The sequence below is a fragment of the Phyllostomus hastatus genome, unplaced genomic scaffold, assembly GCF_019186645.2.
Source record: "Phyllostomus hastatus isolate PE091 unplaced genomic scaffold, TTU_PhHast_1.1 phas_scaffold_78, whole genome shotgun sequence".
NCBI classification, from domain to species: Eukaryota; Metazoa; Chordata; class Mammalia; order Chiroptera; family Phyllostomidae; genus Phyllostomus; species Phyllostomus hastatus.
In genome coordinates, this window is record NW_025334041.1 from 85,085,952 (window position 1) to 85,636,739 (window position 550,788).

The following is a 550,788-nucleotide window of genomic DNA, read 5'->3' on the forward strand; positions in this document are numbered from 1 at the left end:
GCGATAAGGTATTACACAGAAGGACAGCCATAAAAGGATGGGCTGTGTATGGGAGGTATGTGATGGGTAAGAGAAAAGGAAGTGGCTAGCCAGTAGGTATACAAAGAGTTCCCTGGAGTACAGACATGCTGTGTGTACATGAGTCTTAAGTGTATTTCAGCACTGGATTTCTCATGCCTTTTTGTCCCCCATCACTATTCCACTGGAACTGCCATATCCTAATGGCACTTTGGGTTCCCTATAACCCAGGGGGCATAGACATCATATGGAGTGGTCATCCCTTAGGACTGTGGAAATAAATGAAGACAAGTTGAATGAAAAAGCAAAGGCTATTTATTCTGCACTTGATATAGTAAGGCGGTCAGGCACCATCACTTGCGTATGGGCAGAGACTCAAAGGCAGCGGGAGGAGTGGGGAAGATTTATAGTGGCAGAAAGGGAAGGCTTCAGGTCTGTCCTCTTCAGAGGCTGTTGACATGGGGAAACTGTAGGCGAGCTAACTAAAAGCTGGCCATCCTATGTGATTAGGGGTGCATACTTACAAATTTGGGGTCCTAATTTGGATCTAAACTGGTTGGTCCTAAGTTTGAAATAGGAACAAGAATTAGGGAAGCTGTAAGTTGTTAATCAAATCTTGGCCATTTTGGGCTGATTGTTACAGAAGTTATTGTTTAGCTTCTTGGATTGTTGTTAGAGACAGCAGTTTGGCTTCCTGTAAGTCTGACTTGAAGCAGGCTGGCTTCCTGAGTCTATCGTAGATAAGTGGGTTGGTTTCCTGGACAGTTGTGGGTCAAAGTTCTGTTTTTACATATGGTCTGGCCATTGCCCATTTGTATATGCAGTCTCTCAGAACTAATATGATAGAAGGGAGGTAAGGCTGGCCTCCTTCCTCTAGTTGGTCTTTCCTTTTGGAGAACGGAGTGGTTCAATTTTCTGGGACTGTGGCAACATTCTCCTTTTCTCAGCTTGTGTGATGTAAAGAAGGAGCCTGGGAGGGTTACTTGGAAGAGGAGAGCATGGTAAAATAGAGCCCAGTTGGCCCTATTCAAACTTTTTAGAGGAGAAGGAGTTTTATCTATGCTTTCATGATCAACATTGGTAAGAAGTTTCTTGTTCTGCTAAACATTTGGTGACCTCAAATGCGATTCCTGGACTGTTGCTACTGGAAGTGAGAGTCTTAGGCAAATGGATAGCTGTGCCAAGGGTTCAGTGGCATGAGTCAACATGGAGCACCTTTCTTCCTGCTCAAGCCCACCTGTCCTCTAAGGTCCAGACCCAGACCCAACTCTCCATAGAGAGGCATTCCTGGAATACTCCCACTCATGATGATCTATCCCACTTCTTTGAATTTTTGTAACGTGTGAAAGTGAGTTTTTCTTGCTCTTCATCCACTCAGCTTTACATGGCCATCCAACTGTGAACCCGGGGAACAGAAATTACATCTTACTTTTGCTCTAAATTCCTTTACAGCCAAGGCATGTCCTGTACATAGTAGGTGTATCTAAAAGCATGAGAGAAGTAGTAGTCTTATTGTAAGACAAAGATGGTTTAGTTAGTGTATGAAGGATTCAGAGCATAATAAATGTATTGCATTGGCAGTTTCCAGACTCTGTTGCCTGAACTGAGATGATCAGATTCATTAGGCAAAGACTGAGGAGGAACCATAAACGTATCTTTCATTGTCTAATGAAGGAATCTGTATTGGTGTAATTTCTTATCACTTTGGTACAGGCACACAGACATGTGTAATGCCACTGTTGACCACTGAGTGTCTGTAAAACCCTCCTTGCTGGGGCCATCTGTCCTTTAAGATTTAAATAAAATTATCTTGAACCCTCATCCACATCTGCTGGGACACTGAACATCCTCCCAGTTTCTCTGAGAATTGTAAGGGGCTTCCATTGTTTTCATTTAATCCTGGTTGGAATTCCCTGCTCTGTGGCATTCTCTCCTTGTGTCACATCTCATCTCCTGTGTATGCTACACCATTTCTGAACCCTGTCATCTTGCACTAGAATCTGCCCCGATTCCTATACTCCCTCTCAGTACCATGGACACAGTGGAGCATGTATGAATGTCACTTGTTGACCAAAAGTCTGAAATCATAGGAGAAGTTGTACTACATTATAGTGCAGTAAACAACTTGAACTTGAACATAGAATAATGTAGCTCATACGTTTTCAGCCATTCCTGTCTTCTCTGGAGAAGTAGGACATCCCACCTGCTGTGAGATTTGACTCCTGTTTCTTCCAGCCCTTTCCTGTGTGCTTGTAATAGTTCAAGTGAAAAAAACTAAAAGGAAAATAAATGGAGAAGATTATGGGCTCCATGATCAACCTGGGACATAGAGGAAATAAGCCTGGTGGTGGGAAAAGTTTAATTTATTCATTCACAAACACCTACTACATGCCAGATATCATTTAGGTACTTTGAAAATATCTGTTTATTTAACCCTTATTCTAATCCTATGGGGTAAGCATTATTTTTATTTCTATTTTACAGATGAGGAAGCAGGGAAGTTAAATATCTTGTGCAAGGTCATGTGTTTGCAAATAGCAATGCCAGGATTTACATACAGGTTAACTGGCTCTGAAGGCCACAACATTTAACCTTCATACTTCTTGAGAAGGGTACCTATAGTCCCTGTGGATCAGTGTGGTTCAAGGCAGTGGTTGCAGTGGGACATGGAAAACTCAGGAGACTGTAACAAGGCAGCAAGCCTTTGGTGGTTTTTGAGGAGTGAGCTATGCAGAATGTCAGCAAAGTTCTTTAATACTTGTGTTCTTTTTTTTTAAAGAATTTATTTATTTATTTTTAGAGAGGGAAGGGAGGGAGAAAGAGAGAGAGAGAGAGAAACATCAATGTGTGGTTGCTGGGGGCTGTGTCCTGCAACCCAGGCATATGCCCTGACTGGGAATCGAACCTGCGATGCTTCAGTTTGCAGCCCGAGCTCAATCCACTGAGCTACACCAGCCAGGGCTAGCAAAGTTCTTCATGGGTACAAGAAGTATTGACCTGGAAAAACTGGGCTGGATGTGAGAGGAGAAGGGGAAGGAAAGACCTGATGGGCTGTCAGGGAGCTGTCTGTCTATAGTCTGGCTGTAGCAGCAGCCACTGTGGTATTTGCAAGATTTGTTTTAGATGGTGAGTAGGGCTGAGAGCTACCAGGTGTCATATAATACAGTAACCTCACTAAAACTGTAGAAAACAGTTGCAAAGAAAGAGATTCTCTCTCATGATTCCCCATCACCTTGGTTCCCTTGGACATCTGGATCAATGAACCGGCACTGTATCCTTCAATCTGAGGTGCAAGAGATTATGCTTAACAGTGGAGAGTGGGGGAGGTACAAAGAACCCATGCACCCAGTTTTTAGGAAAAATATCAAACTTGGATAAAACCCTTACAGTTTAGTAATGAGTAAACTGATGAACTGACCCCCACCCCCCAGGAGACCTATAAAAAATTCAGTGCCCTGCAAGAAAGAGACTAGAACACAGAATAAGTAGAGGAAAAAATACCTTCGAAAGAGATTTATGGCAGGAAACAAAAGAAGATTTCAAATAAGATCTTCATTGTTCTTTAGATAAACTCAAGTAAATGTGGTTTATAGGAAATGGAAAAATAAGATGAGACAAAAATGAAGCTGACTGATGAGTACATAAATAAAAATGAAAGCAGAAGAAATAAGTGAAAATGCTCTGAAATGAAATGGGGGTCATAGAATTTTAAAGTATTTTGGAAGAGAAGACCCAAAAGGAGAAATCTAGATTTCAGTTAAGACAAGAAAATGAAGGAAACATTTAGTAGAGAGGTTGACAGTATGGGGGGATTTACTATACACAGAACAAGTTCTGGTGGGCACAGAGGAAAAGTTTGGGAAAGAGGAACAGAAAGAAGCAGAGTCAGGGTGAGAAAATCCTGAGTGGTGTGGTAATGAAAACACCAGAGAAGATAGATGGCCAGAGGAGCTAATACATTCCCTAGAACATTCAGAGGGAGTGTGCATGGTTCATGGCCCTACTGAAACATTGACTTTGGACTTCTGGCCTCCAGAATTGTGAGACAATACATTTCTGTTGTTCTAAGCTGCCCAGTTTGTTGTTCTTTTTCATAACAGCTCTAGGAAACGAATACATATGTGAAATAATATTTAGCTTCACTAAAAATTTAATATATAAAAAATAAAATCATTGCTACTTGTATCACTGTTCAAGTTCTTAGATAGTGAGATAAAAGGCAATTGCAGATGGAAGTGAGAGAAGAAAGGAACGTTTATACAGTGGTGGTGGAGCTCTAAGGGTATGACTTATCAGTAGGGCAAGGCCATTTGGCAATATATATCAAAAGCCATAAATATATGAAAACTCCTCAGCCCAACAATTTCTTTTTTCCCCCCAACAATTTCTTTTAAAGGAGGATCCTAGGGGGATAATCAGACATGTTTGGTGAAGTACATGAACAGAATGTTTAGTAGAGCATTTATAATAGTCCATATTTGGACACAACTAAATGTGTAACAATAGGAAACTAATGAAATTACTACAACACCATACATATTAACGGTATACCCTGCAGACATAAAGAGTGATGCTATAGCAGTATTTTTTAATTTAAATTTTAAATTATTTTTAATCTCACCTAAGGATATTTTTTCATTGCTTTCAGAGAGAGAGAGAGAGAGGAAGTGAGGGGGTGGCAAAGAGAAAGAAAGACAGAGAGGGGGCCCCAGAGAGAGAGACACTATTGGTTGCCTTCCATGCATGGCTGGACTGGGGATCAAACCTGCAACAACATAGGTATGTGTCCTGACCAAGAATTGAACCCACAACCTTTTGGTTATGGGATGACACTCCAACCCACTGAGCCACACCAGCTACGGCAGGAGTATTTTTTTATTGACATGGAAAAATGTATGTTATATTTGAATGAGTGAAGAAGTCAAGTAACAAGTGTTCTATACCTCATGATTTTTTCTTTTTTCTTTAGGAAACAAAAACATATATGCATAGAAAAAAGTTTGGAGAGTTACACAATGAAATGTTAAGGTTTGTTACATATGTGTGATGGGATTATACATGATCGTGATTTTCTTCTGAATGTTTACATGGAATTTCTAAGTTTTCTCCAATAAATGTGTCTTCCTTGGGTATATAAATGTTCTCTCACATCAGAACAATCTATCGTAATTGATGAGCAAGAGAGTGAGGATACTGACCAGCTCATGTAAGACTGCAGCTCATGCAACAACAGCACTTTTAAATTATTATTATTTTTACTGTCCGGTGCTTTCCCCACAAAGCCTTAAGGCCATGTCACTGCCCAGATATACTAGTTGGAGTAGCACAGGCAGCATGGGAAATGCTTGGCCACATATCAGGGAGCCGGCTGTGTGGATTTTGGATTTCATCCTGACAGGTTGGTCCATCTGTAATCATGGCTGTGCCCAGATTGTCTTAATGACAGCCTTACCCCACCTGTGTTCCTGAGTGGATGCATTCCTCCCACTTGGGTCACAGAATGCCATTCTGATTCTGTAGAGGGTGGGCCTCTCCTAGCTCAATGCCTGTTTGCCAAAGCTCTGCCCTGAGTCACTCTATCTTTGGGACCGACAATCTGATTGTTACAATGGGATTTTTTTCTTACCTTCTTCAGCTTGAAGAAATCACCCTTCAAAAAAAAAAAAAAAAAAGAAATCACCCTTCTACTCACTTCTTCTGCTGGACTTCCCATGTAAATAAATCACTAAGATTTAACAGAATTATTTTTCCTCTGTAACTTTGGGAAAGCAGGTGAGCTGGCTGGAGTACACAGGGCAGATGGGGACACACTAGATCTTTGACTTCAGGGTTGCTGGAGTATGCAAAGTACTTGTGTTAGAAGAGACACCTAGTGACTAGTTTACAGTTGTTAATCACAAGGATTTGCTGTTAACCTCTCTGGTGGTCAGGTATATGTGCATACACACACACCAGTATGCTAAGAACTATAAAATGCTCTACAATAGTTAGTTATTTTATTATTAGTGATGCTTTTGGCAGACTTTTCAATTAGATTCTTCTGAGCACATCATTGAAGTGGAAACTGAAAAGATCAAGGATAGACACTGAAATAGCTTTTCCTCTGAAAGAGAAATTTGTGACCAGAGCTTAAGCCTCTCAGTTGGGGGCCAGGTTCTGTATTCTTTATTCCTTAGAGACTATTGACACATGGAGGAGAGAGGTGACATTTACTGAACACCTGGTATGTGCCTGGCATCCTAATAGGCAAAGTAGTTCCAAATGAGCACGTCCAAAGGCTTAATAACCATGTTAGTTCCCAGTGAACAAATTCAAAAACTTTGGGCCACTTGTTTTATTTCTCCAAAAATGGTACCTTTCTGGGTTGTTCTGAAGAATAAATGAAACAACTGTGTTATTGGGACTGGCAGAACATATTAAGTGTCAGTAAATAGTTCATTTATTCACCAAAGTTTGTGTTGATCATTTGACAAAAATGTTGTGACCAGAGGCTCACAGGAACCTAATTCCATGTTTTCCCCTAGGAACAACAGTTCAGTATTGCTAATTCAGTGTGGTGGCAAATTTATAGAACATAATTGTGTGAATAACAGATTGATTATACTTTGCCTTAACTAAGATAGTTGACCTCTGCCTATGAATCTTCATAAGATCCTAAGAAGGTTTGAGTGGTGAGCTAGACAACTAGAGAACATCTCAAGTAAGGCCTTAGTTTTCCAAGATACTGTAGAGTGGGTCTTGGGGGCAGGCCCTGCCTTGGCCTCAAGCACTTGGTTTGTGAGGCTCAGAGTGCAGTCCTCCTCTGAGTTCTGATGTTCAGGCACCAGCATAAAGGTGCTGCTTGCTTCTCCAAGCAGCCCAGCGGTGCCTCTGGAACCTTATGGCTTAAGCTTGATGTCATTGGACATGCCTGAGTCTAGGGGCAGGATGAATTCTTTAGGTTCTTCCAGGGCTATGTAGAGATAGCTATTTTGGGGTCAGGCTGGGTGGGAGTAGGGAGGACTATTCACAGCTGAAACAGAATGGCAGGACGGAGACAGCACTAAGTAGAGGAGAGAAATGGAAGCTGTGGCTGGAGACACTATGTGGGAAAGCAAAGACAGGCTGTAAATTGGATTTGAACCATGAGGTTAGGAGCTGAATGGCTGGGGAGCAAGTTATGATGGAGCAGATTAAACAGAAAGACATTCAATAAAAGAACACTAAGTAGATTAACAGAGGTGAGCAAAACAGACTGCATGCAAGGCTATAACCAGGTGGCACCTTTTCACCAGATTCTGGGTGTGAATGCAAGGGAAATCAGGGCAACTTGGAGCCAGTTGTTTATCCCGTGAGGTATGTATAATGCCAATGTGCATAGCAGAGCTGAATGGATCTGACTTCGTCGTGGCTTCTGCCAGTATTGTCACAGTGAGTAGGAATGTGTCCTCTCCTGGAGTTTTGCTGGGACTAAGAACAGATAAATTGGACCCACCCAATTAGATTGTAATTTATTTATAAGTTTTCTAGATGGTTATGTATGTTAAGAAAATAAGAGAGTGTCATTTAATTTTTTGTCCTCCTGACAAATATGCTAGAAGCTAATGTTGGATCATAGGTAGAACGAGACTGTATGATGTTGTTTTGGGGGTTAAAGGGGAGAAACTGAAAGTGTTTTACCCTTTTTCTAAAGTGTCAACGTCTTTCTAATGTAGCTATTTTTCTTGTTGCTTCTTTTGTATTTCAGTACACTCAGTGTACTGGGTCAATGTCTAGTACTGTACTGGCTCTGTGAAAACATGTTATGTAAAAACAATATGTAGTGGCTTCTTTCAAATTGTTAGATCCTGAATATCTGTTTACCTTTAAACCCCAGTTTACCTGTCCCTATCTTACCAGATACTACTGTACTTGAATGGTTAATAACACTGCCAGTGCTGTTGGTGACAAGAAAAGAAAAAGAAAAAGAAAGTAAGTCTCAAGGATCAGATTTATGTCTTGAATACTTAACATCTTGAAAATTCTAGCAATAGTTCTAGTTCTCATTCTCCCCATGACTCCCAGAAGCCCACCAGTGTCTTGCGAGCACCCTCAGGATTGAGATCAGGAGGTCCTTAGCATGCTTGTGAATCTTCTCCAAGTATTTTTTACTTCTGAGAATCTGAAAGAAAAAGAACCTACCATCTTGGGAAGGTTGTTCCTCTTCTTGGACTCAGTTTTCCTAGGTGAAAGTGAGGTTAAATGAATGTTTCTAAATTTCTGTTTTGTTAGGCGATCTTAAAAATCCTAAAACCAACTGAAACCAAACTCTGAAAATAATTCAGATAATATTTTTTCTTAAATGCATCTAAAAATGTATACTAAAACAGAAACACACATATATTGTAACCATTATGTTATAAACTATCTTTAAGGGGTGGTGACTCATGCCTGGGCACAAGACACAGTGTGCTGCACGGATAGGCAGCAGTTCCTAGCCATGGTGGGGTTGAGGCCCATCCTCCACTTGATGATCATTACATTATGTTAGGCCTCTTGTATTTATTACACACTGTTATCATAGTTTGATCTTTTTTGTTCTTCATGTACTACAACTGATTCAGACTTCTGGTTAAGATGGAGGCATAGGTAAACACGGCTCACCTCCATAGCTATAGCAAAAAGTACAACTAAATTACAAAACAACTATCACCCACAATCATCAGGAAATTGAGCTGTATGGAAGTTCAACAATCAAGGAATTAAAGAAGTCACATTCGTCCAGATGGGTAGGAAGGGCAGAGACATGGAGACATGAAACAGGCAGTCCCACACCCACATGTGGTAGATAAAAATTGGGAGGGATACCTGAGGAGCGAGGGATCCCAGCCCCACCCAGACCACCCAGCCCAAGGTTCCAATGCCACAAAGATAAGTCCCCATAACTTCTGGCTGTAAAAACCAGTGGAGGTTGGGGTGATGGAAGAAGCTATGGGATTTTCAGGCACGTCCTCTTAAATGGCCCACAACAAACTTAGGACTTATGCAGATTCATTCCCTCTGGGCTCCAGCATTGAGGCAGCAGCTGGATGAGCACCAGTGGCATGTGGAGAGAAATTGAAGTGTCTGACATCAGGGCAAGTGCCAGGGGACAGTTTTCTCCTGGACAAAACTCCAGAGGCCAGGCAGTGGCCATTGTCCCTTTTCTGAGCCCTCCCCCACAGAGAGCCACAAAGAAGTGATGCTATATCTTAGGCCTCATAAACTTGGTTCACACAGGTTGTCCCACCCTGGTGATTGCCTAAGGCTCTGCCCCATCCAACTTTTGGGTGCACTTTTCTACAATAGGCCATGCTACTAAGACAGGGAGTCAAAGGAGTTCTACCCAATACACAGAAACAAACACAGGGAGGCTGCCAAAATGAAGAAAAGAAAATGTGGCCCAAATGAAAGAACAGAACCAAACTCCAGAAAAAGAACTAAACAAAATGGATATAAATAATCTATCAGATACAGAGTTCAAAATACTGGTTATTAGGATGTTTGGAGAACTAACTGGGTACTTCAACAGCATTAAAAAACCCAGTTAGAAATGAAGGTTACACTAGTGAAATAAAGAAAAATTTACAGGCAATCAACAGTGGAGTGGGTGAAGCTGAGAATCACATCAATGATTTGGGACATAAGAAAGAAAAAATTCAATCAGAACAACAAGAAGAAAAAAAAAGAATAAAAAACAACAACAACAACCCGAGGATAGAGTAAGGAACCTCTGGGACAACTTCAAACATACCAATGTTCAAAACCTAGGGGTTCCAGAAGGAGAAGAGGAAGAGCAAGAAATTGAAAACTTATTTGAAAAATAAATGAAAGAAAAAATCCATAATTGGATGAAGGAAATAGATATACAAGCATAGGAAGCACAGAGAATCCCAAACAAAATGGACACAAAGAGGACCACATCAATACACATTATAATTACAATGCCAAAGTTTAAAGATAAAGAAAGAATCTTAAAAGCAGCAGGAGAAAAGCAGATAGTTAACTACAAAGTAGTTCCCATAAGACTGTAGCTGATTTCTCAAAAGAAACTTTGTAGGCTAGAAGGAGCTGGCAAAAAGTATTCAAAGTGATGAAAAGCAAGGACCTACAACCTAGATTACTCTATCCAGCAAAGCTATTATTTAGAATCGAAGGGCAGATAAAGTGCTTCCCAGACAAGGTAAAGCTAAAGAAGTTCATCATGCTCAAGGGACTTATTTAAGAAAAATAAGAATACTATGAATATTAAAGTGACAATAAATTCACAACTATAAACAATTGAATCTAAAAAGCAAAGTAAGCAAACAAGCAGAACAGAAACAGAATTATAAATATGGAGATCATTTGGAGGGTTATCAGTTGGGAGTGGAAATGGGGAAAATGGGGCAAAAGATGCAGGGAATAAGAAGTACAAAGTGGTAGGTACAAAATAGACAAGTGGATGTTAAGAGCAGCATAGGAAATGGAGAAGCCAAAGAACTTAACATGGGCATGATCCATGGACAAGAACTAAGTGGGGTGGATTGCTGGAGATTATGTGGGGTACTCGGTGGAGGGGGCAAAGATGGAAAAATTGGGATAACTATAATAGTATAATCAATAAAATACATGAAAAACTACAATAGATTTAATTGATCTAATATTTTTCACTCCAGTATGAGATTAAATAACATATGAATAAAATGTGGGTCTCTTTGTGAGACCATTTTGGCTGCTTAGTTGAATCCAAGTGACCCTATTCACATTCCATTAATAGATGATGATTAAAAAATTTTTAATTGTCAAATTTCTTCAGACAGCACTGGATTGTAGGATCTCCAAATTTCCTTTTACGCCAGTGAATCTATATTAATATAGATGGCAGTTTGGGACATGACACAATGCTTTAAACAACTGAGTCACCTGGCCAGGGCAATCCTTTTCTTTTCTTTTCAGCTTTACCTGAGGACATTCTTTCATTAATTTTTAGAGAGCGAGAGGAATACTGATGAGAGGGAAAAACATTGATTGGTTGCCTTCTGTATGTACGCAGATGGGGATCATATGCCCAGACTTGGGATCAAACTCACAACCTTTTGATAATGGGATGATGCACCAACCAACTGAGCCTCACTGGCCAAGGCCAACTCTGCTCTTAATCAGGTTGGGAAGGGAGTTGAGGAGGGCAGTTTTTTTTGTTTGTTTGTTTGTTTGTTTTTTTTTGTACTTGGCCCTGATGATTAAGGCACGGGAATAGTGCTTTGGGGCCAGATAGAGGAGGTATGGCCTATCTCTGGATTGCTTCCTTTGCACATCAAGGGGATGCTACTGGCTGGGCCCTTTGCTATCTCTAAGACTTGGATAGCCCAGGGAGGGGTGGTTTCTCTTCAGCCAGAAAGGTTTTTTAAGATGTCAAACATCATATTATGAGGTCTGTCCAGAAGGTATCCAGCCATGTGATATGCAAAATAGAGACATTTATTGAAGAAGACGCAAGAAACATTGTACATAGGACAATGACACCTCAATCCCCATCAAAGTAGCACCTTGGGACCTCACACAGTTCTCCCACTCACCATCAGCTGCCCTGTCATATTTTCCTGAATGTCATCAACGGTCTGAAATCTCTTACCTTTCAAAGGTGATTGTCGTTTTGGGAAAAGCCAGAAGTCACAGGGTGCCAAATCTGGGCTATAGGGGAGCTAAGTCACCTCAGTGATTCAATGTTTCCAAAAAAACTCTGCATGAGACATGATGCATGGGTGGGTGCATTGCAATATAGCTGCCAATCACCAGTTGCCCATAGCTGTGGCCTTCTGAATCATCTGAATAGTTTCCAAGGAGGAATGTTGAAGCTTAATGCAAAATTTGATGCAGAGATATTTCTTTACTTGCTCAGTCATTTTGAATGTGACGGCCACACAGTACATATGCTCACTCAACTCTGTCTACTGCCCCCACTGACTAGTACAGTGAGGTTGTCATTGTTCACACATGTGCATTCCAGTCCACTCTCCTTGGCTGCCAGGTTACATTGATGTCATGCAAACTGTTCTCATTATATACAGAAAATAATGTAATAGTCATTATAATAATATATATCTGAGTGTGTCTGACTGTGTTCTGTAATATATATTTTATATATTGTAATACATTCTATATTATAGAACACACTCAGACACACTCAGACAATGCAGACAGATTCATGCAGACACAGACATATACTCCTCAGAAATACAATCTCTTTTATGACAAGTGGAAGAGTTCCAGCCTTGGCTCTCTCCCTCTAAAGGAGTTAGGGAGAGGTTTCTTGACAATCAGGGCTATTTTCAGTTACACTCATGGTGCAGTGAGAACTCTCAGAATTCTGGCCTTTATATGATAGGGTTAACCTTCATTTTCTAGGGGAAATGCGACTCAGTAGATCTCAAATTTGAATATGCCAGTGGCCAGGGAGCTGGGTCTTGGGCTCCGACTCTGATACTACAGGTTTGAAGAGAGGCCCAGGTGACGCGACCACTGGCCTGCAGTGACCACAGAACGCTGCAGATGGCTCGTCGAAACACGAGAAAAACATACACAGAGACAATTGAGTCCTGTGGGGAAATAGGGATGAAACCGCCACTCTCTCTAGTGGAGAGCGCCCCGAACCCCCACCTGTGAAGGCTTTTTATTAAGAATACAGACACAGTTTGTGGATTTACAGTCTGGCAGCAAAGATCAAAAGGAATGGGTAACTTTCAAAGGTGCTGGTAGATATCCTGCTGGGATTCTGGGCAGAGTTTGGAATTTTATCACTTAAAAGGACTACAGGACCTAAAAGCTAGTTTTGTTTCCTGCCTATGCTTTCATATTCTAATTTAATAGCATCCTCCAGCAAGCAGATCTCACAGGATCTTGCATATTCTATGTCCTAGGCCTGATTACCCCAGGGGTCCACCGACTGTGGTCTGGACTGCACCACTCCTGCTATTTCCGCAGGCCTGAGTTGGGCAGAGGAGACAGAGGCAGCCAGGAGACTTGGATTTTTCACAGCTAAGAACAAGGACTCAGGCTTTGACAAAGCCAAGGGGGCAGGGGTTGATGTCCATCACCCTTTCATTTCCACAGCCCTAAGTCTCTTCCCTGAGGCCTCCTTGTGATCATGCCTGTCTCAGATGATTCCCCCCATGGGAAATCTTACCTGTCATTGATCAAGCATAGGAGGCCAGGCCCAGAACAGGCAGTGTTCATGCCAGGGAGATAAGTTTTGTCTCCTTAGTGGCTCCTGGTTCCGAGGTCTCTCACTCAACCTAAGTCACGGGGCGTTACAGCTTCCTGAGACCAGGCAGGAAGGACTCCAACACCCAGGAATCTGCATCTTATAAGTCCCCAAGTGATTCTGATTCAGGAGTTCCATCGAACTGTCTCCCAACATCCCTTTCCTAGGAATCACCTTCTTTCTGGCTTTCACAAGCAGAAGGCATTTCTGCTCTTTTCTCTAGTCTACATGATAAAGCTAAATGGACCCACTTGTAATATGCTTGCAAAGTACAAGAATTCCCAGCCTCCTTGACTCACTGCAATGATATTGGCCTCAGTGGGCTTTGGTTTTTATAACTTCTAGGGTTGCAATAATAGTCTAGCCTCTTATAACTTTAAAATTTATATATGATTCATAGGAACAAATATATTTTACTTCTTGATCCAGCATAAGTTATACAAACACACACTTATAAAAATTTTTCTTAACCATATGTATATCTTTATTTTTACATTTTCCATTTTATTCTGTTCTGTTCTATGTAGTTTTAAGAAACATACTAGTCATGATACACTAGACTGAATTCATGACCCACTATTCTAATCATCTATTGCTGTATAACAAATCAACCCAGAATTCAGTGTCTTAAAACAGCACCAATCATTTTATTATCTCCCTTGTTTTCTGTGTGTGATGCAGGAAATTTGGGAAGGGTTCAACTGTCTCTCAAGTAATTTCTCCATGGGTTCTCTCTGCATGGGCTGGTTTGTTCTCCTTACAGCATGATGTCCTTGGGGCAGTTGAATCCATTACAGGTGTCTCTGGGCTCCAAAGCTGAGAACTAGGCAGAAGGCAGCCTAGCCTTGGAAGTCACATAGCATCACTTCCTTCATAATCACAAGCTTGCTCCAACTGAGAGAGAACATAAACTCTACCTCCTGATGTACTGAGTGACAAAGGAATATTGTAAGAAGGGTCGGTGGGATGGGAGATAAGCATCCTTGGAAAATGCAACACCTGCCACACCTTCTTAGAGGGCACCATTGCAATTTGAAAATGGTCCTCTAGAGGGCATCAGTGTCATGTAAGATAGGATCCATTTCAATATGGGTTCCGGGATGAAGTGAGTGATGGGTAGGGTGTTGGAAAGAGACAAAGGAATTTGGTGTTGGCAAAAGTGGAGCAGCTCATCCTTTGGAATTATCCTTCTTTCCGTTGTGTAGGACATGTGATGGCAGGGACCAGTGTGTGTGGTCATATGGATATCCTAGGTGTACAGATGTGAACAAGACTAACTCCATCTGTGTCGCAGATTTTATTTCATTGTTTAGGTTTCATACTGTAATCTCTGACCAACCTCACTGTCCTTAGCAAGCATATCAAATCTTTCTGGTTGGTGATTATTTGTGGTCCTTAAAATGTAGCCATAAACATTTTTGTTAGAAATAGACAGAATGCCCTGGTCAGGTGACTCGGTTGGAGCATTGTCCTGTACACCAAAAAGTTGTGGGGTCAATTCTCAGTCAGAGCACACACCTATGCTCGAGGTTCGATCCATGGTCAGAGTGTGTAGGGAGGCAAATGATCAATGTCTCTCACATTGATGTCTCTCTCTCTCTAAAATCAAGAAATAAATCCTCAGGTAAGGATTGAAAAAGAAGTCAGAATGGCATGACAACCAAGATAAGTATCAAACTGGTAATAGTATCGATTATAAGCAATCATCTATCACAATACCAGCAGGAGGTACGGCCCCTGGTGCTGCTGCATTCTTTGTCCCTTGATCTTGTCAAGGGACAAGAGTTATAGAGTTATATTATTAACTCTAGAAATAGACAGAATAACTAGAGTTATATTATTTAAAAAACTGTAACAGAGGTCTGTTAGTGGATAATAATTTGTGCAAAACTGCTGGGCCATCTTTTGGCCTAATCTTCCTGTAAGTAAATTACCATATAATAAATTCTGTTATATTCTGTGGAGTTGCCTACTTTGCCTTTTGGGTTGAAGATACTTTCTTGTATATTGACCAGAGCACCTTTGCCCCACTGCCAGACACTAGGAGGAGGGGGGCTGGTGGCCAGTTTGCAGGGCTTTAAGTCTCTGTGCTCCCACTGCCCCCATGCCAGACTCCCCATCCCCCAAGCAGAAGGCCTTGCACATGGATCCACTTTGACAGTTAAGCATAAAGTGCCTGTGAGCCAGCAGGCAGCAGGCTAAGCTTTGGCTAGGATAGTGCCACCCCTGGTGCCTCACGGAACCCACACTTCCCAATATGCAAGGCTGACTCCATGCCTGCGGTGCTCAGGGGCTGGAAGTCATGACTGGGAAGAATACTGAAGATCTGTTAGTGGATGAGCTTTTCCAGGAACAGTGTAAAAAGTGAGAAGGAACAGGGGCTAAGGAGAGAAAATTGGGGGACTCCGGTGTTTAAGAAGAAGGAGGGTGGCAAAGGAGACTAAGAAGATGAGAGATGGTCAGAGGTGCTGGAGGAGAACCTGGTGAGAATGGTGGCACAGGCTGGGGCAGATGAAGACTAAAAATTGACCACTAGATTTGGCACCACAAAATGTATGGGACAGAAGAATATGGGTGGAAACTTGAGAGGGGGACAAGGTCAAAAGGTTTGTTTTAAAATCTCGGGCAAGACTAAGCATGTGCATAGGTGAAGGAAGGAGATGGGGGAGGAGAAACCAGACTAAAGAGGAAAAACTGATGCAGCCTGGCACAGAGGGAATGGGGTCCAATGCCCAGTGGGGAGGTGAAACTTGGGAGGTGGCTGTTCCTTCTGAGAGAGAGGGGACCCATGAAATAAGGGAGAGGTCAAGGTTTAGGGAGAAGGGCAGTTGGTTGAGCTAGTTAAATAGGCCTGTGTTCCAGAGTGAGCAGCCAGGAGAGGGTAGGAGGCTTGAGAAGAACTTACCAGCCATTTAGAGATGAGTGAAAAGCCCATTTAGTTTACACACATGTAAGACCTACTGTGTTGACTGTTTTCACAGAAATGACTTGATCCTTCCAAAATATGTGAGGTAGAAAGCATTCCTATCTGCAGGCTCTGACCTCTTCCTTGGTGAGTTACTTGCTTTACCTGAGTGTGAAAAGAATATGACTGTGAGGAGTAGAGGGGTGTGCTCATTCCTGGTTAGTTACGAAGCCCAGAGAACAGGTATCATCGAACCCAGAAACACTTGGTGAGGCAAATCGCCTACTTGAGACAAAAAAGAGCAACCGTGATTGTTCTGAGTCTGGTAAGAGGGGCCAGTGTGGAGGAAAAGTCTTTTTTATGAGCTTTGCGCATAGTCTAGGCAGAGAGAGGAGGTTGAGGTGGTGGAGTCTGCCCTCAGGAGCAATGCAAAGGGCAAAGGTCACTGGGGCAGGATGGTGTAGTGCAAATGGCCTTTGCTTGGTTCTTACTTGGCTTGCTCGCTTAGATGAGATACTTACTATTGAGCTTTTTTCTTCATTTGCCAAAAGGGGGTCATTCTACTAAGCCTGTGAATTTGTCGAATACAAATTTCTTAAAAATCCTAGACACCCTATACATGCTGTTATTATTATTACCATTGTAATGATCTTATTTATAATCTCAGAGAAAAATCAGGAACAGGACTTGATCTCAGGGCTGTAAGAATGTGGTAAGATTTTGGAATATTTGTAATACATGTATATTACAAACTTTATCATATTTTCTATTCCCTATTATCCTATAGTTACTAGAAGTACAATTCTCAAAACCAAGATTCCTGGGCACTTTATTCCTGGGGAGTAATACAGAGAGGGAGCTGGGGAGACTGTGACTCACTGCACTGTTTGCACTAGGGCAGGGTGAAACAGCGGGGAGACCCAGAGGCCAGAGTGGCTGCAGCTAGGAGGAGAGGGACTTGGAGCTCAGCTGACATAAAGGCCTTTGAGGGGACCCAGGCGCTGCCAGTCACAGTCATGTTATGTCCAAAGGGAGGCCTTCCATGCTACTACCCTCTGGTATGCCACCTCCACTGCCTGGAGGCTGGTGACCATCCAGATGGTGGCTCCTGTGTTGTCCCTCCTGTGCTTACCCTGATCATAGTACGAGGTCCTCCGTGCCCACCTTACCTCGTTACTCATCAGCCAGGAGCTCACTGGTGGTTGGGACAGGTAACTTGTTCACTGCTCACTGCTGAATCCTGGGCACTTATTGCTCATTGCCTTTCATGTGCCTATCTCCATAAATGTGATTTATTGAATGCCTACATGCCTAAATGAATGAGTGAATGAATAATAATGGAATAACATGATAAAATGAATGCAAGAGCTTTGCCTCTGCCTGTTTGGAGTCTATTGAAGTGTTACTCAAGTGTCAGCCAGGGTCACCTACTTTTTTTAAGAACTGTAAGATTCCTTTGAGTCACCTTTTTCATATCTGCAAAACCAGAGGTCTCTCTAAAATTTCTGTGGATCCTTGGGGCTCTGGGCTGGAGTGGGGGTGGAGAACAGAGGAAGAGAGGCTTATGGCCTCCACTTACTCTAAACCTCTGCTTTGGTTTAAGGATGTCTCCTCTATTCTGCCTCATTCCACGTGTGCAATGCAAGCGCCTCCTTAATTTCCACACAATCCATGCTCCCACCAAACAAGGGAATCTGTGTGTGCAGCAGATTTTACTGAGCATTTGGGAAAGTGGGCAGAGGAGGAGTTCAAAGTGATCACTATTCTTAAAATCCTTTGACACTCCATCACAGGAGATTTCTTGTTGGTCTCTTGTATTCACAATGGACCCTAGTCTTAAGCAGTTTTAAAATTTCCTCTTTCTTTGATTTCCCTCCTCTTTTTTTCTCCTCACATTTTATACTCCAGATTGCTTTTAGGAACTTCAAAGTTATCTCTCTGTATTTTGAAGACCAATTTAGCCACCAAGATCCTCCTTCATAATAAAATAACTAATAGTTGTAGAGTACTTTACAGCACTAATATGTATGTGTGTGTGTCTGTGTGTGGGGTGGGGGAAGATTTTGGTGGCCTCTCTCATCTGAACCAGGAACACCAAGGTCAGGCCAACCTAGTTCTTTCTGGTCTTTTTCAGGACAAGCAGCTGAAACAGCGCTGTGGGCCCACAGACATAAGCCTGCAGATTCCCCTGGCTGTAAGGGGTACTTGAGCAACCCTAGGTCCAAGGGAATAAGTCAAGGATTAGAGGGCCACTCAGCAATTTCTGCTTTGCTTACCACAATCGATGGGTCTCTGCTTTAAGGCTCAGGATGCTGAATGCTTCATGGGACTGGCTGAGCCGTGGGTTGGCAATGGCTGCCACTCTCTACGGAAGGCCCTGCTCCCCGTTGAACAGTTCTCTCCCATAGCTGTGGGCCTCTCAGGTTCCAGTGGTTACTCCCTTCTGTTTCCTACCATATCTAGAAATAGGAATAGCCCCCATGGGTGCCAGTCTCAGGGTACAGCACTAGACTGTGACTTTTTCTTACTCCCATCCACAATGTTGTAACTGATCTCTTCATTCCATTCTCCTCAAATGCTGCTGGGCGTGCCCTCTTTGTTTTCAGTCCAGACCCTTTCTTTAAATCTTTTTTGCCCCAGCCCTAGCTTTATAAGTCTTGTCCAGTTTTATGAGTCCTGGAGGGCCCCCTCAGGTGTTTCAGGGTTTTTTTAAGGCCCTTCCCTGGGGCCCTGGGGACAGGAGGGTGGAAAAATAAGATTTTGTGAACAGTTATGCAGTCCCCTCCCCCTCCCACCCCACTTCCCCCCAAAGGTCCTAAAACCCTGCCCAGGGAGGGTCTTCCTCAAGAAGCCTGGGGATATGCTCTGGAATAAAAAAGGAGATGACAGGTTTTTCAGTCTGTTCTGAGGGCCCAAACCCATGCAGAACAAACATCAGAAAAGGACATATTGTTAGGAAAGATGTCAGTTACAAAAAAGCACTCTTGAGATGATTTATATAAAGTTCCAAACCAGGTAAAACTAATTGTACTGTTAGAAGCCAGGACAGTGGTTACTCTGCAGGAGGCATTGGATAGTTCTGGAAGAAGGCCCAAGAAGCATCTAGGAGGCTTCTGTGTTTTCTGTTTGCCAGTTTTATGTACGGATTAACTTTGTGAAAATTCATCAAGTTGTGCATTTATGATTTGTGCATTTTATCATATGAATGCTATATGCAACACAAAATTCAAAAATATTTATGCTATTTCTAACAGTAATAAAAACCAAGTCCATGAATAAGTCTCACAAGCAGATGTGCAAAACCTTTATAGAGAGCATTAAAGGAGACCTGAAAACATAGAAAGTGTGATGGTAAATTTCATTTGTGAACTTGGCTATACTATGGTGCCCAGATATTTGGTTAAACGGCAGTCTAGAGACTGCTGTGAACACACACACCACACACACACAGAGGGTCTGGCCCAAATAACACCCATTTTTATTACAAGATCTTTTATTTCAAAACCATAAGCATGTAATTCTGTAATATAACAATATCACACTCAAGCACATTGTATGACATTTTAGGTGAATGTTCAAATTAAAACTGTAAATTATTACACCCATGTTGTTACCCTACCAACCACACTGAAGCAGGCCTTCCTACTGTCGGACCCTGTGTTTTAGATGAGATTGACATTTAGATCAGTAGACTTTGAGTAATGCCTATTACTCTTCATAATATGGGTGACCCTCACCCAATTAGTTGAAGGCCTTAAGAGAAGCAACTGGGGTCTCCAGAAGAGGAAGGAGTTTTGTTACCATGCTGTCCTCTGACTCATGACAGCAGCAGCAACATCTGCTGGAGTTTTTAGACTGTTGGCCTGCTCCGAAGATTCTGGACTCGCCAACCCCCACAACTGTGTGAACAAATTCCTTGAAATAAATCTCTCTTTTTCTACACACACACACACACACACACTCACTCACTCACTCCCTATTGGTTCTGTTTCTCTGGAGAACCTAGACTAATACAGAGAGATATACTATATTCATGAATGAGAACAATTCTCTCCCAAATAACAAGCTTTGAGTAGACTTTTATGGAACTTGATAAAATTAATTTTAAAGAGTTAATAAATCAAGAAGTGCTAAGAATTTTAAAGAAGAATATAGTGAGGATATTTGCCCTTAAATTATTAACACATCATAACACTGTAGAAGTTAAAACTGTACATTTTGCAGAGGGATGAATTTCTGAGGTTTCCATTTGTATATGGGATCTAGAATTTAATGGCAAGGCACTGTGAATTATAGGGAACAATGAACTATTCAATAAGTATTCTGGGACCAATGCTCCCTATGGAGAAAAAATAAAATTAAGCCCTGGCTGGCATAGCTCAGTGGATTGAGCACGGGCCTGCAAACCAAAAGGCTGCCAGTTCAATTCCCAGTCTAGAGCACATCCCTGGGCTGCGGGCCAGGTCCCCAGTAGTGGGCATGTGGGAGGCAACCACACATCGTTGTTTCTCTCCCTCTCTTTCTCCTTACCTTCCCCTCTCTCTAAAAATAAATAAATAAAATCTTTAAAAAAATTAAAGCCCTACCTCATAGCACATGTAAAATAAATCTTATGTGCATTAAAGATCAAATGTGGAAGAAAGTGTAAAATTTAAAAAGAAATGCAGAAGAGTTTTTATAGAGCTAGGTTTCTCACACAAAACAAAAACATCCCATGAAGCATAAAGGAAAATTTGGCGGTATTAAAATTAAAACCTGGCAAATACTAAAATACATTATAACCAAAGTGAGAAGACAAGCTGTAGATGAGTGAAGATCTCTGCAATGCATGCAACTGACAAATGAGTAGTATCTGGTTATATGCTAATGTACAAATTGCTAAGTAAAAGACAAACAACCCAGTAGAAAATTGGCAATAGATATGAATAGGTGATTCATAGCTCAATAATCTGAATATCCATAAACTTACGGACAGATGCTCAACTCCACTGGTAATCAGAGCACTGCCCATTAAAATAATAATAGAACATTTTATAATCATCATACTGAAAAAAAATGGTCTGATATACTAAGGGCTGGTAAGATATGGGTAAATTGGAACTCTTACATATTGCTAGTAGGAATGTAAGTTATTTCAACTGTTTCCAAGAGTAATTTATCAATGTCTAAGGGAGTTGAATATATGCCTTATGGCCCAGCAATTCACTCTAGTCTGTTCCCTGGAGAAATTCTCACTCTGGCGCACAAGTAATTATGAGTGAAAATGGCCATTGCAATTCCTTTGCAGAGGGAAAAAGAGGAATCAACCTGAATGTTCTTCAGTAGGTACATACTCTATTATTTTATATACTTTCTCTTTGAACAGTGTCTGTCTATACCTCTCCTCTCCACCTCCCTCCCCCTCCCCCTCTCCCTCCCTGGTTCTGGTTGGGTGGTACTGTGGTGGGCAGGCCCCAAGACTGGGGTCCATGTAGGCAAGAAGCCCAAGAAGCTCAATTAAGGCTAACAGCTCTGTGAGGAATGTTTACAAAAACCTCTGAAGCTCATCATGAAAGTGGGAGAAATGAAGCCACTGGCAGGTCAGGACACAATTTTTTAAAAATAACAGCTTCGGTGAGACCTGGCCTGGTTGGTTGGATCAGTTGGTTGAAGCATCATCCAGTAACCAAAAGGTGGCTGGTTTGATTCGCAGTCAGGGCACATGCGCCAGTTGTGGGCTCAGCCCTGATCCCCTGTTGGGGCACATGCAGAAGGCAGCCGACTGGTGTTTCTCTCTCACGTCTCTCACAGTGGTGTTTCTCTCTCTCTCTCTCTCTCTCTCTCTCCCTTCCTCTTTCTCCAATGAGAATCAAATAAACCTTTGAAAAAAATAACAGCTTTATTGAGATGTGATTCACATACTGTATACTTTATTCATTTGAAGTAAATAATTTAATGATTTTTTAATATATTCACAGAGTTGCGCAACCATCATCATAACCAATCGTTGTTGGTTTTATTTTATTTTTAGGCTTAATCCACAGAAATTTATTCTCTCACAAAGGTTAGAATTCAGAAATCAAGGTGATGACAGGGTTGGTGCCTTCTGGAAGCCCTGAGGAAGAATCTGTTTGATACATGTCTCCTAATTTTTGGCATTCCTAGGCATGGTGGCTCCATGGCCCCAAATCCTACCTCCATCTTCACATGGCCTTTTCCTCTGAGTGCCTGTGTGTCCTCTTCTCTTCTTGTAAGGACACTAGTCATTAGATTTAGGGTCCACCACAACCTACTGTGCCAGTCAGGACACAATTTAAGGCTCTTTGAGGACATAAAATGATCACAACAAACAAGGACAGAAAAGGGAAAAAGAGAAAGAAAGGAGAATAGTAGGCCCCAGATGAAGAAAAGGGGTGGTAGAGGGAAACAGAAAGAGTATAAGGGGGTGAAAAGAACCAAAATGACTGTACAGGGAATGAAGCAGAACGCTTCTAGGGTCGGGCTCCTAGAAGTTGGAATTTCTACCTCTGAGCAGCTTCCTCCTGAAAGCTCTTTAGCTGAGCAAGAAGGAAAAGAGACATCCTTCCCTTTTTTTTTAAGTTTTTTTTTAGAGGAGTTTTAGGTATACAATAAAATTGGTAAGAACTCAGTGATTTCCCACGTACTTCATGCATAGCCTCCCTCATTTTCAGTGTCACTCACCAGAATGCTGCATTTTTTCTTTAAGGACAAGCCTACATCAACACATCATAATCACCCAAAGTCCATAGCCTACTTTAGGGTTTACCCTTGGTGTTGTACATTGTGCGGGTTGGGACAAATGTGGAATACCATATATCAGTCATCATATTACCATACAGAGTATTTTCACTGTCCTAAAAATCCCCGTTCTGCCTATTTATCTCTCCCTATCCTCCATCCCTGGTAACCACTGATCTTTTTATGGTCTCTGCAGTTTTGCTTTTCTTTCCTGAAGTATTGAGTCAATGGATGAAGCAATTGCAGAGAAAAGACCTAAAAGCTTTCTTTCCATTTTCTATTACTCCTGACCACTCTAAAATCATTAAACATTAGTGAATTGAGTACCATAAAAGAGAGATCTAGAATGATGATCACCAACCCATAAGAGAACTAGAGGATACCATATTTTTCAGACTATAAGATGCCCCTGCCCCCCCAAATTTGGGAAGAATAATGGTTGTTAATGCTGCTGTTGAATTCTGTTTACATTTACATTGGTGAAATATTATGTTATTTATGTTATTAAATATTTTACCACATTTTTTGCTTCAAAAATTTTTTCCTATTTCCCTCTAAAACCTAGATGCATCTTATGGTCCGAAAAATATGGTAATTTAAAACTAACGTGAATTAGTGCTGTGCTTTCCAACAACAGGCACTGTTTATTACAAGGCTGCAAAGAGCCTATGGGGCTCAGGGGAGAAGTAATGCTTAGAGGCATTTTGCCCTAGGATCACAAAGTGAACCCTTTCAACAATGCTAAAAGATAGGGTTTAGGGATCCTAGTTTGCAGACTGAGAAACTGAAACTCAGAGCAGTGGTTATACTGCCCCAAGTGTTGAAGTTGGGGAGGGCTCCCAGAAATGTGTGATTTCAGCTGCAACAGGCCTGGAAAAATAAATGCGCCATTGCAAGGTGTACAGAAATAAAAGGATTCAGGGGGATGACGTGAAAGGTTTGTTTCACTAAAAACTGTCTTTCTTTATTTAATCAGTTATTTCATTCTAGGGAGGAGGCCTCAGTCTAGTTACCCTTTTTATAGAAAGGTCAGCTTCGTGGGTCAGGAAGCTGAGGAATGTGTGCTTTTTCATGAGTTCAGGCTTCCTGATGCATGACTGAAACTGCGTTTTCTTATTGCCTCTCTGAGAAGGATGAACTCATTGGTAGTGACAAGAGCAGCCCTCTGTCCTTCCTTCTCTTCTCCAAATGCTGGAAGAAGTGGGATGTAAGCTGTAAAATGTCACAGAAGCCTGCAAAATGCTGACTTCCAGATGCCAGGCATAACTGGGTTGGCTCAGAACGTGAAGACAGGGCAACACCATCATCTGCTAAGAATTCATTGTTCAGCAGCTTGCCTGGGACACAACTGGAAAGACTGAAATGGGACGGGTGGATGTGGGGCGGGGTGTCTTCGCAGATGCGGCCTCCTTGGGGGTGGGGAGAGAAGCGGTGCAGGGTTAGTCAACAGGCAGACTGTGTGTGGGTTTAGGGCACTAAGAAGCAGGAACACAAAAACCCCTGACAGAATAAAGCAAAACAAAACAAATATCTAAAGAAAGAAATGGAGGAGGAGCATTGGTTTGGAAAGATTTTGATATTCACTGCTTAAAAGAAAGCATTGAAGTAATCATGGGAAAATTCAGAATTTTGTTTAGAGTTATGTAATTTGAATCACAAATGGTGGGAGGGCACCATGACCTTTGCAAAGTCTAGGGTGCTATTTGGATTAGGAGGGCTGCTGGATTGAATGGAGCCAGACTCCCCTGTGGGCAGAAGGGCAGCTGATGGCAGGAGGGGTGTGCTTTGAGGGGCCCTGAGCTGACCCTGGGCCCTTTCCAAAAGGGCTCCAAAGCATTAGCAGTTAAGGTGGGATTGGAGATTATTTTATTTACTTCTTTGTTCTTTGTGTATTTTCCAGATTTTCTTTTGTGTGTATGTATATGCATGTATATTTTAAGATTTTAACTTTAATGTAAAATCACACATTTAATGTTATTGCATTCTTCTCGAGCAAAATGACTATTTTATGGTAAGAGTAAACTAAGTCCTCTATAGCAATTGCTCCTTTTGCAGCTTTTTCTGTGCATTCGTACACACAAACAGAAACACACAGATGAAAAACAGATTGTTTTGTGGGAAGGACTTCTTTAACAACTTAAATAACATTGGACTGTACCTTTCTTTCTGCAAATTGCATTTTTCACTCAGCAATGTTTTGTTGGGTCTTATGACACATTGATCTGCACCAGTCTTGTAACTATAGCATGCTAGTCCACAGAATGACTTTAGTATAATTTGGCTACTCCCTTTTTATGGACATTTAGGTTGTTTCTAATGTTTCATCCTTGCAAACAATGCTTCAGTCAATGTCCTTGAACACAATTTCTCAGGCATAGGTACACGAATTTCCTTAAGGCAGATGTGGAACACTGGGTCTAAGGTTGTAAATTTAAGTAGATACTGGCAATTTGCCCTCCATAGGGGTTGTAGTAATTAATAATTAATATCTCCATTGCAGTATTCAAGTATCCATTTTACACAACTTTGTCAACACTTCATATGGGAAAAAAATCTCCATCCTGCTGGGTGAAAAGAAATGTCTCATTGGGTTTCTTTGGCATTTCCCTGATTACCAGGGAGACTATTTTTATCTATTTCTTCATCCCTTCCTGTATTTAATTTTTTCCTCAAGAAACACAGGTTACTTTCATAATATTGAAAGAAGTTTTCTCCTCTTCCTCATTGTGTTGTTAAAACAGACATAAATGTGTTGATGATGATTATGTGCTCTGATCGGGCCATCTTAAGTCAAGGGTCAGGTCATTCAAACCTGCCATCATTAGGAGACAGAAGAACCTCGCACTGTGGAGAGGTGACTGGGATCTCCCTGACTGACTTGCAGACCATCCCAGACAGGGGACAGGGCCAGTCCCACAGTCCTCATGGCTGCTGCTGAGTGGCAATTGGGTGTGCTTGTTACGATGCAAGGACCCTTCTCAGTTCTGATGTTCTTGTGTATAAGAAGTGCTGACATCCTGTTTGTTTAATAAGTGGTCTTTTGGTTGAAAAGAAACTACTCAAGCTAGATCAAGTGATAAATGGGATTTATTTGGAGGTGGAGGGATGCAGAGGGCATCACCCAAGAAACAGGGCAGAACATAGATCAGGGCTGGAGTAGGAACTGGAATGCTGGCAGAAACAAAGGGCAGTCTCTTTCTCTCTCCCCGTCTCTTCTTTTCTAGGCACATCTTCCTCTTTTATCCCTTTTCCTCCTGACCAGCTCTTTCTGCTCACATGTCATTTTCTTCTTTACCTATCTTGTGTGTGGCCTAGACTGGCCATCTCTACTTTGATTTAAGGTCTTCTCTCCATAAGTACCCACCATCTATTTCCCTTAGTTCAATTTTTTAAAAAAGATTTCACTTATTTATTTTTAGAGACAGGGTAAGGGATGGAGAAAAAGAGAGAAAGAAACACTTGTTGCCTCTGATATGCATCCCATTTGGGGACCAAACCTGCAACCCAGGCATTTGCCCTGACTGGGAATCAAATTGACATCATCCGTTTGCAGGATGACGCTCAACTGACTGAGCCACATGGCTTTATCCTTCAAGAGAATAAAAATATGATTGGTTCCTAGCCAGCCTATGGACTGGCTGGTTTTGGGTCATGTGTTCAAACCTGATCTAATCAACTTATTAGTTTGAGGTGGAGGACAGGCCCCTTCCTGTGTTTGTGGGTGTTTCAGTTTCCCCCAAAACTCCAGGGGCAGGTCAGGCACAATGTAGAAGGAACAATGAAATGTGCCTTCTACAAAGGTGTGATCTCCTGAAATCTGAGGAATTGTGTGTGTTCTAAATGTATGTCGGCATGAGTCAGAATGTCATGAGCTCCCTGAAAATGTTTCCTTTTCCCTTCTTCCTCCTTTGACTCCCCAAATCCAAATTCTGGAACTCAAAGCTAAGTTTTATTCACAGAAATGTTCTATAGTCATATAGATAATGTTGATAAATTGAAATGAACAAAATGTTCTGTACTCACAAGGTGGCTAACTCAAATTTGTCCATTCCTGTGGCATATGGTGTTGTTAAAGTGATATTCACAAAAATATAAAATAAAGGAAATGCATATTATAAGATAAAATAACAATAAGTGGAAAAATAGATTATATCTGTACCTATAATGTGATTATAGCTATATAAATAAAAGCAAACCAAAATTATATGTATAAATGAAATTATATATAAAATTATATCATATATTTAAATGAAATAAACACACATTGCTTTTGTAAAGGGAAAATCCTAAGAAACTTTATTTGAAAGAAGACAGCTCTAGCCTCTTGAGCCCTGGCCATGTGATTGGTGGCTCTTTTCAGTAATGTCTAAAACCCATCTCCACTTGACTCAGTTCAGAGATGATGGGAATACTCCTAATCTCACTGCTTTGTCACCAGACTTTAGCAGAGTTCCTGAGCACGTAGTAGATACTGAGCAAATATTTGCTGCATGAGTGCATGAATAATGAGTGAATCTTTAAGCTGGGGGTGATTGGGAAGGAGAAGACTAGATTAATGGCCACTGTATTGTGGGATTGCAGCCTTTTGACTAGAAATTTGAGCAGAATGAACGGATCAGTGGACATAGTTTGGGGAAGCCCTGCTTGATATGGTAGATTGTACTTCCAATCCCACAGCATCTCCAAATGCATAATCCTCATCTGAGAAGGAAAATTCATTTGCAGCCCCATTACTATCTTCTCAGGACCACCACTAATAGCCTATTCTTTCCAGAGACTTAGGAGGCCCCTTTGGCCCACCCACTGCACCCACCACTTTGCTGACATCCAAGAACCTGGGTACTCCAGGTTGCAAACTCAGTCCTCCATCCAGGCCTGAGATCAGCAGCAGGCTCCATCCTAGTTCTCCACTGTGCCCAGGTGTCTTCCCTGTCTCAGGGCAGTGTGTTGCTGAAATGAGAGCTATCTATTAAGAGAGAGATAAGGACTTTGGACTATCAGTGCAGAAGGATGTGTGTATATGTGTATGAATATATATATCTATAAATATCTATTTACACGGAGAGAGAGAGAGGGAGAGAAATTGACCTCAAGATCAATGAATCTGAGAAGAGTGTCCAATGTGTCCAAACTCTCCTGGTACCTGTCTGTGCTTCATCCTCTTTTGCTCCCTGAGCATCCCTGAGCCTCCATCTTTCTAGATTTTATTTCTTTTCTCCTTTACTCAATTCTATCTTACTAGTGGTGGCTTCCCAGATGGCACATTATATCCCTTACAGCTCTTTTGTTCTTCAGACTCTGGAACCAACCTGTTTATTATTGAGATCCTCATCTCCAGAGGCTGCCAAGTGGCTTCTCACCCACTCCCAGAACATTTTATTCACAGTAAGTAGGCTTTCATCCCTGTTACCTTATCACCTCCTCCTCCAGTGGCATAGATGCCTCTGGGGTGGGCAGTACTTGGGAGAGCTCTAGGCCACCCAGAAGTTACTTCAAAATTTAACAACTATTTACTAAAGTCTTACCATATGTCAGAAACTTTCTTTGTGCTGGGGGCACAATAATGGGCAAGGCAGAATTGATTCCTGCCTTAATGGAATTCACCTTCTATCAGGGGGTTCAGACATCAATAGAATCAATACATAGTGACTGAATGAACCTCAGTCATGATAAAAGTCATGAAGAAAAGTACAACATGCCATGAGAGTATCTTGGGATTCAATTGAGTCTGGGTGGGTGGTTAGGCATGTTGAGAACACAAGAGAGAGGATGAATGTGAGGTAGGTAGGTGAAGTGAGGTGGATGCAGTGGGAAGTGCTCTGTGTCAGCACTTTAATGTGCGTGCCACTCACTTGGATGTCTTGTTTTGGCATGGGGTCCAAGATTCTGCATTTCTAACAAGCTGCTGGTCAGGGAATCTCATTTGGAGCATCAAGGCTCTATGCCATGGTCTTGAACTTGGCTGCATATTGAAATCATCTGGGAGGTTTGAAAAATACTGATGCCTTTGGTGTTACCTACAGAGATTCCAATTTGCTTAGTTTTGGATGTGTCCTGGGCTTTGGGATTAAAAACAACAACAACAACAACAAGCAAACAAAACTTCCCAGGGGATTTTAATGTGCCTCTAGGGTTGGGAATCTAGGCAGGGGTAATAGCGTGAGTAAAACCCAGAAGTGGGAAGGGAGGACAATGATACATTAGGAAATGGCTTCTCTGGATGGAGGGCCAAGGGCCCTGCACTAGGACAGTGGCAGGACGAGAAGTGGGTGAGGTAGGCAGGGGCTGGATCATGAAACAACTTCTAGTTTATATGAAAAGTTCAGGGTTTTGTACTAAGAGCAGCTCAAAACTACTGAAGGTTTTAAGCATGGATTGAATTTGGTTTTGAAAAGTTCCCTGCCTGCAGTGAGCAGATGGATTAGAAAGGGAAAGAGGATACTGGGGAGATCAGCTAATGGAATAAGTTGGGGAGAGATAATAGTTGCTTGTTGTTGTAGTTTGGGTTCCTAGGAGCAGATGCTGGGATGGAGTTTGGTGGGCAGGACATTATTCCTCCCCATGTAAGGGAGGAGAGGAAGCAGAATTGGGCAAAGGGAAAAGCCAAATTGCAATGCAGTTGTGACAAAGCCATGGCCAACCCCACTGGAAGTTCTGGAGTGCATTTGGTCTGACAGATGTCTCTCATTAGCACAAAATGACCAGGCACTTAGTGAAAATTAATAAAGGAAACCTCAATTAACATTGGAGTTGAGAAGGCTTGAAGGAAGTCTCATACCTTACCACTGGTTGACAGTTACCTCAAACAGAAAGAGATATACCTTGTACTTCCACAGAATAGTGTTTTTACTGTATGATCTCTGCAGGAGGAAGGAAATTTCCTTCCTGCCAAGCAACAAGCAGCTCAGCTAATGAAAGTTTTTGTCACCCTGAATTTTTACTTTCTTCCAATGAACTTTCATTTTCCTTTTGCTAATGACTTTCTTCCCTCAACTCATTTCTATAAAAGCCTTTCATTTTGTATAGCTCCCTGGATATAATGCCAAATAGATCTCCAGTTTTACTCAGTTGAATTTTGTTTTAAAAATATATATACTCCTGTCTTGGTAGGTCTTTGGATGTGAGTTGCCTTGGATGTGTGGCTCTCTGCAGCTGAGATGAGAGCTGACTGCAGGGCAAGTCCTTTCTTGAAGAGAGCTATTATGTGCCAGGCACTGTTCAAGTTCAATAGTGGGGATTCAACAATGAACAAAACAGACAAAAATCCCTGTCCTCTTGGAGTTTATCTTATATAAGGAAGACAGAATAACTACTATATATAATTGAAATGTATAGAATGTTAGAAAGTGACAAATGCTAAGAAGAAAAATAAATCATGTAAGGAAGATGGAAAGTATTCAGGTGTGAATGAGTGTGGGGTGTTGCAATCTTAAATAGGGTGGGCAGGGAAGCAGTATTAAAAAGGTGACTTGAGTAGAGATGTCAAGGCAGTGAGCAAACTGGTTACATGGATACTCCAGAAAAGAATATTATGAGTGAAGAAACAAGTACAATGACTGAGGTTGAAGCATACTTCGGTTGTTTGAGGATGAGAGAGAAGGCCAGTGTAGCTGGAGAAGAGTGAGGAAGAGTGAGAGTTGTTGAAGATGAAGTCAGAGGGGGGACAGGGGACCAGAGTGTTTAGGGCCCTATAGATTACATGTGACACTTGATAAAGTAAGGAGTCAGGACTGAGCCCCTGATCTGGCTGCCTCATGGAGAGGATGATGGTGCCCCTTGCTAAGACAGGAAACTCCAGAGAGGAATCAGGAAGTTAGAAATTCATTTAGAGATATGTTGAGATCAAGGGGTGAAAAGACATCTAAGTGAAGGGCTGCTAGGCAGCTGTGAATATGTCTGGAGCTTAGAGGAAGAACAGTGGAAGAGATGCTGGGAGAACTGTGTGAGGTCCTACTTTGAAGGGGACTGAAGCATTATTGTCCTATGTACAATGTTCCTTGTATCTTCTTCAATAAATGTCTTTATTTTTCATAGCACATGGCTGGATGGATGCTTTCTAGACAGACCTTGTGTGCGTGGGGGTGGGGGGAGAAAAAGAAAAAGACAACCAGTAGAAAAATGGGCAAAATACTTGAATAGACATATTACAAAAACACATATTTAAATAGCCAACACTCATATGAAAAGGAAATATTGGCCAAAATACTGGTTTCTACACAATTCTAAGGAAAATCCCACTTTTTAAATAGAAAAAGTTATATGCCTGAGATCTTAAATTTTAAGAAAAAAATTGAGTATCAAAACCCTAACTTATTTTGTATAATGAACATAATGAAAGACTATTGCTTAGGTTTTTTAAAAATAGGTAAACCTTTGCTTAAAGGCAGCACACTTTTATTGGATTAAACCTGAATGATCCTCCTCCTCTGGCAGAACTAGTTCTTACCAATTTAAAATTGTATTTGGTTTTCGGCTTGAATTGAAAAAATAAACCTAAATAAAATAGGTGAGAGTTCCCTGACAGTTCATGTGGTGAGGTTATATAGCATTGGCATGTTGCCAAACAGGTCCGGCAGAAGGAGAGAGGAACAAGCTGGTTTAGGATGTTGGCAAGAGTGTAATAGAAATGATAGAATGTGAAACCAAAGCAATAAAGAGAGGAAAGTAAACACCGAGGGGGTTGATGGTTAAAAAATCCAATGGAACAGAAGTTTTTTTTGAATTTCCAAATATTTTATTTCACTTTGAATAAAATTTTCATATACTTTTCAAAAGACACAAAGTTATTTTTCTAATTGAAGAAAAATGTTCTAATTATCACTATTTATGATTTCCATTAAAATGCTCTTTAAAATATTTTAAATGTAAAAAAATTAATTCCATTGTAACAGAAGAAATAAAGCTATGGAGAAGTAGATTTCTACAAATAATGAAATGTTAAAATGTACTTTAAAAGTCCATGAACAGTGTATATTTTTCTTTCACAGATAAAAGTTGTCTATAAGATCTAATTACAACTGATCATTTTCACAAATAACCCATCTTTGTAAGATATTTGAGTTTCAATTAAATTCTGAACATTTTATTTATTATAACTGACCAGTTTCATTGTCTCTTAAATAGTAAGTGTTTATTTAATATGTAATGATGGTTTTGAAGAGGTTAAGGACTGTCAAAATTAAGTGTGAATAATCGGGCAAACAAGCTGGAAAGTTAGTGTTGTGGTTGGAGGGTGGGATGTCTGAGCTGGCAAGGTGGACCAAGGTGACAAGTTCCAGGGGGTGTTTGTGGGGATGGGTGGCTGAGGTGGAGATGAGGCTGTTCAGGAACTATGAAGCCAAGGTTTTGGATGGTTTAGTTTTGTGGGTAGACATCTAACTCACCCAAGAAGCAGAGAAAGGTTGATCCAGGTGGCAAATTCTTTAATAAATAAGGAATTCAGGAAAGGGAAGTGATGTGGAAGGGAAAAGGATTGTATATGGCAGGGGAGTCTGAAAAGAGAGGGTCAATGAAAAGGAGTTGTCTGGAAAGGGGTAGGAATGGGCAAGTGTTCCCCTTTGAGTTTTGACCAACGGGAACAGGATTGAGGTGTGTATGGAATTTGGTCCTAATTCTGTCTTGGAGGAGGGAGAGCACCAGCCTAACGGATGAAGGTCTCTGTAACGGAAGGGCAGGGGGACACTGGCCTGTCTTCGCTAGCCCTGAGTGGCATAGTGTGAGGACTCAGTAACCACTCCCCCAAAACATCCCTCAGTCCAGTGAAGACTCATACTAACTGGCAATGTGCCCTGAGTGGGTCCTTTGGGTGGCAGATGTTTCTGAACCTCTTCCAGGCACAAACATGCATAATGCCCTCTCCAAACCACCTCCCCCATTTGCTGAGAGCTGAGGGTCCTTTCTTACTGTGTTTCGAGTCCTGGCTCTGCCATTCATTACCGTGTAACGCTAGGCAAAGTACTTAACTTCCCTGTGTTTCAATTTCCTGATTTGTAAAGTGGAGGTTAATGATAGTAGCTACCTCATATGGATGGTCTGAGAATTAAAGGAGTTAACATACAAACAGTGCTTAGAAAATTGCCTGACATCTAGGAAGCACTGACAAGTGGTATATTATTGCTTGTATTTATAAGAGGCTACACATTTGCCAACCTCATGGAATTTTTCATTTCATTTTGTTTTGTTTGGTTTCTCACTGCCTCTGGAAGGGGTCAGAGGAGTGGCTGTGGGATGGACACTCATCTCCAAAGCGTTGCCAGACCTTGTCAGGCCCCCTTACCAGATGCAGTGGGGAGAAACACTGTGTGGCTCAGGTGAGGGCGGCGGTGGGGTCTTGGTGGGGAAGGGAGGCCTGGAACAGCAGTGTGTTAAGGCTGGCTCATAGTGACTTGCCACGGCCAACTGATAAATTCTCAGGAATTTTGTGACCTGGTTGTTATTGCCATTATTAAAAATTAATTTATATAAATTTGCAGTTAAATAAATTATATCACACACAGGTGATACATACTAAAACATCACATCTTAATTATTTTACAACATTTTTACAATTATCTATGTTTTTGAGGTTAGGTCTACTTTCTTTGGTGAAAATGCTACATAATGATATAGTATTGAAAAATTTTCTGACTCATCATGTAGTAACTTTATATTGATAACTTGAAAATTGGCATCATGTTAGTATTTATATCACAGAAATTAGCAAAGGCTACAGATCAGAGCTTGGTTTATTTATTTATTTTTGACTACTTAGACTTAAAGTGATGGAGAAAATATTAATACTAATTATTAAATATATTAGTGTATTGTATCATAGCTGTTACATTGTAAATAACACAAAAGTGAGAAAAATTCTCCTAGTATCATAATGAACAAGTCATTTGTTACTGTAAACAAAATATCAACCAATATTCATGTCTGAACTATATTCACATGGCAATTGCAACTTAGGTTGGCTATCTGTAAAAGAATTTGGCAAAAATCAATAAAAACCTTCTTTGGTTTATTGATTAATTGACTATATGGAATTTACAATAATGAGCATTGTATATTTTATTATTATTTGTAAATTGTGTATCATACATTTTTTATATCAGTAAACTATATATGCAAATAGGCCACTCCACGCAAGCTGGTTGTTAAACACTTCCCACTGGGTTGGAGAGAGATGGGGAAGAGAGCCAAGCCTTGGGGGTGCCTTTACGGACTCCTGGCTGCAGGTAACATGAGGCCTCTAGCTTGCAATAAAACAAAGCTGCAGCCTTCCTTTTGGGTTCTCAAATTTCCTTAATCTTCTGCTTTCTACTTGGAACCTTTTAAATTCATCTGGTTCCCATGGTGACCCTTCAGCTGCCTCAGACTCAGAATCTCCCTCTTTGGGTTGCTGAATTGCTCAGCGAGTACACCCTGGCAGTGGATTTCTTGAGGGGAACCAAAGCTACAACTTTGTTCGGCACCCCTATCCCCAGCTTGTCTGGGAGGAAGGAGTAGATACACTGTTCTTCTCAAGACAGTTTAATTTCCTTGTATGTAATAAACTGTGGTTAGTAATCACTAATACAGGGAGAGACAAAAGTAGGTTTAGAGTTATTTTTATGGAAAATAATACAATAATTAATAATCATACTAGAATACACTCATTGTTTTGTGTACTCACAAACCTATTTTTGTCCCACCCTGTACTTATTGATGTTATCATTATTAATGATAACCAACGTTTTTGAGCAGTTACTCTGGGCCAGGTGTCCTGCTAGGAACTTTACATGCATTGTTTCTAATGGTCACTACTACCTGTGAGGTCATTTTACAAATGAAGGCATTAAAACTCATAGAAACTTAGCAGCTTAGGGTCGCATGACTAGTAAAGGAGAAACCAGGACTTGAACCCAAGGTCTGTGGAAATTCAAAGATAGTTATTTAAAACTACTGTTATATACTGAGCATGGACTCTACTCTTGCCTATGATATAACAGAAAAATTAATTAGCTAACATTTTTATAGAATATTACAATCTGACAAAACTATTTTCATATATATATATTTTCCCCAAGAGTGATGACAAATTGAGCTGCTTGAATATGTTTCAGAAGGTTAATTAAAAATGTAATTAGCCCTGGCTGGTGTGGCTGAGTGGACTGAGTGCCGGTCTGTGAACCAAAGGGTCGCTGGTTCAATTCCCAGTCAGGGCACATGCCTGGGTTGTGGGTCAGGCCCCCAGTGGTGGTGGGGCACACAAGAGGCAACCACACATTGATGTTTCTCTCTCTTTCTCCCTCCCTTCCCCTCTCTAAAAATAAATAAATAAAATATTAAAAAATGTAATTAGACTATTTCCTGTGAAAAGGTCTCTTTGGACTGAATAGCCTGTTTGACGAAACAAAGCCTATTTCACTGATCTCATCCTGTCGGATTGATGCCCAGGAGCAAAGTGACTGCAGGGGGAACTGACAGCTCTGTGGTCTCTCTGAATTTTCCTGTCTGAGTTCTGTACCCCACCCAACCTCATTAGGGCATCCCTGGGGAAATAATATGAATATTCAGTGATTCAGTTAAGTTAGTTTACAATCAACTTTGCATGCACGTCCCAAGGCATTCTGAAACCAGGACTGGATAGAAGGATGCCAATCCCCTTCGTCTACTGTAATGTCAATTATTGAGAGAAGTGGGTGGGTCTGAAGATACAACAGTCCTCCCCTATCCATGGTTGCACTTCCTGTGGTTTCAGTTACCCATGTTCTACTGTGGCCTGAAAGTATTAAATGAAAAATTCCAGATATAAACAAATCATAAGTTTTAAATTGTGTGCTGTTCTGGGTGGTGTGACAAAATTTCCTGCCATCCTGCTCTGCCTGCCCAGAATGTGAATCACCCCTTTGCCCAGCGTCTCCACGCTGTAGACACTCTCAGCCCTGTTAGTCACTTAGTGGCCATCTTGGTTATCAGATTGACAATCTCAGCATCAACGTGCCTGTATTTAAGTAACACTTATTTTACTTAATAATGACTCCAAAGCTCAAGAGTAGTGATGCTGGCAGTTGGGATATGCCAAAGGGAAGCCATAATTGTTTCCTCTAAGCGAAAACATATGTGTATATAGGAAATATCATAGTATATGTAGGGTTCAGTACTATCCATGGCTTCAGGCATTTACTGAGGGTCTTGGAATGTACCCATGTAGATAAAGGGGGATTACAGTAATAGAAAGTCATTGTACTCCTGTATCTTTCCTTCTGTCCTTCCTTCCTTCTTCTCTCCCTTCCTCCCTTCCCTCCATTCATCCTTCCTACCTTCTTGCCTTCATACATCCATTCTTTCATGTTGGAAACTGTCCTGCCTGGTTTCAGGAGCTGTAACCTCATCAAAGGCGAGAAGGTCCTATGGCTAGGGCTAAGTAAAGAGACCTTGGGACCATAAGCCACTAAAGAGATAAAGTTTATCCTCCCGGCAGGGGTACACCCTCTGCCCCCTTTATTTCACCCTTCTTGGCACCCTGGAGGATAGCTGGGTAGCCAATGACAGGTCAGATTCCTCAAGGAAGGAACAACCTAAGACAGGTGCAGTCTTAAAGGGGCCATCAAGGAAGGACTTAGGGGACTATAGCGAAGGGGCAAAAAGAGCTCCACCCCTCAGCTTTGTTATAACCTAAGATTAGTCTCTGACTATACAGACTATCTGCATCTTAGTCTCCTAATCTCTTGGCTGCCTTAGTTCCCCCTGTCTGACTCAGGCCTGAAACATTGCCGGAGATGGGTGCAGCCCTGTATTGGAACTGGTGGGTGTGTGTGTGTGGGGCGGGGCAATTAGACCTGAGAAAGAATGCATTAAATATTGTGAAACCTGCTTTGTTAAGAATACTCTCAAGTTAATGTATACTAAATGTTTAGGGTCGAAGCACAAAGTAAGTTTGTTTCCCCAGGTTTTATGGCTGATTGGCATCACTCTGTCTACCAGACCCTGACTCAAAAGGACCCTCTTGATCCCAGAAATGTTATCTGTAAACCATATCTCTTTTCTTTGATATGCGTCCCTATGCAAACTAAACTCAATAAAAGCCTAAGGAAAAAGGTGCTTGGGCCTCTTCTCCTCTGAGAGATTAGCCAGTCTTTTCTCCCCAATCAGATCCTGTCTTGGCAGTCTTATTTCATCTGAGACACTGGGGGACCCTGCGGAACAGGATCCCCCTCACTTTCAGGCACTACCAAGGCCCTGGAGATTCAAACATAAGTAAGACCTGGTTCCTGGCTTTGAAAACTTCAGTTTGGGAGACAGAGAATCTGTAATTGCTTTGCAATAATTGTATCTTCAGGCTCCAGTCAATAACCATCTAGATAGGCAGGAATGACACTGAGGGAAGTTGTGGCTGTGGCCTGAGAAGGGCCTACTAAGATGACACTAGAGGCCAATCCATAGGTTGACATGTTAAATATAGCCAGTGGGTGAGGCTCTTCGACTGAAGTGGGTGGTGGACTCCAAGGTGGTACAGGCAGAAGCTGGCCACCAGGTTGATTGCCCCAGGGTAGAAGGAAGGCAGAGCACATAGCAGGGATAGAGTCTGGGATAGGTGATCTTGCCATACTTGGTGATTAGTAAATGGTGATGGGCTTGACAAGGAATGGATTAGTTGGTCTGGCCTCAGGCCTTGGGCAGGGGTGTGCCAGACAAAAGCAGGGTCACCAGGATGGGAAAATCATGCTAGGCCTGGTGGGTGTGGCACAATGGGCAAGGTAGGAGCCTAGGGGTGAGCATTTGGGCCTAGCATTTCTGCTTTAAGTAATAGCAAAGGTGATCATTTTGATTATTTCTTGTGGCATAATAAACAACCCCAAGACTGAGGATCTTAAAATAACATTGTTTATTATTTCTGATGATTTTGTGAGTTGCCAGGCAGTTCTTCTGGGATCTTGCCAGGGCTTTATAATACCTTGAACAGTCAAAGGGCAGCTAAAACAGCTGGCAGGGCCAAGCTGGTCTCATTCATACATCTGGCAGAGGGCTCGGGCTGTTGGCTGCGGCGTCTTGGTTCTCTATGTAGTCTCTCACCCAGGAGTAAATAGACTGACTGGACAGCATCATTCCATGAGAACAAAAGTGGGAACTGTAATGTCACTTAAGGCCCAGGCTCTGGAACTCCCAGTGTCATTTCCTTCACATTCTATTGATTACAAGGACTACCAAGGTTCAAGGGTATGGGGACATAGACTCCACCTCTTGATGAGAGGAGAGGTAACATCACATTGCAGAGAGAGCTTAGATCATTGGTGTAAAGATTTGCCATGGAGATCTAAGCAGGTATGTATGAGCTCTGGGGTCAGAAAACAAAGTCGCTGGGCTGAGAATGGTGACTGTTTAATCCTATGAACTTGAACCAGATAGTGCTCTCAGACTGTCTATTTGAAATTCAAATTCCCTGACTCAGTTTTGCCCCTGGTAGAAGGTGAGAAGATGAGAAGACAAGAATGAGAGGACTGATGTTTTCCCTAAGCCCTGTGGTGTTTCCTGCCTGCCTGTCCCCAGAGAGGCAGGCTTAACTTTGCTGCAATCGGGGCTCCAGGGGTCCCCTTCCTGAGCTGAGGTGCTCTCCAGCCGAGTTTAGAACCCAGAGTGTTTGAGGCTCCACTGATAAGGCATGTCTCCATAGCAGTAGGCAGTTCTGGGCCTGGGTCATCATGATGGGCCTGGAAGGAAGAGGGGAGGTCCTCCTCCCCTTCAATGCTGTCTCTTCTTTCCATCAGAAAGTCTACCATTGTTTGGAGGTGTCTGAGCTATTTGTCCTTCAGAGCAGGGAATTCAGGTCTGATGGAGTTAGAGGAAGGGTCAGTGGGACTGGGAACATGAGAGTCAAAGACAAGTCTGGAATTCCCCAGGGTGCACTTGGCCTGCCCTCATACCACCTGGAAGAGAAACTGGGCAGAACTCTCTTTAATCAGGGCTATAATTTTGGCAACTGGACAGTGTCTGGGGGTGAATGAAGAGTCCCAACCAGCTGCTGTTGCTATGGACCCATAATACCAATGTCACCAAGGCAAAGGAGAGCTGTCCCTCCTTCCCCTCTCCTTCCAACCTTACTCTTCATATACCAACAGTAGTCACAATGAGCCCATGGCCACTTATTCAGTATGCCTTGCAGAGGACACAATCTCTTTCAGACTAAAAGTGATGGAGACCAGGACACTGGTCTTTCCCCAGCAATCATGATCCAGTTTTGCCAGTTTCAGCCACAGATAAGCTTTAAGTGAAGATTACCCAATCCCTGCTTTCTCTGGGGATTGCAAGATCTTACCCTATGGCCCTCTGAGCCCAGAGGGGGCAGAGGAGGTGCCAGAGCCAATCTTGGGTGGCACTTCTCCAGGGGGCTAGAAGGACCTCTCCTTTAAAGCTGGGCCAAATGGCACTTCCTGTTTCAGAGAAAAGAGGCTTGTTGTGTAGAGGGCTCCAGCAGCTTGGCGCCAGTCAGTGGAAGAGGTAAATATAAGTAAATTGCGGAATGCAACTCAACTTTCTCTTGAGATGCAAACTCAGTTTAAAAATCACAGGGAATGTGCTAGTTTCTTGAGGCAGGCTGAACGGAAGATGCTGGGTGAGTGGGAAGGGTGTGAGTTAGGTGTGAGTGAGCCCGTGAATGTGCAGGGCACAGGGCAAATGGATGTGTAAGGAGCACAATGTTTTTCTAAATCTTTGAGGGCCACTGACTGCTATCTATTCTGCTCCTGGGTTTCACATCTCCCAAACCTGCCAATGGAGGCTCACGGGGCTACCCTGACCTTTCTAGGAGCGGAATCATTAGGAATTGGGTTCCTAAACTTTTCTAGGAAAAGTTTAATTAATTCCCACAAACTTTTCTAAGTCAATGCTCAGTTTGCTGAGTCCTTGCTCCTCTAGACTTTGGCTGGGTCAACCCAGGATTTCAGGTGTTTTCACACCTATTTGAGAAGACTGGTCCTCCCAGCCCTAGTTTAAGGCCTGTCCTGGCCCTCAGTGGGGCACCTACTCACACAGACTCCCTCTTTCAGCAACACTAATTTAAATCAGCCCCTTCAGCAGGGACAACTATAATACCAACAGCTCCCCGCCCTCCCCACCTTGTTGTCAAATGAAAGGCAAATGGGGTGAAAGAGAAAGGCTGAAAATACCGGAGATGACTGATGCATCCAGGTCTGCTCAGGGGCAGAAGGACTTGGCATCTGGAAGGGTCCTTGAGGGAGGAAACGGAGGTGGGCACTGGTAAGGCCTGTGGGCCTTGTACCTCCCTAACTTGAGAATGAGGATGTCCATGCAGAGAAAGGCAATGTAAGGTGGGGCTCCAGGGAAATGGGGATGGTTGAGAAAAATCTCTGTTGAGATGCAAGATGGTGCCAAGGGCATAGCTGAGATGGAGTCCCTGAGTTTTTATTGGCACAAGTCCAAATGTCACTCTCCTCAGCAGTGCTTGGGAACCCAGGTCAGGGATATCAGCCCCCAGAGCAGAAGAATGGGGGTAGCTGACTGGACACTCATCCTGTGAAAACTTTAGTCCAGAATTCTCAGGGTCTAAAAAATGGTTTATGGCATATGCAGGCCAGTTTGTAGTGCTAACTGGATATATTGTCAGAGTTCTCCAGAGAAGCAACAATAAAAATATATATTTATATTCCTCACATATGTTATGAAGAATTGGCTTGTGCAGTGTGCAGTTATGGAGACAGAAGTCAGCTGGAGACCCAGGAAAGCCAGTGGTGTAGTTCAGACCCTGTCTAGAGGCCTGAGAATGAGGGGAGATCAGGTGTGTATCCCAGTCTGAAGGCCAGAGAAGATGAGATGTGATCCCAGTCATGAGTGCCAGCTCAAGTGGTGAGGCAGGAAAAAGGGGGCAAATTCCTCCTTCCTCTGCCTTTTGTTCTATTCAGGGTTGGATGATGCACGTGTACTTTGGGGAGGGCCATCTGCTTTACTGAGTCCACCAATTCAATTGCTAATCTCATCTGGAAGTACCCTCAGACACACCTAGAAATAATGTTTAACCTAGACACCCTGTGGCCAATAATTAGACACATAAAATTAACCATCACACTGGAAATGCTGATAAATTATAAAAGTTTATACATTTAATAAATCAAAATTATACTTGCCTTAGTGGCTGATCTGTGTCCTCAGATGACTCTTCTTGACAAGGTACAGTTAGTGATGTGATGATGGGCATTAGTGAGCCTGCTGGGCCAAGTCTCTCCTAGCCTTCACGCTGACCATGACCAGGTGATCTGGCTCCTGCCTACCTTCCCAGCCACCTCTAGTTATTTGGCCATTCACCTCTTATACTTCAGCGCTATAGAACTGCAGGGTCCACAACATCGGTCCTTTTCTTCTATGCCAATGCTCAAGCTATATCCTTCTCCTATAAAGTCCTTTTCCTTTTCTCCCTGTGGAAGAACCATTTGTCTTCATTTGACTTAATTGTCTGCAACTCCAGAAAGGCCTTTGCCAGGCAAAGTCATGGGTTCCTTCCTCTGCACTCCCTGGCCCCTCTAATACATCCCAGTTATGGCATTCATCATTTTGTATCATAATTCTCTGCTTGTGCAGATTTCTCACTAGACTGTAAGCCCCAGAGTCAGAAGTTGTATGTTATTTATCTTTATATCTCCAGATCTTAGTATATAATGTATCTGTCACATAAGTGCTTAATAAAGTATCTTAGTTTATTGATTTTATGAAATCAAATAATTAAAAAATTTTTATAAGGTACCCATATGAATTTTTTAAAGTAAAATAAGGATAGGTGTACCTTTTGGGGGGAAAAAGGTATAGGTTCTTGTAAAACACAAGGGGTGGTGTCTTAGTTTGCTTTGGCTGCCATAACAAAATACTCCAGACTATGTGACTTAACAGAAATTTATTTTCTCACAGTTCTGGAGGCTGGGAGTCTAAGGTCAAGGTCCAGCAGGGTTGGCTTCTGGTGACAGCTCTCTTTGGCTTATAGATGGTTGCTTTGTCTTCATAAGCCCTCTCCTTTGAGTATGCACAAGGAGAGAGAAAGCGAGTTCTCTGGTGTCCCCTCTCATAAGGACTCCAATCCTATAGGACCAGGGCTCCACTCTGATGACCTCACTCAACTTTAATTACTCCTAAAGGCCCTATCTCCAGACACAGTCACATTAGGCATTAGGGTTTCAATGTTTGACTTTTGGGAGGATGCAAGGTAGTCCATTGCAGGTGGCGCAAATAATACACATGAATATTGCAAATGTAGCCTGAAATGAGAAATGGTAAGTATGAGCCCTTTCTCTCAGCAGCCTACATTATGCAGGGTACATAATACACTGCATAACCTTCTAGCAGGGGTATATAGGCATAATTGATTTTTTTGTCAATCAGGAATAAATATTTCCATAATTAGTATTCTTCAAACTCTTTGACACATTTTAACAATTAATTCCAGAGATGTGCCTATCTCTTCTCAGCAAAATCCACTAATAGAACAATAGGAAACCCTTTTTTCCTTGTCCCTGTTAGTGAATCTGTGGGTGTGCACAGTGACCACTCTGGGGATTAGTAAGCACATGCCCACAACAGAAATCTGGGGAGAATCTGGAACCACATCCTCGAGTGGTTACCTAGCTTTCATTCTCTCTTGATCTGTTAACATCAAAGACCAGCCTCACATCAGTCCTAGGGGAAAGGCGGAAGCAGGAGGGAGCTGAGTGTTTTCTTGGGCTATGGCTCAAGAAAAACATCCTACAAACACAAGTGTATATTTTTATTATAAGGAAGATATAATAATGGGTACAAACAAGCTCGTTTTATGACCTTGAGCATTACATTTCATCTTTATGTGGCGTGTGTCTTTTTGTACCAGTGACTGACCTCTGTTAAGCACAAGGTTTTGGAATGCTCTGGTTTGTGTAATTCTGGAAGGTTCCATAATGTACTTCTGGTAGGTTTCCCCGATTTAAAAAAGGCCCTGGTACTATCTCTGACTGGGGCAGGTAATAAACATTCACTAAACTGACTAATGAGCATCTTGGTGGGGATTAAAGGCTGGGTAGGTGTTTTTCCAGGCCATACATATAATTTAAATTTAAATCTGTATTTATTTTATGCTAATTAGTCTAGAAATTGTTTTTATAGGAGCAAACACCGAGCCTTGCATATTTCCTTTGTAAAGAGGAAAACAAAAATATTCACAAAATGCAAGAGGGCCTGCGGGATCCTGGCAAACTGCCAGTTCCATCTTCCCTGCTGAGGCATTTGGTCAGTTATTGTCTTGCAGGTGCTGCTTGTTTCTTAATCTCTGCTTTACCTGTTTCTCGGTGTCTTAGGTCTCGCTTTGAGTATAGAATATATTGTATTCTTTCCTCTTCAAAGGTTTTTTTTGTGACTGTAAAAGCAATTTATGTTTACTGGGAAAATGTGCCAAGTGCAGAATGATATAAAGAAGGAGAAACAAAAAAACCTTCCACTCATACCCTTCGTACCTAAGGACTGGGTGTTGGCAATCCCTATTCATACTTTGTCTTATTTCTTTCCATTTGATTTTCTTTATATTTTTGACATAGCTGAATCACACTGTATTTTTCAATACTGTGTCTTATTTTCTTCACCTGATATTATTTTTTAAAGCAGTTCTATTGTCATTCGAGCAAAGAATTCTGTATACATCATTTTTTACTGGCTGACATTCTATTTTGCAGATAGTGTATGGATAATTTTTCAAAGGTAAAATTATCACTCTCATATGAGTATAAAATGAGTACATGTCAAAGATTTTATTTAAATTATCAATGAGTGCTGGCTGGTGTAGCTCAGTGGATTGAGGGCCCACCTGCAGATTGAAAGTTTGCTAGTTCATTATATATGCAACCCATGGACATGACTAAAGGTGGGGAATGTGGGTGGGAGAAGGTGTGCAGGGCAGAGGGGAATAAAGGGGGGAAATGAAATAACTGTAATAACATAATCAATAAAATATATATATAAAAAAGAAAGATTGCTGGTTCAATCCCCAGTTAGGGCACATGCCTGGGCTGCAGGCCAGTTCCTTGGTTGGGGGCACATGAGAGGCAACCAGTTGAAGTTTGTATTGGATATCGATGTTTCTCTCCTTCTCTTCCTCCCCTCTTTCTACTCTCTCTAAAAATAAATAAATAAAATATTAAAAAAGAAGAAATTGTTAATGAATGATGGGACCATAAGATGCTGCAATTGGTTCAATGGAGGAATTTAAAGAACTGCACATATATAGAAAATGGGGAGTGCTGAAATGAATTTACAAATAGCTTCTAAACTGTCCAGGAAGCAATATTGCAAAATCAATTGTGTTCTACTAGATGCAATTTATTTGCATTTCTATGGATACCATAAATCTTTTCTTTTCTTTTATCAGTTTCTACAACTTACTCAAAGACAATGTAAGGCACTTATAACCCAGTAATCTTTTTTGACTGTTTGAAAGTCTTTTACAATTTTTCCTGGGAAGATGTCGTATAATTTTACTTAGCTGTTAGGACTGTGTGTGTATTGCACTTACATAAATGTGCATGTTGTAGGATTGGCTTTCTTGTTTGAGAAGGAAGCAGCAAGTCACTGAACCTCCCAGGGCCCACAGGTCCTCATCTATGGAGTGAGGACAGTTTGGATGGTTTCTACAAGTCTTTCCCAAAGCTCTGATGTCCACAACTCTCCAAATTACCACATGGCAAAGATCCTCATGGGACACATAGCTGTTTCTTTGTGTATCTCTACTATTACCATTTATTTTGGCAAGATCATACAGATAGGCTATTTGATTCTAAGTCCTCATGAATTTTAGATCACTTTTCATTGATTCTAAGATTTAAAAAATATTGTATTAACTCTGGGAGGGGCCATCCTACCAAAGATGGGGCCTACAATGGCTGCCGAGCCACAGTAGTCATCGTCATGGCGTGTGCTCGCACACACACATACACTTGGTCGTCATTCCTGGATAGCTTCTACTCTCCTGTTTGCAGTTACCAAATCACTTAAGAAAGAAATACAAACCTTCAGTTATTGTCTTAAAACCTTCCATTAACTTCTGGAAAGGCCAGTTTTAAACTTTGCAGAATAGGTGACAGTGACTTGGAAAATAATGAAGCTCTCTTTTAAGGAGTGTCCTGTTACCAACACTCTTGGGGCCACAGAGGAGAATATGTGACAATATGGACATCGATGACTTTGAGTTGAGAAGTGATTCAGAAAGGTTGGACTCTGAATGTTGAGAGACTTTAGGAAAATCTTTACTGGTTTATTTTAGTTAATTTTTTTGAATGTAAGCCCAAGAGTAAGATAAGATAAAAATCCGTGTTTAAATTAGTCTTTAAAAAAGGTCTTGCAATTAGTTTAAATAAGAATTATGAGTAGAAGAGCATTGTATCATAGTTTAGTTGCTATTGTTTTTCCTTTCTTAGTGGTATATAAAATTATAGTATATCTTATCATTGATGGTGTTTTCAGGTTGATGAAATATAGCAGCGATTTTCAACTGGTGCACTACAAGAATTTTTAAAACATGAAATACCTGACTATTTAGTCAGGGGCACTAACCTCTTTTTCCTTAGATTGTCAAATAAAGAAATGACAACAGCCAACACAATGATAGCTGTCCAGTATGAATGACAAAACTTATACCTATTTTTGTCAGATTGGTAAAAAAATGTAGTATATTTTTTAGTGTGCTGCAGACTTTTAGTAATTAGTTTGGGTGCTGTGAGATTAAAAATGTTGAAAATTGCTGAAATATAGTAATAGCTTTACAGAAAGGAAAAAGAAACACCACTATAAAAGTAAACAGATTACAAGATGCATTCACATTTCAGAAACATTGAAAAAATTTTAAACCAAGAAACAAAAACTGTGAGCCTTAGAATTAAGAAAATATAATATTTACCTTTTGTTGGTGGATAAAGAAAGAACTAGAACATGAACCTCCTCCTGCTTTATAGAGGGGACTTGGTAACCCAAATAGAACAAAACAAACAATAATGTAAAACTTTATATTTTTCTTGATTGCAAAAGTAATATTTGTTGGAAGCAACCTAAATGTTCATGAAGTGATGAATGATGACTAGACAAACAAAATGAAGTATATCCATAAAATAGAATATTACTTAGCCATAAAAGGGATGAAAAACTGACACATGCCAGATCGTGAATGAACCTAGAAAACATGCTAAGTGAGAGAAACTAGACACAAAAGGCTGATTCCATCTATACAATATTTAAATCCAGAATAGGCAAATTCATGGAGACAGAAAACAGATGAATGATGCAGAGGGCTGGGAGGAGGAGTCAATGAGAAGTGGCTGCTTCCCAAAAGGAAATGATGCCTCTTGGGATGATAAAAATGTTTTGGAACTCGATAGTGGTGATGGTTGCACAACACTGTGGCTGTACTAAATGCCATCGAGTTGTACAATGTAAAATGGTTAAAGCGGTAGATTTTATGTTACTGCTATGTGTATTTGACTACAATAAAAATAGTCTTCCTCAAAGTAACATTTGTTGAAAAGTTTTAAACATTCTTAGTTGTAAAAAAAGAGAAAAGTGAAAGCAATATTAGTCAGGGAGTAAGAATTGAGTTCCTTAGTGATTAGAGCCTGCCACTTACTGCCTGTTGCCTTTTGTCTCACTGTGCATTCAATGGCTTAACAGTGAGACCCACGGTCCACCAGGCAGGCACCCAGAGATTCTTCTCCCGATCTCTATGGGGCCACTTCCATCTTTGAAACTACTTCTGAAGATCCACCAGAACCAATGGGATGATTAAGTGATTTCTCAGGTCTTTACAAATGTTTTTAATGCAGCCCCAGGAAGTCTCTCAGGTGGCTCACTACATCCACCCCAGTCAGAGCAGCCACTCTGAGCCTTTTCCCCGTTTCTTCACATCTCTTTACATATGCATCCCTCAGGGCTATTGTGGGGTCAGTTCCAGACCACCACAGTAATGTGAATATAGCAATAAAGTGAGTCACATGAAATTTTGGGTTTCCCAGTGCATATAAAAGTTATATTTATACTATACCAGTCTATTAAGTGTGCAATAGCATTGTGTCTAAAAAAACACCAAGTACATATCTTAATTAAAAATACTTTATTGCTAAAAATGCTAACCAAATCTATTGGAAAAATGGCACCAACAGACTTTCTGTACACAGGGTTGTCACACACTTTCAATTTGTAAAAAAAATAGTATCCATAAAGTGAAATAAAGCAAAATGAGGTTTATCTATACATTTGAGTACAGGTATTCATTATTCAGGGAGAAAGAGCCCATACAAATTCTGCTGTGGAACTTCAGATGCGGTAGGATGAGCTCTTTGCATGATGAGAGGTTGCTAGGAGATATGTCAGGGGAGGTGCTCTGAGGGGTGAGAGAAGACAGAGAAAGATTCTAAGTGGCTGAGACCCAAAAGGTGTGTAGAAGAGCCATGCAAAGTTTTATTTTCTAAGAGCATTACTTTGACTTTCTCTATATTCTACCATAGAAGTAGCAGTTCCTCTTTCCTTCTGGGCCATTTTGAATAAGTAGTAGGTGCAGGTGGAGCTCTGGTTCTGGGGCAGAGGACAGCTGGGTGAAGACCAGAGCACTGGTGTGTGAGAAGAGCTGACAGGATTTCAGCGTGGTTGGTGAGGGCCTCAGGGGTAAGAGTGGGGCTGAAGGGTCAGATCATGGAGGGGCTTTGAGGCTTTTAATACTTTATCCTAAGATCAAGGTGAACCACTTTGATGCCTCATTTTCCTTTCTTCCATAAAGGCCACTTGTATCTGCACTGACAGCTGTCCCATCAGATAAACCTACTCCTCCATAAGTTCATTCAGATGGAGTTGAAGTGGCTTAAAGCCTCCACTCCATGGAGGCTCCGTTGTCTAATTTCATGCTGCAAGGAAAGGAGCTCCCACTGCACCTGAAACTCTAGGAGGGAAGTTGTACAGACTCATGTCTTTCTTTTGAATTACATTTCTATCAAAGAGCAGGTGTTCTCCATACCTTCAGTATCCCAAGTTAGATAATTTGTCAAGTGGCCAGCCCCCTGCCTGGGGTTCTAAGCCAGGCTGTTGGCACTCTGGTAGTTGGGCAAAGGAAAGGGGCCAAGGTTCTCCCAATGATTCAAAGTGCAGACTTCCATTTAGCCCTCTGATGTGGGGGTCTGCATTTCATTCACTCCTTCCTGGGGGTGCCTTGAGTTTGGTGTCTTTCTGGTTCATTTTTTCTAGAGACTAATATTCCTGGAGATGGGGAAGAGCCACCCATTATCTGTTTGCCTGTCTAAGGAAGGGGCCAGTGCAAGTTTAAAGGATTTTCACTTATGGACTTTCAACCAATCTCTCTGTTTCAGCCCCACACCTTGTTTCTTCATCTGAGATTCCAGGTGCCTCCAATTTCTGAGCATTTTGGAGTTCTGCACAGAAAGTGCCTTACTTCTCATTGGTCCTCTTTCTTCAGATACTTACTTTTCTCCTCTGCCTAATCAGTTAACTTCTTCCACCTGCTCTAGTATGGATTACAGATGGCTCTTAATTTAATCAAAAGTGGAGTTTGTATTTCTGTTTTTCATTCTGTTTTAAGGTGATTTCTGAGGGGAGAAGGAGGAAGCAATGTCTTTGGTTCCCTATCTTAAACGTGGAAGTTTCCTATCATGAAATATGTGAGTCTCCTTAAGGCAGTGGTTGCCAACCTGGCTGCATATTGGAATTACTGAGAAGGTTTCAAAAAGTACCAGTGCCTTAGCATTGTCCCAGACTAATTCAGTCAGACCCCTAGTAGTGGGCCAGGGCCCCAGATAATTTTGAGGCACAGATTGTGTGAGGTTTGAGAATTCCTGTCATAAGTTTCCTCCTACCACCACTTTTAAGGCTAGAAAGTCCTTTCTAAACCCAAGGTTTATAAATCTTTTCTACCTTTCTTTTCCTTTCAGGTGTATCAGTCAGGGTTCTCTGAGAAATAGAAGCAACACGATACATTTTTTTAAAATAAGGAATTCACTCACATGATTATGGAGGCCAGTGAGTTCAAAATATTCAGACACAGGATTTCAGATTGAACCCAAAGACCAGCAGGCTGCTGCAGAACTGCGAGGAACCAGTGTCCCAGTCCAAGGATTCATCAGGCAGGAGAATTTCCTCTTGCTTTTGGGAAAGGTCAACCTTTTATTCTATTTAGACCTTCAATGCATTGGATGAGGCCCATTACATTAAGGAGGACAATCTGCTTCACTTAGTCCTCTATAAATGTTAATCTTATAAAAAAAAAGTCACAGAAACACCCATAAAAATGTTTGGCCAAATAATGGCTGAGCACCCTGGCCCAGTCAAGTGGACACATAAAATGAACCATCACACAAGGTATAATTTGATTTTTTCTAGCTAGCTCTTTGTCACTCTGGAATCAGTTTTGATATATGGTATAAGGTAAGGATCTAAATTAATTTATTTTACAAATAATTAGTCAATCATCCCAACACTCTGTATTGATTATTCTTTTCCATTTTCATTAATTTGAGTTTCAGTTCAGTTTGGTTTTAGTGCAACAGATGCTCTCTTTTATCATATCTTAAAAATCTGGACTTCCAGCCAAGATGGAGGTGTAGGTAGATACACTTTGCTTCCTTGTGAAACCAAAAAAAGGACAACAACAAACTTAAAATAAAAAAAATAACCAGAACTGCCAGAAAATTGAACTGTATGGAAGTCTGACAAACAAAGAGTTAAAGAAGAAACATTCATCCAGACCAATAGGAGGGGCGGAGATAGGCAGCTGGAGCAGAGAGGACTCGTGGCAAGGTGGTGGGTGACAGAGTAGGCAGTCACACATCTGTGTGGGAGGAACTGGGAGGAATAAACTGGGAGGAACAACTGGGGAGCAAGACAGATTGCACAACCCTGGGTTCCAGCATGGGGAAATAAAGCCTCAAAACCTCTGACTGAGAAAACCTGTGGGGATTGAGGCAGCAGAAGAAACTCTCAGCCTCACAGGAGAGTTTGTTGGAGAGACTCACAGGGTCCTAGAATGTACATAAAACCACCCACTCAGGAATCAGCACCAGAAGGGCCCAATTTGCTTCTGGGTATCTGGGGAAGTGACTGAAGGCAAGCCAAGAGCTGAGCAAGAGACCTTGTTCCCTCTCAAACCCCTCCCCCACATACAGTACCATAACACAATGATGTAAGTTTGCCTGCCCAGGTGAATACCTAAGGCTCTGCCCCTTACTACAGGTGCACCCAGAGGGAAAAATAAAGGCCCAAATGAAAGAACAGATCAAAGCTCTGGAAAAATACAACTAAGCGATGAGGAGATAGCCAGTTTATCAGATGCACAGTTCAAAACACTGGTAATCAGGATGCTCACAGAATTGGTTGAGTATGGTCACAACATACAGGAAAAAGTGAAGGTTATGCAAAATGAAATAAAGGAAAATGTACAGGGTACCAATAGGAAGGGAAGGAAACTGGGACTCAAAGCAATAGTTTGGAGAAGAAGAAAGAAAGAAACATTCAGTCAGAACAGGATGAAGAAACAAGAATTCAAAAACATGAGGAGAGGCTTAGGAACCTGCAGGACATCTTTAAATGTTACAACATCTGAATCATAGGGGTGCCAGAAGGAGAAGAGGAAGAGCAAGAAATTGAAACTTATTTCAACAAATAATGAAGGAGAACTTACCCAATCTGGTGTAGGAAATAGACTTCCATGAAGTCCAGGAAGCTCAGAGAGTTCCAAATATTTGGACCCAAGGAAGCACACACCAAGGCACATCATAATTACATTACCCAAGATTAAAGATAAGGAGAGAACCTTAAAAGCAGCAAGACAAAAGGAGACAGTTATCTACAAAGGAGTTCCCATAAGACTCTCAGCCGATTTCTCAAAAGAAACTTTGCAGTCAAGAAGTAGCTGGAAAGAAATATTTAAAGTCATGAAAGACAAGGACCTACATCCAAGATTACGCTATCCAGCAAAGCTATCATTTAGAATGGAAGGGCACAAAAAGTGCTTCCCAGATAAGGTCAAGTTAAGGGAGTTCTTCACCAAGCCCTAATTATATGAAATGTTAAAGGGATTTATCTAAGAAAAAGATGACGATCAAAAATAAGAACAGTAAAATGAGAACAAACTCACAACTATCAACAACCACACCTAAAACAAAAACAAAAACAAACTAAGCAAACAACTAAACAGGAACAGATCCACAGAAATAGAGATCACATGGAGGGTTATCAGTGGGGGAGTGGGACAGGAAGAGAGGGGGAAAGGTACAGAGAATAAGAAGCATATATGGTAGGTACAAAATAGACAGGATGAGGTTAAGAACAGTGTAGGAAATGGAGGAGCCAAAAAACTTATATGTATGACCCATGGACATGAACTAAAGTGGGGGAATGCTGGTGGTGGGGTGGGTACAGTGCATAGGGGAATAAAGGGGAGAAAAAATGGGACAAGTGTAATAGCATAATCAATAAAATATTTTTAAAAAATCCTATGTATTTCTTTCATATAAACATTTTCTAGACTATTTTACCTCATGTCATGGCCAAAGCCTCAAAGAAGCAGGTAGTTCTTCCTCCATAGAAAACAAACAAATAAACAAACAAAATCCCCACAAATTTCATCTCTGGAAGAACATGGAAACAACCACAAAATATGATATACTATATTTTTCCATGTGTAAAGTACACTGTTTTGTCCAAATTTTTGAGGGAAAAATAAGGATGCACATTATACATGGGTAGTACCTAAAATACCTTAAAACTGTTCCTGTGTTTTATAATTATTTGTACATAAAATTTCTTGTACCATAATATGTTCAAAAATAAATTCTAAAATTTCTTTATCATACAAAAATCAAGTATCTAATAAATAAATATAAAATTGAATTAAAAAATTAAAATGAAAGATTTTTTTCTAAAAGTGTGGGCCACAAATGTGGGTGTACATTATACATAGCAAAATATGGTAATATAAACAGTGACTTGATTTTGTGTGGTGCAGGAAAGTGAAGATCAGCATGGATTAGGTTTTGGTAGTCATATCCTGCAAGAAGAGAGTTTGAGTGGGGAGGTGGGATCTGGCCTGGGAAAGCAAGTAGTGAGAGTCTAGGAGAACATTCAAAGAAACATGGGAATAAAATTGGATGGTGAAAGTTGTAACTTAAGAAGTTGTTTGGGGATCAGAAAAGTTATCAGGTTGCTTGCTGCCTTCATTTCTGGATCTGTGAAATGGGTTTCACTGCTCCAACTCCCTTCTTGAGGAGTGGGTGGCATATGCAGCACTGAGAGAACATTTGCAGTGTGTTCAGAGTTCTTTCAGGGAAAGCCAAAGAGGACTACAAGGCATTTATTCATTAAATATGAAAACCTTTCATCCCCCACCCAGAGACCTTGGTTATAAAGAAATAATGCAATAACTGTGTTGCAATATGTTTTTCTTCTGGTCTGCTTCTTATTCCTCTGTAGTAAGGGGCATGGACATTTAGATCTCAGCTGAAAGCATTGATTGGAAGGGTGTCTCCCAGAGTTGGCCCATTTGGAAACTGGGTAATCTGAGCTGGAGGAGAAAGGCAAAAAAATCTTAGCTTGTTAACACACACAATATGAAGCTTTTAACTTAGATCAGAGGGTTCAATTGGCCTTTAGTATGAGCTGTGGCTGGAGGCAGTTGAGCTTGGTTGGATTGGGATGGTGGGAATGTTCTTGCGTTTCCTCCGAGTCAAGGGTTCATTGGGTGGGGGGTGAGAGGAGGGAGGAAAACTTTCCAGAATGCAAAGGGAGCAACTAGAGAAGGGTAGAGTGTTTTGGAATGTACTTGAGAGTTATCAGAAGCTGAGGCCTCCTCTCATGGAAATCTGGTTGTTGGGTTGGTTGGTGTGTTTTTCTGAACTCCACACTCCTGTGATTCAGGACTGTGGCTTCAGTAATTATCCAAATATTACTTTGCCCTTGTCTGTAAGTGGCCAGTTACTTCAAACTATCAAAAGGGCCCAGAATTCTCAAAAATCAGTTCCCCGTCAGGGAATGAACTGACCCAATTTTTAAAAGTTCCAGGTGTAGATCTGGAGACAGCTGTCCTGGTGTACATGTATAGAAGTATGGGGGAGGATTGGAGGCTTTTATTTTAAAAATATCTTTATTAAGATGTAATTCACATACCATAAAATGATCCATTGAAAGTGTACAAATGCACTAGACTTTAGTATACATGCAGAGTTGTGTAACTATTACCACAATTTTAGGGCTTTTTACAGTTCCAAAAGAAACACCCATGCCCCTTAGCAATCACTCCCTTTTCCCACCCCACCCTAGCCCTAAACCACCACTGATGTACTTTCTGCCTCTATGTATTTTCCTGTTCTGGACTTTCATATAAATGGAATAATGTAATGTGTGGTCTTTTATGATTGGCTTCTTTCATTAACATAATGTTTTCAAGGTTCATCCTTGAACCGTGTTGTAGCATGTATGAATAGTATTTCATTCCTATGGTTGAATAATATTCTATTTTATGTATATGCTGCCTTTTGTTTATTCATTCATCAATTTATGGACATTTGAGTTATTTCTACATTTTGGCTATTATAAATAATGCTGCTATAAACATTTATGTACAAGTTTCTAAGTGGACATGTATTTCAGTTTGTTGAGTACATATTCAGGAATAGAATTTCTGGGTCATATGATAATTCTATGTTTATCTTTTTGAGGACTCACTGAATTGTTTTCCACAGCAGCTGTATCATTGTACATGTCCACCAGCAATGCATGAGAATTCTATTTTATCTACATCCTCACCAACACTTGTTATTCTTCATTAAAAAATATTTTTATAGCCATCCTTATGGATATTAAGTGATATTTCATAGTGATTTTGATTTGCATTTTCTTAGTAACCAATTGAATCATTTTTTGCATCTGGTATGGGGAAAGTGTTCTACTTCATCTGTTTGCATGTGGCTACCCAGCACCATTTGCTGAAAAGACTGTTCTTTCTCCCATCAAGTGGTCTTGGTGCCCTTGTGGAAATCAGTTCATCATATATGTTTGAGTTTATTTCTGGATTCTTAATTTTATTCCATTGATCTATATGTCTGTCCTTGAGCCAGTATCACCCTGTTTTGATTACTACTGTTTTGTAGTAAATTTTGAAATTGGAAAGTTTTCCTACTTTGCTCTTTTTCAGGATTGTTTTGGCTATTCTGGCCCCTGGAAACTCAATATGAATTTTACAATCATGTCAACTTTTATAAAGATCCTACCTGGGATTCTGTTTTTCTGTTGAATCTGTAGATCAGTTTGGGGAGTTTTGCTCTCTTACCAATATTAAACTTTCTGATAAATGAACATGTGATGTTTTTCCACTTATTTAGATTTTGTTTAATTTCTTTCAACAGTGTTTTGTAGTTTTCAAGGTAAAGTTGTGTACTTCTTTTGTTAAATTTATTTCTAAGTACTTAATTGTTTTTGATGTTATGATGTTGGGGACCACTTTGTGTGGTATCGGAGACTGTAGACCCGAGAGAGCAAGGCCTTGAAAGAGGCCTGTAAGCCTCGGCCAGAACCCCAGGAATGCAGGAGGCAGGCATGACCGTATACTACGACTGAGGGTTCCTGTGGGAGATCCAGGCCTAAAGAATGCTTTATACCCTCTGAGGTTTGCTTTGATTTGTATAGCCCTGTTGCAATGAATCAGATATCTAAGTCCAAAAGCAGGAGTCAACTCCTTATCTCATGAAATGTGCCTTAACAACCATCTGGCATCAGCACATCTAACAGACCCTGACCTGAGGCAAATCTCTGTGTTCCTTCACTGTTACCTATAAGCAATATCTATTTTCTGTAAGTATGGCTTTTGGGCATTGATTGATGAGATTTGCATGCATACTGTACACCCCTGAGATTTGCATGCATACTGTATACCCCTGCGCATATCAATCCCAATAAAAGTGATTTCAGAGAAGGGCTCCAGGCCTTCTCTACTGGAGGGAATTGCCACCCCTTTTCCTGCTGGAACAACAGATTGTGTCCTGGACAACTCATTTTATCCGCAACCCAGAGGACTCCTTGGGATGGAATTTCTCACATTATTGTGGATGGGATTAGTATTACTATTATTTTTAAAGATTTTATTTATTTATTTTTAGAGAAGGAAGGGAGGGAGAAAGAGAGAGAGAAACATCAATGTGCAGTTGCTGAGGGCTGTGGCCTGCAACCCAGGCATGTGCCCTGACTGGGAATCAAACCTGTGATGCTTTGTTTCACAGCCCGCGTTCGATCCACTGAGCTATGCCAGCCAGGGCTGAATGGGATTATTTTTTAAATTAAGTTTTAGATTATTGCAAGTGTATAGAAATACAATTAATTTTTATATGTTGATCTTGTAAGCTGCAACTGTGCTGAACTAGTTTATTAGTTCTAATAGTTTTTTAGTGGATATCTTCAAAATTTCTATATACAAGATCAAGTCATCTGCAAATAGAAGTACTTTTACCCTTTCTTTCTAATCTGGATGACTTTTATTTCTTTTTCTTACTCAGTTGTCCTGAGGAATGATGTTTTAAAAGTCTGGAATGACCAGAATGTACTGGACCAATCTCTGGAGAGAAGCTCAAAAGCATATCCACTATGTGCTTAGCATTGTACTTGGTGATAATGCATACATTCATTTATCAAAACAAAACAAAACAAAATAAAACAAAATGAAACATAAGGAGCATTCGCTGTGTCTTAAAAGTCTAATGGGAATGCCCTTCTCTTCTTGAACATCTTTCTGAATGAATACAATTGAACCCTTTTTTTTGGACATAGTCTTTTCTAAACACTCAGTGGAGTGGCCACCACTGAGCTCTAGACCTAATCAGGGAGATTAACAAGACAAACTGATAATTATATGCTCATGAGAACAACATAGTCTATGGGAGGGATGTACAGATTGATATGGGAGCTTAGGAGAGGAGGAATTGGGGAAGGTGAGGGGGAAAAAATTCCCAGAGAAAGTAGACTGGATTGAAACATCTTGAAAAGTGGGTAGGGGGCCCAATGTGTTTCAGGCACTTGCCAAAGCCCCTTCACCATGACCAGTTTCCCAGTGAGTTCTCCTTCCCTATTTGGCTACTGTGCTAACAACAGTGTGTAGATGCCCCAGCAGGAGTCCTCAGAGGACCCTGGAGGATGGAGTGAGATTAAGAGAGGAGAAGCAGAGAGAAAAGGGGTCTGGGGCCTACCAGGAAATATAAAATCAACTTCCTCTTGAGAGAAATCAATTACCCATCCTTGTCATCCTTCTCTTCCCAGCAGCTCTCCTCTCCAGGCCCGTCTGTCATGTGACTTTGTTCTGTGGAGCTCTGCTCTACTCAGGGCAAGGGGCCTCTGTCCAGATCCTGTCTTAGGTAACCAGAGGTGTCTACTTTATTTTGTTCTGTTGAACAGCCCCCAAATATACTATCAAAATGTCTCTTTGTAGGGAGACTATACATCCTGGTTTGGTTGAGACCATCTCAGTTTTAGCATGGTAAGTCTTGCATCCTCAGAAGGCCCTTAGTCCCAGGAAAATTAAAATGGTTGCTTACCTTCTCAATATGCCCGAAACAGGGCAGTCTTCAAAGGAGTTTCATTAAGCACCCAGAACCAAAGGTTTTAATGCATCTGGGGAGTACTATGATCTATTGTTGATTAGTGAAGATTCTGGAGTTGAAATTTTAAGACCTAGGACAGACTCTCAGCACTGCCAGTTACAGGTTCCAGACTTTGGGCCAGTCATCTAACATTATGGGCATCAGCATTCACATCTGTGGAACTGTGGGAATAATATTAATGTTTTAGGATTGTTGAAAATTAAATGAGAGGATACCTACAAAGTACCTGGAACCCTTTACAGGCTCTGGAACATTGTTAGGGGCCAATAAATGATCAATACTTAGAGGTTAGCAAACTATGGATGGTGAGCCAAATCCTACCAACTTCCTGTTATTATAAATAAAGTTTTATTGGAATAGAGCCACAGCCATTCATTCACAAATTATGACTTCTTTGATGTTCTAAAGGCAGAGTTGAGCAGTTGCAACAGCTGAAAAGCCTAAAATATTTATTTTCTGGTCCTTTAAAGAAAATTTTGCTGACTCTTGCTCTTACTACCAGACACAGCTGAGGGAGTCATTACTCAGACCCAGGAAGCCTGGGTTCCAGTCTGATGGGCATTAGCTATGTGACCTTTAGCAAATCACTGAACTCATGGTTTATGTCCTTGTCTGTGAAACAAGCAAGTGATGTATCAGGCCCATGACCAACCTTCTGGGACCTACATTTTAAACCTATGAGACATTTAGGGAAAGTTCTATGGAAGGTGGGTGAAGGGTGCAGTGAATTCTGGCTTTGATGCCTCATTCTCAAATTCCCCAAGTTTGACTAGGCACCCTCTTTCTGAGCTGCACCCTTTACAGTAAATCTCAGCGATCTTCAGGAGAGGGCAGGCTGAGCAAGCTCACTGAACCTGCCAGAATGTCTTGGCCAATAGTTCTCGGGAAGTCAGGGGCTATGTCCTACCCTGTCAGGAAGCCTGGTTTCTAATGTGAGGAAGAATGAATCACGATCCTCTCTACCTGATTTACCTGTCCATGAAAGGTTGTGGAAAGTCACCCTTATTTGGTACTTTTGGTAATGGTACTTTTTAAATTACTGTGAACCACATCAGAGGCCTGCCTTTACTCTCCTGAAAGTGCTGATTATCCTCCGGTTCCTAACTAGACAAAATGCACATCGACATAGGAGAGAGAGAGAGAGCGAGAGCGAGTGCACACGCCAGGCTTTCATGCAGTTTTTAATACTTAATAACCTATCCCATAGAAAAAGTGCCACCAACTCTTTAGATGTGACTCCATTTAAAAAAAACCAACAACTCTTCTTTCCCTTTTCCCCCTTCCCCTCTTTCCAGATGCTCTTCCTCATCTGTCCCCAAGTGCCTAGCTTATGGTGTACCCCTTCAGGAACCTCCTCTGACCAATCCAGGTCAACTCATCTCTACCTTTTCTGTATTTCTGGCCTGTGTGGTAGGAGCCTCTACCCAGCACTTTCTCACACGTGGCCCAGATTGTTTTCTGATAATTCCACAAGAATTATTCTCTTCTTCCCAGAAGGAGTGCCGTTTCCACAAGGGCAGGGCAGAGGTTGTGCTATCTACCTTGCCTGCATGCCCTGGGGGCTTGGGCTGGGTGCACAGGAAGTGCTGCTCTGGTAGAATGTTTGCCTCACCTGCTGCTGGCCAGTTCCTGTATAGGGTTGGGACTTCCTGTCCTCATCCAGCTTGTGGAGGTTACATTTAAATCTCCCTGACACCCTGTTGTCTTCTTCAATTTGATAGCCTAACATGTTGGTTTGATTCATCCTGCTCTGCTCATTCCCTACAGTTATTATGTGTCAGGGCTGGACCTTTTGTCTGATTAAGATAGCATTAGAGTTTGGCTGGTGGGCAGCCTTTCCTTAATGAATGAAAAAAAAGAACTGTAACATTACCAAAACCTAGTGCTTATAGACCTTGTTCTATTTTTGTGGAGCAATTAGCATTCTGTTGCTGTGAAAGCCACCAGTGTCATGAAGATGTCTAATTGCAATGACATACTAGAGCACTTTGATTTTCTTTATTTTGGTATCAAGTTGCATTTTGATTCTATTGGGGGGAGCTTATTTTTTAAAAAATTAAACCAATGTGGATATTAGTTATCATCCACATTCTAGCAGAAAAAAACTCATTCAAGAAATAGAGTATTCACCTTCTGCACTTACCTGGGCAGCCTGTGGAGTGGTGTTTGGGAACCCGGCTGCAAGGAGATGCAGGCCCCATGCATGTTCTTCCTTCCCACCAAGGACAGGGACCAGGATGGGACAAACAAGCAAAGTCATTCACTCATTTGTTTTTATCGTAAATCTACTAAGCATTCACAGATAAGAATACAACATTTCTGTCTTATATTCCATTAATGCTTTATATTTATATTCCATTTGTTTTCCACATATTGATGTTGGATTTCCTAATTTTAAAATTATTATATAGCACACACATGGTTAACCAGCCCTTTTTGGAGTTCATGTGTAGTTAAACATCAAGAGGAAAATTTCACCTTCTACACCTGAGGTGCCAGCCATGGGGAGCCATTTGCTATTTCCTGAGTGTAAGATTTCCATGGAGTTAGTGCTTGGTGCCAAACCTGTAAAAAGCTCTGGGGTATGGCTGAGGCTGAATCATCAACAGGAAACTAAGGAGCTATTAGGCTTTGAGCTGGGAAGGTACCTTAACTTGTGAGGGTATCTTGTGTGACTGGTCTGCTGCATTAAATTTGTTAAGGAAGTTGCTGTAAATGCAAGGTGAGTTTTGGCATTTTGCTTTGAGTCTAGTGTTATCTTCTGACAAAAGTGAGCCAAGAGTCTATTTGATCTTAGGTGTAGCAAGTAACCAAAGTTTCATTTTACCCATAGAGACTTGCATATTTTTAGGTAGACAAGCCTGATTTGCAAATGCTCAGTGAGTCCAGGCAAGGTTAGAGCAACATTTTTTATGTTACCTTGAACTTTGTTGTCTCACTAGGTGCTAGGCAAACCTGCCTCTGTCCCAGGTTCCTGTTAAAAGGGTACACATTGGTTTTTATTTATTTTGTCTTGTTTTTGCTCAGTTTGTGTTTTGTATTCTTATCAGTTCTTCTCCCATAAGGGGCATAATTCATAACATAGCTCCTACTGTCTGTATTTAAAAAAAATCAACACACTTTGCCTTGGGTGATACAATTTCTGTGCTATCTTATGGACAGTTTCTTATAGAATTGGAAGACTTCCTATTTTCAAGACTTAAAACAGCATTTCCTACCAATTTGGATATGTTTTGCTCTTTGCTTTGGTGGTTTTCCAAACATAGGCAGGCATTAACAGGTTTGTCTTCAGGAAGCTGCTGCAGATGTAGAAAGAATATGAAGAAAGTGTGAAGCCAGAGAAGGGAGGTACTGCCCCACCCCTGGCTCCCCTGCTCAATGTAGGCTTGCTGGGTTGGCAGCAGCCTGATCAACCTAGGGCTGGAGGGCTTTGATTATTTGGGCCCAGGCCAGGGCTACAGCAGAACCAGCATCTTGTCGTATTTGTCTCTCACTTTTAACTCAGGAGTTCTGTTCCATATGAATGGACTAAAGAAAGAACATTCCCTTATAGAAATTCTTCTGTTTATCCTACACTTGCATGTGGAGATCTGTGGAGACTGGTAAAGACAATCTGACAAGAGTACATGAAATGATTCAGAGCAGTAGCTCCTGAAAGGTTGGCATGTGACTCTTCAGGGTATCCTGCAGTCCTGCTCTTGTTGTTGGACTAAGGCACCTCAGTCCCACCATAGCTTCTAGGCCAATGTCTCACCAGACTGGCGCAAATCCCCTTTTTGGGAGGAAGAAAATTTGGACAACTTCTCACTAGTGTATTCAGAAGAAAACATCACAGGGTGTTATGGGCTGAATTGTGTCCCCTCAAATTCCTATGTTTAAGCCCTAACCACAATACCTTAGAAGATGACCCTAAAGGTCATTAGTGTGGGTCCTAATCCAATATGATTTGGGTCCTTATGAGAAAAGGACACAGACACACACAGAGGGAAGACCATGTGAAGATCCAGAGAGAACATGGCCATCTATAAGCCACAGAGAAAGGTCTCAGAAGAAACCAACCCTGCTGACAGCTCAGTTTCAGACTTCTAGGCTCCAGAACTGTGAGGAAAGAAATTTCTGTTGTTTAAGCCACTTAGTCTGTGGTACTTTGTTATAACACACCTAGCAAACTAATATACTGGCAACTATGAGCTTCTTGAACAACTCTACGTATTCTGTGGAACTTCTTTTTTTGGTGTCCTTAGTGATCTCTCAAAGGACATTGTCCTTCTTGCCCATCAAGTTTTTTAAAGAAAGTTTACCCATTAAGTTTAACCACAGGATTTATAACTTTTTTTTTATTCTTTGCATTCTTCTCTTCTTGGTGTACTAGGAAAATTTGGGGCTGGGAGTTAGGAGACTGAAGCCCCAGCTCCAGGACCACAGTTATCAAGCTGTGTGACCTTCGGGAGGTCATGAAATCTCCTGGGGCCTTGGGCTGCTGGCTTGTAAAACCAGCATTTGAGTAGATGCTCTCTGAAGTTGCTCCCAAATCTGACAGACACTACAGAGTCCACCATTTACCCCATACTGACCAGTCTGGTGAGCTCTATCTTCTCCCAGGTTGCTGATTTCTCCCATTCATGAAGGGGCTAGGAAATGAATTCTTGCTAATATCTGCAAGGGAGGTCATCATGAAAAATGTCCTTTTAGAGTTCACATGTGCTAGGGAGAGAACAAGGGGAGTTCTAATTCCAGGGAGTAGACCTGAAATTCTAGAGCTGGAAGTTAAATTCCCAGTGCTACCTCTCACTCACTTCGTTTGATTGGGCAAGTTGATGAACTACTTTCTGTTTCAACTTAGGCAGTGGTTGAGGTAAAATCACATGTTTCTTGGGAATTATATGACCATTGAGATGTAAAATAAGGCAAAAATGGACTGAAGATCAACAAGTCCTGCAAATGTAGCACATGTCCTATGGAAGTTTACCATTTTGGTAGCCTGGAATGGCCTATGGTTTGGTGTTGAGTCTTAGTCCAAACAAAGTATGGATTTCCCTCCTTTTCCCCTCTCCATGTGCAGTCTGCTCAATCCAGTCTTGGAGCACTTTTTAAGGTTACCTTTTATAACAGGTACTGGCCCATGTATGTTTCATTCTGGCACACATCCTAGGCATTACTCACCTAAAATTGGAGGCCGCTAATCATTGTCCTGATAAGTTCCAATGGCTTCATGTTTTGCTGTGTGCCTTCCTTTAGTTCTGTTTAGCTAGAGCAGCTCCATAAATTTAAATACTTCCCATGTACTCAGAACCATGAGGGTACACAGTATCACATACAAAAAGATTATATGACCCAGTCCTAGACTCCAGGAAGCTTACAGTTTTCCTGGGACGATAACATATTTACATGACACAATCTGAGAATAGTCAAGATGGAAGAGCTACAGTCTCTGTTGGGCTAATTAGAGGCTAGGGTGGTCAAATGAATGATCTAGTGAGAAATTTCCAAGGCCAGTGAGGAAGGAGAGAAATTGGAGATGGTCATGGTTTTTAGGAAAGACTTAACTAGAAGATGTGGGCCTTATCTGTTCTTGGCATTTTAAAATGGGACAGGTGATACTAAGTTTCAGGATCAGGATCAGGGAAAATTAGAAGAAAGTAGAGGATCAGGAAGAATTCCTTAGCCTCTGAGAGAAATGAGGCCTTGGGTTGAGGGGGAGAACTCTTAGGAGAGGTAAGAATAGAAAGAGGGGACAGAGATGGAAAGTGGACTTGAAAAACCAGCCTGTTTAATTTGGACCATGTGAGATGGTTTCCAAATTAACACCCCTACCCTTTCTCCATCCCATGCCTTTTTCAGTTTCCAGCCCTGACGTCATGACTCCATGCAGCTGCAGTTATGGATCTTTTCCTTTCCACTTGACCCGCCTCAGCTAAAGCACAACTTTCTTGGCACTCAAAACAGAGTGCACTGCCAATGGAGCAGATGAGAGACTGAGTATGGGCTGTCAGTACTGTTGGAAGACTGAGGGCTATTGCATGGCCTTCCTTGAGGTGGCCACTAGAACATGGAGATGGTGTGGGGTGGTTCTTCTGGGAGGGTGGCATTTGGGATGCTACCAAGACCTTCTCTAGAAAATGGACACTGGTCGACCTCCATCCTTCCTGAATCAGTCAGGATCATGACCCCCTTCAGACAGAGTCCCAGGGTTCATTTCCCTCCAGTGGGACAGGGATGGCATTGTCTTGGGAGTTCCTGTGATGGTTGACCTGGTGAGCTCTGAGGGCTCACAGGTGAACAGAGATGCTGGTTGGAAAAATGGCCTCTGTCAAGCTAGTACAAGAAACCATGAATCTAGCAGAAGAAAACAGATTTTCTTTTTTACTCTGATAGGAAAAACACTTCCTTAGAGGATGCCAGGAGACCGTGGTAGCTTTGTTAGCGAAAATATTAGGAAGAATTCTGGGTAGGCTCAGGTCTTTCTTAGGAGGAGGAGAGGACACACAACCTAATGAGGGTTTCATTAAGATGACTAGGACGATTACCTCAGGGGCCCTGGAAAAGGGCACCTTGTGCCCAGAGCTCTGGAACACTCCTGTAAGTTAATTCACCCATGCCTATTTTTCCAAAGACAGGTTAGAGAGGGGAGGGCAGACCCATAGAGGGAAGATCCCAAGTTCTTGGAAAACACAATTTCCTTTCATTATGTTGCTTTCATCTGCATTTTTCTGGTCAGTTAAGGGTTGCCATGGCTGGTCACCACTTCAGTTGTTCTGGTCTGACTGTGATGGTATACCACGAATAGATGACTTCAGTGACCAAGTCAACTCGAACAGGCATTTTGGCTGCTTGGCAGCAAATAATTGAACCATCAAGGTCTGACAGGAAAATTTGACTTGGATGACTTTGTGGAATTTTGGCATAAGAGGGAAAAAAAGGCAATTCACTATTTGGTGATATTGTGAGAGGGAGTATAGCATGGTGGTGAAAAGCAAGGGCTTTAGATTCACTAGGCTCATATATATGTTCCTTCTTTATCAGCTATATGCTCTGATCCAAGTTTTCAGCTTCTCCAAGATTCAGTTTATTCAGTAAAATAGAGATATTAATACAAATCTAAGGGTTGCTTTAAGCACTTGAGAGCAGGAGGGTGGAGGGATTGAGAAAAAAAAGAGAGGAAGAACTCATGGGCACAGACAACAGTAGTGATTGTTGGGGTGAGGGTTTGGTGGAGACGGAAGAAGGTATGGGGATAAATGGTGATGGAAAGGATAAATAATTAAAATAAGAACTTGAGATCATATACGCATGGCACATGGTGTCAATCAGTAAATATTGGCCAATAGTAATAATTATTTATATTTAAGATTTGCATAGGAAAGATATTTGGTGGATTTAATGAGATGGGTTATTTGGTAAAAATTGCATTATAACACATGTTAAAAATAAATATCAAAAACATTGGCTAGAGATTGAGTAGGGTGGATGCCCTTGACCTCCCTTATATTGGCCACACCTGACAATTACCTCTGACCACTGGGTAGTTGACAGAGGCAGGCTAACTAGCTTTTCCCACCCTACGACCAATGAGAGCACAGTACTCTGTCTTGCTGGTGGCTAACACTGAAGTTTTGAGTTGGAAACTGTAATATATGCATTCGAAGAATGCAGGTCACCTGTCATATCTTGGCACATCTTTGTTGTAGGAGCTGGGGATCCAGCAGTGAGCAGTCAAAGTCCCCATGGAACATACAGGGAAATACCTACATGTAAACAACTTAACAAGGTCATTTCCGATGGTGATGAGGGCTATGGGGATATCTTCTTTTCCTCCAGACTCATATGTTGGAGGCTTTGCCATAGCAAAGGCTCCTGATGATGTTGAATGTGGCTTTCACTGCCACCAGCGCTGATTCCATTGTGCCTACCTAAGTACACAAGGAATTCCAGGTCAAAGTTTCTGGTTTGTGAGACTCCACCCTCCCTCCACCCCCAATACACAGAGTGCCACTAGGTGTGGAAGAACCTTAGAAAATCCTTTTTCCCTTCTCCTGGGATCATGTTAACAGCACTTATATCCTAAAGGGCCCCTTTGCAATAAAATTCATGTTTCCACTCAACTCAGTATTTTCCTGTCTCTCCCACTTGTGCAAGTCTCTGTTCTGTTTGAAGGCTTAAAAATGTGTAGAGTCCTTGATGCTTACTAGTCAAACAGAAATATGTTCCCCATTTTTTCCCTCCATTCAGAAAAGTATCTCTGGAAACCTACACCAACCAATGCTAAATGCCTAGGAGTCAGGAAGAGCGATACCTACCAAGCCTTTAAAGTTGAGTTTTCACCCAAGATAAAAATTAGGGAACTGGCTCCCTTGAGCTTTAGATCTATGTTGCAGGAAGCTGAGTGGGCCCTCAACTAGGTCACAGGAGCCCAAGTTCTCTGGAAGTTAATCATGTGACATTGGGTAAATCACTGAACATCTCTGGGGCTCAGCTTCCTTATCTGTGAAATGGGACAATTCAAGGGTTGTTGTGGGAATAAAACAAAGTAATGATTATCTTCAGTGCCTCAGTGTGAAGCAAGTAGGCTATCAGCAGAGCAGGGGTCAGCTAGAAGGTGTGGGCTAGGGCTAGAGAGATGAGTGGCATTTAGGATGCCAGAATCTTAGAGGGCACAGTGACCTTCAGTGTGATCCAGGCTGTGGCAGTGTCCATGGGGTCATTCCAGTATCCATGGAGGTGGCTGAGGTGAGGCAGTGGGGCTAATGAGCAGGGCCCAACTTCTAGGGCCTACTTTTAGTAAGTGGGAGGTGAAGTAGGAATTTAGTCAGCAGATTGGGGTAAAAGTAGGATGCGCCAGGCTCCCAAGTGCAGGCTGGGCAGGGAGTTAGGGCCCAAGGAAGGTGGGTTAGAGTTCAGTTTTAGCCTCATTAAAGGTATCCTCAGAAACCCAAGGCAGAAGATGTATTATTAGTCTGAGGGCTCCTGTTCAGGGTTAGAGGGAAGATTGCAAACTTCAGTTTGGGGCTATAATAATTTCAGGCAGTGAGAAGAATATGGGAGTCCTCCTGTGCAATGGGAGAAGGGTGTAGGAGAGTGGGGATTGGACCCCTAATATACAGCCAGGTCTGGTTCAGTTCAGTTCGGGAGCTGGGGCTGAACTTGCAGGCCCTCAGGAGTGGTGGCTGACACACATTGATAAGTATGACAGGGAATACACAATGATATTATAATAATAGTTCACATTATTGAGTTCATTCAATGTGCTGAACACTGTGCTAAGTGCCTTACATGCATTATCTAATTTAATTTTATTCAATCATAACCTTGCTAATAATCCCATGAGACATCCCCATTTTACAGATGAGGAAATTGAGGCACAGAGAGGTTAAATAACTTGCTCCAGGGTTGTAGTGGTGGACCTTGGATTTGAAACTAACTTTCTCTGATGCCAGAGCCTGCACTATTATTATGACTTTACTAAATAACAACAAAACCATAAAATAATAATAGAAATGGTTGCCATGTTTTGTGTAAGCACATGATTCATCTGCTCCTCACACAATTTTGACATAGACATGGTCTATACTTAACAGATGAGAAAAATGAGACCTAGCGGGGTAACTTGCCCAAGGTCACACACTGGTAAGAGGTAGAGCCAGCACTAAAACCCAGGTCTGTCCTATGCCAAAGGTGGCTTTTCTTAACCACTGAGACTGGGCTGTGATCTCCCCCTCCCTTGAGAAATGTGTTCTTGACTTGACAAGCTTGTTCACAGCAAACTAATGGCACTCAAAGGAAATGAAAGACTTGTGTATTCAGCACTTACTTACACAAGGGCCCTTTTCCTTTTAGCCTTCCCAGGAGCACCACTACCTTTGCAAACCTTTTTGACCTCAACTCAATTTAAGCATCTCTCTCTCTGTCTCTCAGGCTGAAAATTGAATTTAAAGCAGAAGAGACCTGCTGGATACAAGACAAATCTTGCCTGTAAGGAGCATGAAATTCTTTGAGTGAGAACTAAATAAAGGTGTGGAGTGGCTTTCCCTTGAGTTATTTGTGAAGAAAATTGACCATAGCTGCTGTCTTGCTCAGTCTAGGGTAACCAAAATCCCTCAGTGATGTCAACCAAGACCTGAGGTAACTTTTTCTTCTTAAACATTAAGTTTCTTGATAACCAATGTTATTGAAAATAAATGACAACTATTTGACAGTTATTATCTATACATTTATTCATTTGTATGCAAAACCTATTTTGTAATTGAATGTAACATTGTCTTTTGCATTATTGCTTTAAGGCAAGTTTACTACTCTATATGTGCTATCAAGTTGCGTGTTCTGCCCTGGTCCACAATTGCCACCTCACTGGGTCCGCCAGCTGCCACTTGTGAACTCAGGGTCCACCTGCTGCGATCTTGTGCACCCCAGATGCCTTACGCGCTCCCGGTTGCCTTATGCGCCCACTGCTTTCTGCTCTCCGTACTGGGACCCGTGCTGCAACCCATGCCTGGCTGCTCCTCTCTACCCCTCCTACGGGTCTGGATGAATGGGTCTACTTCAACTTCTTGGCTGTCCAACTTCCATTCAGATAAATTCTCTGTCAGTTCTGGGTGTTATTCTGCCTCTAAATTGTTGTTGTTCTAATTTTGGTTGTGTGTGGAGGTACGGTGCGTCCACCTATGCCTCCATCTTGCTGGAAGTCCAAGATCCTTAATTTAATCACAATTGCAGAATCACTTTTGCCAAACAAGTTAACAAGTTCGGGGTTTAGGATGTGAACATATCTGGGGGCCATTATTCAGTCTACCACACTCCTCGTTTCTTCAGCGTGAACTGTGTGTGGGGACTTGTATCCAAAGAGCACAGTATGAAAATGAGGGATGGGCAGAGAGTAATTTTACAGGGGAAACCTGACAAAGACTACCTCAACCAGGAGATGAAGGTTAACACCACCAGTGATGGCTTGTTGTCATTATGTGCTCTTCATATGATGTGATGAGAAAAGCACTTGACTTCTGTGATCTTCCTCCCCAAACCACATAACTTCAGTCTCAACATGAGAAAAGCATCAGACAAGCTGTTACTGGGGCACATTCTATGAAATACATGACCAGTGCTCCTCAAAACTGTCAGGGCTAATGAATATAATGTGGCACCCTGGAGCAGGAAAAGGACATTTGGTAAATACTAAGGACATTTAAGTCCAGTGTGGACTGTAGTCATAATATATCACATTGGCTCTTTAATTGTAACAGACAATGTTAATTATAGGAGAAACTGGGTGCAGGGCATGTGGGAACTCTGTACTATCTTTGCAATTTTCTGTGTACCTAAAACTGAAAAAAGAAAGTTTATTTGGAAAAATAGAACACAGAAGCACCACATCTGAAGACATGAACAGCTACTTCACAGAGGAGGAAATTTATATGACTAGTAAGTACATGAAGAGATGCCCAAGCTGACTTCTGGCCAAGATGGAGGTGTGGGTAGACACACTGTGCCTCCTCGCACAGCCAAAATAAGGTCAGCAACAATTTAGAAATAAGATAACAACCAGATCTGACAGAAAGTTGAACTGTATGGAAGTGGGACAACCAAGTAGTTAAAAGATACACATACATCCAGACCGGTAGGAGGGGTGGAGTCAGGCAGCTGGGTGGAGACAGGTCGTGGCACAAAAAGCAGTGGTACCAGATGTGTAACACATCCTGGGCACGCAAGGCATCCTGAGTGCAAGACTGCAGCTGGTGGACCCTGGGAGCACAGGCAGCTGGCATACCCAGTGAGGCGGTGACTGTGAAGCAAGCCACTGCGTGCAAGGTGCCTCGCTGTCTGGGCCACATTTGAGTGCAGATAAACTAGGCAAAATTGGGCAGTGAGACAGACAACTCAACCCAGGGTCCCAGGGTCCCAGTGTTGGGAAATAGAACCTCAGGACACTGATTGAAAACACCTATGGGGGTTGAGACACAGGGAGAGATGCCCAGCCTCAAAGGAGAATGCATTGGAGAGACCCACAGGGTCCTAGAACGTACACAAGCCCACTTACATGGGAATTAGCACCAGAAAGCCCCAGTTTGCTTGTGGGAAGCGGCAGAGGGGACTGAAATCTGACAGAGGGAGGAGCAAGAGTCATTGTTTCCTCTCAGACCCCGCCCCCACATACAATGTCACAATCCAGCACTGAGTTGCCCCATCCTGGTGAACACCTAAGGCTCCACCTCTCATATGTAACAGGTGCGGCCAGATTAAAAAAAAAAAGGCTCAAATGGAAGTACAAATCAAAGCCTCAGAGCCAATACTTTTAAGCAACCAGGAGATAGCCAACCTATCAGATGCACAGTTCAAAGCACTGGTGATCAGGATGCTCACAGAATTGGTTGAATTTGGTCACAAATTAGATGAACAAATGAAGGCTACACTAAGAGAAATGAAGGCAAATGCACAGGAACCAATAGTGATGGAAAGGAAGCTGGTACTCAAATCAATGGAGTGGACCAGAAGGAGGAAAGAAACAACCAAACAGAAAAGAATGAAGAAACAAGGATTGAACAAAATGAGGAGAGGCTTAGGAATCTCCAGGACATCTTTAAACATTCCAACATCTGAATTATAGGGGTACCAGAAGGGGAAGAGGAAGAGCAACAAGTGGAAAAGTTATTTGGACAAATAATAAAGGAGAACTTCCCCAATCTGGCAAAGGAAATAGACTTCCAGGAAGTCCAGGAAGCTCAGAGAGTCCCAAAGAAGTTGGACCCAAGGAGGAACACACCAAGGCACATCATAATTACATTACCCAAGGTAAAAATGAAGGAGAGAATTCTAGAAGCAGCAAGAGGTAAGGGGGCAGTAACCTACAAAGGAGTTCCCATCAAACTGTCAGCTGATTTCTCGAAAGATACCTTACAGGCAAGAAGGGGCTGGAAAAAAGTATTCCAAGTCATGAAAGGCAAGGACCTACATTCAAGATTGCTCTATCCAGCTAAGCTTTCATTTAGGATGGAAGGGCAGATAAAGTGCTTCTCAGATAAGGTCAAGTTAAAGGAGTTCATCAGCACCAAGCCCTCATTATATGAAATGTTAAAGGGACTTATCTAAGAAAAAGAAGCTAAAAAACATGTATAGTAAAAGGACAGCAAACTCAAAATCATTAACAACCACACCTAAAACAAAAACAAAAACAAACTAAGCAATCAGCGAGAACAGGAAGAGAACCACAGAAATGGAGATCACCTGGTGGGTTATCAACAGGGGAGTGGGAGGAGGAGAGAGGGGGAAAAGGTACACAGAATAAGTAGCATAGATGGTAGGTAGAAAATAGACAGGGGGAGGGCAAGAATAGTATGGGAAATGTAGAAGCTAAAGAACTTATGACACATGGACATGAACTAAAGGGGGGGAATGTGGGTGGGAGAGGGTGTACAGGGTGGAGGGTAGTGAAGGTGGGAAATGGGACAACTGTAGTAGCATAATCAATAAAATATATCAAAAAAGAGAAATGCCCAAGCTCACCAGCATTCTGGGAATTGCACATCCACTGTTGTGTGTATTTGTCTATGCACTAAATGAACAAATCTGGGAAGCCTGACAGTACCCAGAACCAGAAATAATTATTTGGCATTCTGTTTTATTATTATTATTTTTAACCCTCACTTGAGGATATGTTTACTGATTTTAGAGAGAAAGGTGGGGGGTGGGGGAGAGAGAAAGAAACTGAGAGAGAGAGAAACATTGGTTGTCTCCTGTATGCTTCCCTAACTAGTTATTGAACCTACAACTTACAAATGTGCCCTGACCTGAAATTGAAGCTTCAACCTTTTGGTGTACAGGACAGTGCTTCAACCAACTGACCCACCCAGCCAAGGCTGAACATTCTCTTTTAAAGCTGAATATTTGCATGCTCCACCAATTTTTCTCCAGGCATACATCCAAGAGAAACTCTTCTACATGGTCACCAGGAGGTGTAAGAATGTTCACAGCAGCACTTGGTGCAATAGTAAAAAACTGAAGACAACCTGGGAAATCATGAAGGTGAAAATGGACAGATAAATTGTGGTGTGTTTACATGACAGAATGTCACAAAGCAGTGAAAATGATGGACTACATGTATAATATCACCATGAATGACTATTAGTAAAATAATGTCAAGTGGAAAAAGAAAGTCCCAGAAGACTTTATATGATACCTTTACTAATATGATACCTTTTTCTAAAGGTTAAAAGTAAGCAAAGCTTAATGTGTTGTTTTGGCCTAACTAGCTATCTAATAAATTATATATGTAAACAAAGGGATGATAAAAAAAACCAAATTGAGGCTGGTGCTCTCCTTTGGGAACAGGGTTGGGAGGCAGAAAGCTGGGATGGAAAAGAGCATGTATATGCAGGTTACTATATGTAAGTGTACATAAGTTATTGGTGATGTTTTAGACTTGGGGTTAGATGGTATAATCAGAGTGTTTGTTATAAAAGTTAATAAATAAAAGAGGGCCACCCATGGACCATTATAAAAGTGAGTTATCAACCAGTGCTCTATACTGCAGACAGCCCACCTCCAGGAAAAAGGAATAGAAGAGAAATTCTTAAAATTTTTGTTTATTAAAGTGGCACTCACAAATTAAGTGACAAAAATGAGGCATGGTATGAGTGGTGGAAAACCCAGCAAATTAGTGAATGAAGTGGATAGCCCTAAAACCTTCAAATGTACCTGTATTTTGCCATGTATAATGCACACTTTTTTGCCCAAATTTTTGAGGGAAAAATAAGGATGCGCATTATACATGGGCATAATGATAACATACCACAGGGATAATAATCCCGTGCATAATGCACACAAAAACGTGGGTGCGCCTTATACACAGCAAATATGGGCGCATGACTTTTCCTTTATGACACACATGCTAAGTCAAGTCAGTGGGGGCTGTTCTGGTAAACACTGGTGTGGCTGCATTCTCTGCATTGTGAGAGGAAAAGGTGCCCTGGGTCTCAGGGCTATTCTCAGCTGTGACTGCTCAGTGCCTGAGTGGGCCAGGGCTTCAGATATTTCTGCTCTTTCGTGGCACAGCACCCCCAGACCATGAACACCGACCCCTACATAACTCTGGCTTCCCAGTGCATGCTCTCAGTGCCAGGCTGGCTGGTGAAGGGTGCCAACATCAGCCTGTGTTATTCACAACTAGCTCTCCTCTATGGTGACTAGCTCTTGTGGTGAACCCAGGTGCTGGGGCACATACCCCTCTTCCTTATAGAATGGGAAACATAAGCCAGGCCCCTACAGTCAATTAAACTGTTGTAATAATTGATTTTTATATTTTTGACAAAATTGGTGATTTATAACTAATGCACAGAGGCACACATTTAACAAATCTCATAAAAATCTTAGCTTTCCTACCAAAAATGAAAACAATTTGAATAAAAGTAATAGGCAATGCTCCCTGTCTTTCAATAGGCAGCGTTGGGATAGGCCAAAGGTTGTTTCAAAGGTAAGTGGTTTACAAAGACTCAAGAGTGTTTAATTAACACTGAAAATTTCCTTATAGCTCCCCATCCAACCCTTACCAATTGTGGGAGACTGGCCCAGGAGCCCCTGTGCCATGGAGTTTTTGGTCCTACCTTGGGGGTGTTAACCGTACTTCCTCTGCTAGGATGACCAGTATCCTGGTTTGCTCAGGACTGAGGGGACTCCTGGGATGCAGAGCTTTCAGTGCAGTGCAAAAACTAGGATAGTCCCAGGCAGGCAGGGATGAGTTGGTCACCCTACCTGAATCCCAGGCTTTCTCCAAGAAGGATGCCTCCCATGTGGCCATGCCCAAGGCCAGTAAGGACCTTGTGTGAGTGGTTTTCTTGTGCAAGGTGAGCTGCTGCACCTCAGAGGACTGTTTCCCATGTCCACAGTCTCAGCCTCTGAAGGCCCCAGTTGCTCCTCCTCAGCCCAGAAAACCCAATAGGAGACTGAGAGGGGATGGGGAGGTAAGGGGCTACAGGTCCAAGTGGTTGTAGTTCCATTTAACTGGGAGGGTGGGGAGAAAGCAGGAGTATAAAGAGGCAGGCCTTCTCCTTGGCTAGGCTTGGCTGGTGTGAGCTGCCTGGGGGCTCTGGCCTTGGGTGACTTGTGCATGAGGCCCCCAGGGTGGCTGGGCTCTGGTAGTTCTGGACTGGCTGCCAGGTGATCTGTGATGGATTGGGCAGTGGGGTTGCTGTGGGGTTGTTTTCAAGCTTACTAGTTTGGCTCTTTCTCTGGGTTCCTTCTTCCTGAAGATGCTTGGGTGTCCTCTCTCTCTTTTTTTCTACTAAAGCCTGAGGAGACTGCAGCCAATGAAAGGCTGTTTTGGTGTGTCTCTGCTGGCACCATTTAAGGCCTCCTCTTGGCACAAAGAACCCTTCTCTACTTGGAGTCCTTTCTTCCTCAGAAAAGGATAATAGGGAAACCACATCCTTGACTTAGGGAGCAAAGGTAAAGCTTTGGATATTTTATCCAAAGGAAGATTATTAACCAATGTCACCCCAATAAATTTAATAATAATAAAAAGAACAGGGCAGGAAGGAGCTGGCTGGGCCCTTAAGACCCAACTTCAGAAGGAAAAATAGAACAGAGTCTCAAAAACTGCCTGCTCCCCCATCACCATGAAACTCAGTGTTGGAGGAGAGCCACAGGCAGGACCCCTATAAAGGATGGGAATCAGAAGCTGGGAAGCTGGGGGCACTGGAGTCTGTGGTAAAGCTGTTTCTTAGCTACCACTGTCTGGCTTCTATGGGACTCAGATGGCTTAATTATTAGAACCTTTGAAACAAAGAGAAAGCAACACAGGACACTGAAGAGGTGAACCTGAGACCTAAACAGTGAGCTACAGGCATTCTTTAAGTTCAGATTGTTCCCCTCCTGAACAACAGGGCTAGCAGCTGCCATTCCAGGGCCTCTGAGCATCAGGCAGTATATTCTAGATGTCATTGCATTAACTCCTCTTGGGATTATGTGGTCTGAGTTCCTCAGGCACTGAATTGATGAAGGTCAAGGATTCCCACCCCAGCCCTCCTCTGAGCCAGCTGTTAAAGCTCTGGGCAGTTTCAGATTAAGAAGGTGCTCAGCAGAACTGAGATGGGCATGGATCTTGCCATAAACTTTGCCTGAAGTTCATGGTGCTGGTTCCTTTTCTGAGCAGTAGGAGACTAAAATGAAGGCTCTTATCCTTAAATTTCTAATAATTAGAGCAAATATTCCTAGAATGAAAGAGCTGAGGAGCAAGAGGCCATTACTGGCTGCAGCTGGGTGCTAGAGAACCTTTAGCACCACATCTCCTAATTTATGAAGCCTGGGAAATGCTGCCTCTTGTCAGTGAGGCGCTACCCAGGTACCAGACTGTTAGCAAATATGAGAAAAACACTTTGGGTATTCTTGTAATCTTTTTTTAAAAAAGATTTTATTTATTTATTTTTAGAGAGGGAAGGGAGGGAGAAAAAGAGAGAGAAACATCAATGTGATGTTGCTGGGGGCTGTGGCCTGCAACCCAGGCATGTGCCCTGACTGGGAATCGAACCTGCAATGCCTAGTTTGCAGCCTGTGCTCAATCCACTGAGCTACACCAGTCAGGGCATGTTCTTGCAGTCTTAAAGATCATTCTTTCCATCTAGCCCTGGTTGGGTTTCTCAGTGGGTTGGAGTGTTGTCCTGTATGCCAAAAGGTTGCAGGTTTGATCCCCAGGTCAGGCACACACCTAAATTACAGGTTCGATCCCTGGTCAGGGTGAATATGAAAGGCAACCAATTGATGTTTTAATGTTTTTCTCTCCCTCTCTCTCTCCCTTCCCCCTTTCTCTCTCTCTACCCCCCTTCCATCCCTGTCTCCTTTCCTCTCTCTGAAATAAAAAAAAACATATCCTTGGGGGAGGATTAAAAAAAGCCATTCTTCTACTAGGGCTCGGAATGTCATGAATTAAATTTAATTGAACCAAAACAATTATTATTTTTCCCCTTAACCTGGCAGGGGTTTGACATTCTTTGTCAATTCCAATGATTCTCTGATCAACATTCATGTCACCAAAAGGAAATGACCCTGACCCCAGTGCCAGCATTTCATGGCGACATGTTTCCACACTTTAGTCTTATTCTCCCTTATAGACCACATTATCTCTACCTTAGAAAAGAGGAAATGTCAGCTGGGACTTTTTCAAAGCAACGTAACTTATTTACCAGTAGAGCAGAGATTTGGGTCTTCTGCTCAGTCAGCTGCCTTTTATTCCCTGATGCTGGGAACCACGTGAACTCCGTTGTAGCCTGATTCCTTCTGACTCCCGAAAACCTGAACTTTCTTGACTGCTTGGATGCTACTGTCTGAACTTGTAAAATGAGGAAGGGAGGTAATAGCTTCTGAGGGTTTCACAGACCCCACTTAGCATGGAGAATGCCTGAAGTTAAGGGACACCAGCTAATCCACTCCTGGGCTGCAGGAGCTGACTTCCAGCTGGAAGTGAGATACTACCTGGATTGCTTGAGGCAGCCCCCCAACACTGCCACAGAGAGCCAGCAGGTGCAGGTGATCGTAAATGCAGGTGATGTTAATGTTCCTTGTGAAGAACTTAGAAAACACCTCTAAGCATGCATCCTGCAGAGTGAGTTAACAACTCTTGGAGTGTTGCCTAGCTTTTGCAATCCTGCTATAAATATTGATACATCTTTAAGTCCTCTTATGGTGCAGAAAAGACCACAGTGCAACTCTTGTGTGCTTAGAGGAAGCCACCAGAAATCACCCTGTATTGGTCACCAGCCTGGCTTTCTGCTCTAGCCTCTTGTAAACTACCATTCCTTCTTGTCATTGCTGCCAGTCAAAATAGTTGTTCCCCCAAAACCCTATCATGGCCTTTGTTAGTGGATGACAGTTTCTAATTCTCAGTGAAATAACAATATAAAGATTGTCAAAGCTGAGCCTTTGAATTACCTTTTATTTTACTTTGGCATTAATATTTTCTTATGAAATGTTGAACAGATAGTGGTTGATTATCTTCACATATCTAAGTCTATAACCTTATGTTCTTCAGCCATGCCACACCCAGCTCAGCCTTCTACTTTCTTGGTTACACCCTAGATCACATTGTCACCAACAACTGCTCTTACCTCTAACATTTGGTTTTAAGAATCCCCTCCTCCGAGAGTGATTTGCTCTGCTGGCTTCCTGGCTTTGGCACCCACACTGCAAAATTCCCTGGTCTCTGGGTTGCCTATCTGTTGACCCTAAGACTGTCATTATTCCCATCTCTCCCTTTGGCCTCCCTTCCTTCCTTATTTGGTCTAGAATCAGTGGTTTATCATCACTCTTTCCCCTGTTACACTTCTTGGCAATCTGAGCTGTTGGATCCAGCAATTCACCTTATTGCTGCCGAATGCGGTTGGGGAAAAAGCGCACAACAGGGCTTTTCTTCCCCATTAAAATATGATGACCCTTTACCTTAAGTGGGTATTCACCACAGCCCAGGCAACCCACTATGTGTCCCTAGTGAGCTTGCTTTTTAATTCAACAAGGTGGCTATTTTATACTCTTAAACTGAACCTACCTGTGTCTTTATCTGCCCTCTTCAGCTGACAAACCTTGCCTCATAATTCAAAGAGAATGGAAGGATTCGGAGAGAAATGCCCATTTCTTAAAAAAAAAACAAAACACCACATTCTCCATCTTCCCTCTTAATATAGAGGGAGATCTTCCCATCTTGGCCTGGATCCCTCCCTTTCTCAACAACTTTACTCCTGTGGTTAACTCATCTCCTTTCATGCAATAATCTTCTCTCTCCCAGATCCATTTCCCCATAAAAAACATGCTGTGATATCTCTCACCTTAAAACAAACAAAATAAATTCACATGTGATCCTGCATCCTTCTACCATGTGGGTTCTCTGTCCCCTCTCAGTGAACACCTTCTGGAGAGTTGTCTTTGCTCTCTGCCTTCACTTGGTCACTTCACATTTGCCCTTTGGCTCACTCTTATCTGGATTCTGCCTCTCCCATTCCACTGAAGCACATCTGCCTGTGTCACTGATAACCTCCATGCTGCCAAACAATGGGAGCTTCTCTGCTTTGCTCTTACTGGACTGCTCATCAGCATCCAACAGGTGTATCCTCACTCTTCCTGTGGGAAAGAGTCATCCTTTTCGCTTTCCTGATCTACCCTCTCCTGGTTTGTTTTGAAACTCTCTGGCAACCTCTTCCCACTCCTCTTTCTTGGTCTCAACTGCATACTACCAGTGTCACCAATGTGCTGATGACTTTCTAACTTACATCTTTACCCTTGACCTCATCATGGAACTCCAGATTACAATATATAATCATATTCAAGATGCCTTTACTAGGGTGTCTATAAACCACCTCAAATGTTACCTTTCTAAAACAAAACTAAGGGCTCTTCCCCCAACTGGTTCTTTAGCATTGCATGTTTTGGTAAATGGTAAATCACCATCCCACATACTTGTTCAAGCCACACATCAGGTCATCCTTCTTTTAAGCATACATAAAAAGTAATTATTTGGGATTTCTCAAATTCCTCATCAATGTCTACAAGCCATTACTGATTCCTCCCTTTCCCCTGAGGCCCTTATCCCTAAACTATCAGTAAGCTGTGAGTATTACCTCTATGGCATATTTTAGGGATTGCACTGAGCTCCATCTTCACTGCGTCATCCTTGTCTAGCCAGAGTCCCTCACATGGACATCTGCTACAGATTTGTAACAGGATTTTTCAGTATCACTCTTATTTTCTTCAATCTTTTTATAGTTGTCAGAATGTTTTTTTAAAAAGGTAAATCATCATATCATTCCACTACCTGAAATCTTGTAAGTCGGTGGCTTTCCACTTACTTAGAATAAATTCCAAAGTCCAGCAGGCTCTGTAAGGCTTGATAGGGTCTGGCCCTTACCTATCGAGCTGCCCCCACCCTGCATGCTGCTGCTTCATTGACCTCTTCTTATTTTCTTGAACATTTTTAGTTCATCCATTATCACGTCAGTGTCTCTGTCTTTGGCTCCTCACATTGCTGACGTCCTCCTGTTTACCTTTCACCATCCTCAATCTGTACTTATCTTATTTATTGCCTTTTATTTGTGTTTAGCTTATTTCTTTCCTCAAAATATAGATGCTCCAGGTGTGTGGGATCTTTACTTTCTTGCTCACTTATGTATTTCCAATGTTAAAAACTATGAAATATAGAAGGCCCTCAATAAGTATTCATTAAAATTTATTTGGAGACTTCCGGCCAAGATGGAGGCATAGGTAGACACACTGTGCCTCCTTACACAACCAAAACTAAGAACAACAAAAATTTAGAAACAGAAAACAACCAGAACAGAGAGAAATGAACTGTACGGAAATCTGATAACCATTCATCCAGACTGGTAAGAGGGGCAGAGTCAGAGGCCTATGGAGAGGGGTTGAGGGGTCCCAGCAGGAAAAAGTGGTGGCTGGCAGATGCAGGCATGCAGGGTGCAGATGGCAGTTGGTGGACCCCGGATGTGCAGGGGCGGCTGACGGATGGGTGGCAGACCCTGGGTGTTGGAGGAAACAAACAGACCCAGTGAGGCGTGCAAGGCAGCTGGCTGTCTGCAGTCACACATTCACATACAGATAAGCCAGGTGAAAACGGGCAGCAACACAGACCACACAATCCAGGGACCCAGCACCAGGAAATAAAACCTAAAAGCACTGATTGAAAACACCTGTGGGGGTTGAGGTGCCAGGAGAATCTCCCAGCCTCACAGGAGAGTTCCTTGGGGAGACCCACAGAGCCCTAGAATGTACACAAGCCCACCCACCTGGGAGCCAGCACGAGAAGAGCCTAATCTGCTTGTGGGAAGTGGCAGAGGGGACTGAAGTCCTAGAGAGAGTGGAGTAAGCGCCATTGTTCCCTCTCAGACCCTGCCCCCACATACAATGTCATAACCCAGGAACTGGGTTGCCCTGCCCTGGTGAACACCTAAGTCTCTACCCCTCAATATGTTAACAGGCACGACCAGACCAAAAAAAAAATAGCTCAAACAGAACAAAAAAATCCTCGCAGCCAATACTTTTAAGCAACCAAGAGATAGCCAACCTATCAGATGCACAGTTCAAAGCACTGGTGATCAGGATGTTCACAGAATTGGTTGAATTTGGTCACAAATTAGATGAACAAATGAAGGCTACACTAAGAGAAATGAAGACAAAGGCACATGGAACCAATTGTGATGGGAATAAAACTGGTATTCAGATCAATGGAGTGGACCAGAAGGAAGAAAGAAACAATCAAACAGAAAAGAATGAAAAAATAAGAATTCAAAAAACTGAGGAGAAGCTTAGGAACCTCCAGGACATCTTTAAACGTTCCAACATCCGAATTATAGGGGTACCAGAAGGGGAAGAGGAAGAGCAACAAGTGGAAAAGTTATTTGGACAAATAATAAAGGAGAACTTCCCCAATCTGGCAAAGGAAATAGACTTCCAGGAAGTCCAGGAAGCTCAGAGAGTCCCAAAGAAGTTGGACCCAAGGAGGAACACACCAAGGCACATCATAATTACATTACCCAAGGTAAAAATGAAGGAGAGAATTCTAGAAGCAGCAAGAGGTAAGGGGGGCAGTAACCTACAAAGGAGTTCCCATCAAACTGTCAGCTGATTTCTCGAAAGATACCTTACAGGCAAGAAGGGGCTGGAAAAAAAGTATTCCAAGTCATGAAAGGCAAGGACCTACATTCAAGATTGCTCTATCCAGCTAAGCTTTCATTTAGGATGGAAGGGCAGATAAAGTGCTTCTCAGATAAGGTCAAGTTAAAGGAGTTCATCAGCACCAAGCCCTCATTATATGAAATGTTAAAGGGACTTATCTAAGAAAAAGAAGCTAAAAAACATGTATAGTAAAAGGACAGCAAACTCAAAATCATTAACAACCACACCTAAAACAAAAAACAAAAAACAAACTAAGCAATCAGCGAGAACAGGAAGAGAACCACAGAAATGGAGATCACCTGGAGGGTTATCAACAGGGGAGTGGGAGGAGGAGAAAGGGGGAAAAGGTACACAGAATAAGTAGCATAGATGGTAGGTAGAAAATAGACAGGGGGAGGGCAAGAATAGTATGGGAAATGTAGAAGCTAAAGAACTTATGACACATGGACATGAACTAAAGGGGGGGAATGTGGGTGGGAGAGGGTGTACAGGGTGGTGGGGAGTGAAGGGGGAAAATGGGACAATCTGCAGATAATGATAACATCAACTCAAATCTATCAATCTGGCCCTGGCTGGTGTAGCTCAGTGGATTGGGCATGCGCTGCAGACCGAAGGGTTGTGGGTTCAATTTCCAGTCAGGGCACATGCCTGGGTTGCAGGCCAGGTCCCCAGTGGGGGCCACATGAGAAGCAACCACACATTGATACTTCTCTCCCTCTCTTTCTCCCTCCCTTCCCCTCTCTCTAAAAATAAATAAAAATAAAAAATCCTAAAAAAAATTCTACGGGTCTTTTATGTGCTAGGCTCTGTGCTGACTGCTTATCTTACTAATTTATTTCATCATCACTGTACCCTCTTGAGGTGGGTACTATTATCATATGCATTTGATAGATTACATTTGAGGAGATTGACAGAAGTTTTATGATTTGACCAGGTTTTGTAGCTGGCAAGTGGTAGGAACAGGGTTCAAATTCGGACCTGTCTGATGTCAGAGCTTATGGGCAGTACCATTGGGCAAGACAGCCTCTTAACAGCATCACTGAGATTCAGCAATGTGATCACGGTCTATGGGGAAGCACATGGAGCCATATTCAGCGCATTGAAGAGTAGCTAGTGGAACCTATTTTTTGGGGGGGTGGTGCTTAACAGCAACAGGCATTTCAAAAACACAAATGCACACACGCACACAAGCCTTTGACATCATCCATGATTTCTCTTCCTGGTGTTCTCTGGTACTGGCCATGGGAGCAGAGCAGTAGAGGACAGGAGAGGTGGAAACCTTGGGAAGCTGGGGAGGGAGTTGGGTGGATATAGCAGAGACTCTCTGGCCCCACCCATTATATTAATCTCTAAGCCCCATTGGCTGTGTTTCTGAAGTATTTTGAATTCAGCTCTTCGTCCCTGTACCCTGTATCCTGTACCACAGCAGTAGTTTTAGTTTATTTCATCTCATGTTGAGCAATAGGCATGCTCATTGTTCTCCTCCCTCACAGAATCCAGCATCACACTGCCAGGACTTCCCTCTGAAGCTCACACCTCTCCTGAAAAACTCCAACAGTTTTGAAAGTGGCCCCTGCTTTCTTTTTAAGCCTCCACTCCTGTCCACACTTGGCTGCCCACTACCCCTGCTTCAGCTACCATATTTTTGAAAATCTCTATCCTCAGCATGAAATGCCTTCCTTCAGCTGAGAAAGAATTCTTCAAGTCCAGTCCAAGCATATCCTCCCCTTTGAAAGATGGTCATTTTCCTGCTCAGAGTCCTGAAGGTTCCCTGCGGATCTCCCTTAGGGCAGCCCTATAGCATTGTAGAGCAATGGGTTCTTTTGGCTGTCTCTTCCCCTACTTTGAGCTCCTTTGGGACACCTAGTCATCATTGTAGTCTTAAAGTCCAAAGTGTGTGATAAATTGTTAGTGCTGTTGAGTTAAGTGAATGAAGAAAAGAAGGTATGTGACTCATCTTGTTATTAAACCAAAGTCTGTTTGCCTGATGCTTCAAAAAGCCAAAACTCAATGTCAGAGTTTGGAGAAAGGAAAAGTTTGTTGATGGAGAAGCCACCAACAGAGAAGATGGGAGATCTAATGGTGCCTCAAATCCATCTTGCTTGCTGCACTAGATTAAGGGTTCTTAAGGGGCTGGGGGAACAGGTATACAAAAGGTGCTGGTGGGGCAAGTTTTAACTGGAGGACCTTAGGAGTTGGCCATTCATGATGAATGTGTGTCACATTGTATGTGGTGTCCTCAAGTTCCAATTATGTCCTGGTCCTGTGGTTGGCTCCATGGGTGTAGGGGTGAAACTTTGGTTTTGGGTGTAGCTGGAGGTAAAATTTCTCTCCTCTGTGCATGCCCTGGCTGTGTGTTTTGTGGTCTTGGTTTATTGTCTTTGAAAAGCAACTTAGTATCTAATCAAATAGGACAGGACCATTTTGAGCTAGTTCTTCACTTACTATCTTCTCCAACCACACTTCAAGGAGAAGGGAGGTGTCTGGTGCCAGGGAGAAAGGTGTGCATCTACTGTCCCCAGGTGAGGCAGAGACCAGGCTCCTGTTTGCACCCTTCTAAGATGAAGGAAAATAAACCAGTGAGTGGCAATTAGGGTGAGACATTGTGGTTTCTATGCCAAGAGATGGAATGAGAATATGGGGAGGGCTCTAGTGTCAGGGACTTCCCAGCCTGGGAAATCTCAGGAACTCACCTGTACACAGGTGAGATCATTTAGTTGTGCACCTGTACAAATGACAAGTTAACCATGGCATGCTTCTCCATGTTGTCTTGCCTTGCTCCATCCTAGCATGATGTTCATGTGCTGTTCCCAAAACACCTGCCCCAGGGTGGGTGATGGTGTTTGCTTAGAAAATGCTCCAGAACCAGGCCTGACTCTGCCAAACAAGCCTCTAGCACTAGTACTCACACTTGACCGCATTTTGCAATCATGTGGGAGCTTTTGAAAGACTCGGATGCCTGGGTGCATCCCCAGAGATTTTGCTTTAATTGGTCTGGGTAGGGACCAAGATTGGTTTTGGGTTTTTTTTAAAGCTCCCAGGTGATTCTAATGTGCAGCCAGCCAGAGAGTTCTGTTCTAAAGTGATTAGACAGAACATCCTTTTCTTGCTCAGATGGGAAGGAAGGGCCTATCTGCAAAGGGACTGAAGGCTGGCTGCTCTACAGGCTCCAGGCACAGACCCACCCAGTGCCTGGGGGCTCCATCAGGGCTTTAATTCCAAGACAGGATGGGCACACTTTTATTTCAGAGAGCAAGATAGCAAATATGTTAGGTTTCACTGGCCATGTGGTTTGTGCCATACCTACTTTTTGCTATTGTAGTTAGAAAACAGCTACAGACAATGTGTAAATAAATAACTCTAGCTGTGTTCCAGAAAACTTCATTTATGGACATTGAAATTTGAATTTCATATAATTGTCATATGTCATGGAATAGTTTTGTTTCTTTTCCCTGGCCATTCAAAATGTAAAAGCTATTCTTTGCTTGTGTACCATACACAAAAAGATGGTGGGCTGGATTTGGCCTGCCAGCTCTCTGCTCCAAAAGATGAGTGTCAGCCACTGTTTACATTTTGGTGGGTGGTATATACTACCCTCTCTTCCCTCCCTGGGCTTTCTCATTTCTCCATTGGCAATGGCCTGCAAACCATCTCTCACCACAAGGAGCATCAATCAGGACAGAATTCTACTTGATTTATCTGTGCACTTCACCCTGAACAAAAGGTGCTCAGGTGTACACAGGCACTTGGTACCTGTGAATGTTAGAAAAGATAAGTCTTAGGGATTTAACTCTTGGAGTCACATATTTCCTCCAAGGAGGTGAGGACAGTGTATCAATAGCAAGAACTTTGAACAGATACTGTTGCTTTTGGCATCCACAGAATGAGGAAGGTGGAAGCAGCAAGAGAAACTTTAAGTGAGAGTATTTAGAGGCTAGTTGTTTCATTCAGTTTGTCCTATCGTTCCCAACCAGATTGGGAGTCTGGAGCAGACACTCATGCTTGATGCCTGTGTTCTAGTTTCTGTTGTCCACCTTCCATGTCTTCCATGCCTGGCTCAACAGAGTAAACCATGAATGGTCTAAGTCAAGAAACAGATACAGAAGAATAGTCCCTGTTCTCCTTCTGGCTGTCCTGTATACCTGTTGATGCCTGCATCTGTGGTGTGGCAGCTCTATTGGAACCATGAGGGGACTTAGTCTGAGAGGGCACACTGAGGATGGGAGAGCAGAAAGGTAGAAACGATCTGAATCCTTGATGACATTGTTTAGCCACTGAATGAACCACTGGAGCTGCCCTACTCTAGACTTGCTATATAAGCTACATTTCCCATTGTTTAAATTCACTTTTAATTGGGCTCTTTGTTCCTTGCTGCTGAATACGTTAAAATGCATAAAGAGGTCTGGAAACATACATCCTCCACAGCATCCAATTCTGGGAACATAATGGGTTCCTAGTTGATCAATGAAGGGAAAAAAGTAAAATGTATGCATTCAATTACTTATCAAAAACTTTTTAAAGAAATATCTTTGATTGCCTTCTTCTGGTTATCTTTGGCAGGGTTGCCATCTCTAATTTATTTTACTTGAAGTCTCAGTGACATATGACAATAATTGGGAGCCAAAGTCCCTCTTGGCTGAAGAGCATATAGGCCATGAACTGAACCTGTTACACCAGGCTGGTAACCAAGACTTTACCAGCGAACTCATCATCTTCAGAGAATCCCATAACTCAGAAGGGCTAATAAAACCAACACATAATGAATCAGATATTTTCAAAGTTGTCTTTGTAACTGTGGGTTCTGTTTTATAGTTTCAGATGCAAATATTCTCATTCTCTTCCCTTCCAGTTACTTTGACTGCTTGACAAACGAGTCCAAAACTCAGTGATATAAAACAACCATTTATATGCTCACAGACCTGTGAGCTAGAAATTCAGACAGGGCAGAGAGAGGAAGACTTATCTCTGTGGGGCAACTTGAAGCCTGGGGCTAGAATCACTTGAATATCACTCACTCACAGATCTGGTGGTTGATGATGGGGAGATGTAAAGATCTGAGGACTCCTCTGACTTCTTTCTCTATATGGCCTCACTGTGTGGTCTCTCCAGTATGGCTGCTTCAGGGTAGCTTGACTCTTACAGGTCCACATAGGACTTCCAGGGCACTTGGGTCTGGAGAGAGAGAGCTAGATGGTAACTTACTGACTTTTATGACCCAGCCTCATAAGTTATGCAGTACCCACCTAATTCCACCCAATTCTATTGCTCAGGGAGTTACCAGGTTCTTCCCAAGTGTAAGGGGAGGGAAATACAGACTTCATGATGGAGTGTCAACATTGCATTACGGTATAAGAATATGTGGGATAGGATACAAACTGGTTCATGCTCCAGCCTGAATTTACACCATCTTTCTAGGGCCTGTAGGGATTTCAGGATGTAAGGCAAAGGGACATCAACTAGGAATGCCCTGCAGCTAAAACCTCTGCCAGGCTGGGCCAGTGTGGTATGAAAAATAATACCTGCTCTTAGGTTTGTTTGTTCCAAAAGGAACCTGGATGGGTTCTTCATAACTTACTTAAGAATGTTGCTTGGGGATTCCTGCCTCAGAGAAAGGGATACAGATCTGTGTGGCTCAGGAGCTCAGCTTGGAGTCCCATCCAGAGGAAGCCCTGGTGCTTGGTAAATGGGATCTTCTATCTTTGACCTGTTGCCACATATTTGAGTGGTTAAGAGGCCAAAATAATGAATCAACAAGCAGATGCTGCCCATGCATGAATGTTTAGAGTTTATGAAGCACTTGAACCAGCAGTTGAAATTCACTTCAGTTCAATAAGCAAGCGATCGGGTACTAGAAACTCACGAATGAGAGAACTGCCAAGTGGAGGAAGCTGTGTGGTGGTGGTATTAGCGGAGTGCTGGGGGTGAGAGAAGGCTGTTGGTGAGGGTGGAGGGGAAGGCATGGGGCTGTCCTAGCCTGCTTTTAAGAGATAGGCATGGAACCTGACCCTGCTTCCCATGGGGATCAGAAATGCAAACAGATTACACCCAAGTCAAGACTATAATGCTAGAGCAAAAAAAAGCTGTCTTTTTTAAAAATTAAATTTTAGTTTTCAAATAAAGCTTACATTCAATATTTTGCATTAGTCTTAGGTGTACAGCACAATGGTTAGACAACCATATGCTTTACAAAGTGTTCCCCAATATTTCCGGTACCCATCTGGCACCATACCTAGTCATTACAATATTATTGACCCCATTCCCTATGCTGTACTTTACATCCCTGTAACTAGTTTGTAACTAAAAATTTGTATTTCTTAATCCTTTTACCTTTCTCACTCAGTCCCCCAACCCACCTCCTCTCTGGCAACCATCAGTCTGTTCTCTATATCTATAAGTTTATTTCAGTTTTGTTTGTTCATTTATTTTGTTCTTTATATTCCATATATAAGTGAAATCATATGGTATTTGTCATTATGACTTATTTCACCTAGCATAATACTCTCTAGATCCATCCTTGCTGCCACAGATGGTAAGATTGCATTTTTTATGGCCAAGTAATATTCCATTGTGTGCATATATATGTACTACAGCTTTTATCCACTTGTCTGATGGGCACTTGAGTTGTTTCCATATCTTGGCTATTGTAAATAACACTGCAATAATAGGTGTGCATATATTCTTTTGAATTAGTGTTTGGAGTTTCTTTAGATATATACCCAGAAGTGGAAATGCTGGGTCAAAGGGCAGTTCTATTTTTAATTTTTTGATGAACCTCTATACCATTTTCTATAGTGGCTAAATTCCTACCAACAGTACATGAAGGTTTCCTTTTCTCCACATCCTTACCAACACTTGTTTGTTGACTTATTGATTGTAGCCCTTGTGACACATTTGAGGTGATTAAAAAAAAGCTGTCTTGAAGAAGAGGAAGAGAAATGCTCCTTTTATCAGCATTCTTTTAAATACAATTAACCCAAATCCTTCTGTCCAACTTGATGCATTGATGCTGTGGAAACATAACCAAAAATAAGGTACTGGTGATAAGAGGTTTCCACATCACTTGGATTATGATACTAAAAAAAAAGAAGAAAAGGAAAAAGCAAGCATTGTATATGAGGAATGAATTCTTGAAGATAAAAATGGTAAACAAATCAACTTGATCTGGAAGACTGAGTTAGTCTCAGGAGGGATTGATTCTTGGGCTTAGGTAAATTGGAGAGTAAGCCGTGTCCAGGAGGATCTGGGTACCAGTTTTTGGCCCCAATGAAAGGGGCGTTCTGTCAGGATGTGTTGATCAAGAATGATCTCTAAATTAGGTCCTAAAATGAATATGGTCAGAGAATTTGAAGTTATTTATAATTTCAAGACTGGCAGAGCAGGTCTACTGCAAAGGCCTGAAGAATCTTGCCTAATGAGGGAGTCTACTCTAGACCCCTGGGAATAAGTCTCTGAAATGGAAAGAGCAAGTGAGTCTAAGGCAGCTGTAGACTGGAGCCCAAGATCACCCAGGAACTGACCCAGAGGACTGAGGATGTTTCTCCGGATTTTGGCACTATGATTGTTCCAACAGTGTGGATGCAGGTCCTCACATACTTGGGTATGATCCAAATGTGACAACAATCCCCTTCAACCAGGATGGCTGATACCATGGAGCTCAAAACAACAAGAGTGATGCCTCCTCAGGGACAGTGAAGGGTCACTGGGAGGTAATTGGCCACTGAGAACTAGAAGGAGAAGGGTTGTCTTAAACCAGAAAGGAAGCTAAGGAGAGTTAAGTGATTGTCTAGGTTGGGGTGGTTCATCTCCTTTATTGTGGCCTTAGGCTGGGATGGCTTGAAAAACATAGATTAGGTTCTATGCATATAATTTTGGTTGATTTGTATAAATGTACATATAGCTACTGACAAAGCTGTAGGGAGTGGGAAGAAGGCATGTCTTGTGCCCTGGCTTATCACCCTGAACATCCTATTAGAAAGTTTTCAGGTTTTGATATTTAAGGTCTTTTATGAAAAAGAAAAAACTCAGCATCAATGTCAGAAATTAAAAATTTCAAAGTGTCTCTTCTCGATCTTCAATTTTTAAGTCTTCCACTCTAGAAATAAAACACTAATTAGTATGGAACAAGTCTTGTCTCTTAAATATTCTAATTTGGTTTATTTCACTTGAGTGTTTCTAATTGCCTTTCTTTTTAAACCAGCCATATTTCCATTTTGAATGTGAAAGAGACTTTTGATTTCTGAGAAGCTAAGATCCTATTCCCAGGGAATGCTCCAGAAAATGCATCAGTGAGTGTAAAGAAACACCAGTCAGTTTTCATTTAGCTTGGATCCCGTGGGAAAAGTTCACAGTTCCTAGAAATCATCCCTGCACTTTGGGCCAGGTGCCAGGGCCAGGAGATACCCTGTCTGCTGGAGTTAGCCAGTGCCTGGCTCTGGGCCTTCAGAGATGATTCTTATGAAGTTCTGTCCTGAAGGCTGTGAAAAATGAAGGCCACTGTGGCACTGGAGAGAGATTAGAGAGAAGATATAGGGCTTATGAATAAACAAAAGAATTATAAGTAGGCTCCTCCATGGTCAAGTATAGAGACTTTTTAAAGAAACATTTTCACAAATTCCCACAAAAAGATAATAGCCAGTTACACCTATAACTTCCTTTACAGGATCCCAACAATATTTACCAAGTAATGGAGAGCTTAGTATGTTGCAGTCATTTTTCTCAGTGCATCACATGTTAACTCTCTGCTACATACAGGCTGTGTGAACTTGAGCAAGTTACATCTTCTCCTGTGTCTCAGTTTCCACATCTGTAAATGGGGGTAGTAATGTTATCTTCCTTTCAGGGTGGATATGAAAATTAAAAAGCAATGGCTACCATTTATTGAATTCTTAGCACATGACAATTCTAAGTGCATTACATGGATGATCTCATTTAAAAAATCTGTATGCGTGTTGATAAATGTTTATTTTAATGAAAGTAGAATTGTACAGTACATATTATCTACTTTTTCAGAATTGTACAGTACATATAATCCACTTTTTCATTTAATAAAACTAGGACATTTTGCCATTAAATATTATCTTTCATCATTTTTAATGACTTCATAGGATACCATAATACTGATGTATTATAATTCAACCAATTCCCTTTTGATGGACACATACATGTGTAGTTTCCAGCTTTTATAGACATTATGATGAATAACCTTAAAGTAAAAATTTCTCCCATATTCATGATGACTGCCTCAGGTTAACTTTCTAGGAGTGGAATAGCTGAATATGTATTTAAAACAATGTCCCGTGTCCTGGCTGGATGGCTCAGCTGGTTGGAGCACTGTCTTATACCCCAAAAGGTTGTGGGTTCCATTGCAGGTCCAGGCACCTACCTCGGTTGTATGTTTGATTCATGACCGATACCTCTTTCAAATCAAGAAACATGTCCTCAAGTGAGGATTAAAAAAATAACAACAATATCTTATGTACTTCAGGCAAGTTGTGTCCATTCACATTTCTACTGGAAGTTAGTGAGAAGGCCTAGTGCTCCCTGTTCTTTCACAAGGGGTGGACTTCTGCCTAAACTCTCAATTCAGTGAAAATTAGTGTCTCCCTGTTACATTAATATACATTTCTTAGTTTTTGGAGAGCTTGACCTTCACTTGGACTATCTTATATTTTCACATACATCTTATTTCTTCAGGATACATTCCTAGAAGTGAAATTACTGAAAGGAAATACTTATTTTTTATGGCGTTAATAGTGCCAAACTGCCCTCCAAGAAGGTTGGGCCAAATTACTTTTTCTGGTAGAGTGGGAGAATATTTTCCCTAACCAACACAAGGTATTATTGTTTTTATTACTTTTACAGATTCAGTTATGCACTCTGTCATAACCAGAGGTGGAAATATCATGGAACAGAGGTCAGCCACAATAGGGTTCAGAGTCATGGAGGTCCTCTGCTGGTCATACATCAGCCCTTATTTGCTGGATTATGGGGTGTCAGGGCAGCTGATAGAGTCGGGGAGCAGGAGACTCTGGGAAGCAGCTCTTTATTGGCCGGTCTGAATGTATTATGCTCCTTGAATTGAGAGTATGGCTTTACCAGCAACACCTGCTGTGTATCATCCTAGCCACTGCTCTAGAGTGGATTTTTCTCATTATTTATGAGGTTGAACATCATTAACCATTTGGATGTTTTTCTTTTGTCAGTTATGTGTTCATTTTCTTTGCCCACTTTCTATTCTTTTCCCTAAAGATTGGCATAGGCTTTCAATATATATATATTTAAAATTAAAAAGTTTATTGATTTGTGGGGGAGAGAGAGGGAGGGAGAGAGAGAGAGAAGGAAAGAGAGAGAGAGAGAGAGAGAGAGAGAGAGGGAGGGAGGGAGAGAGAGACATTGATCAGTTTCCTCCTCTATGTGCCCTTACTAGGCACATAGTTGCACATAGTGCACATAGTTGCACTAGGCACATTGTTTGGTGCCCTTACACCAAACCTGCAACCTAGGTATGTGCTCTAACTGGGAATTGAACCACCAACCTTTTGGTGTATAGGATGACCCTCAACCAACTGAGCCAAACCAGCCAGGGCTAGATTTTTTATATATTGATTGCCATATATATTGAAAATATTTTCCCCAGTTTGTTACATAACTTTTAACTTTAAGGTTTTTTTCTCCTTCCCTATGAAGAGATTTTAAATATTTTAAATGTTAATGTGGTCAAACTTATCAATCTTTTTTCCTTTATGGGTTCTGCCTTTGGTGTCATGTTAATAAAACTTTCCACCAAGATTACATAAATGTGTATCTACTTTCTATTTCTTAAGTTTATTTTATATATTTAAAGCTTATCTGTGACTTATGTTGATATATGGTAAAATGTTGGGGCATAGTTCTTAATCTCCCCCAACAGTTTATCCAGCTGCTTCATACCATTTACTTCAGATTATCATGGTCACATCTAATTTTTGTATGCAAATTGGGTCTGTTTCTGGACTTCTATATTCTGTTTTGCTGATTTATCTAGTTCTTTACCATACTACACTATTTTTGATCTTTTGGTTTTGTAGTTTATTTGAATATCTGATAGGGTAAGTACTAAATCTCACTTGCAAATATTTCTTTGCTATTTTATGTTATTTTCCAGCTGCTCCAAATTATGACATCAATATCAAGAAAATTCCATTTGTATTTTAATTGGTATCAAAAGAAACTTACAAATTACTTCGAAGGAATTGATATCCTTCCAAAATGCATCTTCTCATTCTGAGCAGCATATTTCCTTGATGCTAAGACACCATTAATTATGAGCCACATTATTAACTTGATAGTAGGCTTTTGAAAAACAAAACAAAATGTTATGCTACATTCAGAACTTACTGATTCTTCTAAATCACTTTTCTTACAGTGACAGACTCTCTCCCTCTACTCACAGACCAGCTTAAGCAGTGAATAAATTTATTATCTTATGTGTTTGGAAGTTCTGAGGTCAAACAACCCTCAAGGCTGGTTGATTTAGCTGCTCAATAATGTCACCAAGGTTCTAACTTGTGTCTCTTTGTTTCCCCCCCTGCCATTCTGACTGTGCTGGCTTCTCCTGCAGGTGGCTGGCAGGTGGGTGGACCAGTTCTGGCACAGAAATGTCCAGATAGAAAGGGGACTCCTTTTCTTAGGAAGGAGTCTTCTAGAAGTCCTGGCTTTTTTCTTTCTCACTTCAAGAATGAGGTCACTAGCCCACTCTGAGACCAAGCTCTGTCAGAGATGGAGACCACCATAATTACTTAAGGCCAAATAGAATGTACCCTTGATGGATGGTGGTGGTTATCCATAATTGGAAATCTTGGACTTTGGGGACTAAGATTTGGGGGCTGAAGGGAAATCCACAGCCATATTGAATGCTCTTGCTTTACATGTTTGATCACAAATCTTGAGAGATTTTTGTACTTGCTACCCAGACATCCTGCCACAGTTTTCTTTTCATTTACCTGATCTCTAAGAGGACTTTTGCACACCTTGCTGGTCTCTATAAACAACAACATCCCTTCCTTCTCATCTGGCAACCTCATCTCTAAGAAGAAAAATGGGAAGGACAACAAAGATAACTTAGTTGAATTACTCTTAGTTTAAACTCTGATTTATTGAGTTCATATTCATAAAAATGTCTTCTGTAAGTCAGCTGGGAGCTTTTGACACATAGATGTTCAGAACCTCATGGATAATCCTTTGTAGCAGGCAGGACTTGATCACATCAGTCTGCTCTAGCTTTGACAATTCTACAGTCTATTCTGAGAGACAATTTCATTGAATTACTTTGTACGTAGCAGGAACAGTTTTATGTAACATGTTTCTGCTTCAGTGCTGCATATAATACCTCTTTCCAAAGGTATTTTAATTGGTAATTAGGGATACAAATTTAAGTTAAAAAGAGTGAATAACACTAAAATGTAAATATTTAACTGCAATAAGGGTCAGATGAACAAATACTTCTACGTATGGATAATTTCCCACTTTCATGGCTAATAACAAGAGCATTTTAATTTGTTTCTCTGCTTGGTGGTTAGTGGAGTTTCTTTTGATGTTTATAGTAAGATATATCTTGATTTCCACAACATTAAAATTTGAAAAATCCAGTATCTTAGAATAGAGGCAGTAAAATAGAATGGTGGTTTATGTACTATGTTGGGTCACAGAATCAAGCATCAAGTCCATCCAGACAGTAATTAACTGAAACTAATAGGATGCAATTTAAGAAGGAAAAATGTTAAGTCATGTACTTTATGAACAATAAAATCAGTAATATGTGGGGGATAACTTTGAAAAACAGTAGATTTGAAAAAGATCTGAGGGATTTTGATGACATCCAGTTCAATGTGAGCTATATAATGTACTAGCTAGTAGCTGAATAACATTTTCACCCTTTGTTTTCCCCTTTCCCTTCCCTACATTTAGCCAAGTAGTTTTCAGGGAGCCTAATCTTTTAGGGAAACCCATCTCTAAGGAGCTCAAAGGGAGAAGGGGAATTCAGGACAGAGTCAGGGGTGACTGGTATCCTCCTTCAGGCTAAGATTTCTCCAGACTGACAGAAGGTGGAGTAGGGAGGGAGACAGCAGTTGGAGTTGGGGCCTTGTCTTCATGGCAGTTAGCCAGGAAATGTCCAGACCCCTGAGAATGACTGTGTGGTGACTCTATGCATATGGGCCTTTAGGTGGCTTCAAATAAAGAACACCTTGCCCTGTGTGTGTGGCACAATCTCAGCAGGGAGCCTCTGGGTCCAAAGGCCATTGGGAGCTGGGATCAGCAAGCTTTTCAGGGGAAACCTATGGATATAGATGGCTGACTCCTACTCCAGTGATAGCCTGGCACTGACTGCATCAAATCTTGAAACTCAGACATAACCCAGGGAAGAACGTGCCAAGAATAATCAAGTTAAATGTTCTGCCATTCTGTTGGGAAGGGGCATGGGGTCAGAAACTGAGTTACAAAAAATAAAGGATATTTCTTGCACACTCAAGTTGAGCAACTGAGAAACATACAGCTCATAATCTTAGGCTGAACTGATAGCCACAGTGTAGCTATGATGTAATCCACTGTCCTCTGTGCTGGGACACTATACTGCATTCCAGGGGCCTGGGTTGTCAGTATGCAAGCAAATGGGAATGTTCTTGTCCTCTAGTGTACCCTCAAGGTTCTCCTCTAACCTCAGGCCACTGCCTGGGATGTGGGTCACATGCAAGGACACTTCCTGATGGGGCCTTGGCCTCTCTTGAGAGATGAAGCTTGTTATTTTCCTGTGTGCTATGTGTGAGAAAGTGGGGAAGCCCGAGGTGGATCAGTTCTACTTTGACTTTAAGAGAGAGCTCTCTACTGGGGTGCTGGGTGAAAAAGATGAAGTGAATAAGAAGTACAAACTGATAGTCACACAATAGTCATGAGGATGTAAAATACAGCAGAGGGAATATAGACAGTAGCATTGTAATAACTATGTATGGTGCCTGGTGGGTACTTGAAGTATTGGGGGGATCACTTTGTAAAGTATAATTGTCCACTGCTATGCTGTAAGTCTGAAACGAATACAAAGTTTTTTTTAAGAATTTTATTTATTTATTTATTTATTTTTAGAGAGGGAAGGGAGGGAGAAAAAGAGAGAGAGAGAAACATCAATGTGTGGTTGCTGGGGGCTGTGGCCTGCAACCCAGGCATATACCCTGACTGGGAATCGAACCTGTGACACTTTGGTTTACAGCCCGCACTCAATCCACTGAGCTACGCCAGCCAGGGCTAGTACAAAGTTTTAAAAAAATCACTGAAGTCATTCTAAGATCAATAATAAGGATGCAATAAATAAATGATCACACTGCTGGAAAAAAGAGAGCTCTCTCTTTCCCTCTCTTTCTCTGTGGAAAGAACTGAGTTTAAGATGTGGGCCTTGGGAAAAATGGCCTAGGAGGCAGCTCAATTTGGTTTTGAAAGTGGCTTGAAGCTCATAGTTACACAAAGTTCAGTCTAATTCGCAAGAAGACCAATTAGAGCTTGGGGCAAAAGTGTTATCGAGCAGATGATTTTAGGGAAGCTGGCACAGTGGGACATTCCTGGAAAGTAGAAAGACTGCCATTCCCCACTGCCTGACAACTACTACCAAGTCTGTAAGAGAACCGTCCCACGATGAAGGTTCACTCTCCCTCACAGATATCAGGATCAATCCCACCAGCCTGCATCTCTGTTTATGGCAGGCCTCATCAGAAGTCTGACTCCCAGGGAATCACTGCCCAGAAGACCTACCTCCACAAGTAGCTCTGTGTATTCCTAATCTGACCGATCTCCCACCCCTCTCTAGCCTCAGTCCCCCTCCTGTGCCTTCTGGAACTCTTGATCTATCACCAGAAAAATTGCCTGGGTCTTCAACCTCTGGTTTGTGTGGAACTTGACCTTGCTTAATGGAAAACTGGCTGTCCTCTGAGGACAGTGCTCTTTTCATGTTTCTGGATCCACAGAGCCCAGAAGCTGGGAAGGTATCTTCCTTTCTCCTCATTGCCACTTGCAGGTGGTTACTCCCTCTTCGTTCCTCAAAAACTCTGTTTCTGTGAAGCATGTGCCAGATTCTGCTCACAGGTCATCCCTCCTTAAAGTCATTCCTCCTTCAGTCATTCCCCCTCCTTTGCTAGGATTTTAGCAGCTGACTTACTGTCTTTCTCTCTAGTACTGCTCCCATCAGCATTCTTGGTGACCAGCATCTGTATAGGTGATTCTTCTCATCCCTGGGCTCTCTATCTTTAGACCTCATAAAGATTCTTGCTGCTCCATGTCAACCATCTTTTTCCATGGCCCTACCTGAAACCTCATCACCAATAACTGGATCATCTCCCAAAATCTAGCTTTCAGCATCTTTTTCTGTGGTGTCCACCACCACCTATCTTCTCAGATTTCTTACCCGATAACCCTGAGTCCATTGATTCTTCAACTCCACAGAAACCACCAACTCATGGACCTGACTTTTTACACTGCCCACCTCTTTCTTCAGTCTTATCCAACACATATTCCAAGTTCCATCATTATAGGTATTCTCTTACAAATACAAACCCTTTATCCTTCACTCATTCCCTAATACTGTCCAGGCAAAAACACAACCCTGGAGAAAGTTCTCTCTCCACCTACTCCACTTCCAAGCAGCAGATGTGACTGAAGGGAAATCCACAGCTATACTGAATATTCTTGCTTTACATGTCTGATCACAAATCTCGAGAGATTTTTGTACTTGCTACCCAGACATCCTGCCACAGTTTTCTTTTCATTTACCTGATCTCTAAGAGGACTTTTGCATACCTTGCTGGTCTCTATAAACAACAACCTTCCTTCCTTCTCATCTGGCAACCTCATCTCTTATTTCACTGAGGAAGAATATTATCTCATTATCCTGACATCAAATCAACAAATCTACTTGCATTTGTCTCCATATATTCTGCCTTTGCCTCTAGTAATATTAGGGGAATTATCCTCTCCTCCTGCCTAAGGCCAACTTCAATACACCCTGGATCCTATCCCCTCTGGTCAACCATAATTGCTCTTTCTCTCTTTTCCATCATTAAAATGTTACCCTCTCTATAGGATTATTATCACCAGCAAATACACATAACAGAATATCTGTCAAACTAAACAAAACCTTCCATAGTCTTCAATTCCCCTCCTGCTATTGTACTCTCTCCATTCACCTTTTTGATACAGCATCTCAAAGAGTTGCTTTACACTGTCTCTATTTTCTCACTTCCCATTTCCACCCCAGCCCACTTTAATCAGACTTTTACTACCAAAACTCCACCTAGAGGACTCTTCTCAAGGGTACCAGTGACTTCCATCTTGCCAAATCCTAAGTTTAAAGATTTGAGTCAACATTTGATTAGCTTCTTGGTATCTTTGGACATAGTTAACCATTCTCTCCTTCTTGAAACAGTTTCTGCACTTGGCACTGCCCTCTCCTGGCCTTCCTTTTTCCTTGTTGGAAGCTGCTTCTAGCCTTTGCTGGTTCCTCTCTTTCAGATCTCTAAATGTTGGAAATTTTGGGATTCAGTTCTTGGCCTGTTTATCTATTTACTCCTAGGGTGACCTCACTATTCCCATGCTGTTAAATATAATATTTTGTTAATGACTCCCAAATTTATATTTCCATCCTAATCCCCCCTGAACAATACTCATATACACAATTATCTACTCAATGACTAAAGACATCTCAAACTTAACATGTCTAAAACTGCAGCCCCAACCCATTCCTTCATCTGTCATCTGCATCTCAGGAAATGGCTCTACTACTCATTAGCCTACTATTCACTGGCTGGGGCTGGTTGACCACCCTTGATTCCTCTCTTCTCTTCATAATGCACATCCAAACTATTGGCAAGTTCTGCTGGCTCTCACTTTAAAATATTCATCTCCAACCTGACCACTTCCCACTACTCCTACCAATACTGTCTCGGTCCAAGACACCACAATTCTTGGTTAGATAATTGTAATAGCCTTGCCTCTTTTCTTCGATTTTTCTTGCTCTGTGTTCAGTTGTCCACATATTAACTAAGAATTATCATTTAAAATACAACTCTTACTTTAAACTATACAACATTCCTCTGTTCAAAAATCTTTAGTGGCTTCCCATCACATGTGAAATGAAACCTGAACTTATTACTGCATTTCACTGGCCTACCTGATCGAACCCCACCAGTCTCTCTGACCTCATTTCTTTCCTGTTCTAACCAATTGGCCTCATTCTCTTTAACTCCAAGCTAATTCCTTCCTCAGGGTCTTTGCATGGGCTGTTTTTTTTTCTATCAATAATACACTTGCCCCACATGCTCATGTCTCATTCTCTCACTTCATTCACATCTTAAGAATTATTAGCGATTCTTTTCCTGATCATCCTATCTAAGATAGCCACCCATTTCATGGCTCTTTATCCCCTGATCCTGCTTTATTTTTTCTCATAGCACTTACATCGTATACAAAATTATATTATATATTCATTGCCTATTACCTCTATTGGAATGTAATCTCAAGAAAGCAAGCACTTTTCCTGTCTTCATCATTATATCTCCAGTGCTAAAACAGTGATTGCACATGTAGGTACTCAACAGACATATCTTGAATGAATACAGGAATTAAAGAGAATGATTATTCTTGGTATGTTCCTCTGCATAGTTTCTTTACGTACTTGTGATGGAGGTGTGTGGCCCTGGGTCTTAGCTAAATACCACTTCATGGCAACTAACAAACATAGCCAGGGCCCATGAAGGGTCTTGTAGCCCAGTCTGGCTGAGATACATGAGGGTGCTTCTCCCTAAGGAAAGATGGTTTAGGAAGGATGGACTACTGTCTTCAAATGTTAAGAAGTTTTATGTGAGAGAGGGATTAATTTTATTTCTTATTGCTTGAAATCTCTACTCTCCAAACTTTAAAAGTTCATCTATATTAGTAAAATATTTTCAGTGCTCTTCCAGTAAATGAATACTTATTAGTAAATTATTCAATATATGCATATTAATCATGGATGAATGCAAAGTGGCTCTAATTTTCTCTTGAGAAGAGCAAATGCCAGCTTCTAAAAATAGACCACCCACTGGGTTCTTGGAAATTCTTATTGGATCCAAATGACCATTGGCCCTTGTTTCAGTTCCCCATGAGGGACCCTTCCAAACTGGGCTCAGAGTCCTGTCCTGGAATCCTGCCTTCTGCATGTGGCCTTTCACCACACCCTTATCACCTAGCATCACCTGAGCACATGTCTCCCCGGGACCTGAAAGCACCTCCCTGAAACACTGTTATATCAAGAAGAACTTTCTAATGGTAAGAGCAATCCAGAGGGGAAAAGTGCATTGTCTTACACTCTTGCTTCAACTGAGGTGGTATGGCTTCCTGGAAACATCGCATTTACTGGAAATTTGGACTAGGCTAATGTTTCTCAAAGAGTATCATCTGTATCAGAATCAGCTGTGTATGGTGGTGGGGAGAGGGGCTGTTAGAAATGCAGATCTCTGGGTCTTACCCACACCTCCTATATCAGCATATTTTGGAAGGATCCAGGAATCTGCAAACTTAAGTTCAAGTCCTGCTGGGTCAAGTCCTCTCCATCCTAAGAGTCCATAATTCAACTTCTAATTCTGTTTATTAACTGGGACTAGCAGGAAGCCCTTGATCACCTTAAATTTTAGGGGCTCTGTTTTGTTGCCTTTAAAACAGAAGCTACCATCTCTTCTAGCTTTTGAATCTCATGCCTCTATTTTCTACTTGTTTCTCTTTATGTGAAGCTTTTGCTTGTAGCCTGGGTACAAATGAGCATGTTAAAAATGTTTGTTGCAGTGAAACGAAATAGAGTAAGTGCTCAATAAATTTTTGTTGATTGATAGCTTGGTTAAGGATCAGTCAAAGGAGACCATTCAAAACAGGAGGAAAGCCACATCTTAAAAGCCAGAAGCTTCCCAAATCTTGGCTCATTTCAGAGCCTAACATGAAAGCCGTTATTTAAGTTGTGCTTCTGAAGTGGGTTCGGGGAAGGAGGCAGTGACTTACCATCATAGGGCTGCTACAAGCCAATAAATGCTCCACCAGTGATGCTTGTTGCCTGAATGAGGTGTTCCCCCTGTGGCTTTATCAAAGGCCACAGGCCTGCAGCCAGACGCACAGAGCTGTTCCTGTGTGGGCACAGAGACTCTTTGTCAGGCTGCTCCTCAGAGGATCCACAAGGTTTTCCATCTCCTCTGTAGGGAGGAGGGTGAAGGAAGAGGAGGGGGTCTTCGGGGTTTGTCCAAATCCCAGAAACAGCAGGCAAGACAAGCAATACTCACAATAACATCTAGGGGTGCAGAAGCCCCAGGCTGGTGGCTGTGGCTGCAGTGTTTTCATCTACTTTGTTTTTAAGAGACCACTTATAACAGAAGAGGTGCATTTTTGAGTAAGAGACATTGCATGTTACTGAGAATCTGATGGAGGCTTCTGTCCATGGGACCTTCATGGCTCCTGTCAGCTAAAGGCAGTTCAGGAGGTCAGACTGCCTGGGTGGGAACCTGAGCTTTCTCATCGGAGCCTTCACTCCTCTGGAGATTCTGCCTTCAAGCACTCAAGGACATCTGAGTGAACTCTTCCTGCTGATGGCCAGCCCCATGCTCAGGGCCTTGGTGAGGGTCCCAGTGCAGTGACTTAATGACTCTCATCCCTTTCCCCCAGGCTCTGGTCTCATGCAAGCTTTGTCCAGGTTCAAGAGTCCTTGAGTGTCCCCCTTGCTTGGGACCCTTCCTTGTCCTTCCCTCAGCCCCCCGCCTACACATACAGGTAAACCTCCACAATTCACCAGAGAGCTGAAGAGTGGATGGCGGCCCAAGGGTCTTTTTCCAACATGTTCCATGCAGGAAGAGTATTTGTATTAATTAAACTCCAACTATGTGTGAGGCACTCCCACATGTTTTACACTAATGCTCTCCAAAGTAGGGTGCAAGATCCCCAAGGATCTTGTGGAGCAGGAAGACATATTAGGACTTCTTTTGTATTTATTTTTTAATCAAAGAAAGAAAAGAAATTAAGTATTTAATGGAAATTAAATACCTTCATACCTGGAACCTGAGGTATCTTGAGAATGGAGGTTAGGACCACAAAGAACGCTGATAGTGGCATCTTCAGGCTTTTATTTGTCCATTTTTAGCATATTTAGATAGATTGTGATGGGCATGAAAGGATTTACAGATGTAGAAATAATCCTCACAAAGTGGACACATGGCTTAAAAGAGGTCATGGGTTGAAAATAATATTGTAATTTAAATAAGCAAACAACAGAAAGATAGTAGGGGAATACCTCCCCTCCCAGAATGAGCTGTATCAACTGGACATGTTATAAGGGAAAACAGCAACAATCTAATCAGATCTGATGAGAAGTTGGTAAAAAAGCAGACAGTTGGTAAAGAAGACTCTTTGAAATATAAATTTATACCCACAATCTGTAAGGTGACCTTCCTAAGTTTATAGCATGCTTTGAGATAATAGCTAATGGATATATAAAACCATCACATTTGGCAACAGATTTAAAAACAAAGCACCCAAAATATAAAGACACGTCTCTAAAGTTTTTCAGATGTTTAAAGTCATAAAAAGTCAGTCCTGTTTGTTAAGTTTTAATAAATTCAATACTGTTTAAAATCTTTTGAGGTTTCTTACACAACAGTAAAAGACAAAAAACCATACACTATTGGAAAAATACTTCCTGACTTCCTGGCTGAAATACACAGACAACAAGATGACAAAAAAACTAAGATGTGTTCACCTGTCAGAAAAAGGATATTTGAAATTGTTAAATGATGCTTAGAAAACATTGCCAAAGATTTGAAGCAATAAGTACCAGAACAAAGTATTAGATTGCTCAGTGTGAGAAGTATTCTGTCCATTTGGATGGAAGTAGAGCTGTGTCAAAACATTTCAGCTTATAGTAATTCCTGTAGTCTATGTAATGAAGAAATAGCATAAAATTTCACTTATTTATAGACTACAAAAATCCATAAGAGCTTACTGCACACACACTAGTAATGAGAAGCTGGACAAAGATTACAACTTTGGAACTGTATGGGGGAAAGGAGTTGCCAAAACAACAGCTAAGAAGAAAACAGCTGAATTTTTAATAAACTCTTAAGAGCTAAGTGTGATTCTAGAATGAAAATTTAGAATCCCTGAAACCCCACACCCAAGGGGAGCCTATATTTACTTGCCAGCTCTTTTGTATGAGTTTCTACCAAGTGCTCATGCAGAAGACTAGGGGTGAGGTAGGAGAACTGAGAGAGTTCTCTCTGTGTTTCACAGGCATAAAACCCCAGATTCTTTTATATGAAACAAAAGCTCCATGTTTCTGGAGCAAGGGGTGAGGGGAATGAGGAAATGCTCCCATCCCCTGATTCTAGGCAAAGAGCTACTACCATTGAGCTAGACGTAGAAGTGAAAGCCATCTGCTACTAGGGGAGAGGAAGAAAACCTGCTTTGGGGTTAAAACATATGTAAAAGTAAAATATTAGGCAAAAGTAGCACAAAGGATGGGCAGGAGGAATGGAAGTATACTGTTGCAAGTTTCTACTACTATACCTGAGATGGTATCATAATATTTAAGGGTAGATTATATATTGCTAACTGTAGTGCAATCACTAAAAAGCAAAACAAAGGTATAAATATTAAACTAGTAGTAGATATAAAAACAGAATGATAAAAAATACTCATTAATCCAAAACAAGGAATGGAAAGAGAAAAACAAAACAAAGAACACATGGGACAAATTATCATATGGTGGATTTAAATTCAAACATTTATAATTATATTAAATGCAAATGTTTAAATATTCCAAATAAAAGGCAGAAATTGTCAGACTGGAAGAAAAAGTAGGCTTGACTATGTGGTCCCCAGAAAAAAACCCTACTTTAAATATAAAGACATAGAAGGTTAAAAGTAAAGAGAGATATACCATACAAGCAGCAATTTAAAAATCAGGTAGAATGACTATATTAGTATCAGACACAGGGGACTTCAGAACAAGGACTATTACTGGGTATAAAAGGGGATATTACATAGTGATAAAGGGGTCAATATATTAAAAGGGCATGAATATATATACCTAATAAAAGAGCTTCAGAATACATAAGGCAAATGAAATGGAAAGAAGAAATAAACAAATTCACAATTATAGTTGGAAACTTCAAAAAAGTTCACTTCCAACTCTCCCTAACATTGAGGGTTCTGACTCTGAAATTTCTTTGAGCTATTTCCCTTTTAAAAAAATCACCTACAGGGAACATGCAGATACCTTGGCATGGTCTCCCTCTACTGTTCTGAGAAGGTAGGTAGGCATGGTGAAGTCACAGACTTTCAGACCAAAGGCTAGATCAAAGGCATCCATAGTGGAGGACAGATTGATCAGAGGTTGGAGGAAAGGACAAACAAGGTCTATTCTGATCTCTTCATTTTAAAAATGGGGAAAATGAGATCCAGGATCCTGAACAACTGCCCCGAGGTTACACCGCTGGTTGATTGTACAGCCAGAATTAGAACATATGTACATCTACTCTTATGGATCACTACTTGGGGACACTTATCCTAAGTAGGGTTCCATGTCTGTGCAGCACAGAGAGAACTCTCTTGGGTCTCCTACCTCTCCCCCAGTCTTTTCCATGAGCACTTGGTAGAAGCTCATACAAAAAAGCTGGCACGTAAGTATAGGCTCCCCTTGGGTCTGGGGTTTCCAGGGATTCTGGCAGAGAAGGCGAGAAGTACAATAATTTCAGAGGGTAGGAAAGAAGAACAAAAATCTTATAGCTTAGGGAGCTGATGCTCAAATGCTTAAGTCAGCTTCCCAGGGACATGGACTAGTAAGTGTCCATCTTGGTGTTGGAAGCAGTTGACCTGACCCCTACTCACCTTTGGGGGATGGGGGAAGATGTGTAAGGGGAGTAATCACATTGGCATGGGATGGCTCCCTTAAAGGGCTTGTGTGAAGAACAGAGAGAAGGCCAGTGTGGATGACACAGTTGTGCCTGAGAGAGTTAAAGTTTCACAGACAGAAACATTTTAGATGGCTCTAAGGCAGCTTCCTAAATTTGGTTGTCAGAATCATCCAGAGACCTTATAAAAAGGACAGTTTTTGCATTTCTCTCCAGATCTACCAAATCAGTATTTCAATGAGGAAAGCCAAGAATCCACCTGTATTTGTACCAACAGCTTTCCTGCAGCCAGATGGAGACCCTTGCAGGGCTGGTGGGACAGGGCTGGGAGCTGAGGCCAGCCTCAGGTGCTGCCAGTCCCATGCAGCATGCATGTTGTCACCTTCTGAATAGAAGGCCAGGGTCCTGACTGCTACTCTGGGCACCTAGCTGGGTCCAGGGACCAGGGTCCCATCAACAGGGCAGGAGCTCCTTGATCTATGCCACAGGGACTCATTTGCTGCCATCTGCCCAGTGACTGTGTGTACAGAAATGATTTCTTTGTCAAAACACATGACAGGGAGCCTGCTTTGACCCCAGGCTTCTGTTTCATAACTCTTTTTTATTGGAGCAGAAAGAAGCAGCACATTATTGTTCTTTTGCTCCCCGTTTTCTCATGGATCAAGAAAGCAACGAGCACTTTGTGCAAGTAGAAAAGGCTGCTTTGTTGTCTGAGGACAGGGAGGTGAGAGACAAGAAGATGGCCTTTCACAGACCATAAAAGAGACACAACACACAAAGCAGGCTTGAGGCTGACAGGCTGGCTGGCGGGAGGGCTTGGGAATGGGTGGAAAGAAATCACTTGCACTCATTCACTGGCTCATCAAGTTTCACACATTTTAGTAGTAAAAGTGATCTAGACAGGCATGTGTCAAGGTTCTTGGGCAGAGCTGTTTCTACTAGGAGAATCGTTCTGGGACAATTTTATACAATGATGATGTTTCTGTAAAACTGAGTGGGTTGATCAAGTTGTTAAAGGCATTTTGATTTTTTTTTAAAGATTTTATTTATTTATTTTTAGAGAGGGAAGGGAGAGAGAAAGAGAGAGAGAGAAACATCAATGTGTAGTTGCTGGGGGCTGTGGCCTGCAATCCAGGCATGTGCCCTGACTGGGGATTGAACCTGTGACACTTTGGTTCGCAGCCCACACTCAGTCCACTGAGCTACGCCAGCCAGGGGCATTTTGATGTTTTAAGAAATCCTTTTTTATGGCTTTAAAGTTCTTTTATTTAATTAGTTTCTTCATTAAATTTATTGAGGTGACATTGGTTAATAAGATTATATAGGTTTCAAGGGCAGATTTCTATGATACATGATCTGTGTATTGCATTGTGTGCTCACAGAAACCCTGGTACTAATAACATGGCAATTAGTTTAGTTTGCTGTCTGTGTGTCACTGCTTCTCCCTGTGACTTGTGAGGAGACTAGGTGGCTGCCGTCACCCTCACAGACAGATAAGGCAATCAAGGCTCAGAGTCTGAGTTCTCTTCTCAGCTTACACAGAACCAAGTTCAATTTCTGATGCATATGTTCATTTTATTTTATTCCAGTGATATTAGAAATTGTTTTGTAATGTAAGTATCTTCCTACATTACTGACCTCACAAATATGAATTTTTCCATGTTGGGTTTTCCTCAAGCAGAGCACAGAAGTAGATGCAACTGATAAGTTAGTATAACCTAATAAGATGTGCACATGACTTTGAGAAGCATTCTTCATTAATATAATTAATTTTTTCAATAGCACAGAGTGCATAATTGAGTAGAAAATTTCCCTTAAGCTATGTCTCTTCTTCCCCACTTCCAGATAAATGCTTTTTCTGGAGCAATGATTCTGAAATTTTACTGAGCATAAGAATCACCTGGAGGGATTGTAAATCAGATTTCTGGGCCTCACCCCTAGAGATTTTGATTCAGCTGGTTGGGGTGTGGCCTGAGGATTTGCATTTCTAATAAATTTCCTAGTGATGTTTATGCTGCTGGTAAGGGGACCTCACTTTAAGAACCACTGTTTTAAGACTCAGATACAGCCCTTGCTGGCATGGTTCAGTTGGTTGGAGGGTTGTCCTGTACACCAAAATGTTGGGGGTTCGATTCTCAGTCAGGGCACATACCTAAGTTGTGGGTTCAATCCCCAGTCAGAGCACCTATGGGAGACAATGGATCACTGTTTCTCTCTCACATCGATTTCTCTTTCTCTCCCTTCCCTTCTCTTTTTAAAAATCAATAAACATATTAAAAATAAAACTCATAGATACAGAGAACATATGGGTGGTTGCCATAGGGGTGAAAAAGGTAAAGGGATTAAGAAGTACAAACTGGTAGTTACAAAATAGTCACAGGAATATAAAGTACAGCATAGGGAATATAGTCAATGATATTGTAATAACTGTATGGTACTAGGTGGACACTGGAAATATCAGGGGAAATACTTTGTAAAGTGTAAGATTGTCTAGTCACTAAGCTGTACACCTGAAATGATTATAAAATAATATTAAATGGGAACTGTAATTGAAAAACAAAGTTAAGAACCCACTATTTTATAGTGTTTTTACTGTGTACACAAGATAGATATCTCTATAGCTCTGCATGTCTACACACAGATTATTACAAATGAAACCATGCCTATAATTTGTTTTCATTTAATGAAATATCCTATACATTTTCCAGTTCTGTAGATTAGGATCTATGTCATTCTTTTTAATGGCTGCATAGAATTCCATTGTGTCTGTACCATTATTTGTTCAACCTGTCTCTATTACTGGGTGTTCTGATTGTTTGTATTTTTTCCTTCTACAAACAAATACTAAAGCTCTTTTTATGTATCTTTACGCATTTGTGCTAACATTTCTGAGGAATAAATTCACAAGAGTGGAATAGATGGGTAACAGTAATTACTTGCCTTAAATGATATACAACTGTCAAGTTATTCCCTTTGCCATAGAGTTTCTCCCAAATTATATTCCTGCCAATAGAATTTTAAAAATTCTTATGCACTGAATATTAAGAATCACTTTTATCTTTGCTTATCTGATAGGTAAAAAATGCTATATTTTAATTTTTTTGTCTTTATTAGTAAAGTTGGCCATTGTATTTCTGTGAGATGCCTGCTTATCCCCTTTGCCTGTTTTTCAGGCAAAAGGAATCCACAATGGCAGAAAAGTGCACGGCAGCTTCCTCACTGTGTCCGGCATGGCTTGGGGCCCTGATATCTTGCCTAAACAATTTGGACGAGCACAGAAGAGAAACAGGAAATAAGCTACAGAAATGAGCAAAAATGACTAAAAGTGAATTTAGAAAAGCAAGATGAATTAAGATTGTTTAGGCTGGAGAAAAGAAGACTTGAAGGGGCGATGGAAAGGAGGAAAGCCTTGAATTTCTCAATGGTGAGATTTTTGAGAAGGGTGGCTGATATGTACTCATTCTGCCAGGGATGTGGACCAACTCTAATTCTCATATATGAGAATTATTGAGTGTAAGGTAGGTCTTTCTGATTATAAGTGACAGTTCTGGTCAACAGTTCTATTCTAGAGACATTTCAACTGAACTGGAGGTAATTCTGGTGCAGTTTCTCCTACACTTCCAATTGTAGAGCATGATCTTCCAAACACCTCTGTGTTCCTCTTTTTAAGTTAGAGAAATTTAAAATACAGTGGTCAGGTCAATCTGATTTCATTTACTTAAATGTTTGAGGCTCTTTCCAACTTACTTTCTGCTGTAGTGTTTGGAGCTGTCCTTCCTTCCCCCGCAGCTTTGCAGGGCTCACTTTTGGAGCTGTGTCCTCTGCCTGAATGTTGACTCTGGCACCGGAATTAATATGACAGCAGCCCAGCCCAGTAGCTGAGAGGTCCTGTCTTTCTAAGGGACCTGAGCAAGTGTTTTGCATTCAGGGAGTTTCCAGGGATTGGATCTAACCCAAATATCAGCCCACCGTGCATTGGCTTTCTGTCTCTGCCAAATTGCCACAATATTGACTCTAATCTCATTACTAGGCTTTTTATCCTGCTGCCCAGAAGGCATCCTCTTGTACTCAAGGCATTAGTGAGCAGTGGTAGTAAGAGGCAGGTACTGTCAGAAGATCTGGAAGCCCCTGACTTTCTTCTCCCCTGAATAGGATTACAAAGTCCAAGCTAGAAACCGAGGCATTGTCAACTCCTCCCCACTGCCACATGTCACCAGAGACTAGATCTTACCACATATGTCTAAAATATTTTCTTATCCTTATTATCTCTGGCTTAGTCTAAGTCCTTTTTTCCTTTCCTAAATGAATGTATTAGTCTGGTGGCTTCCTCCAGTCACATCTTCTAGTCCATTTAGTCATATAGCCATTCATTCATTCATTCATTCATTCATTTATCTGCCGTTGCATGAGAACTGACTTTTCTTTGCCAAATACATTCAAGACATGCCACAAGACTGTGAGTTATTTACTACAGAGAAGATGCCCAGGCAATCAGCTCTCTTGGTTCAAAGGAGTTGGGGGGCTTTCCAGGGTGGGGTACCAGAGGCAGTTGCACTTGAGTTGGGCCTTAAAATATATGTAGGTAATGAGGAAAATGCTGTCGATTGTCCATCCAGCAGTCATTCCTCATTCTTTCTTGCTGCAGTGGTGCTATTATTTGTTTACCTTCTCACATGCTCAGGAAGGCTGAATCTTATGTCATTTAGCCCACTTTTATTTGTATCTTCACTTACTTGCCATCCAAAGTATTATGTAGCTTAGTGCAGGTGGGATGGCTATTTCCTGGCTTGCAGTCCTGGGATCATCATAGTAGGCTTTGTTCATTTCTGCAGACTGCAGGGTGTATAATTAATACCAAGTCTGCAGCTTGGCCTGATGAAGTGGGGAGCAGGAGCTAGAACATGAGTCAGAGAGCTTCTCTTCCACTCTCATTTTATGCCAGGGGGTGCCCAGCACATCCAGTAACCTGGAAAGGCATTTTGGCCACCGTATAGGTCAGAGGTCAGACAACTGATGTAAATGAATGAAATAGGCCCTGTTGCCTTGTCAAATATGTAGGAATAGATTTTATTTCATGAAGAAAGGTGCTCTCTAATTTTCCTTGATGCAGATGGATCTCTTGGTTACTTTTATTTTTCTAATAGTAATGGAAAAAGAAAAAGAGTTCCCTATTGAAAGATAAACCACCAGCCCTGGCTGGCATAGTTCAGTGGATTGAGCGTGGACTGCGAACCAAAGGATCGCAGGATTGATTCCCAGTCAGGGTACATGCCTGGGTTGCAGGCCACAGACCCCAGTAACCACACATTGATGTTTCTCTCTCTCTCCCTTTCTCCCTCCCTTCCCTCTCTAAAAATAAATAGATAAAATGTTAAAAAAAAACCCCATTGAATACTTAGCTTTCAGGCTGGAGAGACAATAGACTGTCCTGGGATATGTGGGACTATAAAGAGTGCCCATCTAAAGCTGGCCATGGGCGGCACCAAGGGGTTTTTGCTGTATGGGAATTCTAAAGCAGTATGACAGGTCTTCTGATTTCTTAAGAGAAACTTGAAATATGATTAAAATCTTTTTTGATATATTCCTTTAATGAGAATGTGCATTATAGGGACACACATCTGGAAGCAGAACCTGGGATGGAGGCATTTGAGGTTAGGAGTGCAGAGCAAGTGGGTGAAGATACAGGGAGATGGAGATAGGAGCTTGGACTTTTGAAGGACATGCTGAATTGTGGTCTTGGTGGAAAACACGAAAGTGAGATTAAAAAGCACATTATGGAGAATGCAAAAAAGCATAATGAAGAAAATAAAAATCATATTCTGCTGTACTGGGAAAGCACTAACTTTTTAAAAAAAATTATTTTTAGACAGAGGAGAAGGGAGGGAGAAAGAAAGGGAGAGAAAAATCAATGTGTGGTTGCCTCTTGTGTGCCCCTTCCCAGGAACCTGGCCTGCAACCCAGGCATGTGCTCTGACTGGGAACCGAACTGGCGATCCTTTGGTTTGCAGGCCGGCACTCATTCCACTGAGTCACACCTGGCTTTCCAGCCAGGGTGGAAAGCACTAACTTTTAATGTTTTTCCTTGCAGTCTTCTTTCTTCCTCTTTAGTCTTCTTTCCTGACATTAGAATGTGAGCATTTCCCCCTCATCATTAAAAGCTCTCTGTAAAATTACTTTCAAAAGGCAACATAGTTTCAGAGCCAGAGCCTTGTCTCATGTCACTTTAAATATTCTAATTCTGTCAGAATAAATGTCTCTCCTGAATCTTGGCTGTTTGTTCCCTGTAATTAGGTTCATCTGTCACCTGTCCTGCTATAGTGGTAGAATGCTTGCACCCCACCCTTGGGAGCAGGTTGGGGGTTGATAGGAAAAGATAAAAACCAGCAGAGAGGGAGAGAGAAAGAGAGAGATCTAGGGAGAGGACCAAGGTTAAGCCAGCCACTGAAGATCTTTAGGTGGAACTAAAATCACACTTAAGTCATGCCTTGAGTGTGATTCCTTTGAGGAAAGTTTAATTAAGCATTGAGCCCTCTCTAGGTGTAAGCTCTGCAAGCTCCTGGACTCCCTAGGGCTTCTGGGACTGGGTAGAAGCTTCATACTCCTGCTAATGTTAATATCAGGTGGTTGGGCTAGTAATAAAAGAAAGGATCCAGGCAAATCCATGCCCAACTCTGGAAAAAGGCTTCAAATTGTTTATTGAGCGGTGATTTCTGATGGTTAGTGAGTTAGCGCTTCAAGGCCCTCTAACATTCTCTCCAGAGCAGGTGCCCCCCGGGGTACCTGCAAGGTGTGTGTGTGAGGAGGGCCTGCTGAGTCCCAGAGGAATAAGGTCGTCACTGGCCTCTGTCTCATCTTTGTGTCTGTCACCTCTTACTGCCCTTTGGTTTAGGGGTGGGGGACCCTGGCAAACACACTATACCTGCTTTGTGACTTTGTGTATCTCCCTGAGGGTGTGTTCCCTGTGCCTTGTGCAATGACTGCTGAGTCGCCAGGCACAGGTCTGAATGCATTTCCCAGGCAGCTGGCATGATGAAACCTGGCTGGCCCAGCTCCCCTGCGAACACTTGGCTCCCCTCGTCTTTACTGTGTTCTCTTAACAGGCATTTGACATGGTAGTGGGAACCTGCTTCAAAGATTGTTCACAACACACCTGGGCTGAGTGAGATTGTGCTTTGTGTGTTTGTATATAACATGATTCCCAGGGATCAATGAAGGCGAAACCAAAAGGACAAATAGAAGTATAATGCAGATTGTTTATACTGCTAATAATAAGGAATACAATAACTACTTATTGAGCATTTGCTATGTGCCAGTCTTTGGACTAGGAGCTTTTACGTATTAACTCATTTAAGCCTCACAAAATCTCTCTGAATTTAGGTAAAATTAATACTCTCATTTTAATAATGAGGAAATGGAGGCACAGAGAAGTTAAGCAACCTACCCAAAGTCCACAGTGTGGCAGAGCTAGGACTTAATCACAAGCCTATGTACTTGAGCATGAACACACATTCACAGAAATTAACTATAAAATAAAGAAAAATTTTAAGCAGTCATTCAAGTAGCACTTTTTAAATGTTTATTTTCCCATTATAATTATTAATAAACTATAGAAAATGATAGCAAATTATTTATAGCATCATCTCAGCTAGAATCTAGACAGTGACTATTGGTTTGTGTGTTTTTTAAATTATAGAATATTTGTTTTAGTATAATTGTCAGCCCATACATTCATTTCTGTACCTTAACTTTTCCTTTACATTAAGCCATAAATATTTTTCCATGTCATTAGTCTTCATAAATATTATTTAAAATGTTTGCATTATACTCCATTAAATGATATGGCACAATTTATTTAGTTATTGGACCTTGAGGCTATTTTTGATTTGTACTCAATTTAAAAATAACAATGTGATGAATAACATTCTGAAGATAAGGTCCTTAAAAATCTTTAGGAATTAGCTTTTGACAGTGTGGAACTATGAAGTCAAAAAATCATTTAATGCTCTTGATATAGAGAACCAATTGTTCTGAAAAAGAATTTTCCCCATTTATAATCCAAATGTGGGTATATGAGAGAGACTATTTTCATCATGCCCTCACCAGCAGTGGACTTTTGTTATTATTATTAATTATTATTATTATTGTTATTATTTTATCCTCACCCAATTTGTTTTCATTGCTTTTTAGAGAGAGGAACATAAAAGGAGAGAGGAAGGGAGAGAGAAATATCAGTGTTAGAGAGAAGCATCATCTGCTTGCCTCCTATAGGTGCAGGACTGGGGACCCAACCCACAACCCAAGTGCGTGCCCTGACCAGAGTTGAACATGCAACCTCTCAACCACCAGACCACACTCCAACTAACTGAGCCACACTGGCTGGGTGGATTTTATTATTTTTAATCTTTGCTAATTTTGTATGGAAAATATGGGATCCAGTTTAAAGTATTTTTATCAGTAAGGTTGAACTTTTCTCATGTGTTTGTTAACTAATAATTATTTCTTTTAGAGCATTCATAGTCTTTGCCTGTTTGTCCTTTCATCTTCATACATTTCAATTAACTTGTAGGAATTCCTTATATAAGAGAAAGAAGGGGAAGGGTCATCAAGGAACATTTATAAAGGACCCATGGACAAAGCCAAAGGAGGGTGGGAGGTCAGGGTGGGTGGAGTGGGGGAAAGTGGTGGTGAGAAAATGGAGACAACTGTACTTGAACAACAATAAAAAAAGGAAAAAATACATACATACAAAACAAAGAAAAGCAGTAAAAGTTTAAAAGTTTATCATATTACAAATGGTTGGGGCAAGGTGGTTATTGGTTATTGAGTCTATGGTTACATTTAAAATAAAATGATTTTTTTCTTAAAAAAGATAGTATCTTTTTGTTATATCTGCAGCAATTATGTCTTTATTCTTTGAATTTTTAGTTTTACATATAGAAGATTAAATTTTTGTGTATAGGAAAGCCATCTTTCCCTCTGATATTTTCAGCCACCTTATATACCAAGTTGGGAGAGTCTCCTTCCACAAGCTTGGTAAATGCTTACTTCTATTTTCTTATTTCTTTCCCATGTTTTGAATCTCTTTTTTATCTCATTTTAAAATGTATCTAATTTATTGTGGCTTAGGTATATAAGGTGAGGCTCTAAAATGATTTTTTTCTAAATAATAACAACCAGTTTTTAAGCTCCATTTGTTGAAAAATCCTTTGTGTCCCAATTGATTACTTTACCATTTTATATTTATCACTATTAAATTCTTAAATTAATATATGTATACATCACACACATATATACCACTGCATTCTTCTTTTATTCTTACAGTTATTGTTTTATTTATCAGTTTTCTAAGTTTTAAGGTCTGTTAGTTTTACTTTTATAATTATTCTAAATTTCCTTTGCCATTTTTATCACAAAAAATTTAGTAAAATTCTCTTATCACAAATTCCCACTGGGATTTTGATTAGAATCAGATTAAATCTATTATACTTTGGAAAGAAATGAAAACTTTACAAATATTATCCTTTTCAAATCAGGAACATGATCTGTTTCCACTTAAAATATTTTTGACTAAAGTTTGATAGTTTCTTCTTACACATTCTACATATTTCTTATTAAGGTAATTTCCAGATATTTTATTTATCTCTGGTGTTAATGAGATCACTTTAGAATCTCATTCAGCAAATCCTTATTGAATACCTATCATATACTAGGTTCTATTCTAGGCTCTGGTATTTTAATGGTGTGCAATGATGGGTACATCAGGCCCTCATGGATCTTACAATGTGGGAGAGCATATTATAAACAAACAAATAAACAAACAAACAAAATGCCTCTAGGTTGTCCAGGAGGGGTGAAGGAGAACTTCCTGAGGAAATAACAGAGAGCTAAAATGTTACTAATTATTGAAAAATTTGTTATATTTAGTCAATATATTAAACTCTTTAATTGTAAAACTTTCAGTTGCTTTGCTAGGGTTTTCTAAGTGTACCATTAGATTATAATATTCCCTCTTTATCCTATATTTCTAATTTGTTTCCTATCTATTGTACTAGCCAGATCTTTCCAAGTAATTCTGAGTAACTATGACAATAGTGGAAAGTTCATGATTTTTAAAATAAACAACTTAATGTTTCACTATTAAGAATGATGGTGTCTACTGGCTTGAAAAGACCAATCCTGTTAAGATGGTGGACTCTTTTCCGGCTAGTAGATTTTATATTTTTTTCATTGGAAATGGGGATTGGATTTTAACAAATGCTTTAGGAAAATATAGACTAAAAAATGAAGTTTTTCCATTTGACTAATATATTTTTAACTGCCCCTCAACCTTGTAGTCCTGGGATATGCCCTATTGGTTCTGATATTTTTTTTCTACTCCTAATAAAAAATCTATATTTCAAAATTAAAAATCTAAAGTTGTATTTAGAATTTTAAAATCTCCATTTAGCTATAAATGAGATTGAGCTATAGTTTTTTTTTCTCTGTTGTTTGGACACCAATCATATTGGTTCAGATTTGAAATGTATATCTTTCTGAGCTCCAGAATGATTCCTGTCTCATGGAGGGAGAAAAGGAAAACTTTCCTAAGCATGACAGGAAGCCCAGAACCAATTAAGGGAATAGGTACATTTGGTTACACATATTTTTTTTAGCAGGGCAAAACATACCATAAATAAAGTCAAAAGAATTGGGAAAGTATTTGTACCAGAAATGACAGAAAGATAATATCACATGAAAGATTTGACAATTAAAAATGAATAAAGAATATAAATAATTCAGAGAAGAGGAAGTTCAAATGGCCAATTATCATATGACAAGATGCTCAAATGCATTGTCAGAAAAAATGTAAATGAAATATTATAATTTTTTTACATATCAGGTCAGAAAAAATGAATAAAGTGTATTATATTTAGGGTTAACAAGGAGGTGGAAAATGGAAACTTTTATGATGAAAGTGTGAATTATTTCATTTACTTGGAAACCATCCTGGTAATATCTATGAAAATGATGTGTACCCCTATGCTCATTGCAGTGTTATTTATGATAGCCAGGACATGGAAGCAACCTAAGTGTTCTTTAACTGATGAGTGTATAAAGATGTTGTACATATATACAATGGAATAGTACTCAGCCATAAAAGGATGAAACATTGCCATTTTGACAACATGGATGGATCTTGAGAGTATAATGTTAAGTGAAATAAGTCAGATGGGAAAAGACAAGAACCATATGATTTTACTCATATGTGGGATATAAAATAAAGAACAAGTGAAAAAAACAAAACAAACTCATAGACAACAGGTGATTACCACAGGGGAAGGAGGGTGGGGGGAAGATGAAGAAGGTAAAGTGGGCCAATTATATGGTGATGGAAGGAGATTAGACTTTGGGTGGTGAGCATGCAGTGGAATATATATATGATGTATTATAAAATTGTACACCTGAAACTTATGTAATGTCATCAAACAGTTACCTCAATAAATTTAATTAAAAATATAAAATATACCATGTAGTAGACACTGTTAGTTACTTATCCAATATCCACAGTTTTTTTTTCCCTTGCCACTAGAATCCTCATTTTATTTCTGGAAGCAAGGTGAAAAATTGTAATTGATTTAAGTCATCATGACAGTCCTGTTGTTTTCTACTTCCTTCATGTCTCAGTCTCCCTTGCAACTAGCAGTGGTCATATGAACAGTTGTGGTCAATACAATATAAAGCATGCACTGCTGCAGGATCTCTGGGAAGGCCTTTGCTTTGCTGACATAAGATCTAACTGTGGGACTTCTGGTCAAGATGGAGGCATAGGCAGACACACTGTGCCTCCTCCCACAACCAAAACAAGGACAACAACAATTTAAAAACAAAAAACAACCAGAACTGACAGAAAATTGAACTATATGGAAATCTGACAATCAAGGAGTTGAAGAAGGCACATTCATCCAGACTGCTAGAAGGGGTAAACCCTGGTGCACAAGGCAGCAGCGGGCGGACTCAATGAGGCAGCGGATTGTGGAGGGACACAGTGTGCAAGGCGGCAGGTGGGACAGGTGGTCCCACATTCACACGCAGATAAACCAGGCAAAACTGGGTGGCAGGACAGACCTTGTAACCCAGGGTCCCAGAGCGGGGAAATAAAGCCGCAAACCATTGATTGAAAACACCTGTGGGGGTTGAGGTGTTGGGAGAAACTCCCAGCCTTACAGGAGAGTTCGTTGGAGAGACCCACAGGTCCTAGAATGTACACAAACCCACCCATATGGGAATCAGCACCAGAAGGGCCCAGTTTGCTTCCCCAGTGGGAAGCAGGAGAAGTGACTGAAATCTGGCAGAGAGTGGAGCAAGTGCCATTGTTCTTTTTCCAACCCCTCCCCCACATACAACATCACAATCCAGTGACTGGGTTGCCCTGCCCCGGTGAACACCCAAGTCTCTGCCGCTCATACGTAACAGGGTGTCAAGATAAAAAGAAAAGGCAACTAAGAAAAAATACAACTCAGAAAAAATACAACTAAGTGATGAAGAGATAGCCAACCTATCAGATGCACAGTTCAAAACACTGGTAATAAGGATGCTTATAGAATTGGTTGAATTTGGTCGCAAATTAGATGAAAAAATGAAGGCTGTGCTAAGTGAAATAAAGGAAAATGTACCAGGAATCAACAGTGATGGGAAGGAAACTGGGACTCAAATCAACAATGTGAACCAGAAAGAAGAAAGAAACACACAATCAGAAAAGAATGAAGAAACAAGAATTCAAAAAAATGAGAGGCTTAGGAACTTCCAGGGCATTTTTAAATGTTCCAACATCTGAATTATAGGGGTGCCAGAAGGAGAAGAGGAAGAGCAACAAGTGGAAAACTTATTTGAACAAATAATAAAGGAGAACGTTCTCAATCTGGCAAAGGAAATAGACTTCCAGGAAGTCCAGGAAGCTCAGAGAGTCCCAAAGAAGTTGGACCCAAGGAGGAACACACCAAGGCACATCATAATTACATTACCCAAAATTAAAATGAAGGAGAGAATTCTAGAAGCATCAGGAGCTAAGGAGACAGTCACCTACAAAGGAGTTCCCATCAGACTGTCAGCTGATTTCTCAAAAGAGACCTTATAGGCAAGAAGGGACTGGAAAGAAGTATTCCAAGTCATGAAAGGCAAGGACCTACATGCCAGATTGCTCTATCCAGCAAAGCTTTCATTTAGAATGGAAGGGCAGATAAAGTGCTTCTCAGATAAGGTCAAGTTAAAGGAGTTCATCATCACCAAACCCTTATTATATGAAATGTTAAAGGGACTTATCTAAGAAAAAGAAGATAAAAACATGTATAGTAAAATGACAGCAAACTCACAATTATTAACAACCACACCTAAAACAAAAATAAAAATAAACTAAGCAATCAACTAGAACAGGAACAGAACCACAGAAATGGAGATCACCTGGAGGGTTATCAACAGGGGAGTGGGAGGAGGAGAGAGGGGGAAAAGGTACGGAGAATAAGTAGCATAGATGGTAGGTAGAAAATAGATGGGGGGAGGTCAAGAATAGTATGGGAAATGTAGAAGCCAAAGAACTTATATGTATGAACATGGATGTGAACTAAAGGGGAGGAATGTGGGTGGGAGGGGATTGCAGGGTGGAGGGGAGTGAAGGGGGAAAATGGGACAACTGTAATAGCATAATCAATAAAATAGATTTAAAAAATAAATAAAATCAACTAAAGATGCTAAGAGAAAACACTTTACTAGGTTAAAATTGTGCAAAACTCAATAGACCAGGATGATATAACCAGTTTTAGTGTGTGTATATCTAATAACTTGTCCTCAAAATATATTTAGCAAAAGCCACAATCATGATGGGAGAATTTTAACATTCCTCTTGTTAGTAAGTGATAGAACAAGCAGATAAAAATGGTAGAAATGAATATCATGAATAATAAATATTAGTTAATGAATACATCTTAAAAATCTTCAATGTTAGATAATAAACACATTTATAAACTAAGTAATATTCTGAACTGAAAATATATACTGGCTATCAAACCTAGACAGCTGCAGCCCAAGCTGGGTAGGAAGAAATGTATGGGCTTAACTACATGTAGTAGAGAGGAAGAAAAGCCAAAAATCAATGAGCTAAGAATTCACTACGAGGAGTAAGAAAAGGAACAGCAAATACAACCCAAAGAAAATGGAAGATAAGCCCAGGGGTATAACACAGTGACATAGAAGCACGTGCTACACATTCTTAGCCTCATTATAAGCTGAGGAAATGCTAATGAGAATTTCAGTGAAATGCTATTACACACTCACAGCGCACTCTGATAAGCACTGAAAGAGCTTAGCAGGACTAAGTTGTACAGAGTAAGAAGACTTGAAGTGATGAGGCCCCTCAGATTGCTGGTGTCTAGACCTAAATTCGTACAACTAGTCTGGAAATTGATTTTATCTTTTCTATTTAAGTTGAAAATATGTATCCCAGAAGGCCCACAATTCCACGTTAGGAATGCATACTCTAGAGAAACCAGGGTCTGGGGGCCCCAGGAGATGTAACAAGAATGTTCACAGCACACTGTTGTTAACCAAGAGAGGCCACAACCCAATGTCCATCAACAGCAGACACTCACTCAGTTGGGCACATTTGCGCAATGGAATATACTACAGCAATGTAGATAATTAAACTAAAGCTATAAAACTAAAAAAAATAAATAAACTCAAACATATTGTTTAGCAAAGTGTATCTAGGCAGTAGAACTATAAAGACAGGCAAGAATTCGATGACCAAAAGAACTGTTATTTCTTCAGAGAAGGGTACACAAGAAGCTTCTAGTAGGCCATTGGCCCAGAATGGTTTCATGTGTTCACCTGATAATTAGTCATTAAATTGTCTGTAAGTTTCAAAAAAAAAAAGATCTAACTCTGGGTGTTCTTACCTCTTCCCCTTTACTTTGAATATAATCATGAGCGATCCTGGAGTTGTAGCAGTCATCTTGTAACCATGAGGAGACGAGCACAGAATAAAATGCCAACATGCTAAGATAGCAGAGCAGGAAAACCTAAGCACTTGGGATTCTCAACCAATACCTGTTACTGTTTACCTCCAGACCCTTGTTATGTGAGAAAAACAAATCATTATTTGTTTAAGCTTCTATTAGTACTGGTAATAATAGAGGAACAGTGTTGATACTGGTAACCAAATACCAGCAGGGGAGCAAAAATTGGTTTACAGTTGTTCATATGGAAAATAATATAATAATTAATAAATAATAATAGAAGAAAAAGCTGTGTTTTGTATACTCACAACTGTAAACCTGATTTTGCCTGACCCTGTATACCTCTAATCAGGTACATACATATCTTTTGACCCAGCTATTTCTATGTGTGACTCCATCCTTAAGAAATGAAAGTATCTGTGTGTAGAGATTTATGTATAGCATTGTTTTGGGAAGCAAAGAACTAAGAACAACTGGAGTGTCTATCAATAGCCATATAGCTAAATAAAATGGAGTGTATCCTTACAATAGAATGCTATGTAACTATGAGAAAGAATAATTTAGACTGACATCTATTGATGTTGAGGGATGTTCATGATATATTATGTGAAAAAGAGCAAATTGAATAGTTAACATTTACAGTAATGCACTTATTTGTGAAAAAATCTGATATATATGTATAAATGTTTGTATATGCCTACACAAATGGATAAAAATACCTGCAGGAATGAGGGAAGTTACACAATTGAGTGAAACAAGACTGGTAGAAAAAAATAAGCTGCCCTAAGTATTATCAAACTTTATTTTTATTGACCTATGAATAACAACATCTAATGTGATATAAATAGACATGATATTGGCAATGATATTTTTGTCTTCTTATAGTTTCTTATTCCTTCTTTGTAGAACATGAATTTTAATTTTATTTCCTACTGTATCAAGAATTCAAAGATAGATTTTATTTTCCTTTTAATGATGTGGAGGCAGAATTCATCTTGAATCTTTTACCTGGTAGTGAAATTTAGTTTTCAGAATGAAAATGATCTGTTTAAAAGTGTGATATTGCTCAATGGAGATAGTTTTTGCACATTAAAAAAATAGGGTATTCATCACAGGAACATGTAGATTTCTGGTATGCCAATGTTTTACTTAGTTTTCAGTGCCAGATTTTGAAAACTGTTTGTAGTTCTTCATTCAAACCATCAGTATCAATTGAGAAAGACAACTGAGTAATGTTAATTCATTTCCATAACTTTAATATCAGGGGCTCATCTAAAAATTCAATTTTTACCTCCTTAATTTAAGAATGAACTTCAGATCATCACTTTTATTAAGAGAAAACTGATTTTGTGTAGGAAAGTGCACCAGGTTATTTTTTGTCACTTAAGTTTTCCAAAGACATAATTTCTCCAGAATGAATAAGTCCAATCATACGTTTGAGGAACTGCTTGTGAATGCCCTTCAAAATCATTTTGAAGATATTATCCTCACAAGAAAATGCCAAGAATTGATCCCATTTTAATTGGTGACCTGAGGTAGAGACCTTTCCTCAGATGACATGAACAACGTAATTCCCCTCAACAATTAAAATTGCATTTACATCAAGACACTAGGTAGTCATGCATTTACATCAAGACACTAGGTAACACTAGGCCGCACCGCTGGCCACCATACTGTGCTGCCAATTCATTGTACAGTGAATTGTCTGTGTCAAGCCAGACTGGGTGTCTAGTATAGGGAGTTGATTACTACATTCTTCATGTGTTCTCTCCTTGCTGTTTTAGCAAAAAAGATGTTCCTGGGGGATGACACAATGAATTTAAATTCTGCTTCCTTGCTGAGTGATGCCATGGTGGAAGTAAGTTTCATAAGGTAGTTAGTCGCATGTTAACATCAACATCACAAGACCACTGTTAGCAGTTGTGCTGACTAATGACTTGTGTTAAACTTTTCAAGAATGTTCTCAATGCAGAATAATTTATTCCCCAATGTTGTCTAAAATGAGCACATGCCCAAAGATTCTTATGTTAAAAACTCCAAAAAACAAAACCAATGACACCTATTGGATTGCATGAATAAGCATAGCTAGCCCTAGGATATCATTTAGATCTATGTTCTCATTAGTTGCAAGAAAAATATCACAAATTATTTGTTTCTAACTAATTTGTCCTGAATGTTTTGAACCCTATTTTTATCATGCCGATCAATAGTATTTCAGCAAATGTATATTTGTGTTGCGACAAAAACAGTCAAAATCTCAGTCCATTTCTTTACTTCAGTGACTTTTTTCACTTGATTGCTTTTCCTTTTTTATGTAATATGGTCTTCAGTTGTCTTTTTTTGTTGTTTTAATAATAGCTTTATTGAGATGTATTTTATATACTATAGAATTCATCCTTTTTTAACTATACAAGTTAGCAATTTTTAGTATACTCACAAAGTTGTGCAACCATTACCACTACTGAATTTTAGAACATTTTCAGTGCTCCAGGAAGAAACACTGTACCCATTACCAGACACTCTCTTCTCCTCTCTCCCAACCTCAGATAATAACTAACCTGTGGATTTGCCTATTTGATATACTACATATTTCATGAAAATAAAATCATGCAATATGTGGTCTATTATGACTGACTTCTTTCACTTAGTATGTTTTCAAGATTCATTTATGTTATAGCACATTCTAGTACTTCATTCTTTTTTTTTGCCATATAATATTCCATACTATTCCATAGTATACCACATTAAGAAAATCCACTATCTATTAGAAGTTTTAGCCACAGTGATCAGACAAGAAAAGGAAATAAAAGGCATCCAAATCAGAAAGAAGGAAACAAAACTGTCATGTTTGCAGATGACATGATAGTGTACATAGAAAATCCAATAGACTCTGTCAAAAAACTGCTCAACCTAATAAATGATTTTAGCAAAACAGTGCGATACAAAGTCGATATCCAGAAATCAAAGGCTTTTTTATATACCAACAATAAAACATCAGAAGCAGAAATCAAGAAAAAAATCCCATTTGATATGGCAATGAGAAAAATAAAATACCTAGGAATAAACCTAACCAAGGAGGTAAAAGACCTGTACTCAGAAAACTACACAACACTGAAGAAAGAAATCAAAGAAGACACAAACAAATGGAAACATATACCATGTTCATAGATTGGAAGAATTAACATAATCAAAATGTTCATACTACCCAAAGCAATTTACAGATTCAATGCAATACCTATTAAGGTACCAATGGCATATTTCACAGACATAGAACAAACACTTCAAAAATTTATATGGAACTATAAATGACCCTGAATAGCTGCAGCAATTTTGAGAAAGAAGAGCAAAGTAGAAGGGATCACAATACCTGATACCAAACTGTATTACAAGGCCACTATAATCAGAACAGCCTGGTACTGGCATAAAAACAGGCACATAGACCAGTGGAACAGAATAGAAAGCCCAGAAATAAACCCAAGTCTCTATGGTCAATTAATATTTGACAAAGGAGGCAGCAACATAAAATGAAGTAAAAATAGCCTCTTCAACAAATGGTGTTGGGAGAGCTGGACAGCTACATGCAAAAAAATGAAACTTGAGCACCAACTTACACCATACACAAAAGTAAATTCAAGGTGGATAAAAGATTTAAATATAAATCGTGACACCATTAAAATCCTAGAGGAGAACATAGGCAGGAAAATCTCAGATATTTCATGCAGCAATATTTTCACTGATATATCCCCTAGAGCAAGGGACATAAAAGAAAGAATAGCAAATGGGATCTCATCAAAATAAGAAGCTTCTGCATGGCTAAAGAAAACAGTATTAAAATGAAAAGAGAACCAACCATGTGGGAAAACATATTTGCCAATGATACCTCAGACAAGGGGTTAATCTCCAAAATATATAAAGAACACACATGACTCCACTCTAAGAAGACAAGCAACCCAATTAAAAGATGGGCAAAGGACTTGAACAGACACTTCTCCAAGGAGGACATACAGAGGATCCAGAGACTCATGAAAAGATGGTCAGTATCGCTAGCTATCAGAGAGATGCAAATTAAAACCATAGTGAGATACCACTTCACAATCAGAATGGCCACCATAAACAAAGCAACAGACAACAAGTATTGGAGAGGTTGTGGAGAAATGTGCATGTTGGTGGGATTGCAGACTGGTACAACCACTACGGAAAACAGTATGGAATTTTCTCAGAAAACTAAAAATGGATCTTCCTTTTGACCCAGCAATTCCACTGCTGGGATTATATCCTAAGAACCCTGAAACACCAATCCAAAAGAACCTACGCACCCCAATGTTCATAGCAACATAATTTGCAATAGCCAAGTGTTGGAAGCAACCTAGATGCCCATCAGTAAATGAATGGATCAAAAAACTATGGTACATTTACACAATGGAATTCTATGCAGCAGAAATAAAGAAGGAGCTCCTACCCTTTGCAACAGCGTGGATGGAACCAGAAAGCATTATGCTAAGTGAAATAAGCCAGGCAGTGAAGACAAATACCATATGATCTCACCTTTAACAGGAATCTAATCAACAAAACAAACAAACAAGCGAAATATAACCAAAGACACTGAAATTGAGAACAGGCTGACAGTGACCACAGGGAGAGAGGAGGGAATTTCAGGGGAAAAGGGGAAGGGTTTTCAGGAACAAGTATAAAGGACACGTGGACAATAACAAGGGATGGGGGTGGAAATGGGAGGGAGGTGGGGAGGGTTGGGGGGGGTGGGATGGGATGAGGGTAAGAGGCAGAAAACTATACCCGAACAACAATTAAAATAAAAAAAATCCATTATCAGTTGATGGACAGTTCCCTCGCTACTTTTTAGCTGTCACGAATAATGCTGCTATAAACATTCATGCACAAATTTTTGTGTGATCATATATTATTTCTTGTATTTATGCCTAGGAGCAGAATTTCTGGATGACATGGAGCTCAATGATTAATAATTTAAGGAACTGTTAAACTAGTTCCAAAGTGGTTACATCATTTCACATCATACCAGCAGTATATGAGGATTTCAATTCCTCCACTTCCTCACCAACACTTATTATTATCTGACTTTTTGATTCTAACCATCCTAGTGGGTGCGAAGTGGTATCTTGTTGTGGTTTTTATTTGTATTTCTCTGATGACTAGTGATGTTGAGCATCTTTTCATGTACACAGGCCATTCCTATGTCCTTGGAGAGATGTTTATCTAAATCCTTTGCCTGTTTCTAATTGGGCTGTCTTTTTATTGTTGAGTTTTATGAGTTCTTTATGTGTTTCAGATACTTGACTATTACTGGATATGATTTAAAAATACTTTCTCCCATTCTGTGGATTATCTTTTCATTTTCTTGATTGTGTTCTATTATACACAAAAGATTTAAATTAGGATGGAATCCAACTTATTCATTTTTTCTGTTGTTGCTTGTGCTTTTGATGTTCTCTTGAAGAACCATTTCCTAACCTAAGGTCAAAAGATTTACTCCTATGTTTTCTTTAAGAATTTTATAGTTTTAGTTTGTATTTAGGTTTATGATCTGTTTTGATATGGTATGAGATAAGGGTCCAACTTCATTCATTTGCAGGTGGCTATCCAGTTGTCCCAGAACCATTTGTTGAAAAGACTACTCTTTCCCCCAGTGTATTGTCTTGGCACTCTTGTCAAAGATCAGTTAACCATAGGTGTATGGCTTTATTTCTGGACTTTCAATTCTATTCCACTGATTTATTCTTTAGGTCAATTTTAGCCATGCTTGTGCCAGTGCCATACTGCTTTAAGTGCCATTGCTTTGTAGTCAGTTTTGAAATCAGGAACTGTGAGTCCTCCTATTTTGTTCTACTTTGTTTTGTCTGTTCCTGTTACCCTGTAATTCCACAAGAATTTTAGAATCAGCTCATTAGTTTCTACAAAGAAGTCAACTGATATTCAGATAGGGATTGCTTTGAATCTGTGGATCAATCTGGGGAGTACTGCCATCTTAATAATGTTAAGTCTTCCAATCCATAGACATGGAATGTGCTTTGGGTGTGTTGGGAGGGCTCTGCACTGGGGCTGTAGGTAGGCTCCAGAGAGAGGAGGTGTAAGCCTGTTCTTAAAGGAACAGAAGTTTGCCCAGGCAAAAAAGCAGAAAAAGCCATTCCCAGCAAAGAGAACTTTGAAGGCAGAGAGGAGTGAGAGGGGCCTGGTAGAACTGAAGATGAACAAACAGCTTGAGAGTGGAGGCTGCAAATGGATGGTGACTTGCAGACAGACTTTGCCAGGGCCAGAGTGGTTTATAAATTTGAGTCACATTTACAAGTAGAGATATTTTGTTAGAAGCAGAGATGTTTTATGAAAAAGCCAAGATTGCCTGCTCCTCTTAATGAAAACAAAAAAGCTGGCCATCTGGCTGGAACTAAGCGATCACCCCCCTCATAAGATGTCTGTGCACTCCAGTTCATCACAGTGTTCACCTCCCAGTCCAGATTCAGACAGATGGGCATTCACACTTTCATCAAACAGTTGCAATAATTCAGACCACCAGTTTCTTGGCATTTTAATTTTTAGCTTCTGGTTAAGCATTTTTGGAAATTAAAGAGCTGGGGATAGGTGGGGGAGTTCAGCAGAGTTAAATTAGAGGAGTAGTGGTGTAAATGAAGTGTGCTGAGGGCTAAAGCTGGGGACAAAGGCCCTGGGAGCCTAGTGCTGGGGTGTAGGTTTTTAAAGACACAGCATTGGGGCAGAAAAGGAGGTGGGTGGCTGAATTAGAAGGCAGAGAGAGAACCCTAGGGAGTTCATCCACAGGGACCGGGCTCCAGGCACAGGGCAGAGGAGGGTGCAGAGTGGATGTGGGAGGGCAAATCACTAGCATACTGGGCATTTGGGTATGGAGAAAGCCAGGAAAGGCCCTCTCCTGAGTGATTTAGGTTGTGGTCTCTGTATAGGGCCCCTCCTAAGGCATCTCCAAAGCCGGCAGGTGGGAGGAAAGGAGTCTAGGTGGGGCCTGAGAAGCCCTTTTATAGCTGTGAAGTCCTGGGGGGCCACAGCACCCATAGCAGGACAAGGGGAGGACAGAGGCTCAAGTTTGGGTGCACAAAATCTATTCCAGAATGGAACTGTAGGAGGGGAAGGCCTGAAGCTCGGGGATAACTCATGGTTTCATAGGCAGGAGATGGTGGTCAGAATGTTGGAGATAGACCAGCTCCCAGAGGTTTTCTGGTTCATGCTCCACCAGGGGACCCTGGTGCCCCCATGGTCACTTAGCCTCTGCTTGATTGTTTCAGTGTTAGGGTGCATACTGGCCCAGGAGACTGCCAGTACCAGGAGGTGGCTCTGATGAAAAGACTCTCTATGGAGCTGAGGTCAACCTTTTTGCCTCCTGGCCCTGCTCCTAAGGCCAGACTGAACGCCTTCCTTTGTCTGAGGACAATTTTCCTCACTCTTCTGGGTTCTTAACCACTTCTAAAAGTGGTGTTCTGGGATGATGACTCTGGATGTGGTTCCATTTGCCAATGGCTCTCTGAAAATACAACTCACGAAAGTCACTGGAGGATGGGGATGGGGCCTCCCTTGGGGATACATGGATGGCATTTAGGGTTACACTTAGATTTTTTTTATTCTGAGCATGAGGCTGTGCAAGTGGGAATTTATAAGCGTTGTCTCAACAACTCCCTGAGCTAAACAGGAGGGAGCTAAATAGGCATGAGAGGCTCACAGAGAACCAGTAATGCCCCAGGTAACGCCATCAGCCAGAAGCCAGGCTGCAGCCAACGCCAGGTCTTCACCTCCAAGCCTCCTCCCACCACTGGGGCCCAGAGCCCTGTGCTCTGGCTGGGAGGATTCTTTACAAAAGCAGGTTGGAGAGTCATGCTGCAGGGGAGCATGCGGCTGCTTGCCCTGTTCTGGTGGGACCGGGTTTAACTGATGCTGGCTCCTGCAGCACAGTCCTTCTGGGATGTCCCATTGTGAGACCTGAGGAATCCCACTCTGGGATGTGCAGGGCAGACCAGCCCCAGGTTAGTGGAGCTGTTCCCTTGCCCAGCTCTCAACTCCATCCTTCTGACTCCTTGAGAGGGGCTCTTCCACAGAACTTGAACTTGCCATGGAGGACTCCAAGGGTGTAGGGGCTCCTCTCATCCCAGTTTAGCTGTGCAGCTGCACATCAGGGCCTGAAGCTTCCACTGGAGCAAACATCCCTGAAGAGGATTTCCCCCCTCTCCTATTTTCCTATCAGTATAAATGCTGCTATGTTTTTACTCCCAATTGCAAAATGTGGCTTTCTAATAAGTCACCACCCATTTGTATATGACCTTGGGCATCAGTTGTGTAGCATTCCTCGTGGTCCCTGTCCCCAAATGTGTTTTTTCACTTCTCTGCCTTAGACGATCCCACTTGAAAGGAGACGCAAGCCTCCAAGTGTCTCCAGGGGCTAACACATGCTGGATATTAAGGATACCTAGGCATGGGCCTGGGTGGACGCCCTGGGTGGGTATGCGGTACTCTCAGCCCCAGGCGTCAAACCTCTCTGTGCCATCTGCATCCTGGGGCCCAGTGTAATCCAGAGGGCAGTAGGAACTGGATTAAAATCACTAGGAGAGATTTAAAAAATGCTCAAGGTTATAAAAATAGTCATGGGGATGTAAAATGCAACACAGGGAATATAGTCAATAATATTGTAATACTCATGTATGGTGCCAGATGGGTCCGGGAATTACTATGGCAATCATTTTGTAAGGTATATAAATACTTAATCACTATGTTGTATACCTGAAACAAATAATCCATGTCAACCACAATTGAAAAGTAAATTAAAAAATATGCCTAAGGTCCATTCTCACAGATTCTAGAATTCAGTTGGCCTGGGGTGAGAGATACCAGCCTAGTGGAATAGGCATTTCCAGACTCAGTTTGTATGATCCATATGCATGTTCCTCCCTAGTTCTAGAGGTGAAAGGTCATGCCAGAAACCTCAGGACCTGCCTGAGTAGCAAGTCCTGCAGAGAGCAAATACAGGTGTGGGCCAAAGTAGGCTTACAGTGGCACATATGCAAAACAGAGCTTTTTCTTGAATTACTATTTTTTTTATTGTTGTTCAAGTACAGTTGTCTGCATTTTCACCTCACCATGCCCCGCCCCCCTGTCCCACCCATGCCTGCTTCCCACTCTTGAAACCTACCCCCTTTGGCTTTGTCCATGTGTCCTTCATACATGTTCCTTGATGGCCCTTCCCCTATTATCCTTCTCCAACTCCTCTCTGGTTACTGTCAGTTTGCTCTTTATTTCAATGTCTCTGGTTGTAGTTCATTAATAATTGTATTATTTTGCATATGAACACTGCAAATCTACTTTTGCCCACCCCTGTGGGAGAGGAAGTTTCAAAAGACAGGCAGAATGCTGATGCTAGAATCCAGGCATCTGCAAAGCAGGGAGCTCTGAGCCAGGGAGGAGGCAAGGCTGGGTCACACCCAAAATCCCCCAAACTGAGTCAGGTAGGAGTCAGGGCATACAAAAACCAGGCAAAACATGGATGCTTTTGGGTCAACATCTTCCAAAAAGACTAGGCCCAAACAGTCCAGAACTTGGATTCAAGCTGGCAACTGCAGGTCACCTAGATAAATGAGGGGAGGTCTGGCTTGACTCTGAGTTCATCCGTACTTTTTCCTGGAATGGGTCTTCAACACTCCAGATAGTACAGTGCACCTCCCTGACCAGAACCAGGGACAGCCACTGGACACTGGTCTGGCAGGCAGGCAGTCTTGGCAGGAACAGGGCTTGCAAATCGGGGAGGAGGAGAAGAAATAGGATAAGTGGAAAATTCTACATATTGGTTGAGGAAAAGGCCTGAAGCTGTCCCTGAAGACTAAATAGGGTCATGAAGGGGAATACCAGTGTGGGTAGCAGGTCTCACCCTCTCTCTCCTAAGAGGTAAGGAAGGTTCTGTTGAGGGACAGACACCAGACCAGGGAACTAGAATGAAAAGATGCCTGGGTGTCCATCTTCCTGCAAGCTAGGCAGATACCAAAGCTCTCTGGGGCCTGGACAATGGTGCCTACATACTTCTTCCTGGCTACAAAGTGCCATGCCTTCCTTTCGACCAAGATCTCATGCTATTCAGCAACTATTTCACTCTCCACTGCTTCTGGATGAGCTTCTCATAGGTTGCACATGTGAGGTCCCCACATAGGATAGAAGTACAGAGGCTTAACCATGGAAATTCAAATGCAGTGAGGCTTACAAGAACTAGGCTGACAGTTTTAGAACAATTCCTTACAGTTAGAAACTGGGCAGTGCTGAGCTGCAGGGGGGTGAGTGGGGGTGTGGTAGGAGGTGGATAGGCTTGTTTTTTCTTCAACTAAATTGAGCAGAGAAGATCCAAATAAATGCAGGTCTTTAATCAGAAAATATTTTCTGATAGCTATTAGCTTTGAACATTAATGGGTAAATTGTGTTAGGCTTCACTTCTGCATAGCCTTTTCCTAAAAACTGTAGCCTCACAATAATTTGCTCTCACTGAGTCCTAAAGCACAGTGGTTCTCAAACTTGAGCATATGTCAGAATAACCTGAGAGGCAGAGGGGGCATGGGGCACCTCTAGAGTTTAATAGGTTTGGGGTGGGGCCTGAGAATTGGCATTCCTAAGAAGTTCTGATACTACTAATACTGCTCATCTGGGGGCAACACTTTTGAGAACTACAGCTATTAATGCATAATCTCTACCTTACAGTTAACTATTTGTATCTTGTCTAGAACTGATCCAGAATTATTTTCCGCATGTCAGTCTGTCTTCCCAGCCAGATTTCAATTCCCTGGGGCATGGATTGTGTGCTTTATATTTTCCTTTACATCAGTTGGCATATGTTGGACACATAATAGATGAAATATTATATATTGAGAAAAACTTGAAAGAATTTGGTTTCTTCAAGCAGACAAGGATCAACTCTCTTTCATTTTAGGATCCCTGCATTTTGAAAAAGAGCATCTAATTTTTTTCATTATTCACATTTGCAGAGGAAAATCTTAATATCCCAATCTCACAAAAGAAAAGTTTCAGTCTTGATTTAGGAAAAAAAGCGTTCATTCCTTCATTTTTCCAAACAATGTACAGTACAACTGAACAACAATGCACATGACTGAAAAATGCAACTGCATTTTATATTTCTCACTACTTTTTAAATAATTCAGATATTAAGGAAAAGAACTGCTAATCACATTAATGCATTACAGAAATCAAAATTAACTTACCACACAAAATAAATTAAAACATTATTAAATATTAACCTTTTCAGTGCAACATATACAGAAGTCAGAATAACAAGTTCTTTAAAAAAAGCATCAGGTTTGTTATAATAAAGATAATGAATAGTTGAACACTTCAGTCAGTTATTACATTAGAAAGTGGGGTTGCTTTTCAGTACTGTGTTTGTGCTTATCACTGGATCTTTCAGAAAGCCTGGTGAAATCAGTGGCTACAGAGAACAGATCTTATGTTAGTGTTAAGAATAAGCATAGGTGTCTATCTGTTTCTGTGATGTCCCCCATGGTCCTAGGCTTTTGAATCATCTCCTGACCCCCCTTTACTGAGCAGGTTGTAAGAAATCTGAGCCCAGACCCTACTAAGGGGTCAGTGTGCCCTGAGCAGTGTCAGAGCCTGGTTGACCCATTTCTGCCAAAGTGCCTGGAAAAGCAACCAGTGGCCCATGTGTGCCGAGACCTAGTTGGACGGCCTAGTTGAAGATGCCAGACCCTTTTTTCTACCTGCAGAGAACTGTCCCCCAAGAAGCTCTAGAACCACACCTTCCCCTCCTTCATCAAAGGGGGTGGGGGAGTGTCAATCCCACCTCCTCCTTCTTTCTCAGGAAAATAGACTCAGGGGACATTCTGCCTACCTCTTCTGTTGGAACACAATGGCAAGCTCATACCTTGCTTTTTCCCACTTGTAGCCAGGCATGTTTTCCAGATCAAGATAGGCTGGTGTATATCTTCTATCTAGAAGATAGTGTTTCCTGCCAGTGTGCTTGAGGGTCACGGCCTGTAGAACAGGCTCCGTAAAAGATATGGAAGCACCTTCTCTATTTTTTTAGGAGTTTTTTCACTTCTCCTGAGACAGACATTGAAAACAGCTGTGTTCCCTACTCCCAGGTGTATGGTTACCTATCAAGTCAGGTCTTTGGAATGAGTCCCTAATCATCATGAACACTTGGCTTTCTAAAGAGCAAGGAAACACAAGAACATGCAGACATGGATTAGAAGTTGCATTTTTAACCTGAGATGGGGGCATTTTACAACTAACCAAAGAAGCTCCAGTGCATGAGATGGCACAGGAATCCAAGCTTGTTGGCCATCTGATTTCTACAAGAGAAATTACTAAAGAGGCAAGGCCGTGTCATATCCTGGTGGTTGGACAAAGGTCCAACAGGTCTGCCTTGACCCCAGACTCTGCTTTCAGCTCTTTTCAGACCTAGTTTACAGAGGGCTGGCCCGAGAGGCACGTCTAGGGTTGCACACATTTGAGCCTGTTCATTGTGTGGTCGTGCAGGCACAAGGAAGGGGGAGCTAATGGCTATGACTTGTTGGACCTGAGGACAAGAGTGTTCACAGATGCTAAATCCAAAGTCCCCACAGGGAACCAAGAAGGTTCCTTCTGCTTCCATCCATGTCTCCTCACACCTCTGCAAAGGCTCTTGGAAGCCTACAGATTGGACACTGATTTTTCCATTCATTAGGTGAAGAAAGCCCGCAAACATTTTCATATCAGTCCATATTCTTTAATGGCACTCAGACCTCAAAGAGTCTCCAAAAGACTGAGAAAGATTGTCCTAAAGTAAAAACGTGACCTTAAGTTAACAGATGACACTACTCTACTTCTATTAGTCTCTCTAAACAGGAATCTCAGGCCTTCAGAGTCTGATGGGAAAAGTGACACTGGAGTCTGCCAGCCAGCAACAATTGGATTGGTCTCCATGTGAGCAGCTATGCATACCAGCCTCAGCCCACATATCTGTTGCTGTAGGACTGGTCCAAGGAATGTAAACTTAGGCCTATTTTCTTTTGTAATTAAAACCTGGGAGCTGCGTCAATTACATGGTGGGGGGGGCTACTGGTGAACAGATCCCATTTCTGCTCTCAGAGCTTTGGGTGCACCATGGTTCAATGGAAGTGCCAAGTTAAGACATGGGTCAAAAATTGTCTCAGCTGTAAGAAAGGGAGAGAAAATTCATTGAGATAGACAGATTGAGGAAGAAGAATTAGGGGAGGACAAGATGAGCTGGTAGAAATTTCAAGCAGAATTGACATATTTTAATGGTCACTTCTGTGATGTGAGAAGCTCAATGCATTGAATGGTTAATAGGTAGAAATCTTTCATTTTCCCCAAATATTAGTAAAGAAGACTTCCTTTGCATGAGTTTGTATATCATTTCATTGTTATTCCATTCCCAAATTTTAATGACAGTTCCTAGGGATGTGCACCCTGCTGTTTAGTGGGAGGGGGGCAGTGCTTTCCACAGGCCGGGCAGTGGGCGGTGGGCTGAGATGTGCCCCATGCCCAGGAGGGCAATCCCTCCCTTCTCTGAGGGAAAAGTGAGACCCTCCTGGTGGAGACAGCTTGTGAGAGCTTTTAAAAACAAACAAACAAACAAACAAACAAACAAACAAAATCACTGGACTATTTCTCCTCATGCTTGAAAATAAATAAAAAGTTAAATTTCTCCTTTTAAAAATGAAGTAACAAATCAACCAAGTGACAAAATAGAAAATAAATGACCAGTCCCCCTTTCATGGATGTGGCCCTAATGCCCGTGGCTCGAAGCTAATGCTATTTTGTAGCACACTCTTGGAAGCCTCCTGAGGAAGTTAGTATGTTTAATCATGGAGCAGTGTAGTGAGTATTGTGTTTAACCTGTGTAGACACACACACATTCTTCCTCTCTTCCCCGACAGAGGTGACAAATCTGTGCTGCTGGATTGGCTAACTTTTCCACCAGAATGTACCCAAAAGCATTTACTGCCTTTCTATCTTAAATGGCACAACGTCTGAACCCCAGGCCTTGCTCCCATCAGCGACTCAACTTCTGTTTCCATCTCTGTACCTTGTGGGTGGCTTTTCCAAAGAGGACACACATTTGAAATCAGTATTGTATAACTTTGCAGCCAGCAACACATCCATCATTAATGTAGAAGTCTAAAAGAGTTTTATGCTTTTTACATTGGCTTAAGAGATTAAAAATAAAACCATCATCCAGCTAATAAATAAGAAATCATCTCCAAGGGTGGTGATGATTTGGGAAGGTCCTCAGCATCATTCGTATGTCTGTGGAAGATATTGAGCTGGTTGAGGGTCTTGTGGACAGAGGACAGGCACAGCTCTTCTTAAAGTTGGCATCCTCATATAACAATGAGCAGTTACCCTTTCTCCACCTTCTTCCTCAATAAGTGGATGAGAAAAAAATGTAACAACTATGCTGGAATCTTCAGTGCTGGGCAAGCTGCATGCTGCTGTGGACCCATGAAAAAGTAACACAGACTGGCATCCATGAATGGTAGAAGACAAGTACACCTGGACTCAGACGCTGGCTGATGCACACACCTTATGTGGGTAAATGGGAAGTCCACCCCTTGCAGTTCATTTTTCACCAGTCTTTAAATTGTGATCCACTGATTTCTTTTCTAGATCACACCAAATAACCCCAAGCAGACAGAGTTCTTGATAGAGTATTAAAGGAAGGCCCACAAAAGACAAAAGGCTGCACAGGTGATGCAGGCAGAGTAGGAAGGTCTGCCACACACCCAGGGCATCCATTGCTGGGCTATCCTGAAGAAGTTCTTTCTTTATCAGGACCGCTGTAGTCCATCTGGCCAAACTCCTCCTCTGGGCTCTTCAGACCACTGTGAGAAAGGAAGAACAGGTTAAGCTCTGTGGGCCAGACCCCAGCCATGCTGACAAAACAGCCTTGAGACAGAATCTTGGAGATGTATCAATCAGCCAAGGTCACCAAGTTCTTTTGGGCAGTCAGACCCAAGCCCAGGTTTTGCTGGTTCAACTTCAGGGGCAGAAGCTTCTGAAACTGTGCTGTCAGTGCCAAAGAAAAGGCTGACCAAAAGTGAAATGAGTCACGGCAGGAGAGAACAGTGGATGCACCCTGTTGTGTGGGCCTCTGTTCAACCGGAAGTTATTCAACCCAGCCTATGGCCAGTTCCCCCACAAAGAGTGGTTTACTGGGCAGCACAAGAGCTGCTCCAAGATTCTGGTGGTAGAATGGCTTCCCTTATGGCCATACAAGAACGGACCTATTTGTTTCTCAATGGGTAGGGCCCTGAGGGCATCCTCTGTGTCTGTCATGGTGAGACAGCATGGGCCCCATTCCCAGCAGCTCCAGTCAGCCTGGACAACTTCCTACTTGGTCCCTCCCATGATCCCTATAGAGGTGGGGAAGTGTGCATCATCTCAGGGACAGGGGCTTCAGGCTCAGTGCCATCTCTGGAAGGCCAGACCCATCCCCATGCTCAAGGGTAAAATCCTCTCAAATGTGGGAAGAGGAGAAGTAACATACAGAAGAAACTTACTGTACCCTGAAATGACTCTGCTGAGGTGCAGAAAACTGGTACAAAATCTACTATAAATTTTATTAAAAGATGTAAGTAATTTTTCTGTTGGAGCTGAAAGACCAGTGGATGACCCCAGAGGCAGTGGAAGAAGGACATGAGTGAGGTCCTTGAGAACCTTGGTTCTCATCTTAGCTCCCTCACAGACTTATGGTGGGACCCAAGCAGGCCTGTGACAGACTTAGTTTACTTGCATTACCCACAAATCCTCCTCCTCCTTAAGCCTTTTTTTTTTTTTTGAAGATTAATGGATTAGCATCCTGTCAAGTCAAAAGCACTGCCCATGCACCATTACTGTACTTCTTGAAATGAAGACCAAATAATTGGTGCTCCCTGGGCTTCAGTTCCCTCCAGGTCAGATACCATGAGGTTTAACAAACATATAAATGTTCCAACTTCCCATTCACTCTTTTTCCTACACTCTGCATGGAACCTTGAACTTCTGGAATGTTAACTGTTTACTAGTGAAGGCCACCTTGGGGTGGATCAGCCCCAAGGGTAATTGCCTTCTGACCCATTAGTTCCTGAAAAGGAAATTTTATGATGAGCTCTGTTGGTCTAAGTATATTCCAAAAAAACTGCTGATGTGAGATTTCCCAAAGCTTGCCTGGATAAAGGAGCAATTTGGTTCTGTGAGCCCCAAGCTACTGATGCTCAGACGTGCTCCTGAGATGTGCATTTGGCCTCATGTCTAGATGTCCAGTCTGCTTTGTGGATGTTGGAAATATATTTAAAAAAACAATGGAAAACTTAATGATGGTTACAGCATCTAAAAGTTTAAAGAGTCCTTAGAGACCTTCTATAGTCCAAACTCCTCACTTCACAGATGGGAAAAGGGAGGTGATTTTTCAAGGGAAAAGGAATGAACACCTATTGCATATCTACAGTTGGTGATCCACTATACTAGATACTTTGCCCACAGTATCTAGTATAGTGGATATACTAAGTGGATAATAAGTACAAAAAAAAAGCCCACAATGCTTTTTTTTTTTGATACTTATTCAATTTACACACCTTTTTATTATGAAAATTGAGGCTCAGAGAGGTCAAGTAGCTTGTTAAAAGTCATATAGTCACTGCTAAGAATAAAAGAGCTCCCTTTTGACTAAACACAGCTTAGAATAAACTAAACCTAACTAGGTAGATAAATATCACCTTCCTTTTGTCCCTCCTCCTGCTTTAATCTCCAAGAACTTCTGCCCTGACCTGGAGAAAAGGTGGCCATTTTCTCCACCCAATCAATAGTATCTCCCAAGGGGAAAAGGCCCCTCATGGATGCAGCCCCTTACCTGTTTCCGAGTGGCAGCAAGCAGTCCTTCCTTTCAGGAGTGCACTGGGCTTCTCGTGCCGGCAGACGAGGGCCCGGCACCACTCACAGTGTTTTCGGACCTGGCAGCAGCTACAAAGACAGAGAACACAGTTAAAGCAGGAGCCTGGCAGGAGCACCCAGCTGGTGCAGTGTCTGCCCGAGGGGTCTGCTGGGCAGCTCTAGGCTTAAAACCGCCTCCCGTGGGGCCCTCCAAGGGACAGACACTGCAGGGGACTGAGGGTCTGGCTAGATGGTGGCCTTAAGGTCAGGTGCTGGCCAATAGCAAAAGCACCCATAGGCCACCCGAAAGTACCAGCTCTGTCTGTGCAGTTCTGCCAGGGTAACCTGGCTCCAGCTTTCCCAGCTCTCACAGGGGTCTGTCACCACACGGCTGCCAGCTCCATAAAGCGGCAGCAGATGGGTCATTCTGTAAGTGTAGTAATAGCCTCAGAACTGCTCTCAGGACTGGGACAAAGCAGCCACTTCAGGCTGGCAGGGTATTGCCAACAGTCAAGAAGGGACAGTGGCTGGGCTGAACTGACCCATGGAAAGAAGGAGAGAATGAGTCATGAATCTTAGTGGCTTTGAATCCTTCTCTGAGGACTAATACCTTCTATTTGTGGCAAACCCAACTTCCCAGAGATCCTGTGTTACCCAGAGTCCTGAAGTGTTAGGGCTGTGACGGCTCCTGCCTCCTTCCATGGGCAGAGTTAGCATGAAAGAAGAACCAGAGGACTCAAAAAAGGTCAGAAAAGAGAGCACTAAGTCATTCATTACCCAGAGACACTGATAGCCGTTTCCCCAGGGGATAAGAAAGAAGACTTCATGTCCACTCCTTTTAACCTTAATGTATGTATAACCTATGCATCTGCTGACTGGAGCTGGGAGGGATCTCCTGGCTGATGTGAGCCTGAGAACAGATGAGGAAACAAGCCTGTTGCTGTGCTTCCTTCCCTCTTGGCGCTTGGTGGCAATTCATGATCCCCATCCCAGCTGTGGGAAGGTTAGGGGGCCCCGGAATCTTTGGGCAGCAGAGCTAAGAAGGGGCCCTGTAACATTTCTGCCCACCTTGCTTCTGGCACAGTGGCCAGGTCAGTCTGCCTGGCAAGGGTCCCTCCTGAGTTGCACAGTCCAGGTTCATCCCATGCCACAGGCCTGGATTCCAGATCCATCAGTGATTGCTGTCTTGCACTCAGCTAGCCAGGGAGACTTGACCCCATCATGACCCAGCCAGGAGCATCCCAAGGAAAGTGAAATCAAAACCTCTTGATTTCTCTGGCATGGGATGAGCTGGTCCCAACCAATTCTGCAACTCAGTAGGGCCCCCTGCCCAGGCAACTAGCAGCCTGGTGGGCATGAGGGCTTAGTCACTGGCTCAGAGATTCTAAACTTGGTATCTGCCACGGACAGGCTGGCAAAGGACAGAGGAGAGGTGGGACTGGTTGCCTTCCTGGGAATGAGAGAGGTTGTCTAGGTATCTTGGTTTGTCCTTGTCTCCAAGAAATCTGGTGAAAATGAGCTTTTATGTCCCTCTGGAGAGACCACACAGTCACTCAGTCTTATTCTAAGGCTCTAGGACCCTCCTGGCCATAGAAAGAGGAATATGGAAGTGATGGGTGAGCACAGGTAGCTAGCAGTGGTCCATTAGGCCAGCAGTTGCTACTGCTCCCCAGGGAGGGTCTTCATGAGTGGCAGAGCCTGAGCTCTGCCCCAGCTTGAACCAGAGCTGCTTGTCTTTTACCTGCAAACATGTTTGCCCAAGGCACATGCGAGTGGAACAGATCCTGCTAGCAGAGGAAGGGCAGGCTGGCCCAGTTCAGACCTCATCTCTCACCACTAAGCACCAGCTTGTTCCAGGAGAAGGGTGTGAACAGGCTGTGGCTGATGTCAACAGCTGGGGCTCTAAAGGCCACTCCTTTCATTGCCAAAACCTGGAGCCTGTGCTTTATTTTTATTTGTAATTTTTTAATTTAAATATTTTTACTGAGATATAATTAACATACAATAAACTGCACACACTAAAGTGTACAGTTTGATAAGTTTTGAGATATGTACACACAAATGCAACCATCACCGCAGTTAAGATAATGAACATATCTGTCACCCCCAGAGTCCTAGTGTTCCTCTGTCATCGCCCCCACTTCTCCCTCTCTCCCACCCCACCCCACCCCACCTCACCCCACTTTCCCCAAGCACCCTGGTCTACTTTCTGTCACTAGAGCCCAATTTGGTTTGTCTACAGTTTTATAACAATGGAATCATATAGTATGAACTTTTTTTAACAACATAGTGATTAGATATTTATATAACTTACAGAGTAACCTCCCTAATAAATCTAGTACCCTTCTTTCACAATACATAGATATTACAATATTATTGACCATATTGCCTGTGTCATACTTTACATGCTCATGGTTATTTTGTAACTACCAACTTGTACTCCTTAATCCCTTTCCCCTTTTCACCCATTCCCCAAACCCCCATCTGGCAATTGTCAAATGTTCTCTGTACCTATGAGTCTGTTTTGTTTATTTTGTGTTTTTTTTTTTTTAAGATTCCACATATAAATAAAATCATATGGCATTTATCTTTCTCTGACTTATTTCACTCAGCAGGAGTGTGTGTTTTAGATGCCCCAATACCAACAAACCAATAAGCAAACAGGGCAGAGACACTATTTATCTGTCCCAAATCCTAGGCAACCGCAGAGGGTGAAAGTCTGGCTTCCTGCATTAACACACGGCTGGCCGTTTACTCCAGCCCTTGCCACAGTGGCCCCACCCACTTACTGTCTTTCCACTGTGAGTTAATCTATACTAAGCTACTGGCAGTCCTTAGCTGTGAATTCCTTATGCATATCCAATTATGTATAAGATCTCTGAGGGCTTGCTTTGTGACTTAGACATCTCCCAACGTTTCCATGGAATACATCTGGGCAGATGCTGGGAATGCACCCCGAGTTTCTCCCTTTGCAGAGCAGTCTTATTGAGAGATGCAAGCCAGCAAACAAGGGTAAGAAACATCTGAAAGCAGTCTCTCTAACAGTGGGCTCAGGAAGGCTTCTTGGAAGATGCAAGGCAGAAACTCAGGTTTGGAGGATGAGTTGGGCAGAGAAGTGCAAAAAGAGGGAGGGCTGCCATTAACCTGTCACAACAGTTAACAGTGGCCTTTGTGTGGCTTTACAATTTGCAAAGAGCTCCTGTCCAAATGAGGCTGGGAGCTGTTTCCGGTTCACTTTGGAGCACTTGGACATCCCCATCAGGAAACAGTGAAGGCTCCAAACCCGATAACAGGGAAAGTGAGCTTGCCTTCAGTCTACGGGGCTTCCAGCAGTGCACAGACCCACTGCTGGGACCCTTCCAGGATGTGTGCCATTTTGGCTGTCACCAAAGTTCCACTTGGCTGAGCTGACACTAATCAGACATCACAGCAATAAACTGCTGAGGTAGCCCTATTATCTGGGCATGCTGCAGATGTCCCTGGGAAAGGAGAAGACTTGACTTTAGGGGCAGCAAATACTCACTGTATCAGCACACACGTGATGATGAGGCCAGCCAAGGCCACGATGGAAACCACCACTAAGGCGGTGATGGCCTGCTTCTTCTGGCTGGCGGCCACCACGGCCAGGAGGTCTGCGTGCTCACAGCGTGATCCAATGTACCCACTATGGCAGCTGGGGAAGAAACGGACATCAGCATAGTCTCCTGGCAGAAGGTCTTGTTCCCCCAACTCCCCAGGGAAGGCTGGACTGGAGCGACCCAAAGCTCTAGGAAAAGCCCAAAGAGACCTCTCCAGGTGTCAGTCAAGTCACTCCCACTTCCTGCATAGGCACCTCTTGCTTGGACGAGAGGCAAGGGATCAGCTTTATCACATGAGGAGGAAAGGTGCTGCTGAAGCACTTCATTATTATTGTCACCATGCCAGCATTTGGGGGAATGAAGAAGGCAGCAAATGTGTTTATGGCACTGAGTTCATTTTGGCAGTTTGTAAAAATTCAGGTTATTTTTAAACCAAATGTGTGTGTTCAGAATTTCTGATGATGAGCTCAAGAAAACACACTGAACCAGCTGGAGACACAGGCTGTGGTTTACTTATCTTCTTCAAGTTTAATTAGTTCTGTAAGCTGTACCCTGGTGGCCCAGCACATGGGGCACATACTGAGGGTGGGGCCAGCATCATTAACTAGTAGTTGTGGGACTTGAGAAGTCACTGATCTGTGAACCCTGGTCCTCATTTCCAACAACACCTGGCCTCTCTCCACTGAGGATTAGCAAGGGCACAGGAGAGGTCATGTTCATGAGCTGTGTATAGCCTTTAAAGGGCAATGCCAACATAAGCTGCGATTACTACTGGTCTTGCTGTTACTCAGAGGCTCTTTGGCATCAATCACTTTAGTAATAGCCTCCTCCTACGTGCTAAAGGCTATGCTGCTTCTTCCATCTCACTCTCGCCTGTGCTACCACCCCGATCCTGGGGCAGCCACAAGTGGTTCTCACACAATTCCTTAGGATATGTTCTAGCCATAGGAAGTGATGGCCATTTTCGGATGCAGGTATTTTCCACCACTCCAAACGTATGATTCTTTTCAATAGAAGATATCTAGCTTACACACTGGTCCCTTTGTCTGGGGTGACTTTCAAATTGTGATGGGAATGTTTGATCACCAACCGCTGCCTTCTCAGGCAGGGAGCCTTCCTTTCCACAGGGGACTTCCCTGAAAAGCAGCCTTGCACCAAACAGTATACACTGGTTTTAGGTTTTGTTTTGTTTCCCCCCTCAAACATGGCAATAATAGCTACACTTTTTTTAAAGAGTCTACCCTTTGATGAAATAGCTAGTCTATTACCTTCACTTTTATTTAAGACACTCGAGGAACAAGTAAAAATGAGAGGATGTAAAGGGTCTTCCTGGCCCCAGAGGCATTCCGTCTGGGAGGGTCCTGCACCTGTGCTCCTGGCTGCTAGACCCCGGCTGCCAGCAGGGTACCTCAACCAGGTCCCCGAATACTGGACACCCTTGTCTTGTTATAATGCTGTTTCATTGTAACCTTGTTTCATTATAACATTTCATTGTAATGTCAATGAACTGAATTCTTTTTAAAACTTTACATCTTTATTGTATTTTTCCCCATTATCATTTAGTCCCATTATACTCCCCACTCCCCAGCAATTACCACACTTAATGAACTTAACTCTTATTTATACCAATTAGCCTATGATAAGATTAGTTTCATATTTATCATTTCATGTAAAGTCTCAGAGCTTATCAATGACATTGAGGACTTGTGGTACAGTATATTCTCCTGGAGTATAAGTTTTGCTCAAAGTTAACAAAAATGTCATCATTTTAATGTTGAAGGAATAGGTATTCTATGGGTTAAGATTTACGGCAAACATTAGATGCTGCAAAAATTGCTGCTTAAGACTACCACCTGGGATACCCAAGCACACAAGCTTCTGTCTTAACACTGCATGACGGAAGTCTTTCACTGCGCTTGTGTCCCAGAATCCGGTTGTTATGCACCTTAGAGAAAGGTATTTTTTTAGTTTGAATCCAGGCACCTGTTTTTTTGTGAAGGGTTATCTTACAGTAAGCATACCTTTTCTCATGTAATCCTTGCACAGAAAAGTCAAGTCATTTGGCTATGTCCACCCTGCTAGGGAAAAGAGAAATTCATACCCAGGTCTGCTGACCCCAGGGTCTAGGTTCTTGCTCACTCACCAGGCTGCTCCCCCTGTGCACTAAACAGGGATTTAGATGAGAATGCCATAGATTCAGCTCTTGATCAAATCTAGCTTTTGGCTTAGCCTCCAATCATGATAGCATCAAAGATTTGAGCTTATAGGTTCAACAAGGGTGCAAAGGTATTCATTGTTTGGTAAGTAAGGAAGCTGAGGAGGGCCGACTAGAATGGACGGTGCCACATAGCGCTCTCTACAGACCTGTGGAGGAGAGAGCAGGTCCCGGATGGAGAAGAAACAAAGCAGAGGAGGGGGATCTTCTTGGAAAAGGATCTGGCCCACAGGAATCTGAATAAGAACCCTGGCTCTCATAGACTTGGGCTGGCAGGGAGAAGACTGAGGGGCTATGGGACAGGGGCTAATTTTTCTTTTTCTTTTGTTTTTACTTGGTATTAATAATAATGATGTGAAGGCGAAAGTCAAGAAGTAGCTCATCCTATAGGTTGTGAAGCAAACAAAGGCATGGGCCCATTAGCACCAGGGAAAGCTGACAGCAGACTGGACTAGAGGCTGAGAGGTGATGATCAGCAGGCGTAAGCGATGAATAAATCGAAGCTGTCTTTGTTGACAGATAACCCTGCAAAGGGTACCATCTCCAGCTCATCTGAGTTTTCACCCTATACCCAGATGGCTCCCACCTGAGTTTTGGACTTCCTTTATTTGATATCTGACACCGTTTCTTTGCAGGGCCCCAATCTACCCCCTCTAATTTATTACCCATCACCAAGGTTTCACTAACCCAAATTGTCTCTCCTTCCTCACTAGCCCAGTGTCAAACTTGTGTTCAGCACATAGACACTCAGGACATACCTGCCTAATGAGTGAAAGACTACTCTTCCCCTTCCCCAGCTCAGTTCCTGTTACCTCCTCTGCCTCAGACTCCATCTCAAAGAGTACATTCTCCAAAAAGATGTGATTTACAGACCCAGTCACCCATCCATTCCTTTTTCATATCTCTTTCCTAGATCTCCCTGACCTCTCCTCCCCTGAATGCCCTTAGGACTAAGTGTACCTCTTTGCCTGCCCTTCCACCAGCCTCACTGAAGGCCAGCCTCCCTCCATGCTCCCCAAGAGAGGGCTAGCTCTACAAAAACTGGCGAGCCAACAGAATGGGCTGGGGACCCTGGGATTTGAGTGAATTGTTTGATTTCTACCCAGGAGTTGCAGCCAGGTCAATGAGGCTTCTCTATGGACAACTTCTTTCTAGAAAAAGGTAGTGTGATGAGGATTAGCATAAATGTTTGTGCAAGGTCCAGGGTACAGGTGGGTGAGCACCCTTGAGGCAAATTTCATGCGGTTTGAAATGTTGCTACTCTAACCTGCAGGCTTGATTCTAAAACCTCCCCCACCATGAAGTTCTGAAAACCCTATAATTAACAAACGAATGCTGGTAACTCTAAGAAATCCTATTTAAATAAAAGAGTGGCAGCCAGGTGCTAATTACAGCACATACCATTTATCTAGGAAGTATGTTAAACTCCTACTTGAAATACCTCTTTTTAATCCCAACAATCACAGTGCATGTGAAGTCAGGGCCGTATTTACTTTGTTTTGCAGATTAGGAAATGGGAGCTTCTAGAGGTTTAAAAACTAATACCGTCAACCATGAAGGCTACCTTTCTGGGCTAATGCAAATTAGTCTGGATGACACTCTGGGATAGTGATTTAATGACAAACTCACAAACCTCAGAGCAAAAAGAAAGATGGGCTGCTGAGGGCCCCATCAAGTGTGGCAAGTTCCAAAGATGCCCCAGATGCCCTGGAGAAAGAAAAGGTCCTGGGCTGGATCACATTTTGCTGACTTTCCATGTTCTTTCTATCACGTTGTGGGTCCTCAACAACCAGCCCTGCTTGCTTCAAAACCTCCCAGCAATGGTCCTAGACCATTAAGAAGTCTTAATGCCAACAAGATTGCTAACACCTTAGTGTTGCAGCTGCAAATACAGCTCGCCCTTGAACATCAGGTGTTTCAACTATGCGGGCTCACTTACATGTGGATTTTCTTCAATAAATACCTGTATTGTTTGTGATCCTTGGTTGGGAGTCCGCTGATGTGTAGGGCTGACTATATGTATTGATCTACAGCATTTATATAGGGGACTTGAGCATTTGCAGATTTCTATATCGGTATAGGGGGTGTGTGTCTTGGAATTAATCCCCTGCAGATACCCAGGGGCAACTGCGATTTTGGGGAGTCAAAAGTTAATACATGGAATTTGGACTGTGTAGAGGGTGGGGGATGTTCAAGGCTCCACTGTACTCAAATCTCAGTTTCTTTGAATTAGGGAGCTCAACGTGCTTTTGAATGAAAACTTACCCAATGAGGCACAGGCGGCACCTGAGTGGCTGCCTCACAGGTGAGACTCTGGGCTGTGGCCTGTGAGAGCGCTGAGAATAGCAAATCTTAGCCCCAAGCATCCCAAATGCAGCTGGAAGGCAGAGTAGCCTGCAGCCTGCTTGCTTGGCCTCTCCCCAGGCCTCCCATATCAAAACCACTATGAAAATGGGGTCTGGGTGTTTTAAAGAAAAGGCCAAAGGTAATTCTGATGAAGGCAGAGTTCACAGCCACCATGAAGGTTTTACCAGAGGCATCAACTCTAACTGCCCATTGGAATTACCTGGAAAGGTTAAAACAAATCTGACCAACTAGATCAGAACCTCTGGGAACAGGGCCCGAGCATTTCTATTTTTAAAGCTCCCAGGCGATTCTGCTGGGCAGCCAACGTTAAGAACCACAATTTTGACTTTCTGGCCTTGGGTTGAGGGGAGGTCCTTTCTCCACCCCAATAATAGGGATGCTTCCTGGCTGCTCCTTATGACTGGGGAAAAAGAAAATGTTTTGTGACTATTTTTTTTTATATTTTTAAAAAACATCCCAACTTTCTAATATTAGACTTAATGAAGCTGATTACTTTAGGTAAAAATTACACAAAGAAGGGAAGAGTCACTTTACCTGATCACAAATGAGTGACACTTGACACAGCTGCTGTCCTCTCCTTTACCTCAGGCAGTGACTTGTTCCCACCTGCCTGCACATTAGAATCACCTGGGAGGCTCTGGAGACTGCCAGGGACACGGTCACACCCCAGGAAATGGTCATCCCAATGCTCTGTGCACCCAGGTGATTCCAGTGCGCAGTCAGGCCTGAGAACCGCTGAGGTGGAACTATCACTGAAGTAAATACACAGAATCAAGGGCCTGCAGTTCAGTCTGCCACTTCCCTTCCCCCCCTCCTTTTTCACCTTTCCCTCCTCTCTCTAGGCATTTCCCCAGGGTGGAGGCTATAAAATGGGCCCCCTCATATCAAGTTCAGAAGAAACAGAAGATGCTATACCCCTGTTTAAGACAGAATCTGAACCAAATAGAGGTTATTTTATCTGTCACAAAGGGAAATGGGAAATGTGTAAGACTGTTTTAAAAATATCATCTGACCATTCAATTTCATCTGTCTAGAGTGGGTTTTCCCAGACACAAGGTTCTGGAATGCTGTTTTGTCTTCACAATGCTGAAAAGGAGGCTCTGGAATCACTTTCAGGCTGTTTTCCCAAAATAAAAAACTAAAGGGAGGAAGCGCATGAAAAAGAAAGAGTGTAGCTCTGGGAGGGTGAGGAGGTGGCCTGAGCTGCAAAGGGAGCTTGCAGCTGGAGATCAAAGGCTCCAGCCAGGGGAGCCCTGAGGACTTTTCATTTTTGTTGCTGATTAAGTCTGGAGGTTGGTGCAGTTCTTAGGAGCAAGCTTTGTGGCTGTAGGTCTCTCTGTTTTAACAAGAATTAAATGATGTGTCTTTCATTCTCCTCTGCTGGGGGCTTGAGGATCTTTCAGTCCTATGGAGTCGCTGGGCTTCCTCCCTAAGTCCCTTATGCATGTGGTTCTCCGTGAGTGCCCTTTTCAAATTTTAAAGAAATATGATAATGCATATAGAGTTGTGCTCTTAATGTTCTTCTTAAGGAAGAATTTCCCCAACTAGAAAAGGAGTGTTTCTATGCAAATTGTGAAATACATTAGTTATTATAAAGCAGAAGGAAAAAGAAATGAGAAAGCCCACACTGGTGCACATTCTACCTCGGCAAATGGCAGCTCAATGAACATGCTTCCTTCCAGATGACTCCTATGTAGTTTTTAACATAGTTGAGATTTTTTATACTTTTGTATCAGATTCTCACTTAACATCTCTTCACCCTTTGACTGTCATTTGAAACTCTCCAAAAGTCCTTTAAAATGATTGTACAGTAATTTATGTGCATGGTTTGCTTCACTGAACCCTTATCATTTAGACTGATCCAATTTAGAGATCGTACCTAAAGCCAGGTGATTATCTCTGATTATCTCTCTTTGCATTTGATATTATTTCCTCAGGATAGGGTCCTACAAGTTGGTACAGCATGGTACAGACTTTGGAGCCAAACTATCCTGGGTTCAAATCCCATTTCCCACTTAATGCCTGTGTGACTTCGAACAAATTACTTAGTCACTCTGTGCCATATATTCTGGAACTTTAAAATGTGACAGAATACTTACTTCATAGTTGTTATGAGCACTAAATGAGTTAATATCTTGTGAAGTGGTTGGCACAAAGGAAGGGCTAAGTGCTGAGAATGTGAATAAAGGATGGGAGCATTTTGAAGGCTCTTGGGAGACCTTGTCTTCATAAACTATGATGTGCTGTCTGGCAGGAGGTTAATGCTCTGATTTTTAGCCAAGTCTTTTGGCATAGGTCCCAAGACAGACTCTTTAATATGGGGGCCAAGGAACAAGTTGACCAAGGGCCAAGGAGTTTGGTTTCAGAAACATGTTTATACCAACTTGCCTTTAGTGTGGAGAAAATCTACAGGGCTCGAGTGGGAGTGAGGCCCCTGAGCCCAGGGGCATCTGTGTTGGGCTTACCTACTCTCAGCCTTTTAAGAACCAGATTCACCAAGTCCTATAGCCTCTCTGCTCCTGGGGCTTGGGGAGGAGTGGGCCGGATGGAGGAAAGGCTTCCTTTGCAGCTCTGACCCACGGGCCTCATGGGACAGCCCCAGTTCCAAGGTCTACCTGACTTTCACTGCTCCTTTCAGCAGGATCTTTCAACGTCATTCAGCTATGGTGACAGTAACAATGACCTGATCACAATGGGGATGGTCCTGATGCGAAGTGCTCTTATGCTCTGCTGGGAACTGGGCTTGGGTGTCTAACAGAACTTTCTGTAATGATGGAAATAGTCTCTAGTTATGTTGTCCAATACAGTAGCTTCTAGGCACTTAGAGATATTGAGTACTTGAAATGTGGCCAGTGAGACTGAGAAACACAATCTTAATGCCTCACTGGTCTAGTCAGGGTCTGTTGTCTTGAACAGCGACAGCTCTGCAGGCATTATGGTCACTGGGTCCTCATCACAACCCTATGAAGTACTAGTGTCCTCATTTTATATAAAAGGAAACTGAGGCTTAATGGAAGAGCTAAGTCATTTGTAGAAGTGACTCAGGTCTGTCTGACCTTCAAAGCTGTGCCTTTAACGGCTGTGGTGGCTGCCTGGTTTGTGACCCTCAGATCTGCTTCTGGTGGGTTAGATAGAGAGAGGATGAGGACACACACTTTTTCCAGACATGGGGATGAGAGAGATGCCATAACTTCCTAACCTCTGGGCCCCACCTCCTGCTGGTTGTTGAAGTGAGAGTTTATCTACATAAAGTGGCTCAAGCACCCACAAGAAAACCTCTCAACCCTGATCTCATGGGAGGTGTGTTCCTGATCACACAGAGCGGTCACCTCTCTCTGGGTGTTTGAGTCTGTTCGGATGCCACCAGAACACCCTGTGGCCAGGGCCATGTGGAATGTTTTCCTTGGCAGACGGTACTTTGTTTTCACACTTTGCTGTGGGAAAACATTAAGCCAGGGAGTTCAGTTACGGAGGAGCATTTTGAACAGGTGAGAAGCTTCAAACTATCGAAACTTCAAACTAGTTGCCACTGGCTGCCAACACTGGAACCCTTAAAACTTGTCGCCAGGGTGGCTTCCTTCAACTGTTTTCCTTTGTTTGAAGGCTTCTGCAGGCAGCGTGGAATCTGCCTCAGGGAAAATACAGTGAGCCAGTCTTCAGCTTGGATTTCTATGGCTTTACTGTCTTGGGAAATTCTTTTCCCATTTGTTCCCTAATGTAGTTGGGTACCAGCAGGGTTTTATTAAAGGGAGACATAAAATACAATCTAGGGTTCATCTGAAGCACAAATGCTTAAGGACAATTTTTACTACCTTTGGCTATCTGACTAGTTATTTGTTTTAGCTTTTTTTCTTGACCTCATATTTTAGTGTGAGGTGTCATTTGAGGTTCTCTGGAAAGACTATTGTTCTTCAGGATGACAGTAGTTTAGAAAGAACTCCCTCTTTTGAGACTATCATCTTGGGCTACTGTGGGTTTTCTTTCTAGGGCCATGAAAGACAAGGCCTTACTGCAAGGTGTGTCAGTTTTACTGACCAGAATGTGTGTGTTGGCTCCCCAAAGCTGGGGTGGGTATAAAGATCAGGGAGGGAAAGCAATGACCTGCTTTTTCTGTAGAGACTGAGTTTCTGGTCTAGTGGCAATTAATTAATTAGAATGTTCTTCTAGGTACTGCACATATAATTGGTGTGAGATGTGGTCCTGTCCTGGGTGAGCCTATAAGCAAGCTCGTGGCGTGTAAAAGTGGAGACTGGAGAACAGGAGAACCTGTGTTTGTGAGAGCCTGGGCCTCTAAATGGAGATGTGAAACCTGACTTCCAAAACACTGACAACTAATTAAAACCACCAAAGAACAATGCAGATTGCCATTTACCGCCGCATAAAACACGTCAGTGGGCTGAATGCCCCATGATCTGGGGGGAAACTGAGGTAAAGAGGTGGTCATTGTTTGTGGGACTGTGCCTCCCCACAGGAAATCACCTTTTCCAAACTGTGAAACTGTCTTGGCTATTTCCACAGACCCCACACTGGGCCCACAGGGACTCCTTAAAAGTGTGTGGTCAGGGCAACCAGCCTGGAAACGACCCTGACCTTTTTTGGCAGACAGTTTACCTGCAGCAGGAAGGTGCCAACACCTTTCCTGGAAACCAAAGAGCCTAGTAATTTCAGGTGCTCTGGGATTCCGAGCAAGTTGCTTAACTTCCCTGAGCTGGCCCAGTTTTCTCATTTATACAATAAGGGCAAGAATCCCTACTTGAGAGGGGAGCTGTGAGGATTCCATGAGCCACTGTATGTGGAGTGCTGGGGGCCATGCCTGGCTCTAGCTACAGCTTATATTGAGAAATTACTGTGTAGTGATATTAATAATGTGAATGGAGGAGACAGCCAGTCAGTCATCCTGATGATCAAAATGTAATGGTGGGTAAATGTGATGGACAAGTATCTCCCTGAGCCAAGAGCAGGGCTTGGGATCCAGACTGAGGAGAACAACAGAAGGCTTCCACCAGTGAAGAGGGTCTTGGCCACAGATGAAGTTATTGCTTTGGCTCATCTGCTGACCCACGCTGGAGGCTGCCCACTCTCAGAAAGTTTACACCAGCCCCTGATCTGGTGGGGAAGGCACCTGAGGAGAAAAAAATTGAGCTTGGGACAGAGTTTATCAGAACTCAGCAAAGACTTGCCCTCTCTCTCCAAAGAGGATCCTCTCAATGCACAGCCAGGGGCAGCCTCCTGAGGTCCCAACATTGGGTGCTATTGGAGGGGAAAGTGCCTTTTGCCTGCTACACTGGGAGCGTTCCTGATATCTGGGCCAAGAGGCGGCACTTCCTCCAGGGCCAGTGTTTTTCCACAATGACCTTGGGCTGCTGACAAAAATAACACCATCAGTCCCCCAGGGCCCCTATGTGTGTTTCAATAAGAATGATAATAGGGAATAATGACAGTGACTATCATCATCATTGTGCCTTGTATTTATGGGGTGGGAGGGGCTCTTAGCTCTGCAGACATGACCTGGGAGCATCACACAGTCCTTCCTCCAGGGGGAAGGTGGCCAGTGTGTCTCTCCAGGTGAGGCTCAGAGGCACCCCAAAGGGCTGCTCAGGCCCACACAGCCACACCTCATGGAGAAGGAATCCCCACCCACTGCTGCGTGCTGCCACAAGCTCTCTTGGTTCCCAATTTCTCTTGGGCTAATGCATTTGATATTCTTAAGCATCATGGTTATGGATTCAGCTTCAGGAGCCAGTCTGGTTTTGAATGTAAACTTTGGTATATAGCCTGGGCACAGCCTCCCTGTGTCTGCCTCATGAGAACATTAGGAAGATGACATAAATTAACACATGGATTGTTCTTGGAATGGTGACTGGCATGAGCAAAAGCTCAATAAATGTTATCTTTTATTAACATTTAGTATTATTTGCTGGTACTATTAGGTTGGACCCCATGAAATTGGGGACTTTCAACCATTTTTGACCTATAAAATGCCAACTTCATATAGATGAGTGGTCCTTAATGAGGGCAGCGGGTGATTTTACATCCCTCCACCAGGACATTTGGCAATATCCAGAGGCATATTCAACTGTCAGGACTATGCGTGGTGGTGCTACCGGTACCTGGTAGGTAGAGGCCAGGGATGCCGCTAACATCCTTCAGTGCTCAGGTCAGGCCCTATGACAAGTGATTATCCAGCCCTAAATGTCAATAGTGCCAATGTTGAGTATAGGGCCACCTAATAGCTTTCTGGTGTGGACAGATTAATTTTCTTAAAACATCCCTTTGCAAAGCTGACATGGCTCCCACTGCCACCAGAATAAAGGCTCACTTGCAGCAGGCTCCGGCCTCTCCTTTATCTTCAACCTCATCTCCTGCCTGCTGTGGCTGCACTGACTGGGGACAGCAGGTCCCTGACACTCAGGCCTGGAGTAACCTCTCTGTTCACCCCACCAGCCAACCCCCAGCACCTGCTCTGGGAAGCTTTCCTCAAGGGCCCTTCTCCCACAGTCTGGCTGACCATGGCTGGTGGCTCTCAATTAATGCGACTCTGGGTCCCATTCTTGCAGATTCTGATTTGGAAGATTGGGGTGGGGCTCAGGTACACTTTAAGAAGTCTCTGCAGGGACCTGTGCTCAGCCTGCTGTGGAAACCACTGTGCCCTGCACACATCCTTTATATCTAGGCTGCTCCTGGTTCTGTTGCTGCTTGTGTACACTAACCCCTTTGCATACATTCCCACTTATGTTATTAGCTGCATGTAAAGATGCTACAGGGCAGAGACTTCATCATAGAGACTCTGGCTACTCTAAGGATTCAACTCAGTGCCTTGCCCTCCAGAAATTCTAAGTAGTAAATTAAACTTGAATCCAGGAATTTTCATACTTTGCCGAACCCAGTACTTATGTGAGATGCATGTTAAAATGCAGATCTCCAGGCTCCAGGCCCCCAGGGGTCCTGCCTCAGTGGCTCTGGGCTGGGGCCCTGGAACCTGAATTTTTCACCAGCTGGGTTTTGATCCTCCAACATTCTAGGCTTCAGGAGTCTCGGGGGCTTCTGGCATGCCTCATGGAGGTAAACGTCCTTTTAATTGTTACTGGGCCGCCCCTGCTCCAGAATTCCAGGACACCAGGACACCAGGGGATACTTACACACATGCTGGCTTGTCCTCCTGCACCAAAAACCTGCAGGTTCCATGGAAGCAGAGCTGACTGTGGGAATCCGGGCAGTCATTATAATAAGACACCACAGCTGCAGCCATGGGTGGATTTGCTGAGGAGAGAAAAGACATTTGGCTCAGACCCACAGTCCAGGAAGATATACCTGCCTGCCCCCACCGGTCTGGAGGAGCAGAGCCCTGAGGGCTGGGATTTCTGGTCCCCCCATAGCTCTCACTTCTACCGGCCAGCCCAGGACTAGCAACTCCGACACTGCGTGCTTTCCATCAGGGCTTTATTTATTTATTTATCTTTGTAGAAAACAAAACGACCTCTCCACAAGATTCTGTGTGAGTCAGAGATACCAGAGCTGTTTTACTATTCAGAGCCTGCCATCCCAAAGTGACCTATTTTTGATTTTTTGCAAAGTGACGGTGATCTTTTTTTTAAAGATAGTGTCATAAAAATCTGTTTGAAATGTGAGAAGCCAGAAGAGTACTATCTAACCATTAAACCGATGCTTTTGCACTAATGATGTAACGAGATGTTCACGATACACTACTGAAAATTAGATGCATTTCCAAGATGGTCTGTATGGTATGATTCTGCCGAAACAAACATGGAGAAGTCTGGAAGGCTCTACAAAAAGAGGGTAGCTGGGGTTCTCTGGTGTGGTGGGCATGGCATGGTTAGCCCATGAAGGTGACCTGAGGCACATAGTCCAACTGGGGGCAGCACAGGCAGTAACGGGAAAGCTTGGGGAAGAGGGAGAGAGAACAGAGTTGGGGGGCAGAGACCAGTCCTACTCACGGCCCTGACACCCATAACTCTCAAGAGCCAGGGACATTGCTAAATCTCTCAGAGGTTTCCTTCCTTGGCTTTCATACAGGAATGAAAATAGCCAGCCAGGAGTATTGTAAGGAAAAATACGAGAAGAGACCTGTGGACCAGCCCAAAGGGCATCACTTTGGATTTATTTTATTAAATTCCAATAGCCGTGTTTTGTCCAAATAACACCTGAGGCATATGGTAGCTATTTCAAGATGGCATGGTAGATGTAGTTTCCATTGCTTCTTTCAAAAGGTCCTCTTATGCTTGTGTTTTAGGTATTTGAGCAGTGGGTCTTTCTCACTAACTTTTTTGGAAAAGATGTTCTTGGAGATCTTGCTCTTTGAGAAAAGGCAGCCCATCTCAGATTGTGGGGTTCTAGACCACCACTGAACATTAAACTCACACTTCTGCCTTCCTATTCATGAATTGCTTCTAGAAGTGTCATAATTTTGGGAATCTCATAACCCAGTGGAAAAAGCAGAGGCTAAAACTACAACAGAATTCTTGATGCAGAAGGCGAGACAGCACTCAGTGGTTGTTATGCACATGGGCTTTGGGAGGCAGAGAGACACGGATTTGAATCCTGCCTCTGCCACCTGGAAGAAGTACTTGAACTTTTCTAGTCTGCTTGGGCTTCTACAGGATCAGTAGTCCACCTGCCTCATGGGTGGCTCTCAGGCTGAATGAGGCAAAGCTTGATCCGTACGGTACTCAACAAACTGCCTGCCATTTACCACTCAGATGTTAGTGTTGCTGTTATCAAGGTATGCTGTTATCATCACTGACAATCCACGATGCTGATGAAATCCCACATGTGATGAGACCACTATAGTACATAATCTCCCCTTCCCTCCATAAATTCAGTACAGTGTGACTAAAAGTTCAAGTGTCCCTATTAGCCTTTAATGACAGCTACTTTCACATGTGAGGACAAACAGGAAGCCCAGAGCCAGGTGGAAACGTCCACTCAGGGCTGCTGCCAGCCTTGCTCCTCCTGGCTGCAGCATGTCCCTGGCCAGCAGCAGTCTCTAGGACAGGGGGTCCAACTGCCTTGGCTGCCCAACTGCCTTGGCTGCGAGTCCCAGGCCTGGGTGGTTGATGAACAGGCTCGCCACTCACTGACAGTAGACACTGGAAGGGTCTGCTGTAATTCACAAAACTGGCTTCTCTGTGTTCACTAAACTTGTCAGGGAGTGAACATGGCAAGGTGAAGGGGCTAGAGACTAGCCCCTGTGGATCTGATTTGATTTAGACTTTGAAAAAGGCTTTTGATAAGCTCTACAAAAGGCTGTTTAGACAACCACCTCTAAATGGCTAGAGGGAGTACCTAGCCAGGAGTTAGAGCTAGGCTGTTCAATGTGTGGTCTGCGGACCAGTGGCTTCATGTTCCTGAAGTGTGTTAGAAAGCCAAGTTTATGGCCCCACACCAGACCTACCGAATTAGGATCTTTGGGGTGGGGCCCAGGAATCTGGATGACATGCTCTCTAGATGCTTTTATGAGATAGATTTCATGTACAGTACCGTTTGCCCTCTGGGAAATTTGTTAATGTTTGAGACATTGGCTTGTGTTACATAGGAAACACCAACAAAGAAAAGTGTAGAGACAAAAGCCTCTCAGAGATGGAATATGACAGGGGCCCCCAAAGGGATCCTTTTTGGAGCAGGTCATCTTTCAGAAATTCAAACTCCTGTGTGATACTAAAGCCAGAGATCTGCTGAAGTAAGTTCTTTTGTGGTAAAGTGTCATGTCAATAGAAATACTGAAAGAAAAACTCTGGATCTGTCTTTCGGGAACATTACTCTCCAATACTGGTGAGGGGTGGACTCAACGTAACTGTCTTATGTATTTATGTTTTATCTCTTTTCATAAATGACTTAGCAGGCTTTATAAATATGGGTACCATAAAAAGAGGACACAAATGGAAAAGATTTTGTGTATGCATGTGTGAAAGAGAGAAGAAGAGAGATGGGGAGGGAGGCAGGGAGAGGAGACACACACAGGAAGGGAAAAGGGAAGGAGGGAGAGAGACACAGAGACATACAAAGTGGAGAGAGAGATAGGGAGACAGGCAGGGAAGGTTGCGGGGAGAGAGAAAGAAATGGAGATGGAATCAGGTAGTGAGAAAGGAACAGAGATATCTGGGCAAAGGAAAATAAAGGTAGGGATTGAAAAGAACAAAGAAGTCAGTTATTGGTTTATATTCAAAGACAAGCATCAGAAAATCACATGCATGTACAGAAGCCAAGTGGTGGACCCAACTCTATGTCTTCTAGCAGTCTGAGCAAGGATGCACACCGTTCATTAGACAGAAATGCATCCATTTAGCACATGTAGGACAGGCTCAGCTTCGCCCAAGTCAGAGAGCAGCTTCTCTTCTGCAGCTGCTTCTGAAGAGGACTTCACGTGCTATGGTGGATGACACCCTTCACATTCCCTCAAAGACAGTGCAGAAGCATCCACCAAGGGAAACTGTCTCCACCCTTCACACAGCTCACTAAGAAGCCAAAAAGCCTAGTTGTTGAGGAAACTCAATGCCACAGTCACAGTGATGGCAGCTAAGGGTGCTGATTTTGCTCTCTGCAGTCCAGACCAGGTGAGGACGGGAGCTCCTGGTCCTCTATAAGCTCATCTTTCTGATACAACCAAAGGTGCCAAGGAGAGACCAAGGGAGCTTGATGCTACTTGATTATCAAGATAACTAAAAGACTTTATTTTTAATATCTTTTCTCCTGATGACAAAAGTGACACATCGTGTAGAAAACTTTTGTAAATGACAATGTAGAATAAAAGCATCTTAGAATAAAATTCATCTCTAATCTACTGCTTCGAACTATGTAAGTACACAATGTACATACTTATGTAAACTTAACTGTTTCTGTCCTGTTACATGTGTTTTCCTCCCCTGATATAACCACAAACATCTTAAAAGTGAGCATTTAGTTCAACACTCTGCAAAGGGTGCAGTCCTGGTCTTAACCCTGAGAAGTTCAATGTGTGAGATGTGAGGGGTGGGTTCTCTTTCCAACAGCACATTCTGCAGCTTTGGGGGATGTGATCTGCATGTGAGAAGCGGACAGGGGACAGGGCACCAACAACAGTTCCGAGGGTGAGCCACGTTTTGGCCCTCTGTTCTGACTGTGCCACTTCAGGGTGAGCCAGCCACAGACAAGGAGTGGCAGGGGGCTTGTCCACCCTCAGTGCACCTGGGTAGCCTTGTGGACAATGCCCCTAAAAGCTCTGTGCAAAGTGCAAAGCACATCTTAATGCTCTCATTGGGAATGACTGTTCTTGTTTTTATGAGTTTTAAAGGTGGTTGTCTCAGATACCACCTGAATCAGCAAAGGAAACACACACTGCACCATGGTCAGGCCAGGCTGACAAAACCATCCCTAGATGTTTCCAGAGCTTCACCAAGTCTGGGAGGAAAAGGACTCTGAGGAAGGCTGGGAAGGGGAGGGAGAAGAGGGGTTACCACGTTCTGAGTGCCAGGTGCTATTCTTATAGCATCTCACAAATCCAGGCAGGGTAGGTGGTCACAACAGGTAGAGGATTTGCTCAGTAACAGGTAAAATGACCTTTACGATGAAATCCCAAAATTCCCAGCATCTTTTCAGAGAATGAGTCTCTCAGCCTCTCTGTCTCTTTTCCCTCCCCCCATATTTCCTCTACCTTTCTCCATTCTTTCCCTCTATTCTTCTTAATTTTCCTTTCCCTTCTTTCTGAAAACTCAAGGAATTTCAAGTGAAGCAAGGAAAGGCCTAGACAGTTAAATGGGGATAAAACACTCATTTAGAAAAGGAAGGCAGTGAAGGTCAATGGGGAAACTCCAAGGAGGCCCCCATGGAGCCCAGACCGAGGGCAGAGGGCTGGCCCCATTCCCCAGGGCTCTTGACCCTGTACTCGTCTCCTCCAGGCATGGAGTCTGATTAGCACTCAGGGCTCACTGGAAAATCAAATGTTCCAGGTTTCAGAACAGACCTCATAGCGACCCCATCAACAACTGGAGTTTCAAAGCTGCTCAGTTCCTGTTGCTCTGAAATTTATGAGAGGCTTCTCCAACATGTTAACTTAGCATACATCTTATAGACACCACTGTTGTCCAGGGAAGCTGTGAAGCTTTACCTGGAGACCATGGATCCACTAACAAGGCCTGATGACTAGCTTCACTCATGGGAAGAGGGTCTGGAATAGCAATCTAGGGGCACAGAAACCACAGATTCAATTCACAGGAGGGGTCTCTCCAGTTCAGAAGGGCTGGAGAGGCAGTCGTCTAGACAGCTCCTTCCGATGGCCTTGCTCCCTGGAGAATGGCATCCACGCCACCAAGTACAATTGCCCCCTTTTTAAAGCAGCCTGAATTGGACTTTCTGCTGTGCTGGTGGATGGGAGCTGGCTGAAGCCATGGCTCCTCACGTTCTTCTCCAGATGTCAGAAGTGGCGAACTTGTAGGAAGCTTACATCATTTTTAGCCATTTCATTACTTCTTCAAATATCATGGCTGACTTTCTGACAATTTATTAATAATACTTGACTTTTTAGTAGGAACTTTAGTAGACAAGGTTTTTGACCTGGGACTAAATATTTTCTCTCGTAGACAATACAATGGCAAAGCCAACTAATGTTTTTGGAATGTCTAGGAGAAAAGGCAGTAGATTAATTAAACAAAGATGGAAGGCAGCAAGCAGCCCCTGGTGACGCCAGAGAAGTGTACACAGCTGACTTCTGCACTCTGATGCTCCCCAGTGCCAAGGCAGCCATTCTACTGCAGGGTCAGGCTAGAGTTACACATGGTTCTAGCCTCAGTTCTGGGACATGGACTGGGCTCACTTCAGGCCACCAGTGACCCATTTTACAGGGATGGAATTCCAAGCTCACATGAGACAATGCAAAACCTCCACAGTTAGCCAGCATGTGAAGAAGAAGCTGGTACAAAGGGGATAACACAGGGTGGCAGAAGTGCTAAGCTAGAACTTAGAGAAATCAGTAGTGTAGAGCATGGGAACCTCTCCAGATAGAAACTGATGAGCAGGCACCCTGGTCCCAGGCATTTGCGGGCGGGGGGATGGAATGACAATAAGAATGCTGAGAAGTTTTATAAGTGATCCCGAAGAGGAAGAGCCTTGTCAGTTCCGAGTGTAGCAACATTACCGACCTTTACCCCAGAGAGGAATTCCTGTCAAGGAAGCTAATCAATAAGGGCATTTCCCGAGGCTCCTTGAGAGGACAGAGGGCAAGAGAGCAGTTTTCAAACAAGCAGTGGGAGTCAGATGAGTACAGAAAAGTCATCCCAGGCACAGTTACAGCAGCGGGTAGGAAGCTCATCCTATTCTCAAGGATTACCGATCAACAAGGAGAATTCCATTTTGCTGTTTTGGGGATGTGTGTGCAGTGGTGGAATGAGATAAATATAATCACTCAACTCATTCACTGTGAAAACCAAGAATAGTGAGTACTTTCAAAAGAATAGATATAATACAATTTGAAAACAGTTTGGCTTCACAGTACCATCACGTAAGAGAGAAGTGACTTTCATTGTAGTGAAGCAATGAAAGACAAAAGTAATGAAGTAGTACTCCTCCTGCCATTGCTCTCAATGAGGATGGGGAGCATAGTGCCATTTTTGTTACTACAGCCCTCCACCTCAAGATTTTCAATTTCCTAAGAGTAACTCCTATACTTCAAAAACAGATATTTTTTTCCTATAACATGATCCCTAAACCCAGGGTTTCTAAGTCTTCAGCAATCTTTTCCAATACTGGCTAATTATGACCCTATTTGACCTTAACCCTTCCCTGATCTTAAACTGGCTTTAGACCCTGCCCATCCCACTACCCTCATTACGGGCATGGATGCTGTATTACCTCATCAAACCTCTAACCACCCTATGGGGCAAGCATTACCAGTCTCTGCTTTTCAGATGAGAAAACAAAACTAAAGCTTGGATAGCCTTGCCAACAGATATGTAACTAGAAAGTACTTGAACTGGAATTTTATCCCAGCTCTCTCTGATTTTAAGAGAATAAAGAGCTGTAGAGAACTAGGATGCTGTTCAGGTCCAGGAAGACAAGTGATGGGAAAGCATGTAATCAAATGTACATATCATGTGGCAGCGAGGAAGGGGAACACTTGCAGACAGCTTCTGGTAATCAGAAAGGGGCAAGTAAAGACGAAGTATTACTTTATCTGGGGGAAGAGTGGGGAACCGTACATATGGAACTTACTATTCCCACAAGGGAGCTGTGGCTGCAAAACAGAAATACATGACAAAGAGATTTTTAGATGTCAATGGATGATGGTTAATTGAGGAGTAGCTGGAAGGAAGTAGGGTGGGGGCTGCCCCATGAAGTCTACCTGAGCAGAGCCCCAACCTCTGGGCCAGTTGGCACTCATGCCCAGAGACTGGGAGCTTCTGGCTCACAGCAGTGCTTGAATGGACCCTTGAATTGCTTTTGTAGCACTAAACAGGATGCTGGGGGAGCCTAAGGGAACATCTGAGTTAATTTAATTTTCTCAGGTCATTTCTTTTCAGATAAAACCCAAGGGACATGAGGTGTTAGGGAACCAAATTGAAAGAAAGTTATCAGTAAAGAAGCAGACAACATATTTTCTACTTTCCTACAAGGGTATTGGTTATCAGTAACACAGCACGTGTGTCTGATGGAGAAACAGACACATTCAGAGAGAAAGTCACCAGTGGTATTTGACCCCAATAGGGTTCATCTTTGTGCTTCTTTTGAAGGCAAAGGCAGAATCTGCATCATTTTTGGTACCTTTTTCTAATCAGATAGCATGAACATAGAAATACTTTGTAGGTTCATGTTCTACCTAAAGTTCTTGGACTTAGAGTTTTTAACCCAATGTGGATTTTCTGAGGTTCTGGACTATGATGATGCTGAATGATGATGACTATTGTTATTAATAGTAGCTACTATTAATACATTGTCTACCAGCTGCAAGCACTGTGCCTAGCAGTTTATATAGAGAATTCCACCTAATCCTCACAAAAATCCTGTGAGGTAGTCATTACTATTGCAGTTTTACAGATGAGGAAAGTGAAGCCAAGGGAGGTTAAGGTTGTTCAATGTTGGCAGAACTGAAACCAGAACTCATGGTTGGCTGTCTCTAAAGATTTTTCTCTTTCTAATATATCACATTGTCACATCAGAGGGAGTGTGTGTGTGTAGGAGAGAGGACATGAATGAATGAGTTGATGATAAAGAAATCCTTACAGCACCTTCCACAGTTAAGACAACTCTTTCATTTAAAGAATAAACAAATCAGAAATTACTAGGAAATTCTCAGGGCTATTTTAGAATTAAGAGCTAAAGGTCCCAAGGCAAAATGGCTTTAATTATTAAACAGACTTTAGGAATCTAAAATAAATCATGTGAAGTATGGAATAAAACCAGAGTCTGGGCATATTCATCTAAAGACACAAAGCATACATATTTCAAGTTGGCTTCTTACCTGCACCAATCTCCCACCTGTAACACTGCTTCCTCCCCGAAGGGCATGAAAGCCCCAAGTAGCCCCCAGACTGCAGTTTAGATTCATTATGTGTTAAAATGAGATGAAAATAGAAGGGAAATGCACCAGACATAGATGATTACCTCCCCACTGAGTTCCTCTTCCTCCTCACAAACTGTCCTCCAGCCCCCAGGTTGTGCCTTCTATCCTTGCCGTGGCCTTAGTAATTTTAAGCAAAAAGCCAATTAAGAAAATTACATGTCATGATTTTGCTTTGAAGACTGAATGCCAAATCTCTTCTCTCTTTTACTATTCAATAATTTCATTTCAAAGAGACAGAGTATTTCTTTCTTTAGTATCTTCAAACCAGAAAGCCCCTTATTCTAATTACATCCTCTTGGGTGTCAACCAGTATTTTGCAAATTCACTTCAAATTTCTGTTTACAAGGTAAACAAGGATAATCTCTGTTTGGCTCTCATCAGCCAGCATTGAACCAGAACGTGAACGGTTCTGGAAACCAGAGCCAAGTCCTGCTGGATGGGGAATTCTGTTTTGGCTTTGTTGGAGGAAGAACCCCGTTGGAGCCCCTGGCTACCTGGCTTTGCAAGACTCTGTGTCTCTGTTCTTTTTTTTTTTTTTATTAGTATCAAAATTGTTAGGTAAAATGGTTGGCAGGAAACCCGCAATTTACCCTTAGGAAAAAATGCTTCCTCTTGTTGAGTCTTTGAGCCATAATCCCTTCAAACGTTCTACACTAAGTACTTGTAAGCACTACAATTGTTTTTCTAGAACATTCTATGCCCTCAGAACTTTTGACAGATGGCTTTTTCATTTACAGTCTGCAGATGCAGTCTGGATGAATGAAGGATACTCTTCTTTTTAAGCAAAGAAACTGAGGCATATAGAGGTAAATTATGGCAAAGCTCAAAAGCCTTAAAAGCATCCATGTGAATCTGTGGTTGGGACTTTGTTCCATGACAAAAGCTCGACTTCCTTTTTTGTTTGAGTTTTATATAGATGATTTTTGCTTGCCTGTAGATAAAAAGCCCATAAATTTGGATTATCTTCTGGAAGAAAAACACTGAGATATTAAAAGTGTGGTGGGGTATGGGCAATCATTTTTCTTTTATAATTTTCCAAATGTTATAAAACAAACATTTTAGAGTTGGAAAATAAACATGATTTAAAATTAAAACCCCACAAAATTATAAACATGACTAATGTTTAAACATTATTTTTTATTGTTTTACTCACAGATAGAATTATAATTTTACAGAACACTGGTCTTTTAGGAATCTAGATTTAAATCTGCACTGAGAAAAATCATGTTACTGTCTTTGTAATGATGGTTATGCAAGGAATTGTTGGTCACATGAAAAAAATTCATTATATAAGAACATTCTTGAGAAATTCCAATGACTTTCTCTACTCCTAAGAAATGGAGGAAGATGTTGGATAATTTCTAATTTGTGTCTTCAGGATTGAAGCTGACATTGCATCTACAAAATGACAGCAGGGAGCTCTAAGTAAGCAGCTGCATGGAGATGAAGAAATATGGCAACCAATTTTGAAAGGACCAGTGAGCAACAGATTGGATATTACAGTAAATCAAATCAGTCAAATGGAAAAAATGACTTGGGAAGTTTCTCCCAAAACTCAGAAGGACATAAAGACAAAAGTAATTAGAAAAAAAAACTGTGTGAGTGTGTTGGGGGGTGGGGTTGCTATATGGAGGGGGCAAAGGGAAAAAAATTGGGACAATTGTAGTAACATAAATAATAAAATGTAATTTTAAAAAATGAGAAAAAAGAAATCTGAAAAACAAAATTAAACAATCCAATATACAGATGATAATAATAATGCCAAATGAAGAAAAAGCAAACTAAGGTTGACATCATTATCAAATAAATAATTGAGGAGAACATTCTATAAGCTGAAAAAGACTTGTCCTTAAGACTGAAAGCACTGAATCTACAAATTGCTTTGAGTAGTATGCACATTTTAATGATGTTAGTTCTTCCAATCCATGACCAAAGTATATATTTCCATTTACTTGTATCTTCCACAGTTTCTTTCTTCAGTGTTCTATAGTTTTTTGAGTATGGGTCTTTTACATCCTTGGTTAAATTTATTCCTAGGTACTTTATTTTTCTTGTTGCTATAGTAAATGTGATTTTTTTTCTTAGTTTCTCGTCCTGATGCTTCATTGTTGGTAAGAACACCACTGATTTCTGAATGTTGATTTTGTATCCTGCTACTTTGCCAATTCCTTTATTAGGTCAAGTAGTTTTTAGGTGAAGATTATAAGATTTTAAATTTTAGGTGAAGATTATAAGGTGTTTCTATATACACTATCATGTCATCTGTGAATGACAGTTTTACTTCCTTTTTCCAATTTGGATGCCTTTTATTTCTTTTCCTAGACTAATTGCTGTGGCTAGGACTTCCAGCACTATGTTGAATAAGAGTGGTGAAAGTGGGCACACTTGTCTTGTTCCTGATCTTAAGGGAAATGCTTTTAGTTTTCACCCATTGAGTATGATGTTAGCTGTAGGTTTCTCATATATGGCCTTTATTATGTTGAGGTATGCTCCCTCTACTCGCACTTTGCTGAGTGTTGTCATAAATGGGTGCTGGATTTTGTCAAATGCTTTTTCAGCATCTATTGATATGATCATGTGGTTTTTGTCTTTCACTTTGTTTATGTGATGCATTACATCGATGGATTTGCATATGATACCATCCTTGAATCCCTGCAATAAATGCCACTTGGTTGTGGTGTATGACCTGTTTAATGTATTGCTGAATCCAGTTTGCCAATATTTTGAATTCCTATTAAAATAGCAATGGCATATTTCACAGATCTAGAACAAATGTTCCGAAAATGTATATGGAACCAAAAAAGACCCTGAAAGCCTCAGCAATCCTGAGAAAGAAGAACAAAGTTGGAGGGATCAGAATATCTGATATTAAACTATAGTACAAGGCCACTGTAATCAAGATAGTCTGGTACTGGCAAAACATACATAGATCAATGGAACAGAATAGAGAGCTCAGAAATAAACCCATGTCTCTATGATCAATTAATATTTGACAAAGGGGGCAGAAGCATACAATGGAATAAAAACAGCCTCTTCAGTAAATGGTGTTGGGAGAACTGGACTGGTACATCCAAAAAAATGAAACTTGACCATCAACTTAAACCATACACCAGAATAAACTCAAAATGGAGAATATACATCATGATACCATAAAAGTCCTAGTGGAAAACATAGGCAGTAAAATTTTGGGCATCCCATGTAGCAATATGTTTGCCAATATATCTCCTAGGGCAAGGGAAATAAAGGAGAAAATAAACAAATAGGACTACATTAAATTAAAAAGCTTCTGCATTGCTAAAGAAACCATCATCAGAATGAAAAGGGAACCAACTGTATGAGAGAACATATTTGCCAATGATACATCGGACAAGGGTTTAATCTCTGAAATACATAAAGAACTCATAAAACTCAATATCAGGAAGACAAACAACCCAATTAAAAAATGGGCGCCCTGGCTGGCGTAGCTCAGTGGATGGAGCGCGGACTGGGAACCAAAGTGTCCCAGCTTCGATTCCCAGCCAGGGTACATGCCTGGGTTGCAGGCCATAACCCTCAGCAACCGCACATTGATGTTTCTCTCTCTCTCTATCTCTCTCCCCTTCTTCTCTAAAAATAAATAAATAAAATCTTTAAAAAAAATGGGCAAAGGACCTGAATAGACACTTCTCCAAGGAGGACATACAGATGACTCACAGGCATATAAAAAAAGGCTCAACATCACTAACCATCAGAAAAATGCAAATTAAAACCACAATGAGATATCACCTCACACCTGTCAGAATGGCTATCATCAATAGATCAACAAATAACAAGTGCTGGCGAGAATGTGGAGAAAAGGGAACCCTAGTGCACTGTTGGTGGGAATGCAGACTGGTGCATCCACTGTGGAAAATGGCATGGAATTTCCTCAAAAAATTAAAAATGAAACTGCTTTATGACCCTGTGATTCCATTGCTGGGAGTATACCCTAAGAATCCTGAAACACTAATTCCAAAGAACTTATGCACCTCTATGTTCATAGCAGGTGTATTTATAATAGCTAAGTGTTGGAAACTGCCCAAGTGCCCATTAGTAGATGAGTGGATTAAAAAACTGTGGTATATTTACAATGGAATGCTATGCAGCAGAAAGAAAGAAGGAAGTCCTATCTTTTTTGACAGTATGGATAGAACTGGAGACTATTATGTTAAGTGAAATAATCCACTCAGTACAGACAAATACTACATGACCTCACTTATAGCTGGAATCTAATGAACAAAATAAATTAATGAGCAAAACAGGACCAGAAACATGTAAACATGGAACAGAATGACAGCTGTAGGAAGGGAGGTGGGAAGGGAAAATAGTGGAAGGAAGGGGAATGGACTAGTCAAGGAAAATGTATGAGTGACCCATGGACATGGACAATGGAGAGGGGACTGACTGTGGGTGACAGGGATAGGCTGGGTGGGGGGGGGGCAAAAACAGCAAAAAAGAAATCAGGACAGTTATAATAGAATACATTAAAAAAGAAAACATAAAATTGAAAAAACAAACAGGTGAATAAGTCTGAAAGCAAATTTTCAGTATAACTTGAGAAGTTTTCATTACAAAGAAAAAGTCTCATTAAGCATACAGGTTATGGATGCTTAATAAAAACATGTCACTTACACAGGAACATAGTAAAACTAGCTTTAGTTTTCCCACCAACTACCAGGCAGAAGTCTCTGATGGGAGGCCTAGGATAATCTTTGTCAAGCATGATGAAGAGTTATGTAGGTCCCATCAGAGACTGTGTGGCTCTGTCCAATATTTTAGGCCCAGATAGAAATAGAAAAGAAAAAGTTTAAGTATACTGTCTTTATGTAGCTGAGGAATCTGTAACTGTTGGACCAGAAGGTTATTTTTTCTTCTTCCTTGTTTGAAAGACACTCGTGCCAGTCAGGAATAAGAGCTGAGTGAGTTCATCACTCAGTGCAGCCCTGACAACTGGTGTTTTTCCCTGGGGCATTGATATGAGCCAGTTCTACCTCCCCCAGACCCACTGCCATATGGCCTGCCCTTGTCCCCACACCCTGGCCTTCCAAGAATGGGCTGTTGGCGTGTTTCTTCTCATGACAATCCTCCACCTCCTGGAGGAGTGGTTGCTGCATTGGGGCAGGATGAATCCCATCTGTACATTCAGTGGCAGAAATTCTTCAGAGCTTCTAGTACTAATATAAGATTAGAACTAGTTTCATACCCCATTGGTCACTCATTTCAATGAGCATCCAAAGGCAGATGGGGGAAAGAAGGAGCAAAACTGGTACGCTCAAGTCTCCCTTCATGTGCCTGGAATGTGTGTGTGGGAAAATTGGTGTACATTTTCTACATTGTATGTATACAGGGTGACCAATATAACAGCATCCCACCACATCCACCAACCATTTAAAAAAGTTCTCCTTGACTATTTTAAACACAAGTGCACTCTCAGTTCCCCATTTGGGAATCCCCAGCAAAGTGTCAGATGTCCTCTTGCATGCTGAAAGTATAGGCTGGCTTCCACCAGTGAATGTCTGGCCAGCATCCCCTAGAGCTGCATTCTCATCCCTCTCTCCCAGGTCTGCTGGGATTCCCAAAGAGAAAACTCAGTGCCCAGGTTCCTGCTCCTTCCATGACCTAGAGGCTTTCCCTCCTAAAAAGTTGGGAATTCCTAGTTTAAACCCCATAGTCTAAGAGTAAAGCAACCATGCCAGAACCTTGTTCTTAAAAGGAGAAACATTACAGGATTCCAAAAATATCAAGGTCATTTAACTATTAAAGTTTCTCTAAGCCATACTGGTTCAGAAACAAAGACCTTATATTTTGCTGAAATATTTCTTTTCCATTAAAAGTAAAATAATATAAATGAAACCCTAAAGAAATCTCTGCTGCTTGGCTTGAATTCTGTTCTTGGAAGCCACACAGAATAAGTCTTCCTCTTCTATACAATAGTCCTTTCATGTATCTGGAGTCAGTCACCAAATCTGAGTCTTTGTGGTGATAACCTCCCTGTAACAGCCGGCCTCCAAGATGGCTGCAGTGACCCCCACCTCCTGGTGTCCATGGCCTTGTGGAGTCCCCTCCCACACTGTCTCAGGGTTGGTCTGTGCGACTGAGAGAATATGGGTGGCATGTGACTTCAGGCTAGGTCACAAAAAGCACTATAACTTCTGCCTTGCTTGTTCTCTCTGGGATCGCTTGCTCTGGGGGAGGCCCATTGCCAGGTCATTAGGACACTGAGTGGAGAGGCCCATGCAGCAATAAACTGAGGTGTCTACCCAAAAGTTCTGTGACTGAAACTCATGATGACACTGCAGCCCCAGTTCACGTCTTAACAGCAACCTCTGTGGAAGACCCTGGACCAGACCTCCAGCTAAGCTGTTCCTGACTCTCAGAACATATGAGATAATTGCTTATTAACTAACTTACGGTGCTAAATTTCAGAATAATTTGTTGCACAGCAATGAGTAACAAATATGCACTCCAAGTTCCTATAAATGCCCTTTAAGCAAGAAAGTCTGTAAACTCTTTACCTCAGATGCTTTTTAAAGTGACCTTCTTAAAATAGTCCACTAGAGAGTTAAAATGAGACACCAGTAACAAAAACATTTACCAAATGCTTTATGTGTTGGCCTCTGTGCTGAGTTTTACATGTACCATCTAAATTAATCTTATAAAATTCCTATGACAGTTCTATTATCCTACCCACTTTACAGATGAGGGATACAAGTTTAGAGGGATTTAGGGCCTTGCCCAAAGGCACAGAACTAGACAGAGGCAGAGACAAATCCAAAAACAGGCAGTGTGTCCTCAGAGCCGACACTCGACAGCTCTGGGCTATGGTGACGGAGTGTGGCTGGAATACCATCTCCCATGACCTGATGTCTACACTACTGATTCTCCTCCAATTTTTCTAGCAGTTCTGCAATGCTGTTTGTTAGATTATATAAGCTTGTGGCCAACTTCAACTTCTAGCTTTTATCCATATAAACTGCCATCAAACTTGGCCTCATATCTTCCTAACTAAACTTCATTATTCTTAACCTAAACACCATTAAATGTGTCATTGTTCAATTTAATCTGGTTGGTTGTCTTTGTTCCGTCATTCTAGCTCAATACTTTACTTTCCCTCCTTTTGAGTATTCTATCATTCAACAACACTTCAGCTATCATTCTGGGCTTTTTTTTTTTAAGATTTTATTTATTTATTTTTAGAGAGGGAAGGGAGGGAGACAGAGAGAGAGAAACATCAATGTGCGGTTGCTGGGGGCCGTGGCCTGCAACCCAGGCATGTGCCCTGACTGGGAATCAAACCTGCGACACTTTGGTTCACAGCCCGTGCTCAATCCGTTGAGCTATGCCAGCCAGGGCCTCATTCTGGGCTTTGTATTACCTCTACATTTGACAAATCTGCCTTACATATCTTTCTTCAATTTGCTCATAAAATTTTCAGGAGGAAAGGAGGACAAATTCCACCTGCACACCCTACAAGGCCTCCTCCCAGGTTAACATGAATAGATTAGTGAACATTTTCTGGGGATGCCCTGGTTAAAAACTCCCTGTCCTTCCCAAAAGCTCACAGTTGAACCTGGATCGTTCATTTAAGGTCACTATTATTCTATCTCACTGGCCAGCCATTATTTTAACTCACATTTCTTCATTTTGTTTTACTGATTACTTTGATTTTGTCATGTGCCTTCCTGAAATCACATTGTATTAGCTTAACCCTGGCAGCATTTCCCTTATCAGTCTGATAATGCTTAAAAAGAAATAAAGTTATTCTGCTGTAACTCATTTTGGTGAATTTATTCAGGGGCCTAAGTATTCATTCTCTATCTGCTGTAATAATTTGCTCTAGAGTTTTCCTGGGAGTTGTCATCAAGTTCTATCTTCTATATTCTAAAGAATCATCAGGTGTTTTTACTCATTTAAAGTCAGAAACTTATTTGTCTTTTTCCACTCTCTGACCATTGTTTATATTTATTATTATATCTTAAGAATTACCAACAAGGATGGGAATGTTTTTGTTTCTGTTTTTGTTTTGCTACAAGTTTTCTTAGAATACTGAGTTGTAATTCATCTCCACCCTTGAAAATAAATTCATTTATGGCATTAGGTGATTTTTTACTAGTATCCTTGCTAGTCTTTCTATTTCTTATTTTACTATGTTTGTTTTATTTCCTGTAATTTGAAGATCCTTCTGGACAGAAAATATAAAAATGAAATTATGGTAGTAGTCTTTTCCTGGTTCTGCACGAATGTTATTCCATCTGTCCCAAGAAATGAACTTATTCCTTCCTTTTTTACTTGTCTGTTCTCAAATATAGCTTTAAAAAGCTCATGTGTGTGTGTGTGTTCAATACCCATGTGGGCAATCCTCAGTTTCTTCTGCGCTTCAGTTTTCCTGACATTCTCTAAACACCTGCCAGCCCGCAGAGCACACCTGCTCCCAGGGAGGCACTGGCACGCTTGTTCACTCAACAAAGTGCCATTCAGTACAGTTGTTCTACCTCTTGGGACACGTCTTTATTCTGATCTTCTCTGCATAGCTTATTAAATGGTACCCCAGGGAACTCCCTCTACAGATGCACTTGGGTCTTCTTTAAATGTTTATTTATTGCCTTTCTCATGCACCCTCTGACAATAAGTTAAAAACCAAACTCATAGCCTTCCAACCTTCCCAGGCTATATTCCTTTTTAGAATCTTACTCAATGAATCACATCTGATTTTCCTCTGAATTTTTGTACACTCTGCTTTGCTGAAGTGGAATTATGCCTAGTGTTTCCTTCTTTTACTACTACAAACTTTAAAGTGACACATACAGATACCAACCTGTTATCAAGACTGCATTAAAAAAAGATGACCCTGTTGCCTTCTCTGCCTCTGAGTAATACCACAGCCAATAGGTATGTAAAGAATTTTCTAGGTGTTCAATTTGTGGCATGCTAAGATTTCCAGAAAATGTATCAATTTGATATTGGCTGTCAAACGACATTCTATCCTCATGACTACTTTGTAATCAGGATCCAGACAGTATTCATTACTTGGATAAACCATCTATCTACAAAATTGGTCCATGATAATATTACTCTTGATATTTCCTATTTTTCATCTTGAATCAAATATCCACATCTCTGCTTAGCTTGTGCTCAATGATTTAGGGCTGCCTGGGAAACATTTCTGCCCTTCCTAACAGCACCCAGATATTTTTTGTGTATATATATATAGTCTTTTAATTGTTGTTCAAGTACAGTTTTCTGCCTTTTATCCTTATCCCAGCCCACTCCCCCCAGCTCTCCCCACTTCCCTCCCATTTCCACCCCCCCCTTGTTATTGTCCATGTGTCCTTTATACTTGTTCCTGCAAACCCTTCCCCTTTTCCCCTGAAATTCCCTCCCCTTTCCTCTCTGGTCACTGTCAGCCTGTTCTCAATTTCAGTGTCTTTGGTTATATTGTTTTTTGAATTACCTTCCCAGCATGAGTTTACACTGGTTTATAGCCACAGATGCCCCACCCTGCCTTCTGTCCTCTCTCCCTAAAATTTGAATCCTGAGACAAAGAGATAATGTGGGTGGAGTTCACGCATGACCAGTGTGGCATGTTCAGCACACTTCCTGTTCTGAAATGGATTCTGTAATTCCCATTTCCCAGTTTCCTGGAGCCACCTTCATTACTGTTCATTTCCAAGTACAATTTTCCAGCTCTCTTGCTGATTTAGTGGGCTTCCAACCACCTTCCAACAAGGTTGCTTTTATTCAAGTTAGTCAGTTACAATCAAAGAACCCTAGTTTGTGTACTCCAGAATGAGGCTATTCTCCCAGGGATGTTCCTTCCCACCAAGTCTCCAATGTCCACAGGGTCGTGGAATCCCCCATTCAGCTCACTGGGCTCATCCATTTATTTCAGTTTCTTTCAAAAACATTTCCCTAACAAGCTCACATACAGTGGATTAAAATTGTCAGATTTAATCTATTTATTGCCCCCAATGTGAGCTCAAAGTCTATAGTTATCCAAGGTCTTAAGTAATGCTGTATTTTGCATCATTACTATTCTTTCTTAAGTTAAGCTCTCCCTTCCTAAATTGATAAACATAACTTTATGGCCTTCTTTAATGGTTTGTGAAATTTAAAAATAAATTCAGTATTATAAAAGAACTGAGAATCAGTCCAAAGGGCTGAATGCTGCTTAGTTTTTTCTCCAAACTATACTTGTCACTCTCTCTACAGCATCTGGCTTGACAGTGTTTTTCAGTCATTATCTCTCCCCTAAATTACAGTTTAAGGACAAACTGATCAGCTGGGTGGCTCTTTTGCCAAACAAATACTTGCTTCTCTGTCTTTACATGCTAGAGTTCATTTCTTGCTGGAATCTTTAGAGGCCATGGTCATAGTTATATACATAACGTTTACATAGGCAACAATCCCATTTTGGTGGCTATCTTGGCCATTCTCCACCATGTCTCAGAAAGATGGTCAAGAAAAATCAGATACCTACTAACTACCTGCATCAGGGTTAACATCATACCCTTCAACAAGAAGTCAGGACTCTTTGAATCTTCTACTCTCCAAAGCATATGGAATTTGAAAGGCAAAAGCTCACATAGCGGAGTCTCCCAATTAATGTATTCTGAATAATTTTTCCTAGCCTGCAAAATCAGGAAGTCATTGCTTTTTACTGCCCACTGAAGTATACTTTTTTTGGATGGATCCATTTTTGAGATATTTCATACAAAATAGAGGTCTATATTTTGCCCTCAAACAACATAGCAAAAAATAAATGTTCTCTGTAGCCATAGATGGTGAAACAATGAACATTTAGATCTATTCCACTGAGGCCCTTGTGGGAAGGAGGACCCAGGGAATAAGGGCAGGACACTTCACTTCCTTTGATCCTTGTTTAGGCACCTCTGTGATGCACTTCTTTGGTGTGGCACCAGACCCCAACCAGAAGTGTCTAAACAATCTCTCAAAATCATCTGAGTAATCCCACCCAGATTCTAACAACGGCACTCCCTACCTTTCTTTTTTTCAATTTAAGAACTTTTGAAATTTCAAAAGCAGCTTATGTTTAAGGAGAAAGCTTGAGAGAACAGAAAAGCACAAAGAAAGAAAAAAAAACCTAAGTTGCCTGTCAGCCCATCACTCATGAATAACTACCATTAGCACTTTGGAGTATAGCCTTTATTCTGGGCTCTCATTTATGCCCAATGGGAATAAAATGATACTACCATGGACCTTTCCCCAACTCAGTAGGTGTTATAGTACAAGGTAATCTTCAACAGCTGCAGTTTTCTACTGACACATTTTCTTTCCCCGGTTTTCTCTTGTTGGACATTGTGATAGCTTCCCCACATCTCACTCTTGTAAGCAATATAGAACTGAATGTCTTCTACATGGATAGTTATTCATGTACAGTTATAATCATTTCCCTGGGATCAGAATCAGTTTAACAAAGGAATGCTCATTTCTAAGACTTCTGAGACATATTGTCAAGCTGCATGCTAGGACCTTCATAAAATTTATATTCTCATAAAGAGGAGATGAATATTTATTTCTTCATATCCTCCCCAATACTGAGTATTATCTTTCTTTTCCTTCTTTGTCAATATTGTGGAGGTATATTAATTTGCATTTTCTTGATTACTTATGATGCCAAATGTTTTTTCTTATGATTACTAGCACTTCTATTTCAACTTTGGTAACTAGCTGTTTATACCTTTTACTCATGTTCTTTCCTGTTTATTTCCTTGTAAGAGATCTTTAAAATAATAAGAGCTAAATAACAAATAATAACTATATATAAAAATAATCTGTGGTGTATGTCTTCATTTTGTTTATGCAGAAGTCACACCTTGGTGTTATGGTTAGAGGCCTTCCCTTCTGTAAGATTATATAACTATTTACCTATGTTCCTTTCTACTATTTTATTGTTTATATTTAATCCTAAACTGTCCATGATTTTAGTGTATAATATTTACTTTATTATTTTCTAAACAGCCAAGCAATTATTCCAACATCAATTTTTGAAAAGTTCATAATTTCCCTATTTATTTGAAATGATATCTTTATCGTACATTGAGTACTTAATTTGTGGTCTTTCTAGTTCCATTTTGTTCCATTTCAATATCAGTACCAAACCATTAAATTAATTATAATCTTGTCATATGGCTTAATAGCTAGTAATACAAATTCATACTCCCTTGACCCACCCTTCATTTTTGAAAAACAGAATACTCTCATCTGCTTAATTTTTCCAGATGAACTTTAGAATCATTTGTAAGTTCTCTCCTGATGTCCAAATCTTTTGGAGAGTGACATTATAAATTAGCCTACAGATAACTGGCCCATTTGCAGATGAAGTTTTCTTATCGGCAAACATTCTGTGCTTTCCCATTTATTCACATCTCCTTTGGGCATGGTGCAGGAAAGCTCCATGGAACTCCTGTGCACGATGATTACTGGACTTCTTATTTTTTGTAACGCCCTTGGCTTAGTGTCAACTGTCCATGATAGGATCTTCCAGGGCCTCCAGCCACACTGGCCTGCTGCAATAGCATGCACTGGAGGCTGCAAGGGCACGCCAGGGCTGGAAGGATGGCAACACAAGACACTCTGGCGTGGCAGCCTGGGTCCTAGTGGTGGCTGGGATACCCACTCTTGATGACTTTGGCCATGACACTCCTTTCCCTGGGTCTCAGTTACTTTTCTATAAAATGGGTTCCCTCTATATAGCCATAGTTCCTTTCTGATAAAATTCTCATTTTATCAAAAGTGAGATGGTACATGGGACAGCCCTTGAAGGAGGGTGGAACCCCACAGAAATTCACATGTAATGTCTATTATTAATGGTATGCTTAGATGCTGAAGGGGTAAAGAATAAAGGGGTGATTGTTTAAATGTGGCTAGCTTAATCTGAGAAAACTTGTTGCGGGTGAGCTTGAATGTGGGATCTTGAAAGGCACAGCAAATATGTGGAATCAGTGCCCCCAGTGTGGAACATATGTGCAAAAATACAGATGGTGGGGGTAGGGATGGGAGTGGGCAGATTAGATTTGACTTGACTGGAGAGCAGGAACCATGTTAGAGTCTCAACTAGAGAGCAACAATGTGGGACAACAGAGTTTGAGCCAGTTTGTATGTGTATTTCTTTTGCTCACTCAGTCTTGGGTGGCAGATCTATAGAATCCATTCACTCTATACAGACAGGGCCTATTGCAGAATGTGCAGCCCAGTCCTAAGGTTTCCTTGGTCTAATGATGGTCAAAAAATCCAGGTAGATTAATTTAGGGGTCTTGGTCTTGGATCAGACCTTTCCAGGAGCTGGGAGGGCACAGGGAGCACAGAGCAAGATGATCTTGACTTGCCCAGGAGACAGGATGGGGCCTGGGGACCTTTGGGAAGTGCCCAGAATGGGAGGCATGAGCAAGAGCTGCACTTCATTCCACACCTGGGCCCCAGAGTGAAGCTCAAGAGGCCATGTACCCCGAGCTATGCCAGAGTGGCCAGGGCCCTGTCACCCTCGTGGCCACAAGTGTCCTGATGCTCTGCACAGCCTGCCTCCCTTGGCAGGTGAGCTCCTTCTCTCACCAGCTGTTAGAGAGGTGGGTGTTGGAATGCTGCTCCCAGGCACCCTGGCCTTCCTCAACCTGGTGTTTCACACACCCATTCCTTAACCTCATTCTCTGCCCATTTCATTCCTCTTCCCACACAGTGTTTACTGAAATCTCTCTTCCCCATCAGATGAGGCACGAGACCAGAGTTCCCTGGACTGCCTGGGGAGTGTTCCCATAACCAGGCAAGCTGCCAGAGCAGAGAACACAGGGTGCCGCCCACTCAAGGAGGAAGGACCCCAATCTCCACCTCAGAGGTGACTGATATTCTCAAGGAAAACACCACCACCAGACAACGTTTGGGAAAAAGGGGCTTTTCCTTTGGGGTTTGCAAATCATCATCATCATCATCATCATCATCATCATCGTCATCATCTTATAGGAAAAGGAAGATAAAGAACTCCAGCAGCTTTGCTCTTTGTTTGCCAAGTGGGGGACAGCAGTCGAGGGACAAGTGAGAACCTGTGCAGCATTTTATAATCAGTGTCTACCATCTAGAGTCTAGCTAAAAGTATTCTTCTATAGTCTAAGATCTTGTTGCTCAAGGTATGGCCCACAGACCAGCAGTGCTGGCATTGCCCAGGAGCTTGTTAGAGAGGCAGAATGTCAGACCCGAACCCAGAGCTGCAGAATCAGAATCTACATGACCCCCCAGCCCCAGGGTTGTGTGCACATCATAGTTTGAGAAGGTGGCTCTGGTACAGTGCTTCTCGATCTTGGTTGCACATGAGAATCAGCCTGGACAAGCCCCTATACTTGGGTCCACCTCCACAGATTATGATTTAATTGTTCTGGGACAAAGAGTACAGTTGGGCCAATGGGATTTTTAAATATGGGTGGTATTTACCACCCTGATGATTCTAATATACAGCCAAGTTTGAGAACCCCTGGTCTAATATACATATACATAGATTAAAAGAGAAAAATTAAGAAATTTCCTCTTGGATTATAAATGAAATTGTAGAAAGTTTCGCAAACACCTAAGAAAAATTCATTGAGAAGAAACTCCACAGATAACCACCGATTTGATGTGCCTTTACCATATAGCATCAAAAAATGATGTACTTAAAAAGAGAAAAATTAAAACAAGGTCGAATCACAGTCTTCAATGAAGCAAAAAGATAACAACACCTCCTCTCTTCCATCTTCTTCCCATCTTGTGGCTAATAAATAAAAACATCCTCCTCCTAAAAAATTTTCAAATTATGACAAGTGGGAGTATTTTTGTGCTTCAGTCTTATTAGAACAATTTTTTTGGCATTGCAAATTTCTGGTTTGATAACACTTTGCACTACGGTTACATAAGAACAGTGGAAGTTCTTGTGTTCATTTGAGGATACAGAGTCTCCTTTTACTCACATAGTCTCCTTTTATTCACATAGTCCTTTAATGTAGTTGGACATCAATCTTTCTAGCCTAGAAAGGAGGTTTTATTTCACTGCCAGGGAACAGAACTTCCAAAAAACACAAATGTCTTTCAGCATCATGTTGAGTAAATAATCAAGGGAGTATGAATGGGTCTCTCTCTGACTTCCTGCCTTACTTTGCTTTAAACTCGTAGGTGAGCTATGAAACAATATCTGCCCTAACGTTCCTGCCACCTAGGCAGCACATCAGCCAAAGCCAAGTCTAGGCTTATGGGGCTTCCTTTGCTTTGAACCTTTATCTGGTCCTGGGGCATGCCAGCATGATTCGTAGACATGTCTGGGTAGCAGTTAGCACCCTTCCTTTCAATTCAAGCCATTCATAAAAGTGACTCCTGGCTCAGGTCTCCCCAATCTTATCAGGTTTTACACATGACATGATCATATTCAGTGGGAACTGAGAGTGGAAAAAAACGGTCAGTATTTAGTATTCCAAGCCCGGGGCAGCACAGAGTTTACACACTCACCTACTTACTTTTAATTTAACTCTTAAAGAAGGTACTGTTAGCTCCCATGTTTCCACCAGCAAGTTCTCTGAAAGCGGGGCTGAGGACAAGGACCTGAGTTGGTGGATGGTGCTTCTCTCAGGCTCTTTCAGTCCTCAGGTAGGCAGCATCAGCATTGGGGTTGGAATGGAGCCCCACGACCGCAGGACAAACCCAGGTTGAGTCAGGCAACAGCGAGGTATCAGGAGGTTGGCCTGGGCAAGTGGCTTTCAGTTCTTAGTGTACAGGGGACCAACAACCCTCCAGACTTAAACCAAACTTTCCAGTTTGGCATGATCCAGAAGTCACCCCACCACGTGTGTGCGAAAAGACCTGCTCTACTCAAGGTGGTGCAACCAAAGCCCACTCGTGCTTCTGGGAGTCTCCTTGGAATGTAATCTTGCTTATGTGAAACTTGGTTTTAAAAGATATTCATTCCCTTTATCATTCTGATTTTCAAAAGGAACACAAGTGTATACTGAAAAGTCTCCCTCTTGTCCTGTCCCCAGCCAGCCAGACCTCTTTCCTGGAGATGGTAGCACAACAGGGTCTCATGTACATGACTGTTGGCACAGCTTTCCTTCTTGGAAGGGCTCTGCTCTGGTGAGTGAAAGGGCCTCTTTGCTGTCCTCCAACCCCCTAAGAAAAGGCTCACATACAGCTTCCTCACCAGGTCAAAGGTATAACAGCTGGGTGGGTTTTCTACTCTCATCCCTTGGGAGCTCCCAGGCACCAATCCACATGGCGTGAAGTACAAGTGCATAAGCCCAGGAAATGAGTTGCACAAAAGTATATCTCAGGGTTTTATAGTTAAGACCTTCAATTCTACATAAATTTTTACCAAATATTAACTGAGCTCTTTATCTGTGCAGGGAAACTTACTATAGAAGAGAAAACTTGCTGTAGAAGAGAAAAATCACGAGCAAGTCATGCTGTAGTTCCTAGGATTGTATACCTGGGCAAAGTTAATACCCATACTCTAATTTACGGTGATACAAGGGGAGAAAAACAAAAAGAAGGACATGAGGAAAAGCAAGGCTATAGACAAATCGTTGGGCCTCAACACAATGAGGGACTGAGAAGGGGAAGAAAAGTGACAGAGCTTGTCTCGTACTGAGGGGAGCCTTCCAGAGCTTGCCATGGACAGGGACAGGTACTCCCATGTGCCACTTCCTTCTCCACACCTGGCCAAGATGGGTTGGAAGGGAGAAGATTCTAGAGCAGGAATTAAGGAGCTCTGTCTTGGATCGTGGTCAGTTGAGCATGGCCCTGGCATCTTCTTAGCTGGGTTTTGTATCCCTTGAGGTCAGGCATGGACAAGATGAGTGGCTGAATGTGTCAGCCATCACTCCTATTTCTCACCACCACCAGATAAGTATATATTATGTTCCCCATTTAACAGACAAGGAAATAGATCCATGAGGTTAGGTGACTTGTCCAAGGCCACTCTGCTGATTGGTAACAGAGCCATGGCAGGAACCCCAGAGAGTCTGGTAAATCAAGGCTGGGATTTTTTTCCCCCTTTCACTGTTTTGTTCACCTTGCTGTTCCTTGATATCCTTTTGATTATTCAACTTTATCTGGGTAAAATCAGGGCTTTCCATATTTCCACATTTAACTTCAAAACTCCATTTTCATTTTACAAACTTTCCACATGTTGAGATAACAAATTCTAACTATGAATGCCTGATGTGTGTCTCCATCATCACTTGTGCTTCAAATGTACTCTGGAAAACAAAGGTATCCCTCATATTAGTTATGAGCTTTATGTTGGGTGTGAAGACTAAATTCTATAGTAGTTTGTTCCTAAAGGTGATAATTTCTTTGTATATTTTAAAGTGTAGCTCTGATACCTTATAGGCATGACACCAATTTGAAAACATGTATACATGTATCCTTTATCTACTCAAACTCAAACAGTGAAGTATATTTATCATGGTTCTTGTGCTTATATGTAGACAAAAGATTGCATGTGATAAAACCCCAAAATGCTTACATACAAAGTTATTAAACATGCACACACTGTGGTATTAAGTGATAACTATCACTGTTACTGTTTCAAACTGTTTTCTTCAGCAACTTCACTGTGCCCCTTCTGTGGGCCAGAAAGCAGACACCATGTGGGGTGAAAAGACTGAGTAAGGCTTGATCTCTCTTCTGGGAAGGTCCTGTGGGTCTAGTGGGGAAGTGAATGTGGACACCTGGGTTGTTCCACTGCTGAGCCCTGATGTGAGAGTATAACCTCGAACTTCCCATTCTGTATGTGTACAACTTTGAGTTGATTTGGAGTGGGGGATCTTCTAGAACATCCTTCTAGAAAGATCTCGCTATGGAGACTTTGTGAGGCTTGCACGCCCAATCTCAGGTGCACCTTGCCATCCATTTGTCATAGTTCTAATGGCTTCTAACCTGAGCATATCGTCACTTGTCTCCATAGGATTCACTGCAATGCTCCAGGATCTTTCACATGAGAACACACGCATGCAGGCACATGCCCCAACAAGGAAAATGCTAACAATAGTGTAGCCAGCTTCCAAAACAAACTCAAATCTACTCACCAGCCTTAATCCATTGTTATCCATGTTATAACAATGACATAACCAATGATGGTAAACAAATGCTTAAATGTTTAAGGAGGAACAGAACTTTAGGGCAAGAAGAGAACCTTAAGGATGAAGAAACTATGATCTAGAGAGGTGGCCTCTCAAGGCTGTGATCATAATCCAGGTCTCTGAACTTCTCACATGGGACCAACTAATGTATAACTATGGCTCAAGTATAAGTTTGATTCCCCCCTTTTTTCAAACGCATTAATTTCCTGTTGCTGTTATAACAAACTACCATAAACTAATGACTTCAAACAACACAAATTTATTGTTTTATTGTTCTGGAAGTCAGAAGTCTGAAATCTGTCTTATAGAGCTATAGTCAAGGGGTCATCAGGGCAGCTTTCTTTGACACACTCTAGAGGAGACTCGGTTTTCTCGACTTTTAGAGCTTCTAGACCTGCTAGAATTCTTTGACTCACAGCAGTGTCACTCCAATCTCTGCTTCCCTTATCTCTTCCCTCTCTCTGACTCTGACCTTCCTGCATCCCTCTTAAAAGGCCCCTTTTGATTACATTGGATCTACCCAGACAATCCAGGAGAATCTCCCTATTGTAGGGTCCTTAATCAATTTACACAGTTCTTTTTTGCTGTGTAAGGTAACAAAGTAACAGGTTCTGGGGCTTAGGACATCTTTGGGAAATTATAATATTTAGCCCACCTCACCAACACAAATCAGAAATTCAAGCCAATGACTATGTCCACTAGTATTGTCCAAACCTAAGCAGGTGTTCAAGAGCAAAACTGTAAATGAGAAATTTGGCCCCAAATTCATAGTCACTTGCAAGATACAAAACTGAAGAACTTCCATCAAAAATGGAAAAAAAAATCCCCAAACAATAAACCATCAAGTGTATCATTGTTGTTTACATGCATGATCTACGTACTAAACATTCCATGTGGTTTCGTAATATGCACACAGGTCCTACCCATTTGTTTCAAAGCAATTCCAAACTTCCCCACACCTCTCACCATATGGATGCTTGCAGTTTTCCTGATCAATATCTTGCTGCAATGGATATTATTGTAGCTAAATCTTTACAGAAATCTGCCCATGCTTATTTCCTTAGGATAAATTCTTAGAATTTATTCTAAGTGGTTATTCTTAGTGGTATTTCTGGGTCAATGGGTAAGCAGCACATTCTAAAGCCTTATAAGTGTTACCAAATGGCTCTCATAGAAGTTGTAACAACTTACACACCCCAAAATACAAATCTCCAACCTTATCTACTGTGTACTCCAACATCTATTTTTATCTTCACTAATTTCATCAATGAAAATGATATCTTGAATTAATTTGCATTTCTTTGATGACTGGCAAGGCAGGATATCTTTTCTATGTTTATTGGCCACAGGTAGTTATTTTGTGACTTATCTATTCAAACAACTTGCTTGTTTTCTTACTGGTGTGTTAGGTTTTTTGTTATTGGTTTGTATGAGCACTTTATTGATTAAAGATATTAATCCATTTCAAGATTCAAATATTGGCAAATATTGCCTATGGATTTGCTTGTAGTGTGGGGCCTGGGTGGAGGGGGGTGGGGGGGGCGGACATCTGCAATATTATCAACAATAAAAATAAAATAAGAAAATTATGATTTTTAATGTATCTATTTTCCTTTATGGTTTCTGTCTTTAATGTTCTGATTAGCTGGACTTTTTTTGTAAGTTATTTAAATATTCATCTATATTTTCTTAGAGCAATTTTATGTTTCCATTTAAAAAATATATCCCAACCAGCTAGAACTTATTTTAGAATGTCATTAGGTTGTCATATCTAACTTTATCTCTATTTCAATGTTCAGCCTAGGACCCTGGGATCATTTGTGACATCATCCCCTATTCCTCAGGGACATAAAATGCCACTTTTTGTCATGTCAACCTGTTATGTGTAATTGGCTCTCTACTGGAGCTTCCTGAATGAATCTATTTTTCTGCCAGTGTCACAACATTATAATTAGTGCAGCTTCCTATCATTTATTAATATTTGATAGTACAAATCCTTCCACCTTTTAAGCCAACATTTTCTTGTGCCTTATTCTTAAAGGTAAACTTTAGAATCCTTTAGTCAAACTCCTCCTTACCCATTCTAATCCTAAAGACTAACTAGAACTGCCTTAAATTTCTTTCCTTTAAAAATTTATTAATTTATTTTAGACAGAGGGGAAGGGAGAGAGAGAGGGAAAGAAGTATCAATGTGTGGTTGCCTCTAGCACACCCCTTACTGGGGACCTGGCCCCCAACCCAGGCATGTGCCCTGACTAGGGATCAAACTAGTGACCTGTTGGTTCACAGGCCAGTACCCTGTCCACTGAGCCATACCAGCCAGGGCTTAAGTTCTAAAGTACTAATGGGAAGAACTAACAATTTTATAACATTGCGGTTTCTTATTGAGGCACAGGCCTCTTTACTAGGTCAAATAAATCACCTTAAAAGGAGAGTTTTATGGTATTTTCCAAATAGATCTCAAAAAAATCTTTAAAAATTTATTCATATATAGTTTATAGTCTGTTTGATAATTACTTGAAGGTGATAATCCCCAATATATTTTTAATTGGTTATTGGTGGTTTATAAGAAAACTACTTTTCTTACTTGCACCCTACTAGATACTCTTAATATTTCTAACAGGTGGTTTGCATGTGTTTTCCAGGTTTATGATTATATATTTTGTAAAAACACTGATTTAATCTCTGTTCCAATCAGCGTTACTGAGCGTCCTTCGACAGCATCTAGTCTCAGACATCTGGCTGCTGCACAGGTCCTAGCAACTCTGCACAGCTGCCCTGACCTGCCCGTGTGGATGTCTGGGCGCCTGCCTCTGGGGGAAGGGTGTTGCCACCAGAACATCATCAATGTTGTCTGGAGCTTGGCCCTACTTTCCATGTGACATCATCATTATTTTTATTGTTTTGTTTTCCAAAAACTAGACTTCAAGATGTGTGTTATTATTTCTCAGATAAGAATCATCTATAATCCATATGTTCCAGCAGATATCTACAAGTCCCTTCAAAATACGTTTGTTTCTACCAGGACCTCCTTATTAGTTCTTTTGCACAAAACTGTGGATACTGACCTATTTCAAGGACATGGACAAAAAGTTTTGAGTTGCAGGAATAAACAAAATGCTTCTACTAATAAACCTATGAGGGTCAGAATAAGGCAAAAACTTATTGAACCACAACCTCAGAACTGACTCTGGGACAGACTTTTGCAGACAGGTAGACTGAGATCAAGTCTCGACTCTTTGTTACTGATTCTAACCTTGGGCAAGTCACTGAAACCCTCCGGGTCTCCACTTCCACATGTATCAATAGTGAACATTGTAAAGATGCAATGGTGATGCTAAAGCACTTGGATGGTGCTTGGTATTCATTCGTCACTTCACTTACTCACCAAGGTATCAAGTGCCTTCTATATGTCAAGCACTGTGCTGGGCCCTGGGGATACATGAATGGACTAGACAGACAAGATCACCGCTCTAAGGTTTACTGGGGGAGGCAGGCACATGACAAGTAAATAACCCAATGAAATCATTACATACAGCACTATGAAGGAAATGAACAGGGGTGTGATGGAGAGTGGCTGTGGGAGGTCACCATTCAAGGAAGGCCACTCTGAGAAGCGGAAACGGGTCAGAGACCTGTAGGACACAAATGAATGGGTCATGGGGAAAACTAGGACAGAGAATCTCAGGCAGAAGGAACAGCAAGTGCAAAAGCCTGGAATCAGAGAAGGGTCTGACACACCTGAGATAAAGAAAAGAGGCCAGAGAGTTGGAGCAGAGAGAGTGAGAAGGAGAGAAGTGTGGACTACAGCTAGAGAGGGAGGTGGGGCTGCACACAGCAGGGCTGGGCAGGGCAGGAGTGAGCTGGGGTCTTACTCAGAGCACGTTGCCACTGGTGCTGTTGTCCTTGTAAATGATGGTGATGTGGCAGATATTGCATTGGGTGAACTTAAACCAGAAGTTCAAATACATGTTCAATTATTTCATTTGCAAGAGCATACATAGACCACAGAGATATTACCTAAGGAAGCTCATTTTGAGATTCCTAAGCATTTCTGCTTAAGTCAATAAACCTCCAATGTCTGGACTAGACCTAACACCATGCACATATCAATGATAAACACCAATGCACCTTCTATGCAGGAGGCACTGAAGGTATGGAAAGCTGTGCCAATGGTCCCTGCTGAGAAGGAGGAGAGCTCCTTGGGCATCTTTTCTTTTGGACACATGGCATTCCAGCCCTGCTGACTTCTGATGAAGACCTGTGGTGGAGGGGAGGCTCAGGTTGATGAGTAGAGAAGTAGCAGGCTCCAACTTTTGGGCCTATAATAGGATGTTTGACATAAAACCTCCCCTGTCATAGACCTCAGTTGTATTAGCTGATCATTTCAAAGGATCTGTGTCATAGCTGTCTAGGGTGGGGGAACCTTTTGATCCTTTCATAAAGTCAATAATTCATATCAAATGCACAAATCTGTATTTTCATAAGTGGTATTGCATTTACTTCTTATGAGATACTCTCACATTGTTCTGCCTTGAAAATTGTTAGACATGAGAGGAAAAATAATTAAAAACAGCTTATTCCTGCATTAATTCCTGTCTATGAAAGAAAGTCAATGTGGTATTTTTGTAACTAAAGAAAACTGACTTTTGAGGTGATTTCCAGGTTATGGAATGGTAGCATTCAAAGAGGTCATTTGTAGATTGGTTGGTTAGATCTCAGGATCTAATCTGAAACAAAATGTTTTACAGAGTGGATGAGAGTGGCAGACCAGCTCACAAAAGCTGGCCTTACTGATTGCACAATTTACCTCCCAGAGTGCTGCTGAACCTGCCAGTCCTAATCATACTACTATGGGATGATGCCTTAGGTATGAATTTTCTGAAAGTACGGATATCCTATGCTGCTGAGCCCATCAGAAAGCAGAAGGGGGCCTTGCCAGGGGCCAGGATGCTTGCTGTCTGGCCTGGCGTGGGACCAGGGTGTCAGGGTGTCCGTGGAGAATGGGCTATAGGAAGAGGTTGGAGAAAGGTTTATAGGGGATTAGAGGTGCAAGGCACAGGTCTCAGGTTGAAGAGAGAGTGAAGGGACAGGGGCCTGGGAAAGGCAATAGCAGACTAAAGGTTAAGGATTTTTGATAAGGAAAAGGAAAGAGAGGCAGGGAAGTTTTTCCCCTCTTTTTCCCTCCCCTTTATCACCAGGGTAAGTGGACAGGCAGGAGCAGGGATCACCCATTTACTGTCTATGAAAAGAGTCAGATGCAGAGGTGTGGAGGACACTTTCCTCCTTCTCCTGGCTTTGTGAGGAGGGAGATAAATGTCATGCATATATGAGTGTACACAAATCCAGTTTATATAGAAGTGCATACCTGCCAGTGTATAATAGCCAATGTTTGCTCAATATTGTACTCTCACATTTGTTTGATCTTCACGGCCATTGACAGATATACAAATTGGGTCTCAGGCAGTGTTAGGGTCAGGATTCCACACCTGAGGTTTTCTACCCTGGCCCATTCTAGAATCCTCTGGGAGGATTGGACAAATACTGATGCCTGGACTTCACCTGCAGAACCCGTGAATTAGGATCTCTGGGAGAAGGGCCAGAGCATCAGTTTTTAAAACTCCCCAGGTAATTCCAATGTGCAGCCAAAGTTGAGAACTGCTATCTTACCCAGTGGTCTGGGGACTTTAGTGTGACTTTTAAGACCAAGGGAGTTAAAAATGTAGATTCTGAGGCCCTGCTCAAAGATTGTGCCTGGCCTCTGTGTCAGTATGTGCACGCCTCTATAGAGTCTATGCACACAGAAGGCCTGTTCTCCCGCATCCCCTTGAGGTTAGGTATGGCCACATGAGTTGCTTCAGGCAATGCACTGTGAGCACTAAAAACTGACACATATCTGGGTAAGAGCAGTCAGCTGCTGGCACTAGACCTGATATCCCACTTGCTGATGTGGAGGTTTAACCTGCACCACCAATTTCCCTGGAGAATCGTCCAGGGCCCACAGTGGATTTCAAATAAGTAAGAATCAAACTTTTGCTCTTAAGGCAATGATATTTGGGGTTCTCTCTCCTCAGTCTCATCCCACACTTTGCTGCAGCCCAGCGGTCTAGTGCTTTCTCGTGTTACCTGTACCTGTGACAGTGTCCTGCTTAGGGAATGCTGACTTGTTCTAAGGTCCAGGTCACACACCTCCTACTTCAGAAAACTCCTATTGCTGTTCCTTTATTCACAGATGTGAGATCCTGGATTCTGAACCACTGGGGATCCTTCAAACACACATTTTTAAACCTCCTGTCATTGCTGATGCTGATTCCCAAGCTGGGAAGGCCTTCCATGGTGGTGGGACAAAGATAAAAAATGCACTCCCCAAGGTGCCTGCTTCAGTCTCCTCTGGTGGGGGACAGCCTGGCCTGGCCCTTGCTGGCACTGACTGATTTATAACTCTGGTGTGCCGTCATTTAACTCAAGGTTCGAATGATTTGCATTCTGTTCTAAAGGTCTGCAGTTCTATTCTCCACCCCTATCACTCAAAGGGCTGTGAGGGCGGGGACCGTCCATTGCCCATCTCTGAGGCCCAGTACAGCCCTCTGTAGTAAGCCCTCACTTTCAATCATAAAAATGAAAAAAATCAGAAAAGTAAGTCAACTCAAATTGGGCCAAAGATCCTTTCAGGATAATATCCTCTTTCTCAAGTGTCCTAGAGAACTTTTTTTCCACTTTTTTCTCTTTTAGAAAAAAAAATAGAATTTTCTTCCATGCTCTCATCCAGTGGTAATCCTAAAGCCACTTAATCTCAATAACTCTAGTTTCTCAATTAGGAATATTCTTCATTTAACTACCTAATTATTTCCCCATCTTTATATTCTAACCTATGCTCCCACTTAGATTCTCATCTCATTGGAATCAAAAGAGGAATTTGTAGTGAACTCTTCTCATATAAAGAGCTACAAACAGTCCCCACATGTGATGATCAACCTCCCCTTGAATTCTTCACATGAAGGAAGAGCAACCTATCTGTACTTTAAACAACAATGTCAAAGGGCTTCCATGTAGCAGGTGGTTACTTCCTCATGCAAGTGACCGTGCCATTTTCACTCTGTGCTCCTGAGATGTGCTGGGCCCTGGGCACAGGCAGCCGAGACCCCCTCTCCCTTTGCTGCTCTCCGGTGCCTCACCAGGCCTTCGGCTTTTCCACACGGTGGTTTTCTCCTATTGCTCTCTGTTCCTCCTGAGGCTCACTGCTTGGGAGAGAGCATGACATTCCACATGTCCCATAACTGTCACTGAAGGGGCTTTGGGTACCGTAATTCTAAAAGAAAAGCTTTACTTTTTGGCATCTACCAGAGTAGCACATTTTACAAAACTACTTCCTGACAGGCAGAATGGGGCTTCCTTTGACCCATTCTTTAAGATTCAAAGACATCGTGCCCTTGAACACTGAGTTATGTGGCTTACTCTGTCACAGCCATTTATATCTTTAAACTCCAATCATATTCTTGCCACCAGTTGGCTCAGGCCATCCTGGTATTTCAGATACCACTACTTACAGGTGTGTAACTGCTTTTTCTCTCTCTCTTTATAAATCTAAAGGAAAGTATTTACCTAACAAATAAAACTTACTATGTACCTGACACTGTTCAAGCACTGTACATAAGTCATCTCTTTTAGTGCTCACGACAACCCTATGAGGCAGGCCCTGTTGTTATTGCGACTTTACAGATGAGGTAACTGAGGTACATAGTGGTTAGGTAACTGGCTCAGGGTCACAGACCCCAGGGGACACAGCTAAGACTTGAACCCAGGCCACGTGGCTCTAGAATTTGGTGTAACCACTGTGCTGTCAGATTCTAATGATTTTTATTTTTAGGCACTTTCCCATCAAGCCAAATTTAAATAGATAAAAAAGGCACAATTCCCTCACCTGCTAATGAGAAGCTAAAATCAAGTAAAGTAGAAGCTCTGAGAATAATGTGAGAATTTCTAACCCAGAAACCACCCCCACCAGATATCCATCCAAGCAGCTGGAGAACAAGGAACACTGTGCATACAAAAGCGCAAGAGTGGGAGGACCTGGTAATTACCTACACGGATCTGTGACTCGGAGCCCTGTAGGTTAAATCCTCTGTGTTTCATAGGCCTAGTAACACCGCCTTCTTACAGAAATCTATAGGAAGATTTTTTTTAAGGAAGCATGTATGTGTGACTAGATTTCAGCAAAGCATTTAACAATATTTATTTAACAATAATAGTGCATACATTTCAGAACAAAGGCCATGCACAGCCTTCCTCAGCTGGCCACCACTTCCTCCCAGCCTTACCTCTGAGCTCCTTACATGCCCAGCCCCTCCCCCAAAGTCAACCTGATCAACCTTGTCTCAGCCTCCAAAACTCAGTTCAAGGTCACTTCATTTGAGGAGCCTTCCCTGATGCCTCCCATAGAACAAATTGGGGTTCCCTCTCCTCATCCCATGATACCTTGTGCCCCCACCTGACAGCAGGCATGCCACACGAGTGTGGTTATTTTTTAGCCAGACAGTTCTGCCGAGTGGTGAGAGTCCCAAGGGCAGGAATGGTGTCTCAGTCATTCTCCTGGTATGTAGCACACCGTAGGAACAGAGTCAGTCTTTGTTGGATGGAGGAATAAATGTATAAAGGAAGATTCCACAGTTTTGTGTTAAGAATATAATATTAAATAAAAGGTTACATATACACACAGGAATGCTCACATGTGCACATGCATGCACATGCACATATACACTCCCATACTTTGTTTCAAGAGGTATGTTTAATTTTTAGTGGCATGGAGGACTAAATACCCAAGAAAGTGTACTTCCCAATGTGTCTTGTAGAAGTGGAAAGAAGAGAATCACAGAGTTACTTAATGTAAGGTGTCTGTAAATCTCCTCTCAAGTCATACCTGTGGTCTGAATGAGGCAGATGTGTGTCTCTGTGTGTGTGTTTTAAGAGCATTGGATGAAGTGCTTAGATTCCTGCAGTTACCTGGGTTCAAACCCCAGTTCTGCCGAAGGTTACTTAACTTCTCTGTGCCTCAGTTTTAAAATGGGGCTAATAACAGTACCTTTTTTTTAGATTTGTAGGTATTAAATGAGAGTACATAGGACAGTACCCGGCATAAAGTGAGTTTTATAAATGTTATCTTATATATTACTACGCAGGTTCTACTGTGATCAATTAAATACAAATTTATTTTGAAGCATTACTGAGTTCTCATAGCAGCTTTTGTATATCAATTTAATTTAATTATTTAATTTAATTTAATGCTAAAGGTACAATGGCTATCTGTGAGACCCCAAACCCTGTTGATGTTTAAATTTGGTCTTTATTCTGAAAGAGGTTGGAAAGTGCTGGCCCAGGGTTAAATCCTCAGGAAATAGTTACCTCCAATGACAAGTACAATCTGGGCATCATTAGGTTAGATGTGCCTCTAACCAGCTTTGTAGAGCTTTTCACTGTGCTGGGCTGTATTTATTGAATAGGATATCAAGTGGAAAGCCTGCTAGATCCAGAATTTTATAGAGGTTCCATGGACTGCTTCGTGATTCATGACTGTGTTTTCATTTGTGGTGCCTCAGAGCACCAGGAAGATCCACTTGTGGCAGATTTCATAGAAGATCTAACGCCTTCCACTTTCAAGATTCCTAATTCTAGACCTACTGTGTAAGGCAGAGAGAGATGTTTACTATATCCCAAGCCCCCAGAAGTCAAGATAAAACAAGGCCTGGAAAGAGAAAGATTCCTAGCGAGGCTGCGAAGTGACAGCTGAGAGGAAGTGTGTTCTTCTGATCCCCAGGCTGCAGGCCCGGGTGTGTGAGGGGGACCGAGGCCCTCCAGTCTGGTTCCTCTTGGCCATTCCCTTGTTTAGCACCAGTGTGTTTTGATATTTAGGAAACATCCCAGCCAAGGCAAACTGGTAATAAAATGGCCAGTGGTGTGAAGTCACTTCCTTTACACATTCTGATATGGGAGGTGGGCCATAACTTTTAAGATAGGAAAGCTAAGAGAGACTCAGAATGAATCTGTAAATCGAACTTTGCAGAGCCTGCTAAGGAGGACATCTGAGCCTGGCTGGGTTCTAAAAGCTAAAGGTCCCTTCATTAGTAAATAACCAGATATTAAGGCTGTGCCTCAGGCTTGGCTCAGGCTCGCAGATAACAAAGCCAGTGCCTTACCCCTAAGCCATCAACTCACCACAGCAAGGCTAACAGGAAAGAGGATGCTTTAAGGTGATAGCGCATGCTCCGAGGTTTGTGATTCTCTTTACCAAGCTCCTGGGTGAATGCTAGGAAGTCAGTCCTTGAACTCAACCATTTCACAGGCTCCCAGCACCATCCAGCTGAGGAGGAGCCAGAGCCCCGGGGATGTGACAGGCTGCTGCTTTCAGGAGAAGGCACCTCAGCCTACAAGGACATGCACCTCTCCAGACACCACAGTGCCTTAGCAAAATGTGGTTGAGGACTAAAAGGGCAGACTTCTGGGCTATGCTGTTGTAAGTTTTCCCAGGAAACAGAACTGACACACATTAGTGGCAATATGCAGCCATGTCACCTCATATGCACTAGCACTCAGTATTGACATTCTCAAAAATGTGCCAATTTGATATATTGGAATATAATATTATATCTATCTTTCCTAGGGGAACAAAAGGTCCTTGAGAACAGGCCTTTTGTCTGTTGAGATCATGGCCTGGTATTAGTAAGTGCTCAATAAATGTGTGATTGAATGAATGATTCAAAAAATCAGTCTGGATTCGGGATGCTGGTCTTTGCCTCCTCCAGCTCTAGTAAGGGACTCTGCCCTGCCCAAGGCCTATGCTGCACTTTGGCACCTGCTACCCTGCAGCCTTCACCTCCCAGCCCTGCCATGGTTGCTGGGTGACCACTTAACCAAGGAAGGCCAACCAATGTGATTCTCTCTTGAGACTCTGAGCTAAGAGGCACAAAAAGGACATGAGTTGGTATGGTCTCTGTGGTAGGTACAGAGTAGATGAATACAAACTGCTGCAGCCGAGATCTGAGCAGTCGCCCCGGGTCCTGCACTCCCCATGGCCAGGCTGCTCAGCATTGCTGTGGATTCTCCAAGAGCTGACTCCTTAAAAGGCTGGCGTGTGCTAGGGTTCTGCTCTTGCAACAAAAGGTTCCTGGTGGAGATATCCTCTTTGCCAACCTCACAGATGGACAATTGCAGCCCAGAAGAGTGATGGTCAGATGGAAAACCAGCCCAGCACCATGGGCCAAACCGAACATGATGCAATGTAACAAAGAATTATAGGTATACAGTTTGTCACTTAGATTACAAATCGGAAGTCTGAGTATAGCAGAGTGGGTGTTTTCTTTAAGGAAGTTCATCTTGGTAGATCACGGCTTTGTCTATGCTTATGATTTACTTTGATATGTAAAAGTCACCAATGTTACCTGTTGGGCCCTAAGCCCTGTGATGACAGGCCTCATGTTCAATGCTCATGGGTATCTCCAGGGCCTAGTGCAACGTCTGCCATGAGGTAATACTTAATCAACGTGAGCTACATGAATGTCACAACTAAAAAGTGGGAGAACATTAAGGCTTCCAAAGGCCTAGATGTTTTTTGAAAACCCATGAGTTGTGTCACTTGCCTATTCTTTCAAAGGTGGTGGACACTCTCTTCACCGAGCCTGACTTAAACCAAGCCCCTGCTTCACCCACTCCATGCTCTCCTTTGCTTTACTAAAACATCTAGATCCTTAGCATGCAAATGCTTGGTTAGTTGGCTACTCTTGTTCACAAGTCCATTTCTGTTTTTTTTACCAGTTAAACTATATGTTTACCAAGAAGACATTTGTGTTTGTTTCAAGCCTGTTTATGCTAGTTGCACTCATTGTGTTTATGTAATTTAATTATGTGTTATGTAAGCTAATGACATGTCAATGCATAAGGAAAGAGCTGTTGTTTCTCCTATAAGCTGAGTGTTTGGGAAGACCTGCTTGATAAAGGGGACTAGATTAAAAGAACTTCTGTAGAATTAGGAATGAATAAGAACTGTAAGAGGCTAGGGCTGTGTGTATGTGTGTGTGTGGGGGTGAAATGTACAGGTCTAGAAGAATTTATGCCACTTACTCTGCAAGTGTTTAAGAAATCAAATCTGGAAGTTATAAAGGGTGCAATATGGTTACCACTCCTACAAATAAAATGATGCAGGATGTCAATATATGAATCCATCAATACTGACAGCAAGAGCATGTGAAACAACATTTATCCTTCCATCATGTAACACACTCTGAAATTCTCTTTTCCTTTTTTCTAATTTTATTTATTTTTTCCTTTTTAAATTTTTTCCTTTTTTTTCTTTTTTTCTCTCTCTCTTTTTTTTTGGTGGAACATCTTACAACTAATGCCATCTTGAGTTTAGTAAACAATAGTAGATATAATGATAGTATCATTATACTTTCAACACATACTTTTCATGGTGACCATTTCATTTACTTACTTTTGAAATTCTCTAAGTATTTCAATCCCATTAAAAAATGTTGTTCATGACCCACTAAAGTGATTTTGTGACTCACAGTTTGAAAAGACACTGCCTTACTGCCACTCCTTGATTGTACTGATGGGACAGCTGAGGTTCAGGGAGATTTAAGGTCACACAGCTAGTGAGTCAGAACTATGGTCCCTGATTCTGTATCCTCTGGCCTCTGCACTGCCCTGAGCAACCTTCCTTCTGACCCAGCACAGCTTCCTTTGCAAAGGCTGCACATTCCTCTAAGCACAGAAACAAGTCCCGGCACACACGGATATATGTGCTTTTATCCCCAAACTGTGACACACCAAGTCTCTTGTGCTAAAGACACATTTGGAACAGTGAACCACGTACCTGAGCAGAACACGTGAGCCTTCTAATTTTAGAATGACTGCAGCTCCACATGGGAAAACTCCAGACAATGGAATGGGGAAGCAGTTTGCATTCTGAGGAGCTTTTGTTTGGCAAGATGAGCAATAAACAGATCCCTGGCTTGCTGGCTGACCCCTGTTCTACCTGTTTTCCAAACAAGTAACGCCTTCCAAGACTTTTTCCTGTAATCATCTTTGCCCTCCCTGTGTGCACTTCTGGCCCAAACTCACCCTCTCAGCAAAGTGAAGCCCAAAGTCCCCACCAAAATCTGACCACTGTCTCTTCAAGTAAGCTGCTAATGGTGACCTTCCCCATGAGTAACACCACTATGAATTTTCCATGTTCTTTTATCACCACTTCTGACACTAAATTAACCAAGCCTTCAAACACTCCCTGACTCCATGTGGGTGTCATTAGACACAGGCTAGAGGAAGGAGCAGTGGTTCAGAGGTGTAAAGAGCCACCCTGGGTACTGTGATCATGCAAAACAGAGAACAGAGGGGAGCCCGGAGCCTGGCTCGCAGGTGCCTGAGCAAAGCCCTCACCACACCCCTCAGTCATTAGAGTGAGTCTCATGAAAACAGGAGAACCAGATGGGCAGCCTCAGAACTGTGCAACATTTAGGAGGGTTAAGCAAGGAGCCACCCAACAACTTAACTGGGTGCATTCTGTCCCTTTCAAGGAGCATTAAAAGGTGCCTTTTGAAGAGAGGTCATAAGTCCTTCCTCAGGAGGGTGTGTTCTGTGCTGTAGGTACCATTGCCCTCGCCCTGCCTCCAGCTAATGTTTCTCTGCACACTTTTCAAATTGACAACCAAACAGATACACCTTTTTAGTCCTGACTCCCAGACTGTTGATTTCACTCCTGTGTAGCTTAGGTCATTACGGGGCTCTCCTGGGTTCCCATGCTGTCTTTTCACCTGTATGGTGGGCTCCTTTAGGACACAGACAGAGAAGGACTGCTTCTTTGTATAGTCTCAGCCACTAGAATGTAAGAACCCATATGTAAAGTAGCATCTGGTTCCAAGAGAATTAAATGCATGACAGTTGCACTACCGCCTCCCTACCTTGGGTCTATGGCAGGCATTTCTGCTGCTCACCACTGTACTGCCTAACAACCCCAAGGTAGCCTAATAATCCTTAACCAAGCTTTCCAAGTAGCCCCGCCAATTCATAGAATGGTCATATGAAAAATCTTACAGACGATTCCTGATTCAAGTCCAACAGATGAGGAAACTTAAGATCCAAACAGGAACCAGATGAATAATTTGCCCAGGGACTTGGTAAAGCCAAGATCAGCTGAGCCCAACACCCAGGTTTCCTGACCTCTGGCCTAAGACGTACATCCCTCCAAGTCCCACTCAAAGCAAATGTCTGAGAAACATATACTGATGACAATAATGTTGGTTTCCTATGCCCCTGGCATCATCTACCCTCCACATTGCAGGATCTAGGAGAGGGGAGCCTGGAAGAAACCACTGAAGCTTCAAAAAGACAGGCCAAGGTTAACTGTCAGGTAATAAGACCAGGGAACTTTTTTTTGCTTTCAAAAAGCACAAGAAAGCCACATGGGATCAGTCCCTGTCCTTTATGGTCAGGCACCCCCCTTGATTGGCACATGGAGTTTGCAGTTTTCTCTCCACGCTCTCCATCAACATGCTCGAGCTTCATTCTGAGCACGCCTGCAGTCCTTCTGCTCCCGTACTGTCATTCAGGGACGCACCAAACCCTTCCCGCATCCACTACTGCTCTCACTCCTGTCAGCTCTTAGAATGAAGAGACCTGCATGTTTATACCATGGGTGAAGCCCTTGGAGCTTTTGTCCTAAAATGACACATCTTTCTTTACACCTAAATGGATTGTTCTGTAAGTGAGCCCACTGACATCCAGAGTGAAAGGGGTTAGGAGGGGCTCGGATGTGGAAGTCAGTCACACAGAATATAAATGAGCACATTTTACAAGATCAGTGTTCAATGTAAAAGTAACATAAGTAGAAAGCAAAATATGAAGACATTAAAGGAAATGCAAATTGAAAGAAGTGACATAAAACCGTGTGCAGCATCACCTACCCTTATATTTGAGGACCTCACAAAAAGAATCATTGTTGCTTTTGTGGTGTAATGGGTTATGGTTTTGTTCTTAAAAGTCCTTATCTGTTAGATAAAAGCAATATTCACAAATGGGCTTTGCTTTAAAATATCCCAGCAGAGGGAAAAATCAAAAAGAGGGGAGAATAATGAAAGAAAAATGACAGAGTGATGCTAATTGTTGAAGCCAGGTGATGGGTATGTGGGGGTTGATTTCACTACTATTCAATATTTCTCTTCTTCTGTGTATGAAGATTTCCTTAGTAAATGTTTTCAAGTAGTTTTGCTTATTGAATTAGCCAAGAGTGAAACACACACACACACACACACACACACACACACTCCAGTGCTGGGGCAGTGAGTGTGACACGTGGCCCCTGGTTGAGTGGCATCCACCACTGGATTTCAGCCTAGCTGGACAGAGTTGGGGGAGGTGGTTAGGGCCTAAGCAGTCCTCAAGGACAGGAAGGCTATCCTAAAGGAAGAGACAGTTAAGCAAACAAGCCCAATTCAGTGTCCAAGTGGCTGTGACAAAGTCATCACACCGTGAATTTGTCTCCTAGCCCAGCCCTCTCTGAATTCATGTCTGAGCCCAGCAAAGCAGGGCCGAGAGTAAGTAAAAATGGAAAGAGCCAGTCCATTAACCTTTCTGGGCACAATTCTCATAGCTCAGTAACCCATCAAACACAGGTCATTGCAGAGGCCAGACAAGCGGCCTCCCTCTCTCCCTTCTCCACAGACCAACAGCTCCAGGGCCTTGAAGTCCTATGAACACTAGAAGTTATGGCACTGCCCCCGTTCTCACGCTCCACACTGAGCCACAGGGTGGCACTCAGCCTGTCACAACATAGCAGGGGCAACTCCTGTTTCCTGATTGTGCATCCTAGTGAGGACAGTGAACCTCAGGGGCTTGTTCACATCAGAGACACTCTCACAGAAGCAAGTCCAGGAAGGAAAGGTAAAACAGGGGCTGTCACCACCGCAGCAGGGACAGTCATTTCTAGATAGCAGGTCCTCCCATGTCTGCCCAGGGAAGACTGGGAAACCACAAAGGACCTTGGCAGGAGCCACACCTGAGGGAGTAGGCTCAGGTTCAACACCCCAAGGCCTTTCTCATCTGTATGAATGGATGACGATGGGAGGAATGGCAAAGGAACCAGGATGACCCCCTCTTCATGGATGGTAGCATCAGCATTTATCGTTGTTGCAGCCTGTCACCCTCAAGTGACACCTTCACCTACCAGGTCCTACAGTGAGGACCAGGAGGGGCTGAGGATGCACCTGGCAGGGGGTAAATGGATCCTAGGAAGGGGGTGGGGACAAATCTGAGAACAGCACAGGGGAGTTACTAAGTTATCCCCCACCCCACATACTCACATCTGAACCTTTTGTGATGTGGGAGGTAATTAAAAAGTGAAAGAACTGCTTTATGGAAACTCCAATAGGTCCAGGAGCCCAGAAGCACTGGTACACCCTTCCATCCCTGTCCCCAACAAAGCACAACACAGAGGAAGAAAGGCATTGTCTTCTGTGTCATCATGGACCACCAAGTGGCTTGGGCACCTCGAGGGTTCAAGTGCACCAAGGATAATAGCTCCAAGGGGAGCTTTGGGGCTGCAGAAGCAGTGGTGCCTGGTGCGAGTGGCAGCATTACCTCCAGTAAGTTTGGAGGGAAAGGTCTGGCAGAGGAGAAAAGTACCAGGACAGTGTGTGGTTGGTTAGAGAACTTGTGAATACATAAGTGACATCCCCTTACACACACACACACCCTGACACTGCCCTGAAATAACTAGGGAGACAGACAGGTCAGGGGCCACTGCAGGAACATGGGAGTGTAGCCCACGTCCGTGAGGGGACAGTGAGACCGGCAGGCTCACGCGTGCTTTGCTGGTGTAAAAATCAGCTCACATGCACTTGGAAAGCTATATTTGGTGATTTGCACCAAGGGTCATAAATACATTCATTCTTGCTCCTGGAGAAATAACCTAAGGAAAGTATCCAAAATAAGGAAAAAGCTTCTAGGCATGAAGACATAGCATCATAACTTAAACTGAAGGCAACATAAATATCCAATGGGGAATGTTTATTTCAATCACACATGTCCATTTTAATGGAACATCATGACATTCTGAAAGGAAAAAAAACTAAGACTCTCTAGCAACATGGAAAAACACACAACTCTAAACCTTGAGTTTAAAAAGCAGGAATCAAAATAGCTTTCTCACCATGACTAATTGAATAGAAATAGTAGTGCACACGGACAGAGGCCAAGACCAACGTGCAGATGCGAACAGGGATACTTCTGTAGGGCTGTGACCCTGAGCGGTTTGCCTCCTATGTTTCTCAAACGTTTCAAATGTCAAAAGACAAACCAGAAAATACCTACACAAAGATCGCCACGCAGAGGCAGACAAAAGGGTTCAGGAATCTGGGCTCTTGTTTAGATGGATTATTAGATGAGCTAGTTTTGAGTTCTCAGGTTGTTATGCAGACTCTGTTTTCTAGCACCCTTGCCCACACCGACCATCTGAACAGAGAGCTGGGAGGGGGCTGGCCGTGAGTGAGGGGGGAGAGCATGGATGTCGGGGGGGATAGCTCCCTCTGGCCTGCAGTTAAGACCTCCCAGGCGCACGATCTTGGCCCCTGGGATGCAGGGCAGAGATCTCTCAGGGGACAGCTGGGCGCAAGCTTGGCAGGTAGGAGCCCCAGAGGGAAGTTTAGAGCCCAGGCTCCACACACCAGTCAAGGTCTGCTCCCTGCCCACCCCCACGTGCCACCCCACACCAAGAGGATGAGGAGATGGGACTCACCACTCAAGGAGGACGTGGTGTTCTCCAGGGCCTGACACACAGCCAACAAGACACCTGTGTTGGGGAGAAGGAAGGTAAGAGTCAGTTTGACAGCACCTGACTTTCAGGATTTGAGGGCAGGGCTGGGGAAACGCAAAGACTGGGAAGTTTTACAAGGTGGCCAATAGGCAGGCTTGGCTACATAATTTGGGGGGCTCAGTGCAAAATGAAAATGCGGGGCCCCTTGTTCATGGAGCAGGAAAACTGCCTTTAATGGTACTAAATGTAAAGCTTTTTTCTTTCTCCCAGGTCTCTGTCTCCACCGGCCATTATGTTTCTTGTTTTTGTTTTTAAATACAGTATAAATATTTTTGTTGTGGTCAACTATATATAAGATGTATTGTTTTGGCCATTGTCAGTGTCGAGGTCAGTGGCACTAACACATTCACACAGTTGCGCATGTCATGTGCTGTGCTTGCTGTTTATGCCACGTCTCTCTTTGCAGCACGAGGATGACTGCAAGGCGAGCAGAGCCCCTCACAGGCACAGGAGGCACCAGCGACAAAGTGTGCAGGTGCACATGGGCCGCCAACTGCAGTTCCCCTCCGGCCAGGAGCTGGTGGATATGCCGTGACCCAGCTGGAGGCAGGGAAGTCTAGTGGGGCATTTCTTCTTCCCAGGGCCCAGATGCCCCACCAGAGGCCAACTGGGGACCCCTAAGTATATTACAACTTCCGCACCAGGATGTACTAGGTACCTGAATCAGGGGTAGGGGAGAGGCTCATGCTTATCTATAGTAATGCACTGAACATGCTGTAGCGCTGTCATCCCAGCACAGGGACAGCTGCCACCAAGCCCTGTCCCGAGAGGCCATGGGGTGCCTGCCCCTAACCTCTGCCTTTTTGTGTGTCCAGGTCCTACCCAGAGGAGGCAGCAGGTGGTGACAATGGGTGGGACCACATGCCCCCATGCACACTGCGTTGTCCAATTGCATGTCACTTATAAAACACAAATTTAAAGACAAAACTATTAAGAATGTCCAGGCTGCAACCACAGCATTAACGCCATGCTTAGGGCCCATCAGAGTGAGACTCTGTGGCTACACAAGTCACACACCCATGAAGCCGCCCCTGCCAATGGATGACCTTGTGTGCCCTGATGTTACAGTAGCAGAGGTTTCTGGAAACACTGAAACAAATTTCCAATGAAAAAGGAACCTCTTGTGAGTTATGCAATGAGTTATGCAATCAGCATGAACTAAGTTACAATGACTTCCTAAAACTGAAATGCGAAAGATGCCGTGGTGGCCATGCAGAGTCTGGACAACCTAAGGGTTAGCCCAGAAGGCAGATGAATCAAGTCATACAGAAAACAAGCATGTTCTTTACTGGTACCCCCTCCACTGCACAGGACCAGGGCAAACCCCACCGACCAGGCAGGTTGAGAGGACCCCTTTCCTCTCCACTCGGAGTGTAGAAAAGGGAGCCCTTGACTCTAGGTGGAGAAACACATTTAGAACAGATAAAGCAATCATGCTCCAACTTTTGTTTAGGCTCTGAAATGACAAACATCACAAAAACTTTAGGCCACATTTGCAGGAGGCCTGGCATGGATTTCCTAAAGGCTCCTACAGACTCCTGGAGAGGATATTTGGGGTGGAACGGGGTGGCGGGCAAGAAGAGAAAATCAGTAAAATCACCACATCTTCCCTGTACGATTCTTCTTGCTGCTCAGTAGACACTAATTTTGGAAGCATGGCTCTTAGGGTTCCCCTGGACATATGTAAAAGGCTGAGTTTGTGATCTGTACACCCTGCGTTACAGTGAGGCTTTCCTGCCAAAGCCAGAAGTCTTAGTGGTTCCACATGGCCAGATAGGGACCTGTCACACTGACTTTGCTGGCACTGCCACAAACCACTCAGGGCCAAAGTCAGCCAGTAACATGCAGTAACATAACAACATGGGGATGCTTTGCATACCTCTCTGCCAGAAGAGCCACTGGCCAGTCCCAAACCGTCCCTGAATGAATAAATGATCCTGCCACTTCCCTCCCTGTCCCCGTGTCCCCTAAGTGGGGGATAATACAGTTTCTGAGCTCCACGACAACCTCTGCTTGAACCAAAATGAGACGAGAAAGCACATCTTGTGCACCTGCAGCCAGGCCGGAGCAGAAACAGCTGCTCCCTCTGCTCCTCCTGTGTGAGCTTCATAAAGGTGTTTTGGCAACTCATCAGGGTCTGCAAAACCACCGTGGTCCACAGATGAAAGACACTGGGTTTTTATTCAAAATCTGAGAAGTATGAGAGGAGTTCCTTTGCATACCTTGTCACGCCCATGGAAACAACTTCTTTAAGCTCTGGGCTTCTCGCTGCTCCCTAGATTCAGGTGTGACTGCAGCTGGGGCTCTGTGACACTCGGTGAGGCCTCTGCCTTCCCTTCACTCTGTGGTGTGCCCCCTAAGAGGGTCCCAGGCCAAAAAACTAGGGCTCACTTCTTTGACTTCTCAGGTGGCTGGGTACCACGTAGTGGGCTAGTACCAGTTCCTGGCCCACCATTTTTATGTGTGTTGTCTTATGAGGCCCTAAGAATAACCCATGATATAGGCACCCCCACCCCAGCCTGCAGCCTTCTGGTCCAGCCTGTGGAAACACATGGTTTTACAGATGAGAAAACTGAGGCTTAGAGAGGTCAAGAAATGTGCACAAGCTCCTGCAGCTAAATTCAAACTCAAGTCTGTCCAACTCCTACTACCACACTACACAACAGTCCTTCTGACCACAGCCTGTCACAAATGAGTCCAAACAACAAATGCAGGGGGTCTAGCAGTGAAGCTTGATCCTTCTCTTCTGGCATTGCCTTGAGGGAATTTCCACTGCCTCCGGTTCCCCCCACTATGAGCAAGGTCTCCTCAGAGGCAAGGGTGTGAGTGTCCAGACCCCTGACTGCCAATCTACATAAGCCCAGGTGTCCGGACTGCCGGCCCCCCTGGTAGTGCTTGGAAAGCAGGCTCTGTGAAGGCCTTCCAGAAATATGGGGCCTTGGCAGCCTCCGAGGCTCATCAGAAACACAGGAAATCCTTCCCTGGAGCACCTGTGTGGGGACAGCACAGCCCTGGGACAGCTGCCACACCCAGCGACTCCAGGGAGACAACACAGAGCTCAGATGGAGGCTTGTGGCCCGAAGCCACAGGATCCTCTTGCCCGAGTTTCAAAGCCAGACCTTGCCTGCCACAGGCCACCCAGACAGCCTCCTTCTGAGGCAGGAATCCCTTTCAAGTGGCTCCTGCTAACATCCCTTTTCTGTTTAAAAAGTTCCAAAGAGGGGAATCCCTGGATTATGGACTTCAAAAAAAGGGGAGGAGTGGGGTCTGGTGAGGGGAAAGCCACATACCAGGGAGGGAAAACATTACGAAAGGCTGATCACCCATCCCAAGTGGAGCGGGAACCCAGGTCTGCTCTCAAGGAAGGACAGAGGCAGCAGGGCTTATAATTCAGGTGTTAGAGAGGCAATAAGAATTCCCTGCAAAAAGAATGTTAAAGAGAGGCTAGGTTATTACTCTCCTGAGTACACATCACAGAGCCATGGTGAAATCCATTCACAGGTATGTCAGTAGGAAAGGCTGTTGAGAGGTGCTGGGCCCCCTGTCCCCTGGACCACAGAGCAGGGAGCCCACCCCAGCCCACGTCCCTCCATGCAGCCGCTCACTCATGCGTGGGATTGGGATCTGGGCTGTGCCTTCAGCATGAGACACCCTCCTCCCTCTCACTTGAGACACTTCTCAGGTGGCTGGGTACCACGTAGTGGGCTAGTACCAGTTCCTGGCCCACCATTTTTATGTGTGTTGTCTTATGAGGCCCTAAGAATAACCCATGATATAGGCACCCCCACCCCTCCTGAGTGAGAAGGCTCCTCCTTCTCACTCAGCAGCCTGGTGGCCATCTCCTCTGTGGATACTCATCCCTGGTGCCCAGTCACTCAGCAGAGTGGACCAGGCCTGGCCCTGGCCTTTGTCACAGGCAGCATTTGCTTCCTGGCTCTTACCTATGCCACTGTGTTGATCAGCTGTCCCCTGAGAAAGTCAAGGGCTCCACATCTCATCCCTTCTACCTAGGGGGTGTGGGTAAGGTTTTGGTGTCAGGGAGATGTGGGGAGAATGGAGAGAGGCTGCAGCAGGTCCTTTTGGATGTGGAGGAGGTGGTGAGGAAAGGCATATGGGCAAAGGACTAATGCAGGAGTCAGGCAAGAGAGAGGGTGTTCAGAGGTAGCTGGGATTCCCTCTTCCTTTCTACCATGCTTTAGGGTCATGAGGGACAGAGCCAGGAGGCTCGGGAAATGGTGGGTGGTCCCTAGAAGATGGGAACCCTGCAGCTCGGCAGGAGGTCCACACAGGACACCCATGGAGCAGCCACATGGGCACACATGTGTGTAAATGGGTCACATGGAACCCAGGACCTACTGGTACAGGTTCTAAGGCCTCTTCCCTTATGAATTACATTCCGACACTAAGTTTCATTTGCAAACATTGCAAGATTTTAACTGTGCAGCAGAAACTACAACGTTATGTGACTATCAGTATTTTTATTTTTTTTGTTTAATCTTTACTGTATTTTTTTCCATTACCATTTAGACTCCTTATACCCTCTTTCCCCCAGCCATCAGTATTTTTAAATGCAAGAGGTTTTGGTAGCCAGGTGAGATGCTGGTTGCACAGTAAGATCTAATTAGGAAGAAAGAAAAAGGTAATACACTTCAGGTATGGGAATGGGGAGGCTGGGAGGACCAGGAGACCATGAGCCTGCCCCGTGACAAAACCCACAAATGCTGTGGCCAAAAGCAGCCACGGCCTTCGCCATTGCACCAGTGTAGGGGAACCAGCCCTCAGAGAGGTCATGGTGTCCCTTGAAGGGGGAGGTGACAGTTTACATTTGCTCCTGCTCACAGACTCCAGTGACACTCATTTCAGAGGATGTGAGGTGAAGCAGCAGAGGAGCTGGCCTGAGGAACTGGCCAGACGGGATTAGGGAAACTCTGGGGATGGCAAGGGGAGTTTAGAAACATGTGACCCAGGAATGAGTCACCTTAGGCAGATGGGCTCATTGGACAGAGGGCTCTTTCTTTCACCATCCCGGCATCTGGAACACTGCTTTCAAAACACAGGTCGGACCCTGCTACCCAAGGAGTCTTATCGAGACATTATTAGAAAGGATTAGTGTCGTGTTTCAAGTGGCAGGTCCTGACACAGGGAGCAAGGAAAACAAATATGCAGGGAGGGAGCAGCTTTTAGTTCCAAACCCACACAAGAGAGGTTCTGAGCCCTGCACCCAAACGCAGCTGTGACATGGGACATGTTAACCAGGAAGACATTTCTATGCCAGGGGTGGGCAGTGGAGGGAAGACCACCAGGGCCTGATTGGTGATCTGAGGTCTCTCCTTACATTGTTCAGTTCTAGGGTTGTCATTGTGGTTGATGGCATTATTAGTAATATTAGCAGCAACATTTACTTGATGCTTACTACATACTCTGCACTGTCTCATTCAATACTCAAAGCAAGTCCTAGGACATAGGTACTATTATGCTCCCATTTTAGAGATAAGAAAGTGGAGGTACAAAAGATGAAGTAACTGGCCCAAGGTCACCCAGCTTGTGAGTGATGGACATCTGCCACTCATATTACAGAGCCCAGTTTGCTTCTCTTTGTTTCCACTTATCCTGTGGAACACAGTGGAAGAACACAGAAATGCTGGAAAAGACCACCTCCTCCTCTTCTCTCCTGGATATAATCCAATTATGTCCTGTGATATGGGGAAAACAGCCAGTGGGGAGCCCAGAGACCAGGGTCATCCATGAATGGTGTCACCTTTAGCAAGTGACTGCACCTCTTTCACTGTGTGGTTCTCTACCTTTAAATGACAGAGGTGGGTGGGAAGACCTGCCCAGTCCCTAAATTCCAAGCACCTGTGAAGATACAGGGCTGTCTGTCTCCCTAGCCATCTGGCCCCCAGAGCACCACCAGGGACCACTGGTCTCCTTCAAACGTTTGGTAGGTGGGCCCCTTGCCTCAAACAAGGATCAGACAATAGGGAGGCTGTGTGTTTATCTCAAAGAGTGTGCTCAGTTTGTGGTACTTTTGTCTTTCAGTTTAGCGTGGCATTTACATCAAATATCAGGGGATGGAAGAGATCCTAAACCTGACCCTAAATGTGCAGTAGGTCCCATCTCTGTGTTTCCCACAGCCATGTAGTTTTAGTGCACGTGCTGCCTAAGCGAGGACAGCGCGGTCTTGATTTTGGCCTGGTGGGACATCGCAGCTCACCATCCACGGGGGAATGCACTTGGGTCAGTGCTCTTCCTACTGGGGTGGCCATAGGCAGCAAAGTCCATCTTAATGAGGCTAAGGCAATACCTTGTGATGAGGACATCACGGAAAATAAGCCAGCACTACCTGAATGCTCACAGGTCTTTTCCATAGCCATCTGAATTCCTCTGTGGCTAGGAAAAGCCAGTGTTCAGACTGAACCTTTGGGATCAGGGCAGTAGAAGAAATAAGCAGATGGTGCCTACCCCACACCCTTTATCACTTTCTAATTCGGACTCAGAGTCTGTTAGGGTAGAGCAGAAAGGAGCCTTGAAATCAGACCTGGGTTCAAATCCTGACCCTGCCATTCCTTACTTGTGAGATCTTGGTTTATGTTAGCTAATCTCACTCAACTCCGTGTCCTCCATAAATAAGAATGACACCTCCTCACACAGCTACTGCAAGGATGAAAGGAAATGAAACGGAGAACACAAGTCAGGGAAAAACGGAGTCTTCAGGACGTCAGCAAAGGCAGACAGGTATGGGCTGCCAAGGGCGGCACCCAGAGCGCACACGCCCACAGATGCTGCCTCCGCCTCCGTCTCCAGGCCCCCTAAGCACCGTCTTCAACCCCTGCCACTCTCCAGAGGCCTGTGCCTCAAACCATGTCTTCAAAAATGACTTCATCTGGTCTCATCCCCTGACCTGTTCCACCTCCTCCTCTCTGCTCCTGGGCGGGGCTGAAGGCCCCACAGCCTTGGCCTGCCCCTCCCTCTCCTTTACCTGGTCTCCAAGCCAAGGCCTCCTACACATCCTGCTTCCACATTGTCAGTCTCCTCCGTCCCCCACGCATACCCGCTGCCGCTGCCCCAGTTCAGGCCCGGCATCTCTCCCGGGCTATCACAACAGTTGCCTGCCTAACTGGTTCTCCTGCCAAAGGCTTTTTAACTTCTGCTCGCGCTGCTAGAGGGACCTTCCTGAAGCATGTGCTGGACCATAGTAATCCTTTCCTCTAAAATCCCCCCGGGCTCCCTGCTCACAGGACCCAGTGCAAAGTTCAGAGCAGAGATTCAGGGTGTAGACCCTGGTTTTGAACCCCATTTCCACCTGCTCTTCCCACCCACTCCCATCAGGCACTGTCCCCCTTCCCCTGCATGTGACTTGCCCTCGCTTAGAGCTCGGTGCCTTGGGCTCACACCACCAGGGACCTGACTCAAGTCCTTGTAGCTGTGCGACATTTGCTTCACTGCCTGAGCCTTGGTTTCCTTCACTGTAAGACAAGATCAAGATCTCCATCTCCTGCACGGGGTTATTGTAAAGATGAAATGAGGGGGCACGTGAGAAAGGTGTTGTATGTTGAGTGGCATGTAAGTGGTAGCTGCTGTTATAGAAGGTTACCGTAAATACAGGGGGGCAAATGTAGGTTTACAGTTATTCTCATGTCATTACTATTTATTAGCTATTGTATCGTTACTTGTAGTTCTGTCTTTTTCCATCTGAACAACTATAAACCTACTTCGCACAGCCTGTATTATGCGACCTCTCAAGTTGGAAGGCCCTTTCCTTTACCCGTGGAAATCAAATTTGTCTCTCAAGCCTTCACTCAAATATCAGAAATAATCATTTCTTCAGAGTGGTCCTTATTTAATTCTGCTTTATAGTTTGAAAGTTTTCACATCTTATCTGCCTTCCCTGCTAGTGTGGTCAGGAACTGCGCCTACTAATACCTACCCTTCCCCCTGGCAGAATGCCTTGCATCTAGTTAGGTTTTTGATACATTGAACTGAATTTCTCTAAGAGGTCACAGAGCCGGGGGCGGGACACACTGAGTACTGAAAGTGTGCACGTGGGGAGTGGACAAACCAGCGGATCCTCAGGAATCCCTTCCTCACATCTCTCCTAGACCCTCTTAGCTATAAGCTCTGAGTCTGCGTTCTTATGCTGAGTTCAGAACAAGAACACCTGAAACCTTGCATTCATTCATTCAACAGGTGCTTACTGAACGTGACACAGCAGTTCTAGGTGCTGCTGAGACAGTAAGGAGTAAAAGTTCCTTCTCTCACAATGTCTGCAATGAACTTGTCCCATGGAAAATGATCTTTTTAATTCTTGGAAACTATTTCCACTGAACTCCATTATAAATGCCTGGCTGCACCATCATTCCAGTGGGTGGTGAGTCAAAATTTGCCTTCAATTTCAACAACAGTGCTAACTAACTAGTCTCACTAGGATGGAGAGAGGACCACAGAGTGTGGGAAAGTGTCATCCTTCTGAGTCTAGAGTGTGTCTGCTGACCCGGAGTGCCAGGGTGATGGATCCTGAGTTGTTTAGTCGCTGCGTAGAGGACCCCTGAAACGTTTTGTTTTCAGAACCTTAACTCATTTTGTAGACCTTCTGCAAACTATGAATAAACAGGAAGATCTACACCTGGGGACCCCAAGGAGCAGAAGACAGGCTGTGATAAGGGGTGTAGAGCGCATTGAATGGCTGGAGCTGCAGGTTGGCTAGCTGGCCAGTGTCTGCTGAGCGCTACACTTCTCCCAAACACCCTCACTCGTTCTTTCTTGCCTAGAAGGCCCTCCTGCTGCCCTGACCTCGTTTCTAGCCAGACTTCCAAGCCCAGCTCAGCCCTTCCGACCACTCCAGCAGGTGGAAGTTTCACATTTTATCTCCTGACACCTGTCAGCACCAGGGTAGCTGCATAGCCCACTCTAGTCACTCCCACGGGTCTCCCCTGTCCCTCTCATTTCCCATCATCTCTGATTCAGGAGCACTGATTACTATCTTTCTCTCCCTACTTCATAGGGAAAGTGAGAATATTTGTAAAATGCTCTGAGTTCTTTAGAGTTGAGGGCATAATTAATGCCCAGGGCTGACACCACATGCACAGCCATCAGAGAAGTAACACAGCGGCACAAGAGGATGACATGTGTTCTTATTGACTTTCAGGGAAGTATACAAAAATAAATGACTAAATAAAAAACCTCAGAGACCCTCACAGCGGGAGGTGGGTGCTGCCTTGTTAAGATACCTTTGTTTCTAAGGACCAGAAGGTGATCCAACGCACATCTCTCTGCTCTCCCCAACTCCCCACCCACTTCAAAGCCTTACAGAACAATGCTGTCTACTGATCTGGTGGTCTGAGAGGACCTCTGCCACTAATGAGAATAGTGTACAGGGGCAAAATATCTTTGCCAGCCAATCAGTTAACCCGGATACACTGAGTATCTCCTCTGGGTGAGGAAGGCCTGGAGACTGATCTCATTAACCCAGACCTATGCTATACCTTTTTTTGTTAGGAGGCAGCAGTCGTATCTTCAGCAGAGTTAAACAAGCCTTATCCAAAGACCTGGACCAAGGGCTGGGTACTGAGTCAGACTTCCTCTTCCACAGGGCCTGCTCCTGTGCCAGCTGGTTAGGGCCCCCCTCCAGGGACACAGAGCAGCAGGGCATGTATCCAGGCTGGCTGGAGTTCTCTGGCCATTGAGTCACCAACAGGCTCTACCAGGGCTGAGCTCTGAGGTTGCAAGAAGCTGTGCCAAGCTAACTGACACAGATTGAGGCATCAAGGTGACTGTGAAAGGGACTACGCTTGACATTCCCAGAGTCCCCAAGGAAAGAAGGGGTGAGAAGTGTATTAAGACAAGGCCAGGGTAAAGTGGTAGACACAATGGCTCCATCTACAAGGCCCAGTCCCCGTGGTGAAACCAGCTGAGCAGAGACCTGGCTACCAGGAAATTTAGGAATCAAATGCCAACTCTGAAAGAGTCCACTGGATGTTACAAGCCCTTTCCCCTCCACATGGAGACCCACTGACCCGATCTCAGCTTCCCCTGGCCTCGTGGGCCCCAGAATTACCATCCTCTGGGCCAAGGGTCAGCAGGGGCTTTGCCTGTGTGGAGCTCAGATTGGCAGACTTAGCTTCTCAGCAAAACCAACCAAGCCAGGCCAACCCCTCAGCTCTGTCAAGGCATATGTAAACATCACTTCCTGCAAGTGGCTTGGAAGTAGGCTATGAGCGGGGAGGAGGTGAAAAAATAAGCAATCCTTGACCTCTGCCCCACTTCCTCCACGTGAATAGCTTGGTGATGACAAACTCACCCGTTTCCACCATGCTACTTAGGTCAGCCCCAGAGCCACCCTCCAGAAGGCACTGTGAAGTTTGGGATTTGGGCCAAGATAAATACCCATGTGACTTGGCAGAATTTCGATCAATGTGGCATCAGCCTGGGGTGTGGTGCCGGCAGAGGGGACAGTGTTGTACCAATATTGATCACCACTGTCAGGCTTCCATTGTGCTGCGTTTTCAGGGATGGCCACATAATACCCCATGGGGAACTCATTTGACCCAATAAGGGACACTGATTGAGAAGCAGGGTTCAAAGAGAGGAGACAAATTTCCAGAAAGACAGATTTACAGAGTTGAGGGGAAAACACCATGAAGTTCTTACATCCCCAAAATTTCTCAACCCATATCACACTGCAGATTGGGACAATGTCCATGTTGTTTTCTCTGGGCCCTGAAAGTGAGGGGCAGCAGCAGGAGGAGAGAGTGGGTGAGAAAGGGCCTGAGTGACAAGTGCAGGTAGCAGCTCCTGAAGCTGGCCGGGATGAGTGGGCAGGAGGCACCCCGGCTGAGCTCTTTTCCCTGGGAGACCCTGACCAGCCTGCCTGTAGCCCAGAGGTTCTCACTGCTGGCACTGCCTCCTAGGGGCATCTGCAGACTGGGGGTGGGTAGTAGTTTTTGATGGTCACAGTGAGTTGGGGGTACTCCTGGTATTTAGTGGGTAAGAGCTGGGATGCCAAATTGCTGTAATACACAGGACTTTGTCCTGCAAGAAATGCTAACAGTGCACTCTGTCAAAAAATCCCGAACCCCAACAGGGAAAGTCCCTTCAACCATAGGTCATTCAACCTCCAAATGAATGGGCAGAAGCACCCAAAACTCAGGGGAAATGGAACAAGCTGGCAGTCACACGAACAGACAGGGCCGCTCATTAGAGCCTTGCAGATGGTCTCGGGGAAGCTTGCAGAGTAACTGTGGTGATCAGCCCACCCTCAGTGACTGGGGTGCTCCCTTTGTCATTCAGTAATTCCCTCTTTTCTCATGTTCATCTGTCTGTCTCTATATTAACCCAAAGTATTTGGGTTGCACAATTCAAAGCCTACCTACAAAGTAATGAGACTGACAAGCCACAAACAAACCCACTCGCAGTGTTTTGTAGCCATGGGGCTCCAGAGAGACTCCCAGGAGTCTCAGGAGGGAGAGTACTGGCAGGAGAGGTATTTCATTGAACTCTCCCTTGGTCCACTGCCCTATTTTAGGGCCCCTGACGGATTTCCCTTGGAGTAATATGAGTTCTAGCCACATGTAGCAAAGCTGTTTATAAATGCCCCCAAAGCACTTAGTTGTATGGGAAGAGTCTCGCTTGCTGAGATAAACCCGTAAGGAAGAAGGGATGCCTGTCCCCACAGTTTTGAGGCAGAGAGCATCACATACCTTGTAGTGGTATCTTAAAAACGCAAAGCATTTTAAAGACAGAAGAAAAACCTGGGGAAAACACCATGGCTCTTCAAGGGAAAATGGGAATAGGATCTCCCCCCAAAACCCGGCTGCTGCCCTCTGCCCCTACTTACCTCTTTGACTTTTGTGGGGGCACAGTGTAGAGATGAGAAGTAAAGGGCCAGAAAGAGCAGGAAAAAGAGGACATTTTCTACCAGTACTGTTCAGCTCTAGCAAGAACAGGAGGACGGCATAAAGAATGTGGGCAGAAGCCCCGCACATTTAAGGGCCAGGTAGGAGTGCAGTGAGAAAAAGAGTCTTTGGTTATTAATATTCAGTGTATTGTTGAAGAATTTTCTAGAAAAATGAGATTCATCTCAATGAAAGTGATGTAGGAACCAAAATCAGCTGATAAAATGGTACAGTACTTTGGAGGGCAATTTGGTGGTTTCTGGCAAAACTAAGCATAGTCTTACCATATGGTTCTGCAACTGAGCTCCTTGGTTTTATCCAAATGATTGAAAACTCATGTTTACACAAAAACGTGCACACTGCCCTGGATGATGTGGCTCAGTGGATCGAGCACTGGCCTGTGAACCAAAGGGTCACTAGTTCGATTCCCAGTCAGGGCACATGCCTGGGTTGTGGGCTAGGTTCCCAGTACCAGGTGCATGAGAAGCAACCACACATTGATGTTTCTCTCCCCTTCTTTCTGCCTCCCTTCCCCTGTGTCTAAAAATAATAAATAAAATCTTTTAAACTAAAAAAAACCTGCACACAAATGTTGATAGCAGCTTTAGTCATAAGTGCCCAAACTTGGAAGTAACCAAGACTTCCTTCAGTAGGTGATGAATAAACTGTGGTACATCCATGCAATGGAGTACTATGCATCAATGAAATGAGCTATCAAGACATTAAAAGACATGGAGAAGCCTTAAATGCATACTACTAAGTGAAAGAAGCCAATCAGAAAAATCTATGGACTAAGACTATATGATTTCAATTTTATGGCATTCTTCAAAAGACAAAACTATGGAGACAGTAAAAAGATTAGTGGTTGCCAGAGGGTTGGAAAAAGGGAAGGAAGAGGAATTAAATAAGGGTAACATGGGGTGGGGGGTGTTGGGGCAGTGAGACTCTTCTGTAGGACACTACAGTGGTGGATACAGGTCATTGCACATTTGTCAAAACTCATAAAGTGGAGTTCTGGCCAAGATGGAGGCATAGGTAGAAACCCTTTGCTTCCTCACACAGCCAAAAGGAGGACAACAACCAATCTAAAATCAACGAACAACCAAAAGTGCCAGAAAATCAAACTGCATGGAACCGCAACAACCAAGGAATTAAAGAAAAAGTCAAGCAGAACAACCAGACCCATAAGGCAGAGGGCTGACTCAGAAAAACCATGGTGATGCAGCAGCCCAGGAGGGCAGGGCTGGGTGCTGAGCTCAGTGGGCTACGTGGGAGGGACTGACTTAATAAGGGGAAACTGACACTTAGAGCTGACTGAGGGCTATGGCTGGGGTTGCCAGGGTGGGATTTACTCCCAGACTCACATGAGAGTTTGTTGAAAAGTGCACTAGAGATGAGCAGGCAAGCCTCACTGTTCCCTCTCTGGCCCTACCCCCACAGGCAGTGCAGCAAGGAGGGTTGCCCTGCCTGGGTGAATACCTAAGGCCCTGCCCCCTTACAACCTATCAGCTGCATCAAGACAAAGAAATATGGCCCAAATGAAAGAACAGTGTAAGGCCTCAGAAAGAGAGCTAAGTGGTGAAAAGACTGCCAACCTATCTGATGGAGAATTTAAAGCCCTGGTAATCAAAATGCTTACAGATCTAATTGAGCTTGGTCAAAAAATGAAAAAAAAACAAACAGATGAAGGATACTCAAAAGGAAATAAAGCAAAATATTCAGAGAATCAACAGTGACAGGAAGGAAACCAGGACTTAAACCAATAATTTGGAGCAAAAGAAAGAAATAAACATTCATCCAGAAGAAAAGGGAGAAACCAGAATTCAAAAAAATGAAGAGAGAATTAGAAACCTCTGGGACAACTTGAAACGTTCCAATATCTGAATTATAGGGGTTCCAGAAGGAGAAAGAACAACAGCAAGAAATTGAAAACTTATTTGAACAAAAAATGAAGGAAAACTTCCTCAATCTGGCAAAAGAAATAGACTTCCAGGAAGTCCAGGAAGCCCAGAGAGTCCCAAGGAAGTTGGACCCAAAGAGGAACACACCAAGGCTCATCATCATTAAGTTACTCAAGATCAAAGATAAAGAGAAAATCCTAAAAGAAGCAAGGGGGAAAGAGAGAGTTATCTACAAAAGGGTGCCCATTAGACTACCAGCTGATTTCTCAAAAGAAATCTTGCAGGCAAGAAGGGGCTGGAAAGAAGTATTTGAAGTCATGAAAGGCAAGGACCTACATCCAAGATTGCTCTATGCAGCAAAGCTTTCATTTAGAATGGAAGGGCAGATAAAGTGTTTCCCAGATAGGGTCAAGCTAAAGGAGTTCATCACCACCAAGCCCTTATTATATGAAATGTTAGAGGGACTTATCTAAGAAAAAGAAGATAAAAAATATGAACAGTAAATTAACAACAAGTTCACAACTATCAACAAATGAACCTAAAAGAAAAGAAAAACAACCAAAACAAAAACTAAGCAAACAACCAGAACAGGAACAGAATCAGAGAAATGACCATCACACGGGGGATTTTAGTGGGAAGGGGGAAAGGAGAATTGGGGGGAAACAGTACAGGGAAGAAAAAGCATAATTAGTAGGCATAAAATAGATGGGGAGAGATAAAAATGGTATAGGAAACAGAGGGCTCAAAGAACTTACATGTACAACCCATGGACATGAACTAAAGGGGGGCAGGGAATGCTGGAGGGTTGGGGGGTGCAGGGTGGAGGAGGGATAAAGGGGAGAAAATTAGAAAAACTATAATAGCATAATCAATAAAATATTTTTAAAAACTCATAAAATGCACAATACAAAGAATAAACCCTAATGTAAACTAGGGGCCTTAGTTATATTTAACGTTAGTTAAAAAAAAACACATGAACTTTAGTCAATAATAATGCACCAGTAATGGCCCAGCAACTGTTGCAAATGCACCACACTGAGGCAAGATGTAAATAATGAGGGAAACTGGGTGGGGTGGGGTAAGGAAGTATATGGGAACTCTGTACTTTCCACTAAATTTTACTATAAACCTGAAACTTCTAAAAAAAAGTCTTTTAAAAAAAAACCCAGCTGATAATAATTACAACACTGTGAAGCCATATAATTTTCTCCACATTCTGAATTGTCTAGTCTTACTGTTCCCCTAAGATAAAGTACCATGTCCTTCTCCTACGAAAGCCAAGCTGGCATGAACAGCTTGGGTTGGACTTTTCTGGAAGTACAGAGGAGACACTGGGCAGCTTTTCGGAGTCCCGTGGCTCTGGGCCCCGTCAGCTTGGCAGAATGTAAAGAAGGACATCAGAGCTCACTTTCCGGCCAGCCCTTGCCGTCACTGGGAATTCCAGCCAGGTGAAAACTTAGAGGGTGAGAAGCACACTTATTTCTCCCTTGCTGTGAAATGTGCTGTAGGGCTGTGCTCACTGAACATCGACAGGGGCTTCTGGGAGGAGCAATGACCAGCTTTAGTTGTATATCTTTCACCTCCCTCTCAAACAGGGAGCTCGTCAAATGAGAGAAAGCAGAGGAGAATCACAGGCCAGGGAGAAGGCAGGGGAGGGGACTAGAAGGGAGGAAGGAGAAAAATAATGGGTGAAGGGTCTTCAAGAGAAGTCTTCCAACAGAGAGGCTGACAGACATAGCCAGAAATCTAAACAGCCTTTGAAGCAACCAAGGAAATCCAGTATCCCATTTCAGGGCAACTGGCCTTGCTTCGGTGGTCTCCAATGTAAAAGAGGTGACGTTTCCTAGGCATGCTGTCTCTCAGCTAAGGACTAGTCAATATGGTTTTCAGTCTGGTGCCAGCTGATGTCAGCTGTGAGACTGAGGGAGCGGAACATAAGAGTTGCTAGAAAGATGGTTTCATCCAGTGTCTTGACCTCCCAGCTGCATCTAAGAATGGGCTCCCAAGTAGGTGTCCAGCATTTTGTTATTGAAACAAAATGAAGCTACAGTTACAGAGAAAATTTTCCACCCTCCTCTCCCTCTCTTTCCTTATGCTTCAGGCAGGAAATGAACAAGACAGCACTGGGGGCCTTTTAAACATCCTGCATCATCTTACTATGAAAACTATGAGCAAGGTACTGATGTGAGCGGCCCATGCCCCATTCCCAGCACTGTTGCAACCTGACATTTTATGGTATGTTTATTTGTTAGTTTATTTTCTGCCTTCTTGGGATCACGTGGAGGTGGGAGAGAGATGGTGTTTCTTGGTTTGCTGTATTCTCGGTGCCCAGACAGGGCCTGGCGCATAGACAGCTCTCAACTATACTTGCTAAAAGAATTCAGTTCCTTTTCAAGCCAAACCTGTCAGACAGTTCCACAGAGATGTCTGGAGAGTGTGGACCAAAGAAGCTAACATGTGAATGCCTATTTGAGCATGAAAACTTTATAAGGACTTTGTGGAATCTAAGGTCTTTCATTCTGGAATAAGACACCATGAAAACATGTCTGTGGTGACAGTTCTCCAAGAAATAATGCAGGCACTATCGTGTGTGTGTGTGTGTAGATCATCCAAGTCATTGTAGATGTTTTTTCTGAACTGGTGACATCAAACAGAGACATGAATAAAATTAGGAATCTAGTCCTGCAAATATCTGGAGGAAGGGCATCCGTAGCTAAAGAAACAGTAAGTACAAAGGTCCTGTGGTGGGAGTGAACTTAGTCTGTTCAAGGAAGAACAAGAAGGCTGGTGTGGCTGGAGAACAGTGGTGGGAAGTGAGGCTGGAGAGACACTAAGGCTGACATCTCTCATGGGGAGTGCTAGGAGTCTGAAGTTTATTCCAAGCTGAGCAGCTACCAGAAGGTTGTGAGCAGAGGAGGAACAGCATATGATACATGTGTCAGAAGGGATCGCTCAGGGGACTGAGAACAGAAGAGGCCTTACCAGAGGCAAAACTGGACACTGGAGAGTGAAGAGGAGACTACTGCAGAAGTCCAGGTGAAAGATGAGGGGTAGCGGGGAAGGACATGATAAGTGGTTGGATGTGGAATGCAGTCAGAACTGAAGACTTACTGAACTTGGGAGGACTGAACACGGGACATACACTTGGGTTTTGTTCCTTCAGGGACTCTTCTCTTTACTCTGTCTTTATCTCCACAATTCCCCTGCCTTCTTCGCCTAGGCCTTCTTCAACTCTCAAGTCCAGTTCAAACATCAATGTCTTCAATAACCTTTCCTGACCTCCCCACCTCTCTCAAAAAAGTAAAAAGCAAACAATTGAATAAATACACAAGAATACAGGCCTAGAGAAACCCATTAGCATGCTGAATGCCCACAAGAGTCAAATCCTCACAAGTCAGTCTTATCTTGGTCCTGAGGTTCTTAAGCTTCTCTAAAGATCCCACCCGGGGAATAATACAATCCCACCCAGGGTTTGCCCCCTACCCCTGAGATCCTCTGGATGCTACAAGCTAAAATGAAGGTCCTGCCCTGGGTGATCTCCAGTAGGCCCTAAGAATCTCAGTGGAAAGTAACCCCAGGCTTACCTGGGAGACACATTTGACATCCAGGGTAAGATGGCCTTTAGATGGTGATGGTTGTGCCCAGGGCTTTCTGGACCCCTCTGCTACTGCCTGTGGCTGGACTAACGTATTCAGGCTTAGAAGTGAAGGGTCAAGGGAAGAGCCAGCAAGGGGCAAAGCGAACAGACTCTGTGCTGACCTGTGACCAGAACCTGTGCAAGCTGCAAACACACAGACCTAGAGGCTATTCTCTGCTCTGGGTTCCTCTGCCCTAAATGTTCGGCCTTTGCAGCAACCTCTTATACCCCTGAGGGGAAAACAGCCCAGCTCTCTACTTTGCTTCATTTCCCCCACGGTGCCTGTGGGAGAGAACTGAACAGATGGTGGCCCCCACTGAGGAGGGTATAATGACACTGAGATGGCTACTCAGCTGTAGCACTCAACATGCTATCCATCCTCTTGGGAAATGGGCCCTTCCCTCTAAGACAGGCAGGAGGCAGTGTCCCTTCTGACCAGGAGGCAGCCAGGACACTCCTGCTAGTAATTAACAATGTCACCACAGAGCTTCATCACCCAGCATTAACTGTGGTTTTTTGCTTCCTACTTTGAGGCAGGCAAATACCCATGTCCAAGTGATGACAGGACATACCAGTCCACACCCTCAAAGGCTCCTTGTATTGCTGGGATGCTAATCTTGCCTAACAGGACTCCACAGTACTTCTGTGACTATGGTATCAGGTTTATGGGACACCTTTTAAAAATTAGAGCAGTGTGTTGAAAGGGCATGAAAAGTAAGTAACATAAGTGGGACCATCTTCAGCTAATTCCTTGAAAACACATCTTTTTCTCATTCTTAAGAAAAAGTGCCCTACCATTAAATATACTGCACATGTATCACCACCTCCACACCAAGCCCACAGCAGACATTGCTAATTGATCACAGCACCACCCCCAGTGACACAGATGCAGCCTTAAATTCTTCTAAACAGCCACTTCCAAGTGATCACAGTTGGCCTACAAAGTGAAATTATTTCTTCCACTTCTGCTCATAAAATATCTGTTGCTATGTCCATGATGATTTGGAAATGAGGTGGGGGAGGAGGAGGAGGAGAAGGAGGAAGAGAATAGAGAAGTAAAGAGAGACTTTGGGGGTAAATTATTTGTTGATAAATCAATAAAAATGTATTTGCCAAGCATTAAACATCAAGTTTGTGCAAGGCACTGCAGAATAGGAGCAAGAAAAAGAAAAAGCCCATGAAGCAGGGAAGGAACCTCTGGATGAAACACATGCTCACACTCTCACACACAATTACTGTCAATGGAGCGAGAGGTTGTCCAGGAGCACTGCTGGTATGACTGCAAAATCAAAGTGAGGTGATTCTTCCCCCCCACCCCCAGCAGAAGGGAGGTAGAACCTAGGATATCAATAGCTATTCCTACCGATTTCTCCGCCCCCTCATGGCAAAAGGTTTTTATATAAACAAAGACCTAGATTTTCAGAAAATTTCTGCCTGTGTTGTCTCTGAAAATAGATAGCTGTTTATCAGGTGATAAACAGCCCGGGTAAAAAGAGTGACTGAAGTACTTATGACAAAGGCTACAGTGGAGAAAACCAAGAACAGCACATTGGTAGGTAATTCAGAACAACCCAGATATTTTCAGTGCTTTCTATTGGGAGCCTAAATATGCCTTTTCACAAAAGTAAATGACTTTATCTTCAAGGCCAAATAGTGAGGCCATTCGCCCACTTTTGCTTTGCTCTGCAGTGGAGTCAGATGACAGCACAGCCCCCAGAGGGCATTTCTGGCTGAGTCAGAACCAGACTCTGGGGCTGTGGAATCCTCAGGGGTAAAGACCACTGCACACAGGAGGGGTTGCACTTTGCAACCTGACCCTCTCTCCCTATCACAAAGGCAGCTGCTACCTGTCTTGCTCACTGGTATATTCTCCATTTTCTGGCATAACAAACATACCCACACTCCTGGGGGTCACTTCTTAAGGCTGGGGGAAGGCCGGGAATGCAGATAAACTGTCTGGCTGCAGGGCAGGCTTGTGGGAGCTCTCTGCAGAGGGAGCTGCCTCTCAGACAGACTGACTCCATCCTTGGCCTGTGAACAGAACCCTCTCCCTGCCTTGGGTGGTTCCTCTCAGGGGAGAGGGGAAGACAGCCTGAAAGCGCTGTTCCCTGATTAGTAGGTGGAGCCCATCTATGAGTGATTAAGCACATTTATTTTCTTTACTGCTGGGAAACAGCAGGCTCTTTTTACCAGTCTTTTCCTTGTGATCACTCACCAGCTCCTTGCAATTTTGGTTCCTTGGGTTCTGAGGTGCAAGCTGAAAAGATGAAGAAATTTTGTCCCAGTGGGACTGTTCTGTTCCAAAAGGTTAAGCCCTTCTTCTTTTTCCTCCTGCTGAATGCTACAACTAAAGAGCATCAATCAGAGGAAGAAATGTCTGATACTGGGTCACTAGAGATTAGGTGACCCAAGTGAAAATTAAGGAAGCCAGTGGGCAGTGTGGAGAAGCCCTTGGAAAAGACAGGCAGGCCCTATGCTCTGAGAACAACGGAATTTTTATAAGGAGCTACTATCTGTGTGTTTGTTTAAATCTCAGGAGATAGTTTTGTTTCCTGGCTCCCTAAAAGATCAGCGTTTTCTCCCCCAGAGGCCAACAGGATGGGTTTTAACATAACTACCAAGTAGGCAACTTGGGGGCTTGGGGGGTGCGCTGCAGTGGAGGCCATCTGCTGTAAGCAAACCAGAGATGTGAATGATTAGGATTTACAAACAAATTAAGGAGAGGCTGTTCTAAAAAGGATTATCAAGTAGGGTCCTTTAATTAATACATTGATTTTTTAAAACCCACATTTTTACAATTGCTCATTCATTGCAAAAGAGGTCCATCCCACTGGCTGTTTTGTGTGTTAGTGACAGTTTGCCAATGCGTACGGCTCCTTTACCTTTACCTAGGGGTGGGACCCACACTCTCAGACCTGAGGATCCAGATATTAAACTATCTAGTCAGAGGTGCAAAGCCCATGAAAACTGCTGCCCGCTGAAGGAAGAAAGTTCCCAGTGCAGGTGAAACAATACATGCTATTTTTATTCTCATCAGCTATTCTGTAAAGTCGATGGAAGTGCCTATGATTTTTGTGGGCATGTCATTGCTGAAGGGGGTGAAGAGTCTGAAAGTAAGCCAGCTATTAGCAAATGTGCTAACACAGATTCTATCTTTAGTTGGACTTTGAAGAACTAAATGTGTTAAAATAAAATGTTAAAGACTCTACCATCCCCCACTATTATTTGGGAGAAACTTCAACTGAGGAGGTGTAGGAATGGGGTGAGGAGGACGTGAAGCCCGTGCCTTGGCAGAGGGCCTCAGAGACTAGAGGTCCCAAGTGCTGTGGCTTTCAGGCATAAACGGGAGAGATCATCTTTTAAAACAACACCTTTAAAAAAAAAACACCTTTAAAAATGTATGGTAGAAATGCAAATAGACCTCCATTAATGAATTTATTAGAGGCTCTCTGGTCACAACAAAAAATGTCAGGTAGCACAGCTCATGTGATTAAGCATTCTGAACATCTGAACTCTTGACTAAAAGAGAGAAAAATGACCTCTCCCATACTTGTTTCTTCACGATACTTCACAGCACTGGAAAGTAATAAAATTCTTTTTTAGCCAGCATGACACTTACCTGCATGGCAATTACTCTCAATATAGTAAATATTTAGGGGAGTGGCTGTCTGAAAATCTGATTGTATTTAGCCTAATGCCTGCTGCTAAGTGGCACTGTCACACTCGAGTGACTCCAGACACCTCAGCACCCAGGACCTTCCATGACTGATGCAGAGAAGAAGAGTAATGGGAATGCTAGCTCAGCAGGCAAGGATCCCAGGTTCAAATCCTTATTCTGATGGCTGTGGGAGCTTGGGTGAGTTACTTTACATTTTTGTGCCTCAGTTTCTTCATCTGCAAAATCATATCTCATAGGATTTGGGTTAAAGGAGTTTCACAACATACAAAGCACTTGAAGAAATTACCATGTCCAGGCACTGTTCTAAGTGGTGGCCATTATCTCCTCAAAGAGTGCCTTGCCCTGCCACACCAAAAACGCTCCTCTAAAGCCCAAGGTGCCCACTGTATATCTCATCATATTGTAAAAACAACTGTGTCTGCTTCTGCTACAATCCATAAATACTTCAGAGGCAAGGGATAAGAGCTAGGTTATGGCCCTCTGCATTAATATCACCAAAGCTAGCAGAGAATCCAAATAATCTTTATTTAAAATAACCTCAATGAACAAATAAATAGCACCTCTCACTTTGAGCTGATAAACCTTATTTTGTTATTCATCCCTTTGGCTCTATAAAATACAGCATTAAGTGAATAAAGCAGCTACCTTAGGTGAATTAAGAACCAAGTTACAATGGGCTGAGTTCACAAAAATCACAGCCGCTGTTCGATCACTTGGGCATAGTCTAGATGGGATGACAGTGGAGACACTGCAAATGTCTCTGTTATTACTGCTCAAGGAAAAAGGTCCTGCCTTTTATTTGAAATCAGAAAAATCCAATTTGGTTGAAAATCTTGTTTAGTTTAGTTTTCCTTTTCCATACTAGGGAAAGAGATACTTCACAAGAAAATAAGCTCACATCACACTTAGTTTTCCTAAGCATAAATCTCTAACTTTTAAGGTACTTACTGGGGCATAACCAATTCATGTACCAAAGCCTTTTACAACCTATGGAAAGTTCAAGATAAGGACTTATTTAAATGATGGCCTCAGTCAGAGGTCCCTCTCTCTGATCCTAACAGAGCAGTCTTCCAGGAACTTGGAGTAATGCTTTTTGTGTTTTTTTCCCTCTCCACAAGGGAAGTTAAAATAGAGCACAGTTTTTTTGTAACTAAGTCAGGAAGAAAACTACTCACTGGAACTTCTCATTCACAAGTAGTAATGGAAGTTCTGCAATGATTACAGGTACCCTGTGGGGATGAGAGTTTACTGGTGACAACTTTCAGGCACTGAGAGACCTTGAAATAGCTTCTGAATCACTAAAATGATAAAGTTACATAACAATCTTTAATATGTATGCACCTAACAACAAAACATCGCAATCCATAAGGCAAAAGTTACTCAAAATGCAAGGAGAAGAAGATAAATCCATGATCATAGTTGGAGACTTCAACACCCCTCTATCAGAAATGATCAGGTTCAACAGGCAGAAAATCAGTAAGGACATATCTGAACTCAACAACACCTTCCACCAACTGGGTATAATTGACATCTTTAGACTGCTTCATCCAAAAATGGCAGAATACACATTCTTCTCAAGCTCACATAAACACTCATCAAAAGAGACCACATTTGGGAGCTATAAAACATACCCTAACACATTTAAAAGACTAGGAATCCTTCAATGTCTGCTCTCAGGCCACAAAGGAACTAAATACTGAAGATTAGGCAACACACTTCTAAATAACACATGGGTTGAAGAAGAAATCTCAGAAATCAAAAAATATTTTGAACTAAATAAAAATGGACATACAACTCATCCAAATGTGTGGGATGCTGTGAGAGCAGTGCTTAGAGGCAAATTTATAACACTTAATAAACATATTAGAAAAGAAGAACTAACATTAATAATTTAAATTTTCACCTTAGAAAAAGTTTCAAAAAGAAAAGCAAATTAAATCCAAAGTACGAAGACTATGATAAAGTTATAATACTTGTTTTAGTTTCTGTCTTATTCTACTTTAAAAATCTAAAAATTAGTCATCCATGTGGGGCAGCATTCCTCAAACTTTTCCATTAAAACTCCTGCAATGGCAGAGAGAAGGAACTCATACCCATGCCTTTAGAGACCAAGGGCACAGTCTGAAACAAAGGAAAAAACATCTTAATTTATTTGAGGTTAATTTATTACAAAGTTTATTTTGATATTTCAAACTTCCATTCTATTCACTCACATATCCAAGTATGTTTTAATATAGAAAACAATGTTCTGACTCACCAGCTAGGTTCCTTCTATGTTTCTTAATTATTCCTCATGCAGGGAGATGTGTAGGTTAGATCTGTGGTTCCAGATATGCCACAGTGTACTTCCACAGTGCTCCCATTTGAGAAGGGGACATGAAAATATACAGTCTCCATTAACTAGAATGTTACATGGCAGACTGTAGGTCTGCCTCATGACCCCCAAATCCTGCAAAGCACAAAGTTCCAGAAAGAACAGGAGAGCGGAGCAGGTTCACCATGCCTTTCAGTATAGTAAGACCCAATGCCCATCAGTCTCAGACCAAGCTGAGGATGAGGTAACACATCCTTTTTCCCCAGGGATTAAAACATGGTAAATAATCCTTCCTTCTCTCCTCCACCACGTAAATGTTCATTTCCTCCATCACCACAAGTGTTTCTTCCTCCCACGTGTCCTAGGTGGGAGGGAAATGAAGTCCTGCCATGAGAGGGAGAAGCAAATTATATTCACTTTAATACACTGTCTGCTTTCCTAGTTCTCAATATTTTCTGCCCCAGCTTCCTGGGGCAGTGCCACATTCCCAGCCCAAAAGAATGGTTTGATACAGGGTGAGCCTTCTATTAATGGAACAGTACAAAAATTCCACAAACAGATCTGGTACTCCTAAGAATGTATCAAGTGGCAAAAGTGGGATTTGAAATCAGTGAGTAGAGAATAAATTATTCAGCAAATGGTGTTAGAGTAGCTGGATCATTATTTAACAATAGGCGAGTTAGATTCTCATCTCACACCTTACACCAAAATACCTTCCCAAGGAACTGAAATTTAAACCCCAAAGTAACAACATAAAGGTACAAGAGAAAATGAGAGATCAAGCAGTCATTGAAATGCCTTCCCACCCTAAGACTAAGTATTATGCAAAACTAGAAATCATAAAGGAATAAGGAACAGATTTTAAGTCCTTAAAAGTAAAAAAACCAAACAACCATAGTTTTGTAAATCCAAACATAACACATACAAGTTTAAAAGGCAAAGTGAAGAAAATATTTTCAATATTATCTTTTTAAACACTGCTTACAAATCAATAAGAAAACAACCTACCCAAAATATGGTCTAAGGACAGAAATAGCTATTTTAGAAGCAAATAAATTAAAATATTCAAACATGAAAAATTATTAAATCATACCAAACTTTTGTCTTACCCAAAGAAATACAGATTAAAATGATAAGATACCATTTGCCAACATAATTAGAAAGGTCTAGAAAATAGGCAAGTTTGCTGATAAATAGGCATTCATACATGGGTGGTAGAAGTATCCATGTGCACAGCTGCTCTGAGAGGGCACATTGTCAAAACATGCCAGTAGGTGAAAAAGTGTGTGCCTTTCACCTAGTTAATCCATTTCTGGGGATAGTCTATAGAAGATCATTGAAAGATGCTACCAATAATTTAGCTGGAAGAATTTTCATTTCAGGTTTGAATATTTCAAAGCTTGAAACAACGTACATCTCAGTCAATAAGGGATGAATAAATAAACAATAATGGTTAAATAATAGAATGTGTCATAGTCATTAAAAAGTAATAGGTTAATAAGGTATATTTATATTTTTGCCACAGAAATGTTTTCCCTATATACTGTAAGTGAAAGGCAGATTTGGAAACATAAGCTACCAAATGGCATTTTTGAAGGAAAAACATGAACATACAAATATCTGTGTCCGTACACAGAATGATCTGGCAGGATACCTCCTACCTGCTGGTTAAACCTACTAAGAGGATGTCTCTGGTGAGTCTGATTTGGGGGTGTTTTTTAGATTTTTTGGTTCGTAGATTCTGATTTCTATTTCTTTTGGAAAAAGAACAAGCAGGGTGTGACTGAGGCTGGTAGAGAAGGTGTGTATCCCACATGGCCTGCCTGGGTCGGTGGCGACCAGAGGGTGTGCATGCTCTGGGAGCACTAAGTGGCCTGCACAGGGGCCGGCATGATGAGTGTGCTTGTTTTGTGTTTTGGTCGGGGCAGGGGGACGGTTGACGGGGTTCAGAGACAGTCCCAATCCAGAAGGATTCCCTGTCAGGGTGATGTCTGAGTTTATGTCACCTTCCTAAAAAATGCTCAGGCCCCAGGCTTGCTTTCTTCATTCTAGTTCAGGGACCTATGATTCATCCCCTGCAACCCTAATTATAACACCCAAGGTCTGCTATGTGCAAAAAACATCTGTCATTGTTTCAATTGGCTGGCAGGGGGTGGGGATAGCAGGCACTGGCCCAATGACATGCTCCTCCAATGCGAAAATAATGACCCAGGAGCCATCCCAAGGTGGGAAGTGCTGAAGCCCGGAGTTTCGATCTGAGCTTGTGCCAAAGGAGGTGAACAGTTTATGTCTCTCCACAGTTCGTGCGCCAGTTCCTCAGAGCCACTGCCATGCTGAAAATTACAGGTCTTAAGCTGCTGCTGCTTCTTTTTAAATTTTATTTATTTATCTATTTTTAAATTTATTGAGGTGACATTGGTTAATACAATTATATAGGTTTCAGGTGCACAATTCTATAATACATCATCTGGATATTGTATTGTATGTCCACCACCCCAAGCCAAGTCTCCTTCCACCCCCAATTATTCCACCTTTACTCTCCTCTACCTCCTCCCATCCTCCGTAAGCTGTTTCTTTCAACCAAGAAAAGTATTCTAAGTTTGTGTTTTCCCAGTTGGTTGCCAAGGCCTGTGGAGGGAGGGAGCTGAGTGTGTATTGTAAACCTCTCATTTATCAGCTTTGGCTGCTTTTGTGTCACCACATTAGGTGTACCATTTAGCCAGTTAATCTCCTGTACCCCTTGGAAGTACATTAATTACACAGAGAATGCCTCAGACCTGGCAAGAAGTGACGAAAGAGGAGGCAAGGTACATCTACCCTCTAAGTGCCCAGGAGAATTGTTTACTGACTGACCTCATTCCAACTCAGATCATAGGCCCCAAGGAACTCAAGCTGAAGAGATGGCCTTTTTGTAACAATCCAATAATTTGACCTAGAAGTATTAATCTTAAAAACAAAACAAAAAATAAACAATGAGCTAACAATAAGAATCTCCCCGGCAGGCCTGGGTCCTCTTATTTCCAAATGCTATCATAGCATCTAATGGACACAACAGCATATTCAGAGGTTTTAATATACTTAAGGAACCAACAGGAAGATACTTAGCAGCTTCTGCTAGAAATTACAATGTCATGCATCATTCAAATCAGAAATAGCATTACTAGGACAACTTTGGCACATGCAATTATGCAAATAAACTAGTTATTTGCCCTGGCTTCTGGGAACACTATTAAATATAAAACTCTCACTTAAATTTGGTTTAATGATTAAAAAGTTTTTTCCCCAAATAATATCATTGCCAAGGGAAACAGACTTAAAAGAATATTTTATTTTGGGTGCCTAGGTGCTTACTTTGTTTCATATTTGGTAAAGTCTCATTAACTGGGGCTGAAGATACAAAAGAAAAACTTTAATAGGAGGTCATTTGTAAATCTGTGCTAAATACTTAGAAATCTGAATTGAATAGATTGTGAGGAAAATAATGACCAAGCATGACTCAAGAGCTAGAAAACTTGAACAGATCACCAAAAAGCGACCAGACTCAGAAGCAATTTCTTTCAAGCCTTCACAGAACCATTGACTTCTATGGTACTTAATTATTCTAGAGCATAGAACAGATGAAATGTTTTTAAAATTTATAGCTGACATAATGTTTATATCAAAACCTAAAAAAGAAAATGAGACTCCAAAGGCTTTAGAACAGATCAGATCTAGCAGTACATACAGAGAATAATACCACATAGCTACAAAGCATTCATTCCAAGAATTTAAGAATGGCTTTAACATAATTGAGTCAATATAAATCCTTAAACATTTGGAGAAAAAAAGAGACAACTTGTATTTCCTCCTCTGTGTTAAAAAACAAAACAAAGCAAAATGCCAATTTTTAGTAAGTTATGGAGAAAAATATGTTTCACTAACATAATAAGTTTATATGCATATATACACATTGTAAATACAAACTCACATACATACATAACTACAAAGTCATCCTAATAGTTAACTGTTAAATATCACAAACATGATAAGTCAAGAAAAATACAAGTATATCTGCTGCCTTTTAAACACTGCTGTTCTTAAAGTAAAAGAGATAAAAATAATAAGCAAACACTATAAGAAAAATTAATAAAAGTATTAAAAGGGAGGAGGCAAAGTTATTATTATTCAGGATTGCATGATCATATAACTGTGAAACTGAAGAGAACCAATGGAAGGACTATTAGAATTAACAAACCCATTACAAAATAAATATTATCTTGCTTCGTAAAACCTCTCAGAAAGGCTTTTGAATACCAGCAGTAACCAATGAGAACAGAGCGTGGGAGGAAGGTCTCGCCCACTGGAACGGGGGCTCCGTGATGGGCCCTTTTTCGTTCTCAGCGGATTCCCTCGCAGCCATGAGCAGTCACATCACAGAGCAGGTGCTCAGTCAATATTTGCAGAATATATGAATGAACAAATTCACAATAAGGGCAAAAACATAAGATAATAGAACCAAACTGAAATTCCATAAACAGATACAAGTAGCTATAAGAATTTAGCATATGATAAAAACAGAATTTCAAACCACAGTAGGTAGGGTAGATTATTCCACAAATAGCAATTGAGACTACTAACTGGTTGACTATTTTAAAAAAGTGAAATATGAGTTGTACCTCACATCATACACTGAATATGTTATAGATAGAATAGTTCCACATAATGTATGAGACCAGTAAAGATTCAGAAGAAAAAAATAAGTAAATATTTGCCTTATCTTAGCATAGGGAAGGTTTTCGTAAACATGCAGGCAAAGGTAGCCAGCTTAAGGGGAAACATTTGTAGTTTCTGCTACTTAAAAATTAAAAAAAAACACCTTAGGTCAAATACCATAAACAAAACAGCAAAATACAAAAAATAAATGGGATAAATACTTCCAAAATATTAATATTCTTTTTATATAAAGTGTTGTATAAAGTTCTAAGAGAAAAGATGATCGATCAATAAGAAAAAATTTGAAAATGTTAAAATGCAAATAACAGGATGGCAATGGCTAACAAATGTACTCCCCCTAACAGATACTGAATATACAAACTGGGCTGAGGCCTTTCTTCTCCTATCAACTCGGGAAATGTTAAAACCAATTTCTAGTGTCATGGAAGATTTGAGAAAATGGGCATTCATACACTGCTGGTGGGAGAAAAGGCCAATTTCTAAACCTTTATCCTCCATAATCAAAGATGGATCAAACATTTACATATAAGAATGTCTATTGTATCATTTATTGTCCTTGAATTTAGGCATTATGAATTTAAAATATTTTTATGAAAAATTAACTAATTCATATAAAGGTAATATAAAACATGGTTCTATGCCTTTTAAAATTTAATGTATCATAAAAACTCTTATTCTTTTAAATAATACATAGTAAATCATTGTGTTATCACACAAAAATAACGTATTTAGGGAATTACTTAAGTAACTACAACAGTGTGGCCCTGGCACCTTGCCACTATTATAAACAAGTCAGCAGTCAGCATCCTTTATGTTTTTTGTTGCATATTTAGTAGCCCAAATTATGCTCACTTAAAATTGATAGCTGTTGCCACATCAACTTCAGAAAAAGTCCTATCAGTTTATATTCCCAGCAAAAGTGTGTAGATTATTCATAATAGTGAGAAACAAGAAAAATCTGTATGGCCAAAAGGGCTTCTTCAAAATTGGTTAAATTACAGTAAATGCAGTTAAGGGATTATTGCCCAGCAACTCAGAATGTTATGGATGAATGTTTAATGACATAAAAATGTTTGCTCTGAAAGGTTAAGTGACAAAAACAAATTAATTCACTGGAATTCATATATATGCTATTAAAGACTATCTACCTATGTATTTATCCATAGGCTGTATAACAAAATGTTAATTGTGGTTGTTTTTAGGTGGTAGAATTACAGGTCATTAAAAAATTTTCTCTTGCCCTGGCTGGCGTAGCTCAGTGGATTGAGCGCGACTACGAACCAAAGCATCGCAGGTTCAATTCCCAGTCAGGGCACATGCCTGGGTTGCAGGCCACGGTCCCCAGCAACCACACATTGATGTTTCTCTCTCTCTTTCTTTCTCTCTCCCTTCTCTCTCTAAAAATAAATAAATAAAATCTTTAAAAAATTCTCTCTTATGCTTTTAGAATTTTCCAAATGGTCTAGAAGAAAAAACATTTTTGTAATCATTAAAAACATTTAAAAAATAACATTAAAATACTACTCTAAAGACTAATTGTGTTGGTGTTGTGAGAATATAAATGCAACCATCACCCTTATCATAATAAAGAAAATTTCAGGATTGACGGTAGCCACATGGCCAGTGTTTCCAATTGAGTGTACATGTAGAGTACCATCACTGGGCACCCAAAGGTGTCATCAAGTGCTTCGTGGTCACTGCTGAGGCTCCACCTGTGCTCAGAAGGGCCAAGGGCAGAGATGAGGACCAAGGGTCTCTGCCCTTCAGCAGCCCTCAAACAAGCAGAAGAGGGCAAGTACCAACAATGTTCATCCATGGCAGGACACAAAGGGGCTAGAACTCTGCTGCTGAGGTTCCCAGCCAGAAACGTTAACATATTTGAAGGTGAAAACAAACAAACAAACAAACAAACAAAAGCAAGGCAATAGCAGTCTGGAATTCCACAAAGTTTTATGTACAAGTATGTTACACAAAGGAGTTTTGCGTACATCCCCTCATGAGGAAGCCCTAACCATCTACAAGTACCTGAGAAGTACAAGAAAGGAGGAGAAGACTGAAAGCTTTTCAAGGTGAAGGGACAGTGAAAAATTAAAGGCAAAGGTACTGAGCATAGAATTTACTTGACAAGAGGAGAGACTATATGAAAGAAAATTATTTCTTATGACTTAAAAAAACCACTAGCAAATACATGAAATTCCATTTTAATAAACCTCCAAATTGTTCTAAACCCAGGTAACAACCTATTTAATCATATTTGATACAACAAATTTATAATGTTTCAAAATCATTTACCCAGATATTTAGAGTTGGTCAAAAGGGAATGTGCCCTGTACTTGAAGAGTTCTTAAGAGATGGTTCTGGTAGAGTAGATTTCAGGCTTTTCTATGAAAGATTTTTATACTTGACATTTCATGGGGGTGGGGGGTTTGGTAAAAGCAAAACAAAAGTCACTATAAAAGTACCCCAATTCTCTATCCAGATGTAATTTTAAACATATTAGCCTTTAGCATAAAATTAAGTTTATATTAGGTTGGCCAAAAAGTCTGTTAAGTTTTTTCCATGTAATGGCTCTAGTAGTGCTTAGTGTCTTTTAATTTCATTTGAAACAATTGAGTTAGATTGTGTTGTGGCAGGTGTCATATGAGTGTGCATTTAAAAAAACATCAAAATTGGTAGATTTTTGTGCAGCAGTTTTACTATTGAAGATGGAAGAAAATACACAACATTTTTGGCTTATTATGCTTTATTATTACAAGAAAGGTAAAAATGCAACTGAAATGCAGAAAACGATTTGTGCAGTGTGTAAAGGTGCTGTGAATGATCGAATGTGTCAAAGGTGGTCTGCGAAGTTTCTTGGTACTACTGATATTTTGTCTAAATAATTATTTGCTGTGGGGCTGTCTTATGCATTGGAAGATGTTTAGCAGCACCCCTGGCCTCTACCAAATAGAACCCAATAGTGGGAGATAGCAGACATAATTAAAATATTCAAATCAATAAAGATATTGGTGAAAATAAAAAAATGTGTCTTATATTTTATGGAAAAAACTGTAATGGACTTTTTGGCCAACCCAATACTTTAAAATGAGGTGATTAAAAGCATTTGAGCCCTGGCTGGTGTGCTCAATGGGCTGAGCGTGAGCCTGTGAACCAAGAGGTCACTGGTTTGATTCCTAGTCAGGGTGCATGCCTGGGTTGTGGGCCAGGTCCCCAGTAGGGGGCTCGCAAGAGGCAACCACACACTGATGTTTCTCTCCCTCTCTTTCTCATTCCCTTCCTCTCTCTCTAAAATAAATAATAAATAAATAAATAATCTTAAAAAATAAATAAAAGTATTTGAATAGCAGCAAAACAATGGTTAATTTCGACAATCCAAAACAAAAAAGTGACATGATTAGCGTTGGCCAGCTTAGGTCTAATAATACGGGATCATCACATTTCCCCTGGGGAAAGTATAGGAACACTCAGAACAATAAAGAGATCTCAGCAAGAGTTTTCACTCTGCCCTGGTCAATAAGACAGGCCATAAAAGTACCTTTAATAATGGCTTATTAATCCACAGTGGCATTTAAACATGACAGAATGTACTTTTAGATAAAATGCAATTAGTTAAGCCAGAAGCTTCCCTAATAGCAACTGAGTGAAGAGCAGTGGTTCTCCAAGTGTCCCTCCCCTGTCCTCCCCACCAGCAGCATAAGCCACACCTGGGAACTTGGACATGCAAACTCTCCCACTTCCTGCCTGGCAACCTGGTTCACCAGACCCTTCAGGTGGTTGTGATCTGAGGGCACTGCCGTGGAAGATACAACAGAGGTTTGCATGTGAAACCAAGCACAAAATGCCCAGTTCAGTGTTTTAGGCTATTCCTATGTTGGCTGACCCAACCTCGACTTCCCATTGCCCACCCCTTTCAATGGGCAGCCCAAAGAGTAGGTCTCTGTTCAAACACACTTTCAAAAGGTCCTTAGAGACAGGGCTAATGGGAAAAGTCATCTATTTTTTGTATGTTACCATAGTAACATGAAGCATCATTTATTTCTACCAGAAAGGTCCCTTTTGCAGGGGACACTGAATATAACAGAGAAACCTGCAGGAAATCAAATTTTGGAAAAGCAAATATGGGAAACTCAGATTCTAAGCCTTCTATACACACTTTCACAGCCATGTTCTATCAGTGGTCCCCAGCGTTTTTGGCACCAAGGACTGGTTTCATGGAAAACAATTTTTTCATGGACTGGGATGGGGAGGGGTAGAGGGGGTAGGGAGGCAGGAGGCAGAGCTTAGCGGTACTTCGGGCTGCGTCCAGGGACAGGGAGGATAGAGGTTGGAAAGCCCTGTTCTAAGTGAACTTTCCCTCATTATGCCTGCCCAATAAGGAAAACCTGTGTCCTGGGCCAGCCCCCACTGTCTACACTGAAAGACATAATCTCCATGTACTGGAGAAACTTGTTCCTTCATGCCCCCTACTGGTCTCAGTCCCAAAGCCACAGGGAAGCTGACCGGTTGCATCTGTACACATTCTTAATGACACTTTGTGTCCTAAGATGTCCTTCTTTTAGGTTGACATCCAGCCCTTCTTGTGAGAGCTGCCAGAAAAAGAATAATGTTTACTTCTGGATTACAAAACATATTCCTGTATTATGAAATCAGTTTCTTTGTGTGTGTAACCCTTTATGTTTATAGTTTATACATAGTTTCCATATTTCCATCTTATTTGATTCTCCTAACAAGCTATGAGATGGGTACAATTTTATTCCCACTTTACAGGTGAGAAAACTGGAATTTAGGACTGAATTCAGTAAACAACTGAGTATTAAATGTTATGGAGGGAATACAAATATTTTGCATCACAAATTAAAGAATTCAAATGATCAAAAGAACCCCCAAACTTGCTTGCATTTGTCATCTGCCAAATGATATTCACCAAAATCACTTGGTTTTTCTGGCTTGAGAAGGATGGGGAGCAGGGAGATGAGAGAAGACACTCTCCCACTTACAGAACTGACAACCTACAATGAAATTCTGCGGGGCTCATTTAACAACAGTGATAACCTGATGGCACTAAGATTAAGTTCTTACTGCATGCCAGGCACCATTCTATGCTCATTAAATACATCCAACAATGGTACTGATAACACCATTTTAGAGATAAGAAAAGCAAAGCACAGAGAAGCGAAGTAACTTGTCCAAGATTACACATCTTACTCTCTGGACATGAAAGAGGAGATGGGACTGGAGGTGACAAGCCCCTGTGAGGTCTGCTTTGCGGCCATGGAAACCTGACATGGAGGGCCACCACCACAGGAGCTTGGACTACCTTTCCAGGGCTGCCATTTAATCAATAGGCTCCACACTCTCTCTGCAGAAATATCAACCAAGGTTCCAAGTAATCAGGAACATTAACTGGTTCCTTCTCAGAGTGTCCCCGTGAAAAAGGGGACGGAGGGGAGAGGTCTTGGTTTTCTAGATTTTGGTTAGCAATGGAACCCTAGCAGATGTGCCTGAAGCTGCCTTCTGTTACTTTAAGAAAATTAAAGAGAGGAGAAAAAAAAAGAAAAGAAAATTAGAGAGGAAAGCAGCTCTGAAGGAAATGTGCAAATTAAAATGCATGTGGCATTAATGAGTATTTAGTAGTCTAGCAGAAAGTGAGATGGGAGGCAGAAGTTCTAGTAAATGCTTTTTTAGAAAAAGAAATAGAAATAAAAAGAAAACTCTCTGGTGTAAATCACTCCTGCCTTATTTTTCCTTGACTCCCCCCCCCACCCCAAACTGCTCATTTTGGAATTATAGGAGCCAGTTTTTTACACATTAATCAATCTTTTAAGTTTATACATCTTTTTCTTAAAGAAGAAAACAAAGGTCAAGTTGAACTTTTAGGCTAAAAGAAAAAGTGGATGATGAAAGAATGCAATCTCCATGGGCAATTATTACACTGTGATGGGGAGTGGGGGAGACAACTTTCAAAAGGTGTCCTCAAAACTGTTTACCTTCGTCATTTCCTGCCTCTAATTTTTCACTGAATAATTTAAAAACACCTTGAAATCCTAGGAATTCAACAGAATTTAACAGCAAGTTCCAGAATATCCAACATAACCTCTCCTCAAGGCAAAGTCCCAAATCTGGGTGATGGGACTACAAAGCCACAGTTAGGGGACTTTTCCTAGCCACATTCCTTCAGCACTTTAACAATCCCGGCCCAGCTTCTGACTCACTGTGGGCCCTGTGCACTTCACTTTCCCCTTGTATAAAAAGGGAGTGATAATTCCTCCTCCATCAGGTTGGTGTGAAAAGTAAATGAGTTAATATGTCAAGCACTTAGCACAATGCCTGACAGAGAAAAATGTTCAAGCTATTATTTTTACTTCTAGAATTTCCAAAGAAAATTACAACAGGGAAATTGCATACAGATGGCTTTTATTGTATTGGTAATGTTTTATTGCTTTAAAAACATCTAAAATCAGAACAACCATCCATAATCATGCCACCTGTTGGTGAGTTGCAGCAGGAGCATCCGCTCCACACTGCTCCCTACTTCCCTCAGACGATTCCTGCCCGTCTACTGCAGTTCTCAAACACCCCTTCATGGGCAAGATTACAGGTGGGTCCATGATCCCCCTGAAACTGTGCATGAAACTGAGCAAGGCTGTGGCTCTGGGCATTTAAGAGGACGTTCCACAGCTTTTCTCAGACTCAGATGTATTGAGCAACTTGTTTTACAGGGTTAAACTCGGGGAATATTCACGGAACAATTCATTTTACAGAAGCTGTGGCGATAACCAGGACACCTAGGCTGTTCATCGCTATCTTCACACTGGACAGACCTGGCTCCGGAGAGTTCAGAGCCTGCCAGGCAGTGCAGGGCACAGCGCCCCTCCTCACTTACAGACCGACCTGAGAACTTCACCGCCGAAAACTCACCTGCTCCGCAGACCCGACCCGGAGTGCGGGGGTTTAACTTCCCCCCTCCCTTCCCCCATACCTTGTTCCCGTCCAAGAACAAATTCAAAGGAAATTGGCACTTCTCCGTCTAGGGTTTCACTCCTGCCCTCGGCTGACTCTTAAACTACTTCTCCAAGGGAACTTAATTAAAAGAACAACTAATCCGCACAAAAATCCAGAATCTACCCCAAAGCTCAAGAGCTCTAGAAGTCAGAAGATTGAGGGCACCTCTCCTGACCATGAACATCTACTAGGGCTCAGGGATAAGCAGCGGATACCAAAGGGAAGCAGGCAAGGTCTGGCTGGAGGGTCGGACCGTGGTCACCCTTTGCGAGTCCACAAGCTACTGACGCGAGGAAAGACGGGCTTGGAGGCAGCCAGGTAAGCAGGTAGGTGTGGGCAAGTGAACACATACAGACGCGGCAGATTGAAGTTCAAGCCTGAACACCCACCGCTTGCCCCTCCCGGGTGGGCGTTCTCACACACGGCCCAGGTGGCCACTTCTCGGGCAAAGCATGGGTGGTTCGACGGTCGCCCTCTTTGGAATGGGCTCCCCAAATTTCTAGTAAGCCCTATCTACTCTCCCTGCCTTTCAGCCTCCAACCCTCGAAAAGCATTAACCTTGTTCCACTCTTCTAGGAGGGCAAAGAAAATCCCTGGGAAAGAGAAATACAGGGGACAGGGGAAAGCGGGGTGTCGCCGAAGGCAGGGGACGCGCAGCCGGCAGCGTACATACCCAGTGCGAACAGGGCGAGCTGTCCAGCCGAGGTGACCATTTTACGGGCAGCGGGCAGTAGGCGCTTCAGCCTCCTGCCCTACCTGCGGTGCCCGAATGGCGAAGCGGCGCTGCGGTGCAGGGGGGAAAAAGGCGCTGGAGAGGCAAGGCCAGCCCCCGCGCGGGCGGGCGGAGGGAGGACCAAGAGCTCAGCTGGCCCAAGCGCTTTGGCTACTGAGCTGTCTGCTAGGCGGAAATGGAAAGGCGGTTACCGTCACCTCTCCGCCACTCGGGGACAGGGCGCTGCGGACCACTCCCCAGCCCCAGTGGGGGTGCCCCTCTAAGGGCATAGGAGGTGGGGGTTTGGGGCTGGAGGCGGGGACGCTACACGCACCATGCAGGGCGCGGGCGGTGGGGCGGGGCGATCAGGGACTCTCCAAGCCCAGAGCAGGAGCCTGGCACCCAGGCCACGGAAAAGGCAGGAAGCTTCCGACTTCAAACACCACCCTCAGACTAGTAGGGCAGTGCGACCCAGGCCTTTTTGCCAGCGGTCGGTGCCTGCTGCGGAGCCAGAGCGTCCCCAGGCGCAGTGACAGCCTCTAGGCTCTAGGAGGCGGAGCAGAGCCACCCGCCTGGGATTACCTGTGCCCACTGCCTCTGCAGGGGGTCACCAGAGCAAGGGATTTGGGATGCAGCCCTGAACCGACTTGACCTGTGAACTTATCCGGCTGCCTGCCGAGGCTTGGCCTAGGGAAAGTGCTCCCTAGAATCAGCGAAGAATGTGTTAAACCACGTTGCTTACCTGAGACCCCATCCCAGCGAATAACTTGATTTTAGGGACACTTATGGCCTGAGCACAGCCACCCTACAATCCCAGGCAGGTACATTAAGATCAGCGGGTCTTCGTACATGTCAGCCTGGAATTGATAGTGACGGTGGCTCTCTGTTTAAGGGGCACCTGGTTGTCTAGCACTACCCGCAGCGCACCCTGGCCTAGACAGCTGAGGCCAGGAATGGGGTAGCATGCTGACAAGTGCTCCCTGAGAGAGGGGTGAGTATGCTGGAGCTACCTGGGTGGCCCTTTCGGGATCTGTGGCCTTGAGCTGGCCCTTGGTGCTAGAATTGAGGGGAATGGAGGGGACAGAGGAAAGACATCCTAGACAAGAATGGAAAAACCATGGGTTCCTTGGTTCCTTGGGGACTGTCCATTGGGAACAGTATGCCCCCAAGAGGCAGCAACCAGTGGTATTCTGCAGATGCTCTGAGCTCAGGGACTAATTCTCTTGACCTACCCTCTCCCCCACCCACCCAGCCTAGGTATGCTGGATGGACCTCTTCTCCTTGGTGGGGGGCAGGAGGAAATCTCCTGCTGTTTCCTTGGCCCAAGGATCAGACTCTCAGGGTTGCTTTTGCTTAGATTGTTTCATAGGAGCTCAGAGGCCTAGTTTTTATAAGGAAGCACCAGGCCATTAGCTACACTGTTTGACCACGAAGTAGTGTAGAAAGGGATTTTGAAAAGAATGTAAATTTACTTTGAGAAACCATTCCTTTCACTACATATGTCAGAGGATACTTCGCTGTTCTCTCAACCCTTAATGATCCATGGTGAGAGTTTTCACGGCAAACCCTGGGGGTACCTATGTCCACACCCATGCATGTACAGGGCATAGTTTCTTTAGTAAGGTGTCCCTGTCTCCCTCAAGCATCTATGTCCATCTCCTTCAGACTGATGTTGACCTGTTCTGATGGCCTATCTGTCTCATTGACAGACTAGTGGGCTGTGGCTACAAGAGGGAAGAAATCAATTATTCTTCAAGTTCTCCTGTTCTCCAGGACCTCCACTAAGATGGCAGAGTGAATCTGTCACCTTGCTTCCTGCTGGGACACACACTCAAGTTCACTGTGGCTGAGGTCTGGCTGTCCAAGCTGGTGAGAGTCAGGTTCAGCAGTTTCCCCTTCTCTGCCTACACACAAAGTCAAGAGTGGGGGAAAGTGGCAGCAGAATCAAGCCAGTGAGCACATCCCTGTAAGGATTGAAAAATCAAGATATAATCTGCCATCTTGTAAACTAAAGAGCATCCAAATTAAAGCACATTCTAATGTTTGGAAATTGTTGATTCCCCCAATGTTTTCAAGAGCCAGTCCATATCTATAGTTTTATAAACCTTTCAATGTATTCAAGTCAAACGGATAACCAAGGGTTGGGTTTTCAAAAATGTCTACAGCATTTGTTGTAAAGTGAACTGAAATTATTTGGAACATTTATCTATAAAACTAAGAGGACACTTAGTGTCCTAAAATGTTAACCCATGGCACCTTGTGTATGTCATTTAATCCACACAATAAACTCATGAGATAGACTTCATCTCCCTTTAATATAAAAACAATTGCGAACTAGAGAATTTAGTAACTTACCCAGAGTTACAAAGCCAGCAAATGGCAGAGCCCAATTTTGTGAACAAAATGAGCTGGTTCTGAGGCCCATGTGTTGGCCTCTATGCTATGCTGCCTCAGTTTCCACATTTTAATAAGGATGAAACTAAACTCACTGGGTTGCTGTGAGGACTAACTACAAAAACTTTTTGCATGCTTAGCACAGTGTTTGATATCAACAAATCTAGCTATGGTTTAAAGAAAACTCCCTCAGTGGCTACACTTTTTCCTTCTCTCAATTTCCTACCATCACCTTTATTTTATCCTCTCTGCATCAGAACTTTGCTGGTGCATGAATGTCTGTGCATGCACATGAGCACTCCTTCCTGCTGGAGACAGTTCCACAGGAGCTATGAAGTTGTTTCTCTGTCTGTGCTGTAACAGCAGCAGGAGGGAAAAGTTACAGAATGTGATTTAGAGGAAGAAATCATTTTTTTTCTTAAAGGGTGGTGTGATGCTTTCGCATATTAGCTGTGTGTAATACTTGCTTTCTGAGCTGAGTGAAATTCCAGTCATAGCCCTGGAAGCTATGTAGACATGTGGGTGCATTCCTTCAGCTAGAGGCACTGTAGCTGTCTTGCTTGGCCACTGAAGGTCCTATTTCTGTGTGGACATGGACCTAATGAATAGGTGGACTTCTCACTAGGAATCTGCCTGGGCTGCCTTTACACACGCTTGCTTCACCTGTCCCTGAGCTCCAGGAGAACCCCCGCTATAACAAGCCAATCGCAGCTTCTCCTCCCCATGCAAAAAACCAGAACCATGTTATGTTTTACTCAGGCCAGTAAAATCCCACTGTCAGTTTTCTTTTTCCTTTCTTCTTCTAAATACTTATTACAGAGGTGTGTTTAAAGAGTCCCCTCCTTCACTGTAATCAGCCTCCCCCTCCATCCTGATTCATCTGGAGGCATGACTGCAGGCAACCAGCTCAGGAGTCTTCCCTGAATGATTCAGGCCTGCCACTGTTCAGATGGGCAATTACCCAAGACACTGGTGAGTAAACAGCCTAGACAGTCTTAGGAAGGACAGCCATGGGCCACAGCACTACCGGAATTACAGACAAGCCTCAGCGAGCAGTGACCAGAGATGGCTTCAGTGCACTACGGGCCAGTTCTTGGTGGCAGCAGCAGACAGCGGGGCTCAGAGGGAAAACAGGACAGGGTTCTTGGCACAGCAGGGGGGCAAAAGTCAGATGTCATCTGTGTATGAGAGAGAGTGAGAGGGATTTTATAAAGGACTCTGGAGAACTTTGTTTAGGCAGAGTGAGATTTTAATGTGTTAAGGGATTTAGGAAAAGAAATCTAATCCAAAGTAAGGTATTGTTCAAGTATCACCTCCCTCTGAAGACTTAGTTATTAATGTATCCCTATCTCTAGCTGAAAGAAAAATAGGAAACCTTATGCTTAGTCTATTTTTATAGTTTTCATCACCAGCATAATGGGTGGGGCAAGGAGCCGTAAGAAGCACTTGCTTTGTCCTCAGCTATTGGGGTGATATTCCTGGTCATTGTTGTCCAAAGACTGGTATGACCTGCTTAACATCTCCCATCTCCCCAGCTCTCAGGTCTGCCTTGGGAATGCACACAGAAGTTGTATATGAAGTTTGAACCCTTCCTTCTCAAGGGATACCACAGGATGGCCCTAACACTCAATATTGAGGTCTGGAGGTTGATGGTTCCATGGGTGGTCCAAGCAGCTCCAGGATGTCAAGGCACTAGGCTGAATCCCTAAGACTTGAAGTTACCACAAGGCTGCTGTGGCTAAAGGCATTATCTTCTCATATAGCTTATGAACTGCCTAGATGACTGGGTACATTAGAGGGACCTGACAGGTTCAGCACAGCGCCCGCCAAACCACTCCATGAAGCGCATTTGAAGGAGGAAGAGCAGTGCACTCAATTCTGTCATTGTGTCGTTGCCACTGTCCTCCCAGCAGCCTCAGCCACAGTCACAACATTCTGAAGACTGGGAAGATTGCCCACCAGAATCCTCAGGGGTGCCTTGGGGACAGTCCTAAAGCAAGTGCCTAGAAATCCCTAGACAAGTAAAACTGATGATGCTCGAGTGAAGCAAAGGACAGACAGGAAAAGGGAAATATAAAGAATCGAGGATGGAGAAAGCAAAGAAATATTGAGAGCTATGAAGGGGGCTTAGTAATTTATTTTTCAGGGATGGGTTAGTCTGTCTGATAAACTCAAAAAATTTCCCCCAGGCTCAGAGAAAAAGGAAAAAAATTATGAGAGAAGTTATGAGACAGAGAAAGATAAAACCAGAACAACCAAAATATTTTTAATAGGGAGCCCAGAAAAAAAGCATAGAGCTGATAGAGGAGAAAATGTTCTTGTTCTCCAAACAGGAGGGATTAGTGGTGACAGGAAGGGCCTGCACATTTTATAGGTCTGTGAGGGGAAAGGGGCTTTGTCTAAAGAGACTATGAAAAGTGCAAGGAAAACTTCCATTCCGTGATGGACATTCAGACCATCATTTTGAACTTCCCATCCTGCCTCTCTTCCAAAGTCTCATTGAAACAGCTGAAAATAAAAAAATAAAAATAAAAATAAAAATATAAAAATAATAATGATAGGAAAAATCTGTCACTGTTCAAAACGGGGGGAAAAAAGTATTCCACCCACATACAAGACATTTAAAGGAATTTCTACACAACTCAGTGCAGATAATACCAGTTGGAGAGAAGGGTTAGACAGCCTTCAATTTATTTCACAGGACAAAAAAAATGCCTCTTAAGGAAAAGACTGCCCCCTACCAGATCCAGTAATGCTCCCAAGGTTGGTTGTGACAAGGGCCATAGACAAAAATTAATCACAGGAAAGTCAGGAATGGCAACCATCCATCTTCTTGAAGCACCCTGGAAGTGCCCAGGTACTGGGCGCACAGCAGGCAGGGATCCCATGGGCAGCTCACCTTGGATGTCTGGTATATAATATGCCAAGGGGGCAATGATGGTCAGGGACCCACTCCAGCTCCCAGACAGCTCTATGTGGTTATGGCACACCAGGGGAAAAACCATTTAATCTGAAGGAAAACTCTGCTCTTTCAGGAGTCTCCACAGACAATTGGCTCATGCAAACTTGTTACGTTCCCTGCCCTGGGTTAGGCTGAGGGATACGACAACGCACACAGTGCCCAAGTTGCAGTGCCCAAGTCTGCTTCATAGAGTCACTCAGGCAGAGGTATCAGGTTGCCTCTGAAAGAAAAAAGTCACATTGACATTTGTCACATAAATGTCAAAGAAACAAAGCAACATCCATGAGATTTTGAGGGAAAATAATTATGACTTAAAATTCTGTTTCATATTTAAGATATTTTTCATATTAAGGTATTTTAGGCAAGCATCTATTAAAAAGTAAATAATTAATGTACCACCATGACTGAAAAAAAAAGACTCCACAGAAAATATTCTAGTCAAGCAAATAAAGTCAATAATGTAAAGGAAATTATAATAAAAGAAACATCAGTGAACTGATGAAAGCAGTAAAACTTAATGTTGAGCCTGACTCTTGATTTTTTATATATTGTGGCACTTACTGTTGGATGCCAATAGACAAAATTTTTCTTTTCTTACCAACAGAATTCCAGTTTTGTGTGGTTGACAACATGCTCTGACACTCTGTTGATGATTGGCCTAGGGCTGGGCATGTGACTGAGTTCTGGCCAATGAACAGTCTAGAAACAGAAACAGAAAGTCTTCTGTTAGACCTCTTGGGGAGAAGTTTGCTTTTTGATCAAGATAGAAAGTGAGGTAGCCTGACTTTTCTTCCTGTTTGAAGGTGGTTGTTTGAGGATGAAATACCTGGAGTGTGACATCCATCTCATGATGGCGAGAAGACTGAAAGAATGTGAGAGATGCCCACTGAGGATGTGGAAGCATATTGAAGAGCTGCTAAACCAACAATGGACCTGCCTCCCTTCACCCACTTTTCTATACAGCATAATTAAATGTCCTTAATGTCTGAGCCACTGCTGGTTGGGTGGTCTGCTATGTGAGGCGGAAGGTATGGTTGGATATTTAATAAAATGATTGAAGATAGTTCTTGAAAGAGAACATGTAATCAGAAATTAGGAGCTGGGATAAAATCATAATAGTCTAAATCTAAAGTCCTCAATTACTATTGTAGTAACTGGGAGGACAGGGTGGTATCGGAGGGAAGAAAAAATGTACTTGTTTTATCATCTTTCATTAAGGAGAACGAACAGCTACTGTAAAAATTTTTAATAGATATATAAACTTATTTAAACATTTTAAAGATAACTAGTAATAGAATAAAAACAGAATATAAAACATCCAAATTTCTTGAGGAAGAAAAGGAGGAGATAGAGACAGAGATTAGATAGATAGATAAATAGATAATGAGAGAATGAGAAAAGGTGCAAGAAATGTAAAAGTCAGAAAACATATATGATCACATGGTAGAGGTAAGCACAAAGACAACTGTGTTCCCATTAAATGTGAACAGTTTTAACTCCTCTTTAAAAATATAAAATCCAACTAAAGACTTTTAAGAAACACACCTGACAGTGATATAAGAAGCAAACACAGAAAATTTACATTGCCCTGTAAATGCAAACCAAAAGAAATCTGGTGAGGTAGTCTAATTATGAGAAAACAAAAACATGCAGCAAAAGAGAAATAATACGTGAACAGGATCATTCTGATCAAAACTGTTAGAAATATGAGGGAATCTACAACAATGAATTATAATCCCTTTGTGTGGCAGATTGTCACATTAATGCTTCCCATGCTTTTGTGTAGTTCCCTCCCACATTGAGTCTGGGTTTGGCTATGTGTCTTGCTTAGGTCAGTAGGACTTCAGCAAACCAAATGATACAAACAGGGGCTTAAAAACTGTTGAGCATGAGGGCTTGTCCTCTTGGGCTGTTTCTGCCATCTCGGGTGGAAGCCCAAAGTAGTCTTCTAGAGGGAGAGAGGCCGTGTGAAGAAGAGACAAACCGCCATTCCTGAACCCAGCCCACATCCAACCCACCAGTTGCATTTGGTTGTGAGAATGAATCCATTTAATTCATAGAATCATGAATAATAAGAAAATGTTACTGTTTTAAACCACTAAATTTTGAGGGTGTTTTGTTATGCAGGAATAGATAATGGATATGCTTCATGTGACCTGAGCATTTCTCTGTGGCACCTCAAAAGAATAAATATTCAGTAAGGTTATGATGAATTTGAAAATTTATCTAATATAATTAATTTAATATACACAAATCAAGATTTTCTACTGTGCAAATATAAATACATTTCTTTCAAATCAAAATGTTTGGTATTCAGCCAAAGGTATTCCAAGAAAAATTGTAGCCATGAATTTTCTTTTATTATTTAGAAATAATAAGACTAAATGAAGTGACAATTTAACTTAAATAGAAAGAAAGGATAAATCTAAGGGAAGCAGAAGTGTGGAGTCACAATTAAAACAAAAAATAATGACTTAGAAAAGGCAATAATCAGAGAATAAATGTGAGAGTGTCTTTGAAAAAAATAATAATAATGGCAAGGCTAATCATGAAGAATGAAGAGAAGATTAAGAATGTACAGTGTGGGCAATGAGAAGTGGGACAGAACATGTGGATAGGATTTTGGATGAGAAAGTAGTATGTATAACTCAATGTTAAAGAATTTGAAAATCTCATTAAAATGAATAAATTTACTAGGAGAATGTACTTGCTGAATTGACTCAAGAAGTAGAATCTTGAAAACACTAATAATCAGAGAAGAAATAGAAAAGTTATTAAATAATTACTCTGTAAAAGATGCCTTTTCCATGAGTTATAAAGTATATTCCTTTTAGCCTTTAAGGAATTTAATGTTTTTGCTATTTAAAATGTTCTAGAACATAAAAAAGTATAAAAACTATCCCAATTCAGTTTTTCAAACTAAAGCAACCCTGGTATCACAAACTAACAAAAGCAGCAAAATGAACAAAAAGTACAAATGAAACTAAAGACCAAATTTAAGAGAATAGATGAAAAAAGTAAACAAAATGATAACAGATCAAATCCAAAATGTTATTAAAAATAATATATTATGACCAAGTTGAGTTTTTTCTGCCAGTGCAGATAGTATTTTATTAGCATAAATAATTACATTTACAAAATTAAAATATAGCCCTGGCTGGCGTAGCTCAATGGATTGAGCATGGGCTGCGAACCAAAGTGTCACAGGTTCAATTCCCAGTCAGGGTACATGCCTGGGTTGCAGGCCATGACCCCCAGCAACTGCATATTGATGTTTCTCTCTCTCTTTCTCCCTCCCTTCCCTCTCTAAAAATAAATAAATAAAATCTTTAAAAAATTAAAATATAAATGACCATATATAATAGTATATTACTTTCAGGTATGCAACATAATGATTAGTTATTATATACATTACAAAATTATTATTGCAACAAGTCTAGGTAACATCTATCTCATACATAATAACAATTTTTTAACATTTTAAAATCAAAGATAAAACTTAATTATCTCTATAGATGTGAGAAAAGTTCTTAGTTAATAAAAATAGACTACTTCATTAATATTGGTAGTACCTATGTCAAATCAGCATAGACAAAATTATTTTATTTGTTGTATTTTTTCCATTACCATTTATTTCCCATATACCCTCCTCCACCTGCACCCACCCCCTCCCTGCCACACTCACCACACTGTTGACTGATACAGTTCTTCATGTGAAAATATTAGAAGCATTCCTACTAAAGGCAGGAGCTAAACAAGAATGTTAATCTAACTACTTTTCTCTAACTTTCTCATAAAATTTGATTTGATGGTGAAGAATCTTAAGGTTTTTATGCTAAGTATTTTTAGCTATTTTCCCCCCACTGATTTGAAATAATAACTTTGTCATATCACAAATCTTTTATTTTCTTGGCCCAATTAATCCCCAGACTTTCTGCATTGTTTTAATTTCATAATATCTTATGGCTATTTAAATTCTCTCTCTCTGTTTCTCTCTCTCACTCACACACACACTGATACACTCACATGAGAGTGCCCAAACTGCCCTTCAGAATAGTTTATCATTCCTACTAGCTGTGTGGTAGGTGGTTTTCTGCATTGGTTATTCTCCCCCAGCCAAGTTCATATAAATCATTAGTTCTTGGGTCACATATGCCTTGGAGAATCTGATGAAAACTATGAATGGTCTACACTTTGCTCCCCTATAGCTATGTCTATACCTATATCTACATATATATATCAATATACCAAATTGTGCATATTATTATATGTATTTATTGACTCTCTAAAACTTATCCATGGACCCCAGGTTAAAAACATCTGACACTAACTAATACAGGGGTGGGTAAAATTAGGTTTACAGTTGTGAGTACACAACACACAGATTTTATTCTTGTATTATTATTTATTAATTTTGTGAACATATGAACAACTAATAAATCTACTTTTGCCTATTCCATTTTCACCTATATTTATTGATGAAAAAAATCCCCATCTCACTACATTTTGTTCTTACATTTAATCTTTTGCATTTTTTTCTTTTACATTTTACATTTTACCATCTTTTACATTTAATTCTTTAATCCAATTGAATTTTTGGTGATTATTTGTAATACATCCCTAAGAAATATACAGTATGATCCAAATGTTGTCCCTCCCCCATAAATATAACATACACACAGAGAAACAGATAAACTCTATAGATGTACCAAAATTCTTAACACAGACCTGGGTGGTTTGAGTGATTCTTTGTCTAGTCTTCTCTTTTCTTCTCCTATTTAAATCTTCTACAATAAAGTTATTTTATTTTTATAAGAAACAAACTAATTTCTTTCAGAAAGAAAGGCAGAGAGTACAATTTGGGGGGTTTCAGGATTGCTGAGAATGAGAGATAAGAGGGTTTTTCTTCTTTCGTGGAGGTAGAGATGGTTGTGGGGGTTGGGGAGAGATGGAGTCTGAACATCAACTGTTTGCGCTGCCGCACCAGCGTGGGCAGGAATCAGAGGCTGCCTGGGCCCGTCTCCTCCTCGCCTGGACAAGGGGCCTTAGTGTGCACTGGGGCCTGTGATGGGCCGACACCAGGCTCCTCCAACAAGGGCCCTGTGTCTGCCACTGTCCAACACAAAGGACAGAGGCCCCCTGTTTACTTTGGATTAGAAACGTTCAAATGAAGGACAGCAAAAACATTTGAGTTTTCCCTCTTTTCAGTTTCTTACAAAAAAACAAATTGTAGTGAGATGGGGATTTTTTGGCATCTTCCCTGAATAAAACTCGGACTAGATTGTTGATGGAGTCTTGAAGAACTTCTCTTGTTTATTATTACTTTTTTTTTAAAGATTTATGGCTTAAAGGTTAAGAAGTAGCAGTGACTGACTAGGCCTCTGAATTGTCCATTCATTTCCCAGGAAATGGGGCATTCCCTGTACCTTGGTCAGCTGGAACAAGTAACCTTTGACCTTTTGCAATAAGCTCATTATAGGCTGGAAGCACCCACATATTCATGACCATGCCATCTCCCCCCTTCCCTCTAACCAAACTCCCACAGAGTGGGATACTCTTTTGTTTTTCAGATACTCATTCAAAATTATGAAATTAGACCTACAAAGAATTTTATCAGACATAGGAGTCTTTAAATCATAAAGGTTAAGGTCAAGGTTCTACATTGGAAGACTGTGCTCGAGTCCATAGGGAATAGGCTCTTGAAGGCCACTGTGGTGTGGTGAAAATTGTATGGACTTTCATGCCTTCTGGGTTCAATTAGCTCTGGCACCAGTGACCCAAGGACAACTTTCTGAACCTTTCTGATTGTCAAGATCCTTAGCTATAAAATAGGGATAATCGTATCACTCAGCACATAGAGTAACTAATGAAAATTAAATGAGACAATGTGTTAAGGGTGTAATCAGAGCCTGATACATGGAAGCCACTCAGTGCCTGGTGGCTGTCACTGTTGTGATTTGCCACAGTTGTCACCTGATGTGGAATAAGGCAGTTGTAGCATTGGCCCACTTCAGGAGGATGGGGCTGAACTGGTGCATGTGCAGGACTGGAAAGCACAGATTGTAGGGTCAGCGACTTTCTGTCTGATGCTGGCTTGTTCTGTTTTTTTTTTTTTATTGTTTATATTTTTTACAGTTGTCCCAATTTTTCCCCTGTTGTTCTCCCCTACCCCATGCCCTGGCCCCTGCTCCCACAGTCAATCCCCACCCCATTGCTCATGTCCATGGGCCCTTTATACGTGTTCCTTGACTAGACCCCTCCCCTTCTTTCCCCCATTATCCCCCTCCTGCTTCCCCTCTGGTCACTGTCAGTCTGTTCCTTGTTTCCATGCCTCTGGTTCTATTTTGCTCATTTGTTTGTTTTTTTCAATAGGTTCTACTTATAGGTGAGATCATATAGTATTTGTCTTTCACCGCCTGGCTTATTTCACTTAGCATAACACTCTCCATGATGCTGGCTTGTTCTTGAGTGACTACCGTAGTATTGGTAAATCTCAAAAGGGGTGGACATAGCAACTTTGAGGAGGGGCTTTTGCACCCCACATCTGACCCTACCCTCAGAGTCTCATGTAGTCTTCTGGCAGGGTAAGTTTGAAAATGGCCACTTGGGATGAGAGATGTCCCCGATGGGGGTGTGGTATATATATGAATGGTATGGGAAGGGGAAAGGTGAGACCACTAGTTTATATCCATGTTATCATCCTCTGTCCTGTCAAATCTTATCTGTTACTAACAACATTGGAGGTAAATATCTGAAGTGACATTTGCTTGTCATATTTCAGACCCTAAGGATTCCTGAGTCCTTCCTTCCAGCAATGCGGTTTAGAGGTGAATCTCTGAGGATCCGACACAAACCAGTCTGGTCCAGTGAAGCTGGGCACTCCCACTTCTTTTTATGTACTGAGTTTTTATTAGTCACCAGCAGGACAGAGGGAGAAAAAAGGAAGCCAATAGATTTTAAGATATATCTAAGGTCACAGATAGAAAATTCTTAAAACTTAAGCCATTCCTTCCTACATCAAAAATTTTCAAAGTTCCAATGGAAAGAAGCATTTACTTCTAAACTAGGTAGATGAGATATTTCTAGAGCAGAAGTGATGACTCTGAGAAATAATCAGAAAACCAAAGACAGCAATAACTTATTTGGAGGTCAATGCTTCTGGTGAAGGGCAGTTTCTTTGGCTCTGCGCTAACTTTGGAAACTTCTGTCGATTCCTCTTTCCCCACGCTCAGTCTATTTCAGCTCGTTCTCCACGCTGCCTCGAAGGTGCCCCCGAACCTGCATCCCTCTTTTCCTTACTCTCTCCCCATCTCTCCCTTTCTTCCTCTGTTTACTCAGCAATATTATGAGAAACTAAGCATTCACATGAATTTTAAATTCAGTTTTAATGAATGAGGTTTTATATTTTGTCCTTAGTTTTAAGAGAGTATATTAACATTTTATCTTCCCCTTCTCCTGAGGACATGTTTATTGATTTTTAGACAGAGGAAGGGAGAGAGAGAGAGAAAGAGAGAAACATTGATCAGTTGCCTTCTGTACGTGTTCCGACTGGGGATGGAACCCGAAACTTTTTGGTGTGTGGGATGATGCTCCAACCAGCTGAGCCATTCAGCCAGGGCTTATCTTTTTTTAATTAAAAAAGCTAAATTTAGTTGGCCTGTGGTCAGATATGATTCATTTAATTTTTTTCCCTTTTAGAGTGTATGACATTCTCAATTAACAACAACAAAAATCTTTTGACTTCTGGTTTAAAAGATATTTGATACTGTCATTTTATTTTTTATTCTCATATGACTAAACTTCTGGTTTTTAATAGTTTTTCTTGTGAGCATTCATCTAAACTTATGGTGCATGTTTACAAATATAAGAGTAAACAGCTCAGTATGATCCAGTGTCTGCCCATGACCTAGCCCTTACCTGTGTTCTGAAACCACACCCTAGATCTAAAAGCAAATGTGCCTGCTATGGTGTCCTTGACTTAAGTATCACTAGTGATCTGGCCTGCCAGCTATCGCAGCCATCCTGGTGCCACATAGGAATCTGCCAAGTTATCTGCTTCTCCAGTTGGGTAAGGCCTTGGAATTCCCCGGGACGGAACCTCTTAGGTGAGACAGGTTCAGCAGTATTGCTGTTGGATCATGATGAATGAGATAACTAACATTTCCCTCTCCTGGTACCACTTGCAAAGAGCTTCTGAATCATTATATTGTTTGATCCTTACATTACATGTGGTGAAGCTACTAACGTATCACCATTTTACAAGTGAGTAAACTGAGAGTCAGAGAAACTAAATGATTTATCTAGGGTCACACAACTAGGAAGTGTCTCTGGCCTTCTGAACTCCAAATCTAGGACCACTGCATCTGCCACAAGTGAAAAAGAAGTCGTTGCTCCTCTCTTGAGGGGCCATCTTCCCAGGAGAGGACACCACTAGAACCCTCAGCAAAGAGACATTAAAGACGTGGTCCTGTTGTGTTCTTAATTATTCAGATCTCAGAGCTCCTTGGCCTCGTTAGAGTCTCCCTGCCAGCTCAGCTGATGAGACTGCTGTTTTATTTACTACTTGCATGAAAAAGAAAGGAATCCTCCCATTTCTCACAGGAAGTAAACATTAGGAGTCATTGTCACAGATGATAGAAATGTTAGCAACCAGATTCCTGTAAGGACAAAGTGGTTCTCATGAATTGCATCACATTGCTCCTATTCCACTCCACCCTCTGTGTAGTTTGCTAGCTATTGGTGGGAAGCTAAAGAGCGGTTTCTGACAATAACCATGAAAGTCTTTTCTTTTTAAATAACAGTAGAATTGGCATAATTGGGAATCAAGATAAAACGTGGAACCACATGAGAGGAGACGGAGTGTATGCAAAAGGACTGTTGACAATGTAACGGTTGGGCACAAACTTGGAAAGGTTAAGTACCATAATTTTCCCATTTGTTCTACATTTTTTTAAAAGATTTTATTCATTTATTTCTAGAGAGAGAAGGGAGGAAGATAGAGAGAGAGAGAAAAACATCAATGTGCGGTTGCTGGGGGTCATAGCCTGCAACCCAGACATGTGCCCTGACTGGGAATCGAACCTGCGACACTTTGATTCGCAGCCCGCACTCAATCCACTGAGCTACGCAGCCAGGGCCCATTTGTTCTACATTTTAATTCTGGAAATAAAGCTGGCTTTGCTCATTTATTATTTTTAAAAATTTGTAAGAAAAAGAGAGAGAGAGGAATGATTAAAAAAAACTGAAACCATTACAGCCAGAAGAAGCTACAAAGGAGCTAGAGAACCTAGTGACTAAGAGAATGAGGAATGACAAGTATGTCCTCCCTCTGGGAGGGGTTCTACCTGCGTAGATCTTCATACATCAAACATGTCCTCACAGGTATGCTGGTGGTAAATGATTTGAAAGACATCAAAGTCAGAATAAAGGAGAGTCTGGAACACATTTAATGATTTGCTTCTGGGGATCATTGTAAACAACCTAAAATTTGGGAGACATCTCTGAATTTTCTGGCTCTTGAAGAATTCAGCTGGAAAGTAAAAAAACAAGACCTGTTCCCTTAGGAATGTCTCCAAAAGTCCCAAGAAGGTAAGCAGTATTTAAATGTGAGTGAAATAGCTTTACTCACCAACCTATACTCACAGTCATCCTACTAATTCTATTAATGAACTTCCCACCTTTGTATCAAAACACACACATACACACATGCCCTTCCAAGTCACTGAGTCTAAAACTTTCCTGCTTAACTCCTACTCTCCTTCATAGCTCAGCCAAGGTATCTCTTCCCCAGGCTGAGTCCTCTGATTCTTCCCACACAGAGACATGGACTCTGATAGTACCCTACAGGCTTCTCAAGGGGCCTCACAGCATTTCCTTTGTCCCCATCACAGGGAGTTTTGCCTAACTCCAAGGAGAAGATAAGGATGCCCTTCTACCCCACCCCACCCCTCGTTAGGTTCTCTTGGGCTTACAAGTATCTGGGGGTGTTAAGTGGAAGGACCTCCAGAAGGATGTGGAGGCCTCGGGTCTCCTGGGCAGAAGTGGGAGTCAAGGTGGGCATTGGAACTGTAAAGGATCAGGCCTAGAGGAGAAGGTTTCTGATTCTGTGAGCCTGACCATGAGACATCATCTCCCATGTGGCAACACCTCCAGTAGACAACTGCTAAGATGCCTGTGGAGGTCAGGCACTGAGTCTGCAAACTTGGGCCCTTCAGCGGGGACTCTAATGGTCAAGCTTGGATAGAGAGAGTGGAACCTCCAGAATAAAGGGCTCCCACTGCAGGGCGATGTGGGCCAAGAGAAAGGTCAGCTAAAGGGGGAGGTATCTAGCCTGAGGAATGGGGCCCGACCCTCATTTCCTGGATATCAGCTCAAGGATAGCAGCGGGGAACTTCATTAACCTGGGTGAGTGGCTTCTTAAGCAGTATTTAATTTAACTTAGGAAAAGTAAAATTACTTTTCTTTCATCTAAATTCTTAACTATTGTACCATACCACATTTATAATGACATAAGAACTTTCAAAATTGTTGGTTTTATGTATACCTTCCCCTGTTAGAAGTTTACATATCTAGTACAGTCTAGAATGTAGTTGATTCCCAATAAATATTCATTCAATGGATGAGTGGATGTATCTATGAAAATTCCTTAATCTTAAACCCTCTTAAATTCCAATAATCTTAAACCCTCTTGTAAGAAACTTTTACCAAAACAAAATCATAAAAATTCTACTGCCCAATATGTTTTTGAAAAATCTACATCAGCCCTGCAAGTCCGAAACCTCAATTATTGAAAAACAGGGGTTTTTTTCAAGGTAAGAATAAAGGCACTTCTACCAGGTGTGGGCCTCAGCCCCTGTGGATCAGGTACCTTAATGAAGTGCTCACTTCTATACCTGGTGGGTCCTAGAAGACCACCCTTTCTCTTGATTTTTTCCAGATTTAACTAACCTATCAAATGTTTTTGAAAGAATAAACCCAGGAAGGAGACTTGAGAAACAAGCAGTCAAGACTGGAGTTTGCACTCTGTAGAGAACACAGCAAGTAGAGGTCTGCATCCTAGGAAGTTTCAAATAATTGGGAAAAACAGGGGCCCAATGGTTAAAAAAGGAGACTTGTCATGAGGGGACCAGGACAGGAGAGACAGGAAAGAGGGTCTCTTTGTGATGGAATCAATGCAGTGACATCTCTTGTATAGATAGCTCATTACAAGCGGCAAGATCATAGCATTCTCTGAGGCCTGGATTCGCTATCTTTATGTCATTCACACCCACCCAAAATCAAAGAGTCCTGTTTCAAAAACTTCTGGAATTTTGCCTTTCTCTCTGACAGATCTAGTCACATGTATAAAACAGGTAGCCACAAAGAAATGATGTCTGGCTTTAAATGCCTTTTGGCTCAAAGTGTATGAGGCAGGTGCTCCCAACTTAAGATATTTATGAAAACAGGAAAAGATGGGAACTCAAAAGGATGCTAGAAACTTCATCCCAATCAATGGCTTCACCAGATTCTAGGAGGCAGTTTTCTTAATTGTAAAGTGGGGCACATCAGATTGTACAAACCTATTCAGAGTATGTCTCATGTAATAGACGTCAACGGGAAGCCAGTTGCCCCCACCTTTTGTTACAGACAGAAAAATCCAAGGTCATGAGAACTAGAATACTAGCTGGGTAGTCATATGCCATAGGAGTGCAGCTTTTTTTTTTTTAAAGGATGTCATGATGTAAGATATTTTTTAGAAATATATTCTTTTTTTAAAAGATTTTATTTATTTATTTTTAGAGAGGGAAGGGAGGGAGAAAGAGAGAGAGAGAGAAACATCAATGTGCGGTTGCTGGGGGCCATGGCCTGCAACCCAGGCATGTGCCCTGACTGGGAATTGAACCTGCAATGCTTTGGTTCGCAGTCCACACTCAGTCCACTGAGCTACGCCAGCCAGGGCGGGAGTGCAGCTTTTTAAAAATTAAAAAATATATACTGATGTATAATTCACATATTTTAGTTTCAGGTATAAAACACAAGGATTTGATATTTGCATACCTTGCAAAATGATCACAGCAATAAAATAGATTTTAAGTTTGATTAACATTGTCAGCTTACAAGTTTTTTTCTCATGATGAGAACTTTTAAAATGTATTCTTTTAGTGAATTTCAAACATGCAATACAGTATTGTTAAGGCAGTGCTGCTTTTAGAGGATGCTAATACTGTATCTATTTGAAAGTAGCACCTCCCAGGAAATAACTGGTCAGGAAGTGTATATATATGGGGAGGGGTGGGAGGAAGGAGAACCCGCAATTTTGTACTATACCCTGGGGGGATGCAATCTTTACAGGTGAAACACCACAGGCAGGGTGGGGACAGGAAGATCTTTAATAAGCAGTGTGCACTATCAATTGCAGTTTTGCAGGTGACTTAATGGTTCAGAGGAAGAGACAACCAGGTGGAAGGATGTGCTACCTTGATTGCATGGAGCCATGTTAAGTGCACACCTAGAAACTGAAAATGCTCCTGGACACCAGGCATACATATTAACTTGTAGTCTGAATCTGAAAAGATGCTTGGCCACGGTGGACTGACAGTGTGGCCAAGGGTAACACACTTACACTGACTGATGGCTGACATCTAATCTGGAAAGATTTCATCTTAGCTCAAGATAAGAAAAAAATCCTATTGTTCATACCTGAAAACTGGGCATATGTAAAATACAGAACAAGGAGAAGGGGACATGATTTTGAAGATTCTTTCAAACAATCTACTATAGAACCAGGAGGAAATTTTAGGAAGATTAAAAATTCTGTGAAATGCAAGAAAACGTAGTATTTATTACAGTGATCATTGAATTTATTCCATTTAGAGTGAAAGGCGGTACTATTGATAATTGTATCAATATCTATCACAAAAATAGATTAAAGAGTTTTAAATAAAATCAGTAAATAGAACCTGGAAAATGTTTTAGAAGATTATACATCATGACAAAATGAGATTTATTCCAGGAATGTAAGTTTGGTTAATGTTGTAAAAATCAACATAATTCATGTATTAACAAAATAGAGAAGCAAATTTCAATAGATGAAGAAAGAAACTTGATAAAATTAGACATAAATTCATGATAAAACTCTGATTATTGGAAAGCATGCTGATATCACTCAAAGAGGGTGATTACACTCAATTTGATATACTACTATGGAGAAAATATTAAAGTTTAATCATTCTCTTATGTACATGACATTGTTCTAGCTGCTTAGTACACAGCAGGGAAAAAGACAAAAATTCTTACCCTCATGTGACTTACATTTTAGTGGTGAAGTAAATATATGATAGTGAAAAATACTATGGAGAAAGATAAAACAGGGAAGGGAGAGGGGAAACAAGGAAGGTGAATAGCTATTTTTAAAATGATGGTCAGCCTTGGCTCATGTGGCTCAGTGAATTGAGTGCAGGCTGCAAACCAAAGGGTTGCTGGTTTGATTCTCAGTCCAGGCACATGCCTAGGTTGCGGGCCAGGTCCCCAGTAGGGGGCCTGGGAGGGGCAATCACACATTGATGTTTCTCTCCCTCTGTTTCTCCCTCCTTTCTCCTCTCTCTAAAAATCAATAAGTAAAATCTTAAAAAAAATAAAGGGTGGTCAGCAAAGATTCCACTAAGAGACGACACTGAACAAAGATCTAAAGAAGGTGAAGAAGTAAGCCTTGCTGATATGTGGGAAAGAGTGGTCCGGGTTAAGGGAAAGTAAGTGCAAAGGCCCTGAGGCAAGATCATGCCTGCCTTCTATGGGGGAATAGCAGAAGAGGAAAGGGAAGCAGTGGGAGGAGTAGAGATGTATGGGGTGGGGGGAGGCTGTATAGGGCTCTGTAGGCCATTGTAAGGACCTTGCCATTATTTGAGTGAGATGATGGGAGCCACTTAAGATTTTAGGCAGAGGAGTGACATGCCTGATTTATATCTGAAAAGGTTCACTCTGGCTGCAGTGTTGTGAACAAAATGTAGGATGCGAAAGTATACACAGGGAGGTCAGGTAGAAAGCTCTTGCAATGGTGCTGGCAGGAGAAAATGATTACTTAGAATAGGGTGATCTTGTGGAGTTGGTGAGAAGGGCTTAAATTTTGGAGAAATTTTCATGAGAGGGATCAGCTGATGAGTGTCTGAGAAAGATTTTTGGCCTGAGCAAACTGGGAGTTTGGAAATGCCATTTACTAACATGGAGAAGACAGTGATGATTACGTACCAGGTATTGTTCTAGTTGTTTAGGAATTAGAACAAGCTATTTTTTGGGGGTGGGGGGGCCTGTTTTGAACAAAATAAGTTTAATATTAGATTTCTAAGCAAGGATGTCATGTAGATAGCTAAATATACTAGTCTAAACTGGAGGTATAAAATTGAACCTTCATGAAATAAAAAGATCTCCTTCATTAGCTAGGATTCTGTCCTAAGCATACAGAAAACAAGCAGGAAAATATAAATTATCACTGCTGTAATCAAAGATTTTAGATCTGGTGGTTTAGTTTCAATCACACAGCTGTAAACAACAGATTGCACCCATCTGGGGCTCCACCTGTGCTTCAGACCACAACTGTGTCAACCTCAGAATCCAGAGGAACTGCCTGCTTGCTCAGTACAACATTGAAATGTGATATAGGAACACATCGGAATCCAGTTTGTAACTAATGGTTATCAGTGAGTTAAGTCAGAGTGATGCAGCTGAAGCTAAAACATATCCTCCAGACCAGTGCATTCTGGGAAATCACCATAGATGTTATAGGTCTTTGCAATAACACTGGGACCATCAAATAAAAAAACTGAAAAATTTTTTATATTATTCATCTATTCTAGAATTGTTTCTGTGCCTTTCTGAGACTTTTTCCCTTTTAAGAAAAAGCATGAAGGTCAAGGTAAAGGTCGGAGGACCTCCAGCAGTCTGTGGTGGTTATGATGGTATGCCTGTGGGTATCTCCAGTCTGTCTTGCCATCTCTGGCTTCTAAAGCCTGTTTTGGGTACCAAGGGCAATGCTAGTGTTTTCTGAACACAACAGCAGCTTGTAATTAAGAATGACCCCAACAACAATTTGGTAGCCACAGAGGCTGTGCTGTCACCTGAAAATTATAAATAACCAGTTTCTATATTCTACCAGCACTCTGCAATCTTTTCACTCTTTTTCACTTCTGTCAACTTTTAATTTGCTTTTTTTTTTGTTTGATGGTGAAGTTGACCATTTCTTCAATATAGTCACTGGTTGTTCTTATTTCTTCTTTATATCCTGTCATTTTTGACCAGACCTCTTGAAATCCATAGTCTGTTGGTTTTATTTCTAGTAGAGTATGAATTGAATTTGTCTACTTTCTAAGAGCTTCAGTGTGTTCTGTCCTGTTCTGACTGGTCTATGAATACACCTTAGTACTCTCTTTTGTTTCATTTCTGGTGGCAGCGGACTTACGTGTGTCCTGATGTTTTAAACAAGCAAACTTGTCAACCCCTCCTCATGAATGGCCACCTGGAGTACATGAAGAAGCCTTTTTCAATCTCCTCTATTGTTAATGTGTTGGCTTCATTTGTTGGGTATATATAACCCAACCAAGATGTCTGTGGTCTTATCCTTCTTGGTGTGGCCTCACGACAAGATGTATCTGCACAATACTACTTACCCTTGTCAACTTTTTGGCATTTAGAATTCTGTGCAGTCTTTAAAAGTGAATGCCTGAAGTCAAACACCTAACTCATTGTCTGCAACTTTCTTACATCTTCTGTACATTTGGATGGGCACATGTGGGGCTAGATGATGAAGAAGTGACTAGTAGGGCCCTGGAGGTTATAATTGCTACCAGACGCAGGATTTCTGGGAGAAATAAAAAGGTATTTTAAACAGATGAACCATACCCTTGCTGTCACTCTAGCTTAACTATTTCCCAGACAGCTATTAGCAAGCTATCACAAACCCCACAAGCTCTTCTAGAATTGTGGCTGTCTTTGTTCAGTTGGAATAGTTGTAAAAATAATCTGGCTTCCACCATCACATGGAGTCCACACAGCGCTGCACTGTTTCCTATCAGTTCCACAGTCCTGCTTGGGGTTATAGATACTCGTGCCTTGGTGATTGCCAACATAAAAGTATTTCAACTGTGGGTACCTTGATGCCACAACTTAGGTAATGCTGTAGCAGTAGTGTGCTTGCTAGCACACAAAGGGCAACTGAATAAAAACAACAGAATCTTGCTTTGACCCCCACAACAGAAAGGGTGAAGTATTAGAATCTCTAACAGGGAATAGTTCCACATTAAAGTGTCAGTCTAACTGGTATTGAGAGGGAAAAAAAAGTAGTTGATAATTAAAATGCATAAAGTCACTTCACTTTGGGAGCTGATGCTTAGAGATGCCCTGAGACACATCAGTGGGGCCCAGGAAACTTGTTCAGTCCAGTAAGTCCAGTGATAAATTCCCTCCCACATCCTCCTGCCCCCGCATTCTGATGTTTCAAAACTAATGTCACTTAATTCAGCTGCAATAAAGGTGATCTATGTCTTAATGTGCAGCTTGAAAACACTTGTCCTACTGTTTGTATCTGCTTCTCTGCCAATGAAGAAAGTATATATATGTGGGTATATATATGTATATGTACATATTTCTAAGCATGTATACATGCTTACTGTAATATATGCATGTATATGAACAAATAATAAAGTTGTCTTCTGCCAAACTTTAAACAAATGTTTAAAATGTGTAAATACTTTTATCTCCATACATCACCCAAACACAGCAGTCCAATGGGAAACTTAATACTCATAATTCTCCTTCCTATGAGCAAGCTGATTCAGCAGCGCTGGATGTAGAGTTCTTGATGAAGAGGAGAATCTGTAAATTCCAAGCTAGAAGACAGAGAGCAAGAATTTAGGTGCATCTCTAGGTATGTCTTTGGAAAGGGTAGCCCCAAGCCTGACATTGGAAATCCTGGGATGTCCTAAGTGGTTTTATTTTTTTAAGTCGGCTATGGTGTCATATAGAGAATGAGGCACGTCTATGAACCAGGTTTCTCTGTCTGCATCTCTTGGGCAGGAAAGAGGGGAGGGTTAAAGGTTCATTCTGAGTCTTCTGATTCTTAATAAACAGCTTAAAGTCAATATCCCAGAAAGGCAGCTTTAGGATGGCAAAACGTTGGTTCCCTGCAGTTGTATTAATTTCTCAGTCTGATAATTCCAACACCCCTGCCATGTCTGGTTCTGATGTTTCCTCTGCCTTTTTGAACTGTGCTTTAGCCTTTTACTATGCCTTGTAATTTTTCTGATAGCCAGACATGACGTATTGAATAAAAGGAGCCACTGTAAACAGGCCTTTGATAACATGGTGGTGAAGCACAGAGGGAGAAGAGGCCTTCTATTGTCCTATCATTAGGTCTCAACTTTCTAGTGAGCCTGTCCCTCTGGACTGTGAACTTCACAAGTGTTTTAAATTTCCTTCTCTAACTGTAGGTGTGAGAGGACGTCTGGAGCTGACTGGAACTGAGTACTTCCCTCCCCCCAGGTTAGTTTGACTCTGATTACACCCCACCAATTAACTTGTTCTCCTTGATGACAGGTCTTGCTAAGAAGAACAGAGTGCTCTCACAATTTGAAAAATGGTCATGTTCCCCTGCCGGAAGCATGAGGGCGTTTTTCGCCAATATTTACTCTAGGAACATGGTTGTATGCCTGGAGGAGGTAAATCTCCAAAATTGTGCACCCCTTTCATGACTGGGCCCCCTGGGAGATTTTTAACTCTCAGAATTGTCTACCCTGAGCCTCCAGCAATCTGTCAACAACAGTTCAGGCTCTGCTGGCACTGGTTCTTGTGGTGTTTTGGCTGAGGAATCTACTCAGGAAGCGAGGGCTCCCTGTATTGCCTGTCTGTCTCTCCAATTTTGGGGGCAGCAGGCTGCCCTGTGTCCTCCCCTCTCATATGAGATCCGAGAAGAGTTGGTGATTTTTCCATCTGTTCAGCTTTTTACTTATTAGGATGCAGTGGCTACTTCCAAGCTACCTACGTGCACAGCTGAAAACCGAAAGTCCCCACGCTTCATTCTCACACACCTGCATGAAGAGTGTGTGTGTAGGTGCTGTCACATGTGCATGTGTGTGTGGTATGTGGGCACGTGCATGAGGGCACCCAGTAGTAATGGCCCTGCTGGCTAAGAACTGGAAGTAAGAGTCTAGTGGCTTAAAAATCCCTCAGGGGACTAGTAAAATTGTCTTTATTTTTACTTTTCTGAGCATTTAAAAAAATCAGAATCTGTAGTTTCACATTAGGAGTGTGCAGTGGTTTTCTCTTCTCTTTGGGAAAGAGAGATGCCTGTGAGGGATGCTCCACAGTGGTTGGGGTGGGGGGCAGGGTGGGGGCAGTGCAGGGGACAGAGGAGGGTGAGGCTGAACATTCACACACTTTGTTTGGAAATCAGGTTTGGTGTCACATGTTTTCCTGAGAATTTTAGATCTATCATTTCCTGTTTCTCCATCCTTTTAGAAACCTCTTTATTTTTGTAAAAAAAAATGTCATTGAGCAGCTAAGATGAGAGAGAGAAAAAGAGAGGGAGGAAAGGAAGGAAGGAAGAAAGGAAGGAAGGAAGGAAGGAAGGAAGGAGGGGAGGAAGGAGGGGAGGAAGGGAGGGAGGAAAAGAGGGAGGAAAAGAAAGGAAAGAAAGGAAAGAAAGGGAGGGGGAGAGAGAGACAGGAAGGGAAGGTGGTTTGAGGCTGGTGACACTTGGTTCAGATGTAAACCCCAGAGGAATCTTAAGCCTTTTCTTGGGCTTTATTTCTACATTTTGGAGTCTTTCCTCATCACTTACCTCCACTCCACTCCCAGAAATAGTAATTTCAGATTTGGAGAGGGGTGAAGCATTTTCTGAGAAATAGGTTGGGTAATGGTAATTTGGGGGTAAGAGTTTTCAACAAGTTAAGAGGGTAAGAGACTTTAAATGTCTTGGTTTAGTTTAAATGTAATGGCTTCAGGCTTATTTGTAGAATAAGAATTTAAAAACATAACCAAAAGTCATTTGTGGGGGTGGACTAAAGTGGGTAGCTGATTAAGGGATTAGTTTGATGACATTAACATGAAAGTTGGGGGTGGTGTGGCAGAATTAATTAGAAAGATATGACCAGTGTAGTATACTGCAGCTGTATTTCCACAGTTTAAGACTTCTGTGCCTGGTTAGAGAGCTAGGGTACAAGTAACTCCTCAGGACGGAGTCCTTCCTTCGGCGGCTCCTGTCTTACTTTATGCATTCAACAAACAGGACACCAGCCTCATTCCCTGGAAGACTTTGGGGAAAAGCAAGCACTGACTATGTCACACATCTCCATTTTAGGACCCACCCAAATTGCTGCATCCTCACAAAATTCTCCCTGCCTCCACCACATCCCCAAATGCCCTGGACATGGGCTTTGAAAGGCTTTTCTTGGCCTTCAATTTTCACACTTAGCACCCCTCACAGTTCAGTGTGATGTGAGGCTAACATTGTCCTCACATCTCATTCAGGTGAGTGAGAAGCAAAGGCTTCTTTAAAAAAAAAAAAGAACAACTATCTGCAATTTCAAAGGTAGATCAGGGTCACACTCTCTCCTAGGCTTTAATGATCCGTGGGAAACTCGACTAAATCACATCAAATGCTCAATCAGGAGCATGTTGCCCACCTTGTTTAAAAGACATTTGCACAGTGTGGGGGTGCAGATTGACCTTGCTCAGTAGCAGTCAGGCATAGCGTGGGCGTGTTATCTCCTTGACCTTCAACTCTCTTCACACTCTGGGTTAGCCTGGATTCCAAAGAAATGAGCTGGAAGGAGCTAGAAACAGTGTGATAAATGGTTTTAAAAAAGGAAAGTATAGAGGTAATGCTAGCCTCAAAGATGATCAAGAGACAGCCCAGCTGTAGACTCCTGTATAAAAGAGAAACCCAGGGGCAGGTAGGAAGGGGAGAGTGGAGGGATGGGGAGTGACTACATGTGCACACAGGATTTTAGGGGGAGGGGTGATGGGAAAGTTCTAAAATTAGATTGTGATAATGGTTGCACAACTTTGTAAGTTTACTAAAAATCATTGAATTACACACTTACAGTATGTGAATTTTACCACAATGAAGCTGTTAAATTAAAAAAAAAAACAAATATGAAAAGGCAGATCACAGAGAACTATTATGATGCAAAGAGTGATTGATAGCTCCTATTCGTCCACTTGGAAGTGACTCCAGCAGAACCAGAGCTGTATCAGAACAACTCAAAAAAAATCCCATTCCTCTCACCAAGGCCAGTGAGTGGCATTCGAGGGACACAGATTTTGCCTTGATATCAGGAGGGGCCTGCTGACTGTTAGAAAGGCCCAATAAGAAAGGGGTAGAGCATAGGCGCTCTACCAGGACAGGGTAGCAGGAACACATCAGTGTGCTTGGTGACAGATGCTTCCTGAGATGATGTCCAGCGAATCCACTGTTGGGATGGGAAATCTCCCTTTCTTTCCGAAACTGGGTCTGTCCATCTGAAAGCCAGATGGTCTCTGCCCCATTTCTAATCCACCCGGAAGGGGATGTTTGTCTGCTGCTTAGAGATTTGCTGATGAAAGAGGCCAGAGGGGCACAAAGACTCCCTGAAGACTTATACTCACATAATAACAGGAACTGGGCAACTGACAGACTGCAATTGTACCTCCATAATAATAGTAATTAATGCAAGAATAATAACTTCATTTCAATTTCCTATTGCCATTTTTGTCCTGGGCAGCACACAACCCCAACACAGAGAATTTTGGCCACCTCTGGGATGTGAACTAGTGTTTTTATGTTTGTTTGTTTTTAGCATTTATGGTTTTTTTAGATTATAAAAGTGCTATGTTGCCTGTAAGAAATTAGAAAAGGCAGAAAGCAATGAGAGATAATATAAATTAAATGGGAATTCCATAAGCTGGTGATAACTATTATTAACATATATCTTCTTATATTATTTTACAAAAATAAAAAGCTGGTACATGTTGTTTACTAAACCAGTTTCTATTTAACAATATAATGCAGTATTTCCAAGCCACTAAGTATGCTTCTAAAACATTATTTTCATGGTTGCATAGGATTGTATTATACAATATATATTGATATAGTTAATCCATTCCCTATTGTTGTACTTTTAGATTGCTTCTAATTGTTTTTGCATTGACAATATAATTTTTGAGGGCAAAGTCTTCTTTTTTTGAAGTCAAAGTATACATTCTTAATATAAATGCCCTAGACATGGGCTCTAGATATAGAATTTCTGGTTCAAAAATTTGTAAACATTATTCAGGTTTTTGATATTTATTTCCAAATTGTTCTTCAAAGAATTTGTGCCTGTTATACTCAAACCAACAGGCCATGAGCATAGTCACCTCCCCATGTGTTCTTTAATTCTATCTATTACAATCATTACTAAATTGTATTTATCAAATTGATAGGTACACGATAGCATCTCATTTTTTTTTAATTTGTATTTTGCTGGTTATTATGGACCTTGACCATTTTTTTAGCATCAGTAGTTGTTTGCATTTCTTCTTTTGTGAATTGTATGCTCATACTCCTTGTTCGTTTTTCTGATGTATTATTCATCTTGTTTCTATTGATTGTAAGAGTGTGTGTGTGTGTGTGTGTGTGTGTATACAATATCAAGTCTTTGCATCCTGTATAAGTCACAAATATTTCCCCCCACACGATTGTTTGCCTATTCATCTTATTTTATAGGATACATTTTTATATTGTCAAAATTTAATGATCTAGTTCTATAATTTCTATGTTTGGTATCATTCTTAGAAAGTACTTCCCTGCCCAAAAGAAATACTCATATATATAGACTATTTATTTATTTTCCTTCAGGGCTTTTATAATTTCACTTTTTACATTCACATCTTTAATTTATCTGGTGATGATGATGATTTATTATGCAAAGTAACATTTTTTCCCCAAATGGTTAGCCATTTGACCAATTATTGAAAATTGTATCCTTTATTTAACTGGTTTTGTCTAGTTGGGCCAATAGCTGCTTATTTTATATGAAGTTTATTCTTAAATAGAGTCACAATTTCTCTAATTCTATCATTGGGAACCTTTTTTCCATCAGATATTTTGAACTAATTATTGCTTATATATAGTAAAACCCTAGACTTTTAAATATATGTTTTAGAACATCACAACTAACCACTCTCTTATTAGTTCAAGTATCCTTGTCATAGACAGCAGAAAAACAATTTATTCCAAAAGGTGACAGATTCATTCTGAAGACAGAGTTTAGTGTTATTACATCACACAGGAATAGATCTTCCCTCTGGACATATTGTTTTTTCTATTGTCCTACCAGGACTAGAATAAACCCTTATCTGGACATGGTGTGGCATATTTAAAAAAATATATACTATTCAAAATATTTTCTAATATTTTACTTAGGGATTTTTCTCTTTGTGTTGATGAAATAAATTGGTCTGTAATTTTATTATCATTTTTGCCTTCAAGGACATATTAGCTTTATTTTATAAATTGAGTTTTATTTTATACTTCAAAAATCTTTTACAGTTTATATTCTCTGGAACAGTTAAAAATTTTTTCTTAATTATTTTTTTAAAGGGTTGAAATAAGTCTCTAGTAAATTGTTTGATTGTGTCCTTTCAGAATATTATATCCGAGATCATTGGTGAATACCTGTATCAATGTGTTTTCCCTATTCATCCTTATATTTTGCATCCCCAGGTCTAATATCTTCAAAGTCTACTTCCAGGTGTGCTCCCTGGTCCCTGCCAGTACCTATGAGTCAGGCTCTGCAATTCCTCTTGGGGTAAGAGCCACAGTCCCATCCTCTGGCTGTCTGACACATGATCATGGTTGTCAGCCGATATATAACTCTAAAGAGGGTCCATATTGCAAGGTATTGGCTTCAGGTAAGGTCTTTCCAGGTCTCCAGACCTTGGATGCTCTCTGTGGTAAGCAGAAGGTGGCTGCTTCTCCCAATGGAGACTATCCAGGGGAATTCTAGAGTTTCAAAATTCTTCGAGTTATACATCCAAATGCCCCCATTCTGTGTCTGACAGGTTCATTCTTTCTGTATCAGGGCCCTGATTCTAACATGTGATGCTTATTCTGGATGCATGCTGTCACCTTTCCTATGCTGTTATGTTTACAATTAGATTCTGGCCTGATTTTGTACACAGTGTGCTCTATAGCTGCTGGGAAGACGACGGGATCTCACTAAAGGCTTCTATAGAAGCAATCTGGCTTTCACACGTGTTTTCTGTATTGAGAGATGGCTTTCCTGATTCCATAATTTTCCTTTTTTCAAGATTTCAAATGCAGTTAACAAAAGCTAGACCACTTCAAAATACTTATAATTACAATTGCCTTCAATAGTTCAAGTGCCACCCTTATTCCTAATCCAATATATCACCTCCACTGTATTCATCCCAGTCAACCACAGGTAAAAATTTTAGTAATTGTGATGTCAATGCACGTTAGAAGTTTTTACCACCTACTTACAACCAGCTCTGGGGACCTGATGGCCATATGACCTGTGAATGGCCCATCTATAAGTCCCACCCTGAGAATCTACTTTCTATTACCACTCCTAGTGCCAATTGTCTTAGCTTGGGTTCTTCTAAAATCAGAACCCAGAATTGAAAAAAGAAATAGATGGATCCACTATCATAGTTGGAGACTTCAACACTCCTGTATCAAAAATGGACAGATCCAGCAGGCAGGCAATTAGTAAGGATATAATTGAATTCAACAACACTTTCCACCAACTGGGTATAATTGACATCTATAGACTACCTCATCCAACAAGAATATGCTTTCTTCTCAAGCTCACATTGGTCATTCACCAAGACAGACCACATTATGGACTATAAAACACACCTAAATAAATTTAAAAGTATAGAAATCATATCACTTCTGCTCTAAGGCCAAAATCAAATTAAACTAGAAATCAATAACAGAAAGATAACTAGAAAGTCCCAAAGTATGAGGAGGTTGAACAACATGCTTCTGAATAACACATGGGTCAGGGAAGAAATCTCAGGAGAAATTAAAAAATATTTTGAATGAAATGAAAATGAAAACACAGTTTATCAAAAATTGTGGGATGTAGCAAAAGTAGTATTTACATGGAAATTTTTATCATTGAAAGCAATGTTAGAAAAGAAAGATCTAAAATCAGTAAGTTAAGCTCCTAGCTGAGGAAACTGGAAAAGGAAGAGCAAATTAAATCCAAAGTTAGCAGAAGAAAAGAAATAAGGATTACAGCAGAAACTAGTGAAGTTGAAAACAGAAAATCACAGAGAAAATCAATAAAACCAAAAGCTGATTCTTTGAAAAAAGTCAATATAATCAATAAACCCCTAACCAGTTTAACTAAAAAAAATGCGAGGGCAAAAATTACTAATATCAGAAGTAAAAGAGGAGACATCACTACAGATTCCATGGATTTAGTTAGAAAGGCCATAAAGAAACACTATGAACAACTCCATGCCAACAAATTGATAATCTAGATGAAATGAACCAATTCCTTGAAAGACAGCAATCTTCCAAATCTCACACAAGAAGAAGTAGATGATATGAATAGTTATATAGCTAGTAAATAAATTGAATCAATAATTAATAACCTTCCAAAATAGAAAGCATGAAGCCCAGATGGATTACTGATGAATTATACCAAATATTTAAAGAAGAAATAATACCAATTCTCTACAATCTCTCTGAGGATAAAAGCATAGGGAATACTTCCTAACTCACTCTATAAGGCTAGCATTACCATAACACTAACACCTGACAAAAACATTACAAGGAAAGGAAGCATCTCTCATGGACATAGATGGAAAAGTCCTCAAGAAAATATTAGCAAATTGAATCCAACAAAGCATTAGAGCACTATAACCATGACCAAGTGGGATTTATCCCAGGTATGCAAGGAGTATATCGGAAATCTCTGTACCTTCCTTTCAATTTTGCAGTGACTATTCTTTAAAAACTGTTCTTTAAAAAATTAATTATTTTAAAAACCCAAAATAAAAAAAATGGTGGGACAATTATTAAATTGATAGAATCACAAATATATTAGTAATGGCTGTAAACTTAAATGAATTAAATACTCCAATGTAAAAACTAAGATTTTCAGATTAAAAATAAAGTCAAAGGCCAATTGGGAAAAAAAAAAAGAGAGAGAGAGAGAGAGCCTAAGACCAAGGTTCATTCGTGTATGGTTGTTCATTTGGGAGTGTAGATCTAGGAGTTGGGACAGGAATGAGGGAAGGACAGGAAAGTGAAGCGGAAAGGAGAGTCCAAACAAGGTTGTGTTTACCAGTTAACTGATCACTACAGGGTGCTCACACCCAATGGACAATCGGAGAAGCTTTACAACTTGCAGCTCAGGGCCTGGCTCCTAGTGGGGTGGGGGATGGGGAAGCATATATCCCCTGGCTCTCCACTCCCCTTGGTGGGGCTTGCCCGGAAGGACATGAACTACCTTGTACCCTGGCCAAGCAGGTAGGCCTTACTGACATCCTGCACTGAGGGAGGACCTGAGCCAGGGGGTTCCAGGTGATGCCTGAGAGGAGTTACCGATGCACCACCTGACACTGTGACTAGATGTTTTCTTCTACACTTCTAAAATTTCTTTAAGGGTTAGCAGTGTAATCAGACTTTTTTCTTCATATTGAGTTCTTTTTGGTAACTTGAAAGATCCCTTTTCAGGATCCTCAAATAGACTAGCATTTTTTTTCTTTCTTTTTCTTTTTCTTGACTTTTAGAATGTTCTTTAATTTATTGTTGTTGTTTATTTTACAGAAACCAGATTGGATTGAGGTATTAATAATACTTTTCTGTTTTTAAATAAATTAATTTCTGCTTTCATTATATTAATAACTTTTAACAGCTTTACTTTACATTTATTTTACATTAGAAAAAGCCCACATTTCTTCTGAGACTAAAATAGTCAGATTCATAGAAGAGTTACAGGGTGCAGCCAAGAGGGGGGACCCCAAATGGGCATTTGAAATGGGGTCCAGAACTTAAGGTGTCCAGGAGATTTAAGATGTCTCCAACCCCCCACCCAGGGTGTGGGTTGAGGGAAGGGACAAATGGAGCAGGGCCATTGAGATGTGTTTTGCATAGCAACAGCCTTGCAGCTACCCTCTGGCATGGTCATTTAACATATCTATAGCCTTTGGCTGGTTGCATGGATATGTTAAATAGCTGTGGCCATGCCCTGAGCCAGGGGAATGGAAGTAACTCCCCCACCAAGACATGACTGGGGGCAGATCCCCCAAGCTACAGCGCCTGCGTGGGAGCTCGGAGAAGACTGGCTCCAGGACATGGGGCCACGCCTGCCCAGACTCATGATGGCAGCCCAGTAAAGCTGGAAGGATATGAGTTCTGGCATGTGAAGCCGAGTGTGGGAGGAGTCGGAAATGAGGCTGCAAAGGAAGATTGGCCACGGGGATTTAAAACCCAGACTTGGCGGCCATTGAGAGAGAACCACGCGGCTTTGACGGAGTGGAGACTCCTGCATCCCAGAGAGACTTGGCAGCCATTGAGAGGTAGAGAACCATGCGCAGCCCTGAGAAGGAGAGCCATGCGCAGCCCTGAGAGAGAGAACCATGTGCAGCCCTGAGGAGGCAAACCATGCTGCCTTAGGAAGGAGAGCCATGCGCAGCCCTGAGAAGGAGAGCCATGTGCAGCCCTGAGGAGGAGAGAACCATGCGGCTTTAGCAGAATAGGGAGGACCTCAGCCATTGAGGGAGAGAACCGTGGTGCTTTAGGAAAGAGAACCATGCTGCCCTGAGAAGGAGAGCCATGCACAGCCCTGAGGAGGAGAACTGTGCTGCTTTAGGAGAGAGAACCATGTGGCCTTGACAGAGTGGAGACCCCCGCAGCTTTAGAATGGGGAACCACCACCTGGTTTTAGCAGAGATCCTGGCGACTCAGCCGAGGGTGCCGGGAACCCGGGGAGGTCTCCCAGTCGAGATGGAGGACTAACTAAGAACCAGAGGACTGTCTGAGCCATGGACTTCTATTTCCTTTCCTAAGATACGGTACTCTGGACTGGGCAAAGGGGGAAGGAAGGAAGGACTGTGACTGTGTTTGTGGGTGTTTTAAGGGACTTTGGGATTTTTTGATAAAGACATTAGGTCACTACTTTAAGTTTGTATAGCATTAAATAAACATTTCCTTTCCTTTTCACAAATCTCTGGCATTGAGAGACGTCTTTCCTCTGGCAGCGGACATAACGGCCCCGGGGCCTTCTTTCAATAATAGTATATTGTCCCAGGCCCCCCTTGTCTGTTCTGTAACAGAAGCAGAGAGTAGAATGGTGGTTACTAGGAGCTGGGGGGCAAGGGTCTGGGGGGCGATGGTCAAAGGGTATAAAGTTTGAGTTATGCAGGACGAATGAGCCCTGGAGATTTAGTGTACAACATGGTGACTATAATTAATAACAACATATTGTATACCTGAAATGTACTAAACGGGTATGTCTTGTGTTCTCACCACACACACACAGAGAATAGGAACTATGTAAGCTGATGGATATGTTAATTAGCTTGATTATGGTGATTATTTTACAATGTATACATATATCAAAACATCAAATTTATAACTTAAATATGTACAATTTTTATTTGTCAATTATACCTCAGTAAAGCTGGAAAAAATAACATACAAACCATGAAGGCTGTTGGATAGAAGCAGGCGAATAAAGAGGTGAAACCACCTTCTCTAATCACATAGTAAACAAACAAACAAACAAAATAATTTTTTAAACTTTCCTTCATAAGATGAATACTTAATTCATTTATTTTCATCATCCCTTTGTAAAAATAACAATAATCTCATTTTAGAATATGATCTTTTTTCTGAGTATAGCTTTGTCACATGCCAGAAGTTTCGAAACCTAGTATTGTTATTGTTGTTACATTCAACACCATTTAATTACATGTTTCATTTCCTTTCTGACAGGGGCGTTATTTAGAAGAATATTGCTTAATTTCCTGGTTTTGGGATCTTACTATTTAATATTTTTCTTAGTAATTCTTTGCTTTGCTGGAGTATGGTCAAAGAGAGTTTACATCTAGGAATGTATGGAAGTTTCTTTTATGATCTAATATATTAACTTAGTTTATAAATGCCCTGTGGCTATTTTCAAGGAATATTAATTAGGTACTTGCAGACTATAAATCTTGAAAAGCTTATTGATTATATTAATAATTCCTATGTATACTTAATTCATCAAAGTGTATAAAAGAAATGATAAAAGTTACCAATAAGATTACAATTCTCTTAATTACTTTTTGATTTCTAAGATTTTAATTTTTAACATTTAGGTGATATTTTATGCAGAATATAAACATTCAAGGCTTATATCTTCTTTGTGATTTGCATCTTGCATTGAAATAATATTCCGTATTTTTTCTTGAACTCTTTGTTTGATATTAATATTGTCATTCCTACTTTAGTTTTTGCTTTGCTTTCATTAATGTACTATGTCTTCGTCATCCTTTTGAAAAAGAGCTCTATGGGTCACTTTATTTTAGGCCTGCCTTTTGTGAACAGTGTACATTACTCAGATTTTTGTGGAGGAAATAGAAATCACTGTATGTTTTTCAGATGGAAAGAGATTTAGTGCAGGGATTTCGGTGCTTAGTGATGTGTTAGGGGTGGCTGGAGGAGCGGGGATGGGGGCCTTCACTGGATTATTGATTCCAAGTTACTGCATGGGGGTCAGGAAGCTAGTGTTCCTGCTGCCAGCAGAGCCACTGCTCACCTTTGCTAGTTGGCGACCAGACTCAGGAATACAGCTCTGGCTGCCGCAGATAGCACTGTCTGTTCAAACTTGTTTCCCACCAACCGGTGGCAGGACAGTGGCCTCTACCTCACCTCCACCTACCAAGGTAGTCATCTTCCTCGAGTGCACCTTCCTCAAGTGCATCTTACTGGCCCAACCTAATTTACACACAGCACCTTTATTTTGCAGGCCTTTGAAAAAGGTAATTTTTAGTTTTCAACCTGTCCAAATTGAAAGAGGATGGAATGGAAGTTAGGAGTGCCAATCCAAGAATTAACCACACACTAAGAGGGCTGAATTTATCCTTTTGAATCCTGGGAGCCCTTCTGTTTTAAATGGGGAGTATAGTCCAGTCACATTTATTATGATAACAGGTAGTATTGCTCTAACTTTTTAATTTTATGCTAACTTGTACTTCTGCTATCCTTTTCCGATCTTTTGGTATACTAATCAACTTTTATTTGCTCTTTTGTTTTGTAACTTGTAAGTTTTAGATCCTATTTTATTCTACTACTGACTAACTTTAAATTAAATATACATAAAGGAATATACATTTAGATTATACATAATTTTAAGTTAAATATACATTTATATTTATACATATATACATACATATGCCTGTATCTTTTTCAAAGTCAAGGATAAATTAGCATCTATTGACAAGGGTACTAGTCAGGGCTCTGTTGGTAGATAAGGGAAGCCCTCTGCTAATTTTTTTGGAAGGATATTTGGTAGATTATAGAATTGGTGGGAGGCCTGGCAAGTGAAGCAGGGGAAGGGGGTAGGAGACCAGGAACCTAGGCCCAGATCACACACAGGACAAGCCAGTTTAGTGTCCTGCTGTTGCCACCAGGCCCCAGGGAGCAGGCCTCCTCATGTTGACTTCCCTTACTCTAGCTTAAATCCTGGGTAGGTCTTCCTTGTAGCTGAACTTAAGCCACCCACCTGGGCCCTCCTCACCAAGGTCCAGCAAGATAGTATTTGGCTTTAACTTCAGTGGACAAGGGCTGGCCTCACCTCCCATGCCCTGAATGTAGAAAGGTGTCAGAGGCTGGCACCCCAAACTGAAGCGTCTATTGCACATACCCCTCATGTGAAAGATGCGTGGTCTAGTCCTTTTCCCTTCTTTCGTTAGTCTGATCAATAAGCACTATAGACTGTCTTCACGAATCAGAAGCCATTGTAGGCATAACATATGAAAAGCAAAAAGCAAGTTTCTATCTTCAGGGAATGTATAGTCTGGTGTGGGAGAGTTAGATACTTAAAGGTGTCGTTTTACTATCATGAGACACATGCTAGAAACATGTATGTTCCCAGGGTGGGATTGGAGCAGAGGAAATAGATACTTAGCCTATCAAAGAGGTAGAGGACTAAGGACTGACCTTCTTTTAAAAGAGGAGCATTTTCCAGATGTCCAGTGGAGAGGAAGCCACACAGACCCAGAAATGTGGAACCCCACGGTGTGCAGGAAATTGAAGCCCTCTGTTGTTAGCAGGCCATGAACTACAGGGCAGAGCCAGGGCAGCCGAGGCTGGTGAGCCTCCAGATCACCTCTTGAGAGAGGAGGGTACCTGAGAGCATGTGAATCATCCCCACCTCTACCAAGGTGGGGCCTTTTCCTTCTCTTTGAATTCTGTTGTGTCTTTGGACCTATAGGGCCTCTAATCCTGATGGAGCATGGAGAAAGAGAAAGGGGTGACAGAGAGATGGCAGAACTGCTAGACAGGTGCCTGCAGGACAGCAGCACCCCTACCATTTGTCTTAGAAAAATCTCCCACAGGTTAGTAGACACCAGAGAAGGTGGTTGGGCTAGAGCAGTCTTTTGGGGAAGGGGATCCCCTGCACATTTCTTAGGAGAGAATCATCTGGGAACTTGCATGAGTAAGGCCTTAGAGGCACAAGAGAGGACAGCATTTGGGCGCCCGACCCTCCCATCAGTATTACCTAAAAAAGCAGCAACACCCACACCCACAGAGGGAACACAAGAAGGACCTCTTCCCTGTTTCCCGTCAGGGCCTAGGCTCAGAATGCAAAAGGTCAGAATGTACTCTAGAGATGGGCTCCATTCTCCAGCCCTCCCAGCTCACTTCCCAACTCTGAGTTGCTGGGGCTACAACTTTAGCATGCTCTGGAATTGTCAGTACTGGAACAAGACTGTTTCAATGATTTAAAGTGATATTTTAAAATTTCTGGAGTCTTGACAAGCTGTGGAAAGGGGAGTGTGACATAGCTGGAGAGCAGTTACTGAAAAAAAAATAAAAACCCTTATGTCTATACCCCAGTGAGCTGGGCCTTCTCAATAAACTAATTTGATAAGCATTTGCTGGTGGCTAATTGAGAACAGAAAGGAGGATGTTCATTACACAGCATGAAAACACTGCAATACTTCCTAAAAATGTTCCCTAGAACCTCTTTCTCCTCCCAGCAAGTGCTCAAATGCCTGCTCTTGTCCACTACCCTCTAAATCTTTTTCTTCCCTGTATTTTCTTAAGAAAGCAATCTACCACTGTCATCCCCACCCAACAAACCTGTCTTGTCAGGGCTTGACCTCAGTAGGCTGAGTCACACGTGCATCACTGTGTATCATCTCTGGGCTCAGGTCCGAGTCCCACTTCCGCTTCCGGCTCCAACCCCGTGGTTAACTCCATCCAGATTCCCTGAGGGGAGCTGATTTTCTTACACCTTCTGAATTAGATTCCCCAACAGCAAGAAACCAGGCTCCCTGGGGAAATTTAAGTTAGTTCTTAAATTTGACCATTAATTGTTCCTCCGTTGTCTGAGCCAGCTGTTCTTGCCTTTCCGAACAGCGCTCAGCTGTGCCCTGGAATGAACTGCAGCAGAAGTCCTTAGGTGCTGACCACATGCCCTGTTCCCAACTTCCCTTCCCCTTGACAGGCAGCCGTGAACTCTGAATTCCAGCACGTCTCCACTCTGCTGTGGAGCATTTCTGGGGCTGGTGGGCATTCTGCCACAGTGCTGGTCTCTGTGGCTTTGTGCTCACAGCTAATTATTAGGGCTGGGCCTTGCACACCCTCTTAACCTCCTCTACTTCCAGCCTCCAGGTCTGCCATGCCTGCCATGTTTGGAGGAGTGTCTGACCACAGACTGAACACGTGGGGGATAGCAGGTGGTCTGCTTGATCACGGGTCCCTCTATGACCTTCTGCTCCCCAGCAGCCAGAAAGGCTTCCAAACATGTCCAGTCATGTCTGCTATTGACTTCCTCATCCATGAAATATCCCAATATCTGCAGAAATTGCATATTTATATACTTAATACTAATGCCCAGTATGAGCTAACACTAATTCCAAGCCTGTACCTTCTGATAGACTTCCTTAGTTTCTCTCAGCCTAGTTTACATAAAGCCACATAAGTGTGGTTATGTAAACATTTCACACATCTGGGCCCTAAAATTCCATACCCCTCCATGGTTCTGATCCTGGCTTCAGAATAGTCCCCACCATTTCTTTCTTTCTGAAGGAGACTTCCCAAGGCCAACTGTCCAACTTCCCTCTTGGGCCAACCTTCACTCCCTTGCACTATAAGTATAAAAACTGCATGGACATCGTGAAAGCTCATCCTCATCACAGCTCGAGGGAGGTAATTTACTTAAAGAGTGAAAACAAGACAAAACCACCAAATATGACTTGAACATTCCAGGCCACCTTGCATACCATTGTCATGGTGTCACACCCAAATAAATACAAACCTCACCATAAAAAAAAAGATTGATAAGTAGTACAGGTCTTTACTACATTTTCTTCTAAACCTGAGAGAGAAGATTATATAATACATCATATATAAATATCTCTAAAACCCTCTCCACACAATTCTTCTTGTGCCCAGACTTTGGTGTCTCATCAATTCCTTATGTCAAGTGCTCTAAATCTAAATATCTCCCGTTTTTCTTCCTTTTCCCTGCTCCTCCATCCCTTTCTAGCTTTTTTTTGGCCTCTTTTTCTTTCCTTCCCTCTCTCCCTCTGTTGTGTTATTACATTTCCTTAGCATTTCATCACATCCACTCCTCTGATCAACAAATCAAAACCATCTTCCTTGAAGTGACTTAGAGAAGAAGAGACATTTTTTCCCTGCAATTGTTTTTCAATTAACCCTTTTATTTTGAAATAATTGTAGATTCCCATGCAGTTATAAGAAAAAATGCAGAAAGATCCCCTTTACCCACTTCCCCCAATTGTACCATCTTGCCAAATGTCCACTCCATGATATTGTGCAAACGTCTTGCGCAATGTCCCCTCCATGATATTGTCATTGACATGGTCTAGATATAGAACATTCTCATCAGCACAAGGATCCTTCATGTTTCCCTTTCATAGCCCCCTCCTTAGCCTGTTTTTAGCATGTTCTCTATTTCCATAATTGTGCCACTTCAAGACTATTAAATAAATAGAATCCTATAGTATGTAACTTTTAAAAATTATTTTTCTACTTAGCGTAATACTTTGAAGATTCATTCAGGTTGGTGCATGTTTCTGTATTAATAATTCCTTTTGTATTGTTGAGTAATTGTCTCAGTTCATTTGTGTTGCTTCAACAAAATACCACAGACTGCATAGCTTATAAACAACAGAAATTTATTTCTCACTGTTCTGGAGTCCGGAAGTCCAAGGCCGGGATGCTGGCATGGTCGTGTTCCTGTGAAGCCCCACTTCCTTGTCCACATCAGTGCCTTCTCCCTGGGCCCTCACATGGCAGAAGGGACTAGGACTAGGGATCTCTCTGGGGCCTCTTTTTTTTTAAGATTTTATTTATTTATTTGTAGAAAGGGAAGGGAGGGAGAAAGAGAGAGAGAGAGAGAGAGAGAGAGAGAAACATCAATGTGCAGTTGCTGGGGGTCATGGCCTGCAACCCAGGCATGTACCCTGACTGGGAATCGAACCTGCGACGCTTTGATTCGCAGCCCTCGCTCAATCCACTGAGCTACACCAGCCAGGGCTGGGCCTCTTTTTTTAAAGGTACTAAGCTCATTTATGGGGTTTCACTCTCATTATTTCAGTACCCTTTAAAGGCCCCACCTACTAATCTCCATCACCTCTGAGGGTTAGGATTTTAACATAAATTTTCAGGGGACCCAGATGTTCAGACAGGAGCAGTAGTATTCCATGGTAAGTATGTACGGCAGTTTGTTTAACCATTCACCCTTTGAAAGACAACTGGGTTGTTTCCAGGTTTTGGCTATTACAAATAAAGCAGCTATAAATACTCATGTACAAGTTTTTGTGTGAACGAAATTCATCATTTCTCTGGAATAAATACCTGTGAGTATAACTGCTGGGTCAGATGACAGTTGAATGTTTAATTTTTAAAGAAACTTCCAAACACTGTCCCAAAGTAGCTATACCATTTTCTATTCCCATCAGCAATGTGTTAATTTTCTCTGCATCCTTGTCAGCGTTTTGTGGTGTTACTTTTTTTTTTTTATTCTAGCCATTCTGAGAAGCATATGGTGACATCTCATTGTGGTTTGAATTTGCATTTCCCAAATGGCTAGTGATATTGAACAACTTCTCATGCTCTTATCTACCATCTATACATCCTCTTCAATAAAATGGTTCTCCATGTCTTTTGACCTTTTTCTTTTTTTATGAAATTTATTGGGGTGACATTGGTTAATAGCATTATATAAGTTTTAAGTGTTCAATTCTATAATATCACCTGCATATTGCATTGTGTGCTTAACACCCTTCCGTCATCATATATTCAACACCTTTGCTTTCTTCAACCTCCCCAAGCCCCCTTTCCCTTCTGGTAATGACCATACTGTTGTTCTTGACCATTTTCTAATTGGATTATTTGCTATTCCACTGTTGAGTTTTGAGAGTTTTTTATATACTCTAGATAATAGTCCTTTGTCAGATATGTGGTTTGAAAATGTTTTCTCCTAGTCCATAGCTTGTCTTTTCACCCATTTAACAGGGTCTTTTACAGAGCAAATATTTTTAACTTCAGTGAAGGCAAATTTATCAATTTTTTCTTTAATGAATTGTGCTTTGGGCTCAAGTCTAAGAACTCTCTGCCTGGGCCTAGATCTCAAAGATTTCCTTGTCTGTGTGTGAAAAATTTTTATTTTATATTTAAAATATATCCATGATTCAATTTTGAGGTAATTTTTGTGTAAGATGTGAAACTTATATAGAGGTTCATTTAAAGATTTTGTTTATTATATCCAACTTTTTCAGAATTTTTGCCAAAAAAAGCTTTCTTCTTGTCATACATGGAAGCCAAACAGTAAGATTTTTTAAATCTGTCCTAATCAAACTGTCCTAGGAGTAATGTACAGGGATAGATGAACATGACCCAAATGGAATTGAATAAATTAAAAAGTGATTGGTGGAGATAAAAACAGATAGTAGTAGGATAGATAGTGAGAAAGAAAACACTCTAGAGATAGGAGATAAAATTGACAAGACTGTGATTATTTGAATGTGGTGAATAAAGGGAAAAAAATCTAAATTGTCAGGTTTATGGCTTTAGGATTCTAACATGGTGAGTATATTATGAGACTGGGGATATGGGAAGAACAAGTCTGGGAAAGGGGAGAAAGAAGATTGGTTTTATTTTTTAAAAGATTTTATTTATTTATTTTTAAGCAGAGGGGAAGGTAGAGAGGGAGAGAAACATCAATGTGTGGTTGCCTCTCATGCACCCCTCTCCTGAGGACCTGGCCTGCAACCCAGAAAATTGTTCTGACTGGGAATCGAACTGGCAACCCTTCGGTTCACAGGCTGGAGCTCAATCCACACCAGCCAGGGCAAAAGATTGTTTTTAGATACACTGTGTTTGAGGCCCCTATAATCATCCAAGTGGGGGTGCCTATTAAGGTGTTATACACACTAGGATAGAAAAGTACGGGGGGGGGAGGTCAGGGTTGGTTCTATTTGTCTGAATGGCCTAAGTACACACTGCAGTAAAATCATGAAAGAAGGAGATAACAAGGGTGAGAACAGAGGGGGAAGAGCAGTGTGCCAAAAAGGAACCCTGAAAAGGAGCAATTAATCAGAGGCAGGAGGAGAGGAAGGCTGTCTTGGTAACAAGAAGGAAACTTTTAAGACAGAAGTGATTGATATGTCAAATTCTGTGGAAAGGCCACAGAGAGATGAGGACTATATAGCTTCTTGATTTAACCTCCCAGAAGCCTGGTAACATTTACCAGAGCAGTTGCTGCATAGTTTCAAGGCAGGAGCTTGAACACAGAGAAGTAAGCGGGGAGGGAGAGAGTAGAAAGAAAAAGTGCAGACTTGCTTCTCAAAGCTTGGCTTCAGAGGGAAGGAGGAAGCTGGGAAAGCAGCTATATGGTGGGATTTTGTATTTCTTTCTTTTAAGGTAGGAGAGACTTCAGCATGCTTATGAGATGAAAGGAAAGAGCCAGTAGAGAGGGGGAGTTGGAATATACAGGAAAGAGAGGAGTAGATTAGTGGACTAAAGCTCCCAGATGCAAGAGGCAAACAATCAATGAGGAATATAGAGGAAGGGTTGGCTTTGAGCCCAAATCCGGACACCTGGTTCTCTGAGTCTGGAGGGATGGAGGTAAAGATGGAGGCATGTGTGAATAAATTCACAGGTAGGAAAAAGGGAAGTAGTTTACAGGTATCTACCTCAATTATCTTGATAAAATTGGTGGTAGGTCCGCTGGCATAACACCTAGGGGGCTGATTGAATAGGGAGCTTGCAGACAGTGCTGAAGACTTGGAAAGAGAGAAGGTGCTAATCATGGATGAGGTAAAAGTTCATCAGTTGTCCTAAAGACTCAGCTCAGGACAGATACATGGAACCTTCAGTGGCAGCCCCACTGTGAAGAATTAAAGTGATTTCCAACTGAACTCACAGGTCAGTCTCTGCCATATTTTAATTTGTGACTTGTGGGCCAGGACAGATATAAACTTTTGGTGAAAGAAAGCATTAGTCTTTCAATACAGAAAAAAAAAAATGTTAATGTAAAATTTGATCTGTAAGACACCCGTTTGAGAATACCACTGGTGGCAAGCATACTTACATAGCTGGTATTGTGTAATTATTGAGAAAGAAAGAAAGAAAGAAAGAAAGAAAGAAAGAAAGAAAGAAAGAAAGAAAGAAAGAAAGAAAGAAAGAGAAAAAGAAGAGAAAAAGAAAGAGAAAAAGAAAGAGAAAAAGAAAGAAGGAAAGAAGAAAGGGAAGGAAATAAATAGAAAGCGAGAGAGAAAGAAAGAGAGGAAGAAAGAAAGAATCCCGTGAATTGCCCATATTTTACTGTTTGGGCACAGAATCAACTGAGGTCAGGTAATAATAAGCACTGCCAATACCAGCCTTGTTCATCCAATCATCTCTTCTGCTCCCAAGACAATGCTCCTCTTTATGCCACTTGGGGTAGGACTCTATGATTATATGAACTTCTGCCAACTCAGTGCATGGCTTAGTGACCCAAGGGTTCTCAGACCACATAATCAGAGACAGCTGGTGCCATGGACACATCCGCTGTCTTTCTCCCCACGCGATAGCCATTGAAAACTCCAGAGTGGGGACTTATTGCAGAATCCCTATTCAGTCTGTGCAGAGCCCCAAAGAGAACAGGACTGACGTCAGCCTGGGAGGTGAAAGGCCCAGACCCAGAAAAGGCAGGCTGTGTTCCAGGACACAACAGTTTCTAAAGAGAGAAGATATATGACCCGCTTTCTGCTGGAGCATGGATCAGGCTGGAGGAGCAGTAAAGACAGCCTTCTGAGGAGTTCATGCATTATTCAGAAGGTTGCTGAGAAGGGCTGAGGTGGCAGAGGGAGAGGGAAGCAAATTGTATATTTTCCAGCTGAAAGCTCCATTGTGCAACTACATTCTACTTAGATGAAGCCCTGATACTTGTCATCCAAATAAATGCAGTAAGAGGAGCCCAGGGTGATCCGTCTCTCCCCAGGCAGTGTGAAGAGTCCTCTATTGGTGCTAAATTGGCTAGGGTCATCTCTTTCCACTAAAGAAAGAAAAATAGCACTTATTTAAGAATGCGCCATCTACACATTCTTGAATAGGCCCTCCTGAATCTTCACCACACCTGTGAAGCAGGTCTGACCATTCCCCTTTTGTAGATAGCAAAGTGGGAGTCAGGTGGGTTAAGGAACTTACCTGTAGCCCCACAAATCCCAGCAGTAGGGCTGGAATAAGAACCTAGGCTTTGTGACATGGAAGCCTATTAATACTCTTCCCATTATATCCAAAGAAATTCATAAAGTAATGTGCTTTGTGTTCTCTTCTGCTCAGAGTGCCTATTTAGGCATCATAAAATTTTGCTGCTTGAGACTGAATGACCTCAGAGGGCAAGTGGATCTTTTCCCAGTGGCCTAGGGGCTGGGAGGAATGTTTTTAACTTATATGGGGTTTTAGACTAGGTACAGCTCACTGACTTTGAACTTAGGTGCTCCCTGCCGATAGCACCCATTTTTGCCCTTGTTCTTGCCCTGACTCAGGTAAAACCCTGGAGACTGGGCCCAGTCCTTGCACATCATTTACACAGTAGGGTGTTAAAGTGTTGGCTTTTTCTGAGTCAAAAGTCAGGACACATGATCTGACCAAGGCCTTTTTCTAATTTGTAAATGTGTAAAAGTAAAAGGAATAACAAGCAAGCCCACTTATTTTCATATTTAATCAATGATTTTTAAGGAAGGATTCACAATTCTGAGTCATCTTTGCTGAATCTACAGCAATAGCATCGTGCTGAGAATAAGGAAGTGTTCAAGACATCTTTACTGAACAGCATAATTTTAATTAAGCTACACAACTACTAAGCACATGGGAATGCCTTTGCTGGCTTTTCATGTGGGCTTTTTGTTCCAGCCACAGTTGAAAGATTGGAGGTCTAAAACCAGTTTCTATTAATAACCATGAGTGGGTGATATGTTGGAAGTTTTTCTTTGGAAACGTTGCTTATTATCTCAGGAAGTGAAACTCTTTGAAGCTACTGAACCTCATTTCCCAATCACCAGGGCCTGGTACTCATCCCCTTGAAACATGGTCTCCAAGTATATCTCTTTGGGATACCAGATCTTACAGTCTACTTGCAACTCTGAGCAAGGACTTCATGTTGCTGATCAGGACCATGGCCCATGTGCCTTGACAGGCCTCTGCTACTCAGGCCTATCCACAGCCTTGATGCTCCTATATCAGCCTTGTCCCTGCCATGGTCCAGTTGCCTTTGCCAATGAAAACTTTCATACTTGTCCTTCTACACCACTCTGACTTCTTCCCTTATTCTACCCTCCATGGATGATGTCCTTCCCAACCCTCTCTAATAATGGGAATAATCCCTTAGATATATTGATAGATCGCCTTTCTATATCTCCATGTCTTCAGACTCTTCACAGAATTTTTATACATTCTGCCTTGAATAGCTATCTCTCTTTCTGGAAAATCTGGGGCCTGGCACTTCCACATATAGCCTGGGAGGATGGAAGACTTACCTCCAACATGATACCTGGGAAGTGCTGTGTTCATGGCTGAGTGAGGCATCTTGGTGCTGGACCTCAAGACAGTTTCACAGAGACACATGCCCCCAGTATGGTACAGGTGTGCAAAAGGGTCAGCAGACCTAAAGAGGACCTGCCCTTGGACAAAGAGGTAAGGTGAACGAACCTCAGTAGCAAATGCAGCTGGGGAGAAAGAGAATCTCAAAGCCTCATGGACAAGTTTCCTTCTGTTATTTAGTTCTCTTATGGTCAGAGAACATAGTTTGTATGATTTTAATCCTTTTAAATTTATTAAGCTTTTTATGGCCTGACACATGGTGCCTCCTAAAGAATGTTCCATGTGCATTTGAGAAGAATTTATATTCTGCAATTGTTGGGTGGTATGTTCTACAGGTGTCTATTAGGTCTAGTTGGTATATAGTATCGTTCAAGTCTCTGTCTTTGATTTTCTGTCTAGTTGTTCTACTAATTTCTGGAATATTTTCTAATACCAACAAGCAATTCTTCAATTCTCAGTGGACACTGACTGGGTGTCTCACAAATTTAACTCAATTTTGACACTTTCTCTCTGGAGATTGTGTCAGATTCCACAGATTAAGGGCTGAGTCCCACAAGACTGCTCCCACTTCAATGCCAATCACAAGTCCAGATTGTTACCTGTGCTTCTGACCAACCAGCTACAAATTAGAAGTTCCCATGCCCTCACCATTGGGTTTGATTAACTTGTTAGAGTGGCTCAGAGAACTCAGAGAAACATTTACTTACATTCAGCAGTTTATTATAAAGAATGTAGATGAATCGAATGATGAGGTACATAGGGAAAGGTCTAGAAGGTTCCCAAGTGCAGGAGTTTCATTCTCCATGCATCTGGGGTGTGCCACTCTGCTGGCATGTGGATGCATTCACCAACTCAGAAGCTCACCAAAGCTTATTGCTCAAGAGTTTTTATAAACTTAATCTCTAGGATTTCCCCCATTGCCTGAGGTTGGTGAGTGGGGTGAAAATTCCAACCCTATAATAATTTGGTCTTTCTGATGGCCAATGCCATCCTGAGGGAGGCTATGTAGGGATCCCACCTTAAGCTACTTCATCAGCATACATTCAGGTGTGCTTAAATGAGGCTTGTTATTAATAAGAAAAGACACTCCTATCACCTAAGAAATTCCAAGAATTTTATTAGCTTTGTGCCAAAATCAAGTATATTTCTTATTATACTTCATCATTATTAAAAGTGGGAGTTTGATGTCTCCATGTATTATTACTGAATCATCTATTTCTCCCTTCAGTGTCATAAATTTTTACTTCATGTATTTTGGGGCTCTCTGGTTAGGTTCATATGTGAATGTGTTATTTCTTCTTGATGGGTTGTGCTTTCATCACTATAAAATGTTCTTTGTCTTTAATAACAATTTTGGCCTTAAAGTCTATTTTGTCTGGTATTTGTATAGCCACTCAGGCTCTCTTTGGTTACTGTTCACATGATATACCTTTTTCCATCCTTGTACTTTGAACCCATTTGTTTCTTTGAATCTAAAATGAGTCTCTTTTAGTCAGCGTATGGTCAAATCTCTGTCTTTCAACTGGAGAATTAATCCTTTTACATTTAATGTAACTACTGACAAGGTAAAGTTTATGTCTGTCATTTTATTTCTTTTCTTTATATCTTGGGTCATTTTTGTTCTTTTTTTTCCTTTATTACTGCCTTCATGTCAGATATTTTCTAGTGTAACATTTTAATTCCCTTGGCATTTCTTCTACATTTTTTTTATTTTCTTAGTGGTTGCCTTGGGAATTATAATTAGCAACTTAATTTATAATAATCTAGTTCACTAATACCAGTTTAATTTCAACAGCATATAAAATCTTTGCTCCTATGAAACTCCATTCTTATATTTCCTTTATTGTCTTAAATTACATGTTTATACATTTTGTGTCTATCAATGTAGATTTAAATATATTGCTTTATGCAGTTGTCTTATTAACACAATAAGAAAAAAGTTACAAATAAAAATATTTTTTTACTGTCCTTTATATTTACTCACATAGTTACTTTTACTGGTAATCCTATTTTCTTTATGTTGATTTGAGTTAATACTTTTTTTTTTAAGCCTGAAGAACTCTCTTTAGTATCTCTTACAGGGCAAGTATGTTAATTTCTCCTTTAAAAAATTTAATTCCAAATAAATAATATTGAAAATTTTTATTGTAGTAGGAACACCTAACATGAGACCCAGACTCAACAATTAAAAAAAAACCTTTTAACAATTCAATTATGATGTGCCGTGTTGTAGCACTCTTTGAATTTATTATACTTGGAGTTCATCGAGCTTTCCAAATGTGTGGATTTGTATTTTTCATTAAATTTGGAAAATTTTTAGCTATTATGTCTTCAAATATTCTGTTATAGTCAGTTATTAGCCCATTCATCTATTTGCATAGGAAAACTTCTGATAGGGAATTTACTAAGTATTCATTGCAGTTGTCTTTAGGCTGAAGAGATATAGGTACTTTTTCTTCATCCTTTTTAAAAATTTTTGAGACTGTATATTAATCTTTATTTCATTCATTTTAGAATCATACATTATATTAATATCAAGTTACAATAATTGTTTTATGGTAAATGCTTGTAAAAAGTGTTTGACATCATTTCCTGATTGAAACTGAATATCTCTTCATATGAACACTTCATATCTCCTTCGCTGTGAAATGTCTAGACAAAAAGTATGTTAAAATTAAACAAATCTGACTAACATCAGTGAAACCAAGGGAATAAGGACCTCAGAAAATTCAGCCTTCCACAGAAATGACAATAAAAAGGACAAAAATTATTAGAATTAACATTTTTAAAACTCTGGAAATAAACCAAGGACTTTTGAGAACTCTGGGTGCATCTATGCAAGAAAATTTGGCTGAATTTCAATAAGAATGGTAAGTTCTATGGCATTTAAACTTACCCTAATTCTGTCTCTTTTTGTAATGTTAGTAGCCATTCATAATTATTGTCCCGATCCATTAATTCCTTGGAGATTTATGATGATATTCTAATTTGCATGCCTTCCTCAGTTATTAGCTGGAATAGTTCTAAAAAGAGAAATTTCTTGTTAACTATTTGGTTACTTTATAATGTAAAGGAAATGAGTTGATTCCCTAGCATCTTCCAAAAAATGATCAATGAGGATTTATCTTTCATTGAAGCATCATTAACAAACTTACCTGTTAAAGCCTTATCTAGTTTTTCTAGTCCTCAGTTAAAGGGTTGGATTTTCTCTTATCCAAAGTAGAAGTCCTGTTTGTTTTTAACTGAAAACTCCTCTGGATTCAATAAATCTTGTTTTTCAGAAATCCCTACCCTAATTCTTTGACATGAAAGAGGGCTTAGCGGTGATGTCAGGCAGAAAGAAAGACGTATCACATGGCTGGGGCAGGGGGAGGATGGGGGGAAATGGAGACAACTACACTTGAACAACAATTCTAAAAATATGACAAAATTTAAAAGATTAAAAAAAATAACACCCCCCTCAAAAAAAGAGAGAAAGAAAAGCCAGAGAGGTCTTATGATTTGAATAGCCCTTTAAATTCCAGCCCTGACAATTTTGCTCCCTACATAATCCTACCTGCAAATCAGGAGGGTTGCAGGCACAGCTAGTCACACATGGTGCTCCCAGCAGTGTCTCCAATACAGCCACATGCCAGAGAGCAGAGTCGGGGGAGCACTAGCCTCTGTAGGTAGAAAGACAGACCCAGACTGGAGACCCTGAATGAGGCATCTAAACCTGCCTATTCCCAGTGTCATTTGTAAAAACAATGGCACCCACCTTATGGTAATGATATAATTAGCACAGGGCATGACACATACTAATTTTTCATTATTTTTTACAATTATTATTATTACAGCAAGAATTCACATCATTATAACTGTCCATAGTTTTTTGGATTTTACTACAAAGCAGTCTGGTTGAGTCTTTGATATTTTGGCTACTTTTGCCTTATACCCACAGGTCTAACCTTTCCCAGCTTAGTGAGGGAAAGAGCATGGGCTTTGGAGCACAAATCCTGGTTCCTGATTATCCAAGTGAACTTGGGCAGGTTTAGAACTTTATACTTCTGTAAAAATCGATCAACCTTGCACACTTGTTTCTAAGGTAAAATAAGTGAGGTGAGTTGGTCGAAATTGTTTTCAATTGAATTTATTAGGGTGACATTGGCTATAAAATTTTATAGGTTTCAGGTATACAATTCTTCAATACATCATCTGTATATTGTGTGTTCACCACCCCAAGCCAAGTCTCCTTCCATCACCATTTAGCCCTCCTGTACCCTCTCTACCTTCCCCACCCCACTTCCCTCTGGCAATCACCATACTGTTGTTGGAGTCTATGAATGTTTTTTTTTTCTTTGCTTAGTTCCTTCACTTTTCTCACCCAGACCCCAATCCACTCTCCTCTGACAGCTGTCAATCTGCTCTCTGTATCCAAGATCAAAGTTTTTATATCTATGATAATAGGTAGTCTCTAAATGCTTGTTTATCTTTTTAAATAGGATCACTTGTTTCCAACTCTGCCATCACAGATTCTTTTCAAACCATCAAGACAAATTGCAATTATGAATGCCATTGACAAATGCAACTGTAAATAGAATTGTGCACACAGAAGGGGAAGAGAGAATGCTGTGGAGTCGTGGCTGCTCAAGGAAAGGGTTCAGTGTTGCATAGGGTTAGGGTATGTACATTTGTCCCCCCCTTTCTGTGGTTTTGCTTTCTGTGGTTTCAGTTACCCATGGTCAACTGTGATCTGAAAATACTAAATGGAAAATTACAGAAATAAGCAATTCATAAGTTTTAAATTGCACACTGTTCTGAGCAGCGTGATGAAATCTCATGCCATCCACTCCATGCCAGCTGAGACATGAATCATTCCTTTGTCCAGCATATCCATGGTATGTACTCTACCTGCCCATTAGTCACTTTACAGCCCTCTGGTGTATCAGACCAAGGTCCATGGTATCACAGTGCTTGTGTTCAAGTATTCCTTATTTTACCAAATAATGACCCCCAAGGAAAAAGGAGTAATGCTGGCAATTTGGATATGCCCAAGAGAAGCTGTAAAGTGCTTTCTTTAAGTGAAAAGTTATATACCATATGTATAGGGCAAAACATAGTATATATAGGGTTCAGTACTATCCCTGCTTTCAGGCATCCACTGGGGGTCTTAGGACATATCCCCTGTGATAACGGGGAGTGGGAGACAGGGAGTATTGTACTGACTGTCTGACCTTTGGACAAGATTGGTGGGAACTTCCTGGTCAGAGTCTTGAGAGGACTGGCATTCCTGGAATCCTAGCAAACCTTAGAGAATGGAACATAGAGGAAACCATAAGATTTGAGGTATACCAGGTTGGACTTTGGTATTCATACTAGGCCTCAAAGCATAATATATTGTGTATAGAAGCCCATGCATCTTTTAAAAAAGTCCAGGAGAACAAAAATTCCTAAAGAAATAAAACACATTGGTGGATTAAGTGGCCTCATGGCTTCATGGTGAGTGCCCAGTTATTTTGCTCATGCATAATGCTGCTCTAGCATATCCAGTCCTGGCTCAAAGACCTCAGAGATCCCAGGGGCTTCTGTTGGGCTTTCATGAAAGGAGAGAAGGTCCTCTTCACAGTGAGCATTCTGTGATGCTTAGTAACAGATGACAGGGAAAGGAAAGAGGTGTAGTCATTATTTTCAAGAACACAACACAGGCCGATGGCACACAAATGTATGCTGGGGATGGAGGATATAATCTGTCATTGAAAACAAAGGGATCTGGAAGTATTTTCTAGATAGAAAGCATTAAAGTAAACAAGGAAAAGGGGATAAACAAATACTGAAAAACTTCCTTCTCAAACTTCAGGGCAATTTTGATTTGCTTTTATTGCTATGAGCAGTGAGAATGGATATTTCAACTCCATATCATAATCTGCTGAAAGGAAAATTGCCATTAATTTTCATTTTCATTCACGGTGAATTTCAATGAGTTACTTGTCAGAATAATAATCTGCTAAGTAGACAGCTTCTAGATATGTACAGTATTATTGGATTTTCCTAGGTAACAGAAATTAATATGTTAAAAATTTGCCCTTGCAATATCAGAGCTAATTAAGATTTAAATATGAGTCAAAAAATGATTGTCTTTATTAGGATTGCTGGTTCCTGAAAAATGTACCAAAGAATACAGAAAGAGAACTGTCTTCTTTCCACTTATGTCACGTCATTTTTACAGCAAGCAAGTGGTGGGTCAAACACAAAATGCCCACACTCCTCCCAAGACTCACTTGCAAAGCTCTGATGATAGGGAAAGAAGGCCCTTATGCTAGAGTAATTTCTTTTAATAGATTTGGAGGAGCGAAACTTTAACTAGAAATACTGTTAAAAATAAAAATACTAATTAAACTGCTTTAAAAATCTAAATATAGAATTTATTTAATATGGCAAAAATAATAGAAAAACTTATGAGACATTCCTGCTAAAATCAGGACAAAATATGTGTTTAAGATTTTCAGAGACTTGAGCTGATTTCCAAAGGAGGACAAATTTGCCAAAAAAATTAATTTGCCTAGTGATATGGCCCACATTTTTGGAAGTTTTAAGTGTTGCTTTGGCTTCTTCTAAGCCGTTTGCAATTGGTGGGCCAGGAATGAGCGGGCCATGGTACCATCCTTCCCTGCATGCATGCATTATGATCCCCAAACCTTTTTCTTTCAAAGACAAATTTATAATGATTCATGCTGCTTGAAACTATCTAAATAGCCTCTGAAGATTCCCCCCTAAGTTTTAGTTTTTCTCCTAGTTTTGTACCCCTGTTTCCTTTGAGGTGGGGTTGGGTAAGGGAGACACTTGGAATGGACATCCACAACCACCTCTAAACCCTGGATGATGCTCTCGTAACACTGCCCAGGGCACCACTGTAGCCACAACCCTAGGAACAGCCCAGGGAATGGAAGGAGCAAGAACCCTACCCAGGTCCCTCTCCCCACCCCTTCCACTCAGCATGTGGGCAGAAGGGTAGTACCATGCCCGGCTGCTACAAACCATCTGATTTTCTGTGACTTAATCTGTGGCCATCTTTCCCTCTAATCTCCTACAAGCCCCCAACCAAGGGAGGAAAATCCAGGCCATTCCTGCCAAAATAGAGAGAGGAGGGAGGGAGGGCAGGAGCCAAAAAGATCAGGTTTGCCCCCAGTGCCCAGTGCCACCCTGGCATGGTGAAGCCTGAGCCATGATGATGGCTCCAGGACTGACTGTGGGAGAGGAGAGCCAGAAAGGATGTGCAGAGAAGGCTCGATGATGCAGGAGTTGAGCCACCTTGCTACATGGTGCCCACTTAGAAGAAAACTGAAGAGACGACTGCAGCCAGAAAGGGACTTTGACTCAGCTCTGATCCTACCACATGGGATGAAAGTGAAATCGTGCAGGCAGGACCAAAGTGAGCTGAATAAGTGGGGTTTATAGTGTGGGCCTGAATATCCAAGGGATGCCTGAGTCCCATCTCACCAAACACTTCTTCCCATGAAGCTCCTAAGAGCTGGTTAAATAAGGAGAAAGAGCAGGTGGGCATGTAAGCATCATTTGACAGCTGGACCAGAGCCTAATATCCTCCAGGACAGACCTTTTTAGACAAGGCTTGACTGGAGAAGGCAGCTTAAGTACTCCCTAAGCCTGAGTCTTGGTCTTGGGGTCTTGTCCTTTCTGGTGGGTTCCACACATAAGAAGTCCAAGCGATGAGCAGCATGCTCAGGCTAATCCTCTGTGAGGGTGGGGCAGGGTGCAGCTTAAGATCCTGGTGCATTAAGTGAAGGAGATAGAGCAAGGCTGCCTGCCCCTTTAATAGACAGTGACCATGCCCATTAACACATGAGGCCTGGACAGATTTCCTGCATTTTGACCAGTCAAATGAGCAACTTCTCCATTCTGGAGGAATTAAGTTCTAGATAGGTTGGCAGAAAAGTAGGCAGAATGCAGATAACAATGACATCCATGTAACTTAGAGCTGGAAGTTCTAAGACAATGCCACAAACATGAACTGGAAATGGGCATGACTATTTGAGAAAAAATTTATTCCCATTTGTGGCTAGAATATCCAAGAGAATTAATGGAAAAGTTGTTATATAAAGTAGTCATACTTTGTCCACACTTCAGGGTATGTTTTTTTACAGTAAATTCAGAGGTTTTTATCACAGAAACATAATTGCTGACACAAAGTTTGGGATACAAGGATTTCTAGAGGGCTTGGGCTCATGATTATATGAGGCTTCCTTTTCTACAGTAAGTGTTCTTTTTAAAATTTTGCCAAATATGGTAACTAAAAATAGCATTTCATTGTTTTTGCCTTTTTTTGTTTGTTTCTTTGTATGAACAAGTGAACACAGCAGGGATTAAGAGCAAGGGCTGTGGAGTTAGAGCTGGGCCATGGCCTGGCTGCCACCCTCTGCCTTTGCTGTTCTTTACTCTGGAATAAAGTAGTGCCCTCCTTCCAGGACTGTGGAAGGAAAGGGCTGAACACCTGGAAAGCACTCTATCAGCCATGCTGAGTACCAGGGCACTTATGACCAGCACTCTCTTCTCAGCTTCTGGAAAATGCAAGATCTCTTGGGTTGTCTCACCTTTTCAAGTCTGACCTCTGAAAACTGTCCTTAGGCATCTTGTCTCCATTCTACCACCCACCTGTGTATGTACCCCAACCATGAGAAGTCTCACTCTGCCCAGAGGGGAGTTTGGATTTTCTCTCTCTCTCTTTCTCTAAGAGTTGGTTCTGTGGCCCTTCATTTTGGGCCATGGCTGAGCAGTGACACAGGTGGGCTGCCGTGGCCCTGGGCACTCTGACCACCACAGCAATGGTGAACACTATGCACACCTGATGAGATCAGCCCATCAGCCTCAGTCCCCAGTGTCTTCCCCTCACAGATGGTCCAAGCACAGTTGGCATTGCTACAATCCATGTTTCTAGACTCCACCATAACAAGCTTCTCCCCAGGGTTTTAGCATCTTCCCTTCAGATATACTTCTGCCTAGAGCCAACCATTTTGAGGGCCAGGCACATGGAACAGTACAAACTGCGAGGGAACAGATTAGAACTGTCCAGTGAACCAGTCTTCAGTACATCCCATAACACCCATCATATTGATGCAGAATTATTTAAGACAGAATAACCCAGAATATGAGGTATATCTGGAAAAAATCCAGCCATTATTAATATAAAAAGAACAGTTTGTGTGACATCAATGTAAACTGGCAGCCAAGGAGAGTGGACTGGAATGCACATGTGTGAACAAAGACGACTTCACTATACTAGTCAGTGGGGGCAGTGGACGTTGTTCAGTGAGCATGTGTATGTGTGGCCATTACCTTCAAAATGACTGAGCAAGTAGAGCAGTGAATGTGCATAAAATTTTCTGTTAAGCTTGAATGTTCTTCCACAGAAACTATTTGGATGATTCAGAAGGCCGCAGCTATGGGCAACTGGTGATGAACAACATCATCATGACAATGTGCCCACTCATGCATCACATCTCGTGTAGTTTTTTGGCAAAACATCAAATCACCCAAGTGGCTCAGCCCCTTTACACCCTAGATTTGGTACCCTGTGATTTTTGGCTTTTCCCAAAATGGCAATCACCTTTGAAAGGGAAGAGATTTCAGTCCATTGACAAGATTAAAGAAAATACAACAGGGCAGCCGATGGCAATTGGGAGAACTGTGTGAGGTCCCAAGGTGCCTACTTTGAAGGGACTAAGGCATCACTGTCCTATGTACAATGTTTCTTGCATCTTGTATCTTCTTCAATACATGTCTCTATTTTTCAAATTACATGACTGGCTACCTTCTGGACAGGCCTCATATACCTACACTGTGTCATTATGTTCTGACATGACTGTCTGCTTAGGGCCCACTGCAGAAGACCACTCCCTCTGGTATGGGATAAGTTTTTCACTACATAGAGCAGAATTTTCCATTGCCAACAATCTTGGGATAGGAAATGAGTAAGAGGGAGGCAGATCTCATAGGGAAGAGATTCAAGAACCCATTCCTCTCTCTGGGTCTTGCTAGAGTTGGTTTGAACTAAAAAGTTGAAGAGTAAAACTATGGTGGAGAGAAGCTGCCTCTGTCACAGAGGCATGACTCTGAGCCTGGGTCATAGTTGGGGGCAGTTGTCCACAGCTCTCTACATTGTCTCCCTCATCCATCACCCACTACAATACCTAAAACTTTAGTTCCAGGCTTAGCCACTACTCCAAGGAATTAAAGGATGGCTGTACACTCACACTTGACAAAAGGTGGTTCAGACAAGAGCAGGAACCAATTTGGGGAAACTAGCAGCCTATGAGCAGTGTCCTGGTGAAGGATTGTTGAGCATCAGCTGACTGGAAAGAGACACGGCCCACAGCAATCAGCACCCAGGAGAGATCTGTGCAACATGAAATTATCTCTGCTTGAGCCTTGGAAGTGCTTGCAGGAAGGAACACAACCAGATAAACCCTGGACTTCCTGTAGTAAAGCATCATGGGAATAGAGGACCATTTTAATTTTGAGCATCAGTAGAAATATATCATGGGCTGAGGTCTGGGACATACCAGTTACAATTATAAAAGGGATGATTAGTTAGAAAATGGATTTTCAAATTGGTATACTCAAACAGACAAAATATATTTGCAGCCAAATCTATGAAAAAAAATTCAAAACTTCAAACATTAATTTTTGGTAATTTGGAAAACTAGATATTTTGAAAAATCCTTATAGTACATTTACAATAGTATTTAAAAATATTAAGTCTCTAAGAATAAATCCAACAAAAGAGATATGTAAGGTATCTATGGAGAAGGTTATTAAATTTTACAGAAAAACATTAAAGAAGACCTAAAGAAATGGGGATGTAAAGTATCACGAATAAGTCCTAACGCAACACAGCAGAGAACAAAGAGGTGGATTTGGAACTGAGAGAGTGACTTAATAACCAACTTGGCAACAGATAGAGCAGCAGTTAAGATGCTTGACATCTCAGAACCCTGGACTATAGGTAGCAGAATTTAATCCTGAAACACAACAGCAGAAAAAGAAAGCACGGATGTCAATAATGAATGAGTATTTTTCTGTAAAATACCAAAAATATCCCCATTTCTATTATCCCGCAGATCATATTTGATCTGCGGGATAATAAAATGCATGCATTCTTGAGATCCAAGATGGAGGAGGAGTAAATGGAAGCTATACTAACCTCCTCCCAGGACCAACCTGGAATTACAACTAAACTGTAGAGAAATCATCTTGAATAACCAACTGAACAGTAGCTGGAGAGAAGCCTTATAGCCATGGATAGACAGAAGAAAACACTACACCACAATGTGACTGGTACAGACTGCAGAGGAGATACAAGAGGGCTGGCTAGGCTCCCAGTGGTGGCAGCTAAAGTGCTGGAGAAATATTTCTACAACCAGGGGGTTCCCCCTGAGAAGTGTGTGGTCTAAACCCCAAGATGAGCTCCATAGCCTATAGCACCAGAGCCAGAAAGGAACCCAGATAACACCCAGCAGTGAAAAGCAGTAGGGGTTATGTTGGCCAGAGAGAGATGGCTAGAGAGGCAGAGAGCCTCTTAGAGGGACAAAGCACAAAATTTTGTTTGCAGCCACTTACCTTGGGTGCTGGCAAAGGGGCCGCAGAGTGGAATAGAGATGCTTGAGGAGAATCTGGGGTTGGTGGCTCTGGGGAGAGAACTGAAGGAACAGCCACCAGAATCTATGTGCAGAAGGCATCTCTCTCAGGAAGAGCACTCCTGTCTGAATGGCATCAGCCTGAGGGGAAGCAATAGCACTGCCCACAAGAATTACTCTGCCCTGCCCTGGGGTGCTTAAGCCTGACTGCTGATTATAATCTGATTAGATTAATAGCTGGTCAGTTAAATGTCTGATTAGTTCAACATCTAAGGAGGAAAATACAAGGAAGTAGCCAAAATGGGAAGACAAAGAAACAGACCTTAAATGAAAGAACAAGAGAATTTCCCAGAAGAACTAGATGAAATGGAGGTAAGCAATTTGTCAGATGGAGAGTAAATAGATAATGGTTATAAGGATACTCAACAGCATGAAGAAGACATAGAAACCATAAAAAAGGATCAGTCAGAAATAAAGAATACAGTATCTGAGATAAATAATACACTGAAAGGAATAAACAGTAGGTTAGAGGAAGCAGAGGACAGAATCAGTGTTTTGGAAGACAAGGTAGAAAAAAACAAGCAGAGCAGCAAAAAGAATTTTAAAAAAGGAGGAAAGCTTAAGAAACATCTTGGTCAACATGAAGCATAACAACATCTGTATCATGGGAATACTAGGAGAAGAGAGTGAGCAAGGGATCAAACACCTATTTGAAGAAATAATGACTGAAAACTTTCTTAATCTGGTGAAGGAAAAAATGACACAAGTCCAGGAAGCTCAGAGAGTCCCAAACAACTTGGACCCAAAGAGGCCTACATTGAGACACATCATAAGTAAAATGACAAGGCTTAAATATAGGGAGAGAACCCTAAAAGCCACAAGAGAAAAACAGGTAGTTTCTACAAGGGACCACCAATCAGGCTCTCATCAGATTACTCACCAGAAACATTTCAGGTCAGAAGGGACTGGCATGAAATATTCAAGGTGATGAAAAGCAAGGACATACAACTAAGGCTACTTTACCCAGCAACACTATCATTTAAAATTGAAGGAGAAATAAGGAGCTTCCCAGATAAGAAAAAGCTAAAGGAGTTTGTTAACACCAAATCAGTACTGCAACAAATGTCAAAGGGCTTGCTTTAAGAAAAAGAAGAGAAAGGGTTGGGGGGATGGAGAGGAAAACAGTCTAACAACAAAATGGCACTGCATATGTATCCATCAATAATGACCTTACATGTAAATGGCTTAAATGCTTCAACCAAAAGACAGAGGGTAGCTGAATGGGTAAGAAAATAAGACTCCTATTTATACTATCTCCAAGAGACACACCTCAGGTTGAAAGATACACATGGACTAAAAGTAAAGAGTTAGAAAAATGTGTTTCATGCAGATGGAAAAGAAAAAAGGAATGGGTAGCAGTATTTATATCTGACAAAATAGACTTTAAAACCAAGGCTATAGTAAGAGACAAAAAAGGAAACTCCATACTGATAAAGGGAACAATTCAATAGGAGGATATAACCCTAGTAAACATTTATGCACCCAACATAGGAGCACCTAGATGTGGAAAGCAAATCTTAATGGACATAAAAGGAGAGATCAACAGAAATACAGTTTTAGTTGGGGATTTTAACATCCCATTGACTTCAATGGATAGGTCTTCTAGGAAGAAATCAACAAGGAAGACAGTGGCCTTAAATGACACACTAGATCAAATGGATTTAATTGATATCTTCAGAGCATTTCACCACAAAGCAGCAGAATATACATACTTTTCAAGTGCATATGGAACGTTTTTTAGGATAGACCACATGCTAGGACACAAAACAAGTCTCAATAAATTTAAGAAGTTTGAAATTATATCAAGCACCTTCTCTGACCACAATGCTATGGAACTTGAAATCAATCGCAAGAAGAGCACTGAAACACATGCAAAGATGTGGAAGGTAAATAACATGTTAAATAATGAATAGGTCAAGAATGAGATTAAGGAAGAAATCAAAAGATACCTTGAAACAAATGAAAATGAGGATACAGCAATCCCAAATCTGTGGGGCACTAGTCTATCTCAAAAAAAGAAACAACAACAACAACAAAAAAACACAAAACAAGAAAAAGCTCAAATAAACAATCTAACTTCACACTTAAAGGAACCTGAAAAGGAACAACAAACAAAGCCCAAAGTGAGTAGAAGAAAGGAAATAATTAAGATCAGAACAGAAATAAATGAAATCAAGTCTAAAAAATGACACAAAAGATCAATGAATCCAAGAATTGGCTTTTTTAAAAGATAAACAAGATTGACCAACATTTAACCAGGCTTATTAAGAAAAAAAGATAAAAGATCCTGTTGTGGAAAATCCACCCACACGTGGGGAGATAACGAAGCACAAACTTTATTACCCGGGGGCCCAGAGGGGGTGGTTAACATCCAAATCCTCTGAGCACCGATCCTTACTCTCCCAGGGTTTAAACAGTCCCGGGCTTCCTACCTACGCGCGAAGCAAGGTTACAGAAGCCGAATGCGGAAATTAGGTCCAGCTACCTTATATGGGAGACAAAGAGAAAACACAGGAGGAATTTGCAGAAGCTACAGAGCACAGGAGCTTATCATGGGAGTCTGTGTACGACCTTGAGTATCTGGCCATTGCTTTGGTTACGACTTGTCAGCTTCTACAGTCCTGTGTGAAATTTTGCAAGTGTTACAGTTACAGAGCATAAGAAACTTTTGGAGTTTTCTTTTCCTGCCACAATCCAAATAAATAAAATCATAAATGAAAGAAGAGAAATAAGAACTGACACAAAAAATACAAAGAATTGTAAGAAAATATTATGAACAATTATATGTCAACAAACTGGACAACCTGGATGAAATGAATAAATTCTTAGAAACATTATGACCTTCCAAAACTAAATCAGGAAGAATCAGAGAGTCTAGATAGACAGATTATACCTAATGAATGAAGTGGTAATCAAAAAGCTCTCAACAAGAAAAAGCCCTGGACCAGATAGATGGCTTCACAGGTGAATTTTACCAAACATTCTGAGAAGAACTAACACCTCTGCTTCCTGAACTATTTCATAAAATTCAAGAGGAGGGAAGACTCTCAAACTCATTTTACAAGGCCAGCAACATCCTAATTCCAAAACTAGATAAAGACACTATGAAGAAAGAAAATTATAAGCCAATATCACTGATGAACATAGATGCTAAAATCCTCAACAAAATAGTATCAGATTGAATACAGCAATGCATCAAAAAGATCATACAACAGGATCAAGTGGGGTTTATTCCAGGAATGCAAAATCAGTACAACATTCGCAAGTCGAATAAATGTGATTCACCACATAAACAAAATGAAGGATAAAAACCATATGATTATATCAATAGATGCAGAACAGCTTTTGATAAAATCCATCACCCATTTATGGTAAAAACTCTCAGCAAAGTGGGAATAGAGGGAACATACCTAAACATAATAAAATCCGTATATGAGAAACCCACTGCCAGCATCATTCTCAATGGGCAAAAACTACAAGTGTTTCCCTGAAGGTCAGGAACAAGACACGGATGACTGCTTTCACCTCTCTTATTCAACATAGTACTGGAAGTCCTATCCACAGCAATCAGACAACAAGGAGGAATAAAAGGCATCCAAACTGGAAAATAAGAAGTAAAAATGTTTTTATTTGCAGATGACATGATACTGTACACAGAGAACCCCAAAGATTCCATCAAGAAACTACTAGGACTGATAAGTGAATTCAGCAAAGAAGCAAGATACAAAATTAATATTCAGAAATCAGCTTCATTTTTATATGCCAAAACAAACTAACAGAAAGGGAAATTTAAAAAAATCCCATTTACAATTGCTTCAAAAAGAATAAAATACCTAGGAATAAACCTAACCAAGGATGTATAAGACCTCTACTCAGAAATTATTTGAACTGAAGAAAGAAATTGAAGAAGATACAAAATAAGTGGAAGAACATACCATGCTCATGGACAGGAAGAATTAACATCATTAAAATGTGCATACTACTCCAAGTATTCTGTAGATTCAATGCAATTCCTATCAAGAGTCCAATGACATATTTCACAGAACTAGAAGAAATATTTCAAAAATTTATATGGAACTACAAAAGGCCTCACATAACAACAGCAATCCTAAGAAAGAAAAACAAAGTTGGAAAAATCATGCTACCTAATATGAAACTATACTACAAATCCATAGTAATCAAAACAGCCTAGTAATGGCACATAAACAGATATATAGATCAATGGAACAGGATAGAGAGCCTGGGACTAAACCCACACCTTTACATTAATGCCAGTCAATTAATATTCGACAGAGGAAGCAAGCACACACAATGGGCTGAAAATAGTTTACTCAATAAATGGTGTTGGGAGAATTGGACAGAAACATGCAGAAAAATGAAATTAGACCATGTACTTACACCACACACAAGAATAAATTCAAAATGGACCAATGACTTAAATGTTAGACCTGAAACCATAAAAATCCTAGAAAAAAACATGGGCAGCAAAAACTCAAACATTGTTCATAGAAAATTTTTTATCAGATATATCTCCCCAAGCAAGGGAAACAAAAGAAAAATAAACAAATGAGACTTCACCAAACTGAAAAGTCTTCACATAGCAAAGGAAATTATCAAAAAATAAAAAGACAACCCACAGACTAGGAGAACGTATTCACTGATACATCTGATTAGGGGTTAATATCCAAAATGTATAAAGTACTTACAAAACTCAACACACACACACAAACCAGTCCAATTAAAAAGTGGGCCAAGGACCTGAATAGACACTTCCCCAAACAGGGCATACAGATGACCAATAAGGATATGAAAAGATGCTCAATGTCACTAATCATTAGAGAAATGTAAATTAAGACCACAGTGAGATATCACCTCACACTTGTGAGAATGGCTATCATCAATAAATCAACACAAAACAAGTGCTGGCAAGGATGTGGGGAAAGGGAACCCTTTTGCAGTATCGGTAGGAATGCAGACTGGTTCAGCCACCGTGGAAAGCAGTATGGAGATAACTCAAAAAATTAAAAAAGGATCTGCCTTTTGGCCCAGTGATCCCACTTCTGGGAATTTATCTGAAGGAACCTAAAACACTGATTCAAAAGAACATAAGCACCCCTATACTTATTGCAGCATTATTTACAATCACCAAGATACAGAAGCAGCCCAAGTGCCCATCAGTAGATGAGTGGATAAAACAACTATAGGACATTTACACAATGGAATGATACGTGGCCATAAAAAAGAAGAAACTTTTACCCTTGTGACAGTGTGGATGGACCTGGAGAACACTATGCTAAGTGAAATAAGCCAGTCAGAGAAAGATAAATACCATATGATTTCACTCATATGTGGAATCTAATGAAGAAACTGAACTAACAAGGAAAACAGAGACAGACTCATAGGTGGAGAACAGATGACAGCTAGTGGCCAGGGGTGGGGTGGGGAGGGATTTAGTGAAAAGGAAAAGGACTCATGGACATGGACAATAGTGTAGTGATTGCTGGGGGGAGGGGGATATAAGGGGACTAAATGGTAATAGAAAAATATAATAAAGATTTAAAAAGTCGTGAATAAGAAAACTCAAAACTGTAAAGACTTATATGCTCACCTAGATTCTATGAGTAATTTATACATGCTTTGTGTATGCTTATGCATCTATACATCTATGTATATGCATATCTATGCACCTCTCTATCCATCCATGAATCTGTCTTATTTTTTGCATGCACTGCAAAGTCAGTTGCAGGCATCAGAAAATTTCCCCCTAAATACTTATGCATCATTACTTGAGGGTCTTTGAACCATCGGGATAGTATGATTTCTGGCCTCAAACTGTATTCGGGCCAATTTTTATTTATAAATTCTTAGGGGAGAGAGACTTTCTTTTTCTTTGCCTTCTCCTCCTCCTCCCCCTCCCCCTGCCTCCTCCTCCCCTCTTCTTCTCTTTTCCTTCTTTTTCTCCTCCTCCTCCTTCTCCAAATCTTTTTCTTTTCCCTCTACCTAGAGCCAAAGCTGGTAGACATATGTTCTTGGTGTGTTCTTTTTTAAAGATTTTATTTATGTACTTATTTATTTATTTAAAGAGGGGGGAAGGGAGGGACAAAGAGAGGGAGAGAAATGTTGATATGAGAGAGAAACATGGATTGGTTGTCTTGTGCTTGCCGTGACCAGGGACCGAATCCACAACATAGGCATATGCCCTGACCAGGAATCAAAATGGAAACTTTTTGCTTTTCAGGATGACACCCAACCCACTGAGCCACCCCAGTCTGGGCACTGTCTTTTTGTGGAATCAAAATTTTCTCTTGCTCTTCCTGTAACTAATGGTGCAGCCCTTGGGAGTCGCTACTTTATTTGGGCCTCCATCATAATCATATTCCAGCCTGGGGACATTCTGGTCTAAATGCGGCTGTACAAACGAAGTTCCAAGTCATGGGGAATCATCAGAAGCCCTGGGGCCACTATAATGTTACTTCTCACCTCTCTGGATTCCTGCTGTTTCTTTGGGGCCTCTAGAGGCTTTAGTTTCTTGAGAGCATGCATTTGAAAATACTTTTAATCCAGCATTTCATGGTGATTTGTATTGTGCATTGTGTTATACAGTAACTATGATTATAAATTAATACACACTATTTATACAGTTGGGTATATCCGAGGGATTACCCCCTAGATGTGTCATTATTTCCATCTGTTGCCATCGTGAGATTGCCAAGTTTGGGATTTCATTATTCTGTTTAGCAGATTCCAGGAACCTTTCTTTTCCTCTCCTATTTTTCTTTCTCTTATTTCCTTCCTTTTGGCCCAACACACACGGTAGCAGAACGAATGGGACACATTCCAACTCTCTCTGTCATTAACACTCAAAGAATCCTTGGCTCCAGAAGTAGTTATGGGGGACAATCAAGTGACATGATGTCAGCAAAACTTGCCCCTAATTTGTGTAGGTGGAAGGTGTCTGGCCATTGAGCTGTTGTCCGATGACTTCCATAGTGAGTTCAATCCTTTGTACTGTACCCCCCAGTCCAGCCCCTGTCCATGTAGACACAGAGTGTGTCAGCTACTTCCCATTTCTAGCAAGGCTCAGGCACCCACTGGCGGGAAGGACCCTAAGGATCTCTTACCTACCTGCATGTCTTGCTGATGACTCAGGAAATCCATCAGGGTATCGCCCAAAGCTCCACGACCCATAAAGCATATTTACACACCTGAGCTGCTTCAGCTAAATGCTCTAATCCCATATTGGCCATAGTCTGGTGACACAGCTTGTGAAGGGTTAATTACTCATGAGGTTCCGCTGTGCCTTAGAAAAGTAAGGAAAGCAATGAGAGCAGGTGAAAGGAAGCTAACAGCAGGCACATGGCTCTCCAGGAAGGTAAAATCTCTTATCCCAGGTATGCAGCCCTTGCTGAACCTTGGACTGGAGGTCAGGATTCCCCTGAGACTTCCCCTTGCTTCAGTAATTAAAGACAGAGGGGTCCTCATGGGTCACTTTCCTGGGAGAGGAGCCAGGTGTGAGTTCTACCTGGCTAACCACATCCTGAGGTCATGCGATTCATCTAGTATGAAACCTCTTATGGGAATATTCTACTAACTCAGCAGAATGGAATGATCAGCTTGCTCTCAGATGCCAGTCACAGCGGGATAGGTCAGCCTGACATCACACCTGGAAACCATACAGTAAAGTCCAGGGCATGTTTCAGTCTCTGGGTTTGCAGCTGCAGCACGGCAGCACGTGTCCAGGTAGACAGAACGGAAGTGCTGAGCTTGATACTCTGTAGGGCTCATTCCCAGCAGCCAGGCTGCCTGGTGTCTGGGCATTGGAGGTGGTTCCACCCCCTTCTCTACAAAACTAGCCAAGCCTGCCTGTCAGCCACTGCACTCCAGGAAGGGCAGAGCACAAACAGTTTCCCTTGGACACACCATCATGGAATGCATGGGGAACCTCCTTGATTTGGGACCCCTATGCTATTTGTTCTCTGAGAATAACTGACTCAGAAAAGAAACCCTTTAGTCCTCACAGAGCTTGAGCATTTCCCACATTCGAGCACCAAGCCCCATGCTCCAGAACCTGGGCCCCACCACAGTAGAAAGAACAAGCCTCTCTTTTCAAAGAGGACTTTAGACGGCTGCAAGGGGTACACTTAGTGCAGTGGTTGCTGTGAAAAGTCCAGGTGAAGTCTAGGCATTGAATGTTGTGAACCACTCTCTCGAAGATCACATTTTCAGAAACAGAAATGAGCGGACGGGACCTGACAGGTTATAATGTATCAATAGGGACTAATAGGCAGGGCTTAAGACATCAGCACCGTCCTGGAAAATTCTGATGCTGGAGTTGCTGGCAAAGGAAGACGTGTCCTTGTTCTCTGAAAGACTATGACTTGCTGGAGAGATCTGGGAAAAAGTGTGCACAGAGTCTAGAGCCCTTCTCAGAATTCTGACTCGAGCTGGGTGCTAACCTTAGGTAAGTCATAGGCTGGCTGAAGGCATGTTTCCACCTCCTGGAAAAGGGTTCGATGATACCAACTACTTAGATGTGCACTGAAGTATTTAATTAACATTTGCAAATCACTGTGAGGTGCAATTTCGGGGCCCACTGCCAAAAACAAAACCAGCTTGTTTAAGCTGGCAATAAAAAAGTTAAACGCTCTTTACTAATTAACACTCTATTAGTGTAACAGCAATGCCCATGTAGAGTTACCCAAGATCATGTTTATTTTTATCTCTCTGCTTAGGTTGGTTTCCAAGCTAAGGAAACCTGAACTTACTTGATGGTGTGAAGTAATGAATAACTGAAACCTCCCTTCAAGCCAAACTCAACCAACAAAGAAATATGCTAAGATGGGTGCATGCCAGGAAATGCCAGTTGAACAGGTGCCTGTTGGGGAAATATGATAACCAGAAACCCCAGGCAAATGTTTCTCAAAGTTCCCTTGAACTCTGGAATGCACTTCCTGAAGAGAAGCACAATGAGGGCACCCTCTGGTGGTATCAAGGAATATTTTTAGTTATTTGATTGCCAACTTTTGGGAGTGTATAGGAACAGAATTGAGACCATTAGTAAGTTCAAAAGAAGTTTATTAGGCCTGCCTCCATTTTAAGAAATAGCAATGAAGCCCAACCATTATGAGAAAGTGAAATACACGAATATGGTCTCTGTTATGTAGTATACCTGGCATAATTTAGAAGGGAGCAGATGCTGCTGTTCGAGGCTGAAAATCTAGCACCAGCAGTGGCAGATCGATCAGTTGTACTTAATTTGGTACTTATGTTCTCATCTCTTTCTATTTGGCAGGTAAGTGCATCTTAATTAAAGGCATTGACCAGTTAGAAATATCTATCCTGGATTTGTCAGAGTAATACATTCTGCTGGCATTACTTTTCATCCAAATCCAATTTGATGGCTTAAAAATACTTCTTTTTGGCATACTGCCAGGACTAAAGAATTTTTGAGGTTGAATGTAGGATTGTCGACATAGACATACAATAAGTAAGGAGCTAATCATTGCTGTGCAACAAATAGATGGATAGCAAAGCATCAAGATTAGCCAACGTTTATGCGCACACACACACACACACACACATCTCTGAATCAATCCATGCTCACCTGAGTCAAAGGTGAGGAAGTGAGCAAGGCAGATACCTGAGAGACAAATGTTCAAGTCAGAAGGCCCAGACATGCAAAGGCCATAAGGAGGAAACAGTCTTGGTATATTAAGAAGGAGCAGGGAGGCTAGTGTGACTACAGCAAAGTGAGCAAGATGCAGATGGAGCAATTCTGAACCCAGCCAGAAGTCTGGAGTCCAGCCTGGCCCAGCTGACCCCTGCCAAACCATAGCCACTCTGTATGGAAATAGATTACTGGGGCTGTAAGTCACAGTAAACATTGTTATGGCAAGAGTGACAAGTGGATTCATCAAGTAATCACATAACTAAATGTAGTAGTGTATGGGATCAGACAGGTAATGAGGGGCCAGATTGTATAAGATTTTACAGCTAATGATGAAGGCAAAATAATAGGAGAATGGTGTGTAGAAGCTAAATGAAGAAAGTGTGTGTTAAGAAAGAGAGAGCAATCAAATGTATCAAATGTTACAGATAGTAGAATGACCATGTATTTCCTCATATAATGTTGAGTCCTTTTAAGAGCAGAAGGGGGTGCTCTTAATAACCAGGCCAAGACAAGTATAAACTAAGCGATGTTCTGGACAAACTGAGGTATATAGTCACCTTACAGAGAAGTTAAGTAAAATGAGAATTGAGAATTGAACCCAGATTTAGCAACTCAGGGGGCACTGGTGATCTCTCCAAGAGCAGTTTTCATGAACCTGGAGGTTGAATCTAGCCCAGTAGGACTGAGTTCAAGAGAAAAGGAGAGGAATGCAAAGTTGTTTTTTGTGGGTTGTTTTTTTTTGAGAAAATTTTATGTACATGGGAGAAGAAAAGGGAAAGTAGTTAAAGAGAAATGTGAAAACATTATTAGGTATTTTTTAATGGAAGAATTTATAAATGTGTGTTTGCTGGTGAGAATGGTCCAGCAGAGAGGGGACCCTGATGACAACAGAGAGAAGGGAGACATGTTGGAGTGATGTCCTTGAGCTGACGGGATCTGATGGGCCAATAGGGTGGTACTAGGGTCACAGGCCCTTCATCCTGTAACAGGAGGGCAGGCAGGGGGAAGACACAGGGAGGTGGGGTGGTGTCATAGTGGTTGTTGGTGGAAGATGTCTTTGGATTTTATCAGCAAATTGGGAAGCAAATTCATCAGGGTGACTTTGCAGGGAGAGAGAAGAAAAAGTTTGAAATAGTCATCTAGTAGAATGAAAGAATGATTACCCAAGGAGATGGAGTAGGATTGCCCAGCAGCCGTAAAGGCTATGGATTTAAAGTATAGTCCATGGAGATGCCACTTCTGCTTAGGATGTAGACAGCTACGGAGGTCACCTGTCCTAACCTGCTACACAGCCACAACTTATTTTAAAACCATCAGAGAGCTGAGATCACAAGGAGCAGATTACTGCCATTCCAAAAAGAGATAAGGTCTTCTGAGGAGAGACAGGACTCACTGACTCCTGCATCACCTGAGAGAGGGCATGGGAAGAGGCGGGTCTGCAGGTAAGGTGGGGAAGAAGAAATAAGCTTAAGTTTTAGCCAACTGCCAAAGGCCAAGTGCAGGCTAATGTATCACTTCAAACTAGCTGGGTGCTCTAGACACAGGGACGTCTGCATTCATTCACAAGCTTTCCCCACAGGCTTCCACTGGATGGTCCTAAGAAAGAGAAAAGGCAAGCAGAAGATTAAAGAATGCCCATCTCCATGCGGGCAGGTGACCAGTGGCTGTGTCTGAACAGGTCCCCAGACATCTATTTTGTACAAGAGAAGAAGCATGAGAGAACAGGGCAGAAGGAATATTTTAAGAGATAGTGGTCAAGAATTCCATAAAAATAATGAAACACGTCAAACTGTAGATTCAAAAACTCAGAGAACAAAATCAGCTGAACACATCATAGTCTCATTGCTGAAAACCATTGTTGAAGAGAGAAACTTGAAGGTAGCTGATGGGGAGGAAGGGAGGGAAAAGGCATATTATATTCAAAGGGACAAAGGGAAGAATTACAATAGAATCTCATCAGAAACTATGCAAACAGAAGACAGTGGAGCGACATCTTTAAAATACTGAAAGTTGGTGGGACTGTAGCCTGATACAGCCATTATGGAAACAAGTATGGAGATTTCTCAAAAAATTAAGACTAGAGTTACCATATGACCCAGCAACCCTTCTTCTGGATATCTATCCATAAAAATTGAAAATGTGTATTCACAAAGATATATGCTCCCCTATGTTCACTGCAGTGTTCATGGTAGCCAAGACATGGAAACAACTGAAGTGTCCCTCAGTAGATGATTGGATAAAGATGTGGCTCATGTATAAAATGGAATACTACTCAGCCATAAGAAAACATGTAATACTGCCATTTGTGGTAACATGGATGGATCTTGAGTATATTGTGCTAAGCAAAATAAGTCATACAGAAAAAGTCAAGAGCCATATGACTTCACTCATATATGCGATACAAAACAGAAAGCAACAAATAAACAAGCAAGAAAAACAAACAAACAAAAACTCATAGACACAGATCACAGTTTGGTGGTTACCAGAGGGAAAGGGGAGGGGAGGAGAGATAGAAAAGGTGAAGGGGGTCAAATATATGGTGATGGAAGAAGATTTGACTTTGGGTGGTAAACATACAACATAATATGTAGATGATGTAGCATAGAGTTGTACAATTGAAACCTATATAATATTATTAATCCATGTCACCCCAGTAAACTTAATTTAAAAATTGGGGGAAAATGCAAATGCAGTGGTCTTGAGTAAAAAATAAATACATACATACATAATAAAATACAGAAAGAAAAACGCTGTTGATCCAGAATTCTACCAGTGAAAACATCTTTCAAAAACAAAGGCAAAATAATTTTTTTTTTTTACAGAAAAACAACAGCTGAGAGAATTCATTGCCAACAGATCTGTAGAAATGTTAGAAGTTCTTCAGGCAGAAGGAATATGATACCAGATAGAAACTATGGTACCACAAAAAATAAATAAGAGTTCCAGAAATGCTAAAAGGAAGCTAAAGTTATTCTTAATTGCTCTAAAAGATAATTTTCTAGAGCACAGGTCACCTAACGTTTTATTAAAGGGCCACATGATAAGTATCTTGGGTTCGCAGGCTACCTGGCCTCTGCCGCGACTGTTCAACTCTGCCATTGCAGCGTGAAAGCGGCCATGGACGCCTGTCAACAAGTAGGCATGGCTACATCCCAACAAAACGTTGTTTACAAAAATGTGTGGCTGACCTGGGAGTTGTAGTTCACTGACCTCTGTATTGTGGGGTTTATAAAATGTGTAAGAGTGAAATGTAAGACAAAAACAGCGCAAGGATCAGGGGAAGGAATCAAATGTACACTGGTGTAAGGCTCTACACCCTTTGTGCAGTGGCATAATGTTACTTAGAGGTGGACTGCAATAAATTAAAAACATACATTTTAAACTCTGGGGCAACCATTAAATATATTTTAAAGAGAAGTATGTGAGATCTGTCCAGAAGGTATGCAGCCATGTAGTATGAACAATAGAGACATTTATTTAAGAAGATACAAGAAACATTGTACATAGGATAATGAACGTTTCAGTCCCCTTCAAAATAGGCACCTTGGAACCTCACACAGTTGTCCCAATTGCTGTCAGCTGCCCCAGTATATTTTCCTGAATCTCAGTGACAGTCTGAGATCTCTTCCCTTTTGAAGGTGATTTTAGTTTTGGGAAAAGCTGGAAGTCACAGGTCATCTGGGCTGTAGGGAAACTGAGTCACCTGGGTGATTTGATGTTTTGCCAAAAAAAAAAAAACTATGCATGAGACATGATGTGTGAGTGGGTGCATAATCGTGATGAAGCTGCCAGTCACCAGTTGCCCATAGCTGCAACCTTCTGAATCATCTGAATAGTTTCTGCAGAGGAGTGTTCAAGCATAATGCAAAATTTGATGAAGATTCATTGCTTTACTCGCTCAGTCATTTTGAATGGGACAGCCACACAGTACACATGCTCACTCAATGGCGTCTACCACCCCCACTGACTAGTACAGTGAAGTCGTCATTGTTCACACATGTGCATTCCAGTCCACTCTCCTTGGTTTCCAGGTTACAGCAATGTTGTGCAAACGATTCTCTTTATATTAACAATGGCTTGACTTTTTCTGGACAGACCTTGTAAACCAATAGTGAAGATAAAATTAAATCCTTAAAAAAAAAAATCCCAAGGCAGACAGGAAAAGGTGTGGGAGGGGAGGAACAAAGAACAGATAGGACAAACAGGAAACAACTGGCAAGATCGTTGAGTTAAACTCAACCATACCAATAATTAGATTAGATATAAGTAGTCTAAACATCTCTATTAAAAAGCAGATATTATCAGATTGAATTTTAAAAGACTCAACTATCTTCTCTCTATAAGAAATCCATTTTTAATATGAACATATAGATGGAATGAAAGTAAAAGGGTGGAAAAAGATACACCAGGCAAATAGTAGCCAAAAGAAAGCCTACGTGGCTACATTAGTATCCAAGACTTCAGAGCAAAGAATATTAGTAAGGCCAATAAAGAAAGACATTTCATAATGATAAAGGGTGAATTCAACACAAAGACATAACAATCCTCAATGTGTACACACCTAACAACAGAATTTCAAAGGAAATGACAAGAAAACTGATAGCACTGAAAGAAAAAATGGACAAATCCACATTATCGTTGGAGACTTTAATACTCCACTCTCAGTAATTGATGGAAAAAGTAAACAGAAAGTCAGTCACAGTCTAGAAGATCTGATCAACACAAACACCAGCTTGGCCTGACGTTGACAGGAAACTCCATCCAGCAACAGCAAAACACACATTCTTTCTCAGTGCCAGGGACGTTGATCAGGATATATTACAATCTGGACCGTGGAACGAACTTCAACAAATGTGAAAGAATCAAAATTATAAGTGTAACCTAAGTCAGCAGGGTTTTCTGTTTATATCCAGTCTAAACCTTTTGTGTGGGTTTAATTAAAGCAGGCAGAGAACTGGATTTAACTGGGTTTGGGATTTTTCCAGCTGAACAGTGTGAAGGGATAGAGGACAAGGGAGTTCAAGGGATTACAGGGTTGGATCATGGCATTTAAGCTGGGTAAGAGAAATAAGAAAGGGAAATGACTGGGTGGTGGCAGGTGACAGTCACCAGAGGGTGATGTAGTCTGACGACGTTATCAATGGGGAGGAATGGCCAGCCTAACTCCGGCCATGAAGAGCAAGGAGGCCATCTGTCGCCCCACCAGGCTCAGAGGTGCAAGGAAGTGAGAGAAAGCAGCCTTCGCTTGAGAAAGTGTGAGGGGACTCAGTATTCTTCAGACAGTGCAAGCATTCCCAATGTGAACCAGAAAGCATTCCGATTCTTTCCTTACTGTGGAACAGGCACAGTGGGCATGACAAAGTTCCAACTGGCAGGCTGAGGACACAGTCTTTTCCTTTGTACCAGAGGCCGAAGTAGAATGATAGTGAATGGATAAACTATCACAAAAGAAAGTGGGAAAGGGACCACTGGTAGATGAGAGGTTTCACAAGTTTCTTGTAGGTGAAAAGAGAATGTAAACAGGGCGAAACAAAGCATCCCAGAATATGCAGGAGGGAGAGCAGCAAAGGAGAAGGCCAATGGCCACGAGAAAACCCAGAGGCTCCAGGAAGAGGCCACACAGCTGGCAGGGAGGACAGAGGGCAGGGGAGAGGAGCAGACTCGCAAAATGAGAGTCGATTCACAGTGGTCTCTTCTCCCTTTCCCTTTTCAGCTGTATTGCCAAGAAAGAGATTATAGGAAGCCCAGTATTTTCCTTCAGGCCAATGAAAACAAAAACAAAAACAAAAAACAAAAACCACCTATAGGACTTTTCTCTAAAGATACTGAACTTCCAAGGACCAAATACAACTCCCAGGGTGGGTCCCAGCACTGGTGAGTAAGGCCCTTCGTTTATGTGTTAGAGGAGTCTCAGCTTAAAATCTGGCCATCTACACGCTAGCTACTACAGTGTGCCTGCAGCTGAGCCCTGCCAACGCCACAGAGAGAAGGCAGCGTATCCATTCCTAGGAGACACCCAGTGAGAAAAATAGACACGCGGCTATATAAGCAAGGAAACCCATAGCAGCTGCAGAGAGAAACCAACACCATTCCCCATCATTAAGTGGGAATTGACAATCATCAGGAAGAAGACAAACATCTGAGCGTGAAATGGCAAAGCTATACAAACACAACAAGTCACTCAGAGAAAAATATCCAGGTAACTAATTCAGTGAAGAAAACACAACAGCAAACAACTCTCTAACAAATACACTCAGAGTTTCTGAGATATTGTATGGGTGTGGACGCAAACAAGAGCGGGATGCTATTGTAAAGGAACAATCAGGAAAGTAATTAGAAAAAAAGCAATAGAATAGCTGGAAGATAAGCCAAAGAAATTTACCAGAACATAAGTCTCAGAGATGGAAAGTTGGGGGAAAAGATAAAAGGCCTTCAAGGATCAATTCAGAAAGTGAGTTATCTAATAGAAGTTCCAGAGAGGGGAAAAACCAGAGAAAAGTGGATAGAACAAATAATATAAGAAATGTTCCCAGGGTTCAAAAGAAACATAGTTTTCAGATTTGAGAAGGTCACATAGTGATGACTGCCACACACATCTTTCACGAATTTCTCTGCACTGGGGACAGGTTACGTCCTAAAGCCGGGAGAGGGAAATGGTAAGGAGAATAGAGAGGGAGAAGGGAAGAGTACGGGAGGGGGCAAGATTGAGAAAGTAACATTCTTTAAAAATTCAAGTGCACTGCCTGGCGTAGCTCAGTGGATTGAGCATGGGCTGCAAACCAAAGTGTCGCAGGTTCGATTCCCAGTCAGGGTACATATCTGGGTTGTAGGTCACAGCCCCCAGCAACTGCACATTGATGTTTCTCTCTCTCTCTCTTTCTCCCTCCATTCCCTCTCTAAAAACAAATAAATTAAATCTTTTAAAAAACTGAATGGTAAATTTTATTTAAAAAAATATCCAAGTCCATTTGCCATCGGGCTTCCCCCATACAAAGGGGTTCTAGAAGACAATGGACCCAACTCCTTCAAGACTCTGAGAAGGGGCATCCAACCTGTGGCCTGTAGGCCCCATGAGGCCCAGGATGGCTATGAATGTGGCCCAACACAAAATCATAAATTTACCTAAAACCTTTCTTTTTGCTCATCGGTTTTAGTTAGCATTTGTGTATTTAATGTGTGGCCCAAGATAACCCTTCTTCTTCCAGTGTGGTCCAGATATGCCAAAAAGTTGGACACCCCTGTAAGGGAAAATGATTTTGAATCTAGAATTCTGTACCTTGCTAAACTATCAGTCAAATGTCGGGCTGACATAAAATGTTTTCACAAATGCAAAGGAAAGAAAGTGTGTCTGCCACAAGAATACATCTTGTACAGCTCTGATTATGGGGAGTACAATTCACGTGGGCCCTACTTTTGAGCCTATAATCCATGACACACTTCTCAGCCAGCAACTGAATGTAGCAGAAATACTAAGGCAAATCTGTTTCTGGGAGACAGGGAACTCGCCAGTGTCTCTGTCAAGCCGATCCTTTGACTAAATGGCAGTCTGGAACACTCCTGCCCAATCCTCTCTCCCTCCCTTCGTCACTCAAGCTCCAGACTGCACCACGGGCTGGCAACTCCCCGGGTCTCACCCAGCTTCTTCCCTAGTTTTCCTCATGCAGGGACCTTTAATCCTATCTTGAAATCTACTTCTCAGTGGAATCACACTAATAGAAAGTTTACCTCTTATGCACATTCTTGAGGAAAAACCAGCAACAACAAGGGGGGAAAGGGAAAGAAAAAAATCAGAAGGAGCAAAACATGAGATATAAATGGAAGACCTGACCAGAGTTCGGTAAACATGAGGTTTTGCAACAACAGGCCTAAAAAAGGTCTGGTGTGAAGGTGGTTGCTCAAAGTTACCTTTTCCCTCTTTCTTCCTGGCACTCGTCCAAAAGCAACAAGGAGAATGAGAAACAAAATATATAAACTCCATTTAAAGAGAAATGTAGAGACAACAAAAACACCAGGTCACATGATAAATGAAAGGGCTGCTAGAACAGGCGTTTGAGGGGGGTTTACTTAGCGACGGGGTCTTCAGAGATAAGGTGCCATGGCCACAGCTCTCAGAAAAGGCCAGCAAAGCACCATTTTTATTTATTTTTAAAATTTTTATTTTAGAGAGTGGGGAAGGGAGGGGGAAAGAGAGGGAGATAAACATTGGGGCAAGAGAGAAATATCGATTGGTTGCCTTCTGTATGCACCTTGACCTGAGACCAAACCTGCAACCCAGGCTTGTGCCCTGACTGGGAATCTAACCAATGACCTTTCGGTTTGCAGAATGACACCCAAATCACTGAGCCTCACCAGATGAGGCAAAGCACCCCTTTTAAAGGTGCGAAGCACTCTTGACAGCCAGTCCCAGCAGGTCTAGAGAACAACCGGCTCAGAAATGAGAAAGCACGTTTTCATGGGGGATGGTTCCAACAGCAATGATTTTTCAAAGAAACAATTAGATTTCTTGATATTGTTGGCCTTGTAGAAAAATATTCTGATAGACTTTTGGAAGTTGTGGGTTGAATTAACAATTAAGTATTAAAAAAGTAAATAAAAAAGTAAGGCAATTATTAACTACTGATAAAACATAAATTAAGAAAGGAAACATAATCTCAGTGCACTACAATGCTCAACTGTGAATAATATTTGTGTAAGCACATTATGTAAACAGTGAATATTGATCTAAGGACTGTAACGTAACTGCACGGGCAGAAGCAGAGGACAGGAAGCAGGGACCCCGTGGTGGGGGTAAGAGATCTAGATTCCCAACTGCGATAATGGGAGGCCAGTAGACAGCATCTACAGTTGACGAAGTAAGAGATAGTAGCATATGCTTGTTATTTAGGAACATGGAAATGAGTAAACCCAGGAAAACAGCAGTTGACAGAAGTAGCCTTTAGGGAGGGAAACGTGGAATGGGGGAAGTGGAACAGGGAATCATATTTTGTTGTAAATATTTTAGTTCAGTTTGATGTTTGAAACTATGTTATTGTTAAGACAACAATTATATTTAAAACCGACCATTTCTCCTAGCACCTGTGCTTGTGGGTCTCATGGCTGCCTGTCTACACCGTGGCACCTTCTCCTGGCCACCCTGGCCCAATGGTAAGGCTTAGAAAAAACAACAGTCCCGCCCCCTACACCCCCCAAAAACCAGCTCTTATTTTTCTATGGGTGTGTGTTTCTTAAAGTGTGCTGTTATTTCAAAGAACTACACCCTATATAAAATACATGGAAGAATGAAGAGAAGGATCACAGGCAAGAAAATGAGAACTATAATTATTGTGTTTGCTGAAAACACTTTAATGCAAGTTAAACACCTTCCTGAACAGTAATCTTAATTTCTCATGTAGCTGATTTCCTTTCAGTTTTCCCCATCTGCATTTCCTGGGTGGAAGTCCAGCTCTCAGTCTTTTGATGGCCTCCCAGCTCCTCGGGGCCTGCTCTAGGGGTCTCCGAGGGGCCCAGGCTCCCACCAGCCTTAGCCCATGTCCAGCCTTTGCTAACACACTCACCTTCTCTTGGAGAGACAAGGTCATACCTTCCCTGAGAGCAGTGTCCTGCCCACCTCCTCAAGTCCGGCACAGAATACACAAAGATAATTAGTTGGGTGAATGTTCTGTCTTCCTAACCTCAGACCAATCCTTGAACTGAGCTGGCAGGATCCTAGTTTGTTTAGTCCAACCACCTCATTTCCCAGAATCCCTGGTAGGAGCCAACATTTGTTCGGGTCACTTGGTGAGTTGGATACTGAAGTGAGTGTGTGTGTTAGTGTCCTTCATAGGGCTGCTGTAACAAAGTGCCACACACTGGGGGTGCCAAATAACAAATTTATTCTCTCATGGTTCTGGAGGCTGGAAGTCCAAAATCAATGTGTGGGCATTGCAGGCTCCCTCCAAAGGCTCTAGGGGAGGATCCTTCCTTACCCAGTCCAGCTGCTGGTGGCCCCAGGAGTCCCCTGGCTTATGATGGCCTGACTCTAATCTCTGCCCCCACCTTCTCACGGCTGTCTTCCTTCTGTGTCTGGGAGTCTTCGTGTCTTCACATGTTTCCCCTTGTATCTTCACATCTTCTTTTTATGAGGCCAGAAATCATATTGGATTAAAGGCCCACCCTAGTCCGGTATGACTTGATGTTGACTATGCAGATGTTAACCTCGGCAATGACTCTATTTCCAAATAAGATCATATTAGAAGGTTAAGGAGTGAAGCTGTGAACATACCTTGGGAGTGGGGGGGAGGCAGGGGGCACAGACACGATTCAACCCCTCCCGGCATGAAAACAGATTTTCTACCCAGGGAGCAGCGGGTTTACGCTAGGTCACAGGTTTGTGCCTCTGTCCGGGCTGCATGGCCTGGCTCCACCCAGCCCCTCCCCATGAAGACAGCTCTTCCAACTTGCTGATAGGATACTTCAATGTTACCACTTAAAGGTGAGTCTGCATTTTAAAGGAGGCTCTGAAAACCAGTGATTCCTTTGAGAGCCAAATATAATAAGTGAAAAATGAGAGGCAGACTTTCAACTTCAGTGAAGGGCAGTGTGAAGGAAGCATGGCCCCTGAAGTCCACGCATCACACTCTGTGAGCTTCCACTCTGTACTCACAAGCTCAGAGGCGAAGGCAGGTGCTTGGGGACAGAAACACTCCTCTGCATCCAAGAGCATCGGCACGTTTTCCACACCTCAGCATCCCCCACATCTCAAGACCGCAGCTGTGGCTGGGAGGTTGGGAAAGCAGGTGGCAGCACAGCATTCCCATCATGCTCACCTTTTCCCGACATTTGGAGACTGGCCTGCATCCCGTGGTCTGGTCCCCTGCAGTTGCCACGATGACCCAAGCAGGCCCACGATGACGCAGAAACAAGAGCCCAGGGTCACATGTCCCTCTCTCGCCATGAAAGAGCAATAATGATGGACTCACCCTTTTAGAATTACATAATCTTTTGGGCTGGAATGTGCTGTCTTCATTTTTCTTTTTGAGACCACAGGCCTCTGTGGGTAAGAACAGGCTGTCAGGTCATGCTGGCCCCCTGGTGTTTATTTTAAAAGCCACGAGAATACATCTGATTCACGTCGTCAATGATTCAGCCTTCTCTGTAATTGTGAGGGAGGAGAACTTTGTGTTGAGGCCTCTACTTCCCCCTCCTTGCTTCCTTTCTCCTCCAGTGTCATAAGTTGCTCCAGTCCTTCTAAAAGAGCCCATGCCTTTGTGTTAACTGGTGTCACTCTCCCAGGCCACTCTGCACTATTAAAGAGCACAGCAGTGAGAGCGGCAAAGGAGGGCAAAGCCTTTTGTACAAAGAAGGGAATTGGGGGCAGTGGGAGGGCTTCCAGTTAGCCCACCGCTACCTCTGCTCAGAACTGATGTAGACAGCAGGCCTTCGATTCAGGAACCCCATCTGCTCACTGCAGGAGGGTGTGGAGGGGAGACCCAGGGACTGACAGGAGGCAGGGCGAGCCCAGAGTCCAGAAGGCTGGCCCCATGGGCCAGACATAAGCAAACCATCATGTTCATCCATCAAAACAAACTTCAAAGGCAGCGATAAGACAAGAATGCTGGGTAATGACATGCCTGAGCTTCCCTTCATCTAAACATCTGGAATCTCTTGAAAGCACTAATTATGCCTTCCTCCCTCTGGATGGAGAAGGACCCATGTGGTTGTCACCATGCGAGGACATCTCAACCCACTGGGCAAAGCACTGAATGACTGGAAGCAGGAGCTGGCCTCAGCCCTGTCCAGGTGGTGGTTTTGAGGCAAATTCCCGAAGCAGAGTCTTGGCTCCATTGTGTTAAAAATGAGGGAAGTAGTAATAATAATAGTGGCTTTTAGGGAGCAGTCCCAGTGCCAGGTTTTGTGCAGGGACCGCCTTACCCTGGAGGGGCCGCTGCTGCAGTGGGGCCCGTGGTGCAGAAGAGAAAATCAAGGCCTAGAGAGAATGATGGACTTGGCTAGAGAGTTGAGATGCTGCTATGAGGAAGCCAGGGCTGATAGACTGAAAAAAATCTAATGAGACCCAGCATGCAGAAGAGCTTGGAAAAGTCCCATGTCACACAGAAGTAAAGGGGAGTTTCAGGGCCAGAGGCCCATCCCAGCTGCTACCTGGCCTTCCACCCCGGGCCACAGCCTGTTGAATCCCTGGGTCCAGCTGCCCGGCTGCTGGTGCCTGGGTGAGGTTTAGTCAGACTTCCCGTGGCTGCCATGGGAGGAACAGCATAGACAGTCCTAGATTAAAATGTTTTGTTCCTTTCAAAACCCTCTAAATGTGTTCTGAACCCTTCATTCTAGGAAAGCCAACCCATTCCAGCCTTAATCAGTTCTGGAAAAGCAATCATGAAAGTGGGAAGATAATAGGCAAACATTATTATTCTGTGTGCTGCATTCTACCCCTTCCTGGTGCTTGAGACACATTATCGGACATTGGAGAAAACATGGGAGGTGGAAGTGGAACGCACAGTGTCTTTTCGGCTTTTGTTATTGAAAACGTGGTTGATTGTGTAATTGATGATGGTGCACTTTCAAGCGGTGACATCAAGATTCCACAGCACCACTGGTTCTCAGCTGAGTGCCTGTGGATAACCAGCCAGGAGAAGTCTCCCCAGGCCCATCACAACCCCTGCGATGGGAAGGCGGCGGGTCTAAGCACCTGGGGTTCTTGGTTCTTCCTCCCTCCACTCAGGCTCATTGGGCACTGTGCTGCAGCTACAGGGAATGGAGGGTGGGGAGACCCCTGCTTTGGGCGGCGCACTGCAGAAGCCCACACTTGCTCCAAGCGTTGAAGGACGCGTGTGGAGTAGGCTACCCGGGCACACGAACGCAGGGTGCTGTCCAGGGGTCCAGCAGGGAGGCTGGTGGCTCTGCTAAGGCCAGACCTGAAAGGCATCCTTGTAAGTCATGTGAAACAAGTGGTATGCTCCCTGGGGAAAGGGCAGTCAGTCTGGAAGGATCTCAGTCAAGGATGTGAGTGAAGGGACTGGATTCGTGTGTGGCAAGGCGCCCCCAGAGGCCACAGGGCGGTGCAGCAAGCCTCCGAGGGGTGGGCCGCTTCCGCAACCTGGGAGACAGGTCTCCATCAACTGACATGGGGCCTGGAAGCACGTGCTGCTTTTAACATTTTTGTCCAACTTTCTGCAAAAGCAACTGCTTGCTATCTGGTGAATATGCGATGCCGTTAGTGAGAATTTAGGACATAAAGCAAGATTTCTTCAAAAGTAAACTGTTTTGTGATTGCTGTATGGGTCTCAAATTGCAAACTTGAATAGATGAAATGAAACATTCTTTGTGGGATTTTAAAATCCTTTTAAAACATTGTGGACGCTGTTGTTCTCCACTTAGGGGTTCACCTGGTGATAAAAGGACAACCGTGAACACTTACTACGTGTTCTGCTGGGTCCTAGGAGCGTTCAACAAATCGACTCATTTAATACTCACAACAGCCCCTGAGGCGGGCACCCTTATCGCCTCTAGCAGACCAGCAAGGACGCTGAGTAACCACCCAGCTAGTAATGGAAGTGCTGGGACTTGCCCCCAAGCAGCCTGGCCCCAGAGCCCCTCTCAGCCACTTGGCATCCGGCTCATCACTTGATATGTTCAACACAGACCAGCATTTAGGGGCACCACACACTAAATACAGGTGTGTTCTTTACCTGTGGGCATATATGTGCAAGGTTTTGTGTACATGTGCATTTTTCTGGAGACGGTCTTTACTCTCAGCACCTGCTGGATCTCCGTCACTGAGTAGCAGTGTGACCTTGGACAAGCTGCTTCTCCTCTGTGCCTCAGTTTCCTCCTCTGTAGAATAAGGTGGGGGGGGGCGGCAGTAAGCTATGTGACCTCAGGGACTGCTTCCAGCTCTGATATTCTCCTGCTCCGAGTTAGTCTGAGAAATGTCTGAGCCCCTCCACCATGGGGGCTGAGCCGCCTCGGGGAGCGCTGGGTCCCTGTGGGGGTCGGGCCCTGTCAGGATGCCACTGCAGCTGTCGTCAAGGGCAGGTCGGGCCTGCAGGATCTGTTTCTCAGCTGCACTGAGCCTCAGTGAAGGGCACAATGGCAGAGGTGGATTTGTGTCTGTCTTCCGAGTGAATGCCAGATTCAGACCTAGTCCTGCCCTGGGCGCGGTCTGGGCAGGACTAGGGCTGGGACACGTCTAGAGACAGCGGGCAGAGGCCTTACACGCAGGATGCTGGCCTTCCTGCCAACACGGCCATAAGCAGACAGAAGATAAATGGGAAGGAAATAAGAGATGTGATCACATCTGCACCCCAAGCTTAGTAATGATTCATGGGTTATATTTACAGACAATATAGTAAGGCTTCAGGCCCAGAACTGGAGGGCAGGTCAGCAAACACTGCTGTCGGGAGTGGCACTAATGAGAATTGCAATGCAGAGGCTGGCAGTAGAGGCCCAGAATATATTCCCAGGAGCAGCCTCAGTGTTTGGGAGATGGCTGAAGGATAAGATGGAGGTGCCTCCCTTCGTGTCACCAGGAAGTAGCCGCCTGAAAATGCAATCTGTGGGAAATAAGCTGTACTCCCCACCGGATCGCTCCTGGGTGATCTGATAAACTCTTTTCTGGCCCTGCGTTGGGAGAGCCAGATGGATGGTGAACTAACCAACGGGCCCGATTCCTGCCTGTATTTATCATGTTCCAGTAGCCAAGAATGGGGGGAAAACCAGAGATTGCTCACCAGTGAGATTTTTACCTCGGTGAGTGGGATCCTTGTCCCACTACATTCAGTGCCCCAGAAAGAGACTCGAGGTGTTTGGATCCCAGAGACAGAAAAAGGAGGCTTTGGTTTCTCTCAGCTGCCATTCACCTGGCAAATCAACCAGCCATCTAGGACCAGATCTTCTTAAGTGTTTGTCTTCCTCTGTTATAACAAAACACGTCCCACCCAAGCTGGTGGTGAGCTTTTGTTGCTTAGTTATTGGGAATGAGGCTATTGCACCACAGGCTCGGGAATGTCACAGAAGGAAGCCATCGCTTTCCAGCTCCTCCTTAGGACTTCCGACGGCAATACTGCCTACAGACGCCAACAAGAGGGTCCCCTGCCCTGGACCCTGCACCAAAGAGGGTCCTGCTCTGACCCTTTCTCTGGACACACCCTCCATGGGGGTGGAGTCAGCAGGGCTAAGTGGACATGCCCACGTGGTGCTGCCCCATGCTCTGTCTGTCCAGGTCCCAGAATGCCCTGTTTTAGCAGCCCCTAGCCTGCTTCTAGTGTCTGCACAGGTTCTTGGCCCAGTTCATATTGCCAAGGACTCAGAATTGCCAAAGGGCAACTGTTTGCCTCAGGAGTATGGACAGAGCCTGGACCTGAGTTCCAGGTGTTCACACAGTTGCACACAAGGCCACTTGTGGCAGGGATGGATCCGGCATTGGGAAGAGAAGGGTCACAGGCTTCAGGCTGGTGATTGGAGGCTGGGGATCAGCTTTCCCTACACTGACATTATCCTCTGCAGACTTTCCATGAGTGTAAGAACTCTAAATTTGAACCTGGCCTTCCACCTCTTTATGAGTGTATATTTGTAAAGGAAGGATAGAGCATATTTAACTTAAAACATTTATCTTGATTTAAAACTTTTTGGTATTTAAAGATTTTTTATTTATTTACTTTTAGAGAGAGGGGAAGGGAAGGAGAATGTGAGGGAGAGAAACATTAATGTGCAGTTGCCTCTCATGTGCCCCTAACTGGGGATCCGGCCAGTAACCAAAGCATGTGCCCTGACTGGGAATCAAACCAGCAGCCCTTTGGTGTGCAGGCCAGCACTAAATCCACTGAGCCACATCAGCCAATGCTTGGTATTTAGATATATAGTATGTGGGTTTTCAACTATACTCTGGCCCTGCACCTCCAAAAGTTTAGAAAGTTATGTTGGTCAGGGTGATCTTTGTTGCATGCTGAGATTGTACAAGGCAAAGACCTGCCTGTAGAGAGGAACTCCTGCTGCTTGCTCTGAAGACAGGATCTTTGGAACGGCTCAAACACTGGAAGAGGAGAGAATAAATTTCAAGTTTATTTAGAATGCCTGCATGTGTGTTTCTGTGGATGTATGTAGTTGTGTGTGTTATGTGTGTGGGGTGTGTCTGTGTGTGCTTGTGTGTATGTGCAGGCATTAGATTTAAGATTTGAAGTCTGAAGAAGTGAAAATTTTACAGTGTCCCAAAATTAAAATAATCTTAACAAATAAAAAATTAGTCCCCCAAATTCTGATGTTTTCCCCCTTATGGATTATTTTCTTATTTTACAGCTGAGGAAATTGTAATTTAGAGATGTTGAGGGGCTCACCCAAGGGCACAGAGCTCATGAGACCAGGGCTGGGATTCGGCCCACACAGTGCACAGTGTGGCTGCAGAGTTCCGGCACTCTGCTCTCGAAGGGGCATGGCCTCTCAGCTAGGAGAGGGGACTCAAAGCCAGGTAGAAAGTGCTGGACAGGGCTGCTCAGAAATCAGATAGGTTCTCAGGTCTTGGGTGAGTATGGAGGCTCACTGCTCATCCTGGATCCCTTTGCTGGTGACAAGCAGAGACTAAGGTGACAGCGCTGGGGGGGTGGGGGAGGGGGGCAAAAAAAGAGCAACTGCTGTTCAGGACTTTCTGCAAAGTGGAAATTAAGAAAGTAATTGTCGCCCTCTGTAGGAATTCTTTGGTAGTGGCAGTAGGTGGCCTGGCAGCCTGAGTAAATAAACACGTAGATTTTGCCTCCTAGGTGGATGATCGATTTCAAGTGTCTTAAAATACTGTTGTTTCATATATGTTATCAATTTTGGGGTTATTTTAAGAAGTATGGTAAACATAGTCTCTATTACTCCATCTTAGCTGGATTTCTATTGATTTATTTTTTATTATTGCTTTCAATGGTGTGGAAATTATTTTGCCTTTTAATGAAGTTGTCTTTAAAATTTTATAAATTATATCTAAGTTTACAACTTTACATGTAATTGAACAAGTATTCCTCTAACAATTTATAAAATTAAATACTCTATTATATCCCTCTCGTCAATAATGATACCTTTAGCATATTTTGCCTCTACTGCTCCGAATGTGTGCGTATTCCAATTGCTTTAAGTTTGTTAAATTTACTATGAAAAACTAAACTTAGCTGTACATTTATTTGATCTAACTGCTTGCTGACATTTGTCAACCCCATCTTTCTCCCATTCTTGAAGTTACTTATACTGATACATGATTGGTTCATTTGTTTTCATGTGGACTTGGGATCTCCACATGTCTAAACATATCTTTATCTTCTGCTCATTCACCAACAATACTCAACCTGCTGTTGACAGCCTATGCCTCATTTTAAAATATATCACCAACAAAAGTTCTCTTGATTTAAAGTGCTCCCTTTTCATGACTGGCTGGTCTTTCCTGCTAAATTGGTAACAGAGATGTTCTTAACCTTCCTCTTGCTTCTTGCAGTAACTCAGCTTCATTGAAGAGCATGTCTTCCAATTTCTCAAATTGGTCTCCTGCTTTTGAATGACTGAATCATTCCCACATTTTCCTCTCCACGCTCGTTCTTTAAAGAGTGACATCTCTGTCAGATTCAAGATGGCTCCCATCAGAGACGCATGGCTCACTGTCCAAAAAGACCCAAAGGAAGAGAAAAGGGAAGACTTTTTATTTCTGATGGTTACATCTTATCGGATTAGAGATCCATTTACCTGTGTGGCAGCAGCAGAATCAACAATAACTCGGCTGGAAGGGTCCTTTTTCATGATTATTAGGGTAGCCAGAATTCGCTGGGTCGTGGCATCTTTCTCTGATGCTTGTTGGGATCATGGTGCTGAGCCATCCCCCCTCCCTGCCTTATTCCTTCAACCTTGCAAATGGGGTTCCTGCAGTGTGAGCCCCACACCTTACCTACCACTTTTGAGGCCAGGACTGGTGCCCACCACGTGTCCCCAGTGTCCCCGCCACTGCCCACTCCTGCCCTGCTACCAGCTAGCCCTGCATGGGGCTGTTCCCCACTATGCTACATACTCTGAAAAAATTCCTCGGCATTTCTGGCAGGTAGAGGACACCCTACTCCCATTCGTGTATTCCATTAGTCTCTGCAGTGGAAATTTAGGAAGATGAGGAGGAAGAGTTCAGCTTGTAGGTTTGCATCACCACCCCTCATGCAGTTTTGTGAAGGGGGTCAGCACACTGACCAGGGTCCCTGGCCTGGTCAGTGCATGCAGCTATGAGGTTACAAAGCTGAGAAGGGGTATTGTCAGCAGACCGGGTGCTCCACTACTTCAGGAGAGGAAAGACTGGAAGCTCTGGGCCAGGGGAGGGCCCGGTCCTTGTGGGAGCTTCAGGGCACCTGGATGTAGCAGGCAGCTTTGGGGGAGCAGGTTACCTAGCAGCGGTGGGCTGGGAGTGATGATAGAGACTGTGTTTGGGAGGCTTTACACAGCACATGTGGGCCATGAGTGGGAAGTAAGGGAAAGAGTAAGGGGCTTGGTTACTGAGAAGGTTTTGGGTTGACTTGGGGCTTCACCACATATTAACCTGCAGCCCATGAAACTCGGTGTGTCAGGGCCTGTTTCCTCACCTGTAACGTGGGTGATGATGATGGCACCACCCTCGGGGCTCTGGGGGGATTGAACGTGGTGCTCTGTGTAAAACACTAACACTGGACCTACATGTGTGGGTCAGCAAGAAGTTCTGGGCTCCTGTTTGTGACAAGAAGAGCTGAGAGGGGCAAAATGGGCTCTTCCCTCTGCTTTCTCTTCCCTCGTATCTCCATTCCTCTTTCACCCTCTGAAGTGACAGCTTAGCTCTCCCTGCCTTTCCTCTGATTCTGGCCTGACACCCCTTTTCATTCCAGCCCCCACCCCGCAGTCTGTCCCTGCCGCTTCCCTTCCAGGACCATCTGCATGTGTGTTTTTGTAACCTTGTCCCCCTGTCCCCACCATCTAAATCCACCCTCTGCCACAGCACTGTTTGCAGATTTACATGGCCTGGGCTTCTCAGAAGACTAGAGCATTTTACTGCCTCCCTCCCCCGTCAGAACCCAGTGATTCATACATTCAGCTTTCCATGTGCAAGGAACGGCTTCAAGGGTAAAGGTGTGGTCGAATGTTTCCATAAAGGGAGCCCTTCTCTGGCTTCTGCTCCCCAGAGAGGTGGCAGACCTCGTGGTGGACAGAGACGGGTCACACACCAGGAAGCCAAGCACGGTCGATTTACTAGGGTAATATCCGCAGGTGAGGTAACAGCACATACAGAAATCCACGGGCAGACACCACCTGGCACCACAAACACCAAAGCGAAGGTGAGGGTCTGGAAGTGGCTTTGGGACATTCTCTTGAAAATCCAAGGGCAGCTTTGGTGCTCAGAGATTCAAACTGAAAACTATACAAAACCAACCCATAAATATATATATATATTATATGTGTGTTTTTATATATATATAAAATTGCAAAATAAAAGCCCAATAAACTTATCATCAGTCTGCACATCAGTGGCTCAAAAAGTGTTAGCATAGAGAAAGGCAAACTGTTCGTGGGGCGGCTGCGTGACCTGGGGCCTGGCATCTCAGTAGCAGGAAGGGCATTTACATGGAACCCCTATTTGAAACTCCACAGTACTAGGACACCCAAACACAGACAAGGTATGTACAAGGGAGACGATCATCGGACACAGACATGTCACTGAAACCACCCACAGTGCTAGCAAACACCACACTCTCCTTCTGGACCCCAGCACCCCAGCCAGGCCAGCCCCTGGGCACTGCCCCTCCTCCTGGGGGTGGACACGGAACCAACTGCTGAGGCCCAACAATCACTCACAACCCAGGCCCGAGAGGAATGAGGTGGAGTTGAAATGTCAGGGTGGGGTCCCCAAAATATATTTCCATTGTGTAAGAACTTTGACATATTTAAACGTGGCCCCTCTTTCCTTGGTCCAACAGCCACCCTCCTGATTCACTTTGAAAGGGAAGATCTGGCTTATGAGCTTCTAAAAGTTATACAAGGTGATTTGCCTGAGGGGAGGAGTTTAGGGTTCTTCTGTTACACCTCCCCACCACCACCTAAACCCTCACAACATTTTCTCCACACGACTTAGAGAGGGGGGACTTGCACATGGCAGCTGGCCTCATCCTGCTGCTGGAACACGGGGTGCGACCAGGAGCCACCAAGGAGCAGCCACACTGGGAAAGCCGCCGGGACGTTCTCACACAGAGCTCTGGCTGCACCCGAGTTCCTCCCTGTGTCAGTCATTGTGACTGCTTCTCCTTCATCTTCAGGCCCCAATTTCCCAAAGCCATGACCCAACTTTGGGGGTTGTCTTGAAGGAAAATGGCACCAAACATCTATCTGACAAAACCTAATACCACCTAAGTATGAATCAATGCAAACCATTACTTCCATATATTTAAGAACACACCCAAGTGGGGGTTCTTTCTAATTGTTCCTAAAAAGAGGAGCCTGTCTAGATAAAAATGATAAAGGAGCTTTCTCCACTAAAGACTGCTCCCTGGCATCCCTGTGTTGGTTCCTGGGCGAGGGTGGCTTCTCACCGTGAGAGGCTGCAGGGTTGGGTTGCTTGGTGACAGGGCTCCGTGAGTGCCCCACCCCGGTGGACACGGGTTGGTTAGACAGGGCATTTGGAAATAATCGCTCCACTCCATATGCGTTATGCACTGTGGCACAAGTGGACCTCTGCAGATAAACAACCAATGAGCATATTTCAGTAGAGTCCGTTCAAGGCCTCTTACTTCTCCTATTACATTATCTCTGTCAGAACAGATGTGGGACACGGGCAGTGAGACGTCCCATCAGGTGTTGAGCTGTGTGAGGTGGCCTGTCCTTTCTGTGGGAGTGCAGAGCATGGATGTATCTCCTCTCTCCTTTCTTCTCAGACTCTTTGAGTTTTATTGTCTTAGACAGTTTGCTTGGGCTCAAGCAGGGAGATGGGAGATGTAAGACGTACTTCCTCTGGGCTCCAAGTCAGCTGCCTCTGTGCCAGGCAGCTCAAGGGTTTCTGCTGACCTGCATGAAAGCAGTGAGTAAGCGCTATAGGTTTTCTCACTTGTTCAAGAGTCAGATATCTGGATACTCTCGACCTGGAACTCAAACATAAACTTTGCACTTGTGCAAAAGACGGCAGACAGGGTGATGGTGAGCTGTGTCCACCTATCCCTATGTGTACCTGCATGAAAAAATCCATACTTCTTTTTAATCTTTCAGACTTCCAGAAGTGAGTTGTGCTCTTGGGCAGATGGTTCTTTCACATCCACACAGTCAGAGAAGCGGCTTTATAGCAGTCTCCCCATGCTGACAAAAGTGGTAGCCCTCTGTTAAAACACTGACAGATGACATCTGAGTGACTGTATGGACACATTCAGTAATGAGGGACACAGCATTAGACACAGGAAGCAGGATTCAAGGCTCAGCAGACACATGAGTCAGTGGTACGAGGGTGATGCTTGGCAGTGGGTTCATCCACACACACCCAGTCCTTGAGGAAGAACTTCGCCGTCTGCAGAGGAGAACCCCTTTGTGTTACAGGAGTGTTGAGGAAGGTTATTCTCATCTGTGCATAACTTGGCTGACATAGGACCGTTCCTTGGGTCACCTGAAGGCCAGGAGGCTCTTAGGGAGCTCAGATCTGGGCTGGGGGTTGTATCTTGCCAGCACTTTTTGCAGAGTTCGAGGGAAGCTCACAGGGTGTGGATGCTCCCACACACCACTGCTGGAGAGTCACCAAGACTCCACTTACCTCTCTGTAATCATCGCTCCCTCTGCCTCCCCTCTCCTGCCCATCTTCCCAAGGAAACAGCCTCAGAATCCTCTCCACTTTTCAGCTCAGCTGGCCACAGCACAGCAGCCTGGTTCCATGTTCTCATTCCTTTTCCGTAGCATACCCAAGCTCAGAATGAACTCCTGCTACCAATTCTGACCTTCCCATATATATATTTTCTCCACAGATAGTGGCCTGAGTTTTCAACCAGCTTTTAACCAGAGCCCAAAGCAATGCCCGCTCCTGTCACTCCAAAAGCCTGTGGTGCTGGTTGGATGGCTCATTCGCTGCAGCAGCACCCCATGTGCGGCAGCAAGCCTGGAGCTGAGCACGCCACACCCAACAAGTGCGAAGGAAGACCAACTACACAAGCCGGCAGAGAACTGGAAATGGCTCTTTGAGTCTCTTCCTCTTTTTGTGGAAAATCTCTCTTAAAATGTCTCATCCAAATAATTTGATGGAAATGAATTCTGTGCTGGAAGCTCTTTTTGCTATAAGGGAAAAAGTAGTGTAAGGCGGGTGATCAAACATGGTTTAGATCAGATGTTTCAGAAAGGCCTCATTATGAGGACATCTTCCATGCCTCTTTAGTCCATTCTCTGCACAGCCTCCAAAGGTTTCCTAAAATCCAGGGCTGATCATGCCTCTACCCTGATGATAAGTCCTCAGTGGCTCCAAACCCCTTACAGGATAGAGTCTCATCCCTCCATACTTTCTATAAGTTTCTTTATGGTCCAGCCCTGCCCACCACCTGTGAAATGAACTACCCCATCCCTGCCCCCCGCCCCCACACCTTAGGCTCAGGATGCACTGAATTGCTTGGTGCACGAATCATGGAGTTTCACACTTCTGTGCCTTTGCACGTGCTTTTCCCATGGAAAGTCCTGCCAAATCTTTTGTCCTCATGGGAAATTTCTCTTTGTTCTGAAAACCTAACTTAACCGTTGCTCCTTTCAGGAAGGTTTCTCTGGCCCAGAAGATAGTAAATCATTGCTTTCTAATGCCCCCTCTGCACTCTTGCTGTTCGTAACTTGTCTGCATGCCTCCTTTACTTAGGAGCTTCCTGTGGGAAGGGATTAAGTCCTGCCACCCTCAGGCCTGATCCATGATCCAGGCTCTCATGTGTATTTTGAGTTTCAAGGAATGAACAAATGGATAGATACGAAGTCGACCCAAGGCATAAATTCTAAGGGCAATGCTCACATTCCAGCAAGCTCTGGCATGTTCATCTAAATGAGGCTTCACTGCTGTAAAAGGAATACAGAGAATTGATTCAATGCAGAGTCAATCAACACATCTCTGAGCTACAACCACTCAGACACAAAATGCTGCCTCAGTGATTGTGTCCGCTCCACCCTTTTCTTAACATTGCTTGCCACTGATTATTCTAGTCACAATGATTATTTTCTTTTAATGTCAGCATAATCCCTGACATTTAGTGGGTGCATAACAAATATTGTGAAGGGAGTGAATGAATGAATGAATGGCAAATCTACTTTTTTAAAGAAGGCATCAAAGGATTAGCTTTTAAAGGCATTCCCCACATCACAGACTTTTCTGAGGCATCAGTGCCCCTGATCATTGGGTTGTCCATCAAGACCCAATCAAAAAGTAGAATGGGGGAGGGGTGCATGAGGGTGGAGGATGGGGTGAGGGCGGCTGGGGTAGCAGATGGGACTCTGCACTGGAGAGACACAACGTTGGGTTTCCCTTAGTCATGTGTCCGTTTCTTTCCTCCCCAAGAAATGGCCCAACGATGTATGGCATTTCCTGCCCCAACCAGAAGACCGTTGCATCTCCTTTGCCAGAGGTCCACTCTGGCCTTGCCACAGTCCCTGTTAACCAGGAACTTAATGTGCACTGGTGAGGGAGAACACAGGTAATTTCCTACCTTCATTGCAAGTACTGACATTATGCAGTGGAGACACAAAAATGAGTCCTGGACTAAAACCACGGCCCTTGGGGACTGGAGATTTCTGATCACCGTAGCTGTTAGAGCAAAGGCCCTGGATTCAGGCTGACTTAGAGGGAAATCCAGGTTCTGGATCTTTCTAGCCAAGTCACCTGGCTAGAACAAATCAATTATCCTTTTGGGGGCTCAGTTTACTTACCCACAAAATGGGTCTAATCTTACCCACATCATAAAGTTATCATGAGGTTTAAAGGATGTAATGCATATAGAGCCTACACAGTGTCTATGTATAGAGTAAGTGCTCAAACATGGAAAACTAGGGTTCAGAACTTTCAAAAATACATTTACAACAATCACAAAAAGGGAAAATATCCTTTGAAGACACTGTGCTTTAAAGAGAATGGATTGTCTATTTTTTAGAAGCCAACAATACTCATTAATTAATGCCCCACAGACGAATATGAAAAAATAGTGTTGGCATTTGAAACAATAACTGTGACTCTTATCAGGCCCCAGGATGGACAGATAGTGACAGAGCTGGGGACACCTAAGTATTTCTCTGATTAATCCTGAAAGCTTCATTCTATTCTCCTCTGCTGGACCCAGAGTGACTGAGATGGAACCCGAAGGAGCCAAGGTCAAGGTGCCAAGGGTAAGATGCCAGCTCTAGTCTATGAACTGGTGCTTCTGGGTTTCAGGGAAGGTTGGGGGACACCTCACTGCTGGACAAGAGTGAGACTGGTAGCGCTCCACGTGTCATGCAAAGCTAGAAATGCAGAGCATTTCCCGTGTGGTTTCCATCATCCTCTTATAGCCCAAAGTCAACAGAGGATCTAAATTTCCCCAAATTCCCATCCTGAGCATGAGACAACTGTTTTCTAAGCTGAATTTAGTTTTACTTTTGAAGCTCCTGAGATGCACAGTTTTAATGGGTCAAGCCCCTGGTGCCTTATATTGATTCAGTTATCTCCCGCTGTATGGCTGGCTTGGCTTGCCCTATGTCTGCCAACTCTTACAGCTGTTCCAAGCATAATGCAGGAGGTTCCATGAAGAAAGCTCAGGGGTGTTGGTTGGGGAAGCACAAGCTAAGCCATCAGCCCTTGGGAACAAAGATTAACTTCTGGTGGAGGGGACAAGAGAGTTTGTCTGGTTACTGTGAGCAGCAAGGCAGGGACTCTATGAAAAAGAGAAGAGAGATTCCTAAACAGAGTGATAGCTCCATCAGCAGGAGACTGGGGTCCCATGAGGAGAAGGACCTTGTTCAGGGGAAACCTCAACCTGATTTAGTCTGAGCCAGTGAGAGCTTGTGGCCCACTCTGGCCCTCTTGCCCAGGGCTCAGCTCAGTGGGCAGCACCCTCATGAAGGCAGCCCACAACTAGGCAGTGTTGTGTAGTGGAAAGAGCACTGGACTGGGAGCCAGGAGACCTGAATTTGAGTGCAGGCTCTGCCACTCAAAGCTGTGTGACCTTGACAAAGTCACCTGATTTCTCTGGGGCGGTTGCAAATGAGGGGTTGGTCGGGTGATCTCTGTGTTCCCCATCAGAGTATGGTTCAGGGTCCTACTCTATCCCTCCTTGGCCCTGTGCTTCCAGGGATGGAGATGGGACAGGGAGGGTGGGAGAGGGGGTGCAGATGGGAGCCCTAGGGTGCCACGAATCAGGACTCCACTTTCTCCTTCTTTTTGCTCTTTTTCAGGAAGGATGGGGTTCGGAATTTCTTTTTCTTCTTCGAGGGAGATTTGGAAGGTGAGCCCTCTGGGGACATGGGGCCGCTGGTGACCGACTCAGTTTTGTCCTTAGAGGTGTCAACATCTGTGTCGGCATTGGTGGTCATCTGGCTTAAGCCTTTGCTGAGAATTTCCTCTGCAGTCTGCTCGTCCTCCCTCCCATTGACCACCACCCCTTCCGGCTGCGTTGTTTCGGGCTCTGTGGTGGCTTTGCTTGTTTCTGTCTTCTTAGCACCTTCTGGAAAAAGATCAAAAGATATGATCCATAAGATGTCATTCAGGTGAGAGCTTCCACCTGGGGTTACCAGAACCACTTCTAGGCAATTCTACAAAGGCCGTCCAGAGCAGCAGGAGAGAGAGCAGGCTGATGCTGTAGGGGCCGCGGATAGGCAGGGCTCTCATCCAGACCTCTGAGTGCCCTTCCCCGGGAACAAGCCCTTGGCAGGCAGTGACTCTGGCTCTTGTCTACAAAGGCAAACAGGTGAGGGTCTCCATGTTTGCAGGGGGCCCAGCTGGGGCCCAGCCAGGAGCATTTCTAGGCACAGAATGAGGAAACAGACAACGTGAGGACAGAGGCTATAGGAGATGGGGGAGGGGGGGAATCAGGTACAACTAATTCAGTGGAGGCCTCTAAGAATTGTAACTGGTCCAGTGTCACCAGTAAATGTATGGAAATTGTATGTTTCATATCCATTTCATTTCCTACACCAATGAGGAACCTTTAGAAGAATGGAGAGTTACCTTCTCCACAGGCAGAAAGCAGAAAGCAGAAGGAGGGTGGAATTCCTGAGTGATGTGGACCCCGTGTTTCTAAGGTATGAGGATTAACCAAAAGGGGAAGATACCTTGGCCCATTCTAGCAGCCACCGCCCCACTCCGCACCCCAGGACTTTACCCTGCCTGGAGGGAACACGTTAGGAAGGGCACCATCTCCAAGGCCAGAGCAGCTCACACCCTGGAAACGACACCCTCCTGTGGCCCTCCCTCCCCTCCCCCTCCCAGTCCAACCTGCTTCCACTTGAGCTTTGAAATGCCTGAATGGGGAGGGAGGAGGGGAAAATGACACAACCACAGACTTTGAAAAGCAGAAAGGAACATAAAGATCATCTGGCTCACCTCCTCCCCAATTTACAGGCATGCAGACTGAGTAAGCAGTAAAGGAGGAGACAGCAGTATCCCGGAACCAGTTCAGTGTCCCTTTCACTAGGGAAACTCAGGAGTGTGTGAGAGTGGGAGTGGGAGGGTGTCAGTGTGAGAAGCAGCACGCCACAGAAGGAGCCCGCTGTGTGAGAATGTAATGGGGACAGGCAAGGCTGGAATCACAGAGACAGTGGGTGAAGATGGGTTTGAGGAAAAGGCTGGGGTTCTTGACTGAGGTGAAGCCTAAGGAAATGTATGGTTACAGGACAGAGGGGAGTAAGTCTGGGGACAGTTAGAATGAACTGCTTTAACTCTCTGGACAAGGTCTCGTAACCTCTGAAATTGGCTGGGTAAGTAAAAATTCTCTCCCAGGTGACTTCTGAGGACTGCCTGTCTCTTAGTATCAGAGACCTTGGCCATTGGTCCCCATTCCTACTGTCCCGCCCAAGTACTGCCATCCCCTAACAATCAAGTTCCCCAATGCTCTTGATGGCTATCACTGCTTCTCCCCTCCCTCCACGAATTCCCACAGCTCTTCCCTGGCAGCACTCGTGAATGCAGTAAACCAACAGACCCTGTCCACTCCCCTTACTTCACCTGCTATTTGGCCTCTTGACCCTCCCTGTCACTCCAGCCTGTTTCCCTCTGTCTGTAAGGTCCTTCTCTCTCCTCTCTGTGTCCCCAACCTTCACCCCGTACAATGAATCAGCTTGAGTGTTACCTCTTCCATCAAGTCTTTCCTGACGCCTCCCTATTCCAAGTAGAATTGATCACTTCCTCCTTTCTGCCCTCGCTATGTAAACTTCCATCATAGACACTGTAAACAACCACGCTTACTTGTGTATGCCTATTGCTCCCTCAAAATTGAGACTAGGGCAAGGCTGTGTCTAAATTATCTATGTAATAACTAGCTCATAGAAGGTACTCAAAAAATGTGGAACCTATGAATGGTCAAATGCATGAGCAAACAAATGAATGTACAAATGGTTTTGTTCTAACCAAGCCAACATTATACCTCATATTCTTTCCTGTCTGTCCCAGCCTGCTCCTTCTAAGCTGATCTAGACTCAACCATGTACACAAACAGCAGCCCTGAGTGCTGGCCTTTGTCTCCTGTCCCTAGTCTCCTGTCCCTACTCATCCTCCTGGGCTCATGTCCTCCCATGGTCTACAACCTCAGTTCAGGTTCTCGCCGCAGACCACTCTTTTGGATGACCCATGAGGACATGTCTCTCAAGGCTGACCCTCTCAGATGATTTTGATACTTGCCTTCTAGCTCCATGAACATAACTGTGGATAAGAGGGGCCTTCTCTCCACATGTCCTTTCCTGCCCTGGTGGATGAGTATCCTCGCTCTAACACTGACCTTCATCCATTCTCTTCACCCATACCCACCTTGCTGTCAGCCTCATCTACAGCCTCAGCCCCTGGTCTGTGTCTTGGTTTAGGAGAGTGGTACTCAAACCTCTTCTCACTACCCAGAAAATGTGGCCACACCAAATACACACACCAAGATCACAGCTCCCATACTATCAATTGTATGGGGGAGAAGCAGTGAATGAAAGTGGGGCTAACAGAGACACAATGGACCTTGGAGGATCCAGGCTTCAAACTGAGGTCACCAGTCCCTCATCTATAAGGGACAGAGACCACTGGAGAGCTCGGTTGCCTGAGAGAAGGGGTTACCCAGCCAGGGCAGCAGAAATAAGCACTTACTGGACTCCTGGAAAATATCAAGGACCAGATCTGAGAGCCTAGACCCCTCCTCTGTTAACAGCTCAACAGAGTTAAGGATGGAACTACATGGAGCTCTCCACTGGTCTTTGGCAAATTGGAGACCAGGCTGAGAAGAGCCCCAGGAGCTAGGGGCAGATGGGAGCTTGTCTTCCAGCATCCCCTAAGAACAACCACTGGTGTTCTCTCCTGGGTGGAATGCTTAGAGCTCTGGGAGTAGGTGATAGATGTGGGGGTGGGTGGAGTGCAGCAGAGGCTGAGAACTGGGGTCTCTGTCCAAGGATGGTGGCCAGGAAGCAAGGGGAAGGGGAGAAAATTCAGAAAGTGGGTAATTTGGAGCAAGACTAAACTTGGCATCCAGGGTCAAAATCCAGACCCCTGTGAATGGGGAGACTAAGGGCTGAAAGTCTTGCAGAGGATGGAGGAAGTAGGGAGGTGCTTCACAGGGAGGTCCCCAGCTTGTTTGGGCATTCCACCACAGACTTGATTTCTCACCATACCTCACCTTCCAACTATTCATTGTCCCTCCATCTTCCAGTGTTTCTTTCAAGATGCTCAGCTTCCTGGCCACCACTCCTGGAGAGCCCACTCTGCTCCTATCTGCTAGTCCAAGCATTTGTCAACCCAAGGTCTGGCTCAAGCCTCCCTCAACATTTGACAATGATCTTGCCCTCCTCTAAACCTACTGCCACTATATTCATTCTACACTTGCATGTGTCATTTATATTTCTTTAAAGAGTCCACACTTGGCTGTGGCCCTCCTTTCCCACCACACACATTGAATCTAGGCTGGCCCCATGGCTCACAGTAACCAACAGAATGCAGAGAAATTGCCACTGGGCCAGCCTAAGGCCAAAGACTTAAAAAAGCCTAGCAGCTTCTGCTTTTATAATTTGAGGAACTCTGAGTCATCATGTATAAAGTCCAACTACTCTGATGGAAACACACACAGAGAAGTCCTACAACCACACATAGAGAGACAGAGACACAGAGACAGACAGACACCACCCCAGTGTTCCAGCTGAGCCCAGCCTTCCAGCTGTCCCTGCCACGGCACCTGGCATGTGAGGGCACCACCTTGGAAGTTCCAGCTGAGTGAAGGTCCCAGGTGACTGCCGCCCCAGCTGACATTGGTGGAGCAGAAGAACCATCAAGCTGAGCGCAGTCAACCCACAGAAGAACTAATTTCTATAAAACCAGTTCTTACCATGCACCAAGATTTAATGATTATCTATTGCTGCATAACAAACAATCCCAAAACTGAGTAGCTTAAAATAGCATGTGGTATATTCCCTCTCACAGTCCCAAGAACATAGTACATAAGAACCCACTTGTCTAAGCATATCACAAGGTATTCTTATATTCATTAGCTCATTTTTTCCTGGTAACAATGCTATGAGTTAGAAAGGGCAAGGGTTCATGTTGCTCCTCCATTCTGCAGTGTCTTGAAGTGACTTATTTGGGATGGCTAAATTAGTAAGTGGCAGAGCTGACCACATGATGTTAAATGCAGGGCTATTTGTAGGCATAGCTGGTGCTCCTGAGGGGTCCCTGGGGGATGGAGCCATTAGGGACAGGGACAGGCAGGAGCTAGTCAAAAAGAAGGCGATGGCAAGAGATGGCCAGATTTAATTGAAGAGGATTGAAAGATGCTTGTTCAGAGAGGCTGATGGGGTAAGAGGAAGGGAGACTGATAAGTAGTGACACTGAGGTGATTCAGCACACGAGGATGTGAGAGCACGGTTACCCACAGTGAAAAAGCCATCCCTGACCCAATGGGTGAGCTAAATGTGAAACTGTAGATGCTGCTCGGAGGGTCAGCCCTGTCGGCCCTGAGGAGCTGGGCGAGCTATTGGGCAGCTGGCCAGGGCCACTGCCACCACTTCACACTGGTGACATCACGTGGTATCCGCTCCAAGGAGGCCCACACTCCCCAGCTCAGTCTGCATTATCAGAAGAGTCTTCAGGGGAGACCTTCACTTTTCTAACAACTCAGCTTCAGTGTGCTCTCCACAGGGGCATATAGAGTGTAGGAGAGAAGCAGGAATCCTGCTGCAAGGGGATGATGTCAGGTGGTGGGTAAGCAGTTATCCCTCCTCCTGCCCTCTGTCCTGCCCTCTGTCCTGCATCCTGCCAAGCAGCAGAGGTCACTCCACTGGGCTCCCAGGAGCTAAAGTAAAATTGCCAGCCCTTGCCCCACTCCTGACATGAGCCTCCTCTCCAGCCTGGATGTCCTTTGTGCAGTAGGTATGCATGCCTGAGGGATGCTGCAGACAGCAGTCAAGCCAGGTGCTCTATGCATCCCTATAAGGTAGTTGGTCCCTAGAACACTCAGGCTCTGGCCCACAGCCCTACAAGAGGTCATGGGCTCCTTGGAGGTACCCATGCATTAGGAAAGGGACGGAGATGTACTCCAAAGGGCCATCAGCACACTACCACAGGGAGTGCCCAGCAGCTGGCTCCACTGCCCATTCACTGTGGGGGCTTGTTTCTTCTGGGTGGCATGCTCTGTGTGAGTACTGGTGTGTGATGGTGGATGGGTGTGTCCTAAGTGTGTATATCTTTCAGGGAAGTCTGGTCCATGCATAGTACATATGGAATCGGTCATGAATTTCACAGCCAGGAAAACTCCCGAAGGCAGGGTTGTGAGTTGCAAAAGAAAAAAATGGGGAGAAATATATTTCTTTTGAAAAAGTCCTCCCTCCCCCATTGTGAGTGTTGGAGTGAGTTAGTAAACAGCCTCTCTATACTTACTACAGAGACAAGTATTCAGAATCGGAGGAAACTCCTTTGATGAAGGCACAAATGGGAAGAGAAAGGAAAACATTGTGGAGACAGGTTGACAACACACCACGATGAGACACAATGAACACAAACAGCGGGGAGACATCCGCTTGGGGCTCTGGCCTCAAGTAGATGGGTTTCCTCTGGCAACACTGTGTCCGCCTGCGAGGCAGCAATTCACCTATAGAGGGCGCAAAGGGGTCGGATGATTCTGGCAGCTTCCACAAATGTGGCCATTCTAGCCAGGAGGGAGAAGAGCCCAACAGGCCACCAAGCTGCCGCTAACCCCTTGTGTGGAGGCACAGCCTCCTGTCGTGTGGGCTCTGGAGACCCGGGGAAGAGTGTTCACACCCAGGAGTGATTCCAGGAACTCGTTAAAGACTCTTTCATGATCTAGGTAGTATGGACTGTAATACTATCATTATCCCTCATATGTATTATTAACCTTAACTGTAATTACATCCTACATGTAAACCACACTTTTACTCTTCCAGAGTATTTTTCATCTACAACTTCCCTTATGCATATAAGAACCTTAAAAAGGGAAAATAGCAGCCCCATTTGACAGACAAGGAAACTGAGGCTCAGAGATTATCTGACTTTCTAAAATCAGTAGTTGAATTATTATTAGTAGCTGCTGAGTTGGACCTAGAACTCAGTTCTCCAAACTAGTAGGCTTCATTCCTCCCCACCCCCACCCCTCTGATTCTCAAGTGCAGTGAAGGTTGAGGATGACCTCACCAGCCTCATCTGAGAGCTCACTGGAAATGCAGAGTCTCGGGTCCCACACCAGACTGGCTGCACCAGAATCTTCATTTAACAAGATCCCTAGGTGATCCCTGGGCACACTAAGGTCTGAGCCCTGGGCTAGCATCTAGAAAGGCCTATCAATCAGCCAACCCAGTCTGAGTTAGAGGTGAGAAGGCTGTGTCAGCCATGAACTTATTCATCACTTGTTAAACTTGAAGGTATATGGTCACAGGTTGTGAATTAAACAAGCTTAAGTTGGGAACCTCTATTTCAGATTCCCCAGAAATGGCAGAGGGGAAAGCTTTTTGGGTAGAGGGAACAACACCTGTTGAAAGGCAGGTACCTGTCTGTACACGCCTGCCCCGCCTTCCATGCAGACCCCACCCTCAGCCTGTGGAGGCACCTCCCTCCCTCCTGGCCTGTCAGCTCAACTCACCATCTAAAGACTTGGCGGGAGAGACCACAGGGCTCTTTGTCTCCGACTTCACTGGGCTCTGTGCAGGAGAAGCAGGTGCTGACTTTACAGGTGAGCCAGGCTCCTCTGCAGTGGTTTCTTTCTCTCCTGAAAATACAGAAAACCACCTCAGGGTAGAGGTCAAGCAGAGGAGAGATGGATGGAGAGGACATGAAAAAATTGCTTTCTTTTACTTGGTCCTCATTTCTCCTGGCTGGAGCTAGCTGCTCCCCTAACCTTTCGTTATTTCTGCTACATCCCAGGGGAAGCCAGTGGAAGGAGTCCAAGTCACGTTCTGTTTCCTCCACCAAAGCACATTCAACCACGAAATCTGTCACCCCTGATGCAGACGGCAAGACTGCAGGAGCGTTGCCACCCACGATTTGGTGGCATGTAGCTCATTTTTTGCTGATCTAATTTACATGTTCAGTGCAAACAATGCCTAGGGATAAAAAGCACTATACTTTCCTACCTACCTTTTCAAATGGCACATTAGAACGCTGAGCAAGCCAGCAAGGTTTTTCTAGTGCCTGCTTGGCTCGTAGGAAGATGTCTGACTCTGGGTGGGGAGGCGGATGGTGGAGCGGGACCCTGCTCTCAGGGAGTGAAAGCCTAGCCTGGTGGACAAAGCCAAGGGCTGATTTCTGGGTCTCAGACTCCACATGCTCCTGAGGCAAAGAGAAGGGACAGCTCACTGTGGAGGGTGGGGAGAGACAGAGCAAGCTTCTTAGCAGGAGGGGACTTTGAGATGGAGCCTGAAGTATAGGTAACTCTGGTCAGGCTGGCCAGGAAGGGACAAGGGCATGAACAAGGGCATACGAATGATCATGAGTATGAATATCTATCTGGGAGTTGACAGGGAGAGAAGGGCTCAGCCAAAGATCCTGAAATGAACGAGGCGTGAGAAAAAGACATAAAGAAGTCAGCTGGTGGAGAGCTTCAATTGCCTAAAAATTTATACCAGCTCTGAAAGACAATAATTAATAATTATCAGTATTATAATTTTCCATTATAGCTAACATGTATCCAGTGTTTTACTGGCCTGTTCCATATTTACAGGTGACACTCTGAGCACTCTACAAGGTTTAACTGGTTATACCCAGCCTAGAGGGTCGGGTGAAGTGCTGAGGACACGGTGTAACAATGAGGGTCGTTATTGTGATTAATATAGTATTATGCTAGTAAGAATATCATTTGGTGATTGGGCATGAAGGTCAAGTTGAGAATACAATAAGAAGCATTAAAAGTGAAAGCAGAGCCCCACTGAGCCTGCCCTGAGCCCCGAGGGCCCTGCCGGGGGAGGCACGGGTGCAGGGCTGCTCTGCTCAGTCTCTGGGCCTCGCCAAGCCCTCCCTGCCACCCCGCAAGATCCTGCAGCACTGGGTTCTTTACCTTCGAGTTCCAGTTTCTTCCTCTCCACCTCTTTCTTGTATTCCTCCAGCTCCTGGTCAGTGAGTTGGCTGAAGGGGTTGGGCACTGTCTCCTCTGACTCATCTTTGGTATCCGTGTCGCCCTTGGCCATCAGCTGGCTCTCTGTAGACTGAAAGTTAACCACAGAGTGCGTGTTGTTCTCTGAACGCCGGGGTAGGGCCCAGGCTCGAGCTTTCTTTCAGACTCATGTGGCTGCCAGTGGTCTTGCTAGGGACAGCGTAGCATGCAGCTCCTTGGAAATGGCACAGGGTCTCAGGGTAGGGCTTGTTCACTCTTCCCTATGGCTACCTCACTCCCAGACCCATATTCTTTGCAACTGCCTAGATGAATGCGGGGATCCACCCTCTGCCCCGCAAATAAAATCAAAGGATGCTCCCAAGCAGGAGGAAGACAAAGCTTTATTGCAGTCCTTCCTGTAGATGCTTGCAAGCCATCACTATGCAAATACAGTCAGCGGCCCAAAGTCAGTCAGCCCAAATCCAGCAAGCAAAGGGTTGGCTCAACCAGCTTTGTGCCAGCTGTCCCCACCATGCCCCACCCCACCCCCCAAAGCAGCACAAGCTATAGCACACAGCAGCAAAACACACAGTGGCTTCAGCGTTCTCAGTCCAACCTATTTGTCCTATTTTGCACAGTCATAAATTACAAGGGGACCAGGGTCCTGAATCTTGGATCTTCAACCTCTTGTACTGCAGGTCCCATGGGGATATTGGCAAAACCACTGTTTCACCACCTCTGTGGAGCCCCTTGCTCTGGGAAGCTCACTAGATGGGTAACCTTGTGTAGCTCTATACAGGGACTAAAGTTCAGACTCCACAGTCCTTTTTCCTAATCCAGCACCCTCACCTTGACCTTTGGGAATGCAGACCTCTGAAGCTGAGGAGGAGGCACAGAAAGTAAAGCCCAGGGGAGGGGAGCTGGGGGCAGCTGGCCCACACCACGTCCTCCAGGCCATCTCTCCCGTGGGCTCCTTCCAAAGGAGGGCAGCACTGGGCCTATCTTAAGGAATCATGGGGTTCAAAAGAGAGTCCAAGACCAGGATTCCAAGAAGAGGGACTCCAAAGAGAGCATTTGGTATAATGACAGAGTTGGGTGTTTTTTTAAAATAATTTTGCTCATTGCTTTGAACTCTTACCTCCCCCCAGTACATGCAGCATTTCTATCCTCGACCCTTTGGCACATTCAGTGTTCCTCAGCTTGGCTGAGTAGAGGTGGGGGTGGGGGTGGGTGCGATGATATAACCTTCCCATTCCTCCTGCCAATGGGCACCCGCCTTGTGGGCTGCAGCCTGATCAGAAGTCATGGCATCACCTCAGTCTGCTCAGCTGAGCACAGTCGTTCCTGTATGCCTCCTTCCTCACTGCTGTGGAAGATGCCATGCCCGCTGCTAGCTTGTGAGGAGCAGCAGTTATTTCCAGCATGAGCCAGAATTCTGACCTTCCCCTCTTTCGATAAGCACTAGACAAACACTGTTCTAACTCAAGCATGGAGATAACGACTTTATACTTTCTAACTCTATGTGGGTCTGTGTGGGCGACTCCCTGCCCCTATCACTGGTGGGAGCACCGGTCCCTATATATACACCATCCCTCTGAGGACACATGGGCATTGTCCCAGAGCCACGACCTCATGATGCCATATCCACACAGAGGCCAGAAATGCTCAGGACAGGCAGGGCTGGAGCAGCTGGGAGCTGCCAGCCACATTTCTGTGACCCCCACTGTGCAAGATACTAGTAGAGGGCAGAGTGGAGTTCCACGTGAGAAGCGTAGAAGCCAGCGTCACTCACGGGGCAGGCTGGGCAGCTGCTGCCCTACCCAGTGCCCACAGGGTGTGATTAGACACTGTCCCTGGTCCTCACAGCATCCATTTTGCAGCAAAGCACCAGCACCCAAGATCCCAGGGGAGGTAGGCATGAGGACTCAGGGGTCCTGCTGCCCAGCCCCGGGCACTGAAGACCCAGAAGGCAAACTTGTTTCCCCTCCAGACAGGGGCCGTCTCTGCTGTACCGGGCTTCGGCTCTTCTCAGCAATGACGCTTGCCAGGAGCTGGGACTGGGGTCCCGCTGACTTCACATCTTGTCGGTTTTGTTCTCGAATCTATGTGGAAAAGGAAGGGGAGAGTAAGCCCAATGTAAGGCTGCAGAGTTTGGGAGGGCATTCCCAAGGCATACTGGTGTCTAGTGTGGCCGTGACTTGGTCTAAAAAGTCCCACCAGCGCTGTAGGAACCTGTTTCCTTGATTTCTAACACAGTCCGTCCACTGTGACACAGTGGACATGCAACACCAGAGTCTCACGGACTCGGAGATGATACCTGCTGGAGGTGAAGAGCCAAAGAAGGCGCAACTGATCCTTGAGGGAGATTCTCAAATTTTAATATTCCTATGAAGACCCTCAGGGCTTTGTTTAAAATACAGATTCCTGAGGCGCCCCCCCGCCCCACACACACACACTTACTGAATCTGAATCTCATGGGGGCAGGTGACCCAGAAATCTGCACTTTAAACAAGCACTGCAGAGGGTCCTTGGACCACATAGTGAAACAAAGTGCTGTGAGTGTGTCTGACCAACTGGAGGTGGTCTGCTACAACCTCGGTTTTTAGGGTGACCTTAGAAATAGAAGTGAACTATAAAGCAAAGGTAGAAAAATAAATATAAAGATTTTGAAATCTTGGTCAAAAATATAATAGCATAAATAGCGTAAAACTCATAAAGACTCAATCTGTGGGCAGGTCTCTTAGACACCCCCGATGCCCACAGCAAGCACCTCTGTGTCAGAGGGCCCACCAGACGCCGCAAGTCCAGCACTCAGCACAGTGCTGGGGGCAGAGCCAGGAAACAGTGCTGTCTTTCCCACGAGACACATCAGGGTGTCGGTGAGCCAGGCGCATCCTGACCCTGCCCCCCACCACTCTTGAGGGAAAAGAGAAAGCGAGACAACTAGTTACCACCTTACCTTGTTCCGCATCTCCAGCACTTCTTGGGGGTCGGTATAGAGAGGCACAAATTGGTTTGGGTTTTCGATCCGTATTGGCATACCACTGCTGGATTTCTCCACCTCGTCAGCCTTCAGCCACTGAACACACACAAGGCCGGGGGTGAGGCAAGAGGATAAGGCTCACGCTTCCTCCACCAAGCTCTGCCCCATGCTGTCCAGGCCCACCGACCTTCGTGGGAGGTCAGTAAGCCTTATGCACACATGTCCTCTCCCCTCTGTGGTGTCTGTCTCCCAGAGCAGGATGGGCAACAAACGGCCCAGCTGCCAAAGAAGGCCCCAGGCCAATAGCCACAAAGAACACCTAGGAGGAGGGGTCAGAATCTTGGTGACCAGCACTGACAGGCAGGCAGCCACTTGAGCTTACGAATGAGATGACTCCACATTAATTTGCAGGGCTTCATTTTTTTTTTTTATGAAGAGCTATTCTATCTGGCTGCCAGCTACTTCAACGTTAAAGAAAAATCAGAGTAAGTGCCAGAGTGTGTGCGTGGTGGGGAGGACGACGTAGTAGAAAGGAACATCCCACCCACCTCCTGGGCCTGCATCAGACGTGCAGTTCAAATGTTGGATGCCCAACCTTGAACTTGCCAGAATTCCCCTCTAGATGTGGGAGCAAGAAGCAAAAGTCAATTGCTCCTCCCATTTAGGCTGCTGGGGTGACCCAGTCCAGCCATCCTCTGGACCCAAAAACTCCATGCAGATGCACGAGAAACGGGTGATCCAAGGCTCCCTGGGCACGAACAGCTGCTCCCAGACGCCTGACAGGAAGCCCGGCGGGGAATCGGAATCGGACTGACACACACCCAGGGCAGACTTGCTCTGTCCCCCTGTTTTAAAGCTGCTTAACACATAAACATAACTGAGCACTCTCCCCAGCCCTGGTCTCCCCCAGCAGGAGACCCCTCTGCCCGCCTTACGGTGGTCTTGGGCCGGGGGCCGCCCATGCTCCTCTGGACCTCGTCGGCCACGTTGACCCGCAGGTAGGTGTTGGGTGTGTTGAGCCAGCGGGTCTTCTCCTTTTGCTGCTTCTGGGCGTGCTGCCGCAGGGTGGGCACCGGGGTGCCGTCCTCCTCAAACACGAAGGCTGTGACTGTGGCTGGAATCTCCACCTCGCTTTTGTGTTTGGTTTTCTCTTGAACAAAGGGATAGCGGTACGTGTAGCCTGTTCTGTAGCCCTAAGAAGGACAGAAAGAGAACCACTTAATGTGGGGGAAAGGGTTTGTATGCACCTGCATGCCCACCACACACCCACCCATGCACTTCATCCCCTTCTATGTAACAACACAGTGCAGGCCTATATCTCCACAGTACAACCTAGACCTTGCTGCTTCCTTGGTGTGTTTCTTGGTGCCTGAACCCCTCCCTCCTTCCACCCCAGAAAGCCCTCTGATCAGGCTGAGAAAATTCCTGTGACCTTATGAACTCCATGGAGCTCCTTACCTAAACAGAGCTCCATCTTTTCATCTGGTGCAGTGGTTCTCAACCCTGGCTGCACATTACAACCACATGGGAACTTTAAAAATGCTGATGCCTGGCCCTGGCTGGTGTGGCTCAGTTGGTTGGAGCATTATCCCATAAACCAAAAGGTTGTGGGTTCAATTCCTGGTCAGGACACATACCTAGATTGCAGGTTTAGCCCCTGGTCGGCGTGTGTGTGAGAGGCAACCAATTGATGTCTCTCTCACACATCCATGTTTCTCTTCCTCCCTCCCTCCCTTGTCCTCTCTCTAAAATCAATAAGCATGTCCTCCAGTGAGGAAGAAAAAGCTGATGCCTGGAGGCCTGCCCATTTCATCAGAGGTGATGTGGTCTGAGCTACAAGGATTTTAAGCTTCCCAGCTGATCCCAACAGTCAGCTTTCCCATCCTCAACTCCAGGGCATAACTCTTTCCCTCTTAGAGCCCTGAAATCTGACTCACGAACATCCCTGTCTCCCAAGCAAGACCAGCCCCACAGAGGCGGAGCGCATTGCTGCTCAGAGAGAAGGAACAGTCGGGAATCTTGGCAGCTGGTGGAGCGATTCTTAGCTCTGACCTGTCTAATTCTGTTTTGCTCTTTTTAGGGTACCTAGAAAAATTGGATGTTCTGAATTTCATTGAATGACCACTTGAATCTCTTCCTTTGTAAACTGTTGGTGTTCTCCATTCACTTTTCTGCTGAGATGCTTTTCACATTGATTTGTGACGTCTTTGCAGGATGTGGTCTGTCGCAGGTATTGTGTGTAGCTCCTCCCAAAGTTTGTCTTTCAGCTTTGAGTTTTAATGTAACCGTATCTGTCAACATTTGTCACCATGATTTCAGACTTTCCCGCCATGCTCGACAAGGTCTGCCCCAGCACAAGAGCATCAAAAGTACTGATCTCCATTCTTTAATGCTTGTATGAGTTTATTTTTATGTTTTAATATTTTTATCCTCACCCAAAGACATGCTCATTGATTTCTAGAGAAAGGGGTGATGGAAGGAGGGAAAGGGGAGAGAAACATCGATGTCAGAGAGAAACACCGATTGGTTGCCTCTAGTTTGTGCCCCGACTGGCACAGTGAGGCTTTAGTGTTGTAACCGTGATGTTGGCAATTCCGATGCCCCCCCTAGTGCCTCGTACTGACTGGCCCAGGGGCTAGGCCTCAACAGACTGGCCTCGAAGCACAACGGCAGGAGACTCACCAGGTTGTCCAGCATCCTCATGAGGGCCTCAAATTCGTGTTCCCCCAGCCGGCTCTTCTGCATGGGCCCGAAGGTGCTCCCGGCCCACTGCACAGAGCCCACCTCGTGGGGCCGGCGCTTCTCCTGCTCCAGGAGGATGAGGTTCTCCACGCCCCCAGCGCTGGACAGAGCGGACACCTGTGGCAAGAGCAGAGGGCCCCCGACTCGGGTGTGCGTGTGTCACACACACATCTGTGCACTTACCTAAGTTCATGTGTGTGACAGAGTGGGCACAAGGGAGGGTTAGAAGCAGAAATGGGCTGGAAAATTGAGGTGTATTCAGCTCTTCCCTCCTGGAGGAGAAGCGCCCCCCAAATTTGCTGGGCATGCACCCACTCAGGGAAAGAGTGATTAGCAGTTTCTTTTTTAATGTCACTTCTCAGAGACGACAGAGGACAAAGCGAGTGTTCAACCTTAAGAATAAAACAGCACATAGAACTGAAAGTTACCTGGGTCCAGACTGTGACTGTTTCTTGGGAAGGTGGGAGAATGGGATTGAAAAGGGGTTTAAAGTCTTATCTGCAATATTTTATTTTTTAAGAGGAATAGATCTGAAGCAAAAAGGCTGTGAATATTTGTTAAATCTGTGTGGTGGGTAGCAGGTATTTACTATTATATTATTCTCTTCATTTTGCTGTGCATCTGAAATATCTCCTAGTCAAAAACGTCCCTTGAGAGAAACAGGCTGGCCTCTAGGCTGGTGAAATACGAGCGCAGCCGGTGGGCTGGATTCCCCGGTGGGATCCTCAGTCAAGGAAACCCGGAAGGAGGCGGGTGGAATGCGGATGGTGCACAGCCGGGCACTGCGTAGGGGTAGCAGCTTTCACTGAGGGACCGAGAGTGTTTGTCATGCTGTCAAATCTCCATGGGGAGGCGACAATACAGGTGGTCACAGGCAACAGACTGAGCATTAGGGCAAGAGGTGTGTGTGTACAGCAGGCGGTGTTAGAATGATCCTAAAAACATTCAGCAATCTAATTCCCTTATTTTCTAATTCCATGCTCATCTAATAGTACATTCTCTCTACTCCTCATACCTGCCACTAAGATATAATTGGTCATGATTTGGCTTCCTGGGCAAGTTCAGCTACAGAAAGGAGCCAAGCCAGGGTTTGTGCACATCAATGCACAAGCATTCTAATTAGTGTTTGATGGGCCTTGTAAGCCTGCTCATTCCAGGGGAACAGCTCCTATTATATAAGCCTTCAGAGCTTCAGGTTTTGTGACAGTTGTTTTTTACTGAAAACGAAAGGACGTAACACTTTAGCTTGCTGACAGACACAGGTCTGTGATTCCATGAGGATCCTGGACACACCCTGGAGCGTGTTAAATTCACCAGTGGAATGAATGGCCCCTCTGAGACTTCCAGGTCAGCCAGGCCACTTTCCCAAGGTGACCCCATCACCCTGTGAAGAGGAGGAAGCTGGAACTCTCATTGTCTACGCTCTTTTTATCCAAGACATGTGTCCGGTGGAAGGCTCTATTTTTAACTTAAAAAATGACGCCATATGCTGGCAAACAGAGACTTTAGGGATCATTTATTCCACCCTCCCACCAGCAGTAAGAGTCCTTGTCTGATTTCCCCAGAGGGTGATCAGCTCCATGCTTGGTGAGGCATCCGACTGTACCGCTGCCTGAGCGTTTGAGGGTCACAGTGAGCTGACAGAGATCGCAGGGAGTCAAAACCTACTGGTCCCCATTCTGTGCTCTGCTGCCAAGTGTTCCAGACCTGAAGTCCCTCATGCCCAGCACCGAGGCTGAGCGCGTGGAATGCTCCCTCAGAGGCGGTGAATTCCACCTGGCTGATCAATTTACCTAGTTCACCCTGGACCACTGCCTCCCGTCTTGCCTAGGCAGAACTTCAGCCTGTGACCTGAAGCTCTGAGGAGAGGTCCTGGACTGTAGGCAGACCTTTCCCACCAACCATTACTGCCCCAAGAGGCAGTGCAATGCAGTATAGTGTTTAAGAACCCAGACTGGGCGCCAGGCTGCCTGGGTTTGAATCCTGGCTCTGCTACTTACTTACTGCATAACTTTGGGCACCGCTTTACCCTGTCTGTGTCTAGGTTTTCTCATCTGTAAAATGAAAATAGTACTGCCTACTACATGAGGATTATTGAAGGTAATATTTGTAAAGCTCTTAGAATAGCTCCTGGTGCATGTGGAATGCTATATAAATATTTATGACAAATAAATTATAAGGTTTTACTACCTTATAATTTATTTAAGGAAGGTTGAGAAGCAATATCCTTTGGATGCTGGTCACTCATGGAGGAGAAGGGAACTGCCCACATCCTTGCAAGAGCTGCCTCCTTCCACCTCCCTCTTCCTCTATCGGTTTCCATGGCAATGGGTAGCAGATGGAAAACTGCCTGAGCTTCTTCCCATCTGCCTGTAAGCAGAGCAGAGAGCTATCTCTCTCAGCTGGGGGTGACCCAGTTTCCTGGAACCCCAAACTGATGGGGAGCAAAGAAAACACTGTCCCAAGGGAACAAAATAGGCTTTTAGCCTTGAGTTACTAAAATGATCACAGTCACGTTTGCTTGCTTGCCAGAGTCACTGAGGGAGAAAACTAGACCCACGATGGAAAGAGAATTTCAATGTTCACCATTCAACCAGAAATGACCTGGCCAGATGCTGGGCTACCAACGGCATCTGCAAACTACCAATACCTGGGATCTCCCATGCCTTAAACCTCTGGTCTAACCTTGCCGGGTTTCCTTCCACACCTTCCAGCTTCATTTCCCCCTCTAGAAGCCTCCTTGCTCCACCGGCTCAAAGAAGCCCCTAGAGCTTTTCTGGGGGTTATCTGCCTTCATCGCCTGATGCATTAGAACCAGATCACATCAAACCAGTCTTGACTGAAAAGAAAGTGACATCTGGCAGAGTCAAGAGAAGCAGCTGGCTGGCTGTCAGCTCTGCCCTTCCATGGCCATCCTGCCTTGGGTTGAATTGCACACTGCCCATTTCTGAGGGTCTGGAGCCTGGGAGAGACACACTTCACCATGGGGGCTACATGGGGCATCTCTCTCTATTCATTCTTAGGGCTCTGTTGTCTTTGCAAAGAGGCAAGAATTATTTCTCATGGGATCCTCTTCTTCAGAAGAAAGACAGGAAACTCTAAAAGAGCTCAGATGTGGAGTGGAGAAAGAAAAGAAAGAGGTTCTGCCATGTTCTGATGCCAGTCAGGGGGCAGCGCTCAGGGCAGCATCACTGTTTAGGGGGCACGGAGGCCATGATGGCAGAAAGGCACTGCTTTGGTTGTATTTCACTTTCTCCTCTCCTGACCATTGTGGGGTTTAGCACCAAACCCACGCCCAAGGCTGCGGTAGGAGGACAGTTTCATATCACTTTCTCTAACACCTCTTCATTACTGTTTTAACAACTATCCTCTCAACACATTCCTTTAAAGGCCATCTAGAAAGGAACCACTTGTCTCTACAAGTGAAGGAGACTTCACTAGTGATGCTTCTGGAATCTAATCCTCTTCCCTGGTACTCCCAAGGGAAAGGCCTTCTTCCTGGGGTGCTGCTCTGCTCAGACCAGCCAGGAGAGGGCAGACGGGAGCTGACTCATCTGGAGCAGCTGGACCCTCCTCCGTCCACTGAGCTCCAAAAATACCAGCAGCAGCACCTCTCCTTTGCCCAACAGGCTGTCCTCACAAGGACTCTATAGGCCCCACATCTGCAGCTGAGGAAATCGAGCCTCACAGAGGGGAAGTCCCTGACTCAGGGGCACCCAGCCCAGAGCTGGGGAGGATGGAGCCCAGTCAGCTGTGCTGGGTCCCTACTCACCCCTCCCACCTCGCCACCCTGAATGGAGCGTGTCCTTGGCTTATCCAACACCACCGACCTGATAAAGCTACAGGATTTGTGTGCCACTAACTTCCTATTCTTCTTCACCAACTCCTCTAGGGGTCCCATAACCACAGATGCTCCCACCCTCCCTCCACCCCATCGCTCACTGGTTAGGGGAACTTCATGATGGGCTCCCTGTACATCACCTTGGGGTGCCCTGGTGTTTACCTGCCATGTCAGCCCTCCACCTTGCCCGAGCTTCACTTCTCTTTCTGGACTTCACCATGTTCATGGTCTTTGCAAACTAGCTCCCTCAAATGAAGGAAGGAAGGGAGGCAGGGAGAGAGGGAGGGAGGGAGGGGAAAGGAAACCTGCACGTGTGGTGTCCATAGGCCATAGCCAGGTGTAACAGGTATACCCCAGGCAATACGTGAGCATGAGAAGAACTTTTATCTGCCCTATTACAGTTTCTCCTACTGTCCAGCCAATGCACCCAGACAGCTTCCCATTCTGGCACTGACCCCTAGAGCTGGGTGTTGGTTGTTAGACAATAGTGATACATTTTTAAACTACACGACTGCTTCTAAGTATGAAACTTTAGATGAATAGGTGGTGCCAAGACAGAGAAATAGGGCCGGGCTTTTAGATGCTGGGCTTACAGGCCCCCCTGAGTCGCAGCTAATGGGGTGCAGAGGGGGTGGCCTTTGCCTGCAGGCCACTGTCAGAGCGCCCCCCCCCAAGTCCCCAGGGAACTTGCTCACCTACCTGCACCTCACATGCAGCTTGCAGGTGGAAGATCTTATAAAACGCCTCCTCCACAGTGTCACCCAGAGCAACCACGCCATGGTTTCTCAGCACCAGGATCTGTGGGGGAGCAAGTGGCCAATTAAAACTTTAAGCCTTCTGAACTCCAGTTAGAAGGGAGAGGTTTTACACACCCAGCCCAGGATGCCCTCCCCCTCAGAAGGAGCTCCTTGTTCCTTCTCTGTACACAACCCCCCAGTATACCTCACACGTAAAATCATGTGTGATTTTAACAACCTTAGAAATAGAAAAAAAAATTTAATACTTCATACAGACAAAATAGTTTCATGAATTTCTTTGGGCAATGCCTGGGTCTTTAGGCCTTGGAGATCTTAGAAGTCTGAAAAACTAGTATTTGTGTTAAAGTAAATGAAATTACTTGGTGTCCAGTATGAGTATCCAACCTCAAAAGCAACTTCTTGCCCCTGTGAGTTAGTCAACCTGGGGATTAAAACCCAAGGGGGTGGCTCTCTAAGAGGTGACTCTGTAGAAAGGGTGGGGGGGGGGCTGTGTCCCTGATGGCAAGTCACGTGACTTCTCTGGGTATCAACTTTCCTCTGCATACACTCAGTGTGGTCCTGGCAGCTGTAAGGTCCACTAGTTCTGTGAAAGAGGTCACAGTGACTCTCTAATCTAACTCACTGGTTTTACACTAGAGGAAATCAAAACCTTAAGAAATTAAGAGTTTCCCACTATTTAGGGACAGAATGGGAACTAGAACCCAGGTCATCTCCCTGTTGGTGCAATGTTTCTGGCTCAGCCAGGGGACGGCAGATAAAAGGAGGGAAAACCCAGAAAAGAAACTATCCCAAGGGCTTGACTCCCCAAGGTCCAGATGCCAACAACTCCTGGTTGGTTGTGTCCCGAGAACTCTCCGACACTGGCTGGTGCCCGTGTGGGAGCTTGGACGTGGGTTCATCTCCTTTCCCTGCACACCTGGGCTGAGGCCTAATCACCACATCTCAGCCAAAAACAGCTGGTTTTCCCTCTGAAGTGCCAGAGACATGGAAAGAAACAGTGACTCTGTCTCACAGGAGTCTTCACAGAAAACAAATGCCCTGTGTTTCAAATTCTTGTAACAGTTCACAGAGGTGAACATCTCATTCCTTCCTGGGCACTGCTCATGAGGCTTCATTGAAAGTTGGGAGAGAGGGGCGGGGATTCTTCTCCACTCAGAGATGGGCAGACAGGGACTCAGGTTGGGAGACGGCAGAACGCACCTCTCGAGGACGGGGGTCAGGTGTCCACCCAGCCAGGTCTGGCTCCTAAACCTCCTGTGTTAAGCTGGCCTCACCAATTATGCACTGTCATAAAATAAGACTTTAGACTTTAACTAATCGATAATGAGATTCGGTTTTTCTCTGTCAAGTTAGAAAAAAAAGTGATAACACTCAAGTATGGGGAGGCCACAGAGAAACAGCATTCTTATTTACTAGATGTTGTGGGGCGGGGAGAACAATTCGGCCAGGGACATAAGAATTTTAAAATGTGTGTCCATAGCAATTAACCCTAAGGAAATCATCTCAAGCATGTACAGAGATTTAGGTGAAAGGATTTGCATCACAGTGCTGTTTATATCAAGAAAAAATTTGGGAAATAAAGCCCCAATTGTGGCACAGCCATTCATGCAATGAGATAAAATCTAATCATTTAAAATAGTGATGCAGAAAATATTTCATAACATTCAAAGGTATTTACTATATTTTGCTAAGGGGAAAAAGGAGAATATATTTTATAATACTAGTTTCATAAATACATGTGAATATATTTGGGGGTATATGCCAGCATCTCAAGATAGTGTGACAGAGAATTTTATTTCATTGTTTTAATTCACAATTTCTAAACATCAGCACGTGTCACTTGTGATATTAGCTTTTGACAATCCCTCCCCAAAACATCTTCCCAGAACAGCTGAGCCAAACCTTGCAGGTGGGTCCAAGGCACTTCTGCAGGTTGATCCTATCTGCTTCCTGCTCCATTTCGCCATTGAAGTCGTAATAGGCCATGTCCCCCACCAGCAGGGCGTTGTGGGAGACAGGCAGGAGGCCCCACTTCATGGCTGACACCTTCAGTGAGACGGCAGAATGGTTAGCACCTGCAGCTCCCAGTGCCTTTCCTCAGAGCAGCACGGCCAAGTTCTACTCTGGGGCTGAGTGTGGGGACCAAGCACGTGAAACAGGCACTCCCCCTTGACTCTCTTCCACCTGGCTGGGGTCTTGCTTTCGGGCTGCTTCCACCACTGTCCTTCCATCACAGTTTTCACAGCAGCTGTGCCAATATATAGCCCTCTAAAATTGCTGCAAAGAATGCACTGCAGAGAGCTGTTGCTGCTGCCAGCCACCTGCGGTGCTCTTGCCCTAGGACTCTGGGAAGAGGTGGGGGCAGTGGAGTTGGCAGCGGGCTGGGGTAGAGCAGGGCCTGGGGTCCCCCAGGGTGGGCTGGTGGAGGCCTTCAGCCTTGAGGTCAGTGCAGAAATAGCCACGACTCTCACTTGACCAGGGAGGCCTGTTGTGAAACCCCATTTTACCAGCAATGAAGCAATCAATGAGGGTACCTAGTGTAACCTTCGTGGCCCATGCTCTGCCTTTTAGTAAAAGCAAGGAGAGGTTTAGAAGAGCTTCTTGGCCTCCTTCACTCATTTTGCCCTGTGAGTAAGCCCAGGCTCTGCACACTTGGCACAAAGGCATCATCCACTCTTGGTCCAAATTCTGTGAGGTCTCAGTGCTCATAATGCATGTGCTTTGCTGAGGAAACCACAGGCCAGTGACAAGTGTTCTCTGCCCCGTAAGTGTGTGGCCTGGGGGCTGGGTATGATGGGGTAAGGTGGAGAAGACCAGAACTGGTTGTCTGCTGTCTTTCCAATTAACGTTGTAGTTTCTTAGGTGTATGTAGAGAAATTACCAGAGACCATGAGGGGACAACTGCTCCTTGGGGAGGAAGGGTCTTTATTCTACTCTCTCCCAGATTTTCTTGCCCCCATCCCCAGGTCTCAGTCCGCCTGGGCTCTGAGAAGTGGGCAAGTCCAGGTTCCCGACCTCTATCCAGATCTCTCTTCACCAGAACCTGCGCTGGGGGAGGGGATGGCACCAGCCCTTGGCCCAACAGGCCCTCCCCGAGGAGAGGATGCAGGAGGTGGGGGCATCACCCGGGTAAGTGGTGTGGGTCTGTGTATGTGGCTGGGTGGGGGATGCAGTGGGACAGACGTCCCACCTCTTTACCTTCTCTTCCCAAACCAAGGCTTCTGCAGTCAGAGAAGTGGAGATGGTTAGGGTCCCCACATTGGGCATTCCGTCTCCTCACTTTAGCATGAATTCCAGGAAATCTTTCCAGAACGGTTTATATGATGAGATTGTCACTGGCTTGGGGTCTTATATCTTTGCTCAGGGGGAATCTCAGAGAAGCGATAATGTGGGGCTGCTGCTTGGCTCAGTGTGGGGGGACATGCTGGCCGAGTGGCCAACACTCACCGCCGCCGTGGCCGGCGTGTGCAGGTGGATGATGCAGCGCACATCAGGCCTGGCTGCGTAGATGGCCGAGTGCAGAAAGAAGCCTGTGGTGTCCACTGGGAAGCAGCTGCTGCCCTTCTCCACCACCTCTCCCAGGATGTTCACCTTGATCTGGGCCGGGGAAGAAGAGAGACTTATGGCTACTGGACACTAACTCCCATGCTCCGAGGTGGGCCAGCGCACGGCTACCCACCAGCATTCATTCCTTCATCCCACCCAGCGATGTCTGTGCTTGGGGTTGGGGGAGAAAGAGACCCAGACTCAGTGAGTGCTTGGGCTAAGGGGGGACACAGGGCGTTAAATTCAGCACGGAAAATGCTGCAGCAGAGTTTCTCACACTTTAGTGTGGATAAGAACCACCTGGAGATCCCGCCGAATGCAGATGCTGATTCAGTCTGCCAGAGTGGGCCCGAGAGCCTGCGTTTCTAACAAGGTCCCAAGGGACACCCAGGCTGCTGGTCCACAGACCTCACACTGAGTAGCAAGGCCCAGGAGCAGAGCCATTCGTAGAATTCTCTAAAGCAGATGGGAGGAATCTTTAATCCTGGTAAAACAACTGTTTACCAATGACCCAAAAGCTAGGTTTTAAAGGACAAGTAGAAAGTATTCACTGGTTTTATAACATGCTTTTGACTCCAAGGGACTAGTAGGTGTGATGGCTAAAACTCACACACTCATGTGTGAGTGTGTATGTGAATGGGTGAGTGTGCACACGTGCTGACAGCTCTGGCTGGCCTGGCCCACAGTGAGGCTGTGGTGTCCCCTGCGTCACCACAGAGAAGGTCGCATTTGACTGTGACACATCAAGACAAAATATGGCACTTTAACCACCTCTAAGCACAGATAAGAACAGCACTGCGCAAGCACAGAAATGACCAGCACATCACTCCTGGCCCACAGGAGACCCTGGAGCTTCTCTACCGACAGCCGCTCCAGCCCCGCTCCACTCCCCTCACTGACCCCTGCCTCTCCCCCACCTGAAGAATCTGACAGTGTACTGGCCAAGGCAGCACCTCCTTCCAGAACACTCCCCAAATTACCCAACACAACCCAAATCCTGAAATGAGTGCCCTTGTAACATGCCCCCTTGGTCTCCAGGGTGCAATCGACCTGCCGCTGGTAGTTAACCTTATTCATTAACAGGTATTCCCTGGCATTATTAACAAGCTACATTTTAGTTTCTAAGAATCATGACAGCTTTGACCTTTAAGACTGTAGCACCACGACATTCTGAACACAGCACACTGGGCAGTGCCACAGTGCCCACCACCCCTACTCCAGAAGGCCCAGCAGGCAAGATGGCACCAAAGAAAGGGGTGTGCTACTGACATCACTTGTTTAAGGGGAAGCATCAAATCCCCTCTTACAAAGTTCTATTGTAAGTGAATTTTACAGAATGAACATGACTTCAAAGTGGCTGACCCCTGGACGTGGCAGCAACTCTCCCACCTCAGGGGCCTTAAACCTGTGAGTGTCCAGTGCTGACCCCTGCTTTCCCTTCAGCCCAGCGCCCCCTCCCCCTCAGATGTGTGGCCTGCTCAGAGTTTCCTCTCTGGGATGGCCTCTCCCCCATCTCATGCAATCCTCATCTCAGCCTTGGATGTGTGAACTGTTGCCACTTAAGATTCTCTCCAGCCGCTGTCCCATATAGTGCCTTTTTGTCCAAATGAAAACAGTCTCCTCTTGAGGACAGCACAGGGGCATGGGGCTGGGTGTGCAGATGCTTCCATAGAGCAAACTGAAAAACAAGCCCAGCACCAGAACATGCTTAGCACAGGCTGGTTTTCACACACACAGTCCCCACCAGCCAGGCTCTCTTGTGCAGTGAACAAGCACACACACCCTGACCATCTCATGCCCTTGACCCTCAGACCTGTGTCTCTAAGTCATATCTCTTCAGAACCTAGGACAACCAAATGCCACTGACTTCCTTCCTGAACATCCCACCAGTTCCTCAAACTCAGTCCCACACCCCCAACCCAAATGACTGCCAGGCACACTAAGGCTGCCAGCCCAGAATTTCCACCTGGCTGACTGTGGTGGCCCCAACCAGGGGCGTGACATCAGTTGCCTCCGCACAGTTGTCAGAGGCCACTTTCTACCATGGAAACCAGATTGCATCACTTGCCTGCTGACAGTGCTTCAGAGGTTTTGTGTGTCCAACAGAATAAATCTCCATAATAGGCCCACACTGCCCTTTATCGTCCGGTCCCTACTACCTTCCCATCCTCACCTCCAGATACGCTATGGGAGCCAGACTCAGCACCTTACTGGTCTTCCTAAGTGCACCAGGACATGGCATGCATTTGATGCATGCTGCCCTCCTGTTGAGGGCATGGTCACCTCTGCTCAGCCTTTGCCTGCTGCTCTGGTCTAAGTCTGCTTATCCAGTGAGCTCCTGAGGGCTCCACTCCTTCATCACCATTTCAACCTAGAAGCACTTCCTTTGTGCCTCCTACAGCACCCAGTGAGCCCAGTGCTCCTTCCCTAGGCTCCCCAGGCCTCCTTCATCTCCATCATAGCACTCTTCAGTTTGAGTTTAATCACTGAATGCCTCCCCTCACTCCTCCACCCCACCCTACCATGCATGCCTGAAAGACAGAGCCTGTGATGTCTTTGTGTCTGGTGTCCCTGTCTGACTCTTCCAGGACCCCCTTGGGTTGCCCTGGGCAAATCATTTACCCTCACTGGGCACCAGCATCCTCTCCTGCCTGTAAAGTGGCCAGATCTTTAACCTGAGTCCTGGACTCAACATGTGAGTGTGTCTCAAGCCTGGTGGAGGCCCCAAGGTGGCATCTCCTCTCCCAGGTCCAACAGCTGGTACAGAAGCTGATGCCCATGCATCGAAGAAACATGGCCTCTTCTGCTTCTAAGACAGTCCTTTCTACAGCTCTCCTCTTTATACCCAGAAATATTTCTTGATTGAAACCAACTTCTGGAAGTTTCTCCCTACCATACCTAAAGGAGCAAGAGAACTGAAAGGGGTCCCAGAAACTCTCGCTAATGGCACTAGACAAGTCTTGCATTGCTTTGGGACAAAGCATTGGCTGCTGTTTTAATATATCTCCCATCCAGACAGTCCTCCCCACTCCCCGTCTTTGGGGTACAATCCCAGGCTCCGAGGACCAGGCCCATCTCCTCTCCCTCCTACTGAGCACCTCACATTTGGGCTTGTGGTGGCATCATGCTCTGGGCACTCTGTCTGCTTTGGTGCCTGTGTGTCTTCTTGTCCCACCAGAATGTAAGCTTCACAAGGGACAGGACAGCAGTGGATAACCTGGAGGTGTCCTATCACTGTAGGAGCACAGAGGATATTGTCATTTCAACAAGGAATGAGCAGCGAGGTGCCGGATGGTACTCACCAGGCTGGATGCCGTGACCTCACTGCAAGAAACTCCCTTAGGGCTAATCAGGAAGTGGTCTTGCTCCTTGCTGACTCTCAGCTGGGGGAAAAACACACGTTCTCAGTGGTGGGAGAGGGGGTCATTCCAAGGACATTCTGCTTGAATCCCCTCTTCCCCTGGGCCCACTACACCCAAATTTTCCTCTCAAGAACCTTTATCTCCTCCACCCCCACCCCAACCCATGAAAGGTAAAGGGAACTTGGCCTTTCTTGAAACTAGGGAAATGGAGCTATAAGAAGAATCTCTTGCCCTGGCTGGCGTAGCTCAGTGGACTGGGCGCAGGCTGCAAACCAAAGTGTCGCAGGTTCAATTCCCAGCCAGGGTACATGCTTGGGTTACAGGCCATGACCCCCAGCAACCGCACATTGATGTTTCTTTCTCTCTCTCTATCTCCCTCCCTTCCCTCTCTAAAACTAAATAAATAAAATCTTAAAAAAAAGAAGAATAATCTCTTGATGGTCAAGGGCAGGCATAGAAACAGGATCTAGGAGTTCCCAGCTCCCCATCTGGAGAAATATCCACTGGCCAGGTTATTACAGGTGACTGCAGTGGTTAGTAACCTTAGCCAAAAGCCACCAGCAGTGCCATGGCCCTGACAACAGTCAGGAGTTCTCCCTGCAGATTCTGTGGGGTCCCCACCCCACCCCAAGACACTCTTCTCACCGTGACATAGGTGTCGCTCAGCTGGGCCCAGCCGTAGAGGTCCAGGAGTCGGTAGACACTGCTGATCTTGCACCGCATGAGCCGCTCCCCCTTGGCCAGGTTCAAGGAGTCAGCTGTGTGGAGGTCATTGATGGGCGTCATCATGGAGAAGTCTGCAGGGGGACAGGGCAGCGCTCAAGATCAGGGACTCCCATCTGCACCCCTTCCTTGCCCTAGTTGTCTCCACATTCTTACCGGTACTACAACTGCAGGAGAGACTTCCCAGGTAGGAAATTCAACATTCTTTCACCTTCACCCATGGGGAGAAAATTCAAAATTCCTCTGCTTGTTTGGATAAGAATGACATTGTTTTTGCTCAAAAAAATCATGACAAGGCTTAAGACCACAGAATGAAGGGTTCTCAGAAGTCCAAGCTTACCATAAATCCTACAGATAGATGCCAAATGAAAGCAAGAATAAGTTTCTGAGTGCAAATTTGGGTATATTTTATCAGTTAGTTTTCATGAAGAAGTTACTAATCATTAGATCTGCTATTACTGTACTGTTTTAACTATACCATGTGATAGGACTTTTTCTCTGATTTGGAACCCGGGCAAATGGAATGCCAAGTTGGACGGGAAGTAAATTCTTCAACTTTTGCTGACAAGTCATAAACTTCCAGAAGTCAGTGTGGCTGTGGTTGGCTGGAAGGCTCCCGGCCTCAGCAAGCCTCATCTGCTCCCCTCTGGATGTGAGTCTCTTGGTCCATTACAGTTTCTCTTTGGGAATTTTGGGGGCTGTGGGAGGGATTTGGAAATGAACCCAGAGTGTTTGAAAGTCCTGTCCTCGGGGCACCCAAAAGGTCTAGGAGTTGAGGACCAGTCTGCTCCATGAGCCATGATGACTCAGCCTGCAGGTCTGGAGGAGGCAGCAGTGGGCGACTGAGCCCCAGCACTCAGCTTGTCAGCATCTAGGAACCAGCAGGAGAATCAACAGGAAAGTGTTCTGGCTTAAAATGATGTCTGGCTGGGAGCCTCCTGATGCTGCCTCTCCTAGCATCATATTAAAAACTTTAATGGATTAAAACGTTCTTTAGGAACTTCTGCCTTCTCTATAAACCTTGCCACTTTACAATGTGATGTATATCCTGGACCAAGTTGACCATTAGTTGAAATAATGAGATGGTGTGTGAAGATGAGAGTGGAGTGGGTGCTGTTGGCCCAATATAAAGCAAACCAAGCAAGCCTCAGACACACCCATGGCAGCACAGTGCACCCGAAGGGCTGTGCCTACTAGGGTGGCACACCTCCTTGGCGTGGGTCCAGAAAATGTGCTGACAGGGACAGAAGCAGTCCAAAGACCCAGCTCAACTGGCAAGAGGAGCAATTACAGAATAGCAAACTCAACAATTGCTAATCCAAAGGGACGAGTCTGGGATCCCTTCCTCTTCTCCGTGCATCACCCTGACATGAAATATCGCCTATATGCTCCACCCTTGGTGGCAAGAAGGGAAGCATGTCAAAAGCATAAGGCCCCCAGACAAAGCCAGGCAAGGGGAGGCAGGCGCCATTTTTGGGAGGGTCCTCAGATCCAGAGTTTTTTTAATCCTTCTCAGTGGAGTCCCAGTGATGCCCAGGAGGTCAGAATAGGTCTAAAAACACCCCATCACATCCTCGCATCCTGTATCAGAGCCTCCTCTCCCACCACTGCTCTGTGAGGATTACTCCGCCACAGGCCTGAGGGCCAGAGAAGGGAACTGAGGGCTCCAGAGGAGTCTCTGTCCTCTGCTTTCAGGGTCTTAACAAAAAGAATGCTTATTCCAACCAGCCCCAAAAGTCAGGATGGCTAAGCACCAGGTTAATGACTCAGATCTAAGTGAACCATTTATTCAAATACTTAAGAAAACACAGAAAAAGATAAAAACCCACCAAACCCTCTGAAAGTTAAGGCTAAAGGACATACTATTGAAAAAAATTCCAAAGCTAATGGAGATAGACAAAGAACAACCTCTCTGGGCTTGAATTCATGATATTTTGACTTTCCCTCTGTACATTCCCTGAGTCAGACACCCTGGATGCGCACTAATCAGATTTCCAGTCATCCAACTGTCTTCCTGACAAATGCTGGTCGGTGAGGCAACAGGAATGCTGGCCAGCCCCATTTCTCTCACAAATGGAAGAGTATAAAGATAGAGATGTGAAATCAATAAAAGAGAATATGATAGATATGGGAGACAAATACCAGAGAGCCAGCATACAGATAATCAATATTGATCTAATAGAAAAAAACTTCTGGACTAAAAAAAGATCTATGTATATAAATTATAAAGATTTACTGCATTCTGCAGAGTGTGGAGGCAGGGAGTCCATGAAAAGAAGAAGCTTACAATTATATACTCCCTGGCAATGTTTCTGAAATACAAGGATAAGGGGGGAAAATTCACAAACATTTATAAAATAATTTTGATCACCTACAAAAGAACAAGAAATGGTTTCAGATTCCTCTACTACAGCAACAGATGCTAGAAGACAATGCTATAGGAGGCTTACAGAAAACAAACACTAAAATAAAATGACATAAAATTAGTTAAAATCAAAGAATCATCAAAAGTGTGCCAGGCAAATACAAACAAAAAGTAAACAGAGGTCACAATATCATTCTCAAAGCAGAATTTGGGGAAACAATATTCCTTTGGACAGAGAACCATTTTGTAGGTCATTTTACAGGGACGCAGTAGAGTCCAACCTGCAGCCCAGGTGGCTGTGAATGTGGCCCAACACAAAACTGTAAACTTACTTAAAATATTATGAGATTTTTTGTGATTATGTGTTGCAATGTATTTAATGTGTGGCCCAAGACAACTCTTCTTTTTCCAGTGTGGCCCAGAGATGCCAAAATGTTGAACACCCCTGGAAAGGTTTAATCTTAAATGAAGCTACAGCTATAAAAAATGCTTAGGCTTTCGATAACATTTCACCAAGATATCCAAAGCAAAAGCTATCAGAAAAACAAATACAAATCAACAAAATTCAAATACAGTGGAAGACTTAACACAACTTTCACTTATTAAGAAGTCAAAAACAATAAATGAAGATGTAGATTTAAAACTATGCCTTAGAGATGGAGTCTGTGTCCATATATCATTTTTGAATGATATTATTAGGCTACAGAGAAAATATCAATAAGTCTCCAACACAGACATTGAATAGGCCACATTTTCTAAAGAGAAGGCAATAAAATTAGACATTGTTAACAAATCTTTAAAAGAATGCAAATTTAGCCACTTGAAAATGAGAAAATTTGCTCCTAAACAGGTCTTATAATAGAAATAAAACTAAAATAGCAATTGCCCACTTAGAAACTAGCAAGAAAGGAAATACAATGTGTCAAGATTCATGGAATAAGACCAAATATACTTAGAGAAAAAATGTATAGTCATAAACATCTTTGTTACTGAATTAAATATGAAAAGAAATCATCCATTTTATTCTTCTCTAGAAAAAATATGAACAAAATAAACAAAAAATGCTATGAAGAAGAATTAATTAGTATAAAAACAAAATCAATCAATTGGGAACAAGAATGTTAGTAGAGCCAATATGAAATCCAGAATTGCCTTTCTGAGAAGATCCCACATAAACCTGCGTCCAGATTGGCCCATAAAGAGACGGTGGTTGCGGAGTCCCAGGCTCCAGACTGGGAGGGAGGCCATCTTACTTACAGCAGCAAGTTTAAATGATAAAAACATTGTAATGTTATAAATCACTCAATAATTTTGAAAAGCTCCACAAAATGGATCATTTTATACAAAATATATAACCAGAAAAATATGGAACCAGCAAAATAGGGTGTTTAAAAATCCTAGATGACACTGAGAAAAAAATGTTTAACAAAAATATTCCAGATCTAGGACTTCTGGCCAAGATGGAGGTGTAGGCAGTCATACAACCAAGATAGGGACAACAACAATTTAGAAACAGAATAACAACTAGAATGGATAGAAAATTGAACTGTATGGAAGATGGACAACCAAGAAGTTAAAATAGACACATTCATCCAGACCAGTAGGAGGGGCAGAGAGGGGTCTTGGCATGAAGAGTGGTGGGACTGGGTGAGTAAGGCATCCCAGGCATGCAAGACCCCAGCGGGTGGACCCTGGGTGTGCAGGCAGTGGCTGGCAGACCCTTGGCTAAGGGTGGCAACTGGCAGACCCAGCCAGGCAGTGATTGTGAAGCGATACATTGTGCTAAACCCAGGGTCCCAGCGCCAGGAAATAGAGCCTCGGGGCACTGATTGAAAACACCTGTGGGAGTTGAGGCGCAGGGAGAGACTCCCAGTCTCACAGGAGAGTTCGTGGAAGAGACCCACAGGGTCCTAGAATGTGCACAAGCCCACCCACATGGGAAATAGCACCAGAAAGGCCCAGTTTGCTTGGGGGAAGCGGAGGAAGGGACTGAAGTTCCAAGGAGAGTGGAGTGAGCGTCAATGTTCCCTCTTGGACCCCGCCCCCACATACAGTGTCACAACCCAGTAACTGAGTTGCCCTGCCCTGGTGAACACCTAAGGCTCCACCCCTCATAGGTAACAGGAAGGACAAGACCAAAAAAAAAAAAGTCCAAACGAAAGAACAGATCAAAGCTCCACAGCAAATAAAACTAAGTGACTAAGAGATAGCCAACCTATCATATGCACAGTTCAAAGCACTGGTGATCAGGATGCTCACAGAATTGGTTGAATTTGGTTGCAAACTAGATGAAAAAGTGAAGGCTACACTAAGTGAAATGAAGGAAAATGCTCAGGGAACCAATAGTAATGGGAAGAAAACTGGGACTCAAATCAATGGAGTGGACCAGAAGGAAGAAAGAAACAACCAAACAGGAAATAATGAAGAAATAAGAATTCAAAAAAACAAGGAGAAGCTTAGGAACCTCCAGGACATCTTCAAACGTTCCAACATCCAAATTATAGAGGTACCAGAAGGGGAAGAGGAAAAGCAACAGATTGAACATGTATTTAAACAAATAATAAAGGAGAACTTCCCCATTCTGGCAAAGGAAATAGATTTTTAGGAAGTCCAGGAAGCTCAGAGAATCCCAAAGAAGTTGGACCCAAGAAGGAACACACCAAGGCACATCATAATTACATTAGTCAAGATAAAAATGAAGGAGAGAATCCTAGAAGCAGCAAGAGATAAGGGGACAGTAACCTACAAAGGAGTTCCCATCAGACTGTCAGCTGATTTCTCAAAAGAGACCTTGCAGGCAAGAAGGGGCTGGAAAGAAGTATTCCAAGTCATGAAAGGCAAGGACCTACATCCAAGATTGCTCTATTCAGCAAAGCTTTCACTTAGAATGGAAGGGCAGATCAAGTGCTTCTGAGATAAGGTCAAGTTAAAGGAGTTCATCATCACCAAGCCCTTATTTTATGAAGTTAAAGGAACTTATCCAAGAAAAAGAAGATAAACATGCATAGTAAAATGATAGCAAACTCACAATTATTAACAACCACACCTAAAACAAAAACAAAAGCAAATTAAGCAAAAAAGAGAACAGGAACAGAACCACAGAAATGGAGATCACATGGAGGGTTAGCAACAGGGGAGTGGGAGGAGGAGAGAGGGGGAAAAGGTACAGAGAATAAGTAGCATAGATGGTAGGTATAAAATAGACAGGGGGAGGGCAAGAATAGTATGGGAAATGTAGAAGCTAAAGAACTTATGACACATGGACATAAACTAAAAGGGGGGAATGTGGGTGGGAGAAGGTGTGCAGGATGGAGGGGAATGAAGGGGGGGAATGGGACAACTGTAATAGCATAATCAATAAAATACATTTTTTAAAATATCCAGATCTAGGTGGCTTTCCAAGTGAATAATAAATGTTTAGAAACAGAGACTTCCTATCTTATTTAAATTCCATTAGGGCACAGAAGATTATTTTTAAAAGAATGCCTCAAGACCAGGGGATGATTTATTTCAGGAATGAAAAAAGAGTTTGGTATTCAGAAATCTATTAATATAATTCATCTCATCAATAGTCCAAGGAAAGAAAATGTAACAAATACCTGAAATGCATTTTATACAATTCAACATCCATTGCTAAGAAAAACTCCTATCAAACTAAAGTAAAAAGCTACTTCCTCAACAGGATAAAAAACAACTAACCTGAGCTCTTATGCTGAAAGAATTTCCATTAAACTCAGAAACAAGGTCAGGACGATTACTCTCTAACCTATTATTAAAGATTGTTCCAAGAGTTCTAATGGATGCAATGAAAAAACTGGAAAGTTAAACCAAAGAGTAGACATTGGAATGAGGGATGCAAAATAACCATTATTTGCAAATTATGTGATTTTTCCACATACTAGAATCAAAAGAATTAAATGAGAAGATATTAGAATTTAAGAGTTTAGTAAGGGGCTAGTTTAAACATATATATCCAATGATTTCCCCAATTATAGCAAAAACCAGAAAGAAAGTTAAATGGAGAAAGAGTCATTTAAAATAACAAAGTTACATAAAATTTTCAGGATAAACTTAACAAGAAATTAGTAGGAATTATATGAAAATAACTCCTAAATTTTTCTGATGGACATTAAAGAAAAAATTAAATAAAGAGGAGACATACATCATTTCTGAAAAGATTTAATATTCATTCATGCAAATATTTTTTAAGCACCTACTATGTCCCAGACACTTATCTAAGTCCAGAACACTATTCTAGGGTGTAGCAGGGAACAAAACATACAAATATACGTTTTCCCCCGCAGAGCTTATGTTTTAATATAAAACTGTAAATTTAAAACTTCTCCACCAATTTCATCTATCCATTTAATTTTATCCCAATCAAAATTCCAAGATGAATTTTTTGAGGTGAAGTAGAAACTTGACAAAATACTTCTAAAGTTATTTTAAAGAAACAACTTGTACAAATAGTTGAAAAATTTGCAAATGAATAATTAAGAGTATTTTATCAGATAATAAACCACGGGGAAGTTGTTTCTACACAGGCAATCAAAAGCAGAAAGCAAAAGAAAATAATAGTGATTCAACTACATGGAAATGAAAGCATTCAACCAGACAAAAACATCATCAACAAAATTAAAAGACAAGCAAGACACTGAAAAAAAATGCAATCTACTTGACAAATAATAGAGAAATAGTCTTACTTTGTAAAGATTTGAAAATCTACAAGAAAAAAATACACAAGTGGGAAAATTGGCAAAGGATGTGAGAGGCAATTTACTACAAAAAGAAAACCATGTCCAATCTGTATATGAAAATATATCCAACCTCATTAGTAACTGCACATTAAAACACAAAGTACTTTTCACCACCTATCGAATCACAAGAATGAAACGAATGGTAATACATAATATGGGTCAGGCTGGAGTGAGTGGGCACTCCACTGCACTGCTGCTGGGAATGTGAGCTGGTCCTACCTTCCTCCAAATTTGGCATTTGGCATTAAACTCTATAAAGCACATATATACTTCGATCTAGCAATTCTACTTCTAGTAATTTATCTTAAGAAATGGTCATTGATGTAATCAGGTTTATTTACAAGGTTGTTTTTTGCATTGTTGGTCATAATAGCAAGAAGTTGGAAACAACCTAAATGTCAAGAAAATCAGAAATTGATTAAACTACAGCATATTTAGCCATAACATACATCCACTCGAAATTATATTATAGAACCATAATTTATGTGAAAATTATTCAAGATGTGTTAAGATATTAAATGTGTATTAATAATGCACATTTGTGCAGAATAATGTGATTCCATCTTTGTTTACATAATCTATATATGTTAACAGGAAAAAGCTGAAAGGATATATATCAAAATATTGATAATAGTAGTTTCTTGGTTGTAAGAACACAGTACAGCAATTTTCCCTTCTTGAATATTTTCTTAACTTTCCACCATAATCCTGTATTCATCTTGTTGAGGGGAAGTATTTCTGATGTTTGTTTCTTAAAGGTTGGAGGCATTGTTGCAAAGCCCAGGAAGGTGGGTTCATGCCCAGCCTGGCTGCTGTCGGCCCTGGTCCACAGAGCCAGGTGGGCCTTTCCCTTGGGGCCTGGAGACACTGGCTCAGCGCATCCTCCCATCCCTTCACTCCCTCTCCAAGGGAGTGGCTCCAGGGGGCTAGGGAAGACCAACCTGAGTGAGGGATGTGGCTAGTACAGAAAGATTTCTCTTCAGCTTTGTACCCATAGCTAAAGTTATTGGGGAGCAGAATCCTCACTCCCCATTCTCCACTGGTGGGCCTTCAAGCAAAGGCCATTTTATGAACCTTGAGCTGCAAAGCTCTTCCCTTCACGCTAATCCACTGAGGAGGTGCGGTGGAGGGAGGTTCCCTTACAAGCTGCTCTGTCTCTCAGAACAGTGACATTGTGTTATCCTGCCCCTCCCCCAGCATAACCAGAACCGCTTCTCCTTTGAGTCACCACGACCCCTGCCCCTCCATTTCTGGGCATCACAAATCATTCTCCTGTGGGTCTTTAAATCGCAGCACCATTGAAATAGAGCCAGGTACCTCTCTGGTGGCTGCTCAGCTCCCTCAGGTCTACTAATGCAACTGCAGCACTCACCCCGTAGCCAGGCAACCAAGCTGCTTCTTGCTGCTCCTTCTTGTCTTCCCCACCCCACTTCCCCCACCGTCTGCTCCTGGCAGCTCCCCAGCTCCCCACGTACTCATGGAAGACGTTGGGAAGACTGCGTGGGAAGTGCTGGCCATGAAGTCCGCGATCTGCCGCAGAGCCCAGATGTTGGAGGAATTGTTCCCCTTCTTCATCTGCTCCTGGATGAGGCCTTCCAGCTCCTCCCTGAAAGACTAAATGGAGGCACAGAGCCGCTAGTCCCCTCAGTGCATCTCAGGCAGGAGACCCAGGGCCCCTCTTGCAAGTGCCCAGCTCGCTCCAGGGCGGCTAGGCCAGAGCTACACTTGGGATCCCTGGGCCCCAGAGGATGCTGGGCATTTCCACTGGGATTTTAGGAGCCTCCCCAAACTGCTACTGGGAAAACAACAACGAGTTGCTGGGAATGGATGCTGCTTCCTTTGCCCTGTGGGCAGTACTCTGGATTCCAGTCTTTCCTGTGCCAAAGTGATGGTCAATACCCCTCCCCATCAGACACAAAAGCTTCACTTTAGTAATTGAGACATTTTAAAAAGCAGAACCGAATGAAAAGGTGTGCCATCTCCCTGGTCCATTAGGCATGTCTATGGCTTTTCTGAGCCTCAGTTTCCTCAGTTTCAAAGGATCTGATGTCCCTCTGAGGTCCCACTACTCCAAGCCTGGCTTTTCAGACCACCAGTCTATGAATCAAGCATGCCTGTCCACCAGGTGGCAGTAGAGAAAACTCAGGAGGAAACGGCAAGCTGCTTAGGTGTTGGTGAATCTATAAAAGAGAGAAGCAGCCTGAGCTGTCCTCCCATCCCCATCACCTGCCTGAGAACAGAGTCCCATCTTTTCAGGCCTGATACTTGGGTTGGTACTAACTCTGCCACCCCTCCTCCCACACCTGCCACCCCTCCTACTCACACTCTGGGATTTTTTCCATCACCCCAAATGCTTTTAGCAGCTTCAGATTCCCCAACACAGTGAGTGTCCCCTGTCACCAAGACCTCAGGCCTGTTCTACAGAGCTCCTCTGTAAGGGCTGAGCATTCACTGTGTGCTCTCAGCTAGGGTCACACACGGCCCATGTAATGCCCTGGCTCCCCCAAAGCACAGTGAGGGCTGAGGCAGAGTTATCCTGGCAAGCACCGGGAAATACCAGCTCCATCCCTGAGCTTCCCAGCCCTTAGGATCATGCCATTTCCCGAGGACCCCTCAGCTCTATTGCCCTCAGACTCCATTGCTCTTCCTCCTCCCTGCCAGAGAGCATGCAGCACCCTCCTACTTCATGGTCCAGTGGGCCCACATTCTCACCTTGCCTTGCCTCAAGGATGAGCTCTGTGTCCATGCCAGGCAGGCACCTCGTCTGAAGCCTTGGTGGGGTGATCCTGAGTGGCTCTCCCTTCCAGAGCTCCTGTCCATAACTCATTAAACCCTCCACTCCTCCCACCCCCTGGGGCTTCCAGGCCCTCTTCACCCCTGCATATCAGCCTTATTTCCACCGTGAGTTTCCTGGTGTTCCAGAAGGGGAGTCCTAAACCTTCCATGTGGTGCCCTCTGCTGACCCCTGGTTTACACAAATTTGTTCTTTGTTAGCTTTTGGTGAGGAGGGAAGAAGACACGAACTAAGGCTCAGGAGGGGCACTGGTAACTGAGGTGAGGCTCTCACCTGGCAGACCACCTCCACCCAGCACTGAGCCAAACCACCTGCACATAAACCAGGTTTTGCCATCCACCAGAGACTAGAGAGAAAATCAAACACCTCAGCGGTCTTAAAACAGCTAGGACTCTGACCAAGTGAGAGAGTGCTCTTTCAGGTTCCCGCAGGTGGATCAACGCAGTCCCCACCCACCCCCACCCACCCTGCCTGGGTCAGACCCCACTCACCGGGCTCTGCAGGATCATGGTGACGCGTTTCTTCTGCTCCATCAGATTGAAGTCTTGCCGCAGGTCTGCCGCACGGTTGCGAAGGCGCATGTACTCAGGGTCGTCCTCAGAGAAGCGGTCCAAGTACTGCTGCCCCTGCTCGGGCGGCTGGGCTGCGGCCTCGGCCTCGGGGACAGTCTCCTCACTCATTGTCCTGGTAGGTTTACAATCCACTCCTGGAACCCTGCGGAGGGGGCAAGAGGGGGCGGACTGGTTGGAGCGCCTAGGCAGGACACACAGGGAAGGGGTTGATTTCTGTAGGATCCACAGAGGGATGAGGCTATTTCCAGGAGGCTGTAAGCCGAGCCGAGCCGTGGGTTCGAGGGCAGGACGCCGACAGCTGCAGATCCATAGAAGACGCTAATGCATCATCGGATGAGTGAAAATAGGGCACCCGCTCAGGCGACCGCCACCCCTCCCTGGCTGTCCCGCCAGGCTCCACTGGCCACCCTCCGGTTCCCCCAGTGCCAGTACAACCTGCAGACTTTTGGGGGATTTCGAGATGCGTATCTTACACAGAGTAAAGCTACGTACTGGGTATCAGTGCTTCATCTAAAACTCTTAGCCTCTAAGAAGCCTTCTAAAAAAATTGGTGGTAAATTCACAGAACTGAAAGGGAGCGAGAACACTAAAAGGCGGGAAGGCTTTGCGCAATGCTTTTCAGCGCGACGTTGACGGGCTCTGGCCTCTGTGCAGGAATGATCAGTGAGTCAGCTTCTATAAAACGTATCTCAATGCAGAATCAGGTTCTTATTCCATGTGTAAAAGAGGTCTGCAACTTTCTTTAATGAAAAATTAAGTTTTTCTAAAATCAAGTTAAATCAATACTGAGAATTAGCACAAGAATAAACCCTGTTGGAAGGGCACTGGGTTGCCGGCTTGCCTAGAGTCCCATATATCTGGGCCTGGTCCCTGGACTGAGGACCAGGGCAGCCTCTGGGGAGTTGGGTAGGGGGGAAACACACATTTTTTTCTACTCAAGCACGCATTTTCATATGCCTGAATGACGGATGAACGAATGTTTTCTACTGCCATATGGGAGCCCATTAGAAGAAGCAGGATGCAGTTCCAATCTCCACTTCCCAGCTTTGGGGCTTTGGCCACACACCAGTCCCCCTTTGTCAGCACAGCTAGGCCCTCGAATCTGGGTTACAGCCCTTCCACACCCAGGGGCAGCTACAGAGCTTTAGCCTTCTCCTTGTTGTCTGATCCCCTTCTCAGCAAAGCAAGGCAAGTGTCTTGATTGAACAATAGGGAGATACTAACCAAAGAGCATTGGGATTAGGACACCTGGCTTTCATCCTCAACCTGCCCCTCCCTCAGTTTACCTCCAAGGGCTACCGTTCTGCAAGGAGGTGGAGTACTCTCTTGTTCTCTCAGAGCACTCCTGGCTCCCGGGTTCTGATCTGCTCTGCCCCCTTGACTGATCATGTTAACCCAAGCCTCAGCCCTCATTCCAGCCAGCAGCTCATTACTGACGGCTAGCAATCCCTGAGCCATCAGGACTCTGACCCCCACCTTACAGTTCCTCTGGGCGGGGTGGGCATGGATGGTGCGCTAGGTAAGAGGACAAGTGGGGGTCTTCCCCATCAGCCCAGAACTCTTGATCACTTTCTTCCTTTCCCCTCTCTCTCTCCCTTCCTTGCATTTTTACGTTTTGGGGAAGGGCATATAGCAAGTTCAAGAGAAGGCACATGAAAAAGGTCCCTTAAGAATCAGCTGATGGCCTGAACCTTTGGCCTAGAGCAGTGGTTCCTAACATTGTGGTCACCTGGAGAACTTTAAAAAATACTTATATCAAAGATTTAAATGTTATTAGTCTGGAGTGTGACCTGGACATCAAGCTCCCTGGCTGATTCTAATGGGCAGCCAGGGTTGAAATACTGCTGGCTAGATGTTAATGGTTGGAACGTGTAATGAAAGGTGTCCATTCCAGGTGTTGGCCATTTCCAGCAAGCCTGCCAAAGACGGTACAAAGCCTCTTGTTCTCTTGTTTCTAACACTAGTGGCAGGTGCCACTTCCTCCTCCTCCCACTCCAACCTCCACCTGCCACCATACACTTGACTTGGGGCAGCAAGGGTGCTCCAAATGCCATTAAAACCCACTTTTGCAAGTTTACCAATCCATGACCTCTGATCTTAATTCTCTCACTAATTAGTCATCTCCTTCTGAAAGCTCTCACCAGATCTCCCCCAACCAGCACCACCCTAACCCGTCAGGTCTGTGGGAAGGAGGATGGAAGAGGGAGGAGGGAGACTAGGAGTGGCAGCCAGAAACAAACATTCTCTAAAGAAATATTTTGAGATATTTGTCAGGTTGCTAGAATGGTTGCAGTTGTACTTCCTAATATTTCAAGATTCTTCAACCAAGTGAAGAAAGAGTGACTGAGTTCACTAAGGATGTTTCTGGTGGAAGTAGCTCAGGGCTAGAAGTCAGAGTCCACAGTTTTGCCCCAGTTCTGTCGTTCTCTAGCTGCAAGGACTTGGACAAGTAATTTCCCTCTTTGGGTCTCACTTTGTCCATCCCTAAATGAGGAAGTGAACAGAATGACCTCAGGGCCCTTTCTAACTCTGACACTACAAGAGAGAGAGAGATCAATTGGTGTAGAAAAGACAGAAGCATGGAAGATGCAGGTTTCCTGGAGCAACAGACCTTCTTCCTGCACACCCCCCACCCCGACCTGCCATGCCTCTCCCTTAAGCCAAATGGTGAAAGAGAAACATTTGCAAAGAACACAAATGACCTACTGACAGTTGCCTTGTGGGTTCAAGTCAATTCCACGCGATGGGGTGAGTTAAGAATCGTTCACCTCCACCATGCTCCCACCCAGCCTCATCCCTGGCACTTGGGAAGTCAGAAGAGACTGCAAGGTCAAACATAATGGGAATGCAGACAGTTACCACCTGATTCTTCCAGGCAGACAGCACTGCAGGCCAGAATTCTTCCCGAGGCGTGGCCCACAGCACCCTGCCCCTTTTAATTCTCCTTGGCACTTTCACAGACTCAAATCCCTTTTAAAGTAGCAAAAAGTAACCCCCCCACCCCCCTCCCCACACACACACAATGGGTGCATTGGATATGAGCCTGAGGTCCCTGCGTTCCTTTTGACTCCAGGTCCCACCAGCTCCAGAACCACCTGAACTCTCAGCTTCTCTGGGCCTAGAGTTTTGACCAGCACAGCCTGGTACAGAGCCTTCCTGGCCCAAATCCTTTCCACCTGGACTGGAAAAGGCTGATTCTCTTAGCTTCCCTTTGGAGTGGCTGCATTTCCCGGGAATAGGCCTGAGAAGGCTCTGAATTATCTCTCCACACTCTGAAGCACCAGGAACAAAGTCCTGGGCCTGATGGACAGGGGCACACACCACTGTGCCTCCTGGCCTGGCTTTACGTCCTAGAGCTCAGCCCCAGAGGGCTGCCCAGAGGTGCTCCCATGGGTCTGGGGTAGGAAACAGAAGCACTGACTCCCACCTTGGCAACAGGGGCCTGCTTAAGCCCTTTGACTTTGTGAACCAGGGGTATCCCTTTACGCTCCTTCCTTCTGTTCCCCAGATGTGTCTTAGGTGATTGAAGTTGTGTGCACAGTGGCTTAGTGGTTAAAAGCATAGACTCTGGAGCAAGACAGTGAGTTCAAATTTCAATTATGTCAGCTGTTAGCTGTGTGATCTTGGGCAAGTCACCTCACTTGTTTGTGCTTCAGTCTCTCCATATATGTGGGGATTGCAACTATTTAGCTACCTCTTCATGTTGTTGTGAGGATCAGATTAGTTAGTGTATATGAAGTGCATACTTGAAATAGTGCCTGGTGCATAGCAAGTGCTGTCAAGCATTTGCTCTTATTATGTGTCATTGAGAGGCTAGAATCATCATAGAACTAAGAACTTGAGTAATGAGAGGCCTATGATTCGATTGTAAACAGGTGCTCACTAAATAACTGTAATTACATGTTTTAGTTAAAAAATAATTCAATCTTGAGCTATAGGAACCAAAAGAGCACATGCAGAAAAGACTGCTGAGGATGCCTCATCTCTGACCAGACAGACAGTGGGACCATGTCCACCTGGGGACCGCAGGAGGGAGAGTGAGCAGGATGCTGAAGAGCAGGAGGCCAGTGTTCATTGCACAGGTGTGACATCATAGAGAATACGTGTGGTCTTTGTCCCCAGTTTCTGGCACAGAGCTTCAAAAACCCTTGGAGTTTGTAAAATGCCCCAAAGATACTGTGAGCACCTTCAGTTATTCACAATGAGCCCCTTCCATGAAACCTGAATTCATGCTCGTGAGGTGACTTTGCTGGGTCCTTAGATAGTTTCAAGTGAAGGACTGGCCACCAAGAAAACCCAAGCATTTGATTAGAGGGTTGCAACCTCAGCCCCACCCCCACCACAGAGGAAGGGAGGGGTAGGAGCTAGAGATTCAGTTCAACCAAGTGGCAATTATGCCTAGTAATAAAGTCCCTCTCCCCAGTGGTGATGCATACCTCCCCACGGCCCTGCATTAAGACTATCTGGACACAGAGGCTTCCCGGTTGGTGAGCACACAGCTGGGCTGAGCTGGTGATGTGCACGATTCCACAAGGAGAGGGCATGAAGCTCTGTGCCACTCCCCTAAGCCCCAGACCCTGCCCTGTGCATTGCTTCTGTTTGGCTGTTGCTGACTTGGATCCTTCATAATAAAAGTGTAATCACAATTATGGTGCCTTTGGTGAATTCTGTGATTTCTCTATTGAATTACAGAAACAGAAGGATGGAAATCTACATCCCAGCCAGTCAGAAGTGTGGGTGGCCTGGGGACCCCACTGTAGCTGGCCTCTGAAGCAGGGCCATCATGTGGGCAGCTATGCCCTTCAACTTGTGGTAGTTAACTTGTGTGCCCTTTGGCTCTGGGTGGTGCCAGAACTGAGTCGAATCGTCGGACTCCCTGTGGGTGTCAGAGAATTGGTGATGAAACAGCACCAGGCAACTTCTATCCATGATTTGTTTTTGTTCCCGGGACTGCTCTGTGAGGCAGACATTACTGTCCCAGTTTTACAGATGGAGAAACTGAATCGGAGAGGTTAACTAACTTGCCCAGGATCATGGGGATAACCCTGTGGAGCCCAGATTTCAACCAAGGCTCTCTCTGGCTCCAGGTCCCACACTCCTCCACTCCAAGTGCCCCCAAACATCTGTTGGGCTGTCCTGTGGAAGAAGGATCAGGCTGACTGCTTAGAGCCCCAAGAGCCAGAACCAGAAAAACCAGTGGTTGCTGCAAGAGACAGATTCTAGCTGAGGACGTGAGGGAGAACTTGCCACCAGTAGGCACTGCTCGGTAGTGGGAAGGTTGGACAGGACAGCAGCCTTCTTGGTGGTGAGCTCTCCCCTGGGCATCAGAGTGACGACGGAAGCTGTAGAGGGGTGGACTCTAAGGTCCAGCAGATCCCGTGGTAGCTGTTGAGTGAGCAGGATTGGGGGAGTTCGTACAACAACCTAAATGTCTGGAGGCTCGTGCTGGTGAGAAGGACCCAACTGAAAATCATGCCCACCCTCATCACCACCAAATGCTACCGACTAATTACCGGGAGGCGGGACCAGCCTCGTCCCAGGCCGCCTCTTCTCAGTGTTCAGCCTGTGTGCCTGGCTCTGCTCCCAGGGACGCCGTCCACGCCTACAGGATCTCAAACATCTGGGTGGAAACTGGAAAACACAAAGGCGACAAAAATCAGGGCACCACCCCTGATCCACCGTGACCCTTGAACCCAGGTTTCGCAGCACCATTAGGTGGGGATTTAGTTTAAGGGCTGCTGGGAAGTTCCTTAAAATGAACTTGAAATGGATTTTTATTTTAAAAGCAAATTATGCCTATAAAAAGATTTTTTAAAAGCTTCATTATCTTTATAATTAGGATCAAAATTCATTTCAAAGAGAAGAAACACAAAATCCCTTTGCTGAGCATTGGCCCAGAGGAGGGGGTGCTCTGCGGGGCGGAGGGAGTGGAAGGTGGGCCCAGAGGGGCCCAGAGCTGCTGGACCGGAGGGATCTGACACCTTCCTCACACCAGCCCCCAAGTGCTCCACTAGCAGCCACTAAACTTGCAAATGCTGTGTGAGTGACTTTTGGATGCTGCCCAAGAGACAGACAAGGCTGAAGAATATCACACCCCAGGCAAGTGGGAGGGTTTTAGTGTTGCCCAGGCCAGGAATTGGTGATTCAAGACAATTTCACCTAGAGTGCAAACGAAAGACCACCAGTTAATACCTGGTAACAGGTTATGAGGTATTACTGAAGGAGGAATGAAAAGTTGTTAATATCTTACAAACAAGGGTGACTCACTACTCCAAAATTCCTGGGGTTCAAGGTCTTCAAAGGGTTAATCATCGAAAAACAATGTAAGACAGTGATAAGCTCTCCATTTTCACTTGGAACACTATTGTTCAGACCGGAGATGCTTGTCTCATCCAGGCCCGGCAGCAATCCTGCCCCCACTCCCACCCCCACCGTGACTCTGGGGCCAGGCCCTGCCTTTCCTGCCTCACCAGCCAGATCAGCTCCATCCCTGACCTGGGGCTGCCCAGAGCAGCGCACCTGGAATAACTTGTCTCACCAAAGAGGGACAAGGAGAATTCATCATGGCGGCATGGTGTGTCTGAGGGAGTCTGGGACACCAGGGCACCCAGGGCACCCAGGGCACCCAGGGCTCAGCATTTGAGTGCCTAGGTGGCCCCAGAGCCCAGGCCTGAGGTTCATGCCTCTAGTTAGGGTCTCTAGATAGAGACCTACAAAAGTTGTTCTCTATGCGCTTCATGTCAGTGGCCAGTTGCGACCCTCCTTTCACTGGTCTTATTTTTAGTTAGAACAGGGTCACAGCCACCACTTCATGCTGCTTCTGTCCAATGCCCACCAACACGGGAGCCCCCCTTCCAGGGCAGGCTGGCTCCATGGTGGGCTTTGCTGACATACCTCCAAATGCTGTTCTTTGGGTGGGTGGCCACTGACCCTCCCTCAGGACCAATCCTGCAGCCAGGTAAGCTGTCTTACCTGAAGCATCAGCTTCCTCCCTTTCTCGAGTGTGTCCTGCCACAGAAGTGTGAGGTTGTTCCTTCACCTGTTAACGTTTGAATTTTCCGAGTTTGAGCTATTTCTTATGTCCACTGACAGAATTAACCCTCTGCCCCCAGAAGTGACTTGTACCATTCATGTAAGAAGACAGACATCTGGTCCTCAGATAAGTAAACACTGTACACGATTCCTATCCCAACCTCCTTGGTGTTGAAATTGTGCTATTAGAGCTTTGTTCCTTGGCTTATGGGTCTATCTCCTGATTAAAATGTAAATAGCCCTGAGAGTTATTGTGAGCCAATATGTTGTTTGTAAAAGATTTTCCTGTGGTACCAGATCTCTGACTGCACAGTCGGGCTGAGCGGGGTCAGGACGGGCACCCAATCAGCAAGGCTCCACGGGGAAAGGGAAGAGAAAGAGACCTGATGCCAGGGCCACTCGAGACAGTTCTGTGCCTCAGGCAGGGCTGCCAGCCTCAGTGAGCCTCTGGGCACTCTGGCCTGTCACCCCTCTGAGCCTGCACCTGCTGTGGTGTCAAGGCCAGCGTCACCACCCATTTAGCTTCTGGTTTCCCCAGCATGTGCTTCCAGAGCCGAGCTCGCCCCAGCTTCCAGCCATCCAGGCCTTGGGGGCAGAGCTGAGAAGCAAGGGGAGGGCACCCTATGCAGTAAGAACAGCAGCATCAACCCCCAGGGCGCCTGACACCTCCTGGAAGGCGATGGTGCTGCCTGCTCCTTGCTCTCTGTGAGCAGTCAAGCTGGGCTGGGAGGTGGAAGAATTAGGACATGGAATTCTCACCGTAGCTGGCCGTCCCACGGCCACGGTGAAATCGACCTGTGGCCAATCCTGCACCAGAGCCTCCCTTACCCATCCAGCCCCTCTCTCTGTCCCCTACCCAGCCAGTCATCCACCAAGGGTCCCTGAAGGCAGCTTTGACTCCCCCCGTGCACCCACCCCGTGCACCCACTGTCCTAAATATCTCCCTATCCAGAGTACCACACCCTGAATCAAGCCCACATCCCTCTTCCCTTTCACGTCTCTGCCCAGTCTTTCCGTACCCCCACACAGTCAGCACCAGGGTCGCTACTCTAAAAGTGCAGGTGTGGCCCATGCCTGCCACTGCCCTACTGAGAGCTCATCGGTGGCTCCCATCACCTGGGGCAGTGTTCCTTTACCTTATTTTTTTCCTAACTCCTACTCCTCTAGACAAAATTTTGTCAAATTTAGATTGATTACCCAAGTGACAGGTATTCTTTTTACATTTATCTAATATAAAATTTTAATTCTGAATTTACCTTTTCAAACCTAACACATGGTCCATGTTGAAAACTGAAACCCACCCATCCTGCCCAGGGGACTGTGGCTCTCCTGCTCTGGCCGCCCGCTTCCTCTGGGAGACTGCTGCCCTGCGGAGGGAGGTCCAAGCTCTTAGCTGGCACGGGCCTCCTCGAAGTGCCGGCCCCGCCCCCTGCCCCCTGCCCCCACGCCTGTCATTGGTACTATTCCTGGAGCCTGGAAGGCACTAGGCTAGTTCCCACCTTGTGGGTGGTCCATGCTGCTCTCCCCCTGGAGAACTCTTGCCTCTTGACCTTCTCCTTTCAGCTTGGATTGTCCTCTCCCAGAAGCCTTCCCCCACACCCCTGTGCCTTAGGCTCTCAAATGACCCTGACTCCCCCCTTTCACTCTACTTACCACCCAATAGTAACAGTCTGTTCCCATGAACTCCTAGTGGGCAAGGCCTGTGTCTTCAGCATTTCTTTGCTCCCCATATTGCCATAGGACCTGGGGCCAGGTAGGTCCTAAATAAACATGAGTTGGAACTAAAACTCAACTAACAGTGGATTGCAAGGAGTCAGGCTGGTTTGGCAAAGCAGCCTGGGGTCCAGGCCCTGGGGTCCCAGGGGTTGGTTAGCAAGGCCCCAGGGGAGCTCCTGGCACAGTGTGGGGAGACAGACCCTCAGCAGCGCATTTCAGGCTTAGGTGCTGAGTGTTCGTGGAGGCTGCGTGGCTGTGCCCTAGTGCCTAAATCACCCCGGCTGAAACAGAGCATTCTTTTGTTATGTAGCCCAAATGCTGCGCCCTTCTGGCAGCCATTCTTCATGCCTATTTTGGAGCAGAATTCCAGCAACTGATTACAGCTCTCAAACTACCAAATCCCACCCCACAATATAACCTTATGATTATGAGGAGACGAGAGAAGGTAATGTTACATACTGCACATCCTGTGCCACAATCCCTGTGCCTCCCCTCCGTTCAGCACTGCCCTTCATCTCACCTCTTCCCACCAGCAGCCCTCCCCTGCCCCCACACCTCTACGCCTCCGCTCTCCACTCAGGAAGCCCTGGGGCTCCCCCTAGGCACCTCCAGTCTGCATCCGCACACTCTTGACCCTGCTCAGCAAGGACTCTGTTTGGGATTCACGTCCTAGGAGAGCAGCTGAGGACTGCGAATCATGAAAGACACTCCCTGTCACAGGTCATTTTCTCTCCTGTCCCTCTGAAGACCAGGTACGTGTAATCACTGGAGTATGAAATCACATCTCTATGGGTCATTCCTTATAGCTGTAGAAAAAACAGAAGGCCTAGAAGGGGAGTAACAGATGTCCAAGTTATCTGACTTTTTGTTTAAAATCTGTTTAAGCTTGTGAGCACCAAGGAGAGGCAGGTGCCTGTCCCCTGCCACTTCGGGTGGAGGTGCCCAGACAGGAGCGTACAGTCTGTATCGCCTGGCACCCTGAATCCTAGGGGGAAAGATACTGCAAGGTGTCATTTCCCAGCTGCTCCCACCACTGCCCTGGGCAAGGCCACACTCCTGTGGTGGTGCCAGCCTCTGAAAGCCCTCGTCTCCTGTCCCACAGCTCACCCCAGACAAGGACACACAGAATTTGCTCCAAGTTTTACTCTGGAAGTCAGAGCCCAAACTCACCGATCCCTGAAAGACACTTCCAAACGCAAGGGAGGAGCCAGTCTCAGCCTTGCTGCTGTGACCTAGCAGAGTAACGGGAGACTGTTGAATAAGGGACTGGGCCACACCCTGCCTGGTCTGTTCAGATACAGAGAAAGCTCTTACTGCTGGGGGGTGGGATTAGGGGTAAAGCTTATCATCCACTTCTTCACAGGCTTCTGACTTTTTCAAAGGTCTACATCAGGTATTAACTGCTGTAACCATTTAAGACAGAAACAGTTTAAGAGAAGAAAGGGAGAGAGAGGGCTGAGACTCCCTCTGCCCAACTCTGGAAACCCTCTGGGATGGAAGGATCCTTTGACCCCTGACAGCTGCAGGCCCAAGCAGCACTCATCTCTGAGCAGCTCAGCTGCTTCCCTGGTGAAGGCCAGTGAATTTGATTAGCTTTCTAGCAAAGGACCCTTCTCACCAGTGCTGCAGGGAAGGGCCCACCACCCTGGTCTCCAGGGGAGGAAGCCGAGGCCCCAGGAAGTAGAGTGACTTGATCAGGGCCATGGAACTAGTGAAGGACAGGGCTGGGTTGACCCACCGGGTTCCAGAACCTGTTCTCTCTTTTCACTTCACCACACTCTCCTCCTCTCATCCAAATGAAGGTAAGCAGAAGCAGGGAGCCTGGTAGGAAAGTGGGGAATGGAAATCAGAAAGTGGCCAGAGCCCAAGGCCCAGGCACCATATTCCTGGAAGAAGTTCCAAGAATTTAGTAAGCACCTTAAACAATAATTCTGGTTCCTATTTCTGACACAGACACACTAAAGGATATAATTAACAGTCCCTGATCTCAAAAAGCCCACCAGGGACTTGGGGCAAGGGGGAGCTCATAGACAGATCGTTGCAATACTAGGGAGACTGTGCTTCCCTGGAGGCTCATGAATGGAGGGTTCCATGGAGATCTCAACCTTAGGCTCCAGCATTGAACTTCAACTCACTTGTCAGATACCTCTGCCGCCAATCACAAAACCACGTGGACGCTCTGCCTCCAATGAAAGGGAAAGAAAGGGGATTCAGGAAGCCTTGGTGATGCAGAGACAAAGCTGAACAAGCAGGATGGCTGGGCTCGGCCTTCCAATACACAGGCCCTTCAGTGAAAGGTCAGCCAAATTTGCATGCTATGTACATGATAAAAACCCACCAAAACTGCAGTCTAACTGAAGTGACACAGCCTCTGGTTCACTGGTCTGCACCTCTTGGGCTGCCCTAGAGTCTAGTCACAGATACTTTTAAGGGGTCATCTTATCTACCTTTTGCCTTCAGGCGGACTATACCTAAAACCAGTGGAACTACATTTTGAAAAGTTTCACTTTGGTCAAGTTCAAACATAAAAAACAGTTGGTTCTGCTTTTTGGCCTAATCTGTGAGCTTGTGAGGTAAGGACCCAAAACACCTGGAATTTACTTATAAAAAATTATGTATTTATTCTTACATGCTTAAACTTCAGTCTCCTTCCAAGTACTCTCCATTTGATGCAACCTATCAAGACTTTTTCCCACTGCTTTTGAACTACCTTTATTACTTCTGCTGTTTTTTGTTTCACCTCTTCCACATTGGCAAAATATTTCCCTTTGAGGACTTTTTTCATCTGGGAAACAAAAAAAAGCCTTTTGGGACAAGATTGGGAGATAAGGAGGGTGAAGCATGGGGATCATGCCATTTTGGGGGTCAAAAACTGCTGAACACAGCATGGTGTGTGGAAACACACTGAAAGTCTGAAAAAATTCACTGAAGCAAAACACAGCCTCTCACAACAACGCCAGCTGGTACACTGATACAGATGGGTTCCTAGAACACTCACCTAGCAAGGGAAGCCTGTTCTACAAGGGGCCCGCCCTCCGGAAGGGAATTCCATTCTTTTGGGTCCTCCCTCATATGTCCTTCAGCAGGAAAATGAAGAATACGCCACTGAATCATGGGACTAGGACTACGCTGGCCCCCATTCCATCCCCCACCAAGAAAGCCAGGAAACAGCTATTGGATGGCGTGGCCTTCTATGTCTAATGGAATAAACCATATCCTAGGCCACAAAATAGAAATAGATGCTCTTTTAGCACATGAAGGTCAAATTTCTTTTGTTCCTTTTTTAAAAAATAGGTTTGGTTGAGGGATTTTCTTGCTAATTGGGCATAAGAGAAAACTGGAAGAGCAGCTTGCATCTAAAACTGGAGGGGGATCTGACACCATCCCTCCCCTCTGCAGACTGAGAACACTCTAAAAATGTACAACTCCAGCGAGACCTGGGACTTGCTGACTTAGGGGAGGGGAGGGAGGCGAGGCAGTGGGCCCAGGAAGAGGGAGGGCAGAAACTGGAGAAAATACGTGAAAGGGCAGGGGTGTCCAAAGGCTCACATGGGGAACTCTGCTGCCTCTGGACCATCTCTATGGAGACACCCCCAAAGCCTGGTAAGTGAGGCTCAGAATACCTCAGAGTGTCAGGAACCAGATGGAAAGGATAGGAAGCATGTTGTTTCACTTTCCACTCCTATGATCTTCCCTATGGTCTTGCATGGTTTGGATTTTATCATGAAGATATTAAAGAAAGAACTGTTCACCCTCACTATGTATCAGTATGTGTGTTTGCACATCCACATGTCAGAGACAATGCCATGTGCCCACTAAATGTGTTTCCTCTTCTTCCTGGGCACACACATATCCCAGCCCCCTCCCTCTGGATAGGGCTACAAGGAATATAGCCAATGAGATGTAAGCAGAAGTGATGTGCATCATCTGTAGCTGAGGTTATTAAGAGCAGAGGTGCCTGCTCCACACTTTCTCCTTTTTGCCTGCCTTCTGGGTGCATAGGATTCAGTGGAAATGCTAGGACCCTTGGGATGATGCAGCCACTGAATGGAAGGAGCCAGGTGTCACTGAAAGTCAGTCAACTGATCGCAGATTCCGAAGTTGTTGTTACAGCAGGTAGCCTGCCCTGAAAACATATTCATCTTTTCTTTAGTTCAGGGTAGTCTTCTATTAGCTCCATGGTTGTTTCCCCATTGCACTCACTCGTGTCCCCTTCAGGATCACCACTTAGCCATAGTCAAGTCTCTGTTCTCTCGTTTTCCCTCTCATTAGTTTTTTTATTACAGGTAACACACAATATTATACCTGTGTTGGTTTCTGGTTCTCTCATTAGTTTTATTATTGACAATTTTTTTTTGCATTCTGATTATTTGCCAATATTATTTCCAACTTCACTGATTTTAATTAATCAAAATAATGTGGATTTTAATTATAACATTGAACATTTTCTTTTTTGCATACTTCCCTTATTTCATCTCCATTTTCACCTCAGATCTTTTCATCTATGACTGCCCTCTTATTTCTTCTGGCTATATTATTATATTAAGGATACCAAATAGTTTTATGACATTTTTCTTGTGTATTCCAAAGCAGACTATTGTAACAGGCAAGTGCTTCTTTTGAGTCTTTCAGATCATTTATCTTTCCTCGAAGTATCTTTTCTCAAGATCCCTCTAATTGCTTTCCTTTGCCTTTATTCTCAAACAAGGTAAAACCAAGTCCCCCAAGATACAGCCTATAGGGAAAGCAGCTTCTAGCAAAAACTGACCAGGAAACCACATGACTTCTGGAAATCAAAGGTGGTCGACACATGATGTGGGCCCCAAGCTGACTGTGGCACTTAGCATAATAGTCAGTCCACTTAAGATGAGAGATTCTAAAAGACAACTCCCAAGAAAACCAGCTGGGTCCCACACCCAGGCTATAAAATAGGTGCTCCTTCTATAGAAAACTTACTGAAGTTCAGTCAAACTCATTTCTAGAAGGTAGGGAAATTGGTCTATGAACCTCAGACTCAAGGAGATAAAAAATTAGGTGAACCCACAAATATTAAAATATGACTTCTTCACAGCTTGCTGGGATTGATAAGGTTCAGAAAGGAGGGAATAGGAAATAAATATGATAAACACTGTGGGGATGACTGGAGGGCTATCGGACACAGGAGACTCGGTCAGCTGCTGCTCGGGCGCCTCGTGCTTGAAGAAATGACGTGGGAGGTGAGTCATACAGGCAAGCCAAGGAAGGCCGTTAAAAAGTCCTCAGTGAAGTCAGAGAAATGTCAGCCCAGGTACTGAATTGATAGTGAGGGGTAAAAATAAACTAAACATTGGCATCACTGTATTTCTTCAACCTAAGATGTTATTGTTATCAGTATTTTAAATATTACTAATGTGGACAAAAAAAGGAGAGGTTTTGTTCTATGGAAAGTCACGGAATGATCTGACCATAAATTCCTGACTGGGCAGGTCATGGTGGGTAGTCACCCCCCAGGCCTATAACTTCTTTAGTGAAAGGTTTAAAGTCAGCCCTGACATTGTTCTTGAGCATCTAGGATAACACACCTTTGACATGCCAGAAGTAATGCCCCTTGAAGGGGGTATTAACCCTCCAGAGAGCACATTACCTTGCTAACCATCCTGTAATCCAGTCCCACCTTGCTTTCTCCAATCCTCCTTACGTCCCCTCCTTAACTTCAAATGCATAAAAGAAGCTGCAAAACTTATTCTCCTTTGAGATCTTGTTCCCTGGCATATGTTGTCAGTTTGGCTCAAATAAACTTATAAAAATTCTCTGTAGGCTTGGATGTTTCTTATGTCGACACTAAGAAAGGAAAACCACCGCCAAGTACTCATATAATTCTAAGCCATCAGGAATCGGAGGACACATCCTATTTCCAGAGATGTTGACAGTGGGGAAAAATGTGTGCCTTAGAGTTAATGAAGTATGGGAACCCGACTGAGAAGTTAGTGTCCCCCGCTTTGGGACTCCCCTTCACAGGGTGGGGAGTGTGGCAGGCCGTCCCTGAGCCAGGAAGCCGAGGGAGGAGGCAGGAGAAAGAGGCCATGGCTGTGGGAGAGCCCTTGGACACCCCACTCAGGGCTTATGGGCGGACAGGTTTGTTGGCTGCAGTCCTGCTTCTTCCAGGTACAGCATCCTAAAATCTGTGAAGCAAGACTGATGAGCCTGGCTTCTAAAAAGGTTTCACTCAGGAGTGTAATGTCATGAGGCAAGAGCAGAAGAGGATGAGAAGGCCAGAGCTTAACAGACAAGATGAGATGAAAATGGAGATTGATCCACTCCTTGAGTTTCTTATTCCTTGAGCTGATGAAAACAGCCATGGCTAGAAGTGTTCTCCAGAAAGACTACCACACAGTAAGTGCATAACAAATGTTAGTTCCCAATCCCTATACCCCCACGAGAACCCTCCCATATCTGCCATTCAGATCTGCCCTGAGTTTTGAGGTAAGCAAAAGGAAAATTAAGATCTACTATGAAGGGCAGGGCTGGGGTGGTAAATAATGCAGGAGTCCAACGCTATCTCATTACAATAAGGGCCCAGGGAGTTGGCTCCACCACACAGCATCGTGGCTAAGTGTCCAGGCTCTGGAGACCATTAAGAGCCCAGAATAGGATCCCAACTCTGCATCTTTCTAGTGGTGTGACCTTGGGCAAGTTACTTCTCTAGATTTCAGTTTCTTCATCTGTATAATGGGGAGAGAAACAGTACCTCCTCAGAGGATTATGAGATAATATACAAAGGTACAGGCCTGATAAATAAGAAGGGCTCAATAAATGTTAGGTGCTACTATTAAATCATTCTTCATGTGGTCTATTGACATTGAAACAATTGAATTTTTTAAGTCACAGTCTGGATTTCATCTTGCCAGCTAGTATACATCTGGGCTTACCGCCTCATTGAATGTTCTCAAGGGAACGTCAGTGAAGCTGTAAAACTGACGTTAATAAAATTAGGCAGGTTATGTTTGCTGCTGAATTTCTGTATTAAAGAAACAGGTAGATTTTTGGCTGATGCGCAGTTTTAAACAGTGGGTTCCAATTTTTTGACTGAGCAGGTAATCTGGCACTTCCAGTGCGGGTCACAGAGCTGTTGTACCTGCATCTCTAGGGAAAATGCCTGGACTGGTCTGCAGGTTTTCCCGGCTAATTCTCTGACCCCCTTGACCGGGTCATTTAGTACAGGGATGAGAGGTTGTGCCCAGGCATCTGACACACATGTGCCTTGGGAAGGGCTTCTGGCCCTTCTTGGCAGTCAAACGTGGAACTTGGGAGAAAGGCGTGGGGTTTTCAGTCTGGGCAACAATGAAGGCCAAGGACTGCAGACCACAGTCGTGAGGGTTTATGCAAGGGGAGATTCCACCTCTCACCACCCAGAACATGGTCATTTAAAGCAAATTAAATGAGGTTTTACAAACTGGTTAGGAAACAAATGGACTGTGTTAGCCCGAGGCATGATGCTGGCAGAAAGTGTATAAGCCACACTACACACCCACCTGAACATCTCCTTTGATAATAAACCCCCACAAAGCCCTCAGCCATGACAAGCTGTCCCATGGAAGTGTGCACCTAGATGATGGTAAATGAGAAAGGTTTGGGGGTGGAATAAATAACCTCTCTGCACCATGGGGTGGGGGCAGGACAGCTGCCTGCACTCCACCGTGGCCTTCTTTGTGCCCAGCCTCCCTGGAAAGTGGGATAAAGGGCCCTGGTGCCGTGTTCACCTTCTGAACCCTCCATAATCTCAGAAGCATTATGCTATGTGGTGAAAAGCACAGATTCTGGTGCAGACTACCTGGTTTGTATCCCAGGTTCACCTCTACTAGCTGTGAGACCTTAGGTAAGTCATTGAACCACCCCATGACTCCACCTCTTCATCAGTAAAGTGGGAGTAGCAGCCCCACAAGCTTGTTGCAATGAGATGGATTCATCTGGGTAAAACACACAGGACAATGCTTGTCATAGAGGAGGCGTTGATAATTGCTGGCATTATTTCAGCAGTCTGGGTAAATCAGAACACCAAGCTGGACCAGCGGAGGAGGGTGAGCACCGGCAAGTGTCTCAAAAGAACACCGTCTGGGAACATTCCATGAACTGTAGCAGATAGTTAGACAGGCATGAGCAGAGTAGGAACAATAGGCCAGATGCAGAGGGTCGCCAGGGCGGAGAACCTGGGTGCCTAGCAATGGGCAAAACTACAAGCCCTTGCAGACCACTCCCTTAAGTATTAAGCCCTGCACGACATCTAGGCCTTACCTGTGTTTCAGATTCAGGCCCAGAGAAGAAGCAAAATCAGATGAGCAGCAAAAATCAGTAGCAAAAACGATGCCATGGCTGACATCAGAATGAAATGCATTGACTAAGGACCCCCTGCCTTGGCACCGACCCTGAGCAGATGCACCTGGAAAGCTAATGACTATTCTAGTGAGATCCTCCCCTGAGACCTCCAGAAAAAAAGCCCTTAAGACAGGGACCCCGTGTGTACTCTCTCTCTCTCTTTTTCCGGAGTAATGCCCATGTCTTTCCTCCCTCTTTCATCTCTCAAGGTGCATAGCTCTCTCTCCTAAGCTCCAAGGGCCTTTCTTTTGCCTCGGTGACTCATTTCCTAAGGCCATTTCTTCCATGGCTCACTTCTTCTACCTCTATGACTTTCTAAATAAGCGTTCTCTTATAGTTTGAGTCTTATCTCTGAATTCTTTCCTAGCCAGAAATCAAGTATCAAGGTCAAGCAACAAGGTCTAACACCTGGTGCCATTTTGCTGTCAATAGAAAAATGGCCCCTCAAAAAAAAAGTTCATGTCTTAACCCCCAGAACCTGAAAATGCGATCTTATTTGGAAAAGGGATCTTGACCAATGTAATTAAGTAAAGAATCTCTAGAATGTCAAGGAACTCCAGGACCAACCAGAAGCTGGAAGAGGCAGAGAAGGATTCTCCCCTAGGGCCTTTGGAGGGAGCAAAACCCTGAAGACACCTTGATTTCACACTTCTGGCCCCCAGAACTGTCTCAGGCCTCTACCACCTTAGGGTGCATACGAATCACATTTAGCAGGTCTGGGATAGGGCCTGAGAGTCTGCTTTTCTCTGAAACTGCTGGGTGATGCCGCCGCTGCTGGTAGCCAGAGTTTTTAGAGCGTAGTGCCAGCAGCAGCACCGTGAAGACAAAGGAGACCCCTGGAACGAAGATTTGACACTGGTAGATCTAATCAGCCACCGCGCTGGGCCACTGGGATAAAGATGAATGCAAGTCACTGACCTCTGGTGGCACATGTCCCTGGACTCGGTTGATGCTTTAGCATCACTGGCCCAATGCTAATGGCTTCTGACTGCTCCAGTTCAGCACTCTCTAACAGGGTCAACCGAGAAATGGTCTTGTCCTTTTAGGGGAGGTGGTAAAAAACAGATTTCTTCATCCCTGGCCTAGAACAATTCCTGGGAGAATGAAAACTCTGGTGACAGAATCCCAGTTTCCTAACCTCAACGAATTGCATGGAGACCTATAAATCAGCATTTTTGCCCCAATGTTTTTTAAATTAACTTATTTATTTTATTGTACTACATTTTTCCATTATCATTTATCCCCCCAAACCCTCTTCAGCCTCTAACCACCTGTTCTCCCCCAAAATCACCACACTGTTCTGTGTCCATGAGTTTCTTTCTCTTTATTTTTTCTTTTTTGCTTGAACTCTCCACTCCCCCAGGAACACCCTCCTCAGAGCTGTCGGCCTGCACTCTGTCCATGAGCCTTTGCCCCAGTGTTTTAGTGGAGTGAAAAACACTTGGTCCAAAGAGAAGACAGGAATGTGCCTGCAATGTGGCCCAGGCTCTGCTGTGACTGGGTCCTGAGAAGCTCAGTCTGGTAGACGAGAGAGGAGAAGCCAGTGGTATAAGTGCCCCAGAATGAGGGCAGAAGCAGGGTAGCTTTTCCCACTAAAAGAATCTAGGTTTAAATTTTTTTTAAAGCTGGTCCACTAAGTTCAAGAAGACATAGCAGATGTCTCTTAAACTGAATTCGCACTACATTCATTTTCCCACTGATTTCTTTTTTCAATAACACTCTTCTAATCCAATCTACGCATATGGTTAATCTCTAAAAAGCTTCAGTGCCATGAATCCTTGTTGTCTGTAGCCAAGAAGGTCACAAGGCTTTATGTCATGTACCACCTCCAGTGGATGGGTGGGCACTGCCTTCGGAGAGCTTGAGTCCTCTGCATTCAGTCGGAAAGAACACGTGCGCCATGGGCTCGAGGAGGGGGAGTGGCACCGCGCCATTGCTTTCTAGACAGCCAGGTAAGTCATCTTGGCTTTTAACCTCCTCGAGCTAGCACTGAGGCATCATCTCCCACTCATCCCCTACATGAAACGCCCACTCCAGACAAACAGACAGGACCACACTTTCCACCCTATGCCTGCCCCGAACACCACACATGGCCTGGCTCAGGCCAGACCTCCCCTGGTCCCCTGGCCAAGGCCTTTCCATTCTCCAGTGTCTAACTCGTGCCCTCTTCTCAGCTCCAGTACCCCTCATTGTCACCAGACTAGCTTCTTTTTCTGCCATGATGTATCTCTCTGTATATGAGTCAGGACAAAAATGACTAATGTGTGAGTGTTCCCAGCTTTTCCCCTCCCCACAGGCTTCTCTCTTCCCTGAACTTCAAGAAGAGACTGCCTCACCACATTGGCTCTCTGGGGCTTCATAATGCAGGACTGACAGGGAAGGGAGATGGGGAGAACACAAGGGGATGGGATCCTCAAGGAAAGGTGGTGGGCCCTGGCTGGGTGGCTCAGTTGATTGGAGCATCATCCTATACACCAAAGGCTTGAAGGTTTGATCCCTGGTCAGGACACATGCCTGGGTTGTGGGTTCAATCCTAGGTTGGAGCACATGTAGGAGGCAAACAGTTTCTCTCTCTCTCTCTCTCTCTCTCTCTCTCTCTCCTCCCTGTCCTTCCTTTCTCTCTAAAATCAATAAACATCCTCAGGTAAGGATAGAAAAAAAAAAGCTGATGGGTTCTTAAAACCTTGTGTTGATAGAGGAGCAGCTATGTGAGGTATGAGGGCAGCAGGTGGCAGAGAAAATGGATTTATAGAAAACGCTGCTATGATTTACATACTTCCTATTCACACAGTCAAGGTATGCAAGACTTCGAGTTACCGTAAAGAGTGTCTGGTTGCTTAAGTCCATCCTTGATGCCAGGGCCTCGCACTCAGACCGGACCTCATGGTACATGACCGACCGTGTAAGTGTCCCACCTATGTCTGACGTGCTCTCTTTCTGGCATAGCTTGAAGGGCCATTTTTGCACCTGTCTGCCAGGATCTGGGGCAGATTCCCATGTGGCAGAGCTGGGAAGGCCCTGGAAGCACACCCAACCCCCTCACTTTACAGAAAAGAGCCTAAAGCCCAGAGCAGGAGGGTCCATTAGCACCTCGAATTCTACTGTGGCTGCAGTGCCTGCCTGTGTGAGAAATCTGTCCTGAACTGAGGACAGAGTGTGACTGAGGAGGTGCCTTAGGTGAGGGGATCTCACACCAATCAATACCTTTGACAGGTATTGATTGAACACACTTTGTGTAAAATTATGTTAAACATTCCAGGAAAGCCTGCTAAGGACACTGCCCTATTGTGAATCGCTTTATGATGAAAAGCATCCTTACATGGACAGTAACCACCTCTGGTCCTGGGTGAAGCGCTCTGACCTCTTTGCCTTTGGGTTTAGCCCCCCACCCCCAGCTATGACCCTGTCCTATCTCCTCTGTCTCGTCATCACCCCCCTTGTACCATCTCCTCCTCCCCTCACCCAGAGACACCATCCCTGCAGCCTTGCCTGTCTTCCCACACAGAGGCAAGCCCAGGGCAGAAAAAAGTAGGTGCACTCTGGGAATGTCTGTTTCTGATAGTGGGTGCAGGGAAGACTCATGAAAGACGACTCTGGCCTTGTTGGCCTGATTTTCCCATTGGCAACCCCCTCAAGAACACAGTGAACTTCTACATTTCATTGGCTGTCAGGATTACGGGGTACTTAAAAGGCACCCTAGCCTGAGCTGCTCTCAACCTAACCATTCCTCACCTTCCCTGCTGGTCCCTGCAAGGTCTGTGTCCCTGGTTTCTTGCTTTACAAGGGTTGAGGACAATAGGTGTCACTGACCCAAGATGGGGGGAAACATGGGGCATTTCCTCCCTCACTCTCTGCCTCCGGTGGCTTCTCCTCCACTGCCCAGCTCCTGCCAGAAAGGCCTACCATGTTCCAGCTTCCACAGTGACCCTGGCTGGCTCCTGGGGCTGGGATGGTACCACCTCTATCCCTTCTCCCTCCAGCCTCAAAGTGGAAGTGACTTCCCACTGGAGCTAATTTCTGGGCTGCCCCTGCAGCTCCTGTCTGTTCCAGTTCCTCCAGGACCTGTGCAAACGCCCTGCATCAAATGCTCTCTGTTGAGATACCTGAGTAAGTTGCTATTTTCCTTCTTAAACCCTAACTGATGCACAGCCCACCCGTTCCCTCCCACTTCATCAAACCTGTGAAAAAACTGAAACCAAGAGGATATGTGCTTTATCCAAAGAAAGACACTGATACTCAGTTGTCAGTGACTGGACTAGGTTCCCTGGTTCAGTCCTCCTCATCTCTGCAAAAAATGGCTGGAATGCTTGCTTTGCACTTTTAAGCCAAAAGAGTCACAAGTCATTGGGATCAACAAGTTTGAAATACACAACTTCTAAGGTACAACCACACAATCTCTGCGGAACAACCACAGTCATAGAAACAGTCCTCTGGACATGAGGAGCAATTTAAACCTTCTCTTTGGGAGACGGAGGTATGTCAATTAGGTTAGCCCAGGCTGTGACCACAGCAGGTCACCATCTGCTTCTGTGCCTCAGTTTCCATATCTAAGGAAATAAAAGTGACACAAAATTACCATTTCTAGAAGCATTTAAACATTTCTTTTAATATATGTAGCAAATTCAACTCCTCAGATTTTTGGTCCAGATGGTTTCTCGACTGTGCAAAGTAGGTTTAATTTAATGGTTATTTAAATATGTCGTATATTTTAAATACACAGTGCTTCTGCTAATTAACACTTCATAATTTCTCAAGAGTCCCATAGGCAAGTGTTACAATTTGTAACTGGTGAAAAATAGTGTCAAGAAAATGAGTCCTATTTCATTCCCAAATTGCAGCCCTGGGATAATATGTGCAGGACCTTGCCTCTTCCACCCTGTGTGAATGGGGTGGTGGGAGAAGGATGTGACTACCTTGGTGTTGGTCACATGTGAGCATAGCACCACCTCAGGCACTTCAAAAGGGCCAGTGGGCCAACATTAGTCACATGGATGCATGTAAGTTAAACAGTGACCTAACAAGAAGACACAGACATATGTGCACATGTATATGCACACACAGCACCTCTAAAAAAAAGCCAGTCGGTAGAGCAACGTGACCTGAAGGCCAGGCCAACAGACACAGAGTAGGGGCTGGGGCCCCCCTGCCCCCAACCTCACTAAGCTGTCTACATACCCTCACCCCACTCATCTGTGTCTGAAGTTTGATCATTTAGAGGTTCATTTGTCTAACATGTCTCTTCTTTTTAACTCCAGCATTCCTGGGAGAGTTAATCAGATATTTGTTAATCCTGCCTACATCAGTGTGACCTAATCAGACAGCTTTTTTTTCCCCCTGGAGCTTTGCAGACATGAGGGGCTGATAGGTTGGGAAACTGAAGAGGACATGGAGCACTTAGGGTGATGCACTGTGAGGGTGCAGGCTGCCTTACTTTATTGCAACAGGAGACCCTGGCCACCTAGGCATGGGGTGAGGGGCTACTTAGAGGCTTATGCGGCACCAAAGGGGGAGGGAGGTAGAAACGTCTGCTTACCCAGGGTGCTGCCCAGCACAATTATGCATAGGCAGGCTCCCACCAGGCACACCACTACAGCCTCAGGACGCTTCTTCTTTGTGGGGAAAGGAGGAGACTGAGCAAAAGGCTTGCACAGAGCCAGGAGGCAAAAATAACAGGAAAGACTGAGGGCAACTAGGGAAAATCTTATTGTATGGAACCTTCTTCCTCGAAATTGTAAAAGTAACAAAAATTACATTGGAAGTTCTAAGAGGGAAGGTTTTTGTCTGATTTTGGTCATTAGTGTATTCCTGGCCCTTAGAATAGAGCCTGAAAAATAGAAAGTACTCACTAAGAATTGAAGGAGAGGGTACAGACCAACATGCAGTGAGATGACACCTCAAGGCCCTTCTGATAGAGTCATTTCTGAAGGCCTAGTGACATCTGTGGCTACACAGTCTCTTGCTGGAGTTATGGATGGATCTCTAGGGAAAAAGAAAATCCTTCTGCAGACCTCTAGAGATGTATGTTGAGCTCTGCTGGCTTTCTGCTGTTCCCTTGGGTCACTGCCTTTATTAGGCAGCATCTGGTAAATGGTCAGGCCACATGTCACATCAGGCAGCCCAGATGCCTTCTCCAATGACACCCATTACAGGAAGTAAATGCTACACCCTCTGACTTTAAGTTTCCCTCGACCAAACCTGTCATTCAGCAGGCAGCAGGTTCTGCACCAGAAGACACTGAGTGGGAATTCCTTGGGTGTATTCCCACCCTTCATTTTCAAGGCACCACAAACAAAATGAAATGGTTGATGGTCTGTTGGACCCAATGCACCGAAGAGATGTTTATGACAATATTTTCAATCTTTCCCTCCCTTTTCATTGGGTTCAGAGGATTAGGAGGCACATGCAACAGGTGTAAAACTAGCCATGACTTTATAGAAGGAAGAACAAAATTAGTGTTTTGTAACCAAACCAAGAAGCAGTAGAAAAGCATGTAATATGAGGCCTATGATATTTATAGTTTGCAAAACCATTTTGTCAACCAATCAAAAACAGTACTTGATTTAACCAGTGATATTCCTATCAAAATCCCATCTACAAAAATCTATTTCCACACAAAAGCATCTTGCACAATGCTAGGCTCACAGTATCTATTTCCAATAGATAAACATTTGAATGCCATGTGTACCAGGACTGATAAAGATCCAATAGGTAGTGCTGTGGCAAAAAATGTGTGAGGGACCGCTGCCTGGACCACACAGCTAGCTGCAGGAAGATTAAAAGACTTCCGACCAAGATGGAGGCATAGGTAAACACGTTCCGTATCCAAGCACAACAGCAAAAATTACAACTAAACTACAAAACAAACATCACCCAGATTTGTCAAAAAATCAAGCTGTATGGAAATCCAGCAACTAAGGATTTAAAGAAGTCACATTCATCCAGACTGGTGCCTTTTCTGCATTAGGCCACATTACTAAGACAGGGAGTCAAAACAGCTCTACCTAATACATAGAAACAAACACAGGGAGACTGACAAAATGAAGAAGCAAAGAAATAGGGCCCAAATGAAAGAACAGAGCAAAACTTCAGGGAAAGAACTAGATGAAATGGAGATAAGCAACCTATTGGATGCAGAGTTCAAAACACTGGTGATCAGGATGCTCAAAGAAATCACTGGGTACTGCAACAGCATAAAAAAGACCCAGGCAGAAATGAAGGTTGCATTAAGTGAAATAAAGAAAAATCCACAGGGAACCAACAGTGGAGGGGATGAAGCAGAAATTCAAATCAACAATTTGGAACATAAGGAAGAAAAAGAGCATTCAAATCTGAACGGCAAGAAGAGAAATGAATTCAAAGAACGAGAACAGAATAAGGAGTCTCTGAGACATCTCCAAATGTACCAACATCTGAATCATAGGGGTGCCAGAAGAAGAGGAAGAGCAAGAAATTAAAAACTTATCTGAAAAAATAATGAAAGAAAACTTCTCTACTTTGGTGAAGGAAATAGACATACAAGTGCAGGAAGCACAGAGAGTCCCAAGTTAGACACTAAGAGGACCACATCAAGACACATCATAATTAAAATGCCAAAGGTTAGAGATAAAGAAAAATCTTAAAAGCACAAAGAGAAAAGCAGAGAGTTACCTACAAAGGAATTTCCATGAGACTGTCAGCAGATTTCTCAAAAGATCCTTTGTAAGCTAGAATGGACTGGTAAGAAGTATTCAAAGTGATGAAAAAGCAAGGACTTATAACCTAGATTGCTCTATCCAGCAAAACTATCATTTAGAATTGAAGGGAATTGAATAGATTAAGTGCTTCCCAAAAAAGGTAAAACTAAAGGAGCTCATTATCACCAAACCATTATTATATGAAATGTTAAAGGAAACTATGTAAGAAAAAGAAGATCAGAACTATGAACATTAAAATGGCAACAAATGCACAACTAAGCAAACAACAGAACAGAAACAGAATCATAGATATGGAGATCATTTGGAGGGGAAAGAGGAGAATGGGAGAAAAGGTACAGGGATTAAGAAGCATAATTGGTAGGTACAAAACAGACAGGGTGATGTTAAGAATAGTATAGGAAATGGAGAAGCCAAAGAATTTATATGGACAACCCACAAACATGAACTAAGGGAGGGGATTGCTGGAGGGAATGGGGGTACTGGGTGGAGGGAGGCGAAAGGGGAAAAATTGGGACAACTGTAATAGCAAAATCAATAAAATATTTTTTTAAAAGATCCAATATGCATGAGACAGAAAGCTTTCCTGATCCCTAGATACACTTGACCCACACACCATACTGAGAAATCAGGGCACTAAGGGAGCATTTCAGGGGTGTGTCATGGGGAAAGAGCACTGGACAGGCTCCACAGGCCCTCTCTCTGGCTCTCCAGCTAACTCAGCCTGTGATCAACAGCAAGCCACTTACCCTCTCTGGGCTTCCATTTTCCCATCTGTAAAATAAAGGCAGAACCAGGCAGCCTCTGAAGTTCCTTCCAGGTCAGAGATGCTTTTTGACTGTGAGTCTGTGATTTGAACAGCTCCAGTAGTAACTCTGTCTGGTCCATGGGAGAAACACAGCCCCTGGGCTCACCTTCTCCACAGCCATACTCAAATGGCCTGCAGGGGTGTGGGAGGTAGGGTGGAGAGGAGGGTCCTATGCCATCCAGAGTCAGAGTGTCAAGGTCAAGGTCAGGGGAGTGGGGAGGTTGCCTCTGAACAAAGAATTCAGCCTAGGAAGCCTCCTCTAAGGAAGCCCACTGTTTGCCTGGAGGAGTCAGTATCCCTTTGGGGAGAAGAAAAAGAAACAAAGAAAATTGAGGAGGGTTTTAGAATGTCACAGCTCATCACCTGGTTTCTGGAGGAAGGGGCCATGTAGGCACTAAATTTGAGCCTGGTGCCATGATCTTCACAGGAGGAAAGAGTCACTGAAACATCTCATGGCAAAGGTACTGACCAGGTTCTGACCTCCATCTGTGTCTGTTCATACATGTCTGCACCCACTTTTACCGGCTTATTAGTTCCCATCTCATCCCAGTCACTCCAAGCCCATGAGACAACTTCCCATCTGTATTATCTACCGTTCAAGAATTGCGTGCACTGACAGAGACACACATGAAATAAGACACGCTTGCATACATTAGCTGCTTTTATAAGCTTATGGTTCAGGAGCCATTTTTATTAGATATGCAATAGGCTACAATTTTGCCGAATCTTTTTTCTGAGTTTTTCTGGTAGGAGATGTTGCTTTCTTCCAGGAAACGTGAAATCACTGCTGACACGTCTTCTCCCCTGTGATCCGATGTGATCTGTAGGCTGCTTTTTAAGGAGGCTTTAATAATGCATAGGAAGGAAAGGGCGCTACATGAATTAAACACCAAGCCACAGCTCAGACGTGTGGCCTTGAAATCAGGTCCAGTGCACAAAGCAAATGGACCAGCTTTTAGCCTTGAGTCTTCTGGTTTGCATCAAGAGTAAGAGTTTAGATCCCAAAGCCTTTTCTGAAGATGCCATCTGACAGGTGCAGGTCTGAGCCCATGACAGCTTGTCAAGTGCCGATTTTCATTTCCTCCCAGCAACCTGGCCAAACAACCACTGCTAACTGAAGAAGGAAGAAATGCTTTTCATTTAGCCTTCAAGAGTGCTAGGAGTGAATATGTATTTGACTGACATCTTAAAACATATCACCAAAAAGGTGCTGCTGGTCTGGTAAAACACATCAAGGGTCAGAGGCAGTGCAAGTAGAAAGGAAAGGAAGATTCTATATCTGGATTCCGGATGTGCGGATTACATAACTGATGTCAGTGTGCCACCCGGGAAGTTTTTAATATTGTTAATAATACAGTAAGAGTAGGCGAGTTTTCAGAAATGGGTTGCTGCACTGATAAAGAAAGGATCGTCTTTCTTGTCCCCAAGTCCCTGTGCTTTCCGCAGACACACAAAGCCCACCCCCAGGAGCAGATGAGCAGACTTCATTTCTGTTGTCAAGGAAACCGGTCTGTTCTTAGCTCCAGAATTGGAAAGCCTGAGCCGGCCTCGGCGCTGCCTTCTGCCTGCTTCTCTTGAAGGGGCCTGCCATTTCTTCCCCACCAGGGATGCTGAGGATGCTCTCACAAAATTGCTAGCATTGAGCAGTGGAGTGGGGGGTTCTGTCGAGTGGGGGGCCAGTGGAGTGGGGCCCCAACCAACCAGTGGGTATGCATAACAGGCCACATAAACAAATCCACGGAAAAAGTGTAGTTTATCCACATGGAAAAGGAGAGGACAACTGGCAAGGGTGTGGGACTAGTGCCAAGTGGCAAGTGATTGACCCGTATCACCAGGAATGGCTTAGGGAAGTAGGATTGACCATCCAAAACCAGCCCAGCACTCTTCCCTCTAAAACATCCACCCTCATGTGTTTCCAAATGGGAGAGTCAGCCCACTGGCATCCACCAATTGTTCACACCTGGTGCTCTACCTGAGGCAGGGAGTGTGGCACAGGGAAGCCTTTTAGGGTAAAGGGCCTGGGTAAAATGCTTCCAGGTGGGTGGGGGCATTTGGAGAGTCAGGGGTGGGACAAGGTCTGGGAGGAGGGCATGGGAGAACCTAATATTGCTCTCATCTGAGATGGAAAAGAAACAGGGGAAGACAGAGGAGTGAGCCAGCTGCTGGCAGGGGAGGGAAGACAACCAGCATCTTCAGGGATATATGTGATGCCCTCTGAAAACCAAGCATGGGGAGTAAATTAAAGAGCCCTGAGGTGATGGCTGTTAAGGACAGTCTTGCTGAAAAAAAAAAACAAAATAAAAAACAAAAGACAGCCATGTGCTTAATCCTACAAACTCCCTGAGCTCACGCTGTGCCAGTACCCTTTTCAGAGGTGAGCACCCTCGACCTTGCACTATACCTATTCAATGACCTGTTTCATCTGTCCTTTTAACTAAGAGTCCCAGGGGACCCATTGTGGATTCATCTCTCTATCTGCCACAGCCCTGGCAGAACAGCTTGTACGTACCAGGACTGAGGTGGGGCTGCCAAGTTTTCATGAACCAATGAATTCTTGTTCTAGACATTGTGAAATTACCTACGAAAAGTACTCACAATTTTGATGTTATTAAGAGAAAGAATTTTAAGATTTCTATCTCTAGAATTCAGAGTATTAGTTGTTTTTTTTAAAACTTTCCTTTTTCGCCCTGGCTGGTGTAGCTCACTGGACTGAGCATGGGCCTGTGAATCAAAGGGTCACTGGTTGAACTCCCAGTCAGGGCACATGCCTGGGCTGTGGGCCAGGTCCCCAGTAGGGAGTACACTAGAGGCAACCACACATTGATGTTTCTCTCCCTCTCTTTCTCCTTTCCCTCTCTCTAAAAATAAATAAATAAAATATTATATACATATATATTTCATATATATATATATATGAAACCCTTCATTTTCTTTCTGATCCATTGCACTCAACATACACAGCTACCACATGCTTTTTCCTCAAGCCTCAGCCTCTCCCCCACAAAAAACCTCCTCTGTCCCAACCAGCTTTGCCTTATTTCTACTTCCTTTGTCCCTCCCTTCCTCTCACTCTTTTCCAAACAGCCTCAACTTTATTATGCAAATTTAAAAGTTGATTCAATTGTCCTTCCTTCACCCCAGTCTGCCCACCTCTCCTCCCCAGCCCTGTCTCTATCCTCTTCCCACCCCACCCCACCCCACCCCACCCTTTTCATCCCAGAAGCCAGAGGACAGGCCAGCCTAGGCGGTCATACCCTAGTCCTTTCTCCCACAGGAGGGTACGGCATGGCAAGGGAAGCTGTGTACACAAAACCAGAGTCTTCGTCCAATGCCAGGGGAGCAGAAAGGCTGAGAACAATCACACAAATGGTAACGACCTTCGTCCATCTCATCGCCTAAGGAAAGACTACGTCAGGAGAAGGAGAACTGGACAGGCGTGGAGGCCTAAAGCAGAGTGTCATGGGGCAGTAGTTGGGTGAGAGCTGGATCAAAGGCTGGGCCAGCAGGGCAGATGTCTGGCCGCGTTATAATACCTCTGGCACAAGTCAACTCCAGTTTGCAGAAATAACCAGGTTTTCATGGAAACAGCATCAGTTAACTCAGTTTTCCCTAAATGACTCCTTACATTATGATAGAATTTAAAATGGTTCTGCTTCTATCCAGTAGATGGAAACCTTATGAAGACTCCTTGACTGTGCTGACCTACAATTTGTATGTATTTTTGGCAAACTGACCCTCTAAGTACCATAGTGTATGCCTGGCAGTCCCCTGAGTCTGTTATCACCTTCAGTTAAAATCTCTAAGCCTCGTAAGTGCTACGCACTGAGATCAGTTATTTAGCTTATTATACAACTTCTAGAACTTTTCACAAGCCTTTCAGGAAGCTGCCTAGTTCAGAAAATCTTATTAATGTTTTCCTTATTTTGGACACAAAGACAATCTGTTTCTTCCCACTCCTGCTTTAAAAAAAAGTTGAATGGATACTTGAACAATATCAGCTTAGAGGGAGGCAGAATCATCAGTCCACCCAGGATGCTCATTAAAGCACAATTTAGGAGACAGCGAGACCACACTTATTATGAAAAGGGTACTTCAGGCTTGATACTGTTTTGAAACATTCAGTTCATCAAGTTCCCCACTTTTGATTCCATCTCTCTCCCGATTCTCCAGACTGTGGTTCAGCCTCTCACATCCACGTGAGACCAAAAGGGAGCAAGTCTGGCAAACGCACTGCAGATGCCTCTTCACTTCTACTCCTCAGAGTGAAAATTATTACCCCATTGTACAGAGAAGGAAACCGAGGCCCAGAGAGTTTAAGTAACTTGCTCAGGAACATACAGCTAATAAAGGCAGAACGGACACTGGACCTGGGTTCATCTGATTCCAAAGCCCTGTGTACTGTGAGGCCCCTTGTCGTCTCTGTAGTTGTTCATTTTTTAAAAAAAGATAAAAACTACTTGGGGGACTTATTTATAAATGAAAACCAAAACCCAGTAAGGGATGACCATAATTTTTTACATGATTACGAATATTGTAAGAAATTCTAGTTTAGGATAGAGTCTGGCCTATGATTTATAACTACCCCTCCCCCAGCTTTTCACCACAAACCAAAGTCAACCCCACACACAATTGGATCATAGCTGATAAGAGCCCTAGGAGTGATGACTGACAACTAGACCAGAGCCAGGGTGATGAAGAAACCTTCACTTATCACAAGACTTGTGAGATTGAAAGGAGAGGCACAAATAGTGTTAATTGACACATTAAATAACACTTGATGTTATTCATCACTCATTGGCTGAAAAGAGACACCTTATATCTCCCTTCTGCTTGTCTGCTGGCTCCAGAAAACCTAGCAACCTTCCCACTACGGTGTGGAAGCTGCTCCGGGAGTGGCCAGAGCCACTTCACACACACATCACCCCTGCGAGCATCTCTCGTGCTACATTGGCACCAGGACCCAGCGATGGCCATGCGACAGGGCCAGGGACAGACACGGGTCCCAGTGCCGCGCTGCAGCCAGGGGGGCGAAGGCACAAAGAAGTTGCCATGATAGGATGGGGGTAGGAGTCAGACCAAGTCCACCTCTGGGCCACTTACAGAAAGGTACATCTACAATGAAGTTGTACAGCACGGTCAAAAATAATTAGTGGGACAACTGTGCACCAGGAGAAAATAAATGCAAACAAACTGTGGGGTTGCAATGTTTATGTCAAAACCATAAAAGTTAAGATAAAAACCTCTGGATGATTCAATTATTTTTATATTTGAAAAGAGTAATTACCACAAAGAAAATATCATATTGAGCAAAAATAACATAGTATTGGGCTGTTTATATAAAGCAAAAACTATTGAAAATTGGTGTGAAAACAACAGGATCCCAATAATAATAGATGACATTAACTTGCTTCTCAATACATACAAATTAAAGAGGTTAAAAAAGTGAGGGAGAAGGATATAATGAACCTAGATAGACTGATTAATTAGACCGGAAGCTATCTGCATTCTCACATTCAGATTCAGAAATCCAATAGATTTGGGTAGCAAGATGTATATTAAACATTTACATTATAGGAAGCAATTTCATGGCAAGCATCAAGAGCAGAGTAAAATGCCAGCTAAAACAAATACTTCAGCAAAACATTTCTTCATTCTAGGAAAAGCATCATTCATCCTCAGGGAGATAGTGGGTTTTTTGGTTTTGTTTTCTGGTCTAAGAAATTTGTTAACAGGTCCCTTAAAAACGAAGTGTGAGTTCCTATCCACCTAACTGTGAAATAAAAAGAACTACATATACAAGTTTCTGTCCCCAGTCCCAACACAGAACTCCTGATACCCTTGTAATTGACTGAGTAATAGGGGTTCTAAGAATGTCTCTTGTCTAGTGTTTGGTCGTTGACCCAGGCTCCTGACACAGAGCTCCTAAAACCCTTGTAATTTCCTGAGTGGCGGGGGTGAGAGGAGCATCTCACACAGAGTTCCTAGATCCCCTGGAGTTTCCTGAATTATAGGAGCATTTTTTTGTTCTAATGAGGCAACTCTTGGGATCCTGGATGGGGGCCAGTCACCAGAAAGACCAAGCTATAATTAGAAGCTTAGAACTTTCTGCCCCACCCCCATCTTCTAGAGAGGGGAGAAGAGCTGGAGACTTGAGTTCATTGATAATGCCCTATGTGATGAATTCTCCATAAAAATCCCTAAGGTACAGGGTTAGGAAAGTTTCCAGGTTGGTTTCAGGAGGGTATCACATCCCAACTCCAAGGGAACAGAGGTCCCTGTGCTTGAGACTCTTCTAGACCTCAGTCTATGTACCTTTTCATCTGTATTTTTTATCACATTATTTTTTATATAACAAATTGGTGAGATAAGTAAGTGATTCCCTGAGTTCTATGAGCTGTTCTAGCAAATTGTTGAACCCAAGGAAGGGATTGTGGGAACCCCAGTTTACAGCCAGGCAGTCAGAAGTGTGGGAAGCCCAGACTTGCAAATGGTATCTGAGGTGGGGGCAGTCTGGTGGGACCGAGCCCACAACTTACAGAATATGATGCAAACTCCAGGTAGATAGTGTCAGAATTGAACTAAACTATAGGATGTCTAATTGGTAGCTGGTGTTAGAGAATTGGTCAGTATGGAAAATAACACATAGATTTGTGTCAGAAATGCTATGAGTAGAAGAAATGAAATGTGTTTTCCTTTTACTGGCCAGTCCTCACCAGCCTGGATGTGGAAGAAGACGGTGAACAAAGGGACAGACTGCCCTGCAGAGGAAGTTACACACAATCAGAAGTGGTGCATTCACAGCCACGGGGAAAATGGGTGATGCGAGGACCAGGGTGCGGGTCACTCTAGGGCAACAGCAGCAAAGAACAGAGGCCAGAAGAACAGCCAAGTGAGGAATGCCCAGTGATGGAGACTGGCCAATCCATTTTGAGAACCACTGATGCCTGACATTGAACTTAAAAGTTGTCTCTGGCACTATGCTATAAATACCTTCTGTTGACCTAATGTTTTGATTAAAAGTCTGACATGCAGAAGAGCCTTGTGCTAGTGGTGCTTTGGGAGAATAAAGGAGACAGGACAGTGTTTAGTGAGGGCAAATGTGTTAACAGGAGGGCAGCTCCTCCGGGAGGCAAGCTCTCAGGTCTGGTGGACACCATCGCCCACCCGTATCTGCTTCCTGTCTACTCTTGTGGATAGAAGAGGGTGATAATTTCCCGCCGTCTTCCCGTTCAGCCTTGCCGTGTATTTTTTTGTGATCAGTGAAACATGAACAGGAGTTCATCCGGGAAAAGCATCTGAGAACCCGTCTTCCTGCTGCAGCCACTAGCGATTTCCAGTTGGTGGGAACTCCATCAGCCTACGCCTCTGAGCCAGGAAGACATAGGACAGGTTCCCCGCCAAAACTCACCGGACGTGTAAAAGGAGCAAAAAAATAAATGGTGGTGTGTGTTTTTCTTCTCATTGAGTGTAAAATCTCAATTTTTACTCACAAGTAACTTTGTATAACTCTGAAAGATGTGTCGGCCTTATTTTTAAATGAACTGACTTTTAAAACCCAGGAATCGCGACCTCCCAGAAGCCATGGCTGTAACTTATTTAAAGTCATCCCTGCACACGGCAAAGATGGGCACAAGCTATTAAGAAGAGGACTACACCTTTCAAACCAAGGCTTTCATTTGTCAAGCAAATTAAGACATCATCTTTTTTAAAATTATTATTGATTTGAGACAGAGGGAGACAAAGAGAGAGGGAATATCAGTCTCTTGTTCCACTTATTCATGCATTCACTGGTTGACTCCTGTATGTGTTCTGACCGGGGGTCAGACCTGAAGCCCTGGCCCATCCGGATGACACTCCAACCAATTGAGCCAGATGGCCAGGATGAGACATTGTCTTTAATTATGAATACCTTCTGCATGGTAAAAATACCTTCACTATACTTCCCTTCTCAGAATTACTGGTAATACTTTGGGGAATCAATTCCAGAATGTGTGTTTTCATTACAAAGTTTACCAGTTGTTCCAAAGCAAGGGGCTGGTATAAATATTTCAAATGAAACAAGAAATTAGAGTTTATTTTTCTGATAAGAAACTTAGCTAAATAGCTCTGAAATGAGCCCCTAGCTTGCATATCATGTTGATATTTTTAATAAACCAAAATGAGCTTAATTTGGCAATTTAGGGTCATAATATTACCTGCTTACAAATCATGCAACATTGAAAACAAAGGCATGTGGACTTAATATTCCAAACAAAATGCATTTGACTATTTAAAAACTCCAAGTAAATATCTAAGAGAAGTAAAGACTAAAGAAAAAATTAATAACATTGCTAAACATTTTGTAGAACTAAAAGCACACTGAGAATAAATTTCTACTGTACACTGAAGATTTAAATGCTGAGTTGCTCATTTAATCAGCTTCATCCAAACTGAACACTTGGGGAAAAGAAATGAACACTGCTGTAGCCAGTGGTTCAATGGAGAAAGAAAGCATTCAGCAAACACTATGTAGGAAGTAGAATGGTGAGCAAAACCAGGCAACATCCCAGCAAGCATGGATGTTACAGTTTGGTGAAGGAAACAAGCATTGATCAGTAGTCACAGAAACTGTCGTACCTGCACATGTGAGCACTGCCCCGAAGGGGAGACACAGCTGTGCCAGGAGCACCTACACAAGCAGGCCTTGAAGGTACTCCAGGTTCAGTACCAGACCGCTGCAATAAAGTAGGTGTTACAGTAAAGTGTGTTGTAATCTTTTTGCTGATGGCAAGCCATGCCTTCAGTTTGCAAAAGAGTACAACACATGCGAAATGCAGTAAAGCAAAGCACAATAAAACAGAGTATGCCTGTAGCTGGAGAATTTGGTCTCTTGGTAAAGCAGGTCAGACACAACCTTTCTTGAGGAAGTGGCATTTGAGCTGACATTGTCGGGAAGAATAAGTTACAACAATGAAGCAGGAAGGAGGAAGTATTCCAGGCCGGGGCACTAGCAAGCACAAAGGCCCCAGGGTACCCCAGAGCGTGCGAGCATGAGGAATCACAGGAAGGCCAGTGTGGCCAGAGCAGAGCTGAGGGGCCTAGAGAGGCCATGGGGTGACTGACACATGGGAGCCAAGCAGCACTGGGTCGTGTTCATCCATTAAGCCACTTACTCACTCGTTCACTAATCCAACATTTACTAACATGAGAGTCTTCTATGTGTCAGACATTGTCCGGGCACCAGGGGAGATAGAGCAGCGCAGAGGACAGGCAGGGATCTTGCTTTCATGGGGCTTACATCCTTGGTGGATAATGAACGGCATACTTTTTAAAACTCAGAGTCGTAAGAGCTATGAAGAGAATTAAAAGAAGGCAGCCACCATACTGTACACTTAAATATAGTTAAAATGATATGCTATGCATATTTTATTACAATAAAACTATTGACAAAAATACAAAAATAGACTCTAAACAAATGAATAAAAAAGAGGTGGATGTATAAATACAACTATTTGGCAACTGACATGGTAATAATTATTTCAAGCAAGAAACATCACTGAAGGCTAAAACTATTGGGCAAACGAGAGTGAGAAATAAGATGTTTAAACAGTCTCAGAGCGTGGCCCCACAAATACTTAGTAATTACAAGAGATAAACAGTAACTTCCCAGACACCACCTGAAACAGTCAAGTTTATGTGCGCCACCCTAGAGGACACGTGGGGAAGAACACAGCATCACCTCTCGGGTATTCCTGCAGAGAATGCATAATCTGACCTTAGTCATGAGAACACATCCGAAAGATTGAAACTAAAGAACATACAGCAAAATAAATGGCCTGGATCCTTAAAAAATGTCAAGGTTACAAAAGATAAAGAAAGACTGAGGAATAGTTGTTTCAGACTGAAGGAACCCAAAGACACATGATCCTGGGTAAAACAAACTGGAGCAGAAAAAAATTGCTTTATTTTGCTTTAGTGACTATTAGTGGAACAACTGGCAAAATTTCAATAAAATACATTAGATAATTGGATTGCACCAACTTTAATTTCCTGGTCATGATCATTGTATCTGGCCACGTAAGTAATGCCTTTGTTCTCAGGAAACACACACTGATGTATTTCAGAGTAACTGGGTTGCGTCATGTCTGCACTTTACCCTCAAACTGTTCACAGACACTTACACATGTGTGTGTTAGATGTATATTACATGTGTATTATGGATTCAAATACATGCATACATTCATATACATGCATAGCTAGGGCAAGGCCTCTGGAGCTGGAAAGAACCTGGTGGCTGGAAGGAGCAGAAAGAAGTCCAGTGTGGCTGAAGCTGCAGGGCAAGGAAGCAAGTTCTATGAGATTCAAGCAGGGAGGATTTTTGCTTGTTTTCTAAAAATAACAGGAAGCAATAATCAGTTTTTTAAAAGGAGGATAGTAAGGTCCAACTTGTATATTGAAAGCCCAAAAGCATGCAGCTTGAGCAACAGAGCAGGGGGTGGGGCACAAGTGGGTGTTGGTCAGAGGCCAATACAGATATCCAGATGCAGGCGATGGGGCTTGAACTCAGGGCATGAGGGAGATGGAGAAAGTGCAAGGGTTTGAGGGTGTTTAGGAGACAAAAAATGAAATAGAACTTGGTGGTAACTTAAAAGCACCCTCTGGTCCTCTTCTTTCAAGCTTTTGGTCCGTTAATGGAACTGAGGAAATGAACCTAAGATTTCAAGGTGAATTATTCAACCCTATCCTTGCTGTAGGTTTGAGTTTGGTTGTGTTTCTTAGGCCCACACTCCTCTCCCAGACAATGGCTCAAAATACAGAACCAGAGACAGAGCAAGTTTACACTGTGGGGAGGCTTGAGGTGTGTGGAAATGGTACTTAGACAAAAGGAGCTGGTGTCCTCCTGGGACAGAGGCCGCATCTCCGAGGTTAACATGGATTTCTAATGTCCCAGCACAAAGCCGGGAAATGCCATGTGCTGGGGCCAGATCCCCTTCCACAGCCAAACCACGGCCTCAGAACACAGTCCCCCAGGAAGAGCAGCTGTCTGTGACGGCTAGAAAATTGCCTTTCTGCCTCCTCCCTTGAGAAAGCACAGCAGATGCTCTTCTATAACGTCCAATTACTCCAAAGAATGCCATAGTTTTTATGATTAATCAGCTACATATTCTCAGGGACATATGTGAGGTGAGTATCCAAGGACAACAAAAGACCCTGCAGAGAGGAGATAAATTGAGTCCAGCCCGTGCAGCTGATAGTTACAGGAACAAATTGACTGTATTTATTACAAAAATATATCTCCACATAGATTACTGCTGAAATAAGAACTACTGTCATCTAATTCACCATGAAACAAAATTTTAAAAAACCTGCAGTTTATGTAAAGCAGAGAAATGTTGTAAATAATAACTATCTCCTTGACAGAAGTCAAATAATAAGGAGCCAGTGAGCCTGCAACTGTGATGGTCACTTATAAGGCAGCACCTGATAAACTTATATTAAAAAAAAAACACTTTTGTTCTTAAAAGGATTCTTCCAAGAAGGAATCAAATCAAGCAGGAGTCTTCAAGTTGCTTTGTTAAGCCCTGGTCAAATGTCACCCCCTTTGTGATGTTCCCTCTGATCTCTCAAGCTGAATTAATAGGCCTGTCTTCTGAGCCCTCAGGGCACTCATCGGTGGGCAGTAGAAAATTTATCATGGTAAGTCTGTCGGTGAGTCTTGTCAATTTCAGCACCTAGCACAGAGCTCAGCTTCCTTTTCATTCTGGGACCTTAAAGAAGATGCAAATGTGAAAAGCATCCTAGTAATACATATGGCAGCTGTTAACGCTAAAGGAAGAATTCATGGGGCCAGGCACTCACTCCATGCACTCATCCCTTTAATCCTCACCCTAACCCTAATGAGGTAGGTACTACCAGGATGAAGAAATGGAGCGAGAGAGACAAAGAGATGTGACCACACTCAGGATGCTAGCCAGTGGGGACTATCAGAATTCTAATTCAGGCAGTCTGACTCTGCCATCTCCCAGACTGGGGTGAGCTGGGAAATCCCTGGTTTGGGAATCAAAACACCTGCAGTTAAGTATTTGTCAGTTTGTTAGCTGTAGCCCCAGGATATTCATTGAGCCCCCTGGCCTTTGGGATTTCCCTGTAATCCCAGAGTTCCAGGTCTCATTCACTATCACCTATAAGACAGCAACTGTCACCAGGCTGGGCTTCATACCACTGAGCACATCCTGGGACTGTAGGATTAGCATTTGAGCCAGACGCTTTTGATGAGATAAATGTTTCAGGATGGATTTACTTGGGCATCATTGCTCTCCTGATATCTTTACTTATCTCATAGCATTAAAGACCAAGTAGGGCACTGGGATGTGTGCTTGGAGACAGCAAAGATTTAGCAAATGGTCCCTGCACTCCAGGACCTAAGAGTCCAACATAGGATTCAAACAAGGATGCAGATTCTGGAGGTTACAGTCCACACCTCTCTGGCACAAGCTCTCCCATGAGGCCATGTGCTCTCCCATCTAGCCACAGCATGTCACGGGGCAAGAGAAACCCATCTTGTCTTCAGCTACCTTATTCTTTTCCTTATACTTTCTACACACATTTTGTATTCCAGGGATAGTATTTCTGTTTTTGTTAAGCATATTTTATTGACTATGCTATTACAGTTGTCCCATTTTTTTCACCCCTTTATCCCCCCTCCACCCAGTGTCCCTATTCCCTCCAGCACTACTCCACTTAGTTCATGCCCATGGGTCACACACACAAGTTCTTCGGCTTCTCCATTTCCCATACTGTTCTTAACCCTTCCCTATCTATTTTGTGCCTACCAATTGTGCTGCTTATTCCCTGTACCTTTTCCCCCATTCTCCCTGCTCCCTCTCCCTGCTGATAACCCTCCATGTAATCTCCATTTCTGTGATTCTTTTCCTGTTCTAGTTGTTTGCTTAGTTTGTTTTTGTTTTTATTTTTTTAGGTTCAGTTGTTAATAGTTGTAAATTGGTTGTCATCCTACTGTTCATACTTTTGATCTTCTTTTGCATAGATAAGTCCCTTTAACATTTCATATAATAAGGGTTTGATGATGATGAACTCCTTTAACTTGACCTTATCTGAGAAGCACTTTATCTGCCCTTCCATTCTAAATGAAAGCTTTGCTGTATAGAGTAATTTTGGATGTAGGTCCTCACTTTTCATGACTGTGAATACTTCTTTCTAGCCTCTTCTTGCCTGCAAGATTTCTTTTGAGAAATCAGCTGACAGTCTTACAGGAATTCTTTGATAGCTAACTCTCTTCTTTTCTCTTGCTGCTTTTAAGATTCTCTCCTTATTTTTCTGTTGGGAACTGCCCTTTGCTGCTTTTAAGGTTCTCTCCTTATCTTTCATCTTGGGCAATGTAATTATTATGTGCCTTGGGTGTGTGCTTCCTTGGATCCAACTTGTTTGGGGCTCTCTGAGCTTCCTGGCCTTGTATGTCTATTTCTTTCATATGGGGCCACAATGCAGTGATGTGAGTTGCCCTGCCCTGGTGAATACCTAGGGCTCCCCCCTTACAACATAACAGGTGCACTAAGACAGAGAAATATGGCCCAAATGAAAGAACAGATCAAAACTCCAGAAAAAGAACTAAGTGATGAGGAGATAGCCAACCTATCAGATGTAGAGTTCAAAACACTGATAATTGGTTGAGTACAGATGCAAAATGGAAGAAGAAGTGCAGGCTAGGCAAAGTGAAATAAAGAAAAATATTTTTTAAGAGAACCAACAGTAAAGGGAAGGAATCCAGGACTCAAGTCAACAATTTGAGAGAAAAGGAAGGAATAAACATTCAACCAGAACAAAATGAATAAACAAGAATTCAAAAAATGAGGAGAGGCGTAGGAACCTCTGGGACAACTTTACACATTCCACCATCTGAATCAGAGGGGTGCCAGAAGGAGAAGAGGAAGAGCAAGAAACAGGGACAGTATTAGTCAGTGGGTTGGGAACCACTTAAAATTTTCCTACTGGCCTTTCTGAAATATTACACAGTGATAAACAGGTCGTTTCCTTTGTGCTGAGGAGGATTACAATTTGAAATTCAATTTTGCTTTGTATAGAAGGTCAACTATCAAAATGTACAAGGACATTTGCTCCTTTCAGCTGCTGCCTTTGGGTGTGAGGCCAGTGTGACATATGCTTCCCTGGAAACTTATAATGCATAAAATTTTAACGGTTTTTAGAAAATCTTTACATGTTTTGCTGATAGGAATAACAAGTGTGTTGATATCTTAGATGGGTCACCTTCACCCAGAACTAAAGAAAGATCCTATATTCATCGCCAAGAATGGAGAAGGGCACAGTCCATTCTCATATTGTGCCGACTGTTCCCCAACTCCCACCCCTACCACCCGGGCCACTGGCCCCTCACTTGTGAAGAACATTCCGGTTCTCAGGTCTCAGGTTTGATGATATCGTGGCCTTATCATTTGAGTCCTTTCCCTCTCCTCACCCATCTCTAGTGGTAAGATTGAAAATGTTACATATTCAAGCAGAGATCAAAAAGAAACCTTTTCTGGAATCTGTTATACTTCTCTGCATCTTTGATATTGCTGCCTTTGATATGTATGGCCAGACTAAGCTAGCATTATGATGCACTAACTAGACTCCCTGACCAGACAAAAGTAAAAGAGCGAGAACCAAAAGGGAAAGGAGATGTTTTTGCTCCATGTCCTACAATAGGCTCCTCAATGCAGGTCCTACCTGGGAATAGAGGTATGTGTTTTGGCTCCCCTGGTGATTAGATGGGTGACCACAGCAGTGATCATCAAAGACCCCTGCCACCAACAAGGTCTCCTGAGCCACAAGCAGCATCCACTGTCTCTGAGAAGCAGGGAGCCTCTGACTTTTTATTGCTTTATACACTGGCCAGAAGATACAGGGATGCTTCTGCAGTGCCTTGTGTGCATTGCTTTAAACATGGCAACTCTGTATTTAAGGAACTCGTGCTGTAGAAAGAGAAGCTCCAATTCCATTAGAGAACATTAAAGAAAATGAAATTAGCTTAGGAATGCAAACACACATCAAGCCATTAAATAATTTTAAAAGGCACTTAGTGTAGCATGGTGCCATACAAGTACGGACACTCAAACTGCTTGAGTTGTACTGAGCTAAAGTGCTTGGTGGGATTAAACTTGGAGGCTGATACTAAAACCTGCAATTCTATAGAAAGCACTCTTGTGAAGGACAACAGGACACATTTTTAACAAGGGAGATCTTCTGGTCACTAGAGCTTTGGGAAATTACATGTATTGCAGTCACTGCCAGCAACCTAGGCAATATTCACCTTCTTTTCTTCCTTCCTAACAGAACCTCAATTTTGTCCAAAGTACAATGTGCCCAGCAACAATGCTAACAGCAGCAGCAGCAGCAGCAGCAGCAACAGCAGCCCTGCATTTCTCAGCCTTCCCTGATGTGGGAAGAAACCATTTGACATAGTCCTGGTCAGTAACGTGTGAGTGGAACTATACACACACACACACACACGGATCCAAGAAACAACATGCCTTTCTAGCATGTGCAAGTATATATTCTTGGCAAAAGTTAAAACATAAAATCATTATAACTTTGCATGCTGTGCTGAATAGTGCCTCCCAAAAAATTCATGTTTAGCTGGAACCTGTGAATGTGACCTTATTTAGAAATAAGGTCTTTGCAAAAAGTTAAGATGAAGTCCTGGTGGATTGTGATGGTCCCTGAACCCAGTGATGGTTGTCCTTATAAAGAGAAGGGGCTTTGGAGAGAGGGAGGCACAGAGGACACACAGACATGGGGAGAAGGCTCTGTAACAATGCAGGCAGAGCCTGGAGTGGTGCAGCTGCAAGCCCAAAACCACCAGGGATGGCTGGTAGCCGCCGCAGGGCAAGCAGAGGCAGGGAAAGATCCTTTCCTAGAGCCTCCAGAGTGAGCACGGCCCTGCCGACCCTCGATTTCAGGCATCTGGCCTCCAGAACCGAGGGAGAATAAACTTCGAAAATTTCCACAAATTTCCACCTGTAGTATTTTGTTAAGGCAGCCCTAGGAAACTACTATGCTTTGTAAAATTGTAACGAAGTTTACATCATCATTGTCCTGCTGTATCCAGGGATGAGAACTAAGGGTCAGAGTGGAGGCCTGGCTGTCCGGAGAGCCTGCCTCTGCCCCACACGTCTCTCCCATTATAGCTTCGATTCTCATGAGGAGCTTATAGTCCTCCTGTCTCTTTTCCTCAAAATCAAATGACATCTTGAAAACTCTGACATTAAAAAATGAAGAATTCAACATTTAGAAAGAAATGCCCTGAAGAGCAGCTTTTCAGGAGCTGCGGGTTTTCAGTAATTACGTGCCTGCCTCACTCGGGTCGGAGCTGTGTCTTCTCCAAGCTTCGCCCATCTGATCTCGGCAACTCGGAGGCTGGCCTGGAAGATCTCTATGGTCCCTTCCGCTCTGACCTGCTGGGGTTCCAGTGGGAATGTTTCCCGTATGTGACATCTGACACATGTTACTCAGAAACATAAAGACAGAAAGGCCCTTGCTAATGAGTAGGGCTCCTTTTGAGCCTTTGTGAGTTCATTTATATATAAGACTGTCACCTCCTAGGATATTTTTTTAACTGAACTAGAGAAAGGGATGCAGTGTTGTGTCTGGTGTAATGTTCACCTTGGCATATTTAAAGTTCTAGAAGAGACAACTGATTCTAAAGAGAAGGCTATAATGGAAATCAGGAGGACAATAATGAATGTGCGTTTCCCCTTCCCACTCTTGAGAGAAACTCACACTTATAAAGCTGAGTCAATTAGTCACACTGCAAAAGATGTCTTTATTTTATAAACAAGGCCACTAAATGTTTCCTTTAAACAATGTAGCAAACCAGTGGCTTAACCTGCTCTCCTCCAACCTAGACAACCCAAGTTCCACCAGACATCTTCATATGAACTAGCGTCCTCCTACCTGCCTGACGAGGTCGCTGTTTCCTGAATCCCAACCACTATTCATCATGCTTTGTAAATGTGATGCCCAGTGTGTCCAACACAGAGTGCAATATTCTTGAAACTGACATACAGGGGGAAGTTTAGGAAAGGAGTATATCTTGGAGCTTAAATGTCCTTTCCTCAATATGTCCTCCAGGTTACAGAAAATGCAATGATGTAATGAGAAATAAAAGCATCCCTGCTTTCTGCAAGGACACACTAGACACAGTATGTTTATAAGGAATGCCACAGTATTGTAATTATCAGACATAAATAATTTTAGTGTTTCAAATGCTTATAACTTGTCAAAGGTGGTTTGAGGAAGCCAAAGAGACTATAAATTCTGTAACATGCACAACCTGTGGACATTTGCAAGTAATTTGTGCTGAGCAAGGGCACAGAAACCTAAAACAAGCTACTGTCTCCCTAATTCTCTGTGTATATCAATAGCACTATTGACTGTTAAATTTAAAACAAAGGAGAAAAATAAACTGAAAGAATGAACTGGATTTTTTAAAGACATAAACTATGTAGGGTTATAAGTTATAAAGTTTGTTGGTTTACTGAATCCACGAAGATTTATTTATTGCCTATTATGTGCCCACTTTTCTAATCCAAAGATTAAGTTAATAACATCATCTATTTTATAGGGTTGTCATAGTATTTAGACTTTAAATACATAAATATATAGATGTATATTATTGTCTTAACCAGCTTAGGCTTCTATAACAAAAGGCCATTCCTGACTTTTAAGCAACAGAAATTCATTTCTCGCAGTTCTGACAGCTGAAAATCCAAGAGCAAGGAGCTGACAGAGTCAGTGTCTGGCGACGGCCCGCTTCACAGACAGCCTTCCTCTCTTCGTGTCCTCCCGTGGGGAAGAGGCAAGGGGGCTCTCTGAGGTCTCTGAGACGGGCACTAATTCCAAACACCAACAGAATGGGGACAGGCTTCAACACATGAATTTTGGGGGACATACACATTTGGTCTACAGCAATCATTAACACAGTATGACGTGTAGGAAGTACTCAGTGAGTGTCAGCTACTGCGATCATCATGGAGCCAAGTAGAAAGATTTGGGATATATTTGGGAGAACTGAGCCAATCAAATTTGCTGATGGATTGGGTAGGAAAGGAAAGAGACAAACCAAGGACAATTCCAAGATTTGTGGTGTGAGCAACTGGGAGGATGATGTAATGCAGAGAAAAGTGGGTTTGCGAAAGAAGTCTAGGACTCTAATAGGGTCACATTAGGTTTGGTCCGAGATGCCTGTGAGACATCCATGTGCAAATGTCAAGGAGACAGTCAGGTACCCAAGTCTCCAGCCTCACCACTCCACACCACTCAGAGTAAGATCCCAAGACCAGCAGCATCAGCAGCATCACCTAGGAGCTTGTTGGAAATGCAGAATCCTAGACCCTACCCCAGTCCAATGGAATCAGAATCTGCATTTTAACAAGGTCCCCACCTGATCTGTATGCACATTAAAGTTTGAGAAGCACTAAGCTAGAGTTCTGGGGAGAAAGAGCCTTTGTGCTCCACAGCATATAAATGAAGTTCAAGCTGAGGCTGGGATGAGCTCCCCTAGGGAGAGCAGGTAAAGAATACTGGGTGGCCCAGGGCAGAGTCATGGGTTCTCTCACACTTAGAGGTGTGGACAAGGGAACCCACAGAGGATGAGGAGGAATATCCAGTGAAGCAAAGGAAAAATGGGGATAGTAAAGGGTCCCAGAAGCCAGATAATAGAATGTTTCAAGAAGCGGTCCACTGTGTTAAATGCTGCCGATGGGTTAAATAAGATAAGAACAGAGACCCTTCATGTCTCTTCATGTCTCATCATGATGTTGCCATCATTTGGCAACATAGAGGTCATCAATGACCTTGGCAAGAGTATTCTCAGTAGCACAGAGAGGACAGAAGACAAAGTGTAGACAGTGGAGAAGAGGAAGGGAGACAGGGGCAAAGGCAACCCTTGCAAGGAGTTTTGCAGAGAGTGTAGAGAAATGGGGTAGCGTCTGAGTTGCTTAGGTAGGAGACACTGGAGCACGCCCAAATGCCAGTGGGAATGCTGTGGTTGAGAGAAGGAGGGAGAGACAGAGAGAGAGAGGGAGAAAGGAAAGAGGGAGAGAGAGGGGGAGAGAGAGAGAGGAAGGGAAAGAGAAAAAGAATTGTGCGGGGGGAGGTGGGCAATGCAAAAAACAGAAAGACCTACTGCTGGAGTGGTGTTTTGAGAAGATGAGGAGGAAGGGGGCTGGAGCCCAAAGGATGGCCCGTGGTAGAAGAAGGGCCACTCAGCTCCTTGCTTCTGTTTCTCAGTGAAGTCCAAGGCATGCGGCAAGGTGGGTGGGGGTGGGTAGAAAAGAAGATTTAAAGAAAGGAGGACTGAATTAGTTATTTTGGAGAGTGGGAAAGTAAACCCCTTAGGACCGCCAGGTAGTGCAGGTGCTTTTTTTGAGGTTTTTGGCCATGCATTTGAGAAGCCCCACACTTTCCCTTCATTTGTCCAAAACTGTCCTTTTCTAATGCATGAACCATGAAGTATGAGAAAGTGCATCTTCTCCATCAATCCTCACTATTCCCATAAGCAGTTATTATGATGTTCAAGGTCACCATCAGCAGAGCAAAGCTGGACCAGGGGATCATCGCAGAGCCACAGCAAGATGGTGGCAGAAGCCCTTCATCTCCGCCACGAGATTTATGCCTGGGGGTGTTGCAGAACTTTTAATGACATGAAAACACAAGATGGCTCAAGAGAAGAAGTTTCTCCTTCTCTTCCTACAATTCACAAGAACTGCTAGGGGCTCTCTCTCGAGACTACTGCTTTGGTAAACAACACCACATACTGTTAATTGCCTGTAAGTGAGTTTTAAACACGCCCAAAGTCAATAATGCCTCCTTGGTTACATTCCTTCCAGCTTGGAAACGAAAGTCATTGACAAATCACATAATTGTTCACATCATTCCCTAATCCTGCTACATAAAGCCCATTTCTGTGATCCAAATATCAAATGTCTAAAGGCCAGCTCTCCCCGACCTCTCTGTTCTCTCACAGCACACACCCCACACACTCAGGGCCTGGGTGCAGTGCAGACAGCTCCCTGTGCCCTAGACCCAGCTCCGTCTATTTCTGCTGCTTCAGAAACCTCACTGTCTTGGGAGTGCACATGTTGCAAGATAGAGTTCCCATCACCCCTCTCCCCTTGCAGCTGTCTTCTGCCACTTTCCCAGTCACTTCCCTCATGCACTGATGACTGCACAATCTTCCCACCATCACTACCTTTCTCATTCCTGACGACTTCAAATACACACCCATGCAGTGATCCACCCCACATCCAGCCTCCCATTTCCTGGGCTTCTAACACCATCGCCCCTCCCTTCAGCCCAGCCTCAGCAATCTGACCTCATGGTTGTATACCCTAGATCTTGATGTCACCAGTAAGATCACCCCCTCCAACACCTGGATTTCATATCCTACTCCTTGATCACCCCCTTCCAGCCTACCTACTCTGATATGCCCCTTCTAGAAACTCTCCAATGCCTCTGGGACTTCCTACTCACTTTTCCACTACATACCCCCAAACACCCCTCCTTATCTACTTAAATAAACTAGTTTAGCGGGGTAACCATTCCCTTGCAAAACACCTTTAACTCTTTGTCCCCCTCCCCTCTATTGTTTTCACCGCACAGATTCCTCACCTTTGGCTAAGTGTTACAGGACCTCGCTCCCAGTGTGCATCTGGGCAGTTGACCCCTGCACACAACTGTGCAGACAGGACTCATTTGGAAATGCCCTGCACACCCTTCAAATGGTTTCTTACATTACCAGGCAACTTGCTCTTTCTTGGTGTAAATCATTTGAGAGGATAGGTTCCCACCTTCTCATCTCTCTTCAAACCTCCCCCACACCTTCCTCACCCCCACTTTCAGCCAATGATGTTATCTCAAATAGTGGAATAAAATGCCTAAAATCAACCAGCACTACCTCATTTTCTGACTCAGTGCCACTAAACCACCTGTGTCACCCATATGTCCCTTACCCAGAAAAGAATTCCTTCGCCACTGGCTAAAGCAGCATTCTCTGGTCACTCTTTCTCTTGTTACCTGAATTTACCTTTTGCCTAACAAGTGTTCGTGCCTGGCACTGTTTGAGTGTTTGCACGTTTAGCATCTTTCTCTCCTTACTAGAGCGTAGCCTCCTGGTTCACTGCAGCATCCCCAGCACCGGGAACAGTAGCTGCTCAGAGAGGGTGTTCGGTAAACACTTGTCGACTGACTGACTGAAATGCATAGTCAGACCTTACAAACTTTCCTCCCACTGTAAGAAACCACTCATCATTGCTAGTATACCGCAAACGCACTTAAAAAAATGTATTGCTGTAAAATACACATAATACCTTCTTAAGCCTTTTTATGTGTACAGTTCAGTGATATTAAATACATTCATAATGCTGTGCAAACATCACCACCATCTATCACCATAATTATTTTCATTTTGTAAAACTGAAACTATACTCATTAAACAATAACTTCATGTGCACCCCACCCCAGCCCCTGGCCACCACCATTCTACTTTATAACTCTATGAATTTGATTACTCTAAGTGCCTCAGATAAGTAGAATTATACAGTATTTGTCTTTCTGTGACTGGTTTATTTCACTTAGTGCACGTCCTCAAGGTCCACTCAGGCTGTATTACATGTCAGAACTTCCTTCCTTCTTAATCCTGAATAATATTCCATTGTATGTACATAATACACTTGAGTTGCTTCCATGTTTTAACTACTGAGAATAGTGCTGCTGTTAACGTGGTTGTACAAAGATGTCTTTGAGTCCCTACATCAATCAAATTTAAACATACATTTCCTTACACATCTTATATGTAACCTCCTTTTTGTCCCCCTGCCCCCACCAAAATTAACGGTAGGGCTTCTATCTGGGCCAATTTTTGTATTTGAAAGAGATATTACTGAACTAAAATTATGAAGACCAGAACTTAGAGTAAGCAAATAAAAAACAATGGAATCAATATTACAGCTGTCTTGCTCTCTTCCTCCCTCGCTCCCTCTCTAAGGAGCAGCCTCTCATAACACAACCACCAAATCCTCCAGAGAACAACTCCAGAAGCAGCCCGTGCAGGAGGGAAGGATCAGAGAGCTGGTGCCTGACTTTACCCCCCACCCCCCGACATCACCTTCCTCTTGGGCACTCTCCCCCATTCCCTCCTTCTGCTCACCCTCCCCACCCTGTGTTATGCTTTTGTTCCCCCTAAGACTAAGAAAACATGCTCCCCATATTTGCCCTAGCATGGCAGAGCCTTGCTGACATTTAAAAGACAAGAAACAACCAAAGAAGAGATACTGTGACATTCAAGCACATGAAAAGATGTTCAGTGTCACTGGTCACTGGGAAAATGCACATTAAAACCACAATGAGACAATACCCCACACCTATAATAATTCTTAAAATTAAGAAAAGAACAAGTAATACCAAGTACAGAGCAATTACAACTTTCATATGTGGCTGGTGGGAATGCAAAGTGGTGCATACAATCATTTTGGAAACCATTTGGCAGTTTCTTGCAAAGTCAAGCACACACAGGGCAGAGGATTGTGAGCTTGTGCTGACACAAGAGCCTGCATGCCAATCTACACAGTGCACTTATGCATAATCATCAAAGCTGGAATTAACCCTAATGTCCTTTAATGCACGAATGGCCAAACAAATTGTGGTACAGCCACCCAAAGGAATACTATTCAATAATGAAAAGTATTAGTATTATATTGTCCTGGCTGGTGTGGCTCACTGGATTAAGTGCCAGCCTATGAACCAAAGGGTTGCTGGTTCGATGCCCAGTGAGGGCACATGCCTGGGTTGCGGGCCTGGTCCCCAGTAGGGGGTGCATGAGAGGCAACCACACATTGATGTTTCTCTCCCTCCCTTCCCCTCTCTCCAACAATAAAGATATATAAAATATTTTTTAAAAGTATTAGTATTATAAAAACATGGATGAATCTCAAAAATATTATGCAAAGCAAAAGAAGTCAGACACAAAAGACCACACTGTATGGCCCCATTTATCCGACATTCTAGAAACAGCTAAACACAAAACGGAAGGGTGGTTTTCAGGGCTTGTGGGTGCACAGGGGAGACTCAATACAAAAGGGCATGAGGGAACTTTTTTCTATCTTGATTGTAGTGGAGGTTACACAGTTGTATATATTTGTCAAAAATCACAGAACTATATACATCAAAGAAAGGTGAGTTTTACTATGTGTATTATATCTCAATAAGCTTGACTTAAAAATGCAAATAAATACATTTAAAAATGAGCTTCTTAGACCTGCATCAGAGTCTCTGTGCAGAGGATCCAGGCTCCAGCAGTAGTCACTGCATAGGTTCATATAAGACTATCAAAAAAAATGACCTTCTGCATAATACTAGGGGAACACAATAGTAAATATACCAGCAACACAAACAGCAAAAGAATCAATCATTTTTTAAAACCTGGTTTCTGATCCTGCAGTAGCATTCTAGCCTTGAAAGACCCCAAGTGTGATGCAGCACCTTGCCTGGTGACCCCAGGCTCCTCTCAAGGTGCCACCTGGGAGCTGGGCTGCCATCCATCACCGAGCCCTCCTCGAATAGGGCGCAGAGGATCCTACTCCAAATCCACAGCTACCTGAGTCCTCTGATCGACGGAATCAAAATGACTGACATCTTGAAAGGCTGCCTCGTCTGAGAGCCTCGCCCACACCACCTCACAAGTACAGAAGCAAAAAACATCACTAAACCATGCGATGACAGACAACAGGAACTACAGCGTGGGAATGGAGGCCTTCTCTTCAAAATCTGGTAACTGAAAGAGTGTTTTAGCAGGTGAAAGGCAATGGGGAACTTCAAATAGGAGAGACACCAAGATAGTTTCAGATCAGCACTGAGGGACCTGCTGTGCAAATAGCAGTCCCGCTCCCCTGGCCTGCTCCTCACTTCCCAGCTGACTTATCTTTCTGGACTGTGTCCACCCATCCATAAAATCCTGGTGATCCCAATTCACAGCCATAAAAAACAAGGTTCTTTGCATAAATACAGCTATAGATCTGCTTTACAACACTGTCGACTTAATTAATATTGCTTCATGGGTGTCCCAGTTGCAGAAACTATCTGCCCCATTATTATAAATCAGCCTAGTAGATTTGTCCTTTCACAATATTCTCCAGCTATTTTGAAGTTGAGTAATGTTTAACATCATAGTTAAGATTAAAAGCTCCAATTTTAACAAAGCAGTACACAGAACAAAATAGAAGACATATTTTAGTTATGGAAATATTTGAAAGTATACAAAATTAGAGAGCACATTATAATGCACCCCAAGTACCCATCACCTAGCTGCAGAGTAGACTGCAGTTTGCCTGCGAGAGTCCAGGCCATGCCTCTTGTTCCGATGTAATTGTTAATTACCCTCCTTTCACTCTAAAAAGTGCCAGTTTAGATGACAGATAATACCTAACCTCAATAATTATCAACTTATGGTCTTATCTTAAGTCACCTCTAACCCTAGTTATCTCCCAATAGAAAAGATGATTTTGAGACAAATTCTAGATATTATATCGCTTCACCCATAAATATAATAGACTTGTAGAAGAAGACTTAAAAAATTTTCTGACATCCTTGAGCTTGATAGACCTCCAGTTTGGAACTAAAAATAATGGTTACAGACTTCAAAGCTGACAACAGTTTTACAGCTTGTGATTTTAACAGAGCTAAGATATGTATAGCAGGATCCCAAAACTGTTTTCAGTCTTAATGGTGATTGCTAAGGCTGAAAAATGAAGCACTACTCTCCAAATTAGATGGAAACATCGAGGCAAATGAAATTTCTTGTGCAGATTTATTTTCTGAACAGAGAGCCCGGGGCACCCTCAGATCCCTCCTTGTCACCCAGGGGCAGGAAGCCAGCAGCGCCTCTCAGAGACAACACCCTGATCGTTCACTCACTTCCCCTGTCAGGTCCTCACCTCCTAGGTCTAAATCCAGTACTGGGAGCTCTGACCAATGACCTTCCGTGGCAGCTGGGCAGTAACTTGCCCTGGTCCTAGGAGCAGTTTTCGTTTTCCTTTAATTCTCATTTTTGTCCCAATCTCTTTTAGGCCATTAGCCACACTCATTTTTCTCACTCGACACTCCCACTGCTCAGTAGTCTCTGAAGAGAAACAACTAACTTGTCAGAACTGTATGTAAACTCAAAGTGCAGCATGGGCGGAAGAATGTTTCAATGTTTCCGGACTTCTCTAGCTGGAGAAAACCTTGACTTGAGTGTCAGTTGCTGCAGCTAGTTGAGGGCATTTACAGAACAAAAGCAAACTTGACATGGTTTGCATTTAAACCACAGCCATGCCAGGAGTTTGTCCCACTACTACTACTGTGCAGGGCTCAATTGGAAATTAATGTCCTTGGCTTCTGGTTCAAGATGGCAGCCCTAACCCACCTATCCCCTTTTTAATCTCTTCTTAGTCCCCATTAAATTGATCATAAGGGAATACAAATATATAATCCCTCAATAACACATTAAAGTAGTTCATTACCAGAGGAGAAATTAAAATAAGTTTCTGGAGGACAAAAAGCAGATGAGGAACGGTTGACTAATGTTAGGGCAGAGCCCTAAAGATGTCCCAGACTCTGAGATGCCAGGAGTGATAGAGGGCAGGAAATAAAGAGATTGAACATAGGGGCACAGCCTGCAGGTCTGTCTAGGGAGCAGTAGACCCTTCCCACTCCCTCTCCTACCTCCACATACAGTGATCCACGGCCAGGCACCCAGCTGTCACTACCTCTGTACCTGTGTCTCAAAATAGTATGCATGTACTGCTGGTTCTGAATTTATCAGCTTGGTCACCGGAAGGGGCTTCTCAGAGAAGCTGCTCACATTGTGAAGGTGAACCACAACAGCTGTGGAGCTGCTGGTGCCCCCCAGTGAAACAGAATGCATTTGAACTTCCCCCTGTGAGCATTTTTCACTTAGTGGCCCGAGGGATGAGAAAGAGGAGCCCCTAAGAAGGATGTGAAATCCTAGGCTGTTACTTATGGTGCAATAAACAATATCAACCCTTTCAGATAATGAACACTTTAAGAGTTTTCAGCTTTTAGAATTAACCTTATAGACAAACCATGGAAACCAACTATGGCTATGGAACAGAATGAATATTTTATCAATTTGGATAATGCAAAAGTAAGTGTTCAGCTAGAGAGAAGGAGGAAGCAGGCAAGGAGAGGTGGTGGTAATATCCTTATCTTACAGAGCTGGGAGTTAGATGACCCAATCAACAGTCCATGGAATGAAAAATCTGGTTTTAATAAATGCACTGTCTGGAGAAGCAGGGACAGAAGGTAATGAGGAGATGTGAGGTGTAAATGAGCTACATCCTTGACTTTCATGGAAGAAAGCCCCTAGATGATCGTTCAATTCAAAACAGCAGTAGTATCTGCTTATTATTCTGAGATACAGAGGAAACTACGGTCGAGTAGAAAACACAGCGAAAAATACCTTCTCTGTGGATCAAGGACTTAGGGTGGGGCCGGAACTGCTGCTTCTTGTTGGCAGCCCTTCAGTCCTATTTGATTTAATAACTATGCACATGCATTGCTTTAAAAATAATAAAGACTGGGGACAGGAGAAGAATAAAGAAAAATAATGGAATATTTCATGACATACGAGAAAGGAAATGTCACGTACAGTGCTGCTGGAATAGCATGGAATGGGTTAAGCTGGATACAGAATAACTATGGTAACAGATGTAGCTAATTTAGGACACAAATGAGGGTGTTGGAAGGTTCTGAGAGAAATGTGGTGCTAAGAGGGAAGAGGATGAATTCTAAATACAGGAAAGCTGAAATAATCCGTGTGGATGCTCTGCCATCTGACACAAGTAAAGGAGGAAAGAACAGAACCCGCCCTCGCTTTTCTGGTGTCTTTTCAGCACAGATTCTTAAAAGTGGAAGTCAGGAGATTCTTACACGGGCTCCACACTGAGCAAAAACAGCGGACATCATGGAGCTCATACTCAATACAATAATGTGGGTGGAAAATCGTGTCCGTTGTTAAATGACATTCTGTCTGCATTAAGGCCCTATGTGTTTCAAAGTTTAATAACTTAATTTGTTCTTCACGAAAAACGATTTATAAAGGACATTCTAATGCACATGTATTGACTTTCCCCTCAATAAACTGACTCAAAATTCAGCACAAGCATTTAACTACCCCTCTCAAAGTCCCATAGAAAATTGCCACAGGAACATAAAAATAGGATCAAATATGCACCACTGCCAGTTACCGGAAAGGCTGCCTTCCACAGGGCGGAATCTGTGAGGGGTCGACATCTTTACAACATCAGTGCTTCCCACACAGGCATACGACATATGGTTTCTGGAATAAATATTGGTAGTTTGTATTTTCTCCGAAAACTGTCCGTTTCATCAAGATTTTCCCATGTTAGGGTACAATAATGCAATGTGTCCTTATGATTTCAAATCTCTTCTCCCCTTTGTTCCACATATCATTTCTAATTTTGTAAAATTTTTAAAAATCTTATTAGGCTTACTAGCAGTCTGTCTATTTCATTGGCTTTCTCCAAGAACCGACTTGCCAGACAAAAAGTGGAGGCAGGACGTATAAGGTGAGGCAAAGAGCCTGTGAAAGGTGTGGAAGCTGGTGGGGGTTGCGGCGTATGTCCAGAAAGTTAATGTCCAGAGGGATGGTAGTTCAGTGGACCTAGGGGGACGGCGTAAAGATGCTGGTCCAGTGGACCTAGGGGGACAGTGTAAAGAAAGGCAATGTGGGCAGCAGCGGAAGGTGAGGAGTTTGGGCTTTGTACTGAGGGTAGAGGAGTGAGCAGATCTGACGTTGTTTAGGAAAGACATCTGTGGATGGAGGGAGGGAGGTCAGGCTCAATGTCAGCCGAGAAAGTGGAGGCTCTGGAGTAATCCAGACTTCCAACCAAGAGTGGGTGGCTGTGTGAAACAGAAACGCAAGCAAATTAGCCCAGGCAGGGTCGACAGCAACTTCAGCAATGTAGGGACCACGGTCTAGTGGGGCCTCACGGAAGCTACTAGAACTGGAATCCCTGTGGCCACCTCAAGGGAGCCAGTGGCTTCTTCTCTAAACTGGCCAGGGAAGTTTTCTCTCCTGTCTATTTGGGGTGGGGCAGGGGACTAGTCTCCTCACCCTCTTCCCCTCCCCCGTTAGGTCTAATATGGCCATCAGCCCTGAGATTCCAAGTCCTCACAGGTCCCACGGCTGGTCCAATCAGCTGAGAGTGTATGTGGGGGGCTGCAGTGGAGGGTGTCAAATGGTCCTCAGAGCTGCCACTCACAGAAGCCAGAGGGATTTGCTACTTGCCTTGGTAAGTTTTTCAGCCACTTCAAGGTATCATTCCAGACACCTCATGGAACACTGAAATTTGTTTCCTGGCAACCACACCCTAAACTCCCTGGCTTCTAGGTCTGGCCTGGGTTGCTTGTGGGCGAGGTCCTGTGTCACATCAAACACATTAGAAATCTTTACTGCTGGGCCAAGTGGCATTTATTTATGTACATATCTTTATTTGTAGCTGCAAATGTTGGGGCGATCAGAACTGACCTGGCTTGAAGCTGGCTATGTTAAATCCTCACTTTACTGGGGGGCTCTCTCAGCACATGTCCAGACTGGGGGTACAGTTACTCAAGGTGGAAGGTGCTGATAGAGTTCATAGAGCCCTCCCTGTCTTGTCCCCCACCCCTACCCCTGCCCCAACCTCCACAACCCATCTGGGCCTGGCTCAGTGAGCCTGAGGAATATTCTAGGACTCATTTGGGGAACATCTTTGCTTCTTCCCAGGAGGGACCCTTGTTAATGATCAGATGGCTGCTGGTAGTTGGCACCATCTGTACCATACCTTCTAGAGAGTTCTTAAAGAACTGGGGCCATTGTTCTCCCCCGTCCTCTAAAACTAAAACAGATGTGTCTTGGCCTTGCCTTGCTGTCTTGGTTTTAGCACTGAATGTCCCTCATCCCAGGAAAACCATCAGTCCTGGGCAATCAAGGCCCTAGTGACACAGACTCAAACATAACTGTGTGTGTATGAGACATATATGTGTATATGTCTATGGCACGTGTATATAAAAAGGAAAGCTACCAAAAACATGATTATAATGGGAAACTAACATATTTCCTGTCATCTTTGACAGGTTGCTTAGGTAAAAAAAAATTTTTAAATAGATTTAACAATGTAATCAATAAATGCATTTTCATCTATATAGCTAAACATTGTACTCTGCAGAGAATTGACTTTTCACCACACTTCATAACATTGGCTAATCTTTCGTGTGTCATTTATCTTGCTGAAGACAGAGGCAGTTTTTGGTATCACTGCCTTAAAATTCTTTCAGGCTAAAACTATAGCCATCCAGGTGTATGGAGTCAATTATTGGGGCTGCAGTCTCTTTGAGAATTTGAGATTCAAAATTCTATCCTAAGAATCTTGTGTGTGTCCTTGTACACAGTTCAAAATGCATGAACTGCATAGAAATCCCTTTTGAAAGAAAAAAATTCCTCGTGGGTCCAATGGTCAACCTAAGTCACACCTATTAAAATGTAACTTAACAGTGACCAGAAAGGAGGGGGAAGGGAATTTCAGGGGAATTTCAGGGGAAAAGGGGAAGGGTTTACAGGAACAAGTATAAAGGACACATGGACAAAAACTGGGGGGGGGGGGGGGGGTGTGGAAATGGGAGGGAGGTGGGGAGGATGGGAGTAAAGAACAGAAAACTGTACTTGAACAATGATTAAAATAAAATTTTTTAAAAATGAGGAAAAAAGTAACTTAAATATTACACTAATAAAGGCCAGTTCTAACACTTGTACTTTATAGCTTTTACATAGCCAAAATGCCAAAACAAAGGTGCAAATAAATACAACTATCAAACTTTAAAATGTCAAATTAATAAAATAAATTCACTGCAACTGATAATATTGTTTTACTTAAGCTAAAACACCATTTTGGCTTTAACAATAGAAAGATGTAGCCTCAGGTCTGGTTACTACATGTTGTTTTCTGAATTTTGACTTCAATGATCTGAATGCAAGCAATGCATAACGCATGCTGTGCAAAACAATATTGATAACATTAAAAATGTGTCTAGTTTGAGAGTCTACTATCAAAACCATCCTGGAGTGTCTACATAAATGAGGTGGCATTTCACACTAACACGAATAGTAAAGGTCTCTAACATTTATTGAACCTTACTACATGCTCCAAGTCTTTCACATGTAGTACCTCTAATCCTCACAATATCACTGTGAAATCAATACCACATATTTATCCACATATTATCACAAGAGGAAACTGAGGAACAGAGAGGCTGATTAACTTGCCTGAAGTCTCACAGCTTAAGTGGAAAAGTGGACCTGAACTCAGGCAGTCCGGCTCCACTTAACCATTGCACCAAATTACCTGTCAGTGCTTTGGACATAAGGTACTTACTGGAGGGTTACGAATTCTGCCTTAAATAGGAACCTAATCTAATTACTGCTAAAACCAGCAACAGCAACTTTTCCACTGAGTTTTTACTGCAACACCTGCTGCTAATGAATTACTGAGACTCTGTCCCTATGCAGGTAGATCTCGCAGGAGAGCTGTGTTCCTTGCCAGTGCAGCAGAGGTCACCAGGAGCTGCTCTGAGTTTGGCAAGCCTGTGCCTATGTGAGCTCACGTGTCTCTCCACATGCCTGTTTCAGTCCCCCTCCCTGCATCCGTGCTGTGGCCAGAGTCAGCAGGCCCACCCCCGGCTCACAAGGGAAGGTAGAGGGTTAGACCCAACCCTCTGGGGTGAACTTTGATTTGGGGGTGACTATCAAGATGATCCAGAACACACTTTTAGTATTCATTATTTAAGATTATCATTGAAATTAGAGAAGACACAGATCCCACAAAAGACATACATCCTCAGAGCCTCAGGGGTCTGGAAGGCCTGTGGTTGAGATCATGAGCTGACATGGAAGGGCACTATAAAAACCAGCTGCAGGCAGCCCACTCTGTGTCTGATGAGGACTTGATTGAAGACACCATTCCAAACACTGCATCATATTTGAAAAAAATTCCTTTCTGCTGTTAGTGTCAAGAATTATTGTGCTCCCTTATGAGGTTTATATTTTATGTTTTAATGTTCTGGACATGTGATATTTTGTTTGTGCTTTTCCTGCACAGCTCTTAACACAATTTGTAATTATATATTCATTGGAGATATTTCTTCATGAATGTCTGTTTCTTGCATTTGCCTCTAAGTACCATCAGGGCAGAGAACAAGTCTGTGTCTCACAGACGTGGCACAGAGTAAGTTCTCACTGAATGTTTGTTGAGTGAATGAGTCAACAAATAAACAAATCATATGTGCCATGGGCAACTTCCCTTTTTGTATGAGCTACTAAAAAGCCGAGAGCTGGATTTGTTCCCCCCTCATGAGAGGTGTAGGGGTCTTATGCCTCTATTTTTGTATTCATCTCATTCTTAATACCATTTTATGTCTCTCCTCTTAGTTTCCTTTTTTTCTTTCACATCTACTCCTAGCTAGTCTGCCTTGCTATGTTTATGAATTCCTGTAAACTGTCTTAAAACCCTTGTGGAACAAGGTAGGTAATAAATATATTTATCAAAGCCTTTATATGTGTAAAGTTGAGGTTTGCTAATTCTAGCACTCTACTAACATTTAAAGCAAAGTCAGCCCAAGCCTAGAAGCTACCCGTGGTGTGTCACTTCAGGCGGGGTTGTGCAGTGTGTATGTGACAAGTACATTTCTAACGTGGCTAAGCAATTTGGTGGACAGGAAAGAACATAGGGCTTGTTACAGAAATGTTATGGATTTTGGATCACAGAATGATTTGTTGTTAGTGGTGCTCCAAAGTCTATTGAGTGCATACTAATACCGAAAAGTTTATTTCACTGTGCCCTCTTGCGGGGTGCGGGAGGGTGCGGTTTGGGCAAGATCCTGGTCCACAGGGATCGAGAAATGTATGATCACACTACAGAATGAAGGTACATTATAAAGTGAACATATTAAATGGTCTAACCCCTTTTTTAAAGTCTCTAACATTTATTATTCATTTGTCAGTGGGCGGATGGCTTGCAAGTCTGAAACTTCAGTTACCTTCTCTGGTCTTATTCATTTAAAGCACTTTCATTTCAAATGTTGACCAAAAACTATTTCCCCCCAAATTAAGCATCATTTTCAAACCCCATTCATGAGGACATCTCTCACTGCCTGAGTGAAGTATCTCAGGTACCCCAGCTGCACTCACACCCTTGATGTGAAAGGAGGAGAGTCCATCCTCTCCAACCATTTGCTCCCCTACTTTGAGGTTATTCACAAAACACTAAATATCCATTTCAAAAACTGAGATTTTATTTATTTATAAGGGTTGTTTGAGTCAGTTGAATTTTAGGCGACAAACTGCCAGAGGAGGAAAGAGTGGGTGTAACAAAACAGACGGGTAATAATCATGTGCCACAGATAAATGACAAATTTTTAAAAGATTTTGATAGGGTGTGGGCTGGGGCTTTTTTTCTTTCTCTCCCCTCTCCTCCTTTTTTTTTTTTTTTCCTCTTTCTGGGGGTGGGGGATGGCGGGAGAGCAGGGGTGGAGATTAGAGAAGAAAAGGAAGGGGGAGTAAAGGGAAGACAATAGGCTAGACCCAGAACGCCTGCTCAGCATCCTAAAGCAGGCTGCCTCTACTACCCCTCCTCCACAGCAGGTAGGCTGTAGTCACGATTTCAAAATAAGCAGATGCTGGCCTCCGCCCTGCGGACCACCTAGGGTGGCCCCCACCCGGGGTGCAGAAGGGGAGAAAAGAACGGGAAGAGAGGGGAGGGAAGATGGAGTAAAGAGAGGAACAGATTATCAAGACCTCTTCAGGGACAGTGGCCTTTTTCCCTCCAAAGTGGTGGAGTCGCACAAAAATCCAAGCCCACCAGGACCTGCTTACTTGACAGCTTCTCTGTTCAAAATGCAGGCGGCTGCAGATGTCCCACCTGCTATCCCCGCAGCTGCGGGGGAACGCAGCTCCCGGGGCTGGTGAGGCTCGGGGAGCGCGCTCAGCCCAGCCGTGCGCGCCTTGCAAAGCTTCCCGGGAGGGCGGTGGCCTAGCCGGAAGGGGAAGGAGGGGCAGCCGCTAAGCAAGCTACCACCCTCCAGCCCGGCGCAGAAGAAAGCCCCACCTGTCAGGCTTAGCGCTTTGGGCGAGTAGGTCCGACCGTCCCCCTGCCGAGGCCAGGGCTCTGCAGCCTGGCTCTCCAAAGATTCTCCAAATGTCACATCACCAACAGAAACCTTTAGGCGTAAAACACAGCTGCGGGGAAGGGCTGCATCGTAGACGCACTCACTAACACGCTCACGGATACCGACCGGGCCAGCTCTAGCACGGCGGAAGGATGCTGTGGGATCTCAAATTCCATTAAATTAAACAAAACCAAGGCAATTCCATGGTGGCCATTCCGGAGACGTGCTTACCTTCTGCAAGGCTTTTTATCCATCTCTGGGCTTCCACTGTAGGCAGTTGTTTTTGTTTTGTTCCGTTGATTGTTTCCCCCCTTCCTGAGATCTGCTAATAAATGCACCCAGCTAATCTGCAGAGCACTATTTTCTCCCCATCCCGCAGCCCCGCACTTGTCGGAGCTGCCTAGAATTCCACCAGCAATGCAGCTCTGGCGTCACTGGTGACTACAGACAACAGAGGCTGCTTGCCACTCCTTGACAAAAGATGTTCGTTCCTGCTCGCCCCTTACAGCCCTGCGGTCAGAATTAAATCCATTTCCCGCACGAGGCTGGGAGGAAATGAGAAGCTCTCCTGGCCCTGCGCGCTGACAAAAGGATGCTTAGCGGTGCCCACAGCGCCCCCTCCAGAGGGCCACTGTCCCGCCGCCCGGGGCCACGGTGCTGCAGTGCCCCCTCCCGCAGTGCCCGCCGCCCGCGCTGCCGCAGTCCCGCCGCTCTGGGCATCTGCCCACATCCACACGGGCACCACGAAAAGCTGGGACAGCCAAGAGCCAGTATGAGGATTTTGTTACTAGGAAGAAAATCTGAAACGTGAGCTCCCTTAGAGGGTAACCCCCAATACCTCCAATAAAAAAATAAAATGAGAATTTGAGATAATAAAATAAATAAATAATAAAAGAAGGAAAAAAGTCCCGCACCTGGAATATGTTTTTGTCAAGTGGGGATATCTTACGTTTAGAAGATAACGCTATTAATGATTTTGAATTCCAAGCCAAAATTATCCCTACCCTAATTCTGACTCTGATTTCAAAGAGAACAAAATTTTTGTTGTTGCCCTACCCTCTGGGACCACTGGTCCAGCTGTCCCTCCAATTCTCATGACTTCCTCTTCTCAGGCTTCTCCCCTCCCCACCCAGAGGGAACAGGTGTTTAGTGAATGGGGAACTGGATGAAGAACCAGAATACTTAGTCACAGTCTCAAATCTGCCCTTAACTAGCTGTGTGACTTTGATGAAGTCACTGAACCTCTGGGGGCCTTATTGTCTTCCTCTGTAGAATGACAGTACCAAAGGCACCTCCCATTTCTAACACTCTCTGACAGTGTTTCTCGGAGAGTGGGACATCAAGTGGCAGCTTGAGACTTTAGACCTCGATAATCTCCACCAGCTCCCCAAACTCCCCTAAATCAACATTCACTCCAAGTGGTGTGACTTTAGGGCAAGTACAACTTCCAGAAAAGCCCCTGGTCACTGTTCCCAACAAGATTATGGCCTCTCTGCTCCTTCTAGGTTCTGGGGCACCACAGCCCTTAGACACCCCCATAAGAACCACCAGACCCCACTACAGAGCTGCTGTGGAATCAATCTCTGGAGGTGAGCCCAGGAATTGGTATTAGTGACAAGCATCCCTAGTGATTCCTTTGCACACTAACATTTAAGAATGCCACACTATGCAAGCTACCACTGATGTAAGGTGTGGAGTGGTGGGGGAGGGGGAAGGAGAGAGAGAGAGATGCTCTGTGTGGCTCAGCTGGTTAAACACTGTTCTGCAAAGTGAAAGGTCACCAGTTCAGTTCTTGTCAAGACACATGCCTGGGTTGTGGGGTGGGTCCCCAATTGGGGTGTGAACAAGAAACAACCAATTGACATTTCTCTTCCCCTTTCTCCCTCCCTTCCCCTCTCTTTAAAAATAAATAAATAAATCTTTTTTAAAAAATGAAGTGAGAGAGAAAATGTCTGGTAAAGCCTCCCCTAGAACAACTAGCAGGCATTCTATTTCAGATGCCAGAGTAAATTTTGTTTTTCTGCCCTAGCTTCTCCAATCTCTTCATCCCCTAGTCTCCACACCCTGCTCCCCAGCTCAGAGCTTCTCACTCATTCTCATTTCATCTTCAGAATCACTGAGTCACACAAGTTCTTTCCCCATTCTCATGTCAAAGCCTGCTAGAATTACAAGCAGCTCCACCACCAGGCCCAGAGGTCTGCCTGGCCAGAGCCCAGAAGTGAAGTGTTTATTGACACACTTTAGGTAGCTGTGCATTACCATTATGGACCAGTTATACCTGGGAAATCAGGAATGCCTTCTCCAGACCCCTGAACTCACAGGTATGGTGGACCCTTTTCTGAAACAGAACTCAAAAAGGAAATAGAGAATTTTGGTTTAGTCTAGAAAGAGCAGGTTTCATAAATTCCCTCAGTCATGTCCATCACTCAAAAGTTTCTATTCCTGGTGTATTATTTGGCTTTCTCAAACTGACAATAGCAAATTCTTGTTGGCTCCTGCCACTGTTCTGAGGGCTTTGCATGCATTTTTATTCATTTAATCTTCACAAGAAGTCTGAAAGCATGGTACTCTCATTACCCCATTTTACAGATGAAGAGACTGAGGTACAGAGAAGATAGGTAACTTGCCCATGGTTGCACAGCTACTGGGAGGCTGAGCCAGGGTTCAAACTTAAGTACTACAGTTTCAGAGCTTGTGAGCCCTAACCACTATCCTACACATGGCCTCTCGGAGGAAACAAAATACTGACTTTAAAAAAGCAGAATCTGTTCAAGACACTGATAAATGGATAAGGCTGATATACTTTCCTTTTCCCAAAAAAGTTAATTTGTTCATCTAGACATTAGAGTAAAAAAAAAAAAAAAATCCTTCCATCTTCTCCCAGTCACCATCTGAACATTATGAGTGCTGGGAAAAGGAGCACCATCCTGTGGCTTTAGGAATTGTTCAAAGCCCAGGCAGAAGAAAGACTTTATTATATTAATTTCCATATTAGTAGCCTAGATGGAATTTTAATTGAAGTTGCAAAGTTCTCTCTCATTCAAGTCCAAATTTGCTTGGAAATCTGGTGAAAGAAACCATTACTGTAGTGGGCTCCACAGGCTGTGGCTGGGAAGATCCCTAGGAGTCAGAGTCCCCCCTGCAGAAAGTCCAGGACGCCTGGCCCTTAACTAGGGACAGCAAAGCATAGGAGACTCCATGTCAGGCCCAGAAAATCAAATCACACTTGGCTAGTCCCCCAGTGGCCAGTTTAAAATTTGATTTTCTGACCGATTTGCAATAAAATTATTTCTTATCTCTAAATCTTGACAAAAATGTTTCTGGCTGGCAATAATTTGTAAAGAAAGCAGGTGGCCATGTAGCACATGCCCACAATGTCCCCATCTCTTGTGTTCACGCACTACGTAATTCCCTTCCCTTCGGTGCTGGCAGGACATCTGACTTGTTCTCAACTAATAGGATACAGCAAAGGGGACAGGGTGTCACTTCTGTGATTGTGTTACCTAAGTTTCTTCATCTTGCTAGCTGGCTTTCTTGATTGCATTCTTGGCTTGAATACTTTAAGGAAACAACCATGTTAGGAAAACCTACACATCAAGGAATTGAGGGCAGCATCAGGACAGGTCCATCCCCAGACAAGCTTTCAGCTGAGACCACAGCCCAGACCACCACCTTGACTTCTGCTTTGAGAGAGACCTTGAAGCTGAAGACCCAACTAAGCCATACTCCAGCTCAACTCCTTCCCAACAGAAACTGTAAGGTAATAAGTGTGCTGTAAGTTGCTAAGTCTGTGTAATGTGTTACACAGTAGTAGATAACTACTAGAGTACCATAGCACTCTCCAGGCCCAGGCATGCTCATCAATAACCTCCCTCAGGGTGTGCTGCAGGTGCTGGAGGAATTCACACTCCAAGGCAGCTTGCAACCAATGACCATCAGTAGTTAGTGGACAGACAGCCTGGGCCCCTCATCCTAGGCATCAGGAGGATACCTCTGTGGTATGTTGTACACAGCCTCCCAGAGGCCTCAGCAGGATGAGCCCCAGCTGCCCTCAGCAGTCACCTGCCCAGTCATGCACTTTTCATGGGCTGCTTTCTTCCCTATGTGACTTTCCCACTCCCCTACTGGTGTTTCCTTTCCTCAACTAAACTACAAATCATGGCCTGATTTTAGAAGAATCCAATTAAAGACAGGGGATGGGGAAAAGATGGTGCTTTCAGAGCAAGACCAATGATAACTTCTAAGTCTGGATCTCCTGAAAACCCCACTCTCTCAACAAGTGGAAGTTCAGCCAACTCTATGACTGAGGCCTGCTGTGGAAAGAGAATGGGGGTCCCAATGCCTGGGGCTGTAGTCTTGTCCCAGTGGCTGTGTGGCCTCAAGAAAGACTCTGACCCTAAGGTCTCACTTCCTAGCTATAAAGTGAGGGCAACGGTGCTTACCCTCTATTCCAGGCTGCAATGTGTCCTCCAAAAAACTCTATATTGAAGTCCTAACCCCTAGTACCTCAGAATGTGACTTTATTTGGAGGTAGGGTCTTCAAAGAGATAATTAAGAAATTGAAAAAATAAAGTAATATGAGTGGGCCCTAGTATCTTTATAAGAAGAGGAAATGTGGGCACAGACTGGCACAGAGGAAAGACCATGTGAAGACACAGGGAGAAGACGGCCATCCGCAGCCACGGGGAAAGGCATCAGAAGAAACCAACCCTGCTGACACCTTGATCTCTTGATCTCAGATACCATCCGGTCTGTGGCACTTTGTTATGGCAGCCCAGAGTCTCCTACCACTCAGGGTTGTCATACAGACAAAATGGGACACCAAGTGAAAGTACTGAGCAGTCTCATGTCCTGGCTGGCTCAGTTGGTTGGAGCATCATCCTGTACACAAAAAGGCTAAGTGTTCGATTCCAGGTTAGGGCACAAACCTAGGTTGCAGGTTCAATCTCTAGTTGGGGCACATATAGGAGGCAACAAATCCATTTTTTTTTCAGACTCTATTTATTTTTAGAGAAAGCAAAAGGGAAGGAGAAAGAGAGGGAGAGAAACATCAATGTGTGAGAGAAACACTGATCAGTTGCCTATTGCAGACTCCCAACTGGGAACCCTACAGCCCAGGCATGTGCCCTGACCAGGAATCAAACAGGCGACCTTATCCATCCGACAGAGCCACGCCAGTCATGATACAACTGATTGATGTTTCTCTCTCTAACAATAACCATATCCCAGGGTAAGGATTAAAAAATACTTACAATCTTATTGATTGTTATGAGGCAACCAGCAGCTATAACGCCAGCTACATGAGGGAAGAACCATGCAGGGCAGTGAGTTCCCACATGCAGTTGGTGAAGAGGCCCCAGACCCCAAAGGAAAGACAACCCTTGTTATAAAGCAGCAGAGAACTTGGCTAAATTGTGTTCTAAGTGTTTTCTGGAAGGTAGGAATTGCAAATGATACAACTGGATATTTAGTGGAGGAGATCTCTAAGCAAAATATTGAAGGTGCAACTTGGTTCCTTCTTAGTGCTCATAGTAAAATGCAAGAGAAAAGAGATGATTTGAAGAAAGAATTGTTAAACAAAAAGGAAGCAAATCTTGGAGGTTTGGGAAATTTTCAGACTACCTATATTGCAGAAAGTGAGAATGCTTGTGCCGGAGAGCACACTAAGGGTGTAGTTGGACAACCATTTGATAAAGAGGCCATGGGTGCAGCTCCTAGACTGAATCAGTCATCTCAGCAGAGGCCACGAGTAAGGATGGGATCATACAAGCAAAAGACACTGGCAGTTTGAACTAAAGGGGACAGAGAAAACAGGACAGAATAAAGGCAGGTGTTGGACCTCCTGAGTTCTACAGAATCGGGTCATAGGTTGTAAACATGCACTACTGTTCAGAGAAAGAGTCTGACCCTAAAGGCAATTCTAGAGACCATTGGGGCTGCTGCTCTGACCACAGACAGGCCCAGGAGGCAAGCCTGTCCCCTCCTGGTTTCAGAGGACAGGGCTGCCACTGCAGGGGTGTGTGTGTGTGTGTGTGTGATGATCTCTGTGAAGATCTAATGGAACTTGCCTTGCTAGGTTTGAGGGCTGCCTGGGACCCATGATCCTTTACTCTTTCCTATTTCCCTTTTGCAGTGGGAATGTCTATCCTATGCCCATTTACCATGGTGTTTTGGAAGCACCGGATTTCACAGATTCACAGCTGGAGAGGAATTTTGCCTTAGGATGAATCATAACTAGAGTCTTACCCACGTGATTTAGATACTTAGATGAGGCTTTGGACCTGAGACTTAGAATTGATGCTGGAATGAGGTAAGACTTCTGAGTCTGTTGGAATGGAATGAATGTATTGTGCATGTGGTAGGGACATGAATGTAGGGAAGTGAAGGACAGAATGCTATGGACTGAAATTTTATCTCCCCAAAGTTCATACACTGAAAGCCCTACCCTACGATGTGACTATTTGGAGACAAGGCTTTCAGCTCATTAAGGTTAAGTGAGGTTACAAGGACTGGACCTTAACCCAATAGAATCACTGTTCTCATAAGAAGAGGAAGAGAAACCAGAGCTTGCCCACCTGCGCTGGCTTGAACCGTGTGACGCTAGAGAGAAAAGGCAGCCGTCTGCAATCCAGGAAAATTGTCCTCACCAGAAACCAAACCTTCCAGTCCTTGCTCTTGGACTTCCCAGTCTCCAGAACTTTGAGAAATAAATTTCTGTTGTTTAAGCCACCCAGGCTATGGTATTTTTTACGGCAGCCAAAGCCGACTAGCACATGTTTTGTACCTCCCTTTCTCTGTCAGTAAAACAGGGACAATCATGGCTAGCTTGGACAGTTGTGATAAAGTTAACGTAGGTAAAATATGGAAAGTAGAATCCAGTGTATATTAAGTGCTACGTCCTTCTGAGCAAGTGTTATAAAGATGAAGACTGTCTCTATGCTCCAGGCGCTTGGGTGTCTGACTCGCACAAAGGAGCCACATGGCCTTTGCTGGGTATTGAGATAACCCTGAAAATTTTCACTCCCGTTGGCTAGTAGTCACAACTCCATATTCTTCTAGCTTTAATTTGTATTCATCTTCAAGGTAATTTCCCCAGGAAGGGTAACAGCCCCGGTTCCTGAAAACAGGTGAAATGAAGGGTATGAGGGGTAGGACCTGAGAGGATGAGGGGGGAACCTCTGCAGGGGCTGAGGGCCCTGAGGCCTCTTTCTTCAAAGTGTGAGGTTAAGGAGGAAATAGAGTTAAGTAGATGTGTAACAAGCAAGCCTGTTTAAAAGATGATTGTATACTTTGAATTATCACACAAAAAATGTTTTTAAAGTCTCCAAAACTTTTTGAAAAAACTTTATTTATTTCCCTCTAGAAGATAGGCCTGGACCAGCTTTTCACTTTTCCTACTTGGGTGAGCCTGAAACACAGAAGAGAGTTTGCTGTAAATGGATAATGACAAGAACAGACAGTTCACAAAAGAAATATCTAAAAAGTTGTTAATTTCATTAGTAATCAAAGATGTTTGAATGTAAAAACATCAGTCTTTCTCCCACTAAAATTCTACCATTTAGACAGATCCTGTTGTTGGCAAGGCGCATCCCACTGATGAGAGCGCACGCCCACACAGCTGTGGCACCATTGAATAGCACCAGGCATCCAGTCACAGGTTGTACCTACCGTGACTCAGGAGTTCCACTTCTGAGAACCTATCCTTTACAAAAAAATACAGAGAGCAAAACACATCAGGTTATTTGCCATGTTTATGAGAACAAAAATCTGAAAAATATCTCAATGTCCAACAATTAGAAAACTGTGCCATTTAATGGGCCACTAAAATCTTGTAATTAAAACTCCCAGTATATATCAACCTCTCAACATGCCCATGATAGAATAAGGACAAACAGACATACAATGGTATCTACCCCGTGACAATTTCTTAATTCAGTCGTACAGGAAAAATATTTGGAAGCATTTTAGGATATTCCCATCAGTAGCTGTACTAACATCATTTTGTATCTTCTCAATTTTCTGAAATCTCAACTTGAACAACATACAAATGCAGAACTAAAAAGTAAAGTTGCTCAGATCATGGTCAAGTTGTTTACATATTAGAACCCAGATGTGTATCACTGTGGATAATAAAACACCAAATGCTCTCATTTAGGTTAAAATTTTTTATCTATTTCCTAGTCCACTCTCATTCACATCTCCAGGGTGAGTTTTGTTAGAATGAAAGGCAGTTAAAGGACTTAACACTATTACCCACATTCCATTGACTCACTGAATTTTGGGCAAGTTACTTAAACTTCTGTTCCTTAGTTTCCTGACATGTAAAAGGGATATGATTGTTTGTACACCATAGGTTACAAAACTAATAGGCTAATAGGTACAATCTGCCAGGAACAGTGTCTGGTACAGCATAAGTATTAATAACTATTTTTCCTGACCTTGATCGAGTCTTTTCACTATACATGGGATCAAGCTTTCTTGTCTTGAGCTCAAATTTAGCTTTAGATGTTTTATTTTTAAAGTTTTTACAGATCTAGGAGGAAGATGGTGGCTTTACTCTAGGCAGCGTTTTTCTCGGCTTCTGTGAAGAGGGGGGAAACTCGCGGATCGGTGGAGAGGCAGAGCAAGTGGGCTGGGTTGCCGAATCACTTTTGAAAGCAGGACATCAGAAATTATTGCACTCGCTGGAAAACCAGACAGTAAGGAGTCTGATACAGGACAAAAGGGGCCCAGGGATCAGCGCAGGGTCTGGGGGTGCACAGACCACAGGCCCACCCGGTGCTCCTGGCTCTGCCCCAGGGCTCCCGGGAGAGGGAAGCCACTGCTCCCTCCCTCCCCCCAATACGGGGGTGAGCAACTCCAGGGGAGAACGGGTTGCTAGAAGGAACAGATTGGCCAGTTGGACTGAGAAAAAATCGCCCAGGGAATATGAACACCTGCCCAGAGATCGAGGAAAAGTGAGAGCCTCTAGCCGACAGGACCAGGGGCATCTCTAGCCCGGTGGAAGTGCAGATCGGTGAAGAGCACCAAATGGCCGCGCTCGGCTCACGCCCCATAGGGAGGCCGGAATCACGCGCTGCGATCCCGGAATCTCGCCCTGCGATCCCGGGAGGGACGTGGTGCTGGGTGCCCCGGGAGGGACATGGTGCTGGGTGCCCCGGGAGGGACGTGGTGCTGGGTGCGTTCCTGCAGTGGTGACTCAGAGATTTCCAGCCAGCCCAACGGGGGGGCGCCCGGGAAAGGCGCCAACACCCGGTTGGTCAGAGTGCAGTACGGCGGGAAACACGGAGCTGGAAATGGCTGGGCTTGCGCACTTTTTCGACGGGAAGACTGACTCTCGCGGTTCAGGGAGCGCCCAGGGTACCTGACAGACTTGCTGAGATCCGGCTGGGAAAGAGAGAAGCATTTCAAAGGCTCCTCAGCCGGCTGAAGCTAGCAAGATCAGAAAAACTGGTCTGGCCAGTTAGAAACCAACAAGAGGGTTTTTTTTGTTTGTTTGGGGGTTTTTTTTTGTTTTTGTTTGGTTTTGTTTGGTTTCTCTGGCTGCTGTTGGTTGATTGATTTTATCTTGTGTTTTATGTGACATTTTATTTTTCAATTCTTATTATTTTTATCTCACAACCCCTTATGTTTCTCTTTCATTCATCCTAATATTATTCTTTCCACTCCAAATTTATCTCTCCTGCACTACATCTTCTGCTTTTCTTTCCTTTTTTTTTAACTTTGCAAGTTACTGTAAATTTGTATTATCTTTTTCTCACTTTTCCGACATTTTTTATTTTAATAATATTTGGGTATTCTTTTCCTTTCTGTATAATCTTCTTTGCTTGGCTGGTTATACTGTCATTTGATAGGTTTCCCCTGGTATCTCAGTCACAAAGTGTTGATAAGTTACTATCCTTCATCTGTGTTCCATTAATACACCTCTCAAGGTTCTATACTCTTTATTCTTGTTATCTAGACCTCATCGGTTCTGCCACAAGACTGTCACTTTACTATTACTGCTAGTAAGACCTAGTCTATACAATTGTAAATGCTTCTCAATACCCCTACCTGATCTCAGCCCACTTTGCAATTTTCTGAACTATACTATTGTGGGGGTTGTCTCTATCTTTTACTCACTACTCCTATATACTAATCTTTAGTCCAACCATACCTTATAAGCTGACCTCCCACAGCCTCAGAGCTTTCTAGATCCAACTAACAATCCTCTCGGCCCCAATAAGAGTCTTACCTTCTTTCTATCCTTTCTAAAATGTGGACAGTGGGGTGGAGGATCATGGTTAACACTATAAGAAGCCAAAGGATAACCCATCTCTTCTCTACTGGCTGCTAAAGTAAATATCATAGTATACTGTCTTGCTGTTTTAAACCATTTTGCCTTACTCCTCCAACTGATCCCAAAAAAGAGTAGGGGGAAGCTGTGAACACCAGGATACACAAAGGAGATTGCACCACTGAAACACACAAATATTCTACCACAGAAGTTCACACCATAATTACAGGGAATCAGAACAGTTCAAATTAGCAAACAAGAAGAAAAAAGAAGAAACCCATGAACAATGAGAAAGCAAAGACACAACCCCCAACTGAAGGGAAATGAGGAAGCCTTAGGAAAAATGCTAAATGAAATAGAGGCAACTCAACTATCAGATAGTGAGTTCAAAACAATGATTACCAGGAAGTTCAATGAACTCACAATGAGCTTTCAGAAATTAGAGGGAAACTACATCAATCTCACTGCAAACTATATAAACATGAAAAAGGAAATAGAAACTCTCAACAAAGGTCAAGAGGAAATGAAGAATACAATTTCTGAACTGAAGAACACAGTAGAAGGAATGAAAAGCAGGATTGATGAAGCAGAAGATTGGATTAGTGGGCTGGAGGACAAAGTAGAAAACAGCATCCAGAAAGAGCAAGAAAGGAAAAGAGGCTCAGAAAGAATGAAGAGGGATTAAGAGAAATGCAGGACAATATGAAACGTAATGATATCCATATAATAGGGATACCAGAAGGAGAAGAAGAAGAGCAAGGGATCGAAAACCTAGTTGAACAAGTAATGAAGGAGAACTTCCCTAATTTGATGAGAGAAAAAGTCACACAAATCCAGGAAACACAGAGAGTCCCAATCAAGAGGAACCCAAAGAGACTCACCCCAAGTCACATCATAATTAAAATGACAAAATTTCAAGACAAAGAGAGAATCTTAAAGGCAGCAAGGGAGAAAAAGGAAGTAACATACAAGGGAGCCCCAATAAGGCTAACAGCTGACTTCTCAATGGAAACACTTCAAGCCAGAAGAGAATGGCAAGAAATACTCCAGGTAATGAGAACCAGAGGTCTGCAACCAAGGATACTATATCCAGCAAGGCTCTCAATCAAGATAGAAGGCCAAATAAGAAGCTTCCCAGACAAAAGAAGTCTAAAAGAATACACCTCAACCAAACCAGCTCTGCAAGAGATTCTAAAAAGACTGCTTTAAGGAGGAGAGAAGAGAGAGAGAGAGAGAGAGGAACACACATACATAAAAGACAATGAATAAGTACCTATCAATAATAACCTTAAACGTAAATGGATTAAATGCTCTAATCAAAAGACATAGAATAGCTGATTGGATAAGAAAAAATGACCCACATATCTGCTGTCTACAAGAGACCCACCTCAGGATAAAAGACCTACACAGGCTGAAAGTGAAGGGCTGGAAACAAATCTTCCAAGCAAATGGACAGGGAAAAAAAAGCCAGGGTAGCAATACTCATATCAGACAAAATAGACTTCCAAAAAAGGTCCATAAAGAGAGACCCAGAAGGTCACTTCATAATACTCAAGGGAAGAATCCATCAAGAAGACATAAATATTGTAAATATATATGCACCCAACATAGGACCACCCAAATACATAAAGAAAATCTTAGAGGACTTCAAGAAAGATATGGACAGCAACACAATTGTAGTGGGAGATTTTAACACCCCACTATCAAAAATGGACAGATATTCTAAACAAAATATCAACAAAGATATTGTGGCATTGAACAATACCTTTGATGAAATGGACTTTACTGATATATACATAGCCCTCCATCCAAAAGAAGCTAAATATACATTCTTTTCAAATGTACACGGAACATTCTCAAAGATAGACCACATGATAGGACACAAAACAAGCCTCAACAATTTCAAGAAAATTGAAATCATACCAAGCATTTTCTCAGACCACAAGGGACTGAAGCTAGAAATCAACCCGAAGGAAAAAAACCAAAAACACTCAAAATCATGGAGATTAAATAGCATGCTATTAAACAATGAATGGGTCAAGAATGATATTAGGGAAGAAATCAAAAGGTTTCTGGAAACAAATGAAAACGAACTCACAACAACCCAAAACTTATGGGACACAGACAAGGCAGTCCGGAGAGGGAAGTTCATAGCGATACAGGCCCACCTAAAAAGGTTAGAAACATTCCAAACAAACAACCTAATCTTACATCTACAAGAACTCGAGGAACAACAACAAAGGCAGCCCAGAGCAAGCAGAAGGAAGGAAATAACCAAGATCAGAGCAGAATTAAATGACATAGAGACTAAAAGCACAATTCTAAGGATCAATGAATCCAAAAGCTGGTTCTTTGAAAAGATAAACAAAATCAACAAGCCTTTAAGCAGACTCATCAAGAAAAAAAAGAGAAGACCCAAATAAACACAATCAGAAATGAAAGAGGAGAGATTACAACAGATACCACAGAAATACAAAAGATTGTAAGAAATTACTACAAAGAGCTGTATGCCAAGAAATTTGAAAACCTAGATGAAATGGACAACTTTCTAGAAAAATATAATCTTCCAAAACTCAATGAAAAAAGAAGCAGAAAGTCTGAACAGACCAATAACAACAAAAGAAATTGAAGCCGTAATCAAAAAAACTCCCAACACACAAAAGCCCGGGACCAGATGGTTTCACAGGAGAATTCTACAAAGCATTTAAGGAAGAGCTAACCCCTATCCTTCACAGACTATTCCAAAAAATCCAAAAAGATGGGAGTCTCCCAAACTCTTTTTATGAGGCCAACATCATCCTAATTCCAAAACCAAATAAAGACACAACAAAGAAAGAAAACTTCAGGCCAATATCATTGATGAACATTGACGCTAAAATCCTCAACAAAATACTGGCAAACCGCATCCAACAATACATTAAAAAGATTATACACCATGACCAAGTGGGATTCATTCCAGGGATGCAAGGATGGTTCAATATTCGCAAGTCAGTAAATGTAATACATCACATAAACAAAAGCAAAGACAAAAAACCACATGATCATATCAATTGATGCAGAAAAAGCATTTGATAAGGTAAAGCACCCATTCATGATAAAAACACTCGGCAAAGTGGGAATAGAGGGAGCATTCCTCAACATAATAAAGGCCATATATGAGAGACCTTCAGCCAACATCATTCTCAATGGGCAAAAAATTAAAACCTTTTCCATTAAGATCAGGAACAAGACAAGGCTGTCCACTTTCACCACTTCTATTCAACATAGTACTGGAAGTTTTAGCCACAGCAATCAGACAAGAAAAAGAAATAAAAGGCATTCAAATCGGAAAGGAGGAAACAAAACTGTCACTGTTTGCAGATGACATGATAGTATACATAGAAAATCCTATAGATTCTACCAAAAAACTGCTTGACCTAATAAATGAATTTGGCAAAACAGTGGGATACAAAGTCAATATCCAGAAATCAAAGGCATTTCTGTACACCAACAATGAAACAGCAGAAGCAGAGATCAAGGAAAAAATCCCATTTGAAATAGCAAAAAGAAAAAATAAAATATCTAGGAATAAACCTAACCAAAGAGGTAAAAGACCTGTATTCAGAAAACTACACAACACTGAAGAAAGAAATCAAGGAAGACACAAACAAATGGAAACATATACCGTGTTCATGGATTGGAAGAATATCATCAAAATGTCCATACTACCCAAAGCAATTTACACACTCAATGCAATTCCTATTAAAGTACCAATGGCATATTTCACAGACATAGAACAAACACTTCAAAAATTTATATGGAATTATAAACGACCCCGAATAGCTGCTGCAATTTTGAGAAAAAAGAGTAAAGTAGGAGGGATCACAATACCCGACACTAAACTATACTACAAGGTTACTGTAATCAAAACAGCCTGGTACTGGCATAAAAACAGGCACATAGACCAATGGAACAGAACAGAGAGCCCAGAAATAAGCCCAAGTCTCTATGGTCAATTAATATTTGACAAAGGAGGCAGCAACATAAAATGGAATAAAAAATAGCCTCTTCAATAAATGGTGTTGGGAGAACTGGACAGCCACGTGCAAAAAAATGAAACTTGAGTACCAACTTACACCATATACAAAAATAAATTCAAGGTGGATAAAAGACTTAAATATAAAACATGATACCATTAAAGTCCTAGAGGAGAATGTAGGTAGGAAAATCTCAGATATTTCACGAAGAAACTTTTTTACTGACGTGTCCCCTAGAGCAAGGGACATAAAGGAAAGAATAAACAAATGGGACCTCATCAAAATTAAAAGTTTCTACACAGCTAAAGAAAACAGTATCAAAATTAAAAGAGAACCAACTGTATGGGAAAACATATTTGCCAATGACACCTCAGACAAGGGTTTAATCTCCAAAATATATAGAGAACTTACATGATTGCACTCTAAGAAGACAAGGAATCCAATTAAAAAGTGGGCAAAGGACTTGAACAGACACTTCTCCAAGGAGGACATACAGAAAATCCAAAGACACATGAAACGATGTTCAATATCGCTAGCTATCAGAGAGATACAAATTAAAACCACAATGAGATACCACTTCACACCAGACAGAATGGCCATCATAAACAAAGCAACAAACAAGTGTTGGAGAGGTTGTGGAGAAAAGGGGACCCTGGTGCACTGCTGGTGGGACTGCACTATGGAAAGCAGTATGGAACTTCCTCAGAAAACTAAAAATGGATCTGCCTTTTGACCCTGAAATTCCACTGTTGGGACGCTATCCTAAGAATACTAAAACACCAATTCAAAAGAACCTATGCATCCCAATGTTCATAGCAGCACAATTTACAATAGCTAGATGCTGGAAGCAACCAAGGTGCCCATCAGTAAATGAATGGATCAAAAAATTATGATACATTTACACAATGGAATTCTATGCAGCAGAAAGAAAGGAGCTCCTACCCTTTGCAACAGCGTGGATGGAGCTGGAAAACATTATGCTAAGCGAAACAAGCCAGGCAGTGAAAGACAAATACCATATGATCTCACCTTTAACAGGAACCTAATAACAAAACAAAGAAACAAGCAAAATATAACCAAAGATACTGAAATAGAGGACAGGCTGATGGTGACCGGAGGGGAGAGAAGAGGGAATTTAAGGGGACAGTGGGAAGGGTTCACAGGAACAAACTTAAAGGACACATGGTCATAGACTAAGGGGAGGGTGGTAATGGGAGGGAAGTGGGGAGGGTGGGAGGGGGGACTGGATTGGGAGTAAAAAGGAGAAAACTGTATTTGAACAATGATAAAAAAACAATAAAAAAAGAAAAAAAGTTCTTACAGATCTAGAATGTTTTAAACTTAAGAGACAAGTGCATGCCTCATTGTGTTTACCTGAAGGTTAAAGGATAATTTCATCTTTTTAGCCTACAGTCTATTGTATTATAGATCATTGTCTTAGTGTGTCTTTATCTTAACAGTTACCTGGAAAATTCCAGGAAGGTAATGTTTAGGTATCAGAGTATGAAAATCAAGTTTATTGATTTTATCTTATTCTCATAGCTCATTTAAAAAATGCCTGTTGGCCTCATCTAAATCAAAGAGTTAAAGGACCAAGAAGAGTCTGGTCTGAGGAATAGAAACCCAGCTTGCTGCTCCTTGCCTCCTTTCACAAGGCAGGTGCACTGTTGTTAGTTGTACAGCTAGACAATGCCACATTATCCAGTGCACTTTCCCTCCATCCACTGAGTCAAGGCTCAGGGGTTGGGATGGGCAGTGGGCGGCAGTGTGGATATCAATCAGAAGTCCTCACTCACTCAGCTTTGGAATTCAGTTTCCAGTTTAACAAGAGTCTGAAAAGCAAGGCTCTCATTTGAAAGAAGCTGACTTGGATGAAAGGGAGAATGAATGTGTGGGCTCTGGTGGGCCAGAGCTTAGATGGCTACTCATCAGGTAACCACAGAACAGGGAAGATGCAAAAAATGGAGATGCGGGTTGAAACAGCAGGACACGGTTATTCACAGGGGATGAAGCTACTGTGTAAAAGCTGCCTGATCCCTAGGAAAGGTCCCTGTACTGTGACATCCTGGGCCTTGGCCAGGGAGGGAGAAGAGTTACATAAGGTAAGAGAACCCAATAACTTTAAAGTAGAATCTGAGGAAAGCAAAGATGCGCACCCATGTTTTGGGATGTAGCCTCTCAGAGTTATTTAGTGACCACATGACTGAGGCCTATGACCAGATATAGGGGTCCAACGGCAGGCTCACAGTCCATTTGAAAGCAGCAAAGCCAGGGAGACCAGAAAAGGCCTGGGTTCTGAATGCAGAAGGTCTGGCAAGTCAGACCTAGGGAAGAGAGCCGCAGTGCCAGGGAGGGGCGTGGACACTCACAGCAGGTGTCAGCTCAGCAGCACCCAGGACTGGGGGCTAGAGAGGGGAAACACATAAGCACTTCATTCCGGCCTCCATAGTGCATGCGTACACTCCTCACTGTACCTAGAGGAGCACGAGGAGGAGTGGGGTGACCGCTTAAGAAGCAAAGAGCCCCCATAAGGATTTTTAACATTGAACTGATTCTGTATTTACTCAAAGAAGATGGACCTAATGGGACAGGATAGAGAGCTTTCCCACCATCTGAGTCATAATGGTGTTACTGGATTCTCAAGAACAAGTGGAGTACATTGTAGAAAGTAAAGTTACACTTCTTACCCTCTAAATTGTGCCCATAACTATCAATCCCACTACACTGTGTGGAAGTCCAGCCAGGACCCAGAGACCAGAACCCAGCATCATGGCCACAGCCTCACTGTCTCGTGTCTGGAGAGCGAGACATTCAGATAATCTTCCAGAAAATTAAGCCCCTTTATAACCAGCAGGGCTTTGGCCACCAAGCCCCATATAGTCTGTTTCTTCCCTTGGGGACCTGGTCCAAATTGCATGATGCAGGGGAACTTGGTTCCTCTCATCTCAGGGGACCCCCAATGAGGTAGGTACCCCAGATTTGTCTTCCACAACAAAGTTGTTGGAAGGATACATTCCTGGAAGAAAAAGTCTTCCCAAAAGAAAAAACGTGATCAAAGAGGACCAAAAGAGTTACTAAAAATAATTGAATTGTATTTAAATCTCTTTACCCTCCCACCAGAAGATCTACCTTTAATACTGTGTCTTTGGAGCCCATTTTATCCCTTATCTGTTCTGGATAACCCAGGATCAGAAGGGGAAACGGTAGAGGGTGGAGATCGGAAGGACACACTGACCTCCCTCAGGTGCTAGCTTAGGTGGTCCTAACATTTGGTTTTCTGCTAACCCAGGGAGCTGTCTGTCCAGGGAAGGGCAGCAGCACTTCAGAGAAGTCAGTCCTGCCTCTACCTTTGAGAGAAACTTCCATCCAATTATTGGCATGCTCCCCTGTATAAATGTGGAACCTTTTATAAAATGGAAAAATATCCCTTCAAGAAGTCCACTAGAGTAGATGAGGACTGACTTCAATTAATTTAACCACCATGCCCATATATGTCAGTGAAATAGAAAAGAAATTATTTGCTTTCTCAACTGATGCTTGCCAACAGGGATAGGAACACAAACCAGGTAGAGATCTTGCCAAACACAGCAAACTTTATGCACAAACACACACGTGCATACACGGCACACCAAACCCCACTTCCATGATGGAGTCAACCTTTGTCCTCGTGGGAAAACTAAAGTTCCAATGAAAGACTTCTCTCTCTCTCTCTCTCTCTCTCTCTCTCTCTCTCTCTCTCTCTGTGTGTGTGTGTGTTTTTAATTTGTACAAAGAATAGAAATTTGTCTTTAACTTTTTTTATCTTTATCAGATTTGGCCTTGAGAGTCGTCCCTGGGTGCTCTCTGGACTCTTCCTGAGCAGCTGCAGCCTGGGGAATCCTCCGTCAGCGGGGGCATCACTCCAGAGTTACATGGATCCAGTCCTGCACGTCCCAGATCTCACCCTTCCAAAGTTCCAGAGAGAATGAGCAGCACCCGGGTCATCACAGTACCGAACCCGAAACCCCAAAGTGTAGAAGACACAACGACACCCCAGACCCCAGTGCAACCACTGCAACAGCCTCCCTCTGTGCCTCGGCGTGCTTGGTCCAGGGCTGCAAAGTTAAATGCCTAACCTGGTGAGGTAGTAAGGCGTGATGGGAACTGACAACCAGAGAGCACCCACCTCATCAAAAGGGAAGTTCAAATGTTTAAAATACTCTGCTGGCTAAACTTGTCAGAATATGGCCCCTAGGCTACCCGGGAACACTGGGGCAGACAAAGGTGCTTCCCAGGGAAAAGCCTAGACCCACCCCACTGCCATGGCAAGATTTTTCCTAAAGCACACAGCCACGACCTGGGGGAAGTACGAGTGGGAAGACAGACGACAGACGCTGCTGGGCTTTCCCTGGGTGCTTATGAATTCATCCTAACTAGTCAGACTATCTCATTTTAGAGCTTAAAATGCCATTAGAAGAAACGTCCTCAGTGGTTACTCTCACAGAGAGATCACCACAGCCTTCAGAGGAGGTGGTGGACTGAACCTACCACCCACACAGGCTTCCTTCTCCCAGAAACACTTTCCAAGGAACACTGCCACAACAGGCCAAAATCCAGAAGTGTGTGGTGGCAACATACCCAGGCCTCATAACAGGCACTGTGTTCATTCCTATCTCTTTCCAGAGCCTTTTCGACCCAGCACGATTGACACCTCCCTCCAACACCGAGGGCGGTCTTTGCCCAGAGACACAGCCTCCGCAAGATCACAGGCAACTCTGAACAAAATTCAGAGCCTTGAGACATGTGAAATGTCCGAGTCACAGCCACAGGTGGCAAATAGAATGCGTGAACAATGGTAGGTTACTGAACATCTTGGCACTCAGCAACGCCCAACCCCAAAACAGCAAACTCTTACACCTGGAATCCCAAATGAGCCTTGCCTGGACATTGCCATCAATCCCTATCCCCACCAAGGTCAGAGGCTGTGGCTTCACATGGCCCACAACCCCCTCCATCCACACACGTACTCGTACTTGCTGATTCAGTCCCCACATGAATCTTGCCCGAGAAGTCAATCTCCACCTCTGCCATCAGCAGATTCTTCTGTACTTCATGTGGGATTTTGCCCCTCAGGAACTGCTGACCTCGCACAGTCTATTCTGACCCCATCCCCAAGTCTCCAAACATGACCATCTCTGCCAGCACCAGGATTCCACTCTTCAGACCCTCTCCAAGGGCAGGAAGGGGTACATGGACACCGGGTTGGCAGCTCACTTTCAAGTGCCCCAGGAGGAAAGCTCCTTGTACTATGCCTCCAACCTTTTTATGATGGGTTACTATTCCAGAATAAATGTCTTTATTCTAAAAATGATTTGAACATCAAAGAATGAGAACCCCGGCATAAAACTGATGAAATCTTAGCACACTTCTGCAGAAAATGATACTCTTTGCAAAATCCAGGCCTTAGAAGGCACACTTGACAGAAGTTATATGCATATATTAAATATCTAAAATTGATTAACTTCTTGTTCATTCTAAGAATTAGCACACTCTTCCAATTAACAATTTAAACTTGGTTAGCCAAAAGACTAAAAGTTAAATGTCTTGTTCCCTTTTTAAAATGAATTTCCAATCAGAACTTTCATTTCCTAATGGAAAATGTTAATCTCTACTTTAAATCAATGTTCTAATAATGGCCTATTTCCTTATCCTTGGAAAACGTGGATCTCCTATCCTTGCTGCTAGTGTTGCCAGTGTCGGCTTGCCGCGCCACCAGGCTCAACAGGACTGGCAGAAATGAACACCCAGGTAGCTCACCGTGAGAATGGCATGCTGCCCACCTAATAAGGATCAGTGGGATTAAATGCAGATAAGGCTCTTGCTTTAATATCTAGTACATATTAAAACTTACATTTGTGGAAGCATTATTATTATCAACTTAAATAGCCAGGTTCAAGCTTCAGTTCAGGTCCCACCTGCACTCTTTTCTTTTGCTCTCAGTCATTTCCTGTCAGCTCATGTAGTAGCAACAGAAATTCTGCCTCCTAAGGGTTAGCTGGCAAGGGAAGGTTTGTATTTCAAATGGGCCAGAATTTGAACATCTAGACAGAGCATGTTCACAAATGGAATCCTTAGAAAAGAGTAATCAAATCAGAAATGGGAACCGAGGTCAGCCAGTCTGCAGGAGGCCTGTAAGACCTCAAACCAGAGTGGAGTGTTGGTGAGAGCCACGTGAGAAAACCCAGATCACTCGCTACAAACAGAGCTAAAGTGCCTGCAGCTCATTGTTGATTGCTCACCAATCAATGCTGATCACTTGTGGTCAGGCAGGCTTAATAACGTGTCCAATTGAACGCTGACATGCCAGGCACTGTGCTAGACACTTGACTGACGTAATGCCATTTGAACCTTGCAGTTATCTTATGTACAACATAGGTACAATTATCATTCCCATTCAATAGATGAGGAAACTGAGGACTGGAGAGATTCAGATTAAGTAGTTCACCCAAGGTCACACAGCTAGCAAGTGGTGGGACCAGGGTTTGAACCTCAGCACTGTCTCCAAAGCCTGCACTCAACTGCTATGTGAAACTGCCTCCCACCACCAACCACCATTTGTTCCTGCTGCCCCTCACATCAGAATAGGCAACTTGCTTGTTACCGTACATTTAGTTCCAGATTCTTGACAAGCCTTTCTTATTTCAATAGCAGTCGTGTGGTAGGTCAGAGCAAGGGGTCTCATTTGTATAACACTGAGACATAGCAAGAACCAAAAGCCCACTTTCCAGACCTGGAGAAGCAGGCTGCTACTTCAAGTGGCTTTGTCAGCTTGGCAGAGTAATGAGAGCTCTTACAATAAACTTTTTTGTTATTACTTACAAAATGCTGTTTTCTAACAAGGCCGATTTTTTAAAAACTGTGTGTGTGCACATGCAAGTGAGTGTGTGAATGTGTGCATGTTTGTATAAATTATCACCATGCAGCTTTACCTATGGTAATCTAGTTAGTACTTCTTTTTCTACACACCTTAGAATCCAGAAAACCTTTTGATGCATGCATTAATTAGGGTCATAAAAATAAGCTTAATCTATGTAAGTGATTCTGAAAAAGTTGCCTTCCCCTTCAGCTGTTACCAGTTAATCTGGGGACACAATAATAGATCTTCAGAACTAGCAAACTCTGCCTCCCACCTAGGTGCTTCCACAAAGTGATCTTGTTTCAACCACGGCTCAGCATGGAAAATAACCACACACCTCAAGGGGAGCACTTTGAGGGTTTGTTTGTTTTTTTGACATCTATATTGCAACTTGAAAAGAAACACTTTACCAGACTCCTGGTTGGGGAGGTAACTCCAGTTGTAGATACCAAGCACTGGCAACAAGCGTAGGCTGACTCACCGCTGCCACCGTCTGCCCAGGGCCCTTTCTCCTCACACACAGCACAGCTTGCGTGTTGGATGGTGTTTCTCAACAGCTCATTCGCCAAGGGTATATGGGGTTCAGGAGTATTGTTGATATAACTCTGATGATCTGAGTCTTGTTTCTAGAAACCATATTTAGTTGTCAAACAGTGTGGCTGTCAATTTTGAAATTTTAAATCAGTATATATTTCAAAGTTTTAATGGATAAAGTTTCATTTATGTGATATGAGCAATGCTTAAATTATTATGGAGAGAAAAATCATTACTCAACAGATTGTTCTTTGTATTTTGTTCTTCTATAACCTTAAAATGTTGTGTAATAGGCAACTGCATGGAACAGATCCTGTGTTTTAATGAATCCAGCCAAAACAAAGCACTTCTGTTACATAGTAACATGCAAGAAAAAACTAAGGCAGCCACTTGCACATTCGCAAACTCTACAACCACACTACAACCCAGCTGTCTACTTTGGCCAACAGGACAACCCATTCCCACCACTGCTCAATGTGTCCTCCCAGTAAGTCACCTAAGTAGGACTAGCAGACAAGGAAAAAAAAAAAACACCTGAAAAGTATAGTTATACCCCTGGCTACTTCTGCCCTAAGCTTCTAGAATGAGTGTTTCTCTACTAGTATCGGTCCTTCTCTTCTGCCCCTAAACATGGTCCCTTTGCTACTTGGAAAAGACCTTCACTGGTTCTAACAGCTTTTCTCTTTCTTTTCTCTCTGTTCTTTCTTTCTTTTCTTTCTTTCTTTCTTTCTTTCTTTCTTTCTTTCTTTCTTTCTTTCTTTCTTTTCTTTCATTCTTTTTCTTTCTCTCTCTTTTCCTTCTTTCCTTCCTTCTCTCTTTCTTTCTTCCTTTCTCTTTTTTCATCTTTCCAGTCTCAGACTTTCAGGTTGAATGGTCTTGAAGTTTGCACTTCCTTCTGCTTAGACTCCAGACTTTAGCAACACTATACTCTCAACTCCCTAGAAGCTGACTTCCAGGCCATTCCTATTCCACAGCTAAAATGCCAGGCCTGGTTGCCTTTCTAGGACTCTTGGTAGCTTCCACTACTTTCCACCCTCAGATTTTCAAGATTCCCCCATTCTTGACTTTAGGACCCATCTTGCTCCCCTCACTACCTTTCTGTCACCTTCTCTCTGATGGCTGCTCCTTTCTCTTGTCTGTGATGTCACTTAAAGCTCATTTCTAAGGCCTTTCCTCTCTCCGTATTTTACCTCCTCTGATGACTAATTCATTTTCAGGCCTTGAAGGTTTGCCTTGAAGGTTTGGCTCATTAGGGAATGAGCCCCTAAAACCAATCTGCACCTTCTATTGTCTAATGGACACTCCTGAGCTGCGCACCCTGGTAACAGTGGTGACACTGGCGCTTCACAGTTTGCAAAGAAGGTTCGTTTATGGCATTCCACTGAATGGTCAGAAAATCCCACAAGACTGGTATCCCCAGAGTATTGCTATGCTCTCAAGCAAGGTTGGCCCTTAGGGAGGGCCTCTCCCAAGGGAGGCCTCTTCAGGAAGGAAATGCTTCTTCTTTTCCATGTCCTGTCTGATGATTTTCCCTGCTGAAGAGAAGCCGCCACCAGAGTGTGGGATTATGGAAGCCTCCTCTCCTAACCCAGCTATCAATGCCCTTTAAAGATGCAGCAGTTAGGAGCTCAGGGCCCCAGACAGTGACAGGAAGGAGGTATATAGATCAGCTCAGGAGCCTGGCTCCAGGTCTCACAGAGACCTGGACTCAATTCCCACTCCTGGCATTTCATATCTGTGTGGGTTCTAACTGTGCTCTGTTTCCTTCCTCTGCAAAATGGGGACCATAAATAACTCAGAGAACTGTTATAAACTAGCTGGAACATGTACATAAATTGCCTGGCACACACAAAAGGCTCAATAAATGATGGATATCCTTGTTCTAACTTCTTAAACCTTTACCTCAGAGTCTTTGGCTCCTTCCAAAACATCACTGAGAACTTGTATGTATTCAGTTGCACCTTTAAGGATATCAACTTTGCTAGGCTTCCTGCTTTGAGGAAGAAATGGCACCAGTGTCTTCAGTTTGGCAAAACCACGGTTGAGGTTTTTTATCTGGAAAACAAAAAGGCACAGTGAGATATACAGAAGCTAATTTCTAGACATCCCCCAAACCATGGGAGGGGGTTCTGAAGGCTCATTTCCACAGCTCTCCTGTCTGGGTGGGCATCTACGAAGGCACATGCCAAAGAGAAGCCGTTCCACTGGCAGTGGTCCCTGGCCAGGAAGGGGAGGGCGAGTGATATCAACTCAGCCCTGTCTGTGGGCTGACAGGCTGGAAGGAGTGTCTATAGTCACGTGATCTCCTCCTTGCCATTAAGAACACACCTGCTGCACTGTCGTGTGGGGGCCCTGGGGGAGTGGCTAAAAGCTCCCAGCCGAGACTGGAAGATATAAAGCCCAGCTCTATCATTTAGCTTTACAAGAGTAAATAGCATACTTCATACCACCAAGCTTTGGTTTGCTTATCTGCAAAGTGAAAAATTCCCATCTTGTAGCTCTTGCACTTTTTGCCCAGCTGAGTAGATGATTTAGAATGTTAGAGTTCAGAGAGTCTGCATGATAGTGAGGCTTAAAAGGTAGAAGGAAATGCCTTTTTTTAGGGTCTCCAGGGTCTAATTCCTCAGCTCTAAAGCCTGAAACGCTGATGATCACTCCCTAGGAGATACATTCCCTGAAAGACCTAGCTCCCACTGTACCATAAAGCCAATATACTCACTCACATAGTGAGCCCTCTCCACCCCACATCAAGGCAGACAATGGACCAAGAAACATATGAAAACACTGAACTTTAATAATCAAAAACTACAAATTGCCCTGGCTGGTATGGCTCAGTGGATTGAGTGCAGCTTGAGAAACAAAGGGTCACAGTTTTAATTCCCAGTCAGGGCACAAGCCTGGGTTTTGGAACAGGTCCCCAGTGGGGGGGTGCTTGAGAGGCAACCATACATTGATGTTTCTCTCCTCTTTCTCCTTCCCTTTCCCTCTCTCTAAAGATAAATAAATAAAAATCTTTTTTAAAAACTACAAATTATAACAGAAATTAGATACCATTTTTCATGTACCAAGCTGGTAACATTTTTATTTGTTAATCATACCCAGTACTGAAAATGGAAAAGGGAACAGTCCTATGTCTTATGAAAGGGGATTAAAATTGTAACCTTCCTAGAAAGCAATTGGGTGACTTGTATCAAAAGTTGAGATTGTAGATATCCCAATAATTCTGCACCTAGAATTTTATTCTAAAGCAATGAGCAGGCATGCACATAGATTTATATACCAGTAAGAAGCTGCAAAAATAGCATGCATGCTCCACAATAGGAAACTAGAGAAGTTATGGTCCATTTCTAGGTCAGTCTGGGCAGTCAAAAGCTGCTCTTTGAAAGAATACTTAGGAATATGAGGAACTGTTTTTGATAATGTTAAGTGAAAAGGATACAAAGATATGTACAAGATGATTACAGTTTTCTAAAGTTTTATATATATATATATACACACACACAACTATAAAAAAAGAACTGGGAGCATATACACAAGAAAGTTCACAGTCATTGTGTTGTGGGTGTTTCTGCTCCCTGTTTAGTCATCTCTATATTTTTCAGGTGCATTAATTGTATCATTATAAAGAATAGAGGTTATTAGTTTTTAAAATAGGGTGGATTCTCTGCAGAAAGTGATCCTTTCCTGGTTGGAAGTCCCACATAAAATGTAAAATATCGGGTCAGAATCTTGTTTGAGGGCCACATCATCACATCAGATCACAGGGCTATTTTCATGAAGAGTCTAGTGCCTAGTAAAACCATGCTTCTCCACTCCTGCACTTGTCCCAACTTTCCATTAAGTCTTTCTACTCTTCCTTGGTCCTTTCTCTGCACACCCTTTCCCAGGCAAAGGTCCTCGTTCATCCACTGGGGCTACATTTCTAAGGGGCGAGGGTGTGCAGAAACAGGCCCCAGCAGAACTTTCTCGAGTCCCAGCCTAAATGTGCCACTGCCTCTTCCACCACTCACCTTTCTGTCCCGGGACCCTCCTGTACTGCGACCCAACCCAAAGATTGTGAAGGAACCAAAGGGGACCAGATTTGACAAGTTTGGGGCTAGAGATTAGTTAGAAATACTAAAAACTACCAGTAGATGCCGCTCTTACTACAGCCTACAAGACCTAAGGTTGCCGATTCTGCGTGAACTGTCTGATTGGGAACTGGGCGCTTCCTCCCTCCGGGCAGCAGGTCGACGGGGAGTCTAGGTGCACATTGGGGACTAGTGTGTGTGTGTGTGTGTGTGTGTGTGTGTGTGTGTGTGTTTGTTTGTTTGTTGAGTAACTTCGATTAGGCCCTGCTCACCCCGTTTGCGCTTGGAGGCTGAGATGCAGAGCACAGGGGAAAGGAGTGCAGAGAACCCTGCGCGCCCCAAGCACCCACCCAGCGCCCTCGGTTGTGAGATTCCAGCGCAACTCCGGTGCTCTTAAGTTTCGTAAAAGCACTTGCCCAGGGAAGACATTTTTGAAGTTGTCAGGGGCCTCCTCAGCTCTCCCCAGACGGGTTCCTGCCCAAGTCCGGGTGGCTTAGCAGGCGACGTGCCCGTCCCAGGGGCAGCGAACGGGCAGCTGGACCAGGTGGAGCGTAACAAGGCCACTGTCATTCTCCGAGGCTAGGACACGAGCCGGCCCTCAGCAGGCCAAAGCCGCCTCGGGGCCCCGCGGGTGGGCGGTGAGTGGGTGCACCGGGACCTGGCCAGGAGTTCAGAAGTGGGTAGCGGTTGTGGGGGACAGGGAAGAAAGTCATTCTTGTCCCGGTGCGGGGTCGTGCAGCGGCCGTGGGATGGCCTCGGGGACCCGCGCGGGGCAGGACGCTCACCCGCTCGCGCTCCTTTGCGTTGGCCACGCGCCGCCGCTCCAGCACCAACTGCAGGTCCTCGGTGGACGAGTAGCCGCCCGAGGGCAGCCGCTTGAGCCGGCAGATAGCGGCCAGCTGAGGCAGTGGCCCGAACTGCTCCCGCAGCACGTCCTCCAGCACTTCCGCCGGCGAGGCGACTACGAAGCCGGGCAAGGGGTCCATGGCGGCGCGCGGGACCCAAGGGCCGCCCGGGCCTTTCATCGGGGGCACCTGGGGCCGCACGAGGCCGCGAGGCCGCCGGGGGGCGGGGCTTGGACCACCTGCTCCCGTTGCCCCGCCGGGTTACTACAAACCCGGTCCCGGTCCCGCTCTCGGGAAGCAGGTCCAGGAATTGCGTTTTAACAAGCTGCGCCGGTGTTACTGTGAACACAATTACAGACGGTTCTGGTTCTCAAATTGGGGTGCCCACTGGGATTGCCTGGGGAGTTTTGTATGTATGTTTTAATCCACTTACTTGGGAACCAATCCCCAAAATTCAGTTTTAACCATTATGAGTTGGGACCTGAGCTTCTGATAAAAGCATACACATGTATGCAAACACATGTGTACATATATACATTTACCAGAAAAAAAGATGTATACACACAAAACCTGATTAAAATTCATTTTGAAATAAAAGTTGCAAGAGCAGCAACAAAGAGGTCCTGTATCTCCCCCACCTAGATTCCCTACTTGATAGCTTTTCACCTTTGCTTCATCCTCCTCCTCTGTATGAATATTCCCATTTGTGTTATTCTTTTTCTAGAGCATTTTCTCTGTCTTGCCCTGTCTTAATGACCTTGACAGCTTCAAAGAATATAAGCTTTTCATTCTATAGATGTCCACCAGCCTGGGCCTGTCCAGTGTTCCCTCACGCCCAGACCCAGGCTGTGTCCTCTCCGCAAGGAGCCCGTAGAAAAGATGCGGGGCTTTTCTCAGTGCCTCACATCAGGGGTTACATGGTGGTGACCTGCCCCCTCCCACTGGCGATGTTAACCCTGAGCACCCAGTCAAGGTGGCATCTGCCAGGTTCTGTCACCATAAATTGGCTAATTTTTCCTCTTAATGATAAATATTTTGTGAGGAGATATCCTTAGCATCCATTGCTGACTCCTGCCTGAATTAACCATCATTCTGATCATTGCCAAAAGATTAGCATCCTGCTGTTGGGAAGAGCTTTCCCTTTTTTCCATTAATTTATTCATTTTGTATCCATCAGTATGGGTTCATGAATTTCTAGTTTCTCAGTAAAGTGTAATTCATTCAGATCATTATTTTAATCTCAAAATGTCTCAAGTTTGGTCTGTGGGAAGCTCTTCAGGCTGGCCCCTCGGTCCTTTGACATGACACCATCATTCTTTGAACACTTTTTTACTGGTGCCAAGAAAAGACACAACATGACCCAGGTGCATGTCGAACTTTTCTAGTCCTGGCCTCAGAATCAGTCAGTTCTGCATTTAGTGAGAAATGGGGTTTAAAAACCAAGAGTGGGTGATTGATCGTTCATTCCTTTCAGGATGTCATTGCTTCTAAGCCCTTTTGCAAGCAAAAAATATATACATGCATATACACAAAAGCATACACACAAATACAACTAGCTATGTCTATCTCCATGTGTATATGGATGGATGGATGGATATATTTAAAAAGCATGAGTTTACACTAATACCTCCAATTCTAATCCAACACCTCAGGTTTCTCCCTAGTTTCCCCCTTTCCTTATTTATAACTGCCCTCTCCAATAGTGAGGAACTTGACTCTGGTTATGTCTGCAGTGTATTTACTCATTTGCTCAACTCTCATGGATAAGCTATGTCCTAGTCACATCAGCCACCTCCCCAGCCTCATCTCCTCCTGGCTCCCACCATGGCACAGCCTCCAAGGGAAGGGCAAGGGGAAGAGAAGAAGACACACCAAATGTTCAACTGGGACCCCCTGGTCAGTGGGCCTGGGCATGCAGAGGTATGATCTGTGCTTCCCAGCTTCTATATTGCTTGCATTTTTTCATCATAAGCATGGGTCACTTCTATAATTTTTTTAAAAATGTAATTTAAGAAGGAAAATATTTTAATATCTATTTTAAATATATTTCTGTTTGCTGTATGTTTATTTGGTATTGTCTGCTGGGAGGCAGATAGAAGGCAACAGGAGCAAAATGTGTGGTAATGAAGCTGAAAATGAAGATTGTTTACCCATTTACTTAACTTTCCTTGATGATCAAAAAGGACATTATTGACATTATTTTGTTGCCAAACCCTTGAGTAGACCAGCTGGCGTGCATTAAGAACCCAGTGTGAAAAGCTCAGACTTTATTCTTTCATACCTGCTCTTCCCATTAACTCCAACTACAACTTTTCGGCCTCGTGGCTCTTAGGTTCCTCTACTGAACTGTCTGTTCTGATGGAGAGCAGTGTGAGCTAAGTGGTTACACCTGTTAGGGACTTAGCACTGAGACCCTGCCATCATCCCATAATGCAATGGTCTAATGACAGAAAAAAATGTTTCTCCTTCCTCTAACAGTGAGAAAGGCATAAGTCAGCAATGCATCTCTGCCCCTCATGGTCACTTAGGGACTTAGATTCTTTCCAAATTATGCTCCTCCATCATTGCTCCTGGGTGTCATTTCCAAAAATGGAGCTGGTGCCCCACAGGGATCAAGGCTCACAACAACAAAGTTCCAGGCCACTCACCCCAGTCAAGGTTCAGAGCAGGATCAGAAACTGTCCTAGGCATACCAAGTAGATGCCAAGGAATTTCTCAGTGACTGAGGTGCTTTCACAAGTATTGGGAGGACTGGAGGAACAGGGGGAGCTCGAGCTCAAAAACACACCATCAAACCTGCAGACCAAGGAGCAAGGACCATGCTCCCGAAGCTGCCACTCAACCCCCCAAAGCTGGGAAGGGACCCTGGAACACTGCTACAGAGAATGTCCCCACCTCCTAGCTTGTCCACAGGAAACAGACAAAAGGACAGGGAGGTGTACTCTGCCTCACTGCCATGCTCCCATGCTAGCAATCTCACACAACTGTTTCTAATTAAATTACCTTGATTGGCATCCAGAAACCTGGGTACAAGGGGTTCTTGGAAATGGAGCTTTGCCCTTCCTTGTTCTACAATGAAGAAAGGCACCCTGGAGAAAGGGAGCCGAGGATGTTGTTTGAGACAACCAATCCATATTATCTTCCACCCTGAGACACAGAGAAATTGCTCCTTGCTCCAACTCATGCCCCAGCAGGTTCACCTCATCAATCTTTGCCTGTTCATTACCTGGAGGCCCTGCCGAGAGGAGCACCCTCTCCTACATCTGCCATCCTGGGTACACTAGGGAGCCCCCCATGAGACCAACCAGAATGAGGCTCAGACACAACTCCCTTAATCTCCTTAGCTCAGTCAAGACACAAAAGAGCTGCTAAAAAACAATTTTAGTAAGAGAATGCAAAGAATGACATTTGAAAAGTGGATCAAAAACTTCAAATAGACATGTCTGCATTGCCCAGAATTCCCATCCAAATTAACCTGGCAATATTATTATTCATATTTACATGAATTTGTATTATTATTATTATTATTATTATTATTACTACATATTATCACATAGTGTGTACTATTTTATCTCACTATATTCCTGAAAATTATACTTAACTCCCATTGTACAGATGAGAAAATCGATGCCAGAGACGTTGATTGATTAGGCAAGGTCATGCTGCTGGTCAGTGGCAGAGCCAAGCCTAAAAGCCAGGCTTGCTGCCTCCACCGTAGTTTTTTTTCCCTTGAGGTCTGAGTGGCCTTCCTCCCTAGGTCACTGAGCCCAGCCCCACACATCTGGTTGGCCCTGTCCCCCAGCACACAGACCCTGCTTCTCTCTAGATGCTCTGCTTGCCTTGCCCTACACTTCACTTCCCTGGAGGCTCTTCCTCCCTGACCTCAGTGGGCATGAGCTGGGGTTAATGAGGCCACATCACCAGCAGGGTTAACAGTGAATCAGAAGTGCTTTTTCACCAAGAGTAGAGAAGAGGAACAGACCCACAGTCTTTGTCCCCAGGAAGCTAGTGAAAGGTCATTTCCTCACAGGGACACTCAGCTCAGTGGTTCTCATTTGTGCTGCCATGCGTCTGCTCCAGTCAGTAGCCCCAAGCTCTGACAAGATGCAGAAAGATGCGTGGCAGCCTCACAAAGGGGCAGGTGGAAGTGTGAAGCCCTGTGGGCTGTGCAGCCTCACGAAAGAGCTGAGACTTAAACAGGGCCCCAGGGTTAGTCGTCGGTCAGAGGGAAGAGTTTCTGTAGCACAGGAGTTCATAGGTCCTTTGGGCAAGTCACTCACACTCGAGGCCTTATCTTACCACCTGTAAAGTGGAGATTATAACAGAACCTTCCGCAGGGTTGTAGTGAGGAGTCAGTTAGGCTTATACAGAGGGATCTGTGTGCCACACACCATTCTAAACTTGTTATAGGCAGTAACTTTCCGAGTCCACACAACACCCTTAAGATGGGGGTACTCTAATTTTCTCACAGAAGAAAGGAAACACAAAAGTCAGGTAACTGGTTTTCCCAACTACAAAGGGGCAAAACTGGGATTGGACCCAGACAGTCTGGCCACAGAGCCTGGTCTATAACCACCAATCTCTCCTGCCTCACATGACTCCCACGACACTGTAAGCAATGACCGCAGTAACAGAGACAATTTGTGAACCAGATGGAATGTCCAGAAGCTCGGCTCTTGTGCACACAAATCCGAAGTGACCCACGCAGAGACATGTGCCGAGCTACAGTGCAAAAGCTGCTGTCAGAGCTGGTTGAGAGGACACCAAGGTGCAGGGCTCCATTCCCATGACCTGGTAGCAGAGATATTGAGAGAGACTCCTTGTGGCCATCTTGAAGGGTAAGATTACAACACAAGCAGGGCTTAGAGAAGATTCAAGAAGAAGTGGGGTGCAGCTGATTTGGGGAGGGGAGGGAGAGCTAAGAGGCACATCTGTGCTGTGAATACCCTGCTGCATAGACCCTTGCAGGAGGAAGCCTTCTTGAGGCCCAGATGGTTGGTCCCTTCTCTGTCCTAAATCACCCTTTTAAAGAGTAACTCAGGCCTCTTGACTCTTCTGTGATTTTCAATGGGGCCTGGGGCTTTCACTGATAGTCAGGTTCCCTGGAGTTTGTTGGCTCTGAGCTGCAGGAATTGCTGGCAGCAGATAGAGGTAGAGCCACTTATAAGTGGTCTGTATAAGTGAGAACAATACAAAAGGAGAGGGTCTTTCTGGCAGGCATGGTATAGGCATACTAAGGGGGCTGGGCCAAGGCCCGGGCCCACATCTGGGTACAGTATGTAGGACCAAGTGTTGTAAGAATTCAGGAGCATGGAGGGCTGGGGCATTAGGAGAGGGCACTTGGAGTTGCTGACTGCAAGCATGGGTACATTTCTCTCTAAGGTGGTGATTTTCATCATCTTAAAAATGCTGTGACATCTTCTTGTAGAATATTTACTATCCTGGCTGAGAAATTGTTCCCTGGCCCTAGGAAACCAGGCCAGGGAGGAGTCATCTATGGCTTCTTTTCCCTGTGCTAGAGTCAGGCTCTCCCCCAGGTCACACTGTGAGACCCAGCCTCTATCAGGTTGGGTTCTCATAGCCAGAAAGACTAGGGACATTGGCTCTGGGGGAAAAGGCTGTGGGCATCAAGGTGCCAATAGCACAGCTGATGTGGTGACAATTGTCACAGCCTGCTACTGCCACCAACACAATCCACGGTCACCAAGAGGGACAGCTATATAGGGTTTCTACAGCACAAGCAAGGGTGGGGGAGGCCCTCCAGGATCACAAGCTGACCACTTCCCCCCCAGGACAACAGAGGACCTCACTGTTTCATCAGATGGCTCCACTCAGTCTGTAGACAACTTAATTCCTCCGCCTCTCTGACTCCCTCTAGGGAGAAAGGGCCAGGCTGGGCATGAGAATTGACCCTGGAGTGTGAGCAGGAGAGAATCCTTCATGTTTATCTGTCCCTGTTTCATCAGCTTTAGACCCCAGACCACCGTTGGCTGGACTGGTAGGAAGAGCTGCCTGCTACTCCAAAATGTCACCTCCCCCAGTGTCCAGCCCCACAGGACTCCTTTCTGTGGCTGTGAGAAGGGGCTGGGTGTCCTAACTACCCCTGCTTCCAGCTAGAGTACCAGCTTCATGAGGGCTGGGGCTTTTATCTGTTTGTTTCACTGTTGAATCCCCAAAACCTAGCAGCGTGCTTGGTGCATAGTAGAGGCACGATAAATATTCCTTGACTGAATAGTGATAAAAAGCAAACTTCTTCAATTAGATTTAGTGATTACGAATCCTTAGACATAAAACAACTGAAATATGCCAAAAGCTACTAGAAATACAAGAGTGTGAAAAAATGATACACATAGAAAAATGTTAAACATGAGTGTTCTTAAAAATCCTCTTAGACAAATTGACAGGTTGAGCAGACAAATTATACATGGGGATATAGAATATCTGAATGACAAAAGGTACAAGCCTAATCTAAAAAATATGCCTATGGAATCTATAAAAAGTAAGCATACACTAGGCCACAAAGAAAATCACAGTAAATTCCAAAAAAGTAGAACATGTATTTAACACTGGCTCCTACTTTTTTTGTATAAGGCAGGAAAACCCTTTAAAAAATAGAACTACATACAAAGAAAACAATAAAGCCATTTCTATATATCTTTGTTGTTATAGATGCAAAATATAATGGAATAAACTATCAGGAAATCAAATCCAGCAATATATTAAAAGACTACCATGACCAAATAGGATTCTATTTGAGAAGTGCCAAGATATTTGATCATTAGGAAATTATTAATGTAATTTATTATGCTAACAGATAAAAGAATAAAAATTTGTGTTAATACTTTGATAGATGCTGAAAACATACTTGAAAAAATTAGGACCCATTCTTATTTAGAAAATAACCTCTGGTGATTTAGAATTGAAGGAAAATTTCCTTTATTTTATGGAAGGTAAGTATCGGAAATTAACAACAAGTGACATAGTATAAAACTGGAAATAGTCAGGGACAAGACAAGCATTCCAGCTATCACTGGTACTAGGCAACATTGTTCTAGATGTTTTACCAACTGAGAACAAAAGAAAAAGATATAAGGTCATAAATTCCAGTTATCATTACTTGCAAATAATTTTATCCAGAAACCCCATGCAATTAACTAGAAAAATATGTAACAACTAGTCAGAGTTCTTACATATATATTCAATAAAGTAGTTAATACACAATAAATATACTATCATATCCTTAATATCATTATATCTTATTAGAGAATATAATGTTTCCAGTTAAAAGAGTTAGATTCAATGCACACATTCATGTCTGTTTCCCCCAAATATCTACTATAATTACAGTAAAGAAATAAAAATAAGAAAAACTCATAATGACAAAGAGAAGAACCAACAACAGACAAGACATTTCAACAAAATTTTGAGGCTGGCAGTGGTTGGATGAGTGGGAGCTAACTCGGCAGACCCTAGAAAATGGAACTCTCCTGCAGTGGTAGGGGTCGTGAATAAAAATCAGGACAGCCTGGTAAATTCAGAACTCAGAGGTACCTGTTACCTCCAAAGGTAGGGGTGCAGGGCAGACTGAAAACAGAAGAACTGGCTTACTCATCCCCTCCTCCACCTTCTGTAACCAGGAAACACCCGGCAGCTGCCTACACCACAGAAGGGCAGTTTACATCCAGAGAGGTCTGCACAGTAGACAGGAAGCAGGGGGATCAGAGGCCATCTCTATGTCAAACCAAGAGGTGCCCAGCCCCCTTTTCCTCTGGGGCCTATAGGCTGCTGGCAGCTGAACTTCTATTTCCCAGGCAAAATATTGAAGAATTCCTTTCTGAGGAGTCTTCCACAGCACTCGAATGAGTTGAAATCAGAGATGCAGGGGTGCTCCGATGCAAAATCCGTCTAGCTACTTCATGCCCTGCAGCAGAATCTACCCATCACCAAGCCTGTCCCACAAGGATCTAAAATTTTTCTAAATAGTTAAAGGGGGACTTGCCCTACTGGATAACCAAACATATCATAAAATTACAATAGATACAACGATGTGTTTCCCATAAAGGAAAAGGGAACTCACTGGAATGCAATTGAGAGTCCAGAAACAAACTCGTAAATTTAGTATTTGAAAGAGTTGGCTTTTCAAGTGAGTGGAAAAGAATATGTTATAATTTAATGATATTTGAGAAAATTCCAGATGGTTTAGGAATGTAAAAGTAAAAAATAAAGCTACATAAAAGTATTAGAAGAAATATAGCAAAATGTTATTTCAATCCTAGGACAGAGGAAGAGTTTCTAAGATTAATAAAAAGCTAAGAAGCCATGAAAGAACAGGACAAAGGAAAACCCGAAAGAAAATATGAGTATGGAAAGATCAAAGTCTTGTTCAGCCAACGATGTCATAAAAGATAGAACGGATTTCCATTTCTGATTATAATGGAGTAACTGGACCTGCCCTTTTTCTGTAAGCAACTAGAAAACTGGACAAACAATTGTAAAACAATTGTTTTCAGACAGTGGGCAATAAGCAGAGCAAAACTGTGACTCAAGTTCCTGGATAGGGAAGCAGCCTGGAGGAGCCCACAAACCGCTCTGGGTTTCTTCCCGGAGGCTCTTTTCAGACCACAGAGCAGGGAAAGAGGTCCCCACACGGGACTGACAGTCGCACAAAGCTGGAGAGAGAAACATGGGAGTTTGGGGAGGAGTATGAGAGGGAGGGAGCTCCACAGTGAAGGAGCTCCAGAAATTGTAAGTTCCCCTGTGTTTGCAAGGGAGGGACTCCACCAGGCCAGGCAAAGAACTGCTCTAGAAATTCTTATTCTAGGCTAAACTGACAGAAAGCTGTGTCCCTGGAAGGGTGAATGGGACTCAAAGACGAGGCCAAAGCCAGTCATCTGGCTCTGCGAATTAACAGTCCGAAGATGAGACAAGGTCAGACACAGGAGAGAAACAAGTTTTCGGAGTGGTTTAAAGGCCTGGAAAATTGCAGCTCCAGCCCCATCTGCAACGAAGGAAGTGCAGGGAACACCCAGGGTGGCTGTTACTTCCTGGTAACTTAGACCCTCTGTGGTGTCCCTGTCATACATATTAAAGCTCTGCTGTTTTTTTTTTTAAATGAACTAGATGTTCCTAGCTATAAAGCCTTAAAACAAGGATAGACTTGTTTCAGGACAGAAGGGACACTGAGAAAGGAGAACCAACCCAGGGAGAAGAGAGTATGGTGGCTGTCACAGAGACAAGTACAAAGCCTTTGTTCATTCAACAAGTATTTATTGAAGACCTGCTGTCTGACAGGCCTGTGTTTGTGCTGGAGGGGGTGCAGAAGCACAGCAGGGCTCTTGCCTTGAGGAACTGTTGATGCCATAGGGTCACATGAGGTAAGTATGTTTGAGGGTTAAATACTGAAAGGACAGGGCAGGAAATACAAAAGGCCAAATGGAAGGCCCCCGAGAACAAGGTGGGTTCAGAGGCTCACAAGACATCACTGAGGGAGGGGTCCAAAGCTGGCAGTGGGGGTGACCTCTCAGCTCTGGCCTGTTTCAGGCCACGCCCTGACTGAAGGGCTTCTTGCAGACCCAGTGGTAGCGGGCATCGCAGCTTATGTCGTTCCACTTCTGCTGAATATGAACACAGTCTTCATCCCTGCCGTAACTGTGCCAGTTGTCTGGCTGGTTCTGTGACCAAAACCTGGAAGAAGAAGGCTTTATTCTGTTAGAGGAAAGAAGGGTCCCTTCCCCCTACCTCCCACTGTGGCATAAGAAGCTGAAGTGACATGGGTCCCTAATCCCCTAGTGGCCCCAGGATGGGAACAAAGCTGGAACCAGAGTCTCCATGAGGGTGGCTCTACTGAGGTTGTCCTTCATTACTGAAGATCAAGGGACAGAAAGGATGTCTGCAGCTATAAGCCCCCACCTCAGAATTCACATTCAGATACCTGGTGATGGGGGCAGCACCCTTGGGACTAGGCTTGTGTAGGGTATAGTTAGGCCCCCCAAAAAAGCTCAAAACAGGAAGTTCCATTCATAAGCTGCCTGCCAACCCCAGGACCTATCTTGTGGAGGGGTCCAGGCAAAGATCACAAATATGCCCATATGCACACACATACACCATACACATCACACATGTACAAACACATCACATATACATCATACACAATCATACATACACACTGTATACACATGTCATAACCATATAGACTCTATACACACACATCACATATACCACACACACACCATACACACACCACACACAGCACTGACACTCACCAGACAGGTACACGCACACAGGACAGGGAGTTTCTAACCAGTCCTGCACAGGACAGTGCCTGGGATGACACCAGACTGTGGCTACTCACTGTTGGCTCCCAGAAAAATTGAATGTTGTTCCATCAGTCCAGCGCCAAGTGCCCTCACTCTCCCTGTCATTGAGGCCAATCCAGTGGTAGGAGGTACTTGTGAACTGGATCAGATATGCCTGTAAAGAAAAGGCAGTGTTGTTTGTCACTGAGCGAGGAGCTGCTTCTCCCAGCCTTGTAGAAAAGGAGTCCAGGTCATCCTGTCCTGGCCCCATGGCAAGTAGCCCACTCCTCTGAATTATGTCCCTCCCTGAACCTCCCATGGTTTGTCCAGGATCCAGGGCAGTAGCCAGTTCCCTTCAAGAGAAGTTCAGCTTCTCCCATGCTGACCTGATGAGGAGTGTGGCTTACTGAGACAAGAAGACCTGGCCACAGTTCATTAAGATCTGTTTTACAAAATAGTGTGTCCTTGTCCTTTGACAGAAATACAAGAGAACTACAGGGAGAACTACAGGGATGGGAAGTTCTGTAAATTGAATTGTGCCAAACCTACTGTAGTCCTTTGTCAATAACCCTAGGGAGTTCTGGTAAGTACCTTTGGCAGACTGGCCACCCAGAGGCTGTGATGCATTTGGTGGTCCTCAAACTGCTATGTGTGTATCTGGCCTTACCAAGAAGCCTGGGCTCCTGCTCATTGGCCCTTTACAGCCATCAAGTTAACTGATGTTAAAATCAAGATCGACAACCAGAAAGGAGGCTGAGGGGCTAAACAAGGGGATGTGGGGGGAGAAAAAAGTATGTTTCCAACACTTTAAGAGCAGTCATTTGGTGCCACCTCCCTTTGCCCTTCCTCATTGCTGACACCTGTGGACCTCTGGGCGTCACCCTTATTCACTGAGGACATTGGGGATTACTGTTAGTGCTTCTACCTCCAGTGCAAGATGTTCATTGGAACTCAATAAATATTTGCTCCCTGACAAAAGTGACATGAAAGTTTCTCCCACCCCTGCTCCGAGAGGGGCAAAGCCAAAACATCAAAGTCCCTCATCCCACATCCACCCCATTGTCACCACCCCAAGCCCAAAGTTCTCACCTGCTCCTCTGCAGAGGTCACTGAGGCCAGGTGGGCTCCCTGAGATACACAGGACTGCTCAGCCTCTGGCCAAGTCTTCTTGTCAGAAGAAAAGTAATACAAGTTCCTGCCATAGATCTTCCAGCCTTGCATGGTCAGCTGGAGAATTTCATCTGGAGCAAAGATTGGGAAGGAGAGAAAACCAGGGGCTGGCTCTGAATGTCCGAGAGCTGGCCTTCCTGACCTCTCCAGGGGCTGACCACTGAGAGTCACAAGCCCATGCAATGCTTGATGCCCAGTGCCTCAGGGGCAAAGCCTGGGAGGCTGTACCGCCAGCCTACGCCCACCCAATATGCCAGGAAGCTGCTGCCCAGAACACCTGGCTCCCTCACTCTGGGGACCCTCAGAGCTGTACAGAGTCCTGCCTTCTGGCTCTGCTGTCCTATTTCCCAACTCATTGCTATCACCTGAAAGTCCTCTGCACCTCAGTTCCTGCCATCTCCCTGAGGCAGATTTCACAGCCACTCCAGTGCATCACTCATTTCCTTGACTTCATCTCCCTCTACTTCAGCCACCCACACCCAGGACCATACAGGGACCTTGTCATCACCTGGCCTGCTTGACTTCACTTTTTCATTTAGCTCCTCCCCTGAGCACAAACCCTGAGTCTCTCAGCTGTTTCATCCCTCCCTGCCATGACCTCTGCCCCTTGACATCATCTGCACCGCAGCTGCTTGAAATGGTGCCACGGCAGGCTCCCTTCCTCATCCATGTATTCTTTTGTTCAACATTCATTGTTCAACATTCCTTAATTCTGAGAAGTAGGGATTGTTATAATCCCTAGATCAATAAGACATGATTCATGCCCTCGAGGAACATACAATGTAGTAAATAAGGCAGGTGTTGGAGATGTGTTGACTGAGGACAGTGTGCATGTCACGACAGAGGCAGGAGAGAGGGCATAGTCTATTTCACCTGGGTGGATGCGAGGCTTTAGGGAGGACACCCTAGGTGAGAGTTCGCTTGAGCTGAGTCTCCAAAGACAGAGGAACAGTTTGCCACGTGGTCAGGGCCAAGGAGAGAATTCCAGGCAGGGGAAAGAGTCGATGCAAACACGTGAAGGTGTGAAAGAGCACGGCTTGGCATTTGCCGTGGTCCGTACATAAGGGGTAGGAGACCGACTTGGACAGGTGCATGAGCACCACATCGCACTTCCTTTGTGAAGGAGTTTGGGATTTTCCCGCTGTGAGCAACGGGGAGCCCGGAAGGCCGTGGTTCCTTTCTCTCACATCAGATCTATTCTGATCTAGAAAAAAACAAAAAACCCTCTCAAGGAGCTTCATTAAATGTTAGCAGAGGGGTTATATAGAAAATATAAACATTTTCATGGAAATACAAGTGGTTATTTTCTCATCTTTCTCTTTCTCAATATTTGCCACATTGTCTATAATTAATATGTAGGTTTTATCATGTAAATATTGATGATACATGTTTTTTCTTTAATCCCTCCCTCTACCCTGCCATCCTCCTCACCTTAGCCTTGGCTCTCCCCTCTTCTCAGACAAGCTCCTTGAGTGACATGTGCACCATATCTTTCATTCACACCCCACTGACCGTAGTCTGGCCTCCAGGCCACATACAACTCTCCACTGAAAGTTCATTCCGTTGACTTACTAACTGGCCAGAGTCAATGGATATTATTGGTTATTTTACCTGGCCTCTCTAAGGCATTTGCCATGACTAGCCACTCCCTTCTTGAAATTGTCCTTCCTTGGCTTCCCTAACTATCTCCGGGTTTTCCTCCTGCCTCTAAGACTACCTTCTCCAGTCTCCTTCAAAAACACCTCTTGCCCTCCTTGCCACCTGAAGGCTGACTTCCTGTTTCCACTCTCAGCCTTCTTCTCGTGAAGCATTTTATCTCATTCGAACTCCCCACCTTCGTTCCCTTTACCACAGCCAGAAACAACACACCCAAGGCTCCCACACCTGTATCTACAGCCAGGACCTCTCTCCCACATTCTAGATAGCCTGCAGGTGACCTCCCTTCGAATATCCCTACAGCGTCTCTGACTCAGCATGTCCAAATCTGGCTGTTCTGCTTGTTTTATTCCCCATCTCAGCAGGAGACCCATCTAGTCAGCCTCCGTGGGGCCCGTCCACAGACACTTGTTTCCTGAAGGATGGAACCCAAGCTCGGAGGCCTTCCTCACCTGGCCAGCATCTCTCCACGTATGCCTACCTTTCCAGCACAGTGTCTTTCAAACTACAATTATCCACCCATTAGTGAGTTGTGTCAAGGTGTTTTTTGTTTTTTAAAAATAAATTATAAAGTATCAACATGCATTCAGACAGTAAAATTTTGTTTTCTGAAATGTGTGTGTGTGTATGACACACATAATTTTACTGTGTCACAATGTAAAATGAATTTCATGCTGTGCTTTGGAAGCTGCCATTCTGCCTCCTGCCTACCACCCTTCCAGCTTGCTCCTCATCAGCTGCCCTCCTGGTCACTGTCCAGTCACACAGAACTGCTCAAAGTTTCCTGAACCTCATGGATTCACATCTCCATGCCCGGGAACCTGCTGCTCTCTCACCCTATTGGCTTGGCAAACGCCTACTGGTTTTCCACGACTCTGATCAAGGGCCATCTTTTCCACAAAGCATCTTTTGATCTTTTCTCCCCCCAAAACTTTTTCCACCATCCCTTGTACCCTCACCAGAGGACATCGACCCTAAGAAGAATTCTTCTTTCCCTTCCACGCACCCCAGTTCCTAGACCTGCTCCTAACATAACTCTTATAGCCCCTCCTCTCTGCCTCTCTACATGCCTTTTGTGCAAGGCTGCTCTACCAGCCTGTAAGCTTCAAGGGTGGGCATTGCACCTTATTCATCGTTATGCCTGACACATAATAGGGCCTCAGAAAATCTTGTCAGCCCTGGCTGGTGTAGCTCAGTGGATTGAGTGCTGGCCTGCAAACCAAAGGGTCACTGGTTTGATCCCCAGTCAAGGCATATGCCTGGGTTGTGGGCCAGGTCCCCAGTGGGGGCCACATGAGAGGCAACCGCACATTGATGTTTCTCTCCTTCTCTTTCTCTCTCCCTTCCCCTCTCTCTAAAAATAAATAAATAAAATCCTTTTTTAAAAATCTCATCAGTTGAATACAGGAATGCTGGGTACTGTGCTAAATGCTTTATACATGTGAACTCATTTGATCCTCCCTATGAAACAAATACTATTGTCCCCTCTTCGCAGATGAGAAAAGTGAATGTAAGCAACATGATCAAAATTATACCATTTGTGACCGCAGGAAGTTAGATATAAGACTGTCAGGCCCCACTAGCACCCACTGTCTTTACACACCCTTTGCCACACATAGTTTGTTTCCCCGGGTGTTAGTTTTGTCACTCTGGCCAGGTGATAAACAACCTCAGAGGAGGGACCATGCTGCTTGTGCCACCTCTACCACTGCCTGGGCACATAGAGCCTAGTTGGTTGGGTGTGGCCCCTTTCCTGCACCTCTGCTCCTTCCCTGAGGGATGCATGGTGCAATAATCAAAAGGCCAAAGGGACAGAAGTCTCCACCCTCCCAAGAGATTGAACCCTCCCCAGGCTAACCCCCTCCCTCCCACTTACTTTGTTGCTGCTCTTGTAAAGCAAAGGCTGCACGGAGGGTCTCCAGGCTACTCTGCACCTCCTGGGCTTTCGTAGCCAGTGATTTAGTGTTCTCTAAATCCTCTTTTAACCTCTGAATCTCAGTATTGGCCTCCTGCAGCTTGCTCTCTAACATCTGGGTCTTGGATTTTAAGGCCACGGCATCTTTCATTCCTTGTTTTAGGATCTGTATCTCTCTGCTGTCATTTTTCAAGTGATCGTTTAACACCTCAATGTTAGCATTTAAGGCACTGGTGTTTTCCAGCTCTGTTTTTAATCCTTGGATCTGAACGTTTGTCTGCTTCAGGCGACTGTCTGCCATTTGGGCCTGGGCAGTGGCTGTTTCCAAATCTCTTTTTAACAGATGAATCTCATTGCCAGCGATTTCCAGATGACCTCTTAATGACTGGATCTCAGCACTGGTGTTGTCTAAACTGTCTTTTACAAGTGCCTGCATCTGGGAGTTTAAATCATTTGCTTTTTGCAGGCTTCCCTTTAGCTTCTGAATCTCAGCATCGGTTCCTTTCAAACTATTTCTTAAAACCTGATTCTGGGCCCTTAAATCATTGACACTATCCAGATTACCTCTTAAAATAAGTATCTGAGCATTAGCATTCTTTAAACTACTGTTTGCCAACTGGGCCTGGGTATTTGCCATTTGCAATCCTGCCTTCAATGCCTGAATTTCACTGTTGGTATTTTCTAAGCCTCTGCTCAACATGTGGAGCTCAGAGCTGGTGTTCTCTAAACCGGTTTTTAGGAATCTCTGGGTCTGGGAATTTAAAGCATTTGCCTTTTCCAGATCTCTCTTCTGTTTCTGGATCTCAGCACTGGCCGCTTCCAAGGAACTCTTTAACATCTGGGTCTGGAAACTCAAGGTACTGGCATCCTTTACAGTGCCTTTCACTGACTGGATGTCAGCACTGGTGTTTCTCAGATGACCGCCGAGCACCTGGATCTGAGAACTGACATTGTCCACTCTGCACATCAACATCTGGATCTCCGCAGTCCAGGTGCTAGAATTCTCCACATGGTCTTTAAACATCTGGATAGTCTCTTGCAGTCCTGCCACCCTGCCAGTGTGGTAGGGATCTGGAGGGAAGAGACAGAGCAGGCAGTCAAAGAGGCCCATTACATAGGGTGACATTAATCATACGAGCCAACCAGAGTCCTCCTAAAATTTCCGAGGGGAAGGTCTATGACACAGCCCTGAGTGCTCCTCAAGCAGCTTGCTGCTCACTGCAGCCACTGAGACCCTGAGTGTGGGCCACTTAAGAGTGTGAGCCAAAAAAATGAAATCAATAAAGGACTATCCCACATGAACTGAGGGGCAGAAGGATTAAAATACTTTCCTACTGTAAACTTGCTGCCATCAAGAGTCATGCTGGTAAGGATCCAATTGTTTTGTCATTGTAATTGAACTTGAAAGTAATTGATTACATCATTCAGAGCTGTTGAAATTTGATTCCCTTAAAATTTCACCATTAGAATGACCATTACAAAAAAGAAAACTGACATGAATAAAGCCCATATTTAGTCCTGTGCTATATTTCTACACCAAGCATAGAGCCTCCTGACTCACTCTTGCTACTTCCTAAAAACCGCGTAGACCACAAACACAGGAATTTTCGATCACACATTCCATGGGAAAAGAAACAGAAACAAACAAAAAAAAAGGTGCTTGAAGAGGAAGCACTCTGTTCGATCCGATCTGCAGGGCTCTAGTGGAGGCCCTCCTGGAGGCCCTAGACCCCGGGGCTAAAGTGGCCTTGTAAAGGGCCTGCACGCTCAGTGTTACAAAGGACAAGGGTCTCTACAGAACAGTTTGAGGATATGAAAGACCTGAGTAAAAGGCCTTCGTCACTTGGTCCCTGGAGTTATTCAAGGAAACTCTGTCACCTCTTTTATATATGGAAACCACCAAACCCACCTGCAACTGCCTCTGGTCTTACTGGCCCCCTTTGCTCTTGAGCTAGGACCTAATCTTGGACATGGTCTTTAGCTCCTGATGCCAGCCTCCCCTCAGAAAAAGAAAGAAAAATCCAAGTAGGCAGGAACTCTTTCTAGAAGATTCCTGCCCTATTCTTCATGCCCTCCCTTGGTAGGTGTGCGAGGCCTCAGCCCCTGTGCTGAGGTAAGGCCAGGTGGCTTTGAAGGTGCAGGAAGTCTAGTCAAATATTCTGCCTTGTAAAGATAGACACATAGATCAATGGACAAATTAGGGAATGCAGAAGTAGGCCTACACATATATGAACAATTGATGTCAATGAAGACAAACAGGCAATTTGTGGAGAAATACTAATCTTTTCAACAAATGGTGCTGAAACAATTGTATATTCACATGCAAGAAAAAAATGACTCTCATGTACAAAATTTAACTTAAAATTAATCATAGACCAAAATGTAAAATCCAAATCTATAAAATTTCCAGAAGGAAACATAGGAGTGTGTCTTTGTGACCTAAGGATAGGGACAGATTTCTCAGATAAGAGGCAAAAAGCACAATCCATAAAAGAAAAAAGGTTGATAAATTAGACTTTATCAAAATTCACATCTTGTTAAGAAAATAAAAAGATAAGCCATGTACTGAGAGAAAATATTTGCAAATCATATGACTAATAAAGGACAAAAAAAGAGTACACACTACATTATTCCGTTCATATAAAACTCTAGAAAAGCCAAGTGATCTATGTCTCAGCACGCAGACAGGCGGTTGCCTGAGAATGAAGGGCGAGGGGGAGGGAAGGAAGACAAGGGCCACAGCAAACTTGGGGAAGGAAGGTGAGCGTGTTCATCATCCTGATTGTGGTGATGTTTTCACGGGTATTAATCCATGTCAAAATTATTGGCTCGTGCACTTTAACTATGTATACTTTATTTTGTGTCAATTGTACCTCAATAATTTTCTTAAAAAAAATCGTGCCCATCTGGGAGGGTAGTAAAACTCATTCAAGGGCATGGGAGTGTTAGGAGAGAGGCTCATCCTGGGGTCTGGGCTCCCGCATGCCCCAGCTCCCTCCCACCCACCGGCCCCACTGTGGCTACTCACCATCAGGTTCCACAGGGACCTGCCCAGTAGTGTTGTCTCTGGGAAACTCTTGGGAGTAGGCATAGGATGCCAGCTCAGGTCTTGGTTTCTGTAGAACTGAGACACCCCATTCCTGGGTCAACACAATCCCTCAGCATTGAGCCTGGGGAATAGGCTGCCCCACCCTGAATCAGGGTTCCAGAAGGAAGGAGACGGCATGGGGTACCCCTCAGAGTTTCCCTCATGGGCCTCTGCTCTTGAGAGGCTCCCCTTGGTCAGTGGCCTTTATGCAGGAAAAAGGGGAGTCAGTAGGATTCAGATTACCAAGAGCTTACCCACAAAAAAGAGAGCCATAAGGGAGGTGACAATGGTGATGACCAAAAATGCCACAGTAGCCTGAACAAGCCTTCGCTTCTTGGGGGCAGCAGGAGCCACTGCCGAGGAGTCCAGGCCTGCAGGGAAGATGCCAGTGTCCAGGAGGAGTGTGTGGGCTGGACAGATTCAGCCCCTTGGGCCCTATCTCCTGGCCTGTCCATTGGGGATGAGAACACCTGCCACACTTACCATGGAGAAGGAAAATGAACCCCTTTGAATAGTTCACCAGAGCTCATCAGGGGATACGGTAGCAACACAGAGGCTGGAGAGGGTACACAGGGCACAGAGCCTGGCCCAGGCAAGCAGGGCAACAGAAGTGTGGTTTGAACAAAAGAAGAGAGGAGGGAGCTGTGGGGAGGAGAGAAGGAGGGACAGAGTGGGGACCCTGACCTGAGTCCCAAGGCCAGTCGTGCTTAAGTACCCAGACTAAAGCAAGACTCACAGCCCCTTGGGGCTGCTACCTTCTCCACAAACTGACAGGGGTCAGTCCTGGAGACTCTTTCTGCTGCAGTCAGAAGGACCTTGTCAATGTCCTAAGAAGGGCTGTGACTAGGAGCCTGGGGGCTGTGGAGCCACACCAGCCTGAAGCCCCCAAGGCCCCATGGAGGCAGCCCAGTGTACAGAGATGGTGTTCAAAACCAGTCCCCTCTGAATTAAAAGTTCACCTCTCTCTTGCCAGGCTTCCATCCCCAAGAAAAGGGTCTAGGAAGATTTCAGGAAGAGACTGGAGGTATGCCCCAGGTTCTTGGTCCTCACCCCACCCACCTTCTGCCCTTGCCTGATCATTCTAGAGGCTCAGACTGTGGAGAGCTGCACGAGCTCTGGCCTGTGAAGGAGGGCCTGAGACAAATGGTGGAGGGCTGGGAGACAAGCAGGCCAGTCTCTGGTTAAGGATGGGCTGGGCCCCCAGTTTTCTCACCTTGTGGGTACAGAGAGATAGTCTGGTTGTCCGTGCAGAAGTAAACCTCGTTGCCTCTCATCTCTGCGTTCTTCACTCCCCAATGCTGCTCCCTGTCTTGGCCCCTGAAGGGTTGTGCTGTGGGCCAGTAGTGGTGGGAGGGAAGCTTGAGGTACCCTGGACTTTTATGCTCTTTGGGAGGTCCTGACCACACCTAAGCTCTGCCTCCCTCCCCTGCTGACTCTGCAGAAGCACCCCAGTAGGGCCCCTCCCCCAGGGTTCCCAGGCGCCGATCTGCCCAGGCCCTATCCTCTTCCTCTTCCCATCAGCACCAGCCCTCCCCCTCCCAGAGGCCCATCACCCCAATACTTGCACTCCAGCCCCAAATGCTAGCATCTGCCCCCAAATCGCAAACACTTTCACCAGCAACTCAGGAGGAGGTCAGAGGTTCATTCTCAGCTTTGCAGGAAATATTTCTTATGACCCATGGCTGACCTGATCCTAGCCTCACGCCCTCTCGAGGTCTCCTTACCCACTCAGGACCTCACAACTAGCATGGCAGGGAAGAGTCTACAATAGAATAAAAAATATGCCTGCTGCTTGTGGACCTAGACTAGGAAGACAGGGAAGTGAGGTGTCCTGTTGGAGCTGTATGAGCCCCAAGTCCCCATGGCCCTAAGGGAGTAGTCAGCTCAACAGAATCAATATTTGCAGAACAAGGCACCTCTCCCAAAGTCAGTTCTGAGGATACTAGCAGATTCTTGTTCCCTGACCTCCTGTTACATCAGATAATTACAATCCTATCAAAATAGATCACATTTTATTTAACTCATAAAAATCTAATTATATAATATTTGTCCCTGATCTCACCAGCAACTCATTCACAAGGCATCAGTTACAACCTTGCAAATGGCTTGTTCTACCCACATTGTGTTGTTTTTTCCTATTTTCACTTTCAGTTCCTACGTCCTGTTGCCTTGGCTTTTTCTCAGATCCTGGAGTCATCCTCTCATAGGTGCCCTGAGCACTAACTGAGAAGCCTGCAGCCCCGTCCAGTGGTGGATTAGCCCCACTGAAAGTGCCACCTCCTGAGGCCAGACCAGGAGAGCAGCTAACAAGTCCAAAGCCTGTGTCGTGGATGGCCACTGTCAGTTCGGCCAGCAACTAACTGCGTACATAGCTGATATGCAGGGTGAGGACACCCAGTTCATGATGCCATGCTTTGATTGTGTGTGTGTGTGTGTGTGTGCGTGTGTGCGTGTGTGTATGTGTAGAGTGCAGAGCCACCATCAGTTGGCCAGTTACCTCCTGGCCTGAAATCAGACCCGAGAGGAAAGGACACGGGAGGAAAGTAAGAGCATCCATTGCTGGAGAAGTCAACAGCTTTGCCTGAGACCCCAGAGCATCTGCCATGCCCTTTTCCCCTCTGCACAGGAGGGGAGCTGCTGGAAGTACCTCTCCAGAGGCCCATTTGAGGCCCAGGGGTGGTGGCAGAAGAGAAAGGGCCTGGCTTGGTTTCTATTTCCCCATGCATGGGAAGAGCTTAGGCCAGGCCCACTCAGAAGCTGCTTCCTCCTAGGGCCTGAGAAGCTGAGGGAGCCTCAGAGAAAAACTTTGGGAAACCCTTGCTCAGCTGGAAGGGTAGAGCCTAGGCCAGAAGAGATGTATAGTCCTGCAGACATGGTGGCCTCAGAGGTGTGATCAGCACCACTCCTCTATCACTTTCTTCCCTGGACCCACTCTCCCAAACTCCTGGTTCCCAGCTCTTACTTCTCTCACTTTCCAGCAGGAGAGAAATGCCAGGAGGCTGCTACATCCTTGCCAAGGAGTCTCCCTGTTCTCTGGCCAGAAAAATAGTAAATGGACATTTTATACATTAATATTAGAACCACTCATTGGCTGGGACCTCTTACGCATTGGTTTTTCCTGTGCCTACTAAAGGGTATAGGGCCATGCTCCTGGACGTGCAGATCCCTAGGTTCAGGCACCCCAGAAGACTTCTAATCATTCATATCAACCCCTAAGAGCAGAGGTGGGCAGCTGTCTTCCAGAGAGTGGCTAGATCTAGCAGTTAGTCGTTTAACGGTTCTCCCTGCCCGGAGTCTTGCCTCCCTCAAGTCCTGTTACCACATTGCAGGCATAATGATCTTTTTCAAAAACCAATTAGGTAAGCACACATTACATTACATAGATCTCTCAGCTAAGAGGAAGCAACAACACCCAATAGCAGTGGCACCCACATATTGGGTTCTAATACCATTCTTAAAAAATCAAAAAACAAAACAGGCCTTTTTGGAGAAATATCTCATTCCAGGACTGAGGCAAGAAATCTACAAAATGAGCCTGGAGTATCTTGTACTTTCAGAAAGTAAAGAGATGCTTTCAAAAAATGATAAACATATGTCAAAGGGATACAGGAGTCAAATGAAATAGCTCCCAGTGGACAAAGCTAGAAGAACTTGATCAATAAAATATATATAGTATTATTGGGAGACTTCAGCCAAGATGGAGGCATAGGTAGATTTACTTTGCCTCCTTGCACAACCAAAAGAAAGACAACAAATTTAAAAACAAAAAATAACCAGAACTGCCAGAAAATTGAACTGTATGGAAGTGTGATAACCAAGGAGTTAAAGAAAAAACATTCATCCAGACCAGTAGGAGGGGCAGTGATGGGCAGCCAGGTGGAGAGGACTTGTGGCAAGGCAGCAGCCAGAGGACTGGGGTGGGCGATGTGGCAACTGGTGGACTGGGCAGTCCCACATTTGCATTTGTATAAACTAGGAGAAACAACTGGGGAGTGAAACAGACCTCACAACCCAGGGTTCCAGCACAGAGAAATAAAGCCTCAAAACCTCTGACTGAAAAAACCTGTGGATGTTGTAGCAGTGGGAGAAACTCCCAGCCTCACAGGAGAGTCCGTTGAACAGACCTACAGGGTCCTAGAACGTACACAAACCCACCCACCCGGTAATCAGCCCCAGAAGGGCCCAATTTGCTTGTGGGTATCAGAAGAAGTGACTGAAAACCTGCTGAGAGCTGAACAAGCAGCATTGTTGCCTCTCTGACCCCTCCCGCACATACAGCACCAAAATGCAGTGATGTGGGTTCCCTTGCCCTGGTGAATACCTAATGCTCCACCCCTTACTATGTAACAGGTGTGCCAAGACAAAAAAAAAGTATGGCCCAAATGAGAGAACAGATCAAAGTTTCATAAAAAATACAACTAAATGATGAAGAATAGCCAACCTATCAGATGCAGAGTTCAAAATACTGGTAATCAGGATGCTCACAGAAATGGTTGAATATGGTCAAAAAATAGAGGAAAAAGTAAAGGCTATAGAAAGTGAAATAAAGGAAAATGTACAGGGAACCAACAGTGACGGGAAGGAAACTGGTACTCAAATCACCAGTTTACAGCAGAAGGAAGAAATAAACATTCAACTAGAACAGAATGAAGAAACAAGAATTCAAAAATATGAGGAGAGGCTCAGGAACCTCCAGGACATCTTTAAACATTCCAACATCCAAATCATAGGGGTGCCAGAAGAAGAGGAAAAGCAAGAAATTGAAAACTTATTTGAAAACATAATGGAGAACTTCCCTAATCTGGCAAATGAAATAGACTTCCAGGAAGTCCAGGAAGCTCAGAGAGTCCCAAAAAAGTTGGACCCAAGGAAGCACACACCAAGGCACATCATAATTACATTACCCAAGATCAAAGATAAGGAGAGAATCTTAAAAGCATCAAGAGGAAAAGAGAGAGTTACCTGCAAAGGAGTTCCCATAAGACTCTCAGCTGATTTCTCACAAGAAAACTTCGGACATGAAGGGACTGGCAAAAAGTATTCAAAGTGATGAAAAGCAAGGACCTACATCTGAGATTACTCTATTCAGCAAAGCTGTCATTTAGAATGGAAGGGCAGATAAAGTGCTTTTCAGATAAGGTCAAGTCAAAGGAGTTCATCACCAAGCCCTTGTTATATGAAATGTTAAAGGGACTTATCTAAGAAAAAGGAGATCAAAAATAAGAACAGTAAAATGATAACAAACTCACAACTAACAACAACCAAAGTAAAAAAAAAAAAAAACAACTAAGCAAAGAACTAGAACAGGAACTGATTCACAGAAATGGATATCACATGCAGGGTTACCAGCAGGGAGGGAGAGGAGGGAGAATGGGGAAAAGGTACAGGGAATAAGAAGCATAAATAGTAGGTACAAAATAGACAGGGAGTGGTTAAGAATAGTATAGGAAATGGAGAAGCCAAAGAACTTATATGTATGACCCATGGACATGAACTAAAGTGGGGGAATGATGGTGGGAGGAGGGGTACAGGGTGGAGAGGAATAAAGGGGAGAAAAAAATGGGACAACTGTAATAGCATAATCAATAAAACGTATTTAAAAAGAAGTTAAAAATACATATTGTATTATTGGATTATAACCCACAGTATACAATCTATGAATTTATACTGATATAAATCAATCAATCAATCAATCAATCAATCTCCCATGCAGAAAAATTCCAAATAATATCTGTAGATGCCTCATCCTTAAAAAAGTAGAACACAGCTCTCACTCCTTAAGTGTGGGCTGCACACAGTGACTGCTACGGTCTGAATGTGTCCCCCTCCAAATTCATATTCTGAAATCCTAACCCTCAATATCATAGTGTAGGACATGGGGCCTTTGGGAGGTGATGAGGTCATGAGGATGGTATCTCATGAAAGAGATTAGTGCCCTCGTAAAAGGGCCTCAGAGAACTTGCTTGCCCCTTCTACCATGTGAGGACACAAGAAGTCTACAATCTGGAAGACAGCCTATTGCATTGAAGAAAAACGTCCCCTCTGCAGGCCCCTGAAGAGGAGTGGGCCACTCTGCTGAGCCACCCCTCTGCTTTCACTCTGCTCCCCTCCCGTCTGGTGCTGCCTGGCTTCCTGCCTCAGCCACTGGCCTTGGATTTGCACAGGGTCTCTATGAACAGGGTCTCTGGGAAGAGTGGGAAACCTGAGGTGTCTCCACCTTGGGAGTAAAGCCAGAGAACAGAAGATGGTCCAGTGAACCTCTGAGAGGAAAGAACACTGAGAAAGACATGACACTTCAGACCTCACTCTCCTTTATTTTGGTAAAACCAGGGGTAAGCACTGCTCTTATTCCGTGGCATTTCTGGAGCTGGAATTCCCCTGAGGATACCCCAGACCTTCACGTCTGGCAAAGCAGATGCCCTTTCCTGCACATTCATCTCCACACCCAGGAATAAAACGTGCACACAGAGGAGAACTTTACCCAGGCAGCATTTTATTCTAATGAAGCTTGGAGGTGAACTTGCAGGTACTGAGGGCCACTTCCTCTGCATGGGGCGTGGGAAGGGAGGAAATGCAGAAGAAAGAGGCAGTGCAGGTTGGTGAGGCAGAGGGGCTGGGCCCGAGTGGGTGCTGATCCAGCTCTAAAGAAAACATGTTTCCAGGCCAGCCCTTGATCTGAACAAGCTGAGCCTGTCCCGGGGAAGAAAGGATGCAGACCTCAGAGGATGTGGATGAAGAGGATGATGGGCACTTGGCATGGACAGAATCCCCAAGAGCAGAACTCTTCCCAGAGATAATGACCACCTAAGCAGGTGAGTAGGAATTTGGGGGATCCGCTGGAAAAGTGCTGAGTACCAGTACCAGGAGAATTGCTTGAGTGTCTCAAGCAACTTTCTTGTGATGAAACTGAGGCTTCTGTGAAGGGACTCAATTATTCTTCTAACAGTTCTCTTTGCCTCTAGGCTTACCTACCTGAAGTGCTGCTGCTGTATGGTCTTTCCAAAAAACAATTAGGTATGCAGGCATACATTACCTAGCTCAGCCAAGAAGAAGCAAAACACCCCAGTAGCAACAGCACCCAGATCTTGGCAAAACCCCAGGCTATTGCCCCAAATTATGGGTCCTGATACACCTTAATGAGGTGGTTTGGTCCTCTCAACCATCCCCTCCCCATTTTAACCCAAGATCTTCTTTCTATTCCAGTTGCCTCCTTCTTTCCATTCCAGCTGCCTCTGTGAGACTGCAGAACTTTCCAAGGCAGACAGATGCCAGATGCCTTTGGAACAATTTTGAAGCAAGGAAAATTAAGGTGCAAAGTCACCTTGGAGTAGGGAGGACAAAGTGGCACTTCCTTGACTTTGACACACACTGGAGCTCCAAGTGTCAGGTTGGAAGCCAGTCCTATCATAGTTCTGATGGGACATAGGGACGTTTGCAGATGAAAAGGTACTGCTTGTCACAGGAAACATCATTCCATGACTGAAGTGAGGACATCTTTATATGGACACAGTGTTCATTGTTCCCAGTATTGTTGGGCTCACCAGGAATCCAGAACCTGCCAAAAGAGGGTGGGGAGAAAAACTTATTTCCAGTGAAGAAATGAGTAACTTCAACTTTAGCTTTGGTCCTAGGTGTTAATGTCACAAGTTTTTGAACCCAGGCCTGAAAGAAAGAGAATTGGTAAACTGTCAACCTCTAAGCCTGCAATCACCCACAAATTAGGTATGTGCACATACATTACTTAGCTCAGGCAAGAAGAAGCAACAACACCTCAATAGCAGCAGTGCCCAGACCTCTGCAAACACCAAGGCATCACCAGCCCATTTCTCTCAAGGCTCTACACAAGCCCACAGTACTGATACCTAGACTTAGAAGGGGCTTCCCACCTAAGCTGGCTGGAGAGCCATGCTGCCAAACCCCAGAGGATACAGAGAGGCTCACACATTGGCTGTGGGCCAATTAGTGGCAGAGATGAACTAGATTTTAGTTCAGTGCTCCTGCCACCCATGGACAGGGAAGAATCCCAAACTCAGTAGTCAGAGGGAAATATCACCCCACCCTTCTGCCCTGGACCTGACCCAAAAGAGTCAGGCTGGGAAGGAGGTCTCTGGGGAGCTTACTTCACACTCTGGACCTTGTTGAATGGAGTGTCATCTACCCAGTGCCAGACCCCCTCACTCCCTTTGGTCAGGCCGATCCAGTAGAAGAGTCCACCTGCTGTCCGGTACAGAAACTCCTGTAGGGAAGACAGGATGAGCAGAGACACTACCATCACTCCGAGTTAGAGCCTCTGTCTCTCTGGGTGTTCTTCGCCTGCCCTCAGTGACAGCCTCTGAACCCACAGGCACTCTATGCACAGTGACCTTTCTCAAGCTTCTTCCTGTCCCTGCTCATAGCCCAGAGTGCATCTTCCAAATTCTGATTTGTCTCTGCCCTGCAACTAACAGACTCAGGACTTAGGCTTTTCTGCCCTCAGGAAGCAGGTGCTGGAGCACAAGACAAATTAGCCAAAGCCCAGAGCAAGGAGCCCAGGAGAATGGCCAAATACTAATATGTAAATTTAGTGAGCACTTAAGATGTACAAGAAACTATATAGTTATACAGCTTTTACTTTTTTTTAGGTAGTTTCTATTATTACTTGTGTTTCCTCTAGGACTAGTTAGAGATGGGGTTGGGACTCTCCTCTGACCCCAGAGCCCATGCTCTTACCTGCCCTGCTAGCGCACCTCCCAGGTGGAAGGGGCTTGCTTGTTCAATTTTCTGCCTCAGCAGGTAGGAGATCTCTTGGGTGGTGTAGTGTTATTAATTACAATTATTTCTGTTTCCTGGGCACTCAGGAAGATGGTACCTCCCTGCTCTCTTTGAAGCTGGGAGTATTAAGTCATTTGCTTTGCAAATGAAATGTGAGCAGAGAAGATACCTGTTATTTCCAGGCAGAGACAGCACACAGTTTGTTGTATTTCCTTTTCCTGCCTCAGCAATTGTGGAAACATACACAAAATGGAGTCTCCTTTGGCCTAGATCCTTCAGTAACCACAATGAGCAAAACCCCTTATTGGCCCTTGCTAAACACATAGTAAACGTGAGAAGTAATCCTTCATTTTTAGGTCACTGATATTTGGGAATTTTTGTCACTGCCACATAATCTTGCCCATTTTAGCTAATACAGCTACTAATATACCTCCTTCCTGGAGCCCACAGAAACAGCACTCACCTGTTCGCTCTCTGAGGTCACGGAGGTCAGGTGTGAATTCCTGGACATGCAGAACTGCTGGGCGCTATACCAGGTCTTTGGGACACGGGAAAAGTAATAGAAGTTCCCCCTGAAATACTTCCAGCCTTGAGAAACCGCCTGTAGAATGTCATCTGGAAAACAAGGGTGAAAGGTGAGCACTGCTATTCCTGTGTCCTCTGGGTGCCGGCTAGGTGGGGGCACTTGAGTGGGACCCCAGAGACAGCAGTGGATGGGGCTGGGCTCTAGGGTCCTTGCGGACACTCTCTCAGATCCTGAAAGTCCAACTGAGATCAGTAGAGTCTCTGGGCTCAGAGATGATGGATCAAGAATCCGTCTCTTATGACAGAAAAGCAATTCTCCACTGGTGATCACATGTGGCTGAGACCCTGGGCTCTGGGTAAGAAACTTAATGAAAAATGGCTGGGTTTGGGCCAGGACAGAGACTCCCTAATGCTCTTATATTCCGTGCCTTTGTGTGTGAGCCAAAGCTGCTTCCTGATCCTTTTTCTCCTGAAAAGCCTCTAAGTCCTCCTCAACCCCAATGCTGAGCCCTCTCTTCTAAGCTCTCCGGCCATGTCTGCCCTGCTCCTCTCCCACTTCCCTCCACACACACCAGCCCAATGTCCTCATGCCTGAGACCAGCAAGGTCCCGTGGGCCACTTGCAATATTCTTTTATGAGCCACTTACTTTGCTGTTTGAGCAACTTGTTGATATTTTCCAAACTGCTCTGGAGTCCACGGACCTTTGCATTTAAAGCACTGGCTTTATCCAAATCTATCTTTAACTCTGGGATTTGAGCATTTAAATTATAGACTTCCTCCCAACTTCTTGTTAACATCTGGATTTGTGCATCGGCTTCCTTCATACCAGTTTCCAACTTCTGGATCTGAGCATGCACATGATCCAGGCTAGCATTCACCATCTGGACCTGAATGCCAGCTGCTTCCACGCTGCCTCTGTTCCTCTTAATTTCAGAACTCAAGGTGCTGATGTTATCCACACGACCTTCCAGCAACTGGGCATTGTTCTTTACATCTGACAGTGTGCTCATAAACCAGGGATCTGGATTTGAGAAAGTCAAGAAGTTGGTCAAGGAGATCCCTAGTGATGGAAGTAGGAATGTTATCACAGCAATAAAAGATAAGGAAAGGAGGGGATAGGCTCAAGCTTCCCAAAGACTCAACCCAAGGATCCGTTGCCAACCCAACATTCATTCATAATCTATATATTTATTCAACATGTGTTGGCACCTACCATATGCCAGGAGTTCTGGTAGATGCATGTAATGCAAAGATTGATTAACACAGGCTTCTTATTAGAGGACCTCACAGGCAAACAGAAGCAGGGATTATAACCCAGTCCTAAATTTTCTTTGCATGTTCAGGGCACATATGGTAAAGAAATGCCCTCAACCACCCTTTTGGTACCCTCCCTGCATCCCTTGGGCCTTATCATTTGATTCCCAGCACCCCACTTTCAGAGACTCCTGCATCGACCATCTGTGAGAGCAGCACCACCCCTCCCACATCTGTCCACAGGCTCTTCATGACTGTGGAGGGAGCCAGCCATGCAGACTTCTAATCTGGAAGTGACTTCTCCAGAGAACACAGAAAAGGAGAATTATGAAACCATTTCTCCTTTTCCCCTATGCCTCCCACTGTCACACTCTGATCAGGACACAAATTTGGTGACAGAAAGGAGACCAAAAGTAAACCAAGAGGGATCCAAGCAGTGGAGACTCGGCTTAGAGACTCCAAGTCTGAGATCAAATATGTCCTGAAGCCAGGAAGGGAGAAGACAGGTGTTCCCCTCCTCTGCCTTCTGCAGAGCTGGTGGAAGATGAAGGCCTTACCAGCACCAGAGGCTATGAGCCTCATCAAAGCTGGAAGAAGGAGAAAGTCACACGTTCAGCAAAGAAGTAGGAAGCCTCTTTTAACTTAATTTTCATGGGAACAGGAGAATGAAGAGAGCACAAAGTGGTCCTGTGCCTCTTCTAGGCCACAGGCCTCCTGGTGAGGGGAGGAACCATGGAGACTTGGCTTTTGGTCAGGTTCTCCATTAGTCAGTTGGAGCTGAAGATACAGTTAGGACTCCACCCTTTGTGACATCAGGAAACATCTCACTCACTGTTGGGAGCTGCCCATAGGCTCTGGATCAAAGGGACACAGAGCTCAGAGAGGGAGGAGAAAAATGACATGAGATAAAGAAATAGGTGAACATTTTCTTTGAGCGCAAGCATGCAAGTGCTGATCTGATTCAGAGAAACCTCCCTGCAATTGGGAAAGAAAGAGCAGAAGCTTGTTTTACTGAGGACATGGACCCTGTGACTGCACATGGAAAGAGGCAAATGAAATGAGGCAAATGAAAAAGCCTTTGGTGGGAGAGATCGCTGGAAAGCAGGGAAGAGAGGGTGTGGATGTTGAGGAAGCTGGCTGGCTCTGGAGAAGGACCAGGCCCAGATGACTAAGCCAGAGGACTCACAGAGAATGGCCTGCAGCAGAACAGAGGCGAGCAGGACCAGCGTCAGGATGATGACTGCAGCACGGACTGAGCAATGCTTCCTCGAAACCAGAGATGAACCCATCTTGGGGGAAGGCTCTGTTGAAAGAAGCAGAGAACATTTGTTGAAGCACCAGCATGTGGTGGATTTGGGCACAGAGAACTGAGAAGGCTCTGAGCAGGGACTGGTGCTTGCCTCGGGGCCAGAGGGAGATATTCTGTTTGTCTACAGTGAAGTGCGCGTCAGGGACCTCACTCTCTGCAGCCTTCATCCTGCGCACTCACCCCTACCGCACAGATGCTTCTGGCTATTTGCTTCCCCAAGGAACTTTTATACAGAGGAAATGGGAAGTGAGTCCCACAAAAGGTCATTGTATAATTCCCCAAGTTCCATATTCCTGACTTAGACACCATGCCTCTTCTAGGCCACAGGCATGTCTGAGCTTTTAGGAAGAGGCCACTTGCCTTCTTCTTTCAAGGGTCTATGACATGAACACTTTAACCATCTTGTCCCAAGGCTATCCTACTCTTTAATTCTCTCATCCCTCATCCATCCTCCCATCCATTATTCCCACAAATACATACTGACTACCTTCTGAGTACCAGGCACTGCCTGGTACTTGGACACAAAGGGAATAAATCAGTCTGTGCATTCAAGCACCTCACAGTCTGAAAGGAAAGACAGACCTGAGCAAATAAATTAAAATACAGGGTGATGATTATAACAATACAAGAAAGGAACCATAGTTGAAAGGAAATACAGAGAAAGGAGTAATGATAAAAAGTTCCAGGTAGAGGGACTAGCATATTAAAAGTATAGAGGCATAAGACAGCATGGAGTGCCTGGCAAACTGTAAGTAGTTGGGTGGTGGTGGAGTATGAAGCCTATGACAGGAGTGCAGAGACAATGGGGCTAAAGAGGCACCTAAGGTCAGATCATGAGGATCCTTTTGGATTATGTTAACAAGCTTGAACTCTGGCTTATGGGTGATAAGGAGCCAATGAAATACTTCAGGCAGGAGAGAGAAGGACAGGACATTGTAGAAAGATCATTCTGACCATGGTAAGAAGTGTAAATTAGGGTGTGGAAAGCCCACAAGCAGGGAGATCAGTAAGGAAACCACTGTGATAATATCTAGTTTGTTATTAAGGCATCTTAGATGATACATATATACCCTTTTATAAAATGGGGCTTGGACATGCAAAATGTTGATGTAAGACTTGGGTTCTCCTCCCTGCTTCCTGCACCTGTGAGCTTCTCAAACTGGGGAGGCTCAGCAACATCAGACCAGAAACTGCTCTTTCATATGTAGGAGTTTTTCAGTGCAGAGAGGAGCTGATTTGGGGTTCAGTGAAGGACTAATATTTCTCCTGAGCAACTTTTCATGTTTTGAGGTCTGCCAAATCTGAGAAACATTGTACATAACAGATTCTATGCAAATACTTCTTGGAAAGCAGTGAAGAGGTGAAGGAAGAGAGGAAGGGAAAGAGGAAAGGAAAAAGGAAAGGAAGTCAACTCAGATAACTGGATGGATGGAAGACTAATGAATGGATAGATGATAAATGGACAATCAAAAGGTGGATGGATGGGTGGACAGATGAATGTATGGAAGGTTGACTAGATGGGTGGATGGATGGATGTACTTATCCTTTGATTATGTACCAATCAATAGATGGATACATGATAGATAAATGAATGGAAGAATTGGTGGCTGATGTTCCTCAAGTCTGAAACCTACAGTCTGTGGACTTGGATCTGTGTTCCAAAAGCTACCGCTTCTTTCCTTTGCCTCCAGAAGTTTTCATTCATTTCCACAGCAAAGGCATGAGGGAAGTGTGATTGATGCCTTACCCAAAATGCAAGAAAAATTCTGGCCATGGAACTAGAAAGCTAGCCTAGCCTTGCTGAGGCTGAGCCAGTAGAGCTGCATGACAGAATGGTGTCAGGGACAAGAGCTGGAAATGAGCAGGGCCATGGACAGAACTGCCTACATTTTCAAAGGATATTTGAGAAGGTCTTACCTCCCTGCTCAGCCCAGGCCTGTCTGGCCAACCCATTGTTCTTCCAGGCCCCAGACCTCAGGCTGGAGCTGCTTCTCTGACTGGATGAGAGAACTCTAAACCACACTTCCCAAGTGCTGGAAAGGAAGCTGGATCACAAGGATGGTGTCCCATTCATCCTATCTTATCTCTTCCCTACCTGTATTCAGTCTATAGCTTCCAGGACTGCTATCTGTCCAACCCTTTGACATTAGGTAATCACACAAACTGAAGGCCTCATGCTAACTCACTGCCTGTCTCTGAACACTTATAACTGTACCCATTTTCTTCAGGCTGCTTATCTAGTGGCTGAATCTTTGTTCTCCCAGTTAGAACATTCTGCTCCTGGATTCTCACACTTGGTACTCAGTCTAACTCCAGAGTCACCTCAGCCCGTCTGCTCCTGGCTCCTTGGCCCTACCTTCACAACCTGTCATAGTTCAGGGCCTGGGAATGGAAAAAATCCAAGTTACTCAAGACCCTGATAGAAGGTGACTTGGGGTCCAGGTCTCCTCCTGAGGCATTTAAGGGAGGGAAGTGGACATACAACCCAAACTTGGGAACATAAGGCCCCTTCCCTCTTTATCAAAAAGTTGACCTTTCCCAAACTTCTGCTGGTTGGTAGCATGAGCCATTAATGGAACATTCATATGCCCTCTCAGTGGTCCCAGGAAAGGATCCAGGAGCTTCAACACACCAGTACCCAATGCAGAAGAAGGGGCTGGGGTTGGGGAGCGTTTATGCAAGTGATGGACATGGAAGCCTCCGATAGCTGTTCTCCTGATCACTGGGCAAAGGGTTGATCCAGCACAAGGAAGTTAAACATACAGCAACCAGAATCCTGGCTGTGGGCCCTGTGGGATTTCAGAGGCAGTAGGTATAAAAGTCCCATATGAAGTTTCATTTCCTACTTGCAGGGAAAGAGTGAATCACATGCTAGTTTCCTGTGACCACGCTCATTTGCAGGTGTTCACGGAGCGTGAGCCTCCCTCCTGTGCATCCCTCTGAGTGCTCTACCAGGCCCCTGGCTGGACAGCCTGGAAGGAGCAAGGACAGAGCAGGAGGCAAGTGCCTCAGCCCTGCTTTACAGCCAGCCGTGTGAATAGTTCTCCTGGACATTCAGGAGATGCCAGGTCTTCCAAACAGAGAAGGAACTTTGGGACAGACCAGGAGTGACCAGAAATCATTGCTGTACTGAGAGAAAAGGAAGCCCATAGTCATTTTTCTGTTTCTTCACTGGCCATGCTCCTGAGGTTCTAAGATCTTCTCTGGATAAGGGTGGAGGAAGGAAATAGTTGGGCCACTTTCCCCCCTTCTCCAGTTGGGACCCACCTTATACTTCAAGGTGGACCATGGGCATATTCAGTGGGAGCAGAAAAGAGATAAAGCAGCTAGAGTGGACAACAGACCAGGGAGAGAAGAAAAGGGGGAGGAGCAGAGGGGAGAGGGAAGAATAACTATGAAATGAGAGGGGAGCCATCACAGCTGGTCAGGCTGGTCCACAGGTCTCAGAGAAGACTCGTGCATATAATGTGATATGGGGGGTTTGACCAGCAGACCCCAGATAATTGAAAGATTCTATACCACACTCTGGCTCTTTGCCCTGGGAACACCAGATAGACAGAGACACCAAGAAGAAAAGAGTGGTCAGTAGGATAATTCATCCGCCCATTCCTCTAGAATGCTGGCTCTGCCCCAGGAGCAAGGAGAACGGCAACCATAGACCTTGCCTTGAGAAATAGTGTTCCTCTTGTTGGAAAAGAATTTCTTTTTCTTTTTTAATTCTAGGGAGAAGGGAAGACTGCCCCAAGATTGAAAAGGACCAAGGACAGTGTAGGAGGCCACCCAAACTTAATATGGTGAGAAAGTGTGGTAGGCAGGGTGATGACCACTGAGAAGTCCACATTCTAATATCCAGAACCTGAAAGTAATTGAGTTACTTAGCAAAGCAGAATGAAGGTTGCTACTCAGCTGACTTTAAGATAGGGAAATTATCCTGTATTACCTGAATGGGCCCAATGGAACAGTCCTTGATGTAAAGCAGGAGGCAGATGACTCAGTGTCAGTGATGGAATGTGATAAAATCTCAACTTGCAGATGCTGGCTATGAGCCCAAAAATGTGGGGGTTGAAAAAGAGGAATGGTTTCTCAAATGGAGGGGATTCTGGCTATCAGAAATGAGCACGCAGCCCTGGCTAGTGTAGCTCAGTGTGTTGGGCGTCATTGCCCTGAGAACCAAAAGATCACCAGTTTAATTCCTGGTCAGGGCACATGCCTGGCTTTCAAGCCAGGTCTCCAGTTGGGGGTGAGCAAGAGGCAACTAGTTGATACATCTCTTGCACATTGATGTTTCTCTCCCTTTTTTTCTCCCTCCCTTCCCCCTCTCTAAAAATAAATAAAATCTTTTTTTAAGGCATGCCTAAGAAAATGAATTGGCATTTAGAATATGCTCCACCTAGATGTTGTGAATACCAGATTTCAAATATTCCAAGCAAGGAAGACTTTTCTGCCACCTGGAGCAAGGTACAGTTTTGGGGGTGTAGGTAAGGGTGAGAAGGAAAGAAGGGAAGGGAATGAGACAAAAAGTCAAGTGCACCCCCTCCACCATCTCATACTTCCAAGGCTAAGCTTAACCTGAGGAAGGGGAGAAAAGGTATCGCACTAAACCTGTGTATTGTTTTGGGTAATATGGCATTTAACTATGTTGATTCCTCCAATCTGTGAGCAATGGCTATCTTTCCATTTCTTTGTGTATTTTTCAATTCCCTTCAACAATATCTTATATTTTTCAGTGTATAGGTCTTTCACATCTTTGTTAAGTTTATTTCTAGGTATTTTATACTTTTTATTGCAACAGTGGCTGTTTGGGGCCTCTTGCTCTCCTTTTTAATGGGAACGTTTGTTGGGTGATCCTGTTCCTGTTCTACATGTTGGAGATGAGTGTGTGGCACATAGGCAAGGAGGGCACAGACCGCTTCTTTGCTCCATAGGTCTCCAGAGTAAAAGGAGCTATGTCCAGATCCGAGGTAAAATACCAGATTCTGGGTTTGTGGTATGACACCCTGACTGGGTGTCTAGGGCAGGAGTGAGTGCATTTTGCAAGTGGGAGGGTCTTGAATAATCATGTCCAAGAGGAGCAGTCTGTGTTAAATGATGGAATGATGAGAAAAATGTGACACATACAAACAATGTGTATTATTCAGCCTTAAAAATGAAGAAAATTTTGACACATGCTACAGCATGGATAAATTTCGAGAACATTATTTGAAGTGATATGTCAGCACAAAGGGACAGTTACTGTGTGATTCCACCTATATGGGGTATGTAGAGTGGTAAAATTCATAGAGACAGAGAGCATAATGGTGGTTAGCAGGGGGTGGGAGGAGGAGAGAAAGGGAAGTTATTGTTTGATGTGTATAGAGTTTCAGTTTTATAAGACAAAAAGACTTCTGGATGTGGTTGGTGGTAGTGGTTACACAACAAAGTGAATGTACTCAGTGTCAATGAACTGTGTGCTTAACACAGCGAACATGGTACATTTTACATGTATTTTACCACAATTTTTAAAAAGTGTTATTGAGGGGGGAAAAAGATATCTATGTCCAAATCCCTGGAACCTAGAATGAATGATACCTTACATGGCAAATAAGTAAATAATTTTGCAGATCTGATTAGTCTAAGGAACTTGAGATAGGGAGATTATCTTGGATTATGTAAGTGGGCATGAAAAGCAATCAACATGTATCCTTATAAGAGCTAAGAAAAGGGAGTTTTGAACACAGAAAGAGAGGAGAAGGCAGTGACACTAGGGAGGCAGACACTGGGATGCTGTATTCAGAAACAAAAGAATGCTGGCAGCCACCAGAAGCCAAAAACGGCAAGGAACAGATGCTCCCTGAGAGTCTCCAGAGAGAGAGCAGGACTGAGCCATCTTGGATTTTGACTCACTGAAACTGATTATGGCCTCCAGAACTGTGAGAGAATACATTTCTATTCTCTTAAGCCTCCAAGTTTGTGGTCATTGTTATAGCAGTCATAGAACACTAATATAGTGACATTAACTACGTAGTGGCGAAAACCAAAGTAGGAAGAGGTTACTGCATGGGAGGAAAATAAAGTTTTTTATTTAGACGTATTATTTCTAAGGTGCTAATTTCTGAGGTACAGAGAAGACATTTAATAATTTGCATCAAATAAACATGGCAAGCAATGGAGCTACATGCAGTTCCGTAAGGAGTTAGTACAGCATGGAGGAAAGCAGGTCTCCTGCTTGTGCCCACAGTATGGAAACTATTGGAAACCATGTAGAGGTTGAGAATCCTACAAACGAAACCAGTAAAGAGGCATCCAGTGAGGTAGAGGCCTCAGATCTTAGAAGATAAAAAAAAAAACCCTCTAATGTACTGAAAAAAAGTCAGGAGTTTATTGGTCAAATAACATGTGACCACTGGATTGTCAATATGGAGGGGATTTGCTAACTTTGAAAAAGACAGTTACTGAAGATGGGAGATAGAAGCAAGACTGGATTGATTGAAGCACTTGGGAAGTAAGGAATTAGAAAGGGCATGAAGACTTACCATTTGTAAAACTGGCTTGTGTATTTAGTCACAATTTTTTAGGATCATAAACATCATAGTACAATATAGAGTTTTACAGAATTTGAGAAAACTGTGTTTGAGACATCTATACTCCTTTCCAGCTTAGGAAAAAAATAAAAACATATTCCCCAGTGTAATACTCAAACACCTGCTACTGAATGAATGTTTGAAATTGTCTAGAGTTTGCACAGTGCCTCCAAAAACTGAATACTATAACTGTAATCTGAATTTGGACATCTGGGATGATTTTTTTACACTTAAAATGCATTTTAAAACCAAAACCACAGAAGGTAAAGACAGATAAAGTTTAAATATAAGCAATAACAAACTAACGAGTGTGTTACATGAGAAATGATTTACTTTATTGTCCCCTTTCATCAAATCTTCCTACACCTAGAAAGCAAACCCTAATAAGAAGAAGAATTCAACCTGAGTGTAGACTATTTTCAATATTGCAGAGTAGAAACAGTCACATAATGTTAGAGTTTTAAAATCATGTACAAAAGGGAAATCATGTGTTTCCCTTTTGGGAAATTAGTTTACTTGGAAAAGAATAATGGGGGCATCATTTTTGTTAAAAAGACATGAACGCTTTCTTTAAAGTTATTATAAATAAAATAATTAAATTTGGGGAGAATATTAAGTGTTTTGTCCAGCCTAATTATATTGGATCCCTCTATCTGTGATGACATATCCACAAAAGATTTAATTACTTTGAAATTTAAATACACAAAGCAATATGTATTTTGATGACTTAGTATTTTCTTTCATATATTTAAAAATCATTAATTGGCCTAATTAAAATAGCTAATAGAATTCTTTTAACAAGCAATAATTAAAATTTTAAAATACCCATTTTAGAGGTGAGACAGTAGAGAGCATTATTTCCCACTGAAAGATTAAGTGCTTTTAGGATGTAGAAAAATGTTTTAAGAATCCCACAAGATCTTCTAACTCTAAAGTAATTATTATAAATACACACATATATATGCATTTACATGTGCAACCAATATAAATATATGTATGTATGTTTGTATGCATATATAATGAATATATTTATAAAATATATTGTATATAAATGCATGCATATAAAATGTACTCAAATCCTCCAATGAGTGTTTTTTAACATGGACATGTGGAAACAATTTATAACACACCCCTGCTCCCACTACTACCTCTAGGAAAACACATAGATAACCAGATTGCTTTTGTTCCTGAGAAGTTCCTGAGAGAGAAGAAAAAAATTTTCTGCTTGATATAAGAAATGCTTCCTGGGAAATGTGTACATGTAACTACAAACAGATTGACATCCTTGTCACCACAAAACTCTCAAGGCAAGGAGCAGGGCTTGCACTTGGATCAGCTCTGTGTCTACAACACAGTTACATAAGTAGCTGTATGCCAGCTTTTCCTTCGTGACTTTGATTCTTCCTGCTTTAGTGGATAAAAATATTACCAGCACTTCCATATAATCTGTAGTAGTCAATAAAACATGAAATCTAGAGTTCTTGTAAGATCTCTTTTATTCAACAGCTGACTTGGCCTTTCTTTTTTTGGTTTTGGTTTTTGCTGTGATATTTCAATACCTATGGAAAGAAAAAATTTTAGTTACAAAAGCTGTCATAATTTGAGTAGAGAAGTTTCTTGGAAAGATGTTAAGGCCACAGCACTATCAAATAAACAATTGCATTTTATGTCAAAATCTCACTGTTATCTTATGAATTGTGAGGAGAGAAAAAGCCCATTGGGACAGCCCAGTTAAAAACACAGTGGATCAGACTTCTGGTCAAAATGGAGGCATAGGTAAATACATTTCACCTCCTTGTGCAACCACAGAAAGAATTACAACTAGATCTCAAAACAAAAAACACTCAGAAGTGTCAGGAAATTGAGCTGTATGGAAGTGCAACAACCAAGGATTTAAGAATTGTCACAGTCATCCAGACTGGTGTCTTTTCTACAATAGGCCACACTACTCAGACAGGGAATCAAAGCAGCTCTACCTAATACACAGAAACAAACACAGGGGGGGCTGCCAAATTGAGGGTACAAAGAAATATGGCCTGAATGAAAGAACAGAACAAAACCCCAGAAAAAGGACTAAATAAAACAGAGGTAAACAACCTATCAGATGCAGAGTTCAAAACACTGGTAATAAGGATGTTCAAAGAACTCATTGAGTATGGCAACAACCTAAAAAAAGACCAAGGAAGAAATGAAGTTTACACTAAGTGAAATAAAGAAAAGTCTACAGGGAACCAAATGTGGAGGGGACAAAACTGGGACTCAAGTTAATGATTTGGAATGTAAGGAAGAAATAAGCATTAAACCAGAACAGCAAGAAGAAAAAATAATTAAAAAAAACAAGGATAGTATAAGGAGCCTCTGGGGCATCTCCAAATGTACCAACATCCAAATCATAGGGGTGCCAAAAGGAGAAGAGAAAGAGCATGAAATTAAAAACTTATTCGAAAAAATAATGAAAGAACACTTCCCTGATTTGGTGAAGGAGATAGACATAAAAGTCCAGGAAACAGAGAGAGTCCCAAACAAGATGGACCCAAAGAGGACCACTCCAAGACTCATTATAATTAAAATGCCAAAGGTTAAAGATAAAGAGAGAATCTTTTTTTTTTAAAGATTTTATTTATTTATTTTTAGAGAGGGAAGGGAGGGAGACAGAGAGAGAGAGAAACATCAATGTGCAGTTGCTGGGGGTTATGGCCTGCAACCCAGGCATGTACCCTGGCTGGGAATCGAACCTGGGACACTTTGGTTCCCAGCCCGCGCTCAATCCACTGAGCTATGCCAGCCAGGGCATAAAGAGAGAATCTTAAAAGCAGCAAGAAAAAAAGCAGAGAGTTACCTACAAAGGAGTTCCCATAAGACTGTCAATGATTTCTCCAAAGAAACTTTGCAAGCTAGAAGGGACTGGCAAGAAGTATTCAAAGTGATGAAAAGTGAGGACCTACAACCTACATTACCATATTCTATCCAGCAAAGCTACATTTAGAATTGAAGGGCAGATTAAGTGCTTCCCAGACAAGGTACAGCCAAAGGAGTTCATCATCACCAAGCCAATAGTACATGACATGTTACAGGGACTTATTTAAGAAAAAGAAGATCAAAACAGAGCATTAAAATGACAACAAATTCACAAAAATCAACAACTGAATCTAAACAAACAAACAAACTAACTAACTAAGCAAACAACCAGAACAGGAACAGAATCACAGAAATGGAGATCATTTGGAGCATTATCAGTTGGGAGAGGGAAGAGGAAGAGTGGAGAAAAAGGTGTAGTGATTAAGAAGTATAAAGGGTAGGCACAAAACAGACAGGGGGATGTTAAGAATAGTATAGAAAATGGAGAAGCCAAAGAACTTACATGCACAACCCATGGACAAGAACCAAGCGGGGGGGGGGATTGCTGGAGGGAACAGGGGTACCAGGTGGAGGGGGGCAAAGGGAGAAAAATTGGGACAACTGTAATAGCATAGTCAATAAAATATATTTTAAAAATAATGAAATGAAAAAACCCACAGTGGGTCTTGGAACAGAGCAAATAACCTCAAATTCTGCTCATGAAACTCCTTTAAGTTAGAAAGTGAAGGGAAGAGGGTAGAAACACAGTGGTGGGGGATGAGGTCCTTGAGTAGCTGAGCACAGGACAAGAGAAACCAAGTACTTCCAGAGGAGACTAGCAAAGGGTTTTGAAACTAGGGAATGAGACAAGTATAAGGCCATACCAAGCAATCTAGTGTCACCTAGGAAGGTGTTAGTCAGCTAGAAGCAAGACACAATTAGTTGTTTCTCAGGAAAGGATTTTCAGCAGGGTTTTAGGAATGTAAAGCTTGAAGTAAAATAAAATAAAATGGGATAGAAGGGGAGTCAAGGCAAGGCCACTGGCTGTGCTGTTCCACAGATACCCGCCATCTCCCCCAGCAAGTAGCAGAGGAGGGTGGCGTGGTCTGGCTCTCAGAGGACCCCACCGCCGGGGCCAATGGGTGTGCACGGCCGCCAGCTGTGACCTGCACAGTGCCTTTGATTACACAGTGCCACCTGTGAAGAAAGCCCCTGTGAAAACAGACATTCAGATAGCCCTTCCTGCTGGGTGCTAAGGAAGAGTAGCTTTGCATTCTGGCCTGGCTGCAAAACACTTCCTAGATGCAGGAGTTGGTGTCATAGATGAAGGTTGTAGAGGAACTATTGGTGTTGTACTGTTTAATTATGGCAAAGAAAAGTTCAAAGTTTAAAAAGGTGACCAAATTGCACAGCTCATATGTGATGGGATTTTTCATCCAGAAATAGAGGAGGTTCCATGTTGGGCGACACTGAAAGGGGTTCGGGAGGCTTTGGTTCCACTGGAAAGAATGAAAATTTATGCCAAGAACAGAAAATGAGAAATCATATCTTTTTCTTAAAAATAAGATGTTTTCGTTTAGTGTTTTGGTGTTGTAAACTTAATAGGTTTAGCTTCTAAAAATACTTGATTCTCTATGACCAAGGAAAGGGTACCCTTTCATGTTTTTCTGCTTTAGGTTGTTGTAGAAGTCTGCATGGTAACCTAACACAGCTTATTTTTTCAATCAAATATACACCAATTACAGATCTCCCCCCAAGAACTGTATTAATTTACTAAATGCTACCCCTCCAACAATTTATATTCCAGCTTGCTTTATAAATCATAAGCAAAGCCTTTTATTCAATAGATTTGAATTCTTTCATAGATACAGATTATTATAGAAACTGAACTAAAAGATAATAAAAAGTTAAAGTTAAAACATGGGATAGAAGAGAGAATGTGCAGAAAAAGTCAAAATCAAGACTTCCTTTAGTGCAGAATAGTATACAGCAGATGCCTACTTTTTGCTGAATAGTTATGCTTTAAAATTATATCTAGATAATATTTTTATTAATATCTGTGTAGCTTCATATATCTGATGGAAGTCTAATTTCAAAGTTACTTTTAAAACCTCATGGGAAAATGCAGACAACTGTACTTGAACAACAATAAAATAAAAGTAAAAAATAAAAATAAAAACTAAAACCTCATGATAGTTAATCCCAGAGTTATCTGCTGTTAATTAATTATTCAAATTTCTGAAATTGTTTCAATTCTTTGGCATATACCAAAAGAGTAGCAGTGGCTAAAATTATGCTTTTAGAAACATGATTCCCATTAGTGAACACTGCTTGCTCAATTTAACCATTTTTAGTAATAGAGAACCATACAAGCACTATCATTTTGTTACTTGAACAAATAGTCAGCGATGAAAATAGAAACAAATGCTTACTGCTGATTCATACACAGAAGTAAGGTAAGAAGGTCAATGAGCTTTATAATTCAATTGCAAAGATGAGGCAGAAATATATAAATATGGGTTAAATAAACCTTCAAGAGTTATGTTTAAAAGATGAACATCATATGCAAAATGATATGGTTACCTCCCTGCTAAAGAGTGTAAACCATGTTGTTTAAATTGTCCCCCTTCTCTGATCACATCACCACTCAAAAAGTTTGCTACCCTGGCGGGTATGGCTTATGGGGTTGAATGCCGGACTGCAAAGAGAAAGGTGGCTGGTTCGATTCCCAGTCAGGGCACATTCCTGGGTTGCAAGCCAGGTGCCCAGTTGGGGGTGTGGGAGAGGCAACCAATTGCTTGCACATTGATGTTTCTCTCCTTCTCTTTTCCCCTCCCTTCTCCTCTCTCTAAAAAATAAATAAAATCTTTTTTTAAAAAGGGAACATTTTAAAAATGGCTTGCTGCTATGTTTAACTCACAGAAGTGGGATTTATTTTTACTTTTTCTTGTAAATGGTTATATACACTATTCATGTTTGAGAAACACTGACATCAGCCAGAATCTCTGTGATTGAGAGGACAGAACAATTTTTATAGACAAGGAAAGCTTCAACTTGAACAATAATTAAAATAAAATTTAAAAAAAGGAAAGCTTCACAAAGTAGATGAACTGTCTTTGAAAAATGGATTAGATATGGATATATACAGAAAAAGGATGAGTTCACTGTATAGAAAGATTAGTAAGGGAGCAAGTGGTATTCTTCGTGAATAATAAATAATTCTGACAGAATAAGAGGATGGCTCTATTAAAGAGAGTTTTAATATATGCCCGGGACACTGAATTCATCAGTTTGCAGCTACTGAGCATTCTATAGCAAGGAACTTGTTAATCAGGTACTGGTTAGAGAGGCTTTACATGACAGCAGGAAGCAGGATACCCAGCAATGCAGTTGTGGGCAAGTGTCAGGAGTCTAAGGTGCAAAGCCAGGAATGGTGGAAGCTAAGGCAGTAATTTCTGAAGGCATGGTGAAGGGGAAAAAATTCTGGACTTAAGAACCAGTAGAACATGGGAAAATAAACATTGAACTCAATGCTTTATTATTACTTATGTCAGAATGGGACCATTGCTTACAGGAATGCAGGAGTCAAGCTGTAGTAATAATTAAGATATCTGGGTGACAAGGATTTCAATACAAGGAGGGCCCACCCCCCACAACTCAAGGAAAGGATGGCGGCACAAAGCACCACAGCTGAGTTAGTGCATGCCAGGCAGTGCCAGCCAGCCTGCCACGGCTGCCTGCTGTGGGCAGAGATAAGATCCACTCATTCAAACTAAATTCAGATGGTAAATGCAACATATGTGTGTGTCCTTGGGTCTGTGAACTGCAGAGCCATTTCTCAGCAGTGGCCCTCACCTGTAAGAGGTGAGTTCCTTACTCAGCCCAGGGACCCTCAGCCCCTGGTCTCTGCCCTGCTTTCCCCACCCCAGTCCTCTGGTCACTCTGTCAACTTTGTTTGTTTGTTTGTTTGTTTGTTTGTTTGAATGAGCTTGTGTGGTCCTTGTGAGTCCTCTCAGCCTTTACCCTCCCACCTCACCTCCCTCCTCTCCAGCCTCATTCAGTTAATGCCTTCCCAGAGCCCAAGGCCTCTGGAAAGACTTCTCTGACCCCTCCCTCTCCATTCAGAGCCCCAGGGGAAGCCACTCAGCCTCCTTCCTGATGGTCAGGTGGGGCAAATTAAAGCAACTAGGTGCCAGGGTCACATATCAGATTAGCTAAGTGAACTTCCCAGCTAGTCCTGCCCCTCACCACTGCCATCCCCTTCTCCCTGCTGGATAACGCCGCCATGTACCCAGAGCAGAGGGAGAGAGACACAGATCGAGGCAGGCAACCGGCCCCCTTCCACAGCAGACAGGTCCCCTCACCCCAGAGCAGGGAAGAAGGAGCCTTATTATTGAACAAGATGGAAATGATGACTAATAGGCTGGTTGGACACCAGCGAATTATAATTTGAAAAGACACAGTGTCGGAGATCTAAAGGGACCTTGGGACTCTATTACCTAAGGGCCAGACTGGGTGAGGACACCAACGAGGTCAGCAGACTGCGTAGGTCAGCTGAGCAGGGCTATAGTGCTCTCTACCTGAGGGCCGCCAGGCTGCACCTGGGAGCCAGGTTCTCCCCGCAAGAAGACCTTTTACCCTCAAACCCTGCCCTGCCTTGCCTCACTCAGAACCTGGGCATTTTTCCTCTGATGAGGAGCTTGAAATGAACTCCAGTGGCTAATTCAGACTCTGATGGAGACACCCCTGTTCTCGACACCCAGCTCACTCCTGAGGAAGTTAATGGACCCCCACTGGGCCTGTGGCCTGGTGGCCAGGACCCCACTCTCCACACTCAGGAGATGCAGACCCAGGGCCCCTCAGAAAAGCTGGCATGGCTCAGGATCCCGTGTGTGCAGAGGTCAGCACCAACGATATCCCTCAGGGATGAGTGCCTGGAACCCACTAGAAGCTGCCAGCTGAGCCTCCTGACATCTCCAGGGCATTTCTCAGCCTGGGCTTTAGGGCCCAGCTGTCTCTGTCCTTCCCAGTTCTCTGTTCTGGAGGCCAGGGTTGCAGCCCACTTCCCCTTGGCCTTTCGGATGAGGATGGTGAGGCAGGGCAGGAAGCGGGAGGCTCTACCTGTCTCACTGCCAAAATCTTCTGAGCCTCACTTTCCCCATCTGACAAATGGGCCTCATGCCATCCAGGTGGATATGCAGGGATGGTGAAAACCACAGTGGCAATTAGCAAAGTAGTCTATCTAGAGCAAAGTGCTCCCAGAAGGCAAACCGCTAGGCTGCCCCTTGGGCCAAGCAGGAGCTGAGGTGGGGGATGACGGGGAAGAGGGACTGAGCCAACATGAAGTGTCCAGCCCAGGGGCAGCATCAGCACTTCAGGACTCTGCAGGGAGAAGAGCAGGGGAACCTGAGGTAGCTGTCCCCAGTCACTCTGTCTAGGGATACAGGAGCCCTGACTTATTGTAACCATCCATGTGTGCATGTACACACACTCACAAGGTGATGCCACACACTCAGTGTGCAAACACTGTAAAAGTATTGGAAAGTAGTCCGTGGGCTTCCCAGTGCCCATACGGGGCCCTCCTCCTGGCTGCTTTTCTGCACATCTCCACCCCTTGCCAGAATCTGTGCTTCCTGCCAGCAGCCCTCCACAGCCCCTCTCCCTTGCCTTTCTACAGAAAGGAGCCTTTCTGCTTCTCCAAGCTCCAAGCCATTCCTGGTGAAGGAACCACACCTAGTCTCCCATTCTCTGAGGTGAGCCAGATGCTGGTTTGTGAATGGACAGGAGAGTGAATTGTCCACGTGCTGGTTCCCACTGGAGCTGCTGACCTTGGTACACTCCCCCACTTCCCTGCACCCGCTCCCAGGTATGGCCTAGTGACTCCTCTGGCTGGAGTCTGGGGCTCCTTTCTGTGGCTCTGATAGGCCCAGCCCTGGACTTCACCTGACTTGAGACCCTGAGACCAGGCAAAGGGGGCTGTGCAGGGAGGATACCAGGAGACGGGGTGATCCTCAGCAAACCCCACTTCCGCTCATGCTGGTCCTACTCGCTGCCCCTTGCCTTGCAACATCTGCTCCAGCACAGGCATAGATGAGAGGAGCCCTTGGGAACCCAGAGAAAGTTTCTTTCATGCCTTCATTCTGTCTCTAAGACCAACACTGGAGTCCCCAGGTCATCACAAGAGTCAGGCCACGTGAGACGATGGCCCTCTCACCTTCTCTCTCGCAGGAGTCCCATTGCCCCACATGCTGCCTCTCAAGGAAGCCACCCTCATCCAGTCTGGTCCACTGGGGTTGCCTCACATGGCATCTCAGGCCACTCCTCACTGGTCCCACCACCTGGCCACACTCTGGCCACTCCGGCAGGCTGCTACCTCTGCCCTCTCAGCTCCGGCTCCCAATGCACAGTGCAGCAGCCTGAAAGCCCACCCTGCTCCTGCCCCTCCCTGACTCCCTCTGCCCTCACCTGGACTTCCAGACCTGCAGGCTACGCTCCACCCCCTGCCCCCACCCCCGTGCCTCACACAGGGCAGACAGACCACCAGGCAGCACATGTCACTCTTCATGTGAGGATGGCATTGCCTGGCTTTGGAAATGGGTCCTCTCCCAAGCTGCTGAGGGATATAAAGTAGGGCAGGCTGGCCCGTTAAATCTGCTTGGAGCCATTTAGTGTCTTAAATCCTTCCTAGAGGCAAGGAGCACCTGAGGCGAGCCCACTGTGGCCTCCCCAGAATGGACAGGAAAGAGGTGGAGAGCCAAACCTCCACTGGGGTCAAGTTTGAGAGGATCCAGATCTAGTATGCGATGAGCACTGAAGAAAGCAGTTTACGAGGCCCTGCCCTGGGCGGCTTTTCACCCAGCGTGATGATCATCAGTGTGGTCCCTACTAGAAGGGAGAAGAGGCAGAGGCTTGAACATGAGGCCTCCCCTCCTAGAGCCCCAGCTACAGATTATAGGTGGGGCTGACTGCGCAGATTCTTTCCCCCAGTACCTAGCACCAGCCCTCCTCACCTCCTCTATCAGTATGCTGGGAAAGATGGTCTCCCGCCGCCCTCACCCTTGGGCCCTCCCCTCTTCTAAACGAAGACAAGGGAAAGGAGCAGATATTAAAGCCCTTTCTCTACCAAGCTGCTGGGACCAGAAAACCTGCTGGCCATCACTCTGAGTTTTAGTATGTCATTAAACAAATGAGTCTAAAAGAAAAATCTAATAAACTTAAAATTAAGAGTCACATGCACCACAAGCCAACAATTCTTCCTATCTACCTTGGTGAGACAAACCTTGTATATCTGCCCAAGGGGACTCATAGAAGATTGCTCCCCTCAGTGCCATGTAATAGCAAAATATCAGGAACAATGGAGGTGTCCCGTGAACAGCAGACCAGTGGAAGAAGCTGCCCACACCCAGAGGGAGTTTCTGTGGACTGCTAGCACGGACCCCCACTCCCACTGTCCTGTGGGGGAGGTCGGTGGCACAGCTGTGGACCTGTGATGCCATCAACAAATGCTAACAACAGAAGCATACTCTTCTCTCTTCTCCCTCCGCCTCCTCCTCCTCTGCCCCTTCCTCCTCCTGCCTCTTCTTCTCTTCCTCCTCTTCCATGGCCCAGCTCCCTGGCCATGCCCCTGGGAGCTTGCCACTCCCTTAACACAGAGGCCTTCGGGTCTCTGGCTGGGGTGCCAGTCCCTATGCTGCAGATACCTGCTCCTGAGGTTTCCACCTATGAACTCCCCAGTGCCTGCTGTGCGCCCCCAGGCTGAGTGCTGGGGCAGGGAGACAACAACAACAGTTACCACTTGCATTGTTTCACCAGAGCTGCCTAACAAAGTGCCAGGCTGAAGTCTTAAACAACAGAAATATCTTCCTCACAGACCTGGAGGCTGGAAACCCAAGATCAAGGTGTCAGCAAAGTGGCTCCTTCTGAGGCCCCTCTCTTTGGCTTGTAGACGACTGTCTTCTTCCTGTGTCCTCATACGGTCCTTCTTCTGTGAGCATCTATGTTCTAATCTCCTTTTCTTATAAGGATACCAGTCACACTGGATCAGGGCCCATACCAATGTCCTCATTTTAAATTCACTATCTTTTCAAAGGCCCTATCTCCAAACATAATCCCATTTTTGAGGTGCTGGGGGTTAAAATTTCAACATCCTAATTTGATAGGGGGCACAGTTCAGTCCATAACACTTGTCAACACTTGTTACCACTTACTATGCATGGGGCCATAGTCTCAGTGCCTCATCTCTTATCTCACTTAACTATCCCAACAACCCTCTGAGGTGCACACTGTTTCTATCATCCTCATGTGACAGATAAGAAAACAGGCTCAGAGAAGTTAGGACGATTGTCCAAGGTCACCCAGCATAGTGCTATCAGACTCTAATCGCTGCAGCTGCTTCTCTCCTGCCTGCTCAGCCCAGTACTCGGTACTTGGCATACGCCCATTACACAGCCAGGAGGGGGACTCCATGCAGGTAAAAGTGGATTGTTCCCTCCCTGATGGCTGGCACAGAGAAGGTGCTAAAGCAGGGAGTAACTACTGGAGAGAAGGGTAAGTTCTAGCTGTGGTGGTCACTAACATTGGAGAGTCTGGCAGTCCCTTTCCTGGCTGACTAGAGCTGCCTCAGGACAGTACCTTGTACGGTTGGGAACCCAGTACCAGGGCTCAGGGGGCCTGGCCAGCAGTGAGGCCTTCTGTGGTGCTCTGTTGAGCGGGGCTGCCAGCTACTGGCCCCTGGAAGAGGGGGTGGGTGATGGGAACCCATCCAGAGCTCCCCCAGCCCTTGCTGTCCTGCCCATCTGGAGCAACACGTTTTTAATTACACTCTTTTACTATTTCCTCTGTCTTGTTTGTTGCACTAGCTAATGCTATTTACTCCTGTACTTTTAACTGTAGAAAATCTTTATTGTTCTTTTCCTGTTTTATCTCAGCCTTTTTTAATTTTTTTTTTTTAGATTTTTATTTATTTAGTTTTAGAGAGAGGAAGGAATGGAGAAAGAGAGAGAGAGAAACATCAATGTGTGGTTGCCTCTCACCCCCCCCCCAATGGGGACCTGGCCCACAACCCAGGCATGTGCCCCGACCAAAATCGAACCAACGACCCCTTGGTTTGCAGGCTCACGCTCAGTGCACTGAGCCACACCAGCCAGGGCTTATCTCAGCCTTTTATTATGGAAGCTGTCAGCTTATTTCACTGGGGTCATTTGTTTTCCTCTTATTTTACTAATAAAATAAATTACATTCCCCAAAAACCCATGGATCTGGGTACAAAGGCAGCATCTCTCACGCTGACATGTAATGACCCATCCTCAAGCGCTTCACTTCCAGTTTCTGAAGCTCTGGATATGCTGACTTAAGGCGCCTAGAGGAGAAGTATTTCCACCAGAAAGCACAACGATTCCCCTAAGTTAGGAGCTGGACTACTACCAGGCTATCCCAAACACCGCATGCCACCGGGACACAGGTTTTTAAGTATGTGCTCATGTGCATCCTGGGTTTGGCAGTGTCACAGCTCAGGGAAGTGTTGGTCTGAGGAAAAGGGTGTGTGTGGGTGTGGGGCTGTAGAGCTAGTTGTCTGTTTTGGCTGTCCAGGATGTGAATACCCTTCTTTATAAAAAGAAATTTCAAAATCAGTGGTAGACAGAACCCCAACTCTAAATCAAAAGACAAAGGGGGTCAGAATTTGCTCTTCCCAGCAGGTGACTCTGAGTCCCCAGACTCAGGCAATCAGATGCCACCATCTGTGTGACTGAGATAAGAATACATTGTCTCAGAGATACCTGAGATTCTTCAAGGGATGTCGTGGGACTCACATCTGATGCTCACTCTTCCTTGGCCCTGCCCCATTTTCTAAACTTTCTAATTGAGTCTGAGAGCAAGTGGTTCCTTTCCCAGTAAGTTCCTTTGATGCTTAAATTAGGCAGACATGGGCTCATTTCCAATCAAGAACCCTGAGTGACATACCCATCAAAGCATTTCTTTCCTGTGTGACTGATCCCATTTTCCCAAAGAGTGTTGCATGGGGCTCTAGTCCAGAAATATGCTTTGCCCAAAATAGGTTCCAAGATTAAATAAGTTTGGTAAATATTCTATGCTGTATGTTTTTTTTAGAGACTCATGGTAACTGTAGCCATATTAAAGATTCTAAGAAGTCCTGTGTTAAGAAAGTCTGTTGTTTAAGATTGTTTATACCAGAGTTTTCATCACCGTTTGCCTTTTATACTTTCTTAATGGCTGACACTGCTCACACTGAGCAACACTGGGCCTGAAGCCCAGACAGGAAAATCCAGAGAAAGGCTGCAGCTCCCCGCAAGCCCCAGTTGACTCTGTGAGGTCTTGCCACTTCCCCAATTGAATAACACAAAGAATCGTCATCCCCTTCAAAAGTGTCCACTCCGTGCACAGAATATCATGCCACTCTGCTGAGTAATCTGTGACTTCCCCAGTAATTTCAGATGCTTCTCTTGCCATTCGTACATTGTTTATTCTGGAGTCTGCTAACAGTCTCTCTATTCTGTTTCATTGATCTTAGAAAGCTTTTAATATTATAAAACTAATCATTGCTTTACAAAACATCTTAAAATATGTCTGTTCTGCTTTTTAACCTTTTTTTCAATTAAAATTTTCTTAGCCATTGTTAACTTGTCCTTTCAAATTACCTTTTGACAAGTTACAAAAGCAGAGTTCTACTGAGATTTTAAGTAAAGCTTAGTTGTAGCAAATTTAGTAATTTTGGCAAAGCTGTAAAATAGTTTAGGAAGGTTTGATATCCTCAAAATAGTCTTCATACCTAGATGCACCTGATGTCTCCCTATTTCCTTTATGTCTGTCAGTCAATATATTTTAGTTTTCTTCATGTAAGTCCCAACCTTTTTTTTGAAGGAGAGAAGACAAAGTTATTGTTATAAATATTAATTTTTACCTATGGAGTCTGAAAAAAAATCTGGATTATTTAGATTGATAGGAGAGTTCGATCATCATACAGACAAAAGAACCCACACAAATCTTTCCTGTACACCAAAATAACCCATTAAAAATGTGGATTTGCAAAGAAATTGGGAGGACCCCATATATTTTTAAGCACAGAATAACAGGACTTGGTATTGGGTTTAGTGGGGTGGTCAACCTTTGGCATCTCTGCACCACATTGGAAGAAGAATTGTCTTGGGCCACATATTAAATATATTACAATAAGTAATCACCAAAAAAATCTCATAATGTTTTAAGTAAATTTACGACTTTGTATTGGGCCACATTCACAGATATCCTGGGCCGCAGGCTGGACTCCCCTGATGCGTGTTATTAGCAATTAAATCTTTCAGAATTTCGTGTGCCTTCCTTCTGCCCCACTATCCAGAAGAACCATGTTAGATTATGCAATCTCCTTTCAATTTTAAAGTCCAAATTTTTGCCTCTAGATGACATTTTTCAAAGTTCTTGGCATTCCTAATTTTAGTACTGCTGGTGTGCTCTTTGCTACTTTGATTTATTTGTTCTTTTCATTTCAGTTGGGCAGGACTAGTTTGGGTTAGCTAGTTACCTCCTACTTCACTGTTATTCCCAGAAATATGCCTGTAAGATTCTTCTTCACTAATTGCCCCTCTCTGTTTCTTGGTTGTTGGATGAAGTAAGAGGAAAGATTATCTGCTGAAATTGCACAGTGGAACTGGAAAAAAAAAGAGAGAGAGTGCAGACTTAGAATAATGCAAAGGGGAAGGAAAGAGGAGACTCACCGAGACAAAGAAAGGGACAGGCCCCTCCCAGACCACATAGTGACCCTGCAATTCAGCATGGTCCTGCAGATTTCAAAGGCTAACAGACCCTTTGAATAAGCATCCATGAAGGTAGGCAAGAGAAATGCCAAAGCTCCTTTTCTGGACTAAATTAAAACCTTGCAAGTTATGTCCTCGGGGGGGCGCATATATGTATATATAAACATTGTTATCAGGGCATCAAATGACTGGGTGACAACCAATCAGAATCATGGACTTTTAAGGGTTAAAGTTTACACTTCACTGTACAAAACAACAATCTCTGAAGTCCAGGCATCTTAAAAGACTCCTTTGTTATAAGAAAACAGAACAAGATTATACACTTTCAACAAATCTTCCCACTGGGCAGGAGAGTAAAACTGATGCCTTTTGTAAATATTCCCAATGCAGCTCTATCAGAACTGACTTTAATTAAATAGGTCTTCTCTTCTATAGTTTGATGGGAGGGAATATTTTCTCCTTATGCTTCTAAGATCTTTTTTTATGAGCACCATGCTCAAGATTTAAGCCTATTCTCAAGGTTAAGTTCATTAGTCCAGGAGAAAAGACCTGAGAAAATTCAATATGGGGGAAAAGGGTAGAAGGGAATTTTAAACAAATGGAATACCTAGTAGTATGCTCCAGGATATTTAACAGCTGGTCCCGGAGTCCTAGAGAGGAGACTTGACTTATAATACCTGCCAGTTAACTTTGTGTAAACATTCCCATCATGGCCATCACATTACCAACATGAGGTCACCGAATAGAGTTGAGAAAAAATGCACTCCGTAGGCTCTGGAGAGCCTGAAAGGGCCAGTTTCAACCCGCCACTGGGGGACAAGCAGTGTTTTTCCACTATGGTCCCAATCTGTGCAACTGTGTGTTTTTTCTCCAGCCTGGCACTGCGGAAAGGAGAGGAAAAAGATCCGGGATGGGGACAGGTACTGCTAAAGGCTATCAGGAAGACCCAGGTGGGGGAGGATGAAAAGACACAGTTAAAAATGGAATGAAAAGCCCCCATCTGCCCTGGAGGTTCTTCATTCTGAGAATGTATTTGTCTTCTACCAACAAGGCACTACGGATTGCTCTAAGTTCCTCTTCTGTGGCCACAAGAGGGCTGGCTGCCCTCCCCCACACGCAGCCACAACTCCTGACGCAGGCATGGCTCCCTTCCCTGGATGTGGCCTATGGTCGCCTCCTCAGGAGCAAATGACCTGATAGGGAAACGCTCTAGTTCCTGGTACTTTCCCTGGAGCAAGAACCACCAGGCCCACCAGAGAGGTGGGTGGTGGAATAGCATCATGTCTACAAAGGAATAAAGACCTTTCCCACTCCAACTGAAAGTGAAATGTAGCGTAATAGATTATTTGGTATTTCAGCATTTATCTTCTAAAAGCAAGGATGTTCTCTTCTATTGTCACACCCAAGAAATTTAATGTGGATACAATACCTAAACTACACAAATGTCTTTTAAAAATCTCTTATACCTGGGTTGTTTGGGGGTGTTCCTAACTCTGGGATCCAATTAGCGTTTCATTCGATTGGCATGACTACGTAGTGTCCGATACTCCAGTCAGCCTTACCTGTGTACCACCACGCACACGCACATCTAATTCTATCTTTCATGCCATTGACATTTTAGAGAGTCCAGGCCAGCTGTTTGTAGATTGTTCCCAATCTGGGATTTGCCTGATTGTTTCCCCAGGATTAAACTCAAATTATGGCTTTCTGTTTAAAAACACAGTTAGTACACCTTGACAGCCACTCAGGGTCTGGGTTTGGAGTGCTGACTGAGCTGGAGCCAACAGGTACACACCAACCATGCCCAGGTGTGCGCGGGGCTCCACAGCCCTGATGCTGCTCAGGTGCTAAGCCCTCTGCAGTTGGAACCCTAACAGAGAACTTTCTGGGCCAGCAAGGGTTCTGGTACTCCTGCACCAAGCATTTGTTGGCTTCTGACAATGATACCTGGACCCCAGGGCAAACATGTCTTGATGGGAAAACAGAAACTAGGAAGTACCTCATCCCAGGAACTCCTGAGTAAGGCCAAGAAGATCCACTAGGCAGAGAGACTCTTTCCTGCCAGTGTTGGAAATACACTCTGGAGGACTCCACTATGGGACCACAGGACAAGACATGTCACACACCTGTAATACCAGCCACACACAGCCATTGTGGGAACAAACAGTGTCTCTGCTATGTGAACCCTGAGAACAGGCACTAGGCCCAAATCTACTGAGATGCACTGGGACTCCTAGCAGTGTCTCCAAAAATACACACGCACACACAAAATGTTATTGAATTTGGCTTGCACTAGTAATTTAAAGTGAAAGTGGTCAAATGAAGATTTCTACTTCTGGCCAAGATACTGTAACAGAAACCATGTTTACTTCCCTACACAGAGGGAAAAAAGACAACATTTTGGAAATAATAGTCTTTCTTTATTATTTTTTAAATTTTGTATTGATTATGCTCTTACAGTTGTCCCAATTTTTCCCTCTGTGCCCCCTCCACCCAGCACCCCTCACTGCCCCACACAATCCCCCCACCACTGTTCATATCCATGGATCATGCATAGGTTCTTCGTCTACTCCATTTCGTATGCTGTACTTTACATCCCCATGGCTGTTCTGTAACTACTTATTTGTCCTTCTTAATCCCCTCACATCTTCACCCATTCCCCCACACCTCCCCCGCATCTGGCAACCATCAAAATGCTCTCTGTATCCATGATTCTGTTTCTGTTCTTCTTGTTTGCTTAGCTTCTTTTTCAGATCTAATTGTTGATAGTTATGTATTTTTGCCATTTTATTATTTATAGTTTTGATTTTCTTTTTCTTATATAAGTCCCTTTAACATTTCATAGTGTAATAGTTTGGTGATGATTAACTCCTTTAGTTTTTTTCTTATCTGGGAGGCTCTTTATCTGCCCTTCAATTCTAAATGATAGCCACTGGGCTATCTATCAGATAGCCACTGATAGCTACCGGGTAGAACAATCTTGGCTGTAGGTCCCTGCTTTTCATGACTTTGATCCCTTCTAGCCTGCAAAGTTTCTTTTGAGAAATCAGCAGACAGTCTTATAGGAACTCCCTGTAGGTAACTAACTTCTTTTTTCTTGCTGCTTTTAAGATTCTCTCTTTATCTTTAACTATTGTGAAAGCATCCTAGGCTTCTGGGGGCAGAGAACAGAGGATGAGAGAGAAGGGATCCAACCCCACCTGCCCTGGGTCTTCCAAGCCCCTCTCCCCACCACTCCCAATGCCCCCTGACCCAGTCCCCAGAAGCCAGGCCAGGACACCACAGTTGTAGGAGTTCTGGCTTCACGGGCATTGCCAGGTCTCCATGTCCACTACCCTTGGACATGTTGTAGTTACAGTGTCTTCCAGGGACTCCAGACCCCTCCACAGAGAGAGCTAGTAATCCTAGTGACCTCATCCCTGTCCCTCACTCCCTGGGCCAGGGCTCCTGAGATTTCAGTAAGTGTAGAAAGTTGTCAGTTTCTCTGAACAGGGACAGGTAATGGCTTATGACAGACAGACAACTGGGGGTCTTGTCCCCAAGGAGTAGTAAATGATAAATCCATGAGGCCAGTCAGTTCTCAAAGATTTTCCCCAATTACCACAGCAGGCCTGTGTTCTGCCCTAACAGTGCCCCATGGACACCTGCCCAGGCCTCATGGGCCATTTTCACAGACTGGAAGAGTACAAATGGTTGTCCCAGAGCAATGGTGTGGGGCAGGAAAAATCAAAATTAAAATAATAATCTTCTAGAAACTTCCGGCAAAATGGAGGCATAGGTGGACACACCATACCTCCACGTGCAACCAAGATTAGAACAACAACAATTTAGAGGTAGAATAACACCCAGAACTGATAGAGAATTTATCTGAATGGAAGTCGGACAGCCAAGAAGTTGAAGTAGACCCGTTCATCCAGATGGGTAGGAGGGGCAGAGAGGAGCAGCTGGGCATGGGCCAGGGCGCGTGGAGAACAGGGTGAATTGAGTGCATAAGGCAACCGGGAGCGTGAAAGGCAACTAGGGCACGCAAGATCGCAGAGCGGGTGGACCCTGAGTATGCAAGCAGCAGCTGGCAGACCCAGTGAGGTGGCGATTGTGGAGCAGGGCAGAGCACGCAACCCAGGATCCCAGAGAAGGGACTGAGGTCCCAGGAGAATGGAGCTACCACCGTTGTTCCCTCCTGCCCCTGCTCCTACATACAACGTCACAATCTAGCAACTGGGGTGCCCAGCCCCGGTGAACACCTAAGGCTCCGCCCCTCCCAGTAACAGGAGCGACCAGACCAAAAGAGAGAGAGACAGAGAGAGAGAGAGAGAGAGAGAGAGAGAGAGAGAGAGAGAGAGAGATGTCTCAAACAGAAGAACAGATCAATGCCCCAGGACTCATCCTCATCCTTTTGAGCAACCAAGAGATAGCCAATCTATCAGATGCACAGTTCAAAACACTGGTAATCAGGAAGCTCACAGAATTGGTTGATTTTGGGCGCAAATTAGATGAAAAAAATGCAGGTTACCATAAAAGAGATGAAGGAAGATGCACGAGAACCAATAGTGATGGGAAGGAAACTGGGACTCAAAACAATAGAGTGGACCAGAAGGAAGAAAAATACAACCAATCAGGAAAGAATGGAGAAATAAGAATTCAAAAAAATGAGGAGAAGCTTAGGAACCTCCAGGACATCTTTAAACATTCCAACATCCGAATTATAGGGGTACCAGAAGGGGAAGAGGAAAAGCAACAGGTTGAACACCTATTTGAACAAATAATAAAGGAGAACTTCCCCATTCTGTCAAAGGAAATAGACTTCCAGGAAGTCCAGGAAGCTCAGAGAGCCCCAAAGAAGTTGGACCCAAGAAGAAACACACCAAGGCACATCATAATTACATTAGCCAAGGTAAAAATGAAGGAGAGAATCCTAGAAGCAGCAAGAGATAAGGGGACAGTCACCTACAAAGCAGTTCCCATCAGACTGTCAGCTGATTTCTCAAAAGAGACCTTACAGGCAAGAAGGGGCTGGAAAGAAGTATTCCAAGTCATGAAAGACAAGGACCTATATCCCAGACTGCTCTATCCAACAAAGCTTTCATTTAGAATGGAAGGGCAGATAAAGTGCTTCTCAGATAAGGTCAAGTTAAAGGAGTTCATCATCACCAAGCCCTTATTTTATGAAATGTTAAAGGGACTTATCTAAGAAAAGAAGATAAAGAAAAAACATGTATAGTAAAAGGACAGCAAACTCACAATTGTTAACAACCACACCTAAAGCAAAACCAAAAGAAATTAAGCAAACAACTAGAACAGGAACAGAACCACAGAAATGGAGGTCACATGGAGGGTTATCAACAGGGGAGTGGGAGGAGGAGAGAGGGGGAAAAGGTACAGAGAATAAGTAGCATAGATTGTAGGTTGAAAATAAATAGGGGGAGGGTAAGAATAGTATGGGAAATGTAGAAGCTAAAGAACTTATAAGTATGACACATGGACATGACTAAAGGGAGGGATATGGGTGGGAGAGGGTGTACAGGGTGGAGGGGAGTGAAGGGGGGAAAATGGGACAACTGTAATAGCATAATGAATAAAATATATGAAAAAAAAGAAATATTAATTAAAAAAATAACCTGAAAAAATATAATAATCTTCTCAAAGTTAAACTGACATCTCCACCTCTTTGCAGCATTTTGATGTCAGGGTTATTGGGGGTTCTTACAGGTATATTTCAAAAATCACAGGGTCCTGTTCTTGGCTTCAGTGGGAATGCTCTCCAGTTTTCCCCCAGGAAGCTCTTCACATGTTGAGAAGAAACCATCTTCAAAATATGAATAGGCAGGGTACAGAACACTGCACTATGCCACTGTGTGTATAAAGAGGGTGGCATGTGTGAGTGTGTGTATCTGCTTATATAGGTACGGGACACACCTGCAAAGTTACACAAGAAACTAACACTGCTGAATGCCTCTGAAGAGCTTACTTGTGTGTCTACGGATGGGGGTAGGAAATTTAAGATTCATGTTCTTTTGTAACTCTTGGTTTTTAAACCCCATGATTTTTTAGAGCTAATAAATATCTTGAACACACAGAGTGCACAGTGTCTTACCTTAGGTAATTCTCACTCACACAGCCACACATTTGTCCTTACGAATGTCTCCCGGTAACTACAGTCCTGGTCAGGGGGCCACCATATCCTGGGCCAGTAACCTGAGGACCACCAGTATCCCATGTTCAGAGAGACCAATGAATTAACTAATGGCCATGGGCCATTTTCTCCAACTCTGCACATTCAACAAAACAGACACAGATGCCAACAGCACGAAGTGGTCAGATTTAGGGATGAAAGCAGCAGCCTCTAATTCCCCTCTGTGACTGCTCTCCTGGAGAGCAGTGGAGACCTCAGCTGGGGTGTCCTTCCCCCTGAACAGAAGAGGGGACTGGGAAAGGCCTGTCACCCTCCTGAGCATTAGGAGGACCCAGCTTCCCCTGACACCGTTGCTATTCCTTTTGCCACGTTTTATCTGTTTAGTTCAAAGTAATACTTGTCTTCTTACTTAAGTTGGCAAACACAGTAACTGTCACTCCATGATCTCAAAGGACCTAATCTACCACAGGCTACCAAGAGGAAAGACGGAAGGTGAGGAAAGAGATGGGCGAGGCCTGGAACAGAGCAGACATACGGTCACACATCACAACCACTGTCTACATCACTTTGCCTAGGGTCTTTCTCTGTAGGAAAGGTCCACCTGGTAGGCTCCAATAGATCCCACCAAGCCTCGCCCGGGCGCACCCTCTTGGTGAACCAGCCCTTCTGGTAGCAGGCTGTTACTTTATACCCACCGTTATTCTCCTGTGTGTCATCTTGTGTTGTTTGCTTCTATGTCTCTCTTCCCATACCAGACGTTCAAAATGCCCTTTATTCACTAAAAGGAGGGCGGTGACGTCACATCACGGTGGGTGTTTCCATCATCCTTGTATCCTCACTGTGTACTCAGAACAAACTTCAGGAATGAATTTAGGACTTTCCCCCTTGATTCTGGACTCAGCCCTAAAGCGCCCTCATCCCGCACACTTCCCACCTCCTCCTGAGATACTTGGTTAGAGAGTGGACTCGCGCTCGGTGCATACACGTGAACCAGAGATGTGATGCACGCAACCAGCTTCTCGGGCCTGCATTCCGTTGGCTATCCCACCAGCCCAGCTCCACCCCTATTCTTGATCTTCGGCCAGGAGTATAGGCTGTTGGAAGCGAGAGGGCCGAGAATCTCCGCCCAGGGCACATGTGCAGGAAGGTTGGAGCTCTGCCAAGCCCAGTCGGCTGTGTAAGGTCACGACCAGCAGGGGGCAGCACGAGGCCGCTTTGGTGGAGGCAGCCGAAAACTATCTGCGGCTTCGCTGTCAGAGGGCAGGCCGGCACTGGTCCGAAGGCGCCTGGAGGAGAGAAAGGCAGCCCAGCTTCGGGTTGAAATTAGCGGAAAGACAGGGAAGTGGCATTAGTGCTCATGCTTGTTGCACTTTTCGTGGTCCCTGACACTGGGGACAGGGACAGAGTAGTTATATGCTTGCTCCCCTATAGGTACTGTATGGAAGGGGGTGATGGTGTGCGGTGGTCAGAGAAACAAAGAATTTCAGTCCCACCATTTACAGTGTGACTTTGGACAAGTTATTGAGCCTTGGCTTTCCCATCTATTAAATGAGGGTAGTAGAGTCCTCGTCATTGGGCCAATATGGAGATAATAAGCACACAAATAAGTACTTCATAAATGTTAACCCTCATCAGCACTTGTCTTATTGCACCATAATGGCCTGTCTGCACATCTCTCTCCTTCCCCTCCCACCCCAACCCACCACAGGAGCTGCCTGCGTAGATAAAGAGTCAGTCATCCTGGCATTTACTGATGCCCAGCATTAGCCCGGATTAAAAACAAAAAACAAAATAAAACAAACTTCAGCAAGTTCACGAGACTCCATTGAGCTGAGATGAGATGAGGTTGGGGGTTCCACACACAGCCTTACAAGGTCTCTTCTCAGACCTCAGTGCAAATCAGCTACTCAGGCCCATAGACTCCAGTCCCACAGTCCACTGGCTTTGCCCCACCTACAGCCTGACGGGAAAACGATTCAGTACATTTTCTACAAGGGGTGATGGGGGAGTTAGACAACAATATGAGCAATCAAATCCATTTTAGGTTTTAAGAAAATATAGTACTAACATATAGTGAGATGCAGATGGACAGACCAAAAGGCCAACAAGCACTTGGGGAGATACTGAGGATCATTGGTAATCAGAGATAAGAGAAAAAAACAACAACAAAATATCCTTTGACACCTAGTAACTAGCTAAACCTAGAGAGTGGGAAACACAAAGCTGGGGGCAGAGGGGCAGTGTGGACACAGAGACTTGTGTGCACTGCTGGTCAGTGTGGACTGGAGCAAACTGCTATATTAAGGCAAGTGAGACATTTTCAAGCTGTGAGACCCAGAAATTTCACTCTTGGGTATAGCGCACAAAGACATTCTTATGGATGCCTAAGGAAGCCTATACAAGAATGTTCACTGTGGCATTATTCGAGGCAGCAAGGGAGCTGGAGCCACCCGGGTGTCTTTCTCTGGAAAAGCAGACAAGTAAAATGAGATAGTCACACACCACGGAGGGCTGTAAGCAGTCTGAAGCAAAGAGACTGGGTGTGTACAGAACAGCAGGAATAGATCTTAAAGACACAATGTTGCTCTTTCTTCTTGAAAACTCCACTCAAAACCCATTAGGTAGGGCCCAGCCAGGCAAGCATCCACACTAGGGAAGGTGCATGCCACCCATCATGCTGACCCCATGTGGGTGTTGGTATCTAGGCAGGGAGACCCATTGGCTCAGCACTGGGTAGCACAGTTCTGTCAAGGTGGGAAGAGTCCCCACATTTGAGCCCGGGGGTGAGAAAGGCAAGGCGGCATGAGGGAACTGTTTACGGGGGGTGGGGAGGGGGGACTGATTGCCTAAGCAGACTGAGGGAAATAGGGGCCACATTTCCTCCTGTCGGAGATGAGGGCTACAAATACAGAAAAGAAGAACACTGGAAAGAGCCCTGCAGTGTTGAGTTAGAATTAGAGATACTGGTATGAACTTAGGGGTTTCAATAAGTGTAAATGTGTTCCAGGGATATGCATACAGTTCCTGATTCTGTCTACAGAGGAGGTCTTGTAGCTGGTAGCTGTGACCCCCAATAATAATAGCCATAGCACCCAGATCTTGGCTTCTAAACAACATAATACATACATACATACACAAAATGAAAATCCCCTTAGGAAAAATGGCTGATTCAAAAGGCAGACCATGGAAGTGTACAAGGTGAAATTGAAGCAATCTTGTACTGGAAAGTAAGAAAATGCTCAGAGAACAAGAGGGGCATGTCATAAAGAAACAAATTTTTGACAAGGGTGCCAAGACAATTCAATGGGAATAGTGTTTTTAACAAAAGATGTTGGAGTAACTGGACATCCACAGCAACAAAATGAAGTTGGACCTTCCCTCACATCTTACACAAAAATTAACTCAAAATGAATCAAACATCTAAATGTAAGAGCTAAAATTATAAACCTTTTACAAAAAAACAAGTAAATTTTCATGGCATTTGATTTGACAATTGTATCTTAGATGTAATAGCAGATGCATAAGCAAAAAAAAAAAAAACATAAAATGGCCTTCACCAAAAGGAAATATTTTCATGCTTTAAAAGACACTATCAGAAAAGAGAAAGGCAGCCCCAGAATGAGAGGAAATTATTGCCAATCATATATCTGATAAGGGACTTATATCTAGAATGTACAAAAAGCTCTTACCACCCTAATAATACAAAGACAAATAACCCAACTTAAAACTGGACAAAGGAGCTAAACAGACATAGACATTTCTCCAAAAATATCAAATGGTCAATAAGCACATGACAAGATAGTCAGCATTTTTAGTGATCAGGGAAAGAAAAGTCAAAACCATAATGAGATACCATGGGACACCCAGAAGGACGGCCTTAATAAAAAAGACAGATGGTAGGTGTTGGCGAGGATGTGGAGAAACTGGAACCCTGGTACACCGGAAGTGGAGGTGTGAAACAGGTAAGCCACTCTAGGGAGCAGTGAGGCAGTTCCTCAGAGAGAGAAACTTAGAATTAACTGTTTGACCCAGCAATTTCACTCCCAGGTGTATACCCAAAAGAAATTAAAACATACACCTACAGAAAATTTTTTACAACATGCATAACAACATTATTCATAAAAGCCAAAAAGTGGAAACAACCCACAAATCCATCAACTGCTGGACGGGTGTGGTATGTTCATACAATGGAATATTACTCCCAGGAGGAAGGAACAGGGTGCTACCACACCCCACACCGCGGACGAGCCTTGGAAACACCGCTGGAGGAGGGAAGCCCGTCACCAACGACTGTACATATGTATCCAATTCTGTTTGTACAAAATGTCCCAAATAGGCAAAGCTATAGAGACAGAAAGTAGATTAATAGTTGCCTAGGACCTGGAGGCATGGAAAGATGGGAAATAGGTACCTAAAGATTATGGGGTTTTCTTTTGGAGGGATGAAAATGTTCTAAAATTGATTGTAGGGTTGGCTGCACAACTCTTTGAATATACTAAAAACTATTGAATTGTTTATTTTAAATAATTGACTTGTATGGTATGTAAATTATAACTCAATAAAGTTGTCACCAAAAAAAAATGACATAAAGGCCAGCTTGAAGGGACTCCCACTCACTACATTTGGGACAATTTACCAATTAAGTAAATAATGATAGTGACATGTAACCCATTGAATACAATAGGAATCCATTGCCTATATAGATATAAGCAATGCATAGAGAATTTGATTAGTAGCAGGATATGCACGTGGTCTTGAAGTTCTTTCCGAATAACAAAGGGAAAATAATAACTTGACAGGGAAAAACTTAGCAGACACAACCTTGCTGAAATGATTAAAGTTCAGTCATAGTAATGGAATAAATCAGAATCATGCCCCACTTAATAGGACACAAAGAGAATTCAGCATCACTTCAGTGACATTCCTGTCAAAGATGCATAATCTGAACTGAATCATGAGGACACATCAGACACACTGATGGACATTCTACGTAACAACTGGCCATCAAGAGCAGCTGGATTTGTTCTAGACTGAAAGACAATATAACCAAAGACACTGAAATAGACAGGCTGACAATGACCAGAGAGGAGAGAAGAGGGAATTTCAGGGGAGAATGGGAAGGGTTTACAGGAACAAATTTAAAGGACACATGGACAAAAACTAGGGGGAGGGTGGTAATGGGACAGAAGTGGGGAGGGTTGGGTGGGTGGGCTGGAATGGGAGTAAAAGGGAGAAAACTGTACTTGAACAGTGATTAAAATTTTTTTAAAAAATTTTAAAAAGGAGACTAAAGAGATGATGACAACTCAATGCAACAAGTTGTCTCAGCGGAGCTCTGTCTGCTACAGGGGTTATTGTCAGGACAACTGATGAAATTTAAGGATGTCAATGTAGTTGATGGCAATAATGTTAATTTTATGATTTTGATAACTATATTGTGATTATAAGGGAGAATGTCTCAGTTTGTTGGAAACAAAATAATCTAATAATGTCAGTAACTTAGGCTCAAATGGGTTTGCAGTGGGGTGAGTTCTTTATATTTGACAACTTTTCTGTCATATATAAAACAAGAAACTATAATGTATATTAAATAACTGGCTGTATTTTTCAAGTGTCTGTGTTACTAAAGGCATAGAAAAGTTGATGAACTGTTTGGCAATTAATAAGAGCTTGAAAACTAAATGTAATAAATGTTATTAGATTAACAATTTTCAACCAGTGTGCCACAAGAACTTTTAAAACACATAATACCTTAATATTTAGGCAGGAGCACTGACCTATTTTCCCTTACATTGTCAAATTTTAAAAGTGATAACAGCTGAATAAAACAATAGCCATCTAGTGTGAAGGAATCAAATTGATACCTATATTTTTGTCAGATCATCAAAAAATATATTTTTGGAGTGCTACATAATTTTAATAATTAGTTTATGTGTGCCATGAGATTTTAAAAAAAGGTTGAATATCACTGGACTAGATCCTAGACCGGGAAAAACATAATAAAAGAATATTATTGGTACAACTGGCAAATTTTGAATAAGAACTGAGGATTATATAATACCATTGAATCAATGTTAAATTTCCTGATTCTGATCATTGCACTGTGGTCATGTAGGTGAAGCTCTACCTTCTTAGAAAATACAGATTCAAGTATTTAAGAATTAGGAGCCAAAAAGAATCCTGACTTCCAGTCAAGATGGCGGCATAAATAAACAAGGCTCATCTCTTCGCACAACCACATCAAAATTACAATTAAAATGTAGAACAACCATCGCTTAGAACCATAATAAATCAAGTTGAATGGAAGTCTGACAAATATGGAATCAAAGACACCACAACTATCCAGACTAGTAGGAGAGGTGGAGACACGGAATGAGCTGGTTCCACACCCACATGTAGTGGATAAAAAGTCAGGAGGGTTATATTGGGAGTGAGGAGTCCCAGCCCCACACCAAGCCCTCCAGCCCAGGGCTCCAGTGCCAGGAAGATAAGTCTCCAAAACTTCCAGCTACAAAAACCAGAGGGATTGCATTGGTGGAAGGAACTGCTGTGGTCCCAAGAATTCCCTTAAATAACCCACACATGAACTTACTCAGACATGCTTCCTCTGAGCTCCAGCACTAGGGTAGCAGCTTGAAAGGCACCAGTGGCATACAGGGAGGAACCAAAGTGTCTGGAATCAAGGAGGGAGCTGCAGGTCATCTTTCTCCAGACAGAAAGGGGAACAGAGGCCACCGTCCCTTTTCTGAGCCTTTCACCCACAGAGGCAACAGGTGGGTGCCATATCTGAGACTCCATTAATCTGGCTGACACAGTTTGCCCCACCCTGAAGATCCCCTGGGACTCCCATGTCCCACCTAACTTATGGGTCCTCCCAAACTGTTAACTATGACTTTAATCATATGAATGGCTAGTTTTTGGTCATGCTTCACAACTTCCCAAATCCTATTAAACAAGCAACAGCTGGCCTCAGTAAGCTCCCAGACACTGTAACTTTTGCTAAGTGGTCCCAGGTCTGGCACTCGCAGCAGCCATCTTAGAATCACAGCTTGGCCTCACCTGGGAATCTCCAAGCCAAGCACAAGTACCAGCTATCTCAGGCTGCTTTATAGCTCACACAAGGTGGCCCTGGGAAGAATACAGGTGGGGGCTGATATTGGCCTGCACCATTTGGGAACCCCAGAGCCTGCACACCCAGTGGACAGCTACAGACCACAATGGAGCACCTCCACCTTTCCCCTGCACTGCTGATCCTCCATGGAGGGTAGAGGTTGGTGGTCAGTAGTCACAGGCATCCTTACAGCTGACTGACCTGGGTAAATCCCTCCCATTGACCTGCCAACAGCAATTGGGGCTCAACTACAAGAGGAGGGTGTACTCAGCCCACATAATGGGTGTACCTCAAGTATCCAGTCTGGGTAACAGAGGTGCCTGTGTCACACTAGACCCCTACAGGACACCTACTACATCAGGCCACACTACCAAGTCACGAAGTCAAAGCAGCCCTACCTAATACATAGAAACAAACACAGGGAGGCTGCCAAAACGAGGAGACAAAGAAACATGGCCTGAATGAAAGAACAGATCAAAACTCCCAAAAAAGAACTAAACAAAATGGAGATAAGCTATCTATCAGATGCAGAATCAAAACAGTGGTTACAAGGATGCTCAGGGAACTTAGTGAGGACCTCAACAGTGTAAAAAATATCAAGTCAGAAATGAAGGATACACTAATTGAAATAAAGAGCAACTTGCAGATAAACAACAGTAGGTGGATGAAGCCTAGAATCAAATCAATGATTTGGAACATATGAAAGCAAAAAACAACCAATCAGAACAAGAAGAAAAAAAATCCAATAAAACAAGGATAGTATAAGCAGCCTCTGGGACAACTTCAAGTGTTCCAATGTTCACATCATATGGGGTACTAGAAGGAAAAGAGAAAAAGCAAGAAATTGGAAATCTATTTGAAAAAAAGCATGACAGAAAACTTCCCTAATTTGGTGAAGGAAATAGACATGCAACTCTGGGAAACACAGAGAGTCCCAAACAAGATGGATGCAAAGAGGCACACTCCAAGACACATCATAATTAAAATGCCAAAGGTTAAAGATAAAGAGAGAATCTTAAAAGCAGCAAGAGAAAAGAAGTTAGTTACCTACAGGGGAGTTCCCATAAGACTGTCAGCTGATTTCTCAAAAGAAACTTTGCAGGGATTGACAAGAAATATTCAAAGTCATGAAAAGCAGGGACCTACAGTCAAGATTGCTCTACCCAGTAAAGCTATCATTTAGAATCAAAGGGCAGATAAAGAGCTTCCCAGACAAGAAAAAATTAATGGAGGTCATCATCGCCAAACCAATATTATATGAAATGTTAAAGGGACTTAATTAAGAAAAAAGAAGATCAAAACTATGAACAACAAAATGGCAAAAAAAATACATAACTATCAACAATTGAATCTGAAAAACAAAGTACGGAAACAAGAAGAACAGAGACAGAATCATGGATACAGAGGTGGTTTTGATGGTTGCCAGATGGGAGTGCGGTGTGGGGGAATGGGTGAAGAGGTGAGGGGATTAAGGACAAATACCGAGCAGCTGTGGGGATGCAAAGTACAGTATAGGAGATGAGGTAGCCTAAGAACTTGTACGCTTGACCCATGGGTATTATACACATGGGGCTGCCTGAGGGAGTGGGAGGTGCTGGGTGGTGGGGGACGAAGGGGGAAAAACTGGGACAACTGTAATAACATAGTTAATAAAATATAATTAAAGTAAAAATAAAATAAATAAAAAAAGAATAATGGAGCATGGTGTCTCCCATCACTTCACAAATGCTTCAATAACAATTTATAAATACATAGGGGGAGAGACTGATAAAGCAAATGCAGCCAAAAATGGATATACTGAAGTCATTTGTACTATTCCTGAAAACTTTCAATAAATTTGAAGTAATTTTAAAATAAATGTTAAAGTAATGTAAAAAACAAAATGAAATATAAAACCCAATGTACATGAATGAATAACACACACACAAAACAACGCATGTTTTGTGAGAACATATGCAAAGATATATACACTGCAAACACAACCCAGTGGTTCCTTATCGGGTCAGGGAGAAGAATGCGAATATGTGGGCTAAAGAGAGTAAATAAAATGACTTGTTTAAAGACCCGAGGGCAGGCTAAAGGAACAACCGCCAAGTTTCTCACTTCGCACATCTGAGGAATGGGGTGGGATCGGAGTGGAGGCAAAGAGAAAGAGGCGTAACATCAGATAAACCCACACTGTATCATGTTTTGTCTTTTATTTTGACACTGTTTGAATTGTTTCATGATATAAATAAAACACATTAACGTACTATTTATGTAATTTTTTAAAATAGAGGAAAATGGTGGAACATCCATATGGTGTTTCCTAGACAGCTAATAAAAATTAGATAGAGCTACATCCACAGATATATGAGAATACCATGGCCTATTAAGTGTTTTTAATAGCAACCTGCAGAGTATCAGGGATAGTACGAACAATTGTTGCAAATGCATAAATATAGTTCACATATGCAACATTGTAACTATTAGCCATGCCACTCCTGGAGGGAGCATCGAGAAGAGGGACTTGCATACACTTTAGTCTGATTATTTTGCAATAAATTTGTTAACTTATAATTTTAATTAACCATATAATGATGAATGCAACCTCATTACAGAAAAAATCAATAATATATGCATTGCTTTTGTGATTTAAGATACATATCACTATGGCTAAGAGAGGGAATTGTTTGCTAAAGAACAACTGATATTTTAAATCAGAAAATGTAAGCTCCCTTTCAACAAAACACAAGTTTAAATGCCCAAAGGTGAGGTTGTCAGCTTCTAATTCTCTTCAACGGGATGTGAGAGTCTAACACTCCTGAACTTTCCCACCCACACTAGGCACTCCCGCCAAGTCAAAGCCACCAGTGCCTCTCCAAACGCCGGAAGTCCTCAGCGCACCAGCCTGTGCACGTGAAGGTGCCAATGTCCCTCCCTCGGTTTCTACCTGGCAACCCCTGCCTAAGACTGTCTGGTGTCACTTCCACTGGGAAGCCTTAGCTGACTTTCTCTGGCCAATGTAAGGAACCTCCTGCCGTCCCTCCACCCTAGTGTTCGGACTGCCTGGTCTTCGCTCTGCTGGGCTTCGCTCTGCCTAGAGGGCTTGACGCCGCGCAGTAAGTCCAGCTCCCGGCCAGTCTCAGCAGAGGCTTGGGCGGCAAAGGGGGCGGCGAGAGGGCCGGGGAGGAAGCTTAAGGCCTGAGAAGCAGCACCATGCCCAGCCCATAATGGTCCGAAAATAAGTGCCTGTACAAATTGCTTTGGAATGCAGTTCAGCAATACAGGGGTGGTCAAAAGTACGTTAATAATAACAAATTATACAATAACTAATAAATAATAATACAAGAATAAAGTCTGTGTTTCTCACAACCGTAAACCTACTTTTGCCCACCCTGTATGTTAAGAGCTATGAAAACATCTCTACCCTATTGACTCAGCAAGGACCTGAAGAAATAACCCTCCCCACAGGAGCTATATGTGTGACCATTTTGTTTTGAGCATTATTTTAATGCTGAAAAACTCAAACACATTGGAATATCTAACAATTGTCTTTTTTTAAAGAAAGAGAGTCATGAATTTAGGCTTGGGTGCTGGTGGGAGTTTTTTCCTTTCAGTTCCATCGTCGCCATAGGGACAGCAGGCAGAGGTTGGAAGGGCGTTGCGAAGGCCGCTGACCTTGGTTGTAGGATTTAAAAGCTGAAAGAAGTTGAGAGGAGTGTCTTCAACCAGAGGGACGAATTTCTAATGGAGGGATTGCGGCACCTGGACCGGCCAGCGGGGACTAGGGGTCCGGAATGAGATCCCCAGGGTCTTTCGGAACAAAGCTGCAGCCACCAAGGGCACCGGGACGCGCCGGGAGGAAGGGGGGCCCTCGCCCAGGGCTCTGCGACTGGGCCCCGCTGCGCGAGTCCGGCTGTGAGGAGCTGAATGCCCGCTGGTTGGGTGAAGGGGAATTCTCCAGCGACCGGTCCCTTCACACGGGCTTTCCCATTAGCAGCCTTCAGGTCCCCACCAAGACGCTCCGGCCTGCTGACTAAATCACAGAATTCGACAGAGACTGGGGAAGAGACTCCCGGCCGAGACCCCGCTGCGCTTGGTCGGGGTCACACGCGGTCTCCGGGTTCCGGCCCCACCCTCCCCACTCGGCCACCCCGCACCCTTCCTACTCCGCCACCCCACTCTCGCTCGCGGACTGCCGAGACCCAGCTTTCGCGGCCGCGTGGCCGGCCTCCCTCTCCCCGCCCTCTTTCCCTCTCCGCGGTCTGCACACACGCCGCCCACTCCCCTCCCGCCCCGCGTCCCCGCAGCCCCACGACCTGCAGCGCAGCCTTCGCCACCACGACCACCCCGAGGATCTGTCAGCTTTGCCCCTAAGGAGCGGACTCTTCCGGAGGACTCGCCGCGGAAAATCAGCGAGACCCACCCCGGAGGGGCGGCCTCCGTGGAGGTGCAGACACGAGCCTGGGCATCTCGGCTCCGTCTCTCCAGCGTCACCGGCCTCGCCGAGGCTGGGAAGGGCGGCGCGGGTCCCTGGGGCAGGAAGACGGGGGGCGGGGCGGGGGGGGGGCGCACTGGAGACGGCAGCCGGGTCGGGGCCACCCGGTGCCGCCGAGCCCTACCCGCGCTCCACCGGTCCAGTTACAGGGGCTTGGGGGGCGCCCGCCAAGGCCGGGTTGTCAGAGTGGAGCGCCCACTCCGCGTGTCGCAGCATGCCCCAGTTTGTTCTCCCTAAGTAGTCGGGGGGGGGGGCGGGCGGGGACGGAGAAAGACCACTCGAGTAATACGTGATTACTTTCTTATTTAAAAACAAAACAAAACAAAACATAAAGTCAGGGGCTCACAGAATGACACGCACTCCTCCAAGTCCGTTCGGGGAAGAGCAGTCTCGCCCAGCAGTCCTCGCAGCGCTCCCTCCACGCGCGTGCAGGACTCGGGAGGGTGGAGCGTGGGTTGTGATTATTTTTACACAGTCGGTGTGACGCTCCGCGATTCTGCCGCCGCGGAGGCCGCGGCTGTCTTGGCGAGAAACTCCTTTGCACTGTTCGGTGCAGTCTGTTGTACTATTTGTTTGCGTAAGAAATGTTCCACCTCGCCAGAAAGAGAGGAAATGTGTATTTAAGAAAAAGAAATGCGATTAAAAATCTAAAAGATAAGTAGGTAAATTCTTCCGCAGATACACGCTCGCGAAACGCCTGTGCAGACACATTTGCTCTTTATTCATTGAAATTGTTTCGGACGCTCCCCTCGCCGCCCCTCATTCTCCGTGGCCGTGGCCGTGGCCGTGGCCCAGGCCCAGAGCGGCCGTGTCCGGGTCCGGCGGCCTCCGGAGGACTCGGCCTTCCCTGGAGAGCCTAACGACCCCTCCGCTGGGAACTCGGCCTTCAGGTGTAGCCTCCCTGCGCTCGCAATCCCCCAGCTGCGGTTTCCGGGAGCCGCGGGCCTGGACCTCGTCTCTAGGTTTAGCACCCCCTGACCTGCTTTTGAACCCACTAATCCTGTCTCGCACTCTCGCCCGCGGCGATCCCTCGCCTCGGCCGGGCGCGCTAATTCCCGATGACCCTGCTGCCCCGCCGCGCTCTCTGCCCACCGGGCTTTGAAGGACAGGGATTCGGACCTCTGAGCGCCTGGCGATCCGGTGCGCAAGCCGGGACCGCAGGGCAACGCCGAACGCGGGCTCACACGTCCTGGGACTAAACAAACAGCCCCTTGTTGCAAACGTTCTTTCCTTTCTTGCTTGCTCTTGTTTTCCCCTACAAAGAACAAAACCCTAGGTAACACGCTAAGCTGGCGACGCCGTGCAGAAGGCGGCAGTGAGGGTGCAGGAGGGGTCAGCCAAAGACCAAGGCGCTGGCGGCGGCGGAAAAGGCAGGGCGGAGAACAGAGGACAGTGTGACTTCACTCCTGTTTTCAAACGGCGTGGGGGGTGTAAATACGTGTCCGCGATGGGACCGAACTTGGGGCTTTCAAGGATAGGACTGAGAGTCAGAAGAGAAACCTATTTGCCATTTTATAATCTTTTATGCTGTTTAGAATTTCCCCCAGATAAGCGTTTTCCGTAAAAATATAAATTGTTTTAAAACTAAATGGAAATTAGTGCACACCACAAGCACCTACAAACTAAAACTCCCTCTCCCTCCAACACACACCCAAGGCATGCGTTGGCATGTTTGTTCAGGGTGTGGTGTGTGTGTGTGTGTGTGTGTGTGTGTGTGTGTGTGTGTTTAGAAAGAGCAGAAGGGAGGGGAGAGGGGGAGAGAGGGAGAGAAACATCAACGATTCCCTCTCCTGGGCTCCGAGCGGGCAGCCCAGGCATGTGCCCTGACCGGGAATCCATCCTTGCACTTTGCCAGAGGACGCCCATCCCACTGAGCCACACCAGTCAAGGCTTGTTTGTATTTTTGTTTTGCTTTTTGTCAGTATCTGGACATGAGGCACCATGGCTCCCCTTCTTGGCCCTTCATTTATTACCGGGCCCCTGAGACTGTGCAGAAGTGCCACTTTTAGGGAAGTTATTTTCAGAGGTGGTTTTATAGCCAGGAAAACAAATTTGCACTTAGTCGCCGGCTGGCAAGTGCATCTCTGTGAGCCACCAGGTGGAGTGGTCCAAGAGATCAACCTCAGAGGTCCTCTGCCTGGACCCCACACCAGGTTTTATTTTCCAAGGGTAGGTAAGCGGTCCCTACCTTGTAGGTTCCACCACTGAAGGGATTTAGGTTTATTTGATTCACAACTCTCCCCCATACCTGGTACCATGTCCAACATGTAGTAGTAGCTCAATAAATGTCTGTTGGGTGAGGAATATTCCCAAGTGTGTGCAGCAGCTCCTGGAAAATCATTCACAGTAGGTATAAATTACTGGCTGGGCCAACGAGGGGGGTGGTGATGGCAGGGGGCGTGGTAGGCTGCTCCTTAAGGAGGTCTTGAGGGTGCTTTGGCAAGTGGTCAGGGCATTTCCAGGATTATGATAGAGTCCCAACAGGGCTCCTTCAAGGTTCCTCACCTCTGAATTTCGGAATCCTTCCCCAGGGTCAGGAGATGGAAAATTCTTCCAGGCTCCCCACACCCTCATTTCCAGGTAGCCTCCTGTCTTTCCCGGCTGGCCCAGGGCCACACTGTGGAGAGGCCTCAGATACTGGAATCGGAACCAACCTGGACCGGAGAGCGAGGTAGCCTCAGCCAGTGAGGCAGGGGAGACCCCACAGGCAAGGCGACAGAGGAAGGGGTCCCTCAGCTTGCCTTTGGAAGCTCAGCCTAGAACCCGCTTTCTGGTGATGCTGATCTCAAGTAATCACTTCTCAGGGGTGTCTGGGTGACCTTGAATGTGCAGTGTTGTGGCAGGTGCCACAAGGACAAAAAGCAGCCCAGTGTACACGAAGTCTCTCTGGGTAAGCCTTCTGAAACACCAAGTCTGGGAGGGAAGCTGAGCAGTAGCCCTTGCTGGAAGCAGGGAAACAAAATGCCTCTTCAAACATATTCTAACATTTAAAAAGTTATTTTAGTAGATTCATTCAAATTGTGACACATCACAAATTTAAAAGGTATTAAGGGATATACAAGCGGGGGTGCTGGTCTCTAGGCTGCTCTACAAGGTGCGGGGGGGGGGGGGCTTGGGGGAGGGGGAGCCCCGGCTCTCTCCCAGGGCACCAGTGGGAAGGGTGCGGGGTCCAGGATGCTTTCAGCCAGGATCCTGCTGCCGGGATTCGGATGAATCCTTCTTGGGCTCGAGTTGCTATTCCTGCCTGGCCATATTCCTAAATTGTCTTTCCCTGGACCTCGGTCCAGAAAGACCTTCATGCTGGCAGGTCCAGAACTGGGAAGGGAAGAATCTGGCGTGGGGCAAAGGCATGGGAGACACTATAAACAAGAAAGCTCAGTGATGTCCATGCAAACGCCCTCAGCTGAATGACTCCGGGCCCCACAGCTCAGTGCCTTCTCTGAGCCCAATGCCTAGTGCTTTTCAGAAACAGGAGGTTGGGGAGACCAGCAGATTTGCTGTCCTTCAACCGTGAGTGAGTCCCATTTCTCCAGCACCTCTACCTACCCCAACTCCAACCAGGCATCTGGGGTTGAGAGCCCGGAACCCTGGCTTGCAACCTGCAGGCCAGAGAACCACCCGCTGTCCTCGTGGGGACTCTGGCCTGACAAACTACCAGTAGTACCACCTGTGCACTCTCAGCTTCAAGTCAAATGATACAAACTTAAATTTTCTTTTAAGTTTCTTTAATAGTTAATACTATCCCCATTTAATGGATGAAGACAATGAGGCCCAGAGAGATTAAGTGACCTGTTCTGCAACCAGTTAGCAGATTGTAACCCCACCTAGCTGAGAGTCAAAGCTTTGAATCTTTACTCAGGAGCCTGCAATTCCTAAAAGACCCCCAGTCCAGCAGGCTTCTCCTCATTAGACAGAAGCAGAAAGGAGGCTTCAGAGAGGGGAACAATCAACTGGGGTACACAGCCAGTGGCTTGTCCTTTCCTGAGCCACACCAGGCTCCTCCAGCTGCTCCCAGAAAACTTCTCCCCTCTCTGGGTGAGCTCCCCACCAGGCACCTGAATGAGAGGCTCATTCAGCAGGTGAGATGGAAACAATCTAGATGTCTATCGGTACTAAATGGGTAGATGCATGTGGTGTAACCCAATGATGGCAAGTTATTTTGCCATGGAAAGGAGTGAAGTACTGACATATGCTGCATGAATAAACCTTGAAACATTATGCCCAGTGAAAGAGGCATATTGTATGATTCCACCGATGTATAATACCCAGAATAGGTAAATCCATAGAAACAAAAAGTAGATTAGTGGTTACTTAGGGCTGACTAGGAGCTTGGGGGTGATAGCTAAAGGGTACAGGTTACTTTACGAGGTGATGAATATGTTCTAATATTTACTGTGGTGATAGTTACTAGCATGTGCAATATATTTTAGTGTACCTAGGAGTATATTTAAAAACCATTGAATTGTACATTGTAAATGAGTGAGTTACATGATATGTGAATTACATTTCAGTAAAGCTGTTATCAAAACAGCAAAAGCCAAACAAGACATACTTAATTGTAGGAGGTGAGGCCACTGCCCAGCCACTCTCAATACAGGTTCTGCTCTGCGAGCACCTGGGTCCTCAAAGACCAAATTTCCTTCAGTCTCCACAGAGGCCACAGCTCCCTGCGAGGGCGTCTATCAATCCAAATGCCCCACCCTGGCTGCTGTGCCAGGAACTGCCACACAGTGCCAGGCCAGGGCATCCATTGCGTGACTTGGGAGAGAGCCCAGCTCTCAGACTGAAAGGAAAGGAAGAGATTTTTGCCTTGGCAGGGCCCCAGGCCCGTGCCTGGATTCGAATCCACACAAACCAGCTGTGTGACTTCAGTCTGTTTCCACCTCTGCAAAACGGGGTGAACAAGCCCCGCCCTAAGGATTGTTGGGACTATTTCATGATAGTGTGAGGCCGGCACAGCTTCAGGCAGTAAACCACATGTCCCTTGCTAGAAAACAAATCAGTTTAGGGGATAATCTAGATAAAATTGGGATGTGGCAGGAGTGAATAGATCTCGTTAAGAAAGAAGAAAATGTTTTAGATGATTCTGCTGCATCTCTGGCATCCCTTCCTTCATTTAAACAGTGCACTTGGATTGGATGCTAAGTTCTGAAGACAAGGAAAAGAGAGCCCTTCCCCATGGGAAGGGGGCCGTGGGAAGAGGGGGAATAGGGTGCGAGCGAGGGCAGATGAGGAAAGAGAGAGAAGATGGGGAGAAGGGATGAGGGAGACTTCCATGAAGGGGCCCAGACCAGTCTGCATGGTGTGGCCAAACGGAAGAAGGAGAAGGGGGCAAATAGAGAAGGACAAGGTTGCAAAATCACCTGAGGAAGGGGAGAAAGGAAGATTCACAGAGAACTACCCGGGAAGAAGCATAGGAAGTCGAGAAAGCTTTGGGGGAGTGTGGAGGAAAGCAAATGTGAAGAGAAGATCACCAAATTGGGAGTCCCTCGCCCTGTTCTAGAACCTGGGGACACTCGTCCCTGAGCTGAACTGCCTGTTGGCTTGACCTCTGGCCAGGCCCCACCAGAGGCCTTCTCCCTCAGCCCGAGGCATCCTGCCCCCAGGAGAATCTGAGGCCTATGCGTCGTGGTAGGGAGCTTTTCAGACCAGCCTGGACCCTGCAAGTTGAGTCCAGTTGTGCCCAGGCCAGGCCTGTTTATCTTCTCTGACCCCCTACCTCTGAATTGCCCCCCTTCCAGGCCCCACCACTGCTGGCTTCCCCCTCCCCCACCCTACCCCAAAGTCCTAGCTAAAACTACCATTTCTCATTCCCACCACTTACTGGCCACTTCCAGACCTTCACTCCTGCCTTTCTCTTATCCAGCAATGCCTGCTTTCCCCACTCTTGGCCCCATTTAGTGGTTTCCAGAAGCCTTTTAAACATAAGGAGCCCACTGGGACCAGATTTGATGCCATTTGGTATGCTACTGAGCACTAGTAACTTTTTCTAAGTTCTCTGGGTGGTTTAATATATGGCAGGTGTAAAGAACTCCTTTGCCTCCTCCTTTAAGCCTCTGGGTCCAAGCCCAAGGCCAGAGTCAAGGTGGGACCTGCCTTCTCGTACCAGCTGTCTGATAGGTACCTGGAAGATTTCATCAGACCTGCCTTGCTAGTGACAGTCGCTCCTGTGTGGCCCTCTTTACAGTGAAGCTCTAGACCCACAGGCTCCCTTGGACATCCCTCGTTTGGGCTTCTGAGACTCACAGGCTCAAGAAGACACCAGCAGGTTGTACCAGTCCAGGCGCTAGTGGCAGATCCTGATGGCCCTAGAGCTCCACCGCCCAGCTGGGATCCCTGCCCAGGGATGAAACAAAGAGGGGAGTGCTGCCTGGAGGAGGAGGAGTCCAGGCTACACTTGGGGGGCGGCTTCAGGGGTCCAGGCTCATACCAGTAGATCCTAAACTGCACTGATGTGAGTGTGGGGGGAAGGATTCAGCAACAACTGAGGATATCTATACTGAGCCCAGTTGCAAAAGACAAACTGTAGGCACCTGGATTCCAGAGAGGGTAAATGCCAGCTAGGAGGACTGGCAGCACCCCCCATCTCCTGCATTGGCTACCCCAACCCAGCCACCTCAAGTTCCCATGTCTACCACCCAGGGATGACCTCCACCTTCAGGACAGGCACCCCTGGAGCCCAGAGGGTCCTGTTCCCTGCGGCATTCTCAGACACTGCCATCTGGCAGACAGGCCTGAAATAAGTCAGTGACTAACTGAGGTGATTGAGTGACTGAAGCTAGCAATTTAGGAGACCCAGACAAAAAGAGAGTGAGGCAGGCAGAGAAATCCAGACTTCTGAGCCTTTGGCTCTGGGGCATGGGCTGGGAGATGCACAGGCTGAGAGCGGGGAGCAGGGTGGTGGAGACTGAGAGGCCAAGGGGGAAGGAGGAAAGGAAAAGAAAGGAAAGAAAGGAAAGGAAAGGAAAGGAAAGGAAAGGAAAGGAAAGGCCACAGAAGGGTAGAGGGTGACCTGAAGCAGCCTAGAATCTCCACCCAGGCCTGCCAGCAGCACAGGAGAGAGGCCGGGCCCCCAGCCTCAGCAAAGGGAAGTGGCACCAGAAAGAGAAGGGCTGGGCTGGGGCCAGGGGGCCAGGGCAGGAGAGCTGACCGGATGTGCCTGCCAGAGCACCCAAGAAATGCAGAAGAAGGAAGAACAGCCAGACACAGGACTGAGCCTCCTACATTCCAGGTTCTGAGCACCTGAAGGGGATCCTGAAGGCTCCGGCCAGGGCTTCGATCCCACTGGCAGTGCAGGACTGGGGAGGCTCTGTACAGGCAGCATCTGAGTGAACCCAGGCTCTGACTCCCACCCAATCATATACACACCTTGGCTCCCCTAGAACCCAGGACAGGCCACATTTCCCACCCTAGAAGGCCCCCTTTGGGTTGTGAGGGTGGGATGGGACCTATTTACCTGAAGGCTGCTGGGACCCAGCACTAAGCAGCACCGGAAGGTCAGGAAGTCAGTCAAAAGGCATAGAGAAGGTGAGTGGGGAGAAACTAGACGGTCCCTGGAGAAAGACTGGATCGGGCCCACACTCTCAAAAAGTGGCAGGAATTAGGGATGGCCAAAGGGGCTGAGAGCAAGGCAAAGCCAGAGGGGGAGGATGGCCTCTTTCCCCAGCTCAGGCTGATCCTCCTAGAAACCCTCAGGAGACCTAGTCCCAAGCAACACCTGAGTGGACTAGGGTTGGTGGCACGTCTTCCTGACTTGTTTTCCTCCCACCCCTGCTGTGAGTGGAGGACCTAGGTCACTAAGTGTCAGCGCACCAGCCAACTCCAGTCCAGGACAAAAGAGCTCCCTGGGCCCAGATTGCTAAGTGGGCAAAGTTGAAGCTCACCAGTTCCAGGGGACCTGCAGGGGCCACCGAGGAGATCCCAGCTGAGCCTCAGGCTGCAGTGGCCCTGCTGGACCTAGAAAGAGCCAGAAAGATCTAGGGTCTGTCTACATGGGAGCTGCAGCTGGCCAGAGCCACTGAGAAAGCAATTTAGGTTGCCCACTCCCTCCCTAACCTGGGACTCCCCCACCCCCAGTCTCTCCTGCTGAAGTTCCTGAATTGCTTTACAAAAAGGGAGGAGGCATAGAGAAGCAGAGGCTGGCGGCAGTGGGAGTAAGGGCAGCAAGCACAGGACTCTGGCCTTCCCCACCCGCTGCCAGGAGGGGAGTCCTAGTGAATTTGTGCCAGGCAAACTCAAGATATCTGGAGCTCTGCGTCTAGATTACCATGGGCAGGAAGGTCCCCCGAGTCAAACGGCGTCCCAACAAGCGTGCACATACACACACCCAGCACGGCACCCCCAACACAACCCTGCCACGTGGCCTTATTTGGTACAGGCGCGCCCACTCTTCTTCATCCAGTACTCACACGAGGTAGCCCGGAAGCACGTGGGTGGAAACCCAGTGGTTCGGCACAATCCGCCTCCTGGGGAGCGGAGAGCTAGGCCGCCCTGGCAGTGCGCTGCAGGAGGAACGGAGGGGCGCTAGGGGGCCTGGGTTTGGAGAGCCTGGATTCAGGCGGCTGCCCAGTCTCCTGCAGCCGCCTAGCTCGGACCTCCACCCGGCCCCAGCCCGGGTCTGGCGAGAAGATCCAACAACGCCCCCACCCCCTCACACACACACAAACCATTCCCCGTCTCCCCTCGCAAGAGCCTCGAGTTCCTCACTGAAGCCCGAGCACTGTCACGGAGGCCGGGCCCCACTTCGCAGCCCTGCGGTGGGGAGGGAGCCCTGCGGTGGGCGACTCCTGCGGGCCGCCCACTCCCATACAGCGCAGAGAGAACGTGGGGAAACAAAAAGGGGCACGGGGGAAAGGGGACGACTGCGAACTTCCCACAGTCAACTGGGGCTGTCCTGTGCCCCCCTCCTCGAGTGTTCCCTGCCCGCTCCCCCGCAGCCAGAGAAGGGGAGGCGGCCCACCGCCCCGCCTGGCTCCGCGCAGCTCTGCAGGGGGCCACGCGCCTCTCCGCAGAATGGCCAGCTCGCAGTGAGTGTGACTGCGCGGGGGAGCCCATCTATGGACCTTAGAAGAGGACACCAAAACGGAGACCTGAGTTACCCGCACAGAATGTCGTTCTTGAGACGAAAATTTAAAAGGGAGAAAACAAACAAACCCGGCAAGGTTCAGGCGCTGTTTCCTGCATTTTTCTTTGAACAGAAACCCGGGCCTGGGGTGTGGCAAGAGGGACAAGCTTGGGGGCTGCAAAATTTCGAGCGGAGTGTTTGCTTTCTGCTTAGAAATCTTCCATACTGGACATGGCTTGCTTGAATAATAAAAATAAAATTGAGAGAGCCAGAGAGAAGGATTGGAGTGGGACGTGATGACAGGCTGGATCGGAGACCAGCGTCCTGCTGGGCCAGGGTGGAGGGCGCACTGTCTCATGGGGGGGGGGGGCGTCGCTGAGTTCTGCTGCTCCTCCAGGGGCCAGGCCCAAAGGGACCATGTGCAGGACTCACCGCACTTGCACAGCGTGGGTCCTTCCAACAAAGCTGGGTCCCTCTAAGTCACACTCCCCAAGGGGGGTTACCAGACCTCCTGTAACTATAAACCTCCTTTCTCCCAGGCCCCTGGGTGCCACGAACTCTCAGCACCAGCAGCAGATCTATGCGGCTCTCCATCTGCACACTCTGCCACACACACGGAGGAAATAGTGCCGCTTGCTCTCCCACACCCAAATTACCTTGTGGGCAAGTTTCCTTCCTTCTTCCTCCCTTCCTTCCTCCCTCCCTTCCCGTTAGTACAGAAAAACAGGCCTCCTCCTCTTTCCTCTAGACTCTCCCTTTTCCCAGAGTCTCAAACCCTATATCGAGGCACGGTGGCTCAATTAAATAATTTGTGCGTCCCTCCCACCTGTCTTAGGCTGGGGGTGTTTGAGATTGGACACATACACACACTCAACTGCTTTACACACACACTGGACGCACACTAAGACACTGACTCACGCACATTCGTATACTTGCAGACGTGCTCGTCAGAGTCATGGAGGTTGCACCAGCATCGCACTCAGCCATGCCACAGCCATTTACACCCACACATCCAGGGGCCCACCCCAGATCCTGGGGCTGAAGCATCCTCACTCACCCTAGCATGAGGGCCAAAAAAGGAAAAGCAAAGTCTGCTGTGGTAGCGCTTTACAGAAAAGGATCACGGGCCCTTTTTTGCACACACATCTTTTCTGGGCTCTCTCAATCTTCCTGCTAAGGTCCTCTCTCAGTTAAAGGAAGGAAAATCCGGACCTGGCCTCTCCTGTCGTTGTCAAAGAAGAAGCCAAACTCGTGTAAGCACGGGTCCTTCAGAAAGTGCTGGGGAGCTGGACGCGCCTCAGACGACGACACAATACCCAGGGTCACCCAGTGCTCAGCTCCATAGCCCGGCGGGACGTCCAGCCGCGCTCGCGCTGGCTCCCGCCTTTCTCCAGCCCAGAGAAGGCGAGATCCGGGACCCGGGACTGAGGCGCGGTGGGGAAGGGGTTCAACGGCCAGGGGCGTGACGCAAGGAAAGGCCAACCTTCTATCCCTGTCGGAGAGTACGGTGCCCTGTGTGAAGGCCTCAGAGCCCGAGGGCAACCGGGCATTAATTGCGTATCAGTCTCGTCCTCACTCGACCCTCTCGGTTCCTGGTACCGGTTATCTGTCTCCCCGTTCATTTTCTTTCCCCTGGCCAGGGCGTGTCATTCCAACGGTTCCCTTGCCTCACTCTTTCTGGCTCCTTTACCACATTCCCAGCCTCACTCTCCCAGGAGCGCCAGGAGGGGCCTTCTGTGCGGGTTCAAGAGTGTGGCTGGAGGTTTGAGTCTGGGGGCGGGGGTGGAGCACTGAACCCTCCGCGCGAGTCCCCGCCTACAGCCGCTCCCCTCCCCAACCCCGCCAAGTGCCGGAGGAAGGCCAACCTCCAGTTTTCTGCTACGTCTCCCCGGAGTCGCCTTCCTGCAGCATTTTGGTTATTGATGCAGCTGAAAAGCCGGAGCTCCAAGGCTGTGTGCTTCCCTGGGGACAAGGGGAACGGGGAGGGGCGTAGGCTGGCGGTTGGAGGAGGGAGTTGGTAACTAGAGGAGAGATGTAGGGCGTCCCACCCCGGGCCGCCCCAGCCTCCTTCTGCGGGCTCCGACGGGGCTAGACTGGGGGTGGGAGATGTGGGGCCCCGGCGCCCCGCCCGCCCGCGTGCGCTGCTCCCTATCGCGCCCCTGGGAGTGACAGACCGGCGACACCTGCCCAATCAGCGGAAAGAGGTGGAGCGGCCGGCGAGGGCGGGGCCAGAGGAGGGTCCCAGTCCGGAGGGGGGCGCGAGTGGCGGCGCGCCGCCGCCGGCTTGGCCAGCGCGGGCTGGCCTCTCAGTGGCGAAAGCGACGGGGGCTGCGGGCATGGGCGATGGGGGCGCAGAGCGCGACCGGGGCCCTACACGCCGGGAGTCTCGCGGAGGGCGCGGCGCCGACAGCCGCGCCGCGGAAGAGTCGAGGGCTGATGCCGGCGGCCACAGCCCGGGGGAGACTGCCAGGACCTCTGCCTGTAGCCCCGCGGGCTCCAGGGAGAGCGGCGCGGACAGCGACGGGCAGCCGGGGGTTGGAGAGACAGATCACTGCCGCCGCATCCTGGTACGAGGTAAGTGCTCGCTTCCCTGGACCCCTGGACCCCTACCCTACCCTAACTGGGGTCTCCGACCTTCCCGCAGGCTCCACCTCCCAATCAATATATTAATTCCATCAGCCACCATTCAGCCATTCATTCAGTCAATATTATTTTGAGTGCCTATTGTGTGCTGGACATTGACGTGAGTGCCAAGGACAAAGCCGTGAACGGGGCCGAAGAGATCCCCCTTCCTCTACCGTACATTCGCAGCCGCTGGGGCCGGCCCCTCGGCGGCGGAGGCCGGGGCAGAGGGGGGCGTACGGGTCCCGGCATCTAGTGCTTCGCGGAAGGCGCGGAGAAACGCTTCGGGAGCTCACAAGAGGGGTCAGGACCGGGAGGGACCAGAGCCAGACACCGCCGCGCCCAGGAAAGGCCGGGGCTCCGCTCTGCGGCCGGGAAGCTTCTGCGCCTCCAGCGCAGCCTGGTTTCCCCGCGTCAGCGGCGCGCCGGCACCGGGAGGCACCAGGGAGGCACCGGGGAGGCAGAGGGACGCGGGGGAGGGCTCTCCCGGCGCCCGCCCGCCGGTGCTTCGCTCTGGCTTCCAACTTCCTCGCGGCGCCTGGGCCCAGCCGGCTGTCGGTGAGGCCTTCTTTCTGCCTGGCCTTTCGCGTCTCTCTCTTTCCCCCACCTTCCTTCTCTCCTGGCGGTTCTCTCCGCCGAGCTCGCCTTCTCAGCTCTCTCTCCGGCAAGCGCCTCTGGACTGCGCCCGAGTACCCGGCTCTCCCCGGCCTCCTCGCCGCGAGAACGGGGCTGGTCTGACCGCCTCACCCCGGCCCTCCCAGGCAGCCAGCCTCACGCGAAGCCCTTGGCTCAGCTTTCGCCAGATCTCGCCTCGCCCTGAAAAATGAAGAGAGGAAGCGGGTCCTGGGGTCTCGCACTCAGCCCTTTTCTAGGCCACGGCCAACGTATCCCAGAGCCCCGGACCCAGAGACCCACAGCCCAAAAGAGGCCACTCGTGTGTAACGGTTCCCGTGGCCTCCTTCCCCAACTCCCTCGCCCAGCTTCCTTCCGCTGCCTTTTCCCAGCCTCTTCTTTCTTAAACGTCTGTCCTGCCCGCTGCGTTCCTCTGGACTTTCCAGACCCAGCTCCTGGGGAAGGGGAACCAGCCGAACTCGAGGTCACTCCAGCTCCAGGACCCCGAATTTGTCTGATCCGAGCTGGGCTACTCACACTCAGAATGGGACGCTGTGGTCTGGTTCAACATAACCTCCACACAGCTGCTGGGTTTGGGAGGCTCTGGGAGTGGGGGACCCGGCTAGGGCAGAGCATGGAGGCAGCTCGGTGTGAAGTGGACTGATGACGGTCCTAGACATAGACTCAGGGAACCTGGTCTTGGGAAACACTCCTAGTATCAGATGTGGTCACCTAGAGACAGGGTGCCCGTGGCTACTCTGGGTGCAGGCTTGAGGTACAGGGCAAGGCATTGTGGGGGGGGGGGGGAGTAGTCCCCATCCAGCAGGTATTCCAGCAGGTGTGTGGACCTTTTGGGCACCTGGGATTAAATGAGATGCCATTTCGTAGACTGTGGGGTGTCCTGGGTGCAAGGTGATAGCAGCCAGCTTGGAGTTCCATTAAGGAAATCCTCAGGGCTTACATACATGGAGAAATCATCTGCTACACCCATGCTACTCGATTAAGGCCCTCAAGTGCCTGTGACACTGAGCAGCACCTCACACCCCATCTATGGGTGGGCATTTCCTTCTCCTGGACAATTGTGAGTTCTGTGGAGTGCAGGACACCCATGCTGGGAACAGTCCGCAGCCAGGCAGGGATAGACTTGTGTGCATGTTCAGAAGGTGTACTTTCATAAATGTACATACAGTGATGCTGTCCCATTTGTACAATATAGTGAAAATATAGCATAGAAGGTACTTATGCACCTAAAAAAAATCAAAAGGTATAAACAGGGCCCTCATAAATTCCTTTGTCCTTTCTCATTTAATAACAATGAGGTTATTATGGGCCTGAGATACTCGGGGTGTTATTTACCACTAATCCCTCCTAGCCAGGGTCACCTGCGTCACTTCAGGCCCCGCCAGGGCCCAGGGCAGAGGCTCTGACAAGTGAATGGCCCTGCATTGGTGAGAAGTCAACAATGCCTTAGCCCCAAGATTAATGTCCCTCCTGTATGCTCTAAGCAGAGAGTACATTTTGCTTTTGACCTCTGAGAACACATCCTAAGTATCTTTGGAGGAAATTTTTAAAGGTTTGCATCAAAAGCCTTCGGGATGCTGGTGGGGTGAGGATTCTGGGAAAGAGCCCCATTCTCTCTGGGTCATTGCCCTTCTTTCCACTTCCTTCCCATTCAGCGCTTGTTCCCCTAAGGGCCCCATCCCAAGGTAGCAGATCTTTTGGGAAGACCCATGGCCCAGAGAGTAAGAGGAATGCTTGGGCACTGGAATTAAGTGAAGTTGGTTTTGAATACTGGCCTTACAGCCATTTGAATTTGAACTAGGTTCCCCCCCACCCAGCCCATTCCCTCGTCTGTACTAAGAAACCCATAGCTCTTACCTTGAAGGACTGTGCGAAGGGTCAGAAGTGATGTCTGTACAACCACAAACACCCAGCAGAATCTTGGGAAATACTTCATTGAATGACAAAGGGGGAGCTCTGAGGTGACCCACAAACCACTTCTGGGAGTGGGGCTCCTTTCTCAGAGGCCTTCCCCAACTCTCCCCGCCGCCCCCACCCCCAATTGGGAACATGGTCTCCTTTGGGCCCTGGCCCAACACGGTGTGGAGGTGAGCAGCCAAGGGGTCAAGAACTGGCTGATGAAAAGAGGGTTCCGAACACCTTGCAGACCAAACTTGTGGCCCCCAGTCCTCTTCAGGGACTGCTGCTCAACCAATCACTCAAGCTTCTGACTGCCTCTGTGGAAATGCGGGTCAGGGAACCCGGGAGATGGACCTTGCTGCTGCCCCCACCTCAAAATGGAGGCTGCCTCATGCCACACGCTGCACAAATAAGGCCGCTGGGATGACAGGCGTGTGCACACAACGGAGCACCGCTCGCCCCGCCGAGGACGCAGCTGGGCTTCCCCAGGGAGCAAATGGCCAGGCAGGCCTCTCCACACCTCTGTGTGCAGGGCCCTCTGGCTGCTGAGGGGTAGAGATGGGGGATCCTTTTGTTTCATATTTGTTAAGGGCTCGCCAGCCAGGGGCAGGAGGCAGCGGGAAGGAGCTGGCCGCCTCCTTGCCGTGGCTTTAACTGCAGTGGTGGCGTGCGAGGGCAGTGCAAAGGCCTTTTTGGTGGACCCAGGATCTCCGCAACCACAAGAGGAAACTAGTTCAAATTCATACTTCCTCCAACCTCACAATCTCTGCTAGCACCAGAACACCCAGGTGCTCCCACAGGATATCCGGATCATTCCCAACTCGAATTCAACAATACGTCTGGATAGAGCCTGGAATGGCAGGCTGTCTGACAGCAACACCCAAACAATCAGTGTGGTGCCGGTCCCTATGTACCTGAAGTGGTCTCTTGGGCCTGCGGGTCTCAAAAACCTACTGGGGCTGCTCCCTCTGCCCCCAACTCTGTGCTGCCACCTTGGCCCAGATTGGGTAGGACTCGGAAACTGCTCTCAGAGCACTCTTTTGGCATACCAACTATGGCTCTCCCCACCTGGCCCAGAACCCCAACCTGTCTGAGAGCAGAAGTACAGGAAACTGCTGGACCCCTTGAACAGTGAATGTTGGGATCCCCTCCCAACACCACCACCAGCTAGCTGAACCTCTTTCAACTGGGAGCCCTCGGTGGCTGGGGACGTGTGAGGGTGGAAGAAGGCCAGGGACTCTGGGTTCTGCTGGACAATTCCCTCTGTGGATGTGAGCGTGGGGAAGGGGCCTGGCTCCTCTGAGAATCTGGGGACAGTACTGGACTGGCACTCCAGAAGCACACACGTTGGAACATTTACAGAGAGCAGGATGGTGGACACCCAGCAGGGTCCTGGTTGCCACAAATGCCTCTGAGGACTCCTGGCAATGTGCCACCGCTTCGGGGGAGTGGCCTGCAGAAACAGACTTCCGCTCCAGCAGCCCAGTCTGTACTAAGCTTGCATTGCGTCCCCTCGCTTTCTGCTGGGATTTACAGCAGCCGCCAGACCTAGAAAAGACTCGGCCCAGACTTTGCAGGCCTCGTTGCAGGTCGCAGCAACCCTAACAAAGGCACACAGGTGGGCATTTTGGCAACGGAGAAGGCAGGCGCGGTGCTGTGTAGGAATGAGCACCAGATTGAGAGCTTCTGCCCTCGGCAGACGGCAGGACCAGAGCTTCACTATCTGAGTTTGTTAATAGACGCAACAACCCAGGACCAGCGCCCCAGGCAGCGGCTGAAAAATTTAAGGGGTTCATTCATGCAGGGGACTGTACTTTGAGATTTTGGGGTTTAATTTTAATTTTTAATTGGGGGGGTCTGTGAGAGAATTTCATTTCTTCTTTATTTTCCTGAAATTGTTTTGTTCCATGTTTGTTATGTTTTTCCTTTTGCTTTGTTTACTTTTGGCTGAAGAGCACACATTCTCATCACTGGTCTGTGCCGGGCCCCATCATGTTGGTCTTTATTTTCCCTTTATGTACCTGCCCTCGTGCCCTACCCCCCACAACACGCAGGGACCAGACCAGCAATCCAATGCATCATCTTGTGTAGTGTGTCCGCGTGGAGTGTTTTCATTTTCAAGGAACTGTGCAGGGCATTCGGCGGCCCTTGTATTCTCATGCTGGTTCTGCCGCCCTGGGCGGATGCTCAGACTCGGTGGCTGTGGACCCGCTGCTGCCGAATCTCTCTCTCTCTCTCTCTCTCTCTCTCTCTCTCTCTCTCTCACACACACACACACACACACACACACACACACACACTTGCAGGACTGCAGCTTACAGGTGTGGCCCACAGGTGAACTGGTAAGCTGGGAGACTGAGTCTCTCGATTGTTGAGACAGTGAGTACTCAGGACTGGAGGGGACGATGGGCGACAGGTGTCCCTGTGCCTAAACCGGTAAACAAATTAGTCTTCACCCTCTGTGCACCACCTGTAGGGGGACAGGGGTCTAAGGGTTTTAATGCCTGGGCACCATTTCTTCAATTACCCTCTACTCCAGCCTGGGGCCTTAGTAACCCTAAGCTTCCTGCTCTGTTTGCCAAGTTTTCTTAATTCTTATTTTAAATGAGTGGGAGCATAGGAAGTATATGAATTTTGCCTTTTATTTCTTGTTTGCTTTACATAAAATAAAGATAGGCCTGGCTCTCCTTGGGAAGCCTGTAGCGGGCTACTTGCCAGTTTGCCTGGTGAGTTTACACCCCAGTTTGAGAAACTCAGAGAGGACACCAGCACGAGTGGGCCTGCCCAGGAGTCCCTAGGACTCAGCGTGGTCTGGGCTCCTGGTTTGCTCTTCCCCCCGAACCGGGAGGGAGGTTGGAGGGTCTCAAACGGAGCACCAGGGGGCATCCTGCGTGGCTGAAAGAGGTGGTAGCGTGGGGAAGAGATCTGGCCTACAAAGCCGAGGGGTGAGCGGTCCCAGAAGAGCTGCTGGCCAAGGTGGGGGTGGGGGCAGTTTTCGAGCGCAGCCACGGCGGGGAGGGGCGTGTAGTTGGGGGTGAGGTCGGTTATACGGCACACGAAGCCCCTTTAATCCTCTCTCCCAAGTTCTCCCCGCCCCCACCGCCTTGCCCTTTGTCTACTCGCTTGCTCTGGTTCGTTCCGCAAACATTAGCGGCTACTTACACGGAACCAGCTGCAGAAGCTGGCACTAAGCTGACCAACGCAGAGACTGACTCGTACTCGGGGACCTGCGGGGCTCCTGACCAGCCCCTCTGGCCAGAGCCGAGGGACCAGGGAGCCCTGTTTGGCACAAGTTCAAGGGGGGCCGGTGTCTGGAGCCCTGAACCATTGACGATGCGCGCGGACTGCATAGGTAATTGTCACCGCACCGGCCAATCTATGCAATCGCTCAGGTGTGTTCCCAGCACACAGTAGGCGTTCAGTAAATGCCTGTGGACTGGATGAAAGGAGGCAGCGCCAGCACCACTGAGGAGAAGGCCGCAGCGCCCTTCCCCGGGAAGGACGTCTGTTCTAAGATGACCTCCTTGTTGTTGACATCGAACCGTCGTTCCTGATCTGAAATGGGGGTGATGCCAGAACACAGAATAATCGTTAAAGTATGAAGTTTATGACGCCATATTTTTTGGAATTTTCTGCAATCCTCGGCTTTGGAAACCAATGAAATACAAATTCCGAATAACCTCAAATATTGTTCTGTTACTGGTAGCTGGAGCTCCAGGGGGAGAAGCCGCCGGAGCAGAAGGTCCGGGCGAGGCGCAGGGCGTCGAGGCCGGCAGCGAGTCCCCCAGCTCTCTGAGGCTGCTTAGTGTGTGGCTCCACCCGCAGAGCCAGCCAGCGCGGTGAGAGAAATAACCCGGTAAATCCATGTCTCTCCTCCGCGCCGAATTCGCACGCCCGCAGTCCTTCGCTGGAATTCAAAGTTACCGGGTAAATGAAAGCCAGGGTCTGTCCTGGATTTTGCTGTGCCCGCTGCCCGCCCCCCACCCGCGCACAAGCTGCAGCTGGGGACCCGAGATGGGCGGATGGAGGACACTTTGAAGGACCCAGCCCCTCGCAGAGCCACACTCACAGGTAGACAGAGGACTTAAAAGCAAAAAGTAGCCCCGGCTCGGGATGCTCGGTTGTTTGCAGCGTGTACCTTGCAGCAAAATGTTGCGGGTTCTATCCCTAGTCGGGGCACGTACGGGAGACGACCCCATCGACGTTTCTTTCTCTGTCTCTGTCTCTCTCCTCTCTTTTCTTCTCTCTCTCTGAAATCAGTAAACACATCCTCCAATGGGGACTTACAAAAACAAAAAACAAAAAACGGAAAAACGGAAAGTAAAACCCGAAGTGCTACCCAGCGGAAGAAGGCTCCTAGAAAAAGCACACCCCTCCCCCTTCCCAAGTTGCAGGTGCGTTCTGTTCTTCCAGGCATGTGCCATTTTAACACACAAACATTAGCAAAGGCGGGATCATTTTACATAACCCGTTTTGCAGTTTTACCTTTTTTTAAAAATGTAATCTGCAGGGGTCACCTTTTCGGGCTCAACCATTTCACATTGTTCTTTGGCTGAAGAAAGCCAAATTTTCCTCACCTCGCAGGGATGCTCCAGCTGTTTTGCCAAATGTAAACGTTGCAAAGCAAATCTGCACGGCACAGGCCTCGTGCACTTCTTCGAGTATTTCCAAGGAATAATTCCTGGCAGTGGAACTGCTGTTTGAAAATGTTTATGCACAAATTTTTTAAAATTAAAAACGTGTTTCCTTTCATTTTAAAATAGTAATTCATGTAATTCAAACATCAAAAAGTTGCTGTTAAGTAAGCAGTGAAAAAATCTCTCTCCCAGCACTGTCCCCCATCCTCAGGTTCCCAAGCTCAAAGGCAGACTTTTTAAAAATGCTTTCTAATAAGTCCTTCTACATAATTGTTATGCTTACGCAAGTCAGTGCAGCTGTAGTCTTTTCTCTTTTATTTTTAACTCATATAGTAACATCTCTATTTTTCCTGCACCTTACTGTTTTCACTTAGTACTGTATCTTGGGATGTAAGTGATCTCTTGCTCGTCTTTTTACAGATGCATAGCATTCCATCTGTAGGGCTGGCATGGACCATGGTGTATGTTACAGAACCGACACCCTTCGGGTAGACACGCAGCTTGTTCCTCATCTGTTGCTATTATATACAATGCTGCAGTGAATAAGCTTGTTCCTTGGTCATTTCCACCTGCATAGGTGTATCTTCCAGAGAAGTTCCTAAAAGTATCCAGGTCAAAGATTGTCTGTATTTGTAATTTGAAAGATAAAGCCCAGTTGCCCTCCATAGATGGCACACCTCACCCCCCACAAGCAGTGCTTGTCTCCAAATCTGGCCATCACAGTGTACACTTCATATCTTGATGGCTATTGTCAAATTGTTCTTCAAAAAAAGTTTAGCTTTTTATGCCCCCACCTTTGCCCTCTCCCCACATTGGACGTATATATAACCTTTGTCAATCTTATAGGCAATAAGTAGTATCCTGCTGGCATTTTAGTTTTTATTTCTTTGATTATTAATGAAGTTTTTATTTTATTTGTTTATAAATTATACTTTATTGTTTATGTTATTACAGTTGTCCCAATTTTTTCTCTTTATTTTCTTTTCATATTTATTGGCCAGCTGTATTTCTTCTGCTACCTATTGATTAATTTCCTTCAACCACTTTTAATTTTCAAATATCCCTTTCTTTATTGATTTGTAGAAACTCTGTATTATGAATAGTAGCTCACTGCTTTCAATATGTGTTGAAATTTTTTTGAGTTTATCATTTGTCTTATAATTATGTTTCAGATGTCTTTTGTTATCTGAAATATAAAGTAAATCTCTAATTACAAAACCAATCCATGCTATTTTGCTATATCATGTAGAAGTTGAAAGTTCTTTATTTTCTCCGTATAATATACTTCCATTCCCAATATGTAACCTCTCCAACTTTTCCTAGTAACTGAAAAAAATGAGTTATATGTTACAAAAGTGGGATTTTTTTTGCAAAGTGTATTTTGCTTTTTTTCACTTAATAAACATTTGTGGAACTCTTTCTACATAGAATCGCATTTTTTTAAAAAAAAAACACCTGCACAGTTCCATTATACAGATAGAATCTAATTTATTTAAACAGTTCCCTGTTGATAGATATGTAGCTTGGCTCTACTCTTTCACTATCACAAACAGCGCTTCAGTGAACATCTTTGCATCTTAATTTGAACAAATGGCTGTTAAAAGTCTCATTTATGAGACAGTCTGAAAAATGTGAGAACAGGCTTGACATTGTATACTAAGGAATTGTTGTTGACTTGGGATTTGTGATAATAGTATTGTGGTTGTTGGGATATGGAAGAAACAGTGTTTTCCTGAAATTATCATCATTGAGATCAGAAGATAGGTATATCAGGGCTCTCTAATGCTGTGTGTTTAAACTTTCTCAAAGTGTTTTAAACAAACATCGTTTTTCATATATCTTGTATGAATATAACGACAGGATAAATTTCTAGAAGTGAAAATTTGAAATCCAAGTATATATACTTAAAACTGTGATAGATACTTCTAAATGCCAAAAATGTACTAATTTATACTCTCAGCCATTGTGTATAAACGTGCTATTTCTCCACATCCTCCCATTCCAAGATATACTCTATCTCTTAGAGTAAAATCTTTCAAGTGAAAAAAATATTTTTATTAGCATTCCAAATTACTAGTGAGATTAAGCATATTTTCATATATTTATTCTTCATTTTTATTTTCTAGCCTGTGAATATTTTATTCATGAACTCTGTCATTTCTGTATTGGTTTGCTCATTTTTCTTTCTTACAGTTGTAAATACTATTTATATATTAAGGAAATTATCCCTTTTGCTGTGATTTTTGCAGATCTCTCTTTTTTAAAACTTAGCTATGAGTTGTTTTCTGAACTAAATTTAAACTATAATTACATCAAATGGTCATTTTTTTTTCAGTTCTTAATTAGAAAATTCTTCTCCAACCAAAGATAAATATATTATATTTAGATATCTTAAAAGTTTTGTTACAAAGTTATTTTTGTTAGTCTTTGCCACAAACCAAATAATAAAGAAGTACACAAAGTAAGAATGGAGAAACCTTCTCTCTCTGACCAGCTTCCACTCCCCAGAGAAAAGAGAAGAGAGAAGTGTTCATTCTGCCAGACTTGATCCTAAATAGGTATAAGCACACACACACAATTATGAGTTTTACTTTTTGTTCTTTGTAAAAATTGGTTTATACGCTTGCTGTTTTTGTGTAGCAGTATATAATGAACACCCGTTAAAGTCTCAATATGGAGATGCACCTCTTTCTCGTTAATGTCTACATAATAGCCAATTGTACAGTTATTTCATCAACATATTCCTGATGATAAACATCCAGCTTTTTCCTTTTTATTCTCTTACAAACTATTCTACAAACAGTGAGTCTGTCTTTATCAAAGTTTTATAATATTTCCCTGCAGTAGACATCTCTATAAAATTTCTAGGACAAATAATTTATGCATTTTAATTGAGCTAGGCATTGTGAAATTGCCCTCCCAAAGAACCTCATATTGTATTAAATTGAATTCTTACTAACAGACTTGAGAAAACCTATATTTCCCCTCACTCACATTTGCCAGCACAATTTTCCCAGCCTGATAGATGGAATATGGCATCTGCATATAAATTTTATCTCATTGCTCTTTTTTTCATTTTCTCTGATTCCTTCTGAGGTCCAATATTTTTATGTGTATTAGCTGCTTGCATTTTTCTTCTCTGAATACCCATCATATAATTTCCTTAGTTTTCCACTGGACTGCCTGGCTTTACTCAATGATCTATATATACTGCATGTGCACTAGAAATTAAGACTCTGTTACGCATGTATTATGAATATTTTATCCCAATCTGTCATTTGTCTCTTAACCATCTCTCATCCTGCAGATGCTTTTATTTCTAGGTACACAAAACTGTTATTGGCTTTCTTTTCAAAAAATGCTTTTAAGGTGTTTTTCAATTTTTTAAAACATTTTATTTATTTTTTAGAGAGGAAAAGGGAGGGAGAGAAACATCAATGTGCAAGAGAAACATTAATCGTTTGCCTCTCTTATGCCCCGAACTGGGAACCTGGCCCACAACCCAGGCACGTTCCCTGACTGGGAATCGAACCTGCAAACTTTCAGTACTCAAGCAAACACTCAATCCACTGAGCCACACCAGCCAGGGCTGCTTTCCAATTTTTAGAGCTTTATAGTTTACACTTAAAATTTTAATACATCTTGTCTTTATTTATTTTTGTATGCAGTGTGAGACAAATTACTTTATTTCAAATAATGAGCTAGTTGTCCAAAACCCACATCTTTAATTCTGTCTTTCCTCCAACTAATTTGAAATGTCATCTTTATAACATAACAATTTTAATTTATGCATGAATTTGGTTCATAACTCTTGTACAAGGATCGTACAATTTTAGTTACTTTAAATTTGTGATATATTTTGCTATGTGATAAGCAAGAATTTTCTCTTTATTCTTTAACATTTTTTCTTAAGCACCTTTCATTTTCAATGTTCCCAATAAACTTGGGAGTGAGTTTTTCATAAGGAATATTCATAATAATCATATTATACTTGCAGATTAAGGCTGGAAGGACCTTGCCACACGTTAAAAATCAGCACATTAACAGCTTGTCATGTGAAGGACTTTCTGGGTGCTAGGGGATGAAGTCAGGTAGGATTATGAGGGGGTCTCTTGGGAGAGGTCCCAGAAGGGAGTATTATTTTGATCCTGGAAGTCAGGAGCATTAACTATTATGAGGCAGGGGTCACCACCTCTCCCAGGCAAAAGTTCCTTGGACAGAATCACCCTCCCCAGTACCCCTAGGGCTCACCCTTCTCTGAGGAGAAGGAGAAGGTCAGCAAGTCTCAGAACTCATTCCATTTAGACTCATGCATTTCATCTTAACAACGTCCTACCTGCAAAGAGTCCCTGGAATTAAAGCTGTTCCTACTCCCTGGTGCTTCCCCCAAACTCTACCCAAGAAAGGAATGATTTTGAGAAAAAGTCTCTGTCACTAAAGATGGGCTAGATTTTGCTGCAGAGACAACCCAAAGTCTCAGAGATTGAATAAAAAATAATTGTATTTCTCACTCCATGGTAAGTCCATCACAAGTGAGTCCAGGGCTCATCTTGGTGCGCAGAAACCCAAGGTGATGAAGCTCCATCTCGGCACCTGCTTCAAGGACCATCACAGTAGGCAGAAGTGAGTGTGGCATGTTAAATTTTTTTTTCATTTATTAATTCTAGAGAGAAGCGAAGGGAGGGAGAAAGAGAGGGAGAGAATCATCAGTATAAGAAGAAAATATTGATTGGTTGCCTCTTGCATGCTCTGGGGGACTGAACCCGCAACCCAGACACGGGCCCTAACCTGGAACCAAACTGGTGACCTTTCAGTTTGCTGGATGACGCCCAAGCAACTGAGTCACACTGGTCAGGGCTAAACCAGCTTTTAAAGTGTTCACCTAAAAGTGCCCGCGTCCTTTCCTCTTGGCTAAAACAAGTCATGTGATTATATCTCATTTCCAAGGACAGAAAATTAGTACAACCCTACCATATGCCAGGAAGGAGTTAGAAACACTGGTGAACAGCATTCGTGATTTACCCACTGACTTGACTGTCACGAGTGGCCCTCTCTGACTATCCTAGCTAAAACAGCAAACACACCACACACAGAGATATGTATGCACATGCTCGTGCACAAACATACACACACACACACTATGGTTCTTCAGTTTTGGTTATTTGGTGAAGGTCAGTAGTGTCTCCTTATCTTGTTTTATTGTCTTCCCAGCGTTTATCATTGCCTTATGGATTAGTTTTTTAAACTGATTATCTGTTTTTCTCCACAATTCAAGATCTACAGGGACACAGACCTTGTTTATTTTGCTCATTTCTACATCCTCAGACCCTATAATAGTATTTGGCACATAGTAGGTGCTTATGAAATATATGTTGAATGGTTGAATATATATACTTATAAATTAAGTGGTATAGTACTACAAATGTTATTTAATAGCTTTCATTTAATGTCAGGGTTTTTTTTAAAGATTTTATTTATTTATTTTTAGAGAGGGAAGGAAGGGAGATAGAGAGAGAGAAACATCAATGTGCGGTTGCTGGGGGTCATGGCCTGCAACCCAGGCATGTGCCCTGACTGGGAATCAAACCTGCGACACTTTGGTTCGCAGCCCACGCTCAATCCACTGAGCTACGCCAGCCAGGGCTAATGTCAGTTCTTATAGATATTACCTCATTCTTTTTAGTTACATGGTGTTTTATAGTATGAATTGCCATAATTTGTTGAGCCATTTGCCTTGTGGGGAACATTGAGGATGCTTTCAGATTTTTAATATTTTGAGTGATGCTACAGCAGACATCCTTATACATACCTTGGAGCACATGAACCTGTGGTTTTCTCGAAAAGTACCTACTAAAATAAAATTGTCAGGGCAAAAGTTACGTGCATCTTTAATCTTGACAAATGCAGCCTTAAAAGTCATGATAATTTATGACTTTGAATGGGAGTGCAGATTTTCCTTCAATGCATCGCCACTTTATTCATCATCTTTTAATGCCTTCCCAATCTTGAAGGAGATAAATGATTTTCACTTTGTTGCTTGAACTTGTATTACCTGATTTCTGTGAAGCTGTGCTTATCTTCCCCCATGTTTATTGGGCATTTGGCATCTTTTTCTGTGAATGGCTAACACTTGAGTATTTTTTTCTACTACGCTATTTCCCTTTTTAAAAAAACATTTATGTGTAATTGCATTTTATATATTCTGAATATTATTTCTTTGCCTTTTTAAAAAAGTATTTTCTTCAATTCTGGTTTATTTGTTGTGGGGTTTTGTTTTGTATTTTACCTCAGTTTAGTGCTTTTGTCATATAAAGCCTTTTTAGCTTTAATAAAGTCAAATACATCCTTTGTTTTCCCTTTCCAGCTCCAGTTTTGTATCTTGCTGAGAAAGCTTTTCTATCAAGCTTAGGATTGTAAAATACTCCCCTATATTTCTTTTAGCGCCTTTATCATTTCATAGTCTATGATTTGCTCTCTAATTCATTTGAAACATTGTTATTTATGGTATGAGACAAGAATATAATTTAATTTTATTACAAACAGATAATTTATAGACATTAATCTACCTGACTCCATTTATTGACTAGATCAAATTTCCCCATTTAGAATGCTCTCTTGATCATAAGCTCTATCATTATACATACATGGGTCTAATTGTGTCATCTTGATTCCATTGTTTCCCAGTATCTAGCCATGGGAATACTATCTTCATCATTTCTGTTATATTCCCATGCCATTTATTTAATATGGTAGCATCATGCATTTTAAAGTTAAATACCTGCTTTAGCTTCATCCTAAGCACATAAAATCATAGCTTTACTTGTTTTTCTAGTAAACATTAAAGTAAGTGCTTAACCATTGAAATGAAATGACATTGCCATTTTAAATCATCTTACAAACCACAAGTAGAATGCAAAAAAACTTCAGGGAAACACTATGGCATTCTTTCCACTAATGGGTTTGTACATTTCTGTGACATCACCACATTCTAGCTTCATGGAGTGTTTTGTTGTTGTTGTTGTTTTATTTTAAAATAATTTCAGACTCACAGGATGGTCTTGTGTATTCATCACCAGCTTCTCCCAATGGTAACATCTTATATATCTATAATATATTATCAAACTCAGGAGCTTGACACTGGCACCATATAATTGACTAGTCTACAGACCTACAGATTTTATTTATTTTTGTCTACATTTATATTTTGCTTTTATATATAGTCCTATGACATTTTATCACATTTGTTGGTCCTTGTAACAACCCCCGCAATCCAGATACAGAACTGGTCGGTCTGTCGCTCTCAAGGCACTTCCTCACACCACCCCTTTACAGTCACGCCCTCCCCCCCAGTCCCTGGCAACCACGCATCTGTGCTCCGCCTCAGTAACTGTGTCGTTCTGATGATGTTATACAAATGAAATCAATCATACAGGACAAAATTTTGAGGACTGACTTTTTTTCACTTAGCTAATGACCTGGAGATTTGTCCCAATTGTCATGTCCATCAATGGTCATTCCTTTTGTTTGCTGGGTAGTGTCTCAGACTGTAGCTACACCACAGTTTGTTTAAGCCCTGAGCTAATGAAGGACATCTGGGTTTTATTCCATTTGGGTGCTATTGCAACTAAAGCTGCTACGAATATTCTTGCACAGGTTTGTTTGTTTTTTAAATTGTCTTTGATGTGAACCTAAGGTCTTGCTTCTCTAGGATAAATGCCCAGCAGTGTGATTGTGGGGTTCTATGGGAAGTATACGTTTAACTCTTTAAGAAACTGCCAGGTCGGCTTCTGGAGTGGCTGAACCATTTACATTCCTACCAGCAATGTCTGAGACATCCAGTTTCTCTGTATCATCACCAGCATTTGGCACTCTCAGTGTTCTTTATTCTACCTATCCTAATATGTTTCCTTTTTGATTTGTCTTTTCCTGATAGCTAGCAATGTTGAGTATCTTCTTATGTGCTTATCTGTATGGCATGTTTTGATATCTGGCGGGCAAGTCTGAGGCTGCCTTTCTTACATGGTCCTTGCCTCTGCTGACCCTGAGAGGAACAGCTGACCTTGGCTGCTCCTGGGGTAGGAATGCTCCTCTTAGCTCTTCCACGAGGAAGAAAGTGTGGAGGTGATAGTGGATGGTCTGACCTCAGTGGTTAGGAGCACAGGCTCCAAGCTTCTGGTAAGATTCTGGGGACTTACTGGGGAGAGGATGTGACGCTTTCAGCACCACACCCCCAAGACACTTTAAAAAAAATCAGTGTTTGGAGATGGAGTCACTTGGGGGTTGTGAGGACATTCTCAGGCTGGGTTCACAATTGGAAATAGTGGGATCTGAGCAAAGGGGACCCAGTCACAAGAGGGTCACAAACATTACCCCACCTTTCTGGAATGTAGAAAGAATTGGAGGGGGAAGATTGAGTCGTCTCAAAAGGCCCGTGGTTCCCACCACCACTCCAAGAGCAGGGCTCACATCTGTTTGTCCTGCTCTGCCCCGCATCCCTATGTGAGAACCGCACCGTGATGGGGGGAGGGCCACCTCTGAGAGGTGACTGTGTCCCCCACCCAGACTCTTCTTCTCCCGGAGGGTTGACTGTGAACGCGAAGGTGCTTGAGAAACTTTGAGATACAGAGCAGAACCTGTGTGAGCCAGACCCCATGACGACCTAAAGCGCCCCCTGGAGGAGTGAACAAGCCCTAGCAGGAGCCCGGAAGAACCAGTCTCAGATCCTAAGGCGAGGGATTTGGAAGAGATGTCTCAGGTTCACCCTGTAGGACAGGGATTCTCCAGGTAGGGTCTACAGTCTTGTGGCTCTCATGAAACCTCCCGACAGACACGCATCCCAAACGCAGGTGTCCTTTCCTGTGCCTTCCAGGGCAATAATGAACCCATCTAGAAGGTTCCATTTCCCCCTATGACCAAAGTCTTCTTCACTATAACCTATCAATTGAATCATTAAGGCTTAATAAAAGAGGGTACTCATGAAATAAAGTGAGGGTGTTTTCTAGAATATACTGAACAATGTTAGTGTAACCTCGGGTAAGTTACTTAAAATGTGTTTCTTTCTTTCCCTGTCTGTAAAATGAGGATAATAGTAGTTTCAACTTCAGTGAGACACCGGAAGGGTTAAAGTGCTTAAAACAGTGCCTGGCTCGGAGCAGGCATTGCAGAGGTGTCAACCATGACTACGTAAGGAGAACGGAGAACGTAAGTGGGGGCCACCACGCCGCCTACAGGTGGTCGGGGCTCCTGCAGTGGTGGCGAGTGTCTTGACCAGGGCTGCCTTGAGTTGGTTACGTTTTCCCACCGATGCTAACCTTCCTAAGTACTGGTAAATTTCTGCTAGTAGTGTAGCTTGATTATCATCGACATCACGTGTTGGGCGTGGCTTGATAAATTGTACAGAATACAATGCTGCATGTTTCCACACTCTAACTTTTGGCACAAAATTTTCTAATAACTAGATTTCAAGCCATCCATGTGTATGCTTCAAATATGGATCATCTTTGCCCCTATAGTGAAAGCTGATATGTAAATAAATAACAGCTCTGCCCCAAACACTGGACTTTTGCTGAACACACTCTTGCTGTTACCGAGTTATTTAAGTGGGACCATCTGGGGAATGTGGGCCGTGGGGTTCTTGGCTTCTCAAGTGGGCCCCAGAACACTGGCAACCCCGGGCATGAAGGGCCCGGGAGGGTGGCCCTGCTATTCAGAACTGGGTAAATGGGGAGCAGCAGCAGCCCCCTTCTGGAAGGCACCCCTGCTTGATGTAGTGGCAATGGTCCTTGGGCTCCTCCTGGGGATCCCATGTGCTCGACCTCACACCAGCTTGCCTCTCCTTGGGCCCTGGAGTGACTGTGCAGAGTGCTCGCCCATATGCGCACACGCAGGGCTTAGCACCTGGCTCAGGACATCTCCTCCAGGCAACCTTGCCCTACTGACCACACCCAATAGTATCCCATCTTTTCCTCTGCATTTGGAGACTTGGTATATCTCTTTCCAGGTGTTCCTTACTCTGCTGAGAGAACAGAACCCTGGCTGAGCCTGAATGAGTCGTTTCTGTGCAGACTGATGGTAGACCTGACATTTGTACTGAGGCCCATTCACATACATACACACATTAGATGCAACATATTGCATTGAGTGATTAAGGAAGCTAGGTCCAGAGAGGGTAAGCAACTTGTCAGAGGTCACACAGTCAGGCCCACGCTCAAGGAGTTCTCATGTAATTAAGTTGTTTGTTTGTGTCCTAACTCTTTAACTAGGGAACTCACCCGCCTCCTCTCATGGCCCCTGCAGATGCCAAAGGGACCATCCGGGAAATTGTCCTTCCCAAGGGCCTGGACCTGGACCGGCCGAAGCGGACCCGCACCTCCTTCACAGCTGAGCAGCTGTACCGCCTGGAAATGGAGTTCCAGCGCTGCCAGTACGTGGTGGGCCGGGAGCGCACTGAGCTGGCCCGCCAGCTGAACCTGTCGGAGACCCAAGTAAGAGGACATTCAGGCCATTCCAGCCCTGCCCTGGCCACCTGGGAACTCCTTGGGTGTGAAAACCAACTTTGGAGGAGTTCAGACATGCATTAGGGACAGGCATAAAGTTACAGGTAGCCAGAGAAAATAAACACAGTGCTGACAAGAAGAGAGTTGGTGCATGCTGACTTCCGGATGCATCAGGCAGTTTGGATGGAATGGGAGAAAGGCTAGAGAAACCTTGGGTTTTCTCACAAAGAGTGGCTTAGGTGGGTGTTGGCATGTGAGAGAAGCTTGCAGAAAGGGATGGCGAGGGGTTGGATTGGGCAAGAGATGAGACTTTATACCCCCAGGACCTTGTTTCCCCATCCTCGCCTTCTCCCACCCTCTGCCACCTTCCCTTCATCCCAGTGTGGCTCAGAACCTCCTGTTACAGAGAAGGGGTTTGAATAAACCCTTCACCCAAGAAGGGCTTAGCATTTTAACAATAGTATGCTTAACCCAAAGGAAAAGCTTTTGTAAACTGAGTACCTACTCTATGTGAATGGAGGCATTTCAAGCTGGCAATGGAGCTACATCGTGACTACAACAATGATAATAATACTTGGTATTTGTGCCAACAACTTTAGTTGTTGTTGTTGTTGTTGGGGTTTTTTTAACCAAGAATGTAAGGACTTATTAGGGAGGTGGCACCATGCCCACAGTCACAGGTAACTCATACTCAGAGACCTGGCTCCCCGATGGCTTCCAGGGGGTGGATTATGCAGGGAAAAATCCTTAGTTGTGGTGGCTAATCGAGTCAGTGTCCTGGTCCCTACTAACTGGCTGGTGCCCGGGATAGCGGGTAATTGATCGTTGCATCTAGTCCTGACATCAGCCGTGGAGTTGTTCTGTCCAGTTTGGCAAGGAGCTGTTCTGTTGCATTGGTTCACTTTCTTGGGTCTGGAGCTAAAACACAACTGAGGCCAAGATTTTTGTTTAGTTTAATTGAAAACTCTGTCTCAGTGGTCAGTAGACCTAGGATCTTGTTCCTAAGACTAGTGATTATTGGCCAAACCTCACTGTCCCGAGAACTTAATGATTAGACAAGGAAGAGGGAGGTGGGTGAGTCAGGGCACTAGGTGAGGCCAGTTTGAGTCAAGAAAAAAATCAAAATAAAAGCCCAGATTAAAGAAAATAAGGTGTCTTCTCGGTTATAATTCTGTGTATGTCGATGACTAATCCCTTCCAACAACCCCTTGATATAGCTACCAGTATTATCCCATTTTACAGATGAGGAAAGATTATACCCAGGGTCATACAACCAAGAAGTTCCAGAGCTGGGATTTGGAGAAGCAGGCCAGTATCTTCATGCTGCCTGTGAACTAGGCGGTCAGCCTGGGGTTTGTCCAAGGGTGACTCAGAGACCCTTCATCAGCTACAGCTCTAGTCGTTTAACCCCGTGTATGAGGGGGATCAGTCAACAGATGTATTGCAAGCAAAGCCCAAACAGGGTTTGTAAGGAGAAGAGAGGCAAGAGAGGAGCAGGGAAGCCATGTGTGCTTCCAGGGGAAGGACTTAGGAGGGGTGAGGCTTCTCCCTGAACTGCCAGCCACTGTGTTCTGGCACTCTGTGTGCTGCAGCCAGGTGGGGATGGCACCCCTCCCTCCTCGGAATTCCTCCAGCTCCTCCAGTCTCACCGACAGAGTGCTGTCCAGCGCACCCCTCGTGATGGGGCAGTCAGGTGCACCTGGATTTTCTCACCCTCCTGGGGTAAACCCCAAGTAGGGCAGAGAGAGAGGTGGGGAGGGGTGAGAAGAAGAGGCGGGTAAGGCAGGGAGGATGGGACCTGATGTCCTGCAGGCCCAGGTTGACCCTCCCCACCTGGACCTGTTTTCCTCCAGATGCCTCTGTAGAGTCCCAAACAACCCAGCAGAGGGCCCACGGCAGCTGGGCCATCCCTCCAGCTGGGCTCAGCCTGGGGCTAGAAAGCCGGGCTGTGCTCACGGAGGAAGCTGCAGTGGCTGGACCAGGCACGAGCTCCTGGTGGACGGCAGGGAGACAGTTTCAGATCCCGAAGTCTAGGCACAGAGTCAGCCCTCAACACCTGCCCACCTTCTTCATCCTGACTACCCTCTGCCTCACCTAATTTTGCTCCAAACTCTCTCCTGAGACTTTGCTCTCCAAGCACACCTCAGATGCCCAGGTCAGCAGCTCCTTCTCAGTCCTCATCCTCCCCTTGCCCTGCCCCCATACACCTACATTTACCTGCCTTTGAAGGTCAAAGCCAAGCCCCTCTTCTAGGAAGCCTCCCCTCCTCCCAAGTAAACTTTATCACATGGCTTGAACTACAGTGTGTGTGTGTGTGGGGGGGGGGTTGTTGTGTGTGGTGTGGTGGGCACCAGCCAGTGTACACTTCCCAAGGACAAGAACGTGCTCAGAGGCCGTGTCTCTCCAGACCCCCTTGAAGAGCCCAGCACAGAGCTGGGCACACAGTGAGTCCTCAAGGAGTCCTCACCTTATTGATTTTTGCTTACCACCCTCCTGTCTCCTCTCAACCCCAGAATTTTGTGGATAATATAAAGTACAGCTAACATTTATTGAGAGCTTCCTGTGTACCAGACACTGTTCTGAGTGCTTGACATATTCTAACTCCTTTAGTCCTCACCACAAGCTTGTGGGGCAGGAGTGAAGTTTCTCTTCTGACACCGCTTCTCATGCCAAATGTGTGGTGCTTTCCAACACCAACAGCAACCAACTCTCCAGCACCAACTGGGTGTCCAACCTTTCAGTTCCATTTAATTCTTACACTGATCCCTGGAGGTGGTGGCACAGACCCCACAGGATAAAGGCTCAGTCTCACAGGACAGTCCCATGTCAGATGGCAGTCACAAGTCCCAGGGGCCTTCTTTAAAGAGGAAGAAACTGAAGCACAAAGAAATTAAATGTAGGCACACTTATTAGCTTATCTAATTTTTATTAAAAATGGCCTTAGATAATATTGTTCCCATTTCAGGACATTGAACTTCAGAGAGGTTAGTTAATTTACCCAAGGTTATATAGTGAGAATTCTGTGGAATTCTCAGTATATTCACCCATACCTTTGTTCAAAAATATTATTAAAGCCCTGGCCAGGTTGCTGAGTTGGTTGGAGCATTGTCCTGTATGCCAAAAGGTTGTGGGTTCAATTCCTGGCCAGGCCACATGCCTAGGTTGCGGGTTTGATCCCCAGGAGGGGAGGCAGCTGATCAATGCCTCTCTCTCTCCTCTCGCCCTCTAAAATCAATAAAACATATCCTCGGTGAGAATTTAAATAAATAAGTAAATAAATAAATAAATATTATTGACTCTGTACCAGATACTGTTCTAGGCACTAAGGATACTGCAGAGAACAAAACAGACTATGAACCTGCCTTTGCATAGTTTATATTCTACATGAGAAAGACAAACAGCATTTAAAAGTGATGAGTGCTATTAAATAACAAAAATTAAACGGAGTAAAACTTAAAAATCTTTTTGGCTTTATAGAATGATTCATGCATTGGGCAGCATCCCCTCTGGCAAGCAGAAGGAGCTCTCAGGAGCTGTGCAAAGTGGAAGGTTTTCGTAGGCTGGAGGGGACTGTTTCAGGCTTAGGCGAGCAGCCTGCCTTTGGGGAACAGAAGGAGGCTGTCCAGTGTATTATCTCATTAGCACTGACCAGGAAATTCCAGACTGACTGATTAAGATTATGTTCCTGGGAAAGAATGAAATTGCAGTTAGGTTAGGTATTGAGTCTCATTTTGGTGATGTGGGCTTAGCACAAGTGACTCCATTTTGGGCCTGTTGTCTGTTTTTTAACAGTGCTATGAGGGAGATAAAACATGACATGATAGAGACTAGAAGGAAACCCTTTATTAGGGCGGCCAGGAAAAGCCTCTTGAGGAAATGACATTGAGCTGAGATGTGAATGATAGGGAAGAGACAGACAGCTAGGTGAGGAGCCAGAAGAAGAGAAGTCAAGACTTAGGTGAACTGAAGGTCTGATGGTGGGAACTGGAATAGAATGTTTTAGAAGTGTCAGAAGGCCAGTGTGGCTAGAGTTGGAGGGGAATAGAGCAGGTAGGTGGGACAGATCATGTCATACTTAGAGGCGGTGAGGTGTTGAATGAAGAGTGGCATGAGAAGATTGGCAGTTTCAGAGGTCACTCTGGCTGCCGCTGGAGAATGGGAACAAGAGTGGTCCAGTTAGGACCTACTGTATGTTGTCTTAAAAGGAGTGGTGGTAGAGGGGAGGAGCGAACTGCTCTGAGATGTGCTCTCATTGCAGACAGGACCTGCTCATGGATTCTGTGCACAGGACAAGGGAAAGGGAAGTGGTTTGGGCTTGAATAACTGAGTGAATGCTGAGAAATGGTCAATGATGCTACTTGACAAGTTGAGAAAGTTGGAAACGAACAGGACAGTGGGAGAGGAAGCTAGAGTTTTGTTTTAGATCACTTAAGTTTGAAACCCAAGTGGAGCTGTGTGGAAACTGGATCAGCTTTTTCTCTGGGGGCTGGCTGGTTTTTCTCTGACTTACCTGAGGGATCTTAGTCAGGGCTCTTTGGGAGAAAAGAGATTTCTTCAAGTGTGCTCAGATAAGGGGTGGACTCCCAAGGGATAAAAGAGGAGGCACAGTCATCTGGGAATCCGCAAACAGGGACCACGGTACAACCAGGTCTGGTGGAGACTGGAAGCCAAAGGTCACTGTGGACCCAAGACGTGAGCTCCAGGTGCTCTCAGACCTCCTCTCTGCTGCGCCACTGAATACACGGCCCAACTGCTCTCCAAGTGCCTGCTTCTCTCTGGGCCTGTTCCTTTCTCTTCTCTTCTCTTCCTGCTGCCAACCAGGATCTCGACCCTCTCCCCTGGATACCGGGATGGCTCAGGAGTGGTCCTAATTCAAGCAGAGAAAACACAGGGCTTTCTCAGGACTCATTCAAATTTCTAGTCTCTTCCTTAACTTCTTTGTACCCAATCAACTTGAGTTGTCTTTAGATGAGAAGCCTATGTACGAGAGAGGGCGAGCGGAACAGTGAAGCCCTTTCCTCCCCTCCCCACCACCCGTGGAGTCTGCAGGCTGAAGGGGCCTTCTGATGTGGGAACAGTGAACACGACAGAGCGCAGCTGGTTTCCACCCTTGGCCTTGGCCCGAACCCGAGGCTGTGTAGTGAAGGAAGGCCCTGGAGAGCTGGAGGTGGTCTCACAGGGATCTCTCTTGGAAGCACCAAAAGAACTCTCCACCCGTCCCCATACCCCTGGGTGCATGTGCTGAAAGCACCTCTCCTGTCAGGGAATAGGAAAGGTCCCACGTAGTCCAGCTCCCCTTGTGTTTAGACACCCCCAACACACTTTGTCACAATACTTTGTTTTCAAGGAGAACGTTTGGTGTTTGATTAAAGCAGTGTTTCCCAAGGGTATAGTCTGCAAACCACCTATATGTAGGACCCCTTAGATTCGCATTAAAATATAGACTCCTGGCTCAGATTCCACTCAGCCCACAGGTTTCAAGTCAGACTGTCTAGGGAAGGCCAACACCTTACATATTTTTCAGCTGATGTGGTCATCATGCTGCTTTAAAGACATCAGCGTCTGCAGGCACTAGGCTAAGTCCATATTATTAGCTCAGTGATCATCACAGCAAACATGAGGAGGCATTATTATGGTCTCCAGTTTACAAATGGGAAAACCAAGGCACAGAGAGTTTAAGTAACTTGCCCCATGTCATCTAGCTAATTAAGGGAAGAACCAGAATTGAATCCAGACTGTCCGACCTCAGGGTCTTCTTCACTACATCATTTGCTACTCTACCAAAATCATAGCACTTGCTGGCCTGTCCATCTCTCCCACTGCTGGTGTCTGAGACCCAAGTGGGTAGAGGAGGAGTTTTGTTTATTCTGGCCATCTCAGCACCTGGCAATGCTGGCATGTACTGGGTGCTTGCTATTTATGTGTTGTGTGAATGAATGACCAAGTGCCAGGGTCAGGGCAGGAAGCAAGAAAAGCAGATGTGGCTGTGGAGAGAAGGCTGGCTGCAGGATCTCCCTCATTTGGCTGGCCCAAGGAATGTTTTCAGGACCAGGGACCAGGTGTCAGACTAAGGACAAACTGCCAAGTTCCAACACTGACATGATCACCACTTAGTTTGGATAAGAGTGGCCCTGGCTCTCCTCATCCCTGTGCCCATCACCTCTGCCCCAGGTGGCTTCTCCCAGAATAGCACAATAGGTGATACTTTCCTGGTCTGAGATAGGAAAACCAGGGCCACTCTGATATACAGGTACTGTTCATCTCAGATTAAGTATGTGCCCACAGTCACAGGAAGCAGTCTCTTAAATATTAACATCATTTCCAAATAAATAATGAGTCTTGGAATTTAACAATGACTGTGCATGAGCCTGAAGAAGGTGATGGATCATCTTCCAGAAAATGCTTCCCCAGTCTTGGCAGCCAAGTGGAAACCACAACCCCTCCCCTGGAGTGCAGCCATGGGGCACAGTGTCGTAGCACAAGGGATCAGGGATGAAGTCACCAAGCATTCAGTGATCTGCAGATGAACCAGGAGAGGGAGGAGACAAGATGGCAGCCCCCAGGGAGAGCACAGCGGGCAGGAGAAGACAAGGGGAAGGCCACACACACCCAAAAAGTGCATTGTCCTTCGGGATAGGATCTGTGCCTCCTGGAAGAGTGCACCTGAATTGAGCAGGTCCGAGTCAGGGCCGGCCAGGAGCCACAGCCTTGCTGTTTCCTCTGGCTCCCAGCCCTGCAAATGTCCAGCTCTGGATGCGAGACACAGAGAGCTTCAGCCAGCAGTTCTCTCATCTTGGGATCACCTCGTGAGTTTTAATGCTCCTGGTGTCAGGGTCCCAGCCACCCCCCTGCTGAGTGGACTGGTCTGAGGTCAGGAGTGAGTTAGGCCCCCCAGGGGGCTCTCCCAGGCACAGCTGGAATGTAGAGGCACAGCTGGAATGTAGAGGCACAGCTGGAGAGATGCTGTCCCAGTCCAGGGGAGAGGGGCAAGGGGAGTGAGGAGGGCCTGTGCTGGGGCGTGGGGAGGGGACTGTGGGAGCTCCACACAGGTTTCTGCGTGGGTAGCTGGAGGTGCCCCTCATGGAAAAAGGAGGGTGGCGGAGGCCCCTGTGCGGGGGAGTGGATCTGAGCTGGATGGGAGCCCAAGGGGTTTAACAGGCAGCTGGACAGTGGCCTGGATCTCGAGTTGGGAATTACCAGCACATAAGTGGTGGCTGAAACCCTGAACCTGCTTGAGTGGAAGATACGATGAGCCAAGAAGGAAACTTCGTTTGTGCCCTCCCAACTCCACCCTCCATCTGCCAATTCATTCCACCATCCTAGATCAGAGTCAGCAGTGAAGGGGGTCCATGATTTGGGGGGCCAGGGTCTCTTATCAGTTGACCTAGAGCACGCTGGTTGGGGGAGAACTTAATGACAATATGAATGCTCTTTTTCCCCCTCTCACCCCACCCTTGATCCCCACTCTGCACACCCGTGCACTTCCATGCCGCTCCTCTCCTTTTCTCCTCCCCCCTGCCCACTCTGCTTTGCTTTGCCTGTCCCCTCTGCCTTCCTGATGCCCTGGCCCCGACTCTGCCAAGGTAAAGGTCTGGTTCCAGAATCGCCGCACCAAACAGAAGAAAGACCAGAGCAGAGACCTGGAGAAGCGGGCATCCTCCTCCGCGTCTGAAGCCTTCGCCACTTCCAACGTCCTGCGGCTGCTGGAGCAGGGCCGACTGCTGTCTGTGCCCAGGGCCCCCAGCCTCCTGGCCCTGACACCTGGCCTGTCGTCAGGCCTGACTGCCGGCCACAGGGGCACCTCCTTGGGTGACCCCAGGAACTCCTCCCCACTCGTCACCCCACTGACCTTGGTGTCCGCGTCACCTCCGCTGCCGCCCCCTCCTCCAGGGCTCTGCTTCTCCACTGCACCACTCCTGGACCTGCCCTCGGGCTATGAACTGAGCTCCTCGGCCTTCGAGCCCTACAGCCGGAGCTACAGCAGGCTAGAACGGAGAGTGGGCAGCCCTGGTGGCACCAAGAAAGCAAACGCTTGAGCCTGCACCCCCATGTGACACTTTGTCCCCAAGCACAGCACCACCCTCGCCTCACAACCGGACCTAGTGGAGGTGGGCAGCCACATGACCTGCCCCACCTGCCCCCCAGCTCAGAGACTCTCTAGACCAGGACCATGCAGTGCTGGTCCCAAAGTTTGTGTGTGACAGTGTGGTGTGTGTGTGTGTGTGCCCCTCACTGAAATAAAAGGAAAACAATGATGAAGGGAAATGGAGTCCCCACAGCACCACCACTGCCCCTCCACACCCTTGGTCCCTCTCCTCTCTGGGAAAGAACATGGGCTGAGGCCAGGGGTAGGTCTCACCAGAGGGGGTGGAAACTGAGGCAGTATTCACAGTGGGGGAGGGTGGGGATTGGGGTACCTGGCTCCCACTCCCAATTAGAACTTCCACCCTGAATTCGCAAGCCCATGATAGCACTATCATGCTTTTGTGGGTTAGGCATTGTCCTTTGCAAGCTCTTTTTTCAAATATAAAAATACCTGAAGTGGGAGATGCTAAGTCCTTCAAGAGAGTGGATCCGGAGAACCTGAGACAGGGCATCAAAGACAAACCCAGGTTGGGCCCATCTGCTTCAGAAGGCCCGACCACCACAGACACAGCAATATGAAGCACTTAAAATTTTTTTCCCTCAAATAAGAAACTTAAAAAAAATTATTTATATATTTTTAGAGGAGAAGGGAGGGAGAGAGAGAGAGAGGGAAACATTAATGTGTGGTTGCCTCTCTCATGCCCCCTACCAGGAACCTTGCCTGCAACCCAGGCAGGTGCCCTGACTGGGAATCAAACCAGTGACTCTTTGGTTTACAGGCCGGCACTCAGCCACTGAGCCACACCAGCCGGGGCTCAAATAAGAAACTTTGATTAAATTTCTTATTTTGCCATAATTGTAGGTTAATAGGAAGTTGCAGAGATAGTCAAGAAACTTTCTTGCATTCTCCACTCCGTTTCCCCCAGTGGTTGGCTCTTCTGTGACAACGGTGTGACATTAGAGCCGGGAAATCCTCACGGGGACGGTGTGGGCTCAGGGCCGTGTCATTCCATCACTGTGTGAGATTCGTGGGCAACCCCTGCAATGGCAAGTCGGAACTGCCTGGTCGCAACGTCTCCCCATGCTAGCCTTTCAGAGTCATACCCAAGAGAGTTCTCTGAAAGAATGCAAACTGTGAGAGGGGGACCAGAGACCTGAAACAGGTCCTTAGTCCGGAGGATGCAGGGCAAGATCTGGGCTCTCTGGGGAGTAACAGTCTGCTCCAGGTGTTCTGTCAAGCACATATTTGGTTTCAAATTGGCTGCCCCGAGTCACCAACACTGGGTGCTGGGAGGGA

The 550,788-nt window shown here is 44.0% G+C and overlaps 6 protein-coding genes and 2 long non-coding RNA genes across 13 annotated transcripts; 2 read left to right on the top strand and 6 right to left on the bottom strand.

Moving 5' to 3' along the window:
- Positions 1-128,147: 128,147 nt before the first annotated feature.
- On the bottom strand, positions 128,148-266,415 carry TGFA (transforming growth factor alpha). 2 transcript variants are annotated; one of them, XM_045828470.1, is made up of 7 exons: positions 266,219-266,415; positions 235,499-235,599; positions 193,618-193,671; positions 149,300-149,420; positions 137,524-137,673; positions 133,981-134,090; positions 128,148-131,974 (listed from the first exon to the last, which is right to left on the bottom strand). In XM_045828470.1, the coding sequence occupies exons 2-7, from the start codon at positions 235,530-235,532 to the stop codon at positions 131,967-131,969; spliced, it is 477 nt and encodes a 158-aa protein (XP_045684426.1). In that variant the 5' UTR covers positions 235,533-235,599; positions 266,219-266,415; the 3' UTR covers positions 128,148-131,966. The 2 variants fall into 2 exon arrangements, with proteins under 2 accessions (XP_045684426.1, XP_045684425.1); XM_045828469.1 differs by lacking the exons at positions 235,499-235,599; positions 266,219-266,415 and adding an exon at positions 229,506-229,784.
- A 7,719-nt stretch (positions 266,416-274,134) lies between these two features.
- LOC123811654 lies at positions 274,135-305,216 on the bottom strand. Of its 2 annotated transcripts, XR_006784411.1 has the most exons (4): positions 305,104-305,207; positions 277,749-277,854; positions 277,089-277,215; positions 274,135-274,267 (listed from the first exon to the last, which is right to left on the bottom strand). It is a non-coding gene; the product is annotated as an uncharacterized LOC123811654 (long non-coding RNA). The 2 variants fall into 2 exon arrangements; XR_006784412.1 differs by lacking the exon at positions 277,749-277,854 and having other exon boundaries at positions 305,104-305,216.
- On the top strand, positions 304,308-319,587 carry LOC123811655. Its single transcript, XR_006784413.1, has 3 exons — positions 304,308-304,401; positions 304,622-304,693; positions 317,509-319,587. It is a non-coding gene; the product is annotated as an uncharacterized LOC123811655 (long non-coding RNA).
- ADD2 (adducin 2) lies at positions 318,131-417,127 on the bottom strand. Of its 2 annotated transcripts, none has more exons than XM_045828032.1 (16): positions 416,797-417,127; positions 363,207-363,324; positions 357,613-357,835; positions 355,803-355,941; positions 347,128-347,279; positions 346,423-346,503; positions 343,022-343,171; positions 341,477-341,620; positions 339,516-339,614; positions 334,916-335,092; positions 333,169-333,426; positions 332,210-332,329; positions 331,263-331,352; positions 329,215-329,362; positions 327,805-327,930; positions 318,131-321,198 (listed from the first exon to the last, which is right to left on the bottom strand). In XM_045828032.1, the coding sequence occupies exons 3-16, from the start codon at positions 357,799-357,801 to the stop codon at positions 320,891-320,893; spliced, it is 2,181 nt and encodes a 726-aa protein (XP_045683988.1). In that variant the 5' UTR covers positions 357,802-357,835; positions 363,207-363,324; positions 416,797-417,127; the 3' UTR covers positions 318,131-320,890. The 2 variants fall into 2 exon arrangements, with proteins under 2 accessions (XP_045683988.1, XP_045683989.1); XM_045828033.1 differs by lacking the exon at positions 416,797-417,127 and adding an exon at positions 416,273-416,399.
- A 20,963-nt stretch (positions 417,128-438,090) lies between these two features.
- Positions 438,091-443,342, bottom strand: FIGLA (folliculogenesis specific bHLH transcription factor). The gene is made up of 3 exons (XM_045827285.1): positions 443,142-443,342; positions 440,189-440,341; positions 438,091-438,378 (listed from the first exon to the last, which is right to left on the bottom strand). The coding sequence occupies exons 1-3, from the start codon at positions 443,340-443,342 to the stop codon at positions 438,091-438,093; spliced, it is 642 nt and encodes a 213-aa protein (XP_045683241.1).
- Positions 443,343-452,447: 9,105 nt separating this feature from the next.
- CLEC4F (C-type lectin domain family 4 member F) lies at positions 452,448-462,727 on the bottom strand. 2 transcript variants are annotated; one of them, XM_045828216.1, is made up of 7 exons: positions 462,539-462,724; positions 461,580-461,696; positions 461,266-461,361; positions 458,199-459,308; positions 454,586-454,737; positions 453,553-453,671; positions 452,448-452,885 (listed from the first exon to the last, which is right to left on the bottom strand). In XM_045828216.1, exons 1-7 carry the CDS (start codon positions 462,597-462,599, stop codon positions 452,738-452,740), a joined length of 1,803 nt encoding a protein of 600 aa, XP_045684172.1. In that variant the 5' UTR covers positions 462,600-462,724; the 3' UTR covers positions 452,448-452,737. The 2 variants fall into 2 exon arrangements, with proteins under 2 accessions (XP_045684172.1, XP_045684173.1); XM_045828217.1 differs by lacking the exons at positions 461,266-461,361; positions 461,580-461,696 and having other exon boundaries at positions 462,539-462,727.
- A 5,960-nt stretch (positions 462,728-468,687) lies between these two features.
- Positions 468,688-473,332, bottom strand: CD207 (CD207 molecule). Its single transcript, XM_045828787.1, has 6 exons — positions 473,257-473,332; positions 473,043-473,159; positions 471,249-471,623; positions 470,540-470,691; positions 469,446-469,561; positions 468,688-468,880 (listed from the first exon to the last, which is right to left on the bottom strand). Exons 1-6 carry the CDS (start codon positions 473,330-473,332, stop codon positions 468,730-468,732), a joined length of 987 nt encoding a protein of 328 aa, XP_045684743.1. The 3' UTR covers positions 468,688-468,729.
- A 50,050-nt stretch (positions 473,333-523,382) lies between these two features.
- On the top strand, positions 523,383-549,646 carry VAX2 (ventral anterior homeobox 2). Of its 2 annotated transcripts, none has more exons than XM_045828315.1 (3): positions 523,383-523,693; positions 541,173-541,394; positions 548,990-549,646. In XM_045828315.1, the coding sequence occupies exons 1-3, from the start codon at positions 523,463-523,465 to the stop codon at positions 549,440-549,442; spliced, it is 906 nt and encodes a 301-aa protein (XP_045684271.1). In that variant the 5' UTR covers positions 523,383-523,462; the 3' UTR covers positions 549,443-549,646. The 2 variants fall into 2 exon arrangements, with proteins under 2 accessions (XP_045684271.1, XP_045684272.1); XM_045828316.1 differs by having other exon boundaries at positions 541,207-541,394.
- The last annotated feature ends 1,142 nt before the right edge of the window (positions 549,647-550,788 follow it).

Excerpts from the sequence above, each read along its gene's own strand:
- TGFA (XM_045828469.1), bottom strand. The coding sequence starts at position 229,545 with ATGGTCACCTCGGCTGGACAGCTCGCCCTGTTCGCACTGG. Across the intron at positions 137,674-149,299 it reads GAGGACAAGCCAGCATGTGT|CTGCCATAGTGGGTACATTG; the intron begins GTAAGTATCCCC and ends TTTCTTCCCCAG. Across the intron at positions 134,091-137,523 it reads ATCACGTGTGTGCTGATACA|CTGCTGCCAGGTCCGAAAAC; the intron begins GTGAGTATTTGC and ends CTGTCTTTGTAG.
- ADD2 (XM_045828032.1), bottom strand. The coding sequence starts at position 357,801 with ATGAGTGAGGAGACTGTCCCCGAGGCCGAGGCCGCAGCCCAGCCGCCC. Across the intron at positions 343,172-346,422 it reads AGGTCACGGCATCCAGCCTG|ATCAAGGTGAACATCCTGGG; the intron begins GTGAGTACCATC and ends TCCCCGGCCCAG. Across the intron at positions 332,330-333,168 it reads GCCCCCGGCCCAAGACCACC|TGGCTGAAGGCTGACGAGGT; the intron begins GTAAGGCGGGCA and ends GTGTGTGTTCAG.
- FIGLA (XM_045827285.1), bottom strand. The coding sequence starts at position 443,342 with ATGGACCCCTTGCCCGGCTTCGTAGTCGCCTCGCCGGCGGAAGTGCTG. Across the intron at positions 440,342-443,141 it reads ACGCAAAGGAGCGCGAGCGG|ATAAAAAACCTCAACCGTGG; the intron begins GTGAGCGTCCTG and ends TTTGTTTTCCAG. Across the intron at positions 438,379-440,188 it reads AAGGAGCCAAAGACTCTGAG|AAACAAGACTCAGATCATCA; the intron begins GTAAAGGTTTAA and ends TATGGTTTCTAG.
- CLEC4F (XM_045828216.1), bottom strand. The coding sequence starts at position 462,599 with ATGAGAGGCAACGAGGTTTACTTCTGCACGGACAACCAGACTATCTCT. Across the intron at positions 459,309-461,265 it reads GGTCCCTGTGGAACCTGATG|ATCCCTACCACACTGGCAGG; the intron begins GTGAGTAGCCAC and ends TCTTCCCTCCAG. Across the intron at positions 452,886-453,552 it reads AATTTTTCTGGGAGCCAACA|GTTTTGGTCACAGAACCAGC; the intron begins GTGAGTAGCCAC and ends TTCTTCTTCCAG.
- CD207 (XM_045828787.1), bottom strand. The coding sequence starts at position 473,332 with ATGAAGGCTGCAGAGAGTGAGGTCCCTGACGCGCACTTCACTGTAGAC. Across the intron at positions 471,624-473,042 it reads TCTGCTGCAGGCCATTCTCT|ATCCCTGGTTTATGAGCACA; the intron begins GTGAGTCCTCTG and ends TCTCAAATCCAG. Across the intron at positions 468,881-469,445 it reads AACAAGGTCCAGAGTGTGAA|GTTCTGGATTCCTGGTGAGC; the intron begins GTAAGCTCCCCA and ends CTCTTTTGGCAG.
- VAX2 (XM_045828315.1), top strand. The coding sequence starts at position 523,463 with ATGGGGGCGCAGAGCGCGACCGGGGCCCTACACGCCGGGAGTCTCGCG. Across the intron at positions 523,694-541,172 it reads CCGCCGCATCCTGGTACGAG|GGAACTCACCCGCCTCCTCT; the intron begins GTAAGTGCTCGC and ends CTCTTTAACTAG. Across the intron at positions 541,395-548,989 it reads TGAACCTGTCGGAGACCCAA|GTAAAGGTCTGGTTCCAGAA; the intron begins GTAAGAGGACAT and ends GACTCTGCCAAG.